A 562,500-nucleotide genomic window follows, 5' to 3' on the forward strand; every position below is an offset into this window, starting at 1 on the left:
AAACATAATACTAAATTATTTTTTAACAAGCGTAATCTCTAAATGTGCTAATGTCAGGTTTTATACTAGCTTCGATACCACATTATCGCCATGATCAAATATGCATATAGTTCAACACTGATTGTCAACTGTTGACAGAACCAGTGGAAAGCAACATTGTTTACCACCATTGACCCTCATGGTGAGAGAACCATGCTATATCATGAATTATGTCCCCTGTGCATACGAATAGTTTATTGACTTCTATGTAGAACCAAAAAATCAATACAGCTATTGACATTTGCCTATAGCATGTCATGTATGATTTATTGGACGTAATAACCGAAATTTGCGCATAAGGGACATAACTCTTGATCACTCTCTAACGAGAAAGGAAGGAAAGTGACTAATGGTGAATTATGGTGGTGATATGGCCGACTTAGACTGCTCAAGTAAGTTGTTCAAACAGGTGAAACCTCTCGCGTTTTAAATTGATTCGACGTAAAATACCTCAGAGATGTTTTGTTTATTTCAGCGAAGGAGCAAAACTGCCGTGGTTGTGGACTAGCAATACGGGACGAGCCATACGTCCAAGCGCTAGACTGGGACTGGCATCCAGCTTGTTTTAGGTGAGTTTGATAAACAAACTGACGAAGCTTGTCGCAAACACAATATGACTCATCTAACACCTTGTCGCACAGGTGGGATATTAACACTCGATACTAAATGACAGTGATTAAACTCGAGTTCAATGAAAACTGTCAATCGAAATGACATAATTTGACAGTTGGTGGAAAACTGCCAAAGCAACAGATCCGGCTAGAAGTTGTAAATGTCTCGACCACAGTATTTACTTTAAACTATTTTTCATATTTTTCCTTCGAACTTCCAGGTATTGCGTGTTTCATGAATAACTCTTTATACCAGAATGACACGTCTTCCTTTACGAACGTAAAACCAAGTTTGTGGTTAATTTGCGGACACTTCCTGAAGTCCGTGGTTTGCCTTTGATGTGCTCTGCTCTATGAAGTTAATCTCAGCCTTGTTTGTTGTTGGGAAAGCACTTCATGGTATCTCAGCTGAACCTGTGTATAACTCATGTTACATCCAGCATTGCCTTCCTCCTGTGATCCAATTCACACCTTTGTCATCAATCGTTGAAATAATCTTGGTATTCATTCATCAAATCCTGTAGAGGTTCATCACAGATTTTATAAAAAAGTCTTCTTATTCCTTGAATCTCTACATGTCATGTTATGTTTCAGTTGTTCTGCAATGTTGCAGGGTTATCAACAAAAAACTAAAATAACATACTTAACCTCCTTTGAAATTAAATGTCAGAACCGACCTTTTTTTTCCTGCCTTACCCTGCCTTATTTCTGACCCAGGATGTATACTGTTTATCACGCCAGTCTGTTTTGGGATGGTGCATATCCTGTATTGGGAATAAACACACAAGTGTGATAACATCTTTCCATAAGGTCTTTCTTAAATTCTATCATTGATATGTCTCACAAGTGGTACCTAGCTACTGCAAGCTTTCCTGGTATGTGAGCATTAATATATTCCACCACAAGCTCAGTGATTAGTCAGACAGTGACAACAGATATATATATATATATAGTTAACTACATAGGAAATAGGGATGACTATTGGTCTGGAAATCACTACTGCGATAACTATTGATATTGAAAGAAACTACTGTGATAACTATTTTTATTGCAAGCAACTATTGAGATAAATATTGATAGTTTTCAGTGTATCATTTTGGATGGATTTTTAGAGTTGAATTAAAACTTGGAACTGAAGTTTCCTTTGAATGTGATAACCACAACAACAAATAAAAAGTAAAGTTTGAGATATGACTGAATTGATTTTTCTTTACCTTAATAATTTAAGAAAAAGAAACTTCCACATTACCATGTGTAAATTACTACCACTCATGATCAAAAGAAAAACAAATTTGCAAAGCATTGCATGTATTTTATTGATATGGTAAATACAATCGAAACTATCGATATTCCCAACTGAAATTGATACTATTGATCGGAAACTGATTTCACAATCGATTTATTGACTTTAAGTGCTTACCAATAGCAATCTATCGATATTTCTATTTATCGTGACACCCCTAATAGGAAACTTGTTTCACTAACGGTGGCTCAACTGCCAGATTGGAAACTGGTATGACAATCGTCCTTGCTAAATTGTTTCATTATCTCTTCTCTGCTCATCTATTCCCCATGTAGATGCTGCTGTTCAGTGTCTCAGTCTATTATTTTGATAATCATATCAAGTATCCCAGTACTTGTCTAGGCTCACGACAGACAGGTACCATTGTTGTCCGTTGGCTTTATCCTGCCGAGAAACCTACCCATGATATAATTAATTAGAAATGCTCTATAGAATATGCTCATTGATGCGAAATTGGCACCTCAGGAAGTGCTTGTTAAATCTCCCAACATCATCATCATCATCATCATCATCATCATCTCAGTGATTATTTTTGTTCATTGTGTAGTTTATTAGATTGTAAACTAAGGATTTGAGTGTTATTATCAAATAAATGATTTAGGAGATAAACATACTGTGTTTTCAATGTAAAGCCAGGTTACCTGTAGATTTAACCGCGCTAAATTGAATTTGGAACTCAAGCAGTTTGTTTACGCCCTAATATTTCACTCGAACATATGACAGGCATTGAAAGCACATAAGCACGGCAACTTGGTAGACTAACATGAGGTGGGCATTCGTAAAGAAAACTAAGCAAGCTTTGCAAGACTTTCGTTCTACATCGCACGTCACCATTATGACGTCATATCGCTCATTGTGAGGCAAAAGATATGACGTCACAGTCGTATATAGAAAAGCGCCAAAATTTCAAAACTCTGTTGTCTCCAAAATGTTAATACATTCTCTTCGTAGATTTCTATCGTGTTTTCTGCACGAAATGTATTGCCACACATCCTTTGAATATTGAAGTAACCGCATCTTTGTATTTTGTAACCTGTAATTGTAGATATAATTATTTAAACATGCCTACCGACACTGACTGAAAATAGTACTATTCTATGAATATCAGCTTCCACGGTGATGCAGCTGTCAAACCAGCTGTTCCAATCAGAGGGGGTTTATTGTGATTTAATAGCCTCTAATTGACCAATCAGAATTGAGTAAATTCCAAATACATAGTAGAATGCATGATATTGTAACACAAAAATTAACAAGGATCATTGTTTCCAGATGTGCTACTAATTGTCTAGTGACACAGCACATCAATGACCAAGCTTGTTGCGCAATGTTACAGCATGTTTCTAATGCATAATACACCACTGTAGTGTATATTGTTGGGTGTTAATGAGGTTGTATCACCTCTCAATTGTCAGAAGGATAATTAGTATGTTGTATAACCCATGTATATGTAGGCATTCCCTGGCACCTTCAAGCAGTGTCAAGCACAATGAAGCCTGTGGGGAGGTGGCGATAAGCTGTTATCCCCATGAGGTGTGACCATGTTATGAAGGACAGTACGCACTGTTGGAAGTGGGATAATGAAATGAAGTCGTTATTAGGATAATAACACATTTTAAACAAATATGTGAAATTATTGTAAAAGGGCCTAATTGACATTGAACTGGACTCGTTATAATCAGGAGATGAGATGTCCTGTCTCAAAGCAGGGACAATTTTTGTAAATTCTGCAACCAAATTTTGATAAATCTGCACAAAATTCTGCAAATGTTTAAGTTAGTTTTATCCATTTACACATTGAAATCCAGCTTTCAACACACATGTAGTGAATTTGATGAATTCTTGCGGCAGATAAATGGAAAATTCTGCTTAAGTTCTGCTCAAAATATCATTTTCTGCAAAAAAGGTATATTTCTGCACCAAGTGGGTATTTCTGCAAGATATTCTGCTGTGGAATTCTGCAGGGACTGGTCTATCTATTTGTGAGTCCTGGGGTCTCAGGATGAGGACTGACAACAGATACAATGTAAAGTATTTGTGATAGCATATGCTCCACTGACATGGACCCAATTTTGATTGTATTTCTTATAAGAATAGAATAATCAGGTGTGAATGCTAAAACCAAAATGTCTTCAAGGATTCAATTGGCCATACTCTCTTGTGTCCATAAGAGATGTAGTGCATATGATTTGCATCCATGCATTCTTAGTTTCTGTGAGATCGGACAAGATATGTGATGTCCAGTAAGAACCCGAATGTGTGTACTTTCTGGGATGGAAACATTCGTTTCTGGAGGGACTCGTCAAATATTGATCCAGTATGGAAGGGGTGATGTAGGGGAGGCAATGTATATATTTATCTATATAGGTGATTACTTGTGAAACATTTCAGTGGCAAGTGTGTGTGTGTGTGTGTGTGTGTGTGTGTGTGTGTGTGTGTGTGTTAATATTGGTGAAACCATTCAATGACAAGTGTACATATGTAATTATTGGTAAATAGATTCATTGACAAGTGTATATATGAAATTAGTGGTGAAACTATTCTATGACAAGTGTATGTATATAATTATTTGTAAATCATTGCATTGAAAAGTGTATGTATGTAATTACTGGTGAAACAATAATTTAATGACAGGGGTATGTATGTTATTATTGGTGAAATAATTAACTGACAAGTGCATGTATGTAAATATTCGTGACCATTCAATGGTATTCAATGACCATTGTATATATTGTAATTTTTAAGAGGTCTGTGTCAAAGATATATCAAGTATTGTTCAAAGCAGGGAAAGAAAGATGTCGTATATTTATATACACACACACACACACACACACACACACACACACACACACACACACACAGAAATGCGACCTACTTTTCATACAGTGTTGAAGTCGATTCATTGGGTGATAACTATGTACCATTAAGTGTTTATCTGTATTAATAACCTCTCGTACAGCTGGAATATTGACAAGAGTGGTGTAAACAACTGTTGATAGCCTCACTGAAACACTGATGACATGTACACAGATGTGATGTGATAAGAAAATATGTACCGTATCAATGTGACAGAGTACCCAAGAGAAACATCCAGATTTCTTGATACAATTTGTTTGTTTTTTCGTAGTATCGGAAATTGTTGTTTTTAACTGGGTTACCGTATTCAATGTAATAAGCGCCCAAGGCGCTCTCAAAATTAGAAATAGGGGGCTCTTATTAGAATGTTTCCAGAATTTAATTGCCAATAATAAAGGGTGTATGTAACACACGAGTGCTGGTGTAGATTAGTGGTGAAAGAGGGTTATGGGATGGCCTTGTGGTTAAAGCGTTCATTCATCACTTTGAAGGTCCGGGTTCGATTCCCACATGGGTACAATGTGTGAAGCTGATTTCTGGTGTCCCTCTTTGTGATGTTGCTGGAATATTGCTAAAAGCGGTGTAAAACCCAACTCACTAGTAGGGCAAGCATTCGCTTGTCATGCAAGACCCGAGTTTGATTCCCACATAGGTACAATGTGTAAAGCCAATTTCTGGTGTCCCTCTTTGTGATGTTGCTGGAATATTGCTAAAAGCGGTGTAACCCAACTCACTAGTAGGGTAAGCGTTAGCCTGTCATGCAAGACCCGAGTTTGATTCCCACATAGGTACAACATGCGACACCCATTCTTGTTGTCCCTCATCATAAGGCCGGAATATTGCTGCAAACACCATGCTCCGTAGCTTTCATCACTTAAAGGATTCCCCTGGGCACGCCAGAAACCTGCGATTGTTGGTTCAAACCCAGTTTGCCACGATTATGTTTCTAGGTTTGTCAGCACCCGACCCATGCCATAGCTGTAAACATCCACAACCTACATCACAGGCTTTCCTCCCACATTAAGCTGACACGCCATGTTATAACTAGTATACAGTTCAAAGTGGCGTTAAACCAAACCCACTCACTCGTACAGAACATTTCTTGGTTTAGATGATAATTGGGCCACAATCCCCCTCACCTGGGCACTGTGACCAACAACCGTCCAGCTATCCTGTGTCTGCTCTGTCAACATCCATTCCTTCAGGTGACACGTGCCATGTATTAACTTTGCAAATAGATTTCCCCTACCTAGCGTGTGGACACTCACTCCTGTATTGGCTCAATAAATACCAGATACTCATTTATGGGAACACATTTGTCTGGGCTGTTACATTCAACAAACGGTTGAACTGTAATCATGGTAATCTTCATCACTGACATGACTGGGTTGTGTCTTTCTACTAGCGGCTGATGTTATGTAGTCCATCCTTGATTACCTGGTGTATCATATAGCCCAGGAATTTATCTAGGCCTCTTCAGAGGCTGGTATTTGGCCCCATGTCTGTAGGAAATGTCAGGAAATATTCCCAAATTGAATACAAATTTCCCTGTTCATGTTATGCAGTAATAGCTAATGGTATAGCTTTATAGAAGTGACCTGGGCCCACTTGCACAAAGCGATTTTAGCGCTAAGACTATCGTAAGCCTATGTTAAAGTATGGGAGTTATGATCATCTTAGCGCTAAGACCGCTTTGTGCAAGTGGGCCCTGTATATCACTGACCAATATTTGTCTCACATTGCCTGCTAAGGGCACTTAGTGTGGAATCCTGTGTAAATCCCTATCTCCATTCTGTTATGGTAAAGACCCTGGACCTAAACTGGTAAATGCCACCAGTGCCTAATTCAGGATGTGGGGCGGTCGGGTAGCCTAGTGGTTAAAGCTTGAGTTCGTCACGCCGAAGACCCGGGTTCGATTCCCGACATGGGTACAATGTGTGGAGCCCATTTCTGGTGTCCCCTGCCATGATATTGCTGGAATATTGCTAAAAGCGGCATAAAACCACACTCACTCACAATTTAGTTAGAATCCTTGTATACATCTAAAACATAATTATTATTTTTTTGAAATCTCATAATGTTAGCTCATTTTGGGAAAAAAACAATAGGGTGATGAATAGATGAGTGAAAAAATATTGGTTACCCACTGAAAAATGTAATAACCCATTTAAAATAGAAACCTTCACGCTGATGTCATGCTGATGACCCGGGTTCGATTCCCGACATGGGTACAGTGTGTGGAGCCCATTTCTGGTGTCCCCCGCCGTGATATTGCTGGAATATTGCTAAAAGCAGCGTAAAACCATACTCATTCAATCACTAATTCAGGACGTGAAGTAACCATCTCAGCGCTAGAAATTGGCTCTGGTCCTGTAGTCCTTGCCAAACTGGCCAATAGTCAAGGTGTCATGAGGACAAGTAGAAATTTGCTCTCTTTAAGGATTTTGCCATATATCCCCAATTTTGTTTCTTGGTCTGTCTCACCATACTCGTGCTTTTGTCCTCGTTGGTTTCGCCAAAATGGTAAACATCTGAGACCTGCTCCACTTCGGGCTTTCCTGCCACATTAAGCTGACATACTATGATATAAGTGCAATACTGTTAGAAGAGGCGTTAAACCAAACTCATTCACTCATAACCAACTTCAAAATGCCAATAAAGACCCTCATTCTTCGTTATGTGTTGTCATAGCGATTCTGTTCTGCAGTGTTACCTCCCACCCTGTGGGGCTTCCTGGTTAGAATAGGTCCTTAACAACCTATGCTGGTCGTAGGGTAGACCAAACGGTTCCGTGGTCTGGCTCATAGACCTGGTTAATGGTGTGTCATCATACCCTCATGATGTGGATCGTTGTTCTTAATATCAATCACTAGATTATCTGGTCCAAACTTGATTTTTTACAGCTTCCGTCATATAGCTGGAATATTGTTGAGAGTTGCATTAAACAACCAAGCTTTTCCCAATGTTTCTGAGCGCATGCGAACAGACAACACAATTTTACCAGACCACATTGTGATGTGTAATGATATGATACTGTGTGATAAATAAATAAGTTCTAAGGTTGGTTTCTTGTTTAACGCCGCACTCAGCAATACTCCAGCTATATGACGGCGGTCTGCAAGTAATCAAGTCTGGACCAGACAAGCCAGTGATCAATATCATGAGCATCGATCCACGCAATTGGGATCGATGACATGCATCAACCAAGTCAGCGAGTCTGACCACCCGATCCCGTTAGTCGCCTCCTACGACAAGCATAGTCGCCTTTTACGGCAAGCATGGGTTGCTGAAGAACTATTCTACCCCGGATCTTCACAGGTCAAATGAATAAGTAAATAATATTCTTTCTTGCATATGGTATGAAATTGACACGTGTTGTAAAGTTTTTACATGCTGGCTTCAACATGCATGTTGTCTTATACAGAACGATCAATGTTTCAAGAATGTTTCGCAATACTCTATCTTTTGGAATCAATCAAACTCTTAGCAATTGTGAAGAATTGTTTGAAAGCAATTAAGTATTTAACTGAATCAATAGAATCTTGCCATTATTTCAAGGACATGTTAATGTGTCAATTATTGGACATTCTTTTCCACATCGTAAAGGATTGACAATTAACAGATTTAAACACAAGAGGCAGGCAAAATATCACAAGCAAATATAATTAACGCCTTGATCAACCAAGACATAGCTGGATACAAGCAGCTTCCTGAAGGAATTATGTCAAATCGTTTATGATTACACAGGTAAATATTATGAGAAGCAGGTAAAAACTTTAAGCCTACGAATTTGGGAATACATTCGTGACTTTGGTGGTGTTTTAATTACAGATCAATACCCAACAGGTTTGAATGTCAGGGGACGTATTAGCATTGTATGACCTTGGTGCTGAGATTTAGTTAACTCTTCACTTGGAAAACAGGAACATTCTGAAGTTCTTCTTTTCATGGGAATTTGAACAAAGGAAGAGATGTCCAAATTTGGGGATTTTTGCCAAAATGTTGATCTTCATATGTCAAGGATTAAGGATGGGTTTGGTTTGAAAACTTTAAAACAGATATTTTGTGATATTTACACAAGTGTAGAAAAATGACAGTTTGGTATGATCAGAGCAACAAAATAAGTCTCAAGATGTGACACTAAATGTGTAGTGGAGGAAAATGTGTTTTGCTCCGTAGTCAGCAATATACCAGCTATGTGACAGCGGTCTGTAAATAATCAAATCTGGACCAGATGTTTATGATGTCAATCACTGGATTGTCTGGTCCAGACTTGATCATTCATAGGCTGCCTTCATATAACTGGAATATTGCTGAGTATGAATATATCCCGACCCATGAAGATCTGGGGTGGAATAGGTCTTCAGCAACTCATGCTTGCTGTAATTTGCGACAATGCTTGTCCTAAGAGGTGACTAATGGGATCGGGCTCTCAGGCTCACTGACTTGGTTGATGCATGCCATTGTATCCCAATTGTGTAGATCGATGCTTATGATGTCAATCACTGGATTGTCTGGTCCAGACTCAATTATTTGCAGAGTGTGGCGATAGACAACAAACAAACAAACGAATACAGATTGATTGATGTAAGTAATACTGTCTTGTAATACCTACCACTGAACCTTTTCACAAAGGTGAAACAAGCGATCTACGAACTTTATTTACATTTTAATGATAATCAGATGATTGTGAAATTGTGCTTCAAAACTAATACAAAGAACATGATCTTTACGAAAAACGAAAGGATAAATAAAAGTGTCACAATTTTCTCCTAGTTCATCATGCACTTGATCGTCACTTGGAAACAAGTCGGAAAGGATATCTGGAGGGTTTGTCTGTAACATGTTAAACCTGAGAGGGTTAAAGGTGTCACTGGGAGCCAGCCACTGATTAAACACAGCTTCCGGGGAGGAACGACAACACACCACCTGAAGGTCCCCCCTCAACCTCCCCCACAACCTGCTCCATGCTGGTTGATATATGGTGTTGTAGGTAGAGCTAGTTCGGGACGAGTGCCCACTGGTTGGTGACAATGTCATGTAGGTGTTAATGATTGTGCCATTCAGCTGTGACAAATTGATTGAGTAGAATTAAGACAAAGTTTTTCTTACACTATTGTCTGTTCTGAGATTAGAAGTGCAAGCTAGAATGTTAAGTTGTTTGTTTTTGCTCCTTCGTTCAAATGCTTGGCGAGGGATTAGTCATCACAGAGCGGACATACTGAGGAAAGCTGGTCATAGTGGAGTTGTTTTTTTCTTCGTTGACTAATTCAGTTTTTGATTCTGGTTTAGACAAACATTTAATCCCAGAAATAAATCTCATTCAGAAATATATATCCACAATTCAAAAAGTAAAATTCATATGGAGCCAAGAACAATGCTTAGAGTTGTGGCAGTCTACTCTTGTCAAATTATTCTAGACTTTTTGAAATATATTCTCTAGGAGCTGGGAGACGGACTAATTCTGGTTTAGAAGCAAACATCTCCTACTTATGATTGATTCACTACTGTCCCTGGCAGATTAATCAGTTCATCCATCAAAGTTCCAACATGAAACATTAATGTTGAGGTTCAAATTTAAGAATGGCTTCTTTGTCGTATGACCTCCACAAACAATTGAAGTGAATCATATTAAATCAGTTTGTGATTATTTTTGTTCAGCTTCAAGCTTAGTACCCTGTTTAGATTGTGTTTGAACTACCGGGGTATGTGTCATATGATTCTATTTATGTGCATGGAAAATGCTGTTTTCAGTTATGTGAGCGAGTGATAAGTGAGTGAGTTGGGTTTAACACTGCTTTTAACAGTATTACAGTTATATCGCGGCGTGTCAGCTTATTGTGGGCAACCCATGCCCCCTCAGTTATGTGAAAATAATGGCAGTCTGCAACCTGGAATTGTAGGTTTGATTTGGGGACATTAACCTTTTTTGAAGGATATTTTATATGGAGTCACGGCATATATTTTTTAAATGTATAACATAAGCAATATGATTAAAGCTGCTTCTTTTCCCAGAACCAGTGACAAATGATATTATTTAGATTCAAACAAATTGACTGCTTGACGCTTTGGTCACAAAATGAGTTGTTAGATAAGTCTTTGTTCTATTTCTCAGATGACAACAAATTCCTGAAACAAGTGGTATCAAAAGGTCAAAAGTACTTCAAGGAGATATATGCATCTTAAACTTGTCTACCCAAACAATAGCCCATTTTTGGTGTCCCCAGCCATGAATTTGCAGGAACATTGCTAAAAGCGGTGTAAAACCATACTCATTCACTCCCAAACAATATCATATATACTACTCAAAAGAAGTGAAAGAACGCCTGATTTTTCTCATATGACTATAGTTGATGTCATTGCTGAGGGGACACGGGTGGCCCAGTCGTCTAAGGCGCCGCTATTCGCTGTGCAGAGTTGCGTCCCTTGGACACGCCAGAAATCTATGATTGTAGGTTCGAATCCCGGTTCGCCCCGATTATGTTTCTAGGTTTGTCAGTACCATACCCGTGCTCGTGGGTTTCACCGAAGTGGTAAATGTCTTAGATCTGCATCACTTCGGGCTTTCCTCCCACATTAAGCTGACACGCCGTGATATAACTGTAATACTGTTAAAAGCAACGTTAAATGCAACTCACTCACTCACTGTCATTGCTGGTGGGTATTTCTACACACAGCCTTCCATGTGCATTTGTGGGCGTTCCTTAACTTGTTTTGTGTAGTATATGTATATATTGATAAAATAGTTTTGCAGCATTTTGTAAGGATGACATCTGCTCCTCAGCTCTGAATAGGATAAATGTCTGGATGGATTTGCAGATAGCTCAACCTCAGTAGATGAAGTGCATGTACACTGTTTCTTCTTTTCCTAATGTTCTCACTTTCCTTCTGACCCAGAAACACTGTTGTTCCTTTGAACGATTGTATTTGACCATCACTTCAGCATCTTAGGGTGCACCAAGGTAGCTAACTCTCTGACTCATGTTCTTGGAGATCAGTTTGATATGAACAATGATGCAGTAGATCATCGACACAAGGATTTCAGTATCTTCTCATGCAGCCTGTATGTTTGTATGTAGGAAGACTGTCTATAGGGTGAAGAGTATTTTCCTAACAACTCTGTGTTCCTTTGCAAAGCGTTGGAAGCTTATCATGGCATCTGTACAAGAGTCTTACGTTTGACTCATCCCTTGAGAAGTGTTACAAAGTTTGTTAGGAAGCTGTTCTTGTAAACGGATTGATCTTGGCCACATACAGAAAGGTCAACTGTCCTTGCAGTTTTGTTGTTCCTTCACCCCTCTTCACAATTCTTGCATAGTTCTTGGTTAAAGTTTGATTCCTATTCTGAAGTGATCAGAGCTCCAGATAAGTTGAGATTTGTGTAGCATATGCAAAATAAGTCACCATTACCTAATGAATTATGAGTGAGTGAGTGAGTATGGTTTTACGCCGCTTTTAGCAATATACCAGCAATATCACGGTGGGGGACACCAGAAATGGGCTTCACACATTGTACCCTTGTCGGGAATCCAACCCGGGTTTTCAGCATGACGAGCGAACGCTTTAACAACTAGGCTAACCGACCGCCCCCAATGAATTATGAAGTTGCAGAGATCAATACTCATGATGTCAAACACTGGATTGTCTGGTGCAGACTTACTTATTTACAGACCGCCATCTTATCGCTGAATTTCTTTGCATTTCTAATTGAGCTGGAATAATGAATGTATTTCAAAATTGCTGTCTGGGTTAACATGATTGATATGAGTTTTTTTTCTTAAACTTGAAACAAAAGTACAAACACAAATAATGTTCAAAATGTCAAAGCATATTTTCAATCAAACAGCAGTGATTAATAAATGTTCTGTTCTATTTAGTCTCAACCAGACAATTTATACAATTAAATTTGAAAAGTCAGTGTTGTAGAATAAGATCCAAATGCATTGCTGTGTAGATAGAAGACTATGGCTGTTAGTAAGATGTTTGCACCTGAACTTTATCAGATAGTTATATATGTAATATGTAGTTTGGATAAAAAGTGTCAAAAGATATCAATTTTAAAACTGGATTAATCTTTCCAGCTGAAAGGATTCTGATGATATTTTATTTGCCTTTGAAAATTTCATAACTAGTAGAGGATGTCAGTGAGGGTGAGTCACTGCAGTCCCATCACACAAACAGACCATTCATGCTGAATGCAATTTCAGATTTGTATCCTTGAAGTTTTTTAAGCACTGTTAAGGGTTTTCATGTTTCATTTTGTCTGAGCCTGTCATTGTTATTGTCAAGGTGAGGAAGAATTCCCCAGGTGGACGAATGTAGTGTCATATAACAGCCAACTCGTCAATGGTACACAGCCATACATACCAAATGAAGGTCAGCACGTGATTCATGCCATGCGTATGATGTTATGATTAAATATAAGAGAGCTACACGATAAATGAAGAACAATGAAGTGTGGTTTAATTCGCGATAAGACATTGTTCTATCATAACGTCATTTCTGGAGATTCGAACATGCGATGACATCGTATTTTGGGTGACGTTATTTTTAGAGGGGAGTGTCTGGTGAGTTGTTCCCTAAAAATGAACCCAGGTAAACGCAACGGCCGAAAGATCGCATCCAAAAGTGGGAGAGATATGACAATCAGTATTGGGAAAAATGGTTCAGGTAACTGACTTGAAGATTGTGAGAGTATGTGGCAAATACCCACCTGTGCATAAAATGGACTTGTCCGACATTGCCGCAGTCAGATTCCATTGAGGGGGACATCATTTTTTAAATATGGGTAAATAGTTTTAGCTTGTACATTTTATCATCAAAAAAACCCGCAAAAAGATTGTACTTGTTTTTGCCCTGCCTGGCGCTTGGCATTAAGGAGATATAACGTGGTCTGGTCAGATCGAGGCTGGTAAACTGTGGCTAGGTGAGGTATCCATGTCAAACTATGGCATGGTATCTCAGTTGGTTAGCACTGTAAAGTCCGGACAAGTGCCAGCAGCAGCACACTTGCATGCATGTTGCTATTAAAGTGCAAAAATCTGGAACACGACTTTAAATGCCATTTCACCTCAATCTCTTCGCTGGGAGGCATGTGAATCCTGCTGAAGAATCTTCAAGATTTTTTGTGATATTTCAGAGCTGCAATAATTGGATGACTAATTTTGACATATGACCGATAAAAAATGACTAATTTGAACTTTTTGGACTAATTTCACCTTTTCCATTATTGGGGAAATGTCTTTGATGTCATGTGACTAAACAGCAGTATTTTCTATTGAATAAAAGTCAGGATAGGAAGGAATATTTATACGAAAATGTATACATCTTATTTCTCTTGTAATCATGGTAATAGGGCCTGGTAGTGACTGATTTTAATTTTGCAAATGCGTCCAATTGTTTTCTGTGTAAACATGGAAGAAGCTGTCAACAACTGATAGAAGAAACCTACATCCATATAATGTTAGTTTTAATAAATCCTTTAAAAAATGATAAAGTTGTTTTAGGAAAATAGGGATGAGTTTACATGTTTATGTCATGTATATGTGCTTTAGTAGGTATTTGGATATAGGGAGATGCTTGTTTAGCCTTGCAGTGCACATTCATGCAAAAAGATTGTTTTATGTGCTCCGTAACAAATTCCTTCATTTAAAAATGACAAAATTCATCTGAACCTATTTGATACTACCATATTCGACGTAATAAGCACCCAGGGCGCTCTCAAATTTAGAAATACGGAGCTCTTATTAGAATATTATTTTGGTGAAAAAAACAGTTGAAAGATAAATTTCACGGTTATGCTGACAGCCTGAAATGTTTATGTTCGACATATATTTTTCCTGAATTTTATTGCCAATAATTAAGGGTGCATATTTAAAGCAAATAAATTAGTCTTGTGTACATTGATCAATCAGAAGGGGTGCTAATTGGGATTGTTCACCAGCCAATATATCAGCAAATGTCACCGTTGGCGCTTATTAGAGCGGGGCGCTTATTACGTCGAATACGGTACATTATTTATTGGTAATGTTAATACTTTCAAGAATAAATATCAACCCGGAAAACAACATTATTATGCTTGAAGTATATTTGTATTGTGTACAAGAGGAACAATTTCACCCATCGATTGATTAGTAATGTTAATACCAGTATGCAATAACTATGTATCAAGTAAATCACAGAATTTAAGCCTGAGGTATTCATTTGTTATTTGGCAAGAGAATACATTGTCTTACTCTCCCCATGTTGTGGCTTTTGTGTCAACAACCTTTTCTGTGACGAGGTGAAACTGTTGCATGGGATGAACAACTTGTCCGTCAATCACTTTTAACAAAGGTTGCGTAATGTCAATCAGATTACCCCAACGTGGTCAGACTTTTATCAACCTTGGCCATCCACTGTTGACCCATCAAACGTGATTGACGCATTCTCTACACCGCGACTCTTTCACAACAAACCAAGGGGCTTGAGCGAAGGCCATATAAACAAGACAAGACCAAATACAACAGCCATCGTGGTCTCTATATTAGCCGAGTTCGGGACGATGCCGCTTCTGGGCTGTGATTGGTTGATTTGAAGCGTTGGGTCTGTATCAATGATACCGAAGACTTTGAGAATTTAACACCGGAGATTCAGAAAGTGTTCAGAATCAGATGGACGGTTCATCATGTTCACATTCGGAGTTCTCACGTTTCAGACAACAAAAAGGTATGTCACAACATATCTTGCTTTTACATCATTGTCGTATGAGGATTAATATTATATGTACCTTATTTAATTTCAAAGGTTTTTCATAGTTTTCTGTATTTATGTCATCAGCTGTAAATGTGATGTCATTGTGCTTCGTTGACATGCGTTGACAAGGACACTGTTTGAAGCACTGTGAAGCTGACTTACTATGGGTATTTGGTCCACTGATTATTCTGTAGGCTTCTCTGATGTTGATAATGTTATATGTTTCATTCATAGATACTTTGTTGCTTGCTGTATCAATGTCATCAGAGCTCCAGATAATGTTTTGAACAATTGAGGTTTTACTTGAAGGTTTCTATTTTAAGTGGGTTATTACATTTTTCAGTGGGTAACCAATATTTTTCACTCATCTATCCATCACTCTATTGCTTTTTTCCCAAAATGAGCTAACATTTTGAGATTTCCAAAAAAATAAAATTATGTTTTAGATGTATATAAGGGTTCTAACTAAGTTGTGAGTGAGTGTGGTTTTACGCCACTGTTAGCAATATCCCAGCAATATCACAGCGGGGGACACCAGAAATGGGCTTCACACATTGTACCCAATGTCGGGAATTGAACCTGGGTCTTCTGCGTGACAAGCGACCCGACCACCCCTGAAGGTTATAGGATGCTAAGCAGTAACTTGATACATGTAAACATGCTTGTCCTCATGACCACATACCCAAGTTGATCCTTGCTGCGTACTACTGTAGTCAATCTGTCATGCCATGATTCTGTCATCTGTCTAATAAGCGCCCACGGAGATATTTGTTAATATGTTGGCAAGTGAACAATCCCAATTAGCACCCCTTCTGACTGATCAATGTACACAAGACTTATTTATTCGTGTATAATACGCACTCGTGCGTTGTATGCACCCTTAATTATAGGCAATTAAATTCTGGAAAATATATCTGTCGTGTATAATACGCACAGATTTTTCTATTGTATCATTTCAGGCTGTCAGCATTAACCATGAAATTTACGATCTTTCAACTCTGTTTTTTTCTCACTAAATTATATTCTCATAAGAGCCTCCTATTTCTAATTTTGAGAGCACTTATTACGTCGAATACGGTAATCATTTATGCCTTTTATAACTATGGTTATATAAAGGAATTGGGTGGTCCTTAACTTCTTTTGAGTAGTATAGTTGCACAGAAAATATTATTCATGTGTGATATATGAATCCTGTTTTGGAAGGTTAAATTATGCTTAGGGAGTAACTTGATATGTTTTTTACATGCATGTCCCCATGACCATATACCTAAGATCAATGCCCCGAGAAGGTCCATGGTAGAATAGGTCTTCAGCAACCCATCCATGCTTGCCGTAAAAGGCGACTGTGCTTGTCGTAAGAGGCGACTAACGGGATTGGGCGGTCATGCTCGCTGACTTGGTTGATGCATGTCATCGTGTCCCAATAGCGTAGATTGATGCTCATGATATGAATCACTGGATTGTCTGGCCCAGGCTTGATTATTTACAGAGCGCCGTCATATAGCTGAAATATTGCTGAGTGCGGTGTTAAACATACAAACAAAAACGTTGAACAGTGCTTCTAGGTATGTTAGCATCCTGATGTGGTTGCTTTCACAACGACTGTGTAGACATGCACGATGATGTGAGACATGGTGTAGCAGTTACGTATCACATGCCATTACAGTGTGTACTGGTACCTGCCATCTTGATGACAGCTGGTGTGATAAACAACAGTAAACTTCTTGATGGTGCTTCAGAGGGATGAAATTAACATGTAATTGACGATATTTATGTGTATTTGGTACACAGGGCATTTGATTCATTACACAGGTACTTTCAAAGATGATCTGAGAAATATGTATCATGATATAGATCAGCACCATTATTGACAATCATACATTGTTCATCCTGCTGTAGGGCGGTCGGGTAGCCTAGTGGTTTAAGCGTTTGCTCATCACGCCGAAGACCCGGGTTCGATTCCCGACTTGGGTACAATGAGTTAAGCCCATTTCTGGTGTCCAGCCGTGATATTGCTGGAATATTGCTAAAAGCGGCGTAAAACCATATTCACTCACTCACTCATCCTGCTGTTTAACTTTGATGAGTTGTGATGCATATATATATCATACAGAACTGTGATATAACATTTATATATCACTAGGAGGACCATGATATGACATGATACATCATAGAGCACCTTCATATAATATCAAAATTAGAAAACCAAGATATTTTTTTCATGAATATGATAAAGGCCTAATATATGATATTTTTATATCATAGAAGAGTCCAAAAATATTATATTAAAATATAAGTTCCAAGATATGACGTTATGTCACATAGAACCAAAATATGATATTAATATAAGAGTTTAAAGATATTAGATGTTTATGTAACAGAGGTCCTAAACATGAGATTAAAATAAGGTTTTCAAATATAATATGTTAATATCACATAGGACCTTAATGTGATAATATAAGAGTACAAAGATATAAGATGTTTATGTCAGAGGAGATCAAAATATGATATTAAAATAAGAACACCAAGATTAATATTTTTGTATAACGGAGGCCCCAGATGTTGTGTTATAATAAAGGTTCCTAGACATAATATTGTTATGTCATGTCCAAGTTAGAGTAGAAGCCACATCAAGTCTTGACCCGTATGCCTCTGGATTATGATTAGATGTAGGTAGACAGGGCTTGCCTTTGATTGGATAATACTCATTCTGTACGAGGGGATTATGGAAATATCACAACACCCAGCTAAGCTTATTGATATGTGCTACAATCAGTGTGTGATTGAACCTCCTCCCACAGATTGGACACAAGGAAACACCCGGATCATGGATATTGATGCACCTGCGTGAGTTGTGATTAATGTGGCCCTGTCGCTGATATCAGAGGCCACCTTTAGGATTGATGCCAGTGATCATGGTTTTGATTTGAATATTGGTTGTTGTTCGTAACCATGAACACGTAGCATGTACAATATTGGATCTGTGTGTTCACTCTAGGAATTTTCTGAATTATTACAGAGGTACACCCACCTTGCCAATACAGCACAATGTTAAAATGCCTGATTGTATTTGAAAATGTGGGCCTTTTTTTTAAATTTAGGGCCTAAAAGCACACAGCCCCTTCCCTAGAATTATCCCTGGATCGGTATGAACATTGGAACACTGTTCAATTGGTTAGCAACGTTTGTAGACATGTACTTATTCATTACTCAAAACAAGTTAAGGATTTGGATGGCTGTGTGTTGCTATACCCACCGGCCGTGACAAATTCACTTTCGTCATGAAAAAAACAGTGTTCTTTAACTTCTTTTGAGCAGTATATTACTTATGAGGTCATTGCTTACATTTTGTAGGAATCAGTTTTTATGCAATAGTATTACTTGGCCATTAACATTTTGAAAGGAATATTCATATTACTTCAGTGAATGCTTCATGCACTATAACATGTACACAGGGATTAATCTAGACTTGCTCAGAGACAGAATGGTGGCTTGTCTGCAGCAAATGTCAGTAAAAATTCCCAAACTGGAAATACAAATTTCTCAGTTCATGTTTATGCAGTTATATTAAGTGGCTTGTAGAGGTGTCTTTTACCCAACAACAGGACCTGCAAAGAGAAAGAGGGTTTATTGATTAGTTTAATATAGATTAGATTTGTATAGAAAGTAATGTTAAAATACCTCTGAATTTTAGAAATAAACAAAATAACATTTTTTCCCATTTTGTTTGCAAGGGTACATAGTTTGGAATCTTAGATAATCTAGAAGTTGGTCCGGGGTGTTTATTGGAGCAAAACTATCTTGAAGTTTTTCATACAAAATAGTGTTTTTGTAACATGATTGTAATAACTGTATTGTACATAACCATAGCACAATGAATGTGATTGTTGCCCATCTTGGGTTGTAGATTTGCCAGACAGACAGATATGTATATTGTTAAACAACATTAATGGGTTAGAATTCACTGAAGGATGTGAGACACTGCCATCATTGTTCTAAGACCCAACACAGACAGACACTATATGGTAGTGGTTACAGTGACTGTATAAGTAGTGTTGTGTGTACGTCATCCGTATCCAACAGAGCTGTGCCCTAGTTATCCCATGTAAAGAAGTCTCAGTGTTCTGATTCAAAGTCTCTGCATCATTTCTGCTTCAAACAGATACATGGATTGGTTTTGGGGAAAAAAACTACAACTTAACTGTGGGAAGTGGTTGGATGTTAGTATCAGTGGTTAGATCATTCGCCCATCATAGCCAAGGCCGGGTTTGATTCCTCTCAGGGATAAAAAGCAGTCTTTTAAGTACCTGCCTACCGAGACGGTCTATTTTTCTGACGGACAGTTTTGAGAAGTTGCATGCCTGATGGGAGTTAAAGTTACTAAGTTGACAACAATCCGCCAGTTTATTGTTATTTTCTGAGAACTCACATTAAGCAGTACTATTCTTATGTTTACCCTTTTGTTACTTTTGTTCGTAAGTCCCGAAATTCTGGTCTGGCAACATTTTATCTGGCCTTGTAACTTTGCCAAGTTTCCAGTCCAGTTGTCTGACTGAAATGTAGGGGAATTTTATTCACTATACTAAGATGATCGTAACTTCCATACTTTAACATAGGCTTACAATAGTCGTAGCGCTAAGATCGCTTTGTGAATGTGGGCCCTGGTGTCCCCAGCACAATTACTGAACCATTGAAAGCAGCATGAAACCAAACTTGTACACAATAGCTAATATTTTCAGAGATCTCTGACTTTGATATGTTAATAGAAACAAATATATAATCTGTCTCCTTAGAGGATTTAGTTTGAATACATTAAGATAAACGTTTCCCCATTTGTTTGATTTGTGATTTGTCTGGTTTAGATTTAAAGAAATTGCGTTAGCAAGGTTCCGATGTTTATCGTAAATCTTTCTAAGGGAACTGGTTGGTATACCTGTATTTTAAGAGAAGACAAAATTTGCCATCTATGTAACTTAATTACTATTGAAGACGAGGTCTTCTTGTAGGTCCAGTTTATTCTTTGCTTAGCATCTCAGCTTCTTTAAATTCATGGATTTGTTAAATAGCAATGATATACAGGAGAAATCTTATTTCATAACAAAACTCTACTACCCATCATAATGCTTTGTATTATGTAACATAGGCCTGTGGCACCTGTCTCTCTGACCCAAGAGAATTTTTTTTTAAAAGCAGTCCAACTCAAGTCTAGAATGATTTGCCGGGTCCAGAATGCCTCTGTCTGAAATTGAGGATTGTTTGGGGCTCCATTTGAATTTTATTTTATATTTTGTGGATATATATTTTTGAATGAGATAAGTTTATTTCTGTGACTGTATATTAGTCTGTGGCCTCCTCAATAAGGAATTGTTGATTTGAGTCGTATGTAGTATGTAGTGTTAACAACGTGCAACATCGCCGTGATTGATGTGTTCTGACAGGTGCTGTGTGTGTTAGATCATAATGATGGCCGTGGGTATCTGCCACGTCCAAGCTGTCAGATAATAGCTCCTCCAACAATTTCTAAGCAATGAAGTGAGAACAGTTTTACCTGAGAGAGCTGTTACATAATTTATTTTATGCCATCGATTTGATTAATTGTTGTTAAGTTCCTCATTAACTATTGTCATTTGATCGGTCTTCAAGCTGTTCCATCGACCAGGAAGACATGTTTTAATGTCAGACATGACAATGAGGACATACGTTGAATCAAGGTGATATTATCTATTTTTGTGATAACATTGCTAAAAGTTTCATTGAGATTGCAACAAATCTCATTAAGCAACAGTGCATGAAATTATGTTTCTGAAATGGTGATTGTCACTGATTGATATTGTAAACTATTGTTGTTTTGTCATATATATTCTTCCTGAGGAAAAAGTATAATGTGATCATATAAAATCCACAGGAAAATCTACCATATCTACTGGCATTGTCCATTCTGTGTAATTTCAGAGAAATGTAATAATGATCCTTTTGTTGGTGATTAATGCAGCACTAGAGGAAGTCAGCAAGCAATTCTCAAAGGCTGTAAGACCCAAAGTAACATGTGACCTATATGTCACAATAGAATTCCTTCTGCACACAACATCCATGTGTTTACTTTGGTATGATTTATTGTTTGTTTGTTTGTTGTTAAACGCTGCAATATTCCAGCGACAGTCTGTAAATAATCGAGTCTGGACCAGACAATCCAGTTATTATGTCATGAGCATCAATCTACACAATTGGGAAACAATGACATGCATCAATCAAGTCAGCGAGTCTGACCACCTGATCCCATTTGTCGCTTCTTACGACAAGCATTGTCACCTTTCTACAACAAGCATGGGTTGCTGAAGACCTATTCTAGCCTGGATCTTCACATGTACTTTTATTATGAACTTGCCATTGTTATGTTGTATTGCCTTGAAAGCATGGTAATTCATAGATGATTGATGTGTGGTGAGAACCGTGAGACATTACTTGAACCAGACAATACTTTGATCAATACTACAACCAGTCAGTACTTTGATCAGTACTACAACCAGACACTACTTTGATCAATACTACAACCAGACACTACTTTGATCTATACTACAATCAGACAATACTGTTATTATACTTCAATCATACAATTCTTTAATCAGTACTACAACCAGACACTACTTTGATCAATACTACAACCAGACACTACTTTGATCAATACTACAACCAGACAATACTGTGATTATACTTCAACCATACAATACTTTGATCAGTACTACAACCAGACAATACTATGATTATACTTCAACCAGACAATACTGTGATTATACTTCAACCAGACAATACTTTGATCAGTACTACAACCAGACAATACTATGATTATACTTCAACCAGACAATACTTTGATCAGTACTACAACCAGACACTACTTTGATCAATATTACAACGAGACAATACTTCGATCAATACTACAACCAGACAATACTTTGATCAATATTACAACCAGACAATACTGTGATCAATATTACAACCACACAATACTTTGATCAATATTACAACCAGACAATACTTTGATCAATATTACAACCAGACGATACTTTGATCAATATTACAACCAGACAATATGTGAAAGCAGTCAGTCTGATCGTAGCTCACATGACAATAACCAATGTGTTCCTTTGCCCTTCTCATAGTATTTCCACCCCATACAAGTGTCAGCTAGGTATGTGTGGGTGACAATGCCTGTGAGAGAGTGTAATCCATGTCAATGAGGAGCAGCTACGCTGTGTCAACACCACAGGGCGAAGACAATGACGGAAGTCCTTCCGTACCCTGATTTAGGAAACTGTGACCGATGTATGGGCAAGATTAAGAAGTTAACACTCTAGCCGATTCACAAATAAGTGGCTTTCAGCTCACAGATGCTTCATTGTTGCCAGGGTCTATACAAGGACGTTCTACATGTTATTTTCACCTTCTTCTTGTGCATATTGACTTCTAATTTGAGGAGCCGCCCTATTCTGGGTTGTTGATTGTATCTTGTGATTATTGTTCAGCAACTTGTGTTGGGGTACAGTTTGAGTACAAACAGTGTCATGGAATGTCGAATATCGTCAGTTGTCATTCTTTGCATTTTTGCTAGACATATTTGTTTCTGAGGAAAGAACCTTTAATATGTACATACAGTAGTAAGACAACCTCTTATTTAAATCCCAATTCAAATATTTTTGGAAAATGTACAAAATTCCTAACTCGGTCACCAGTTAAAGAACAGCCATTGTTTTCATATGTACATAGTTGATCTGTTATGACAATGACAGATTATTTAAAGTCATATGGGTCTTTGAAAGGCATTTAGAATTGATACGCATAAGGAAGACTATATGGATGTCAACTTCTTTATTATGAAGAACACAACGTTTCGGAGTATATGCTTACTCCTTCATCTTGTGTTCCTCATAATAAAGCAGTTGACATCCATATATTCTCTTCCTTCTTTGCAGTAGTGACTGCCTCCGTGGTCTAGTGGTAAAGCGTCCGCCCGGAGAGCGGAAGGTCCGGGGTTCGATCCCCGGCCGCGTCATACCAAAAGACGTTAAAAGATGGTACTTGTCGTTACCCTGTCTGGTGCTCGGCATTAAGGGGCTAAAACAAGGACTGGTCGGCTCGGAGTCAGTATACTGTGTCTGAGTGGGGTATTCATGTTAAACTGCGGCATGGTATCTCAGTGTGCTAGCACTATAAATCGGCATCAGTCCAGACTAGTACAAGCAGCCACACACACCCACATGCATGCACGTCGCTGTATAAGTGGAATAATCTTGGACGCGACATTAAACCCCATTTCACCTTACCTCTTTTCAGAAGTATATATCAGTTGTATTCTATGGAAACGCTTGAAATAACATTGATGACCCAATAGGTTATCTATTGGGTAATTGTACTTTAAGAAAACTAAGTTGCTATGTACCGTCAAGCTGAATACAGAAGCTCCACCTCACAGACGACGCTGTTGGGAACATCTACGTTCAAAGTGAGATGACTCCATACTCATTTTCTGTTAAACCTAAACCTTTGTAGGTGTTATTTCAGTATCGGTCAACTGTTTCCATGGTCCTCCTGGAAAGTGGGGACCCGTGAAGAATCTGGGATAGAATAGGTCTTCAGCAACCCATGCTTGCCGTAAAGGGATAGAATAGGTCTTCAGCAACCCATGCTTGCTGTAAAAGGCGACTATGCTTGTCGTAAAAGGCGACTAACGGGATCGGGTAGTCAGGCTCACTGACTTGGTTGATGCATGTTATCGTATCCCAATTGCGTGGATTGATGCTCATGATATCAATCACTGGATTGATTGTCTAGTCCAGACTCGATTATTTACAGACCGCCGTCATATAGCTGAAATATTGCTGAGTGCAGCGTTAAACAACAAAACAACAACCTGGAAAGTGGATTGTTGGTTCAATTCCTACGTCATACCAAAGGACGTTAAAATATGGTTCCTTCTTGTTACCCTGCCTGGTAGGGTATCAGTTTTTATCTGTCGCATGGTATCTCAGTAGGCTGGCACTATTATACCGACATGAGTGCAGACTAGTACAAGCAGCCACAAACACATGTGCATGCATGTCGCTACTGCACAGTCTTGGACGCAACATTAACCCATTTCACCTCACCACCATTGGGGTGTCTGGTCCAGACTCAGTTTATTCAGATGTGAAGATATGAGGGTAGAAAGGCCTTCAGCAACCCTTGTTATGCTTGTCGCAAGAAGCGACGAACAGGTATAGGGTGTTCAGGTTTGCTGACTTGATGCATGTCAAAGTATCCCAAATGCATTGATTGATGCTCATGATGTCAATCACTGGATTGTCTGGTCCAGATTTGATCATATACAGACCGCCGTCATATATGTTGAATATTGCGGAGTGCGGAGTTAAACAACAAACAAACAAACAAACAACAGATATAGTAATCATGGTTAAATGTGGATTTGCTACTCGGTGAGAATGCAAGATAAATACACACACACAGGACATTGTATAATTTACACTAAAAAAATAACAATCATACATGTGATTCATCTGTTTTTCAAAAACAAGTTTTATTTGAATAGATTTGGAGTGAGTGAGTGAGTTGGGTTTAATTCCGCTTTTAACAGTATTCGAGTTATATCACGGCGTGTCAGCTTAATGTGGGAGGAAAGCCTGAAGTGATGCAGGTCTCAGACGTTTACCACTTCGGTCAAACCCACGAGCACAGGTATGGTGCTGACAAACCTAGAAGCATAATCGGGGTGAACCGGGATTCGAACCCACAATCGTCACGATATGGCTGAAATATTGACGATGTGACGTAAAGCATAAACTCACTCACTCACTCACTCACTCACTCACTCACTCACTCACTCACTCACTCGAACCCACAATCATGGGTTTCTGGCGTGCCCAAGGGATGCAACTCTGCTCAGCAAATCGCAGCGCCTTAGACGACTGGGCCACCCGTGCCCCCGAATAGAGTTGGAGATAGTTCACAATCTGTACTAATCATCCAATGGTGTCTGCCCTCTACAAGCACCATAGCGGTATTTGGTCAACACGTTAGATCGTTGCCTTCCCATCCTGGTGCCACACAAACACTCCCGGTTGGAAGAACTCAAGCCTGGTATCCCGGAAATGGTTATTAGGGCCTCGAGATTTACCACCGCCATGACAACACACCGCACCAGCAGACAGAGTGTTTGTGCTGAGTCCTTGGCGCAGGGATGATGCCCTCTTGTCTTCGCATGCACTGATTTTATTGGCAAAACTAAACACTGTGTCCACGTAATGATGTCCTGGCAATGCCAGTGTGTCTTCTCATGCATGTGCTTGTTGTCCAGAGCGGAATAAGGGTTCGCGTAACCCTTTGGTTTGGGATCATCCTCATCGCTCCTTCATCTGCGGCAAGTTCGAGTCAACGGGTTGAGTTTGCAGTATCATTTACACAGAAGCTGTAAAATATTGAAAGAGAGTTGTTCACATAATTTTGTTGTCTCCAATATCTGAACAAATATGAGCTTGATTCAATTATGTTATGATTGTGTTGGCGTCAGGTGAAGTGAAAACATTGACATGAATGTTGGTTATGATTTTATGAAATGCTATGAACTGATTATCCTGTTTTCTTGTACTTTTAAATACTCCTGTGAATAATGTGGTGAAAGTCTCAATGTATCGTAGTTTTGGTGGTTGAAATGTCACTGACACAACAAATCCAGGTCATTAAGAACATCAAAATGCAATCTAAAACAAATATTATCTGTTCTTGATTAACTTTTTTATGTAAAGTGTCAGAGCTCAGTGTACTCATAGGACAAAGAGAAATAACGATATTATTTACACTCAGAGTAATTCATCAGAACTTCTAAACAGTGAAGGATATAACAGGGTCTGTCATGTTTATGTAATAGACAGGACATGTGACAGTATTTTAATGGCATATAAACATACTTTGCAAGGCCAAAGGGCAAGGCAAGCTTTTTTCCCACGTCAATGCAATCTAAAACAAATATTATCTGTTCTTGATTAACTTTTTTATGTAAAGTGTCAGAGCTCAGTGTACTCATAGGACAAAGAGAAATAACGATATTATGTTCCATTAAAACATCATCTTGGTGTCTACGCTTGCCTCTGTATCATTGGTGGGGATGTGGTAACTTTGAGTGGCGTTTAGAAGCTGTAGTATTACAAAAGACTGGGACTGTAACACTGTGTCATAATAAGATACGATACATATCTTGATAGAAAGGTCGTAATATGATACATACATGATAGAGAATCTCACCCGAGTGTCTTTTGATATGAAATTTATCGACGAATGTTATTATATATCTGATATGAAGAGACACGAGGGTGAGATTCTCTTTATCATCCAACATCATTCATCCAACTTTTTCAGTTTGTAGACAGTAACAAGCAGTGTCTTAATTGTAAGAACAGTAGCAGAGCCATTAGTGATGTCATTTGATTGTGATGTCATGGTAACCAATGACGTCACAGTGGTCTTCAACTCATTGGGATGCAATTTCATTGCAGCGATATCTACAGTGTAGACAGCCTCAGGTAGCCTAGTGGTTAAAGCGTTCGCACATCATGGCAAAGACCCGGGTTCGATTCCCGACATGGGTACAATGTGTGAAGCCCATTTCTGGTGTCCCTCGCCGTGATATTGCTGGAAGATTTCTAAAAGCGACGTAAACCCATACTCACTCACTCCTCCTGCTGTGACCTGAACTAAGACCATCTTCAACATGGTATTCTCCTGGGTACGTGCTGGGTTTTGCTTGCCTTGTGAGTAATTTAGGGGAGTGGGGTAGCCAGCCCGGTGGTTAAAGCGTTTACTCGTCATGTCAAAGGCCAAAGTTAGATTTCCCACATAGGAACAATGTGTGAAGCCTATTTTGGGTGTCCTCCACTGTGCTATTGCTGGAATAATGTGGTGAAAGTCTCAATGTATCGTAGTGTTGGTGGTTGAAATGTCACTGACACAACAAGTCCAGGTCATTAAGAACATCAAAATGCAATCTAAAACAAATATTATCTGTTCTTGATTAACTTTTTTATGTAAAGTGTCAGGGCTCAGTGTACTCATAGGACAAAGAGAAATAACGATATTATTTACACTCAGAGTAATTCATCAGAACTTCTAAACAGTGAAGGATATAACAGGGTCTGTCATGTTTATGTAATAGACAGGACATGTGACAGTATTTTAATGGCATATAAACATACTTTGCAAGGCCAAAGGGCAAGGCAAGCTTTTTTCCCACGTCAGTGCATTTGTATCCCGATACAGTACTGACACGCGTCCTCTATCTTTGGCCTCAGGCTAATACTCGAGTTCCACAACCTTTACACTGCAGTTCGCACAAATTCACCATTCACAATCGAAGCAGATTGTACGATTTCATTTAAACTGTATATTTCGTGCGGTCAAGTGTTGTTCAAGGTCTGACATGCTGAAATGTAAAAGTTTCACGCCTCAAAATAATGTATACTTTACAGCATATGAATATACTCCACCTGACCAAAATAGTGATCAAAATTGGATGAAATTATTTGCCTGTCCTCTAAGTAGCGTATATGTTGTCAATGTAATAATTATATTATTTAACTCAATGGAGTCCATGGGACGAAGGACTTCAGTCATCTAAGTGTAACTCTGGCATCTTGTTACGAGATGAAACACACCATATACCGAGTATTTACATAAACTGTTCCCCAGTCAACTTATCATAATGTTTATTAAGAGGAGTGTGTCTGCTTGCAATAAACATGATAAAGAGCCTGTCTGAATACCTCCTTCCCTGACTGTATCCTGCCTGGCTGGCCTCGCAGCATCATCTGAAACAACCTCGTCCCTTCCCAGCGTTGACACGACCTCCTGTTTGCAGAGGCGGGGACAGGCTGCTCTGTGATGTCACCGTCTTCCACGGGTCATTCACAACAGTTTTGGGATAATCGGGAAGTTTGTAAGTGAGTCCGGACAATTTCTGGATGACATTGTGTGTGACAGGTTGTGGTGTGTGGTTGTATATATGATGGGGACGGGGAGACTGAGGTTTGCATTAACCCAAAGTGATTTAATGGCTTGACTTATTGACCACCATGGAGAAAGACATTATCTGATTATTGCTCCAAATATAAGAATGTGAGGTTGGAGATATTTAATGTTTGTTTCCTTGAAGATAATCAAAAATATGTATTAATAGTGATCAGTTTTTCGGAATTAAAATGAGAATAGATACAAATTGTTTGCACTCCAAGTTCCAAGGGCAGGGTATGAAACTCCCAAAACTTTCAGCCAGACCACAGGACTGGCTAGCTGAAATACTTGCCAGCCCTGACCAAAACCTGCCTGCCCACAACAATCATATGTTTCTCAAGATAATTTAATTAAAAATATGAAAACTGATTGCTTGTAGCATAAGCGCATCGCTAAATGTTAGGTTGTCTAAAAGCTAACGGGGTTTCTGTTTGGTTACATTTTATCATTCATCTTTACATGTGAATTAATGCTTATCATCGGGAAATATTTAGAATATTTTCACCTATGAAATATAACCCGACCGTCGGGCAGGGGGATTTGAAAATCTGACAGCCTGAGTTGAAATCAACCCGTCTCGGGCGGTCAGCAGGCAGGTATTTTGAACGCTGCCAAGGGATGAAAAAAAGTGTTGAATCATAAAGACCATTGACAGTTTGCGTCAGGCCGAAGACGCGGGTTCGAATCCTGACATGGGTACAATGTGTGAAGCCCATTTCTGGTGTCCTCCGCCGTGATATTGCTGGAATATTGCTAAAAGCGGCGTAAAACCAAACTCACTCACTTCCTCATTGACAGTTTGCACCTTGTATGTCATAAATTCAAGTGTTCGATTGTCTTCACTCAATCACTAGGTTTGTTTCAAACAAGGACAGTGATATCGATAGTTTTGATGATACTCAACAAATACAAATTAATATTCATTGTTGGGATTAGAATTGGTGCCCTGAAACATGCTGGTCGTAAGAGGCGACCAGATGGATAGGTGGTCAGTCTTGGTGGCTTGTTGATTCCATGTTATTGTACCCAGATCGTGGTGAACATTGTTCTCAGTATCAATCACTGGCCTCTAGACTTTATTATTTTCTGAAATTGGAGCGTACTTAAAACTAAGGGATTTGTCATATGCCTGGAACATAGCAGAGTGCCGCATTAAACTTTATTATTTTCTGTAATTGGAGCGTACTTAAATCTAAGGGATTCGTCATATGCCTGGAACATAGCAGAGTGCCGCATTAAACTTTATTATTTTCTGTAATTGGAGCGTACTTAAATCTAAGAGATTTGTCATATGCCTGGAACATAGCAGAGTGCCGCATTAAACAACAAACAAACAAACACACAGACAGACAGACACTAATAGAAAGGTCTGGGTAAATCCCTTGGTGATTATTTGTGTTAGAGGCCTTGATAAAGATTCTTCTCCATTCTTCAGGGACACTTGTGCCCTAATCATCTACCATGCCACATGTCACTGTGAAGAGTGAGGTACACTGGGCATGCCAGAGCCTAACATGGTCGGGTCAAATCTGTGTGGCCCGGACTATTTTCCCAGTTTTATCAACACCATACCTGTGCTTGTGGGTTACACGGATATGTTAAATGTCCGAGACCTGTATCACTTTGAGCTCTCCTCCAACATTAAGCTGAAATGCCTTGATATAGCTGAAGTACTGTTTGAAGTGGCTTAAAAATTAACTCACTCACTCTTGGTTTTTTTTCATTTCTTTATGAAGCTGCAACACTTTCTCTTTCACTCACTCACTCTCTCACTCACTCACTCACTCACACTTCTCTACTGTTTGGAAGAGTTAACACTCACTCCCTTTGAATGCATGTCATCGTATCCCAATTGTATGGATTGATGTTCATGATGTCAATCACTGGATTGTCTGGTCCAGACACGATTATTTACAGACTGCTGTCGTAGCTGGAATATTGCTGAGTGCAGCGTTAAACAACAAACAAACAAACAAACAAACACTCCCTTTGATATCACGGAAATACTGGTAAAAGTAGTGTTATAGACACCTTGCTCAACCGTGAGATAAATAAGTTCGATACTGTTTATCATAGTGATGGTTTATCGAGAGTAGCTTGATATTAACGGGGGAGTTTTTGTTGGAATGTAATGTACTCAGTCAGGAAATGTGAGAACACACACACTTTTTCACAGTACCCACAGTTAATATTTAATAGACCCGTGAAGATCCGGGATAGAATAGGTCTTCAGCAACCCATGCTTGCCGTAAAAGGCTACTATGCTTGTCATAAGAGGCGACTAACGGGATCAGGTAGTCAGGCTCGCTGACTTGGTTGATGCATGTCATCGTATCCCAATTGCGTGGATCGATGCTCATGATGTCAATCACTGGATTGTCTGGTCCAGACTCTATTAATTTACAGACCGCCATCATATAGCTGGAGTATTGCTGAGTGCGGCGTTAAACAACAAACAAACAAAACAAAATAATATTTAATACATGTTAAGACAGCAATCTCCAGATATCCCATTTCAATTTCACTTCAACTTCTCCAAACAACATCAATGATTGATTAATGCTGTTTAGGAACGAATAATTTTCACTCATTATGAAACGTGTGATGTGAAATCTAAAGAATGTTATCTCTGACCGCCAACCAGCCTGTTTGGGTTTATTAAATGTCTAACATTTATCATTGCTGCTGTATTGATTTGTGCCATAGTTGTGGTAAGTTCAAATGTTACAAGTCTTGGTCATACGAACTAAAGCCCGCCTACAGAGGCATTCAGTGTGGGATTCGCTATACGGAAAAACATTAGAGAAAGTTGGAGACGGGCTCTGCACTATCGACTCTCGCCAGGAGTGGGGAAGTGTCTTGTTTGATTGTAAATGTTGATTTTTCCGGTTATACTGTGGTTTAAGACCTGTCTTTATTGTTGTTGTTGTGTTGTGTGCACCGATTTAGCCACAGAATTCCCATCATGCGATGCAGTTTGAAACTATGATGTTTTAGGAAGTTTTTTTAGTTAACGATTGTTTGTAAAATATTTGAAACATCTTCCGTATCAAATAGTTTAGCCTGATAGATCTCAGACTTCACCTTTGCAGTTTGGGTGCTGCTTTTAAAAAATGTTAAAAAATACATAATCGTGATCTTTTGTTCCCTCCCATGTTAAGAACTTGAAGAGTTTGCACTCACTGTACATATAAAAACTCAGTTATTTGCTCCTGTTTCTTTTAATCTCTGAATGACCCATGACGATTTTAACATAGCTGAAGATGTGAGTGGTGTTGGGTTGAATACCTGAAGATTACTGATGTAAAGGGAATGAGGGTTTTCATTAGTTTAGTGCAAATAACTCAGAATAACGTCTTTGTTTTTTTCTCCATTTGACGAACTTTGTATTCGGTTTGGACGGAGATACCATGTTTTATGAGTCTACATGCAATAAAACTGAAAGGAAAAAAAAATAAAATAAAATGTTACATGAGTCACTTTGCATTTTATTTAAATGCGTGTAAACACATGTAGCTCATGATGTTTTTTCATTCTTTGAAAGTGAAAGATTTGTTTTGAGGTTTGTTAATCAAGTGTCATTGTTTTCAACAACGTCAAACCATTCACAAACAAGTTGTTTGGTGAACACTATCTCGACACATCACAAAGCACATTAACTCTCCATGTTGTCCTTACACATCCTCGCCAGGTTCCCTGAGAGTTCATGTGTGATGGTCAACTCACATCTGTTCATCTTCTGAAAGGGGTGGTGGGGTAGCCTAGTGGTCTAAGCTTTCGCTCGTCACACCGAAACCCGGGTTCGATTCCCCACATAGGTACAATGTGTGAAGCCGATTTCTGGTGTCCCCCATGTGATATTGCGTGAATATTGCTAAAAGCAGCATAAAGCCATACTCACTCTCTCACTCTTGCTGATGCTTGGATGATGAGATAACTGACCATTGGTTTGTGTGCTCCATGTCGTCTTGTAACTTTTGCCAACCGTCTTGATATGTTTGTCAATATGTGGTGTTCAACACACATCATTACATCGAACACACTAACGGAACAGTTTTTGTAAGGAATGTCGCCATCATCAAGTTATGCTTATTGGACAGTCAACACTTGGAGTTGTGAGGTTGCTGAGTTGTTGAGAGCTTGCTAAGTAATGTCATGCCCAAAATGGAAAACAACTAAAAATATCTAACCTGTTCCTTTCATTTAGATGATAAAATGTTCATAGGACATAGGCACATGACATTATACATGTTATTCATGGCTCTGTCAGACATTATATATGTTATTGATGGCACATGACGTTACACATGTGATTGATGGCACCATGACATTATACATGTTATTCATGGCTCCGTCAGACATTATATATGTTATTGATGGCACATGACGTTACACATGTTATTGAAGGCACTATGACATTATACATGTTATTCATGGCTCCGTCAGACATTATATATGTTATTGATGGCACATGATGTTACACATGTTATTGAAGGCACTATGACATTATACATGTTATTCATGGCTCCGTCAGACATTATATATGTTATTGATGGCACATGACATTACACATGTTATTGATGTCACCATGACATTATACATGTTATTCATGGCTCCGTCAGACATTATATATGTTATTGATGGCACATGACATTACACATGTTATTGATGGCACTATCACATTACACATGTTATTGATGTCACTATGACATTATACATGTTATTCATGGCTCCGTCAGACATTATACATGTTATTGATAGCACATGACATTACACATGTTATTGATGGCACCATGACATTATACATGTAATTGATGGCACCATGACATTATACATGTTATTGATGGCACCATGACATTATACATGTTATTGATGGCTACATGCCATTATACATGTTATTGATGGCTACATGCCATTATACATGTTATTGATGGCACCATGACATTATTGGCCCAGAATCACTTTACAGGCAAGTTTGTAACAGTAATAACAGTAACATCTGTGAAAAATCAATTCAGATCACTACTATAATTAAAGTTTACAAATGTATATCCTAACTCTCAATAGAGACATTGTGTAAGATCTTGGTCTGAGTAACATATTTCCGAATGCATCAGGCCATCAGATTCTTGATTGAAATGGAATTTCCAGTATGTTTGGACTGTCTAGGAGAGATATTGGTTTCCGTCTTCACAAGAGTGGTGACCCGAAACTGTGATCATATCAAGATAGGAGGAGTGTTCCCACTTTAGCCGTAAGGAGGGCGTCACACGTGTTGATATGAGATATATATCCTGGGTGTTGTGAAATGTCACTGGCAGTGTGAGGTCATCAGGTGCAGATCTTGGTCGTACCATCGCTCTTCAGGAACAAGCAGTGATTGCAACATGTTATCTGTGTAAGGTGTTGACAATTTGATATTCAGGAGAGGGGTCACTTGGGATTTGTTGAAAAAAATCATTTGCTGTGGAATAAAATGAAAAATTCATTTGTCCTCAGGTTTCAGCAAAACTAATAGTTCACTGGACATGCTGGATGTCTGTATAAAAAATGGGTTGTGTAAAAAATATTAAATTCTTAGGCACCTCCCATCACTCCATCACAGCAAAAAAAAAGTGTGTTTTCAAGCAGTGATTGAAAAATATCCAGTCTCCAACCCAAATTCTGTATTATTTGTTGTTAAACACTGCACTCAGCAATATTCCAGTTACATGACAGTGGTCTGTAGATAATCGATTCTGGACCAGACAATCCAGTGATTGACATCATGAGCATCAATCCATGGAGTTGGGATATGGTGACATACATCAACCAAATCAGCAAGCCCAACCACCCGATCCCGTTAGTCGCCTCTGACGACAAGCATTGTCAAGTTCTGTTTTGGGTAGAGCATCATGACACATGCCAGTTCTATATCGATCAGATCCTATCGGAAATAAAGGTTATGACATGAAATATATAATGTTTATTTGAATGTTTCTGTTTCTAGGTGTTATTTGTGTGTGAAATGTTTTCATTTTGGGGCCAATGCAGTTAAATTCAGATGTACAGTTAAATAACGACAATGTTGATTACTGAAGGGACTTCATTAGGATATATATTCTATAGAGTAAGTGATAAATGTTATGTAGCAAATATAATTGGTGAAAATATGTACACAACTCAAAAGAAATTAAAGATTCTTTTATATTAATAAGGTTAATCTGTCATGGGGGTGGTCCAATAACCTAGTGGTTAAAGCGTTCGCTCGTCACGCCGAAGACCCGGGTTCAATTCCCGACATGGGTACAATGTGTGAAGCCCATTTCTGGTGTCCCCTTCCGTGATATTGCTGGAATATTGCTAAAATCGGTGTAAGACCATACTCACTCACTCACTCACTTAATCTGTCGGGTGTTGGCATCAGGTGTTCTTTAACTTCTTTTGAGTAGTATATTATTAATGTACCAACACGCTTAGTGCAAGGTTTGATTTATGAAATAAATGTTGGGAGTGAGAAATCATGTCAGATAATTGTATCTTTGTGAAAGGAAAAAGGCAGAGTTAAGTTCCCACGGGCACACCTGGGTCCCATTGTACAAAACAACCTTAGCACTACGACTGTCATAAGTCTATGTTAAGATATGGGAGTTCTGATCACCTTAGCGCTAAGATCACTTTGTACAACGGCACCCTGGAATCCGTCAGGAAACAGACATACAGTACTGGGAAGAAGCATCGCTGTACCAGAAACCTGTTATGCCCTGGGTGCTGTTCTACAAAACAACTTTAGCGCTATGTCTGTCGTAAGTCTATGTTAAGATATGGGACTTATGATCACCTTAGCGCTAAGATTGCTTTATACAAAGGCACCCTGAACATCTTTGCATGTGCCCTTTGGCACAGGTGACAAACACTACGTTACAGCCTCTGTTATGGTACATGTACGTGTCTATCACAACAGCAGCAGTTGGCCAGTAGTAGGTAGGCCCTACAGTTGACGAGGCTGTCCACAGGACAAGTTATGCCTGGAGGTGACATCAGTCAGTGTCAGGTGGACAGCCACAACATTGTTATGATGATAGACATCATCACATTGATAGCCCTCGACCTTCCAGGGCTGAGGGCCTGACCGATGTGCTCTGTTTATCATCTGTCACATCTCTCACTGAACAGGCCGATCCTGCTGAAAGGAGGACAAATAGTACCGTATTCGACGTGATAAGTGCCCCAGGCGCCCTCAAAATTAGAAATAGGGGGCTCTTATTAGAATATAATTTTTGTAAGAAAAAAACGGAGTTGAAAGATCGTATATTTCTAGATTTATGTACATGAAATGATACAAAAGAAAAGTCTGTGCATATTATACACGATATATTTTTCCAGAATTTAATTTCCCATAATTAAGGGTGCATATAACACATGAGTGCGTATTATACACGATTAAATAAGTCTTGTGTACATTGATCAATCGGAAGAGGTGCTAATTGGTATTGTTCAAAAGCCAATATACTAGCAAATATCACCGTGGGTGCTTATTAGAGCGGGGCGCTTATTACGTGGAATAAGGTAATTGTGTTTCTGTTTGGGATGTTTCTTCATTTTCAGCTTTATATTTCATGGACTTCGACCAATTTGCTTTTGTCAAAATCACGGTTGACTTTCTTTGGCTGAGTTTTTGTTTCATTATTCTTGCAGAAAATGTGACCAGATGAATTCGGTGGTCAGACTCTGTGACTTGGTTGATTGAGTATCATTGTACCCTACAGCGTTGATAGTTCCTCATAGTATCAATCATTGGATAGTCTGGTCCAGACTTGATTGCTTACAGGCGATGTGATAGGGCTTGAGTATTGTGAGTGGGTGTTGAATAAGAAAAAGACAAAGGTCCCCACTGTCCTGCTGTGATGTATGGCTGTAGCTGACTGACCTGACTGCAGTTGTGGTGTCAGGTGAACTCACTGATGCATGATATATACCTCCAGGCTGACACTGAACTAGGGAGAGTGGGCGGGGCATCACCTCGTACCAGGGATTCGTACCATTATTCTGTTAGTCTAAGACTAGCGAAAATCTAGAGGGACTAAATAATATATATATTTCTAGTTAATTTTATTGTTGTTTTTATATTTTATTGTTGTCGTTGTTGTTGTTGTGTAATCATGTTGCATACTCCATACACATACCCCGCTCAATGGATGAGTGTGCACTTGTTTATCGTTCTCAGCTCCCTGGGGAGTATACAGCCCACGCTGCCTGTGAGGTGCTTGGAGGTTAACTGTCACATTACCATATCATCTAGTTGTTTTCTCCCAATATTAGTTATTTTGCTGAAACCCCAAGTCCAAAATGAGGTGCAGACTAGTTGGATATCACCAATGGTGTACACCCTGTGGTATGACACACTCATGTTCGACAGGCTTGTTCCAGAAAAAACTTCATTTCAAAGGGACAGCAAGTGCAGACAGTGACTTTTTGTTCATTATCGGGTCCAAAAGTGTATTCAAGAAAAGGCTTGAAGTGTTTGTAACTGAATGGGCTTTGATTTGAACTGTGCAGTGCTGGGGCTGAGTGATAGACGCAGCACTGTGGCCAGGGATGAAATGTCACTGTTCAGTGTAGGTTATGTATCGACATTGATAGTCCTGCCTCATCTGACAGCCACATCAACATGAGGTTCAGGGGCACATAACTCTCATTTCCAAACATGCTTCCCCGATGCTGAGGACCCGTGAAGATCCGGGTTAGAATAGGTCTTTAGCAACCAGTGCTTGTTGGAAAGGTGACTGACAGGACCGGGTGGTCAGGCATGCTGACTTGGTTGATTTATATCATCGTATCCCAATTGCGTGGATCGATGCTCATGATATCAATCACTGCATTGTCTGGTCCAGATTTAATTTTTACAGAGGGCCGTCATATAGCTGGAATATTGCTGACCGTTAATCAACAAACAAACAAACAAACCACGATGCTAAGGGTTTGAAGTAATCTTGCTCAATCCAAAATCTCAGTCCTCCCTACCCATCCCACCCTGATAAATCTAGACATATAATCGGGGGGGAAATCTGGGATTCAAACCCCGATGATAGTTTTCTGAGGCCGTTTAAACAAAATGTGCTCTTGTGACGATAAGCATTAGTGATGTTTCACCAGCCTCTTGACTAAGATCTAGGCAAAGGTGGCAGGGCTGCCTGTACTGGCTGACTGGCGTAATGAAGGTACTAACACAGTGCCCCCTAGCTGTAATTCACTGCACTGCTTAGATAATTGTGTTGACATTTGGATGAAAGTCGCAGATGCCTTCCTCCATGGTCAAAACACAGAATAACAGACAGGTTACACCCAGCCCTTGGAGCCCTTGCGCAATTCTGTACATGCAAAGTGTACACATGGGCTGGAGAGGTCATGGCGTTCTGTGTTCATTTCCAATATCCTCTGTTGATTAGTGGTGTGTGTTTGAAAAACACATCTGAAAAGATATCCAGAAAAAAAGTGGTGTTTGGGAAATGTCCTGCTTTGAGTGGGGAATTGTCCATGTGGTGAATGACTTATGAGTGGGGAATTGTCCATCGGGGAATTGTCCTGCTTTGAGTGGGAAATTGTCTGTAGGGGAAATGTCCTACTTTGAGTGGGAATTATTATTATTTTCATCGCCAGGGTGTAGATTGAGATAAAAAGTAGGCCCCCACATATATTTTTACTTCAACCTGTATATATGATGATGATGATGATGATGATGATGATGATCGCGCATCCCCAGATGTGCTGATTTTGCGATCATTGACACTGTATAAATATTTTTACTTCAACTTACAAGAGCCCATTCTATAGTAACCTATCTGGAAACCATTAAGTAGGGTTGGCCTTAACCTTGTGTGAAGGTGTTAGAATTGTGTAACATGTAGCATACATGTATGTGTTCAGTGTGGTAAGTGTTGGACAAGCCAGGTAAGTCTTTCTGCAACGTGGGACATGTATCACCTGAGTGTCTGACACCTGTCACACCTGGACTCGTTACGTACCTGTCTACCTGTTCACACTGTGACAGGCCTTAAGCTCGTTATGTCACCTGTACACCAGTCTCAGCTGCACTCCAGGAGTCAGCATTTGATGGGAAGAAATAATATATTTGACAAAATAGCCCAAATAGTAACCAAATTGATTTTTCATTTTCCATCATTATGTAAGATTGTCTAAATATTTGATCACTTGCCTTTATTCTAATTCGGGTAGCCTACGGTCGGGTAGCCTAGTTGTTAAAGCGTTCACCCGAAGACCCGGGTTCCATTCCTGACATAGGTACAATGTGTGAAGCCCATTTCTGGTGTCCCCCGCCGTGATATTGCTGGAATATTGCTAAAAGCGGCGTAAAACCATACTCACTCACTCTAATTCAATCTCTTCAAGTAACTTTTGTTTATTGTTTAATGCTGCACTCACCAATATTCCAGCTATATGACGGCGGACTCTACATAATTTAATCTTTACCAGACAATCCATTGATTGACATAATCAGCACCGATCTTCACAGTTGGAATACGATGACATGCATCAACCAAGACACTGAGTCTGACCACCCACTGACTAGTATTATATGTTATGTAGGTCCGTTGACCACCCAGTCCTGTTAGTCGCCTCTTACGACAAACACGTAAAGGCCAATTGCTAAAGACCAATTCTAACCTGGATCTTCACAAGAGTTGAAGTAATCAGTAAACATGGTTAATAAAAAAAGAAGAAGAAATTTATCATTTTTTCCCTATGGTTTTAAGTGTCCATGACCCAGTTCATGTTGTGCCCCTGTTTTGACTTCACTCAGACCCGTGAAGATTCTGGGTAGAATAGGTCTTCAGCAACCCATGCCTGCCGTAAAAGGCGACAATGCTTGTCGTAAGAGGCAACTAACGGGATCGGGTGGTCAGGCTCGCTGACTTGGTTGATGTATGTCATCGATCCCAAATGCGTGGATTGATGCTCATGATGTCAATCACTGCATTGTCTGGTCCAGACTCGATTAATTACAGACCGCCGTCATATAGCTGTAATATTGCTGAGTGCAGCGTTAAACAACAAACCAACCAAGATTTCACTCAGTACTGTAATGTAGGAGCTGACACTATGTGGTGTACAACATTAGCAATTACTGGAAGCACTCATAAAATTCTGAACTGAACTTTGTAAATATAGTAAGTGAATAAAGGGAAATCTCATTTACATCATGTTTAAAATGGCAGTACAATATGATGTCATTATACACTGATATTGTGGACACATTGTCACTTCCAACTAATGGTGGGGCGGTTGGGTAGCCTTGTGGTGGAAGCATTCTCTCATCATCCTGGGTTTGATTCCGGGTTTGATTCCGCGAATGGATACAATGTGTGAAGCCCATTCCTGGTGTACCCGCCATGATATTCCAAACTCACTCACTCACTCACTCACTCACTCACTCACTCACTCACTCACTCACTCACTCACGGCTTGATCCAGTTTTAACCGATAGTTTTGATCAGCTGAGATGCTCCTAAAACAAAATCATACTTCATTAACTAGTGTAGGTAGTAGTAGCTCCTTACTAGAAATATTGATATTGCATCTCCAGGTCAGGTTGTGATGGCATTGCGAGCCTTGGATGAAGGTAATGGCGTGACACAAGTCGTACAGAGTTCAAGGCCGTATGTTTATGTGTCATAATCGTGTTGACTACAAGTATATGCCTAAACTTAGCTGATATCGTGTTACTGACCACAGATAATACCTGGTGTACTGCAGATATTGTTACTGATGATTAATCATGTAATGTGTGTCAGGACTACACCCAGATTGACACACAGTTGCAACATCGTCGACCGCGATCCTAATTGATGCTCTGATGAAGCCATTACTTGGTGTTCTTTGTGAGTGGCCAGCTGTTCTGCGACGCCACAGATTGCTGTGCAGAGTTGTCTCCCTTGGCTGCCCAACATCCTGATCATGAGTTTGAATCTCAGATTTGCCCCAAGTATCATCCTAGGTTTGTCAGCAACCATGTCTTGGGTTTCACCATGTCTGTATCACAGTCCCTGAACCATGATGTCTTTCCCACAAGCTCTTGCTGTAATGCTATAGCGCTATATGAATCAAGTCTAGATTCACAGTCTAAATCTCCCATCTCACTGGGGCTCCTTTTCAGTTGTTTGTTACTATCAAAATTATTTTCAGAAACTAAGGGTTAGTCCAACGAAAGTGGTAAACGCCAGTGGTTTAATCTTCAATTTAATCTTCAATTTAATCTTCAGTTTAATCTTCAGTTTAATCTTCAATTTAATCTTCAGTTTAATCTTCAGTTTAATCTTCAGTTTAATCTTCAATTTAATCTTCAATTTAATCTTCAGTTTAATCTTCAGTTTAATCTTCAATTTAATCTTCAATTTAATCTTCAGTTTAATCTTCAATTTAATCTTCAATTTAATCTTCAGTTTAATCTTCAATTTAATCTTCAATTTAATCTGCATATAAAACCGGACCTCAGTGATCATACAGGAACACAATCAACAGAGATGTTCGACAACCACTCCTTACACAATCACTCTGAGTGTTAGTTTCTTCAGGATGTTTACACAGTCGTTTTTAGCTTCCCCTAATTATCTCACTCAGTGCTGCGGAAGACTGTTTAAGAGCCTGCTGTGGTATCTCTTGTCAGCTGGCCACAGAGATGGTGTAGCCTAATGGTAGAAGTGTTCGTTTGTCACTTCAAGTCCTGGGTTTGATTCCTCACATGACCTTTATTGGTGTCTGCTGCTGTGATATAGCTGGAATATTACTAAAAACCACCGTCATATTCTAGCCTTGCTTCAAGGCTATATTGAAAGATAAGTCAATGTATGTGTAGTAATTCTATTCTCCTAATAGGCAAGTCTAGGTATGTGGACATCTGAGGACTCCAGTCTCTTATAGGGACAACTTGTTCTTATATCAATTATTGCCTTAGAGACTTAGTGCAAGTCTAGTCATACTCACTTGTGAGAGATGGGACAGTAGAGGGTTATAAAGCGTCCGCTCACCTGTCAGATATGATTGCTAAAAACAAAGTAATTCTGACAATGGACATTATTTTTCATTTGATAACAGACAAGAAAACTTACTCACTTGCTGACCCCAATCTTCATATAGGAATAATAATTATTTAAGAGGTTTTAAACTTCACTCACTCACGGGGGGGGGGGGGCACGGGGGGGCCCACTCGTCTAAGGTGCCATGATTCACTGTGCAGAGTTGCGTCCCTTTGGCACCCCAGAAACCTATGATGGTGGGTTCGTTTCCCAGTTTGCCCCAGTTATGTTTCTTGGTTTGTCAGCACCATACCCATGCTCGTAGGTTTCACCGAAGTGGTAAACGTCTTAGACCTGCATCACCTGGGGCTTTCCTCCCACATTAAGCTGACACGCTGTGATATAACTGGAATACTGTTAAAAGCGGCATTAAAACCCAACTCGCTCACTCACTCACTCATTCAGTTGACTGTTATTGTATAAAATTTCACTTACATTCATTCCAATATTCGGCCTCCTGTGTGGCTTGTGTTGAGATTCGTGTGTAGTAACACAGTCCTCAGGCACGTACACGGATCTCACAAGTGCTAATTCAAGACATGTGAATGCACGTTAGATAAGAGCTCACTTGGGTGTCAGGTAATGAAATGAGCACTTGCTCACTAAGTTAAAACAAATAAATGTAACGTGTCTGGCCACCAGATACATGCTTTCTGTTTAAGTGATTGTCCCGGTAATCAGGGAGGCTTTGTAAGGGCTTCTAGGGTTGCAGGGCGGTCGGGTAGCCTAGTGGTTAAAGCTTTCGCTCGTCACGCCGAAGACCCGGGTTCGATTCCCGACATGGGTACAATGTGTGAAGCCCATTTCTGGTGTCCCCCGCCGTGATATTGCTGGAATATTGCTAAAAGCGGCGTAAAACCATACTCAGTCAGTCAATCAATCTAGGGTCACAGGAATTTGATTCAGAAATATTAGAAAACAAGTGACAGAAATTTCAATTTATTGACAGATGGACACATATATTGAATTTTAAAAAAACCTTTAGTTTGTTCAGGTTAGCAAGTTCATCAGCCATATCGTGACGAGATAAAGTTAAACATTGACAACTAATATATTTCAATTGCATAAAACCTGTCTCTGAGGGAGAGTACAATAACTAGACTATCTCAGATTTGAGGTAAAACTAGTTTGAGAACATGTAAAAGAATAAAGTATCATTAAACAGCACAATATTAAAAAGGGCTACAGATTGCCAGCAACCCAAGTTAGGCCACCATACTAGGGACCGTGGGGACGTTTTTCTTCTACCAGCAAGGTTCCCCAGCAGAATTTACATCATCCCTTCAGCTGCTGGCGATTATATGCAATCTTAGCCATTGTGATAAGGAGTAAAGGTAGGAAAGTGATTTTGTACTGGCATCAGTTTACTGACTTAAACAATTTACCAGCAGTGTTTACAACTCTACAATATCCACAATATGGAATGTAAATAGGTCTTCAGCAACCCATGCTTGCCGTAAAAGGCCAATATGCTTGTCGTAAGAGGCAACTTACAGGATCGGGTGGACAGGCTGTGTGGCTCCAATTGTGTGGATCAATGCTCATAATATCAATCACTAGACGGCCTGGTCCCGACTCGATTATTTACAGACCGCCATCATATAGCTGGAATACTGCTGTGTGTGGCGATAAATACCCAGGATCCATTTACTGACCAAAGCTTCGTTTCGGAAGTGACGTCACTTCCTCTGCCTCTGTCGTCACTGACTGGGCATCGAACTCCTCTCGCTCATCAGAGTCTTTTGATTGGCGTGGATCTTTGTTCACAATATCAATCCCTGGATTGTCTGCTCCAGACTTGATTATTTACAGACTGCTGTAATAAACCAGGAATATAGCTGAGTGTGTCGGTAAAAACAACCAAACAATTTTTTTTAAATAATCTTTTGTGTAATGGTGTTAAGCTCTTACTCTTGCTTATGTGAAAACACTGAATCTATTTTTCATGACGATATCCTGATCCTTTGGTCATAACATTAAGGGGCGATGGATTAGCCTAGCGGGTAAACCATTCACTTGTCATGCCTAAGGCATGGGTTTGATTCTCCACATAAGTACAATGCATGAAGCCTATTTCTGGTGTCCCCCGACGTGATATTACTGGAATATTGCTAAAAGCAGCGTAAAACCTCTCTCTCACTCACTCTCACTCACTCACTCACTCACTCACTCTGGTGCCCCCCATTGTGATGTTTCTGCTAAAAGCGGTGTAAAACTAATCATCACATCCCAAGTACAGATGGAGGTTGTCCCATGAGGTATGACTGTGGTTCTCCTGCAGTCAGTCAGCCCTTCTCTTGCACAATCTCCATATTCACCAAACCCTCGGTAAACGTCTTCTATTGATTAGGCCAGATGACAGCGCAAAGCTAATCTTGGGGTGCTGTTTTCATTGTGTCAGACATGGAATTGGAATAAGGTCTGATCCCATGTGGAATCAGGGTTTCAAGCTTTAGCCAGACAAATCACTGCTCGTCTTGTTCTTAAGACATCGATATTACTCTAAACGCCTTCCCGAGATTGAAATGATAGTAATCGAAATCACTGTACTGGGCTCAATATCGTGGAGCTGTATTGGAGAAATTTATTTCACAGATTTATTGAATTACACAAGTGTCGAGGTCAATACCCAGTCCTCGCAGCTCGGGAACATTTTTCAAATTGAGATTCTTTTCTGTAACTTTTGTTTTTATGAAATGACACTGATACTTTTGATGGAGAAATGTCTTGGAATTTCATCAAATGGAGGTAGAGCAAGTACAAAATTTAGAACTTAGAACTGAGAACTTGAATGATCATTATGATGATGCTCAGGGTGATAGGTGGCTCAGTGGATGATGAGTTTGCTCACAGTGAACTATGCCCTGGTTTGGTTTGGTTCTGTATCTTGTTTAGATGTGTGAAGTGCATTCATGGTGTTTTCAAGTTGGTTATTGCTGTAGTGACCTGTGTGGACCTGGGTTAGAATAGGTCTCCATCTGTTCTGCCCTATCACTGCAGATTTCTAAGTGTAATATGTAATTAAATAAAGAATTTGAGCACATATAATGTAGAATTGTGGGAGCACTTCAGGAAATATTCCAATACATGTGGAGTACCCTTTCAAAAACATGGTCACAAGATCCTGTGAGGTGGGGCAGATATTGCCTCAGGGACAGAGGAGGTAGGGAAATAAGTTGGGTTAAACATCGCGTCGGTATGTCAGCTTTTATAATTAATTACCGTTTTCTTTGGTGGATGTTCATGAATAATTCATAAGAATAAATCAATTATTAAACTTGTTAAAATGTTGCTTTACAGGATTGAGTCAAGTTATGACCAATTCACGAGTGAGTGAGTATGGTTTTACGCCGCTTTTAGCAATATTCCAGCAATATCACGGCAGGGGACACCAGAAATGGGCTTCACACATTGTGCCCATGTCGGGAATCGAACCCGGGTCTTCGGCGTGACGAGCTAACACTTAAACCACTTGGCTACCTGACCGCCCCAATTCAGAATGATGATGATGATGATGATGATGATGATGATAAGTTAATGTTACATCACATGAGTCATGCTTTAAACACATGCATCAAATATAACAAAGCACTATTATTTGGTCTGATCCAACTTCCTTCAAAATTCCTTAATCCCTTTCTGTGTCTGGTTCAGAATGTATAATGTAACATTGATCCTTGATAAAATTCCTTTCAAAATACAGTGATAAAAATATCAAATGTTGATGAAAATGTAACATTGTTGTGTTTGCTGTGGGTGTTTATTTTTGTAAAGGTTTTCAGCTGAAGTTAACATCTTGACTTTGGCCTTGTGTCAAGAATAGATCTTCACCTTCAACATTGAAAACAAGAATATATTTACACCTTAAAAAGAGGGTGTTCCAGTAATAACCAGCTAAGTCTCCGCCTAAGGATTTGATATCGGGGCTGCAGGGAGGGGCTGCTAGACTTAAATAAGAACAGGTGATCTCAATGTGTGGTATTAACGACTCAACTTTCATCAATAAGATCTATTTATTTAATAAATGTGTTATTGTCACAAATTAATATGAATGTAGTGTTTCAAATCTGTGAAATCTGAAATTGTTATGTCAATGAAATATATGGAAATATGATTTGGGAGGAGTTGTAAATTGATATAAAATTAAATTTAAAAAATGTTACCTTTGTGATCATTAAAATGTGTAAATATAAGTCTGTGGTTATTCTAAAAATACCAGTATTATTTTCAAATATAACATGATTATGTCATGATGCTGTTGTTACGGTAATACAAGCATCTTTCTGTATTGATGCTACAGCCCCGAGAACTGTTAAGAACAGAGTGTCCTTTATAACACCCACCCACCACTGTTGATATGAGAAGGTGGTTCATGAGAGTAGAATGTACACAGCCAGGGTGCTCACATTGTCGCGAAAACCTTTCAATACATGTTTATGACGTCAGAATGTGACCAGCCCTTTCGTATCATCGTCAGACAGGAATGTGTGTTAACCTTGTGGCCTCTTCCCCCAGGGGATACGATGCCATAACACACGTCAGCCCTTGATCACCGCCACCATTAAGTATAGCAAACCATATATCACCTAGCTCGGCCCATCTGTACAGTGCTTGTATCTAGGCCATATCAAGTACTTCTATCGTATTTATTCCAAAGCGGATCTCAGGGAATGAAGCTTGAGTCAGCCAGGTAAAAAATAATGCTTTAATGATAATTATGATAGATTAGGTTGATAATTTACAGCAGTTTGTTTTTGTCAGTATGTGAGGAAAGTTTATGACAGCCTAAGTTTATGGTTTTGTTTCTGTGACTTTTCAAAGTCATTTAAAAGACGTTTATTTTGAATTTCTGAGTCATACAGACTTGAATCTATGAAAATAATTAGGTGTAAATGTTTGTGGCAAATGTCCCACTTGTGATAAGATCGTGTGAGTGTGGATGATGGTTTGATTGAATTTTATTAAAATGTCTTGACTCATATAAACGTTTCAATCTATCTGTAAATATCACCATGACGACAGTCATGGTCGATCATATTAATAAACCATGGGAGGGCTGGAAACACAACTCCTTTTAATATTTGATAAATAAGCAATATTATTGTTCTATCTATTGAGTTAAATGTAAGGCTTTCCCATAAACACAAATGTCAAGAGAAGATATACTGAAGATAATTAATAATGCATTGCGTTGTCAGTCCATTTGTACAAAAAAACTATATCTCATTTTATATTTAGATGCTCTTATCTTGATATGTTGGACAGCAAAACTTAATTCATTAACAAAGTAGTAGGTTTGAATAGTTGATAAGAACTTCATATATCTTAGCTTGATATATTTTTTTTTTTTTAAATTGATTCATCACGTTTTAACCAATTATTTGATAAATTACTTCTTATTGTTCTGTGCAATAATTGTGTAAATGGTATATGAGCAATTTACTTCTTGAATAATGCTCCTGTCTTCCTCAATGAACAGGTAAATCAGATTAGATGGTTAAAAAATAATTGTTGTAAGTCTTCTTCATGTTTGACGCCACATGTGAAGATGTTACGTAAGACAGAAGTAATTCTCGTTAATATCCTACTGTTGTGGTATTTTATATTACGTAAGTGCACAGACAGGTAGCAGGACTTTCATGATGACAGTTACTTCCAAGAACATTAACACACTACCTGCTCAGCCCATATTTAAAAAACAAAACAAATAATACATATTTTATATACTTGAGGTTAAGGTGGAAATGAAAGAGACAGTGAAAACAGAATGAAAATTTTCACATCTTCCTTGTAACATTTGTAAGTTGCCAAGGTGATATTCGAGTAGCCACACCCAGTTCTTTATGTGTATAAAGTCATGCACTTTGGTGTGTGATACATTTCATACTGTCCCAGTCACAGGATGATTGACAGGTGTGTTGTATTACATCCAAGGGAATGACAGCTCTGTGTTCAGGGGCAGTTGTATATGAGTTTTATGCCTTGGGTGATATTCATGGGATGTGGATTTCATTGATGCATCATGCAGAAAAGTTTTGTTACTTTTACATCTGATTTTAAGGACATTTGTGGTTTTATTGAATCAATTGTAAATGAGACATTGCTTAAATGTTATTATCCATGTAATTTATGTCTTTATATATGTGCTTTGAAACTTTTACTATCTGATAAATCTTTTACATGTTTTAATACTCTTTTTCCATTGCCTTTTTTCACCAATTTATGTTGAACTACTTGAAATACTAATTTGGAGCTTTAGAAGTAAACCTGGTATTTTAGAAGTATTAAATTGCCACTCCATCAATATGATGAAGTAAATGTTTCCTTAAATGTTTTTTTGAGTCGTGGCATGATCAAAGGGAAGAACTAAATCGTTATAGCTATTACAGTCTGGAACAGATAGGAAGGTTCTCATTCAATGTTTTGAAGGGATCATCTGATACGTTTAGATGTATATTTTTAAATCATAATGTTTCACTTTGCTCTTTCTTCTTCTTTATAGTTCTGAAAATGATAAAGTATAAAAGTTTTGGAGCTGTGCCAGTCAAACTTATTTTTGTGTACCGGTATTAACAAATTAAAAAATATTTCTCATGGAATTGAGTGAAATATTTGTGCAATGGCCCCTGAGACTGAAGTCTGATGTGTTAAGCTTGATCAATAGGTACACATAGACATAGCTGTCATATATTCACTCAAACATCCAAAGCTATTTCGTCCTGGGCTGGGGCTTGACATTTCTGTCCCGGAGTTTTTCCATTTTGAAAACGAATGTTACCATGACCCAACTAAATCTTATATCACCAGGTCAGACATATTGAATATGTATTTTTGACTCTTAGTAATGATTTGCGTTCAGGAAAACACTGTTTCATTTATGCTGCCACTGACAATTTGTCTCCCATTTTGAATTATTTTTGTTGCTATTTTTTATACTGGTATTGTTTTAAAGATACAACACAATTTTTTTCAAGGTGTTTTAGTTGGAATACCTGCATGTCATGACACCTGTTGAGTATGATATATTTTGTTTGTGGTGGTCTCATAGGAATCTTAGACATTTTATGATGGAATGGTAGTTGTGTACAGTTTTCATGAATTCATTGAATTCTGATCAACATGATCATTAATGAATTCTAGATGTTATTTGTTGACAGTGAGGCTGTGTCAGTGTCGGCTCCTAGTTGTCGGCTTCATAAGGTTTTTGCAATAGTTGAATCAGAGTTGCCTCCCTTATACTGTACCAGATTTATATGTAGTTTTAGGTTAGTTGTTCATAATAACCAACATCTTTGTCCTGAATTTACAAACAGACGGGGCACAGGTGGCCCAGTCGTCTAAGGCGCTGCGATTTGCTGTGCAGAGTTGCGTCCCTTAGGCACACCAGAAACCTATGATTGTGGGTTCGAATCCCGGTTCGCCCCAATTATATTTCTATGTTTGTTAGCACCATACCCGTGCTCGTGGGTTTTACCGAAGTGGTAAACGTCTGAGACCTGCATCCCTTCGGGCTTTCCTCCCACATTAAGCTGACACGCCGCGATATGACTGGAATACTGTTAAAAGCGGCGTTAAACCCAACTCACTCACTATAAACAGACAAATATGTAAAATCGTTAACAAAAGATGAAAGCATCTCTTTTAGTGTACATGAAAGGCAATAATAACTGTTAAAAATAACGTGTTCACCTTATGACAGGTGAAGTAGGGTGAGGTGAAATGGGGTTTTAACTTTACGTCCAAGGTTATTGCACTTACATAGCGACGTGCATTCATGTGGGTGGGTGTGGCTGCTTATACCAGACCGGACTGATGCCAATTTTATAGTGCTAGCACACTGAGATACCATGCCACAGTTTAACAAGTATACCCCACTCAGACACAGTATACTGACTTCGAGCCGACCAGTCCTTGTTTTAGCCCCTTAATGCCAAGCGCCAGACAGGTTAACAACAAGTACCATCTTTTAACGTATTTTGGTATGACACGGCCAGAGGTCAAACTGCAGACCTTTCGCTCTCCGGGCGGACGCTCTACCACTAGACCACGGAGGCGGTCACCTAATGACAGAAAAAATGTTGGAGTTAGGAGTGAATATTGTTTTACACCACATCTGCAGTCTTGCAGCTATTCGAGGCGAGGAAAAGGTCTTTAAGGTTTCCTTGGATTAGTTTGAAATAAAGACTTGTTTTTTACCTGATTAAAGCAGCTTTCAGTCAGTACGATATGAAATATCATCTTACTCATCTTATGTCATTTCAGATGTACCAAGTGCAATAGATGTCTTTCCAACTGGTATTTTGAGAAAGATGGCCGCCTGTACTGCCGCAATGACTACTGGAGCAAGTTCGGTGAAGCCTGCAATGGATGTGCCCAGATCATCACAGGCCCGGTCATGGTAAGGGAGATAACTGTGTCACTCATGTCAAGCAAATGGCCTCCTCATGGCCAAAGCTCACCCATAATCCGATTATTCCTGCGACTAAATGTTGTGTTCTCTCATTCAACGTGCAGCATCAACAAAAGATAATACAATATTATTTTTAGTCTTAAAGTTTAATGCCATGGTCAGTGTTTGTTTGTTTGTTTCTTTCTTTGTTTGTTGTTTAACACCGCACTCAGCAATATTACAGCTATATGCTGTGGTCTGTAAAAAAATGAGTCTGGGCCAGACAATCCAGTGATTGACATCTTGAGCATCGATCTACGCAATTGGGATTGATGACATGTATCAACCAAGTCAGCGAGCTTGACCACCCGATCCCATTAGTCGCCTCTTACGACAAGCATGGTCGCCTTTTACAGTAAACATGGGATGCCGAAGACCTATTCTACCCCAGATCTTCACGGGTCCCATGAAAGGCTGCCATCATACTGGTGCTGATGCTCCCCCTATTGGGGAGATAACTCTCATCTTGGATGTAGATGTTTTTCCACAAAGATTTGCTCTGATTTTCCTTGGTTTGTTAATACTGTGGAACTCACCTCTTTTAATGTTGACCTTCAGTATGAAAAAGATGTAACATACATGTCAGTGTTTCTTAATGAAAGGTCGTCCTCATCATTGTGGCGTAGCCTCGTGGTTAAAGCGTTAGCTCCCCACGTTGAAGTTTCGATTCCTAACGTGGATACGATGTGTGAAGCACATTTCTTGTGTACCCACCATGATAATACTGGAATATTGCTAAAAGTGGAGCAAACAAATACTCACTTATCATTGACCTTTAAAACAAATATGACCCTTTATTTGGATCCCCTTATTTATTGAAGTGCTGATGACTGCACTCTCTAACAATTCAGGTTGCAGGTGATCACCGCTACCACCCGGAGTGTTTCATCTGCTGCCACTGCCATGAATTCATCGGAGATGGAGAGACCTACGCACTCGTCGAAAGGTCCAAACTTTTCTGGTAAGAATTATTTTCAAGATAAGTGATAATCTGTAATTATGAGTATGTCATTCGTCATTTGGGTAAGGACTAGTACTTGCATGCCTGCATGCACACACGCATTTATGTATGCACACACACACACACACACACACACACACACACACACACACACACACACACACACACACACACACACACACACACACACACACACACACACACCTTGTTGGTTGGTTGGACCTGTGTGTCGAGATCCATAGAGGACTGTGTAGCTCCAAACAATAATCCGATGAAGCTCTCTCTCTCTCACTCACTCACTCACTCACTCACTCACTCACTCACTTATGTCTCAACCATAGAGGACTGTAGCTCCAAACAATAATCCGATGAAGCTCTCTCTCTCTCTCACTCACTCACTCACTCACTCACTCACTCACTCACTCACTCACTTATGTCTCAACCATAGAGGACTGTAGCTCCAAACAATAATCCGATGAAACTCTCTCACTCACTAACTCACTCACTTATGTCTCAACCATAGAGGACTGTAGCTCCAAACAATAATCCGATGAAAGTCTCTCACTCACTCACTCACTCACTCACTCTTGGATTGGGAGTCCACTTCTTGGATTGGGTGTTCAGGCTTAGTGACTTGAAGGCGTGTTATCAGACAGTGATATTTCATGAGGGCAACTGCTTCCTCCTTGAAAGTGAAACATGCAGAGGATGGTTATTTCCTTGTTGTACTACAATCAATATCAATACCAACTTTACCCTATTTATGGAACTGTCAATACTGATTCTGTTTCCCTTGTGACACTCTTAACTATCCTGAAAAAGGAATAACCTAGTGGGTATGGACAACTCTTGGTTGTGAGTAATTTATGCTTAAGACTAGGTTCAAGGATGGAGAGAGTGAGTAAGGTTTTACACTGCTTTTACCAATATTCCAGCAATATCACGGCAGGGGACACCAGAAATGGGCTTCACACATTGTACCCATGTGATGAATCGAACCCACTTTTTAAGCTTGATGAGCAAACGCTTTAACCATTAGGCTACCCATCGCCCCAGGATGGAGGGAGATAACAGTTTAGGGATAATTACTGCCAATTCTGAATGTGCATTTGAAATCGTAAACTGGCGCAACTATAAGTCATTATGCAAAATTATGGAGAAATTATGTCAACCATAACATGGTTTAAGAGGGAGAAATGATTTCTCCATAACAGATTTATATTAGGACTAACTGTATGAAATTTATAGTGTTGAAATATTTTAATAAGATAAATTAATACTTGAGACAAATTAATACTTGAGACAACTGAATTGAGACTATACCAAAAAGTGATCCTATGGTAGGTCAGTTTAAGGGTATAATACTAAGTGTAGTACCAATTCTGACCATTCAGTAGTACCTATTCTTTATTGAATAACCCTGAACATTATAAGAATCAGTATCTGTTGGAATAGATCCATTGTGTAATAGATGGCATTGAGGGTGAAATGAGGGTGGCATTAATTATAGAATGAGCGTGTCATTAAGGTAGGATGAGGTCATCTTGGGTGGAATGAGGTCATTAAGGGTGGGATGAGGTCACCTGGGGTGGAATGAGGTCATTAAAGGTGGGATGAGCTCACCTGGGGTGGAATGAGGTCATTAAGGGTGGTATGAGGTCACCTGGGGTAGAATGAGGTCATTAAGGGTGGGATGAGGTCATTTGGAGTGGTATATGGCCATTAAAGGAGGTTGTCATTTGGAGTTGTATAAGGTCATTAATGGTCGGATGAGGTCATTTGGAGTTGTATAAGGTCATTAATAGTGGGATGAGGTTGTCATCTGGGGTTGTATGAGGTAATTAAGGGTGGGATGAGGTCATTTGGAGTTGTATAAGGTCATTAAAGAATGGACGAGGTCATTGAGGTTGGGGATCAGTTTGTCCATCAGGATGGAATAAGGTCATTAACGATTAAAGGTGGGATGAGGGTCTCATTGAGGGTGGAATAACATGTCAGCCGATCAGACAGAGCACCCGACGAACTGCCCGACTCACTGAAAATTAAGACCAGATCGGCATGTGTCTTTTTACAGGAAATAAGGTTATATGACAAAGTGAAATTATTTCTGAAGTGAGCAATCACTTCCTCAATGTTGACTGAGCAGGTCCTGTTCAGCCATCATGCGCTACTCCTGGCCGACAGCGTCGTATAAGTAGGTCTTACATTTCATTATCTTACAAACATCGGAATACTAAATAGTCCTCGTCACAAACATTTGCTTGGTGTTTTGTGAGAATTGTGATTCTTTAATAGTGCTGTTAAACCCGATATCACTTTCGTAACTTTTATCTTCCTTATTGGAAGTCATATTGGCTGTCATAATTATGAACCATAACTGACTTCCACAGGATATATCACCTGGGTGGGGTCAAGTGCTCTAAATATCCTAAGAAGAAATTGTATCACAATGCTTTGAGAACCATAGTACATCATCAATTTCTGTGATGTCACAATCAAATAACAAAGCTTGTCTTTTTTGTCAATGGAGCTGGTTTGGTGTAAATTGTACTCTCAAGACACTGGTTATTGCTGTTTACAAACTAAAAAAGTTGGAAGAGTTGTTGATAATTGAATCCCAAACAAGTCTTTTGGTATCAAATATTTCAGTACAAATCAGTAAGAGGTCTTTGAAAGGCATTTAGAAGTGATACACATAAGGAAGAGAATATATGGATGTCAACTTCTGTATTATGAGGAACACAACCTTTTGGAGTATATGCTTACTCCTTCATCAATTGAATGAATGCCATGAGGCATGGAGCATATTATTAATTAATTTTGTTGTCCTACATGTACATATATATGCTCTCTGCCTCATGGCATTCATTCACCTGATGAAGGAGTAAGCATATGCTCCGAAACGTTGTGTTCCTCATAATAAAGAAGTTGACATCCATATATTCTCTTCCTGAAATTCGTTGGTTGGTTTGTTGTTTAACGCCGCACTCAGCAATATTACAGCTATATGACGACAGTCTGTAAATAATCAAGGCTGGACCAGACAATCCAGTGATTGATATCATGAGCATCGATCCACGCAATTGGGATCGATGACATGCATCAACCAAGTCAGTGAGCCTGACCACCCGATTCCTGTTAGTCGCCTTTTATGACAAGCATAGACGCCTTTTACAGCAAGCATCGGTTGCTGGAGGCCTATTCTACCCCGGAATCTTCACGGGTCAGGTCCTTAAATAGATAAGAGTCTAACAATCTGAAGCTTCTATATGTTTGAGATGAGAGTTTCTCAGCCACTCTCCCACCCTACTGTCTCTCCCTTTGTCTGATTCCAGGGAAGCCATGATTCACTTGTACATTGGCGTGTCAATAATATTCTCAGATGATACCATACGCAAGACACTTACCTGTATCACTTGATTTTAATCGAGTATTGTTTCACACATTTATCAGGAGTATATTGTCATTATTAAATAGTTGAAAGATAAATTTCATGGTTTATGCTGACAGCCTGAAATGTTTATGTACGAAAGATATATTTTTCCAGAATTTAATTGCCTATGATTAAGGGTGCATATAACACACGAGTGCGTATTATACGCAAAGAAATAAGTCTTGTGTACATTGATCAATTGGAAGGGGTGCTAATTGGGATTTTCACTAGCCAATATATTAGCAAATATCGCTGTGGGCGCTTATTACGTCGAATACGGTATATCTGAAATATAGTATTGATTGAAAGGAGACCTATTTGTTTTCAAATGTGAAACCAGATATTCAGAAAGTTTAAAAAATGTTGAATAGTAATAGTGTTTATGCTGTATGAAATATAACAATTCATGCAGAATTGCTGTGAATTAACAATCGTGAACAAAGTAAACATGAACGTGAACATATCAGGAGGTTGTATCATGACATCCCTATTCTGTAGTAATATTTGTCATAGTGAGTGAGTGAGTGAGTGTTCCAGTTATATCATGGCGTGTCAGCTTAATGTGGAACGAAGGCCCAAAGTGATGGAGCTCTTAGACGTTTACTACTTTGGTGAAACCCACAAGCACGGGTATGGTGCTGACAAACCCAGAAACATAATCGGGCAAAACATTATTTGAACCACATTCATAGGTCTTTGGCATGCCCAAGGGATGCAACTCTGCACAGCGATTTGCAGCGCCTTTGACAACTGGGCTGCCTGTGCCCCCTAATAATTATACATACAACTACTCTGAAGTATATACATTCAACTAGATTCAGTGAGCACTGTCCACATATTACACTGTGTATCGTTTTACGACACTTTTATTAATATTCCCACAAAGTTACTGTGGGGGACAACAGAAATGGCACGCTGTGCCCAGTATACAGGCAAGGGGATGCTCACTGCAACAATATCTTCATACTTCCGGGTACCCAGTATACAGGCAAGGGGATGCTCACTGCAACAATATCTTCATACTTCCGGGTACCCAGTATACAGGCAAGGGGATGCTCACTGCAACAATATCTTCATACTTCCGGGTACCCAGTATACAGGCAAGGGGATGCTCACTGCAACAATGTGTTCATACTTCCGGGTACCCAGTATACAGGCTAGGGGATGCTCACTGCGACAATATCTTCATACTTCCGGTTACCCAGTATACAGGCTAGGGGATGCTCACTGCGACAATATCTTCATACTTCCGGTTACCCAGTATACAGGCAAGGGGATGCTCACTGCAACAATATCTTCATACTTCTGGGTACCCAGTATACAGGCAAGGGGATGCTCACTGCAACAATATCTTCATACTTCTGGGTACCCAGTATACAGGCAAGGGGATGCTCACTGCAACAATATCTTCATACTTCTGGGTACCCAGTATACAGGCAAGGGGATGCTCACTGCAACAATATCTTTCTCCTACTTGGCACAAACAAGGAGATGCACACCATGTGACAATACTTTCATACTACCGGGTACCCAGTATACAGGTAAGGGGACGCACACATTGCAATGTTGTGAAATCCTTGACCCAAGATACAAACTGATTTTCTTTTACTGTTCGAAGAGCTTCATCTGATATAACAAATGTGTATCTTTTTTTCAGCCGAACATGCTACCAGAAGGTGATGAAGCCCCTGCTGGCGGCAACCCCCCGCCGCCGCAAGCCCCACTCCATCCAGCTGGTGGAGATCCCCCCCACCCCCGACGGCACACGGGGGCTGCAGCTACAGATGGAGAGGGACATGCACTACATCCGACCCACCAGCATCGACAGCGTCAAGATGAAGCCGCTCATCAAGATATCAGAGTAGGTCTTTACAAGATGCACAACGGGGATTCTGGGTTAGAAGTGGTCCCCAGCAACCTATGCTGGTCTCCCCGTGTGATTCCATGTTAGAATTGGTCCCCAGCAACCTATGCTGGTCTCCCCGTGTGATTCCATGTTAGAATTGGTCCCCAGCAACCTATGCTGGTCTCCCCGTGTGATTCCGTGTTAGAATTGGTCCCCAGCAACCTATGCTGGTCTCCCTGTGGGATTCCGGGTTAGAATTGGTCCCCAGCAACCTATGCTAGTCTCCCCGTGGGGATTCCGGGTTAAAATTGGTACCCTGCAACCTATGCTGGTCTCCCATGGGGATTCAGGGTTAGAATTGGTCCCTATCAACCTATGCTGGTCTACCCATGGGGATTCCAGGTTAGAATTGGTCCCCAGCAACCTATGCTGGTCTCCCCGTGTGATTCCGTGTTAGAATTGGTCCCCTGCAACCTATGCTGGTCTCCCATGGGGATTCAGGGTTAGAATTGGTCCCTATCAACCTATGCTGGTCTACCCATGGGGATTCCAGGTTAGAATTGGTCCCCATCAACCTATGCTGGTCTCCCATGGGGATTCTAGGTTAGAATTGGTCCTAAGCAACCTATGCTGGTCATACGACGCGATTAAATAGATTGGGTGGTCAGGCTTGGTGACTTTTAATGGTTTAATGGGTGTTATAGTATGCATGGCATGGCTGCTGGCTCACAATATTGATCACTGGATTGTCTTGTCTGCAGGCTGCTGCAAAAAGCTGTTATATTGCTGAGCGCGACATGAAACAATACACAGTCACACACACGTGCTTGCGTTTTTTTAACAATTCTGGCAAAAGTGGTACCTCTATGATTGGGATAGACTGGAGGTTCAATTTGATTCCTCTGAGAATATGGAGACTGTATAAAGTTAAGTGGAAGTAGATTCTGGAAGAGTTAGTCCAGTTTGATTCTCCAGTGTACACAGAACCGTTGTAGCATGAAGTATGCAGTGGGTATATAGATCTGTCTCTGTGTGTTTCAGACTCGACCTGAGTCCAGAGTTGGAGGCTCTCAACATCGGCGACCGCATCCTGGAGGTGAACGGCACCACGGTGAGGGACAAGACGGTGCGGGAGGTCAGTACACACAACGTAACTTACATCACCGTCTACGTAGACCCCATGTATTCTGGAATATGCTGGGAACCCCTCAACTCATTCCGTCATTCTAGACTACATTATATAAGGCCACTGTCAAGTCTTTATTGCAACAATACTGAAAGGCCACAGGCCTATTGAACAAATCTGTGTGTAAAGTAGATGTACAGACATAGTGTTGAATTGTTTATTTAAAATCACTCACTCACAACTGTCATGCCATGTTATCAACAATACTGCTACAAGTGATTTAAAATCTCATTCACTCACATCTGCCATGCCATGTTATCAATAATACTGCTACAAGTGATTTAAAATCTCACTCACTCACTCAATCACAACTGCCGTGCTATGTTGTCAACAATACTGCTACAAGTGATGTAAAATCTCACTCACTCACAACTGCCATGCTATGTTGTCAACAATACTGCTACAAGTGATGTAAAATCTCACTCACTCACAACTGTCATGCCATGTTATCAACAATACTGCTACAAGTGATTTAAAATCTCACTCACTCACTCAATCACAACTGCCATGTGATTTAAAATCTCACTCACTCAATCACAACTGCCATGCTATGTTGTCAACAATACTGCTACAAGTGATGTAAAATCTCACTCACTCACAACTGCCATGCTATGTTGTCAACAATACTGCTACAAGTGATATAAAACTTCACTCACTCACAACTGCCATGCTATGTTGTAAAAAAATACTGCTACAAGTGATGTAAAATCTCACTCACTCACATCTGACATTCCATGTTATCAACAATACTGCTACAAGTGATGTAAAATCTCACTCACTCTCACTCACTCACTCACTCACTCACTCACTCACTCACTCTGGTGTTCCAGGTTGACTCCCTGCTGAAGAACACATCGGACGTGATACAGATCACCGTGGAGAGGGATCAGTCCCCCATCCGCATCTGTGACACCCTGTCCCCCACCAGCGACAGCAGCACAACACCATCATCACCAGAAGAGGTCCTCATCGACAAGGTCCCAGTGAGACTCCGCTCCAAGACTTCCCTCAGGGCCAGAAAGTAAGCTGGATTGCCGTCTCACAGGTTGTTTTCTTGCGCTGTAGATGTCGGCTTATAGTTGTAACCAAGTAGACAGACATGAACTTACAGATATCTTAACCCCCTTGAAGATCCTGATTAGGTCTGATCTTCCGCAACCCATGCTTAACAGGATCAGGCAGTCAGGCTTGCTGACTTAGTTGAGCAAAAGATATCTTGGCTAGAAAGATGTGACATCAAATTTCAACTCAGTCACTATCTAGACCGCCTCTGTGGTCTAGTGGTAGAGCGTCTGCCCGGAGAGTGGAAGGTCCGGGGTTTGATCCCCGGCTGCGTCATACCAAAAGACGTTAAAAGATGGTACTTGTTGTTACCCTGTCTGGCGCTCGGCATTAAGGGACTAAAACAAGGACTGGTCGGCTTTGAGTCAGTATACTGTGTCTGGGTGGGGTATTCATGTTAAACTGCGGCAGGTATTTCAGTGAGCTAGCACTATAAATCGGCATCAGTCCGGACTAGTACAAGCAGCCACACACACACACACACACACACATGCATGCACGTCGCTATATAAGTGCAATAATCTTGGACGTGACTTTAAACCCTATTTCACCTCGCCTCACTCACTGACTGACTGAAGTAGAACAGTCATGAATTTTATGGTAACCAGGCGGTGTAGTCGTTTGCTTGTCACACCAAGTCCCAGGTCGATTCCTCACAAAGCTTGGGTTGGAGGAGTCATTCTTGGTGTTCTGTAGCTGCTGCAGTTCTGCCTTGTCAGACTGTCACTTAATCACTTAGTCTGTCATACTGAGACCTGATACAAATATATCCAATACAGCAGGTCTATTATGTTTTGCAAGTCTAGGTTACTGCAGTATCAATGAAAAGAATCTCTGGGCTCCTTTTTATTATATTTTTATAAAGATGATTCAACAACTGGCTCTATTCTCTAAGACTTGTTCATTTCAGAGACTAGATGTGTGTTAGTCTCTTACCATAAGAATGCCCTGAACTGTGAGTTTCTGTCCATTGCAATAAAACAACAATAGACAGGGATATATCTAGACCTGCTCAGAGGCTGGAAAGCAGCCATAAATCTGCAGCAAATATCAGTAAAGATTCCAAAATTGGAATTAAAATGTAATACAGTTACATGTGAGTGAGTTGGGTTCAATGCCGCTTTTAACAGCATTCCAGTTATATCATGGCGAGTCAGCTTAATGTGGGAGGAAAGCCCGAAGTCATGCAAGTCTCAGACGTTTACCACTTCGGTGAAACCCATGAGCACGGTTATGGTGCTGACAAACCTAGAAACATAATCGGGGTGAACCGGGATTCGAACCCACAATCATAGGTTCCTGGCGTGCTCAAGGGACGCAACTCTGCACAGCGAATCGCGGCGCCTTAGACGCCTGGGCCACCCGTGCCCCCCTGTCACATGTAATGTGATGGCTTGGTCGGGTCCACTTGTAAATCAGTGGTGGCAGGACCAATATTGAGAGGCTTAAATGCTTAGTTTGACATTCTTGAATGCAATGTTAATATACAATGTTAAAAGACCTCTGAATTTAAGAAAACAGGTTTTAAAAAATAGTTGAACAAAATAACAAAATTTCCCCCAATTTGCTTGTCAAAGGCTCTAAGTTTTGGAGTCCTAGATAAGTCTCTGATAGATGCTGTAGCCAGGAAATCTTTTAATGATACAGTATGCCTACTGGTCGGTGAAGGCTTTAAAGGAGTCCTGCTAATGTGTGTGAATGATTTCAGCTACAGTCCGACCCGACGACGCAGCAAGTCCCCCTCCCCCGTCCCCGCCTGCAGACAGAAGAGCGTCGACCTGGGGAGGTCTCACTCCCTCCGGGTGCAGTCACAGTCCCACCGTGTCTTCCGGGCCAGCGACCTCATCATCGGGGATGTGCTGGGGCAGGGGTTCTTTGGCCAAGCCATCAAGGTATGTGTCTGGGATGTTGCCTGAAGCCTGTCAGGGATAAACTGTGGACAACCCCATGGGGATTCCGGCTTAGATGGCCCCCAGGGGAGACATCATGAATCTGATGGTCTGATGGTGACTTGGTTGCTGGCGTGTCATCGTACCCGAACTGATAGGATTGTTCACAATATGAATCACTGGATTGTCTGGTCCAGACTCAATTATTAACAGACTGCCATCATATAGCTGTAATATTGCTGAGTTCGGCTTTACACAGCAAACACACACCCAAAGACCAACAATAGATGACTGCTTATCATATCTTTACTCTGTGTCAGTTGCATGCGAGTTTGAAGGGATGATTACAATAACGATTAGGTGGTCAATATAAAAAATGTGTATTGGTTGTCTTGTAAGGATCAAGTACTAATTAATGAAGAGCCCCTAATGGACTGGGGCCTTTCATAAATTGTACTGATGGATAGTGAGGGGCTTTCATTTATTGTAATGATGGATAGTCAGGGGCCCTTCATTGATTGTGATGATGTATAGTCAGGGGCCAGTCATTTCATTGTAATGATGGATAGTCAGGGGACAGTCATTTTATTGTAATGATGGATAGTCAGGGGCCAGTCATTTATTGTAATGATGGATAGTCAGGGGCCAGTCATTTTATTGTAATTATGGATAGTCAGGGGCCAGTCACTTTGTTGTAATGATGGATAGCCAGGGGCCTTTCATTTATTGTAATGATGGATAGTCAGGGGCCAGTCATTTATTGTAATGATGGATAGTTGGGGGTCTTTCATTAATTGTAATGATGGATAGTCAGGGGCCTTTCATTAATTGTAATGATGGATAGTCAGGGACCAGTCATTTATTGTAATGATGGATAGTAAGGGACCTTTCATTAATTGTAATGATGGATAGTGCATGAGCCTTTCATTAATTGTAATGATGGATACTCAGGGGCCTTTCATTAATTGTAATGATGGATAGTAAGGGGCCAGTCATCAGTTAGAGGGGAGAGATGCCAAGAGGGTCACCAAAGAAATGACAGTCATTGTCAAGGGAAGGTGATGCCCAATATCTTCAGTTTACTTGAGGATCCTGGAAGAAATGGACAGTCCTAGGCTGACAGATTATTGGCAATATTTGTGTGGCTTTGACAATGATAACTACTTGTAAATAACCTCCCTGAGTGTGTGTCACTGATTGATGTGTGTGGTGGTTGATGCTCATGTTATCAACCGCTGGTTTGTCTGCTCTAGGCAGGATGGGTGAGATAACAGTATTATGTCCCAGACTGATTGATGTGTGTGGTGGTTGATGCTCATGTTATCAACCACTGGTTTGTCTGCTCTAGGCAGGATGGGTGAGATAACAGTATTATGTCCCAGACTGATTGATGTGTGTGGTGGTTGATGCTCATGTTATCAACCACTGGTTTGTCTGCTCCAGGCAGGATGGGTGAGATAACAGTATTATGTCCTAGACTGATTGATGTGTGTGGTGGTTGATGCTCATGTTATCAACCACTGGTTTGTCTGCTCTAGGCAGCATGGGCGAGATAACAGTATTATGACCCAGACTGATTGATGTGTGTGGTGGTTGATGCTCATGTTATCAACCACTGGTTTGTCTGCTCTAGGCAGGATGGGCGAGATAACAGTATTATGACCCAGACTGATTGATGTGTGTGGTGGTTGATGCTCATGTTATCAACCACTGGTTTGTCTGCTCTAGGCAGGATGGATGAGATAGCAGTATTATGTCCCAGACTGATTGATGTGTGTGGTGGTTGATGCTCATGTTATCAACCACTGGTTTGTCTGCTCTAGACAGGATGGGCGAGATAACAGTATTATGACCCAGACTGATTGATGTGTGTGGTGGTTGATGCTCATGTTATCAACCACTTGTTTGTCTGCTCTAGACAGGATGGGTGAGATAACAGTATTATGACCCAGTTTCTACCAACCGTTACTCATGTTCACTTTTGTTGGATGATAAGGAACTTGACAGTGAGCATAAATCTGTTCTTGAATGTGAAATGGGTGCAGAAAATAAGAGATGAAAATGAGTGTTTGTATTTTCGTCTCCATCAGGTTACCCACCGAGTCACAGGGGAAGTCATGGTGCTCAAGGAACTCTTCAAGTTTGATGAAGAGGGTCAAAAGAGCTTCCTGCATGAGGTAAGGGAGAGTACTCTTGTCGGAACACCCACTAATGGTGGATGCTACGTAGTGCATGTGTTTTAGATAGTTCTCAGTTAAATATGTAAACGTTGTTGTTGATAATGGTGATAAATCTGTCGATCTGGAATACTTGTAATAAATTATTCTAAACTTACTTGTACTTAAAATTCAATTGGTCCTGAGATTTATTAAAGCTTGTATCTCGAAAAGGCACTACCATATTCGACATGATATCCATTTGGGCTGGGACGGGTAACTCAGGTACTCGGGTCGGGTGGGTCCTGAGTAGGACCCGGGTACCTACAGGACTACCAGGACCCGTGGTTAGTCACGTGATAATTGTTTAATGACAAAAACTTATTGTAGCTCAGTGGTTACACTACAAGGAGCTAATGATCGCATTTCTTTCTGATGATGCACACATTCCTTGGACTTGTATATGTGTGAGTAAAGATAAAGTTTCAGTCAACTTCAGTGAACGCATGATCTATTGTTTGATACATGTATGTGAATAGTTTTAGCCAGGGCTGCGGTAAAACAATTACCAATCAGACATTTTGTTCCCTACTCTTGAGACTTGCAGTGGGTAGTCGGGTAATAGAGGGTCGGGTACCCGGGTAGTAAATTTGGACTCATCCCAGCCCTAATATCCATGGTGATATTTGCTAATAATTTGGCAAGTGAACAATCCCATTAAGCACCCCTTCCGATTGATCAGTGTACACAAGACTTATTTATTTGAGTTTAAATGCACATGTTTGTTATGTGCACCCTTACATATGGGCTATTAAATTCTGGGAAAATATATCTTTCGTGTATAATACGCACAGACTTTCCATTTCAGGCGGTCGTATATATGTGACTGTCATGATCCGTCATCGAAAATTAAAAAATCTGTTGAATTACGCAAGTGTAACCCTTTTCTTACACTATTTAAGTGTCCACTGTATAACCATGATAACTGGACTTATGTTTGTAATCTAGTTTATTAATGTTATTCAATTTCATTCAATAATGTTTACTTAATTTTGGCGAAATCATGTCCCTACGATATTTACAACTTCCGTTCATCCTGTTCCATAGAACCCGCTTTACCCAGACCGCGACAACGCCAACTCATATTTATCAATGCAAGAATGATCTTATTTTTTTCTGTTTCATTTTTTAACAAGTCTACACATCAAGACAAACATATGTCATCGTTAACTTTCAATAAGGAAATATCTCAAAACGTGAAAAACTATTTCCATTTGAGTAGTTTTCGTTTGTTTACATCATGTGATGTCATCGAAGCCATACGGAGAGGTAGCGATACGATCACGTTGATGCTTTAATATATATAGTCGTGCACCTCACAGTCGCAGTTTAAGCAAATAATTATTCAAAACAATATGTTAAGCTTCAGTCTGTTCTGATTTCAGCGTTTGTTTAAAAACCGAGAAAAAAGTCACATGATATGCAAATTAGCTTGTGGCAGTGCTGTTTTGCAAAGTTACGTTACTTCTGAAAACGATGATTAATTAAAGACTAGATTTTTAGGATATTTGCATACATTTTCTTCAGAAATGTTTATAAATTAATCTCAGATAGGTAGTTGTAGTATTTTCATTCCAAAGCTGGATATATCGATTGTTGAACTAGTGACCCATCATGACCAGCACCATAGCCGACATAATAACAACAAACACATTTTGAAAAAAAAATATTCATAATTTTACAAATGAGTAGCTGAAACAAAGAAGTGGTAATAAACATTAAATATATCATCATTATCACTGAAAAATAAAGTTAAGTAATATAAGGGAATATTTGAAAATCACAAACTCAAAACGGATGTTTATATTTTATTTTTCAACATTACCTGCTGATTACCGGTACTTCCTGTGTGGAACAATGGGCGTCAACGATCATTTTTACGTTGCGTTATCACAAATACATAGATATGTAAGGTAATATGTGCAAGTATGCAGGTAGAATTATTTGTAAGAGACATATATATCTAAGGGGGTAAAATACTGAGAGCAGTCGTTTTCTGCGTTTGACAAATCACAAATTCTGTTTTGTTTTTTCACCAAAATTATATTCTTATAAGCACCCCCTATTTCTAATTTTGAGAGCGCCTTGGGCACTTATTACGTCGAATACAGTATAGAGCTATATCGCAACAGTTGTACTGTAAGATGTGGGATCAGGTGCTTGTCCAAAATTTGGGGAGAGGGCTAGGTGTGTCCCAGCACACCATGGCAGTCTAAGGCTGCAATTGGGATAATCATAAGGTGGTTATATATAATATGCTATCAAGCTGATCAGCTACTACCTTCCTCGATGCAGACTGATGCTATCAACCACTGGTACTAGTGGTAGTCAGGTTCAGATTACTGAAACACCCTTTGGTGCAGTTGTATGGCTAATGACAATGGGAAGCCACTCGCTCGCTCGCTCACTCACTCACTCACTCACTCACTCACTCTGTTCCAGGTGTCCCTGCTGCGGAATCTGGACCATCCATGTGTGCTCAAGTTTATGGGAGTCCTTTACCGGGACAAGAAGCTCAACCTAGTCACAGGTAACGATGAGCTCCTCTGGAACATTTACTAACTACAGTACCAGACGGTATTAGATGTGATCAAAAGTAGCTGTAGTGTGAACTTGAATGGGGAGTATACAACCCAAGCTGTCATATGAGGTGCTAGAAGTTTTACAGACTATAGCATGAGAAGAATTTATTAGTTTAATTATCAGTTGCCACAGCAGCCATTTTGAAAAACATATTCATGGCCATTTTGGGCGGTGGGGTAGCCTAGTGGATAACCGTTTGCTCGTCATGCCGAAGACCCAGGTTCGATTCCCAAGATGGGTACAATATGTGAAGCCCATTTCTGGTGTCCCCTGCCATGATATTGCTGGAATATTGCTAAAAGCGGCGTAAAAAAAACTACTTACTCACTCACTTACTCATACAATGAAAAATTGGTACAGTTCCATAATAATTTCACCGACTACCCTTTCCCTGTAATAAATGACCACTCCCTTTAGTGGTAGTAAAATCAGGATATTTTAGACTATTTTATTGAATAAATTAAAACCAGGATGTGAATATTGTAGAGTTACCTGCCCTTGTCATGTTCTTCAGTCAGGATTAATAAGACCTGACATACAGGGCAGACATATTTTGGAAAGTAATGAGAGAGAAAAAGACTTTTTCTTGGTCATTGATGTTTTATTGGGTCCTACAGAGTTCGTAGCTGGCGGGACACTGACGGACATGCTCCGGGACATGGAGCAAGACATCACATGGGAGGACAGGATCAAGATAGCCAGGGACATCTCATCCGGGATGGTGAGACAAAGGGGGATAACTCCACTACTACTTCCTGGTTCTATTTGACCAGTGATTCCACCCTGCCTTCACTGATCACCTGTAGATAGGGCTGATACTTTTATGGATTTCCTGCAGCCTGTCCTGGTCGTAAGAGGATGTGGATGTGTCTGTTTATTTTGTTTGATCAGTTTGCTTCCTGTTAGTTCTGACAGAAGCCAGTTGTAACTTTCTGAATGGATAATGAATGATTTGTAACATCTAGTAGTCTTGCAGGTCGTCTTTACCAAATATTTCATTAGGCATCATTTGAATAACTGGTTCCAATTGAATACTTGTTAAAGTGGCCAGGAATGACAGCCATGTTTTGTGTCTCATTGAGGTCGAAAGCTAGCAATTCCTTTTCAAAATGTTTTTGAACTATGTATTTATTTTTTTGATGATAACATCATGCACTGTATGTTGCTCCTTGATGATGTTGTGACAATGATGTTGGTCGTTGTAGGCGTACCTCCACTCCATGGACATTATCCATCGAGACCTCAACTCCAACAACTGCCTGGTCCGAGAGGTAAGAGTCATAAACTAGTTCCCTCACAACTGGTATTAAAGTGTCAATAATTAGTTCCCTCACAACTGGTATAAGAGTGTCATAAACTAGTTCCCTCACAACTGGTGTAAGATTGTTATAAACTAGTTACCCCACAACTGGTGTAAGATTGTTATAAACTAGTTCCCTCACAACTGGTTTTAAAGTGTCATAAACTAGTTCCCTCACAACTGGTTTTAAAGTGTCATAAACTAGTTCCCTTACAACTGGTGTAAAAAGTGTTTGAAGAGAACCCATGCTATATTTTTCAGAAGACTCATTTAATAAAGATATTATACCTTATGTATCACATTCCTTATTATCTTAAAACAATATCAGATTTCAATCTTTATCTCCCAGCCCAAGTACATCAGTGTTTTGGTTTTAATTTGATCAGTGGGGTTTCACTGAATTGCTGTTACCAAAGAGGTGTTACCACCATACCATCTCTCACTACGCTGTTGTTTCTGCAGGACAAGAGAGTGGTGGTAGCAGACTTCGGTCTGGCAAAGATCATCCCCAGACAGAGAGACATGTTTTTCTGGGGGCGAGAGAAGGAGAAGGAGACAAAGGACAGAGACAAATCTAACCGCTCATCCAAGAAACGTTTCTCCCGCCGCAAACGTTACACTGTAGTCGGCAGTCCCTATTGGATGGCTCCCGAGATGATGACGACAGGCGTGTATGATGAGAAGGTCGACGTCTTCTCCTACGGCATCGTTGTCTGTGAGGTGAGTAATCCCCAGTGTAGCACACGTCTTCTCCTACGGCATCATTGTCTGTGAGTAATCCCCTGTGCTGTGCACATCTTCCCCTATGGAATGCAACTTGTTTTTGGAGTGTGGCGCAATATAAGTTCACACCTTATTTTTCTCAGAGGGTTAAACCTACGACTTGTCACTCATAACTCTGTGATATTGCTGATGTACTTTACAAAGAGGTGCTTAAACCCTGTTCACTCACTCACTCACTCACTCACTCACTCACTCACTCACTCACTCACTCACACACTCACTCACTCACTCACTCACACACTCACTCACTCACTCACTCACTCACACACTCACTCACACACTCACTCACACATTCACTCACTCACTCACTCACACACTCACTCACACACTCACTCACTCACTCACACACTCACTCACTCACTCACTCACTCACACACTCACTCACACACTCACTCACTCACTCACTCACTCACTCACTCACTCACACACTCTCTCACTCACTCACTCACTCACACACTCACTCACTCACACACTCACTCACTCACTCACTCACTCACACACTCACTCACTCACTCACTCACTCACTCTTCTGTTCACAGGTCATCTCCAGAGTATTTGCAGACCCAGAGTTTCTTCCAAGAACCATGGATTTCGGACTAAACGTCGAGATGTTCGAGAAACGTTTCTGTGAGGATTGTCCAAGACCGTTCTTTATGCTTGCCGTCATGTGCTGCCTGATGTCACCGGACAACAGGCCAACGTTCGAGAAGATCAACCAGTTGTGCGAGGCCCTACATTTGTACATTAGCCACAGCGTGCCGCTTCCACACGAGCTTTTCGGGGACCCTGTGGCATATTACAAAAAATACAAGATTAATCCATTCACTCCCACCAGCAATAACACGGACACTCCCAACAATCGCAATTCTAGTCTTGAAACCATTACAGAACTGAAGCGGGCCAATGGCCACACAACATCACCAGAACAAAGCCCACAATAGCCTGACTCCGGGGATGAACTGACTGTCATTGGGGCTGTATTGCACAAAGCGATCTCAGCACTTCAAATGTCATATCAAGACTATCGTCTTACAAACTTGTCCTTGAATGTAACCAGACCAGAGAACAGCAAGTGTACCTTTTTGGAAAAGCAGGTGCTTATAGCGTTTCCAAAAATCATTTTCCTGTCGTTTTAAGTTCTGTAGGCATAAGGACATGAAGGTTGAAATTCGAAAGTGGAGGGGTTGGCCTCTTTCCCAACTTCTGTGTGTGTTCCAGACACTGGTGACAGCAGCTTGGAGGCTTGGAGAGCTCAGATCGTTTGTGTACTCACACCCAGACCGGATGTCATTGTGTATATAGCTGTACAGTTGATGTTGACAAATTGAATTATGGGTAGCCTTGACAACAGAGTGTTTCAAGAAGGACACCAGTCTGGCATTGTCTTCAGTGTGTATATAAGTCATGACTGTTATTCATTGTGTATATCTGTTACTGGATCGGTTGGAGGTGATCATTTCCTGTCAGAGTGCAGGTGTACTTCAAGGCATTCAGAGAGGAAGTTGCACCCAGTGCATGCTGGGAGGCAACAGGAAGCTACCACCCAGTGCATGCTGGGAGGACACCATTGTATGCTTGAAGGTCACAGGAAGCTGCACTAGTGCATGCTGGGAGGCCACAGGAAGCTACCCCAGTGCAAGCTGGGTGTACCACCCGAAAAGGTGTGGGAAGACTTGATCTCAAGCTGTTAAGAACAAAGATGCTTTCTTGCTTTGCCAGGCTGTGATTTGTTATTGAACTATGTCGTCTGTAAGGGTATTCAAGAATCTTAGCCATGGACAGTAATTATTATAAAGTAAGTGTTCATTGCCACAAATCATAAGAATGAAATATAGTTTTGAAGTTAAGACTTTCTTTGATATGAAAATATTTTACATTCATAATAATCATTCCAAATGTTTGCATATGCTGTTTCAGAAGTAGATTCTTAAACATAAACTTTGCTGTATTTTAAGAGTATTTTGTCGTTATACAATATTGGTCATAAGCAATAATACTTCATCTTCATTTCATATGTATTTACATACAGGTAGATGGATGTGTTAACATGGGCATTGTTTATAGCAGGTGTCGCCATGGTAACTAAATTACACATGTAATGAGCGGTTTGTTTACAGGATGACAGATACTAGGTGTTACAGATGGAATTATTTACAAGGAGTAAACAGTCCCCTGGAGTAAACAGTCCCCTGTCTTATCACTGGGCATTCATGTTTTGCGGAAATATTCCATTTTATAAGGTTGAAACTTTGTAACAATATTTATGCTGTTTTTGTTAAACATTATAACAGGGAATAAAAACAGCTGAAATGGGGAAAATATATTTTTTAATGAAGGGAAATTCAACTTTTACACGAGGAGCATTCAAGAAAATAGAGAATGTGCAGAGATCTTAGATGTATCTCAGATAATAGGTGGGGGTACGGGTGGCCCAGTCGTCTGTTCAGAGCAGCGTCCCTTAGGCAATAGACAGTAATAACACTCAATCTGCAAGGAAATAAATATTTAAATAAATAGAGTCCCTAATAAGTGTTATATTTTTCGCTATGAGGAAAAGGCTATTTAGAATTGATTTCCATGTGCAATGATAAGTTCAAATGTTTCATGATGTCATGTTTATAAATAGGATGAGACACTTACAAAGTATCTCGATGAACCATCCAACGGTAAACCCTCCAGCCTGTGTACGTCCATGTTGTCCTTTTACTGTATGTTCCACCATGTTCGAATGGTAAACTTTGTACTTAATGCATAAAATATGACTGTCCAAGTGTGAATGTACAGTTCCGATGTATTGTATTGACATCGGAGATTTAACATGCGCTTTCCGCGTGTAATAATTAAACTATAGCGTATCTTGCATACAGGGTTCTGATGTACGACCAGTGCCGTATATATAGGTGCATCCTCATTGATCCAGGGTATTATGGATCCATTCTATTAACACCCTCGACCCAATCGCCATAGCTTCGTTTCTGAAGTTGCATCACAACCTCCATCTCCTATCTCTTACCTAGGACCTCAATTGTTGATGCAGTGTTAAGCAATAATCACTCACTAAACTCACACAATCCCAGAGTGTTGATTGGATGGATATTATTAGCATCAGGTTAATTGCATCTGGCTCGAAACGAAGGTATTGACGCGAATGGGTCCAGGGTCTGTATCAGACTAGGATGGAGATGTAAAACACTGGATCAGCAGAGTTTAGGCAGCGGCTTCAGTGGCTGGGCTGATATGCCAGCAGTTTAGTGTTCCGATGTAGTCATAGGATCATTAATCAAGATGTATTGGAAGGTTGTTTGTCAATGCTGGTGCTATGTCTATTAGACTAGGGCAGCTCTTCCCAACCTGAGTTTGACATGGGGTAGCTCCCTGAAGACAAGGAATAATGTTAGAAGTATACTCACTCTCAAAAGAAACGCAACCATAGAAACATATAGAGAAGTATATACATTAAGAAGAGATGTTTCCAATGTGTACCACTTAATGACAAAACTAACAATCAGTCATGTGTTACCACAGAGTGTCCTTATTCTTATTACAATATGCTGCACGTGATTTCCAAACTTTACACGCTAATCCTGCACGAGACAAATGTTGCGTCTCGAGTCCTGGATCTATAACGTCACTTGATGCGTTCATGAGCGTCGGTTGACACAACATAACAGTATGTTTTTTGTGCATCGAACCAATCTAATATCTCTTGAATATCAGTAATTCTTTACATAATAACCAGCATATATGGTATTTGCGTTTCTTTTGTCAGTGAGTATATATGTAGTCTCCATTATTGACAGAGAAACATTTTGATGGTTTCTTTAATTAATTTGTTACCACCGATTAGTACATGTATGTTTTTTTGTAAGGTTGGGATGGAATATCTATGCTTCTTCTATGGAGAAGTTAGTCCAACTCCTTGAGAGATGTTTTGGAAATATTGAAATATTTGAAATGTATTCTTCCAGAAATAATATTGAGCTTGTTTGCTTAATAATCTTGTTCCAATCGCAGCCAAACTGTCTGTCTTCATTAGCTAAGCTAGTCCTTCCAATCAAAAATCTTCAGCGATGGCAAATTCAATTTGTACTTATTTAAGTCTAATAAGTAATATTTATGAGTTTGATTGTTGTTGTATAACAATGGACATGAACATAAATATTGCCTCCATTATTTGTAACTAGATGCTTGATCTAGTCTTAATCCTTGAGACTTAAAAACATTTAAGAATTGGTTCTCAGGCAATGGCTTTTGAAAATATAGTGAGAGCGGGCTGTGTCGGTTGTTCAAACTAGTATGTAACCAAATAAACAGTTGTGTAACCAGTTAACAATGTAGTGTACAATCAACCTGGGAAAGATGGTTGGTTGGTTGGTTGGTTGTTTAACGCCACACTCAGCAATATTCCAGCTATATGACGGCGGTCTGTAAATTATCGAGTCTGGACAAGACAATCCAGTGATTAATATCATGAGCATCGCACCACGCAATTGGGATCGATGACATGCATCAACCAAGTCAGCGAGTCAGACCACCCGATCCCGTTAGTCGCCTTTTACGACAAGCATAGTCGCCTTTTACGGCAAGCATGGGTTGCTGAAGATCTATTCTACCCCGGATCTTCAAGGGTACAACCTTCACTACATGAATTGTATTCCTTTATAAGTAAATATAGGAATACAGTATTTGACTACCGATGGACTTGGAATATTTAAGGTTTTGGGTTTGTTTTTTTAAAAATGGAAATAAAAATGAAACGTGTTGCAAACTTTATGATGATGTGGGCGGTGCCTGAGAACCAAGACTGTTAGTTTTGTTAGCATGATACATATTTGTATACACCAACATATGTTCAAGCTTTATTAGTTCAAACGTGACATGAAACTGTTTCTGTTTTGAAAACAGATAGTGTGTACAGCAAACATGATGTACAGTACATGACATTTGTGTGCAGCGGTTTGTGGCTTCCCGGTCTGAAAACCTAGAACCAAACTTAGTCATCAGGGGAGGTAATTTGAGATATATCTACGATTATCTCCCCTTTAGTCCATTTAGGTATTGTATGTTAGTAATCATCTACTTGTTATGCAGTTTCTTTAGCTTGATTTTTATATAAATATACATAACATTCCAGTTTATTAAACCATATACAAACTTTTGAAACTTTCACAATTTCATTTTCGAAAGTGACAGAAAAGACAAGGTGGATTAAGGGCCTTTTTTGGCAGACGGGATCTACATTTTTTCAAGAAAGAAGCAACATTTGTTGAAAGTGTTATGAAATTTACTAGATGTGTTCATATGAATGAGAAATCAACTTGGTTCATTACAACAGTTGCATGTTTGGGACTTATGACAATATAGGTAAGGGTTAAATTTGGGCAAAAAGGCTGATTTTAGAGTTTTCATTAATGTTTTTCTAATATTTGAAAATGAGTAAGTCTTTGGCCCGAGCTGATCTTTTCATGGATGTGGATGAACAGTAAGACATTTAAAACATTTTTGTCGAGTCATGGACTTGGTAATACTTTTCTTTTGAATTTCGACAAATATGCCTTTCTCACTCCTTTTAGCAATATTTGTTTATTTGATTAAGTCCAAAGTGTAAGAAAGAATTAAAAGCTAGTTTGGGGGTATGGAAGGCCCAGTCGTCTAACCACAATTCCCTGTTGCGTCCCTTGGGCACGCCAAAAAATATTTTCATGGGTTTGAATCCCAGTTCACCCCAATTAAGTTTCTAAGTTTCTAAGTCAGCACCTGATCTGTACTAAGACCTGCATCTCTTCGGGCTTTCCTCCCCATTATCCTGACATGCCATGATATAACTGGAATACTGTTAAAATCGTTGTTAAACCAAGCTCACTCACTTAAAGCTAGTTGTCTGCCATTTGAACATATCTGATCATTTTCATACCAATATTTCAGATTTTTAGGCAACTTTTAAATTTGATATTTCTTGTGGGCTGAAAACGACCCCTATCCAACCTTGTTTTTTGTATATACATTATGTTGAATATTTTTAATACAATTGGCATGTAAAATATCATGCTACACATCTTGAGGTTTAAATACCTCACTGTGAGTCATAAAACTGCACCCTTTGTTGATATGTTGGCAATGTCATGAAGAACAATACATGCTTATTTGTAAAATACATTTTGTAATGAGTCAGTTATGGAAGCTACTATTATGCACTGATATATTAGGCTTAAAAAGATAAAAGAATTAGTTCTCAGGCAATGACTTTTGGGGAGGTTTTTTTGGGGGGGCTTGTTCAAACTATGTAACCAAATAAGCAGTTGTGTACCATCAACCTGGGAAAGAGAAACAAGCACACAAACTTCTATTGCCGCCATGACCATAACATGAGATGCGCTGTAAACCAGTGTACATGTAAAGGGAGGTAACTGTGTGCTATTTTGGATCACATTGTTCTTAAGTATTAGGATTCTTTTTTTAAATTAAATTTAGAAAAAAATGAAACATGCGGCAGACTTTTATGATGTTGTGGGCAGTGCCTGAGAACCAAGACTTTTATTTTGGGGGCTTAATATGAACTGGAAAATGCTTTAGTGCTAAGATGTTCAACCTTCAGGTTTAATAATGTATGCACATTTAATACTATTTTCATCGTTTGGATCTTTTTGAACGACTGTGCTCAATTTTGCGATGAGCTATTTTATGATGGAGTATGTGCCTTGAGTTTGGTGCGCATATTTTGCACTTATTTACGTCTATGCAGTGTTTGGCTCAGTGCCCGTAATACATTTTCTATGAAAAATATTTGGGCTTATTTGAATGAAAGGTTCAATATGATAGACAAAATAGGGGTGTCATTACACTAATACTGTACCATTGAATAATGCCATGCCAAGATTGAGTACATTTGGAATATTATAGAACCATTTTTTTCATGCCAGATCTACAATGATACATGTAAGTGGAAGAAAAAACGGATATCTGAAAACTTGACGAAAATTGAATTATTTTTTATATTTGAAGCAATTTTACTGGTGTTATTATTTTTATGCCGACCTCGGGGTATTGGTGGCCCAGTAGTCTAAGGTGATGTAATTTGTTGTGCAGTGTTGAAACCTTTGATCATTGGTTCGAATCCCGCTTCACCCTGATCATGTTTCTTGGTTCGTCAGCACCATACCCGTGCTCGTGGGTTTCACCAAAGTGGTAAACGTCTGAGACCTGCATCACTTCAGTCTTACCTCCCACTCCAAACGGACACACCCAACTCACTTCTTTAGTTTCTGATATCAAATATTTCTTGTCATCCTCTATATCTCCAGGGCTCGCATTTCGATGAACCTGCACGAACCCCTGCATCTATTCCGATGCTTCTCACGATCTCCAATTATCTGCCCTTGATTTTCATTAGCCAATTTGATTTGCTACTCTACTCAGTCTAACTGACCAATCAGAATGCAAGCTATGAACCAGCCTCAATGTTGGATTGGCGATGTCAAAAACATGGCGGCCAGTGCCATTGATTATGATAGAGTTTGTGAGAAATTCAACATTTAAAAACTGATGGACATGCAAAAAAAAGCCCTAGGAAATCTCTTTGATGGAAAGGATGTCTTCATATCCATTCAGAATGGTGGTGGCTTTGGTTTCTAGGCAATATGAATTACCATATTTGACGTAATAAGCGCCCAGAGCGCTCTCAAAATTAGAACTAGGAGGCTCTTATCAGAATATTATTTCGGTGAGTTGAAAAATTGTAAATTTCGTGGTTTATGCTGACAGCCTGAAATGTTTTTATATTTCAAATATATTTTTCCAAAATTTAATTGCTCATAATTAAGGGTGCATATAACACATGAGAGCGTATTATACACGAATAAATAAGTCTTGTGTACATTGATCAATCATAAGGAGTGCTAATTGGTATTAATCACTAGCCAATATATTAGCAAATATCACCGTGGCTGCTTATTACGTCGAATAAGGTACCTCCCTCACAAATTTCCTTTTTTAATCTCAATGAAAATCAAGGGCAGGTAATTTGAGATCGCGAGAACCACGGGAGTGGGTCCAGGGGTGAGTGTGAGTTTACCGAAATGTGAAATCCCTGAAGATGTTGGCGATCATAGCGTGTATGGAACAGAAAAAGAATATTGCAATTTTTTTGGCCCAAGTATTTTCATAATAATGATGAATAATGACACCCCTAGGATATCTAGCGTGAACTAAGCCGTGTTCAGCAAAATGGCATAGCTAATGTAGGAGGACTATTTCAAGCTAGTCAGAGTGACATATACAATGTGGATTTCTTACTGTCAACCATTGACATTTACAGATCATCCAGAGATCACACACTCTTGTGATATGAGTTATTTTTCCTATACGTTATCTTTTATATTTCAGTTGACAATAAAAATGGGACCAGATATTTAATATCCTTCTCCACTCTGTTGTTAGTGATGCATATTACTATTGTTTACGATTGTATGTTTGATATGTACAAACTGTTGTGTTTGTGAATCGAAGTACTTACACATTGTCATTTCACGGGAACAAGAATGTTGCAGATGATGCTTGAAGCCTATTTATTTCTGTTGCTGTTAATTACCCTAATCAACTTTACTTGGGATATAAATTGTTAACGACGCTATACCTGTACACATCAGTTCGGAACTAACATCAAGACCCCAATTTTGGTCGGCTGAGTTACTTCCCTTGGCTGCCAGGATGTGCTGCCGGTCATGGGTTTGAATCCTATGATCCATGGTTCCAGTCAATTGTTGACTCCACCCTCCATTGAAAGTGATGTTAACCCAACTCACTGATTCAATATTTTTCATGTTGGATGTCTGACAGTGGCACCCCACTAGGGTCATGTTAACGTGCTCATACTATTGACCACTGGTTTACCAGCTCAAAGCAAGATGTCACAAGTGTCGGTCAGCTTTGCTGTCAGTTGAGTATAGTCAAGATAGCCTTGGTGCAGCAATAAGTCCCTTCCCTCATCTGCTCAAAGATGAAAACATTTTCATTCACCTTGAGGGACGCACGTATTTAAAGTTCACATGACAATGGGACAAAGTGGTGCATTGATTTTTTAGACAATCATGTCTGCACCGTGATGTGTACAAAGCCATGGCAAGTTGTATCCCAGGTGTGAAGTCTACCCTGTATACTATATCTGCCCTACTCGGGGAACGATCTGAACACCTTGTATTGATAAGGAGCAGAATAAAACCTTGTTTATTATTTGAAAGTTGTGTTACTGTTATATATGGAGAGTGAACCTCGCTTATCCGGCCCCCAGCCGATATTTACTTAAAACGAAGTATAAACGACATGAAATGCTTCATTTATCCTGAAATCTGGTTTCCGCATCCCGACAGTGAATTTCAATAACCAACAGTGCAAAATATACAGTATTGTGCCCCACTTACTGGAGGGCACCCACACTGTTTTGTTTATTCACTTACTGGAGAGCAGCCACACTCTTTTTTGGGTGTGAAGCTCTGATTGAAAGGGGCGTTAGGCTCAATGGAAAGGGGCGTGAAGCTCTGATGGAAAGGGAAGTGAAACTCTGATGGAAAGGGGTGTGAAGCTCTTATGGAAAGAGGTGTGAAGCTCTGATGGAAAGGGGCGTTAGGCTCCGATGGAAAGGGGCGTGAAGCTCTGATGGAAAGGGGTGTGAGGCTCTGATGGAAAGGGAAGTGAAACTCTGATGGAAAGGGGTGTGAAGCTCTTATGGAAAGAGGTGTGAAGCTCTGATGGAAAGGGGCGTTAGGCTCCGATGGAAAGGGGCGTTAGGCTCCGATGGAAAGGGGCGTGAAGCTCCGATGGAAAGGGGTGTGAGGCTCTGATGGAAAGGGAAGTGAAACTCTGATGGAAAGGGGTGTGAAGCTCTGATGGAAAGTGATGTGAAGCTCTGATGGAAAGGGGTGTGAAGCTCTGATGGAAAGGTAGTGAAGCTCTGATGGAAAGGGGTGTGAGGCTCTGATGGAAAGGGAAGTGAAACTCTGATGGAAAGGGGTGTGAAGCTCTGATGGAAAGAGGTGTGAAGCTCTGATGGAAAGGGGCGTTAGGCTCCGATGGAAAGGGGCGTTAGGCTCCGATGGAAAGGGGCGTGAAGCTCCGATGGAAAGGGGCATGAGGCTCCGATGGAAAGGGGCATGAGGCTCCGATGGAAAGGCGTGTGAAGCTCCAATGGAAAGGTAGTGAAGCTCTGATGGAAAAGGGTGTGAGGCTCTGATGGAAAGGGGCGTTAGGCTCTGATGGAAAGGGGTGTGAAGCTCTGATGGAAAGGTAGTAAAGCTCTGATGGAAAGGTAGTGAAGCTCTGATGGAAAGGGATGTGAAGCTCTGATGGAAAGTGATGTGAAGCACTGATGGAAAGGGGTGTGAAGCCCTGATGGAAAGGGGTGTGAAGCTCTGATGGAAAGGGGTGTGAAGCTCTGATGGAAAGGGATGTGAAGCTCTGATGGAAAGGCGTGTGAAGCTCCAATGGAAAGGGGCGTGAAGCTCTGATGGAAAAGGGTGTGAGGCTCTGATGGAAAGGGGCGTTAGGCTCTGATGGAAAGGAGCGTGAAGCTCTGATGGAAAGATACTGAAGCTCTGATGGAAAGGGGCGTGAAGCTCTGATGGAAAGGGGCGTGAAGCTCTGATGGAAAGGTAGTGAAGCTCTGATGGAAAGGGGTGTGAAGCTCTGATGGAAAGGAGCGTGAAGCTCTGATGGAAAGGAGCTTGAAGCTCTGATGGAAAGGGGCGTGAAGCTCTGATGAAAGGGGCGTTAGGCTCCGATGGAAAGGGATGTGAAGCTGTGATGAAAGGGGTGTGAAGCTCTGATGGGAAGGAGCGTGAAGCTCTGATGGAAAGGTAGTGAAGCTCTGATGGAAAGGGATGTGAAGCTCTGATGGAAAGTGATGTGAAGCACTGATGGAAAGGGGTGTGAAGCCCTGATGGAAATGGGTGTGAAGCTCTGATGGAAAGGGGTGTGAAGCTCTGATGGAAAGGGATGTGAAGCTCTGATGGAAAGGCGTGTGAAGCTCCAATGGAAAGGGGCGTGAAGCTCTGATGGAAAAGGGTGTGAGGCTCTGATGGAAAGGGGCGTTAGGCTCTGATGGAAAGGAGCGTGAAGCTCTGATGGAAAGATACTGAAGCTCTGATGGAAAGGTGCGTGAAGCTCTGATGGAAAGGGGCGTGAAGCTCTGATGGAAAGGTAGTGAAGCTCTGATGGAAAGGGGTGTGAAGCTCTGATGGAAAGGAGCGTTAGGCTCTGATGGAAAGGGATGTGAAGCTGTGATGAAAGGGGTGTGAAGCTCTGATGGGAAGGAGCGTGAAGCTCTGATGGAAAGGTAGTGAAGCTCTGATGGAAAGGGGTGTGAGGCTCTGATGGAAAGGGAAGTGAAACTCTGATGGAAAGGGGTGTGAAGCTCTGATGGAAAGAGGTGTGAAGCTCTGATGGAAAGGGGCGTTAGGCTCCGATGGAAAGGGGCGTTAGGCTCCGATGGAAAGGGGCGTGAAGCTCCGATGGAAAGGGGCATGAGGCTCCGATGGAAAGGGGCATGAGGCTCCGATGGAAAGGCGTGTGAAGCTCCAATGGAAAGGTAGTGAAGCTCTGATGGAAAAGGGTGTGAGGCTCTGATGGAAAGGGGCGTTAGGCTCTGATGGAAAGGGGTGTGAAGCTCTGATGGAAAGGTAGTAAAGCTCTGATGGAAAGGTAGTGAAGCTCTGATGGAAAGGGATGTGAAGCTCTGATGGAAAGTGATGTGAAGCACTGATGGAAAGGGGTGTGAAGCCCTGATGGAAAGGGGTGTGAAGCTCTGATGGAAAGGGGTGTGAAGCTCTGATGGAAAGGGATGTGAAGCTCTGATGGAAAGGCGTGTGAAGCTCCAATGGAAAGGGGCGTGAAGCTCTGATGGAAAAGGGTGTGAGGCTCTGATGGAAAGGGGCGTTAGGCTCTGATGGAAAGGAGCGTGAAGCTCTGATGGAAAGATACTGAAGCTCTGATGGAAAGGGGCGTGAAGCTCTGATGGAAAGGGGCGTGAAGCTCTGATGGAAAGGTAGTGAAGCTCTGATGGAAAGGGGTGTGAAGCTCTGATGGAAAGGAGCGTGAAGCTCTGATGGAAAGGAGCTTGAAGCTCTGATGGAAAGGGGCGTGAAGCTCTGATGAAAGGGGCGTTAGGCTCCGATGGAAAGGGATGTGAAGCTGTGATGAAAGGGGTGTGAAGCTCTGATGGGAAGGAGCGTGAAGCTCTGATGGAAAGGTAGTGAAGCTCTGATGGAAAGGGATGTGAAGCTCTGATGGAAAGTGATGTGAAGCACTGATGGAAAGGGGTGTGAAGCCCTGATGGAAATGGGTGTGAAGCTCTGATGGAAAGGGGTGTGAAGCTCTGATGGAAAGGGATGTGAAGCTCTGATGGAAAGGCGTGTGAAGCTCCAATGGAAAGGGGCGTGAAGCTCTGATGGAAAAGGGTGTGAGGCTCTGATGGAAAGGGGCGTTAGGCTCTGATGGAAAGGAGCGTGAAGCTCTGATGGAAAGATACTGAAGCTCTGATGGAAAGGTGCGTGAAGCTCTGATGGAAAGGGGCGTGAAGCTCTGATGGAAAGGTAGTGAAGCTCTGATGGAAAGGGGTGTGAAGCTCTGATGGAAAGGAGCGTTAGGCTCTGATGGAAAGGGATGTGAAGCTGTGATGAAAGGGGTGTGAAGCTCTGATGGGAAGGAGCGTGAAGCTCTGATGGAAAGGTAGTGAAGCTCTGATGAAAGGGGCGGCGTTAGGCTCTGATGGAAAGGGGCGTGAAGCTCGGATGGAAAGGGGCGTTAGGCTCTGATGGAAAGCTAGTGAAGCTGTGATGAAAGGAGCGTGAAGCTCTGATGGAAAGCTAGTGAAGCTCTGATGGAAAGGGGCGTTAGGCTCTGATGGAAAGGGGTGTGAAGCTCCAATGGAACGGGGCATGAAGCTTTGATGGAAAGGGGCGTGAAGCTCTGATGGAAAGGTAGTGAAGCTTTGATGGAAAGGGGCGTGAAGCTTTGATGGAACGGGGTGTGAAGCTCTGATGGAAAGGGGTGTGAAGCTCTGATGGAAAGGGGTGTGAAGCTCTGATGGAAAGGGATGTGAAGCTCTGATGGAAATGGGTGTGAAGCTCAGATGGAAATGGGTGTGAAGCTGTGATGGAAAGGGGGATTAGGCTCCAATGGAAAGGGGTGTGAAGCTTTGATGGAAAGGGGCGTGAAGCGCTGATGGAAAGGGGTGTGAAGCTCTGATGGAAAGGGGTCTGAAGCTCTGATGGAAAGGGGTGTGAAGCTCTGATGGAAAGGGATGTGAAGCTCTGATGGAAATGGGTGTGAAGCTCAGATGGAAATGGGTGTGAAGCTGTGATGGAAAGGGGGATTAGGCTCCAATGGAAAGGGGTGTGAAGCTTTGATGGAAAGGGATGTGAAGCTCTGATGGAAATGGGTGTGAAGCTCTGATGGAAAGGGATGTGAAGCGCTGATGGAAAGGGGCGTGAAGCTCCAATGGAACGGGGCATGAAGCTCCAATGGAACAGGGCGTGAAGCTCTGATGGAAAGGGGTGTGAAGCTCTGATGGAAAGGGGTGTGAAGCTCTGATGGAAATGGGTGTGAAGCTCAGATGGAAAGGGATGTGAAGCGCTGATGGAAAGGGGCGTTAGGCTCTGATGGAAAGGGATGTGAAGCTCTGATGGAAAGGGTGTGAAGCTCTGATGGAAAGGTAGTGAAGCTCCAATGAAAGGGATGTGAAACTCCGATGGAAAGGGTTGTGAAGCTCTGATGTAATGGGTGTAAAACTGATGAAAATATGTCTGCATGAAGTACTGATCAAGGGTCATGAAGTTCTGATGGAAAGAAAAACAAGATACAGAACACCCAGGTTTGATTTCCCAGATGGGGCATTGTGTGAAGCCCATGCTTGGTTTTAGCTGTAGACATTTGTTATAGTGCAAACCATTTTTGACACTTTTTAAAAAAACCTGAATTGATCCAAAATACCTACAGCAAACATTCTGCGTATATCCTCTCATTATAAGCCCCTTCCAGGCAGGACCTTTAGTCCCCAGCGCTATCTGTAAATGTCAAGTAACACCTCCTTACGTCGCCAGATGTTACGAATGTACGTGGGTCACTGACATTGCACCATGTTACCCCGGAGTGAGTGAGTGAGTGAGTGATTGTGAGTGATTGAGTGAGTGAGTGATTGTGTGAGTGAGTGTGTGAGTGAGTGAGTGTGAGTGTGTGAGTGAGTTTGTGAGTGAGTGAGTGAGTGAGTGTGAGTGAGTGAGTTTGTGAGTGAGTGAGTGATTGTGTGAGTGTGTGTGTGTGAGTGAGTGAGTGAGTGAGTTTGTGAGTGAGTGAGTGAGTGAGCGAGCGAGCCAGTGAGTGAGTGAGTGAGTTTGTGAGTGAGTGAGTGAGTGAGCGAGCCAGTGAGCGAGTGAGTGAGTGAGTATGGTTTTACACTGCTTTTAGCAATATTCCAGCAATATCACGACGGAGGACACCAGAAATAGGCTTCACACATTGTACCCATGTCGGGAATCGAACCCGGGTCTTCGGCGTGACGAGCGAACGCTTTAACCTCTAGGCTACCCGACCGCCCCACCCCGATACGTAATTCCTCTATCTACAAAACTTGACCGACATGGTCAATCAAAGAAATGGGCCCAGATCATCGACAGAAGCGGGTCTCCGCACCGGGAACATTGGCCATTTGGTCCTGGTGTACGTAACATCACATTATTATCAACCTGTACCCTTTTGGCTTATTCCAACCCATCATTGCTAAACATGGGTGCTGTCGTCTTTAACTTCACCCCTGAGTTTTGTCATCCATCATCACCCTGAGCTACCATCTGAGGGCAAAATGAACGCTCTTGGACACATTAAGAATAAACCATGTCGTCTATTCACTTACTCTTCTCTACCGTTGGTGGGGTGGTCCGGTAGCCTAATGGTTAAAGCATTTGTTCGTCACGCCGAAGACCCGGGTTTAATTCCTGACATGGGTACAATGTATGAAACCCATTTCTGGTGTCCCCTGCCGCTGGTATATTGATAAAAGTAGCATAAAACCATACTCACTCACTCACTCACTCACTCTACTGCTGGTGCCCAATCTGAATGTTGTAACATCATTATCATAACAAACGACATATCTTTTCTCATACTGTTTATTAAAATAAATTTGTTCTTGCACTCATGCATAAAAGAGCAGTATCAATCTCCACGTGATGGGATAACATAAGAGCTACAGTCCGTAGCAAAGACAAGCAAGATTTTCTTTGTACAAAAATACTTCCATGAGAAATATAAATTAATATACTAAGGCAGAACAGTTCTAACAGTTCTACTAAACTATCTTCACTCTTATATACGCTTAACCCTATAGTATGGGTATTACGATCGTCTTAGCGTTAAAGGGCAAGTTCACACGGAAAATAACCTATTTTTCTTGTTCTTTTTCCACATTAAAAGTGTTAACCTAGTAGTGTCATAGACAAAAATATAAAAATATCACAATTAATTAACATATTTTTTGCATTAAAACGATTTATATTTTTCACATTTACCAAGTGTTCTATTTCCAGAACAAAAACACCATGGCTTATGCCCCTTGCAATATGACGTCATTGGTGCCAATTGATAAACATTATGACGTCATCATGCTTTGTTAGAGCCGCTTCACGTGGTGTAGGTACAGGTGTGTGATTCTAGCGTCTCAGATGCCAGCCAGCATAGTGTTATGTTGAGTCACCACTGCGCCGGAGTGTGTCGTAGGCCATGTTGTTTTACCCCAAACTGGTACTTGATATCTTTTGCGTTGAGAATAGACAGAGACCCAGTTGAATTGGCACCAATTACGTCATAATCTAAGGGGGATAACTCAGGCCTGTTTAGCTCGAAAAACAAAGGCCTCATAACGGCATAGCATTTTCCCAGTATTGTGAGCTTCCTACTTTCACTGTGAAAAAAATGAGTTTATATTTTTAAACACAGATACTAACTAATTCTAAAATAGCTTTTTGTTTAGAAAAAGAAAGAAAGTGATTTTTGCGTGTACACTTCCCCTTTTAAGATCGCTTTGTGGAATGGACCCTCGGCCAAAAACCATGAAATAGAAATAATTTAGATTTTGTTTTTCTTGCCTTTCCTATTTTTAATGGATACAAATAATAAAGGGAGACCATAAATTTCAAAATTTGTCATCCTATCAACATTATCAGCATTGTTAAGCACTTATGAAAACAGACACACACTTTCAGATAAATTGCTTTTGAGAACAAATAAAACCAACCACAGATTCCCAAATGTAGCTCAAAGTCCCGAGAAACTTGTTTTCTTCACTAAACAATTTAAGACAACATATTTTCTAGGGCTGGGACAGGTAACTCGGGTACCCGGTTCGGGTGGGTACAGAGTAGGACCCAGGTACCCACAGGACTTCCCAGGCCCGTGGTCAGCAATGTGATATATTGTTTAATGACAAAAAGTATCTAGAACTCTATGATTACACTACAAGTCACTAATGTTTGTATTTCTTTCTGACGATGCACCCATTCCCGTTGACTTTCCATATGGTTGAATAAAGATATAACTTAAGTCAACTTCAGTGTGTGCATGACCAGATTGTTTGATACATGTATCTAAATACGTTTCGCCAGGGCTATGGTAAAGAAGTTCCCAATCGGACATTTTGTATCTCTAGAGACCTACAGTGGGTACCCAGGTAGGGTAGGGTAATAGAGGGGTGGGTACCCGGGTAGTAAATTTGGACTCGTCCCAGCCGTAATATTTTCCATTTTTAGGTGGAGAAAATATACTTGAAAAAGTAAGAAAGGTGTTCATACCAATATAATAATTTCTCAATACAACAAAGTGTCATAAGTCCCGGAGATATACAAGCGAAATAGCACTTGGTTTTCTGTATAAGAAAAGCATATAAAAAAAGAAATATATATGTTATTATGAATACAAGCAAAAATACATACAGTGAGGGATGTCTAATGTTCAACATTCGAAAAACAGAGAAATACTAAAAACAACACATGCACACATCAGAAATATGATCTGTTTACTATCTGCCATATACTAAAATGCCATATATTCCTTGGATACATATAATACTAAAAAATATAAATCATTTGAAATTAGCTTCACAGTCTAACTGAAAAGGAGATCTATTAGATCTAGATATTAATTTTAATGTTTTTAACAAATTTTGAGATTTGTCCCAAACATTTGACAATCACAACTATGTTTATTATTTATCATGTTTTTAATTGAAAGTATAAAGTTGAACAATAACATTTTCATTTTCAGAAATTCAAAAAGTCTTTTCTCCTTCCTGGAAGAGGCATGAGGGTATAAATTCTGAACATGTTTGTATCAGAATCAATATCCTTAACTCCAGAAAACACAACCTCCTAACAGCCACTTCCCAATCGTGAAGCTCGCCATACTCTCACTGCCACCAGTCAAAGCTCCTCACAGTGCAAGACAACCTACAACTATGTAGGGAGTTGAACTCGAAACTGAATGACTGTCATGTTTACAAATAAGTGATGATTGAAAACTCTTCCCCCATCTAAATTGCTTTTTTGTTGTTGTCAATTTCAAATTCTATTTCAATTCAACCATTATGATTGTAGCGTAGTGAGAATGTCAGGGGGAAGTGAGCTGCTTTTCTGTTAATCTGCAATCTCAAACCAACCTGGTTAAACAGACGATTGTAACTTTATTTGGGAAATAGTAAGCTAGTTGTAAAACCTTATCCCAATTCACTATAATAGCATTCCCAGAGACATACACCCATTATACATGTCACTACATTTGGAGTTTGAGGGAAAACGCATTCACACTGCTGGCAGTGATGATACCGGGACGGCAAAAAAGGTGTCATGCGCTGTCAACAAGCTTGTGGAAAATACTTCATATCAGAGTTGCCTCCCTTCAATCTGGAAAAACACTTTATTTCAGAGTTGTCGCCCTTCAATCTGGAAAACACTATATCAGAGTTGCCTCCCTTCAATCTGAAAAACACTTTATGTAAGAGTTGCCTCCCTTCAATATGAAGAAACACTTTATATCAGAGTTGCCTCCCTACAATATGGAAAACACTTTACATTAGAGTTGCCTCCCTTCAATCTGGAAAACACTTTAAATAAGAGTTGCCTCCCTTCAATCTGGAAAACACTTTTAATAAGAGTTGCCTCCCTTCAATCTGGAAAACACTTTAAATAAGAGTTGCCTCCCTTCACTCTGGAAAACACTTCATTTTAAACTGATTTTATTACACTGCATACTACAAGACCAAAAATCCATCACAAAATAAACAAAGTGTATGTCTGACATCATGCTAAAACTGTTAACCAACAAGAGGTGAAATGGTACGGTTAATCAGTCAATTAATAGTTGAAGTTTAAAAACTAAAGCAGATTGTCAAACCCAAGTCAAACCTTGATTGTCAGTAAGTGAACTGAAGAATATTTGGCAAGGTATGAACCATAAAATGAAGCAGAAAAATATACGTAGATCCACATTCATTCAACATGAAAACAAATCTCTTGCATCTTTGGCATACAGGAAGGCAAACATGTGTGAGGTTAAAGGGGTCAGGACATTGACATTAGACAAAACAGCAATCCCAGGGGTCGTTAAGGGCACATGACCGGAACATCCACAGTCAAACTCCAACTGATAAAGACCTACATGTGAACACCAACAGGAAAACACCACAGGCAAACTTCCACAGGTAAAAACACCCACAGGTTAACTTCCACAGGAAAACACCCACAGGTTAACTTCCACAGGAAAACACCCACAGGTTAACTTCCACAGGTAAACAACCACAGGTAAAAACAACACAGCTTAACTCCCACATGTAAACACCCACAGTTTATCTCTCACTTATTAACACCACTCCAACAGGTAAACAACCACTGGTAAACAAATACAGGCAAACAACCACAGGTAATCAACACAGGAACATTAACTCTACAAGGATCAGTCAACATCAGATGTCATGTTCAGCAATGTGAAACATGTGAAGGTCCACTGTAACTCACCTTCAGACATTTCATGTCTGGACACACCAATTTATTCTTTTAATGAGCTACTCAAAAGAGCATAAAAGTAAAACAAATAAACACAAAATAAAAATGCTGTTTCATAAAATATATGCATATTTTTAACATCCTTTGTTTTAACTTTTTCTATGAGTACATTTAGGCTAAAAAAAATAATAGTCTTGGTTCTCAGGCACCGCCCTCTACATCATAAAGTCAGCCAAACGTTTCGTTTTTCATCTCCATTTCCCCCCCCCAAAAAAAATCCTAATACTTACAAACAATGCAATCCATTAAAGCATGAGGGGTGGTTGGGTAGCCTAGTGGTTAAAGCGTTCACTCGTCACGCCGAAAACCCAGGTTCGATTCCCGACTTGGGTACAATGTGTGAAGCCCATTTCTGGTGTCCCCCGCCGTCATATTGCTGGAATATTGCTAAAAGCGGCGTAAAACCATACTCACTCACTCACTCATTAAAGCATGCAGTTACTTCCCTTTACTGCGCATCTCCTAATATGGTAATGGCGGCAATAGGAGTTTCTATTCTTGTTTATGTAGGGAGGCCCTATCCCAGGTTGATGGTAGACAGCTGTTGATTTGATTAATACTAGTTTGAACAGTCAAAAAAAAAAAACACCACTCATCCACACTATATTTCCAAAAGTCAGTGCCAGAGAACCAATTCTTTTATTTTTTTAAGCCTTAAGAATTAACTTCATTTTTACAACAATTCTTTCTTACATCTTTTCACCTATTGGTGCATTGACCACCTCCAACCCTCCCCACAAATAGAAGTCAATGGAGTCCTTATATCAGATAAGACGGCCTCTTTCCTCTGGCCCCGCTTCACAATGTGTCTTAGCGCTAAGTTGATCTTAACTCCCATGCTTTAACATAGGCTTATGTTAATCATAGCACTAAGATCACTTTGTGGAACGGGGTCTGGTCCCAAGCAGTAAAATGAATATTTGTATAACAATGTTGAACTGAAGCCTCATTTCCAGAAGGTTGGGCTGTTGAATGAGTATGACAGATAACAGAGCTCAAGACAAGCTGCATATTTACATAAAATATGCATTAAATAAACTGAAATATGCAGACAAATCAAATCCTAAGCAACAAAAACTGTAAATATGCTTTCTGAATGAAATTAATTATATTATAACTATTAGATAAAACGATTGCATATATTTCAGCTGATAGATAAAATGATTGTGTATCAGCCGATTGTGAAACTCACTTACCGAGTTACATTCGAAGAAGCTACTGCCACAAACATACTGATAGATGCCAATTGAAAAGCACATGGTGCCTAGTCAATGTACATGTTGTATCTTAAACAGTTTCTGATTGGTGATTAAAAAAATAACACGTTTCTAACAATTCAAGATTTTGACTTTTACTATTCATTTAGTTTTTAATGATTTTCAGGGATTGTTACGAAACCGATTTTCAAGTTAAAATACCCATTTGTCAGAGAAACAGGTGGGAAAAAAAAATTGAATACTCTCTGAACATTGTGGATACCCAATTAAAATCAAACCCCTGAGAAAAACTCAAATAACCAAGAGCTTCTAGAGCTCTGCGATGGATATGGTTATATCAACCAGTCATATGTTAATTGTCTATTATTAACAATAATGGTTTCACTCAACAAGAGGTTCACTGCAGATGGTGGAGTTTGTTATTACCAGGTTTCACTATAGATGGTGGAGTTTGTTATAACCAGGTTTTACTATAGATGGTGATGTGGGATTTGTTATAACCAGGTTTCACTATAGACAGAGTTTGTTATAACCAGGTTTTACTATAGATGGTTGAGTTTGTTATAACCAGGTTTCACTATAGATAAAGTTTGTTATAACCAGGTTTCACTATAGATGGTGGAGTTTGTTATAACCAGGTTTCACTATAGATGGTGGAGTTTGTTATAACCAGTTTGTTATAACCAGGTTTTACTATAGACAGAGTTTGTTATAACCAGGTTTCACTATAGATGGTGGAGTTTGTTATAACCAGTTTGTTATAACCAGGTTTCACTATAGACAGAGTTTGTTATAACCAGGTTCCACTATAGATGGTGGAGTTTGTTATAACCAGGTTTTACTATAGATGGTGATGTGGGATTTGGTATGACCAGGTTTCACTATAGACAGAGTTTGTTATGACCAGGTTTCACTATAGATGGTGGAGTTTGTTATAACCAGGTTTTACTATAGATGGTTATGTGGGATTTGGTATGACCAGGTTTCACTGTAGATGATGAGTTGTTTAATCCAGGGTTGACTCTATACAAGCACTATCATTATCTCTCGGGGAGGTACTTGTCCTCAGCCTGCACCAGCTCCTGGTCGTTCTGGAGACGGAAAATCTCCTTCACCGGCACAACCTGTAACAGGCAATGCTAGGTCACTCACGGTTCCAGCAAATCAGCAGTCATATTCATAGCCATATTGATATTCAAGTCCTTCTTTGTTTGCCTGATAATATATCAATCAAACAGTAATTCTGACTTAATTTACACACAGACCGTGTCTCCGTTTCAGGCAGATAATGATGTACGTCAAAATCTAGACAGTAAACAAATCATGGAGATTAGTCCCTATATTTACACAGTATATATGTTGGTGATATTCATACTCGCATCTTGCTAAGAGTGAGTGAGTGAGTGAGTATGGTTTTACACCGCTTTTGGCAATATTACAGCAATATGACGGCGGGGGACACCAGAAATGGGCTTCACACATTGTACCCATGTTGGGAATCGAACCCGGGTCTTCGGCGTGACGAGCAAACACTTTAACCACTAGGCTACCCGACCAGCCCTATCTTGCTAAGAAAGTGGCTAGAACTAGATATTGTTAACTGAGCAAGCCTTTGACACTATCCATTATTTTTGTAAAAAATGGAAGCAATAATTCGAAACCTGAAGACACTAAAATGTTATGGTGACACTTGGTGCTGGCATTATAGTGACACTAGACATTGGCATTAAAGTAACACTAGACATTGGCATTATAGTAACACTAGACATTGGCATTATAGTGACACTAGACATTGGCATTATAGTGACACTAGACATTGGCATTATAGTGACACTAGACATTGGCATTATAGTGACACAAGACATTGGCATTATAGTGACACTAGACATTGGCATTATAGTGACACAAGACATTGGCATTATAGTGACACTAGACATTGGCATTAAAGTGACTCTGGGTGATGGTGTTACAACACAAGGTGTGGGCATTACAATGACACCAGGTCAATTTTTTTCTGAATGTGAGTTTGTCATGGGTCTATTTTCAAAATTGCTCTCAATATATTTAATCGAAACAGGAGCCTTATAAATGATTTTTCGCTTGAAATGCTTTTCACGAGCTTAAAGACAGGGAAGCGAATACCTACAGGTATTAGTGGTCCACGTACAGACACCAAAGCCCTACCGATTGCCAGCGAGACAAACACTTTGATGTGTTTGTATGTACTGGCAAACTTCTCACTGGTAATAATAGTAGTATATCTTAATTTAATTATGCAAAACAATCTGTAAATCTCTCAGATAGGCCTCTTCTAGGCCGACTTGCTCAGATTTCAGGATTAGAGCATTTGTTTACAAACAAGAGAAAAGTCTGATCATGTGATACAGCAAATTAGCTTGTGGCAGTGGTATAACTCATCACTGCACCGGAGTGTTTGTTAATTTGTATATTTGTTGTTTAACGCCGCACTCAGCAATATTCCAGCTACATGACGGTGGTCTGTATCGAGTCTGGATCAGACAATTCAGTGACTGACACCGTGAGCATCGATCCACGCAATTTGGATGCGATGACATGCATCAACCAAGTCAGTGAGTCTGACCACCCAATCCCGTTAGTTGCCTTTTACAACAAGCATAGTCGCCTTTTACGTCAAGCATGGGTTTCTGAAGACCTATTCTACCCCGGATCTTCACGGGTTTGCACCGGAGTGAGTCAGTATGGTATTACTTCGCTTTTAGCGATATTCCTGCAATATTACAGAGGGAGACATCAGAAATGGCGTCACACATTTCCAGGAATCAAACCTGGGTCTTCAGCTTGACGAGTGAACGCTTTAACCACTAGGCTACCCCACCGCCCCTTACTGCAGCAGAGTATGCATGACTTCCCTGCATCTTCCCTCACCTTCCCGTCCTTCTCGATGCCAACAAGGCTCTGTTCTTGATGAATCTGCTTACTCAACTCTTGCATGGCCTTCACCGATGCCCGGATATTGTGATTGGCCCAGATGATTGTGGACACGCCCATGTTTCGGAACTGCTCGGTAGGCGTGGTGTAGTACGTCGTCGGCACTAAGACGACCGGCCCCTGAAAACAGCCACAACTTTCAGATCAGCCTCAGTTTATTGCACAACACATTCTTTCACAATTGAAAGTGGAAGGTCCGTGGTTCGATCCTTGGCCGTTGATTCATAACGAAAGAGTGGGAGATCTGGGATTTTTCTGTTTGTTTGATTTGTTTGTTTTTGTTGTTGAACGCCGCACTCCTTAATATTCCGGCTACATGACGGCAGTCTGTAAATACCGTATTCGACATAATAAGCGCCCAGGGCGCTCACGAAATTAGAAATAGGGGGCTCTTATAAGAATATAATTTTGGTGAGATAAAAAACAGAGTTGAAAGATTGTTATTTTTGTGGTTTATGCTGACAGCCTGAAATGATATAAAAGAAGATTTTGTGCATATTATACACAACAGATATATTTTCAAGAATTTGATTGCCCATAATTAAGGGTGCATATAACACACGAGTGCGTAGTATACACGAATAAATAAGTCTTGTGTACATTGATCAATCGGAAGGAGTGCTAATTGATATTAATCACCAGCCAATATATTAGCAAATATCCCTGTGGGTGCTTATTACGTCGAATACGGTAATCAAGTCAGATGTCATGAGCATCAATCCACACAATCAGGATATGATGACATGCATCAGCCAAGTCAGCAGGCCTAACCACGCGATCCTGTTAGTCACCTCTTACGACAAGCATGGGTTGACCAATTCTCCCTGCTTGTTTGAGATAGCCCTTCAAGGTGTATTATATTTTTCTCTAAAAGGGAGAGCCCAATTTTTTGGGGATTTTCAGCATGTTAAGTGGACTGTGTTTCTTTTTTCTTTCTTTCTAGTTTTTGAGAACAAATAATTTTTCTTCTTTTAATGGTCTGTGCCTAATTTCTTTATCCCCACCTTATTATTCCATGCCTTCATGAAGCTCTCAATCTGTGACGGATCTTTCCGCTTGCTGTGCATCAAGATGGCGTCTGCTCCTGGAACAGAAGACATCACAAGAATGACACGACCATGACAGGCCTCAAGTAAACTGCAGACAAACTTGTTTAACCTGAGGACCACAAGATTCTAAATCAACATTTGACAAAAAGCCTCGAATTTATCTCATCATGCTATGATAGAAAGTGTGGCATTACTGATAGGACAGAATGTGTGATCCAAACTAACAGCAAGAAAACCATCAGGGCTATAATTCTATTAATGGGATGATGCATAAGTGGATCAAGATTTTTTACTTCTTGATACAAGCATTGATTACAATCGCACCCAAAGTAGAAAGTATCGATTCTTACTTAAAATGTATTCTTCGATAAACGTAACACCAAACACTAATTACCAGTGAAAATGAGTTGTGAAAACAAATATTTTCATCTATTCATACTTGACACTGCCAAGTGTGCCAGGTATTAAAAAGATGGTTTACGCACCACAGATGAGAGCACAAGTATCGTGATACGGATTGTGATCAAGTATCGTGATACGGATTGTGATCAAGGTATCTTGATACGTATCGTATCGCGCAGTTGGTGTATTGACCCAGACCTGATAAATACTTTCATTGAATTTTTCTAATTATTCAGTGACTGATGATTATTAAACACTAGATACAAAGGGGATGGTCTCGTTGAAATTTTGCGACAGATGACCTATTTGTTTCCAAGAACAGACATGGCATAACTACACACATCTTCAAGGATGGCAAGGGAGTTAACTGACTATAAAAGTCTCAACCCTTGCTGAACTAGGCTGGTATTATGGAGTTACTTTTTGGCTGGACTAACAAGTCCACGCATAGTCCAATCAAAATCATCCAACGAAATCGAAATCCGGTAGGTAAACTGTCGTGTAGATTTCGGTCGATTGCAGGATTTACAAAGCATGTACACCGTCAACTTGTTGTCAACAAATATTTTCCAAATCTTTTCATGTATTTAATCAAGGTGCTCACCCATTTTTGATGCACTTTGCGATGTAAGACCCGTTATATCACACTATAGAACTTGATTATCGATCAGATCGTCTTGACTGGGCGCCACCATTTTGTTTGATACAAATGCAAGTGATACGAGAGGTGGAATCTGATTGGTCCATAGGAGAGGCTCAGAAGGTTCATGACTCGTAATAACCACTGGTGGCGCTACGATTGAGCCCAGGAATTACAGCCTAGTTCAGCAAGGGTGGAAACCAGTCTTTTAAAGTCAGTTAACTCCCTTGCTTCGGGAAGATGCAGTAGAGCTGACTGTGAAAACAGATCTCAAACAAAACATGGCCAGGTCAGAGCTCCAAGCGCCTGTTGTACGAAAGAACCTTAGTGCCATGATTCAGACATTACAATCACATGAACTCTACTGTAGTGAACATGGCATAAAAAGGGCCGGATCTTGGTTATTGTTAATTACCATAGACATGTATCTCTTGGTAGCAAGTTTGTTCAACCTTTCACACACTTGGGCCAGCACACGACCAGATACAAATTAGAAGTCAACTAAAATAGCATTTAAGCAGAATTATTAATAAAAGTGTTCTCTCATTGATGTAGAAATACCCAACTGACTGGACCCAAGGGAGTAAAAATATATTGCATACCCAAAGAAAACTATCAATACCCAGTGTGAAAGACACGTGAGTACTCAATGGCTCAAAACAAAAAGTTTCTGGATTGGTTGGTTGGTTTGTTGTCTAACGCCGCACTCAGCAATATTCCAGCTATATGACAGCGGTCTGTAAATAATCGAATCTGGACCAGACAATCCAGTGATCAATATCATGAGCATTGATCCATGCAATTTGGATGCGATGACATGCATCAACCAAGTCAGCAAGCCCGACCACCCGATCCTGTTAGTCGCCTTTAACGACAAGCATAGTCACCTTTTGCTGCAAGCATGGGTTGCTGAAGATCTATTCTACCCCGGATCTTTACGGGCAAAAAAGTATCTGGAGCCCTTGCTGGTGGTAAGACATTATAGTGAATATATACTTCTCGAAAGAAGTTACAGGATATGGAAATACATACTGTAGTAATATGAAATAATTAGGTCTTTAACTTCTTTTTGTGTTGTAAATTCTTCTGTTTGACAGGTTTGTATACTCAACACTTCGTACCTGCTTCTAAGTATGCTTCGGCACGTCTCATTGCTTCATCGAGTTCCCAGCCGGCTATGAATGCTTCCACTCGGGCCACGATACAGAAGTTGGGGTCTCGCATATGATCCTTACATGCCTGGACACAAAACAAAAAACAAATCAATTTAAAACAAGAGTCATCAGAAGTAGGGCTGGGACGGGTAACTCGGGTATTCGGGTCGGTGGGTCATGAGTAGGACCCGGGTACCAATAGGACTACCCGGACCCGTGGTTAGTCACGTGATTATATTGTTTAATAGCAAAAATTATCTAGAACTCTATGGTTACACTATAAGTGACAAATGTTCACATTTCTTTCTGACTATGCACGCATTCCTTCTGACTTTATATGTTTGCATAAAGATAAAACTTCAATCAACTTCAGTGTATGCATGATCAGATCATTTTATACCTGTATCTAAATACATTTTGACAGGAGTATGGTCACACGTTTCCAAATCGGACATTTTGTACCTATCTCTTGAGACCTACAGCAGGTACCCGGGTAGGGTCAGGTAATAGGGAGGTAGGTACCCGGGTAGTAAATTTGGACTTGTCCCCGCCCTAATCAGAAGATGACAGTCGCCCCAAACCCCACATACTCGAAAGCACAAATCATCTGACTTTCACTTTAAGTCTAACTTGATGAGAGTATTTCTCTCTAATCTGTCTGTCCGTATGCTATACCAGAACTATTCACTCGTTTCATAAAATTGGTATTACACGGGAGCTATATTTCTATATTTCTCAATGTACCGGTGCAGAATTCGGCAGGTCAAACCTTAAACTGATGGCGCATGTGGTGTGCATGATACAAGCGGTACTTGTTACTAACACATCTATAGACAGTTAACCAGCGTAGCCTTCACCTCAATCGGCAACGTTCACGCTGGGGTATGGTCAATATACCTTTTCGCCTTAACAATGATCTATTTGTGGTGATGTCCTGAAATACACATTCCGTGATTCGATGACACATCAGGGATGACCACAACTGCTTACATTAAAACGGTAAACCACTTGGCAGCGATTCGAAGCGAGGCTCTGCGATCAGCTAATCGGTCATTCCAGGTCGGTTAAATTTGTTGACATTTTACAATCAGTATGTAAAGCGTTGACCTTGTATGATGTATATTTTCAATGTATAAACACCCATATCTACATGGTATTATCACCCATGAGGCTGTATGCATGCATTGCAGTACAGTGGCTTAGTGATGCGATGAGTGAAATCATTATTCCGGTGTTACGTGATCGCGGTGATCAGCTGATAATGATGGGGGAAAACATCGTGTCATTGGAAAACTTGAATTTATCAAAAATGTTAGTAAATTTTGTGAGCCATGCTTTACCGCATACTATAACCGAGTTAGCGCTATATTGAAGCTCGCAATAACGAGGGAACACTGAACGTAACAACTTGTAATGTGTGTGAAAAGTCGCACTAAAATACGCTATTTGAAGGGGGCGTGGCCTAAATGCAAATGTCCAATTGGGATCTTAAATTTTCCGGACCCCTGGTGGAATGTGAAGGTCTTATGCAATGTAAAGTTTGTCAGGAAATGTTGTGAAATTTGACAGCAACACAAGTATTTATAAGAGAGGTGAACAAAATATTTCAAGAATTTGGAAAGGAAACATGGACTGAAAAGCGATGTCATCAACTAGATATCATAATACAAAGTTCAAAATAAAATAAAAAATGGAAATCACTGAAGTCCATCTTGCAATTTGTAAGGGTTATTTTTAACAAATTTTAAACATTAGAAAATTATATTGTTTTCAGACACAGTACAGTATTCGGTGTGTGTGTGTGTGTGTGTGTGTGTGTGTGTGTGTGTGTGTGTGTGTGTGTGTGTGTGTGTGGTGGTAATAATTAAATAAGTGGAGTAAGATTGAACACAGTTTTAATTGGCTAGCGCTTTCAACTCGTACCACATACAAGTTTCATCAGGCCATAACTGGGTAACAGACATGAAGTAGTAACATATAGTTACGTGACGTCATAACATTTAGGAAACTATGACGTCACAATACCAAGGTGACAATGGACAAATAACTTACGCCTTTACATTTACATTCCATAGACCTTGCTTTGTATGTTTCCTTATTCTAAACAGATGTTTTAAATTCCCACACAAACAAATATAGAATGCTGTTCTTTTTTCTTTTAACGATTTACATATTAAAAGTAGAGAGATAGAGACCGCATCCTAAACAGTGTTTTGTTTACTCAAAATGGCAAGAAACCTCCAGCCTTAGACTGTTAATTAAAAGCATTTGGCGTTATGGTAACTCCTACTGTATGGAGCTGAAGTCTGGGGATATGTAAAAGCTGAAGCTGCTAAAAAGAATCATTTATAAAAAATTAATATTGCCACTGGTCTGAGGACATTGACCCTAAATGTTTTAGTATATGGAGAACTTGGAAGGGTCCCATTCAATATACAACTTAGTAAAAGACTCATCAGCTTTTGGCATACCGTATTCGACATAATAAGCGCCCCGCTCTAATAAGCGCCCATGGCGATATTTGCTAATATATTGGCTAGCGAACAATCCCAATTAGCACCCCTTCCGATTGATGAACGTACACACGACATATTCATTCTTGTATAATATGCATGTTATATGCACCCTTAATTACGGGAAATTAAATTCTGGAAAAATATATCTGTCGTATATAAACATTTCAGGCTGTCAGCATAAACCACGAAATGTAAGATCTTTCAAACTCTGTTGTTTTTCACCAAATTAATATTCTAATATAAGAGCCCCCCATTTCTAATTTTGAGAGCGCCCTGAGCCCTTATTATGTCGAATACGGTAAATTAAACAGCCCAAGTGTACCCCCTAAGTTATCACAAGTTATATTTAGTCTTGTAAAAGCTGACAGCTATATTTATTCCCCTAAATACCAGTTGCTTAGCTGTGTTGAAGATATACTGAACTCCTGTATTTCATTATAACAGAGACGTGATTGTAGCAGCTGTTGAGAGATCAATGAACGATCAATTTAATCAATTTGGTACAGGACAGGGACCAGAAACATCATACTTTCTTTTGAGCCTAAAGCAGCAATTTTTTCACCAGTGAAAAATATTGTGACACCCCTTGTTCAGTAGCCTTCTGAACACATTTCAACTGTGTCCATAAAATAGCATTGATTAAATAGAACAGAATTACTGTATTTCCTCTATTAGACGCCACGGCGTCTATGAATTTTTCACAAGTTGTTGACCTGACGACAATGACAACTCAGTACCATACTGAATCTCACATTCTACAGTGAAAGGATGTATTTCCCAAAAAAGTCATTATTGATGACCAACATATCACAGTATTTGAGACCCAGTGTCTAAAAGAGGCCAGGGTTATATTTTCTTGATAGAGTATATGACCGGCGTCAATTAAGAGTCTCGCATCTAATAGAGGAAATACAGTATTATATTTTAGCTTATATTTAGACATATGGTGAGTTTGGCACATGACAACCACAACAATATTGCACCAATATAAACTAGGCTGTAGTGTAAGTAACTATAAGCTAGAAGCTAGACTTGCACAAGTGTCTAAGGCAATCATTATTAGTTGTCAACAAGTTGTCCCTATAAGAGTGAGTGAGTGAGTTGGGTTTAACGCCGCTTTTAACATTATTCCAGTTATATCATGGCGTGTTAGTTTAATGTGGGAAGGAAAGCCCGTGGTGATGCAGGTCTCAGACGTTTACCACTTCGGTGAAACCCATGAGCACGGGTATGGTGCTGACAAACCTAGAAACATAATCGGGGTAAACCGGGATTCGAACCCACAATCATAGGTTTGTGGCATGTCCAGGGGACGCAAATCTGCACAGCGAATCGCGGCGCCTTAGACGACTAGGCCACCCGTGCCCCCTGTCCCTATAAGAGACTGGTGTACTGTCCTCATATCTAGTCTTGCATATTATAAGGATAGAGTACTATACACCCATAGACTTATCATTCAGTACAGCCTTGGAGCAAGGCTAGGTAGAAGCTTACATTTGCAGGTCCTGGGAAGTGGATGTTTGTTGATACATGTCTGTCAGCTGTCAACATGTCATACGAACCTCGGGTCACGCAACCTCCCCATCGGCTCCGTTCAGTCTACCACCCTGGATGGAGGTACATGACCCATGACTCATTCATCAGTGAGTGAATGTCAATTTACGTCGTAGTCAGCAATACTGAAGCCATATCACAGACATCTATATGTATTCGAGTGAGTATGGTTTTACGCTGCTTTTAGCAATATTCCAGCAATATCATGGCGGGGGACACCAGAAATGGGCTTCACACATTGTATCAGGGTGGAGAATCGAACCCCGGTCTTTGGTAAGATGAGGGAAACCTATAACCCAGAGGCTAACCCATCGCCATATACATTTGAGTCTCAGCCAGACCAATGAGTGGCTAGTAACATGAGCCATGATACATTCGCATTGTGACCTCACAATCATGACATGCATCACATTGTGACCTCAGAATCATCACATGCATCTCAATGTGACCTCACAATCATGACATGCATCACATTGTGACCTCACAATCATCACATGCATCTCATTGTGACCTCACAATCATGACATGCATCACATTGTGACCTCACAATCATGACATGCATCACATTGTGACCTCACAATCATGACATGCATCACATTGCGACATCACAATCATGACATGCATCACATTGCGACCTCACAATCATGACATGCATCTCATTGCGACCTCACAATCATGACATGCATCTCATTGTGACCTCACAATCATGACATGCATCTCATTGTGACCTCACAATCATGACATGCATCACATTGTGACCTCACAATCATGACATGTGTCTCATTGTGACCTCACAATCATGAAACATATCACATTGCGACCTAACAATCATGAAATGCACCACATTGCAACCTCTCAATCATGAAAAATATCACATTGCGACCTCACAATCATGAAAAATATCACATTGTGACCTCACAATCATGAAACATATCACATTGTGACCTCACAATCATGAAATGCATCACATTGTGACCTCACAATCATGAAACATATCACATTGTGACCTCTCAATCATGAAATGTATGATATTGTGACTATTATGAAATTTATCATATAGTGACCCCACTATCATGAAATGTATCATTGTGACCTCACTAACATAATATATATATATATAAACTGTCAGGCAAAAATATACAAGATGACCAAAAAACAGTCACTAAAACACTGCAAACTTACGGTCCAAAACACAACTATGATACCCATATAAAATACATCACCACTGAATGGCCATTTCTTGTTTGTTTCATTTTCAGCTACAATCAGCTACCCCTACTGGATTTAGAACTACAAAAGCATGGAATTTGACTGACTCGTATTGACTGACCTTGATCTTGAGTGCAAACTCTTCTACGTCAGCTAAAGGCTGGCTACGGCCATCGTGTAATGAGTTGGTCTTTGGAAACAGCTTGTCTTCTAAACATGCACCTGTAAACAAGTATAAGTGGAAGCATTTACAGTGACTTAATATTTTGAGATTAATTTTATTTCTCATCTCATAAATTTTCCTTGTCAATAAAAAAAATTAATATGGTGTCCAGTTTGATTTGTGCCTATTTGGTCAACTGCGTAGGTTAAGTCAAGGTCAAAATTTAAATTATCCCCCCCCCCCCCCCCCACCCAAATTGGAACATACATGTTGATCCCCGTTACTTACTTACTTGCTATTGGGTATTTAACGTGCACTTTCCGACACTTTGCGTATTTCGCACACGGTACACATGTACCAAACTTCATGACATTTTGAACCAAAATGGCCATAAATAATTTTATGGCTGACATGAGAAAAAATATTTTCTCTGCGCATGAATAACGCATTAATTAATTATCATCAGTTAAAGATAATATTTCAAAGTAGTTTAATCAATGTTTTTAAACAAAGCATATGCCACATTTTTTGTGAAAAAAATGTATTCATGTTTATATTAAAACAATTTTCAAGAAAACCGACAAACTGATCGTACCAGCTACGCCTCTCTCTTCTAGCTTCCTCACAAGCCTACGCGCGTTGTTGAAGTTGCCGTAGCCGGTGTCAGCGTCCACCAATACCGGAATATCGCACGCGTCCGTCATGAACTCCAGAATATCCAGGACTTGGGTCCAGGATGCCTCATTGCTGTCTCGCACCCCCATCTGAGCTGACATTGCCAGGCCGCTCGCCCAAACACCCTTGAAACCTGACGTTGACAAAATACCAATATATACTCATTGCCAAAAGAAATGCAAACCATAGAAACATATAGAGAAGTATGTACATTAAGAAGAGATGTTTCCAATGTGTACAATTAATGACAAACTAACAATCAGTCAAGTGTTACCACAGTGTCATTATTCTTATCACGACATGCTGCACGTGATTTCCAAACTTTACACGCTAATCCTGCACGAAACAAATGGTACATCTCGAGTCACGGATCTTTGATGTCACATGTTTATTAAGAACGATAAACCTTGAACATTTGAAAACTTATGATCGGAAATAGTAACATGCAAAAAATTATTTAATAATGACAACATGGGTGTATAATAATAACTTTATTGATCATTATAACAATAACGGCTGAAGACGTGGCAACTGCCAAACTTTCTGGACGTTGTAATCTATCAGACCATCATTCAAGCGATGTTTCCGACAGATCACGTCTGAAAAATACTATCATGCAAGTGTATCCCGTGGATAAGTCGACCCCTTCCTACGGAATCTTTTTTCTAGTCCTCAAAAGTAGGCTTATCTGCAGACATATACGGTATACATTCTTCAGAGTCAGTATGGTTTTACGCCGCTCTTAGCAATATTACAGCAAAATCACGGCGGGGGACACCAGAAATGGGCTTCACACATTGTATCCATGTCGGGAATCGAACCCGGGTCTTCGGCGTGACGAGCGAACGCTTTAACCACTAGGCTACCCTTAGGCTTAAGAAGTGAATAAAGTTTTAAACAAAGCCCTACAAAATTCATTAACTCTTCTTTAGATTTTGTTAAGGTTATTACAGCCGTGATTAGAAATTCGGAAATAAGGTTCCACAAAATTAATTACATGTTCTTTAGATTTGGCTTAGAACATTAAATGTCAGAATACAAATTTTTAAATAAGGCCCCACAATATTAAATCTTACTTTTCGAATTTGGCTAAGATTGTTACATATATTAATAGAAATTTTGAAATAAGGACGCACCAAATCAAAAATTGGTTCTTAAGATTTTTTCCAAATTAAACTTTATGCCACTTTAACTGTTTCGTTTCACCATGTTCACCTCCCTTCACCTCACCATTGCTGTGATCATGGAAACAGTCTCACACTCCGCATAAGTAACAGGCAAATAGGTGACAGATGGACTACAAAAATAGTGATCAATAGAGAACACTATTAACAATACATCTATACATATCAAATTACACCATGATGTGTGCTGGCTGAGTAACTGTCAATATGACTTTTCGACATGTTCAGAACAAGATGTGAGTTCTGTGAGCCATTTTTGATGACATCATTGCTAGGATGTCTGCAGCAATTCAGCTTCAAGTAAACTATTGGCATTTGTCTTAACGTCCATGAGACATGGAGGGTCTTTGCAGAATTATGTCCCTTAGCTATGCCAGGATCCACTGATTGTGAGATTGAATCCAAATTTTGCAATGATAATGTCATCACCATACCCGTACTTAAGGGTTTAAAAATCACTTCAGGCTTTCCTCCCACATCAAACTGACATGCCGTGATATAGCTGAAATACTGTTCAAAACGGCACTGAACTCACTCACTCACTCAAGATTACCTGCTTCTTGGACAATCTTTGCGCTCAATCCATTATGGGCTTCCATTAAGTATTCTAAATTGTTGGATGTGAGCATCTGCTTCAGTTCTTTGGATCTCTGTAACAGAAACAAATAACATATTACTGTGCTGTTTGATTTGTTTGTTTGTTGTTTAACGCCTCACTCAGCCATATTTCAGCTATGCCGGCCTGTAAAAAATTGAGTAAAGACCAGATAATCCAGTGATTGATATTGTGAACAACAATCCACTTTGTCAAGGTGCTTGACAAGCTTGAATCAAGGTTGTTTGTTTGCTGTTTAACACAGCAATATTCCAGCTATATGACAGCCTAGTGGTTAAAGCGTTCGCTCATCACGCCGAAGACCCGGGTTCGATTCTCGACATGGGTACAATGTGTGAAGCCCATTTCTGGTGTCCCCCGCCGTGATATTGCTGGAATATTGCTAAAAGCGGCATAAAACCATACTCACTCACTCATTCAACCCTTGGCATAACTAAGGTTTCTCTTTTAAAATGTTTAAGATCTGAATAAAAAATATTTTCTCCTCACTCTAAATAGGAAAACCTTGACAAAACCTTCTACGATGGCTGAAACTAAATGTCAATCAAGATGCCTTGAACATGTTCAAGTAATTCCAACTTACATATTTATATTTGAATTTATACTTCTAAATTGAATATTTCACCAAATTCAGCTTTCAAAATCAATGTGGCTTTTGATAACACTCGTCGACATCGGACATGTATAAAAGGTCTAACCCTCGGTTTCACAGATGCTTATACAGTCAATAATGCAACATAGGAGGATTTAAGGGCTGGGTCAATGTGCAAAGTCCAAATTGAGGTCAAAATTTGTAATTCCAAAATAATACATGATTATGTTTAGCCTACTTACAACAACCAAAACTTTGTAATTGACATAAAATATGTTTTAAATATGGCTATGTCATGATCAGCTGTTTTGATAGTGGATTCAGGACTCCTTAAACAATTTTAGGTGTCAATGACACAACCACTGGCAGCAGAGACCATATAATAGATATGGTCTCTGCTGGCAGGGATACAAACTTGTATTAATGTGGCAGCTTTATCAGACCTGTTGTTTCAGTAGAAACCTGTATTAATGTTTTACAAAATCTGAATGAAAAAACAAGAAAACTGTATAGTAGTAAAGATAAAAAGTGATTTTGATCAAATTCATATTGGCAAGTAATGATGTCTATAGAAGTATACACATCTCGTAAGCCGTATCTCTTTCTCTCTTTGAGACCTGCATCACTTCGGGCTTTCCTCCCACATTAATCTGACACGCCGTGATATAACCGGAATATTGTTTAAAGTGGCGTTAAACCCAACTCACTCACTCACTCACTCTCTCAAGGAATCTGTAAAGTAGTTAAGCGAAAGAAGTGATTTTTACCATGTTGATACTGCCATGTAATGATGTCTACATTAGTGATAAGAAAATTAAAAAATGAGAATACACATCTCATATGCTGTACTCTCTCTCTTATTCTCTCTCATAGGCCGTGGTGTTTCTGTGTGGGTGGGTGCAATATAAAGTTTGGTCTCTCTCAATTTGTGTCGACCCATGAAGATCCGAGGTAGAATAGGTCTTCAGCAACCCATGCTTGCCGTAAACGGCGACTATGCTTGTCGTAAGAGGCAACTAACGGGATCGGGTGGTCAGGCTCACTGACTTGGTTGATGCATGTCATTGTATCCCAATTACGTGGATCGATGCTCATGATGTCAATCAACTGAATTGTCTGGTCAAGACGCGATTATATCCAGACCGCCAGCATATTGCTGAGTGCAGCGTTAAACAACAAACAAACATTCCAGTGAGTTGCGTAAAACAATATTCACTCTCATTCTTTCACATAGTCTACACAAAGAGGTATATAGATGTATGCACGTCTTTGGTCCACATACCCAATATGCAAAACAGGCTACTATATACACACGACTTTGCCTGTAACTAACCGTGCTGACATGTAACAACCTGATAGCTGTTCCTACCAGGAAGTAGGAATCAAGAAGGAAAACTTCTCACATGTCACTCCAAAATAAACCACCCCGGCATGGTCCACCTACTTTCAAACCCTGTGAATTCAAGCTGTTCCACGTGTCACACCTCTTTCATAAGATACCCTGGAGTCGTTTATGTTGTTAATATCATATGCATATTGAAAAACGAAATATGGTATCAAATATACCATTACTGTCCGAAATACGAGATGGGCTTCCAGCACTCACCTGGCCAACCCCGCTATAACGCCTTCCCTGGAGAAAAGTGACGGCGGAGCAACGAGCTGGAAAAAATAACCATGTATTTGTGAAAGAGTTGAATTTGTGAATGTATGTATTTGCGATTATATCATGGAGCGACACATCTATAATTACAACGCAAACACGGAAAACGATATGAAAGATCCAAAGCAAGTCTACCCGGCATCCAAAGCATGCCGTCAAATGGTCGCTGTCGGAGAACCGCGTTATAATAAATAGTATGGCCGCCGGGTCGGACGAGCAGCCCTACGAAGGAGAGAGTTTGTGCCATGGTTGACTGCTAACAGTCTTTACGACAAGTGCATAAGCGTGAATATAAACCATCTCATAGTCTTACCTTGTTCGTGAAAGAGATTTACGCTCCTGCATCTTGAAAGAAACCGTACCGGCAACATCGCCATCAGTGCCTATGTGTCTGGTGCCGAAATGGAAATGAATTATGAAAGTGCGTCAGGTTTCAAACGTGAACAGTTTTTAGGGGATATCCTGCGCGAAAAACCACGCTGTCTATAAATATCCACCTGCTCGGCCAGCTACGCTAGTCTTATGAATGGATATATGACTTGAGTATCAGTGGTATTCGGAAGCATATCACGTGACATCACTCAAGCATTGATTGATACTACCACTTGATACCGGTGTTGGCGGAAAATACTACCCGTGAAATTCATTCCAGTTTAACTTATGGAGCAACTTGGCTCTATAGTACAATCTTTGTATGGATGTACTGGTGTTAATTGTTAACGCCACACAATATTCAAGCTATATGACGGCAGCCTGTATACAGTATCGAGTCCGGACCAGACAAACCGATGACTGATACGTGCAAGGTTACATGCAGTCGTGATACAATGAGTGAGTTGGGTTTAACGCCCTTTGAACAACATTTCAGTTATATCAAGGCCAGTCAGCTTGATAAGGGAGGAAAACCCGAAGTGATGCAGGTCTCAGATGTTTACCACTTTGGTGAAATCCACGAGCACGGGTATGGTGCTGACAAACCTAGAAACATGATCGGGGCGAACCGGGATTCGAACCCACAATCATATAGGTTTCTGGCGTGCCCAAGGGACGCAATAATCGCATCGGGACCAGACAATCCAGTGATTGACATCATGAGCATCGATCCACGCAACTGGGATACAATGACATGCATCAACTAAGTCAGTGAGCCTGACCACCCGATCCCGTTAGTTGCCTCTTACGACAAACATAGCCGCCGTTTACGGCAAGCATGGGTTGCTGAAGACCTATTCTACCCCGGATCTTCAAGGGTCGACTCAAATTGAGAGAGACCAAACTTTATATTGCACACACCCACACAGAAACACCACGGCCTATGAGAGAGAAAAAGAGAGACAGTAGGGCTTATGAGATGTGTATTCTCATTTTTTAATTTTCTTATCACTAATGTAGACATCATTACATGGCAGTATCAACATGGTAAAAATCACTTCTTTCGCTCAACTACTTAACAGAGTCCTTGAGAGAGAGAGAGAGAGAGTGAGTGAGTGAGTGAGTGAGTTGGGTTTAATGCCACTTTTAACAATATTCCAGTTATATCACGGCGTGTCAGATTAATGTGGGAGGAAAGCCCGAAGTGATGCAGATCTCAAACTATTACCACTTCGGTGAAACCCATGAGCACGGGTATGGTGCTGACAAACCTAGAAACATAATCGGGGCGAACCGGGATTCAAACCCACGATCATATAGGTTTCTGGCGTGCCCAAGGGACGCAAATCTGCAAAGCGAGTCACCAAGACTTATCACGTGATCCATTTAGTTGCCCCTACGACAAGCATATCGTATTTCCTTGATTAAACGCCCGGGAGTATATATCTTTCAGACACTCTTTATTCCCTGCGTTTAATAATGGGGAGAATTATGTGCATATAAACTACCCGGCGTTTAATCATGGCCCGGAGTTAAATCGAGACCCCGGCATTTATTCGAAACCGGCATTTTATTTGAGGAAATACGGTAGGGACCTTTACCGATCCTGAGTGCGTGAGTGAGTATGGTTTTACGCCGCTTTTATCAATATTCCAGCAATATCACGGCGGGGGACACCAGAAATGGGCTTCACACATTGTACCCATGTCGGGAATCGAACCCGGGTCTTCGGCGTGACGAGCGAACGCTTTAACCACTAGGCTATCCGACCGCCCCTTTACCGATCCTGAATTCCCGTGGGAGCGTAATCACAAACGTGCTCTTTGTATGGATGCTAGATTCCGTTAATAAATTATAAACACACACATTTGTTCAAATACTTTGTCATTCAATGAAGTTATAAACACGTTTCCCACGAAATTTATTATTAATTCACCTTTGAAATACTGCCTAGACTTATGAATCCGAATTATGCCGCTGATGTAATATAATCAGAACTAATGGATACAATTGCAGTGTTATGTTTTGTTTGTTGTTTAATGCCGCAGTCATCACTATTCCAGCTATAAGACGTTAGTCTGAAAATACTCGAGCTGGACCAGACAATCCAGTGATTAACATAATGAGCATTGATTCATGCAACTGAGATACAATGACATGCAACCAACCAAGTCTTCGAACTACACACACACACACACACACACACACACACACACACACACAGAGAACGACATACCTAGAATGTTTGATTTGGTTAGCATGTAAAGTCTATTGGAGGCCTAGTCAAATACCGATTGAATAACCATTACCGTATTCGACGTAATAAGCGCCCATGGCGATATTTGCAAATATATTGGCTAGTGAACAATCCCAATCAGCACCCCTTTCCGATTGATTAATGTACCCAGGACTTATTTATTCGTGTATAATATGCACTCGTGTGTTATATGCACCCTTAATGATGGGCAATTACATTCTAGAAAAAATATATCTGTCGTATGTAAACATTTCAGGCTGTCAGCATAAACCACGAAACCTACGATCTTCCAACTCTGTTTTTCCCCACCAAAATAATATTCTAATAAAAGCCCCCTATTTATAATTTTGAGAGCGCCCTGGGCGCTTATTACGTCGAATACGGTATGTAAATATTCATGTTATAAGTACTGTGTTTATGTAGCCATGTACCAGCTGCTAATACCGGTGGCTTGCAGCATTGGGCTGAGATGTATATATGTTTCAATTCCAACAAGTTATTAATTTGTATGCATTATATATATAATGACAAAAATCATAGAGGTTAATCTGTTTGTTGTGGTTTTCATATTTTCAGTTAATGTTAGAAGGGTTGGGCAATGTTTAAACAACCATGTACAAAACGTCCTTAACATCAGATTACAGAGCTATATGAGCTGCGTATTTGCGTAAAATACCGCGGGGTAAGTTTAACTTTCGAAATTTAGAAATCTTCAATCTATGAAAAAAGGAAATCTCTTTTCAAGAAAGAACGGAGATATAATACTGGATAAACGAGGTTGCCCACTCCCAGGTAAATAATTCAACAGCTCTTGGCTCCACTCGGGTTTCCATATTCAGAGTATTCATGAGATATAAATTATCTGATTGATTTGAATAAATGAACAGGGTTACAGACCGACTACTCACTCAACATGTGGAAGCCTGGAATCACGATCAGACACCTAAAAGACATCATGTGGCCTTTAGAGAGCTTCGATCCGTGGTCGGGTAGCCTAGTGGTTAAAGCGTTCGCACGTCACGCCGAAGACCCGGGTTCGATTCCCGACATGGGTATAATGTGTGAAGCCCATTTCTGGTGTCCCCCGCCATGATATTGCTGGAATAGTGCTAAAAGCGGCGTAAAACCATACTCACTCACTCACTCGATCCGTGGTCTAGTGGTAGAGCGTCCGCCTGGAAAGCGGAAGGTCCGGGGTTCGATCCCCGGCCGCGTCACACCAAAAAACGTTAAGTAATAGTACTTGCTGTTACCCTGCCTGGCGCTCAGCATCAAGGGGCTAAAACAAGGACTGGTTGTCTCGGAGTCAGTATTCTGTGTCTGAGTGGGGTATCAATGTTAAACTGCGGCATGGTATCTCAGAGGGCTAGCGCTATCAATATGGCATTAGTCTAGGCAGGTACAAGCACACACACACACACACACACACGTGTACACGTCGCTATATAAGTGCAATAATCTTGGTCGCGACGATAAACCCCAATTCACCTCACCTTAAAAGCTTGAATATTAATGCCTCAGTCGAAAAACAACTCTAAATCACGTGAGTAGGTTCAGTGAAGGACCCATAGGGTTTCCGGGCTAGACTAGGTCGTGCCTCCATTGGCGTTGTCATCAATGTTACAGTTGACTTAACAACTTTTACTTATATTTTATTTAAAGTGTTTTATTGTCCAATGTGACTTTTCGGCATAAGGGCCTGATGTGGTATATCTTATAGTTATTTGTATCGTACGTTACTGTTCACACAACACGTGACACAAGATGTAACCTTACATGTACATATGCTCTCTGTCTCATGGCATTCATTCACCCGATGAAGGAGTAAGCATATACTCCGAAACGTTGTGTTCCTCATAATAAAGAAGTTGACATCCATATATTCTCTTCCTTATGTGTATCACTTCTAAATGCCTTTCAAAGACGTTTTTCCTCCCTTCTTCTTCTTCCTATACAAACGCTTGTCGTATAATGGACGATTTTATGTCATGCTTGTTGACTTGTTTCATGGCGTGTCATCGCACCCCGACGGCGGGAGACGTTGCTCATAATATTGTTCACTAGCCTGATTGGTCCTGGCTCAGTTGTTTTAGGTCGCCGTCATATAACCGGAATATTGGGGGAGCAATGCTTAGCCAGGATCTGTTGTTGTTGTTGTTGTTGTTGTTGTTGTTGTTGTTGTTGTTGTTGTTGCTGCTGCTGCTGCTGCTGCTGCTTTAGGTGTTTCATAGGTCGCCTTCTGCCTCAGCAATTTCGGCTGACCTGTCCCTCTTTGGGACTCACGTGTGTGAGGAGGGTACACATATATATTGTGAGTTTTAGTATTGATCAATTTTCTGTTTTTGTATTGATAAGATTTCTTGGTTTAGTATTCATATATTATTTTGGATTTTTAGAAATTGATAGAATTTCTTTGAATGCTCTGTTTATATACGTTCGAGTAGCTAACCATCTCTCAGAAATAGGGTTAATTTGGCCTTCGCTATTACATCTATTTGGCTTTAGGAGATCTACTAGTCTGTCTTACAGACCCTGATACAAATATATCAACTACAGCCCATGCAAGTCTATAATGTTTGGCAGTATCTGAAAATGGAGAGAATCACTGGGCTCCCTTTTTATTATATTTTTATTAAGATAGCTGAGCAACTGTTTTTTCTGTACGATATGTTCCTTTCAGAGACTATGTTAGTCTAGAAATCTACGGCAGATAGCGGATCTGGCTGCAAGTCTTGTTTTAACCGAGCCAGGGCTGGGGCATGGTCTTGAAAGCACCCCAAAAGGGGTGTGGTATTTGCAATAACCTATGACATGCCCAATAACTCGGCTCTGCTGCTAAACCAACCGTAAACATCATAAAAAGAGGATTAATACCCCACTGTTTTCTTCCAACGATACGGCCAGGAACACATATCGCGTTATAGCGAGGTTCTCCATTCGTAAAATTGTTTGCGGGTGTCTCTACTCGATCCAGTCTATATAGACGCTGTAATGTGAGACAGATATAGGTGTGTCGGCTGGTGCCGCCAACAGCATTGTCTCAATGAGCATGCGGTTTATCCAACCGTGTGTCAAAATATACCGTAAATGCTTTATTAAATTTCACGAATTTTTTTTCGGGAACACCCAGGTTAGACCTTTTTTTAACACAACACAACGTAATTGAACCAGAGACCATAAAATAGATTTATTTTATGGTCTCAGATTGAAACAACAACCGCTTTGCTCTCTTTAATATTAATCCTTGGTCTGCGTACATAATTTTCACAGGGTTCATGCCCACAAACGCACCGGTTTTCACGGTCGACGTCCTATACGTTGAATACAGGATCTACGTTAGATTATCAAACTTCGGCAACACATTTGTCTCTTTGCAGCATAATCCATGTCAATTCATGAGATCCAGCCATCCCATTTGTTACATTTATCGATTAGTATTATAGTTCAGGTCATGAATAGTTTGTGGCTTTGCGCCGAGTATAGCCCCGCCCATAACGTGAGTGCAGGTCCCAATACACCCCCACACCTCTCGTGCCCTCGTTCGCCTCTCACACGGCCTGCTCGCGTGTTCCCCCGTAAGCTGTGAGTACCCGTAACCAGGCACCAGGTCGACTCTGGACCCTCTGCATGTCGTTGAACTCTGGGTCGAACGGATTTGATAAGCTTTCGTGTTCCTGCGTGTGTGTAATATAGAGTTTGGTCTCTCTCTCTCTCTCTCTCTCTCTCTCTCTCTCTCTCTCTCTCTCTCTCTCTCTCTCTCTCTCTCTCTCTCTCTCTCATAAGCCTGCATGTGTGCACTATAGAGTTTGGTTCCCACCCCACCCTCTCTCTCATGAACTGTCGTGTTCCTGCGTGTGTGTAATAAAGAGTTTGGTCTCTCTCTCTCTCTCTCTCTCTCTCTCATAATCATGCAAGTGTGCACTATAGAGTTTGGTTCCCACCCCACCCTCTCTCTCTCTCATGAACTGTCGTGTTCCTGCGTGTGTGTAATATAGAGTTTGTTCTCTCTCTCTCTCTCTCTCTCTCTCTCTCTCTCTCTCTCTCTCTCTCTCTCTCTCTCTCTCTCTCTCTCTCTCTCTCATAAGCCTGCATGTGTGCACTATAGAGTTTGGTTCCCACCCCACCCTCTCTCTCATGAACTGTCGTGATCCTGCGTGTGTGTAATATAGAGTTTGGTCTCTCTCTCTCTCTCTCTCTCTCTCTCTCTCTCTCTCTCTCTCTCATAATCATGCAAGTGTGCACTATAGAGTTTGGTTCCCACCCCACCCTCTCTCTCTCTCATGAACTGTCGTGTTCCTGCGTGTGTGTAATATAGAGTTTGTTCTCTCTCTCTCTCTCTCTCTCTCTCTCTCTCTCTCTCTCTCTCTCTCTCTCTCATAAGCCAGCGTGTGTGCACTCTCTCTCTCAGACAGACAGACAGACAGAAAACAAACAACTGTAAAGAAGTGAAGCTAAAGCAGTGATTTCACCATGTTAATACTGCCATGTAATAATATATATATCAGTGATAAGAAAATGACATGAGAATACACGTGCCCCAAGGACACACATCAGGACTAGATGATGTTGCGATGTAGATACTGTATCAAGTGTCCAGTCATTCTCACGCGAGGACTGGCACGGTACACACGGTGTCATGCCACTGTCATTGCTCACGTGCACAGAACGCTGATAGCGGTATTGATCCATTCTCGTGCTGACTAATTTATAAATATATCGCGGCACACGTACAGCCAGGCAAAAGTTGGACCGCGCCACACATTAATATATATAACCATAGGATGAGAACGCCGACCAGCCACGTCACCTCGTCTATCTGAAGTGGTGACAACCTCCTTCTACGATAATTTCAAGGAGTCATCCGATAACGATAAAATAAAAGGGAATGACTTCTTGTTTAAAGGGGTACCAGGCACAGGCTAAAAGCACAGGAACTCGATGATAGCGTTCATAGTATAATATATTCGTATAGAAAAAAAATTCACATCCCTCTATATATATAGTCTATATGTATATAGAGGGGTGTGAATTTTTTTCTAGACGAATATATTATGCAATACACGCTATCATCGAGTTCCTGTGGCTAAAAGGAAGTTCTAGCAAGTTTTTGTTTGATGCAAGTCAGTCTTATTTCCTTCCCATTTTTTTTCTATGAGATCTGGGATCCGTGAAGATCCGAGTTAGAGTTTGTCTTCAGCAATTATTATGCTATTATTATGGCGATGTCACATCTGGTGGCTTGTATATATTAATTTCAAACTTGGCAATATATATTAATGGCTGCATTATTATGTAACTAGTGGACTGTGCTGCCGGGAGTTGCACATCTCCTACCTATACCTCCTGTGATAATAAGTTACAGCACGTGAGACTAATAAAATATTATTATTCTTGTCTGCAACAGACATTTATATTATGTATATGCATCTATGAGATAATTACCCAAATTACGTTGACAATGCATCCATTATAAACATGGCGCGGTTAACATCATCTAGTCCTAGACTGAAACTGACTGAGTGAGTGAGTATGGTTTTACGCCGCTTTTAGCAATATTCCAGTAATATCACGCGGTGGACACCAGAAATGGTTTCACACATTGTACCTGTGGGGGTAATCGAACCGGGCTTTCGGCGTGACGACCGAGCGCTTTAACCACTAAGCTACCTCACCGCCTCTAGACTGAAACTAGACACCAGGGCACACTTGCACAAAGCGATCTTAGCACTAAGACTATTGTAAGCCTATGTTAAAGTATTGGAGTTAAGATCATCTTAGCGCTAAGATCGCTTTGTGCAAGTGGGTCCAGACCGAGAAGCATACAGACTTTTTGTGTCTGAACTGAGCATAATCGGACATGATTTTTCAAATGTCTTTTAAAAATATGCATATTACATGCAACCGGTTTGCTGTGTAAATTTTTGCACGTTTAACGCCGCACTCAGCAATGCCGCCGTGAAATATAGATTATGGCTTAAAGCGGCGTAAAACCAAACTCACTCACTCACTCAATTCGAAGTGACGAGAGAACGTATTAACCAATAGGTAAACGGAAAGAGGCGTCTGTTGAGATCTGTTTGTATTATGTTTGTTTGTTGTTTAACGCCACACTCATCAATATTTCAGCTGAATGACATTGACTTGTAAATAATCGAGTCTGGACCAGACTCACCCTGAATCCCAATTGGGGCTTTGCGGCATGTGTCGGGACATCACAGGAACTATAGCACTATCGGAGGTGTCAAAACACTACGGAAGCCTTTTAGGGCCATTTGTTTTTTTAATTCTTTTCGATACTATCTTGAAATTTCAATTTAGTATCTTGAAATTTTAACTTAATATCTTGAAATTTCAAGATATATACTTAGAATCTTGAAATTTCAAGATACTAAGTTGAAATTTCAAGTTATTTTCTTGAAATTTCAAGACGATTATCTTGAAATTCAACCTAGTATGTAACTTGAATTTTAAACTTAGTATCTTGAAATTTCAAGATTCTAAGTATGTATCTTGAAATTTCAACTTATTATAAAAATAATGGCCCTAAAAGGCTTCGGTAATACACGCTTAAATATCTGATTTAAAGAAACCCCCTTCCACTTTCGGTTGAGGCTGGGTTGAACCATAGCCTTGCTCCAAGGCTTTACTGAAGGAAAAGTCCATGGATGTGTATAAATTCTATCCTTCTAACAGGCAAGTCTACATCTAAGGACTCCGGTCTCTTATAGAGGCAACTTGTTCTTATTATTTATATAATTTAGAAATTATGATTTAAACTAATAATTATTGCCTTAGAGACTTGGGCAAGTCTTGGTCGGCCAAGGCAAGTGATGAAATGTCTTGATCCCTCGACTCTAAAGTTTACGCAATACTATGCATGATTCCCAAACAATTAACCGCAAATGGAAATTGTGTCGTACATATTTATTGGCAGTCCTCCCCCGTCAATTCGACTATTTCATTCAGTTGTTATTGTGATTTGATACTTCTGATTGACCACTTAGAAAGGAGTATTTCCCAGTTTTGTGGTACAATTGATAAACGAACTGTGTTTAACTTATCTTAACGAATCCTTATAAACATGACTTAGGACTGTGTTATATTTTTGCTATATCAACAATAAAATTTTCACCGAAGGAATTGATATGTAGGGGTAAAAGCATACAATTTATTACACATGTATCCTTTGGCAACATGGGTTATAAAAAGATATATTTTTATTTGTTTATTTATACGAAACCCAGTGAATTAAGTTCTTTCCAAACGCCGTCGGTATTCCGAAATACTTCTTCCCGACACAGGGTTCATTTTGAGGCGACACCGCCAAATACGTCTGATGGAAGGATGTTTATGTCGTTACGCACCGGCCACCGGAGACTGAGGCGCGCAGCTTTTTGTTATGGTAAGTTTTATTTTATCTTTCTCCCGTTCACGAGACGCTCACGTGCTCGACACCCACAAGGGCCGTGACACATTCCTAGCCGCTTGCCTGGCAAGATACTGTATGAAGCGGCTTGAAAATATCTAGACGATGCGCCAAATGAGAAGTATGATCGCTCTTCTCCCACTCTGGTGAATTGTTAAAGGCGTTAGATGTTACTGGAATATTGCCAAAAGCAGCGCAAAACGTACTCGCTCTTGGCTATTTTGTATCAACTGAAAGATAACTCCTTGAATACATAAATTGTCCCACCTGAATACATACATGCACCTTAGGGGCTTGTAACGCAAAGATTAGCGGCAAGATATACTGTCGCTACCAGCGTACGTCATAGTCCAAGAAAAGCTTGTAACGCAAAAATCAGCAGCAAGATATATTTCAACTACCGGTGTCAAAGTACTGAAAGAAATATGACACCCCTAGTGACCCCATATCTTGTAGCCGAGCGCCGCGATGGGGTCCTACAGTTAAGACGACCCTATATCACATCAACGCGGCTCTCGGCTGTATCTTGCTGCTAATGTTTGCCTTACAAGCCCCTGTGTGCAGTAAGTCTCATAAAAATAAAATAAAATAATAAATCAAGTCTTCATACACATAGTGATGTTGGAACTGTTGTTAGATTTATTCATTTCAGATAATGATTTGATAAAGGGTACTTTATTGTCCTCAGTCAGTTATACACGACAACCATGTAACTCAAAATAAATCTGTTTTTCAAAAATAATCTTAGTGAGTGAGTGAGTTGGGTTTAACGCCGCTTTTAACAGTATTCCAGTTATATCGCGGCGTGTCACCTTAATGTGGGAGGAAAGCCTGACGCAGGTCTCAGACATTTACCACTTCGGTGAAACCCACGAGCAAGGGTATGGTGCTGACAAACCTAGAAACATAATCGGGGCGAACCGGATTCGAACCCACAATCATAGGTTTCTGGCGTGCCCAAGGGACGCAACTCTGCACAGCGAATCGCTGCGCCTTAGATGACTGGGCCACACGTGCCCCCCCCAAATAATCTTAAAGTATATCCGTAAGCTGTTGCAAATATCATGAATGTAGTATTAAAATCAGATTTAAAGTTTAGGGTGCCAACCCTGACTTCTTGTTTTCATGGAAGAGAACCCAAGTGAGAAAATGTAATGAATCTGTTTCTCTCAAAAAGTTGTTCATCATTATACAGATCTTGAGATGATCTCTGAATGTCTTCTCTGAATATATGAATTCCCTTGTTTACAATCAAGGCTGTTTAGAACAGATCAATGTGAAGAACAACCTCTGCCATGTTTTTGGCTTCAAGTTTTATCTTTAGTTTTTTTAGGGTCAGTTTAAAGTTTTAAGATCAAATTTTGTCTTAGACTAAAGATATTCGTTTATATAAGCTATGTAATGCCCAATTTAAGACAAAATCTCATCTTGTCTTATTGTTTGTTTGTTTGTTTTTTAACACCACACTCAGCAATATTCCAGCCATATGACAGTGGTCTGTAAATAATCTAGTCTGGACAAGAAAATCTAGAGATTGACATTATGAGCATCGATCAAGGCAATTGGATGCAATGACATGCATCAACCAAGTCAGCCAGTCTGACCAACAATCCCCTTAGATGCCGCAATCTTAAGGGTAAATACAAAATATGGAATTAGTTATTTTCATGATTCTTGAACCTGTTTTCCTGTATCCATGGTAATGTCAACCTCCACGTATTTAAAACAGATGGGCTGATGAAGCTGACGGTGTGCACGCATGTGTTCCCACCAATGATGACTACAAAATATGTAAAAAATTTTTTTTTAATAATCATTTTTGTTTTAATCCAATTTCTTCAATAAAACCTAGTCTTAGCAGCATGACTCTTTGTGTGAATTCTAAATGTAGCAAAAGGGTTAGTTTTTAAAACTTTCACAATTGCTGCCCCAAATGCACCAGAATTCAAGGTTTGTCACTATTTGTAACTTAATATTACATTGTTTCATGGTTTTAATAGGTGCCCCCTCTGTCAATTGTCTATGTGCCCAGAGAACTGATTAAGGCAAGCTTCTGTATAAGTGCTTTGTGGCATATTTGCATATCCTTCTTTCCTTACCATTTTTTTCAAAGTAACCAGTACAACTTCTACAAGATGGAATCTCAGCTCTGCCACTTTCTGCTTCAGGGGGGCATGGGTGGCCCAGTCATCAAAGGAGCTTAGATTCGCTATGCAGAGTTGCGTCCCTTGGGCACGCCAGAATCCTCTGATTGTGGGTTCGAATCCCAGTTCGCCCAATTATGTTTCTAGGTTTGTCAGCACTATACCCGTGCTCGTGGGTTTCACCGAAGTTGTAAATGTCTCAGACATGCATCACTTCGGGATTTCCTCCCACATTAAGCTGACACGCCGCGATATAACTGGAATACTGTTAAAAGCGGGGTTAAACCCAACTCACTCACTCACTCTGCTTCAGGATGAAAATCCAAACAAAAATTGTTGTATTTTTAGAACATATTAACGAACATGTTTAGTCCACTAGTCTTTATAATGAACCATGGAAAAACCCTTAAAATGGCAAATCTCTACTATTGTCCTTATGATACCTTAACTATTGGGCAGTGGCAAGGACTATATTACTAGTACCAATGGCTATCAATAGTTTTTCTTTTGCTAGTCACTGATGAAGATAAATACGTATCATGTTTGATAATTAGCTATATCAGAGTAAGAAAAACATATAACTGAAGTCATTTGGGGCATGTTTTCCACAAAAATAAGTATTGTAAGACTAATCGTTGTCTTAGAAACGCTAATTGTTACTTTGATTAATTTTTGCATTTGTATGGCAGATGTTATTCTGGTTTGTGGATGATGAATTAAGAAAGATTGATGGTTTTCAAGAACATGGATGTTGGATGGAAGCTCATCACACATGGGTCAAGTTGATTGCCATCAATATTTGTCAGTTAAAGGTCATGTATGTTTGTTTGTTGTTTAACGCCGCAATCGGCAATATTCCAGCTATATGACAGCGGTCTGTAAATAATCGAGTCTGGACCAGACAATCATTGATCCATGCAATTGGAATATGATGACATGCTTCAACCAAGTCAGCGAACCTAGCCACCCGATCCTGTTGGTCGTCTCTTACTACAAGCATAGTCCCCTTTTACGGCAAGAATGGGTTGCTTAAGACCTATTCTACCCGGGATCTTCACAGGTCGCTTTGAGTCAAACCATGCAACTTTCTAGTGATCAAGATCCGGGTTAGAATTGGTCTTCAGCAACCCATGCTTGATGGGTGCTTCGATTCACTGACATGGTTGATACATGTCATCGGATCCCAGTTGCGTCGATCAGTGCTTATGATATCAATCACTGGATTGTTTGGCCCTACTCAACGCAAATTGGATACGATGACATACATCAACCAAGCCTGACCACCGATCCCGTATTTTTATAGTTCTTGGTTTTCAGATATATTGAGGATGGTCGTGGTTCATATTTTGGGAACAATCAATTAAAATTTTAAAAATCATATCCTTGCATGTTCTTCAAAATAGATTCAGTTATTAATTGGTCAAATTGAACTGTAAACCAAGCTCCATAGATTTAAGCTAAGTCTTTGATCAGCAACATTCTTCTGATGTGTCGTGATCTATTCTTCAATGATTAGTGGATCTATTTTTTATCTGGTACTATGCTGGGAGTGCCCCTCTATTTAACCACCAGTATATCTGTATGGAGCATTGAGAGTGTAAGGTTGGCGGTTCACATGATGGGCAGATAAACTGTGGCATGGTGTCTCAGTGGGCTAGCAATATTAAAACGCATTAGTCGGAGTAGTACAAACAGCTACACTGACAATTGCATGTATGCAGCTACAGTCAAGTCTCATTAATCCGACACTCGTTTATCCGACAATCGGCTTTATCCGACAATCGGCTTTATCCGACACAAATGATGGGAACCGATTTAATCAGTGCTATTCAGACCCGTTAATCTGACAGTCTCGCACTCCCGACTCCGACACACCTAATTTGCAACGAAATGCTGAAATCACTCATTAATTGGTCTCGTTAATCCGACACAGTGATCAGCGTACTCCGTGGTCATCTGCCTGCGAGTACACAGACCTGTGTTTTGATGCAAGACGAGTCGGCGAGTAGCTGCATATTTCAACGGCTGCAGAGATAAACTTGCTTAACAATAAACAAATAATTTTTTAAATACACAAAACAGGATTAATCACATGCCTAAATTACCTCAATCTCATTAAAATCGAATACAAGTTCTTGCTACCGCTTAAGACATCCCATTACAGGTCACGTCAGAACGACCTTTCGCGAACTTTGACCGACCAATGAAATTACTGACAGGATGTCCAATTTTCGATCACGAACGTTGATACTACCTAATTCCATTTATCAGACATACTCGTTAATCCGACATAATCATATGCAACCAACAATGTCGGATTAACGGGACTTGACTGTATATAAGTACAATAATCTTGAATGTGACATCAAACCCCATTTCACCTCACCTCACTGTTACATAAGGTAAAAAATGACGTATTGGCTTCTCAAATAAAACATAAACAAACACTGACATTGAAAACTCTGTTGAGGTCAACATCATCTTTTTGATGTGTAGAGATCTAATCTTCAAAGATTTGTGGATCTAATTTTATCTGCTAACTGTGCAGGGAGTGCCCCTCTACTTAACAGCCAGTACTTTTGCATTACATATGAAACAAATGACAAGAATAAAGATTGAAACTCTTGCCCTTTCAAGACCAAGAATCTGTTGAGTTGAGACATGTTTAAGTACACACAAGATCTTTGGGCAATTAACCATCTGTCTGGTCTGAAACAGACGAAAATAGTCCCGTTTATTTTCGTGGATCACTTGCTGCTGATCCTCCTGTTCCTCAGGTCTGTTATTAAATCCGTGTGTGTTTACGTCAATACCATCAGCAGGTGCGGGACAAGGAAGGAATGTCACCATGTAATTACCCTCACAGTTAAACAGGATTACTTACAGTTGAAACAATTAACCCCTGCCACAGAGAGTTTAGAAACTGCCACAGATTGGAAAGTCTGGACATTCTAAATGAGTTCATTAGGTGCTGAAAATGAGCCAGCTGTGAATCACCAATCGGAGCATAGTTCATAGTTCAGCTACAGCCATGTTCATTTGCTATTTGCGTTAGTCTGAAAAGTTTAATACAATATCCATGAAAGTAGCATGTTTTCTTCCAACTTCTAAATGTTTGGTGATTTGATCCTGGCCGTGTCATACCAAAAGATGTTAAAAGATGGTACTTGTTGTTACCCTGCCTGTGCTTTGCATTAAAGGGACAACTACTGGTTGGTTTGGCGTCAGTACACTGAATGTGGGTGGGGTATTCATGTTAAAACTGCGGCATGGTTTCAGTGAACTATAAAATCAGCATTAGTCTGGACTAGTACAAGCACAACACACACGCACATACACACACTAACACACACATGCATGCACGTTTCTATTTTATGATTAAACAATATTTCACGTAACTAACCACGGGTCCGGGTAGTCCTGTGGGTACCCGGGTCCTACTCAGTACCCACCCGACCCGGGGTTCCCGAGTACCCGAGTTACCCGTCCCAGCCCTATCACACACACACATGCCCAAAATCTCGAACACAATGTTAAATCCCATTTCAGCTCTAAATGCTCACAGGTACTTAAGTTTGATTCAAACTTCTCTATTAATTAACTTTTAAGGATTTACTGAATTACACAATGTCACAGTTTCACAAATAAACAAAATTACAAAGTCTAAAAATAGTACGAAAATGGGCTCCAGGCTGTAAAGTACTGTCTGTCTGTATGTCATTGAACATGTATAAAGACAAATAAATTGTATTTATGAATCGAGAGTGCAGCTTTAAACCTCCTTTAGGCCTTATATTTTTAACTAGTTGGTTTACAGTTGGCCTAAAATTCAATATAGGTGATCGGAAAAAAATATTTCAAAAATCGATTTCCAGATTATACTGCTACTAGTGAATGAAAACCAAACAAGTTTTAAGATGGCAGGGTACTGAAAGATACTTGATCGGTTTTTTTAAAGATTAAAGATTTTTATATGTCTTTAGCAAATAGTTCTAAAATGTTCCATTATACACTTTTCAAAAATTCATTTAGTCTAGAGTTGTATTTGTCTGCTATCACTATCAACAAATTTCGTGTTGCACTAGCCCAGTTTCACTGTAGCTCCCACACTCTCCATATTGAGACTGGTAGATATGTTAATACTCCACGAGAGCAGAGATTGTGCAATAGTTGCAACCAAAGATATGTTGAGAATGAATATCATTTTTTATTAATTTGTAACGCTTATGATGAACTTCGTCTTCAGTATTTACCACAGAAGTATTTTGTACATCCTACTCTTGCTAAATTCAATATGCTTATGGCGGTAAACAATGAAACTGTAATTAGAAATGTTGCAACTTTTATATACCATGCTATGAATGTTAGACTCCAAACACTAAGCCTATAAATGTTAATGATGGACCGAATATTGTACCATGGGCCGCTGGCCTACACATGTACATGAATAAAGAATTGAATTGATATGTATCATTCACTATTTCTTATAAACAACAGTGATGAAAGTTTTTTTTTATTTCACCTGTTTGAAAAACAGTCAGTCCAAAAGAAAATCGTCAAAAGTCCTTATATTTTTTTTCTAATTTCAGGTGTCTTTTGTGTCTGTCGGCTTGAAAACTAAATGAAAAACTAGCACTATCCAAGCAGAGAGTGGAATGCCCAGAACTGGTTTCACATATTGTACCCATTTTGTGACTCAATGTTGGCGTGTTGAGCTGAATCTTTAGCCACTAGGCGACCAATGAGTGAGCATCATGATGTGTGATTATGCTCACAGAAGTAGTGATCGTGAGAAAATCTTTCAGATCTTTCTGGGCGCTGATTTTGAGACTATAGATAGTGGGATTTTGGCAAGTATCACAGTATCACATTAAGTACTTCTCCGATGTTCCTTCCCTTGGGTTATTGGTTTGTTTAGGGGGCGGTCGGGTAGCCTAGTCGCTTATCACGCCGAAGACCCGGGTTCGATTCCCGACATGGGTACAATGTGTGAAGCCCATTTCTGGTGTCCCCCCGCCGTGATATTGCTGGAATATTGCTAAAAGCTACGTAAAATCAAACTCACTCACTCATTGGTTTGTTTAGTTTTACCTTGCTGTCTTGTCACATATTGCTATCATGATATAACATTTATAACAAGTTTTCCTATAATAATTAGATCCACATCAAGTGCTTTTATGAGTTATCATGATGTATAAATATTACACCATGATAACTCATAAAAGCACTTGATGTGGATCTAATTATTATAGGAAAACTTAGTATAAATGTTATATCATGATAATATGCGCTCCCATTACCTTAGGCTAGCATCTATCTAAAAAGCTATAACTGAAACTACTGATATTTTATATATGCATTTTACCTGATGATAAGTATTACTTGCTAAACTATTATATGAAATGATGTATAAATATTACACCATGATAACTCATAAAAGCACTTGATGTGGATCTAATTATTATAGGAAAACTTAGCATAAATGTTATATCATGATATTTCACTCATTCCTTCAATATATTATTCAATTTGGTGATTAAATTATGATTGAAAAGTGTGGTTTACTCCTGTCTAAAAATTAACACCAAAATATACAAGCAAAAATGTTCGAAGTATAAACATTTTTATATACTTATTTCAATATTTCGGCTTATCCGACGTTGGACACAACCAAAAATGATGCTTAAAGAAGACATATGCAGGGTAAGCTTTTACTTGGAGTCAGCCATAAGTTTGACACATCAGTGTGTGACTGTAATCCTCTTTTGAAACAGCACTTTTTAGATTTTTCAATTGTCCAATATTAAGCAAGTTTAATGTCTCATTATTCATATGGCCTTGGACTTGTCTGTTTCAATTTCAGCAAGACAGTGTCTATTTTTGGTCAATTAGTAACATTGTGTACAATGGGATAGTCACAAAAATATATCTAAAAGGTGTCATGTTTAGTATAAGAACACATCAGTGAATCGGTGTAGCTTTTGTATGATAATGACAAACCAACTGATGGTGATTCCACAGAAACAAACTTCACATACACACAATGTAAATCTTTTCACAATCAGCATCGTTACAAGTCCAATACTACACAAAACGCTGAACACTCTTTTGTTGTATGTTGGTGTTGACAAATTCGGTAAGGTAAAGACGCACCAATGGATCCCACACTCTATTAAGGGCTATTGTGGCTGAACGAAAAGGGAAGTATGGGTCTATTAACATCCTTTGAAATGACCTGCTACAAGAAGCTGGCCCATTATGGGCTGAAGCTAAATGCTGTCATTTACCCTGCAGATATACAGGAAATGTCAACGGGACCCATTACCTGAAGAATGGTACCGTTGGCGCCAAGGCAACACAGCAAAGGGCAGCTCTCAGACACTGGCAACGTGTAGCCATGTTTGCTTACAGTCTTGTATTTTGACCTTTACATCTGAAAAATCTAAACAGTCATTTAAGAGATTTTTCATGCTGTGGATGAATATCATTGAAAAAACATTTTTGATATTGTGTTTAATCAGTTGAGGAATTGAAAAAAGATTCACAGAATAATAATATTTCCAGACAATTTGTTTTAATAAAAAATATTTTTTGTATTCATTTTTAATATTTGAAAAAAAATATTATTATATGAGTTACATGCATTGGGCTTTTGTTGTTTTTCTAATAGGAAAATTATAGAAATGTTTTTGTGTATTTGTGTTTTAGAGGAAAATTTCAGAGAAACAAGGTGAAGTATTCTGCTATACCTCCTTAAAAAATTACTCTCATGGGGGAAATTAGAAATTGAAATCTTTGTTTGAAATGGGGGATATATCTGGTGAAACAAACTAAATATGTCATTAGGTATTCCTTTGGGCATTCCAGTTACATGTTTACGAATGATATAGTCAAATCCTTCATATTCCTGGGCCCGCTAGCACTAACACCATCATAACTCCCATACTTTAACAGAAACATGCAATAGTCTTAGCACTAAGACCATTATAACTCCCATACTTTAACAGAGACATACAATAGTCTTAGCACTAAGACCATCGTAACTCCCATACTTTAACAGAAACATGCAATAGTCTTAGCACTAAGACCATTATAACTCCCATACTTTATCAGAGAAATACAATAGTCTTAGCACTAAGACCATCGTAACTCCCATACTTTATCAGAGACATACAATAGTCTTAGCACTAAGACCATCGTAACTCCCATACTTTAACAGAGACATACAATAGTCTTAGCACTAAGACCATCTTAACTCCCATACTTTAACAGAGACATACAATAGTCTTAGCACTAAGACCATGGTAACTCCCATACTTTAACAGAGACATACAATAGTCTTAGCACTAAGACCATGGTAACTCCCATACTTTAACAGAGACATACAATAGTCGTAGCACTCAGACCGTCGTAACTTCCATACTTTAACATAGATGAACAAGCCTTAACGCTAAGACCATCGTAACTCCCATACTTTAACAGAGACATACAATACTCTTAGCACTAAGACCATCGTAACTCCCATACTTTAACATAGGCTGAGATAGCCTTAACGCTAACACCATACTTTAACTTAGATGTACAATAGTCTCAGGGATGAGACCATCGTAACTCTAGTTCTTGAACATAGTATACCGTATTCAACGTAATAAGCACCCCACTCTAATAAGCGCCCACCGTGATATTTGCTAATATATTGGCTAGTGAACAATCGCAATTAGCACCCCTTCCAATTGATCAATGTACAGAAGACTTATTTATTCGACATGTATTATATGCACCCTTAATTATGGGCAATTAAATTCATGAAAAATATATCTGTCGTACATAAACATTTCAGGCTGTCAGCATAAACCACAAAATTTATCTTTCTACTGTTTTTTTCCACCAAAATAATATTCTAATAAGAGCCCCCTATTCCTAATTTTGAGAGCACCCTGTGTGTTTATTACGTCGAATACGGTAATCATTTACTGTAATTCATATCCCTACATATCTTATCTTGTTAGAAGACTCTGATAATATTTCTATGTTTGTCAGCACCATACCTGTGCTTGTGGGTTTTACTAACGTGGTAAATATCTATCTATTACTGAAGTAGTATTACTGAAGGAAGTATATCACATTAAGAATTAAGAAATATAATTTTGCACTTACAGATGCTTTTATTATGTATTTAGTCATAATCAAGTCATTTGGAACTTTTACATTTTTTATATTTTTATCAAAACAGCACAACTGTATCATTACATTACTTGCATCTCGAAAGTCTGACAGTTTCAACCTACACTCCACCACTAATCACCCAGACATTGCCTGGCCCTTACTAGGAGTGTCAGCCTAACTAGCATTTAGCCCACGTGGATAAAACATTTACACAGAGCTTTTAGTCTGTCACCCTATCAGCCTGACCCGTACTCCCCTGGGAAACTCCATTGTGAAGGAAGGTGCAGTCCTCCTGCTGTAAGCCAGTCGAGGGTGTTGCGATCAGGAAGGGTCCCTCTCATGGTGTAAATAAGTATATGGGTGTCACAATTCACATCCTCCAAATCTCGAGGGTTCACATTTCGATAAACTTACACTAACCCCTGGATCCAGTCTTGAATTACCCGCCCTTGATTTACCCGCCCTTGATTTCCAGTTGCCAATTGATTGGCTACGCTACTAGGTCTAACGTACCAATCAGAATGCGAGTTACAAACTAGTCTCAATGTTAAGTTGCCCAGTCCTATTGATTATGATCGAGTCTGCGAGAAATTAAACACGCTAAAGAAAGCGATCAAAGACTTTTTGATGGTAAGGATGTCTCCATGTCCCTTTAAACTGGCTTTGGTTTCCAGGTAATAAGAGTTACCTCCCTTACCCTTCCTTATGTTGACCTTTGATAGGTCATCAAATGATAATGAAAATGAAGGGCAGGTAATCTGCGATCACAAGAACCACGGGAATGGATCCAGGGTTTGGTGCAAGTTTACCGAAATGTAGATGTAGAGGATGCATAATTCAGGACTTGCTGTACTTGCATTGTGTCAGTTTTGATCCAAGTTCCTCTACTTAGTAGCTGTCCTTTGTTTGTTGTTTAATGCCGCACTCCGCAATATTCCACCTATATCATTTAATCATTATACCACTATCAATAGTCAAGTCTTGATTGAGTGATTGACATCATGAGCAACTATCTACGCAGTTGGCATACAATGGTATGCATCATCCAAGTCACAAGCCTGACCTCCCAACCCCATGAATCGTCTCTTATGACAAGGATGGATATCCGAAGACCAATTATAAACCTGATGTTCACGGTGGTACTTTGTAGGTGAATATGCTGGACGCCCTCATCGACTGCCCACTTTCCCATAGTGAGGAGCAGATCACATACTAGAATACTATTATTACTATTCTTATTATCATTTTTTTATATATCATCATCATCATCATCATCATCATTATTATTATTATTAAGACCTGTCACCTTTCACTACACAACTTAAAAAAATAAGTTTGGTCTTAATTATTATCAATAACCTGTTCAGCTTGAAATGTCATCATCATCATCATCATCATCATCATCATCATCGTCATCATCATCGTCATCATCATTATTATTAAGACCTGTCACCTTTCACCACACAACTTAAAAAAATAAGTTTGGTCTTAATTATTATCAATAACCTGTTCAGCTTGAAATGTCATATCATCATCATCATCATCATCATCATCATCATCATCATCATCAACATCATCATCATCATCATTATTATTAAGACCTGTCACCTTTCACTACACAACTTAAAAAAATAAGTTTGGTTTTCATTATTATCATTTACCTGTTCAGCTTGAAATGTCATATATCTTCGAGATAACTGATGATTTTAAAATGGTGCCCTTTAACAAAGCTTCAGTCAATAGAAGTGATGCAAAGTTGTGACAGATTGTCCTTTCTGCAGCTGAGAGTGTGTGTGTGTGGGAGGGGGCGTAATAAGACAACTTAATGGGAAGGAGCTAATGCCTGACATCGAGGAGCCACAGATGTTTGCATTTAATACTCATGAGTACAGAGGCGCCGCCAACAAGCCGTGGATCACATTAGGGTCAAATTGGGATTTAAACCCACGATTATCCAATCCTAACACGGATGAGGGACACATCGCTACACAGTGGCTTGAGAGACCTTGACAAAGACCTTCAAGAAATTCCGCCGTGAATGCAAGACAAGTGACAGTTATGAAATATTCAAACAGAGAGAGTGTTTCAGTTTATTAGCGTCAAGTCTGAGCATGTATTTATCACATTAAACTTGCTAATCTGAAAAAGCTGTTGAGAGCAACTCAGACATGCATCTTTATGGTGATATAATGGAGTGTGATGATGGGGGGCCCTGGTTCAGAATGTTTTAAACATCGGACAGATGAACTGATGTGCTGAGGGACAGACTGTTATATATTACTCAACAGACGATAAGGACAACCCGATTCTTTCATATTGCTGTAGATAATCTGTGATGGTGGTCCCTGACACGCTGAGGGACAGACTGTTATATATTACTCAACAGACGATAAGGACAACCCGATTCTTTCATATTGCTGTAGATAATCTGTGATGGTGGTCCCTGATAGGCTGAGGGACAGACTGTTATATATTACTCAACAGACGATAAAGACAACCCGATTCTTTCATATTGCTGTAGATAAACTGTGATGGTGGTCCCTGATAGGCTGAGGGACAGACTGTTATATATTACTCAACAGACGATAAGGACAACCCGATTCTTTCATATTGCTGTAGATAATCTGTCATGGTTGTCCTTGACATGCTGAGGGACAGACTTATATATTACTCAACAGACGATAAGGACAACCCGATTCTTTCATATTGCTGTAGATAATCTGTCATGGTTGTCCTTGACATGCTGAGGGACAGACTTATATATTACTCAAAAGACGATAAGGACTACCCGATTCTTTCATATTGCTGTAGATAATCTGTGATAGTTGTCCTTGACATGCTGAGGGACAGACTTATATATTACTCAAAAGACGATAAGGACTACCCGATTCTTTCATATTGCTGTAGATAATCTGTGATGGTGGTCCCTGATAGGCTGAGGGACACACTGTTATATACCATATTCGATGTAATAAGCGCTCAGGGCGCTCCAAAATTGGAAATGGGTGGCTCTTATTAGAATATTATTTTGGTGGAAAAAAACACAGAGTTGAAAGATAAATTTCGTGGTTTATGCTGACAGTCTGAAATGTTTATGTACGACAGATATATTTTTCCAGAATTTAATTGCCCATGATTAAGGGTGCATATAACACACCAGTGCATATTATACGTGAAAAAATAAGTCTTGTGTACATTGATCAATCGGAGGGGGTGCCAATTGGGATTTTTCACTTGCCAATATATTAGCAAATATCACCGTGGGCGCTTATTAGAGCGGGGCGCTTATTATGTCGAATACGGTATTACTCAAAAGATAATCTGTTATTGTGGTTATTGTGGACTGTTATATATTACTCAAAAGACGATAAGGACTACCCGATTCTTTCATATTGCTGTAGATAATCTGTTATTGTGGTCCCTGACATGCTGAGGGACAGACTGTTATATATGACTCAACAGACAATAAGGACTACGCGATTCTTTCATATTGCTGTAGATAATCTGTGATGGTGGTCCCTGACATGGTGAGGGACAGACTGTTATATATTACTCAACAGACAATAAGGACACCCCGATTCTTTTATATTGCTGTAGATAATCTGTCATGGTGGTCCTTAACTTCTTTTGAGTAATATGAAAGTACAGTGTGAAAAGTAGTTATCCAGTTTGATAATGGTGTAAGAATCTACATCAAAGCATTGCTTTATGCAATAAAACAGAAGTTGTTATCAATTATGTGAGTTTTCTTACTTTCTCGCCAATCTAATGCCAATCAAACAGCTAGAATGTACAGTGAATTCTTACTAAGTTGAAACATTTTAAGCTGAAAAAACTCTTATGTAGATCTAGTGGTAGAGCGTCCGCCCGGAGAGCGGAAGATCCGAGGTTTGATTCCCGGCCGCGTCATACCAAAAGACGTTAAAAGATGGTACTTGTTGTTACCCTGTCTGGCGCTCGGCATTAAGGGGCTAAAACAAGGACTGGTCGGCTGGGAGTCAGTATACTGTGTCTGAGTGGGGTATTCATGTTAAACTGTGGCATGGTATCTCAGTGTGCTAGCACTATAAATTGGTATCAGTCCGGACTAGTACAAGCAGCCACACACACACACACACGTGCATGAATTTCACTATATAGATGCAATAATCTTGGACGCGACATTAAACCCAATTTCACCTCACCTCTTATGTAGATACTTTCCTTTGGTCCTGGCAAGCGTACTATATGATTATCATTATTTTATATCTGATAAGTGGAGTCCTAATTACAAAACCTGTTATCTAGAAACATTTCCTTGGTCACCAGAGACATGTTAAAAGGAAACTTTGACTTGATAAGTAGAATAGCAGTCAGTGTGGTAGTACGCGCACTACTGACTAAGGCGTCACTACTCAGTTGATTAAGTTACAGACAACTGGAAGTGCTAATACCCACCTGACACTAATTGCCCTGAACACTCAATGCCATTTAGACAGTGGTAAATTGTAACAAATGTTATATTTGGGATAACACTTTCTTAGTAAAGTACAGATACTCATACTTTTTGGGTTGAGTCCCATCCGGTAGGTTCTCTAATAATTTGTGAAAGTTCATGAACCATTTGCAAATATTCGATTTTTGATTATTCTCTCGAAGTATATCTATATTAAAATCTTCTGCAATTAGAGTGTACATATTCATATCGACTGTGTTTCCTATTGATTGATCAATTAGTTCCCAATACGCTTCACTCTTATCTGCACGATAAACAGTACCAATTAAATAATCACGAGCTTTGCATTTAACATGTATTCATATTGCCCCTAGACCAACTACAAGAAGCTGATCCATATATTTGACATACATATTATCTCTAACTCAAATAGCTACGCCACCCCCATGAGTTGACCTGTCTTTCCTAAATGGAACCTGGCAACCAGAAATAGTTATGTCGCTGTCGTGTATACCCATGTGTTACCATGTTTCAGATATGCAGATTACATCATAATGTCTAAGTTCAACTTCAAGGACATCTAGTTTGTCTTTAAAGGGGCACTGATCTAACGCAATTCCCCGGGACTGGTTGTTGCCTTTGTTATTGTTTTTTCCCAGTGAGTACCCGGATGTATAGCAGAAATATAGACTAGTTCACGACATCTGCTGCGCCATTCGTAAGCGCATTAGTCACTTGTATGGGTAGTAATAAGGGCATATGGTCACGTTGATCAACAAAATGAAATACATTTTTCGAGATAATAAGGAAATGTAAGTATCTTTGTGGGTAGCATCGGTAATGGTGACGTAGTTTTGATAAGTCACTTGCTTGGTAATTTTGCGATTTTCGTTTACACTATTTTGACTTGCAACACAAAGTTTCACCTGAGCATTGCTTTTTGATAGTGTGTATATTTTTATCAAAATGTGTAACATTTTAAAATTTATTAAACGCCTAAATATTCAGTTATTTAACAAAGTGACTGAAAAACATTTCCATCTGTATTATTTTGATAACGAATTCCAAACATTTTGATGTTTAATGTCATCACCAAGAGACTGAAAAGTACATTTCTGTGTTGTTTGGCTTCTAATCCTACATAATAATCTGTTGTGATGTTTGTAGGCCCTTTTGATCGTCTAAATCAATCTGGACAGATTTTTTTAGCTGTACAAAGAAATTTATTCGATGTCACGTGTCTCTGTAACAATCAAGATATACATCGTTTCGGAATATTAAAACCCGTGTTCGTTTCTCAACTGATCACTTAGATTGTTTCAGGTGTTTCACATAGGTGTCAAGTCTCAAAGGTCGGCTGAGAAAGCCCACGTGACAACTATTTTCATAACGTCCACGGTTCCTAAAAAAATCCATTGAGTGATAGATAACAATGAGCAATCAATCAACGTATTATCAGTTAACCCTTTGAACAAAGTATGTTGTTTTTACATCAGCACTTCACGCCATGATATGAGTGTATTCCCTTTGTTTTAGTAAACCTAGACATGTAAACACTCACTTTTGACATATCCACTGTGCAAGATAACAGTGATTAATCAATCAACGTATTTCCTGTTATTCCTTTGATGACTAGGAACGATCCGTTGATTTACAAAAATAAGTAAATCAACCGATCATTCACCTCTTGCTGGGCTGCCACGTGCATATTACATAACATAAATTTCACCTCACTTCAAACCTGGATTTAGATTGAATAATTTCCCCAGACACAATAAATGCCAAATGGGAACCTTTGTCAGGTAATCTAAGTGGTGCTACCACTAATTGTACCTGTAATAAATTCATTAACTGAGCATCAAGTGAATGATGACAAATACACAAGTGTAGGGTTATACCAGAAAACGTGGATGACATCAAGGGAGTAGTAATCGTATTATCGACGCAATCCGAAATCCGAAAATGCTTTCACTGCATGGATACTTTTTTTTATATTAAACTATAACCGCCTGGGGTATTTCCAAATGACGACATCCGATGAGCTCCACCGTTCTTTTTGTCTGTTTGTTTAGGCTGAAGAAATTAATTAAGATGCGCCCTTTGAAGAAATCTTTATAGATCACAGTTAACCAATCAGTGTTCAAAAATGCGTAAAACAAATATTGCCTCCAGCCTCCAAAGTTTATTTAGCTGTACTTGCAGACGGTAGCCCAGTCTCTGGTCACGCTCAGTTGCGTTGCGTATCATCCGGGTACTCACGGGGGAAAAACAATAACAAAGGCAACAACCAGTCCGGGGAAATGCGTTAGATCAGTGCCCCTTTAATACTACGAACATTTAGATGAATAATATTTAAATCTGTGCCTATTAAGGCTCCAGGATTAAGATGAACATCTCCACAGCAGAGGAGCAGTATTGAAAGGAAAATTGAAACTGATGAATTATATAAGCAGAGAAAAAATGTTAAAAAATGTATGAAGATTATAAATTTTGATTCGTGTTTAGTATGAAGAGAAATTGCAAAGGAGCCCCCGTTGCCTTTATTGTGCTATATCAGCTGCCATTGAATAAACTGAGTTCACAGGAAAGCAGTAGTCTCCAACAAATTCAAGCGTACAAGTATCATAAAATACACATTAGCGCCAGCTTGGCATATGAACATAATGAAGTCAAATGGCAATTCTTTTTGTTGAAGTGAACATTAAATAGCCAAAATGAACAAACAAATAAAAAGCAAAATTGAGAATGAGGTAATTACCATTACCTCAGATGAGAAAATAAATCTGAAAGAACAGGGAAACAGTTATTTACAGAACCCTTGTCTGAGGGTGACTTCAATAACTTGTTTATAACGTAACCCAGTACCCGATTCAGAAACATCGAAAAACTACTACCGGTAGCCCTCTCATAATAATGTTTCACTGTGTGACCGTTATGTAACACGGCGAGATCCCGTTTTCCCTGTAAGCAGATTATGTAAACTTGAAAAGTAGCACATTTTCAAATGCGATACATGTCCAAGGATATCGAGCAGTTGCCACATGTGAGGTACGTTTTGAATAATTGTTATTGTTATCAAAACGTTGATTAGACACACAATTACCATGTGTTACAGCAGGACTGAAATTTTTAAACTCAGTTACCACAAATAATAGTAAAACGGTTTGTGTTGCATAACATACTTGATCGGGCATCCGATATCATGCATTGAACTCATAAGTTATAAGTCGTACAGTAATGTAGCTTACTTATTAATTATACTTAAAAAGTATCACTATGTCTGGGTTATTAAGGTATGTAAATACGTTGTACTTATAATGATTTATAACCCACATAATATAAATTAAATATTAACCTTCACCTTTTATGCCCATTAAGTTTTTCATGTGCAATAGCGAACTGAAACGTTATTGGTTTATAAAATCTAAACGTGCAAACATGTATCAACTTATAAATGTTTGATACAATGATTATTAATAACTTAATCCCCATGGTGTAAGATGAATAATTATATTTGTCCTTAATTCCATGTAACTGACAAAAATCAAAACAAATTGAAATCATAACTGCCGACTTAGCAGATGTTGAGTGACTTTACACAATTCCAAATAAAAACACTTTGTTTATACAAAGAACAATTAGAAATATCCGGAAAATAACAACCTCGTACAGCATACACCTTAAAAAACATGAACATGAGAGAATATGGAGGGAATAGCACACACCTCAGTTACCAAGAGTGAGTTAGTGAGTTGGGTTTTACGCCGCTTTTAACAGTATTCCAGTTATATCGCGGCGTGTCAGCTTAATGTGGGAGGAAAGCCGGAAGTGATGCAGGTCTCAGACGTTTACCACTTGGGTGAAACCCACAAGTACGGGTATGGTGCTGACAAACCTAGAAACATAATTGGAGTGAAACGGGATTCGAACCCACAATCATAGGTTTCTGACATTCCCAAGGGACGCAAGTCTGCACAGCGAATCGCGGCGCCTTAGACGACTGGGCCACCCGTGCCCCCTTAGTTACCATGAAGATAACATGTGCTTTAGTTATTGTATACGTTCTTTCAAGGACCATGATGTGTATTTAGGCTTTATGACACTACATTGTGTATTTACTAACTTTGTCACCAGGTTTAAGTATCCATTGGTTGGGCGTTCCCCCCCACCCTCCCACCCCCTCCAACCAACCAACCAAGCAATCCACTCCCAACGCACACCCACCCACCACTCAACTCCGAGTCCCAACCCACACCCACACACAAGAAAAATAAACAGATGACAATCAACACTGTCTGAAAAAGATCCTCGGATAACAATAATAATCACTATTTCTATTTGGATATCGTTCATATCATCCAAATATTGTGAACATTAGCGATAGTGAAAACCTGTCACAGATTATTACCTAGACCAATAATTGGTCATTGATTATCATCAACAATCTTGGATACATTGAATTCCACAGCTTTTGGGTGAATGAAGATGGCAAAATAAATACTTATCATTGCAGTCACTGTTTAACAATATAGTCCTGTTGTACTTGAGTGGCAATCAATAATTACATACCATTCGGGGCTCCAGTCACAAGGCGGTACACATCACACAAATCATGAAGATGAGTGAGTGAGTGAGTGAGTGAGTTTGGTTTAACGCAGTTTAACAGTATTCCAGTTATATCACGGCGTGTCAGCTTAATGTGGGAGGAAAGCCCGAAGTGATGCAGGTCTCAGACGTTTACCACTTCGGTGAAACTCACCAACACGGGTATGGTGCTGACAAACCTAGAAACATAATCGGAGCGAACCGGGATTCGAACCCACAATCATAGGTTTCTGGCGTGCCCAAGGGATGCAACTCTGCACAGCGATTGCGGTGCCTTAGACGACTGGGCCATGAAGATGAAAACACTTGGGGTCATCAAGAGAACATGAGTCTTTCATGGGCTGATAAGTCAACCAGTCAAACAGTTATAGTATCATTGTTTGATCCCTTGGTGTTTAACTATCTTGGGTCAGTTTGAGTCGGATTCAGATTTTGAGGGAGTTGATGAGTTTGTCCATCTGTGATTGTCGGGTAATCTTCAATATTTGCTCATCATGTGTTTTGATGAAACATTATTTTACCCATCATTTTACTCTCCATCTGCAGCTTTTGAGCTGTGGCAGTGATCCTTGATCTGTATTTTCAGTCAAATCGCCATAGATGTATATTTTCCCTTTGAGAGAATTAAGCTTGGATCGTTGCTTGATGAATTCCTTCTTGCTGCGGTTAGACAGGAACTTGACAAGTATTGGCCTAGGTTTGCTGTCAGAGTAGTAGGCTGGATCACCTGACCTGTGACTCCTCTCTGTATCTCGCAGGTCAAGTTTTACCTCCATTTCTTTTAGCCAAGTCCAGCACCAGGGAATCTGTCTCCACCCCTCCTTTTACTTCTTTTGAGTAGTATGAAAGTGATATGAAAGAATTCGGTGGTCCTTTACTTCATTTGAATAATATGAAAGTGATATGACAGAATTGGGTGGTCCTTAACTTCTTTTGAGTATAATGAAAGTGATATGACAGAAATAGGTGGTCCTTAACTTCTTTTGAGTAGTATGAAAAAATTCGGTGGTCCTTAATTTCGTTTGAGTTATATGAAAGTGATATGAGAGAATCTAGTGGCCCTTAACTTATTTTGAATAATATGAAAGTGATATGACAGAAATGGATGGTCCTTAACTTCTTTTGAGTATAATGAAAGTGATATGAAGAATTGGGTGGTCCTTTACTTCATTTGACTAATATGAAAGTGATATAAGGGATTGGGTGGTCCTTAACTTATTTTGAGTAATATGAAAGTGATATAAGGGATTGGGTGGTCCTTTACTTCTTTTGAGTAATATGAAAGTGATATGAAGAATTGGGTGGTCCTTTACTTCTTTTGAGTAATATGAAAGTGATATGACAGAAATGGATGGTCCTTAACTTCTTTTGAGTATAATGAAAGTGATATGAAGAATTGGGTGGTCCTTTACTTCATTTGACTAATATGAAAGTGATATAAGGGATTGGGTGGTCCTTAACTTATTTTGAGTAATATGAAAGTGATATGACAGGATTGAGTGGTCCTTAACTTCTTTTGAGTAGTATGAAAGAATTGGGTGGTCCTTAACTTCTTTTGAGTATAATGAAAGTGATATGAAAGAATTGGGTGGTCCTTAACTTCTTTTGAGTAATATGAAAGAATTGGGTGGTCCTTAACTTCTTTTGAGTATAATGAAAGTGATATGAAAGAATTGGGTGGTCCTTAACTTCTTTTGAGTAGTATGAAAGAATTGGGTGGTCCTTAACTTCTTTTGAGTAGTATGAAAGAATTGGGTGGTCCTTAACTTCTTTTGAGTAATATGAAAGAATTGGGTGGTCCTTATGTTCTTTTGAGTATAATGAAAGTGATATGACAGAATTTGGTGGTCCTTAACTTCTTTTGAGTAGTATAAGAGAATTGGGTGGTCCTTTACTTCTTTTGAGTAATATGAGTGTGATATGGAAGAATTGGGTGGTCCTTAACTTATTTTGAGTAATATGAAAGTGATATGACAGAATTGGGTGGTCCTTTACTTCATTTGACTAATATGAAAGTGATATGAGAGAATTGGGTGGTCCTTAACTTATTTTGAGTAATATGAAAGTGATATGAAGAATTGGGTGGTCCTTTACTGCTTTTGACTAATATGAAAGTGATATGAGAGAATTGGGTGGTCCTTAACTTATTTTGAGTAATATGAAAGTGATATGACAGGATTGAGTGGTCCTTTACTGCTTTTGACTTATATGAAAGAATTGGATGGTCCTTAACTTCTTTTGACTAATATGAAAGCGATATGAAAGAATTGGGTGGTCCTTAACTTATTTTGAGTAATATAAAAGTGATATGACAGAAATGTGTGGTCCTTTACTTCTTTTGAGTAATATGAAAGAATTGGGTGATTGGAGTGGTATGTAAAAGAGGATGAGCCAGGCATGTTTGAGGCAGATTCTGTTTTCAGTCAGTGCTTCAACCCTTAAAGGGTGGTGGGGTAGCCTAGTGTTTCAAGCAGTCGCTTGTCTCACTGAAGGCCTGGGTTTGATTCCTCACATGGATACAATGTGTGAAGCCCATTTCTTGTGTCTCCAATCCACTCACTCTTTTAATCCTAGGTGTGTCTAATTAGGAGATAAACATACTGTGTTTTCAATGTAGAGCTAGGTTACCTGTAGATTTAACCCCGCTAAATTGAATTTGGAACCGAACGCGCAGCTCGAGGTTTCAAATGTTAAATTTAGCGAGGTTAAATCTACAGCTAACCTAGCTCTACATTGAAAAAACAGTATGTTTATCTCCATTCTACCATGACTAAATAAAACGCGAACCCTTTGGTGTTAGAAAATATACTGAGTGAAGCGGCATGGGTTGAGTTCAGCTTTTGCATCTCATGTCACCATTATGACGTCATATCGCTCATTGTGACGCAAAATATATGACGTCAAAGGCTTATATAGAAAAGCGCCAAAATTTCAAGCCCTCTGTTGTCTCCAAAATGTAAATACATTTCCTTTGATGATTTCTGTCGTGTTTTTCTGCACGAAATATATTGCCACACATCCTTTGAATATTGTAGTAACGGCATCTGTGCATTTTGTAACATGTAATTGTAGATATAATTATTTAAATATGCCTACCGACAATGACTGAAAATAGTACTATTCTATGAATATTAGCTTCCGGTGATGCGGCCGTCAAATCAGCTGTTTCAATCAGAGGGGGTTTATTGTGATTTAATAGCCTCTGATTGACCAATCAGAATCGAGTAAATTCCAAATTCATGGTAGAATGATAATTGATGTTTCAATCAAAGCAAAATTGTGTGAGATACCGTATTCGATGTTATAAGCGCCCTAGGCGCTCTCAAAATTAGAAATAGGGGGCTCTTATTAGAATATTATTTTGGTGAAAAAAACAGAGTTGAAAGATAAATTTCGTGGTTTATGCTGACAGTCTGAAATGTTTATGTACGACAGATAAATTTTTCCAGATTTTAATTCCCCAAAATTAACAGTGCATATAACACACGAGTGCATATTATACGCGAATAAATAAGTTTTGTGTACATTGATCAATCGGAAGGGGTGCTAATTGGGATTGTTCACTAGCTAATATATTAGCAAATGTCGCCGTGGGCGCTTTTTAGAGCAGGGCGCTTATTACATCAAATACGGTAATTTAAAAAAAAAAAAAATTTCGACCACAGAATTTTTTAATTACATAACATGTTTATCCAGTTATCATAATAGAATACAGCCTTTACAGATTATAAGCTCCACACATACAACTATTAATCATGTTATGTTTTCATGGCCTGTTATAAAGAAGGTCACATGATGTGGTTCAATTCAGTGCAGAACATTGCCGTAACAGGCACATATACTTGTCGTAAGAGGTGACTTAACGTGGTCAGGCTCGCTGACTTGGTTGATGCATGTCAAAATATCTCAATTGCATGGATCGATGCTCATGATGTTAATTACTTGATTGTCTGGCCCAGACTCGATTATTTACAGACCGCCGTCATGTAGCTGAAATATTGCTGAGTGCGGCATTAAACAACAAACAAACAAACAGTGCAAAACTACTTTGATTAAGTCCTGAATGTTCTTTTTCAATGAATATGTACATATGAATTTTGCATTCCGAAGACCGCTTCCATACTTTAGTCCATAGAGCGTTTGTCCAGAGAACGGAATGTTGGATTCCAAGCGGCAGCATAACAAAAGAAGGACTTATCTGCTTGGAGTCAGTATACTGTGTCTGAATATTGTGTTCATGTTAAACTGCTGCATTGTATCGCAGTGGGCTAGGACGACAACTATGGCATTATTCAGGATTTGCACACGCACGCACGCACGCACGCACGCACGCACGCACGCACACACGCACACACCGCACACACACAAGACTTTTTTTTATCTTTTAAAAATGCTGACTACATATCCAGGTGAGCTACAGTGCCTACTTTTTGACTTTTTGCATCATAACCTCCTGCAGCCTCTTGACAAAAAATAAAGATGGCTTAAATATCAAACCAGAAATAACCTGACTCATAGAAAGTAGGCTCTAGCAGCATGTGGCAATTCAGCTCTTACCAATAACATGATGAAAATATGAAAAGATGAACCAGTTTAGGACATGCTGTAAAACAGAGGTGAGGTGTCAACGTTATTGTGAATTTATATGTCCATACCACTACTTCACAATCTCCTCAGCTGTGGCGGAGGAAGCTGCAGTAGATTTATAATTAGCTGCGGCTTTCCCTTATTACCCGATATTTTGTGGTGAGATTAGCTAGATGTGGTTGTGCCATTCCCACGAGTCCTGGTTAATCTGAAGATTGCGGTAGAATCTCCATCTCCTGGATGGCTAACAATTCTTCCTCACCTAGAGAGGCTTAACAGGCAGTTTGCCAGTTGGACGAGGTAGGCGCCATGTCTCTGTCTTCTTATGTTGATTTACAGCTTGATGTTGGATCTTCTTTATAGTTACAAGATCTTGGTTTCAACAATCTACCACTTAGAGGATTTACTGTAATGCTGATGTCCATTTAAGTGATTAGCCAGTACATTCGTGTTGTCCATGTGTTTCTTGCTGCAAGTTCTTGATGTTGGGAAACTTTTTTCCTGCGGCCTGAGACAACAACTGTAAAATCGTACTGACCTAACTGTACCATCATATAACACTGAACATCCAGGGTAGAATAGGTCTCCAGCAACCCATGCTTGTCGTAAAAGGTGACTATGCTTGTCGTAAGAAGTAACTAACGGGATGGGGTGGTCAGGCTCGCTGAGTTGGTTGATGCATGTCATCGTATCCCAATTGCGTGGATCGATGCTCATGATATCAATCACTGGATTGTCTTGTCCAGACTCGATTGTTGCTGAGTGCGGCGTTAAACAACAAACAAACAACAAACAAACAACAACAACATACTAACAACTGTACATTTGACTAACACCACCGTACCTGACCTTCAAGGGATGATAGACCATTATAGTATCAACGCGTGTCAGTCCGACGTTGATTAATGAACAATTTGCATACTCGTATATGCAAGAGGCGACGTATGGTTCTCAGTAGGAAGTGACAAGTTGGAGACGATGGCTTGTGGTTTATACAGTTCTACTTTATACATGTTGATATATACATGCAAAAGACACTATGTGCCTGGTCAGCACATAGTGGTAGTGGTTGTTGTCTAGGTGCCCCGGAGCACCCAGCCTAACCCTAGCTAGGCTAAGGGTAAGACCTTTCTTTTTTCTTTTCTCCTCCTCTCCTTTTTGGACCAAGGCTTATATAGCCAAGGTAACCTGACATTTAGTAAGTAATAAATATAAATGTAAACAGTAAATCATCAGTGACATACTTGCACATCTCGTTCAGGATGGCAGACGGTCGATGTACACAAAAATGGGGATTAACAAATAGGATTAGCATCTTATAAATAACAGCAATTAAGTGTTTCAAGGCATAAAGATGTCATGGCTCCAGGGTAATGAGCCTTTGCAATTAAATGTTCTTCGGACAATGGGTGTCGTAAATCAGTCGCTATGACAATAGTTTGGAAGGTAATTTAAGGTACTGACGTTTACTACAATATCTGAAAAACTATCAGACCTACTCCAGTCAAAGTTGGTATGAGATTATTAAACAGTCATACATAACTGGATATTACATTTAAAGACAATCGGTGCATGAATAAAAAATCTGTCTGTTTAGCTATAACTATATTTCATCAACAAGCAGACCTGTTCATGACCCGTGACGACATTAGCCAATCAGAAGGCAGCTTTCTCGTGCTTTACAGCACTAAATTCAAATTAGCGACAACGTTTCGAAACATATTTTGACAAATTTTCAATTAAAAATTTGAAACCTGAACAAAAGGAATATTCTGGAATGGCAAATGTATGGTCTAGATTGTATGGATTCAGTCGTTAAACCCGTAACTATCATTCGGAATACCCTGTGTTAAAGTTTTCGATGTTGCATGATTAGAAATCACATTCCGACTGTCACTTTCATGATCTGGTAAGCGATGCCTTGATTGGTCGGATGTAAGGTGTTCTGACATGACACCAAATTGGATGTCCTCAGATCTTTGTTTAGCGGTAGCGAGAACTAAGATCTGATTTTAATAAGATTGCCTTAAATCCAATCCAGACATTTAGGTACCTGCATCCTCTGTAGATTGTGCTGGTCTCCCTGTGGGATTCTAGGTTAGAATTGATCTCCAGCAACCTCTGCTGGTCTCCCCATGGGATTCTGGGTTAGAATTGGTCCCCAGCAACCTATGTTGGTCTCCCCATGGGATTCTAGGTTAGAATAGGTCCCCAGCAACCTATGCTTGTCTCCCTGTGGGATTCTATGTTAGAATTGGTCTCCAGCAACCTATGCTGGTCTCCCCATGGGATTCTGGGTTAGAATTGGTCCCCAGCAACCTATGCTGGTCTCCCTGTGGGATTCTAGGTTAGAATTGGTCTCCAGCAACCTATGTTGGTCTCCCCATGGGATTCTGGGTTAGAATTGGTCCCCATCAACCTATGCTGGTGTCCCTTTGGGATTCTGGATTAGAATTGGTCTCCAGCAACTTATGCTGGTCTTCTTGTGGGATTCCAGGTTAGAATTGGTCCCCATCAACCTATGCTGGTGTCCCTGTGAGATTCTGGATTAGAATTGGTCTCCAGCAACCTATGCTGGTCTTTATGTGGGGATTCCAGGTTAGAATTGGTCCCCATCAACCTATGCTGGTCTCCCTGTGGGATTCTGGGTTAGAATTGGTCTCAAGCAACCTATGCTGGTCTCCTTGTGGGATTCTGGGTTAGAATTGGTCCCCAGCAACCTATGCTGGTCTCTATGTGGGGATTCCAGGTTAGAATTGGTCCCCATCAACCTATGCTGGTCTCCCTGTGGGATTCTGGGTTAGAATTGGTCTCCAGCAACCTATGCTGGTCTCCTAGTGGGATTCTGGGTTAGAATTGGTCTCCAGCAACCTATGCTGGTCTCCTTGTGGGATTCTGGGTTAGAATTGGTCTCAAGCAACCTCTACTGGTCTCCCTGTGGGATTCTCTGTTAAAATTGCAGTGATTTTATAACATTTCTGAATGTGTACACTTATTATTATGTAGGTTGAAAATGATTTAGATAACTAGCCTAGCCTGAAAAAGATTGTTTGATATTCTGTGATTTATGAAAATATGTTTAATATTTAACACATTTTTGGTTTGAGATTTTATGTTAATGAATTAACTAATTACTGATTGTTGAAGAAATATTATCATCGACAATAGACAAAATGTTTGATGTGATCATTGTGATTTATTATTAAAATGTTTTATGCTTAAAAAACCCTGGTCATGTATAATGAGATCTATATGATGTACTTCTACCAGGAACAATAAAAACTATTAAAAAAAAAAAAAAAAAAAAAAAAAACACTATTAAAAAAAAAAATTAAAAAAAATGTTTTATGGACAAATTATAAGTCAACCTCAGATGTCATAGAATTTATTTGGTCTATTTCTTAAATGTTTAATAGCAAGCAGATGAAAAATTGAACAACTCGGCTACCATAGCTATCAAACAAGACGACAGAGAGTAAACACTTCAATGGGAGCAGCGAACAAAGTGGAGAATTGTGTTTTGCTGAAAATCCCACATAATATTGACCATAAAAACACATTTATGTCATGATCTTTCAAAAGACACAAAATAGTATGATATTGATTTTGTAGAGTCCTGGGTGGTAGTTGGAGGAGATGAGTTGTACAGTGTGTGTCGTTGCCGATGATGAAGCCATGTGGATGTGGGGCACAAGAAGCCTGCTGTCACGGAGGCAGGCATCACGTGGCAAGGCATGTTTTCTGTCACATGGTTTTGAGGAAAGATCAAATTATTGTTTGTGTTTGGCTTGTCTTTCTTGTCTTGAGTACAAGTCTGTGAGTTTGCAGTGTTGTCAATATATCACTACATCCTTTTCTGGCTTCACCTGTCTTAACCCGTATTTTCCTTCCTGGTGAATATCATCTGACCAGTTTTCATGCATATCACCGTATCACATCTTGGTCAATATCACCCCTTTACATCTTGGTCAATATTACCACATCACATCTTGATCAATATCACCCCTTAACATCTTGGTCAATATCACCCCTTCACATCTTGGTCAATATCACCCCTTTACATCTTGGTCAATATTACCACATCACATCTTGATCAATATCACCCCTTAACATCTTGGTCAATATCACCCCTTCACATCTTGGTCAATATCACCCCTTTACATCTTGGTCAATATTACCACATCACATCTTGGTCAATATCACCCCTTCACATCTTGATCAATATCATCCCCCCCCGATCACATCTTGATCAATATCATTTCCCCCCCCCCCCCCATCACATCTTGATCAATATTACGGCCATCACATGTTGTCAATATCACCACATCACATCTTGATCAATATCATCCCTTCACATCTTGATCAATATCACCCCTTCGCATCTTGATCAATATCTCCCCATCACATCTTGATCAATATCCCCTCCATCACATCTTGGTCAATATCACCCATCACATCTTAGTCCATGTTACCCCATCACATCTTGGTCAATATCACCATATCACATCTTGGCCAATATCACTGTATCACATCTTGGCCAATATCACCCCTTCACATCTTGGTCAATATCTCGCCATCACATCTTGGTCAATATCACCCCTTCACATCTTGGTCAATATCTCGCCATCACATCTTGGTCAATATCACCCTCTCACATCTTGATCAATATCTCGCCATCACATCTTGATCAATATCACCCCACATCTTGGTCAATATTGCATTTTATATCTCTAAAATTATATCTCTATTTTTCATTGGTTGAGAAAGGGTCACATGACCTTCCTTAAAACACTGTATTGCCTTGAGACTCTGCAAGTGGTATTGCCCTGCAGGATGAAGGAGAGAAATAGTTTCAGCAAGATTTTAGCGCAAGGTTTGTTGTGTTTCATCTCCTGTGACTTCCTGTGACAACTCATTCAACTATTGTTGAATTTTAAAGATTCTTGTTTTTGTATTATGTAATACAACAATTATTGATCACAATTCAGGCAATATCATTTTTATGGACCCTTGAATTCTTGGTCAATATCAAGATGACTTAATTGGATAAGGTTATCAGACTTCGTGACTCAGTTGATTGCATGAGACCAAGGTTTGAATAGATTCTGGGGGACCTGATTACAAAAAGTCTTGGGGACCTGGTTCAAATAGGTCACAGGGCCTGGATTAAATTACAGTATTCGACGTAATAAGCGCCCCGCTCAAATAAGCGCCCACTGCGATATTTTCTAATATATTGGCTAATGAACAATCCCAATTAGCACCCCTTCCGATTGATCAATGTACACAAGACCTATTATTCGTGTATAATACACACTCGTGTGTAATATGCACCCTTAATTATGGGCAATTAAATTCTGGAAAAATATATCTGTCGTATATAAACATTTCAGGCTGTCAGCATAAACCTCAAAATTTATCTTTCAACTCTGTTTTTTTTTCACCAAAATAATATTCTAATAAGAGCCCCCTATTTCTAATTTTGAGAGCACCCTGGGCACTTATTACGTCGAATACGATAGTTCCTCGATCAGGACCTAGGTTAGAAAATGTCCCCAGATATTTTAACTCAGGTCCCCAAGACCTATTCTAATCCAGGTCCCCGGGTCACCAGGATCTATTCATCACCAGGTCCTGGGGACCTATTCTCACCTTGGTCCTGGGGATCCGGACTAGAATGGGTGCTGGGGTTAACCCCCAGGTCCAAGGTTAGAATAGGTCCCAAGGATCTGGAGATACTGGTTAGAAAAGAGTGGTTGTCACGTCAGATCTGAATCAAGTTTTCCTCAAGAATTCATCTTGCTATCTGTTGAGGAGTGACAGCATTGAACCAGTGCTCCAACACGAAGTTTGTTCTGACAGTATTGCACTTATTTACATTGCCGAGAGTAATTGGGTTGAAAATGTCATGGTGTTATATGAAAGTAATAAGTGACAGAAGTGATATCAGTTTATTTTAGGAATATGCTGGACTGTTGAAAGATATAACCAAAGCATTAATGCCTTTTAAGGAGTGACAGTGTTTCAGCGTAAGTAAAATTGTCTGAGGTGTACAATTTAAAATTGTGCAAAATGTATTTTTAGGAATTTAAAGTTAAAAGACATTTGCAATTTCATAGAGATCAACCCACTGTTCAAAATTCTGTCACAAATGAGAAAGTCCCAATCCTTTGAAGCAATCAATCCTGAGGGCATTTGGGGTCAGAATAGGTCCACAATGCCTGCTTGTCGTGAGAGCCGATCGCCATTAAACAGAATCAACAGGTCAGGCTCTATGACTTGACTGATCGTGTGTCATTGTGCCTGTATTGGACATTGATCAGTGGCATTGGATATAGCCTGTCTCAGACTTGATTATCTTCAAACTGATGGGATATAGCTGGACTATTGTTATTTTCTGTGTTAGAAAACGAATAAATGAAACAATATTTCTTTATGCAGTTTATTCATTAAAATCCTCTTACTTTTCTTCCTCATTAATCTTTCGTCCCCTTTTCTCTCTTTTGCTGTTCTGGGGACACAGGTGACCTAATAGTCTTAAAGATACCGCAATTCTCTCTGCAGAGTTGCATCCCTTGGGCACGCCAGAAATTATGATTGTGGGTTCAAATCCTGATCCCAATAATGGTTTGAGGTTTGTCAGTGCCATAGCCATGCTCATGAGTTTCACCAAAGTGGTAAATGCCTGAGCCCTGCATCACTTACTCCCAAATTAACCTGACACTCTGTGAGATAACAAGAAAACTGTTCAAAGCAGCGTTTAACCCAAACTCACTCGTTCACTTTTGCTGTTCAGTATGGTTTGTCAGTCATTATTTTCTTCATCTCCTCTCTCATTCCATTTCATCATTGCCTGTTGCCGTCCTATCCTATCTGTTGCAGCTAGCGCTGGTGCTGAAGACATTCACTGTCTCTCCCAGCTTCATCCCTCTCTCTCATCTCTTCCTCAAATCACTTCTCCTGCATCTGGCCATCCATCAGTAGCTGATATGTAATTGCTTGTATAAACATTACTGATATTAAACAAGTCACAGGAAGCATTGAATAAACCCTGTATGACATCCTAATGCTATGAACACTAAACTTTTATTGAGTGAGTGAGTTGGGTTTAACGCCGCATTTAAGAGTATTCCAGTTATATCGCGGCGTGTCAGCTTAATGTGGGAGGAAAGCCTGAAGTGTCTCAGACGTTTACCACTTCGGTGAAACCCAATAGCATGGGTATGAGGCTGACAAACCTAGAAACATAATTGGGGCAAACCAGGCTTTGAACCCACAATCATAGGTTTTTGGCGTGCCCAAGGGACGCAACTCTGCACAGCGAATCACGGCGCCTTAGACGACTGGGCCACCCGTGCCCCCAAACTTGTATTGAACAACATGCCACAATCAGTAATGAATCAATATCATTAAATTCAGATCTTACTTCTCATTACTGCCAAACAAAGATCTGAAGACATCCCATTAGGGGTCACATCAGAACGACCTGTCATCCGACCAATCAGAGCGTTGCTTACCAGATCATGAAAGGGATCAGGATGTGTTTTCTAATTATGCAACCTCAAAAACGATTAACACGGGGTATTCCAAACGACAGTAACGTGTTTATGACTGAATCCATACAATCTAGGCCATCTTTGAGCCATTCCAGAATGTTCTTTTGTTCAGTTTTAAAAAATTTATTCGAGAAGTTGTCAAAATATGTTTCGAAGCATAGTCGCCAGTTTGAAACTAGTGACGTAATATACGAGAAAGCTGCCTTCTGATTGGCTAATGTTGAGTTCTTATCAGCCATTCCATTGGTCGGTCGAAGTTTGCAATAGGTCGGTCTGACATGACCTGTAATGGGATGTCCTCTGATCTTTGTTTAGCAGCAACGATAACTAAGATCTGATTATAATGAGATTGTATTGAATAAACACTGCATGACATCCTTATGGTACAAACACTATACTTATATTGAGCACCATATGACAATCAGTATTGAATAAACACTGCATGACATCCTTATCGTACAAACACTATACTTATATTGAGCACCATGTGACAATCAGTATTGAATAAACACTGCATCCTTATGGTATAAACACTATACTTAATTTGAACAACATGCCACAATCAGTATTGAATAAACACTGAATGACCTTATGGTATAAACACTATACTTATATTGAACATGTGACAATCAGTATTGAATAAACACTGCATGACATCCTTATGGTATAAACACTATATTTATATTGAACAACATGTGACAGTCAGTATTAAATAGGGGGCACGGGTGGCCCAGTCGTCTAAGGCGCCGCGAGTCGCTGTGCAGAGTTGAATCCCTTGGGCACGCCAGAAACCTATGATTGTGTGTTCGAATCCCGGTTCGCCCCAATTATGTTTCTAGGTTTGTCAGCACCATACCTGTGCTCGTGGGTTTCACCAAAAGGGTAAACGTCTGAGACCTGCATCACTTCGGGCTTTCCTCCCACATTAAGCTGACACGCCGTGATATAACTGGAATACTGTTAAAAGCGGTGTTAAACACAACTCACTCACTCACTCACTCAGTATTAAATAAACACTGTATGACACCAGTGTGCTGTCATCATTGTTCCTCAACTTAATAAGGGACCAGATGATGGATAATAGTGGCGGATCATGAAATCAATATATTGTGAGAACCTCTAAAACTCTTAAGTAGCTTTTGTATAGAGGGATTACACATGCTAGTTTTGTTCATTTCCCTTTGTCAATCCCTATTACAGCCACAGCCTGTATAGTGTACATGGGATTTATGAGTGAATCTGTCCCGGGTCAGAGCGGCTTGTCTCACACATCCTGATGAAGGCATTACACTGTACTGTCCCTGCAGGTGCAAACTTACAGCACTTTAAGTGGACTCAAGAAACAAAATTTTATGAAGGCCAGATCAATTAAATTTCTATAATGACAACACCAAAACAACCAAAAACCAAAACAACAACCAAGAACAACCACCACCACCACCACCATTAGCAACCACCACCACCAACAACAACCAAGAACAACCACCACCACCACCACCATTAGCAACCACCACCACCAACAACAACCAAGAACAACCACCACCACCAACATCAACAACCACCACCAACAACAACCAAGAACAACCACCACCACCACCAACATCAACAACCACCACCAACAACAACCAAGAACAACACACAACAACAACCAACAACAGCAACAAGCAACAACCAAAAACAACAAACAAGAACAACACACAGCAACAACCACCACCACCAACAAGCAACAACAACCAACAACACGCAACAACCACCACAAATAACAAACAAAAACAACACACAACCACCACTTCAACCAAAAACAGCAACACCAAAACAACTAACAAACAACAAATGCCATCATCATCAACAACCACCACCACCACCACCAACAACAACAACAACAACACAACATAATAACAAAAATAAAATGATAAATACAAAACTCTTTGGAAATGGCCCATATACAACTTCAGACCAGAATGTATATAAAACAGTATAAACACCAGAAACCTATCATTGTGGGTTTGAATCCCGGTTCACCCTGATAATGTTTCTAGGTTTGTCAGCACCATTCCTGTGCTCATGGGTTTCACGGAAGTGGTAAACGTCTGAGACCTGCATCACTTGGAGCTTTCCTCCCACAGTTAGATGTCACGCCATGATATAACTGCAATACTGTTAAACAGCGGCGTTAAACCAACTCAGTCACTCAATGCACAATTAAGCATTTATTGTATTTGTCACATTCCACATAACGTCTCACTAACTATGCAGTTAAATGACAAGTTTGGAATGAACAGAAGGTCAAAAAAGGGTTTGATTCCTTTGAAATTCACCTGCATCCTACACGTTTTTTTATTATAATATGTTGAGAGTTTTGACATCTTTATAACAGTATAAAGTAAAGATAAATCTTTAGATTTTGATATATCTCAATATGCTGTGAGATGAATTTAGTTGCCAGGAACATTGTATTAACAAACCTGTTGTTTCAATGCACTATAAATGCTTGAAGCATCTATTCAGATGCCGTTGAGGACGACATTCAAGCAGCTTCAGATGACAATCATGGTGACGTTCACTTTGATGAAGCCCACTGATTCTAATAAAAGAAATCTTGAGAGAATAGTTTGAAGCCATTTAGATGTTGATGACTGTTCCTTGCATATTAACAGACTTCACACACATTTCAAATATCATCAAACTGTTAATTTGGTTTTAATGAAACTTTGCAGTTTATCTGATTACTTTCATTCGATTTAAAAACTTGTGTATCGTAGTTATTTGATTTCTCTAATACAATATTGGAATTAGCCGCGATGATGTCTGTTAAGTATCAAAGATTGTAGAATCAGATCTGTAATTGAATATTAGTTTCTTTGATGCAAAGCCTGGGGGTAAGAGATCCGATTCCAGGTCTTCAATACTTGCAGTCTCATGAAGGTACTGATGGTGTATGATGTTTAGTACATAGTAGGGCTGGGGCGAGTCAAAACTTACTACCCGGGTACCCACCCCCATACTACCCGACCCTACCCGGGTACCCGCTATAGGTCTCAAGAGAAAGGTACAAAATGTCGGTTGGAATTTTTTTGCCATAGCCCTGGCAAAACGTATTTAGGTACATGTATTAAACAATCTGATCATGCATACACTGAAGTTGACTTTATTTATATCTTTATTCAACCATATGAAAAGTCAGAAAAGTGGGTACATTGTCAGAAAAAGTTAGCGACCTGTAGTGTAACCACTGAGCTGTACTGTATAGAGTATTTGTCATTAAACAATAGGGGCGGTCGGGTAGCCTAGTGGTTAAAGTGTTCGCTCGTCACGCCGAAGACCCGGGTTCGATTCCCAACATGGGCACAATGTGTGAAGCCCATTTCTGGTGACCCCCGCCGTGATATTGCTGGAATATTGCTAAAAGCGGCGTAAAACCATACTCACTCACTCACTCAATCATTAAACAATATATCACGTGACTAACCACGGGTCGGGGTAATACTGTGGGTACCCAGGTCCTACTCAGGACCCACCCGACCCGGGTAGCCGAGTTACCCGTCCCAGCCCTAGTACATAGGCGGTAAAAGTGCCAGGAAATAACATTTCACTTTGCTTTGAGGTTCAATATATAATTGTACAGCTTTGTCTCGAAATATAAAACAAAATGAGATAATTGTGACTGAACTTTGTGTGAATGACGTGTAGATCTAACTAAGTTACTTCAGAGATGACGTCTTTGCACTGGACATGATCAAGTCTTTGAAAGGCATTTAGAAGTGATACACATAAGGAAGAGAATATATGGATGTCAACTTGGAGTATATGCTCACTCCTTCATCAGGTCAATGAATGCTATGAGGCAGAGAGCATATATATGTCAATGTGAGAACAACAAAAGTAATAAGATAGCAAAAGGTGGAAACTTAATAAGGAAATCCAACAGATAATTGTCACTGATTAGCAATAGACAATGGAAGCCCACACTTTTCAGTAATTAGCACAGATAGTTGATAGTTATGGACTAGAAGCCAGGACTTAAATTATTATAGCATATTCACCTTATGAAGGAGTAAGAATATACTCTGAAACATTGGGTTCCTCATAATAAAGAAGTTGACATCCATAAATTCTCTTCCTTATTGAACATGATGTTGAAAGAATTATAACCGGGTAATTTTCATATTTTTTTTTTATTTGTTAAAAATTGGGATTGACAAAAGTTAGGGGGGACTGGTCTTTTTTTATTTTTTATTGCCAGTCCACCAGGTCTGGCAGTTTCAAAAGCCGGCGTGAACACTGATGTGACATGCCTACCCTGTAGGGAGCTGTCTGTCACATACTTCATTCAGGGCTCTCTCCATGGTGTCCATGGATAGAATGTGTGCCTGGCTAGTGGAAGGTCGTGGGTTCAATCCCCAGCCTCATTATATCAAAAGATGGTACTTGTTGTTACCCTGTCTGGCTTTCAGCATTAAGGGGCTAAAAAAGGACTGGTCAGCTTGGAGTCAGTATACTGTGTCTGAGTGGGGTACACTGTGGCATGGTAGACACAAACAGACACACACAGACACACACACATTAACACACACACACACTAACACAGACAGACAGACAGACAGACACAGACAGACATCTTCAGCACAATGTTAAGCTCCATTTAGACTCACCTCACTTCAGTCAGAACAGTGACAAGGGGCTAAAACAAGGACTGGTCAGTATACTGTGTCTGAGTGGGGTATACTTGTTAAACTGCAGCATGGTAGACACACACACACAGAGACACACACAGAGACACCACACACACACACAGAGACACCACACACACACACACACACACACACACACACACACACACACACACACACACACACACACACACACACATTAATCTTCAGCACAACGTTAAGCTCCATTTTGGCTCATCTCACTTCATTCAGAACAGAGACAAACAAGACCAATATACTTGCTGCATCTCCTATGATGGGTTTGCCCAGCGTGGTAAAAAAACTGTCACTGAAGTGTCCATTTCCTCTACAACCATGTTTCCTTTGGGGATATGAAGCTGATGTGAAATTAGATCCAGCAGTAAACTATTTCATTCATGTATCGATCAAAACTATTTCTAGGATATGATGACCAGTATAGATTTCCTACCATCGTAGGTGGGTCTTTGTCTATAATTGGTCCGTTGGTCTGTTAGTCAGGTATTTGTTTAATTTTCATACTCTGTTTATCATTGTGAAAATAGCATACTTTTTTTGGCCTTTGTAAATTTGAGAGAAAATTTGACACCTTGACAGTTCCTAATCATGTGATTTGTCTATTTTTGTGTCGAAAACATGTCGAGTTGACGTCACTGTAGATTATAGAATCTGTTGATCAAAGTAGGCTGAGTGTGTTTTAAGACTGCAGATAAAAATATAACAAACATGCAGACATTTCAAAACTTATAATTAATCAACAGGGATACGCTGGGAGAGGAAAATGTACGTTGCCTGGATTATTGAAGCACTGGTGGTTCTTCATTGGATAGATCACAGCAGGTAATAAAGCAAAGAAGCCTGCGGCTAGATGGAGAACAATACCCCCCATCCCCCCCTCCCCTGCCTCCGTCCTAGTGTTGATGTTATCACAGTGGTTTCGCAACACCTTGGATGTGTATCAAGCACCTGCTGATAAGCTCACTACGTCTCTGGGGACAGTTGCAGGGTCGTCTGATAATGGTGGTTAGTGATCTACTGCTGCGCTCCAAGGTCGATGGGGAAATCATACGTCTGAGAAATCTGTTGTTTATTAAAGTGAGTGAGTGGGTTATGTTTAACACCACTTTGAGTTATTTATATACAAGATTAGTGAGTGAATTAATCCACACATATGCAGAAATGGTTATGACAATATGGGCTGTTTTTCTCGAAATGAAAAAAATATTAATCGTTTCTTCTATGAATAATATATATTACATAGTTTGTAATTTATAGGACCCGTGAAGATTCCAGGCTAGAATAGGTCTTCAGCAACCCATGCTTGCCATAAAAGGTGACTATGCTTGTTGTAAAAGGCAACTAACAGGATCGGGTGGTCAGGCTCGCTGACTTGGTTGATGCATATCATCGATCCCAATTACGTGGATCAATGCTCATGATATCAATCACTGGATTGTCTGGTCCAGACTCGATTATTTTACAGACTGCCATCATATAGCTGGAATATTGCTGGGTGTGGCGTTAATCAATCAATCAATCAATCAATCAATCAATCAATCAATCAATCAGTCAGTCAATCAGTCAATCAATCAATCAATGTAATTTATAGTATAGATAGCATAGATGGCAACTACTATTGCTGACCAAAAGCATCTACCTCTGCCTTGCCAAATTAGTAAGGCCATTGTGGCAGCTTTCGCCATCGACCTAAATGTCGACTACCGCTCCTAGGCCAATACACATGGCAGTTGGTTAACTTAAGCTATTTTTACGATTCCATGGCTGAAAAGTCGGGAAAGACAAGGTTCCCACTGAGAAGCAGGTAACCCTGAAAAGGTTCCCACTGAGAAGCAGGTAACCCTGAAAAGGTTCCCACTAAGAAGCAGGTAACCCTGGAAAGGTTCCCACTAAGAAGCAGGTAACCCTGAAAAGGTTCCCACTGAGAAGCAGGTAACCCTGAAAAGGTTCCCACTAAGAAGCAGGTAACCCTGGAAAGGTTCCCACTAAGAAGCAGGTAACCCTGGAAAGGTTCCCACTAAGAAGCAGGTAACCCTGAAAAGGTTCCCACTAAGAAGCAGGTAACCCTGAAAAGGTTCCCACTGAGAAGCAGGTAACCCTGAAAAGGTTCCCACTGAGAAGCAGGTAACCCTGAAAAGGTTCCCACTGAGAAGCAGGTAACCCTGAAAAGGTTCCCACTAAGAAGCAGGTAACCCTGAAAAGGTTCCCACTGAAAAGCAGGTAACCCTGGAAAGGTTCCCACTGAGAAGCAGGTAACCCTGGAAAGGTTCCCACTGAAAAGCAGGTAGGCTTAAGCGCGAGCAGTAATTTGGAAGCAAGTTAATTTGTTACTAGCAGGGTAGACCAGAAGAACCACACCACAAGTTGAAAGCACATTGTCAATAGTGTTCGCAGTGGTACAAACATACTTTGTCTAAGACAATGTAGGGTAATTTGGCGGGTAGGCTCGTCACTCTGGTGGCCTTGGTCGATTGTTTGTTGATTATTGTGTGTAGTTCTATCCGTAACCCGCTGGTTTGGCAATCTTGCGCTAACTATTTGCCCAACAGGTCAATCTCATTAAAATCAGATCTTCGTTCTTGCTGCCGCTAAACATCTGAGGACATCCCATTACGGGTCACGTCAGACCGACCTTTCGCAAACTCTGACCAACCAATGGAATTACTGACAAGAAGTCGACATTAGCCAATCAGAAGGCAGCTTCCTCGTGCTTTACGGCACTAATTTCAAATTGGCGACTACGCTTCGAAACATACTTTGACAAATTCTCGCTTAAAAATTTGAAACCTGAACAAAAGAACATTCTCTAATGGCTAATATATGGTCTAGATTGTATAGATTCAGTCATTAAGCCCGTAACTATTGTTCAGAATACCCCGTTTTAAAGTTTTTAAGGCTGCATGATTAGAAATCACATTCCGACTGTCACTTTCATGATCTGGTAAGAGACGCTCTGATTGGTCGGATGAAAGGTCGTTCTGACATGACCCCTAATGGGATGTCCTCAGATCTTTGTTTAGCGGTAGCGAGAACTAAGATCTTATTTTAATGAGATTGCCCATCAGGTAGGCCCCAAAGCTAACCTCACCAGCTGCTAATGCGTACAGCTGAAGAAAATCGCAGTCTACCCAGAGTTGATCCGAAAACAATGTAAACCAGTGAGAAATGTTAACCACATTCGTAAGTATTCCTTGACCCTGTTGGTAATCCTAATGTGGTGAAATGGTAAGCGGGTTGATTAGCCTACAGCTGAAAGTCCTTGCCATTGATATATCCCTGCACATAAAGTTTATCCTATGACCTTTTAGTGACCTTGACCTGTTGGACCCCATTCCTTCGTACAGGTCCTAATACCGTGAGAATTGCTGGTACACTTACCACATTTGTACGGGTACTTACAGTTGTGCCTGCTCCAACCAAACTTATTAAAGTTCCAGGGGCGGTCGGGTAGCCTAGTGGTTAAAGCGTTCGCTCGTCACGCCGAAGACCCGAGTTCGATTCCCGACATGGGTACAATGTGTGAGGCACATTTCTGGTGTCCCCCAAATATGTCTTGTGTACATTGATCAATCGGAAGGGTGCTAATTGGGATTGTTCACTAGCCAATATATTAGCAAGTATCGCCGTGGGCGCTTATTACATGGAATACGGTATGTTTCTTAGTTCATCAGCACCATAGCTATACTTTTGTATCCCAAACTCTAGGAACTATATCAATTCCCGGTTTTCTTCTCAGGTCAAGCTGAAACACACTGATACAATTGAAATAACTGTCAAAATCAGCATTAAACAATTCTCACTCATTCATGGTATCCCTTTTGACAAAACAACGCTTAGAGAGCTTGGTAAATTAAGAACATATTTCATAACAGATTCCTAGTGTTTATTAGAGGAAATATGGTAAATGAGATGCTAATTTATGGATAACAACTACTTTATTAACTGTAAAGGGGACGTTTCGGTATAGATACTTATACCGTTGTCATGCAATATACAGTAAATAAAGAAGTTGTTATCCATAAATTATCTCTACTTTGTCATCTGTCAACTTCTAAGTAATCCCAGTCAAATAGTACAAATTCTCTACTTTGTCATCTGTCAACTTCTAAGTAATCCCAGTCAAATAGTACAAATAAGATACTGTTGAAGTGAGATGCTGATCAATTGAGATACTGTTCAAATGAGATGCTGTTCAAATGAGAGGCTGTTCAAATGAGATACTGTTCAAATGAGGTGCTGTTCAAATGAGATACTGTTCAAATGAGATACTGTTCAAATGAGGTACTGTTCAAATGAGGTGCTGTTCAAATGAGATACTGTTCAAATGAGATACTGTTCAAATGAGGTACTGTTCAAATGAGATGCTGTTCAAATGAGATACTGTTCAAATTAGATGCTGTTCAAATGAGATGCTGTTGAAGTGAGATGCTGTTCAAATGAGATACTGTTCAAATGAGATGCTGTTCAAATGAGATACTGTTCAATGAGATGCTGTTCAAATGAGATACTGTTCAAATGAGAGGCTGTTCAAATGAGATACTGCTCAAATGAGATACTGTTCAAATGAGATACTGTTCAAATGAGAGGCTGTTCAAATGAGATACTGCTCAAATGAGATACTGCTCAAATGAGATACTGTTCAAATGAGATACTTTTCAAATGAGATACTGTTCAAATGAGATACTGTTCAATGAGATACTGTTCAAATGAGATACTGTTCAAATGAGATACTGTTCAAATGAGAAACTGTTCAAATGAGATACTGTTCAAATGAGATACTGTTCAAATGAGGTGCTGTTCAAATGAGGTGCTGTTCAAATGAGATACTGTTCAAATGAGATACTGTTCAAATGAGCTTTAACCAAGCTCACTTCTCTAAAACTGTGATCAGATACCATGTGTTGCAGACTAAGCTGTCATGGTGTGTACCTGATACAAATCTGATGCTTTAACACATGTGGGATGCACAGTCAGACAGCTGTCCCATAGAATGTCAAGTCATCTATTTTTCATTCAGAAAATCAATAGCTGCTACGAGGAAGTTATGGTCATTTTGAGTTAGCGAGGACTATCTAAAGTAGGTGAATATTTTATTTATGTGTGTTTTATGTATTGTCAATTTTGTATTGGGTGATTTGAGAACTAATGAAGAATTCAAAAATAATTTACATATATCATGGCATGTGCTTCATGTCGCACAGCACACTGACCACTGACCTTTAACCATTTCAAAATCCCACAAGCCATGGTGCTGACAGACCAAGATCATAATTATGTGAATCTGGGATTCGAACCTAGGATCCTCGCAAGTAAGGGAGGCTACTCTGTACAGTGATTTATGCAGGAGGGCATTTGTAGGGCTTCATATGAGGTGCCAGGTTAGAGTTCTTACATTTTGCTTGATGTTGGAAATAAATCCCCAAATAATACATTTGTTACTATGCAATGATATTAGGCAATAACACAAGAGGGCTTTCGCTAAAAATAATATTTGGAGTAGCTACATCAGATATAAACATAATCACAAAGTTGCCATATTGACAGTCAGGAAGTGAGCTACACTGTTCCCTCGCTATTGCACCCTTCAATATAGCGCTAACTCGGTTATAGCGCACCGTAATGCATGGCTACCACAATTTATGTACATTTTTAATAAACTCAAGTTTTACACTGATACAATGTTTTTTTTCCATTGCAAAAAAAACATTACCAGCTGCTCACTGTGAGCATGCAACACTGGAAATGCTAATAAACAAATCAATTGAAGTCCGCAATAATCCTATTATTACACAATCTGGTTCTAAAAATCATATTCCTTGTATCTGGACTTCTGCTTGTAACATATATTATTAATTTTATTCAAAATTTCATGCGCTATTGGTGAAATTGCGTGTGAAGAGATCGGTGGATCACACAACTCACCATTACGTACAGCTACCACAGTCAGATTACCACTATTGATGCCTTGAAATGAACTTTACTTGACAGAGAATGGATACAAAAATATATGCCATACTTTGACTTGTTAAAAGTCATATTTGTCGTATTTTGACTGCTATATGTCAAGCAAGTTTTCATGATAGGGAGCGCGAGAACCAAGGTATCAATGTCATGAGGGATCACTGTATATAGTGAGTGGGTGAGTTTGGTTTTACGCCGCTTCTAGCAATATTCCAGAAATATCATGTCGGGAGACACCAGAAATGGGCTTCACACATTGTACCCATGTCGGGAATCGAACCCGGGTCTTCGGCATGACAAGCGAACGCTTTACCAACTTGGCTACCTGAACGCCCCTCACTGTATATAAGAAGGGCTCTACTGCAGCATGGGACATTCACTACACACTCAGTATGGGTAATATGTCCCTGAGTGGAGCTTGGCGAGTTATGTGTGCACTCTCTATAAAAAAGTGCATACGAAAGAAACGTCTGTCCCGATATGATTTTAAGCACCATCCTACCAATTCAAAGACATCAAGTCTAGTCACAGAGGCTTGCTTAACTGTCACATCCCCAAAATAGTGTGCATATTAATAATGCACCAAATCTCATTAAAATCAGATCAGAGTTCTCAATACGCTAAACAAAGATCTGATGACATCCCATTACGGGTCACGTCAGAACCACCTTTCAACCGACCAATCAGAGCGTCGCTTACCAGATCATGACAGTGACAGTCGTAATGTGTTTTCTAATTATGCAACCTTGAAAACGTCAACACGGGGTATTCAGAACAACAGTTACGACCCGTACGACTGATTCCGTCAAAATTATCGTCTATCTCTCGCTTCCTCCATTTGAACGGAGGAGGCGTTGAACAGTATGTGGGAAGCACTGCCATACAATCTCAACCATATATTAGACATTCTGGAATGTTCGTTCATTCAGTTTTCAAAATTTCAATCGAGAACTGTGTCAACATATTTTTCAAGCGTAGTCTGAAATGGAAGTCGTCAGGTTGAAACGAGTGCTGTAAAGCTCGAGAAAGCTGCTTTCTTATTGGCTGATGTCGACTTCTTGATAGTCGTTTCAGTGGTCGGTTAAAGTTCGCGAAAGGTCGTTCTGACGTGACCCGTAATGGGATGTCCTCAGATTATGTTTAGCGGCGGCGAGAACTCAGATCTGATTTTAATGAGATTGTAATGCACCAAATCCAAACCCTAGTGCCAGCTTAAGAGTGCTACAATATTGCCCTGGTCAATGTGCACTTGATTTTCATTCTCAGCTCCCTGGGGAGTATATACAACCCAAGCTGCCTGTGTGCTGCTGGATGGGTAAAGGTCATTCTGCCATCTCATCCTACTAGGTACCCATTCACTGCTATGTGAACAGAGATATATTTGAAACAAAGTCACTTGGCTAAGTCACTGCTTATCTTCACTGGGTTTAAATGACCTATGCCACTCAACGTTTGAGAGGGATACTGAGAGATATCATGTAGGTAGAAATTCTTATTAATTAGGGGCAACGCCAGTGTGGTTGGCGACCGTTGTTTATGTTTAGCGGCAGACTGCCTAGGTAGTGGGAGAGTTACCTCCCTTGGCTTGTTTCGTTTTCTCTTCACATGTTGTTTGGCCATTACTGAGAAGTAAAGCTACAAGTATATTGGAATACCTGTGTTGGGTTGTGAATTGCGAGGGTCCAAGCTGGTGCACAGGTGGCCCAGTCGTCTAAGGCGCCGCAATTCGCTGTGCAGAGGTGCTTCCTTGGTCATGCCAGAAACCTATGATTGTGGGTTTGAATCCCAGTTCGCCCCAATTATGTTTCTAGGTTTGTCAGCACCATACTCGTGGGTTTCACCGAAGTGGTAAACGTCTGAGACCTGCTTCACTTCGGGCTTTCCTCCGACATTAAGCTGACACGCCATGATATAACTGGAAAACTGTTAAATGTTACATTAAATACAACTCACTCACTTATTAATTAGTTAAAGTTTATAGGAATATGGCCCTACAAATTGAGCTAACACAATGATGTGTCAATTCCGTCACTCATTCTTATGTCATAGTTCTGGTTCTGTAAGATAACTATACTAAATGAGTGAGTGAGTATGGTTTTAGGCTGCTTTTAGCAATATTACAGCAATATCACGGCGGGGGACACCAGAAATTAGCTTCACACATTGTACCCATGTAGGGAATCGAACCCGGGTCTTCGGCGTGACGAGCGAACGCTTTAACCACTAGGCTACCTGACCGCCCCTATACTAAACGAAAAAAGTAGGGAGTAATAGTTTTGGGGATATTTTTATCTGAGCACACATATTCAAAAAAAACATCCCTGGAAGTATTCATGATCCATAACTTTTTGTTCATGTACAAATTCTTTTTATGTTCAGATACTCATGGAAAAAAGGTGAAATCCTGTTACCAAATTGGTCAATATTGTGAAGGTCAAAGGTCACATGGCAAGACTTAAAACTTAGCCTGTTGCTGGTTGTTGATTAATTTTTACCAAGTTTGATATTTTGCTGTCCAAAGTTAAAAAGTCAACCTTATCGGTCCAAGGTCACACACCAATGACGGTATCAGTATCTGGGAGTGATGATGATGATGATGATGACGATGACAACGACGATGATGATGATGATGATGATGATGATAGTCCACAAATATATATTTTAGTGACTGAGTTTGTTAAAATGCTGCAAACCATATGTGTCTCAGTTCTATGAACTAAGGCCACACATTTCTTATTTTTTGTTTTATTGGCCCGCGGCACTTACTGAAAAGCAGCTGGTCTAAGAAATAAATTAAACATAAAATATTTATTTTTATTATGTCTCCCACTAGTAATATAGACCCTCTTATCATCTACATCACATCAGTGTCTACATCACTATAAGTGATTCAAGAAGACAGCTGCAGTTTTAACTCCACGGCACAATTACTTTCAAATGAATGAATGAATGAATGAATAAATAAATAAATAAATAAATAAATAAATAAATAAATAAATAAATAAATAAATAAATAAATAAATAAATAAATAAATAAATAAATAAATAAATAAATAAATAAATAAATAAAATTTGCATTTATTTCAACTGACCCTTTGTGGAAAAGCTGGAATAAATCCATCAAACATAAAAGTAAAAAAGTATGGCCTCATTTCCCAAAACATATGACATCATTTGTATTGTCCACGACCCATGTGTCCACAGTCCTGCTGTGCACCATGCTATTAGCAGTGTTGGATGTTGGCCTGACATACAAATGAGATGTATAATTATATAATTACCCTGCTGAAGGCCTCACACATGACAAGCAGGGAAACATGCTGGTGATTAAGTTGGGGACACTCTCATTATTTTGTCACACCCACATATATGTTTGTCTGGGTTACAAGCTTATATAATTGACATCCCTTCTATATTGACCGAGGCTTCATTGTACTGAAAGCCTCTGCTTTAAGTGTTTTCAGCAATCCTCAGACACTGTTTATCCTAATATAGCAATTTTTTCTAAAATAAAAATAATATGTACAACCATAGGGTGGTTAAAATTATCAGGGATGTTTTTTTCTCATCTTATTTATTGATTTTAGTAACTTTTGCCTCGCTCTCAGATATCTATTCAACAACCATTAAATAATCCCTCTTCTCTCTCAGACATTGATGCAAGGCAACCATTTTATTATTTTTGCTTCACTTTCAGATATAACTCAACAGTTATTAATTAATCTATCATCTCCATTAGAACTTGATGCAAGGCAACTATTTCGTTATTTTTGCCTCATTCTCAACCATTTATGTCTACTGTTCAGATATTTATTCAAGTTACAAATAATCTAAGATTTATAATAGTTCTGCCTCAAGATACATACCCTAATTCTGCTCTTTTCAAACTCAAGAATGCGTTCAGATTTCGATTGTTAATATTATATACATGCAAAATAATCAGAGTTAAATTGAATCTATACTTTCCTAAGTTAAAGAGAACAATTAAATCCAAGACCTTTATTTGACCTCTCTAGTGTAGGTAGTTGTGCCAGAGGACAGTATGTGCCTCACCAGCTTCAGCCAATCAGAAAGCTGTATGTAATACTGTTTCCCTAGCGCCTATCTGTCAGTACATCAGTGTTGGATTATAGCAAATGATAACCTTGAGTGAGGAAGAGTTTTGAAACATTCTTCATCACTGAGATCGTATTTGAGACGGATTTATCACTCTGAAGATTAACAATACCAAGTAACCAGGTAACATTTTATCATTCATTTTGTTATTAAATGTCATTGTGTATTTAATTTGATATATTAGTAAAATAATTTCCTGTTATTTTGCTGAAACACTGATGATGTGATTTCAAATTCTAATTGTCTTACTTTACTTTTTAAGGTCTTAAATTGAATGGCAATGGTATAGATCGAAACATATACATGAAACATTGTCCTAATATGAAAAGTACTATCCTACCACTGATTCACGAAAATTAAAAAAGACAAAACCTGAAATGAAACTTCCAATGACAATGATTAAATATGAACAAACTATACTACCATATTACTAACACATTGGACTCCAGACAGCATTGAATATGACACAAAATAGATTGTTTTATCAACTCAAAATAAGCAGGGAAATTGTGCAACGTGATATTTTATACATAATTACTTGCTGAAATCTGTGACATCCAGGCCTGCAACAGATATAGCCCACCCCCGTGCGCATTCGATGGACACTACTGCGTGTGTGTGTGGGCCGATGAGGCTTGTCTTCTCTTGTTTTAATCAATATCGTCGATCTTTATTATTGTGTGACTGCAAACAGGGAAGTGTCACTTCCCCATGCTTTCTTGGATTGGTAGGACATACTGATGAGACGTGACTGAAGACGGATTCATTAACAAGGATCAGTTTGACTAGGCTCCCTGTTCTCAGTACAGGTAAATTGCAAACATGGTTCTTAGTGTTGTGTTGAAAATATGCCAGGAGGTATTGTTTACTGCGTTGGTCTGAGTCTAAAATTACGTACACTGTGGGGGTGGAGAATCAGGTACTGTATTGATTGATAGAATTACGATGGTGCCAATATTGGTTGGATTATATTCAGATTGACATTATTTGAAGATTTGTTATTTAAAAAAAAATTGTATTCACTTTTTAAAAGTACTTTTTGTCCAATGTATCAGAAATCAAAATATGTTTCATCCAGAAATGTGGGCATCTATTATTTTTTAATCATTTTTTTATCATTAATTGAATGCTACACTGATATTTAATTCTGAAAAGGTATGGATATTTTTATTAGCTCTGAAAAACTTATTATATTCAAATGAGTATCATGTTTATGAACAGTTTACGCAATTCTTCCATACATTTCTCAATTATTTCTGAATCTCCTCATGTCTTGTAGTTTAGTCATTAGTATTATTTCCCAAATAGATAAATAGATTTAACAGAGTCTTATGTATACTTTCTTTGAGTAATGTATGTTGAATTGCAGTGAAACCTTGATAGTTTCATACTGTGAAAATTTGAATATATATGGTCAGCAAACCAAACCTATACTGTCTACATCAAGACTCAGTTTCATCCTCATGTTCAAGGAGATTCAGAGACATTACAACATAATGTTGTTTTATTAAATGATGTATTGTTTTTTATGAGGCACATTTCTAATCGGGGGTCTGGGGTGGGTGGGTGGGGATCAGTCGTCTGAGGTGCCACAGTTCACTGTACAGAGTTGCGTCCCTTGGGCACGCCAGAAACCTATGATTGTTTCTAGGTTTGTCAGCACTATACCTGTCCTCATGGATTTCACTGAAGTCAAACATCTAAGACCTGTATCACTTAAGGCTTTCCTTCCACATCAAGCCGACACACGGTGATATAACTGGAATACTGTTAAAAGTGGCGTTAAACCCAACTCACTCACTCACTCACTCACAATTCTAAACAAGATAGAAACATGAAAGGGAGTTGGCCCAGTAGATCACTCCATGGAGTTTGTCATGACAAAAGCCACTGGTCATGAGTTTAAATCCAAGATTTTTCCAAGATTATGAACCTTGGGATGTGAGCATCATACGCGTGCTCATGTGTTTCATAAAAGTGCCCCCCGTCAAGATCCAGGTTAGAATAGGTCTTCAGCAACCCATGCTTGTCGTAAGAGGCGACTAACGGGATCGGGTGGTCAGGCTCACTGACTCGGTTGATGCACGCCATCATATCCCAATTGCGTAGATTGATGCTTATGATGTCAATCACTGGATTGTCTAATCCGGACTTGATTATTTAGACTACCATCATATAGTAGGAATATTTCTGAGTGCGACGTTAAACAAACAAACACATCTACCATCTGTATCACTTTGAATGAATGTGCCTCCAATATTCAGTTGACATACTCCGATATACCGTATTTGACGTAATAAGTGCCCTGCTCTAATAAGCGCCCACAGCGATATTTACTAATATCTTTGCCAGTGAACAATCCCAATCAGTACCCCTTCCGATTGATCAATGTACACAAGACTTATTTATTCATGTATAATACGCACTCGTGTGTTACATCACCCTTAATTATGAGCAATTTAATTCTTGAAAAATATATCTGTCGTATGTAAACATTTCAGGCTGTTAGCATAAACCACGAAATTTACAATCTTTCAACTCAAAATAATATTCTAATGAGCGCCCCCTATTTCTAATTTTGAGAGCGCCCTGGGCGCTCAAATACGGTATTTGAAATACTAATCAAAGCAGAAGTAGATTTAATGTATGTTTTGTTAAAGTGTGCACCAGGTGCTGATAACGCCACACATTTTTTATTTTTCATTTCACGAACCCATAGCCCTGACTGAAAAACAGCTGGTCTTAAAAATATATTAAACATAAAAACAAAAAAATCACACTACTCATATAGACCTCTTATGCAATATAAAATGTTATATATAAATTCCATGTCTACATCACTAGCAGTGATTCAAGAGGCCATCTGTAGTTTTAACTCCACAGCAGAATGACTTTCATATAGATTCTAAATAAATAAATAATTGATATTTATTTTTATTATTATTTCGTCTGACCTTGTGTGGAGAAGCTGGAATAAATCTGTGAAACATAATATTAAAAAAGTGTGGGCTAAGGATGTTTGGGTGTGTCAGGAAAATTTAAGTGTGCCACCTTAGGAATCATTTACAATGAAAAACGTGCTCATTAAGTGTAGATTCAGATGCATCTTCCCGAGGCAAGTGAGTTAACTGACTATAAAATTCCAGTTTCCACCCTTGCCGAACTAGGCTGGTATTATGGAGTTACATTTTGGCTGGACTAACGAGTCTGTGCATAGTCCAATCAAAATCTCGCAACGAAATCAGAAATCCGGTTCATAAACTGTCGTGAAGATTTCGGTCGATTGCAGGATTTGCAAAGCATGTGCATCGCCAACTCGTTGTCAACACATATTTTCCAACCCTTTTCATGGTTTTAATCAAGGTGCACACGTGATTTGATGCACTTCGCAATGTAAGACACGTTTTATCACAATATAGATCTTGATGGTCGATCAGATTGTCTTGACTGGGCACCGCCATTTTGTTTGAAAGTGATGGAATCGGATTGGTCCATAGGAGAGGCTTTGAAGGGACATAACTCATAATAACCACTGGTGGCGCAATGATCAAGCCCAGGAATTCCAGCCTAGTTCGGCAAGGGTGGAAACTGGACTTTTAAAGTCAGTTATCTCTCTTGCCTCGGGAAGATGTAGCTCAAATGAACACTTTATCGAGATGGAAAGATATATGGGGATCTTAAGAGAACACTGAATTTGTCAGTTTTGTGATTTTACCACTGTAGAAACTAAATACCATTTCTCACTAATATGTCCCTAATGTTTGCTGAACTCAGAAAACAGTTCATTGATAAATATTACCGTATTCGACGTAATAAGCGCCCAGGGCGCTCTCAAATTAGAAATAGGGGGCTCTTATTGGAATATTATTTTGGTGAAAAAAACAGAGTTGAAAGATAAATTTCGTGGTTTATGCTGACAGCTTGAAATGTTAATGTACGACATATATATTTTTCCAGAATTTAATTCCCAATAATTAAGGGCGCATATAACACACGAGTGCGTATTATACGCGTAGAAATAAGTCTTCTGTACATTGATCAATCGGAAGGGGTGCTAATTGGGATTGCACTAGCCAATATATTAGAAAATATCGCCGTGGGCGCTTATTAGAGCGGGGCGCTTATTACGTCGAATACGGTATATCCTTTATCCTAGTTTACAGAAATTTGTTTCATTAATGTCTAGGAACAATTATATAGCGAAAAAGCTGTCACAGTACATACAGCATGCAGTAAAACCTAAGAAGTTCCAAATATGTTAAGTTATGAATGTGTACACCCATTACATATAGCATGTAGCATTGGCCTTCAGCCTCTCAGTGTTATGAGTGGGTGGGTGAGTTTGGTTTTACACTGCTTTTAGTAATATTCCAGCAATATCACGGACAACAGACATGGGCTTCACATATGTACCCATGTTGGGAATCGAACCCTGGTCTTCGGCGTGATGAGAGAATGCTTTAACCACTAGGCTACCCGACCGCCCCCTTCGTATTATGAATAAACATGAATAGAAACAAGTGCATTCATATGTTGTTCATATTATCCTTGTTTCAACAGTTCTATGATTTTAACCATGCTTTTACCACATTAATGGGGATTTTGAATTTAGTTTGACTCAATCTCACTTCGAACATGATATACTGTAAATAATTCTGATTTAAATGGAATTTATGGCAGCAAGATATCCAGACTCCACTCTCTTCCCAGCACCACGCATCATTATTATATTATATTATGTTATGTTATGTTATGTTATGTTATGTTATGTTATGTTATGTTATGTTATGTTATGTTATGTTATGTTATGTTATAAGCCTGTAATATGTATTAATGGCATATACTGACCAAAAAAGTTAGGAATCGCAAAATATTTGTATATACCGTACACATTCTAAAAAAACTCCCCCAAAATATTCATGATCCCATAAACTATCTTTTATCAGTATATGATACGATTATTTCAGAACTGTATACAGGATATATACTACTCGAAAGAAGTTCAAGAACAGACAGATAACTGTAGTAATTTAAAGAATCAGGAGCTCTTAAACTTCTTTTATTGATGTGCAGAGTTGCATCCCTTGGAAACGGAAAACTATGATTGTGGGTTCGAATCCCGGTTCGCCCCGATTATGTTTCTAGGTTTGTCAGCCGTGCTCGTGGGTTTCACCAAAGTGGTAAACGTCTGAGACCTGCATCATTTCAGGTTTTTCCAACATCAACCTGACATGCCATGATGTAACGGAAATACTTTTAAATGGCGTGAAACCCAATTCACTCACTCACTGTCCCAATGTCAGTCAACAGATTGGGAGGTACCAAACCAAAGGCACCGAGAACAATGGGGAGTTGAACAACTTGGTACTTGGGATGTAAGCGTGACATTTCGAAAGCAAGGTCTACATATTTGCCATGTTTTTCCTCAATCTTGTCAATCACATTACTGTCAAAAGGGATGGAGAATTCAATGATATAAAGGATTTCATTGGATTTATCAAAAAGGACACGATTGGGTTTGTTGGCCTGGATACGTCTGAGGCTGTATACGGGCCTATTCCAAAGGATTTTGTATTTATCATTTTCCATGTCACCCTCTACATATTCCGGGGTACCATGGATTATTATTATTATTGTTGTTGTTGTTGTTGTTGTTGTTGTTGTTGTTGTTATTATTATTATTACATGTATCACCTATTACATGTATTCAAAAAAATACCAAAAACAGCATTGCAGTATACACAATGTATTTGTAACATGCATAAATATTTATTTACACCTATAAACATGATAAAATAGTTTACAGATATTGGTGTCTTTGGACTATAGATATGTGCGATAGTCCAATCATATTTAGCACAGGAAAGTAGGACTGATGTGGCAAGGGTGGAAACAAGACTTTGATAAAAAGGCCAGTGGACAACATTCTTGTTTACGGAAGATGGTGGTGGTCAGGTGGTCTAAGGGGCGGTCGGGTAGCCTAGTGCTTAAAGTGTTCGCTCGTCACGCCGAAGACCCGGGTTCGATTCCCGACATGGGTACAATGTGTGAAGCCCATTTCTGGTGTCCCCCGCCGTGATATTGCTGGAATATTGCTAAAAGCAGCGTAAAACCATACTCACTCACTCACTCACTCAGGTGGTCTAATGGTTAAAGTGTTCACTCGTCACACCGAAGACCTGGTTTGATTCCCGACATGGGTACAATGTGTGAAGCTCATTTCTGGTGTCCCCCGCCGTGATATTGCTCGAATATTGCTAAAAGCGGCGTAAAACCATACTTACTACAAGTCACATAGTTCTACATTGACAAACAGTGTGTATTTCTCCCACTATGAAGTAAGTTATTTTAAATGTTGTTTGAAAAATAATTTTGTATGTATACAGATTGAAATGTGTGTCAGATGTGAAAACTACCGCGACACGAAGTCTGATTGAAATGCACACCTGTCAGATGTAATCTATACCCAAACAAGTATTGTTGGGACAGGTGGCTTTGACAGGTGGAGCCACACAGATAGATATATGCCTTAGGGATAGGATTCCTATTGATTTTCAATGATGAACACATACATCATTTACAAACGGGAAATGTGCTATCATAAATGAGTGTTATCTATATTGTTATAATTGAGATGAAATAACAGGCTATCAATAGTCTATAATAAGTTTATCACTCTGATTTGAGGATATTTTGGTCGTAACAAAGGTGTGGGAGAATATGTTGTAGTTTGATGGTTGTACAAATTTTGATGAGTCTTATTTCACCACAGATATTGATCAGCCTGGCTCAAGAAGTTGTTTTTTATGCAAATTTGACTCATCAGTGACAATAACTATGTCCGATGCAATTCCCTATTTTCACTCTGTTTATTTAGGTGAACAATCGACTTGCCTCGACAAGGTGGGGATGAACAGGAGGGATGGATGGACAGGGGGATGGATGAATGGACAGGAGGAATGGATGAATGGACAGGGGGATGGATGGACAGGAAGGATGGATGGATGGACAGGAGGGATGGATGGATGGACAGGAGGGATGGATGGATGGACAGGAGGGATGGATGGATGGACAGGGGGATGGATGAATGGACAGGGGGATGGATGGATGGACAGGGGGATAGATGAATGGACAGGGGGATGGATGGACTGGAGGGATGGACAGGGGGATGGATGAATGGACAGGGGGTTGGATGGACAGGAGGGATGGAGGGATGGACAGGGGGATGGATGAATGGACAGGGGGATGGATGGACTGGAGGGATGGACAGGGGGATGGATGAATGGACAGGGGGTTGGATGGACAGGAGGGATGGAGGGATGGACAGGGGGATGGATGAATGGACAGGGGGATGGATGGACTGGAGGGATGGAAAGGGGGATGGATGAACAAGAAGGATGGATGGACAGGAGGGATGGATGATGGACAGGGGGATGGATGGACTGGAGGGATGGACAGGGGGATGGATGAATGGACAGGGGGTTGGATGGACAGGAGGGATGGAGGGATGGACAGGGGGATGGATGAATGGACAGGGGGATGGAGGGATGGACAGGGGGATGGATGAATGGACAGGGGGATGGAGGGATGGACAGGGGGATGGATGAATGGACAGGGGGATGGATGGACAGGAGGGATGGAGGGATGGACAGGAGGGATGGAGGGATGGACAGGAGGGATGGATGGATGAATAGGAGGGATGGATGGATGGACAGGAGGGATGGATGGATGGACAGGAGGGATGGATGATGGACAGGAGGGATGGATGGACAGGAGGGATGGATGATGGACAGGAGGGATGGATGGATGGACAGGAGGGATGGATGGATGGACAGGAGGGATGGATGGATGGACAGGAGGGATGGATGAACAGGAGGGATGGATGATGGACAGGAGGGATGGATGGACAGGGGTATGGATGAACAGGAGGGATGGATGAATGGAAAGGGGGATGGATGAACAGGAGGGATGGATGGATGGACAGGGGGATGGATGAATGGACAGGGGGATGGATGGATGGACAGGGGGATAGATGAATGGACAGGAGGGATGGAGGGATGGACAGGGGGATGGATGAATGGACAGGGGGATGGATGGACAGGAGGGATGGAGGGATGGACAGGAGGGATGGAGGGATGGACAGGAGGGATGGATGGATGAATAGGAGGGATGGATGGATGGACAGGAGGGATGGATGGATGGACAGGAGGGATGGATGATGGACAGGAGGGATGGATGGACAGGAGGGATGGATGATGGACAGGAGGGATGGATGGATGGACAGGAGGGATGGATGGATGGACAGGAGGGATGGATGGATGGACAGGAGGGATGGATGAACAGGAGGGATGGATGATGGACAGGAGGGATGGATGGATAGACAGGAGGGATGGATGGACAGGAGGGATGGATGATGGACAGGAGGGATGGATGGACAGGAGGGATGGATGGACAGGAGGGATGGATGATGGACAGGAGGGATGGATGGATGGACAGGAGGGATGGAGGGATGGACAGGAGGGATGGAGGGATGGACAGGAGGGATGGATGGACAGCCATGAAATGGGGTGGGGGATATCGGAATGGAGCGCGTCTGTTTGAATAGAAGGAGAGATAGGTTTCTGATTGGAATAGATGGAGAGATAGTTTCTGATTGGAATAGAAGGTGAGATAGGTTTCTGATTGGAATAGAAAGAGAGATAGGTTTCTGATTGGAATAGAGAGATAGGGTTCTGATTGGAATAAAGTGATAGGTTCCTTATTGTATTGACTGATGGATGGGTTTCTGATTTGATTAACAGACGGTTTTCTCATGTGCACAGATAGATGGATTCTGTTTGAATGGATTGATAAATGAGTTTCTGATTGGAGGATAGGTTGATTTCTGATTGGACTGTTGAATAGATGGGTTTCTGTAAGGGATTGATTAATAGATATGTTCTTCTTGGATTGTTAGATGGGTTTTATAAAATATGGAATGTCACATATGCATTTCTTATTCAAAACTTACATAAGAAAGTCTGGACATGACTTTGTTTCAGTTTCAGGTGGGATGTCTAACATAACTTCAACTTCAGTTGGTTTTCTTTGTCAAAACTTGATAAAGCTGTCATTATTTGTTTCAGTTTGAGGTGGGATGTTGATTTCTTCTTCAAGACGTATCAAACACACATCTGAAAGACCAATATGCAAATCTATTTCAGTTTGAGGTGGGATGTTTAGAGGGACGTGGGTCGTGGTTGCCGTGGCGCTCATCTGCTGCAGCTCCACCTGGAGCCTCGATGACATCCAGGCAGGTGTTCCACCAGAACTGACCCGTAGAGCCATTCAAGATGCCATGGATGAGAGGCAGTCCGATGAATACCGCCATTGGTTGGCTGACCAGGTGGAGATCCAGCGTCGGGCGGAAGAAGCAGTAAACCTTGCTGCAGCAGCAGAGGAAGAATACGAGAGGATCAAATACAACATGAAGCGAGAAGAAGATGCTGAGGACCCTGATGCTGAAAGCAGTAGTGTGTCAGCTCATGTATCGGCAGATAAAAGGATCAAGAGATCCGGTCAAGGTGCTCCTATGGGAAAAAGCAATCGGTTTTGTGATGACGCCCAAGTAAGTGTTTATTCTGTAGCCTGTGTATCTCATAGCTGTATGTTGTATACATGCTGAAGTATGACTAGCATACAACATGTGTATCCCATAGCTGTGTGTTGTATACATGCTGAAGTATGACTAGCATACAACATGTGTATCCCATAGCTGTGTGTTGTATACATGCTGAAGTATGACTAACATATGACATGTGTATCTCATAGCTGTGTGTTGTATACAGGCTGAAGTATGACTAGCATACAACATGTGTATCCCATAGCTGTGTGTTGTATACATGCTGAAGTATGACTAGCATATAACATGTGTATCCCATAGCTGTGTGTTGTATGCTGAAGTATGACTGGTGTATACTATGTTGCAGCACAGGCTGAAGTATGACTGGTGTATACTATGTTGCAGCACAGGCTGAAGTATGACTGGTGTATACTATGTTGCAGCACAGGCTGAAGTATGACTGGTGTATACTATGTTGCAGCACAGGCTGAAGTATGACTGGTGTATACTATGTTGCAGCACATGCTGAAGTATGACTGGTGTATACTATGTTGCAGCACAGGCTGAAGTATGACTGGTGTATACTATGTTGCAGAACATGCTGAAGTATGACTGGTGTATACTATGTTGCAGCACAGGCTGAAGTATGACTGGTGTATACTATGTTGCAGCACAGGCTGTAGTATGACTGGTGTATACTATGTTGCAGCACGGGCTGAAGTATGACAGGTGTATACTATGTTGCAGCACAGGCTGAAGTATGACTGGTGTATACTATGTTGCAGCACAGGCTGAAGTATGACTAGCATATAACATGTGTATCCCATAGCTGTGTGTTGTATGCTGAAGTATGACTGGTGTATACTATGTTGCAGCACAGGCTGAAGTATGACTGGTGTATACTATGTTGCAGCACGGGCTGAAGTATGACTGGTGTATACTATGTTGCAGCACGGGCTGAAGTATGACTGGTGTATACTATGTTGCAGCACAGGCTGAAGTATGACTGGTGTATACTATGTTGCAGCACATGCTGAAGTATGACTGGTGTATACTATGTTGCAGCACATGCTGAAGTATGACTGGTGTATACTATGTTGCAGCACAGGCTGTAGTATGACTGGTGTATACTATGTTGCAGCACGGGCTGAAGTATGACAGGTGTATACTATGTTGCAGCACAGGCTGAAGTATGACTGGTGTATACTATGTTGCAGCACAGGCTGAAGTATGACTAGCATATAACATGTGTATCCCATAGCTGTGTGTTGTATGCTGAAGTATGACTGGTGTATACTATGTTGCCGCACAGGCTGAAGTATGACTGGTGTATACTATGTTGCAGCACGGGCTGAAGTATGACTGGTGTATACTATGTTGCAGCACGGGCTGAAGTATGACTGGTGTATACTATGTTGCAGCACAGGCTGAAGTATGACTGGTGTATACTAGGTTGCAGCACATGCTGAAGTATGACTGGTGTATACTATGTTGCAGCACAGGCTGAAGTATGACTGGTGTATACTATGTTGCAGCACAGGCTGAAGTATGACTGGTGTATACTATGTTGCAGCACATGCTGAAGTATGACTGGTGTATACTATGTTGCAGCACAGGCTGAAGTATGACTGGTGTATACTATGTTGCAGCACAGGCTGAAGTATGACTGGTGTATACTATGTTGCAGCACAGGCTGTAGTATGACTGGTGTATACTATGTTGCAGCACGGGCTGAAGTATGACAGGTGTATACTATGTTGCAGCACAGGCTGAAGTATGACTGGTGTATACTATGTTGCAGCACAGGCTGAAGTATGACTAGCATATAACATGTGTATCCCATAGCTGTGTGTTGTATGCTGAAGTATGACTGGTGTATACTATGTTGCAGCACAGGCTGAAGTATGACTGGTGTATACTATGTTGCAGCACGGGCTGAAGTATGACTGGTGTATACTATGTTGCAGCACGGGCTGAAGTATGACTGGTGTATACTATGTTGCAGCACAGGCTGAAGTATGACTGGTGTATACTAGGTTGCAGCACATGCTGAAGTATGACTGGTGTATACTATGTTGCAGCACAGGCTGAAGTATGACTGGTGTATACTATGTTGCAGCACAGGCTGAAGTATGACTGGTGTATACTATGTTGCAGCACATGCTGAAGTATGACTGGTGTATACTATGTTGCAGCACAGGCTGAAGTATGACTGGTGTATACTATGTTGCAGCACAGGCTGAAGTATGACTGGTGTATACTATGTTGCAGCACAGGCTGAAGTATGACTGGTGTATACTATGTTGCAGCACAGGCTGAAGTATGACTGGTGTGTACTATGTTGCAGCACAGGCTGAAGTATGACTGGTGTATACTATGTTGCAGCACAGGCTGAAGTATGACTGGTGTATACTATGTTGCAGCACAGGCTGAAGTATGACAGGTGTATACTATGTTGCAGCACAGGCTGAAGTATGACTGGTGTATACTAGGTTGCAGCACAGGCTGAAGTATGACTGGTGTATACTATGTTGCAGCACGGGCTGAAGTATGACTGGGACCCGGATGATCCTGCTAATGCCATCAACTACACATGTAACAGTCAGCAGCTGGACCCTGTGAGTCATCTCTCTTTTCTGAACATCACTCATTACTTTAAGGCAATAAAGGGTTCACACCAGGAAGGGGTTCACACCAGAAAGGGGTTCACACCAGGAAGGGGTTCATACCAGGAGGGGATTCAGACCAGGAGGGGTTCGAACCAGGAGGGGGTTCACACCAGGAGGGGCTTCACACCAGTAAGGGGCTCACACCAGGAAGGGGTTCACACCAGGAGGGGCTTCACACCAGTAAGGGGCTCACACCAGGAAACTAGTTCACACCAGGAAGGGGTTCACACCAGAAGAGGGTTCACACCAGTAAGGGGCTCACACCAGGAAGGGGTTCACACCAGGAGGGGGTTCACACCAGGAGGGGGTTCACACCAGTAAGGGGTTCAGACCAGGAAGGGGTTCACACCAGGAAACTAGTTTACACCAGGAATGGGTTCACACCAGAAGAGGGTTCACATCAGTAAGGGGCTCACACCAGGAAGGGGTTCATACCAGGAAACTAGTTCACACCAGGAAGGGGTTCACACCAGGAGGGGGTTCACACCAGTAAGGGGTTCAGACCAGGAAGGGGTTCACACCAGGAAACTAGTTCACACCAGGAAGGGGTTCACACCAGAAGAGGGTTCACACCAGGTACCTTCACACCAGGAAGGGGTTCACATCAAGAAGGGGTTCACAATAGGAAGAGGCCACACCTGGAAGGGGTTCACAATAGGAAGGGTTCACACCAGGAAGGGGTTCACACCAGGAGGGGATTCACAACAGGAGGGGTTCACACTAGGAAGGGGTTCATACCAGGAGGGGATTCACAACAGGAGAGGGTTCACACTAAAAGGGGGTTCTCACCAGGAAGGGGTTCACACCAGGAGGGGGTTCATACCAGGAGGGGATTCAGACCAGAAGGGGGTTCACACTAGGAGGGTTTTTACACGAGGAAAGGGTTCACACCAGGAAGTAATTCACACCAGAAAGGTGTTGACAACAGGAGGGGTTCACACCAGGAAGGGGTTCTCACCAGGAAGGGTCTCACACCAGAAATTGGTTCATACCAGAAAGGGGTTCACACCAGGAGTGGTTCCCACCATAAAGAGGTTCACAACAGGAAGGGGTTCACACCAGGAAGGGGTTCATAGCAGGAAGGGGTTCACAGCAGGAAGAGGTTCACACCAGAAAAGGGTTCGGACCAGGAGGGGCTCACACCATAAAGGGGTTCACACCAGTAAGGGGTTCACACCAGGAATGGCTCACAAGAGCAGGAAGGGGCTCACACCAGGAGAGGCTGACACCACGAAGGGGTTTACACCAGAAAGGGGTTCTCACCAAGAAGGGGTTCATTCGCTATAACCAAGTCTGGAATCAATCACAGTTTTGAATTTTGATCTGTAAGCGCCAATGAGCTTTTGATCAAAGCACAAATCAGTCATACTTTCAACAAGTGAAATTTCTTTACCTTTTTTTATTGACTCTTCTCAAAAAGATTTCTCATTTACTATTTATGGCATTTAAGTAACCACCTGAACATGCTGAACGGACATTGTTTGCATTGCTGTTTGTTTGTTACTAAATGTTGATTTGAAGCTTCACACCAAACTTTCATTACAGAAACATCAAACGTTTAAAGTCCACTGTGAGCACCCACACAAGGTGAGTGAATTGGGTGGGGTGGTCAAGACATTGATATCATGTTGTGAGGTTCACCCCCCTAAGTTAACCAAGAAAACTATACGTGAAAAAATTCAGCATGAAACCAACAAACAACAAAGAAATATTATAAATTAACAATTGTATTATAAAAACTACTTTGTACAATTCTATACTAATTACTGCGAAGTATTTACAATAGAGTGGCAGTACACAATACAATGGCTGTATAAAATGTGGTGACAGTAAAAATGTCAGTGATATAGGGCTGGGACGGGTAACTCGGGTACTCGGGTCTGTGGGTCCTGAGTAGGACCTGGGTACCCACAGGACTACCCTGACCCTTGGCAAGTCACGTGATATATTGCTTAATGACAAAACTCTATGGTAACACTACAAGTCACTGATGTTCACATTTCTTTCTGACTGTGCACCTATTCCTTCTGACTTTTCATATGGTTGAATAAAGATATAACTTAAGTCAACTTCATTGTATGCATGACCAAATCGTTCAAGGCATTAGATTTATGTGTCCATCGACTCCCAAACTGAGAGCTTATCAAATGCATCATGAGCTGAAATTAACCTTTATCATTAGACCAGGTACAATATGTATTTGCTGTGTGAGTTTTAAGTGTAGAGGTGGAAAATTGTATAAGACAAAGCTTATTTTGTCAGGTCAGTTGGTCGAAAATATAATCAAATAAAAATTCCAATTTCAAATATGTTTTTCTTCTAAATGTTTAGTAGGTTGAAATAAAATGTGGAGGCAGGAGAAAAAGGTTAGAGTTACCTCCCTTCCAGTCTGCCTCCATTTGTCGTAATTTGTAATTTTTAAGATAAATTTTCAACAGGTTTTAATTATTATAAATCACTTATGTATATTTAGAGGAACAGTAATTGATGTGTTTTTTTACCCTTTACTTTTTTCTGGTCAGCGGAATAAGACATAAATTGCTTTTCACTTTTTTAAAGGTCTTTGTGGAGTCAGCGGATTTGTAAACCATTTTAAACAAATCTGGCCTAGCTTGTTACATTTTGGTTTGTTCAAACTCTTGCTGACTGTAAGTTATTTTTTCTTCCAGCCAATCCATCGGTGTATGCATACACCCCTCCATAAGTACTCCGATCCACCAATCAGGTAAATGATCCTTTTGTTCTTTTGCCCAGTCATCCACGATTTGCTGTGAAGAGTTGCTTCCCTTATTCCCTTAGGTTTAAGAAAGGGAGTGACCATTTGATTGATATTCGGGCGGAGGGGTGGGGGAGTATGTTTATCTGTTATGTCTACAAAACCAGATATTGTTTTATTAAAGACGATGAGCTTGTATTGTTTTTACGAAAACATCTTGTTACAATGTCAAATTTTCTGGCTGATAATTCGGTTTTCTTCAACATTCTGAAGCATAATTATTATTTTCAAGCTATGTCACTTTCCTACCCTTCTATTATTTTCCCTGCTTATGATTTTTAATCAATACAATAAAACTCTGAATGTGAAATAGAGAATGGACCTCCTCAATTAAATACTTCACCTGTATGTTTTACAGCGGTGACCATCGACCTCTGTGGGCCAAGTACGGAGAATACACCTTCCTTCCATGGCAACGGTGGCTTCACAACCTGGAGGTATGTCCTACACCGTTATATATACCAACACGCTATGTCATACACCATTATATATACCAACACGCTATGTCATACACCATTATATATACCAACATGCTATGTCATACACCATTATATATACCAACACGCTATGTCATACACTATCATATATACCAACACGCTATGTCATAAGCCATTATATATACCAACACGCTATGTCATACACCATTATATATACCAACACGCTATGTCATACACCATCATATATACCAACACACTATGTCATACACCATTATATATGCTAACACGCTATATCATACACTATCATATATACCAACACACTATGTCATACACCATTATACATACCAACATGTTATGTCATACACCATTATATATACCAACACGCTATGTCATACACCATTACATATACCAACACGCTATGTCATACACCATTATATATACCAACATGCTATGTCATACTACATTATACATACCAACACGGTATGTCATACACCATAATACATATCAACATGCTATGTCATACACCATTATACATACCAACACGCTATGTCATACACCATTATATATACCAACACACTATGTCATACACCATTATATATACCAACACGCTCTGTCATACACTATCATATATACCAACACGCTATGTCATAAACCATTATATATACCAACACACTATGTCATACACCATTATATATACCAACACGCTATGTCATACACCATCATATATACCAACACACTATGTCATACACCATTATATATGCCAACACGCTATATCATACACTATCATATATACCAACACACTATGTCATACACCATTATACATACCAACATGTTATGTCATACACCATTATATATACCAACACGCTATGTCATACACCATTACATATACCAACACGCTATGTCATACACCATTATATATACCAACATGCTATATCATACACCATTATATATACCAACACACTATGTCATACACCATTATATATGCCAACACGCTATGTCATACACCATCATATATACCAACACACTATGTCATACACCATTATATATACCAACAGGCTATGTCATACACCATCATATATACCAACACACTATGTCATACACCATTATATATACCAACACGCTATGTCATACACCATTATATATACCAAAAGGCTATGTCATACACCATTATATATACCAACAAGCTATGTCATACACCATTATATATACCAACATGCTATGTCATACACCATTATAATACCAACACGCTATGTCATACACCATTATATATACCAACAGGCTATGTCATACACCATCATATATACCAACATGCTATGTCATACACCATTATATATACCAACACGCTATGTCATACACCATTATATATACCAACACACTATGTCATACACCATTATATATGCCAACACGCTATGTCATACACCATCATATATACCAACACACTATGTCATACACCATTATATATACCAACAGGCTATGTCATACACCATTATATATACCAACAGGCTATGTCATACACCATTATATATACCAACATGCTATGTCATACACCATTATATATACCAACACACTATGTCATACACCATTATATATACCAACAGGCTATGTCATACACCATCATTAAGACACAAATAAGTTGTCATACACTAGGTACACCTTATGTAATAAAGACCAACAAGCCACGTAGGTACACCGTTATATCTTGGGGGATATAGGTATCAGCCTGTCTGTCCACCCATCCATCCATTCATTCATCCCTCCTTCCATACATCTGTCCATCTGTTCCTTCTTCTGTCTGTCCTTCCCTCCCACTGTCTGTCCATTCCTCCATCCCTCCCTCTGTTCATCCATTCCTCTGTCCATCCATCCCTCTCTCCCCATTCCTCCATCCATCCCTCCTTCTGTCCACCCATTCCTCCATCCCTCCCTCTGTTCATCCATTCCTCTGTCCATCCATCCCTCTCTCCCCATTCCTCCATCCATCCCTCTCTCCACATTCCTCCATCTACTTTTCTGCACTCCCTCCTGTTTCATCTGTCAATTCGTTCTTCCTTCTCTCCCTTTTGTCCATCCATCTGTTCCTTCGTCCATCCTTTCATCCCTATGTCTGTCTGCCAGAACATTTCCAGTCCAGCAGAATTCAAAACCCCTTCATTATTCCAGCACGGAAGTGTGCTCCTATTTCAGCGAGGTAGTGAACTGGTGCCTTTTAACATGATTCAAGAATAATGAATCATTTGAATCATTTTGCATAGGTAAAAGTTGCTTTGTTTCTCCAAATCAGTTCTCTTTTTCTTCATAAAACTTTGCATCTATATCAATATGTCCCTCGAGCTGTGGGTTTTACAATTCAAACAAAACCATGGACGTGTGCTGTAACCATAACTTCCCACATCTTATCAAACATAACAAACTCGTCATTTCACATATACATATCTTACATTATTTTCTTTTGTTGAGGTAGACGTGTCAGTCTCTTGTGTTCACAGCATGGAGCGATAGCGTTCTTGTACCACAAGTGTGCTGACCCCGTGGAAGTGAACAAAACTCGCCAGATGCTGGTCAACTGTCTGAGGAAACATATCATCACTCCGTATGCTCTCCCTGAGGACAAGGTAGGTGTCTCCCGGAACAGAGGTAATCACTCTTTACCCACTCAATGAGATCAGTTGAAGGTAACACCAGGTGTCTTAGCACTACATATCCCTCGGACCGCCTCCGTGCTCCAGTGGGAGAGTGTCCGCCTGGAGACCGAGGGTCCAGGGTTCGATCCCCGGCCGCATTATACCAAAAACGTTAAAAGATGGTACTTGTTGTTATGTCTGGCGTTCGGCATGAAGGGGCAAAAACAAGGACTGGTCGGCTCGGAGTCAGTATACTGTGTCTGAGTGGGGTATTCATGTTAAAACTGCTGCATGGTATCTCAGTGGGCTGAGTCCAGCATTAGTTCGGACGAGTACAAACAGCGACACACCCACACATGTGCATGTGCAAGCAAGGATTATATCCTACCTAAATATTATCCCGGGGGAAGTTTTACTCTAGAGTATAGTATCCTACCTTAGTGCCTCACTGGTATGGGTTCAAATTCATTTAGGAGAATCATCCTGACACTAGAGAATTTCATCCCCGAGATAAAAAATGGGGTAGATATAGACTCTTACACATGAACGTCGCTGTATAAGTGCAGTAATCTTGGACACAACGTTTAACTCAATTTCACCTCACCTCACCTCACCCCATCTCACCTATCCCTGAGTGCAAGGGACATAACTCTATCTGGGTTCCCGTCACTCTGTATCACCTCTCTTTGTTTGTTGTTTAACGCCGCAGTCAGCAATATTCCAGCTATATAACGGCGGTCTGTAAAAAATCGAGTCTGGACCTGCCAGTGTTTGTTTGTTTGTTGGATAATGCCGCACTCAGCAATATTCCAGCTATATGACGGCGGTCTGTAAAAAATCGAGTCTGGACCTGCCAGTGTTTGTTTGTTTGTTTGTTGTTTAACGCTGCACTCAGCAATATTCCAGCTATATGACGGCAGTCTGTAAATAATCGAGTCTGGACCTGCCAGTGTTTGTGTCTGTAATTAATCGAGTCTGGACCTGCCAGTGTTGGTTGGTTTGTTGTTTAACGCCGCAGTCAGCAATATGCCAGCTATATGACGGTGGTCTGTAAATAATCGAGTCTGGACCTGCCAGTGTTTGTTTGTTCATTGTTAAGGCCGCACTCAGCAATATTCCAGCTATATGACGGCGGTCTGACGGCAAGATATCGTAGTTTTTCACACACAGTCACACGTCAATACCTGTCGCCCTCCCACATCGCCCTGAGAGGTGGACGTGATGTGTTTGGTTGTTTGTTGTTTAACGCAGCACTCAGCAATATTCCAGCTATAAGACATCAGTCCGTAAATAATCAAGTCTGGACAAGACAATCCAGTGTTTGACATCATTAGCATCGATCACAATTTTTTAAAAGCATTCATAGGAAAAATACAAACACATTCAAATCATATGTTTGTTCAAGCAAGAATGACATTTTGTATGTTTCAGCCCTTTGCTCTGGTATCCTGGGGCTGTATTCTCCGAATGACTCACTTTGATGAAACCAAGGTCTTCGGATTCATCAGGGTAAGATTTATAGGTTATGTTCTCCCCAGAAACCGCTGGTTCAATAAAGATGACATATAGCATGTACGTGTCAATGATCAGTTCCACATGCTATTAGTTCCATCCAGGACAAACACAGTGTAAATGTATCTCGGCCAATGAAATTAAGCACATGCATGTGGAAGACATTTTCCATGATTTGAAGAAATCAACTTACAGATTTAAGGTCCAGACAGTTTCATTTATAACAGGGTTCAGGTTAGGGAACTTTTACGCTAGGAAATTTATACTTGATCTAAAACACTTTGAGATATGTTTGAAAACATTTCCTGATATTATAAACACTGTTCCATAGGAATAATTCCCCGAGAGAAAATAGTAATAAGGAACATATTTACTACAGGAACAGATGTAAGAGTGAATATTATCCTACCCTATTTTTTATCCCGGGGATTGAATTCTCTAGTGTCAGGATGATTCTGCCTACTTTGAACCCATACCAGTGTGGCACTAAGGTAGGATACTATACTCTCGAGTAAAACTTCCTTCAGGAAGCAAGTTTATACTTTTGTTTATGCCATCATAGTGAATTTTGAAAAGGTTTACGACTGACCATATTTCCCTGATGAATTTAACTTCTAAATGTCTATCAAAGACTGTATAATGCCAGTAGTGTTCATGAGCATGACCCTAAGATTCATCCATTAACATTTCTTTGACATTTGACAAAGGTCAAGGTCATCAAGGTTATTGGGAAAACTGGTTGTATCATCAATGGACAGATACTTATGCACCCTCTTGACTGCATTGAGTACATATTCCAGATTGAGTAACCATTGGTCCAGGTAGTCCTGTGGGTACCCGGTCCTACTCAATACCCACCCGACCCTAGAACCTGAGTTACGCGTTCCAGCCCTAGACTGCATTCAGTACATATTCCAGATTGAGTAACCATTGGTCCAGGTAGTCCTGTGGGTACCCGGTCCTACTCAATACCCACCCTACCGGACCCATGAAGATTCCGGGATAGAATAGGTCTTTAGCAACTCATGCTTGTCGTAAAAGGCGACTAACGGGATCGGGTGGTCAGGCTCGCTGACTTGGTGGATGCATGTCATCGATCCCAATTGCGTGGATCAATGCTCATAATATCAATCTCTGGATTGTCTGGTCCAGACTTGATTATTTACTGACCGCCATCATATAGCTGGAATATTGCTGAGTGCGGCGTTAAACAACAAACAAACCAACCAACCAACCAACCAACCAACCTGACCGAGAACCCGAGTTACGCGTCCCAGCCTTAGTGTGCACCCTCTTGACTGCATTCAATACATTATGTATCCCTGATGAAATGAAGAAAATGTTAAAATGAAGGTAGCATGTGTTAATAAATGCATTGCAAGTAATTCCTTGGCTTTCCATTGGCTACCCAAACCTTTTTTATTGGTCTAAACATGTTCCCAATAACAAAAAAAAATCAGGTAACACCCACTATGAGACTAAAGTTTCCTGATTGTCTGACAAAAAATTGAATGGGGCTTGTGTTGCACCGAACAGTGGCATTGATTTCGTATTGTTGTCTGCAGTTTTCATCTTCCCGAGGCAAGGGCGTTACTTTAAAACTGGACCCTGTAAGTTAACTCCCTGGCCTCAGGAAGATGACAGTTTGTGTTGATGTGTGTTGATGATTCGATATGAAATCTGTGAAGTTATTATCGTTAACATGTATATGCATAAGAATTGACTTTTCAATATGTTTTTGCGTTATGAAGTTATAAACCAGTGTGCACACTTTACGTAAATCTGGTACACGGTGAACACCAGCAACCCATGCTTGCCGTAAAAGGCGACTGTGCTTGTCGTAAGAGGCGACTAACGGGATCGGGTGGTCAGACTCGCTGACTTGGTTGATGCATGTCATCATATCTCAGTTGCGTGGATCGATGCTCATGATGTCAATCACAGAGTTTTATGTAATTCCTCCATAAATGCAAAACATGCCGAAGTCATTTTTGTTATTGTTTGTGGCACGTGGTCCCATGCACAGCACACAGATCACGAATCAGGTGAAGCTATGTAATGTCGTTTGAGGAGAGTCCTTGGATGGGTGACCGGTTTCGGCAGTTTGGCTCCTGAGAATTTCTTGGGCTTCTGTCCTGCCCCACACTGAAGCACATGCAGCACATGTGGCAACTCCTTGGGCAAGTGACCTTCTAGTGCCTAACAGGCAGCATGGGTTGTATACTCCCCAGGGAGCTGAGAATGACTCTTGAGTGCACACTGATCCAGTGACCGGGATGATTTAGCGCTTTGAGTAGTGTGGAAATATGCACAATATAAATGACCTATTATTATTATTAATAATATTATGCCGCGATAAAACTGGAATACTGTTAAAAGCGGCGTTAAACCCAACTCACTCACTATTATTATTATTACTATTATTATTATTATTATTATTATTATTTACAGCAACATGGATTGCATGGTAGGGAGAACAGTGTCACGTTGGATGGCCAGTATTCGAAGCTGCTGACTGTTCCAGCAAAACTGGTCTCTACCTATGACGATGTGGATATATGTCCGTCTGTGAGTTCAACACATATCATTAGTTTATAGTGTCTGTATGGAAAATCTAAGCTTTACTAATGAGAACGGGGGCACCGGTGGCCCATTCGTCTAAGGCGCCGCGATTCGCTGTGCAGAGTTGGGTCCCTTGGGCACGCCAGAAACCTATGATTGTGGGTTCAAATCCCGGTTCGCCCCGATTATGTTTCTAGGTTTGTCAGCACCATACCCGTGCTCGTGGGTTTCACCGAAGTGGTAAACGTCTGAGACCTGCATCGCTTCGGGCTTTCCTCCCACATTAAGCTGACACGCCCTGATGTAACTGGAATATTGTTAAAAGCGGCGTTAAAACCCAACTCACTCACTCACTACTAATGAGAACATAGCAATGCCTTCAACCAGTATGAACAGGAAACTTACTACAGGCAAAGAAAACTTAAACCTCCTGACAGACAAGTTGTAATTAACAAACATGTTGTATTCATTCTGATCACTCTTCACGCCCCTACACCCATGAAGATCCGCGGTAGACTAGGTCTTCAGCAATGCTTGTTGTTAAAGGCGACTATGCTTGTGACATGTCATAAGAGGTGACTAACGGGATCGGGTGGTCAGCCTCCCTGACTTGGTTGATGTATGTCATCGTATCCGAATTGCATGGATCGATGTTCATGATGTCAATCACTGGATTATCTGGTCCCGACTCGATTATTTACAAACCGCCATCATAACTGGAATATTGTTAAGTGCGGCATTAAACAACAAACAAACAAAAAAACTTAACTTTAATTTCTTAATCGTGGCTTGCTTTTCGTCCTTAAGTTTCTTGTTTTGTATCAACTTGTTGTTTGGTTTGGATTCGGTTATCCCCCGCAGTTGCTTGTTTGAATGTGAAATAAATGCGAAAAAACATTTCCATCATCATAAGGAAACTCTGCCAAGAGCAAAACCTGTTGTCCAATTCCAACAACTTCATAGTTATGTGTTTATGAATCACTATCAATTAGAGAGGATAACAGGTGTGCGTAACCGTCCTCACTGGTGGCTTCTGTCAAAAACACATGCAAAGGCAAGTCAATTGTTAACCTGACAAAGCACAATCACATTTGCAATATCTAATGATATCTATCAGAGCCAGTGTGTATTCCTATAAATCACAATACAGTTAATATGGTAATAATAATCTATAAAGCTTCGCAAATCAAACATATTTCTCAACTTTTTTCTTTCAACAGAATCTCTGCACTTGCACCCAGCAGATATAATTCAAAATTTCATATTTTTAGTTTCAACAAAATTGGATTGACTGGATTTGTGATCCATCACCGGCTTGTCTGGTTTGTTTACAGGCCGTGTTGCTGTGCTGTGCAGTATCAGGCAACAAACACTTCATTTTTTATGCAAATTGTGTGAATGGCGGGTGCTAGCGGTAGGGCAGGACAAGTTACTTTGTTTGTGAACACCTGGTGTCATAACTGATTTTCAGTGGTCCATTCATATAGTTTTCACCGTTATGGAATCTTTTTTGGCAAGTAGTCAAGACTGATTATTTTTGGCATGGACATTTTATGTTATACAATTATATTTCAGTCCAACTTTCCGGAGCTGCGTTATGTCGCTGCAGCGGAGCATGCCACGAAGAAACAGATGCTTGGTCTCACGGAAACAACGAGGATCCAACGTCACAGAAATGCCAGCTTGGCAGAGAACGCCCACAAGTCACAACGACACAAAAAGGCATCAGTGCTGAGCACAGAAGCGAAGACGAAAGCGAAACGATCTACAGACTTTGTCGCATCGGAGCAGAAATTGGCAGAAGGTGACTCTTCAAACAACATGAGAATGCTTGAAAAGCGTGAAGCTGGTTGGCTGAGAGAAGAGCCAAGTCAGGTTGAAAACGAGGCTCGGTTGTTGGAAGGAGATGAAAGAGAGGCTGAGGTGGCACGTCTGGAGAGAGGCCTTGATAAAGTCAAGAGACTGTTCCGTTCAAATGTAAAGCCATTCTTAAATAACTGAAACTAGCCCAAACATACGGTGTGTGGGAAAAAAAGTATTTTATGCACAGTGAATGCTGCGCTATACAAATACATAAATTATTATTATTATTATTATTATTATTATTATTATTATTAGGTGGTGGTGGTTTAACATCTTTCAGGGAGAACAAAGTAGGGATCTAAGGTGTCACAAAGTAGGGATCTAAGGTGTCACAAAGTAGGGATCTAAGGTGTCACAAAGTAGGGATCTAAGTTGTCACAAAGTAGGAATCTAAGGTGTCACAAAGTAGGGATCTAATTACAATGATGATGGAAAAGTCACACTTGCACTTTATTCAGTTTGTACAAAATTGTTTCCTTCACATGATACTGGTAAACATCATTGCAACAGTGTACATGATGACTTAACTGCACTGCTTGCTGGGTAGATACTATTGAATTGTTACAAATGAAAAGATCATAATACTTAACAATGGAATAAAGCTTTCCTGAATGATTTTATTAGCTCATTGTATGTTTTAAAATCTACAAATATTGACTTTTTATGAGGTCGATACTTAGAGGTTATTATATGGCAGTTTTCATATCAAGCCTAATATCAATCCTTGACCCCCCTATCAATCCTTGACCCTTATATCAATCCTTGACCCCCCTATCAATCCTTGACCCTCATATCAATACTTGACCCACATATCAGCCTGTGACCCCATGTCAATCCTTGACCCTCATATCAATCCTTGACCCACATATCATCCATAGACCCTCATATCAGCCTGAGACCCTCATATCATCCTGAGACCCCAATATGAACCTGAGACCCTCATATCATCCTGAGACCCCCATATTAGCCTGAGACCCCCATATCAGCATGATATCCCAATATCAACCTGAGATCCCCATATCAGCCTGAGACCCCCATATCAGCCTGAGACCCCCATATCAGCCTGAGACCCCTATAAAACCCCAAGACCCCCATATCAGCCTGAGACCCTCATATCAACCTGAGACCCCCATATCAGCCTGACACCCCATATCAGCCTGACACCCTCATATCAGCCTGAAACCCCCAAATGAACCTGAGACCCTCATATCATCCTGAGACCCCCATATCAACCTGAGACCCCCATATCAACCTGAGACCCCATATCAACCTGAGACCCCCATATTAACCTGAGACCCCATATCATCCTGAGACCCCCATATCAACCTGAGACCCCCATATCAACCTGAGTCCCCATATCAACCTGAGATCCCATATCAACCTGAGACCCCAATATTAACCTGAGACCCTCATATCATCCTAAGACCCCCATATCAACCTGAGACCCCCATATCAACCTGACACCCCATATCAACCTGAGACCCCCATATCAACCTGAGATCCCATATCAACCTGAGATCCCATATCAACCTGAGACCCTCATATCATCCTGAGACCCCCATATCAACCTGACACCCCCATATCAACCTGACACCCCATATCAACCTGAGACCCCCATATTAACCTGAGACTCTCATATCAGTCTGAGACCCCCATATGAACCTGAGACCCACATATGAACCTGAGGCCCCATATGAACCTGAGACCCACATATGAACCTGAGACCCACATATGAACCTGAGACCCCCATATGAACCTGAGACCCCCATATCAATCCCTGACCCTTACATCAGCCTGACACCCCCATATCAACCTGAGACCCCCATATCAACCTGAGACCCCATATCAACCTGAAACCCTCATATCAGCCTAACCCAATCCTGTTAGTTGCCTCTTACACCAAGCATGGGTTGCTGAAGACCCATTCTAATCCGGATGTTCATGAGACAACAGGGGCTGAAGGTATCAAGGTTGATATGGGAGTCTAGGGTTGATTTGAAAACTGCCCTATAATAACCTTTTTATCATATATAATAACATCAAAATGTAAAATGAGTATATTTGCATGTGGGTGCAATTATACATTTTCACCTTGTTTTGGAAGACATTGTCACAGGAAAGCTTGCCACTCGAAGGGATGTAACTCTCTTACAACTCACTCATTCAAAGTACACTGACAAGCCGTAACAGCCTGGCAGGGGTATGGATTTCACCCAGTGGTAGGTGAGGTGAGGTGAGGTGAGGTGAGGTGAGGTGAGGTGAGGTGAGGTGAGGTGAAATGGGGTTTAACGTCACGTTCAAGATTATTGGACTTATATAGCGACGTGCATGCACGTGTGTGTGTGGCTGCTTGTACTTGTCCGGACTGATGCCGATTTATAATCCTAGTCCACTGAGATACCATGCCACAGTGTTACAGTTTACTGGCTCCGAGTTGACCAGTCCTTGTTTAATCCCCTTAATGTCGAGCGCCAGACAGGGTTACAAAAATAACCATCTTTTAACGTCTTTTGGTATGACGCAGCTGGGGATCGAACCCCGGATCTTCCGCTCTAGTGCGGACGCTCTACCACTAGACCACGGAGGCGGTCCCCCAGTGGTACAGTCATATATGGTCAGTGGTAGAAATATATATGTAAACAATAAACCGTGTGTCTGTCTGTATCTGTTAAAGTGGGTGAGATAAAATACAGCATTGTTTCAGCCATATCGCAACAAAACACAGACTGAGTGAGTGATTTAAATACAACCATTCAACCATTCAACCATTTGGGAACAAGACAGTGAGTTAAAATACAACATTTCATTGCGGGGAGGGTAATAATTCGAACCCCATTATATCCGGTTGTCTCCAACTCCTTATCTTACCTAACATTAAAATACTAGCTTCTGACTGGTTAAGAGAGTGAGTGAGTGAGTGAGTTGGGTTTAACGCCCCTTTTAATAGTATTACTGTTATATCACGGCGTGTCAGCTTAATAAGGGAGGAAAGCCCAAAGTGATGCAGGTCTCAGACGTTTACCACTTCGGTGAAACCCACGAGCGTGGGTATGGTGCTGACAAACCTAAAAACATAATCGGGGCGAACCGGGATTCGAACCCAAAAACATAGGTTTCTGGCGTGCCCAAGGGACGCAACTCTGCACAGCGAATCGCGGCGCCTTAGACGACTGGGCCACCCGTGCCCCCTCTGACTAGTTAAGGAACAAGCAATTTCTTTTAATGTAGCCGCTTGTGTCTTTCCATTAGTCTGATGTCCCATCAGTCAGACAATTTCATAACTTAATACATCTAACTATACTTCATAAAAAAGTAACTGTGGTTACCATATAAAGTGATGTCAATGTTCTGTTATTAAAAATAACATAATATTTGGTCATTCGTATGATCGGTGTTTTTTCATAACAAATTCATCGACAAGACACATACCGGATAACGGGAAACAGAGCGACGCCCTAAAAGAGGGGTGGCTGTTTGAGATGATACATTTCAGCATGAACATTATCATGTAAAGGCTTGTGTAAGGGATACGATAAACAAGCTTGATACATGCGATGCAATGTTTTCTTTCTCGATATACTATAGACTGACCGTCACAATATTTTCAATCTCTTTAAAATCAGATAGAGTGAGTAAGTGAGTTGGGTTTAACGCCGCTTTTAACAGTATTCTAGTTATATTACCGGGTGTCAGCTTAATATGGGAGGAAAGCCCGAAGTGATGCAGGCCTCAGACGTTTACCACTTTGGTGAAACCCACGAACCCTGGTATTGTGCTGACAAAAACATAATCGGGGCGAACCGGGATTCGAATCCACGATCATAGGTTTCTGGCCTGCCCAAGGGACGCAACTCATCGACAAGACACATACCGGATAACAGGAGACAGAGCGACGCCCTAAAAGAGGGGTGGTTAACAAGTGTCGGGGTGACCACCGTTTTCGCTAATACAGGCTAGACAATGTATTGAAGACAACAGGCTGGAGTATGTTGTTCCCGATGTCAACCAAAGATTGCCCATCCGAGCTAGCTGGTTCTGGTCCTGTCGTAGATGTCACTTCATCTCATTCCAGACTTGTTTAATGGGGGAGAGGTCTTGAGAAACAGCCGGCCATGGCAGTACAGAAATGTTATGCTGCCTCAAACAGTCTGTTACAGTGAATGAGTGAGTATGGTTTTACGCTGCTTTTAGCAATATTCCAGATAAATCACAGAGGAGGAAGCAAGAAATGGGCTTCACACATTGTACCCATGTCGGGAATCGAACCCGGGTCTTCGGCGTGACGAGCGAACGCTTTAACCACTAGGCTACCCGACCGCCCTAGTCTGCTACAACACGTGCAACATGTGAGACAGGTGTTATCCTGCTGCAACGTGAAACTATGTCCCTGCATTTGCACAGGGTACTGAGAACATGATATCGAATGATGTTGGTGGGTTGGTTGTTGTTTTACGCCGCACTCAGCAATATTCCAGCTATATGACGGCAGTCTGTAAATAATCGAAAATTCCAGTGATTGATATCATGAGCATCGATCCACGCAACTGGGATCGATGACATGCTTACCATATCAGAAAGTTTGCTGACTTCGGCGTTAAACACCAAACAAACAACAATACACCTCCACCCCTGAACTGACGACATTAGGCAACGCAAGCGTCGCTAAAACGTCTTCCTGGATGCATGTAGACCCATACTGTTGAAACATGGATTCATCTGTGAACAGTAAACTGCCCCAGTCTTGTTGATGCTGTCGTAAAGCTAGGCGTGCCTGGCGGTGAAGTGGAAGCAAAATTGGGCGTTGAGTTCCTTGAACCGGTTCTGCCACTAAGTAGTCTCAACCCAGGTAGTGTCCGAGATGTTAATGTGTCAGTTTCGTATCAATTTCGTAGATGCAGCAACCGAATATGGCTGTCTTGTTGACGTGAAGTCACACATGGACATCCAGGCCATGGCAACTGAACAGTATTTAGGCTGTTCGCGGGTTGAGTGAGATTGTATGAGTGTTTCACACACAACCGTTGTGGCTGAAATTATAGGTAAGGTGAAGTGAAATGGGGTTTAACGTCGCGTTCAGGATTATTACACGTATATAGCTACGTGCATGCACGTGTGTTTGTGTGTGTGGTGGCTTGTACTAGTCCGGACTGATGCCGATTTATAGTGCTAGCACACTGAGATACCATGCCGCAGTTTAACATGAATACCCCACTCAGACACAGTATGCTGAATCCGAGCCGACCAGTCCTTGTTTTAGCCCCTTAATGCCGAACGCCAGACAGGGTTACAAGTACCATCTTTTAACGTCTTTTGGTATGATGCGGCCGGGGATCAAACCTCGGACCTTCTGCTCTCCGGGCAGACGCCCTATGACTAGACAACGGAGGCGTTCCTGAAATTAAAGGATGGCTTCAAACACATCCTCCTATAAGTCGAAAGTTAAAGTTATTTCAATTATAGCGGTAGATACATTGCTGTCCCTAAAGATGAATGTGTCCCTCAAATCATTCCATATATGACCAATCATTGTTCGGAGTAGCCGAGAGCCGTGCCAGGGTCCTTCAGTCAAGACATGACCCGACATCGCGATGTTCGGAGAGGCTCTGAAAAAAAGAAAATATTATTCATATAGTTCTATGGATCCTAGAATGGACATTGTCGCGTTGGTTAATTTTGGCACTTTTTGTTTGTTTTTGTAAGAGCGACAACGAAACAATGTCCCTTCGCTGATTCCATAGTTCTATGGATCCTAGAATGGACATTGTCGCGTTGGTTAATTTTGGCACTTTTTGTTTGTTTTTGTAAGAGCGACAATGCAACAATGTCCCTTCGCGGATTCCATATAATTCTGACATCATTTTGGATTTTGCCTGTTTGAGATTATACATTTCAGCATATACATTATCATGTAACGGCTTGTGTTAGGGATACGATAAACAAGCTTAATACATGCGATGCAATGTTTTCTTTCTCGATACACTATAGACTGACCTTCACAATATTTTCAATCTCTTTAAAATCAGATAGAGTGAGTAAGTGAGTTGGGTTTAACTCCGCTTTTAACAGTATTCTAGTTATATCACGGCGTGTCAGCTTAATGTGGGAGGAAAGCCCGAAGTGATGCAGTTCTAAGACGTTTAACACTTTGACGAAACCCACGAGCACGGGTATGGTGCTGACAAACCTAAAAACATAATCGGGGCGAACCCACAATCATAGGTTTCTGGCGTGCCCAAGGGACGTAACTCTGCAAAGCGACTCGCAGAGCCTTAGACGACTGGTCGACCTGTGCCCCCAGATAAAGAGAACGAAGATCTAATTTTAGTGAGATTGCAGTAGTTTCAGACAAACATTGCTGCAAGTGAACACACAATGCCTTTTAGAAGGGGCGGTCTGGTAACCTAGTGGTTAAAACGTTCGCTCGTCACGCCGTAGGCCCGGGTTCGATTCCCGACATGGGTACAATATGTGAAGCCCATTTCTTGTTTCCCCCGCCGTGATATTGCTGGAATGTTGCTAAAAGCGGCGTAAAACCATACTCACTCACTCACTGTAACAGACTGTTTGAGGCAGCATAACATTCCTGTACTGCCATGGACGGTTGTTTCTCAAGACCTCTCCCCCATTAAACTCCCTTGCGGGAAGATGTGGGTCTGCCCGTTCTTGGTCTGTCTGATATCTGCCTGGTCTTGTGTGTAACGTTGCATCAATTTAGTTACAGCAATACTGGAGCAACCAAACCTTCTAGCAATGTGGGCGTGGGTGTCTCCCATCTGTGTCATGACCAGGCCCCGCTAGACTGTTCAGGTGTCAGTCATGGCTGTGGTGTGTGTTTTGTATCGGTGTGAGTGTCTTACATGCCGTCGGTATCATTAATATACACTCATTGAACCTGTAGTTTCGGCTGTCCAAGCGGCACGTGTTCTTCACTTTTTCGACTTTTCTACAAAAAAATAACCTGAATAACGGGTGTTTTATAACAACTCCTTTGGAGTGAGTGAGTGAGTGGGGGAGTGAGTGATCGAGTGAGTGAGTGATCGAGTGAGTGAGTGATCGAGTAAGTGAGTGAGTGAGTGAGTGAGTGAGTGAGTGAGTGAGTGAACTTAACTTGTAACAGTATTTCAGCTATATCACGATGTGTCAGATTACTGTGGGAGGAGAGCCTGAAGTGATGCAGGTCTCAGACGTTTACCACTTTGGTGAAACCCACGAGCAGGGGCGAGTGAGTGAGTGAGTGATCGAGTGAGTGAGTGAGTGAGTGGGTGGGTGATCGAGTGAGTGAGTGATCTAGTGATCGAGTGAGTGAGTGAGTGAGTGATCGAGTGAGTGATCGAGTGAGTGAGTGATCTAGTGAGTGAGTGAGTGAGTGGGTGGGTGGGTGGGTGAGAGTGCGTGAGTGAGTGAGTGAGTGAACTTAACTTGTAACAGTATATCAGCTCTATCACGATGTGTCAGCTTACTGTGGGAGGAGAGCCTGAAGTGATGCAGGTCTCAGACGTTTACCACTTTGGTGAAACCCACGAGCAGGGGAAAGGTGCCGATAAACATGGTCAGTCACGCTATCTAGATACACATTTAAAAAGCGACTTTTAGATTTAGTAGCCAATGGTTGCTTTTTAAACTACCAAATACAAGGGGAAATCGGTTGGAGAAATAGAACATATATTTCAACAAGGTTAGGACTTCAATATCAGTCAATATCAAACAGGTTTCTACCACTTGCCTAACTAGTGACACGCGATCAGCACGACACAAATCTAACTACAGAAAACTACGGATATAACGAACCTACTTTTTTGTCCCGACTATTTGCTGTCGTTATGCTGTATATATGCTTTTAACGAACTACTGTTATAACAAACTAAAATTAGTGGTCCCTTTGAGTTCGTTATAACCGTAGTTTACTGTACAGGCATTTTTTGGCAGGAAGTCCCCTTTTCGAAGGTTCATATTTGACATCTGAATAACATATTTGACATCTGAATATATATATATAGTCAGGCTACCTTGATTTGATTTTCACTAGCCTGAAGAAAATTAAGCAGCCATGGGTAGCGGGGAAGGGCTTTTTTCGCACATTGTACACATTCACAAAACAAACAAACAAATAAACAAAATCTTCCAACATACAGATATGATCCATCTCCAACGAAACACAAAAACATGAAATTCTTCTTTCATTATTTATTTTCAAATCAACAGTCTCATCCTTTTTAGAAAAGAAAACATTTATACATTTATGAAATATAGTAAATATCTATGTACATATCACAAAATATATATCAGGAAGCTACACCATGAACAGAAACATACATTACACGTTTCCATGGAAATACATCAATAATAAAACCACCATTACACTAACGACTATCATTCATTCAGGACACAATACAAGCTTTTAGTAGACACACACGAGTAATCTATTCACAATTAACTGTACGTAAACATGGCGATACCTATTCAAATAGGATGTAACAAATACTTCATTCAACTGGCACACTTCTTGACAGAACATATTCCCTAAATTAAATCATATCGGTACATCCAAAATCTATACACAAAACAACAAAACCCTTACAATAATCATAAAAAATATCTTCGTCAACCATAGAAAGTTGAAAAAAGTACAAAACTGAAAATCATAACACACTTTTTTCCCACATTGATAAAAACAGTGATGGAGGTACCACGCATACAGTCAATGCCTGAGTGATTTGGGTTTCACGCCATGTGGAATAGTAGTTTAGTTCCATCATGCTGTTAGCATGACGTGGGAGGATGGATGAAAATGACAGTTTACCACTGATATGAATCCGTATGGATATAATTCTGGATTCAAACCAATGACCAGTGGATCCTGCATGACTAAGGGATGCAACTCTGCACAGCCAAGTCCAGCATAGACCACTGGGCACTCAATTGTTTAAACTGACATTATATTTTGACGCGACCCAGGAACAAATTTGTTTGTACGTTAGGAAGAGATGTTTCCAGTGTGTACCACTTAATGACAAAACTAATAATCAGTCAAGAGTTATTCTTCTCATGACATACTGAACATGATTTCCAAACTTTACACCTAATGCTGCACGAGACAAATGGTGCATCTCCAGTCATGGATCTATGATGTCACATGTGATGCGTTTGTGCGTCTAACCAATCTAACATCTCTTGAATACAAGTAATTCTTCACATATTAACTAATATGGACAAAATAATGTACCCCTGAACAAGCAAAACATATTTCGGAAATGAAACTATGTGAAACTATAGTGATTTAGCAGCATAGATACTGGTGAAGAATGAAAGAAAAACAATTTCCATCTGAGCGAGTGAGTGGTGTCACTCCAGTATTTCAGTAATATCACGGCAACTGGGGGTGAAAGCTCTGAGCAGTGCAAGTCATACACGTTTACAAATATTGAGACTCTCGGAAGCATGGGTAGGATTCTGACGCACCTAGGATCATATTGAGGGTGAATCAGATTCAATCCAGTGTCTAGCAGATCCTGAAATGGCTAAGGAGTAGTGCACATTGTGCATGTCCACAAATATTGAGACTCTCGGAAGCATGGGTAGGATTCTGACGCACCTAGGATCATATTGAGGGTGAATCAGATTCAATCCCGCGTCCAGCAGATCCTGAAATGGCTAAGGGGTAGTTCAAGTCGTACATGTCAACAAATATTGAGACTCTCGGAAACATGGGTAGGATTCTGACGCACCAAGGAACATATTAAGAGTGAATCAGATTCAATCCCACAACCAGAGAATCCTCAAATGACTAAGGGAGACAACTCTGAACACCAAATTCCGGTGTTAAACCTCTAGGCTACCATAGCCCTCACATTTATCGTCCTTGAACAAATCACTGTGTACTGACAATGCTGAACCACCTGTAGACACTTTTGGAACCACCATTTTATATTCTGGGGGAGGGCTAGCTAACACTTAATTATCCTTATTTAGAAGCCCTGGTCATTTGACTCTGTGAAATATATAGAGCCCTTAATCTTTTATTGATCATTTGGGGTAAAGATACCTTCAGGTCAGCTGTATGAAACTGTTCTACATGGGTCATCATACTTTGACATAAGAAATACTCAAGCTCCTCACAGCAATAGCCCTGTCGCGTAGCTCTCTATACCATTGCTGCCCATTCGTCACCACTCGCCCCTTTCCGTAACCTGCAAGAAGACTCGTCCCCCTATCGATGAATGTGAACCATTACCCAATAAGTTGACAATTGTTTTAGGTATGCCCGTCTGCGCTAAGACGGAACCCGAGCTCTCTATACCATTGCTGCTACCAGACTCCTCACAGTGATAGCCCTGTCGCAGAGCTCTCTACACTATCGCAGCCAGCAGTCACAGCTCCCAACTGTGCTAGGCACTTGGCAACCATGCATGGAGTTGAACTTGCAACAATCTAACCGACCATTATGTTCAGAAACTAGTGTTTACTGTCATGACGCTGAATGCTCTTCCCTCAGCTAAACCTCTTCATTTGTTTGCCAATTTGAAATTTCATTTCAACTAACATGTCATTAGTACAGTGAAAATGTATGGTGAAACAGGGTGTTTTCTGTTTGTCTGCAATTTCGAACCATTCCATTTAACAAACAAATGTAAATTCATCCGGGAAATAGTAAGACGTAAATTATTCCAATTCACTATAATGGCATTCCCAAAGACATACACACAAAAAATATCACTACATTAGGGGGAACATTTTCAAGACTCTTGTAATGGCCGCTTGCCAGCGATGTTACCAGGAAGGTAACGAAGGTATCACACGCTGGGAAGGAGCTTGAACAAATACTGTTGGAAGGGAGATAACTCCTTATTTCCTGGCAGGAGATGGGAGACATACATCATAGCTATTTACCACATGCCTTGTAACAGGGGCAATGTCATGAAGGCCACTGACACTCATTTAATGTCGACAATTGCAGCATATTGAGCAAGAGGTGTCCCTTATGTCTGTTTCCCAGCATCAGCTTCTTCGGGGCTGCAGGTCCCAACGGCTTCACCAAACTTGATTTTTTTACTGTTTTCAATCTTAAAGTCAAAGTCGTTCGGTGCCTCAAAAATTAGCACAATGGTTGAGCCAAGGTTGAACTCCCCAAACATCTCACCCTTGTTGAAAGAGATGGGATCGGAGAACGATTTGTCGAAGTAGGTACCGTGTGGTTGCTTCCGTGAATTGTTAGTCGTCAATTCCTGCAGAAAATATGAAAGAAGTCAAACAATAGTTATCATTGTTAATAATTCTAAGAATACTACCTCTATTACATCACTGCCAAATTAATGTATTTTGGCTGCAATCACACTAAACTAAACTTTTAGATTGTTAACAGAAGTTCTCTCCATTGTCAACAATACAATAATTAGTTGTACCCGCAATATCACCCAGCAGCCCACAGAAATATTACTACAGTGGTGACTGATTTTACTAGGTTGCAAATTTGCCAAAAAAGTTAAACGTATTCCGCAAACAATTTCATGACAACTGATGCCAGAGAACCTGATCCATTCCATATCCTGTCTGCATTCCAAACCTAGAGTTCATTCCAATTCTAGACCAAAAACAGCAATGAATGTCTTGTCAGAAAAATGTTCCAAAGTTACCCTTGTTAGATGGATCCTACCCTGAGAAGCAATCCTGAGATCAACGCTTACCTCATCACAGATCTCAATCAATCCCGAGAATAACGCTTACCTCATCACGATAGGTCTCATCAAACAAATCCCAAGATCAACGCTTACCTCATCACAAATCTCATCAAATAAGTCCCGAGAACAATGCTTACCTCGTCACAGTAGATCTTGATGGAACCAACGTTGGTGGCGCCGACGGCCGTCATGGAGAAGAATCCATGCTCCCAGGTGCCGGAGTAAACGACTCGCTCGTTGAAGTTGAAGAGTCCCTGCACCCAGCGCGCCACCCCGGGGCTGACACTGAGCAACTCACCTGCACAAACAAGTGTTCATGTACACCTGTCACAGGTCACAGGTCACAGTACTCGTTCGTACTGCAGGACACAAAATCATTAACGCTGCACTTTACAGAAATCAGATATGCAGAATGTCTTTTAATGGTTATTCTAATAATTGAAACAATTTAATAACAACACTTGGCTGGCACAGGTCTTAACACATCTCGTATATATTTCCTTACCAAGACAACAAAGTTTTAAAAATTTGAAGTTTGTTCAAGGCTTTGATTGGCTTTTAGAAGTTGGTAGAACATGAAACTTGTTATGGATAACAACTTCTTTATTCTTAACATGGAATCTCCCCTTTCAGAACACCCTATCAGCAACTGACCACTGTATTTCTTGGAAACAAACAAAGATTCTCCATACCAACATCAATCAATGGATAAAAGAGTGAGTGAGTGAGTGAGTGAGTATGGTTTTACGCCGCTTTGGCATTCACGGCGGGGGACACCAGAAATGGGCTTCACATAAATGGATAAAAGAGGAGTGAGTGAGTTTGGTTTGACACCGCTTTTGACAGTATTCCAGTCATATCACGGTGTGTCAGCTTAATGTGGGAGGAAAGCCTGAAGTGATGCAGGTCTCGGACGTTTACCACTTTGGCGAAACCCACGAGCATGGGTATGATGCTGGCAAACCTAGAAATATAATCGGAGCGAATTGGGATTCAAACCCATGACCTTAGACCTATCTTGTGTAAACATACCAGCATGAATAAACATCTTCTCAATAAGCTAATACAGTATTCTACTGATGAAACGGCACAAAGTTGTCCTGAAACGTCTTTACAAAGTTAGGAAGTGAGTGAGTTTGATTTTACGCCGCTTTTAGCAATATTCCAGCAATAGCGGGGTACACCAGAAATAGACTTCACACATTGTACCCATGTCTTCGGCATGACTAGTGAACACGTAGACCACTAGGCTACCCAACCGCTCCTCATTACAAACAATAAAGAAGTTGTTATCCATAAAAAGTTTCATGTTTTCAAAGAAGTCTGTTAATTTAGATCTCGATGGGAGATGTTTTTGTGAAAAACAATCAGCCAAGTGCTGTGTTCCTGTAAATCTGAAGAACATTTAAAATGGCCTTTCAGCGCTAACATATTCAAACATCTCCCCTTCAAACATATCACAGCATCACATGGATCCTACCTCTGGAAACAAATATTGTAATAAATCACATTTGATGAACATTTATTTAGTTGCATTAACTTCGCAGACACAATTTTATTGAGATGGGAATGCCAAAGCCCATTTATCAAGAAAACTCTAAATTAAAATGAAATCTCTCAGTGATAGTGGCAGTTGATCATGCAGAAAGGGACATGCTTTGTAAGGAACTTGTCACGCGTTGCGTAAAGCTAGGGACATCTTTCATATAAAATAGGGAAGAATAACTAATCAAGAACTCATTTTTTGGGAAATGTATAAAGAATTGTGCATGAGTTCTTTTACAATTATTTAAAGTGAGAAAGTAATTGAGAATCGTGTGATTTTTTTTTTAAGACAAGTTCCTCTCTGGAAAAGAGTACATAGATTTCTCTTATTATTGCATCAAATACTTCAAGAACTCAAAACAATCGCATTGAAATAAGCATTAATAAAATGTGAACTATTTTTTTGAAAATTTAAAATTTATTCAAAATCTAATTTCAAACAAAATATTTTGATGCTTTCAAAATGAGAAATCTATATAAGAGATTAAAGCTGGAAAAGACCTTTAGCAATTAATTCTTAAGCAGCTTTAAGTCTATGTTTGCAAATAGCAAAACGAACAAACAAATTGTTCTGTTTTTTTTGTTTATTTGTTTCCTTTTAAATTAAGAACATATCAACTTCATTCTCTCTTTTTTAGATTATTACTTGTGTAGCTGTATATTTTTGAGGTCGTGCATTTGTCCAAAGTTTTCGGGTCTAGCGTATGCAGGTGCATGTCATGCGGAGGGTGTGGGGTGTGTTGTGCTTGTATACAGATACCTCAGTTACAACGCTGAGTGGAGGGAGACCCGACCGCTGTCAGCCATGTCTGTTACAATATAACATGGATTTACAGTTGGTGTGGGCAGAATATACCAACAATACGGTAATCAGAGATGCCAACCATTACATTTTGGGCGTAATAGTTACAATTTTGAGCCATAATTACGTTTCCGGTCGACCTCCCCCAAATTACGATTTTTGTCATATTTTTCATAAATTGTTTCATAAAACATCAAAGTGAGCACATTGTTACTGCATTGGTTACTATACATTCTACAGGGCAACTAAACTGACCATTGAGAGCCATGCTTTCAATTCCCATTGTGTTAAAATGTCCATTACTCAGTGAAACAAGGTCTCTGATTGGTTGTTATGTTAAAACACACTCAAGTCATTTCATCGATCGATCTTTATGGATGCAAACAGGAAACTGATTGCATGTACATCAATATTACTTCAGAACTCAAAACACCACATTGTCTTTCTAAAAACAGCTAATCAGCCCTCTAAGTTCGTTTTTTTGAGTGAGGGAGCCAAGCGGCTCCTAACATGAATATCTTAGGAGCCAAACCTTAGTTTTTAGGAGCCATATCTTCAAAAAAAATTGTCAGTAGTTATGTTTACTTTGAGGTCGCCAAGTGGCAAACAGTACAAAACTTTAGGCCACCAATCATAGACTTAAGTCACATTTGGCCACCAAGGGGTGCTACTGAGAGGGCTGTTATTAATGTCACATGATGAATTTTATAAATGTGGAGAAATGACACAATTCACTTATGTCCAGGCCTAACGAAAATGTCGAAGCGAAAACCCATATCATGATACTGTTAAGATAACTCCTTTTTAAATGAAATTACGTGGTTATGGCTCACTGATCACTCCAAAGCTTCCATTAGGGTGGCATCTCTGATTGTAATGCTATCATATACCCATCTTCACGTTATCATGGCTTGAGAAGAATGTGAAAACATGCAACTAAGAATCAAGATTAAAGCAAGAAAATACATTAGGCTATGAAGATGGCAAGCAGTTACCGTATTCGACGTAATAAGCGCCCAGGGCGCTCTCAAAATTAGAAATAGGAGGCTCTTATTGGAATATTATTTTGGTGAAATTATTATTTTGAGTTGAAAGATACATTTCGTTGTTTTTGCTGATGGCCTTAACTGTTTATATACGACATATATTTTTCAAGAATTTAATTGCCCATAATCAAGGGTGCATATAACACACGAGTGCGCATTATACACGAATAAATAAGTCTTGTGTACATTGATCAATAGGAAAAAGTGCTAATTGGGATTGTTCACTTGCCAATGTATTAGCAAATATCGCCGTGGGCGCTTATTAGAGCGGGGCGCTTATTACGTCGAATACGGTAAGCATGTTACGTGACAATGTCGTTAAAATCAGTTCTTGCTCCTGCTACATATAGATTGGAGGACATCCCATTACGGGTCACGACAGTACGACCATTCACAAGACCAACTAATGATTTGATTATTAGTCAAGCAGAAAGCAGCTTTCTTGAGCTTTATGGCACTAGTTTCAAACTGGCAACTTCCATTTCAGACTACGGTTTGAAAAATATTTTGACAAATTTCAAGTTTCAAAACTGAACAAAAGAACATTCTGGCAGATTTTATGGCAGTACTTCCCACCGGCTTTGAAACATTTCTTCCATTTTGAATGTTTAGCCAACTGATGCGAGCTATTGACGGCAATTTTGACGGAATCAGACGTACATCCCGCAACTGTTGTTCTGAATACTCCATGTTAACAATTTAGAGGTTGCATGATTAGAAAACACATTCTGACTGTTGCTTTCCCGATCTGGTAAGTGGTGCTCTGATTGGTCAGATAAAAGGTCGTTCTGACGTGACCCATAATGGTTTGTCCTCAGATCTTTGCAGTAGCAAGAACTAAGATCTGATTTCAATGAGATTGGTTAAATGACAAATGGAAATAGCAGAGAAACTTGCAAGAATGGATACATGTAAATACACAGGAAACCATAAATGTTATAACATTAAATGTATATTACGAGTTATAACATCCCTGATTTTTCAAATTTGCTCGAATAAATATTTTGAAAAAAATTGTTTTCTAATTCACAATTTTTAAATTTTTTTTCTGTTTTTCTTTCAAAAGCTTGAACAGTTTGAAACTTTTTCAAATAAAAACTAACACCAATGACTGTAATATGTGTCAAGATATGTATTAATTTAAGTTAACCAATGCCAAAATATTGGAATAACCACAATAAGATCTAACACAAACACACACTGAACAGACAGGGTAACTAATACAGACACACACCTCTAAAAAAACAAACACAGACCTACATAGAAACAGACCCACAGAGAGACAGTCATTAAATGTGCTATTGATAGTGTATCTACAGGAAGTTAATGCAACTCCAATCACCAAAGCAGGTTTGTATAGAACATTAAGTGATCAAATAATAAACCGTAGTTTAAGTTAGTTAAAACACGCAGTGGTTTTGGTTCAATGTAAAACTGTGATCTTATCCTTGCTTTACATTTTCAACCAGAACCGAGGAATCGTGTTTTAACCTATTCTTCATGAGCTAGGACCCAATAGAACAAATGCAAGGAGGGTGTGAGTTTGATTTAACGCCGCTTTTAGCAATATACCAGTAATATCACGGCAGGGGACACCAGAAATGGGCTTCACACATTGTACCCATGTCGGGAATCGAACCCGGGTCTTCGGCGTGACGAGCGAACGCTTTAACCACTAGGCTACCTGACCGCCCCCAAATTCACGGAACCAGACACCCAAACCCAGAGTGTAAGAACACAATGCCTACCAGGGAAGTGTCGGCGATGTTGTATGCTCCACTGGGTGGGGGAGTGGAAGCGGTGGTAGTCGCCGGGCGCCAGATAGATGATGGTGTGGTACAGCCGGTGCCCTGGTTTCACCCCCAGCCGTTCCTGGTACTCCTTGTCAGACAGGTGGTTGATGTCCTCGCCATGTCGAGTTCGCTGCCAGGCTGGCCCCAGGAAACCCCGGAGTGAGTAGGTGACCCCCTTGACTTGTTCCACCACCCCGTTCTTCACCTGGCCATGGTGCAGGATCTTGCCATCAGCCGGGCTTGTCTGCAAACAGTGAGTGAGTGAGTGAGTGAGTGAGTGAGTGAGTGAGTGAGTGAAAATTTAACGTCCCATCAGCATTATTGCAGCCATATAGCGACTAGTGAGTAAGTGAGTTGGGTTTAACTCAGCCTTGGAAGTATTTAAATGATATCGCAGCGTGCCAGCTTGATGTTGGAGGAGAGAACAAACTGATGCATGTCGTTTACCACTCTGCTGGAACCATGAGCATGGGTATTGTGCTGAGAAACCCAGAAACACAATTGGGGTGAACAGTGATTCGATCCCACGATCATAAGTTCTGGCAGCATTCATGACAGACTTGTTTTAATCCAGGACAAGCCGAATAGTGACTCGTGCCCCTCTCCCTTTCTGCGACCGGGTTCTGTCTTAGCGCAAACGGGCATACCTAAAACAATTGTCAACTTGTTGCGTAATGGTTCACATGTATTTCCCCTTACATTATATATATTTCAGATGCAGTTTGAAGCACATCGGGACGTCATACAGTATGATTGAACACATTTAACTATGTCTTGGGTATATTTTTAGATGCAAGACGTATGTAAAATCAAAAATTATTATTCTTTGATGAAGAACTTGAAATAATATGTGCATTCTGATTGGTTTGTCATATTTTCGCACATAACATTCATCGATAGGGGGACGAGTCTTCTTGCAGGTTAGGAAAAGGGGCGAGTGGTGACGAATTGTTCTGGCTGGCTCAAGGGACATAACTCTGCACTGTGAATTGTGTCCCCTTGGACAACTGGCAGGGCAAACCTCAGTACATGGTTAATAGTTTCCACATATGGCTATTGAACATTGGATACTAGTTGTGAGAAGAAAGATTTTAAAAAAAGGGAACTAACAATCTGACACCATAATCTTTTAAATTACATGTATTATCTTGACTAAATCAAGAGAGTGAGTGAGCGAGTGATTATTGCTTATCGTTGTATCAGCAATCAAACAGCTATTCATGGAGATAAATCAACACAAAAAAGCGTGCTCTTATCTTGAATGGGGTCACTTATTCAGGAATTGGGCAAGAAAAAAAGGATTGTTTACCATGTATTTGTTTACCTAACACTGTAAAGTCCAAAGTCAATAACTCACAGTCACATACTTAAGTGATCACTTGTTACCATGGCAACAAATACAACAATGTCTAGATACCATTACATAATTCAACACCAAATTCAAAAGTAATCGGACATGGAATACATAGATGTGGCAGTACAAGACTGACAAACATCTTGTTGAATATGTTAGTACATACTGGTGATATACATAAGAAAACACATTTTTTTTCCCTACTGATTAAGACGTCAGAACTGAGGTCAACAGTCAGAGTTCAAGTTGACATCAGGTGTGTGCAGATATACACAGGGAATCAACATGTTGACGGAGCTGTGAGATTACACTGCCCTCTGGTGGTCAGTCAGTCTACGGGTTCTGCATGACACCATCAGAGGCAAGAGGCAAAGGCCGGGTGATACTGGGGTGAGATAACAGTGTATATTTACTGACTGATATCACCATGTCACGCCCACACTCCACAGTATCACCTGCCCGGCTGCAAGGTTAATAAACGGACTTCGGGACAACATCAGAAGGATATAAATATAGAATGTTCATGTAAGAATTCGTAAACTGTCGTGAAAATTCCGGTCGATTGCAGGATTTGCAAAGCATGCACACCGCCAACTCATTGTCAACAGATATTTTCCAAATCTTCAATGTTTTTAATGAAGGTGCTCATGTGATTTGATGCATTTCGTGATGCATTATTATTGTCCTGACTGGGTGCCGCTATTTTTTTAAAAGCAAATTCAAGTGATACGAGAGGTGGAATCTGATTAGTCGATGGGAGAGGCTTAGAAGGGACAGAACTCATAATAGCCACTGGTGGTGCTACGATAGAGCCCAGGAGTTCCAGTCAAGTTCTGCTGGGGTGGAAACTGTATTTTTATAGTCAGCTAACTCTCTTGCCTCGGGAAGATGATTATACCGCAGACCTGAATTTCATTCCTCGGAAGATGCGGTATAATAAGCCAACACCTTAACCACTACGCTACCCCAATGCCCTCACTATCTTGCAGTAACCTTGTTGAGTGCTAACAGACAACTCACCAGGGAATGAGAATCATCAATAGGTCGGACGTGGGATTTCAGTTGGCGACGGAAAAACTCTCCAAGGTTTCGGTAGTGCTTCAAATCTTCGATCTCGGCCTCGGACAGATTACATCCAAACATCCAGACATAAATACTGAGGAGAGGATGACGCAGGAAGACAGGAAGGTGAAGGTCGTTGAAGCGCCCCCACAGTCTGGATATTGCTTTTAAAGGCATCTTTCGGTATAACGTGACCTGGAACAGCCATCACAGGAATACATCATAAAAATATTTCAACCAGATGGCTTTTCAACAAAGCACCTTATCATCCCAAAAGAGAGCACATACGGACAAAATATGTAAAATGACACATACAAAGTGCTATAACACAAAGTACATACAAAGTACTATAACACAAAGTACATACAAAGTACTATAACACAAAGTACATACAAAGTACTATAACACAAAGTACATACAAAGTACTTTAACACAAATACCAATAACCTGAAAAGAAAACACAAACTTGTACAAATATTGTTCTGTGCATCACCATCTTAATTAGAATTCTAATGATTCTCTGTAGACAGTGTAAATGGGACAAATAACACAGTAAATATTTTTTTGCTGATGTTGGAGGTTGCTAAAATGCTTCTCCTGCCTGCATGGGGAAGACATATGAAACCCAAAGGTCAGCGACATTTGAGGACCTTAAAAAATTCATCTGATGACTTGGCAAAACATTTCCATGACTTACATCGTATCTTGACGTCTTATTAACTGATTATGAAACCAAGAAAGGCTTGCATGAAGATATGGAACACTTTGACAGTTTCTTGACAGCGTTCTAAAGGAAATAATTGTAGTTTAGGATGACCTTTTGATTGAATTATCCTTCAAGATTTAAGTGATTGAGTGAGTATGATTTTACGCCGCTTTTAGCAATATTCCAGCAATATCACGGTGGGGTACTCTAGAAAGGCGCTTTACACATTGTACCCATGTCGGGAATCGAACCCTGGTCATCGGCGTAGCGAGCAAATGCTTCAACCACTAGCCTACCCGACCGCCCCCTTAAAGATTTAACAATTCCATCAGATATTATGTGGCAGTAGAGTACTGTCAGTGGCTGCAAATGAATGAAGCACTTGTACATTGTGACTAGAATATTTTAGTGATCTGCAGCAACAAGAGTACTTCAGAGTTATCTGCCTTTGTTTATCAACTCTGGGACAGAATACATCATTTTAAAAGTTTCCTTAGCTGACCGTTATAAGAAGGCTGTCTGTACCTATTGAAGAGTGATATGAGGGTGACTGGAGACCTACCAGTGGTTTAGAACAAAGACAATATTTTCCAAGTTTCCCAGGTACAATGAATTTCAATGAATTAAGTCATTACTATATTGATGTTTACAGCTTGAATAAGTGGTCTCCCAAACTGCACTTGCTGGGCTCAAAACCAAAGGTCCAAGACTCGTCCACAAAAATACCGCAAGACACCAAGACCAACCATTTAAAACTCTGAAGGCACTATTCGGAATAAGCGTCTGCCCTATGGTGCGGGACAGGTAGATCTCTCATGTCTGGCCCATAGTTTCAAATCTGTATGGCTCCTTACGGCCTGCAGTAAATTTATTTGTTGATTTATATGTCACAATTTGCTGCAGCTTTTTTAAATGAGGGTCTGAATAGTTTAGTCAGGGCCTGCAGCTTCCAAAGTCTGTGGGTTCTGATATTGGCCTGGCAATTTATTTTATTTCCAGCACTGTCTGAGGGCCTGGGATTTGTGTAGGAGACAGTGTAGTATTTTGTCACTGCTTCAAGAAATACAACATGGAGCTGAACAATTATACAATTTCACAATCTAAGTAGTATAAACAATGGGGGTACGACACCACGGACCATGTACAGGCCCTGAAAATACTTTCTTTGAGGACATCCAGCGGACATTTTGTTTCGTGTAAAACCTGAGAGCAAAATGATTTTTCCAGTATTTTCTATAACAAATTATTTCTTTCAAACAATTCCCAGCCACCAAACCTCACCTACACACCAGATAATCCAATGACTTGATCCTAATTCACACAAAGAACAAGCATGAAATACTCAGATCCTCCGCCAATACACCATTTTAAGTCTAAGTCACAGTTGCCATGGAAACTCGAACAATAAACTTTTAAAAAATTCCATTTCTATCAAAAGGCACCAGTTCACCACTAGACCTATAGACATGCCAAGTTTGGTTAAGATATCTCTCATAATTTTTTAGTTCTGCTCCGGAAACGAAACGGGATGGAGGGAGGAAGGGATGGACGGAAGGACAGACGGACAGCACCCATTCCTATATCCCCCTTCCACTTCGTGGCGGGGGATAATAAAGTTTTAATTACCTTTTCTGCAGTGAATAATGCACAACAGCGCCACATCCTGCTTTTAGTAACTGATACCTGAATCGCTATTGTCAGCTTATGTGACATGTAACAAATTACAACAGCACATAAACACATGAAAATTAGTTACCTGAAACAGCATTGTCTAAAACATTATCTATTCATTGCCACAAAGTACCCATTAGACAGATCAAAAGGAGTAAAAAATACCAAAAAAAACCTATTATTACTCAAAGGAATCGATAATATGTAATTACTTTAGAAGCAGGAAAATTATACGGAATTGTTACGTGATGTTTCTGACCTACACACACTGCTTTCAGACAATGCTTTCAAAGATGCAACAAGAAATCTGATCTTTGGATAATGTAACCTTAATTATTCAGAAAGAATTACTTTTGGGCTCTTCTTCATTGCTATCAATCATGTTCATAATTATTCAGTCCACATGACACAAACATGTGTTACTCAGAATAAAATAATGTCACACGGGCAAAGTATTATCTGTGCTATTTACATACTGCACTAGACCTGTGAAGATTCCGGGGTAGAATAGGTCTTCAGCAACCCATGCTTGTCATAAAAGGTGACTATGCTTGTCATAAAAGGCGACAAACGGGATCGGGTGGATTGATGCTCATGATATTAATCACTGGATTGTCTGGTCCAGACTCGATTATTCACAGACCGCCGTCATATAGCTGGAATATTGCTGAGTGCGGTGTTAAACAACAAACCAACAACCAACATACTGCACTAGAAATTAGAAGGGGTGTCATTTTTAAATATTAAATATTATTATCGACATATTGACTCATAAGTATCATTATAATAAATATATAATAAATAATTAGTTATTCTGTATAAGTACTGATAAAAAGACAAACCCTATCTAGACCTAAATTACTCAATGTAATGCTAATATTAATTTTGCGACCCATAAAATTTTCAAAATTGAATTTTCTATCTTCTCATAAACATGAACAAGGCTGCAGTGATTTAATTTAGTATCGATATTCATCGATAGTATAGTATCGGTATTCGCGTTTCTCTTGCCGATGAGTATAGTAACATATAATCCATATAGAGTATGAGTAGAGTATACTGGAAAGATAATCATATCATTTAAGAGTGTGATTATCCTTTATACATGCAGACAATGTCTTGCTTTCACGTATGACACTAAGACTCTCTAATTGTTTGACAGGCATGACTTAGAAGTTGACGAATGACAAAGTAAGTGTTTTATTGGCCTCATGCCCCATTGGCTTCCACCTTCAATCGTGTTGTGGCAGTATTACCCTTCTGTTGTCATTACATTCGACACCACTCGCCCCTTTCCGTAACCTGCAAGAAGACTCGTCCCCCTATTGTTGAATGCTATGTGCGAAAATACAACAAACCAATCAGAATGCACGTACGATTTCAAGTTTTTCGTCAAAGAATCCCTCAGAAATAATTTTTGATTTTACATACGTGTTGCATCTAACATATACCCAAGACACAGTTAAATGTCTTCAATCATACTGTATAATTAATTCCGCATGTCCCAATGGGCTATAAATTGCATCTGGAATACATATAATATATGGGGAAACATATGGGAAACATATGGGAAGCATATGGGAAGCATTGCGCAATGAGTTGACAATTGTTTTAGGTATGCCCGTTTGCGCTAAGACAGAGCCCGGTCGCAAAAATGGCCATGAGAGGGACACAAGTCACTATTCGGCTTGTCCTGGAATAACACGAGTTGGTCTATACCGAATCGTCCCCTTTACAGTATTAAAGAAGTTGATATCCATAAATTGTGTCTACTTTGTAAGAGTCTCCTAACCTATACCAAAAATTGCTTACAGACATTGAAATCTAGTGTCCCTCTTAGACATCCATTAGTTAACTGTTATCACAGAACATCTATTTTCCCACGAAGACATGACTAACAGAATCATTGTAGTGACCCTTCTTTATGCGGTACTTGTGTTGCTATACTATTTGAGCGCATTAATAATGATATCAGTTGACTGAATCAGTTTCTCTAAGACAATTGGCTGAATACAGTTTCTTTGAGATGATTAATTGACTAAATACAGTTTCTGAGACAATTGACTGAATACAGTTTCTCTGAGATGATTGATTGACTAAATACAGTTTCTGAGACAATTGACTAAATACAGTTTCTGAGACAATTGACTGAATACAGTTTCTCTGAGATGATTGATTGACTAAATACAGTTTCTGAGACAATTGACTGAAATCAGTTTCTCTGAGACAATTGACTAAATACAGTTTCTGAGACAATTGACTGAATACAGTTTCTCTGAGATGATTGATTGACTAAATACAGTTTCTGAGACAACTGACTGAATAGTTTCTGGGACAATTGACTAAATACTGTTTCTCTGAGATGATTAATTGATTAAATACAGAATCTCTGAGATGATTGTTTGAACAAATTATCTGAGCATGCTAAACATAGTTTCTCTGAGATGATTAATTGACTAAATACAATTTCTTGAGTTGATCAAGTAAGTATTAATGGTGACTCCCTGCACTACAAACCAAGTAATCATCGTCCTGATATATGAAAATGAGAATCACGACTGACTTGTCTATTTGACTACCGTATTCGACATAATAAGCGCCGGGTTCTGATAAGCGCCCACAGCGATATTTGTAATATATTGGCTAGTGAACAATCCCAATTAGCACGCCTTCCGATTGTTTAATGTAGACAAAGACTTATTTATTCGCTTAGGATAAGCACACGTATGTTATATGCACCCTTAATTATGGGCAATTAAATTCTGGAAAAATATATCTGTCGTACATAAACATTTTAGGCCGTCAGCATAAACCACAAAATTTATCTTTCACCTCTGTTTTTTCCACCAAAATAATATTCTAAAAAGAACCCCCTATTTCTATTTTTGAGAACACCCTGGGTGCTTATTACGTCGAATACGGTATTTCTGCTTTAGCCAAGCTCAAGTTCCCATTGGCTGCTCGTTAAGCTGTTATCTTTGTACTTCAATCGTATGTCGTGTAAACATATCAACATGTATATACATTAACTCTTCACACATATCAGTATTCAACCAACGAATGGCCATGAACTCGCCCTGAAAAGCCGTTACAAAGAATATAGAAGTTATCCCTTAAAAAAGTATCACATATTCTAACTTAAGTTTCATAAAAACTCAAACACGTGGTACACATGGAGATGTTGAAGAAAACTTTTGGTTCAAAGATAAATGAAAAAACAACCATTGGCTTACCGTCTTGTTGACTTTTCTTTGATGGTGGCGAAGACTGTGCTTAGCTTTCGGATTTTTTTTAACCCATAATTTCAGTCTCTTTAAGACGGATTTATGCACGTATCGGACCTTCTTCCCCACTAACTGTTGCACACTGGCTGGAACGCTCTTATTAATACCGTACATGACCAGCAGATGTGGGGAGAGTTTTCTCATTTGGCACCAGAAGTCACTGGCGTAGATCTTGAGGAATTGCAGAAGGCCTCTCCGTGTCGTGCGCATCCCCCCGACAATCACCGTTATAAGGATTGTGGAGTATATGAAAGTTGGATTGAGTTTATGGAAGGATGTTAGAGAAGCCAGGCCCGACTGCATGTTGGTGGTCGACACACTGATGGAAGACATGACGTTACTGCTTTGCTCGCTGTCCGGGGGAAAAACAGACATTGTTCAGCTTTTGATGGTGAAACCGTTTCAGGTTTAGAAAGTTTATTTACAACCTATTTCTATCATGTAATGCCTGAATTAGGCAACGGAGGACATATAACCTTCTTGAAGAAAAGTCAAATCGTTCCTGAGAGTCCAGAGTGTTTCAATACAACCAAGTCCAGTAAAGTCACGGAGTCGTCATGCTGGTCAATTAGCAGAGTGTTTCAATAAACAAAGTCCAGTAATATGATGGAGCTGTCATCCCAGCATCGTGTCTGGGTGACAAGGAGATAATCAGTTATATAGCAGGCCGTAATGTGACATCACAAGTGGAAGATCCCTATCTCGGGAGATTCCACTTTCCAGTCACGTAGCAGCCAATCCCATGCTGAATAATGGACTGACCTGCTTGGATCTGGGTATAAAAAGATGTGACACCACTTCACTCTCCCTCTGTTTTGATCTGTTGGGTAAGCTCACACTCACCAACACAAATGAAAGACTTGGAAACATTTACATTAATAACTATCCAAATTACAAATTTGTTAATGTGGGCTGAGTTGTTTCATGAAAGAAGTTAAGATAACAACATCCTGTTACTACTGGTATTAAATCACACTGATTGCTTGACACAAGGACACGCTACAATTGTGGAATGGACAGTCGCTGATCTCTCCACCACTATATTCATCTATCCCTCCCTTCACTTCATCCTTAACCCATCCATCTATCTTTCCTTCCATCCATCTTTCTTTCCATTCTTTTTTCCATCCTCCCTTCCTTCCATCATCCATCTTTCAATCCATCCATCCATTCTTCCATCATCCATCTTTCTATTCATCCTTCTATCCATCCATCCATCCTTCCATCCATACATCCACCAAACCACTCATCCAATATGCCCTTTCATGCATGTATTCATCCATCATCCTTCCATCCATCCATCCATCCTTCCATGCATCCATCCATCCTTCCATGCATCCATCCATCCATCCTTTCATCCATCCATCTGTCTACCTTATCATCTGTCCACCCATCCATCCATCTTTGATCCATCTACCAATAACTTCACCAATGTAACAACTCCATCTGGATACCATCTAGCCCACCACCCATCCACCTATCTGACACAAATAATAATTGAATTTTAAATATAAAAAAGTTAAATACTGGTTTTCCAAGGTCAGAGTTAGACTAAGGTTCTATGGAGTATTTACCTTTGCAAAGAGGAGCACAATTCTGACATTATAAAAGGACAGTTAATCGATGGTCAAAATATAATAAACATACGACTCTTTTGTAACCTGGGGAGGGTACTGAAAGAATCAAAGAAGAAATTAAAGAGATTCAATTGAAAAGAGGAAATGATATGAAATGTGGAGATCTTTTTCTTTGTCATCTCATTGATAATAAACTCTCTCTGTTTCCCCCCCCTCAGCTCTGTGTCCCCACCACCCAACTGTGTCCCCTCCTCACCCAAATACAAAAACTGTCTCCCCCCAATGTGTCCCCGTCCCCAACTGTGTCCCCTCCCCACCCAAATAAAAAAACTGTCTCCACCCCCCAACTGTGTCCCTTCCCCCCAACTGTGTCCCCTCCCCCCAACTGAGTCCCCTCCCCACCCAAATAAAAAAACTGTCTCCACCCCCCCAACTGTCTTCTCTCTCTCCCCCCCAAAACAAAACAACAACCCAAAACTGTGTCCCCACCCCCCAACTGTGTCCCCACCCCCCAACTGTGTCCTCTCCCTACACTACAGTAAGTAAGCAATATTCTAGCTACATCCTGATTGCCTATAAATATTTGAGTTTGGTCCAGACAAACCAGTTTTTGATAGCACGAGCAACGTCCAGTGCTGTGGGGTCTGACAACCTGCTGTCCATTTGAGTCTCCCCAAGTGAGGGACTATGGTTTAATGCAATTTAAATTGCTTTTAGCAATATTCACGCAATAATATTCCAGGGGACACCGGAAATGGGCTTCCAAAACAGTACCCATGTGGGGACTTAAACCGGGGCTTTGGCATAATGAATGAACGCTTTAACCACTAGGCTACCTCACCGCCCCTCAAGCATGAGGTACTGAATAGGCAATATGACAGATCAGAAATATATACGAGTTTTATAAAACAGATGGCATGTGTTGCGCTGTCGTCTTAGGCATCATGTGCAATTTGTTGCAAGTTGCATCCCTTGGGCATGCCAGAAACCAATCATTGTGGGTTGAAATTCTCGTTCGTTCGCCCAGATTATGTTTCTAAGTTTGTCAGCACCATACCCAAGATCATGGGTTTCACCAAAGTGGTAAACGTCTAAGACCTGCATCACTTTGGGCTTTCCTACCACATCAAGCTGACACGCTGTGATATAACTGGAATACTGTCCAAAGCAGCATTAAACCCAACTCACTCACTCACTTTAACAGAATTCCAGTTATATCACAGCATGACAGATTAATGTAGAAGGAAAGTTTGAAGTGATGCAGGACATTTTACCACTTCGGTGAAATCAAAGAGCTGGTGCAGACAAACCCTTATCAGAGATTTGAACCAATAGGGGTAGGATTCCAGCACACCTCAGTGATGCACTTCTGTATAGTGAATTTTGATGCAATATTCCAGCTATATGACAGCAGCCTTAAAATAATCCGTTCTGGAGCAGACAATCCAGTAACTGACATTGGCGGTAAAACGAGGATAAGTACAGATTATCCTTTGCCAACATTTTGATCCCTCATCTTAACAGTGTTGGCTAGTCATCATGGCACCCTTAATTAGCTATGCAGAGTTGCATCCCTTAGGTGTGCAAGGATTCTATAATCCTTGGATCAGGTTGCTGGGTTGCTGGGGACCTATATTCCTACCCAGAATTCCCCCCCCCCATGGACTCATACAACCACTTATTAGATGACTCATAAGATGGCTTAATTAACTTAACTGACTTCTCAAATTACATAACTTATTAAATGAAATATGAGATGACTTAGTAAATGAAATATTAGATGACTTAGTAAATGAAATATCAGTTGACTTATTTAATGACATATTAGCAGGGATTATCCTGGAAGTTTCACCCGTGAGAGAAAATCTCCCCTGGTCCAAAAGCAAAGAGATTTTGGCGTGTGATGAGATTTTGCTCATTTTCAGAGATATCTTCTCACAGCAGAAAACTTGATTTTCGGTATTAGTGACATCAATAATGTTGCAATTAATGTTACTAGACTATATAGATGTATCCTCTGATATCCTATTTTCTATCATTAATTATTCCACTGTGAATATTTAAAATATTAGCATGAATGAGTGACTTTGGTTTTACGCCGCTTTTAGCAATATTCCAGCAATATCACAGCAGGGGACACCAGAAATGGGCTTCACACATTGTACCAATGTCGGGAATCGAACCAGGTCTTCAGTGTGACAAGCGAACGCTTCAACCACTAGCTACCCGACCGCCCCATTAGCATTAGTATAAACAAAATATTAAAAAAGTACTTCAGGAGAAATTTCACTAATATTTGTTTTTCTGTTCATTGTCGACTTGATGGGGAGTTATTCTCGAGGACAATTATAGATCGTTTAGGAGGCATGTTTACCACCATTAGCTGTTCATGTCGTTGGCATGCAGGAGACAACAATCTGCAGTTATCAAATTTCGACAATGTGTCATAACTTAATATATTGAAAGTGATGACATGAAATAGCGAGTGTTGTAAATGGTATTCCAGTTTGTTGGCAAAAAATATATTATTTACATTCCAGTGCCTTCATCAATTTTGCTGTCTTATTTCCGTCTGTAATGAGTTCCATATCAGAGATCGGGTCTCTGACCATATCAAAAGAAATCTTCTCAATATGGAGTTTTGAATTAATTAGAAGTGACAGTTCATTATACAATGACTATTGCTCCAGGTTCACCCTTTTAATTAGCAACAATTAAGTTATTTATTTCCTGCAGAAGGCGGCGTGTTTGCCATGTGCAGCAGCCCGAAAATGCTTATGAGTAACAGGAAGATGAAAAGACAGTTGACATTCAAGATGTTTATGAATTACATTTGAATGATTAAGTCACAGTTTTCAATTTTCATGGTCAAATCTGGAGGCAAATGTATTGAAGCATATCCTAACAAATCTAATTCCAACTTGCTGTTTGGCCACTAAAAATAGTTCGAAATTCAAAATTCATGTACGATGGTCATTTTGCACGAGGATATGTTAATGAAAACAGTGCCGTCCTTCAGACTAGGAGAATCTCATCTAAAATACAATCGTTTTTTATCTGAAATTTGTGTATTCTTATGGAGAAAGAGTTGAATGTATATTCATTTAGGTTTTGTTGTCATTTCAAAATCGAAATTTGCTTGTGTTTTGAAACTTTACCCGTGATTGCCTTTTTTTCTCTTGATTTCTGTACAGACGTACATACATGTACGTCTTTGATTTCTGCTACATGTATTATTTGAGTTAGAAAAAAATAAATTCAATTTTAGATCACAGAATAAGATTTTTTTTTGCTACCAAAGTGTTTATTGTAAAAACAAACACTCGCTTTGCCAATCAGGGATAAAAGAAATGTTGCGCACTCCACCATTGTCCCCTGATGCAAAGCTCCATGCAGTGATATCGGCTTTACACAGTAAGAGATAGCATGCAGTGTTGCGAGTATTCAAATTGCCGTTTCGATTGACATCTTTTGATGATTGAATTAACTACTGTGTAAGTTTTTCAGGTACGGTAGATAATTTATTCAAGCAATGTGACATTTTCGATTATTTTGTAGGTGAAAATGAGAGCTTCGATGCACATAAAACTTGATGCACACGATTTTCAATCGCACTGATTAAATGTTGATGCGATATCTATGAAAACTTTGCGAGAATATCGTCGAATAGCGACCAAAGTCAATCCCTATATTAGATGACTTATTAAAAGACACATAAAATGAAAAATGAGATGAGAATTGGTCTATCATCTGTATCTTATAAAAGAATAACAATGCTGCTTTTTCCCAGAATTCCTGCTGGGTAGCCATGGGTGGAGAACTGGAGGCGTCTTTCTCATCCGAATCACCATGGGGTTTGATATGACATTATTTTCATTCAAACAGGACCAAAACTTAGAGACTGTTCGTCTACACACATCCTTACCCTACCAGGACACATGTTTGACACTGAATCCCCATTTCAGCCCCCTTACCAATCCCAAGTTACCATGACAACATACCTCTACAGGGCACAGACTTGTTCTGATTGAGCTTCAGTCAATTCAAAAACTGTATCATTAATTTTCTTCTAATTACAAATATTCTTCCATAAACTTTGAAACACGAACAAAATTAAACCTTTTATGTCTTATCATCAGTGTGACGAAACTTGTACACAAACACGAAGATAGATGAAAGTGATGCAATAATACTCTTGACTAGTGTAAATTTTTAATGACTGTCACGTTTAGATCACGTTTTTGCTGACATAGTCCCAGTGGAAATTTCCATGCCATATACTTCCATGGTCTCCATGGAAAACCCATTATCAGGCAGCTGGCCTGATACACAACAATATGTAACTCACTGACCTAGTACAACGCTATCTACTCCACCAAATCACACTCAAAGTTTCGATCGAAAGTTTGATACAAAAAACTACTTTCATACAACTCCTTCACACTGAAAAACACAGAACCACTTTCAAAATATTCAAGAACTCAACACACAAAAACAGTGAGTGAGTGAGTATGGTTATACGCCGCTTTTAGCAATATTCCAGCAATATCACGGCAGGGGTCACCAGAAATGGGCTTCACACATTGTACCCATGTTGGGAATCGAACCCGGATCTTCAGCGTGACGAGCGAACGCTTTAACCACTAGGCTACCCGACCACCCCCCCCAACAAAAACAAAAAGTCACATTCTGATGTATTATAGTGAGTGAGTGAGTATGGTTTTACACCTCTTTTAGTAATATTCCAGGAATATCATGGTGGGGACACCAGGAATGGGTTTCACACAATGTACCTGATGTATATTACTCTACACTATATAATCTATAGTTACATGTACTGACAACCGCTATGGGGTTATTGACACTGTAGAGGTTAATGGGGACGTCCTTATCAATGGCACCAACCCGGGCTTGAGGGATTAACCAGAGTTTTAAACATCTAAGACCTGCTTCTATTCAGATTTTCCTCTCAACACGATGCAACTGAAATACTGACCACAGCAGCGTTTAATCCACTATTACGTGATTGTATTAATCATATTGTATGTTACTTTTCAAGCACCGTTAAACACAACTCACACACTCCTTAGGAATACTTGCACAATCCTAGCCTTAAAAAAGAATGCATAGGTCACTAACTTGATCTATATCATAATCTCTTACAGTATGAATCTAAACAATGAAACTTTAAGATTTCAAATTTCCTAAGGAGTTGTCAGATGGACCAGGTCATATGACCTCGAAATGGCCATTGTTTTCTGTGGAATATGATCCCTTGGTTTCTTTAATTCTATGTCCCATCACTCACCCAGGGAATGAATCTCTGCCCCATACGTATTCAAATCAACCTGCATCTCTGGACGATGGAACCATCTCGTTGGTGTAGTGGATAGACTGTCTGTTTGGAAAGCAGTAGGTCGGCGGTTCGATCCCCGGCCCAGTCATACCAAAGATGTTAAACGATGGTACTCTTTGTTACCTGCCTGGTGCTCGGCATTAGGGGGATAAAACAAGGACTGGTCAGCTCGAAGTTGGTATGATGTGTCTGATTGAGTATCCATGTTAAACTGTGGCATGGTATCTTATTTTCCAAGCCGAATAAAACCAGTCCTAACCAGTGCAAGCAGCCACAAACAGCCATTCACATACATAAGTGCAAAAGTCTTGTACGAGTAGTTAAACCCACACCTCTGGCTCATAATTCCCTATTTGAAAAGGTGAGTACTTACTGGGAGGGGGAAGACTTGTGTGGACTGAGAGGGGGACTTAGTGGAGGGGGGTGGGGATTCAGTTGAGGGTGGTGCTTAGAAGAGAGGGGTGGGGACTGAGCTGGGGTGGGGACTGAGCTGGGGTGGGGACTTAGTGGAGGGGTGGGGACTTAGTGGAGGGGCTGGGGACTTAGTGGAGGGGTGGGGACTTAGTGGAGGGGGGGGGAATAGTTGGGACCGAGTGGAGGGGGGGGGACTTAGTGAAGGGGGGACTTAGTGGAGGGGGGGACTTAGTGGAGGGGGGGACTAAGTGGAGGGGGGGACATAGTGGAGGGGGGGGACATAGTGGAGGGGGGACATAGTGGAGTTGGAGACTTAGTGGGGACTTGGAAGGGTGGAGACTTAGTGGGGACTTAGCGGGGGGTGGGAAATTAGTGGGGACTTAGTGGGGGGGGGGGGGGGGGGGGGGACTTAGTGGGAGGTGGGGACTTAGTGGGGGGTGGGGACTTAGTGGAGGGTGGAGACTTAGTGGGGACGTAGTGGGGGGTGGGGACTTAGTGGAGGGTGGAGACTTAATGGGGACTTAGTGGGGGGTGGAGGGTGGAAACTTAGTGGGGGTGGGGTGGGGGGGGGGGGCTTAGTCGGGACCGAGTGGAGGAGGGACTTAGTGGAGGGGGGACATAGTGGAGTTGGAGACTTAGTGGGGACTTAGTAGGGTGGAGACTCATTTGGGGTGGGGTCTTAGTGGGGGTGGGGACTTAGTGGAGACTTAGTGGGGGGTGGGGATTTAGTGGGGGGTGGGTGGGGACTTAGTGGGGACTTAGTGGGGGGTGGGGACATAGTAGAGTTGGAGACTTAGTGGGGACTTAGTAGGGTGGAGACTTAGTGGGGGGTGAGGACTTAGTGGGGGGTGGGGACTTAGTGGGGACTTAGTGGGGATGGGGACTTAGTGGAGGGTGGAGACTTAGTGGGGACTTAGTGGGGGTGGGGACTTAGTGGAGGGTGGAGACTTAGTGAGGGTGGAAACTTAGTGGGGACTTAGTGGGGGGTGGAGACTAAGTGGGGGGGGGGGGAGACTTAGTGGAGGGGTGGAGATTTAGTGGAGGGTGGAGGGTGGAAACTTAGTGGGGGGTGGAGACTAAGTGGGGGTGGAGACTAAGTGGGGGTGGAGACTTAGTGGGGGGTGGAGACTTAGTGGAGAGTTAGTGGGGGGTGAAGACTTAGTGGGGGGTGGAGATTTAGTGGAGACTTAGTGGGGGTGGAGACTTAGTGGAGGGTGGAGACTTAGTGGGGGGTGGAGACTTAGTGGAGAGTTAGTGGGGGGTGAAGACTTAGTGGGGGGTGGAGACTTAGTGGAGAGTTAGTGGAGGGTGGAGACTTAGTGGGGGGTGGCGACTTAGTGGAGGGTGGAGATTTAGTGGAGGGTGGAGACTTAGTGGGGACTTAGTGGGGGGTGGAGACTTAGTGGAGGAAGGGGACTTAGTGGGGGATGGAGACAGTGGAGGGTGGAGACTTAGTGGGGGGTGGAGACATAGTGGGGGGTGGAGACATAGTGGAGGGTGGAGACTTAGTGGGGGGTGGAGACTAAGTGGAGGGTGGAGAAATTGGAGGGGGGGGGGGGGGGCATAGTGGAGGGTGGCGACTCAGTGGAGGGTGGAGACTAAGTGGAGGGTGGAGACTCAGTGGAGGGGGGGGGGGGGGCTTAGTGGAGGGTGGAGACTTAGTGGAGGGTGGAGACTCAGTGGAGGGTGGAGACTAAGTGGAGGGTGGAGACTAAGTGGAGGACTGAGACTAAGTGGAGGGTGGAGACTCAGTGGAGGGGGGGGGGGGGCTTAGTGGAGGGTGGAGACTAAGTGGAGGGTGGAGACTTAGTGGAGGGTGGAGACTAAGTGGAGGGTGGAGACTAAGTGGAGGACTGAGACTAAGTGGAGGGTGGAGACTAAGTGGAGGGTGGAGACTAAGTGGAGGATGGAGACTTAGTGGAGGGTGGAGACTAAGTGGAGGGTGGAGACTAAGTGGAGGGTGGAGACTAAGAGGAGGGTGGAGACTTAGTGGATGGTGGAGACTAAGTGGAGGGTGGAGACTAAGTGGAGGGTGGAGACTGGGTGGAGGGTGGAGACTAAGTGGAGGGTGGAGACTAAGTGGAGGGTGGAGACTTAGTGGAGGGTGGAGACTTAGTGGAGGGTGGAGACTAAGTGGAGGATGGAGACTAAGTGGAGGATGGAGACTAAGTGGAGGGTGGAGACTTAGTGGAGGGTGGAGACTAAGTGGAGGGTGGAGTTTAAGTGGAGGGTAGAGACTTAGTGGAGGGCGGAGACTCAGTGGAGCGTGGAGACTAAGTGGAGGGTGGAGACTAAGTGGAGGATGGAGACTTAGTGGAGGGTGGAGACTAAGTGGAGGATGGAGACTAAGTGGAGGGTGGAGACTTAGTGGAGGGTGGAGACTAAGTGGAGGGCGGAGACTCAGTGGAGGGTGGAGACTAAGTGGAGGGTGGAGACTGGGTGGAGGGTGGAGACTAAGTGGAGGGTGGAGACTAAGTGGAGGGTGGAGACTTAGTGGAGGGTGGAGACTTAGTGGAGGGTGGAGACTAAGTGGAGGATGGAGACTAAGTGGAGGATGGAGACTAAGTGGAGGGTGGAGACTTAGTGGAGGGTGGAGACTAAGTGGAGGGTGGAGACTAAGTGGAGGGTAGAGACTTAGTGGAGGGCGGAGACTCAGTGGAGGGTGGAGACTAAGTGGAGGGTGGAGACTAAGTGGAGGATGGAGACTTAGTGGAGGGTGGAGACTAAGTGGAGGATGGAGACTAAGTGGAGGGTGGAGACTTAGTGGAGGGTGGAGACTAAGTGGAGGGCGGAGACTCAGTGGAGGGTGGAGACTCAGTGGAGGGTGGAGACTAAGTGGAGGATGGAGACTTAGTGGAGGGTGGAGACTAAGTGGAGGATGGAGACTAAGTGGAGGATGGAGACTAAGTGGAGGGTGGAGACTTAGTGGAGGGTGGAGACTAAGTGGAGGGTGGAGACTAAGTGGAGGGTGGAGACTTAGTGGAGGGTGGAGACTAAGTGGAGGGTGGAGACTAAGTGGAGGGTGGAGACTAAGTGGAGGATGGAGACTGGGTGGAGACTAAGTGGAGGATGGAGACTCAGTGGAGGGTGGAGACTAAGTGTAGGGTGGAGACTAAGTGGAGGATGGAGACTAAGTGGAGGGTGGAGACTAAGTGGAGGGTGGAGACTAAGTGGAGGGTGGAGACTGGGTGGAGACTAAGTGGAGGGTGGAGACTAAGTGGAGGGTGGAGACTAAGTGGAGGGTGGAGACTGGGTGGAGACTAAGTGGAGGATGGAGAGTCAGTGGAGGGTGGAGACTAAGTGTAGGGTGGAGACTAAGTGGAGGATGGAGACTAAGTGGAGGGTGGAGACTAAGTGGAGGGTGGAGACTAAGTGGAGGGTGGAGACTTAGTGGAGGGTGGGGACTAAGTGGAGGATGGAGACTTAGTGGAGGGTGGAGACTTAGTGGAGGGTGGAGACTTAGTGGAGGGTGGAGACTTAGTGGAGGGTGGAGACTAAGTGGAGGGTGGAGACTTAGTGGAGGGTGGAGACTAAGTGGAGGATGGAGACTTAGTGGAGGGTGGAGACTTAGTGGAGGGTAGAGACTAAGTGGAGGGTGGAGACTTAGTGGAGGGTGGAGACTAAGTGGAGGGTGGAGACTAAGTGGAGGGTGGAGACTTAGTGGAGGGTGGAGACTAAGTGGAGGATGGAGACTCAGTGGAGGGTGGAGGGTGGAGACTCAGTGGAGGATGGAGACTTAGTGGAGGGTGGAGACTTAGTGGAGGGTGGAGACTAAGTGGAGGGTGGAGACTAAGTGGAGGATGGAGACTTAGTGGGGGTGGAAACTTAGTGTGGACTTAGTAGGGTGGAGACTAAGGGGGGGTGGAGACTTAGTAGGGTGGGGCTTAGTGGTAGTTTAGTGGAGGGTGGAGACTTAGTGGAGGGTGGGGACTTAGTAAGGTAGGGCTTAGTGATGGGGGGGGGAGGGGGGGAACTTATTTGGAAACTCCATGGTCTGGTACCTGTTTACGTCTAGATCTTGACTTTGAGAATAACTCAAGCCATAAGAACTTCGGCTTACTTTTCCCAAGTGATTTAATTTTGAAATTAATTTCAATATTAAATTTCAGGTCCTTTTCTGAGGAAGTTTCCAAAAATGTGGCTCCCTGATTTCAAGTTGAGATAGCAGCTCAGTTTACGGTTGGAACAACGCTTCAAACTAATGAGGACTGTCATATTGCCGGTACTGATGACGCTTTAATGGGTTTGCAACCTATTCAAATTGGTGCCAGAATAAATTGGTTTTCCAAAATGATAACAATTACAACTACCAATTACAAAGTCCAAATGTTTCATAAATGTTGATGACCTCGCATCTAACATCATGATACTCAATGTCCAAGTCATGGGCAACCTTCTGGTGCACCAGATAACACAAGGTAGGAAGGCAGACGTCAACCAATAGACTCACACGTCCTTGACCTTGGGGGGCATGGACATCTTGGCAAGTGGGCAGGGACATATGGCACACTGGGGACCTTCTCAACACTTCTTTTAAACACATCGTTTAAACTTGACAGATTTCGGACCAATTCCATCATTCTGAGATCAATGACAAAAAGCCATTGTTCCGAAAACGTGGTTCATCTAATTTTAATGAATGATACTAATCTATTCCAGCGGTGCAATAAGTGTCTGGATGGTTCATGAGAGGTTCCCTTGCCGTGCCGGCAGGGCAAGCTATCTCTGGCGCAGGGAGTGATTGTGACCACCAACACCTGATCTGAAGTATGTTATAGTTTGAGACACATGGTTCTAATTGACATAAGTCTGCTTGTCTAAGACTTGTAGGATTCTTGAAGAATAAATGACACTTTCTTGAGGTCCACCATGTTTACCATTATGCAGAAGCCAACTCTGTAGCGCATACTTTTATATTTCATTTTATATAATTAAAACCATGGCCACGCTGTCGGTCATACTGACCTCATCACTCCACTTCACGAACTGTCAAATAATCTGTTCAAAATGATAAGTAGCCCCATTTTATACATATATAAATCTTGGAAATGAGAACCTTGACAAACCCCCTGGAAATGGTACAGTGCTGTCAGACTTCTGGGAGGGGTACAGTGCTGTCAGACTTCCGGGAGGGGTACAGTGCTGTCAGACTTCCAAGAATTGGTACAGTGCTGTCAGACTTCCGGGAGGGGTACAGTGCTGTCAGACTTCCGGGAGGGGTACAGTGCTGTCAGACTTCCGGGAGGGGTACAGTGCTGTCAGACTTCCGGGAGGGGTACAGTGCTATCAGCCTCCTGGGAGGGGTACAGTGCTGTCAGACTTCCGGGAGGGGTACAGTGCTGTCAGACTTCCGGGAGGGGTACAGTGCTGTCAGACTTCCGGGAGGGGTACAGTGCTGTCAGACTTCCAAGAATTGGTATAGTGCTGTCAGACTTCCAAGAATTGGTACAGTGCTGTCAGACTTCCGAGAATTGGTAATATTTAATATGACTTCAGTATGAAAGCGACATCAATACTTAATTAGATATTACATATTAATATATTCTCTAAATGTTTCAGAGTTGTATCATCTGCACCATCATGACCAAAGTCATACATCTGTTCCATCAAATAGTGAGTCATATCCCCCAATATCAGTCCCAAACACCTAAATCCCCAATATCAGTCCCAAACACCTAAATCCCCCAATATCAGTCGCAACATCCCCCCATATTGGTCCCAAACACCTAAATCCCCAATATCAGTCCCAAACACCTTAATCCCCAAATATCACTCCCCAACACTTAAATCCCCCAATATCAGTCCCAAACACCTAAATCCCCCAATATAAGTCGCAACATCCCCCCATATTGGCCCCAAACACCAAAATCCCTCAATATCAGTCCCCAAATCCCCTAATATAAGTCCCAAACACGAAAAAAACACCATACAAGCCACTGCAATGACAAGCATTCAGGTCATTAGATGTTTGTTCTTCAAGAGGAGAAATGGTTCAGTGCTTATCTACTTACAGTGCTTAAAATGAGCTGTCCAGTACTATAACTTGCCAATACGTGGACCATCACAGGCAGAACTGGAGCATCCACAAGATATCCACAGCATAGTACTGCAGTAATACACCAACACAGCACTGAATCATTGTCATGTACACCACACATCTGTCTCCATCATGGCAAATTGAATGTCAGTATTTACTCCACAAGTCACTCAGCCACTCCACAAGTCACTCACACACTCCACAAGTCACTCACACACTCCACAAGTCATTCAGCCACTCCACAAGTCACTCACACACTCCACAAGTCACTCACACACTCCACAAGTCATTCAGCCACTCCACAAGTCACTCACACACTCCACAAGTCACTCACACACTCCACAAGTCACTCACACACTCCACAAGTCACTCAGCCACTCCACAAGTCACTCAGCCACTCCACAAGTCACTCATCCACTCCACAAGTCACTCACACACTCCACAAGTCACTCAGCCACTCCACAAGTCACACACACTCCAAAAGTCACTTACACACTCCACAAGTCACTCAGCCACTTCACAAGTCACTCACACACTCCACAAGTCACTCACACACTCCACAAGTCACTCACACACTCCACAAGTCACTCACACACTCCACAAGTCACTCAGCCACTCCACAAGTCACTCATCCACTCCACAAGTCACTCACACACTCCACAAGTCACTCAGCCACTCCACAAGTCACACACACTCCAAAAGTCACTCACACACTTCACAAGTCACTCAGCCACTCCACAAGTCATTCAGACACTTCACAAGGCACTCAGACACTTCACACGTCACTCAGCCACTCCACAAGTCACTCACACGCTCCACAAGTCACTCAGACACTCCACAAGTCACTCAGACGCTCCACAAGTCACTCACACACTTCACAAGTCACTCAGACACTCCACAAGTCACTCAGACACCCCACAAGTCACTCCGCCCCTCCACAAGTCACACACACTCCAAAAGTCACTTACACACTCCACAAGTCACTCAGCCACTTCACAAGTCACTCACACACTCCACAAGTCACTCACACACTCCACAAGTCACTCACACACTCCACAAGTCACTCACACACTCCACAAGTCACTCAGCCACTCCACAAGTCACTCATCCACTCCACAAGTCACTCACACACTCCACAAGTCACTCAGCCACTCCACAAGTCACACACACTCCAAAAGTCACTCACACACTTCACAAGTCACTCAGCCACTCCACAAGTCATTCAGACACTTCACAAGGCACTCAGACACTTCACACGTCACTCAGCCACTCCACAAGTCACTCACACGCTCCACAAGTCACTCAGACACTCCACAAGTCACTCAGACGCTCCACAAGTCACTCACACACTTCACAAGTCACTCAGACACTCCACAAGTCACTCAGACACCCCACAAGTCACTCCGCCACTCCACAAGTCATTCAGACACTTCACACGTCACTCAGCCACTCCACAAGTCACTCAGCTACTCCACAAGTCCCTCACACACTCCACAAGTCACTCAGACACTCCACAAGTCACTCACCCACTTCACAAGTCACTCAGCCACTCCACAAGTCATTCAAACACTTCACAAGTCACTCAACCACTTCACACATTACTCCATAAGTCATTCATCTACTTCACAAGTCACTCAGACCCTTCACAAGTCACTCAGCCACTCCACAAGTCACTCAACCACTTCAAACATTACTCCATAAGTCATTCAAACACTTCACAAGTCACTCAGACCCTTCACAAGTCACTCACACACTCCACAAGTCACTTACACACTCCACAAGTCACTCAGCCACTTCACAAGTCACTCACACACTCCACAAGTCACTCACACACTCCACAAGTCACTCACACTCTCCACAAGTCACTCATCCACTCCACAAGTCACTCACACACTCCACAAGTCACTCAGCCACTCCACAAGTCACACACACTCCAAAAGTCACTCACACACTTCACAAGTCACTCAGCCACTCCACAAGTCATTCAGACACTTCACAAGGCACTCAGACACTTCACACGTCACTCAGCCACTCCACAAGTCACTCACACGCTCCACAAGTCACTCAGACACTCCACAAGTCACTCAGACACTCCACAAGTCACTCAAACACTTCACAAGTCACTCAGACACTCCACAAGTCACTCAGACACCCCACAAGTCACTCCGCCACTCCACAAGTCATTCAGACACTTCACACGTCACTCAGCCACTCCACAAGTCACTCAGCCACTCCACAAGTCACTCACACACTCCACAAGTCACTCAGACACTCCACAAGTCACTCACCCACTTCACAAGTCACTCAGCCACTCCACAAGTCATTCAAACACTTCACAAGTCACTCAACCACTTCACACATTACTCCATAAGTCATTCATCTACTTCACAAGTCACTCAGACCCTTCACAAGTCACTCAGCCACTTCACAAGTCACTCAGCCACTCCACAAGTCACTCAGCCACTCCACAAGTCACTCAACCACTTCAAACATTACTCCATAAGTCATTCAAACACTTCACAAGTCACTCAGACCCTTCACAAGTCACTCAGACACTTCACAAGTCACTCAGTTTTCATGCATCACTCACAATCCTGACGGTGTTACACCATGCATGACACATGATCCTGACAGTGTTACACTATGCAGGACACATGATCCTGACAGTGTTACACCATGCATGACACATGATCCTCACAGTGTTACACCATGCATGTCACACCACCCTGACAGTTATTAATCATGCATGGCACATGATCCTCACAGTGTTACACCATGCATGACACATGATCCTCACAGTGTTAAGCCATGCATGACACATGATCCTGACGTTGTTACACCACGCATGACACATGATCATGACAGTGTTATACCATGCATGGCACATGATCCTGACAGTGTTAAGCCATGCATGACACATGATCCTGACAGTGTTATACCATGCATGACACATGATCCTGACAGTGTTACACCATGCATGACACATGATCCTCACAGTGTTAAGCCATGCATGACACATGATCCTGACAGTGTTATACCATGCATGACACATGATCCTGACAGTGTTACACCATGCATGACACATAATCCTGACAGTGTTACACCATGCATGACACATGATCCTGACAGTGTTACACCATGCATGACACATGATCCTCACAGTGTTACACCATGCATGACACATGATCCTGACAGTGTTATACCATGCATGACACATGATCCTGACAGTGTTACACCATGCATGACACATGATCCTGACAGTGTTAAGCCATGCATGACACATGATCCTGACGTTGTTACACCACGCATGACACATGATCCTGACAATGTTACACCATGCATGACACATGATCCTCACAGTGTTACACCATGCATGACACATGATCCTGACAGTGTTATACCATGCATGACACATGATCCTGACAGTGTTACACCATGCATGACACATGATCCTCACAGTGTTACACCATGCAGGACACATGATCCTGACGTTGTTACACCACGCATGACACATGATCCTGACAGTGTTACACCATGCATGACACATGATCCTGACAGTGTTACACCATGCAGGACACATGATCCTGACAGTGTTAAGCCATGCATGACACATGATCCTGACGTTGTTACACCACGCATGACACATGATCCTGACAGTGTTTAGCCATGCATGACACATGATCCTGACAGTGTTACACCATGCATGACACATGATCCTGACAGTGTTACACCATGCATGACACATGATCCTCACAGTGTTACACCATGCATGACACATGATCCTGACGTTGTTACACCACGCATGACACATGATCCTGACAGTGTTACACCATGCATGACACATGATCCTCACAGTGTTATACCATGCATGACACATGATCCTCACAGTGTTAAGCCATGCATGACACATGATCCTGACGTTGTTACACCACGCATGACACATGATCCTGACAGTGTTAAGCCATGCATGACACATGATCCTGACAGTGTTACACCATGCATGACACATGATCCTGACAGTGTTATACCATGCATGGCACATGATCCTGACAGTGTTACACCATGCATGACACATGATCCTGACAGTGTTATACCATGCATGACACATGATCCTCACAGTGTTACACCATGCAGGACACATGATCCTGACAGTGTTACACCATGCATGACACATGATCCTGACAGTGTTATACCATGCAGGACACATGATCCTGACAGTGTTACACCATGCATGACACATGATCCTGACAGTGTTATACCATGCATGACACATGATCCTGACAGTGTTACACCATGCAGGACACATGATCCTCATAGTGTTAAGCCATGCATGACACATGATTCTGACAGTGTTACACAATGCAGGACACATGATCATGACAGTGTTAAATCACACATGACACACCACCCTGACAGTGTTAAGCCATGCATGTCACACCACCCTGACAGTTATTAATCATGCATGACACATGATCCTCACAGTGTTACACAATGCAGGACACATGATCATGACAGTGTTAAATCACACATGACATTCCACCCTGACAGTGTTAAATCACATGACACACCACCCTGACAGTGTTAAATCACACATGACACACCACCCTGACAGTGTTAAATCCCATGACACACCACCCTGACAGTGTTAAATCACAAGACACACCACCCTGACAGTGTTAAATCACATGACACACCACCCTGACAGTGTTAAATCACATGACACACCACCCTGAGTGTTAAATCACACATGACACACCACCCTGACAGTGTTAAATCACACATGACACACCACCCTGACAGTGTTAAATCACACATGACACACCACCCTGACAGTGTTAAATCACACATGACACACCAGCCTGACAGTGTTAAATCACATGACACACCACCCTGACAGTGTTAAATCACACATGACACACCACCCTGACAGTGTTAAATCACATGACACCCCACCCTGACAGTGTTAAATCACACATGACACACCACCCTGACAGTGTTAAATCACATGACACACCACCCTGACAGTGTTAAATCACACATGACACACCACCCTGACAGTGTTAAATCACACATGACACACCACCCTGACAGTGTTAAATCACACATGACACACCACCCTGACAGTGTTAAATCACACACGACACACCACCCTGACAGTGTTAAATCACACATGACACACCACCCTGACAGTGTTAAATCACACATGACACAATCTTAGCAGTTTGTATCCATGGTATTTCCCTCATGAGTACCACACTCCCCCCGTATCTAGATCTACCTCAAGTCATCATACACATCATATCATCCCACCTAACTCACCATGGTCCCTGTCCGTCAGTCATACATCCTATATATCATCAAACATATCTCAGCTCTGATACAGAATACGAAACATCACTTGCTTCATGCATTAAATCCTAAGACAATAAGTCAATATCGATGCAAATCAGTCCCATACTATCAAATATTTTCCCAGCAGCTCGCACAATAACAATACATCTCAAATAATCGACTACATGTCCACAATGAATCATGGCATATTTTGTGACAAGCTTCCGACAAAATCGTCAGAATTTCAATTCAATCATCTTCCATTCAATAAACTCGGTACTTACACATAAAGATCGAAATGGCCTTTGACCATTTGCTTTAAGAAATCAAGGTCCATTTTGGTGGAGCTGGGATGCAATTCCCTCTTAGGATGCAGAAAGGATGGAATGAAAGTATGATTGTTGATGATGCTGTGAGAAAATAGGACACTATAGAACCAAACCCGGCCTCATTCACAAATTTATGCTATGTTTAGTATGCTGAACAGTCACTGGTGGCACACTTTCAACACTAGGGCCATCGGTGCACACGACAGACTAATTATTGATTATTTGTCAGCAGTCTAGGGGTTAATCTGTGTAAGACCGGCTGCTCCTAGGCTACCACTAGGAAGTCTGGTAATGAAACATGAATAGTAGCATTGGCTGGCTTCTCTCGGCTGATGTGGAATAGTTCATTTTAGCCAAGGGAGGACAGGTTGTGGGAGAGTTTATTACCCCTGCGGGAAGCTGCCTCTAGTATCAGTAAGGAAGGCTAGTGGTCGGTCTCACAGCCCATTAGTCTAACATCTAGTCTCTGAAATCTTATATTACACAATATCCTTCTTGACTCTAAAAATTAAAAAATTACCTATGCTGATTTCAGAATAAAGCTGTAGAATAGAGCGAGTTTGTGCTGGCTAGACTTGCTTTTGTATGCATTTCTAGATTTTGTTTTTTCATAAAATAAATATATTCCACGGTAATGGTGCAGGACTACCCATTAGTCTAACATCAAGTTTCTGAAATGATCATATCTTACAGAATAAATAGTTGTTAAATTGTCTTAATAAAAAGATAATAAAAAGGAGCCCAGGGAATGTCTTCCTGATACTGAAGTATCTAGACTTGCCAAACATTATGGACTTGCATGGGCTATATTGAATAGGGTCTGTATGAAAGACTAACAGCCCCTGTACAATATTATTTTTCCTTTCGCCCAGACATTGTAATGCTATAGCCCTAAATTAAGCAAGTCTAAACTTTTTCCAATCTCACTTGGGCTCTTTTTCAATTCAAATACAGTCGTTTCTATCAAATTTATATACTTTTCAGACCTTATGATAGTCTAGGAAGGCTAGATGCACTGTAGATTTTTCTGACATCTGACTGAAATGCATGGAATGTTTGGAATTGATATTATCTGTATTTCTGTCTGTAGAAAAGCTGGTGTGATCACAGATCACGTTCATCCTTGCGAGATACATGTGAGTAATGTAAATATTATACAAAAAGTGACATCATTAAATGTGACAGGGATTTGTTGAAATACAAGAACAGCAGAAATATCACACCAGCTTGTATACACTCATCTGACTATAATGTTCATCTTGCCATGAAATCGCTGACGTTTCTATATTATTCATTGTAGCAAAAACACTTTTCTTATCTACAGTTTTTAAAATAATTTGACGAAATATTTGACAGCAGTGTACCAGGTGAGCTATAGTTGAGGTGAGCCTACCCATCTGACTGGATTTCATACATGAGAGACATTATTCAGTTGGTTTTTCAACATCATCACCATTGGTAAGTTACCTTTAAGTTTAACATCATTTAACATATCTTTGACTTTCACAGGAAGAAAATGAGTGCTAGATCTATTGAGTCAGCTTCTTTCGTCATAGTCAAGTCCCTTCATATCTAAATCTCCACACATCTGTTCTACCTTAGTGAGTGAGTGAGCGAGTTTGATTTTACGCCGCTTTTAGCAATATTCCAGCAATATCACAGTAGGGGACACCAGAAATGGGCTTCACAGATCGTACCCATGTCGGGAATCGAACCCGGGTCTTCGGTGTGACGAGCGAACACTTTAACCACTAGGCTACCCAACCACCCCTGTTCTACCTTAGACCACACAAAGCAGAGTAGGTCAGTATTCGTCTATTGTCATGTTGTACACTGATACATGTTTTTTCAATGGCCTGACTGATTCCCTTTGTCCAGCCATTTTTTCAGTTAATCAGACAGCAAACGATTATCTACGAGAAATATTATTTACATCTATCTAGACATAAAACGTTTAAGTTTACATGAAATGTGTATGCAATTCACGACACATTTATTTATCTTACCTCCAGTGAGAATGTTGAGATCTGATTGGTTCATTTGATCTTGATAAAATACTTTGTCTCCCGCCTTGGAGGGAAATAAATTACTGAGTTGGAGAATAAATCCCTTATACCAACCACGAAAAAGACAGGCTGCATACAGATTATTGTAGTGGGAGAATAAATCCCTTATACCCACCTTCAAACCAAAAAGCCGCACATTGTTTATGAGTAAAAAAAAGTCACGCGACACAGCACAAGTCAACCTCAGCTCAATGAAACAGCTGTTTTCTATCAATTTAAAATTCTCTTATAAAGGCAGATTGAAACATGTTGGCCAGATAAATTCGTTGAAGCAGTATCACTCGGGGAATATATGATGTATGCTGCTATAACTCAAAGTATTTATCCAAATACACCAAATAAACCAAAAAAATGAATAAGGTATTACTATTTCTTATCAACATGAGATATCCACAGACTGAACATGCTGAAAGTGCTCAGAAATGTATAACTAAATGAAAGGATGACAATATTCTTCTTCCTATCTGCCGAGTCTGTTCATAGATTTACCATATTGCCATGGGAAGGGAAGAAATGCTTTCAAGGTCATTCGATGAAACAGTCCATGCAACAACCAGTGTGATAGGTTCACTCCCAAAACTTCTACATGCCAAAACGTCTACATGCCAAAACATCTGCAGAGAGTTGTCATGGCTGATTGAGTTTACCTATTGTTATAATGGTATAGTCCTCCTGTAATTAAGAAGACTCATTAGCTTCTTTATGATGTTGTTTTAGAAAGGCAAGGAAGGGTACTTTGGGAAGATTAAATAGTTACAGATGCACCTAATGAAAAAAACTTATTTGGAGATAAAGAAGATTATAATATAAGACCTGTCACTTACAATGGAATTAACTGGTTTAGGAAATCACAATTATACACTGTTTAAGATCAAAAGGTTTCATGTGTATGTAGGAAAAGCAACTTACAAGTTGTCGGGCTGAGAGTTGTTTGAACCTTAAATTGGGTTTACTCAATTTATTGTTGATTAACACTATAGTATATAACTAGAGTCCACCATGATGACAAGGTTTGTTCATTTTGCAATCAGGCTGAAACCATTGATCACGTGTTACTAGAATGTGAAGACCATGCCCCAGCCCGGGCTAGGTTAAAACAAGAATTGCAGTTAGATCCGCTATCTGTCATAGATCTCCTAAAGCCAAGAGATGCAATAGCGAAGGCCAAACTAACTCTATTTCTGAGAGATGGACAGCTATTCAAACGTATATAAACAGAGCAGCCAAGGATAGAAATGAAATCATATCAATATAAGAAAATAGAAATCATATCAATACAAAAACAGAAATTATGTGAACACCAAACTCACAATAGATATGTGTACCCTACTCACACACAGGAGTCCCAAAGAGGCAGAAGGCGACCTCTTAAACACTTAATGCAACAACAATGATGACAATTTATCCCTATGGCTGGTATCAGGAAAGTGGAGTATGTCAGGGTACGGTGCAGGTGCCACCCTATCCAGTATGAAGCGAGTTTACAGAGAGGCTGAAAATCACCAGAGACGTCTTAAGGACATGTTGACTCAAGGACAGAAAACCCCTTACGAGTTCCTTGATGCTGTTGGTCATCTTCTCAAACTTGGTTGAGAGACTTGAAATATAGTAATTTTAGTGCTGTAAGTGAGAGTGAGGCCAGTTGTGACATTAAATTAGTGTGTGTACTATTTATTTATACCAGTGCTTACATTAAATTAGTAAGTAGTCTAGTGCCAAAAGTGTGTGTACTATTTATTTATACCAGTGCTTTATGAGTAAATTGTCTTCATTGTCTTCAAATTGTTTTGTTTTGTTGTATGTTGTACACTTAATTAATTGGACTGTTCCAATCAATGCATGTTTTGGCATGTAGAAGTTTTGGGAGGACACCGAGTGAGTGAGTGAGTGAGTGAGTGAGTGAGTGAGTGAGTGAGTGAGTGAGTGAGTGAGTGAGTGAGTATGGTTTTACGCTGCATTTAGCAATATTACAGCAATATCACAATGGGGGTCACCAGAAATGGGCTGTAATAGCTACGACTTTTGAAAAGAAAGGTTTTGAAAGAGATGGTGCTTTGGAATGAAGGTTTTTGAAAAACATGTTATTGATATTTCAAATTTGTGTATCTATGTGCATTGAATAGTTCAATAAATTGTTAGGACCCTACTGTTCACAAATGTGATGCATTGAATCGTTTAATACATTGTTAGATCCCTAATGAGTGAGTGAGTTGGAGTTAACGCCACTTTGACAGGTCCTGGATGCGCACTACCTTTGTTAAACCAACGAGAACAGGTGTGGTACTGATATACCTAGAAAAATAATCTGTGCGAATGTGGGGTTCAAATCCATTGATCCATTAATATACCCACAGCACTTGCAGCACCTTAAATGACGTGGCCTGTACTGGACAAGAAAATGAAAATACATGTTTTTAAAACTCATTTTGAGTGAGTGAGTTGGATTTAATGCCACGTTAACAGTATTCCAGTCACATCATGGCGAGTCAGCGAGGAAGTGATGCAGGTTTCAGAGTTTACCACGGTGTCTTCATAAACGTGAAACAGGTTATTCTTTCTAGCTAGCTTAGCGGTTAAAGCGTTCGCTCGTCACACCAACGACCCGCGTTCAATTCCTCACACAGGTCCTATGTGTGGAGCCCATTTCCATTTTGAATTTGAGAAGCTCGAGTCCAATATTTTTCAGTGTTTACTTGGATACATTCGAATAGGTGTGGCATCTGCAATGTGTCATCTTCCCGAGGCAAGGGAGTTAACTGGCTATATAGTCAGTTAACTCACTTGCTTCGGGAAGATGGTAATGTGTAATCTTTGTTTGTTTGTTTGTTTGTTGTTTAATACTGCACTCAGCAGCTTAGAGGCAGGAAGAGTGAGTGAGTTGGGTTTAACACCGCTTTTAACATTATTCCGTTTTATCACAGGCTGTCAACTTAATGTGGGAGGAAAGACCAAAGTGATGCAGGTCTTAGACGTTTACCACTTCGGTGAAACCCACGAGCACAGGTATGGTTCTGACAAAAGCTAGAAACATAATCAGGTGAACCGGGATTCAAACCTACAATCACAGGTGTCTGGCATGTCCAAGGGATGCAACTCTGCACTGGGAATTATAGTTACCATTGTTAATAATTCAAAGAATACTACCTAAGGACGAATACCACCCACCTCCTCAGTATTTTGATTCTAGTCTGCTGATGTTGGAGTGAGTGAGTGAGGTTTTACATCGCTTTTGGCAATATTCCAGCAATATCATGGCAGGGGACACCAGAAATGGGCTTCACATAGTACCCATGTGGGGAATCAAACCTGGGTTTTCAGCGTGACGAGCGAACGCTTTAACCACTAGGCTACCCCACCGCCCCAACTACCCTAAGAAAACCAGTAGGACACTGTAATGAAAGAGCTGCAAGAACTTAGAGTCAATCTCAAGAAGAACAAAGCTGCTGGTTCAGGCAGAAAATGAAATGACAACATCGTATATGGTGGACCATGTCTAACGCTTCTGTTCAGGAAGTTATACAATAGCATTTTAGGAAGAGGATATATACCAACACCATTTAAACTTAGTGTCATCAAACCGATTCATTAGGTGAAAACAAACCCCAGAAATTTAAATCCTTCTTCCTGTTGGAAAAGCTGGTTAAAAAAAGGCTTACCAAATGGATCCATCTGAACATCAGCCTAAAAAATTCTCAGCAGCAAGAATGTCAACCTCGAACAGGATCCACCACAGCAGTCAACCTGACAGAGTCAGTTAATGACAACCTAGAACTCGGAAATCGTGTGTATCGTGCATTTCTAGATAACAAACCATCGTTTGATACTGTTTGGCACAATGGATTGGTCCTAAATCTACACATAGTTTCAAATCTGTGGGATTTTCATGGCAACTACTTGTCAATACATAAAACAATCTTACGGGTGTTATTGCAGCAAATGGCTACCATCTTCCCCCAAAATGGTGTCAGACAAGGGGGAGTCCTATTCACGCTTATATACCAAGTACTCACAGCTGAACTTTTGAATCTCCTCGACTCCTCAAACTTTGGAATCGAGATTACAAATATCAACCTTGGAAATCCAACTCTAGCTGACTATCTCACACTGCCAGCATTCTTCAAGGACTTCTTGAAATAGTGACGACATATACCGTGAAATGGAGCTATGAGATAAACTATTCCAAATGTAAAGTTATCATCCACTGATCAATATCTGCCGACTTCCCAGAATCGTCTGGATAACAGGCGGGAAGATAACCATCAAGCACTTCATACTTCAGACATCAAAGGCAACAAGAATCGAAAACCCACAGATTCAGAGGCAGAAGTTTGCAGAAAAACAAAAACACACTTTAACGCATAGATGGTATATGTATGAAACCAAGGGAGATAACCCTCTAATCTCAGCGAGTACCATCTGGGCAGTGTTACCTTGTATGACGTATGGTTACATTTGTTTGTTTGTTTAACGCCGCTCTCAGCAATATTCCAGCCGTATGACAGCGGTCCGTAAATAATCAAGTCTGGACCAGACAATCCAGTGATTGACATCATGAGCATCGATCCATGCAATTGGGATATGATGACATGCATCGACTAAGTCAGCGAACCTGACTACCTGACATGGATTCGTCGTGAGCTATCATTCATTCTAGAGTAAGTATTTGAAACTTGGTAAGTTGACGAAGTATAGTATTCGAAAATTGGTAAGTTGACGAAGTATAGTATTTGAAACTTGGTAAGTTGACGAAGTATAGTATTTGAAACTTGGTAAGTTGACGAAGTATAGTATTTGAAACTTGGTAAGTTGATGATGTGATAGCGGTTGAGGAGACAGTTGTACCATGGCGATGGTGTAGTAAAGACCGTTTTGATTGATACGAAGTGTTTGTTGAGTTTGAGTCAAATCTGTGTTGTCAACAAGTGAGCATAATGTCAGGCGGAGATACAACAAATGGTGCCGTGACCTCGACCCTGCTATGAGCTTTTCCTTGTACGACCTCGTCCCTGCTATGAGGTTTTCCTTGTACGACCTCTTCCCTGCTATGAGGTTTTCCTAGTACGACCTACTCCCTGCCATGAGGTGTTCCTTGTAAGAAGAAGTTTGGATGTAGAGTTCAAGCATACAATGTTCTAACATCAAAAAAAAAGATTGAAACCTTTTCATTATGGATGACTGGAATCAAACCCAGAACTTCCCAATCAGTAGTCAGACACTCTAACCATTAAGCCACAGAACTGGTTGAAGATGGGTGGTGCATTAGAAGGTACAGCAGCATAACAGCATAACTATTTCCTTGCCATATATATTTTACAAGCCTCTCACACTGCCGTAACACACCATTATACATAATATTAAATGAATAAATTTTGTTTTTCCTCAGTTTTAGTTGAAATTGGAAATCCTGAGCTGAATGGGCCACCCAATCTTCCCGAGGCAAGTGTGTCCACTTACCTATATCAAATCCTAGTTTCTACATCTTCCCGAGGCAAGCGTGTCTACTAGCCTATATCAAAGCCTAATTTCTACCCTTGCCACATCAAGGCCACTTTTCTTGGCTCTACCCTGGCACCACCTCGTGTAGATCACGAGTTGTGCCCCTTGTAATGAAAACGTGATATCCAAACAGATCACTATCCTTATCTTGTATAACTTCACAAAGATGACGACTACGATAGGTGACGACCTAGTAGATCAGAGAACAACAACATTCGCGATTTCATCCATGACACAAAAACACAGGCAATCGTTGAGGGGGAGGGGGTTATTTGATGAAAAAGACATAATCGTGTCAACAAAGACAGACAGGTAAATCACATTAATACGAAGGTGTACAAGTCGTGGATGTTGATTTAGTGAACCGTTCTCTGGTTGGACTATTGATATGCACGATAGTCCAATCATATTTAGCACAGGAAAGTGGGCAAAGATGTTGCAAAGTTGGAAACAAGACTTTGATAAAAAGGCTAGTGAACATTCTTGCCTTGAGAAGATGGGGCCAACCATACCACACACACACACACCCACACACACCCCCACACACACACCCCTCCTCCTCCCAATGCTGCAAACATTCTGTGTGAACAAAACCCCGATGTTTGAAACCATGTGCATCTTTAACTACAACTGAAATGTATTTCAAGGCAATAGTTCTGATGAACATCTGGCACCTAAAAACAAGGCTTAGCTCAAAACCGATGTTGGTTGCGTTACCATGCCAACATAGAGTATACAGCTTCAGAAAACCTGGGCAATAACCAACTTGGAAATCTCATTATATCGGAGTTTACTGTTCATCGCATTCATTTTATCAAACTGGGTATCTAATGCATAAATTTTAATAATAATGCAGGCAACATGCACACTTTCTGCCTGGAATCCTAGGATTTACAAGTTGACAGTTAATGTTTCCGGAGTTGCATGTGTTCTGTCTAGTGTACATTAATACACATTATGACCCACTAAACACTGACACATCATCACACTGCACATGAAACCTACTTAAAACATGTCAAATATACTACCAAAAAACATTACACATGATAGATTAACTATAGTAATACGAAAGAATTGGGTGGTCGTTAACCAACTTGTTTTTTTGAGAAGTATGATTACTAAATATTGATAAAAGTGTGATACTGCTTTTCAGGTGTAACTTTCATTATTTTATTGTTGGTTTTGGTCTTGTCAAGTGTCAACATTTGGTGCATAATTATGTAGAATCAATACAGCCGATAGCACTGTAGCTCGCATGTGTTTCCTGAAATACTGTTGATATATATATATATATATTTTTAACACATAGGAATTATTACATGAAGAAGGTGAGGTGAAATGGGGTTAAACGTTGTGTCCAAGATTATTGCACTTATATGGCGACATGCGTGTGTGTGTGTGTGTGTGTGTGTGTGTGTGTGTGTGTGTGTGTGTGTGTGTGTGTGTGTGTGTGTGTGTGTGTGTGTGTGTGTGTGTGTGTGTGTGTGAGAGAGAGACTGACTCCAAGCCAACCAGTCCTTGTTTTAGCCCCTTAATGCCTAGTGCCAGACAGGGTAACAACAAGTACCATCTTTTGGTATGACGTGGCCGGAGATCGAACCCCGAACCTTCCGCACAGGACAGTGCAGCAAGAGAGGAATGATCAGTTGAGGTACCAAAAAACATATCCATCAAAGGATTAACCGAAAATATGTTGATTGATTAATCACTGTTATCTTGCACAGAGGATTTGTCAAAAGTAAGTGTTTATATGTGTAGGTTTACTAAAGCAGTTGGAATACACCCACATCTGGGTGTGAAGTAACAACAACATACTTTGTTTAAAGGATTCGATAATACATTGATTGATTGCTCATTGTTATCTAACTCAATGGATTTTTTCAAAGAAGTGTGGACATCATGAAAAAAGTTGTCACATGTTCTATCTCAGCTGACCAATAAGACTTGACGCTTATGTGAAACAAACAGTTGAGAAACAAACACGAATAATAATATCCCGAAAAGCTATATATATTTTAAAATATTCCATTGTTACAAAGACAAGTGACAAGTTTCTTTGTACAGCTGCAGATGCATGGCTAATTGTTCCTTTATGTGGATATTGACAGATACATTCCTCAAACAAGGTATCTGCCTCATATTATACATATAACTTTGGTCGGTTGTAATTATGATACCTGCATTTTGTTTTCAGTCATCTGCTATAGCACTGACCAGAATCATTCTTGTTCCTCTATGTTATTGTTGGGAAGTTCTTTGATGCAAGACAGACAAGTGAGACAAAACTAAGTCATTGTTTTCACAAAACTTTTTGTTTGGAGGTGTGTATATGTTACAGTCAATGTGTAAAATGTGATTCACTTAGGCAATTTATGAAACGTCTAATAAATATTTATGTAATTTTACAAAATTGGAATTCATTATCATTATAAAACATATGGACAGATTTGTCATTTTGTAAATTAACTGAATATTTAGTCGATTTACAACTTGCCAAAGTGAAAAGTTTAGTTATATTACAAACTGACTGTAACATATGCACGCAATAAAATAACATATGCGCAGGTGAAATATTTAGTTTCTGTTACAAGTCAAAATAGCGAAAAAAAACCTCGCACAATACCAAGCAAGTGATGGTACCGATGCTACCCCAGTAATACCTATATTTCCTTATTTTTTCCAAGACAAAACCGTATTTTGTGATCATTGTGACCCTACGCTCTTATACGGTACAATCAATAAAAACAACAAACACGCTTATGGTTGGTGCAGCACAGGTCACGAACTAGTCGAGATTTCTGGGATATCATCCAGGCAAAATGTTATAAATTTAAAAAAAATAACAAAGGCAACAACCAGTCCTGGTTGTCAGAGATAATGCCCCTTTAAAGGCATGCAGGCAATTATGATAATCTAAATAATAATAATATACTGGCCATCCAATCAGTGGTCCAGCAGATCAGACAACATTGACATGTGGACCGACCAAAACATCGACTTACCTGCCAGTTTTGGGCCAGTTGGACAATCAGTGGTCCAGCAAACAACATTGACATGTGGACCGACCAAAACATCGACTTACCTGCCAGTTTTGGGCCAGTTGGACAATCAGAGGTCCAGCAAACAACATTGACATGTGGACCGACCAAAACATCGACTTAGCTGCCAGTTTTGGGCCAGAGGTCCAGCAAACATGGCAAACAACATGCACAAGTGTGACAACCAAAATATCAACTTACCTGCCAGTTTTTGGCCAGTTTGTTTTCTTCTTTCTCTACGTAGAAGAACTGTCGATATCCGCCATACAGTGCTAGCCCTGCCCCAGCAGGCAGCCCCACCCGACGCCATCTTGACTTTTTTGAAACAGCAGTGTTCACAGTATTGCTTTCTGGAAATGAAACATTTTGTCAAACTGAAGAGACCCATTAGTTGTATCTGCTACCGTCATCACAGATCGTACAAAGCACCGACTGTGAGCAAAGCAAGACACACTTGCAAAGACCTCACAGAAAAGTAAAACGACTCAACGGCCATATTCTTGATTTTGTGATGGCATATGGTTTGTGTACAGTGAGTGAGTGTGTTTGGCTTTACGCCTCTTTCAGCAATATTCCAGCAATATAATGGGGGCACCAGAAATGGGCTTCACACATTGTACCCATGAGGGGAATCGAACCCAGGTCTTTGGCGAGACAAGCAAACGCTTTAAGCACTAGGCGACACCATCGCCCCTGTTTGTGTTCAGCATACAGGTGAAGTTCAACAACGTCAGTCGCGGAGGATAGTTGGATGAGTGACTGTGTTAGGCAACTTAACCCTTGAGAGTTGCTAGGCTTCGTTTTCTTCCCAACACAGAAACACTTTTGTTTGTTTGTTTGTTAGTTGTTTATCACTGCACTCAGCAATATTCCAGCTATATGACAGCGGCCTGTAAGTAATCGAGTCTGGACTAGACAATCCAGTGATTGACATCATGAGCACCGATCCACACAATTGGGATATGATGACATGCATCAACAAAGTCAGCGAGCCTTTTACGACAAGCATGGGTTGCTGAAGACCTATTCTAACCTGGATATTCCTGGGTGATAAAGCACATATAACACATGTGGTGTCTCTCTAGGCAAGTGAGTTTGTTCGAAATATGCTCTGCTCACCCAGCAGAGACAAGGTACTCATAAGGCAAGATGTTAATGTGACTGTTAACCATCGGGCGCCATACAGACAGCTTGGATTGTATACTTCCCAGGGAGCTGAGAACCAAGTGCACACTGATACAGTGAGCTGGGTAATAATAACATCCCTCATGGTCTAAGTGCATTTGCGCTGATATAAATTGGGAAATGCACTATCCAAACTCCTAATGTAATTTCTAATATGTAATAAACACAACTGCAACTTGTAAAAAATATTGAGGACTACCGACTATTTCCAGTTATGTCCCTTCTAAGCCCCTCCTATGGAACAATCAGATTCCACGTCTCGTATCACTTGCGTTTGCTTCACATGAAATGGTGGCGCCCAGTCAGGACGATCTGATCGATAATCAAGATCTATATTGTGATAAAACGGGTCTTACATCACGAAATGTATCAAATCAAGTGAGCACTTTGATTAAAAACATGAAAAGATTTGGAAAATATCCGCTGACAACGAGTTGGTGGGGCACATGCTTTGCAAATCCTGCAATCGACCGAAATCTGCATGACAGTTTACGAACCGGACTTCGATTTTGGTGCGCGATTTTGATTGGACTATGCATAGACTCGTTAGTCCAGCCAAACTGTAACTCCATAATTCCAGCCTAGTTCGGCAAGCTTGGAAACTGGACTTTTACAGTCAGTTAACTCCCTTGCCCCAGGAAGATGGGGTTGCTGATAACCATCTCTAACCCGGATCTTCATGGAGGTATTTTGTCCTGAATCCCAACAGGGAGAAAAGGAAGCCTCCGAGTATATTCACATTACATTTATGGTTTCAGTTTTTTTATTTAAGGGGTCATGGGGTCTGAATCCAGGGACTCTGGAAATCTCTGCTTCTGCAGACTCATCTTCCTGAGGCAAGGGAGATAACTGACTACAAAAGTCCAGTTTCCAGCCTTGCCGAACGAGTCTATGCATAGTCCAATCAAAATTGTGTAATGAAATCGACATCTGGTTCTTCCAGTCCAGTGCAGATTTCGGTCGATTGAAGGATTTGTAAAGCATGGGTACCGACAACTATATATTTTCCAAATTCTTTTCATGATTTTAATCAAGGTGCTCACATGATTTGATACGCTTCACGGGGTATGACCCCTATTATTACAACATAGACCTTGATATCGATCAGATTGCGTTCACTGGGCGCCGCCTATTTAGTTTGAAGCAAGTGCAAGTGATATGAGAGGTGGAGTCTGATTGGTCAATAGGAGGCTACAATCAAACCAAGAAATTCCAGCCTAGTTGGGCAAGGGAGGACACTGGACTTTAACAGTCAGTTAACTCCCTTGTTTGGGAAGTTGATAAGGGTGAGTGAGACAGTATGGTTTTACGCCGCTTTTAGCAATAATCCAGCAATTTCACGGCTGGGGACACCAGAAATGGGCTTCACACATTGTACCCATGTCAGGAATCGAACCCGGGTCTTCGGCGTGGCAAGCGAACGCTTTAACTACTAGGCTACCCGACCGCCCCAAGTAGATAAGGACTATGACAAGGTCACCTTGACCATGTTGACTTTCACACTTATGTTAGAACACTTTGGCATGGTGTAACTTTCAGGAATATACTCACTTGAGGAATAAGTATTTGCATAGATGATGTTGAGGGTGGATGATCTCCCTTGTTTGTTTGATATCACATGACCAGTTCTTAAAGGCTGCAGTTGGCGGATCGTGTGACAGCTACAAACACAGGCGCCACCTGGCGGTAGAAGACGGCAGCTGATATACCTGAAACACAGGGGCACATTGTACACAAAATGCAGCCGAAATGTCCTTGACCCCCAAATGTCCTTGACCTTCAATGTCATGCAACCCAAATGTCCTTGACCCCCAAATGTCCTTGACTCCCAATGTCATGCAGATGCTCCTCCTCAATGTCCAATAGACAGGCATCAAAACTGGCTGATCCCGGAGGTGCGAGGAGAGCATGCACACTAGGGCTGGGACGAGTCCAAATTTATTAGTGCTTGAAATAAAATAAAATTGCCAAACTGCCATCAGGATCCAAAGACTTCAGAAGCTGCAGGCTCTGACTTAACTCTTTAGGCCCTCATTTAAAAACACTGCAGCATATTGCGACAATTAAATACACATGTAAATTTACAGCAGGACCCATACAGTTTTGGAACTAAGGGCCCGAAACGAAATCTACCTGCCGCGAGGCTATGGGCAGGCGTTTATTTCGAACACTGCTACCAGGTACCCTGCTGTACGTCTCAAGAGTTGGGTACAAAATGTCCGAATGGAAATTTTTTTACCGCAGTCCTGGGAAAAACTATTTTGATACATGTATAAAACAATCTGTGTGCATACACTGAAGTTGACTGAAGCTTTATCTTACTCAATCATATAAAAGTCAGAAGGAATGCGTTCATCGTCAGAAAGAAATGTGAACATTAGTGACTTGTAGTGTGACCATGATGGAGTTTTATCTTTATTGTCATGAAACAATATATCACGTGACAAACCACGGGTCCCGGTAGTCCTTTGAGTACCTGGGTCCTACTCTGGACCCACCCAACGTGAGATCTCGAAGGACCCTTACCAGCTTGATACTTGGACCTAGTTTGCCCTTTTGTTTTTTGTTGTTGTTTAACATTGTACTCTGCAATATTCAAGCTGAATGATGGCAATCTTTAAATAACTGTGGGCCAGACAATCCAGTGATTGATATTGTGAGCAACAATCCATATCATTTGTATACTGTATATTGTATGCAATCAACAAGATCACCGAACCTGGCTACCCGATTCACCGAGCCTGGCTACTCGACTCACCGCGCCTGGCTACCCAATTCACTGAGCCTGGCTACCCGACTCACCGAACCTGGCTACCCGACTCACCGAGCCTGGCTCCCCGACTCACCGAGCCTGGCTACCTGACTCACCGGGCCTGGCTACCCGACTCACCGAGCCTGGCTACCCGACTCACCGGGCCTGGCTACCCGACTCACCGGGTCTGGCTACCCAACTCACCGAGCCTGGGCACCCCACTCACCGAGCCTGGCTACCCGATTCACCGAGCCTGGCTACACGATTCACCGAGTCTGGCTACCCAACTCAGCGAGCCTAGCAACCCGATTCACCGAGTCTGGCTACCAAACTCAGTGAGCCTAGCAACCTGATTCACCGGGCCTGGCTACCCGACTCAGCGAGCCTAGCAACCCGATTCACCGAGTCTGGCTACCAAACTCAGTGAGCCTAGCAACCTGATTCACCGGGCCTGGCTACCCGATTCACCGAGCCTGGCTACCCGACTCACCGGGCCTGGCTACCCGACTCACCGGGCCTGGCTACCCGACTCACCGAGCCTGGCTACCCGATTCACCGGGCCTGGCTACCCGACTCACCGAGTCTGGCTACCCGATTCACCGAGCCTGGCTACCCGATTCACCGAGTCTGGCTACCCAACTCAGCGAGCCTAGCAACCCAATTCACCGAGCCTGGCTACCCAACTCAGCGAGCCTAGCAACCCGATTCACCGAGCCTGGCTACCCAACTCACCGAACCTGGCTACCCGATTCACCGAGTCTGGCTACCCAACTCAGCGAGCCTTCAGTAACCCATGCTTGCCGTTTTGGCGACTATGCTTGTCGTAAAAGGCGACTAACAGGATAGGGTGGACAGACTCGCTGACTTGGTTGATGCATGTCATCGATCCCAATTGCGTGGATCCATGCTCATGATATCAATCACTGGATTGTCTTGTCCAGACTCGATTATTTACAGAGCGCGGTCATATAGATAGAATATTGCTGAGTGTGGCATGAAACAACAAACCAACCAACCAAATTATGTCATAAAATATATATATAGGTATGTACGTGAAGGCTGTTCAGACATCTTTGATGCACACATGTACAGAAAATAATGACAATCCCCTAATGCTTGTCATATTTTTGGATGACCGTCCCATGTCCTTGTACAATTTTATCATGACCATCCCTATTGAGACAAAATGTAAAGGAACTGTATATTTTATAATAAAATGCCCATTTTTTCATGACCCTTCCCAAAATTATGTTCTACTTTTTATGACCCTCCCCTAGAGACTGTTTTGGGTGTCATCCGGATTCCCTCTCACACACCACCCCATAAAAAAAGATCGGTCCCTAACAACCAACCACCCTACCACAGGTGCCACCTTCCCTAACCCAGTTAACCCTATTAAAGAGGCACATGGGATGATGAGTGAGTGAGTGAGTGAGTGAGTGAGTGAGTGAGTGAGTGAGTGAGTTTGGTTTTACGCCGCTTTTAGCAATATTCCAGCAATATCACGGCGGGGGACTACAGAAATGGGTTTCACACATTGTACCCATGTCGGGAATCGAACCCACGTCTTCGGCGTGACGAGCGAACGCTTCAACCACTAGGCTACCCAACCGCCCCCATGGGATCAGTGAAGCAACACCTACAGGCAGGACCATATACCTGTGCCCATCAAAGTGTAGTGTAGTTGCATCTCAACCAACACTATGATTGTGAGTTCGAATCCTGGTTCATCCCGATTATGTTTCTAGGTTTGTCAGCACCACACCAGTGCTCGCGGGTTTCACCGAAGTGGTAAATGTCTCAGACCTGCATCACTTCGGGCTTTCCTCCCACGTTAAGCTGACACGCCGCGATATGACTTGAATACTGTTAAAAGCGGCGTTAAACCCAACTCAGTCACTCACTCAAAATATCCAATTCTTCATTGTGACATAGAATTAATACTAACGTAACAGTAATTACTTACCAAGCTGAGTCTGTCCGAGCTACTACTCTCTGTACAACATGGAGTAATGATGAATAATACACTTAAGGAACTGCGTCACTTGTACTTTGTCACTGCTGTAACCTCACTAAACACAGTAAACTAACCCAGATTTATCTAAGATTCCAAACCAAGCGGCCTTGGCAGGCAAAATGGAGAAAAATGTTTTTCTTCAATTTGGGGATTTTTTAAACTTCTCAATTGCTTATAAATTGAGTATTTGACAATGTTTAAAATTGTTATTTTATACTGCATTCAATGCAACAATGTTAAACTAAGCAGTAAAGCGTTTTCCTCCTTTGGTAATGTTATCTGGGAAATAGAAGGCGATAACGGTTATAACTATAACAGGAATTGGGAATTGTCTTAATTCCAGTTTGGAAATTTTTGGGGGGAAATGTTGGGATGAACATCAACCATGAGCATGTATAGATACTCCCTGTAACCATGGTAACATACTTAAACATGTTCAATATGTGTTGCTCTCCAAGATGATAAGTACCTGCATGAAGTGGATAGTTTGGTTCAACTGCTTATTGTAGTCACATAGAACCATTCAACTCGTATCTTTTCATTGCAAAGTCACAAGGAGTGAGAAGGATAAATCTAAATATCTTTACAGTCACAGGAGTTTTAGTTCCCGAGCTGGATAGGGTTTATAGATCCATACATAAATATTTCAGAAATAGGAGTTTTGAAATTTCAGAATATTTACGGTAGGTCGGCACACTTAGCCATTTCCTAGATACTGCTTGCTATCCAGGCTGTAGATGACTGACTCAACCACACGTTACTTCAACAACAATTCATCCATGATGACTCAAACACGTCCATTGAAGTCAAAGCTAGGAACATGTTGAAAGTGTTTACTCTTTTCATATATTACTGTTTTTATTCAGGGCTCAGCAAAATTCCAACAATAATTTTTTTGTTTTTTTTAGGTTGTTTGTTGTTTAACGCTGCACTCAGCAATATTCAAGTTATATGACGGTGGTCTGAAAATAAGTCTTGACCGGACAATCCAGTGATTGAAGTCATGAGCATCGATCCACACAATTGGGATACAATGACATGCATCAAACAAGCCAGCGAGCCTGACCACCCGATCCTGTTAGTTGCCTCGGACAAGCAAAGTCGCATTTTACAGTAAGCATGGGTTGCTGAAGACCTATTCCTGCCCTGATCTTCACAAATCGCGGACGGACAGCACCCATTCCTATACCCCCATTCCACTTCGTGGTGGGAGATTATGATCTGGTCATGCATACACTAGGGCTGGGACGAGTCCAAATCTTCTAACCGGGTATCCGACCCCCTATTACCTGACTCTACCCGGGTACCCACTGCAGGTCTCAAGAGTTGGGAACAAAATGTCTGATTGGGAAGTGTTTTACCGCAGCCCAGGCCAAAACTATTTAGATCCATGTATCAGACGATCAGATCATGCGTACACGGAAGTTGACTGAAGCATTATCTTTCCTCAAACATATGAAAGTCAAAAGGAATGTGTGTATTGTAAGAAAAGGATTGCGAACATCAGCGACTTGTAGTCTAACCACTGAGCTACAGTGAGTTTTTATCATTAAACAATATATCACATGACTAACCATGGGTCCGGGTAGTCCTATGGGAACCCGGGTCCTACTTGGGACCCACCCGACCCGAGTACCCGAGTTACCCGTCCCAGCCCTAGCATACACTGAAGTTGACAGAAACTTTATCTTTATTCAAACATAAGAAAGTCGGAGGAATGTGTGCATAGTAAGAAAGAAATACAAACATTAGCTACTTGTAGTGTAACCATGGAGTTTTATTGTTATTGTCATTAAACAATATATCAAGTGACAATAATACGGGTAATCCTGTGGTTACCCAGGTTCTAATCAGTACCCAGTCCAACGGTATCCATCCCAGTCCTAAATCCTAGGGTACCTTTCTGTATTCTTATTTTGGCTGGGGTACATTTCTGTAAACAGGAACGTACCAGGGGTATGTATCTGTAGTACCATGCCGACAACGACCCCTTCAGTACATGGGGCCCTCGTCATAACCCTTAATTCAGAATAGGGCTGGGACGGGTCCGAAGTTACTACCCGGGTACCCACCACCCTATTACCCGACCCTACCCGGATACCTGCTGTAGATATTTAGAGATAGGTACAAACTGTCCGATTTGGAAAAGTTGGACCGTAACCCTGGCAAAATGTATTTAGATACACATGTAAAATGATCCGCTCATGCATACACTGAAGTTTAATGCATGAAGTTTCACCTTATTCAAACATATAAAAGTAACAAGGAATGGGTGCATTGTCAGAAAGAAATGGGAACATTAGTGATTTATAGTGTAACCATAGAGTTCTAGATAATATTTGTCATTGAACAATATATATCACGTGACTAAGCACGGGTCTGGGTAGTCCTGTGGGTACCCGGGTCCTACTCAGGACCCACCCGACCGAGTACCCGAGTTACCCGTCGCAGCCCTAATTCAGAACCTGGTTGTTTCTCTGCGCATATTCATTCCACCACATGCCACGACACTATTGACAATGAGAACTGAGGGTCGGAGTACAATGTGCACAATGTTTGCTCCGTTTGTGATCGGGGAGCTGAACTTGTGAGATAGTTGAGAAGTCAGGAAGTCAGATCTACCAACACTATCATTTAACATGTTTTCGCAAATTTCTATACATTGAGTTTAGGTCGTATTCATTGACGTATTCGTAGTCATGTAGACTCTATTATTTACTGTGATACGCAGCAGGGCAAACACTGTGTCTCACCTGAACATTGTTTTTCGGTTCTTGAGGACACGAGCTCTCCACGAGAAGGGAGGCTACTCTAAATAATTGCGAGACATTTGGTTGTTTGTGGTAACCGACAGTCTTACTCATTGCAGAGTTCCACTCTCACATTTTATTCCCTATTTTGTGATATCAATACTGCATTTATTCGATTTTACGATATCATGAATAAAATATTCGTATCATAAATAGTTTTTTTGATATCGTAAATTAATTACTGCATCACAATTTTATTGCATTTTTATTAAAATGAATTTATGCTGGTTTAAGATCTATTTATGACAATTTAACGAAACGAATTTGTGACATCTGAAAAATTTGAATATCTTTTCATATCAATAGATAATTTTATGATATCTTCAATTGTATTCATTCTTTATAACTGCTCCCTTGACAATGCGGACTTGGAGTATTGGGAGCAAAATTAGCAGAATGCAACGCTAAGCTTATTAAACGGCACAAAGTCTTGAACCATATTAATGTTGTACGTATCAATCATTATTTTCATGAACCAAGAAGTGATTGTTTTCAGTATCAGTAAATACATTTAGAATGTGTGATATCAAACAATGATTTGGTGATGTCACTAATTTATTTGTTGATATCACTAATTCGAATTATTGATATCTAAAATTACGTTTTGCGTTTCTTTTATAACCAAAACAAAAAATATTTCATGATATCTCAAACTCGAATTTGTGATAGCAGTACATGAATTATTGATATCGAGGATAGTGAATATATATAATAAAGCGGCGCCTCATACAAAGTGTGTGTGTGTGTGTGTGTGTGTGTGTGTGTGTGTGTGTGTGTGTGTAAAAAAGTGTGCGTGCGCGTGAGCGTGCGTGTGTGTGTGATGTATAACTTGGCACTAGGCAATTTTCCAGCTATATCATGTTGGCCTTTAAATAATCGTGTCTGGACCAGACAATACAGTGATTGATTTCAGGATTAATGATCCCCGTGCTTGCCGTCAGGATTATTAACCAATCATTGGCTGTCTGTGTCTGGGTGGGCGGGACAGGGTCCAGGGGGTCCGACCCCACCCCCACACCTTGAAAACAACCGTAGTATGTTGTAGGCCGTAAAGTTATCTGAGATTGAATAAGGATTTTGATATTTTGGACCCCTGCCTTCTAAAATGCTGGGACCGCCAATGTTTACTGCTTTCATACAAATTGACCAACTTGGATAAAATCGAGAAGAGGCGACGACCACAGCAGTAATATACACTCAGTACGCGCTCCCTTTCATGTAGATAAAAATGGTGGCAAATGGCGACATTCTTGAAATTCAGCAGTCGGTTTTGATTTTCTTGTTTCTGAGTGAGTGAGTGAGTATGGGTTTACGCCGCTTTTAGAAATATGCCAGCAATATCACGGCGGGGGACACCAGAGATGGGCTTCACTCATAGTACCCATGTCGGGAATCGAACCCGGGTCTTCGGCGTGACGAGCGAACGCTTTAACCACTAGTCTACCCGACTACTCCTTCTTGTATCTGGAGATTTCTTTTCCTAAGTACACACAGCAATAGAAATGTAGTTTCATGCTTGCATCACCATTTGAGTGAGTGAGTGAGTATGGTTTTACGCCGCAGTTGGCAATATTCCTGCAACCTCACGGCGGGAAACACGGGTTACGGGCTTGAGAAGATTTGCACAAATAGGAACCTATTGTGCCTTTTGCGCATGAAGAAAAGTAAAGAACCTGCTGTAATGTCTGGGTATTTTTAACAAATTCATAGTCATTTTCCACCATTTTGATAGTATGCCAGTGTCACGTGTGCACGAGCCCAGCAGATGTCTCTTCAGGGACGACGACCTGTGTCATCACCCGTCGTGTTTGCGGTGTAATCCTATCTAATGTTACGTATCACATCTGAAAATGACAAGGCGTCTATTCACGCATTGTGAGGTCGTGACCGCTGACGGGTTCTCAAAGAAGTGAGGAGTGCAGATGTACCCGAGACAAGAACTTGAATTGATGATGAAGTCGATGGTGATGATGGTGATGATTATGGAGATTTAACGAGCGCTTTCGGAGAACCCGACTTCACACGCAGACTTGAGTACCCAACCAGAGTGAGTGGGTGAGTTGGGTTTAACGCCGCTTTTAGCAGTATTCCAGTTATATCAGCTTAATGTGGGAGGAAATCCTGAAGTGAAGAAGGACTTAAACCACAAATCAACCCCACAACCCCACCTAACCCCACAACCCCGCCTAACCCCACAACCCCGCCTAAGATACGCACAGCAAATTGCAGCGCATAAGACGACGTGGCCCGTTCTGAAAGAACGTAACAATATTTGCGTGAGTTCGGTTTAATGTCGCCTTTAACAGTATTCCCGTTATATCACGGCGTCTCTGCGAGGAAAACCCCAAGTGATGCAGGTCTCAGAGTTCTCACGTTGTCTTCATTTACGCGAAACAGGTTATTCTTTCTAGCTTGCTTAGTGGTCAATGCGTTCGCTCGTCACACCAACGACCTGGGTTCAATTCCTCACACGGGTGCGATGTGTGAAGCCCATTTCTAGTGTCCCCGGACGTGATATTGCTTAAACTAAGTCACTTTCGGGTGCTGCTTCTAAAAATACAATGTTTTCTCCTGAAGGAGTAGCTGAATCTTTAATTAATGTTTTCGCAACACATTTTTGTGTCCTGCGAACAATTCGTATTTGAGAAGCTCGAGTCAAATATTATCAGTGGTCACTCTCATACATTCGAATAGGTGTAGAATCGGCAATGTGTCATCTTCCCGAGGCAAGGGAGTTAACTGGCTATATAAAAAGTCAGTTAACTCCCTTGCTTCGGAAGATGGCAATGTGTAATCTTTGTTTGTTTGTCTGTTTTTTAAAGCCGCACTCAGCAGTATTCCAGCTATATGACGGCGGTTTGTAAATAATCGAGCCTGGACCAGACAATCCAGTGATTGACATCAAGAGCATCGGTCCACGTAATTGGGATACAATGACATACCTCAACCAAGTCAGCGAGCCTGACCACCCGATCCCGTTCGTCGCCTCTTACGACAAGCATAGTCGCCTTTTACGGCAATCATAGGCAATTCACTTTTCGACCAGGAACTCCATCTTTCGTGTCATTGTCATATATAAGATAATTATCGACTATGTTATGTACTATTTTGCTTATCATATTGACTTACTTTGAAGTGTCAATGTGAAGCACTTATAAGCAATTGCTTCAATATTGTCAGTAGCTCATAAACAAATCCATTATTTTTTCCAGGGATCCGTTCCACAAAGCGATCTTAGCACTACGACTATCGTAAGCCAATGCTACAAGATGGGAATTACGATCAACTTAGCGCTAAGATCGCTTTGTGGAACGGGGCCCAGTACAATACGATACATTTAGTCACTGCAACCACTGCAACCACTGCCACAGTCACTCAAGCCTTCAGGTTCATGTTACATATGACCTGTCATTGCAGATGAGATGAGTGATATATCTGCACTCTGCAGTCATATTGGCGTCTGAAACATGGCTCTCTGCATGTGTTGCTTGAAAGTCATCTTCTATAGGTGGAACGTTGTAGCTGCCTTGTCAGTGTTGGAGGTCTGGACATAATCCAGGTCATCCAGGGTGTTCAAATGTACAGCAGGAGGACGAATGCTCTAGCAGAGTTTAGGAAACACGTCTACGGGGCTCAATCCAAAGTGGCAAGTTCTTCAACGTTTCAACATATGTCAGCAATGTCGAGAAATCTGTCTTCTTTGAATTTTTAAACCAAACATCACAATAAAAATATCATGTTTCAGTAATGATAGTTGTATGCGCATTTGTAGCATTTTTAATACTATTTATGTATTAATTTAGAACTTAACCTTCAAAGTGACATTGACCTTCAAATGTACCTCCTCGGTGGTTTAAATAATAATTTTCGGCAAAGCTTTAATAATGTCCTATGTGGAAAAGGAATTTGCAAACGGTGATATGTATGTGTTGTATAAATCTATTATTAATGAAATTATCAATCGGAATTTTAAAAAATGCACATTTTGACAAAAAGGGGTGGGGGGATAACATATTACCGATTTTTAAAAAAAATATATAAGTTGTGTGGAATATGTACGCTGTCATGTCATCACAAGACGTGTCGGCTGATTTGAGATAACAAATTGCTTGGTTGATAATACTAATAATTCATTACGGTTCATTTTCCAATAATTGGAAAATGAAAATAGAGCAAAATTTACCATGTTTTGGCTTATTTTTACTAATAACTCAATCTGTGAGAGGCTATAATTATAAAAAAAATAATGATTCAAATCTACTATGTGTAAACCTATCACATAAATGATGAAAAAAGGACTAGTGCATACACTACCTTTTTAGGGGACTTTATTTAATTTTCTATATTCTATAACAGAAAAGTGCATTATGACCCCAAAACAGTATCTTCCACCAAAACATTTGACCACAACCATCATTTTCTAGTCTGTTGTATACAAAAACATAAGGAAAATCTAAATTTGCTTTGTTCTGCTCTTGGGGGAGGGTTATGTCGGAGTTTGAGGGCCTGGCCACTACTCTATAAGGGAAACAACGATGTCTCATGTCACGTTTTCTGACGAGTCCAGACACACTGGGTTTTCTGGGTAGGCGTTATCAACGTAAGGCAACATGACGTATTTTGGGATGGTCCTGTAATGATATGGGTGAGTGAGTGAGTGAGTTGGGTTTAACGCCGCTTTTAACAGTATTCCAGTTATATCGCGGCGTGTCAGCTTAATGTGGGAGGAAAGCCCGAAGTGATGCAGGTCTCAGACGTTTACCACTTCGGTGAAACCCACGAGCACTGGTATGGTGCTGACAAACCTAGAAACCTAATCGGGGCGAACCGGGATTCGAACCCACAATCATAGGTTTCTGGCGTGTGTATGATATGGAGCGGGATCACTATGATTGCCAGGATGCCAATGCATATTGTTTATTGATGGGTCACTGGATAGTACTACCGAGACAAAATACTGGCGCCAATCGTTGTGCCATTTTTCAAGATGACAACGCTCGTGTTCACTGTGCACGTACGTAATTGACTCTCTCCAGCAGCAAAGGGACAGCCATGAGTCCTGACCTTTCCTCCACACAGAGCACGATCAGGAGATATGTACGCCACTAATGGTCTAAGCGGGTCAAAGGCTACACGCTACGTCAGCCGAACTGGGTGGTGGTGAGGTGAAATGGGGTTTAACGTCGCATCCAAGATCATTGCCCTGATTCATAAATCTTGCTCACTCAGATACCATGCCGCAGTTTAACATGAATACCTCAGTCAGACACAGTATACTGACTCCAAGCCGAACAGTCCTTGTTTTACTCCGTTAATGCCGAGCGCTAAGCAGTGTAACAACAAGTACCATCTTTTAACGTCTTTTGGAATGACGCGGCCGGGAATCGAACCCCCGACCTTCCGCTCTCCGGGCGGACGCTTTACCATTAGACCATGGATGTGGTCTCGAACTGGGCTAGGGGCTTCAGATTGATTCGGACCATACCACGCCGTATACACGAGTATTTCACCAATCAATAGGGGAATGACCTATTATTCATCACCCCAAACGTTCATGTTTTTTACTACACACCCTGTCGTCTTTCTTGATTGTTTTCACCTTTACCAAGATGTTCAACGCCAACATGTTCTGTTGAATGTTATGTTACGACTTGTTCTTTCTTTTTCGTATCCATTACTGGGGGCATGGGTGGCACAGTCGTCTAAGGCGCTGCGATTCGCTGTGCCAGCCAGAAACCTATGATTGTGGGTTCGAATCCCGGTTCGCCCCGATTATATTTCTAAGTTTGTCAGCACCATACCCGTGCTCGTGGTTTTCACCGAAGTGGTAAACGTCTGAGATCTACATCACTTCGGGCTTTCCTCCCACATAAAGCTGACACGCCGTGATATAACTGGAATAATGTTAAAAGTCGGCGACTGGGCCGCTTTCTCACCCTACAGTATAAATACTTACAGCAATAAGTACAACAAAAAATAATCATACAATGGAATACAGATCTTGTACAACCCCACATTAATCGGAGGAAATAAACCTTGTTATAAACGATATTAAATATAGATGTACACGTTAAAGCGTCTCTACCAAGTACTCCACTAGATATTGAGAGGATAGTTTCGCTCTTAACTGGTCCTTCAAGTACTTGACGACGCGTCGTGCAGATGCAAGATCGGCCTCCAAGGACACACTGGTAGACGAGTATCGACTGTGGGTGATTGTAATCGCCCGTGCTTCACATAATCGAGTCCTTGTTAGGCAATATGGTGGGCTGGCTTTGCTCGTCATGCCGAATATTCGGATTCTATCAAAAAAATGGTACACTGTGTAGCTTGTAAAGACCACTTCTGAAACACTACATGAAGAACGAGACTTGGACATTTTGAGGATATTACTAGATAACCTGATGAGCTAGACATGTGAAACAAAGGATTTGTAATAAATAAACACATAAAAAAGAGCAATAATTGCACTTTAATATTTACATTAACATACATATTATGCATGACACATTGTGTTGATAAATTGTAGCCACCTTTCATGCAAAGCGTCATCATTGGTTTTCCATAAGTTGCACGCATGAACAGAGGGGCAAAAGAAAGTATACGGCTTTTGTTTTTTATTTAATTGAAACTTAAAAGAACTGTTAAATTTAATTAAGTCATTCAACCATCTCTCATTCCTGCAACAGTTTGTAATCTGTGGCTAGGTAATCTTGTGGAAAAATATATTGGTTCAATGAAGATTGGGGTAAGAAATGAATTTGCAACCACGTGACCCCTACCAACTATGAAATGTTGCAAATTTGTGCCGAAAAAGCAGATATATGCGAAAGATTTCTTTTCAATTTTTTATGGGTTTGAATCCAATTACACATCTAAAGAAATAGAATATATATATATATATATATATATATATATATATATATATATATATATATATATATATATATATATATATATATATATATATATATATATATATTCTATTTCTTTAGATGTGTAATTGTAATCCTTCGCATATATTTGATTAAAATATCACAAATATAAAATTAAATTATATATATTTAGATATAATTTTGAGATTATTTTTTCCACTCACAGAGTCAGTTATATTATTATAGTATTTAACAAATCTCTGCTTGTTGCGCGATGGCCATTTGTGGGAGTGTCTGCGGCGTGTTCTGACGTTGACGTACACGTCGATCGAGTTCATCCCAGAGGTGTTCGATTGGGTTGACATCTATAGATATCGACGGCCAGGGAAAGCCGTTGATGTTGGCATTATGAAGGTAGTCTACAGTGACACGAGCCGTGTGCGGTGTAGCGTTGTCCTGTTGAAACAGCTCCCTCTGTAATAGAGCAAAATTTACCATGTTTTGGCTTATTTTTACTAATAACTCAATCTGTGAGAGGCTATAATCATAAAAAAACAATAATGATTCAAATCTGCTATTTGTAAACCTATCACATAAATGATGAAAATAAGAACTCAATGTATACACTATCTTTTTAGGGGACTTTATTTAATTTTCTATATTTGTACAACAGAAAAGTGAATTTCGACCCCAAAACAGTATCTGCCACCAAAACATTTGACCACAACCATCATTTTCTAGTCTGTTGGATACAAAAACATAAGGAAAATCTAAATTTGCTTTGTTCTGCTCTGGGGGGAGGGTTATGTCGGCAGTTTGAGGGCCTGGCCACTACTCTATAGGGGAAACAACGATGTCTCATGTCACGTTTTCTGACGAGTCCAGACACACTGGGTTTTCTGGGTAGGCGTTATCAACGTAAGGCAACATGACGTATTTTGGGATGGTCCTGTAATGATATGGGTGAGTGAGTGAGTGAGTTGGGTTTAACGCCGCTTTTAACAGTATTCCAGTTATATCGCGGCGTGTCAGCTTAATGTGGGAGGAAAGCCCGAAGTGATGCAGGTCTCAGACGTTTACCACTTCGGTGAAACCCACGAGCACTGGTATGGTGCTGACAAACCTAGAAACTTAATCGGGGCGAACCGGGATTCGAACCCACAATCATAGGTTTCTGGCGTGTGTATGATATGGAGCGGGATCACTATGATTGCCAGGATGCCAATGCATATTGTTTATTGATGGGTCACTGGATAGTACTACCGAGACAAAATACTGGCGCCAATCGTTGTGCCATTTTTCAAGATGACAACGCTCGTGTTCACTGTGCACGTACGTAATTGACTCTCTCCAGCAGCAAAGGGACAGCCATGAGTCCTGACCTTTCCTCCACACAGAGCACGATCAGGAGATATGTACGCCACTAATGGTCTAAGCGGGTCAAAGGCTACACGCTACGTCAGCCGAACTGGGTGGTGGTGAGGTGATATGGGGTTTAACGTCGCATCCAAGATCATTGCCCTGATTCATAAATCTTGCTCACTCAGATACCATGCCGCAGTTTAACATGAATACCTCAGTCAGACACAGTATACTGACTCCAAGCCGAACAGTCCTTGTTTTACTCCGTTAATGCCGAGCGCTAAGCAGTGTAACAACAAGTACCATCTTTTAACGTCTTTTGGAATGACGCGGCCGGGAATTGAACCCCCGACCTTCCGCTCTCCGGGCGGACGCTTTACCATTAGACCATGGATGTGGTCTCGAACTGGGCTAGGGGCTTCAGATTGATTCGGACCATACCACGCCGTATACACGAGTATTTCACCAATCAATAGGGGAATGACCTATTATTCATCACCCCAAACGTTCATGTTTTTTACTACACACCCTGTCGTCTTTCTTGATTGTTTTCACCTTTACCAAGATGTTCAACGCCAACATGTTCTGTTGAATGTTATGTTACGACTTGTTCTTTCTTTTTCGTATCCATTACTGGGGGCATGGGTGGCACAGTCGTCTAAGGCGCTGCGATTCGCTGTGCCAGCCAGAAACCTATGATTGTGGGTTCGAATCCCGGTTCGCCCCGATTATATTTCTAAGTTTGTCAGCACCATACCCGTGCTCGTGGTTTTCACCGAAGTGGTAAACGTCTGAGATCTACATCACTTCGGGCTTTCCTCCCACATAAAGCTGACACGCCGTGATATAACTGGAATAATGTTAAAAGTCGGCGACTGGGCCGCTTTCTCACCCTACAGTATAAATACTTACAGCAATAAGTACAACAAAAAATAATCATACAATGGAATACAGATCTTGTACAACCCCACATTAATCGGAGGAAATAAACCTTGTTATAAACGATATTAAATATAGATGTACACGTTAAAGCGTCTCTACCAAGTACTCCACTAGATATTGAGAGGATAGTTTCGCTCTTAACTGGTCCTTCAAGTACTTGACGACGCGTCGTGCAGATGCAAGATCGGCCTCCAAGGACACACTGGTAGACGAGTATCGACTGTGGGTGATTGTAATCGCCCGTGCTTCACATAATCGAGTCCTTGTTAGGCAATATGGTGGGCTGGCTTTGCTCGTCATGCCGAATATTCGGATTCTATCAAAAAAATGGTACACTGTGTAGCTTGTAAAGACCACTTCTGAAACACTACATGAAGAACGAGACTTGGACATTTTGAGGATATTACTAGATAACCTGATGAGCTAGACATGTGAAACAAAGGATTTGTAATAAATAAACACATAAAAAAGAGCAATAATTGCACTTTAATATTTACATTAACATACATATTATGCATGACACATTGTGTTGATAAATTGTAGCCACCTTTCATGCAAAGCGTCATCATTGGTTTTCCATAAGTTGCACGCATGAACAGAGGGGCAAAAGAAAGTATACGGCTTTTGTTTTTTATTTAATTGAAACTTAAAAGAACTGTTAAATTTAATTAAGTCATTCAATTCTCATTCCTGCAACAGTTTGTAATCTGTGGCTAGGTAATCTTGTGGAAAAATATATTGGTTCAATGAAGATTGGGGTAAGAAATGAATTTGCAACCACGTGACCCCTACCAACTATGAAATGTTGCAAATTTGTGCCGAAAAAGCAGATATATGCGAAAGATTTCTTTTCAATTTTTTATGGGTTTGAATCCAATTACACATCTAAAGAAATAGAATATATATATATATATATATATATATATATATATATATATATATATATATATATATATATATATATATATATATATATTCTATTTCTTTAGATGTGTAATTGTAATCCTTCGCATATATTTGATTAAAATATCACAAATATAAAATTAAATTATATATATTTAGATATAATTTTGAGATTATTTTTTCCACTCACAGAGTCAGTTATATTATTATAGTATTTAACAAATCTCTGCTTGTTGCGCGATGGCCATTTGTGGGAGTGTCTGCGGCGTGTTCTGACGTTGACGTACACGTCGATCGAGTTCATCCCAGAGGTGTTCGATTGGGTTGACATCTATAGATATCGACGGCCAGGGAAAGCCGTTGATGTTGGCATTATGAAGGTAGTCTACAGTGACACGAGCCGTGTGCGGTGTAGCGTTGTCCTGTTGAAACAGCTCCCTCTGGCGGTCAATGATTAAAAGAAGGTGAGGTTGAAGAATTTGATTCATGTAGCGATCTGCTGTCAAATTTCTCTGAACCACAACCAAGTCAGATCTCGTGTTGTAGGATATTTCCGCTCACACCATGACACTACCTCCACCGAAATTGTGGAATTCACGTACACAATGTGAGGCAAAACGCTCATTTCGACTACGATAAACACGTTGTCTTCCATCTCGCCGGTGAAGAAGGATTCATGATTCGTGATTCATCGCTTAACCACACTCATCTCCAGTTTCTCAAATTTCAAGGCTGTAAGGTATGGCACCAACGCAAGCGTCGCTGTCAATGGATCTGTTGCAAAACAGAGACGATAACAAGTCTTCCTGGGTCGGATTCCAGCCTCGCAAAGATGGTTCCTGGACAGTCTTGTCCGATATCCTCCTCAAACCAGGGATGCGTCCTGCAGTCTCCGTAGCTGTGGCATTGCGATGACGTAGGTGGAACAGTCGAATGTAGCGATCCTGTGCAGGGGTGGTAACTCTTGGTCGGTCGGTTCTCGGACGGTCTGCAGTGGAATTGAACTGTGTGCATCGGTCACAAATGGCGGCAAATGGTGCTGTGGTGGACGTTGAAGTGGCGTGCAACAGAAGACTGTGATTCCCCTCTTTGGATACGCCCTAAGGCGATGTTCCGATCGGCAGGGCTGAGTCTCGGCATTTTCGAACTTGAAAAATGTTGACAATTGAATGACAAATTATTGGCTTGCCTTTTTATAGCCACTACCACGAGTTACGAATGCCATAACTTGCACGTGCATGTTGCTTTATTGTTTTCCTCCATAACATTTTTGAACATTTGTGAAAACAATGCCGTTTTAAGACATTGCAAATCGACAATGGCTGCGTTTTGACGCACCGTTTGTCGAATATCAGGCCAACAACATTTTCCAATAACATATATCCCAATTTATATACCCAATTTATATGCCGGATTTATTGTGTAGTCAGGTTCAATGAACTACATACTACCTGTGCGTTTCTTTTTTTGAAGAGTGTATCTGTAAATCAATTAATAAAAAAAAGACGTTACAAACATAACGCGCCGATGATGACAAGCGCATTCAACAGTTGGATCAACATCAACACCGAACCTTGTGTCTCGAATGGATGGTCATACCCCGCTGTGTCAATCACCCTTCTGCTGTAAGTAGAGACACAGCGTTTCTCTCAGACCGCCCCCCCCCCCCCCCCCCCCCCCCCCTCCTCTTATGTAGTGTCAAGTCGTACATATCTTTGGTGGCTCCTAGTCTGAACTAGTCTGAATTTGTCTACATGTTACGCCAAATGTAAGGCAATGTTTTAGGTGTGACCCTGCATTTTTAGGCTTAAGAACATATGGTATATCTGCCAAACTATACTGTGAGCTATGTTTCAAATACTAGGCAATAACAAACGGATAACTTGTTCATCAGGTCATTGGTTATGGATTATAATAGATCACCCAACAGATTGTTACTCATTTGGTGGAGACATAGGTAAGGTGATTTAACGCCGCGTCCAAGTTTATTGCACTTATGTAGCGACGTGCCGATTTTTAGTGCGAGCCCACTGAGATACCATGCCGCAGTTTTACATGAGTACCAACACTCAGACACAGTATACTGACTCCGAGCCGACCAGTCCTTGTTTTAGGTCCTTAATGACGAGCGCCAGACAGGGTAACAACAAAATAACGTATTTTGGTATGACGCGGCCGGGCGGACGCTCTTCCACTAGACCACGGAGGCGGTCAGTGTAGGCATAGACGTTGTTAGTAGTGATGAGTGAACTTGAGACATTTTTCTCCAAGTGAGTGAGTGAGTGAGTGAGTGAGTGGAGTGAGTGGAGTGAGTGAGTGAGTGAGTGAGTGAGGTGATGTGTTTGAACTTGAGACATTTTCTCTTAATGAGTGACTCTTAGATTTATTCCAGCAAAATCACGGCGAGGGACATCAGAAATAGACCCATGTTCAGAAACGAACCCGGGCCTTCTACGGTTCTTTTGAACCACTAGCCTATCACACCACCCCTTTCGCTGTGTAATTAGGGTAAAACATTAACATTATATTTACGCCCTTCATAGAGTTACCAGAAGAACAAGGAATGCCAAGTTTCTTGCGCCAAGTGCCCCTTTAAAGGTTAATGTGAGCTTCACCTGTTGTTGCACTCCATGCTGGCTGGGAAGATAGAGTGAGTGAGTTTGTTTTTAGAGCCGCTTCAAACAGTATTACATTACATCATGGACGTGACATGTTAATGTCAGAAGCAGGAAACTAGACGTTTACGTTTAGTGAGTGAGTATGGTTTTAACGCCGCGTAAATGCAATACTCCAACAATATCACGACGGGGGACACCAGAAATGGGCTTCACACATTGTAACCATGTGTGGAACTGAACTCGGGCCTTCGGGTGATGACGAGTGATCGCATTAACCACTAGGCTACCCGGCCGCCCCTCAAGGATCATAACGGTAACACATAGGGATTCGACCCATAACAGATTCATTGTTTATACGTTCAGGTATGGAATGTATGTCGATAAGGCACGAAATCAACTGCAATATATAACAACACATTGCTTAACAAAAAAACACATGAAGAAAAACTGTGTCAACGACATACTCAGTCATGTTTCCCCAGCCGATACAATATTCACCTAGCTGTATTCAATACAGAGTCAATATCTGCTTAAACAAGTGAGAACACGGGAGCTGGGGGATCTCCCTGCTGTACACCACACCTGATATTTGCGTCTGACCTGAGCAACGCTTCAGTGATCCTCTTTGCTACTGAATATTCATGAGACGGCAAAGAATGGCTGGCAGGTAGGTCAGAGCCAGTCTAGGAAGAGAGAGGTTTGAAGTTTACTTCTTGAAGGACGGACAGCCGAAATGGACGTGCAAAATACGTCACGTCTCCATTATGGGGGACATTTTGGTGATTGTCGCTTACTTCGTCATTGTTATTGGAGTCGGAATCCTCGTAAGTAGCGCCTTCTTCTCACGTGTAATTATTTAGAGCTTGTTTACCTGTGCAGTGAACGAGCTGGTGTCCGGTCTATGCGGATGACTAGCGTACAGGTTACCTTCATTGTTAAGCATACAGAACATTAACAGTTATTCAGCTTGCAATTACATGTATTTTGACAAGGAGGGCGTATTAATACTATAATCCGTCCCCTCCGTGAGCATTTTATTTATTTCAAAACGTCATTTTTAGTATCATATATAGATACCCAAATGTGTTAAGATGGATTGTTACTATACTTCCACTTATAACAACCAGTGCCTCTCTTGTGATGTATTTCACCGTCACGTCGTGAAATACTTGATGAACTGGCCACAACACTGTGCGTTCCGATGATCAGCCAAGCATTACGTGCGCGCCTACAATATCTTGTTCCCCAACTGGTTTTTTCACCGATCTGCTCAGTCAAGGCCCCACCCTACCCCAAACCATGAATTCGCACCCGACACCCCCCCCCCCCCCCCCCCCCCCCCTTCAATGCTCCTAAAGACCAACCATCCCGTTGACTCCACCCTACTTACCGACTATACAGGGTTTCATTGACTATATATAGTTTTTATTGTGCAAAGGTATGTTCAAGGTATGTCGTTGTGTAAAATTCTAAACCTATAGTGCGCGTTAAGTCTTGTTCGGCAACATTGCGACTACCTTACAAAGTGCGCTACACTCCCAGCCAAGTATTCCAAGTGCAGTTGGGGAGCGAGACCTCTAGTGATGTATTTGAAATATATGCTGTCGGAAGTTAAGCTGAGGTACTTCGTATTTCAAGCTTCGTCATGGTCTTGTGAAGACAATAACACTCCTTTTCTACGCAAATTCCCAACAATGACATCATACCTGTGTGTTGATTTACGTGCTCAGTGTAAACATTTGCAGGTCCTGCTGCTCGCACTCTGCAGTATGCTGTTTTAATCAACCCGTCTACTAGCTCGTAAATAATGGCGACATGTAGGATCAGATCTACCAACGGATGTTCTATTTTTGAGCGCGTGCGTGCAGAATTTCTGTCTGAAATTGTAATAAATAAGGTTTTAATCAGGGTTGAGGTGTAAATTGTAAGACGTGTGTTATTATCCAAACGTATTTAGGTGATTGCTCAACAAATAATAATAATAATGAAAACAACAACAATAATAATAATGACGATGATGATGATGATGATGATGATGATGATGATGATGATAATTTTAAAAACATCTTGTTAAATAAATAAAAGATATCGTACTTGTAGTTTTCCTGTACTATAATGAACCTGTCTCAGACACATTTACAAGCAAAGTTGTATGTGTCGCCTTGGTGACCCCTTGAACCCGTTGACTAAAGGTGACCGAGAGAATCTTTTGAGGCTTGCTACTGTATCATATAGTTGTCAGATGTTGGCGGAGATGGTAGTGCGGTAGCCTAGACTGACGAACAGGGTTTGATTCCCCGCGTGCCCACGTTATTATAGTTCGTTAGTGCAAATTCTTAAACACGTCACTTCCGGTTGTTCTTTTATTTCTCCTATATAATGAATACGCCTAATATATGCTCACGCTTTTCAATGTGTTTCCTAACGTGCCTTTTTGAATTTTGGAATTGAACTGGACAAAACGTTCTTGCGGTATTTGCTTTAAAATAAAGTTGATACATAGATATAAGTTTACACTTGACAATAAAAAAATATAAAAAATTTGCATGTCACGGCTGTTCATCTCGAATTTCTTTACGACAACATGCAGTTTGTAGAGTATGTACATGCATATATTGTGAGGCTTGGAATAAATAACCCAATCTCTCTCGCATACCAAGTGTTCATCGATATACTGATGATGTGCAACATACCAAACACGTTTAAGAACAGCAACCCATTGTACACACATTAAGAACACGAGACACATGGTACGCATGCTTCATGCATTCGAGGGCTGGTCAAAAAGTTCTAAGTCTAACAAACAAAACCAACAATTGTGAAAGTGTAATTGTATTTTTTAAAATAATCTCTCTGCTGTTCAATACACTTCTCATATCGATAGTGAAGCTTTTCAATTCCAGTCAGGAAGATGTTTTCTGAAGCTACCCTGAAAAACCCATTCACGGCAGCGTTGAGGTCATCGTTGTCCCTAACATTTAACATTCTGGTTTCCCCTTGCGTCATATGGTTGAAATATTCCTAACAGCGGTGTAAAACCTCACTCACTCAGGAAATGATCTCTGAAGCGGCTGGTGTCAAATGTACATGCCCACGCAGAATTATCTGTTTACAGAGTGCGTGAGTATGGTTTTACGCCGCTTTTAGCAACATACCAGCAATATCACGGCGAGGGACACCAGAAATGGGCGTCACGCATTGTACCTATGTCGGGATAACTGTTATAGAATCAGACATGGCTTTAGTGATCTACACGTGTACGTATCATGTCTGTCTGTCTGGCACGGGCAGGGCGAGTCCTAACACACAAAGGAGGTCCCTCTTCCGTCCCCGAAGAGCGAGTCCAGTCTCCACGCTCTTTGATAGTCAAATATGAAATGACCTTTTAAAAGCGTTAACCTGTCTTTGTGGTGCATATTGACTAATGGTTATATTACTAATGTATATTTACACAGCCTGTATCTGTGCACACATATACGGAAGTCCATTGGGGCCATGACATTTTGTTTTATCTTCTTGAAAATAAGTTGAAAATACAAGCTACTATTATGAAAATTGAAGTTTTTAAATTAAAAGTTATCTTGAAAACTATTTTAAACTATGTTGACTCAAGATCAAATGAATTCAGCAAATGGACTTCCATCTAACGAGGCAAGAGAGTTAATAGATTAGTCATCGGAACAGGAGTTAACTGACAAGTCAGCTAACTGTTGTCAGTTAACCCCCTTGCCTCTGGAAGATGAAGAACTTCCCAAGGTTTCGCTTTCTGGATCTGACACTGTTGCCAGAACCTGAATTTTAAGGATTAAATAATAGATTTTGTGCCCTAATGGGCCTCCGTACACATATGTAATTTAGGGTGATAAAAACTAGTCTTTAGCTAACCCGTGCTCCTAGACGCAACTGTTTACTTTTAGTGTTCCTGATAAACTCCGACGGAGATACCGTCTACTTCAAAAGAAACAGCTATATGAGATGGTTTGTCTCCGTGCAATGGAGTATTGCCCGGAGGCTAATAGTCAATTGTCGTAAACTGACAATACCATCATGAGGGGTAAAGGTCGGGGGCAGTGCGAGGCCATTAGGATGTCTTCTTGTGGGACGGAGGGGGAGGGCTAAGAGGGGGGGGGGGGGGGGGGGGGGGTGGGGGGGGGGCACGACTTGCTCGGTACATACTCCGACTGTTTCGGTTGCGTAATTTTCTTTCTTTGATGGACGGCTGTTGGGTCAGAAGATCGTGTGGGTGATGAACAAGTGGTGGGTGGGGTGCGGTGGTGGGGTGACGTGATGAACGAGTGGTGGGTGGGGTGCGGTGGCGGGGTGACGTGATGAACGAGTGGTGGGTGGGGTGCGCGCGGTGGCGGGGTGACGTGATGAACGAGTGGTGGGTGGGATGCGATGGCGGGGGTGACGTGATGAACGGGTGGTGGGTGGGGTGCGGTGGCGGGGTGACGTGATGAACGGGTGGTTGGTGGGGTGTGGTGGCGGGGTGACGTGATGAACGGGTGGTGGGTGGGGTGCGGTGGCGGGGTGACGTGATGAACGGGTGGTTGGTGGGGTGTGGTGGCGGGGTGACGTGATGAACGGGTGGTGGGTGGGGTGCGGTGGCGGGGTGACGTGATGAACGAATGGTGGGTGGTCCTACACATGGGTCCTGCTTTAGAGTTGGGCTGGTCAAGGGTTTTGTCACATGGGTTCCACATTGGTCCCAACAAATATTACCCATAATATATAGTTTTATATAGGTTATCAGGTGACGAGGTAAGATGTTGGTTGGGTCACGTTGAAAGGCATAAAACGGGTGACGCTGGATCTTGTCCGTTCTTTGAGTTTTTTCAAAGTCATGATGTTGTAACCTGTTCTTCTACATGATTTGGTTTGTTTGTTTGTTGTTTTACGCCGCACTCAGCAATATTCCAGCTATATGAAGGCGGTCTGTAAATATTCGAATCTGGACCAGACTATCCAGTGATTGACATCATGAACATCGATCCACGCAATTGGGATCGATGACATGCATCAACCAAGTCAGTGAGTCTGACCACCCGATCCCGTTAGTCGCCTCTTACGACAAGTGTAGTCGCCTTTTACGGCATTCATCGGTTGCTGAAGACCTATTCTACCCCGGATCTTCATAGGTACATGATATGGATCAGTGAAGGTTGATGGTACCTCAATTCCACCAGGGGCGTCTGTGTTCAGTCATAAACCAGTTAACTGATATCCTTGAGGATCAAGATACTTTTCTGAACTGAGTTAATTTCGAAGATAAATATGGCCATCCTGATATCACATTCCGACCAGTCCATTAACTTTGGAAATTTGAATCTAACCTTTGTTGATAGCTTTTAACTTAAACTTCAATAGGGTGGTATTGTTAATGACGGAAGCAGGCCTAGTGTGTTCTGAACAAAGGTGTGGATAGGCCATTTTGAGCTGACAGTTTCATTGCATATTTGTACTTCTATCCTAATCAGTGTATTTGTTTATTTGTTTGTTGTTGTTTGTTTGCAATATTCCTGCTATATGACGGCGGTCTGTGAATCATAAAGCATTTGACATCATGAGCATCGATCTTTACAAATGGGTACGATGACATGCATCTACCAAGTCAGCGAGCCTGACCACCAGATCCCGTTAGTCGCCTCTTACAAGCATGGCCTGCTGAAGTGGAGGGATTGAGTTGTTTGATAGTGTCATATCATTCTGCCATAGGCGATACCGTCAGAAACATAATCTGTACTTCAGGCGCCAGATATCCAAGTAATGTTTAACTCAAGGGGCAGTGGGATAGCAAAGTGGTTAAAGTGTTCGCTCGTCACGCCGAAAGGCCCGGGTTCGACATGGGTATAAAGTGTGAAGCCCATTTCTGGTGTCACCCGCCGTGATATTGCTAGAATATTACTAAAACCGGCATAAAACCATACTCACGTACTCAGTGTTAAACTACTCGTAACGCGGGTCGTAGACATTTAATGTTTTTCACATAAACTGTACTCACAGTGGTATGCACCATTGTTCATATCTAACTATAGTCCACAGCAGATTTCGGACGGGTATATATTTGTAAAATTAATGTTTGGAAAGTGAGAGTGAGAGAAAAAAACTAGTCTCTCCAGATTTCTCGAACTAACAACTGGATGTCTTAAACACACGCATGCACGCATGTACGCACGCACACACGCATGCACACAGACACACGCGCACAGAGCGATAGCGAGACCACCACCACACACACACACACACACACGCACGCACGCACGCGCACACACACACACACGCGAACACAGACATACACACGCACGGGCACACACACACACAGGGGCACACCACCACTCTTTGAACAAAGAAAGGTCACTGGCCTTCATTCTTTGACCCAATTCTTCTTTCCTTTATGCGCTGTCATCTACGTGCTCTACCCGTGTTCACGTGTCCAGCCATCCGTGATCACGCACCCCTATAAAGAAAATACCCGGTATTGAATGAACATTGATACATGGCAGTCAACAACTCAAACAAGCAGCCATCGTCAACAAAGTCATGTAGCTGTGGCTGCTTAAGATATTTCATTCAAATTGTCAACCCAATATCTAGGTTAGGCTTGAAACCAGAAGCTGTGTTCACGGGCATGGTCGGGTAGGTTTAAAGCTATGATGTACACAACACTGAACTCCCCGAGGATGTCAGTCGTCTATTGTAAATACCCCTTCCTAAATCATTGCAGTATGTCAACGCTGAAGTCATGTTCAAACGTTTGGGGACTTTGATACGGGTTATATGAGACCTTCGTCTAAAGTCTCCACAAATCATATAACTTAACATTATCACAAATCATCCGTTCATGCTGTCAGCATGAATGGAATATCTATATAATAATATTATGTATATATATATATATATATATATATATATATATATATAGAGAGAGAGAGAGAGAGAGAGAGAGAGAGAGAGAGAGAGAGGCACAGAGACAGAGACAGAGACACAGAGAGTGTCCGATATAACGAACTCATTTTTTAGTCCCGGCCATTTGTTGTATATATGCTGTATATATGCTTATAACGAACTACGGTTATTACGAACTAAAATTAGTGGTCCCTTTGAGTCCTTATAACCGTAGTTTACGTTGGTTATGGGGTAAAAAATAGTAAATACATAAGTACAATAATTCTGAACGAAATATTAAACCCCAGTGCACCTCATTTCTTACAGAGGTAGAAACAAACACAGAAATACTTTTGTTTCGATATGTTTCAATAGCCAGGAATCAGAATGAAGTGGACTTTGATACAACTTGTTTACTCTTTGCTAGTAACTGCCACAAGCAGCGACATAAACATATCAAACCTACGACGTTTCGTCAGCCAGCCTTGTTATGCTGTAACGTCAACCGCTCCAGTACGCTCTAAAGATGAACACGGATGCCCTGTCACGTTGCCATTCCTGCTGTTACTAATTAGAGATGCTAATTTCAGTTGTCGTCATTGACATACGTGACCGCCGTTGTACGATCTTTCCGTGATGAGGTGAGGTTAAATGGGGTTAAGATCGCGTTTAAGGTTATTGCACTTATATAGCGACGTGCATGTGCGTGAGTGTGTGTGTGTGTGTGTGTGTGTGTGTGTGTGTGTGTGTGTGTGTGTGTTTAACGCCGCTTTTAACAGTATTCCAGTTATATCACGGCGTGTCAGCTTAATGTGGGAGGAAAGCCCGAATTGATGCAGGTCTCAGACGTTTACCACTTTTGTGAAACCCTCGAGCACGGGTATGGTGCTGATAAACCTAGAAACATAATCGGGGCGAACCGGGATTCGAACCCACAATCATAGGAGAAGACGACTGGGCCACCCGCGCCCCCGAATATATTTATAATTATATATATACATATTTATAATTATCAGAACAATGTTAAGGAAGAGAATTTATGGATGTCAACTTCATTATTAGGAACAACGTTTCGGAGTATATACTGAATCCTTCATCAGGTGAAAATAATGTTGTTTAAATATTTTAGTTGCTAAGGTTCTGAATGGTAGCCATTGCTTACACAGGTTGAACAACTTAAGTCCGATGTTTCATCATTGAATTGGACAGTGAAACCAGAGACCATATTATATGGTCTCTGGTGAAACACCCAGGCGAGGATAAAACATGGAATCCCAGTGGTCTAACCAATACATAAATCTTCCTTTATTGGAGACGCTGCATGCTCTGAAAGCTTCCTGTCAGTTAGCGTTCCGGAACACTGAGTTCTAACAATGGTAAACATATGTCCACTAATGTCCACTTAAAGCGTTCTCACGTCTAAAGGCAACAACGCCGCTAGATGTCGTCCAGAAAGACAGGTTACTATGGTTGCAGCATAATTATATGCTGCTGAAGGATGGCGATTAATTAGGGGAACCGCTGAGTGTGTATAACTTACACCGTGAGGTATACTCATATAAGAATGTACCGCCGCTTCGATCTTAACGCGGGGGCACGGGTGGCCCAGTCGTCTTAGGCGCCGCAATTCGCTATGCAAAGTTGCGTCCCTTTATCACACCAGAAACTTATAATTGTGGGTTCAAATCCCAGTTCGTCCTGATTATGTTTCTAGGTTTGTCAGCACCATACCCGTGCTCGTTGGCTTTAGCAAAGTGGTAAACGTCTGAGACCTGCATCACTTTGGGCTTTCCTCCTACATTAAGCCGACATACCGTGATATAACTGGAATACTGTTAAAAGTGGCGTTAGACCACCTTACTCACTTAGACAACTGAGCTTATCGTTACCCCGACATGGACCATAACGCTATCCCTAATATATATTTTCATATGCCGTGTGTTTCATCTTCTGATACAGATTTAGGATTACGTTATTGCATGAAACTTTTTATGAGAATATATAAATATTGTTCTTTTCTTCTTTAACATATATTGCATATTTCGTCCACGTTATCAAAACTTCAGTGTGCAATACACAGACTCGCATTCGATCGAGGGACGGGGTTAGCCTAGTGGTTCAAGCATTGGTAGGTCACGCCTAAGACCCGGGTTCGATTCTCCACATCGGTACAATGTGTGAAGTCCATTTCTGGCGTCCCCGTTATGATGCCAAAAGCGGCGTAAAACCAGTCACACTCACTCAGTCACTCACTCAATCACTCAATCACTCACTCACTCTCTTACTCACTTACGTGCATGCACGTCGCTATATAAGTACAATTATCTTGGATGCGACGTTGAAGACCATTTCACCTTCAACTCATCTGCAAGGCATTTATTCAGCGAAACGCTTTTCAAGAACGTTAAGTCCAAAAAGACGTTCATTAAGAGAACGAAATGCTCTTCAACGCTACAAAACGTTTTAGCCTGTTGACAGGAAGACTGATACTACACTCTTCAAAACAAGAAACGCACAGGCAGTATGTAGTTCATTGAACATGACTACACAACAAATCCGGCATAAAAATTGGATATATGTTATTGGAAAATGTTGGTGGCCTGATATTCGACAAAGAGTGCGTTAAACGCAGCCATTGTTGATTTGCAATGTCTTAAATGGCATTGTTTTCACACTTGTTCAAAAATGTCATGGAGGAAAACAGTAAAGCAAAATGCACGTGCAAGTTATGGCATTCGTAACTCGTGGCAGTGGATATAAAAAGGCAAGCCTGAGCCAGTAATTTGTCATTCAATTGTCAACATTTTTCAAGTTCGAAAATGCCGAGACTCAGCCCTGCCGATCGGAACATCGCCTTGGGGCGTATCCAAAGAGGTGAATCACAGTCTTCTGTTGCACGCCACTTCAACGTCCACCACAGCACCATATGCCGCCTCTGGGACCGATACACACAGTTCAATTCCACTGCAGACCGTCCGAGAACCGGCCGACCAAGAGTTACCACCCCTGCACAGGATCGCTACATTCGACTGTTCCACCTACGTCATCGCAATGCCACAGCTACGGAGACTGCAGGACGCATCCCTGTTTTGAAGAGGATATCGGATCAGACTGTCAGGAACCATCTTTGCGAGGCTGGAATCCGACCAAGAAGACCAGTTATCGTCCCTGTTTTGCAACAGATCCATCGACAGCGACGCTTGCGTTGGTGCCATCTTACCTTGGAATTTGAGAAACTGTAGGCGAGTGTGGTTTAGCGATGAATCACGATTTCTTCTTCACCGGTGAGTTGGAAGACAATGTGTTTATCGTAGTCGAAATGAGTGTTTTGCCCCACATTGTGCACGTGAATTTGACAATTTCGGTGGAGGTATGGTGTGAGGGGCCATATACTACACCACGCGATATGACTTGGTTGTGGTTCAGAGAAATTTGACAGCAGATAGCTACATGAATCAAATTTTTCAACCTCACCTTCTTCCAATCATTCATAGCCAGGGGGAGCTGTTTAACGGGTCAACGCTCCACCGCACACGGCTCGTATCACGGTAGAATAACTTCATAATGCCAACATCAACGCCTTGCCCTGGCCATCCAGATCTCCAGATCTTAACCCAGTCGAACATCTCTGGGATGAATTCGATCGACGTGTCTGTCAACGTCAGAACACGCCGCAGAAACTCCCACAACTGGCCAACGCGCTACAAACAAAATTCCGCAGGACAGAATTCGTAAACTTATCCAGTCAGTGCCGACGAGATGCAGAGCCGTGATTGCTGCCCGGGGCGGTCACACGAGATAGTGAGTTCAGCGCAACCTTGTGGCCTTATGTGACATGACAATGAACAGTTTTCAATGCCTTTGTACAACGACAACATGTGACTATCGAGCTCCTAAAAAATCATATTTGTATCTATGATATTAAATTAAATATATCGACTTTTATAGGTACAATAAATTTACTAAAAATCTACCTGTGCGTTTCTTTTTGTGAAGAGTGTATGTTGCACTGTACATACTGAAAATCCCAATACTGCACACGACTTCACATCCTCGTCAAGTCCTTTCAAGCCCAATATATCTACAAATACAAAGGAATTCACGGCTCACATAAAAACAACAAACGACACACTTGTCTCCGTCGACGTTGTAGACATTGTCAGCAGGATAAAGTTGCATGTAGTTATTGGGGCAGAGAGATGTTCAGGTGAAGGTCATATTTATTCAATGACAGCGTGTTATTTTTACCGTTAATATCAATAGCATTTTTTTGACGACCCTTCAAAGACAGTAATGCCTGAACTTGAACAGGTTTTAGAGCTCTCGAACGCGAAGCTCTGACATGGTGCCTGATGGGTTAATGTAAGACTGACATTCGTATGTATGACTGATAGCCTGATGTAGGATTGGCAGTCGTATGTAGGACTGATAGCCTCAGTGACTGGATAAATAGCCTCACAGAGGACCGATGGCCTCTATTAGAATAAAGAAACTAAAATGGGCAAGCAGATAGCAACGATGCTAATGCAGTCAAAAACTCTTATGTCGAGGGTGAAGGGACCTTCGTAAATGCCTCGAGTTAGCCAAGGTTCGACACAACCGAAAATGGTGAACATAGAAGGGACTAACAATAAATTCGAAATAACCGTAAGTTCGACACAACGGATATTGACTGTACATTAATGTACGTATAAGAAACTGGTGACAAGTATAGTGGTTGTCTTGCCACTACTAGCACCAGGTGTTAAGTTTCCTGGTTGTCTAGCCACTAGCACCAGGTGTCAAGAATCCTGGTTGTCTTGCCACTAGCACCAGGTTTTAAGTATCCTCGTTGTCTAGCCACTAGCACCGAACTGGTACCTCTAAGCCCTGTCCCCAGCTCCATACCGCCATACTGGCCCACTGGTGTCGATGTATTCTAGACAGGGATGTAAAAGCCTCACGCCGAAAATAAACGAACAGGGTCAATCACAAATACATATGCCGAACGAAGCGTAGACGCCTCGGAGAATTACTGAAGTCACTGCAGGTGAACGCGAGAGTGATTTACCTGTAGTGTCAGGTTTCAGAGACCCATGAGTCACACTATGTGAATTATACCTTGGCCATATGACACGGCAAGCCCATGTGCCCGATCTGGGTTGATGATATTACCTGTGTGTTGAGCTGTTGACGTTTTGTGTAACTCACATGTAGAGATATTTACTTATATGAAAGTCAACCGTACGTGGCCGGATATAATGTGGGAAATTAATGTGGCTGGGGACTTGTAAATGTCAACTGAGCTTACTTGACTGGGGAGTTGTGTAAGGATAGTGATATGGTTGGCTGGAGTGTTGTGTGTTATAGGGAAATGGCTGACTGTAGAGTTGTGTGTTATAGCGAGCTGGATGTCTAGATGGTTGTGTATTATAGCAAAACGTTGTTTGAAAGAGTTGGGCTTTATAGCGAGATGGTGAATTGGATTACGTCAACAATGATGAATTGCATCACGTCATCAATAGTGAATTACATTACGTCAACAATGATGAATTGCATTACGTCATCAATAGTGAATTACATTACGTCATCAATGGTGAATTGCATTACGTCAACAATGATGAATTGCATTACGTCAACAATGATGAATTGCATTACATCAACAATGATGAATTGCATTACGTCAACAATGGTGAATTGCATTACATCAACAATGATGCATTGCATTACGTCATAAATGGTTAATTGAATTACGTCAACAATGATGAATTGCATTACGTCAACAGATGTGAATTGCATTACGTCATCAATGATTAATTGCATTACGTCAACAATGGTGAATTGCATTACGTCTTCAATGATTAATTGCATTACGTCATCAATGATCAATGGCATTACGTCAACAATGGTGAATTGCATTACGTCAACAATGGTGAATTGCATTACGTCATAAATGGTTAATTGAATTACGTCAACAATGATGAATTGCATTACGTCAACAATTGTGAATTGCATTACATCATCAATGATAAATTGCATTACGTCAACAATGGCGAATTGCATTACATCAACAGTGATGAATTGCGTTACGACAACAATGTTGAATTTCATTACGTCAACAATGATGAATTGCATTACGTCAACAATGATGAATTGCATTACATCAACAATGATGAATTGCATTACGTCAACAATGGTGAATTGCATTACATCAACAAGGATGCATTGCATTACGTCATAAATGGTTAATTGAATTACGTCAACAATGATGAATTGCATTACGTCAACAGATGTGAATTGCATTACGTCATCAATGATTAATTGCATTACGTCAACAATGGTGAATTGCATTACGTCTTCAATGATTAATTGCATTACGTCATCAATGATCAATGGCATTACGTCAACAATGGTGAATTGCATTACGTCAACAATGGTGAATTGCATTACGTCATAAATGGTTAATTGAATTACGTCAACAATGATGAATTGCATTACGTCAACAATTGTGAATTGCATTACATCATCAATGATTAATTGCATTACGTCAACAATGGCGAATTGCATTACATCATCAATGGTGAATTGAATTACGTCATCAATGGTGAATTGCATTACGTCATCAATGGTGAATTGCTTTACGTCAACAATGGTGAATTGCATTACGTCATCAATGGTGAATTGCATTACGTCAACAATGATGAATTGCATTACGTGAACAATGATGAATTGCATTACGTCAACAATGATGAATTGCTTTACGTCAACAATGGTGAATTGCTTTACGTCAACAATGGTGAATTGCATCACATCAACAATGGTGAATTGCATAACGTCATCAATGGTGAATTGCATTACGTCATCAATGATGAAATTGTATTACGTCAACAAAGATCTGATCTGATAGAAGTTGTCAGTCGAATTGCTTGCGAACAAATATCAGTTTATATTGCCAACGACTAAACTCAACAATTTCTTGTCAAAAAATGCTCTCAAATTCAGTAACCGGTTACTGTAGAAATCCATCACAATATGCATGAATAATCTATGTCAAAAACATATACATAACTGCTACATTGCGACGTATTTAATGATGACAGATCGGGAAATGATAGGTGATATTGTCAACGCAAATGTCCTCCATTCCTCGCAGGTGTATCGGGAATGCATTCCTGACAAGAAGTCATTTGATGATAGCTGTAAAAATTCCAAGTCCAAAATCAATAGAAATGTAGACTAATTTTTGTAAGCCACGTAAACAGTTTATTAAAGGGACACTGGACAGTTACTATAGGCAAGTTGCATGAAGCTACTATAAGGTAACTGCATACTATAAACTAGCTAAAAGATTATTATGGATGCCTGCCTATGTTATTGTTCATGGTCTGGTTCAGTTATTTATACTTTCATATTTTATTATTTTGAGTGCATCGTATGGATATGAAAAGAAATCGTTTTTTGCTTCGAAAGAATTTTCAGTTGTAACTATATGTCGTCACACAAGTTGTATTTCAATTTCAGTAATGCATAGTTGTTGTATATCAACAGAGACCATTGAAACATGAAAGGAGTGTTGACTGGGTGGTGTATGTAAAATGGTGTGACATAATACACGCTGGCACCATAAATATAGGGGATCACGTGGTCTCACCTTCGTCTGTTATACTCACGTGAATTTGCATGTTGCTTTGTTGCACTTTTGAATTACTTTCTAAATGCTCTGTCAAATGTTTCAATCTTGAAATTGCAACGTTTCTTGCATATGGTGTTCTGCCTGTCGGTCCAAACGCGAGGTATGGTTCACTTTTTCCGTTCCCGATCCCGAGGAGGAAACCTGATATAAATTACAAAATCACATATTTTGTGACCGTAAACTATAATTCAAAACAAGCACTAGGGCTGGGACGAGTCCAAATTTACTACGCGGGTACCCACCTCCCTATTACCCGACCCTACCCCGGTATCCACTGTAGGTCTCAGGAGATGTCTCGAAATGTCCGATTGGGAACATTTTTGGCATAGCCCTGGCAAAACGTATTTAGATACATGTATTCAACAATCTGGTCATTCATACACTGAAGTTGAATTAAGTTAACCATATGAAAAATCAGAAGGAATGGGTGCATAGTCAGAAAGAAATGCGAACATTAGTGACTTTAGTGTAACCATATATAATTATTTTCACTAAACAATATATGGCACAGCCCTAGTTAGCACCAATATTCGAATTCTTGATATCTAAGAAGTTAATTATTGATATTATTAAATAAAATTTGTGACATCATAAATTGCTTTATTGATATCACACAATATCATTTGTAATACGACAATTTTTCATCATCATGATAATAAAATCCATGTGACTTTTAGATGTCAATAAATCATAAACAAGAGAGTAAGATCAGTCCTAAAACACAGATGTAACTGAAATTTCAAAATAGGTCTGCAACCTGGATATTGACCCAAGTTCGCGAATAAGTGATTATATATCGTCGAGCAGCAGCTTTGAAAGTTGACAATAACGTCGAACATTCTGCCCACGACTCTCTGTGTATATAACACATTGCAGCCTTGGCCGCTTTTTTAAAGATGACCCACAGTTTTCTAAGAGGACACTTACACAACCCTCACACAGACCCCCCCCCCCCCCCCCCCCAAATCACCCCACATAGCGACAAGACCCCACTCCACCTCAACTACAAATCCTCAACCCCACTCCACGTATCCTGTATCCTACATAGGTTTATATTACCATTTTAGCTTGTCAGTTGTAGCTGTTCTGTAAGCCGAGACCCGTGTGGTCAATACAACACAATAACGCTCCCTATACACACACTGCAAAGATCTAAAGTGTTGAATCAGGTGGTACATAATATACAATATCGGCATACATCACAAACATTCCACCTAGGGTTGGGGAACAGACGAAAAGGTCAAGCCATGGGTACTTGTAGCGAGTGTCTGCAGCCTTAATACTTGAAACACCCCCTTGAATTGTATGTCTTCTCTCGAAAGTCAATCAAGGTCACTGATGGGGAGTAACAATGGGGATGTCAGCGTTAAAAGGAATACGTAATTAGTATAAGTAAAACGTAAACATGAACTGAAATATATTTGCTGTGGAGTTGTCTCAATGCGTGTTGGAGTTATCTCCATTGAATTTCTAAGATTGTCTTATGTTTGAGACGTTCCCTCTGTCGAATCACTGAAATTGTCTCTATCTTATTAAATTTTCCCTCTATTGAATCTCTGAAATTGTCTCTATCTTATTAATTTTTCCGCTATAGAATCTCTGAAATTGTCTCTATGCTATAAAATTTTCCTGCTATTGAATCTCTGAAATTGTCTCTATCTTATAAAATGTTCCTGCTATTGAATCTCTGCAATTGCCTCTACCTTATTAATTTTTTCCTCTATTGAATCTCTGAAATTGCCTCTATCTTATAAAATTTTCCTGCTTTTGAATCTCTGAGATTGTCTCAATCGTATTACATTTTCCTGCTATTGAATCTCTGAAATTGTCTCTATCTTATGGAATTTTCCCGCTATTGAATCTCTGAGATTGTCTCCATGTTTCAATCTGTACCCTCTATTGAATCTCTGAGATTGTCTCCATGTTTCAATCTGTACCATCTATTGAATCTCTAAGTTTGTCTCCATGTTTCAATCTGTACCCTCTATTGAATCTCTGAGATTGTCTCCATGTTTCAATCTGTACCCTCTATTGAATCACTAAGATTGTCTCCATGTGTGTTGTAGTTCCCACTACTTTATTGCATGTCTCAGATTGTCTCCATTTTGTTGCAGTCATCATGCCGGAACAGAGGCACCGTGGGAGGATACTTTTTGGCGGGAAGGAGCATGCACTGGATCCCGGTAAGTTTTGTTCGATAAAGCGACAAAAAGAACAACGTTCTGTTTCACAAAAGTGCGTGAGGGGACCAAAACACAATCCCTCAACCAGTGGTTGATAGTATGATCATCATGGCGTAGGGGTACGAAGGAACGGAATCAGGCAAGTGAATACATCTTGTATATCACCGTGGCGCGAGACATACGTTAAGGTCGTAAAGCATTCAAAACGAAAATGGTGAGTCCAGTGTTGCAAAAAGGGTTTCTCGGGCACATTTGAGTGCGGTAGGACTTTTATTGTTTATTTTCTATTGAAAACAAATGTGACGTGAGAGGAACAGTTTTTATTGTTATCCCCACCAAGAATACCAACTAACACAACTGGACACCCCATTAACTCGGCTCTTAAAGCAAGATCAGTTGTCAAGCATTTTAGTTCAGGGATAACATGTAATATGATAAGTATGCGTCATATTTACCTAATATTACATTTTTCATTTTAGATTGCACGTGGTTGTTTTCATCTTTTCTTTTGACACAAGTGGTCACATTTATGTATCCATCTGTGATTTTAAATAATATTGGACCCGTGAAGATCCGGTTAGAATAGATCTTCAGTAACCCATGCTTGCCGTAAAAGGCGACTATGCTTGTCGTAAGAGGCAACTAACGGGATCGGGTGGTCAGGCTCGCTGACTTGATTGATGCATGTCATCGTATCCCAATTGCGTGGATCGATATTCATGATATCAATCACTGGATTGTCTGGTCCAGACTCGATTGTTTACAGACCGCCGTCATGAAGCTGGAATATTGCTGAGTGCTTCGTTCAACAACAAACGTACAAACAAACTTGATATTGTTTATTTACATTTTAGATTGGGGCGTCGTTATTCGCCAGCAACATCGGCAGCGGTCACTTCGTGGGTCTAGCAGGATCCGGAGCTGCAAGTGGCATCGGCATAGCAGCGTTTGAACTCAACGTAGGTATCTTGAAGAAATAGACTTTAATTAATAGGAAACACGTTACTTTACACCAACGCTATATGTCTAAAGAATAGATATCTGTATTTCCATTTTCTTGTATTCAGCTCCATAAAAACACTCAAAAACATGACGACATCATCTCCGTGTCAAGGGCACACTGTGGATAAATGAATATCAATCTTCTGTAATGATAAAGCAAATCATCTTTAAAAGCCCAACATAAGCTCAACGTTCCTTGCTTAACTGCATTGTGAAGTTCGTCATGTTCTATAAGAGGCGACTAACAGGATCGGGTGGTCAGGCTCGCAGACTTGGTTGATGCATGTCATCGTATCCCAATTGCGAGGATCGATGCTCAAGATGTCAGTCACTGGATTATCTGGTTCAGATTCGATTATTTACAGACCTCCGTCATATAGATGAAATATTGCTGAGTGCGGCGTTAAACAACAAACAAACAAACAAGTCATTACCGAAATTATCAACACTTCAACAGCAGCTCTGACCTCAAGGGTCACTTGTAAGTGGACCCGTGAAGATCCGGGTTAAAATAGGTCTTCAGCACCCATGCTTGCCGTAAAGGCGACTATACTTGTCGTAAAAGGCGACTAACGGGATCGGGTGGTCAGGCTCGCTGACTTGGTTGACGCTTGTCATCGTATCCCAATTGCGTGGATCGATGCTCATGATGTCAATCACTGGATAGTCTGGTCCAGACTCGATTATTTACAGACCGCCGTCATATAGCTGGAATATTGCTGAGTGCGGCGTTAAACAACAATCAAACAAAACAAACAAACTTGTAAGTGAACGCTGTGAATGACATCTCGTCTCGTGTAGATTGACGTATCTTCAACGCCTTGAAGGTATTCATGCTCCATATATTAGTGTACAAGTATGGTGAGGCATCATTATGACCTCTTCATATACCCTGTTCATATACCCTGTTCATAGAACCCTGTTCACATAACCCTGTTCACATAACCCTGTTCATATAACCCTGTTCACATAACCCTGTTCATATAACCCTGTTCACATAACCCTGTTCACATAACCCTGTTCACATAACCCTGTTCATATAACCCTGTTCACATAACCCTGTTCATATAACCCTGTTCACATAACCCTGTTCATATAACCCTGTTCACATAACCCTGTTCAAACAACCCTGTTCATATAACCCTGTTCACATAACCCTGTTCATACAACCCTGTTCACATAACCCTGTTCACATAACCCTCTTCATATACCATGTCAAATACCATGTTTATATGCCATGTCAAATACCATGTTTATATGCCATGCCATATGCCCTGTCATAAACCCTATACACTGTTCATATACCCTATTCATATACGCTATTCATATGTCCTATTCATTTTCCCTGTTCATGATTTATTCAGGCTATCTTCATCCTGATGATTCTCGGGTGGATCTTCGTCCCCGTCTATGTCGCTGCTGGGGTAGGTGACGTTTTCATCCACACGTTACAATTGTAGGCAAGCGATATCTTAACTCAACCCGTTCTTATGAGATGTCCAGCACCTGAGGAATGGGTCTAAATTGAAGAGCGATTGAGTGAGTTGGGTTTAACGCCGCTTTTAACAGTATTCCAGTTATATTGCGGAGTGTCAGCTTAATCTGGGAGGAAAGCCCGAAGTGATGCAGGTCTCAGACGTTTACCACTTCGGTGAAACCCATGAGCACGGGTATGGTGCTGACAAACCTAGAATCATAATCGGGGCGAACCGGGATTCGAACCCACAATCATAGGTTTCTGGCGTGCCCACGGAACGCAACTCTGCACAGCTAATCGCGGCGCCTTAGACGACTGGGCCACTGCATCACTTCGGGCTTTCCTCCCACATTAAGCTTACACGCCGTGATATAACTGGAATACTGTTAAAAGCGGCGTTAAACCCAACTCACTCACTCACTCACTCAAGTATACCACCAGATACAATGTATGAAGCCCATCCCTGACATAATATAGTTAATTGATTTGGAGAGGGAGGGGGGAGGCATTGCGGATATATTCCTGTAGCAGTTTCTGAGGTGTGTACAGTAAACTTCGTTTATAACGAACACGCTTATAATGAAGTGACGGTTGAAACGAATGCTTGACTCTGGTGGTTAAATCGAGGTATCAACTCTACATTTGATACTTCTAAATTAAGCCCTTTTATGCAATAACTATGCGTATCAATACATCGGTGACCTATAAGTAACTTTATTTATAACAATATAGTTTAAACAAACCTTCCTATGACCGATATTCGTCATATCCAAAAATCACGGTTTGAGCGTCCATTCAACATGCTACGGTATGTTGGTGCAAACAATGTCTTTCTGGGGGTGTTTCGAAAAAAATAAAAAAATAGTGTTGGAGGCAGTGACTTACTATGAACCTTAAGCGCTCGGCTTCAGACTAAATACAACAGGTTTGGAATCTAATGTGAGGCGACCTCAACATTTCTAGGACAGTAGGCCTTCGATCATCTCCCGACTGTGTATCCTACATCTAAATGACTTCTGCAACAGGTATTCACCATGCCAGAATACCTCCGGAAGCGTTTTGGGGGTCAAAGGATCAGAATCTACCTGGCCGTTCTTGCCTTGATCCTGTATGTCTTCACGAAGATCTCTGTAAGTATAAATAATCTGTATGATGTAAAGTCTCTGTGTTTCAGTAATTTGCAACACAAGTTTATTTTGTTGCGAGTCATAATATATAAACGACAAAGCGCTTTGCAAATTCAAAAGAAATTTCTGCTGAAAGCGGAATCAATTATATAATTCCTACTATATCCTGAGCATGTGTTTATGAATCACTATGAAATAGTGATGATACCACTAAGGGAGCGTATCCTGCCCCACTGGTGTCACCCGTCACAAACACATGCAAAGGCAAGTCAACTGTTCACCTGAACGAACACGGAAACATAGTACGAGCCAAAACAGGGTTTTGCATCGGACATAAGTTTGTCACTGATGCGTAAAAATTGGAAATGTCCTCCACATGTCTACCATAAAAAGTTTTGAAAGTTTTACTGAGACCTTGAATGTTGTAATATATAATGACATGCTTATGATATAGTCGTAATCGTACAATGGACTCTGCTGTTAGTAGCGATTGCTTAATATCATGATTGTGTCGCTTCTATTTCTAAACTGAAACATTTTTATCAAAATACGATTTGGATCGAGCAGCATGAGCACACTAACATCACACGCTCTAGATCGGTGAATGTATGGTGTACGTCTCCCTCTTCCAGGCCGACTTGTACTCCGGCGCCATCTTCCTGACACAGGCCTTGCCGGAACTGAACCTGTATGTGGCCGTCATCATCCTGCTCGTCATAGCCGCCCTCTTTACCATTGGAGGTAGGGGCAACACCAGCCTTCACACCGTTATCTGACTGTACTTACTCACACGAGGGAGAGAGAGAGATGGGGTGAAAGAGATAGAGGCAGAAAGAGAGACAGAAAGAGAGATAGATATATAGAGGAAGATAAAGGCAGAGGGATATATATATAGAGGGGGGGAGATATATATATATAGGGAGATATAGACATAGAGGGAGATAAAGGCAGATATATATAAAGAGGGAGATATAGACATAGAGGGAGATAAAGGCAGATATATAAAAAGAGAGAGATATAGACATAGAGGGATATAAAGGCAGAGATATATAGATATATAAAGAGGGAGATATAGACAGAGAGAGATAAAGGCAGAGGTATATATATAGAGAGAGAGGGAGATATAGACATAGAGGGAGATAAAGGCAGAGATATATATATACAAAGAGGGAGATATAGACATAGAGGGATATAAAGGCAGAGAGATATATATAAAGAGGGAGATATAGACATAAAGGGAGATATAGGCAGATATATATATAGACAGAGGGGGAGAGACTGAGGCGAGGATATCATCCAAAGCATAACACAATGTATCCCTATCCTAACTGATCTCTTCGTGTGACATTGATATATGTCTACTCGCCAGGTGGTCTGACTGCTGTGATCTGGACTGACTTCATCCAAACAATCATCATGGTCATTGGTGCCTTTATCCTCATGGTGATGAGTAAGTAGCACTTGGACCTATTGTAGGAAGAGTGTAGTCCTTGGACCTATTATAGGAAGAGTGTAGTCCTTGGACCTATTGTAGGAAGAGTGTAGTCCTTGGACCTATTGTAGGAAGAGTGTAGTCCTTGGACCTATTGTAGGAAGTGTGTTGTCCTTGGACCTATTGTAGGAAGAGTGGTGTCCTTGGACCTATTGTAGGAAGAGTGTAGTCCTTGGACCTATTGTAGGAAGAGTGTTGTCCTTGGACCTATTGTAGGAAGAGTGTAGTCCTTGGACCTATTGTAGGAAGAGTGTTGTCCTTGGACCTATTGTAGGAAGGGTGCAGTCCTTGGACCTATTTTAGGAAGTATGGTGTCCTTGGACCTATTGTAGGAAGAGTGTTGTCCTTGGACTTATTGTAGGAAGAGTGTAGTCCTTGGACCTATTGTAGGAAGAGTGTTGTCCTTGGACCTATTGTAGGAAGGGTGCAGTCCTTGGACCTATTTTAGGAAGTGTGGTGTCCTTGGACCTATTGTTGAAAGGGTGCAGTCCTTGGACCTATTGTAGGTAGAGTGGTGCCCTGGACCTATTGTAGGAAGAGTGGTGTCCTCGGACCTATTGTAGGAAGGGTGAAGTCCTTGGACCTATTTTAGGAAGTGTGGTGTCCTTGGACCTATTGTAGGAAGGGTGCAGTCCTTGGACCTATTGTAGGTAGTGTGGTGCCCTGGACCTATTGTAGGTAGAGTGGTGCCCTGGACCTATTGTAGGAAGAGTGTAGTCCTTGGACCTCCAGTATGAGGAGAGTAACACTTGGACCTTTAGTAAGGAGAATAATGAGGGACGGTCGGTTAGCCTTATGGTTAAAGAGTTCGCTCGTCAAGCCGAAGCCCCGGGTTCGATTGCCGACATGGGTACAATGTGTGAAGCCAATTGCTGAAATATAGCTGAAAGCGGCATAAAACCATACTCACTCACTCACTCACTCAGAATATAGATATCACTAAGCTACTTACATTCTTCATACCAGGGGTTCATTTTAATATTTAATATCTTACATCACATCGATGCTCATTCACCTGTTTTTGGACAGGTTTTATTGAGATTGGAGGCTATGAAAGAGTTATCAAGGAATTCTTCGAAGCGTGGCCCAATACAACGAAAGTCCACTACGGCATTAAAAACGACAACTACAGCTACACCAAGTGCGGCATACCTCCAACCAACTCCATGCATCTCATCAGATCCCCAGAAGATCCTGGTCTTCCCTGGCCTGGAATCATGTTCGGCCTCACCATCTCCTCCATCTGGTACTGGTGCTCTGACCAGGTATGTCCTGGAGTCAAACACTCCTCTACTCCCACCATCGATACCCAGGTATATATGGCTCCTGGTGACATATCACTGGTACTGGTGCTCTGACCAGGTATGTCCTGGAGTCAAACACTCCTCTACTCCCACCATCGATACCCAGGTATATGTGGCTCCTGGTAGCATATACTGGTGCTCTGACCAGGTATGTCCTGGAGTCAAACACTCCTCTACTCCCACCATCGATACCCAGGTATATATGGCTCCTGGTGACATATCACTGGTACTGGTGCTCTGACCAGGTATGTCCTGGAGTCGAACACTCCTCTACTCCCACCATCGATACCCAGGTTTATATGGCTCCTGGTGGCATATCACTAGTGCTCTGACCAGGTATGTCCTGGAGTCGAACACTCCTCTACTTCCACCATCGACACCCAGGTTTATATGGCTCCTGGTGGCATATCACTGGTGCTCTGACCAGGTATGTTCTGGAGTCGAACACTCCTCTTCTCCCACCATCGATACCCAGGTATATGTGATGTCTGAAGACATTTACTGGTACTGGTGCTTTGATCAGGTATGTCCTGGAGTCAAGCTCCACTCATGTCGCTATTATCCATGTTCGTTTACTCCTACCATCGATACCCAGGTGTATATGAATCATGGTGACGTGTGGATGCTGATGTCTTCGTGGGTGGCCTGAAGGAGGAGTGTTTTGGGGGGAAAGGGCTGGTCATAATGACCTTGACCTTTACTCAGGACAGTGACTGGGAGACCAGGGCGTGCCTATTTGTTTGTTAACACATGGTGTACAATAATGCCATACCAATTTACAAGAAATAATATCCGTTTATTTTGAAAAATCAACCGGGAAAGCAAGGACTAATAGACTCCCCGTCTAGTACATAATCTATTCAAGAGTATCACATCAAATTACAAAGGACCAGCGATGTGTGCTATTCCATGTTCTTTTGTTAGGCTTGTCACATGCACCAACGCGACTTCATTGGTCAGTGTCAGATAGAAATTTTGCAATGGAGCCTTTGTTATTTGGAGCAAGTTAATGAAACTGTGTTTCTCTGCAGGTAATTGTACAGAGGGCTCTGGCTGCCAAGAACATCTCAAACGCCAAGGCCGGTGCCATCCTTGCTGGTTACCTCAAGTTCCTCCCCATGTTCCTCATCGTCTTCCCAGGGATGATCTCCAGAATACTGTTCCCCGGTCAGTGGTTTCTTACCTGTACAGTAAACTACGGTTATAACGAACACGCTTATAACGAACTGACGGATATAACGAACTTACTTTGTTGGTCCCGACTATTTGCTGTAGTTAAGCTGTATATATGCTTATAACGAACTACGGTTATAACGAACTAAAATTAGTAGTCCCTTTGAGTTCGTTATAACCGTACTTTACTGTATTTGTTTTACAGCATGTTGTGCTTGCTGGTTGTTATACAAAGAGTACTGTCCAATTTATCTGGTCAGTGATTATCTAATCACCAGATACCGACTCTTTTGTCTGTAAGCAACACACCAATGTTTGTAGATTTCATTTGACTTCTACTCCTGTAATCTCTTCTCCGTAAGGTTGTTTGTTGTGTTAACTATGCACTCGGCAATAACCAGCTATGTAACTGTAAATAATTGAGCCTGGGCGAGACAATCCGTTGATTGATATCATGCACTTGGGATAAGATGACCAAGCCTGACCACCCGATCCTTTTTGTCGCCTCTTACGACAAGCATTGATTTGCTGAAGACCAATTTGTTTTCGTATGTAACAGAGTCGAACTGTCGATCTTAAATATATGTACCATGTTTTAATTCTTATATTCAAAATATCTATTTTAAGTTTTAATTTAACATTTGTATTTAATATCTTTATATGTGATATCGGTCCATTATCTCTACAGGGGCGGTCGGGTAGCCTAATGGTTAAAGCGTTCGCTCGTCACGCTAAAGACCCGGGCTCGATTCCCGACATTGGTACAATGTGTGAAGCCCATTTCTGGTGTCCCCCGCCGTGATGTTGCTGGAATATTGCTAAGAGCGGCGTAAAACCATACTCACTCACTCACTCATTATCTCTACAGATAGAGTAGCCTGTGCCGACCCAGATGTGTGTTTCGAGGTGTGCGGAAGTCGTTCTGGCTGCACCAACATCGCCTACCCGACTCTGGTGCTGGAACTGATGCCCCCTGGACTCCGAGGTCTCATGCTGGCTGTGATGATGTCCGCCCTCATCTCCTCCCTCACCTCCATCTTCAACAGCAGCTCCACCCTCTTCACCATGGACATCTGGCGTAGAATCAGGAAACAGGCTTCTGATGTGGAGCTCATGATTGTTGGCAGGTAAGGTGGAAAGCATCGTCTGTTATGATTCTTCTTCCTGATTGTGGACAGGATTCGTTTCAGCAAATAGGATCATTCATGACATATGAGGGACCTTGTGGGCGAAACATCACATTTTGACTTTTCATTATATTTTAAAACCCACAGCGTCTTCGGAACACAAAAATACAATTCACAAGCTTCATGTTCATATTTATTACAGAGATACATGATATTAAACATGGCGATCTTCACTGAAGAAAGTTGACGTCAAACGTCTTTATGACGTCATGGGTATCCTAGCACTCTAAGGCACCTTTTCTCCCGGTGGGTCATATAAATGATTTAATACCAAGATGTTACATATGGGGGGGATGTGTTGCAGGTGTGTTGTATACGAAGTTATGGTTTAATTTGGAAATGAAGTTATTTATGGATTGATAACCGATGACTTCAGAGATTCGGAGATTCATACTTTTCACCACTATTTTGTCTTTCACGCCATAAAGAATCTGTTTCGCCAGATAATCGAGGCTGACTATTCTCGGGCGTTGACGTTTTTAATGACTGTTCTCAAGAAACTTAAAATAGGTGAGACTGGATGACATATCAGGACAATACAGGCATAACGCCATGGTCTTTGACAGGCAAAGAACAGAGCAGAAAAGACCCGCGAAGATCCGGGTTAGAATAGGTCTTTAGCAACCCTTTAGCAGTCGACTACGCTTGTCGTGAGAAGGGACTAACGGGATCGGGTGGTCAGGCTCGCTGACTTGGTTCATGCATGTCATCGTATCCCAAAAGCGTGGATCGCTGCTCATGATATCAATCACTAGGTTGTCTGGTCCAGTCTCGATTATTTACAGGCCACCGTCACAGAGCTGGAATATTGCTGAGTGCAGCGTAAAACAAAAAACAACAACAAACAACGACAGAGAAAGAAAACGTATCTGTAGTGTCACTTCATTTTATTCTATGTTGTTGGATTAATTTGTGAGCTTCAACTGGGTTTTTTGTTTTCAGAGTTTGTGTCCTCATCCTTGTTGGTGTCAGTATTGCCTGGATCCCCATCGTCCAGAACATCAGCGAGCTGTTCCACTACATCCAGGGAATCACCAGCTTCCTTGCTCCTCCTGTCTGCGCTGTCTACCTGCTCGCCATCTTCTGGAAACGCACCAATGAAGTCGTGAGTGAAAATTTGTGCATTTTCTGTCTTTTGTGTTTGAGAGTTCGACGAGGAAGACGTATGAGTGAGTGAGATGGGTTTAACGCAGCTTTGAACATTATTCCCGTTATATCACCGCGTGTCAGATTAATGTGGGAGGAAAACCCGAAGTGATGCGGGTCTTAGACGTTTTACCATTTTGGTGAAAGCCATTAGAACGGGCAAGGTGCTGACAAACCAAGAAACATAATCGGGGCGAACCAGGATTCGAACCCACAATAAGAATTTTGGCGTGCCCAAGGTACGGAACTCTGCTCAGCGAATTGCGGTGCCTTAGACGCCTGGATCACCCATGCCCCTAATGTGAGGAAGGAGTTGCAGAATGGGCATAATATGCCTGAGTTAATTACTTGTCTACAAAGCAAGCCTTATGGTGATGCTTCAGATGCGTTTTCGTTACAGTTGTATTCCCATAGTCACATCTGAGGCGGATGCATTGTTTTGATTCGCAATATGGATTCTGGAAAATGAAACAGAAGTCTACCCTCTTTAAGGAAACGTGCTACTGATGGACATTCTGGTATTGGTCACTCGACTGTTCTCTCAAATTAATACATTGCCCTGTGCTGAGGAATAGCAATTCACCGTACAGAGTTGCATCCCTTAGATTTACAAGGATGTGGTCATTGTCGGTTATATAATTTTGTTCCGACAATGATCCTTGGTATGTGAAGACCCGTGGTCGTTATTTATATCAAACGTTTACGGCCTACCTCCCTCTGGTTTTGTTTCACCAAATTAGTTCGATATGAATAAAGTGAAAACGGCTTTCATCCGCTTTCATTTCATTTCACTAGCTTACGATCACACCAAGTGACCCCAAGGAAAATTAATATCTATAATTGTCTTGCTTAATCATTACACACACAGCTTAGTAATTGGGATAGATAGTGGATGTGTATCTATCATGATGTGTGATACTCACGTTTTCGTATGCCTTCTTTGCAGGGTGCTTTCTGGGGCCTGATGGTCGGACTCGTCACTGGGCTGATCCGCTTTGCCTGGGAGTATTCGTATGCTCCGACCCCCTGCGGTGAAACCTCAGACAACCCCATGCCTGACATCCTCTCCAAAGTCCATTACCTCCATTTCGGGTGTATCCTGTTCCTCATCGTCACCATTGTCACCATCATCATCAGTCTGCTCACAAAATCAATTGATGACATCCACGTAAGAATTCGTCACGCACTATATTTTCATTAGCATTTGTGCTCAAGATCTGTCATATGTTTGCTTGTTGTTTAACGCCGCACTCAGCAATACTCCAGCTATATGACGGCGGTCTGTAAATAATCAAGTCTGGACGAGACAATCCAGTGATTGACATCATGAGCATCGATCCACGCATTTGGGATACGATGACAAGCATGAACCAAGTCAGCGAGCCTGACCACCCGATCCCTTTAGTCGTCTCTTACGACAAGCATAGTCGTCTATTACGGCAAGCATGGGTTGCTGAAGACCTATTCTATCCCGGATCTTCACGGGCCTCTCTGTCATATGTAACTATACCTATTAGTTATTTTTTATCATATGTTATCGATATCCAAAGAAATACTTCTACATGATTTTATTTGATAAAACATAATTTGATTTTTTTTAAATAAAAAAACAAAAAAATAATTCGCATAATATACAACTGGTGATGGGTATCTTAGACATCTTATCTTTTTGCATTTTCGGGGAAATTTTACAACCTCGCAAACATGTGGTTGCAAATCTATTTCTTACCCCAGTCTTCACTGAACCAATTCATTTTTACACAAAATTACCCTGTCACAGATTACTTTTTACAAACTATTTCAGGGATGGTTGAATAGACGGAATCAAATTTAACAACAGTTCTTTCAATTTTCAGTTACATAAAAAAACAACTCAATATATATTTCTTTTCCCCCTCAGTTTATCTGCCCAACAATAATGGAGGATGCAATGAAACAATCATCACATACAAACCCATGTAATGACAAGAAGACAAAATGTTTGCTACAAAGAATGTTGATCACTAGCATCCATCTTCTAATGTAATGACAACGGTTTGCTCTTTCCAGTTGGTTCGGCTGACATTCTGGAACCGCTATGAAACTGGGCCACGTGTCGACATCGACGAGGCGCAAATAGCCCAGGAGGAGAAGGAGAAACAAGAAGCCTTGGCCGCGGCGCCAATAGGTTAGTATGTTCACTATCGCCCATGGCTACCTCCCCAAAAGGTTAGTATGTTCACTATCGCCCATGGCTACCTCCCCAAAAGGTTAGTATGTTCACTATCGCCCATGGCTACCTCCCCAAAAGGTTAGTATGTTCAATATTGCCCATGGCCTCCTCCTCAAAAGGTTAGTATGTTCAATATTGCCCATGGCTACCTCCCCAAAAGGTTAGTATGATCAATATTGCTCTTGGCTACCTCCCCAAAAGGTTAATATGTTCAATATTGCCCATGGCTCCCTCCCCAAAAGGTTAGTATGTTCAATATTGCCCATGGCTTCCTCCCCAAAAGGTTAGTATGTTCAATATTGCCCATGGCTTCCTCCCCAAAGGGTTAGTATGTTCAATATTGCCCATGGCTTCCTCCCCAAAAGGTTAGTATGTTCAATATTGCCCATGGCTCCCTCCCCAAAAGGTTAGTATGTTCAATATTGCCCATGGCTTCCTCCCCAAAAGGTTAGTATGTTCACTATTGCCCATGGCTTCCTCCCCAAAAGGTTAATATGTTCAATATTGCCCATGGCTACCTCCACAAAAGCTTAGTATGTTCAATACTGCCCATGGGTCCCTCCCCAAAAGGTTAGTATGATCAATATTGCTCTTGGCTACCTCCCCAAATGGTTAATATGTTCAATATTGCCCATGGCTCCCTCCCCAAAAGGTTGGTATGTTCAATATTGCCCATGGCTCCCTCCCCAAAAGGTTAATATGTTCACTATTGCCCATGGCTTCCTCCCCAAAAGGTTAGTATGTTCACTATTGCCCATGGCTTCCTCCCCAAAAGGTTAATATGTTCAATATTGCCCATGGCTACCTCCACAAAAGCTTAGTATGTTCAATACTGCCCATGGGTCCCTCCCCAAAAGGTTAGTATGATCAATATTGCTCTTGGCTACCTCCCCAAATGGTTAATATGTTCAATATTGCCCATGGCTCCCTCCCCAAAAGGTTGGTATGTTCAATATTGCCCATAGCTCCCTCCACAAAAGATGAATTTGTTCACTATTGCCCATGGCTCCCTCCCCAAAAGGTAAGTTTGTTCACTTTTGCTCATGGCTACCTCCTCAAGAGGTTGATATGTTCAATATTGCCCAAAAGGTTAATATGTTCAATTTTTCCTACGGCTGACTCCCAAATCGGTTAGTATGTTCAATGTTGCCTATAGATGTAAAAAGATCAGGTTTGAGTGATCCATAAAGATTGCTCCTTTCTTAATAACCAGAAACAGAACAATGACTTTAAACCAGAAAGGGAGCTTCACTGTTGTTGATATGTCTTGAAGGAGTCGTGCATCTCGTTATTCATTCCCCGTGTTGCAGTGGATTACGACAGTCTACCATGGTACAGGAAAGCGGGGCAGTGGATCTGTGGCATCGAGAAGATGAACCAGCAACAGGAGCTCACCCCAGAGCAGAAGGCAGCGTTGGAGGCCAAACAAACGTCCATCTACGAGGGGAAGACATGGAGACGAGTCCTCAATTTCAACGCTATCCTACTGATGACTGTAGCCACCTTCATGTGGGGCTTCTATGCTTAAAGGACAGTCGAAACATTGATCACCTACCTGGGACTACAAAATCATTGAAACGTTGACACTGTAGTCAGAATTGAAATGGCAATGAAATATTTTACTCATATAGTTGTGTCAGTAGATTGAGTAACATATATGTTCCGTAACAGAATATTTTTAGACGTTCTGCTATGTAGGAGCTTACCAGTCTAAATGCACCTGAATCTAGCCGTCATATACGATACTAACTCAACCACACCGAAGTGTCATACATTTCCGCTCTATAGTTAAATTCATACATCATTTGTTTCACGATTATGACAAGTTATTGCTGTAATACTCTGAGAGTAACAAAGGAATTGGGTAATATTTTTGACAAATAGCATCATACTGTTTCACTATGTTATAATCAGGGTAAAAGAAAACAATTGTATAGTGTATTCTTATGTCATCCATACATTCACTGGTAAATTTAGAATTTTTAAATTATAGCAGACGCTCTTGTGAAATATTATATCACCAAGACGTCCAAAAAGAAGTTCCAACAATGCCTAGCCATCGACCGGCCCTTTTCCCCGCGTAACGAACTTTTAAGTCAAAATTATTCAGTTGAAAGAAAATTGAAATTTGGTGCTCAGCAAAAAGTCCCAATGTAGTTTGAACTATCGCTGCTATTAATCAATATGCATTTGAATCAATGCTTTAATGTTATGACCATCTGGATGTTTCTTTCTGGCATAATATGTATCCATAAAATCAGTTTTGTATAGTTGATGGAAATGATTTGGTACCACACAAGCCAAAATCAAATGCTACTTATTCGCTTTTAAATTTGTATGATGCATGTACTCGACGTTTTATGTCGTTGTAATGGAGAGTGTGATGTATAGTATTATGTATGAATTAACACAAGATGATCTAAATACTCATTGTTAGACATATCTCTGTATAGATGTATCACTGTCACAGGCCCATGTAGTGCATGATCTTCTTGAACTCATAATTGATCTGTCAAACATTCAAATATAAATGCCACACTGTTCTATTCCAGCCTATGTTAAAGGATAATCAACTATTGTGTCGTGGTTTCTGTGATGACACCAGGTGTAAACGAACAGGAAGTGTGTTTTACTCAAATAACCCTGTCCATATCCAATAGAAATTTCTGCATAAAGCAGAGTCGATTTTGAATTCCGACTATATCACGAGCATGTGTTTATGAATCACTATCAAACAGTAATGAGTTCAGGTGTTCGCGAAAAAGTGAGCGTATCCTGCCCCATCGGTGTCACAAACACATGCAAAGGCAAGTCAATTGTTCACCTGAAGAAACACGGAAACATATGATACAAGTCAAAATAGGGAATTGCATCGGACATCGTACATGGATGACAGACACGTTACCGTAGATGTATCAAATACTGTGGTACTATACTTAATAACCAGTCGGGATCACTGAAAATCACTGATGACACTGAGTGTTCGCGAAAAGGGTCACCATGTCCTACAGGTTCAAGATAACTGTCTCAATAGCCTCAACTTTTGATTCTCAAGACTAATTCGACACAGCTGGAATGTATAACACCATATTCCTTAATATTGGAAAAACAATTATTTAAGGTGTAATAGGTCTTATTATAAATTTCACAATGTTGGTAGGTTTTGGAGAATGTGAATCTTATATTTGTAGACATTACCCCGTAGCTCTGTCTAACAGTGTTATATTATACTGGGCGACGTACGTTTGACGTACGTTTGACGTACGTTTGATGTACGTTTCTTCGTTTGTGTCTTTTTTATCTCAGTTTGATACTTATTTAAACAGAAATACGATGAAACAGCGCGTGTATTTGTCTCAACTGCGTTTTACAATATACTGTTCACAAATGTTCGTTATTGCATTTTTTGTAACCAAAAAACCGTTTGCCTTAAACATGTGGTTTTTTATGCGGTGCATTGTAAATATTGCTGGAGTTATTATTGTCTGCCAACATGATCAAATGCTACCAGAGTTGTGCCTGATTATATTTTCATTTCAATATATCTACTTTGTAATACTTAAACTGTGTCGTGTTCTTTGTTCGAAACTGAAACTGTTGGAAACTATTTGTTTTCTTTTAAATGTTCACACGTACGTCCGATGGTTGTACCACTGTCGCCATTTGTATCATGTTTCAGTGTCGTGTGGTCGAGAGATGACCTTTTGATAATCAACTATGTACACAGTTCAAGCTGTTCTTGTTGTTTGTGACGTGACCTCAGTGAAGGGACCTCAATGAAGGGACCTCAGTGGAGTGACCTCAGTGACGTGACCTCAGTGAAGGGACTCTCAGTGAAGAGACCTCAGTGAAGTGACCATAGTGAAGGGACCTCAGTGAAGGAACTCTCAGTGAAGAGACCTCAGTGAAGTGACCTCAGTGAAGTAACCTCAGCGAAGAGACCTCAGTGAAGTGACCATAGTGAAGGGACCTCAGTGAAGGAACTCTCAGTGAAGAGACCTCAGTGAAGTGACCTCAGTGAAGTAACCTCAGCGAAGGGACCTCAGTGAAGTGACATCAGTGAAGGGACTCTCAGTGAAGGAACCTCAGTGAAGGGACCTCAGTGATGGGACTCTAAGTGAAGTGACCTCAGTGAAGGGACCTCAGTGAAGGGACTCTAAGTGAAGTGACCTCAGTGAAGGGACCTCAGTCAAGTGATCTCAGTGAAAGGACTCTGTGACGCACTGGTTCCATATCACACTGTTTCCATGACACACTGGTTCCATGACGCACTGGTTCCATGAAGCACTGATTCCATGATGCACTGATTCCATGACACACTGGTTCCATCATGCACTGGTTCCATGACGCTCTGGTTCCATGACGCACTGGTTCCATGACACACTGGTTCCATCATGCACTGGTTCCATGACACACTGGTTCCATGACACACTGGTTCCATCATGCACTGGTTCCATGACGCACTGGTTCCTTATTGACGCACTGGTTCCATCATGCACTGGTTCTATCAAGCACTGGTTCCATGACACACTGGATCCATGACACACTGGTTTCATGACACACTGGATCCATGACACACTGGTTTCATGACACACTGGATCCATGACACACTGGATCCATGACGCACTGGATCCATGACGCACTGGTTCCATGACGCACTGGTTCCATGACGCACTGGTACCATGACGCACTGGTTCCATGCCACACTGATTCAATGACATACTGGTACCATGACACACTGGTTCCATGACACACTGGTTCCATGACACTGGTTCCATGACACACTGGTTCCATGACACACTGGTCTGATGACATACTGGTTCCATGACACTGGTTTAATGACATACTGGTTCCATGATGCACTGGTTCAATGACTCACTGGTTCCATGACACACTGGTTCAATGGCACACTGGTTCTATGACACACTGGTCTGATGACATACTGGTTCCATGACACTGGTTTAATGACATACTGGTTCCATGATGCACTGGTTCAATGACTCACTGGTTCCATGACGCACTGGTTCCATCACGCACTGGCTCCAGCATACACTGGTTACATCACGCACTGGTTAGTGATGTAATATGAGTGTGTTGTCATACTGATGACGTCACAATGGCCTGCAGAGCATTGTGATGCATTTTCATTATATCTTCCAAAGAGTGACATCAAGCGATATTGCCTAGGAAATTGCATAACAGTGCTTTTCAAGCTGATACTCGATGTATACCTTCTTGAAAGAGCCCAAGTTAATTATTGATATTCATTTTATGTTCAACTTTTCGCATCTTTCTTTTCCACGTTCCTATTTAAGGCGTAACGTAAGACAATGCGACCCAAAGTACAAAACACAAATGTTCTATCCAAGTGGAACAGTGGGTAGCGATCCCTTCCCTTTTTTCTGCTTTACCCAAATCCACGAAAGTCTGTTGTGCAATAGATCTCCCCCATATCCAGAAAGTGTTACCACTCCTCCGCTAAACATGTATGAATAGAGCATTGATTTGATACGAAAGGCTTTAATGTAAGCGGCAAGGCACAACCACAGTACTCATTGTGCCCATTCAGAGGTGTACAAGTGTACGATAATAGGGTGTAAAAACCGTGCATTGAAAGCATATGATTCCCCTGACAAGACGCAATGGTCGCTACATATATAAAGGGGTGTACACACTACTGTAATCCTAACAGATGACAACTTACAACACAGAGAGCATTAAACGATCCACTCAGATAAGAACATATAAACTGTCTTCTACAAAAGCACAATGTCTTACTACTTTACAGTCTCCTGTAGTCAGACTGGAGGGTGTTGTTCACAACCACGACAATGTTGCTGAACACTACTTTCAAACTGGCAACCACTAATCTAACCAGAATTATTATTTGTATCAAAGGGTGACGGGGGTGGCAGAAAAGTTATGTAACAATGGTCGACCATTTCTCAACATATTCCCCTCCGAGGTCCACAGGGCGGTCGGGTAGCCTAGTGGTTACAGCGTTCGCTCGTCACGCCGAAGACCCGGGTTCGATTCCCGACATGGGTACAATGTGTGAAGCCCATTTCTGGTGTCCCCCGTCGTGATTGCTGGAATATTGCTAAAAGCGGCGTAAAACCTCACTCACTCACTCACTCCGAGGTCCACACGCTGCTGAAGTACCTGGATCCCACTGGTGTGGAAGGGTTCCTTCTGGCGGTATAAGATGTCCACATAGCAGCCATGACGCCATCACCATTTACATAATTCTTGCCAGACAGTTCTTTCTTCAAGCATTGGAATCTGACGGTGCTAAATCTGGATGTTTGCCACTGGAGCCATTACGACAACAGACTCGTGCACAGATGCATTGTGGAACACCACATCTGTAGCGAGTTGTCCACGACGATTACTCTTCACAGTCTGAAGCAGATTACCATAATATTGGGCATAAATGGTCTAATCTTTTGGGAGGTAGTCCATCAGCAGGATTCCTTTGAAATCCCGGAACACCGAAGACATTCCTTTGAACAGACTTTGCCTGCTTCGGAGGAGGAGACGTTACGCTGCGTTGAATCTTGTTTAGTCTCTGGCTGACAGTGATGAACATAAGACTCGTCCTTGGAGACGTATCGCAACAAACCTTGGACAGACCTTGGAACCAAACGTGATGAAACCTGTGTGATGCCCACTTCATTCCTCAGAATGTTCTCAACTCTCTCAAGAGGGATGCCTTCTGTATTTGCTATGTGACGTGTTCTGAGTCGTCAATCATCCATAATCATATCAGACCGCCTCCGTGGTCTTGTGGTAGAGCTTCCGCCCGGAGAGTGGAAGGTCCGGGGTTCGATCCCTGTGCGAGCCATACCAAAGACGTTAAAAGATGGTACTTGTTGTTACCCTGCCTGGCGCTCGGCATTAAGGGGCTAAAACAAGGACTGGTCGGCTCGGAGTCCGTATGCTGTGTCTGAGTGGGGTATTCATGTTAAACTGCGGCATAGCATCTCAGTGGGCTAGCGCTATAAATCGGCATCACTCCGGTCTAGTACAAGCACACACAGACGTGCATGTGCGTCGCTATATAAGTGCAATAATTTTGGACGCGTCGTTAAACCCCATTTCACATCACATAATCATATCATGTATTGTATCAACATTTCCCTTAGTTGTTGCAGTTTGAGGCCTTTCATCTTTGATCATCTCGAAGGCTCTCTCGTCCTCTCTTGAACTCCGCCCTTAACTTTGATAATGGAAGTAGCATCATCCCCTTAAGTTGACAATATGTCCGCATTGGAGGGAGTGAACTGAGTTTAACGCCGCTTTTAACAGTATTCCAGTCATATCACGGCGTGTCAGCATTATGTGGGAGGAAAGCCCGAAGTGATGCAGGTCTTAGACGTTTACCACTTTGGTGAAACCCACGAGCACGGGTATGGTGCTGACAAACCTAGAAACATAATCGGAGCGAACCGGGATTCGAACCCACAATCATAGGTTTCTGGCGTGCCCAAGGGACGCAACCCTGCACAGCGAATCGCGGCTCCTTAGAACACTGGGCCACCCGTGCCCCCTATGTGAAGTGTATTTTATCAAGAGAAACCCACAAGCACAGGTATGGTGCTGACTAACCTAGAATCAGGATGCGGTTAATCATACGTTTCTGGCGTACCCAAAAGAACGCAACTCTGCACGGCAAATTGCGGCGCCTTTGACAACTCAGACTATCTGAACACGATCATATATTGAGGTTACGGAAATGGGAGAGGTTAGCCGAAATGTCGCCACAGTGCTTCAATGTTGAGATAATCCGATATGACGTCATCCATTAGTAATGACGTCCCACATTCATTACATAATCTGAACAATAGGCTGTCTTCGGTGAAGTTTCTCTGTAGGGTTGCCATCTCATATTTTTTCTTTATTTTCTCTCTTACGCATCAACGAGTATTATATAGAATACTAGTACCCTACTCCAAAACTCCGAATTATCTGTCCCTGTTGAATGAATGCTGTAGTGAGTGAGTTAGTAGGATTTTACCCCGCTTTTAGCAATATTCCAGCAATATCACGGCGGGGGACACCAGAAATGGGCTTCACACATTGTACCCATGTCGGGAATCGAACCCGGGTCTTCGGCGTGACAAGCGAACGCTTTAACCACTAGGCTACCCGACCGCCCCGAATGAATGCTGTAAGTCCCTCCCCATTCACTCACTCGGGGCAGATAATCCGTCCCTCCTCTTAGATCTTTGGTTATTCTCTAACGATCTCTGTTTCCTGTTGGTGTTCGAATGTAACGTGTGTCTCCATGTGTGTTACAGGCATCCTGTCGGAACAGGGGCACAGTCGGCGGGTACTTCCTGGCGGGCAGAAGCATGCACTGGATACCGGTAAGATGGAAGTTACAAAACTGAAAAAATGTACATGCGTGTGCATGTGCGCGTGCGTACGTGCGTGCGTGTGTGAGTGTGTGTGTGTGCGATAAAATTTCAGGTCAACTAACGCATATATTTTAATTTGATTTTCCAAAGGATACCAGGTTACAATACCAATATCACACCTGGATGTACCCTGTTTTATGTGTATTCCAGGTTGGAGCGTCGTTATTCGCCAGCAACATCGGCAGCGGTCACTTCGTGGGTCTGGCAGGATCCGGAGCAGCTAGTGGGATCGGCATAGCAGCCTTCGAGCTGAACGTGAGTGTCATAGACTTCGCATGCATTGACTCGACAACGTAGACAATTGTTAAATTCCTTCTCTATTTGTGGTGGACCTCATTATCAAACACACATCACATCGTTATCATACTGTTGCTAAGCTTTGTGGAGAAAATATACGTCAAATATTATGCGGGAATACCTATAAAATGCAAAGCTTACTGGCAGAGGTGTTTTCACCCTGTTCATATACCCTGTTCATACACCCCTGTTCATTTACACTGTCATATACCCATGATCATATACCTTGTCAAAAACCCTGTCATATATCATGTTCATATTCCCTGTTCATATACCCTGTTCATATACCCCTGTTCATATATCCAGTTCTTATACCCTTTTCATATACTCTATCACATACCCTGTTCTTATACTTGGTCAAATACCCTGTTCTTATACTTTGTCATTTACCCTTTTCTTATACCCTGTTCATATACCCTGTTATTATACTCTGTCAAATACCCTGTTCATTAACTCTGTCATATACCCTCTTCATATACCCTGTTATTATACTCTGTCAAATACCCTGTACGTATACGCTGTTTTATACTCTGTTATATAGGCTGTTCTTATACCCTGTTCATATACCCTGTCAAATACCCTGTTCATATACTCTGTCATATATCCTGTTCATATACCCCGTGCTTGTACTCTGTCATATACCCTGTTCTTATACTCTGTCATATATCCTGTTCATATACGATGTTCTTATACTCTGTCATATACCTTGTCATATACCCTGTTCTTATACTCTGTCATATATCCTGTTCATATACGATGTTCTTATACTCTGTTATATACCTTGTCATATACCCTGTTCTTATACTCTGTCATATATCCTGTTCATATACGATGTTCTTATACTCTGTTATATACCTTGTCATATACCCTGTTCTTATACTCTGTTATATATCCTGTTCATATACCCTGTGCTTGTACTCTGTCATATACCCTGTTCTTATACTCTGTCATATACCCTGTTCATATACGATAATCTTATACTCTGGCATATACCTTGTCATATACCCTGTTCATGTACGCTATTCTTATACTCTGTCTTATACCCTGTTCATGTACGCTATTCTTATACTCTGTCATATACCCTGTCATATATCCTGTTAAAATACCCCGCATATACTCTGTTATATATCCTGTTCTTACCCCCTACTATATACCCTGTGACACATCCTCTCCCTATAGCCTGACATTGACATTGTTAATATACCCTGTTCATATGACCCTGTTCACATAACCCTCTTCATATACCATGTCAAATACCATGTTTATATACCATGCCATATGCCCTGTCATAACCCTATACACTGTTCATATACCCTATTCATATACGCTATTCATATGTCCTATTCATTTTATTTTCCCTGTTCATGTTTTATTCAGGCTATCTTCATCCTGATGATTCTCGGGTGGATCTTCGTCCCCGTCTATATCGCTGCTGGGGTAGGTGACGTTTATAAACGTGTCAATCTTTCAATCACTTTCGACCAAGCAAAGCTGAGTTACTTCTTTTCTTCATTTGAAATAAAAGTCAACATTTTAAACACAGAACATGTACCACATTGGCATTTCCGATACAGACAATCTCCACCGACACGACATCCCCCACATGGAGCTTTTCCCGCACAGAGAATGTACCACATGGAGCTTTTCCCGCATAGAGAATGTACCACATGGAGCTTTTCCCGCACAGAGAATGTACCACATGGAGCTTTTCCCGCACAGAGAATGTACCACATGGAGCTTTTCCCGCACAGAGAATGTACCACATGGAGCTTTTCCCGCACAGAGAATGTACCACATGGAGCTTTTCCCACACAGAGAATGTACCACATGGAGCTTTTCCCGCACAGAGAATGTACCACATGGAGCTTTTCCCACACAGAGAATGTACCACATGGAGCTTTTCCCACACAGAGAATGTACCACATGGAGCTTTTCCCGCACAGAGAATGTACCACATGGAGCTTTTCCCGCATAGAGAATGTACCACATGGAGCTTTTCCCGCACAGAGAATGTACCACATGGAGCTTTTCCCGCATAGAGAATGTACCACATGGAGCTTTTCCCGCACAGAGAATGTACCACATGGAGCTTTTCCCGCACAGAGAATGTACCACATGGAGCTTTTCCCGCACAGAGAATGTACCACATGGAGCTTTTCCCGCACAGAGAATGTACCACATGGAGCTTTTCCCGCATAGAGAATGTACCACATGGAGCTTTTCCCGCACAGAGAATGTACCACATGGAGCTTTTCCCGCACAGAGAATGTACCACATGGAGCTTTTCCCGCACAGAGAATGTACCACATGGAGCTTTTCCCGCACAGAGAATGTACCACATGGAGCTTTTCCCGCACAGAGAATGTACCACATGGAGCTTTTCCCGCACAGAGAATGTACCACATGGAGCTTTTCCCGCACAGAGAATGTACCACATGGAGCTTTTCCCGCATAGAGAATGTACCACATGGAGCTTTTCCCGCATAGAAAATTCACCACATGGTCCTTTCCCAAATAGAGAATTTCCCACATTAACCTTTTCCAAAATAGACAAATTCCCACATTAACATGGGCATTTCCAATACAGGCAATTCCTTACATTGACATTTCTCATAAAGACAATTCCTTACTTTGACATTTCCCATACAGACAATTCCTTACATTGACATTTCCCATACAGACAATTCCTTACATTGACATTTCCCATACAGACAATTCCTTACATGGGCCTTTCCCATACAGACAATTCCTTACATAGGCATTTCCTATACAGACAATTCCTTACATTGGCATTTCCCATACAGACAATTCCTTACATGGACATTTCCCATACAGACAATTCCTTACATGGGCCTTTCCCATACAGACAATTCCTTAAATTGGCATTTCCTATACAGACAATTCCTTACATTGGCATTTCCCATACAGGCAATTCCTTACATGGGCCTTTCCCATACAGACAATTCCTTACATGGGCCTTTCCCATACAGACAATTCCTTACATGGGGCTTTCCCACACAGACAATCCCTTACATGGGCATTTCCCACACATGCAATTCCTTACATTGGCATTTCCCATACAGACAATTCCTTACATGGGCATTTCCCATACAGACAATTCCTTAAATTGGCATTTCCCATACAGGCAATTCCTTACATAGGCATTTCCCATACAGGCAATTCCTTACATTGGCATTTCCCATACAGACAATTCCTTAAATTGGCATTTCCCACACAGACAATCCCTTACATGGGCATTTCCCATACAGACAATTCCTTACCTTGGCATTTCCTATACAGATAATTCCTTACATTGGCATTTCCCATACAGACAATTCCTTACATGGGCATTTCCCATACAGACAATTCCTTAAATTGGCATTTCCCATACAGGCAATTCCTTACCTTGGCATTTCCTATACAGATAATTCCTAACATTGGCATTTCCCATACAGACAATTCCTAACATTGGCATTTCCCATACAGACAATTCCTTACATGGGCATTTCCCATACAGAGAATTCCTTAGATGGGCATTTCATATACAGGCAATTCCTTACATGGGCATTTCCCATACAGACAATTCCTTACATTGGCATTTCCTATACAGACAATTCCTTACATGGACATTTCCCATACAGACAATTCCTTACATGGGCATTCCCCATACAGACAATTCCTTAAATTGGCATTTCCTATACAGACAATTCCTTACATGGGCATTTCCCATACAGACAATTCCTTACATTGGCATTTCCCATTCAGGCAATTCCTTACATTGGCATTTCCCATACAGACAATTCCTTACATTGGCATTTCCCATACAGACAATTCCTTACATGGGCATTTCCCATACAGACAATTCCTTACATTGGCATTTCCCATACAGACAATTCCTTACATGGGCATTTCCCATACAGACAATTCCTTAAATTGGCATTTCCCATACAGGCAATTCCTTACATAGGCATTTCCCATACAGGCAATTCCTTACATTGGCATTTCCCATACAGACAATTCCTTAAATTGGCATTTCCCACACAGACAATCCCTTACATGGGCATTTCCCATACAGACAATTCCTTACCTTGGCATTTCCTATACAGATAATTCCTTACATTGGCATTTCCCATACAGACAATTCCTTACATGGGCATTTCCCATACAGACAATTCCTTAAATTGGCATTTCCCATACAGGCAATTCCTTACATTGGCATTTCCTATACAGATAATTCCTAACATTGGCATTTCCCATACAGACAATTCCTAACATTGGCATTTCCCATACAGACAATTCCTTACATGGGCATTTCCCATACAGAGAATTCCTTAGATGGGCATTTCATATACAGGCAATTCCTTACATGGGCATTTCCCATACAGAAAATTCCTTACATTGGCATTTCCTATACAGACAATTCCTTACATGGACATTTCCCATACAGACAATTCCTTACATGGGCATTCCCCATACAGACAATTCCTTAAATTGGCATTTCCTATACAGACAATTCCTTACATGGGCATTTCCCATACAGACAATTCCTTACATTGGCATTTCCCATACAGGCAATTCCTTACATTGGCATTTCCCATACAGGCAATTCCTTACATTGGCATTTCCCATACAGACAATTCCTTACATTGGCATTTCCCATACAGACAATTCCTTACATTGGCATTTCCCATACAGACAATTCCTTACATAGGCATTTCCCATACAGACAATTCCTTACATGGGCATTCCCCATACAGACAATTCCTTAAATTGGCATTTCCTATACAGACAATTCCTTACATGGGCATTTCCCATACAGACAATTCCTTAAATTGGCATTTCCCATACAGGCAATTCCTTACATTGGCATTTCCCATACAGACAATTCCTTACATTGGCATTTCCCATACAGACAATTCCTTACATTGGCATTTCCCATACAGACAATTCCTTACATTGGCATTTCCCATACAGACAATTCCTTACATGGGCATTCCCCATACAGACAATTCCTTAAATTGGCATTTCCTATACAGACAATTCCTTACATGGGCATTTCCCATACAGACAATTCCTTACATTGGCATTTCCCATACAGGCAATTCCTTACATTGGCATTTCCCATACAGACAATTCCTTACATTGGCATTTCCCATACAGACAATTCCTTACATTGGCATTTCCCATACAGACAATTCCTTACATTGGCATTTCCCATACAGGCAATTCCTTACATGGGCATTTCCCATACAGGCAATTCCTTACATTGGCATTTCCCATACAGACAATTCCTTACATTGGCATTTCCCATACAGACAATTCCTTACATTGGCATTTCCCATACAGACAATTCCTTACATTGGCATTTCCCATACAGGCAATTCCTTACATGGGCATTTCCCATACAGGCAATTCCTTACATTGGCATTTCCCATACAGACAATTCCTTACATGGGCATTTCCAATACAGGCAATTCCTTACATTGGCATTTCCCATACAGGCAATTCCTTACATTGGCATTTCCCATACAGGCAATTCCTTACATTGGCATTTCCCATACAGGCAATTCCTTACATTGGCAGACAGACAGTTCCACGTGGACCTTTCCCCAGATTTGAAATTATGCTTTCATCTGTCTTGAGCAGCTCTGATTGTCCTACTAAACACACTTTCTTACGCGAATTACGATGCGTCAAAGTTGTTATTGAGTGCGGGGTGTCCCTTAATTGGTGGGAAAATATCCAGTGGGGAATTGTCTGTGTCGGGAATTGCCGGACCCCGATAACGTGTATATAACGGAGAACCCACGGTTCGTTAATCCTGAACTTTAGTAAACCGGTTGATTTCTCCGGGAACGCTACCATTTGTAATACCTTGGTTCCACCGTACATGTATTCCACTGTGATAGGTGTTTACTCTACCCGAGTACCTACGCAAGAGATTCGGCGGTCAGAGGATCAGGGTCTACTTGTCAGTCCTTGCTCTCATCCTGTCCGTCTTCACCAAGATCTCTGTAAGTTGAAATATGTTCAATGTCTTCACCAAGATCTCTGTAAGTTGAAATATGTTCAATGTCTTCACCAAGATCTCTGTAAGTTGAAATATGTTCAATGTCTTCACCAAGATCTCTGTAAGTTGAAATATGTTCAATGTCTTCACCAAGATCTCTGTAAGTTGAAATATGTTCAGTGTCTTCACCAAGATCTCTGTAAGTTGAAATATGTTCAATGTCTTCACCAAGATCTCTGTAAGTTGAAATATGTTCAATGTCTTCACCAAGATCTCTGTAAGTTGAAATATGTTCAATGTCTTCACCAAGATCTCTGTAAGTTGAAATATGTTCAATGTCTTCACCAAGATCTCTGTAAGTTGAAATATGTCCAATGTCTTCACCAAGATCTCTGTAAGTTGAAATATGTTCAATGTCTTCACCAAGATCTCTGTAAGTTGAAATATGTTCAATGTCTTCACCAAGATCTCTTTAAGTTGAAATATGTTCAATGTCTTCACCAAGATCTCTGTAAGTTAAAATATGTTCAATGTCTTCACCAAGATCTCTGTAAGTTGAAATATGTTCAATGTCTTCACCAAGATCTCTGTAAGTTGAAATATTTTCAATGTATTCACCAAGACCTCAGTAAGTAAAGAATCTGAAATACAATCACAATCTATATGTCATAACAATGATTTAAATAATAGAAGAGAAATCGGTTATCTATAACCATTGGTATGAAAAAGTAATCATTTTTGCTAACAATTCACTAACTGAAAACGTGTTTTTTTCTATACGTTACAAGAATTAATGGATAAATCATTCATTAAAATCAGATCTTTGTTCTTGCTCCCGCTAAACAAAGATCTGAGGACATCCCATTATGGGTCACGTCAGACCGACCTTGCGCGAACTTTGACCGACCAATTGATTGACTAATCAGAAGGAAGCTGTCTCGTGCTTTACGGCACTAATTTCAAATTGGCGACTACGCTTCGAAACATATTTTGACAAATTCTCGATTACAAATTTTAAACCTGAACAAAAGAACATTCTGGAATGGCTAATAGATTATCTAGATTGTATGGATTCGGTCGTTAAACCCTTAACTATCGTTCGGAATACCCCCTGTTAAAGTTTTCGAGGTTGATTAGAAATCACATTCCGACTGTCACTTTCATAATCTGGTAAGCGACGCTCTGATTAGTTGGATGAAAGGTCGTTCTGACGTGACCCCTAATGGGGTGTCCTCAGATCTGTGTTTAGCGGTAGCAAGAACTGAGGTCTCATTTTAATGAGATTGTGGAAAAATATTCTAAAGATACACATTTTCTGATATATGAAGGCATAAGGAAAGCTATTGATGATTAAGGGAAAAGGCTAAATAATAGATTGTGAAAAGGAGAGCTTTGCAATCCTGTATTTCCTTATAACTTATCTGTTTTGAAAAAAGAGGCACGGGTAAATATTACAAAATATGAATCTTACAAAATTCTTTGGTTTACTAGACTACCTTGTCTCAAAAGTATATGAAGATATGCTCCTTTAACATTTACAGATAATGAATGGGAAATTTCAATATTGTACCACCAACGTGTACACTGAGTTCAGATTTGATTTGGTTACACTATAGAATTTTTGCACAATATATTGCCAACAAGATATTTTCGTTACAAAATTAGATACATATATATTGACTCACCTATAAATAGTTTTTGTAAACAGTCACTCGAAACACGTTTTTGGGACTGTGATGCTAATGCTATTTGGAAACTGGATACTAAGACCACTAGGCCTTACAGTAAACTACGTTTATAATGAACACGCTTCTAACGAACTGACGGATATAACGAACTTGTTATTTTGTCCCGACTATTTGCTGTAGTTATGCTGTATATATGCATATAATGAACTACGGCTATAACGAACTAAAATTCGTGGTCCCTTTGAATTGGTTATAACCGTAGTTTACTGTACTTTGACTTTACCAAAGCAAAAACATTATATTGGGAATAAAAAATAAACATAACAATGTTGTTAATTGTATAATTTTACTAGTTGAAAAAATAATTTACAGATGTAAAACAAAAGACGTCATGTCTTTCTGGTACAAATGAAGAAAGAAATCGTCAGATACTATAATAGTACAAAATGAAAATATTTCTCTATGTGCGGACCTGACTATTTCTACTCTTTGTGGATAATTATACATACGCTTCCCAACCAGTAAGTCTGAAGAAATCTTCTCTTATTCACATTGCTTCAAACGTTTCCTGTGTCTGAATTTCTATTGATAGGCTAATGTAAGATATATGTAATAACTATTGGAAATTAGTTATACCTTATTATGTCCTTATCTGTGTCCATCGAAAAATAAATGTAAAATATCAATATTGACAATGATCACACAATGCCTGTACCACTGTTAGAAATGGAGAATATTTTTTTTTTTTTTAAATCAGTAAGTTGATATAATCTCAATGCACTCACCAAGATCTAAATCAGTTGCAATACTTACATGTTGACGTATGTGATATATCCCATTATGCATGTCGTCATGGCATTGTCTACGTCCACCAGGCGGACTTGTACTCCGGTGCCATCTTCCTGACTCAAGCTGTCCCAGAAATCAACCTGTATTTGGCTATCATCATCTTCCTCCTGGTGACCGCCATCTTATCAATTGGAGGTATGTTACCCTTCCATCAGCGCCTGAGAACAGTTAGTCTCCAATATCTGCCGATACAGATTCCACGGGGCTTCAAAGGCAAAATAGTGATGAAAGTTATGTGTATGGGTCACTGAAAATCGGCAAAAAACGAAAAGGCACATGTATATTCCTAGGTGGTCTGACTGTACATGTGACACTGAGATATGTTTATTCCTAGGTGGTCTGACTGTACACGTGACACCGATATATGTATATTCCCAGGTGGTCTGACTGTACACGTGACACTGATATATGTATATTCCTAGGTGGTCTGACTGTACACGTGACACTGATATATGTATATTCCTAGGTGGTCTGACTGTACACGTGACACCGATATATGTATATTCCTAGGTGGTCTGACTGTACACGTGACACTGATATATGTATATTCCCAGGTGGTCTGATTGTACACGTGACACTGATATATGTATATTCCTAGGTGGTCTGACTGTACATGTGGCACTGAGATATGTATATTCCTAGGTGGTCTGACTGTACATGTGACACTGAGATATGTATATTCCTAGGTGGTCTGACTGTACACGTGACACTGATATATGTATATTCCTAGGTGGTCTGATTGTACACGTGACACTGATATATGTATATTCCTAGGTGGTCTGACTGTACACGTGACACTGATATATGTATATTCCTAGGTGGTCTGACTGTACACGTGACATTGAGATATGTGTATTCCTAGGTGGTCTGACTGTACACCTGACACTGAGATATGTATATTCCCAGGTGGACTGACTTTACACATGTCAATGATATATGTATATTCCCAGGTGGACTGACTGTTCTCATCTGGACTGACTTCATCCAGACACTGATATATGTATATTCCCAGGTGGTCTGACTGTACACGTGACACTGATATATGTATATTCCCAGGTGGTCTGATTGTACACGTGACACTGATATATGTATATTCCCAGGTGGTCTGATTGTACACGTGTCACTGAGATATGTATATTCCCAGGTGGTCTGACTGTACACGTGACACTGATATATGTATATTCCCACATGGTCTGACTGTACACGTGACACTGATATATGTATATTCCCAGGTGGACTGACTGTACACGTGACATTGATATATGTGTATTCCCACATGGTCTGACTGTACACGTGACACTGATATATGTATATTCCTAGGTGGTCTGACTGTACACGTGACATTGATATATGTATATTCCTAGGTGGTCTGACTGTACACGTGACACTAATATATGTATATTCCTAGGTGGTTCGACTGTACACGTGACACTGATATATGTATATTCCTAGGTGGTCTGACTGTACACGTGACACTGATATATGTATATTCCTGGGTGGTCTGACTGTACACGTGACACTGATATATGTATATTCCTGGGTGGTCTGACTGTACACGTGACACTGATATATGTATATTCCTAGTTGGTCTGACTGTACACGTGACACTGAGATATGTATATTCCCACATAGTCTGACTGTACACGTGACACTGAGATATGTATATTCCTAGGTGGTCTGACTGTACATGTGACACTGATATATGTATATTCCTAGGTGGTCTGACTGTACACGTGACACTGATATATGTATATTCCTAGGTGGTCTGACTGTACACGTGACACTGATATATGTATATTCCTAGGTGGTCTGATTGTACACGTGACACTGATATATGTATATTCCCAGGTGGTCTGACTGTACACGTGACACTGATATATGTATATTCCTAGGTGGTCTGACTGTACACGTAACACTGAGATATGTATATTCCTAGGTGGTCTGACTGTACACGTGACATTGATATATGTATATTCCTAGGTGGTCTGAAAGTACACATGACACTGATATATGTATATTCCTGGGTGGTCTGACTGTACACGTGACACTGATATATGTATATTCCTAGTTGGTCTGACTGTACACGTGACACTGAGATATGTATATTCCCAGGTGGACTGACTGTACATGTGACACTGACATATGTATATTCCCAGGTGGTCTGACTGTACACGTGACACTGAGATATGTATATTCCCAGGTGGACTGACTGTACACGTGACACTGAGATATGTATATTCCCATGTGGTCTGACTGTACACGTGTCACTGATATATGTATATTCCTAGGTGGTCTGACTGTACACGTGACACTGAGATATGTATATTCCCAGGTGGACTGACTGTACACATGTCACTGATATATGTATATTCCCAGGTGGACTGACTGTACACGTGACACTGAGATATGTATATTCCTAGGTGGTCTGACTGTACACGTGACATTGAGATATGTATATTCCCAGGTGGACTGACTGTACACCTGACACTGAGATATGTATATTCCCAGGTGGACTGACTTTACATATGTCAATGATATATGTATATTCCCAGGTGGACTGACTGTTGTCATCTGGACTGACTTCATCCAGACACTGATATATGTATATTCCCAGGTGGTCTGACTGTACACGTGACATTGAGATATGTATATTCCCACATGGTCTGACTGTACACGTGACACTGAGATATGTATATTCCCAGGTGGACTGACTGCTGTCATCTGGACTGACTTCATTCAGACACTGATTATGATCGGAGGCAGCATCGTCCTCATGGTGATGAGTAAGTGACATTTTTAGTTTATTACTGTCTGTATTATACCTGTGTGTTTTTGTAAAATAAATCAAATGTTCTCACGACGTCCCCGCCCTCTAACAAATGAAAGGTCATAAATACACATCAAAATATATTCATTGTCACTGTCCTTGAACAACGGAGGGGTGGCTGAAACGTTATGAGCCCAATTTCCAGTTAAATATTTTTCAAGAAATCGCTCAACAAAATCAGCTGGGTCTCAAAACGACTTCAGTTCTTACGAGAGATGATGAGCGTTTCTCATTAAGAGCATGCTGAAACCTTTGTCACGCCCAGATCATTCCTCAGAATGTTCTCAATTCTCTCATGAGAGATTCCTGTGAAGTCAGTGAGTGAGTGAGTGAGTTGGGTTTAACGCCGCTTTTAACAGTACTCCAGTTATATCGCGGCGTGTCAGCTTACTCTGGGAGGAAAGCCCGAAGTGATGCAGGTCTCAGACGTTTACCACTTCGGTGAAACCCACGAGAACGGGTATGGTGCGGACAAACCTAGAACCATAATCGGGGCGAACCGGGATTCGAACCCATGATCATAGGTTTCTTGCGTGCCCAAGGGACGCAACCCAGCACAGCGAATCGCGGCTCCTTAGACGACTGGGCCACCCGTGCCCCCTATGTGTATTTTATCAAGTTTCTTTAGTGGTGACAGCTGATGGTCTTCCTGATCTTCGATGCTATCTCTCCCCCTCCCGAACTCTCCTCCTCACCTCTTGACAGTGGCATGGGAAGGAGCATCATCCCTCCAACGTTGACACCATGGACAGCTGATGGAGATACTCGATGACAGCACGAAAACCAGTTTTGCTCATTTTCATCAACAGAGAATACCTAGTCACTTTGATGCCTGCAGAAATATGCAATGAAATTTCATTTCGTAATGAAATGCAAAAGTATTGTACTTAACACATTCGAACTGTTAAAGGTGTACTGTATAACCTTTGTATTTAGGTCCGAACTTTTCAGCCACCCCTTATTCGTTTTGGGGGCGATCGGGTAGCCTAGTGGTTAAAGCGTTCGCACGTCATGGCAAAGACCCGAGTTCGATTCCCGACATGGGTACAATGTGTGAAGCCCATTTCTGGTGTCCCCCGCGGTGATGTTGCTGGAATATTGCTAAAAGAGGCGTAAAACCATACTCACTCACTCATTTCTTTTTCTTGAGTTGAACTGCCATCATGGGATGAGAAATAAAGCTAAACAATAATCATTATACATCGACTCTCTTATTGATAACAAACACAATCGTCATGCTAGTTATCGCAACCAAATGGCGTGTCAGGTGATACAGGACAATAGATTTTTCAAAATATACTCGTCAAAGAATCAAGTTATTTAAATGGCCATTCGTTTTATCTGTAAAACTCTTTTCTTGCCACGTCACAATTGTTTTACGTTCAGTGTCTATACTATGAGCTTGCCGATCAATTTTTTAAAAAGAAATATTTCACTGAAATGTGTCGGTGTTTTAAAAGATGAATGAGTGAGTATGGTTTTACACCACTTTTAGCAATATTCCAGAAAATCACGGCGGAGAGACACCAGAAATGGGCTTCACACATTGTACCCATGTCGGGAATCGAACACGGGCCTTCGGCGCGACGAGCGAACACTTTAACTACTAGGCTAGCCCACCGCCCCTTTTAAACAGATGAACGTGTGTATATACGTAGGGCGCAGTGACGTCGTTTAAGGTGACGCCGCCGTAACGACGTCACATTGGTCCACAAAGCACTGTGATGCAATTTCATTCAGGCGATATGTCCAAGGAGATATCGCTTGATGTCACCTAAGGGATATATGTGGAAGCCAGTTTTGGATGAGAAAGGGAAATGTTCCAGTGTTAAGCTCTGTATTTTACTTATATAACAGTTTTCTCTTTACTGACCAGGTTTTATGCAATTCGACAGTTATGAGGAGGTCGTGAATAAGTTTTTCGCAGCATGGCCCAATACAACGAAGGTCCACTACGGCATGCCCAACGACAGCTACAGCTACACCAAGTGCGGCATACCTCCAGCCAACTCCATGCATCTCATCAGATCCCCAGAAGATCCTGGTCTTCCCTGGCCTGGAATCATGTTCGGCCTCACCATCTCCTCCATCTGGTACTGGTGCTCTGACCAGGTATGTCCTGGAGTAAAACACTCCTCTACTCCCACCATCGATACCCTGGTATATATGGCTCCTGGTGGTATATCACTGGTGCTCTGACCAGGTATGTCCTGGAGTCAAACACTCCTCTACTCCCACCATCGATACCCAGGTATATATGGCTCCTGGTGACATATCACTGGTACTGGTGCTCTGACCAGGTATGTCCTGGAGTTGAACACTCCTCTACTCCCACCATCGACACCCAGGTTTATATGGCTCCTGGTGGCATATACTGGTACTAGTGGTCTAACCAAGTATGTCCTGGAAGGGAGTCAAACACTCGACTCCCACCATCGATACCCAGATCGTCATTTGTTATCACAGAGGTAAGCCAAGCGTTGATTTCCAAATAACCAGAACATGCAATATAAATATGTCAACAAAACGGTCTGTATTTATTCTCCTCAGGCAGAGGATATAAGTAAATGTTACATCATGCTCTCAACGAATGTGGTGGAATGCTGTAAATATACACAGTTGAATATTCCGTCATCGGTATTCATCGGTATTAACTTTTACCTATGTTTCTCTGCAGGTTATTGTACAGAGGGCTCTGGCTGCCAAGAACATCTCCAACGCCAAGGCCGGCGCCATCCTCGCTGGTTACCTCAAGTTCCTCCCCATGTTCCTCATCGTCTTCCCAGGGATGATCTCCAGAATACTGTTCCCCGGTCAGTGGTTTCTTACCTGTACAGTAAACCACGGTTATAACGAACACGCTTATAACGAACTGACGGATATAACGAACTTACTTTTTTGGTCCCGACTATTTGCTGTAGTTATGCTGTATATATGCTTATAACAAACTACGGTTATAACGAACTAAAATTAGTAGTCCCTTTGAGTTCGATATAACCGTACTTTACTGTATTTGGGTTACAGCATGTTGTGCTTGCTGATTGCACTATTTATATAAACCTGTCCAAATTTTTCACTTCATAGTTACGCCGAAGACCCGGGTTCGATTCCCGACATGGGTACAATGTGTGAAGCCCATTTCTGGTGTCCCCCGCCGTGATATTGCTGGAATATTGCTAAAAACGACGTAAAACCATATTCACTCACTCACTCACTTCATAGTTGTTTCGGGGGCACGGGTGGCCCAGTCGTCTAAGGCGCCGCGATTCGCTGTGCAGAGTTGCGTCCCTTGGGTACGCCAGAAACCTATGATTGTGGGTTCGAATCCCGGTTCGCTCCGATTATGTTTCTAGGTTTGTCAGGACCATACCCGTGCTCGTGGGTTTCACCGAAGTGGTAAACGTCTGAGACCTGCATCACTTCGGGCTTTCCTCCCACATTAATCTGACACGCCGTGATATAACTGGAATATTGTTAAAAGCGGCGTTAAACCCACTCACTCACTCACTTACCCTGCCAATTATTTATCATTATATCCACAGATACTGTAGCCTGTGCCGACCCAGATGAGTGTTTCAAGGTGTGCGGAAGTCGTGCTGGCTGCACCAACATCGCCTACCCGACTCTGGTGCTGGAACTGATGCCCCCTGGACTCCGAGGTCTCATGCTGGCTGTTATGATGTCCGCCCTCATCTCCTCCCTCACCTCCATCTTCAACAGCAGCTCCACCCTCTTCACCATGGACATCTGGACACGGTTCAGAACAAAGGCTTCTGATGTGGAACTCATGATTGTGGGCAGGTAGGGCAGGGAACGTGGTTCATGATTGTGGGTAGGTAGGGCAGGGAACGTAGTTCATGATTGTGGGTAGGTAGGGCAGGGAACGTGGTTCATGATTGTTGGCAGGTAGGGCAGGGAACGTGGTTCATGATTGTGGGCAAGATAGGGCTGGGAACATGGTTCATGATTGTTGGCAGGTAGGGCAGGGAACGTAGTTCATGATTGTGGGTAGGTAGGGCAGGGAACGTAGTTCATGATTGTGGGCAGGTAGGGCAGGGAACGTGGTTCATGATTGTTGGCAGGTAGGGCAGGGAACGTGGTTCGTGATTGTGGGCAGGTAGGGCAGGGAACGTGGTTCATGATTGTTGGCAGGTAGGGCAGGGAACGTGGTTCATGATTGTGGGCAAGATAGGGCTGGGAACATGGTTCATGATTGTGGGCAGGTAGGGCAGGGAACATGGTTCATGATTGTTGGCAAGTAGGGCAGGGAACATGGTTCATGATTGTGGGCAATTAGGGCTGGGAACATGGTTCATGATTGTGGGCAGGTAGGGCTGGGAACATGGTTCATGATTGTGGGCAGGTAGGGCAGGGAACGTGGTTCATGATTGTGGGCAGGTAGGGCAGGGAACGTGGTTCATGATTGTTGGCAGGTAGGGCAGGGAACGTGGTTCGTGATTGTGGGCAGGTAGGGCTGAGAACATGGTTCATGATTGTTGGCAGGTAGGGCAGGGAACGTGGTTCATGATTGTGGGCAGGTAGGGCTGAGAACATGGTTCATGATTGTTGGCAGGTAGGGCTGGGAACATGGTTCATGATTGTGGGCAAGATAGGGCTGGGAACATGGTTCATGATTATGGGCAGGTAGGGCTGGGAACATGGTTCATGACTGTGGGCAGGTAGGGCTGGGAACATGGTTCATGATTGTGGGCAGGTAGGGCTGGGAACATGGTTCATGATTGTGGGCAGGTAGGGCTGGGAACATGGTTCATGATTGTGGGCAGGTAGGGCAGGGAACGTGGTTCATGATTGTGGGCAGGTAGGGCAGGGAACGTGGTTCATGATTGTTGGCAGGTAGGGCAGGGAACGTGGTTCGTGATTGTGGGCAGGTAGGGCTGAGAACATGGTTCATGATTGTTGGCAGGTAGGGCAGGGAACGTGGTTCATGATTGTGGGCAGGTAGGGCTGGGAACATGGTTCATGATTGTGGGCAGGTAGGGCTGGGAACATGGTTCATGATTGTGGGCAAGATAGGGCTGGGAACATGGTTCATGATTATGGGCAGGTAGGGCTGGGAACATGGTTCATGACTGTGGGCAGGTAGGGCTGGGAACATGGTTCATGATTGTGGGCAGGTAGGGCTGGGAACATGGTTCATGATTGTGGGCAGGTAGGGCTGGGAACATGGTTCATGATTGTGGGCAAGTAGGTCTGGGAATAGGTTCATGATTGTGGGCAGGTAGGGCTGGGAACATGGTTCATGATTGTGGGCAGGTAGGGCTGGGAACGTGGTCTATCAGTGGACTATTACTTACCTATCATACGATCTTTACGTTACCTCTACTTCCTTCTAGTACGTGGTATATAGCCAAGCTAATGCAGCTGCAACTTTCTTCCCAGAGTCTGCATCCTCATCCTTGTTGGTGTCAGTATTGCCTGGATCCCCATCGTCCAGAACATCAGCGAGCTGTTCCACTACATCCAGGGAATCACCAGTTTCCTTGCTCCTCCTGTCTGTGCCATCTACCTGCTCGCCGTCTTCTGGAAACGCACCAATGAACCTGTTAGTACACGTGCACTGATTACTATTGGTGACAGGTGAGGTGAGGTGAAATTGGGTTGAACGTCGAGTCCAAGATTATTGCACTTATATAGCGACGTGCATGCACGTGTGTGTGTGGCTGCTTGTACTAGTCCGGACTCATGCCGATTTATAGTGCTAGCACACTGAGATACCATGCCGCAGTTTAACATGAATACCCAACTCAGACACAGTATACCGACCAGTCCTTGTTTTAGCCCTTTAATGACGAGCGCCAGACAGGGTAATAACAAGTACCATCTTTTAATGTCTTTTGGTATGACGGGCCGGGGATCGAACCCCGGACCTTTCGCTCTCCGGGCGGACGCTCTACCATTAGACCACGGAGGCGGTCTTTATTGGTGACAGAATCGTATGGACTTCTATCCTATTTGTATAGTATGGGTTATTATTTTCATCTGCATACATTGTCCTTGTTAATGCAATGATGTTTTGAAGCAAAGAAGTATGAAGAAAAAAACTAAAAAGCAAAATCACTGTCTGTAGTTGAATCAGCTTTATCGGTGCATAGACAAGGCAAAGGCCCTTTGCGATACTCCTCCTTTCACAGCAAATAATCATGTATTCTGAATGTGTGTTTCTAGTTAATAGTCACGTTGACTACTAGATAGTGAATGTGTATCTATCATGATATGTGTTACACACGTTTTCTTATACCGTCTTTGCAGGGTGCTTTCTGGGGCCTGATGGTCGGACTCGTCACTGGGCTGATCCGCTTTGCCTGGGAGTACTCGTATGCTGCCACCCCCTGCGGTGAAACCTCAGACAACCCCATGCCTGACATCCTCTCCAAAGTCCACTACCTCCACTTCGGGTGTATCCTGTTCCTCATCGTCACCATTGTCACCATCATCATCAGTCTGCTCACAGAGTCAATTGATGACATCCATGTGAGAATTTCACTTTCATAAACATTTGTCTTCAAAATCTGTCATATGTTTGTTTGTTTTTTAACGCCGCACTCGGCAATATTCCAGCGGTCTGTAAATAATCGAGTCTGGACCAGATAATCCAGTGATTGACATTATGAGCATCGATCCAAGCCATTGGGAAACGATGACAAGCATCAACCATGTCAGCGCGCCTGACCACCCGATCCCGTTAGTCGTCCATTACGACAAGCAAAGTAGCTGGTTAGAACAAGCATAGGTTTCTGAAGACCTATTTTACCCCGGACTGTCATGTCCGCTCACAGAGCCAATTAATGACCACCACGTTGGAATTCCCTTTTCATTAGCATTTGTCCTCAAGATCTGTCATATGTAAAATATATAAGCCCAACAATGCAAGATGCAATTTAGCACATCGTCTCAAACGAACTTTTAATGACATAATGTTCTGCTACAAAGTTGATAATGTTGATCCCTATCATCCAATGGATGCAATAGATTACAACGGTTTGCACTGGATTGCTTTGAGATGCAAAACATTGACACATTTCATGTAATGATGTTTTATCTGTAATCATTTCCAGTTGGTTCGGCTGACATTCTGGAACCGCCATGAGGCTTGGCCGCGTGTTGTCATCGACGAGGAGCAAGTAGCCCAGGAGGAGAAGGAGAAAGGTTAGTATGTTCAATATTGCCCATGGCTCCCTCCCCAATAGTTAAATGTGGTCGATATTACCCATGGCTTCCGCTCAAAAAGCTGTGTTTGTTCAAAATTGTCCTTGACCACTGCTCCGTTAGGTTAGTATGTCAAATATTGTCCATGGCTGCTGCTCCAATAGGTTAGTATGTTCAGTATTGCCCATTGTTCCCTCACCAGTAGGTTAGCACATTCAATATTGTCCATGGCTGGTGCTCCAATAGGTTAGTATGGTCAGTATTGCCCATTGTTCCCTCACCAGTAGGTTAGCACATTCAATATTGCCCATGGCTGCTGCTCCAATAGGTTAGTATGGTCAGTATTGCCCATTGTTCCCTCACCAGTAGGTTAGCACATTCAATATTGCCTATGGCTGGTGCTCCAATAGGTTAGTATGGTCAGTATTGCCCATTGTTCCCTCACCAGTAGGTTAGCACATTCAATATTGCCCATGGCTGGTGCTCCAATAGGTTAGTATGGTCAGTATTGCCCATAGTTCCCTCACTGGTAGGTTAGTATATTGAATATTGCCAATGGCTCCCTACCCAAAAGTACTAATGCAGCGCCATCTGCTTCTCCCATTCGTTAGTATGTTGAATATTCCCGTGGTTCACTCCCCAGTAGGTTAGTATGTTGAATATTGCCCATGGCTGCTGTTCCAATAGGTTAGTATGTTCAGTATTGCCAATAGTTCCCTCCCGAAAGGTTAGTATATTGAATATTGCCCATGGCTGCTGTTCCAATAGGTTAGTATGTTCAGTATTGCCCATAGTTCCCTCCCCAGTAGGTAAGTATATTGAATATTGCCCATGGCTGCTGTTCCAATAGGTAAGTATGTTCAGTATTGCCCATAGTTCCCTCCCCAGTAGGTTAGTATATTGAATATTGCCCATTGCTCCCTCCCCAAAAGTACTAATGCAGCGCCATCTGCTTCTCCCATTCGGTAGTATGTTCAATATTGCCCATGGCTGCTGTTCCAATAGGTTAGTATGTTCAGTATTGCCCATAGTTCCCTCCCCATTAGGTTAGTATATTGAATATTGCCCATCGCTCCCTCCCCAAAAGTACTAATGCAGCGCCATCTTCTTCTCCGATTCGGTAGTATGTTCAATATTGCCCATGGCTGCTGTTCCAATAGGTTAGTATGTTTAGTATTGCCCATAGTTCCCTTCCCATTAGGTTAGTATATTGAATATTGCCCATGGCTGCTGTTCCAATAGGTTAGTATGTTCAGTATTGCCCATAGTTCCCTCCCCAGTAGGTTAGTATATTGAATATTGCCCATTGCTCCCTCCCCAAAAGTACTAATGCAGCGCCATCTTCTTCTCCGATTCGGTAGTATGTTCAATATTGCCCATGGCTGCTGTTCCAATAGGTTAGTATGTTCAGTATTGCCCATAGTTCCCTCCCCAGTAGGTTAGTATATTGAATATTGCCCATCGCTCCCTCCCCAAAAGTACTAATGCAGCGCCATCTTCTTCTCCGATTCGGTAGTATGTTCAATATTGCCCATGGCTGCTGTTCCAATAGGTTAGTATGTTCAGTATTGCCCATAGTTCCCTCCCCAGTAGGTTAGTATATTGAATATTGCCCATGGCTGCTGTTCCAATAGGTTAGTATGTTCAGTATTGCCCATAGTTCCCTCCCCATTAGGCTAGTATATTGAATATTGCCCATCGCTCCCTCCCCAAAGGTACTAATGCACCGCCATCTTCTTCTCCGATTCGGTAGTATGTTCAATATTGCCCATGGCTGCTGTTCCAATAGGTAAGTATGTTCAGTATTGCCCATAGTTCCCTCCCCATTAGGTTAGTATATTGAATATTGCCCATGGCTGCTGTTCCAATAGGTTAGTATGTTCAGTATTGCCAATAGTTCCCTCCCCAGTAGGTAAGTATATTGAATATTGCCCATGGCTGCTGTTCCAATAGGTTAGTATGTTCAGTATTGCCCATAGTTCCCTCCCCAGTAGGTTAGTATATTGACTATTGCCCATGGCTGCTGTTCCAATAGGTTAGTATGTTCGGTATTGCCCATAGTTCCCTCCCCAGTAGGTTAGTATATTGAATATTGCCCATTGCTCCCTCCCAAAAAGTACTAATGCAGCCCCATCTAATTCTCCGATTCGGTATTATGTTCAATATTGCCCATGGCTGCTGTTCCAATAGGTTAGTATGTTCAGTATTGCCAATAGTTCCCTCCCCAGTAGGTTAGTATATTGAATATTGCCCAGTAGGTTAGTATGTTCAATATTGCCCATGGCTGATGTTCCAATAGGTTAGTATGTTCAATATTGCTCATGACCGCTGCTCCAATATGTTAGTTTCTTCAATATTACTCATGGCTGCTGCTCCAATAGGCTCGTATGTTCAATATTGCTCATGGCTGCTGCTCCAATAGGTTAGTATGTTCCATCTTGCTCATGGCTGCTGCTCCAATAGGTTAGTATGTTCAATATTGCTCATGGCCGCTGCTCCAATAGGTCAGTATGTTCAATATTGCTCATGGCTGCTGCTCCAATAGGTTAGTATGTTCAATATTGCTCATATTGCCTACCCAATAGTACTAATGCAGCGTCATCTGCAAAACTGACACTAAAACAACTGACAAAACGATTAAGACAGTCATTAAAGAAAATGGGCGAGATATTGATGACGCAGAGATCTAGAGTTGAGTTAACATCTTTGCAAGAAAGCTGTGGAAATAAGTGGGGCTGTCTGGTATTGAAAGCTGATGGAAACTCGACGAACAATATTCTTACATACGAGTTACTTTTATCCAGGTGACTATGAATTTTATGCAGGGGAGTTTGTGTTTCATCATCGACACCTGTTTGGTCTGTATGCAAATTGCAAAGATCAAGAACATGCTTACCTTTGACCAATAACGATCTCTTAATAATACGCTTAAGGCATTTCATTGCAATGGCAGGTAAAGCCAAGGGGCGATAATCATTGTTTACAGTTGGTTTTGTTTTGTGTTGGGTTTTTTTTTGCGTTACATTCTTTCCATGTCTTGGCGTGTTGCAGTGGATCACGCCAGTCCACCATGGTACATGAAAGCGGCGCAGTGGATCTGTGGCATCGAGAAAATGAACCAACAACAGGAGCTCACCCCAGAGCAGAAGAGAGTATTGGAGGCCAAACACACGTCCATCCACGAGGGGAGGACATGGAGAATTGTTCTCAATGTCAACGCTGTCCTGCTTATGACCTGCGCTATGTTCATGTGGGGCTTCTATGCTTGAAGGACAGACGAACAGCCATCACCTACCTGCACTGCATTGAAACCTTGGCACCATGGTCCAAACTTGAAATAGTTGTTTCAATATATTGAGATACCAACATGTTCCGTAACAGAATAGTTTTTATCATCCAAACCTGGCTCCCACAGGAGATATCGCTTGGATGAGATCAAGCTATATCTACACTGTAGATATCGCTGCAATGAAATTACATCACGATGCATTGCAGACCATTATGACGTCACTGTTACCATGACGTCACAATCAAATGACATCACTAATGGCTCTGCTACTGAAGCTGTTTGCAGTACTTTTTACACTGAAGACATTGCTAATTACTGTGTACAAATTGAAAAAGTTGAAAGAATGATGTTGGATGATAAATAAAATCTCACCCTCGTGTCTTTTGATATCAAATATATCAACACTCGTTGATAAAAGTGGCAAAAATCCTCGGCAAGCCTCGGAATTTTTCCACTTTTATCAACTCGTGTTGATATATTTGATATCAAAAGACACACGGGTGATATTCTCTATATACACAGTCTGCTATGTCGCATCCTGACAGGGAACCAGCATCTTACCTGTATTTATCATACTCACTAAACATGAGTCAGGTTCTCAACATGAACGCTATCCCATGTATGACTGCAGTTACATCGCGTGGGGCTTCTATGCCGAAAGGATAGACGAACAGTGATTACCTTCCTCGGAGTACAAACACATTGAAACGTTGGTAGTGTAGTCCAAGTTTGAAATGACAATGAATTGTTTTACGCATATAGTTATGTCAGTATGTTGAGTATAACATATGTTCCGTAAAAGAGTATGTATTAGACGTTCTGTAGACAAAGGCACCTGCCTCCAGACTTCACATACCGTACATACTAAACACCAACCCTATCTTGCTCATGTCCCTTCTTGTGGGACTTCCATTCTTCAAAAGGTGAGGTGAGGTGAAGTGGGGTTTAACGTCGCGTCCAAGATCATTGCACTTATATAGCGACGTGTATGTGTGTGTGTGTGGCTGCTTGTACTAGTCCGGACTCATGCCGATTTATAGTCCTAGCTCACCGAGATACCATGCCGCAGTTTAACATGAATACCCCACTCAGACACAGTATACTGACTCCGAGACGACCAGTCCTTGTTTTTGCCCCTTAATGCCGAGCGCCAGACAGGGTAACAATAAGTACCATTTTTTAACGTCTTTTGGTATGACGCGGTAGGGGATCGAGCTCCGGACCTTCCGCTCTCCGGGCGGACGCTCTACCATTAGACCACCGAGGCGGTCATGCTTCAAAAGATTTGAAAATCCCGAGCATCTGACATAAACTGCCGGGGAAAGGAAAGTCTACACCCATGTTTTATGGTGGCTGAAAGTGAAACAAACGGGAACTGGTTATTCAATGGTGATGTATTTGACGGGTATCACAGTTTCAGAGTTTCGGCGTCTGTTTTCAGCCTAGTAACGTTTTGATGACGTTTTTTGGTCAAATTCAATTCTAAAGTGTCTACTTTCCTTTGCCGGATAGTTGAGTTCGGTGTCTTTGTTCAGTATATATATACAAAATAAATGCGCAGTTTCAATCGACGTCAAGGGACATAACTGCAGCTGATCTTTGATTCTGTCATGACAAAGTGACTGGTTCTCCTGGGGTGCCATAAACTGACATACAACTTATTGCTTGAGGTCGCCATCGGGAGGGAGGAGGTTGCGGTGTACTTTGGATGGAAAGTGGGAGGAACAATGACTTTAGCAGTATAGAGACTCTGACGTACTGTGACGTCATGTTTATTTCGTCACAATGCTCCTACTTCTAGCCGTAGATCATTGACTCAATATCACATGCTTGTTCTGTGAAACTTCATTTCAAAACTACCAAGTTTCTTTCATTATCACGCTGTGAAATAACTGGAATACTGTTCAAAGCGGCGTTAAACCCAACCCACTCACTCATCCTTTTCAATTTCATTACAAATTAGTTACGTGACGTAAAGTACACTTGGTCACGATGCTCCGACTTCTAACCGTAGATCATTAACACAAGCTTATCATGTGTGTTCTTTAGAACTACATTTTAAAACTCAAGTTTTCTTCATTTTCAATTTCATTAAATAGTATTTACAAATTCAGGACTCGTTAAACCCAACCCACTCACTCATCCTTTTCAATTTCATTACAAATTAGTTACGATGCTCCGACTTCTAACCGTAGATCATTAACACAAGCTTATTATGTGTGTTCTTTAGAACTACATTTCAAAATATTTTCAATTTCATTAAATAGTATTTACAAATTCAGGACTCGGTGTTTTATTGTCTCTTTTTAGAGTGATTTTCGTATTATGATCAAATAAAACTATGGTATGGGCTTATTAAAGGTAACACTTACGGCAACAGAGGTCGATACCGAATCGTTGAATTCTAACATTCAAATTTAATGGAATATGTGACTCAAGCAAACATTCAATCATGTTCTGGTTCGCGCCATGTTTGTCATGAGAGAATGTTGATTCCTATGTTTCAATTGTTGAGATTTGTAACAGTTTCATCATTATATCTACATATAAAAAAAGGGTAATATATTGGGTTTTAATTATTGAAAACTGACTATCAGTTACTTGCATGTGTCATGCTTGTAGTGCTGCGGAGTGATACACAATGTATGGGGTAGTGATGTGCCTTTGACTGGGTAATGTATCAAAACATAACACAAGATGATATCTGGTAGGAGGCGACTGTTTGTCTTCATGTTCTGGTTAGGTGTCTTCACCGTTTCTAATTACTAACAATAGACGATAACTCGTTTGTTTCCTGAGAACGTCACCATTATGTGTGGTCCTTCAAGGCCTCCATTATGTGTGGTCCATCAAGGATTCCTTTACATGTGGTCCATCAAGGCCTCCATTATGTGTGGTCCATCAAGGATTCCGTTACATGTGGTCCATCAAGGCCTCCATTATGTGTGGTCCATCAAGGCCTCCATTATGTGTTATTCTTCAAGGCCTCATTACGTGTGGTCCTTAAAGGCCTCCATTATGTGTGGTCCATCAAGGACTCCGTTACATGTGGTCCATCAAGGCCTCCATTATGTGTTATACCTCAAGGCCTCCATTATGTGTGGTCCTTCAAGGCCTCCATTACGTGTGGTCCTTCAAGGCCTCCATTATGTGTGATCCTTCAAGGCCTCCATTATATGTGGTCCTTCAAGGCCTCCATTATGTATGGTCCTTCAAGGCCTCAATTACGTGTGGTCCATCAAGGCCTCCATTACGTGTGGTCCTTCAAGGCCTCCATTACGTGTGGTCCTTCAAGGCCTCAATTACATGTGGTCCTTAAGGACATAATTATCTGTGGTCTGTCAAGGCCTCCAAGGCTTGCATTATGTGTGATTGAGACCCCATCTTACATCAAATTCCAGTCATAAATACTCAAGTTATTGTGTTCAAAAGGGTTTTTTCGAAAACCAGTTCATACTACGTGACCTTAACCTACAGTGCCATCCAATCACATATCAGAAAAATGCCCCAGGTGTATAAAGAATGTATATCAGTTATGACATCTCTAACATCTGTCATAAATGGTTGGTTGAGAAAACTGCAGCAGAGGAGGGCTCAAATTCAAGCACTTTCAGGGGACCACCTTACAGGCAGCTGCTTTGAGATGAGCGCTATGTGAGCAATGCGTGAACAATAAACACATTAAGGTACATTTCTCTCACTTGATTCACTGCAAAAATATAACCACACTGTTGAATCCTGGGAATGGTAGTTTATTGGTAATATAATGACAATACGATATACAACACACATTCAGATAATCTTTCAAATACAACACATTCAATACAACACCGTATGACCTAGACACACTGGCAGTATAAGTTCATATTGCACCAGCAACGACTCCTAATCCAATGGCACTACATCCCTTAATGAAGACTCGACTAAACTCCATTTGTAATAAACAAATTACAGTATCTTAACAAACTGATCCAAAGACAGACACTCAAACAGTGTTTCCACACCGTTAAAGAGGTGAGGTGAGGTGAAATGGGGTTTAACGTCGCGTTCAAGATTATTGCACTTACATAGCGACGTGCATGTACGTGTGTGTGTTTGTGTGGCTGCTTGTACTAGTCCGGACTGATGCAGATTTATAGTGCTAGCTCACTGAGATACCATGCCGCAGTTTAACATGAAAACCCCACTCAGACACAGTATACTGACTCCGAGCCGATCAGTCCTTGTTTTACCCCCTTTATGCCGAGCGCCACACAGGGTAACAAGTACCATCTTTTAACGTCTTTTGGTATGACGCGGTCGGGGATCGAACCCCGGACCCCATTAAAGAGACACCAATGAGGATAATGAGAATAACCCACAAGCTTCAAGGTATCACAGATTATCTGTCTCTATTTAGTGAATAGTGCTAATCCCAAGTAAATGGCGAGAATCTTACAGCGTTCCTTCATAAGGGACAGATAATCCGTAATTCTGAGTTTCCAGTAGGTCATTCCCTATATTCCTCATTGACATTTCAAGAGAGAAAATAAAGAAATAACATGAAATGTCAACATGATAGAGAAACTTCACTGAGGGCAGCCTATTGTTTCGATGATGTAATGTAATCATCTGTGACGTCATGAACAATGGATGACATCATATCTTCAATTGACCAATCAGCATTGAGGATTGCCAAAATGCACATGTATAAATTTCAAAAAGTTATTACACACAATCATTCTTCCCTTATTTATTAATATTCATTTTGAACACACTGAAGTGGAGAATACATCAAACAGACCTCTTTTTTCTTTTTAGTAATTTTGGGTTGAACAGAGACTGATTCCAGTCTACATGATGTTCAGTTCTGTTTGACATTGTTTCGACATAACAGAATTACTGTACATCCTCTCTGAGACTTTTTCAAAAAATAACAGAATGCTAAAATATTATACATATTTGGAGAGGGTCTTCAAGTATTTCACACTCAAGGATGTAATTTTCCTGCCCACTCTTGTCCTAAAGCCAGGTCCCTGGACAGACAGAACAATTTGCTCCAGCTTACATCTGGACAGTTAGTCGACTCTGGCTTTCATATTGTTTGGTTTAATTCCTCAATGTATACAAGACTCTTCCAAGGGCATGATTAGATATGCATGAATGTCTTCTTGTTCTATACACTTAATGAAATGCAATATAAAAGGTGGAAAAATAATACAAAAATGCAGTAGATATTTCAAGCACAAAACACAAAAATGTAAAAAATGACAAAAAGTTATGATATTTTGTTTACAAAAGTAGCATAAAAAATAAATAAAATGAAATGCAAACAAGAAATATGAACAATTGGGACATCAACAAGCATGAAAGTATTTCACCTGCATGTTTTCAACTAGTTGGTTATGTAAACAATTTGTTTGTTCTTTTTCACTAAAACATATCTTTATCAATATACCGTATTCGACGTAATAAGCGCCCCGCTCTAATAAGTGCCCACTGCGACATTTGCTAATATATTTGCTGGCGAACAATCCCAATTAGCACCCCTTCCGATTGATCAATGTACACAAGACTAATTTATTCGCACTCGCACAGACGCACTCGTCTGTTATATGCACCCTTAATTATGGGCAATTAAATTCGGGGAAAATATATCTTTCATCTATGATACTTTTCTTTTGTATCATTTCAGGCTGTCAGCATAAACTACGAAATTTACAATTTTTCAACTCTGTTTTTGTATCACCTAAATTATATTCTAATGAGAGACCCCTATTTCTAATTTTGAGAGCGCCCCAGGCGCTTATCACGTCAAATACGGTAATTCTTTTGCAAATAACACCATGACTTCATTCCATCCCAGGTTCCACTGCCACGTGTAGACCTCATCTTGCCAATCACAGACATTGTAATTAGTGAGTGAGTGAGTAGGGTTTTACGCTGCTTTTAGCAATATTCCAGCAACATCACGGCAGGGGACACAAGAAATGGGCTTCACACATTGTACCCATGTCGGGAATCAAACCCGGGTCTTCGGCGTGACGAGCGAACGCTTTAACCACTAGGCTACCCGACCGCCCCGACATTGTAATGAACTATGATAACGTTAGCCTAATCATGTTGTAAGTATGGCTCAATTTCAGTTTGATTAAATTCAAAACATTTACACTGATATGATTATTATTATTATCTGTGTGAAGATCTGAAATCACTATCATCGAATGCCGCGTCAGGTGAACTATCTAATCAGCCAATCAGCATCGAAGCTTCTTAACTCATGGTACAGTGAGTGGAACATTCAGACGACCATATCAGATCTCTAAAACAAATAAAATTGTGGAAATAAAACAGCACTATTATAATATAGATGTTTAATACTTCCTGTCATTTCTGAGTACCAAGGTATCCACATGCACAGTGGTGTACTATTGAGGGTATATCTGGGTCCTGTAGCAGTTCCCTATGGAAGAGATCAAAATTTCCCAATCGAGGTGTTAAAGATATGAAGCTGAATTGTTTAAGAAAGCTTGCATCTGATTGGATCAAGAACCCATGCATCCTACATTTTGATTGGGTGTTGTTTAGCGTTCACCTGGGGCAACCTTCTACGGAGGTGTCCGCAAATCTTGACACAGCGAAGTATAATTTTGGTGTAGGGATGTGAATTTCCGAGTGAGTGAGTTGGGTTTCACGCTGCTTTTAACAGTATTACAGTTATATCGTGTCAGCTTTACGTGGGAGGAAAGCCGGAAGTGATGCAGTTCTAAGACGTTTACCACTTCAGTGAAACCTACGAGCACGGGTAGGGTGCTGACAAACCTAGAAACATAATCGGGGCAAACCGGGATTTGAACCCACCACAATCATAGGTTTTTGGCATGCCCAAGGGACACAACTCTGCACAATCTTAGATGATTGGACCACCCATGACCCCCACATATATGACTATATGTCATATTCATGTAATCTGACTATCTCTAATGTGTGCCTTATGCTGTTCCTGAGTCACATATGTTGGTCTGTGTTGAAAAATTCTAAGTAATAATATTGACCCATCTTGTTGGGGAAGGGTTTAAAACAGACTATTATGGCTGATTAGGATGATATTGCAATTTTCGAATTTATGATCCGACATGTTTGATGCATAATAAATAACAGTTCATGATTAAATGCTGCTGATGATACAATATTACACAAGATTTCCACGGCCACACGGAACAAGCTGTATGAAGAGAAGACAGCTCTAGTTATCTCCCTTGGTCTACGATTTCAAAAGCTATCATTCCCCCACAACAGTATTTACACAAACCAATAACAGTTTGGTTTCAGTGTAATACAAATTATTTCTGCATATTTTTGTGTTGCAGTATCTTTGTCTCTGAACATTTTACAAACATTGATTCAATTCAGTCGTGATTAGTACTCATCCATAACAATATAAATATGTTGGAACTGAGATTAGGGTATTTCCCTCGATCTGTAACCACTCTGTGTTTTATACACCTTTGTTTGCACTTTATCAACACATCTTGTAAAACCATAAGTGTCTAAGCGTGGATACAGATCTTATGAAAATTGACGGGACCCTCAAAATTGAAAAAAAAATGCCAGCACCAAATTAAAAAAACAACTATTTGTTGTTTATTGAAAACATGTTACCAAATGTTTATGTGTTTGAACATGTCAATAGGTTTAGTGGCTTCAAAGAGGGTGCATGTGCCTCCGTGCACCATCACCCCCCTACCTCCCTCTGGATCTGCGTCTGGTGTCTGATTGGTCAATATGTTCTGGAGTTTGCCCTCAAAATGGTGTTTTATTAACAAACTACAATAAATTTCATTTTGGTTTATAAAAGACGTGTCGCTGTCACACAGAATTACTCTCCTCACACATCAATATATCAGCATTAGAAACTGGCACTAGTCCTGTAGTTCTTGCCTAACTGGCCAATAGTTTGTTTGGTTTGGTTTGTTTGTTGTTTAACACCACACTCAGCAATATTCCAGCTATATGACGGCGGTCTGTAAATAATCAAGTCTGGGCCAGACAATCCAGTGATTAATATCATGAGCATCAATCCATGAAATTGAGATCAATGACATGTATCAACCAAGTCAGCGAGCCTGACCACCCGATCCCGTTAGTCGCCTTTTGACTGGTCATGACTGGTCAATAGTAAAGGTATTATAAGGACTAGTAGAAATTTGCCATTTTTAAGGGTTTTGCTATATGTTATCATTATAAGGACAAGTAGACTAGAAACTGTTCGTTGCAACACTAGAAGCCATTTTTAGCACATTGTGAAAATACTTTTGACCTGGACAGATTGATTAGAATGTAGCAATATAATCAACAACTATGAAAATACTCTAACAAGTTTGTAACATGTCAATATGGCCTGCCATACTGGACAAACAGTGAGTTGGGTTTAACGCTGTTTTTAACAGTATTCCAGTTATATCACTGCGTGTCAGCTTCATGTGGGAGCAAAACCCGAAGTGATGCAGGTCTCGGACGTTTACCACTTCGGTGAAACCCATGAACATGTATATGGTGTGACAAAGCTAGAAACATTTTTGGGCAAAACAGGATTTGAACCACGACCATAGGTTTCTGTTATGCCCAAGGGACACAACTCTTCTCTACTGAGCACTATTAACAATATTTAGCACAGACCATCAAGCATTCGAGCTACACTTTTGTTAGCCACGGTTTACAGATCACAACCCAATCCCCCCAAAAAATAGAATCAAGATGTAACACAAGGACACATATTGATGAAGTGACTGAGGTTTTATGCCACTTCCGGCAATATTCCAGAAATATCACGACAGGGGACACCAGAAATGGACTTCAGACTTTGTACCCAGCTGGGGGATCAAACCCGTGTCTTCAGCGTGACAAGCGAACGCTTTAACCACTTGGCTACCCGTCTCCCCTCCATATTCATTAACAATATTGAATAGCTTTGCACAAATTGAGGTATGAATTTGAATTTTTCAAAAATGTTTTGATCAAAGGGTAATCAGTAAACCACAAAAATGTAAAAGTGTGGCTATATGCTTAGATATTGAAATATGCATCAACCTATGGACAACATAAACAAGGGGGACAACTAGCACAAGAACATTCGTTAAGAGTGGATGGAGATCCATATGGAAGATTCTTGAAGCTGATGAAGTTGTCTCCCTTTACCCAGCTTTCTTGCGCTCCTCCGCCTCACGCTCGGCAACATCAATGATGGCCAGGTTCTGACATGCTGTTACGAGATGGACGCCGCTGATGCCCGCTTTGATGAAGGAGAGAGGGGCACACAGGTAGAGCAGGAGGGTCCACAGTCCGATAGACAGGGGGCCCAGAGGCACTGAGGGCATTAAAGAAATGGGTCAAGGTCTGGTTGTACATAAAACTACTTGAAGATCATTCAAGAAATGAAGTTTGTTTATTTGTTGTTTAACGCCACACTCAGCAATATTCCAGCTATATGACGGCGGTCTGTAAATAATCGAGTCTTGGGCAGACAATCCAGTGATTGATATAATGAGCATCGATCTACGCAATTGGGATACGATGACATGCATCAACCAAGTCAGTGAGCCTGACCACCCGATCCCGTTAGTCGCCTCTTGCAACAACCACAGTTGCCTTTCATGGCAAGCATGGGTTGCTGAAGACCTATTCTACCCCGGATCTTTGCGGGTCCAAGAAATGAAGTGTTAGCCTTTGGACAGTGCTGTATATTGAATAGATTTACAACACAATGTCAGACTGAATATCTGCATGTGGACACTCATAATCCTGCACATGATCTTATGTGTTTCTGGTTGTGACCTCATATGTAAGGTCTTTGATATGTGAGGGGAGGTGAAATGGGGTTTAACGTCGCGTTCAAGATTATTGCACTTATATAGCGACGTGCATGTACGTGTGTGTGTTTGTGTGGCTGCTTGTACTAGTCTGGACTGATGCCGATTTATAGTGCTAGCCCACTGAGATACCATGCCGCAGTTTAACATGAATACCCCACTCAGACACAGTATACTGACTCCGAGCCGACCAGTCCTTGGTACAAGTACCATCTTTTAACGTCTTTTGGTATGACGCGGCCGGGGATCGAACCCCAGACCTTCCGCTCTCTGGGCGGAGGCAGTCTCTTTGATATGTAAGCCTGCACATTACTCCATATATATCTGTGTGACCTCATATATAAATTATATGTGAAACATTAACTCTACATAACTTCATACATATTTGTATTTGATATGACTTCATAATGCCTAATAAGGAAGTGACTTACAAGATTTATCTTTACGATATTATATACATATTCTATCACAATCATGACAAAAGTTGTCTGCAAGATTCTCTACATTTAAGACTCACATATGGGTCCAGGGGTCCAGTAGGTCAGGTACAACAGACAGAAGAACAGCTCATTGGCAGCACACATCACAAACAGAATTGTCTGCAAGGAATAGAAATGTTCAAATGATGCAGTGTCTTAAATAAAATACGGAAACTCTCCAGAGAAACCCTCCAGAGAAAAGCTATGGTGAACAAGGATGGAGAACCATGATGGAGAATCGCTATGGAGAAACGCTCCAGAGAAAACCTGAGGAAAACCACTATAGAGAACCACGATGGAGAAATGCTCCAGAGAACAGCTAAGGAAAACCACTATAGAGAACCACGATGGAGAAATGCTATGGAGAAACACTCCAGAGAAAAGCCACGGCGAACCACGATGGAGAGCCACGATGGAGAACCACTACGGAGAAAAGCTCCAGAGAACCGCTAGAGAGAACAGCTAAGGAAAATCATGATGGAGAACCTCTCCAGAGAACCTCTCCAGACAACCACTAGGGGGAAATTGCTTTGTGTTTATGTTTCCACAAACCAAACGGGAATTTGGCCAAACTACTGTTTCATGATTGGTTGATAATAAATAGAACGGGTGAGGCTTGCGTCGCATCATAGCTCTGAAAGATGTCATTGATTTCGTAATGTTTTGTTTCGTTAATGTTACAAAACATGTTAATGTTTAAAATGCCTTCTGTGAAGTTATCATTGTTAATGTATTTGTTCATAAAACAAAATTTCGACATATTGTTGCGGTCATGTTCTAAACATTATCCTGTGTGCACAGCGGTATTTCTTATAAGGGGTTTCTACTTTTATAACTCGACAACCACTAAAAATATTAGTGAGTGAGTGAGTGAGTTGGGTTTAACGCCACTTTTAACAGTATTCCAGTCATATCGCGGCGTGTCAGCTTAATGTGGGAGGAAAGCCTGAAGTGATGCAGGTCTAAGACATTTACCACTTCGGTGAAACCCACGAGCACGGGTATGGTGCTGACAAACCTAGAAACATAATTGGGGCGAACCGGTATTCGAACCCACAATCATAGGTTTCTGGCGTGCCCAAGGGACGCAACTCTGCACAGCCAATTGCCGAGCCTTAGACGACTGGGCCACCCGTGCCCCCACAAAAAATATTAAGTGAGTAGAAATATTTCAACAACATTACGACGGAGCACAACAGAAATGGGCACACATTGTACCAATGTGGGGAAAGAAACCTGGGTCTTTTTTGCGTGACAAATAAACACTTTAACCACTGGGCTAACCCACCCCCTCCAAAAATATTAAGTTAATTCTTAAATGTTCATAAGAATGATATGATTCAAACAATCACAACCTGCATCCATTCACAATTTGTTTGCGTATAGGTAAAACGGACCCCACATCGATCCATGTAAGCAAAACGTGATACGATGGGTCACCAGAGAGCTAAGATCCATCGTGACTGAGCAAGAAAACATTCCTGCATCATGTGTATTAAGCTTAAAAAAATAAAAGAATTGGTTCACAGGCAAAGACTTTTGAAAATTTTGTGTGGGCAGGCGGTGCTTTGTTGTTTTTTTTGCTTGATCAAACTAGTATGTGCCCAAATAAACAGTTGTGTACCGTCAACCTGGGAAAGAGCATCCCTACATAAACAAGCATACAAACTTGTTGCTGCCATGACCATAACACGAGATGCACAGTAAAGCATATGCATGTAAAGGGAGGTAACTGTGTGCTATACTGGATCGCATGGTTGTTTAGTATTAGGATTTTTATCTTTTTTTTGAAAATGGAAATAAAAACAAAACGTGCGGCAGACTTTATGATGATGCAGGCGGTGCCTGAGAACCAAGACTATTATTTGCTTTAGCCTTATTCAGTGAGTACAGGAAGGTTGCCAATATTTTCTATAGTACAACAACCCCTCACTCAATATCCAAGCCAGATGGTGGAATGTCAAGTTACCATGGTTACCGTCAGAGACCTAGTTTCAACACTGGTGATTGTCTCATGGAAAAGAATATGGGTGGAACTCATGACTGCAGATACAAAAATCATGGGCTTCTCATAGAGAATCAAACCAAGATCGTGTCCATGATGAGGCGTGGTGAGGTGAAATGGGGCTTAACTTCGTGTCCAAGATTATTGCACTTATATAGCGACGTGCATGTGTGTGTGTGGCTGCTTGTACTAGTCCGGACTGATGCCGATTTTATGATGCTAGCTCACTGAGATACCATGCTGCAGTTTAACATGAATACCCCACTCAGATACAGCATACTGACTCTGAGCCGACCAGTCCTTGTTTAAGCCCCTTAATGCCAAGTGCCAGACAGGGTAACAACAAGTACCATCTTTTAACGTTTTTTTGTATGACACAGCTGGTGATCGAACCCTGGACCTTTCACTCTCGGGGTTGAAGCTCTACCACTAGACTATGGAGGCAGTCTCGCCTTGACAAACACATAAATCATGTGTCTCATGAACACAAATATTGTCCCACCACGGACAACAATAATGGGCCTCTCACAGAGAATCAAACCAAGATGGTCTCCATGACGAGCACATAAGCCATGAGTGAGTGAGTGTTTGTGTGAAAGATATTCCTGTTATATCATCTTATATCAAACCCAAAATTATGAATATCATGAAGACAGACCAATGATCATGAGGGGGGAGAAAATTGGATTTGAACCAGAGGATCCTGGTATAGGTTAGGGAGATAACTCTGTATGTTGACCACTAAGTACTCAACTCACCCTGTTGTGGTAGTAATGGCGGAGAATGAAGTTGCCAGACAGGTCGATTGTTTTGTGGCTGTTCTTCCCTGCCAGCATGCAGCTGTAATGAGGATATCATCATCATCATCATCATCATCAACATAACTCCTGAAAGTTATCATTAACATTGTCTCATCTTTATTTATATATCCTACATCAACATTATTTTATCATCCAAAACCAACATCCACAGGAGGTATCACGTGGCTGCTGAAATCTACCCCGATGTCTTGTAGGAGATATCACTACAATGAAAATGCATCTCATCGCTTTGTAGACCATTGTGACATCATTGTTGCCATGACAACAAAATCATACGGAAGCCTTTAAGGGACATTTGTTTTTTTATTTTTGTTTATATTTGAAGATACTAACTTACGAGATCATTGTCTTGAAATATAACGAAGATCTAGTGACTAAGAATGTCGACCTACCTCTGGATGTGGATCCAGTGACTGAAGATGTTGATGTGGATCCAGTGACTGACAGTGACAACCTACCTCTGAACGTGGATCCAGTGACTGCAGCCTCGACCTACCTCTTGACATGGATCAAGGGACTGCAGCCTCGACCTACCTCTAGACATGGATCTAGTGACTGCAGCCTCGACCTACCTCTAGACATGGATCTAGTGACTGCAGCCTCGACCTACCTCTAGACATGGATCCAGTGACTGACTGTATCAACATATCTCTAGACATGGATCCAGTAACTGCATCCTCGACCTACCTCTAGACATAGATCCAGTGACTGACATTATCAACCTACCTCTGGACGTGGATACAGTGACTGCAGCCTCGACCTACCTCTAGACATGGATCTAGACACAGAAGATGTCGACCTACCTCCGGACGTGGATCCAGCGACTAACAGTGTCGACGTACCTCTGAACATGGATCTAGATCATGGAAGATGTGGACCTACCTCCAGACATGGATCCAGTGACTGAAGATGTCGACCTACCTCCAGACGTGGATCCAGTGACTGAAGATGTGGACCTACCTCTGGACGTGGATCCAGTGACTGAAGATGTCGACCTACCTCTGGACGTGGATCCAGTGACTGAAGATGTGGACCTACCTCCGGACATGGATCCAGTGACTGAAGATGTCGACCTACCTCTGGACGTGGATCCAGTGACTGAAGATGTGGACCTACCTCTGGACGTGGATCCAGTGACTGAGGATGTGGACCTACCTCTGGACGTGGATCCAGTGACTGAAGATGTCGAGGGCCATACTGAACTGGAAAAACAGCATGTACTTGGGGTAGAAGAAGCAGAGGGCTCCACACAGACACATCGTGGTGATCCGGTCGATCAGCTGGTCCAACATGTGACCTAGGCGGCTTCCTAGAACATTAAAACTTCAGCTAACACAAACACCTACATTAATTGACCGTGCAAGTAGCTTACTTCCGGAAAACTGAAAGTCATGGCTTGCAGTATACCAGATACCAGCAACATGTTTTATTGACAACAAATTACAACAAATTGCCGATTCAAAATCACTTACCGTTTGTCAGCTTCATGCTCCGCGACACGATTTAACATTCCATTACATTCAACTATTACCAGTCGTACCATATTTACATTATAATTTGTGGTATAATTATACAAATCTGTTAGTGTTATCAACATTCTGACCATGTTTCTGAGGTTGTTCATTTGGGAGGCTTTTAAATATGGCTGACACGTATCTCATATACTGCACATGTACCAAAGAAATTATCTAGGGCTGATGCTGGTGAGTTGAATACATTCTACAAATGTAACAATAGCATCTGTGACTAATATACACTTTTTATTATTTGGCTAAAGAAAATGGACTACAAGGGTTGAGTGATAAGTTCTGAGTCTCATATAGAAGGAACGGCGCAATAGTAAAATATTTTGTTGTGGACATAACATTCTTTCATTAAGGTACCGTATTCGACGTAATAAGCGCCCAGGGCGCTCTCAAAATTAGAAATAGGGGGCTCTTATTAGAATATCATTTTGGTGATAAAAAACAGAGTTGAAAGATAAATTTTGTGGTTTATGCTGACAGCCTGAAATGTTTATATACAACATATATATTTTTCCAGAGTTTATTTGCCCATAATTGAGGGTGCTTATTACACATGAGTGCGTATTATACACGAATAAATAGGTCTTGTGTACATTGATCAATCGGAAGGGGTGCTAATTGGGATTGTTCACTAGCCAATATATTAGCAAATATCGCCGTGGGCGCTTATGAGAGCGGGGCGCTTATTACGTCTAATACAGTATATCCACAAACACCTGCATCGTCTGGACAAATGTTCCTCAGTGACAAGTCAGTAAATGAAGCAGGGGTCTTTGACCTTTTGAGTGAGTGAGTATTGTTTTATGCCGCTTTTAGCAATATTTCAGCAATATCACAGAGGTGGACACCAGAAATGGGCTTCACATATTGTACCAATATTGGGAATCGAACCCGGGCCTTCAGCGTGACGAGCAAATGCTTGAATCCACTAGGCTACCCCACTGCCCTATGACCTTTGGAAAATGGACAACTTGAGGAACATGCAGTGATCAAGTACTTGTATATGAGACTTAGAGCTTTTCAACCAACCCTATGGTCTTGTGTCAAACAAATGTTCTTGTTAACCATGTATACCATGCTGCTTGTTAACCACGTTAACAGTTTACAAATCTGGATGTTTTAAGCACAAACGGCTAACTCGGGCTTCATTGTCAAGGATGGGTTTTATGCAGCTTTTAGCATTATTCCATAGCGGCATGGGGCCCCCATTAACATGATTAAGGGCTTCACACAATGGGAATACTAATGTGCCTGGGAATATCAGCTCTAACACTGTACGCCAGCATCTCTTCGCAATGTACTCTTGGCCCGTGGCCTCCTGTTCACAGTCACAGCTGACACAGAATACAGTCCTTTTTTTATATTTTTGTACAAAATGTTCATTGAATGTGAGTAAATATTTCTTTAAACAGGTTTTGCAATATTTCAACCATATTACTGGGGTCACCAGAAATGGGCTTCACACATTGAATCTGTGTTGGAATTGAACCAGGGCCTTTGGCAGGACAAGCAAACACTTTAACCAGTAGGCTACCCCTCCCACCCTACTCAGAAAGGGGAAAGGATGCTTTGGGCACAACACACCCCATTTGGGTATGAACGTTTTTCAACATCTTAGCACAATCAATACATTTCGAGAAGCTTTTACTTACCTTGTTTGTGTATTTGTTTGTTAGTTTGTTGCACTCAAAAAAGGTGCACTCAAAAAATCAAGCTCTATGACAGCAGTCAGTAAATAACCGAGTCTAGACCAGACAATCTAGTGATTGATATGGTGAAGAGTGAGTGAGGTTTTACGCCGCTTTTAGCAATATTCCAGCAATATCACGGCGGGGGACACCACAAATGGGCTTCACACATTGTACCCATGTCGGGAATCGAACGCAGGTCTTCTGACGAGCGAACACTTATACCACTAGGCTACCTGACCGCACCGACATGGTGTAGAATGATCCACACTGCCGTGTATGATGACACACAAGTCACCAAGCCTGACCATCCGATCCATTTGGTCGCCTCTTACAACCAGCATCGGGTTAGGGGGAGCAAATCTAACCCGGACTCACAACAGGACTTGACTTACCTTGATTGAGCATTCTCGCCGCAAGGCCATCAAAGGCATCGAGGAAGCCACTCAACAGGTACAAGATGGACGCCTTCACGTGATCATGGGGCATGTAGTAGAAGGACATGAACGCGAAGATCACACGGAAATAATCTGGAACCCAACACAGGAGAATCACTTTGACACTACTTGTCAGCCAGCTCATATAGCATCTTGTTTCGCATCAATAATTTTGGTTGTAAAATGGTAGTATGCCTCCACATTCATCATTCATTGAAAGTCTCTGTGTGTTTATGTGTAGTATTTTGTACCTACATATGACAGAGTCAGACAGTCCATATTGCTAGGCCAGTTGTTCTTGTTCTTCTCAATCAAGTCCTAGAGTGAGTGAGTGTGTATGGTTTTACGCTGCTTTTAGCAATATTCCAGCAATATCACGGCGGGGGCACACCAGAAATGGGCTTCATACATTGTACCCATGTTGGGAATCGAACCCGGGTCTTCGGCGTGACGAGAGAACGCTTTAACCACTAGGCTACCCGACCGCCCCTCAAGTCCAAGAAGTGTCAAATCTTTGAGTCTACTAGCAATAACCCGTCTCTTGATATTATTTTCAGCAGACTTTAGTCTTAATGGATGGACTTTTACACATTACATAAGACGGAAGTATTATCTGTTTTACATATCAAGACAAAGGCAACTGAAAACAATTAATGGCAGGGATTTGCCTAGGGTTCGAAACAAATGCCCTTAGGCAAATTTTGAATTGTTTCTCTCTTGTTCAACATTTGTATATTATTAAGTTCTTATTTCAAAATTCAAAGCTATTTTAACATTACATGCATCACAGTTAATAATAAATGAACAAATTGCAAGTGATTTTGTTGCATTTGACAAAAAAGAAAGAAAAAAGTAGGCCACACCCACTAACAGAATACATTTTCCTGAGTGGCTGATAATGGAACGGGTGTGGCCTGTGTTGCATTATTGTGCTGAATGATGTCATTCATTTTATGATGTTGTCAACAATTTTGGATGTGTTAAAGATTAAATAAACACTCTGAAATGTTATATCATTTTGGACGCACATAAATTTATTTTTAAGAATTGACTTCAGCATGTTTTTTTGTGTTTATGGAGGTATAAATATAAAAACCAATGCACAGATTTACACAGTTTGCCCTCTGTATTTTCATGTTTATAGCTCCATAAAGGTAAAATATATTGAAGTCCATTCTTAACCGGTAACTAAACATCATAAGAGTCTCTTCCTTCTGTTGGTCCTGTTATCGGCCACTAGGCTAATCATAACTATAACAATATGAATTTGGAAGTTTTACTGACTTCAGACTTAGGGCCAAATATTGTCCTCTCAGCTGATAAAACCTTTCAGGTCCTATTGATCTGCACAATGGCTTACATCCCACAATGTAACATGTAAAATACAGATAAGCATAATTGATAATTGCAGTTATCATGGTTATTCAACTTTATTTTATATTTTCAAAATCCGAGAGGTAGGAGAGGTCAATGCTGAATATGTGTACTTTTGACAGGAGAACCTAGTGTAGTCTGAAACTTAGAAACTTTCCCAAGATTTATTCTGTGTCCTTCTTCAGTCACACTCAAGTATCAGACACGTTGTTGATCAAGAGGGTCCAATCAGTATTGTGTGATGTTGATAATTTCAAACAACAACCAATATGCGTATGTCACCTTGGTAAATATGTTTTAAACATCTTGTAATGATAATTGATTAAGTTATTATTGTTGGCAAGCTTTGATTTCATCAAATTTTACCATAAGATCAATAATATTTTCTTGAATTCCAAACTGACACAATAGACATTTTCCATGTTGGTGCAAAATAACCTAATAGAACTCACGAATGGCCGTTTATGTGCAAATACATGTACCTTAGTATATATATTGCACAGCATGTTCTTATAATCACTGAAGTCAAATGTCAACAAGGTGCCCCTCCCCCCATATGGACCCTCAATATTTAGAACCAAGGAAATTATTAATGCACTTTGGAGGAATGTAATAAATAAAATGAAACATAAACGTACCTATGATGTTAGGGACGAACAAGAACACGTTTACTGCCATTTTGTCAGACACGTTGTCACAAGCGATGTAGAATTACTAATCCGAAATAAATAGAAAATGATCAGGAAACAGAACACGTCTCGAACAATCTCGCGAGAGAATTGCTTGGCGACGGGCTTGTCCATTCAAGATGGCCGCTTGAGAAAATGGACCATCCTTTGGATGAAAATGTTCATGAAACTGAAAAATATGCCTTTCTCTTAGGTTGTTCACTGCGAGAAAATAATTTAGAGCAGTTTTTCAGCGTCTACGACGCTATTCTACCGAAACACTTGTCGGAAAACCAGGTAAGAATTCCAGCATGGAATGCGCGTGGCGCAATAACTTTTGCAAAGTTTGTTTTGTCAACATATCGTAATTAACATTATCACATGTATTGATAATGTTACCATAAACAATTTAACTTTGACAAGAAATGTTATTTATTATAGCAGCGAGTGACTTTTACATTGTTTCGAATGAAAGTGTATGCACTATACAGTCACCTTGTGGGTTTGTTTTGAAAATATCAACGAGTTGTGTCCCTTTGACTCGTCAGCGACCTGGCACATTTACATATCATTATATATTAATCATAATCCCTCGACTGAGTAGCGTACGTAGTTTTGTATGACGTGTCTAGTGATTGTTTATTTGTAGAATTAGTTTCCCAATCTTTGATAGTCACTATTGATGCGTAAATAGTGCCAGAAAAGCAGCCCTTGTCCCAGTGGCCTTGAAACTCACGCCATGAATGCAGTCAATGTGAAATGAACCCTGTCAGGTAGGCCTTGCGTCCTTGTGCAGCCAGTCTAAATATGGAGAAAGTCACACACAATATTTGACCCAAAACAAGGTACATTTACCAGAATGCATGTTTTGATAAGACATTTGCTTTGAGGAAATGTTTCCCTTATGCATGAATGAATGCAGTTGGAATATAAGGTCAAATCTTCAACAAGTCACAATGACATGAAATTATCAAGTCCCATTTTGCAATTGTTTTGAATTTGATGGTTAAAATAACTTCCATATCATTCAGTGTGCACAAGGAGGAAATGGAACAGTGGTAGTTTCATTGTGATATTGATGCTTGTGCTATTTGATAGACGTAGATGCTTACTTTCAGCTTATGAATTGGCGCATTATCAGTATGATAGCGTTCCAAGCAGTCTTGTGCATCAGGATGCATTGCACTCACACATAAAAACAATAAATAACACATTAAATTGTAAAATGGTTTCGGGAAATGTTTTAGATAGGTTTGCATTTGGTTTCACATGTTCAAATACCAGTTTGAATTATATAGAGGATGTAGACGCTTCTCTGAAATCAGTGAAGGATATTGAGCCTCAGTGTGTATGATATACAGGTTTGCCTTGTAAACACGAACTTAACATGTTCACTCTATTAATCAACTGTCCCAAGTACAGTGGGGCTTAAGGGACAATACAGGATATGCGGACCAATACTAGTTTGTTGAGAGCAATCATAATGGGGATCGATTGCTGATTGACTGAATAAACAGCATTAGAAATTAGCACTAGTCCTGTAGTCCTTGCCAAACTGCCCAATAGTTAAGGTATCATAAGGACGAGTGGAAATTTGCTATTTTTAGGGGTTTTGCTCTATGTTATCAAAGGATAAGTGCACTAAAAATGTCAGTTTCTACCGCTCATGTACATATTGGTAATGTCCCTTGTCCATTTGAGGGTGTAGCAGTCACTGTATGAGAATATATTTTGTGTTTAACATATACAGTTTATGCTCTATTCTGTTTAAGATCATGATGATTTTATGGCAGAGCTCGAGATATACTGCGTATCTGCGTAAAATAAAATCCAAGCTTATCAAATACGCAACGAACATTACAGATGCACTACAAAAATAAAACTTGTGCATATCATCAAAATATTGTGAAGTAACCCTGCATATTCGATTACAAATCAGCAACTTATTTTGAAATTATTAACAGGCATTCCGTCAACCTTGCCAAACTCCACCATGACAGTTACATCATGTTCATTTGCCATCACACTTTCTTGTGGAAGTATCATGGGTTTTTTTTAGTCCTATAAAGCCATATAAATACCCACATGTGTAAAAACTAGTGGGTAACAGAAATTTGAAGACCCAGATAGAATTACTGATACCCAATGATTTTAAAATGCATGGGTAAAATACCCACAACACCAAAAGCTTATCTGGAGCTCTGTATGGTCTCTGCGTGGTGGGGACCAGGTGGCCCAGTCATCTCATTAGTCCAGTTGCATCCTTTGGGCATGCCTGAAACCTTGTCGGTTTGAATTCTGGTTTGCCCTGATTGTGTTTCTAAGTTTGTCAGCACTATTTCCGTGCTCATGGGTTTCACTTAAGACCTGCATCACTTCGGGCTGTACTGTCATATCTTTACATCATATTTGTTAATCTGATATTTGAAACATGAAACTAATAACTGATTATAATGTAACCATGGTAACTGTGCTTGTCTCAAACTTTTGATAGCTTGTTATCTGTTTGATTGTTTTCATTATTGTTCAAACAGTGAAACAGTTCATCATTATCACAGTCAATGTGAAACAAGATCAGTCTCATAATTATTGTGTGTATTGTGTCTGTACATGCTTTATGGTATCTGTATATACTTGGTGGGGTAGCATTGTTTGCTCATAACGTACAAAAAAACATGGTCTTGTGGTAGAGCGTCCGTCCGGAGAGCGAAAGGTCCAGGGTTCGATCTCAGGCCCTGTCAAAAGATGCTAAAGATGATACTAGTTGTTACCCTGCCTGGTGCTCGCCATTAAGGAGCTACAACAAGGACTGGTCACCTCAGAGTCAGTATACTGTTCTGAGTGGGGTATTTCTCCTTGTATTTGGTAGGGTACAAAACCTCACTACTTACATCTGAGATTGTCAAATAAAAACTTATCAAGCTAGCCCTGGCTAGTGCAGGTGAAATAGTATTTCCCACAATGATCATGATGTCTAGTAGCCAGTGACAAACACTACTGTGTCAATATGTCTAGTAGCCAGTGACAACATTACTGTCATGACATCCAGTAGCCAGTGACAATACTGTGTCATGATGTCTAGTAGCCAGTGAAAAACACTACTGCGTCAATTCGCTGTGCAAAATTGCGTCCCTTGGGCACGCCAGAAACATCTGATTGTGGGTTCGAATCCTGGTTCGCCCCTATTATGTTTTTAGGTTTGTCAGCAGCACTTCACCGAAGTGGTAAACGTCTGAGACCTGTATCAGGCTTTTCAGCCACATTAAGCTGACACGCAGTGATATAACTGAAATAATGTTAAAAGCGTTGTTAAACCCAACTATAAGGACCAGAGGACTAAAAATGTTAGTTTCTGCTGCTGCAGTATCACAGTGACAGTGAGGAGTGGAGGCAGATCTTTTCCACAATTCTAAACTATAGAGGCGGGCAAATTGGAGTTAAAGGCAATGTTTTGTTTAAAATTATTTACTTCAAAGGTATTTCAAGATATTGCTGTCAATGAAAAAAAAATAATGTAGAATTACCTGAGAATTGTTTTTCTAATTTTTGGTCTATTATTGCAATACGTACAATGCTGAAAAATCATTTTTGTTATACTAACTTGAATTTGGGAAAGTTTTGTAACAAGCTGAATCTATTTGGCAACACTTGATGTACAGTTGTACACCTGAGCTGATTAATGAATATCAACGTATGTGAACACTTACATAAATGATCCCGTGAAGATTCTGGGATAGAATAGGTCTTCAGCACCCCATGCTTGTCGTAAAAGGCGACTAACGGGATCGGGTGGTCAGGCTCGCTGACTTGGTTGATACATGTCATCAATCCAAATTGTCTGGATCGATGATCATGATATCAATCACCGGATTGTCCGGTCCAGACTTGATTATTTACCGACCGCTGTCATATAGCTGGAATATTGCTGAGTGCGGCGTTAAACAACAAACCAACCAACCAACTTACATGAATGTGTGGCTTGGATGCTTGTTACGTCACATTTGTAACCTAATAGACATGACACAGTAGAACTATAGACCTGACCATGACCTATGTGAGGTAGATGGTTGAGTCCTAGACTTGCACAAGTCTCTAAGGCAATAACTATTAATTTAAATCATTATTTCTAGATTATGTAAATAGTAAGAACAAGTTTTTTTCTATGAGAGATTGGAGTCTTTACTGTCCACATATCTAGACTTGCCTATTGGGAGAACAGAATTACTACACAACCACAGACTTTTCTTTTAGTACAGCCTTGGAGCAAGGCTAATAGATACCCCATTCTTCATTGTACTGGGGGTGGACTGAAGCCACGATATGTTGCATCACAGCTCCTTCAAGTACATCAAAGCATTTGATATAAGTTTCCTGTAAAACCACTCTGGCTTTAGGCAGTTTGCTTAACGTAAACTTGATGAAAGGCGCAGTATAGTTTCCATGTTTTTATTTGTATATATGATGTTGTTATTTGGCTTAGCCTTTTGTGGAGTGCCAGTCTTGAAAATCAAGGTCAATCTCTGATTGTCAGTGGTGTCAGTTTCAAAGAACCACTGGTGTGTCCGCTGTTTGTAAGGAAGTATGGGCCAAATTACATCTACCCTGCTGCCTAAGGCACTAATAGAAGGTTATTTCATTTGCACTGAACATGAAGTACAGTTTCTTGAATTCATTCATAACATCAGACACCAAGATAATACAGCAAATTTGAAATAATATCTATTGTTGAAATGTCATGTATTTTGGGGGGGGTGCTTATTAAAACCACACACAAGTTGAATTTGTTTTAATTTAAGCGGTAGTGATCAAACTTTTAGTTCCAACGTTAATATATAAAACATTGATAATACATGTAGTTACAAAAGGCATTGCTGTTTTCTGTAAACTGTCATCTAAAGTTTTCAATTTTTGTAGGTTGTGCTTATGAAGATTACTTACAGATTAGGCCCGTGATTAGATCCGGGGTAGAATAGGTCTTTAGCAACCCATGCTTGCCTTAAAAGGCGACTTTGCTCGTCGTAAGAGGCGACTAACGGGATCGGGTGGTCAGCCTCGCTGACTTGGTTAATACATGTCATCGATCCCAATTGCGTGGATCGATGCTCATGATATTGATCACTGGATTGTCTGGTCCAGACTTTATTACTTACAGACTGACGTCATACAGCTGGAATATTGCTGATTGCGGCATTAATCAACAAAAAAACCCAACAAACTTACAGGTTGGTATAGAAGTTGGTCAGGGGTGCTTATTGGAGTAAGTCGCTTAATACGGTGATAGTAATACACATACCTGATTAACAGTAAATAATGACATAGTATTGTATGAACACTACTGACACAACAGCTGCATGATTAAGTTGATTGATTGCCAACATTATGCGACACAGCCAATAAACACTGACCAACAGTGATCAATGGAGTTATAAATATCATGTATATCAAATAGACAAAATATATCTCATTTATGTGAGGTTGTATATCTGTTGCTCTCAGCCTACTAAGCATTCCAAGTACATGAATTGCATTGTAATCTTCTTTATCTATGACGCAATTGTACCGTTGATGCAGTATGTCATACTACATATAGGTGTGTTCATGAACTGTTGTGTGTTGAATATTGAATATCAAAAGCGCCGTACTCATGGTCTAGAAAGGACATATATTCATCAATTTTTGATAGGGATATTCCTTTTATTATTGTTGCAGTCTGACCTGATCGTGAAGATCAGTAAGTTACAATTTATTGTTATACCTCTTTTAAGAATCTTGCAATTCCATTGGTTAATTCATACCATGTGATGAAATGATACATTTCCATGTTGACCCTCAAATCTTTTGACCGACACTGACTCGTCACATGATCAGTATTGACCTGTCACTTGATGAATATTGACTTGTCTGCTAGGAAACAAAATAGTGTCAGGTATAAACAGACCCGTGAAGATCCAGGTCTTCAGCAACCCATGCTTGTCGTAAGAGGCAACTAACGGGATCGAGTGGTCCGGCCCGCTGACTTGGTTGGTGCATGTCATCAAATTCCAATTACATAGATCGATGTTCATGATATCAATCACTAGATTGTCTGGTCCAGACTTGATTATTTACTGACTGCTGTCATATAGCTGGAATAATGATGAGTGCGGCGTTAAACAACAAACAAACAAAACAAACAAACAAACAAACAAAGGTACTAACATTTCCCAGTTCCCAGCTTAGTTGCTGTAATGACACAGAGGATGGTTTAACACTGTTGAAAGGCTTTATGAACTTCGGTATAACAAAACGAATGATTACTGTTGACGAGGTCAATATGCACATGATGCAAAAAGAAGGATCACCTCGATACTCTGGTACTTATTTTTGCATATTGACCTGGTCAAGAGTAGTTAATGTTGTGTTAGTGTTTCATCTACATTATGACTTAAAACTACTTGCTGGGTTGAGTGTGAGTCGACATGCCGAGCTCCAGATTAGCTGCGTATCTGAGTAAAATACGCATCAGAAATGCAGAAATACGCAGTAAAATAAAATCCAAGCGTATCAAATACGCAACGAACATTACAGATACGCTACAAAAATAAAACTTGTGCGTATCATCAAAATATTGTGAAGTAACCCTGCGTATTCGATTAGCAAATCAGAAACTTATTTTGAAATTATAAACGGGCATTCCGTCAACCTTGCCAAACTCCACGATGACAGTTACATCATGATCATTTGCCATCACACTTTCTTGTTGAAGTGTCGTGGTATTTTTGAGTCCTATAAAGCTCTCGAACCCACACGCCACCAGTTTGCAGGGACTAGATGAATAGTGTTTTTAAATATTTAACTTAAATACCCACATGTGTAAAAACTAGTGGGAAACAGAAATTTGAATACCCAGATAGAATTACTGATACCCAATGATTTTAAAATGCATGGGTAAAATACCCACAACACCAAAAGCTTATCTGGAGCTCTGACATGTATTTGGAAAATGATGAGTAAGCTGCTTATTTATTGTATGTTGTTTTCTGAATACATTGGAGTACAATGTGTGAAGCCCATTTCTGGTGTCCCCCACCGTGATATTGCTTGAATATTGCTAAAAGCGGCGTAAAACCTCACTCACTCACTCACTCACTCACTCTGAATACATTGACAACTCATACTTGACACAGTGAATAGTGTTGGTTTGCAAAATCTACTCATATTTCTGTGAGTTGATGTTTTAGCATGCAAAATAAAAACATAGCATACATATTTGTATGTTTTTTTTAACACAAATTAGTTTCTTTTCTTTGGTAGGCTTGGAAATTTACCCCTGGAGATTGGCTGGTTAAGTGCTTGTTATTATTATGTCATCACAGCCAATGGCAAGAACTTTTGTGGTCTAGTGGTACAGTGTCCGCCCAGAGAGTGGAAGGTCGGGTTCGATCCTCGGCTGCGTCATACCAAAAGATGTTAAAAGATGGTACTTGCTGTTACCCCGCCTGGCACTTGGCATTAAGGGGCTAAAACAAGGACTGGTCGGTTCGGAGTCAGTATACTGTGTGACTGTCTAAACAGGGTATTCATGTTAAAACTGCGACATCACACACACATGCATGCATGTCACTATATAAGTGCAATAATCTTGGCTGCGATGTTAAACCCCATTTCACCTCACCTGGGACTAGTGGCAGAAAGATCACAGATGCTCATCATTTTCCAATTTGACTCATGCAGTACTCATGCTAGAAGTGGTATGTGTTTGTTGTTTAACACGACTCTACTATATGGTAATAAGAGGTAATGATCAAATCTGGACGAGACAATCCCATGATGTATTTCTTGATTTATGAGTAACAATCCACATTGCCGGACATTGCTGTGGACATACTATCAAGTCACAGAGCCTGCCCACCCGATCCATTAACTCTTTCAGCCAGCATAGGTTGTTGCAGACAAATTCTAACATGGAGTCCGTACAGGTTTGAAGTTGTACTGAACATGGTAAACAACTGGTTTTTCCGGTCCTGTCTCGTCTAGCTTTAGGTGTTTGTCACATGGCTGTAATATTAATGAATGTGAGAATAAGGGTTGGCTTAAAAGCTCAATAATCAGAATTATCGTCCATGGGAAGAAATATTAATGATTATCGATGTTATAATTGTGTTATTGATAATATCTTACTTCAACTATTGAAATAAAGTTTAAACTTACCGAAAAAGACTTGTTATTGTCAGTCATGTCAATTGCCGAAGACGGAAAGCAACTGTTTTTGTTATACTTAAATGTCCACAAAGTAATCCCTGTATAAATGTGCCACCGCTCACCAGTGATGGGAAATATGTTGATTTCTTTTGGACTTGAAAACATCTTTCCTCAAAGTTACTTCTCCGTTATTTATCAATATTTTGTTTATGATTATTGATCTCTATTATCTGAATTGATAGCCGGCCCTAGTGAAAATATTTACAAACTAAATTGTTGAATAGCCTAGGTACATCACATCACAAGTGTCTGGTTATTTCAAGCAATTAAATCATTTATATTGTCAAACCCTGATTATGGAAGCCACATAAAATTGGTTAAATGATTCACTGGTGATTGCATCTCTTGTTAAAATCATGAGTAATTTTGACTTGGTGAATGATTCAACATGTTGGGACTGAATCTTGTTGGTGATCTTTTAGTGGAAATGAACATTCGGCATGTTCAGAAATGCCAGTTGGTAACAGCAGTGTGGCAGAGCTTCCGACAAGCCTCCACACAGAGACACAGTCCGCTGGGTTATTGCAAGTTCAGACATTAACGTCAACAGCTGGACTCGTGAATGTATTGTAATTTGATAATTATAAAATTGATGGCCAGTCGTAAATTGTAAAAATAGTCCTGATATTACTGGGATGTCAATCTGGAAAGGACAACCCGAACTGCATGTTTATTTCAATTTGCTGAGGTTGAGTTTCACCCGTTCACTGGACTTACAACAGCTATTTATGAGAAATGTCGATATCATACATGAAGAAAAATCTGTCTGAGTTCTCAAACCATGGAATTTATAGTAAGTCATTGTGGGTTTTTTGTGTTTCTTGATCTTATGTAGAATAAAGTTTTTGATTAATATGTACAGTATTAAAAAAGGAATGGCTCTCTAGATAATGATAAACTTTGAAGAAACTTTAAGGAATTAAATGGGTCATATAGCTTTTCTGCCATTGTATATTAATCAACATGATAGAGGGATCCCTGAATCTTGAATCGTTAGTTTCAGGGCTATCGTGATTATGACAAGAATTCCTTGACTAATGGTGTTAATTTCAAACACAAAGTAATTTAAATGACTTAGGAATGTATACTTTTCCTATCTCCCACTTTTGTAGTTTTCGGGAATGAGATGTAGATCTACAGGCTAAATTTTGTTTGCATCGTGATTTTAAGGCAAAGCATCTCTATCAGCACATGGAGGTAGAAAATTAGCATCCAAGACGCGGAATTATGTCCCCCCTTCACATACGTGGCCACACATCACTGGAGGATTTATGGCAAGTAAATGTTTTCATTGGTGTGATTATTCCGATTAGGAAAGACATTTTGCATGTTTTGTGTTGGCAATATCTTTGGGTCTGTACTTCTATGAACCAGTGAACCAGTTTCCAACACATCAAACATTTTTTAAATGAACTTATGGATTTGATTTGAATGAATGAATGAGTGACTCTTTGCTTTGATGAATTTGCAATTTAGAGAGGTCAAAGTTGGATATGGGCCCTTTTGGCCTGGATGATTTGCATAATGAAAGAGCTGACTTAACTTTTAGAAATTGTTCGGAGATGTTCACATTCTCTTCACCATGTTCACCACATGAATGTTTTGGACTTGGATGTAAGGCTAATGTTCATAAAACAACTGAATGAAATAATCTAGGATTCGAAACTAAGTGCGCTTAGGGAAAAACCTAGTTGTTATGTCTAGGAGACGATGGTAGGGTTTAGTGTGGAGGTTGGCAAGGTTCAGATCATGTCTCCAGTGGTATGTCCAGGAGACTACGGTATGGAGGTTGGCAGGGGTTCAGATTATGCCCCAGTGGTATGTCCAGGAGACGATGGTAGCATACAGTGTGGATGTTGGCAGGGGTTCAGATCATGTCCCCCAGTGCTATGTCCAGGAGACGATGGTAGGGTACTGTGTGGATGTTGGCAGGGGTTCAGATCATGTCCCCCAGTGCAATGTCCAGGAGATGATGGTAGGGTACTGTGTGGATGTTGGCAGGGGTTCAGATCATGTCCCCCAGTGCTATGTCCAGGAGACGATGGTAGGGTACTGTGTGGATGTTGGCAGGGGTTCAGATCATGCCCCCAGTGCTATGTCCAGGAGATGATGGTAGGGTACTGTGTGGATGTTGGCAGGGGTTCAGATCATGTCCCCCAGTGCTATGTCCAGGAGACGATGGTAGGGTACTGTGTGGATGTTGGCAGGGGTTCAGATCATGCCCCCAGTGGTTTGTCCAGGAGACGATGGTAGCATACAGTGTGGAAGTTGGCAGGGGTTCAGATCATGTCCCCCAGTGCTATGTCCAGGAGACGATGGTAGGGTACTGTGTGGAGGTTGGCAGGGGTTCAGATCATGTCCCCCAGTGCTATGTCCAGGAGACGATGGTAGGGTACTGTGTGGATGTTGGCAGGGGTTCAGATCATGCCCCCAGTGGTATGTCCAAGAGACGATAGTAGCATACAGTGTGGATGTTGGCAGGGGTTCAGATCATGTCCCCCAGTGCTATGTCCAGGAGACGATGGTAGGGTACTGTGTGGAAGTTGGCAGGGGTTCAGATCATGTCCCCCAGTGCTATGTCCAGGAGACGATGGTAGGGTACTGTGTGGATGTTGGCAGGGGTTCAGATCATGTCCCCCAGTGCTATGTCCAGGAGACGATGGTAGGGTACTGTGTGGATGTTGGCAGGGGTTCAGATCATGTCCCCCAGTGCTATGTCCAGGAGACGATGGTAGGGTACTGTGTGGATGTTGGCAGGGGTTCAGATCATGCCCCCAGTGGTATGTCCAAGAGACGATAGTAGCATACAGTGTGGATGTTGGCAGGGGTTCAGATCATGCCCCCAGTGGTATGTCCAAGAGACGATAGTAGCATACAGTGTGGATGTTGGCAGGGGTTCAGATCATGCCCCCAGTGGTATGTCCAGCAGACTATGGTAGGGTACCGTGTGGAGGTTGGCAGGGGATTAGGTGAATACAGTGTCAGTATGGGAACAAGAATATTGCCCACTTGTTGGCATGGCTAAAGGTATGTGTGTAGGTCGGCCTGAACTCAGTCATTCCTCACAGAATCAATACAGTCATTCACTCCCGTTGTTGCCAAGACAAACCAGTCTTATCCGCATGTGCAATTTGTGGTAGAAAATACTACGGTCAATTGTCCAGAATCATTTTGCACCAATTCCCCAAGATCTGAGGTAATGTCATGTCGTGGTAATTGCTTTGTGGCTGTTGCTGTGAACTCATTCATTATGAACCAGTTTATTTTGTATTTGTGAAAATGTAGAACCTTCATTGTGGAGACGATATGAAGCACCAGTACATTTGTCCTTTTTCTCTGCAGTTAAATCCATAGATTTTGTAGTACAATAATGGCCTTCTTAATTGTTAGAGCTGTTAGATTCATTGCAAGAGTAACTATTTGTCAGGTTCCAAACAGGACAATATTCTGATATTAGACTAATGGAACTAAGAAATGCTCAGTTTCCAATCCCAATGAAATTAAATCTAAAAATACTTTGCAATCAGGAAGTTATTAACTTGATGACGAAAGCTAAGATTTCAATTACAGGACACCGTTATCTCCAAAAAGTACCGGGGCACGGATAGCCCAGCCATCTAAGGCTGGTAATTCGCTTTGCTTTGTTGTGTCCCTTTGGCACGCCAGGATCCTATAAAAGCCAAAGTGATCCCCAAACAGCTGATTTATGGGACATGTGTCATGTATTGTATTGGGTCATTATCGCGTTGCAGCTGAGTTTCGGTGTATCATGTCACTAGTTGACCAATCCAACTAGTCCACAGCTCTTTCGGACATGTCCTTTTGTTGGTATTTTGACCAAGCCATTTGCCAAGGACAATCAAAATAGTGAGAAGACACTGTCAATTAAATCTATCTGATAATTCATTATTGTACATTTGGTTCAGGTACAGTCATGAACTATATTGGTAATGAAATAAGGTTAAATTTGCCAATCATTATAGACAATTATAGTAAAAGGTCCACTCTTAAAAACTAATTATTGATTAATTTTTATCATGTTTATGTTCTCTTGTCCTTTAAGGAAATAATAATAGTTTATTATGTTTATAATTACAGTTTTACACGACGCAAAAATGTGCGTCCGGTACTCATAAATGTCCAGAATGGACGCAGAAAAAATATATTGCATGGCAATGGACGTTCAGTTCTCCGCAAGAAATATAAGGTCCTGTAATCAAAGTGCTATAAAACCATTTCAAACTAAGTTTAATAGTCAGGAAGCAGATACACTCATACTTCAGTCTAACAGTGGATGGGGCATGGGTGGCCCAGTCGTCTAAGGTGCCACAATTTTGCTGTGCAGAGTTGCTTCCCTTGGGCATGCCAGAAACCTATGATTGTGGGTTGGAATTCTGGTTCGCCCCGATTATGTTTCCAGGTTTGTCTGCACCATACCCGTACTTGTGGGTTTCAAGAAGTAGTAAACATCTGAGCCCTGCATCACTTCGGGCTTTCATCCCACATCAAGCTGACACGCTGTGACATAACTTGAACACTGTTAAAAGCGGCGTTAAACACAACTCACTCTAACAGTGGAAAATAGTCTGTCATACAGACCCTGATACAAATATATCCAATACATCCCAATCAAGTCTATAATGTTTGGCTAGTCAAGATTACTGCAGTATCTGAAAATGAAGAGAGTCTCGGGGCTCCTTTTTATTATAATTTTAATAAGATGATTTAACAACTGGTTTTTTTTCTGTAAGATATGTTCATTCAAGAGACTAGATGTTGGTCGAAAGGGAAAGCTGAGAGGAAAGACTTCCGCCCCTATTCCGCCTCCAAGAGTTATATAGGAATGCATTGCCTTTCAATCCTTTTAATTATATATATTTTTGAGGAGGGGGAAAGTCTTACCAACTTAGTCTGGTTAAATTAGCATTACAGCCTCAGACTAATCTTTAATCATGTTGATCATGTTGATAAATTATGAAATGATCTTTGATAACCATGAGCATGATGAGAATCATGAAATTTTCATCTGATGTCAAATAGGTGTGACATTTTGTCTGCTGATATATATCAGTAGGTTAATTTCAGATATGAACATGTTATATGGCTTCTTATTCATTTAAGGAGAAAATATCTAAAACACCAAAGCAAAAATGACAAATTGATACTTGTTTTGTTTGTTTGTTTAACGCCGCACTCAGCAATATTCCAGCTACATGACAGCAGTCTGTAAATAATCGAGTCTGGACTGACAATCCAGTAATTGACATCATGAGTATCAATCCACGCAAGTAGAATACGATGACATGCATCAGCCAAGTCAGCGAGCCTGACCACCTGATCCCATGAAACTTATGAATTCAGCCCTGTGTAGAATAGTAGCCATTGTATCTTGTATGTTCTGATAACATTTCTTGTTGTACCACATGTATCAGGTGAGCTTATATATACCACCACCTGAAGAAAACACAATGTGAAGGCAAATATTTGCCTGCGTAAGTCACAATAACCAGAGAGAGGATAGCATTACACTGTGGCCCATGTGAGTACTAGCAACACACGCCAGCGCCCACGTACACATGCAGTTGACCCAACTAAGGGGAGGGCACTTTATACTGTCTGGAAAATGTCTCATATTTGCTCTGTTTCTTTGAAAGTATATTTCCATTGGATGGTTAACATGACTAAATTGTGGTCTAGCTAGCAATGACAGGTAGCTGGCCCAAAATAGCCTGAAGCAGTTGTGTTCATGTATGTAGGTTGGACTGGTGTCTTTAGCCCAGGCCTGCTCACTAGCTTAGCTCCACTCTCCGCCCACTCACTTGGACATCGTATACTCCAGTAACAAGCTGACCTACTTTGATTGTGATACAGATTTGCTGTGGGGAGGGATAGAGGGCTCATGGCAGTGAGTTTACATATGACCACTCTCCTGTGTGCTCAGTTTCTCATTTACAGTTCCTGCTATACATAGCAGCATGGAGTTTCTAGCAGGTCAAAGGGGGTTTCCTTTTTTCCTGAAATGGAACAGCCTGATTGGCTGAAGCTTAAGAAGTGACCTTACAGACAGCCTTGACATTGAGACTGAGTTGATGACCAGACATCGTGGTGTGGTAGATGTTGCTCCCAGTACTGGCTGTAGTGGAGATGGTGTAAAAGTGACAACCTCCCTACACATTACCACAGACCTAGGTGGAGGTATGAAGCTTCTATTCCTAGCAGCTATAGTTTACCCTAGCTAGTGTAACAGCACCGCACAGCCTTCAACAGGTGAAGCAGCCTTGACTAGCTGCCGGCGTTCAGCCGAGAGGGAAATCTTCACAAGCAAGTAAACATCCCTAGTTTCGTGTTAGGTCATGCCGCTAATCCTCCAACCGACCAGGGCCTTGGTTAATCCCCCCAACAATACATTCACGTCCTGGTACTATTAAATGATCATTTATAACATATCAAGATGGCTAAATGATGACTCCACTGGTCACATGAAACACACTTGTTGCTAGTGCTTCAGCCACTTCAGCTTCAATGCACCAGTGACTTCCAAACCACCCCCTGTGCACTAATTTACACCCAGGGACCTAAAACACTCTATATTTGTGCAACAAATGTAAGTAACACTCTGGATATCTGTAAGTAGTGTTAAATGAGTTTGTAGTGTTAGATCATGTTAGAACATGATCTGCATACTGAATCTGTTACCCTGATACTTAGGCATGTTGCAATTTAACAACTCAACTGTTGGGTTAATAGTTATGTCTCCCATTGTTTAGCATTGAGTGTTGGGTGGTTCCATGGGTGAAATCTAAGCCTCAAGGTGTGTTGTTCTATGCAAGCTAGATAGATGATCTCTGACCCTTATTCACCTCCGGATTATCTCGATATCAACACCGTGTAGACATTGCTTACTTACAATAGGATCATTTTGATTTTAGAATATCAACTTGAAGAGACAAAGTAGACACAATTGATGGAGAACAACTTCTTTAATATTATTTTTATACCATTTATGGCCTTTCGTAATAGATCCTTATACCGTTGTCATTTTTAAATATTGCTTGACAATGGTATAATAATCAATTTCATATCATTGTACATTAAAAAAGTTTTTTGGGTGTTTTTTTTAATTAATTGTATTCAATTTCCAAATATATGTAAACAAATATATAAAGTGGGCTCTATTAAAGATGTTATCCATAAATTGTGTCTACTTTGTCATCTGTCAACGTCCAAGAAATGCCTATCAAATAATTCAACTTAAGAGAGCTTCACATTTTCAAAAGTTGAGTTCTTTTTTGGCGTAAACTTGAATCAAATAATCAGATCATGAAATCAAATAGTGCCAGATGATACCAATAAACTAATTAAGAAGACAACCATTGGTGGATTTTTCAGAATATATGATTATCTACATTAGGAAGAATCCATTATTAACAGAACAGATGTCTCCAAGCAACAGGTGTTCCTCATGTTTCAAAGTTATTGACTGCACCAGCGTTGTTAATGAGCTTGCCCTTCTAAACTTACACTACTGGTGTACTTGTCAATACATGTGGAATACACCTTGGATCTGGCAGTTGGTTAAACCAGCAGTACTCCAGTATGTTCAGTAGATAATTAGTTAGTTGGTAATTAGTAAGGAACCGAGAACCTCATTTGTAAGGACTTCTGCTTTCTGGACAAATGTTTTAGTAACATCTACATGTGTGCAAAGGATTTATCTCTATGACCAATTCTTTGAATGGCATTTAAAAGTGATACACATAAGGAAGAGAGTTTATGGATGTCAACTTCTTTATTACGTTTCGGAGTATGTACTTACTCCTTCATTCACCAGATGATGGAGTAAGTATATGCCACGAAACGTTGTGTTCCTCATATAGTCATTATAAAGAAGTAACATCCATAAATTCTCTTGCTTCTATGACCAATGTTAACAATGCAGTCTGGGCCAAAACCGTTTGAGACTACTAACCCAACCCAGGGGCGGTCGGGTAGCCTAGTGGTTAAAGCGTTCGCTCGTCACGCCGAAGACCCAGGTTCGATTCCCAACATGGGTACAATTTGTGAAGCCCATTTCTGGTGTCCCCTGCCGTGATATTGCTGGTATATTGCTAAAAGCGGCGTAAAACCATACTCACTCACTCACTAACCCAACCCTGGCTCCCAACCATCATTTTCAGTAGATTTTAGTGTTATGTGGACTATTATTTCCTGATCTTACTGGACCAAACAGAATTTTACTAGACTCAAGCTTCAGGCTTCAGGCTTCAACTGTATAAGCACAGGCTGACAATGATTCGTTATATCAGGATATTTGTTAATTAAGATCAATGCTGTGAGAACTGTATATTATCTGAGTCGCCAAGACCCATTTTCACAAAGCCATCTTAGCACTATTACTGTTGTAAGTGGGGCACGAGTGGCCCAATGGTCTAAGGCGCCGCGATTTGCTGTGCAGAGTTGCGTCCCTTGGGCACACCAGAAACCTATGATTGTGGGTTCAAATCCTGGTTCACCCCCATTAGGTTTCTAGGTTTGTCAGCACCATACCCGTGCTCGTGGGTTTCACCAAAGTGGTGCATCACTTCAGGCTTTCCTTCCACATTAAGCTGACATGCCGCGATATAACTGGAATACTGTTAAAAGCGGCGTTTAACCCAACTCACTCACTCACTACTGTTGTAAGAACAGTAAACTATGGTTATAACGAACTCAAAGGAACTACTAATTTTAGTTTGTTATAACCGTAGTTCGTCATATGCATATATACAACATAACTACAGCAAATATATCCGTCAGTTCGTTATAAGCGTGTTCGTTATAATCGTAGTTTACTGTAATTGGAATTATAAAGCACCACAATTGCTTTTTACATGTTCGTTCGTTATAACCGTAGTTTACTGTAATTGGAATTATAAAGCACCACAATTGCTTTTTACAATTGGGTCCTTGCTCCTACTAGATTTCTGGTAACCCGTGTTCAAAATACTATTCCTCACCATAATTTATTATTTGATTTAAAGGGTCCCTAGTTTGATAAGACATTCTTCTATAGGTCTGTATCAATCTGAAACCCTGATCCATATATCAGACTGAAAGCAGAGCTGCCTTCCGTGACTCCTCAGGTATTTTCATAGCAGCTTGCAGAATCTAGGAATATACAGACATGTTAGGCTTTGACATATGGGAACGAGAGATCTGGGCATTGTAGACAGGGAAGGGTGCTCATCACCCCCAAAGGTGAAGGTGTGTCCTTGAATATTCAGTAATAGCAAGCTCTTTTTGGATTCTCTGGCAAAATAGGTCCCCAGTGCCCCATACTTGTTCCAGGAGCCAGTCATTATAGGTATCAGCTGGTTATAATTTGCTGATTGTGTACCTTAACAGTGTGTGTTGTTATTAGTGCTATCATCTTAGTGGTTTCTGGCCAGTGTCTGAAATAACCCCCTACCCGTGGCTGGTAACTTTTCTGTAGGGCTGCAGGAATTTTCCTCCACCTGCCCGACTGTCTGGCAGATGATTTTAAGACTACTTACGTATTCAGTTTTATTATGATTCCTTGTAGATTCTCAAGTAATTGTTTGCATTATTTCAACTGAATCAAGATGCTATTTGTCTCTTATATTTATTGCGTGTTTTCAATATTTATTATGTCTGAAGGGAACTTTGACGATGGGCAGGCCGCACTTATTGGTCACCTGTCCGACTATCTTGTTGGGTTTTTAAATTATTTCAAACACTAGGTCTGACTCACTTATTTACAGATGTAGCTATCAAGTGTCATATACTCCCCATTCCATTTTTATAAATACCCTGGACCCATATGCTGCTACATCAATGGTTAGGAAGTGACATTTTTTTCATGGCCATACTATTAGTATTTTTGCTCAGATTTTCTTTCTCTTGTTAGTTAAAGTTGATTGGAGGACTATTTTGGGCGTCCCATATTCAAAGTGTTGGTGGTAAATGAAGGCAGTCTTTTTCATTATTGAATCGGGGCGGGTAGCCTAGTGGTTAAAGCATTCGCTCCTCACGCCGAAGACCCGGGTTCGATTCCCGACATGGGTACTATGTGTGAAGCCCATTTCTGGTGTCCCCCGCCGTGATATTGATGGAATATTGCTAAAAGCAGCATAAAGCCATACTCACTCACTCACTCACTCATTATTGAATCGAGATGTAATACACTGGATTATCGAGGATCTAATACTGCTGACTGTGGCTAAACATCATACAGTCATTGTAAGAACTGGTGGACTCAAATTCTTGTGTACACAATGTCATCAATATTACTTGATATACAATGCTGTGTGGTAACACTGTTAACGTCAGAATCCATTTTGAAACAGACACGATAACCCAATGGGCTATGGATATCAGTGTCGCTGGATAGTTGACACAGTTGTATACTCTGAATGGCAAGGATTTCCAGTGTGTGAAGTAAGTACGTGCTGATAGCCCTTGGCTACTTAATTTTCTTTCTAACTTGTTAAGATTAAATCAAACTTGCCCAACTGGCTAACTTAATTTATGTCTAGTGAGCTGTAATATTGTAATTAAAGTGTGAAATATGAAAGTTCGAAATGGGAATTTCCAGTAAGAATGGTCGGTAGCTAGATTTTAAATGGCTGATTTCTGATTTGCTGCTAATAGCTGTAAAACTGCTGATGCGATGTAATGCAATATTTATTCATTCATTTGGTTGTGTAAAATAAAATTGGCTACTCAAATCTAAAATTGGCTAGTAAAAACATATTGAGCTGTCTTGCTGGTTAGTATTTCACACACATTGCTGTTGACCTCTATCCATGAAAGTTTTGACCACTTGCACAATCACCCAAGCAATTTGTGTTCTTTTAAGGTATCCCAATTGCTTCAGGCAAATCTATATATTATTACCTTTTTTGTGTGTGTGTTATTGCACTTGTTAGTCTGACCAGGCTGAAAATACTTTTGCTTTCCAAATAAAAACCTTTGATAAGTAAAAATCAAAAAAGAAATTTAGTTCATGTAATGTTACATTGCAATGATAAAACAATCAAAGAAAATCAAAATCTCTTTGTTGAACTGGATGCAGACCTGATGTGCAGTGAAAGTTTCCGGTTGGGAGATCAGAGCATGAGGCCCCACAGAGGTGGTGTCAGTCAGAGTTACCTCCCTTCAGCCAGTCAGCCAGTTGGACGCTTATTGATATGAGTGGGGTTCATATTGTGATAGTCATTGTCCCTTGGCAAGCTTTCTGTTGCAATACTATATCAATACTGTATGGCCATGTGATAACACCTTGGCCTTTCTACTGCTTCTGTGTAGAATATGAATTGCTCTATATGGAGCTGGATGTTTATTGTCGGACAAAATTTTTTTTTACTAAAATACTCATTTGGTCATGTGACCTGTGTGCAGTGAATTTTACCATGTTTACATACCCTCGTAGGTGGCATAAGAGTCATCCCCAAATGTAATGTTCAAGAAGAATGACCTTGTTAATAATCATGATAAATAAAATTGTATTATTAACAACATTTGAATAGAAGGATTTATCAATATGTTAAAGGATTTGCGTTACGTTTTATTGGTTATGAATGTCAAAACATTGTCATCAGTATTAACATTATTGACAGTGCCATTGATTGAATGCCCTATATGAGATACCTGTCTGTTAGTGCTGTGATAGTTGATAAACATGATAAGGTCATGATGATGCAATACAGGGGATGTGACACCTGCAGGAGTGGCCTCCTTGATGTATGGACATCTGGCTGCTGCATACATCAGTGTATTGCCAATACCCCAGTATACTTCAGTATGGATTTGTTGACATGGTATTTCCGGTGTTACGTGCTCACGGTACTGTCTTTCCATGGGGGAAAAACCATCAAAACTCATTAATTCGTGTATAATGCGCACCCTCTTCTACACAGCTGTGAAAAATAAGTGTGCACTATACTCAAGAAAATAAGGTAGTTACTACCCATTAGGAAATATGTAATGATATTCATGATATGAAATGGTGCTATTACCAATAATAAACTGTTATATTGACAACTTGCTTCTCCTTGGTACATGTTTATCAAATAGTATGGAAATTTTGATAAATAGATATGATAGAGTTCAAATCCCATATATGGGCAACCATTTCTGAAGTCAAGATTGAAATTATTATTGTATGTATCATCAATGTATCGTATCAACACCCATGGTACAGCATGTATAGTGTGATACATCACAACTTGCTGGGGAGTATAGTGTTCAAGATTAGGGGGGAACCTGGATGTTTGCTCCAACATTGTTTGAATTTAGGGACGCCCGATAAAAGTTGTAGCTCACCTGACTGCCTATCCCTCTATAGGATAGAGCGTGTGCAGGGAGAGCTGAAGGGTCAGTTGTTCGATGGTACTTACTCTTGTCCTACCTGGTGGTCAGTATTAAGAAATTTAGAAGTGCATACATGAAATGGTCATTCAGTGGTGATGTATTTTATATAGGTTTCATAGTTGTGTTTTGGACCGTAAGTTTGCAGTGTTTTAGTGACTGTTTTTTGGTCATCTTCTATATTTTTGCCCGCCAGTTTACATATATATATCAGTTATGATAGTGAGGTTACAATGATACATTTCATGATAGTGGGGTCACAATATGATAAATTTCATAATAGTCACAATATGATACATTTCATGATTGTGAGGTCACAATGTGATGCATTTCATGATTGTGAGGTCACAGTGTGATATATTTCATGATTGTGAGGTCACAATGTGATATTTTTCATGATTGTGAGGTCGCAATGTGATATGTTTCATGATTGTGAGGTCACAATGAGATGCATGTCATGATTGTGAGGTCACAATGTGATTGTATCATGGCTCATGCTACCAGCCACTCATTGGTCTGGCCGAGACTCAAATGTATATGGCGGTGGGTTAGCCTCGGGGTTATAGGTTTCCCTCATCTTACCAAAGACCCGGGTTCGATTCTCCACCCTGATACATTGATTTGGTGTTGTCATGCATCATGATATAGGTCTGTATGTATAGTGTATTGTATCGAAGGCCACATTGTAGTACATCGTAGTGTTGGTGTATTGTTTTCCCTTTAATAATTGGATTGTATAATTTTGAGTTGATATGGCTGGTTTTTGTAGATCTCATTCATGTTGAAAATAGCAACCAAAATTAACAGTATTTAGGTAATGGTGTTCAACCCGTGAAGATTCGGGTTATAATAGATCTTCAGCAACCCATGCTTGCCATAAGAGGTGACTATGCATGTTGTAAGAGGCAACTAATGGGATCGGGTTGTCAGGCTCGCTGACTTGTTGATGCATGTCATCTTATCTCAATCACTGCATTGTCTGATCCAGACTCGATTATTTACATATAGCTGGAATACTGCTGAGCATGGCTAAAAACAAACAAACATGATATTGTATCTGTGCTCAAATCCCAGACTCACCCAAATTATGATCCATGGTCTGACAACACCATACCCATGCTGGATTTTTTAGTGAGCTTTCTTCCCACTTTAAATACATTGTGTGACATTGCTAAAATAGTAATGTTAAATCCAATTCTTTTTCTGTCTCTAACATTTTTTAGCTATGCATTCATAACTGTCGTCTTGACTATTGGTTACTTTGTTGGAATAATGTCTAAACAAATTCTATCTTCTTTGCAGTTGGACAAGATAAAGGAACGAGCACGTCGGATAGCCGAGCTCCCACAAGACAAGTTTAATGTATTGGTTTTAAGCGCCCGTGAGTTCAGTCTTGCACAAAGTCGGCCCAAGATGAGTAGTTTAGAAGCCACCAGCGGGCCTGGCTCGGATGATTGGAGTGGAGAAGATGAAGATGATGGCGGCACAGAGGGAAATAAGCGTAGCTACAGCCACACAAACTTCATGTTGGGTAGTCACGTGAAAGGAGAGGATGCTGAACGAGACTCAGGCCTACCTTCATCAGGTAAGGGTGCCGAAAGCTGGTGCGACTTTGAAGGAAGTGATTCCGAGAGGGGTGTCTACGACTACTTTCCAACCGAAGAAAGCATCAAGAAAAGTGATGCTGTGAAGATCAGTCATACAGTCAATCCAGATTTCGATGAAGTTATCGATGTTGAATCCGACAAGAGCTCCATTGAGTCTCCCCGTAGTGATGCCTCTAGTACAAACGAATATAACGTGACCAGCCCTCTGGAGGAAGATGGTATTGAGATGAAGACCTTTAGCCATCACGAAATCCCACAGGGGGGCATCCACAAGGCCTTGTATGGCAAGGGGGATCATATTCCGTATACCGTCTTGCAGAACGAGAGCGATGATGAGGAGTACTGTCACACGGAACAGCAGAGAAGGTTCATGAGCTCAGACTGCACTATGACAAGAGGTACTAGAAGTGTTGATGACCAGGTCAGCTTCCCTTTCAATAGGAACAATCGCTATTCTAGCTACTCGCGAACTCCAGAAGAGGCAGAAAGTGGGGGTTTCCAGAAAAATGGCACTTTCTTGAGCCGCAAGCCTCCGTTTGGTTATGGAGAAGAACAGCTGACGAATGTTGGTGGGTCAATCGCTCGTCTCCTGCCAGGAAACATGTCACAAGGTGCAGACATCGGGGAGGATGGAAGGAAGAAGAAAGGCACAAAGAAAAAGAAAGGAACAAAAGGTATGTACAATTTTCCTTTATTTCTAGAATATTTAGCTCCCATTTCATTACAATGTTTTAGATCTGTAGAACTTCACAATTTTCATAAAGGTGTCATGGGTGGTCCAAGTGTGGTCCAGGTGTGCCCCAAGTGTGGTCCAGGTGTCACCCAAGTGTGGTCCAGGTGTGCCCCAAGTGTGGTCCAGGTGTGCCCCAAGTGTTGTCCAGGTGTGACCCAGGTGTGGTCCAGGTGTGACCCAGGTGTGGTCCAGGTGTGCCCCAAGTGTGGTCCAGGTGTGACCCAAGTGTGGTCCAGGTGTGCCCCAAGTGTGGTCCAGGTGTGACCCAAGTGTGGTCCAGGTGTGGCCCAAGTGTTGTCCAGGTGTGCCCCAAGTGTGGTCCAGGTGTGCCCCAAGTGTGGTCCAGGTGTGACCCAAGTGTGGTCCAGGTGTGGCCCAAGTGTTGTCCAGGTGTGCCCCAAGTGTGGTCCAGGTGTGCCCCAAGTGTGGTCCAGGTGTGCCCCAAGTGTGGTCCAGGTGTGCCCCAAGTGTGGTCCAGGTGTGCCCCAGGTGTGGTCCAGGTGTGCCCCAAGTGTGGTCCAGGTGTGACCCAGGTGTTGTCCAGGTGTGACCCAAGTGTGGTCCAGGTGTGCCCCAAGTGTGGTCCAGGTGTGACCCAGGTGTGGCCCAAGTGTTGCCCAGGTGTGCCCCAAGTGTGGTCCAGGTGTGCCCCAAGTGTGGTCCAGGTGTGCCCCAAGTGTGGTCCAGGTGTGACCCAGGTGTGGCCCAAGTGTTGTCCAGGTGTGCCCCAAGTGTGGTCCAGGTGTGCTCCAGGTGTGGTCCAGGTGTGCCCCAGGTGTGGTCCAGGTGTGCCCCAAGTGTGGTCCAGGTGTGACCCAGGTGTGGCCCAGGTGTGGCCCAAGTGTTGTCCAGGTGTGACCCAAGTGTGGTCCAGGTGTGCCCCAAGTGTTGTCCAGGTGTGCCCCAAGTGTGGTCCAGGTGTGCTCCAGGTGTGGTCCAGGTGTGACCCAAGTGTGGTCCAGGTGTGCCCCAAGTGTGGTCCAGGTGTCACCCAAGTGTGGTCCAGGTGTGCCCCAAGTGTGGTCCAGGTGTGCCCCAAGTGTTGTCCAGGTGTGACCCAGGTGTGGTCCAGGTGTGACCCAGGTGTGGTCCAGGTGTGCCCCAAGTGTGGTCCAGGTGTGACCCAAGTGTGGTCCAGGTGTGCCCCAAGTGTGCCCCAAGTGTGGTCCAGGTGTGACCCAAGTGTGGTCCAGGTGTGGCCCAAGTGTTGTCCAGGTGTGCCCCAAGTGTGGTCCAGGTGTGCCCCAAGTGTGGTCCAGGTGTGACCCAAGTGTGGTCCAGGTGTGGCCCAAGTGTTGTCCAGGTGTGCCCCAAGTGTGGTCCAGGTGTGCCCCAAGTGTGGTCCAGGTGTGCCCCAAGTGTGGTCCAGGTGTGCCCCAAGTGTGGTCCAGGTGTGCCCCAGGTGTGGTCCAGGTGTGCCCCAAGTGTGGTCCAGGTGTGACCCAGGTGTTGTCCAGGTGTGACCCAAGTGTGGTCCAGGTGTGCCCCAAGTGTGGTCCAGGTGTGACCCAGGTGTGGCCCAAGTGTTGCCCAGGTGTGCCCCAAGTGTGGTCCAGGTGTGCCCCAAGTGTGGTCCAGGTGTGCCCCAAGTGTGGTCCAGGTGTGACCCAGGTGTGGCCCAAGTGTTGTCCAGGTGTGCCCCAAGTGTGGTCCAGGTGTGCTCCAGGTGTGCCCCAGGTGTGGTCCAGGTGTGCCCCAAGTGTGGTCCAGGTGTGACCCAGGTGTGGCCCAGGTGTGGCCCAAGTGTTGTCCAGGTGTGACCCAAGTGTGGTCCAGGTGTGCCCCAAGTGTTGTCCAGGTGTGCCCCAAGTGTGGTCCAGGTGTGCTCCAGGTGTGGTCCAGGTGTGACCCAAGTGTGGTCCAGGTGTGCCCCAGGTGTGACCCAGGTGTGGCCCAAGTGTTGTCCAGGTGTGACCCAAGTGTGGTCCAGGTGTGCCCCAAGTGTTGTCCAGGTGTGCCCCAAGTGTGACCCAGGTGTGACCCAGGTGTGGTCCAGGTGTGACCCAAGTGTGGTCCAGGTGTGGTCCAGGTGTGGCCCAAGTGTTGTCCAGGTGTGACCCAAGTGTGGTCCAGGTGTGCCCCAGGTGTGGTCCAGGTGTGACCCAGGTGTGGCCCAAGTGTTGTCCAGGTGTGACCCAAGTGTGGACCAGGTGTGCCCCAGGTGTGGTCCAGGTGTGCCCCAAGTGAGGTCCAGGTGTGCCCCAAGTGAGGTCCAGGTGTGCCCCAAGTGTGCCCCAAGTGTGCCTCAAGTGAGGTCCAGGTGTGGCCCAAGTGTTGCCCAGGTGTGACCCAAGTGAGGTCCAGGTGTGACCCAAGTGTGGTTCAAGTGTGGCCCAAGTGTGGTCCAAGTGTGGCCCAAGTGTGGTCCAAGTGTGGTCCAAATGTGGTCCGAGTGTGGTCAAAGTGTGGCCCAAGTGTGGTCCAGGCTGTGTGCTGAAGTTGTATCCCTGTGTTGCCAGGACCACATTTGTTCAGGCAACGTGAGCACTACGACTATCGTAGCTGCCATACTTTATCATAGACTTATAATAGTCATAGCTCTTAGATCTGTCCCCAAGAGCTGCTTGTTGTGAGTTTGAAAACCAGATTGGTAGGCTGGTGAAAGCTCAACCTGAACATTTTAGAAAAATATGCTTAGGAATGAAGAAAGTTTTAGGGGATATTTTGTGTAGTGGATACTGAGCACACAATTTTGTATTTCATATATAACAATACTTCATGATTCCAATCTTGTTTTGTTAGTATACTTCAAAGATTTTCCTCAACTTGTGAATTTTTTTATCAGCTTATTGTAATTGTTAAACTTAGGCCTTAGTAGTTAGTACCTTTTGGGCATGTATCTTGAGTTATGTATTATGAGATTCTGCTTTGTACACTCTTGCTGGGTGAAGTGTATATCTATCTGAGAGTTGACGTCTATTAGGGATAGTAACTCCATTCTTACCTGGAAAGTAACCACCACGGGAATTGGATGATGAGTGGTATGGATTGCAGGGTTTCAGATTTATACACTTTCTAGGACATTCACTGATCATCGCTGAAAATGTCCTGAAGATAGTTTCAAATGTGGTAAATATATCTACAGAAGGATGTCATCAAAAGTTGATGAAAGACTACAGAAATTGTCCTAATGCAGTTTCTTGCGGGCACATTCCCTGTGATAGTCAGTGGTTATTCGTCTACCCACTAAAATGCAATCACTGCCATAACCTGATTCATGTCATCTTAGGCAAATTACATGGATCAGTGCTAATGCCTTCAAGCAATGGTTTGTCTGATCCAAGTCAGAACTCACTTAGGTTGACAATATGGAGCTGATGCTCCTGATGACTGGATTTTGCCTTGTTCAAGTCAGACATTCAACTAACCCGTGTAATACTTTTTGTGCCATGTGTTTAGTACATACCAATTTTAATATGCCGTTTAGACAGGTCCATACTTGATTATATGCTATACCAACTGTTTTTGGTTTAATACAACCAGTTAATGGAACACCCCTGTTATGATTCATGATGATCATTCTCTGAACTGCCATTATAAAACCTCTTAATTTATGTGGGGCAGAGTTACCTCCCTTCCCCTGTTATTGCACTAACATGTGGAGACAACAGCTTCTAAATATTACATCAAATCCATAGCTTTTCTTCATTTGTATATTATTGCTGCAAAAGAACATTTCAGAAATGACTTTTTCGTGACTTCTGAAAAAGAAATGGAAATTGCCATTACTTAATTTGAAAAAATATCAGCTGCTTGCTGGTACTGCCATAAACTGTCTTCTTTATGTTGCTCCCTGGCTGATTTATTGTGAATTATGATTTTACTGGAAAGGAGTGATTGTGCAGTTACTTTCTCATTGGGAAGACGAAGAGGCAGATTATTAGAAACTGATCGTATTTCAGCAAATGTTCGGTATCCTGTGTTTGAAGATTGTACTTTGTGTCTGCGTAAGGCATGATAAATTATGAAAATGGTATTTACCTGATTTACGTGAAGATATCTCTAGGTTTTCCAGTTTTCTGTCAAGGTCATATTGAAGTAATAACGATTGCCATGATTACTGATTATCTGGTTGAATAACTGGCCTACCAAATAATTGGCCAGCCAAGGTCATATTCCATCACACTGAAATACAAGTTAAATATTCTTCCTGCCCATGCGCATGATGTGTGTTTGACCATTTGTTTGCGTGCGTGCGTGCGTGCGTGCATGCATGCGGATGTATGTATGTGTCTGTCTGTGTCTATCATGGTCTATATATATACCCCTAGAACTGAAAAAAATCTTAGCAGTATTGACTTGCTTGAATAGTTTGTATCAGGATCTGTATGAGTTGATGAAGTGAAAATGAGGATATTTAAAATTGTTGACATTCTTGACAAGTATGTGTGTGACTGTATGACCTGTCGCCCACTAACCACTGATGTGGAGTTCTTGCTGGCCCAGCTTCTATTCCTGATAGACCAAAGTAGGGTATGGCTTGAAATAAAACAAACAAGAAAGGGTTATTTGATGATGTCTTGGTATGGCTATCATAGTTACGTTTGGGACCTTTAACTCCGGTTCGGGCACAATAACATTTATTCAACTAAACTACACAAAATACCAACTAGTTTAACAGTTGGTTGCTGATGCAAGGCAAACAATATCTTGGCAAACTTTGCAGCATGCAATCTGACAGATAAGCATGAGAAACTCCCAACCCAAAATGTTGTACTTGCAAGGAAAACAAGTTAACATGTTATAGATTATGGATGGTATAGGAAATGTTGCAAAAGTTCATATCGTCCCTCGGCATTTTGAGATAAGCAAACACAGAGTCTGATCGCCAATCACCAAGGACCCCAATTCCTCAGGGAAAGCTTTGGGTTGCGTGGGTGCTGGAAAAACTCACATAAGTTCCAGCTGCGTGAGCAGCCAGCCCGACCGGAAGTTAAACTTATGTTACTACGCAACATATACCTTAAGTTTTCAGTGTTTCAGCGACTGTTATCAGCCTAGTAACGTTTTGAGAACTTTTGTAAATTTTTTGTTCAAGTCCAATTTTCAAGTGAATACTTTCTTTTGCCTGTCAGCTCTTATGTTTTTGTGAGTGTTACTGAATATCTGACTTGTACCGCGAGCTTGTAACCAGCAAGCATGGGTACCAGCAAGAATAGGTAGGTTGGTAGGTTCGTTGTTTTATGCTGCACTCAGCAATATTCCAGCTATATGACGGCGGTCTGTAAATAATTGAGTCCTGACCAGACAATCCAGTGATTGATATCATGAGTATCGATCCACGCAATTGGGATCGATGACATGCTTCAACCAAGTCAGAGAGCCTGACCACCCGATCTCGTTAGTCACCTCTTACAACAAGCATTGCCGCCTTTTACGGCATGCATGGGTTGCTGAAGACCTATTCTACCCCGAACCTTCACGGGACGCATAGGTAGGAGATGGCCAGAAATTCTACCTGTATCTTAAAATTGTCTTTCAAACCAGAAATGGGCCAGGAAACCAGTATTGATCGATATGTCTCATATTTGAATTTTGTTTCTCTCCCTATCTCACAATGGCATGCTTCTTACTGTTTCTGAGGCAAAATGTTGTGTTTAACATGTTTAAAAAATGAAGTTAGGGACAGTAGACTCAAGTTTTTTGCACAGACTCGCGCAAATTATTTCTAAGTATTATTTCTTACCATTAGGATCCGATTGCAAATAACTGCAAGAGACAGGTGTTTTGTATATGGCTCAAAATAATTGATATATACCACCCAGGAAGATATTTAATTAATAATCAACTGATGATATGCTAAGGACATGCTCCTCAATTATTACGCCAGTTTCTTTGCTGCTTTTGTAGTCAGTTGGTCAATAAATCAACAAGTACCCCAGGGTCTATTAATATGAATCATCTGTGTATCAACTTTCAGCAGTTTTCCAATGTTGAGTCTGATGAATATTGTTTGAACAGTGTGCATGTGAGTGGCTGGTGAAGTAAATGTTGACAGTTAGGGAATATTCCAATAGGGAAATGAACAGCGTTGCTAATGTACAATAATGGATCTATATGTTAATACACTCCCTCCCTCCCTCCCTGCCCTGCCCGCACCACCTACTGGTTCTAACTTATCAGCTCTAGCCTGTCAGTCAGTCAGTCAGTCCCATGGAATGGCGTGGTAGCAGGAGATGGGGACCAGAACTCAGATCAATGGAGGAATGGCTGTGTGCAGAATGCCAGGCTATGGGAAAATGTGCAGTCTGAGATAAGGTCTTGCAAGGTGCTGCACCCTCCTCGTGGTAGAAAGGCCCTCTATGCAGAAAATCTGATGCCAACTTTTATGTGTGGGTAATGAGTTGAAAATATTTTCGTCATCAACCTGTGCTTGTTTTCATGGCAAGGCAGGGCACAGTCAGTTTCTATTGATTTCTGGATGCCAGTTCAATTACTTCACATGCAAATCATCGCTCCCTGGCATTTCTCCCATCCTTTAGGAGTCCACGCCAGATTCCTTGTCTCAGAGTTGTTTTCTGCAGAAGACGACAGGTCTGAAAACCTCGGTGGTCATGTTCGTAGTCATGGAGTCTCTGATGTGCTACAAGTAATGTCCACTGCAGTTCTATAGGCTGTAGGAAGTGCTTCGTCGAGTTATTGGAACGTTCAAGGTTACAATGACCAAGTCCGGTCAACAGTAGTCGAGCTGTGTAGGCCATATGGTATGGTGCTAACTCCTGTTGGTTCATCAGCCTAGAGCTATGGAATGCAAGCTTGTGTATTAGTATCTAAATATTTACATATTGTGAAGTAGCTCTTGATGGCCAGAGACTTTTCAGTTTTCGTCTTGATGAAATGAGTTTATGATGAATTGATTATTGCTGACTTGGGACCAGAGCGTGATAATGATTTTGGAATCCAATGATCAATGAAACCTCCATATTGGATGGGAACTTCAGCTATTGATGGAAGTCCTTTATGAATTCAGGAACTGTCTGTCATTTGTCACCAGGGAAGATTGTAGGACCAGACAAAGACATTAACTTGTGCGGTCTAGTGAGATATTAACTCAGTTTTGTCAGTTTTCAATTCCGTGAGCTGGGATTTGAGATTGTGTGTATAGTATATAGCATTAGGTCTATTTGACTTTATTCACTTGACTTGGCCCTGTCTGGGGCAAGTGTGATTGTGTGGCTATATCTAGACTGCATTGAACACTAGCCATTTGCCGCAGAAGGACCTTGGTACTGGTCCAACCTGTTGGACACATGCGAAGAAAGCCGAACTGCCGTGGTCTATCTCCTGCAAGTTGTTAGACATGCTGAATTATGCATTTATATAGGAAGAGGATTGTGCAATATGTGTTAGTTGTGATGTGTAGACTTCGATGAGAGAGGACGGTGTGATGCCGGCCGACACAGGCGGGAAGGCTAAATGCAGCTGGAGATCGAAAGAGTCAGCAGCTACTGTATCAAATACTCTCTAACTCGCAGACCCAACACCCTTGGTAAGTCTGATATACTCTCTTACTCCCAGACCCTACACCTCAGTAGACCCAACTAGGGTTGGTATGGGTAACTTGGGAATTGGGTCGGGTGGGTACTGAGTGAAAAAAAAAAAAGGACCTGGACCTGGACCCGTGGTTGGTCACATGACATATTCTTTAATGATAAAAATTAACCATTACTAACGTTCATATTTGTTTTCAGACAATGCACACATTATTTTTGTTATATGTTAAAATAAACATAAAGCTTGAGTCTACTTCAGTGTATGCATGATCAGATCCTTTTGTATGTGTAGCTATATACGTTTTGCCAGGGCTCAGGTAAAACAATTCCCAATGTGACATTTTGTACTTGACACTAAATGCTGACATTGGGTACCCGGGTAGGGTCATGTGATAGGGGGTCAGGTACCTTGGTAGGGTCATGTGATAGGGGGTCAGGTACCTTGGTAGGGTCATGTGATAGGGGGTCAGGTACCTGGGTAGGGTCATGTGATAGGGGGTCAGGTACCCGGGTAGGGTCATGTGATAGGGGGTCAGGTACCAAGGTAGGGTCATGTAATAGGGGGTTAGGTACCCGGGTAGTGTTTTGTGATAGGGGGTCGGGTACACGGGTAGGGTCATGTGATAGGGGGTCAGTTACCCAGGTAGGGTCATGTGATAGGGGGTCAGGTACCCGGGTAGGGTCATGTAATAGGGGGTCAGGTACCCGGGTAAGGTCAAGTAATAGGGGGATCAGGTACCCGGGTAGGGTCATGTAATAGGGGGTCAGGTACCCTGGTAAGGTCATGTGATAGGGGGTCAGGTACCTTGGTAGGGTCATGTAATAGGGGGATCAGGTACCCGGGTAGGGTCATGTAATAGGGGGTCAGGTACCCTGGTAAGGTCATGTAATAGGGGGTCAGGTATCCAGATGGTAAATTTGGACTTGTCCCAGTCCTGACCTAATATCCTTGTTAGATGTTTTTATTCTCTAATTTGTCGATCCAAAATCCCAAAGACCCAGATTATAAGTAGTAAGTTTCACTGTCAAACTTGCAGACCCAAACCCCTTGCTAAATCTTTATATAATGTGGTCAGCTATTGAAGCATTATTTATCAACTTGCATGTTCAAATATGATGATATTAAACAAATTACGGACAAGTGAATTTAAGGCCCTAGACTAACATCTAGTCTCTGTAATGAGCCTATCGTACAGAAAAAACAACAACACTTGTTAAGTTATATTTATAAAAATTTAATAAAAAGGAGCCCAGAGACTCTCTTCATTTTCAGATACTGAAGAAATCTAGACTTGCCAAACATTGTAGACTTGCGTGGGCTGTATTTGATATATTTGTATTTGATATATTTGTATTAGGGTCTGTAAGACAGACTTCATAAGGCCCCATCAGTGGTTGTTAGCGTTTGGCAGACAAAGAATGACATCAACATCTAAACCTACCTGCATACATGTCGGAAAACTTCGTCATTAATTCTTTCTCAGGTGCAGTGTAAAAACTGCTTTTGACAAGCAGACAAGTATTATTTTGTAATTTAATGATGCAACACTTGTATGTGTTTGCATAATGTCTTTTTGACCGAGATTAATTTGATCCCAAGCCGTATTCATTGACCAAGTTTCTTATCTCCTGTTTGTTTACCTGAAGCAACACGATGTAGCATTTAACTGCGCATAATGCTAAAAAAAAGATTTCCAATGTACTGCATTCCCAAAAGGGGGATGCACGTTTTGCTTGAGTGCACACTATAGTTAAAATGCACACTATAGTTAAAATATGGAAAATATGGTAATATAAACTAGATATTTGTCCACAAGCTAACATCGAAACACGTAGTCAATGTTAAAAGCTTTTTATCTTTAAACAGAGGACAGTGATTGTTTTTGAAGACAGTTTACAAGAGGACATTTTCATGATTTTGTCAACTTTTAATCATGTGTTAATAGGACATTCTTCTGTCATTAATTAATTTGAATAAAACACTTAGGACATTTTGGATGATGGGAAGTCTATGTGCAAGTAAAAAAACTGATTTTAATCCATGTAGGATAATAAGCGTAACAAACCGTGAATGGGACAGCCCTTGAAAGTGACCTTGATAACAATTTGACCTAGATTTCCCTACACTCAGTATCATCAGTGACTTCCAGGTTATCTGCAGACTTGAACAGTTTGGATAATGCAGTCAGCAACCTAGGTTTGTCAGAACTTTGGGTTGTTCCAATATTTGCTGAGGGGTGTCAAGTCCAGTTGGCACCATACCTGGTTTGATGCTGACACAGGGGGCACGGGTGGCCCAGTCGTCAAAGTTGCGCCACAAACCTATGATTGTGGGTTCGAATCCCGGTTCGCCCCAATTATGTTTCTAGGTTTGTCAGCACCATACCCGTGCTCATGGGTTTCACCGAAGTGGTAAACGTCTGTGACCTGCATCACTTCGGGCTTTCCTCCCACATTAATCTGACACACCGTGATTTAACTGGAATAATGTTAAAAGCGGTGTTAAACCCAACTCACTCACTCACTCACTGATGCTGACACCACTGACTGTTGGTTTGCCTCGTCCAGTACTGCATGATGTGGTTGTACTACAGCCTGAACCAAGCACACCTGTCAGCTACACCTGATGCATTTGTTGTTTATATTTTACCTGATTTGGATGTCACTGCTATTACCACTTGGTTTAGACATGCATAAAAATTCTGAACTGTTCACAATCAGAAATCAGAAATACAAAAAACAGCAGGGTGGACCTTAACACTAGCCCACTTGCCAGGGTCAGGTACAAATTCTTGTGGGCTAATACAAATTTCCGAATTGCCTCATTGTTTTAACAGGGCATTTTATCTTTACCTGGGCTAGTAAAGCTTTTGAGTTTAGTTCTAACCCATAACAAGTATTGCTACGATTGCTATAATCACAAGACTCACTATCATGATATGATATGTAAAATTAATCTAGTGGCCCCTAGTTATCAAAATAGGCTCCAGCAATATTCAAATAGGAGCCACTTGGCTTCCAAAGGAAGACAGGTGCTTGTAGATGCAGCTGTCTCTTCCTCATCGTTGCTCAGTGTGGTTCCGAATACAAAAGGCAGCACTTTTTTCCTTAGTGTTGAGTAGTCTTATTTGAATCTTGTGATCAGACTGTGATTGCGTGTCGTTGTGCCCCGACGGCAGGAAGCGTTACTCATCTTACTGGTTTGCCTGTTCCAGACTCGATTATCTACTGGGCACATGACAAACTTGAAATATTGGTGTCAGCAGGGTTAGCCAGATTCAGTAGCTCCATCACTGTTGGAAGCTGTACCTGGAACACATGATACATGTTGTATGTTTGTATTTCCTGTCATGTAGATGTGATGATACCTCAGGTTAGTTTGTATATATATGATGAGGTATGCCACTGTCACAGGTAATCTGTCATATGATGAAACCCTCACAGATAAAATGTCATATGCTTAGAATACATGAAATCTAGAGCATACCTCATTCAGTGTAGCACTGCTTCAGATTGCCGGGACACCCAGCTCAGTGACCCCTTGACCAAGCTATGTGATTCCGTTTCCAATGGCTTATCTTGGCTTATCTTGCAGGGATTTATCTAGAATTGTGAGAAGGCTGCTATTCTGACCCAAGTCTGCAGCAAATGTCAGGCCCTATAAGGAAGAATCTTTTATGCTTGGTATTGCATAATTGCAATGTTACTGTACAATGTTTTAAGACCTCTGAACATGCTTAAGTGTTGGTTGCCAAGGTTTGTTCTTGGTTTGGAATCCTTGATAAATCCCTGTGTTACCTCAACAATTTCACAGAATAAGAGGGATTTGATGTTATCCATGTTAATATGAAGCTCTGGTGTAGTTTGTTGTTTAATACCGCTTTTAGCAATATTCCAACTATGTGACGGCAGTCTATAAGTAATTGAATCTGGACCAGGCAATCCAGTGATTGATTGACATCATGAGCATCGATCCACACAACTGGTATACAATGACATGCATCAACCAAGTCAGCAAGCCTGACCACCCAATCCCGTTAGTCGCCTCTTACATCAAGCATAGTTGCCTTTTACGTCAAGCATGGGTTGCTGAAGACCTATTCTACATCAGTTCTTCACGGGTCAGCTCTGGTGTAGATAAGCTAGGGTGTAGATAAGATAGGCAGCAAAATTTTGGTTAAGCTAAAATCTTCTCTGTGGAGATTCAGTATTAAATATGGTAGCCAACAGCCTGTGTATGTCTTGAGCATGTGAGTGGCAATTTTGTGTGTTAAAGATCAGGTAGTTAGACTCAGTGACTTGGTGGATTGTGTGCCAATGTACCCTGATGGTGTGGATTGCTCATAACATCAATCACTGGTTTTCTGGTCCAGAGTCAGTTATTTACAAGCTGTTGACTTGCAACTGGAATCTCAACAAACAAACGTCTTGAGACAGTAGTAATTCATGTTACTGATGGTTTGAATGGCAAATTTTGGAGGGGGTGAGCTGTATTTCTTTGGTTGTTTGCATACACAGTTACAGCAGGTAATTGTCAAAGTTCAGTGTTGTAATGTCAACACATCAATTAGGCCGGCAGACTGCTTCCATGATGAAGGTTGCTGATCAACAGCTAACTAAACAAAGAACAGTTGGGCTGTAGACCACATGTTGGCCTGTTGATTGGAGTTCCCACCTTGTCTTGTGAAGCCATTGATGTCCTGGGACCCTCGAGGTTTGTCCTATAGAATTTGAACAGAGTAGCAAATAATAGCCTGTCCCGACATCCTTGTAGGGTTAATTCCGCCAGGAACGGGTGAAATACAAAGTTGAACAAATCCTGTGGATTGTCGCATTGTTTTCTTCCAATTAGTAATACATATCCCCATGATGTTTAAGTTTACAAAAAGTAAAATACCCTATTTCAAGTTCCCAGTTATCATGGTACAGTAGAACATGGATATATCGAACTACAAGGGACCAGAAAAATCAGTTCGTTATATCTGTTGTTCGTTATATACCTTTTAGCTTGGAAACGTCTGCCATCTTGGATAAAATAAAACACAATGCACCTAATTGCAGCATTGGCTTGTATAAGCAGTGATCCTTTCTTAGCATTCAATTGATAACATTTCATAACATCCATTTAAGTTGAACAAGGTTGATCCGTCACCGCTGATTGCATGCAGCCAATTGTTAGTGACACTTGACACTGAGTGAGATTCCTCAGTTCGCTATACACATCACTAATTAGTAGTAGATGGGCTTGTCGGTGATCAGATATCATTTCGCTGTATCCATTAGTTCGCTGTAGAGAGTTCGTTATATACGTAAATTTTATATGATATTATATGGGAGATAAATCTGGATTGTTTAACAGTTTCTTGTATCCGTTTGTTCGCTATATCCGTGTTCTACTGTACTAGACAACACAAAAAGATATGCATCATCAATTTTTGATTCCATAGAATTTGGGACTGGCAACCGTTGACAAGGACTGGAAAGATAAGCCAGTCGTGTGGTATGGGGGATGTTTATTTCAAGTCTGCAACCAATATTTGAATCTATTGATTCCCTAAATCTTTAACTTTTAACATTAGGACAATGACAATGACCTCTTGACTTTCCTACGTCATTTTGTTTCAAGTTCAAGGTCTACCTTATGACTAACTATTGGACCAATATATATTGTAGAATGTACAAGTTATTTAACCAGTTTATATGGTAAAATCTAATATCTCTCCTGTTATCAGACTCCACAAACAGTGTTAAACTGTACTTCTATACCTACTGGTTGGGATTAAAACTAAAAGAACTTTAATGAATTTCATGAATATGAACAATAATTAATAATAAACTACTATTATCATAATTGTTCATGTTTAGAAATAACATGATTGATGCATGTCAGAATTATAAAGGGAGACACCCACTTTCCTTTTCCTATTTGTGGTAATTCAATCCAAATACTGCGCTGTCTGAATGGAGAGAAAATCAATTCATTTGCTCATGGTCAGGATAAGTAATGCAGTTTCGTAAATACCACTGTGCTAAATCAAAGACAACACACAGGCATTATTGCTTTGTATCGCCCAGGCAGGATTGATTCTAGCCTGTCGTCTTCTTCCTCCAGCTTAATCTAGCGTTGCGTTTGACTGAACTGCTGAGTAGGTCCTGTAAAGATGTTCCAACTTCCAATACATTGCATGGTCACAGATGTGGATGTGACTGTTTTGTCGACCTGTTCTCTCAGCCAATGAGAAACCAGCCACTCCACTGGAAGCTTGGTCCCAGCAGTCGTTGCTTGGTTGAGTGGATGAACTGACCGACGTGTGGACATTGTGGATGTCAGTGACAGATTTGGATGTAATGGAACTGTACCGAATAGTTCGCCCAGAACTCGTCAATCTCTGTATATGGAAATCAGGTTTTCTGTCGTTCCTTCGAGGGAGAATCGCCATTAGTTACATGTAATGTCACAGATGAGTGTTTGGGACTTTCCACGATTACAGATAATATATTGACTAATTGTTTCAGCAGCTGTACGTACGATGCACTGTTTTGGTCAGGTATGTTTAAACATGCTGTGTCATCAAATTAGTGGCTGAAGTTCAAGTTAGCTCCAGTTTCAGCCTGTGATATTAAAATCAATACTGTTGTCCACATGGTGTAGAGTTGGTATCCTTTCCCATACTCCTGATTTCTTTGTCAATGGAAGAGATATACTTGATAATCTTGGTTTTCAATCAAAGCTTTAAAGAAGGAATGTCCTCGACGGTGTCCATGACCTTGATATGCCCATTGTGACAATATCCAACCAGTTCATAAGTGAAACACATGCATCGTCATTGTGCGCCATTAATTTGGATTGTCTGAAAATTTCAGGTTTTTTCAGTCTCCATTTCCCAAACATAATTTGAAATTGAAATGAAAGATGTCTTATTTTTAATGACCTTTCCAATGGGGTTATTAATTTTGCAGCCATCTTGTCGGTCTTCATTTCTGTTGTTTTATTTGCAGGGGTTCATTCTCTGAGATTGAATTTTGCTGTAATTTTAATGACAGGGCTACAACAGCTTGATCAGTTGTTGCTATCTGCACAGGTGACCTAGTTTTGACCCTTTGGTGGTAAGATGTAACTATTCATTGTGTAGATTTGCATCCCTGGCCATGCCCATCCTTTATCATCCAGGGTATCATCTCATTATGATGTATGCCCTGGACCCATTTGCCTGAACTTCGTTTTGAGTCTGGTTTAAATGACACGATGATAAGAATGGAATCCTGTTCAAATTACTCTGTTCTTTCATGATCTTAACATGCAGTATTATCACAAGCACTTTTCCAGCTTTTTCATGCTATCGCAAATACTACCAGAATGTCATGTACCGGTAGCATAACCCTCTCTTACATTCCTCGGTAAAACACTTTTTCCAGATAAAATAATCATTTATAGCAGTCTTGTAGTTAGTTTAAATACATCAAGGGCTCTTCGGATAAGGCTTCAATTTTTAATGTAGATCTATGCCAAATTCGCATTCAGAAGAATCATTTTTATTGGTTGTTGGTTTCAAAACCCATGAGCTCAAGTTGGTGATAAGAGACAAGGAGCTGGTGACTTCCAAAACGGAGCTATGGTCGCGAATGAGTCTAGGTCTTGATCCTGATAGAATGGAGATAGCATACACTGGATTACAGACTAGGGTCCATGCCAGGATCCACAGGGTATATGTTCACATTCCAGATTTGCATGTGCAAGTCTGTGCTGAGTGCACTGTGCAGAGGTGTGTCCCTTAATCGTGCAAAGATCCTGCTTAGTTTGGGTTCAGATCGTAGATTTGCTCGGATTATCATGATTACTATCCTTAGTCACCACACCTGTGCTGGTGCTTCTGCAGTGGAAATCGATCGGCATCACCTGGTGCTTTCATCCCACATTTATGTCATGATGTTATGAAATACATATCAAAGCAACCTTGAACCGAGATTTCATGTGTCTTAGATATGGAAACCTATTTACACTAGCTACACATTCAAGCATTCATGAGTGGTGGTTTAGTCTGGAGGTTTGAACATCAGCTTGCCACATAGAAAACCTGGTTTGATTCCTTGCATCGGTAGATTTCCTGCCATGATACTAATAAAAACTTCGGGAAATAATATGAAGCCTCCCTCAACCAGTCACTTGCCTACTATGAAGATTCAGGGTAGAATATGTCCCCAACAACTTATGCTTATCATAACAGCATCGGGTTGTCAGGCTAGGTTACCGTATTCGACGTAATAAGCGCCCAGGGTGCTCTCCAAATTAGAAATAGGGGGCTCTTATTAGAATATTATTTTGGTGGGAAAAACAGAGTTGAAAGATAAATTTTGTGGTTTATGCTGACAGCCTGAAATGTTTATGTACGACAGATATATTTTTCCAGAATTTAATTGCTCATAATTAAGGGTGCATATAACACACAAATGCGTATTATACACTGATAAATAAGTCTTGTGTACATTGATCAATCGGAAGGGGTGCTAATTGGGATTGTTCAGTAGCCAATATGTTACCAATTATCCCCGTGGATCCTTATTAGAGCGGGGCGCTTATTACGTCAAATACAGTACTTAGTTGATGCATATTTTCGTATCCCATTTACATAGATTGATTCTCATGTTGTCATTGACTGGATTGTCCAGACTTGATTATTTACAGTCTGCCCTCATATAGCTGCAACGTTTGCTGAGTGCAGCGTTAACAACAAACAAATGAACAAAACTTGCTTTCTATGTATGTAAGACTTAAGCTAGATCACGGGATCATGGCATCCTTGATGTTTTTTCCTATTAGTTTCTATTTGGCCAAGGACCCTAAATATTAATTATATTAAGGTAATGACAATGACACCTTGATTTTCATCCTTAATTTAATACACTGAAACGTGTGAACAAAATATTGATAATGGAAGTAACTTCTTAATGAAGATTAAGAACTAAAATTGAAAACAATAATATGGTGATATTTGTTAACCATGGCCAAGTGTACTTGTTAATATTATACCTGTCAGTGGCATTGGTTGCTAGATGCTAGTCTTGGTGGAAAGGACACATGGACTACATAGAATACTATCCAGCTTTAATATATCTTGTCATTATAACTGTGTATCTGCATAAATCAGATTCAGTAGTCATCCCAGTTTGCCTTGATGTTATTTCTTTTGAGTTTTTCAGCCCAGTCAGCTAAACTTGTAAAATCAATATCTGGAACGTTATTCATAGAAACAGGGTGTACAGCTGAGTAGTTAAAATTGCGGAGTTTCAAGACATCTGGCTCCACCATTCTGTTCACCTCATCAGTTACTAGCTATTAGGCTATTTACGCTGAAAATTCTACTTTACTGAAAGGGATTATCTCCCTTGAGCATTCCCTTGGTCTTTGCAGCCATCTTGTGAAGACTAGTTGTGTGTTTTCCCTAAGTAGTGATGTGATATATGGCTGTCACTGAATCTACAAGGATGCCTGATGATGTAGAGCTCTAGGCTGTTTTTTCATATGCACTGTACTAGTGTTTTCATGGCAATTCTGTTGTCGATGTTTAGTCTATGAAACAAGATTCCAAAAATTATTCTTGATTTGATATTCTGAATAATTTATTTTCTGTGAAAAAATAGTCTTTCTTTTTTTAAATTTTGCAAGGAAAATACGAAATTATTTTTATTCTTCTTTAATTTGAAGTTTTGTCTATGTGAAATCTCTCAGTTTTTTATCCATGTGGCGAGAAATGTTTTCAGTTGATTAATCAGAGGCTGCATAATTTATTGAATCCTGTGACTACTTCATAACAATTAGCCCATGAGTGAGACCAGTAAGCTTTCTTAATATTTTTGCTTACTACATTGTATACCTTTCACAAAGCAATCATGGAGGACAAGCTAATGTTGTCATGACAGTGGAGGATCAATGAATTCTAGAGCATATGATCAGTGGCATGGAAACTGCTTGTCTTGCCTTCAAGGTCATTGCGAGCTTGGGACTCATCGAGCAGGAAATAAACACTGGCGATGGTGCCAGCTTATACCTGTTTGCATGACCAGGAAATACCTGGATCGTTCATTATCACATGGAATCTGGCTAAGGAGGAATCTGGAGTTGATGTTATTAAGAATTGATCCAGGTTATCATAGGGAGAGGAGTAATTAGCCCTGAAGAGGAGGTTGTCATTAATGATGAACCACCAGCCTGTCGGTACAGATGGTGCTGGCAGGAACATGATGCAGGACATGGAACCACAGTGTGGACATGGAACCACAGTGTGGGGAATTAGCTTCTCACCCATGTGTGTCTGGTCATCATTGGTGGATCGCTTGGTATGTATTTGTTACGTGATGGGGAAAATCTATGATGATCTACCAATGTAGTTGGAATGTGATTGCATCAGTGAACATGAGATTCAGTATGTCCGTTGGTCTGTATTCCGAGGCATTTTTAAAATCTGAAGAATTGAACATTTAAACAAAGAAGGTTCATTGAGCGGGGTTTTTTTTGCGTTAAGTGCACTTTTTAAAGTTATCGCCAAATTCACACATTATTTATGATGACATCATACTGCCCTTTGACGTCACGCAGCAAGTTTACAATGCAGTGACAATAGTTTAAAGATCATTACAGAGCTCCTTTCATGCATTTTTGCAGTAAGCAGTTTGACCTGTCGTCAAATTTGAATTGCTTTTATTATGCAGTATATCAGTCTGCGAGTTTGGCCGCTAGTCCAAAGCCCGAGTCTAGTAGAGTTCTGTTTAGGCTAGTAAGATCAGCAAATAAATGCCATGTAAAACTAAAATTGACTGAAGACAATGCTAAGAGCCGTGTTCGGGATAGTGGACTTTAATGATTTTGGCACAGACTTGTATGTTTAACAATTTGCCTTTTAGTCCATTAATTGTGGCTTCATTGCCTTATTTTGCCAATGGTCTGGCTTTAAACTTTGTCAATATGCCACAACTCCAAGTTGTGCAGTGAACACAAGATACTCCAGCAGACATCCTGAAGTAATTGGTTTTGATGCTGTAGTCTAGGATTATTTATCTGTTATCTGATGTGACCAGGAATCTCATTTTATCCGCATCTCAATTAGTCCAACAAAGTATAGCTATTGGTCAGTGGTAATTTCACAGCGTGACAAATTTCCTTAGAAATTGACATTTCCATGTTATGATGATAACAATCAAATTCCATAGGACATGATATTTAATTTTAGAAAACAGTGTTTGGATAGCATCCTGTCTATGGTCTAAATATAGGACTAATCTGAAACAGAAATAGCTTGGGTTCAAATAATATTTACTGTTGAGACTAGTCTCACTCCCAGACTAACCTCATTCACGGAGAACCTTGTCGAGTTGATGTCACCGAATGTTCCTTTGATGTTTTGCATCCGACAGGGAATTGTCTGTTTTCAGTTAATTATTGTGAATTATTTTGAGCCTTTTATCCTTGTCTGGATCTCACAGTAACTGGATACAGTAGTTTATGCTTGGCCAGACTGATAGAAGCCAGGCCGGGGAGGCTGATAGTTATGCATCGTTGTATCAGTGGTCATGTAGAGGATAGTTATTGTGCTATCAAGAGATTATCCTTAATCATGCAACAGGGCAACCAGCTGGCTACATGAATAGTGATTCGACAGGATCGGCATTAGACTAACACTTTGTCAGTGTAAACACAGGGGTAGATACTAACATTTTTAGTCCACTAGTCCTTAGAATGATATCATAGAGCAAAACCCTTAAAAATGGCAAATTTCTACTTATCCTCATGATACCTACTTATTGAGCAGTTTGGGATGATTGTGTGCCAATGTGCCCCAACGTTTTAGTTCTGTCAGTGACTGAGTCACCTAATACTGACAAGATTATTTACAGTTCGTAGTGATATTACTTGAAAATTGCTGACAGCAGCATAAAATAGCATGAACAGTCGGCATTTTCATGCGAGTAAATTATTTCTAAAGCTGTTGCCGAACCATCATTTAGTTGATATCCACATAAACGTGTTGTAGGTGACTGAGAGAAGTACAGATAGTGTGGGACCTGATCACCCATATATTCATTTCCGTTTAACACCTGTTGGACATTCAAGTCAGGACACTGTGTGCCTTGTCAAGCTTTCCACACATAAGTTAAGGCAAGTGAGACAGTAATCTGTCCTGCAGAGTCATCTTGCTTCTCCAGCCTAAACTTTGAACAGCAGTAGCTTGACTCGAGGTTGGTATTACTCAACCAAGATACAACTGAAGTGCCTGTTGCCTGTCTGCATGGCGTCTGTGTGGATCTGTTAATCTCTTGCAAGTCACCAGTAGCTTGAGAGCCATCCCACCTTCTTATCTTGTTTGTCGTATGGCTAGCTCACAGTGCGAAAAATGTTGTCCTAATCTGTCCCAGCGTCCTTGGCTAGTGGTGTGGGAGATCAACTAGCCCTATACTAACAGATCATGTGGTTTCGCATGCGGCCGGGTGGGCCTGCAACAGGAGTGTTCTCATACCGGTCACCCGATCACCATCCTAAAGGACCAGTGGTTGTGGGTGGACAAGGTGGGTTTGGTATTGCTAGATTGCTTTTGTTGGTGTTGGTAGACACTGCTTGGTAGACTTGTAAATACACTGACAATACTGGTTCTAGTCAGAAGACAATTGTATGTTGGTTATCTATGTCAAAGGCCGACTTCTCAGTGATGTTTGAACTGGCTTGCATGAAGTCTTGCTCAAATGATTTTTTGTCTTCATTATCTCTATTTCTGTATATTATGTGTTCATTTTGCCTTGTTTTTTTCACTTGTCATGACCCTCATTTGTTTTTTCGGGGTATACTAGATGTGATACAATATAGAATTTATAGAAATGAACTCAATGAAATTAGTAATTAATTATCTTTTGGAAAAATTGTACAAAATTTCGGAATGATTTTCATAATTTTGTTCCACCTAGACTGCAGGTATTCTCTAACTGAAATCACGTTTCATTTTGCAGTAAGTATTCATGTTCGGAATAGACGGAAACATAATGGTAGACTTAGTCTGTCTTACAGACCCTGATACAAATATATATCAAAAACAGCCCATGCAAGTCTATAATGTTTGGCAAGTCTAGATCACTGCAGTATCTGAAAATGAAGAGAGTCACAGGGCTCCTTTTTATTATTTTTTTATTAAGATAACTGAACAACTGTTTTTTTTATGTACGATATGTTCATTTCAGAGACTAGATGTTAGTCTATGGTAGACTCTGAACCATGTGATTCGTCAACTATACCTCAAGGTCATTACATCACCCAGTTTCATGTTTTGTGACATATCCCACACCGCAGCTTGTTATCAGATCTGGACTAAGGACACTGTATTGTTATTATTTGTGATGTAAAATTGTACTCAGTCGTAAGAACACCCTCAGTGCTACAAAATATCTCATTTGTGACCTGATTCAGGTATGGGATCTAATGCAAGGGAGATAACTCTCCTGGTGATGGTTTTATGAAATAATGTTTGGTGTAAGTCAGCAGTAGACAGTGTGGAGTCTTGTCTTTGTCATTGCCTCATATTACCCTGTCTGGGGATCGGCATTAAGGGGCTTAAAGAAGGCCTGGTAGGATAGTATACTGTGTCTGAGTGGGGAATTCATGTTAAACTGGACATGGTATCTCAGTGGGCTAGCTCTATAAAAGTGGCATTAGTCTGGACTTGTACAAGTCACTGTATAAGTCCAATAATCTTAAACTCTACATGACGTTAAAACCCATTTCACTCCAACTCACCATTGCCTCATCAGTATGATTCACATTAGTTAATACAAGGGAAAATCCATTCTGATTCATATTGTATAATATCCTACAAATGTATAGTTAGTTATCAAATAGCTTTTGTACTAGGGAAATTATATACAACAATTTTGACAATCCAATGGCACAATAAAGAGAAGCATTCTTACCTTAGCTGACTTCATCCTTTTGCCATGAATAGCTATACTCACTCACTCACTCAACAAACTTAAGACACATTCACTCTGTCACTGTTTTCAAAGTCATGGTCAGTGATTCATTGAATCAGTAAGTTTTCTAAAACCACTCCTAACCATGTTTATTTAGACCAAACATTTTCCTGTTGTGACAGCTTTCTTGAGACGATCCTATCTGTCACCTTATAGAACTTTAAAATGATATGTTAAACATGTTATAACTCCATGGAAAACAGGATATAAGTTACGTAACTTAGAATAACTTTATTGACTCATACTTCTACAAGCATATTCCTTCCTCAGCTGTCTACATCTAGAAATCAGAAAATCCTAAACATGTTAAAATATGTTAAAAGAACACACATTGGGTTTAGCTGCGGAAAAATAAGACAATTTTGGTAAGTTAAATGACATTAGCTTCTCCATAAACTATCAAAATGTTTTCATTTTGAAACGATTATCTTGGAAATAAGCTTGATGTTGCATCACAGGGAAAGACATGAGACAGTCATCCTTTTGAACACACTGATGATGGGTTGTAGGTTAGGAAGTCAGTAGTCAGTAACATTGGGGGCTGTTAGTCAGTTGTCAGTATATCAACTTAGTTAAAACAACACTTGACATGTTGGGAAGTTGAATCTAAAATGCGAATCATCTCTATGCGAGTGTGGATCGTCAGTCTGTCTGTAGGAATCATGGGGACAGCTTGTTCTGATTTCGTTTCATTAGGGCATTTTGTGTTTGACTGGTTTGGTTTTGACATTAGATCTAGTTATATATAACTTTTGTAAGATTTGAACATGATTACAATACATGGTAAAGTTTTGATTTACTCTGAGCATTTTTTATGGACATTTTACGTTAATCTTTAGCGGGCACGGGTGGCCCAGTTGTCTAAGGTGCCGCGATTCGCTGTGCAGAGTTGCGTCCCTTGGGCACGCCAGAAACCTTTGATTGTGGGTTCGAATCCCAGTTCGCCCCGATTATGTTTCAAGGTTTGTCAGCACCATACCCATACTCGTAGGTTTCACCGAAGTCGTAAACGTCTGAGACCTGCATCACTTCGGGCTTTCCTCCCACATTAAGCTGACAAGCCATGATATTACTGGAATACTGTTAAAAGCGGTGTTAAACCCAACTTGCTCACTCACTCACGTTAATCTTAAAATAAAATAGTGACTCATCATATGTTTAAGAATTGTGATAGTTTTTTTCAGTTATTATGCTAAACACTGTGCACCATCAGGGTCCCTTTCCTCAAAGCGATCTTAGCTCTACGATGATCGTAAGCCTATGTTAAAGTATGGGACTTGCGATCACCTTGTGCTAAGATCACTTTGAGGAACAGGGCCCAGGACCCTCACTTACGGCCAGCAAGTTGTCACTCTCCCTAATCCATCTGATTTGAATAAGTTGTATGAACTACATGTTGGGTTCAGTGTCACAAAATGTTAGTCTTGTCCAAAACAAACTTGTACTTGAAATAAGCAGTGAATATATCACTGTATAATCATATACAAACAAAGCTTAAGCAAGTGATACGACTTCTTCACACAGTGTCGATTCTGATATTCTTGACAATATACTGCCCAAACTGGGCCTTTATGAACAGTGAGTAAAGGTCGATTGGAGCATGTCCGTGGCAAAAACACAAGTTGTTACCTGCCCTGTACTCACTCACTCACTCACTCACTATATTCAGCAACCCATGCTTGTCGTAAAAGGTAAGTTTGCTTGTTGTAAGAGGCGACTAACAGGATTGGGTGGTCAGGCTCGCTGACTTGGTTGATACATGTCATCGTATCCCAATTGCGTGGATCAATGCTCATGATATCAACCACTGGATTGTCTGGTCCAGACTTGATTATTTACAGATCACTGTCATAAAGCTGGAATATTGCTGAGTGCAGCATTTAACAACACTCACTCACTCACACTTGAAGATCCGGGTTAGAATAGGTCTTCAGCAATTCATGCTTGCCATAACAGGCGACTATGCTTGTTGTAAGAGGCGACTAACGGGATTGGGTGGTCAGGCTCGATGATGCATGTCATCAGATCTGAATTGCGTATATCAATGCTCATGATATCAATCACTGGATTGTCAGGTCGCCATCATATAGCTGGAATATTGCTAAGTGCGGCGTTAAGCACGCTCACTCACTCACTCAGTTAAGACTTCTCAAGATCTCAACGCTTACTTCACTAACACTGGGCAAACACTGCTTCATGAAATTTCTAGCCCTGAATATCACTTGCTTTCAATTACGAGAAGATGTTTTCAATTTTTTGTCCACATGAAGTTGTTAGTTGGCAGAATCAGCTTCCTCATATTGAGATCCTATTCATCGATAGGGAGATATAGTCATGTTTTCACCGTGCCATGTGATGTGGAAACTGGTATCAGTTAGTGTTCTGTTGAATGCTGAATCTCTCAATCTGTCTGACTCTGCATCGCTGGTTTCTGATTCAGATTCAGTCATGGGAAATAGCTGTGAGGATAGTCTAGTGATGTCTTCTGAAACATTTCATCTGAAACTATTGTCATTGCATTCCTCGTTCGCAGATTGCTTTAGATAACTGAAATTATGAGAATGAAGGTTCCTAACGTGTTTGGCTTAAAATGAAGTGAAAATCAATATTCCAGACAGTTTGATTGGGCCTGTTTTTGTCAGAGTGCTTGTTGTGTTTGGTCATGTAGAGGGGATAACTTGGAAGGGAATGTAGACTATTGATATCTGCAACTGCCCTGAATGTGTGCATGATTGGTAGCTTGGTGTTAAAAGCGTTTGCTGATCATACCATAGGCCTAGGTTCCCCACATTATTTTAATGTTTGAAGCCTATTTCCGGTGTCAGTCCCCAGTGTTCGAAATAATTTTAAAACCCATCAAGACAATCGGGCAGTGACCCATAAGTGTTGCCTGCGAATCTTCAAAGTTACCTTCCTGCAATCAGACAGTATAAATATTGAAAAATCTCAAAAAGTAAGAGACAAATCACATCTTGATTCAGTTGAAATAATGCAAACAATCACTTGAGACTATACAAGGAGTTATGATTATACTGAATTGTATGTAGTCTTAAAATTACCAGCCAGACCATCGGGGAGGTGGAAGAAATTTTGATGCCGCCCGACAGAAAAGTTACTAGTCACGGTCAGGTGGGCAGGCAGTTATTTCGGACACTGTCCACTGCCTTGATATATCTGGACTATTGCTTAAAGCAGTGTAAAACCATACTCGCTCACACATTAGCTGATCACTCACTGTTTCCCCCTACATGCTGTGTTTGACGTGTAAAATAAGTTGCAACTGTGTGCTGCTTGGATTGATGGAAGTCTGTACCCGGTACATGCTTGACTTCATTATGTATAATTAGTGCACCACTGAGCTATTTATAGATACTTCAAGACCCATGTGCACACTTTGTGGAAACGGGTCTTGAGGGTGTGGTTCATTATCAAGGCCTTCCACATTCTTTAGCTGACTCAGCTCATTCCTGGCAATGTATTTCCCATTGCAACGTGGTCCTACATCACACAAGCCATCTTGTGTGTCCCCCCATCCAGCATTGTATAGGTACATAGATAACAGTCATGTGACATTCTGGGTGACATGACCAGGTCACATGACTGCACAGCCAAGAATAAGACTATCCAAATATAGCTCTGGTCGCTGCCTGTCATTGAGCTGGAGGTGTTGATAGCAAGTCATCTCAACATGGCAGTAGACAATGTCCTGAATGTCGGGGATCCATCAGCTGTTGCAACATAGAAAGGCTGTTGGCTCTGCCTTCTCCCCTCTCCAGTGAGAGAATGAGTGAGGACTATAACGGCCTACCAGCCCTAAACCGCCCCACACCAGCCAGCCTCAACAAGCTCTCAGGTCTGCCTGCCTGCCTGCCCGCCTGCCTGCCTGCCTGAGTATTGATTGTGTGGCTGAGTGGCCTTAGCTAGTATTATCATCAGCTCCGATTATTCTTCTGCCATCCGCTCCCTACCTGAATTGTAAGTATACCATAATTTTCTCTATGTGTATCAGGGCGTGTTTGTTCAGGACCCTGATGGAGCAATGTGGACATCAGGTGGAGCAACCTTGCAGGTACTGACAAGGTCTAGTCTGTGCCAGCCACATCAGACAGCTAGCTAGCCCACTCCATATGTTTACCTAACCCTGTGTGTGTTACCGGATGTTACTCTACAGAACACCCTTTCTTCATCCTCCCTCCCCTCCCTCCCTTGACCACCCAATAGCCTTGTCACTCCAACCTGGTATGCCCGACTGTGGCCTCCAGTACATACCTCCATCTGCAGACAGTCGCAGTCACGCCCTGCCCCTCGGCAGTCGTGTAATCAGGCTGTGGCAGTGATATATCATATCTATTCATAGCAGTGTCTCATGTATATTGGGCTCAAAGTGCAAGTCATGCTGCCACTGTGGACCACATGGACAGAAAGCAAGCTTACTGTATGGAGACGATGTTTGATTGTAAAGCCCAGTTGGTTGACTATATCCGTGTGATTGGTGAGTGTGATAGGGCAGCGATGTGCGAGTGTTCACCGAGGCATGAGGGACTGGGCAGTACAGGTGTGTGTACATCCATCCCCGACATCACTGCCTCGGGGGAAAGGATGATCTCCTTCGCCAGTGTTGTGATGGTGACCTCGCACATTCCTGATGACGATAATACAGGCTCCATACATGCCGACAGGCGTGAGGAACAAGGACAGAACAGGTGGACAGATAGACTTGTAGGCAGGGACACACAGATGGATGGATGCACAGACAGGCTTAAGGAACAAGGACAGAACAGGTGGACAGATAGACTTGTAGGCAGGGACACACAGATAGATGGATGCACAGACAGGCTTAAGGAACAAGGACAGAACAGGTGGACAGATAGACTTGTAGGCAGGGACACACAGATGGATGGATGCACAGACAGGCGTGAGGAACAAGGACAGAACAGGTGGACAGATAGACTTGTAGGCAGGGACACACAGATGGATGGATACACAGACAGGCTTAAGGAACAAGGACGGACACATGTTTACTGGTGGACAGATAGACTTGTAGGCAGGGACACACAGATAGATGGATGCACAGACAGGCTTAAGGAACAAGGACAGAACAGGTGGACAGATAGACTTGTAGGCAGGGACACACAGATAGATGGATGCACAGACAGGCTTAAGGAACAAGGACAGAACAGGTGGACAGATAGACTTGTAGGCAGGGACACACAGATAGATGGATGCACAGACAGGCTTAAGGAACAAGGACAGAATAGGTGGACAGATAGACTTGTAGGCAGGGACACACAGATAGATGGATGCACAGACAGGCTTAAGGAACAAGGACAGAACAGGTGGACAGATAGACTTGTAGGCAGGGACACACAGATGGATGGATGCACAGACAGGCTTAAGGAACAAGGACGGACACATGTTTACTGGTGGACAGATAGACTTGTAGGCAGGGACACACAGATAGATGGATGCACAGACAGGCTTAAGGAACAAGGACAGAACAGGTGGACAGATAGACTTGTAGGCAGGGACACACAGATGGATGGATGCACAGACAGGCTTAAGGAACAAGGACAGAACAGGTGGACAGATAGACTTGTAGGCAGGGACACACAGATAGATGGATGCACAGACAGGCTTAAGGAACAAGGACAGAACAGGTGGACAGATAGACTTGTAGGCAGGGACACACAGATAGATGGATGCACAGACAGGCTTAAGGAACAAGGACAGAACAGGTGGACAGATAGACTTGTAGGCAGGGACACACAGATAGATGGATGCACAGACAGGCTTGAGGAACAAGGACAGAACAGGTGGACAGATAGACTTGTAGGCAGGGACACACAGATAGATGGATGCACAGACAGGCTTAAGGAACAAGGACAGAACAGGTGGACAGATAGACTTGTAGGCAGGGACACACAGATGGATGGATGCACAGACAGGCTTGAGGAACAAGGACAGAACAGGTGGACAGATAGACTTGTAGGCAGGGACACACAGATAGATGGATGCACAGACAGGCTTGAGGAACAAGGACAGAACAGGTGGACAGATAGACTTGTAGGCAGGGACACACAGATAGATGGATGCACAGACAGGCTTAAGGAACAAGGACAGAACAGGTGGACAGATAGACTTGTAGGCAGGGACACACAGATAGATGGATGCACAGACAGGCTTAAGGAACAAGGACAGAACAGGTGGACAGATAGACTTGTAGGCAGGGACACACAGATAGATGGATGCACAGACAGGCTTGAGGAACAAGGACAGAACAGGTGGACAGATAGACTTGTAGGCAGGGACACACAGATAGATGGATGCACAGACAGGCTTAAGGAACAAGGACAGAACAGGTGGACAGATAGACTTGTAGGCAGGGACACACAGATGGATGGATGCACAGACAGGCTTGAGGAACAAGGACAGAACAGGTGGACAGATAGACTTGTAGGCAGGGACACACAGATAGATGGATGCACAGACAGGCTTGAGGAACAAGGACAGAACAGGTGGACAGATAGACTTGTAGGCAGGGACACACAGATAGATGGATGCACAGACAGGCTTAAGGAACAAGGACAGAACAGGTGGACAGATAGACTTGTAGGCAGGGACACACAGATAGATGGATGCACAGACAGGCGTGAGGAACAAGGACAGACACATGTTTACTGGTGGACATTGACTGACATTTAGTCCCAGAATAAAGTTATCTTATTTATAAATATATATCTACAAAATAAGAATAATAAAATCCAAATGGAGCCCAGAACAATCCTTAATTTCAGAATTGCCAAGTCATTCAAGACTGGGGTTAGACTCCTTTTTGGAATAATTTTATCTAGGATCTGTGAGACAGACTAAGTTGGACTGACAGACTTGTAGACAGGGACACACACGTGTGTAGGCACACAAACAAGCCGGATGAACATGGGCAGACACACATGTACAGGTGTACAGACACACACAGGTGGACACACAGACTTGTAGACAGTGACACACAGACAGGCCTGATGTACAGGGACACACAGACGGGCCTGATGTACAGGGACACACAGACAGGCCTGATGTACAGGGACACACAGACAGGCCTGATGTACAGGGACACACAGACAGGCCTGATGTACAGGGACACACAGACAGGCCTGATGTACAGGGACACACAGACAGGCCTGATGTACAGGGACACACGGACGGGCCTGATGTACAGGGACACACAGACAGGCCTGATGTACAGGGACACACGGACGGGCCTGATGTACAGGGACACACGGACAGGCCTGATGTACAGGGACACACAGACGGGCCTGATGTACAGGGACACACATACGTGCCTGATGAATAGGGACACACAGACGTGCCCGATGTACAGGGACACACAGATGTGCCCGATGTACAGGGACACACAGATGTGCCCGATGTACAGGGACACACACACGGGTGGACACACGGACAGGCCTGATGTACAGGGACACACAGACAGGCCAGATGTACAGGGACACACAGACGGGCCTGATGTACAGGGACACACAGACAGGCCTGATGAATAGGGACACACAGACGTGCCCGATGTACAGGGACACACATACATGCCTGATGAATAGGGACACACAGACGTGCCCGATGTACAGGGACACACAGATGCGCCCGATGTACAGGGACACACAGACAGGCCTGATGTACAGGGACACACAGATGGGCCTGATGTACAGGGACACACAGACAGACAATAATGGTTCTGATGTGTGTTAATGTGGTAACTGAACAGACTAGACCATTCATGGATGTATGGGGGGACACTGGCACCGCAATTCGCTTCGCAGAATTGCATCCCTTGAGCATGCCAGAAACCTTATCATGATCATTGGTTCGAGTCCGATTCGTGCTTGTGGATTTTACCAAAGTCGTAAACATCTGAGACATGCATCACTTCGGGCTTTCCTCCCACAGTAAGCTGACGCGCCGTGATATAACTGGGATACTGTTACTCACACACTCATTCCTTTTTCCTATGGGGACAATTTTATGTTTTCTGTATTTTGCTAATGCTGTTCTAAAGAAGGATATAACATATTTTGGCATAAGTATCTTCTATCTGCAGTGAGAGACAGCTGTTTTATTATGCATAGGTACTACTCAACATTTTATGAGGATATTCTCTGTGTCCTGGTAGAGATAGATCTGACTGGGGATCTAGTTGTACGAACAGGATGCAATTTGGCCTTGACCTGACAGCAGTCTGTAAAGACAGGGGCCAGACAATCCAGTGATTGACATCATGGGCTTCAATCTACACATCAACAAAGTCAGCGAGTCTGACCACCCGATCCTGTTATTCGCCTCTTACAACAAGCATGGTTTGCTGAGGACCTATTCTAACTCAGATGTTCATACTAGCCTTAACTTTTGCTGAAAATTTATCTTTTACACAATTCATTTTTTTTATAGTCTTAAAATTATCGGTAATTTGGACATCGTCTAAGTAACTTATTCCTGCAGTATATATGAACTGTATTTCGGACATCGTGTCCAACAGTGCAGTTCACAAGTTTGTTTGTTTGTTAGTTCATTTGATGTTTAACGTGGCAATCGGCAATATTCCAGCTATATGACAGCATCTGTAAGGAAGTCTAGATCACACAATCCAGTGATTGATATCATGAGCATCGATCCACACAATTGTGATACGATGACATGCATCAACCAAGTCAGCAAGCCTGACCAACCGATTCCGTTAGTTGCCTCTTACGACAAGCATAGTCGCCTCTTACGGCAAGCATGGGTTGCTGAAGACCTATTCTACCTCAGATCTTCACGGGGCGCAATTCACAAGTAACTTGTTCCTGCAGTGTATAATCTATTGAGATGACACATACTGCTGTCCATATCAAGCTGGTCTTATAGAAGGCTAATCTTCGAAGTATGAACCTTACCCTCTTCATTGATGTAATGCCCAATCAGTCTTTGACAGAGGGGTCCGTTTCAGAAATAAACAGCTGCCGTGTTTCATATCACAAGGTGACAATGGTTTTCATCAGAGGCATGTTAAAATGAGGACATTTTATCAGATTACAGAACAGGATTTAAAAGTATCAGTGAGCTTCCTTCACTTTAAGCAGCTTAAACAACAATGAATCTTGTCCGCCATTGTTCAACGGAAGTACAGGCTGTATTGATGTGCAGTAGAAATCCATTAGTCTTGCATTTTTGTTGTTGAGAGGAACCCAGGCATGAAGCATGTTCATGTTTCACTTTGAGCATTATATTGATATCGTGATTTGAAAATGATCGGTTCAATGAGTAAACAGCTTGCATGTAAAATGCAGGTTGAGAACTTCTTTTATTATTTAGCCATCATCAACATGTTTTTAACATGACTTAGTAGTGGTATACATTTATCAGCATTCTTGTACATTTAACCGTGATGTTGACCACAGCTCTTACTTTGCTGGCTGCATGCAAGGAGTCACTAACTGATAACGTGTCCCTTTATACAAGTTTCAGATTCAACACATGAAAATTTCCAATTTCTTAATTTGGCTCATTAGTATAATGCATTTCTCATGGGTTTTATCATTGATCAGATATTTATGTGTGAGTTTATGAAAATGAAAGGCCCTTTATACTGCAATATATCATTTTCTGTTTGATGTTTAAAACATGAGACTCCTTGTTATAGTTTGAAAAGCCGGGTTAGCCTAGTGCTTAAAACATGCATGTATCTTGTACTTTGATTCTTCATTGACTACGATGTGAACCTTCTTGTGACCTTAGGGACAGAATAATTTAATTGTTAGATTTCCATGTTGTTGTTTATTGAAAATGCCCTAGGAGGTTCAATTTTTTTAATGTTTTCTATTTTTACATAAACTGTTCAAGTGATCTCGGATCAGAACAGTCAATGGATGTGATTCACATGAAGCCTGAATGTTTTGTTGGACTTTGTCTATGTTGTGTGTCATCAAGTGACTGGAAGGGGAACATATCTAAATATAGCTCTATGTCGAATAAGTGTGATATATTTGGATCGAACTGCCTGTTCACTGTAAGGGATAAAGTTACTGTCATGTTTCATTTCAGTCAAGGTACAACCCACAACACTCTCTCTGTCCTTCCCTCCCTTCTATTTGGCCTACAGTTACCTATGCTTGCCGTAAGGTGACTTACGGGATCAGGTAGTCAGGCTCACTGATTTTATTGCTTCCCAATTTTCCCCCTCCTCCCTTATTTTCTCTTCTCCATTACTTCTCCCTCCTCCTGTCCTCCTCCTCCCTTCTTCCCTTCCTCCATCTTTCGGGGCGGTCGGGTAGCCCTGTGGTTAAAGCGTTCGCTCGTCATGCCGAAGACCTGGGTTCGATTCCCGACATGGGTACAATGTGTGAAGCCCATTTGTGGTGTGATATTGCTGGAATATTGCTAAAAGCGGCGTAAAATCATACTCACTCACTCACTCCTCCCTCTTTCTTTCCTTCACCCTTTCCATCTCCCCTCTTCCACCTTCCCTCCATCCTTTCCTCCATCCTTTCCTTATTCTTTTTCTTCATCCCCTGCTACCCTCCTTCGTCCCCTTCCTCCCTTTCCTTCACCCTTTCCATCTCTTCCTCCTTCCCCCCCACCCACACACACACACTCCTCCTCACACCCAACAACTTTCTTTATCACATCCTGTCCATGAAACATGGTAACAACATAAATATTTTCTAATTTAATCCCCACCCCCACAGCCTGAAAGGATATCTGTAAAGATAATGTTAATATCAGCTCCACTGTAATCACGGTGATGCAGGTTACTTATCACATTCAGCCACATGTTATAAACTGCATGATCACCGGAGATTGGGAAAATTTGGAGGTTGAATGAAGTAACTAGTTCCTTATACTGCCAGTAGGTGTCGCTAGTGTAGAACAGATTGTTAGTCAGGCAGGCAGGCAGGTGTGGAGTCATGTCCTGCCAAGTCATCGGGGACAGAAGGGGGTCCAGGTTGGTAGTGCCTGCCGTAAGCTTTTTTTATGATTAATTATTGTGATGAAGTCGAGTTAGTTCTCTGGTTATATTGACATCAATAAAGCTAGTGTATGTGTTATTTACACAGTAAAGATACTGTTACACATGATCAATGTATCCTGTTTAGTTTATGGCTGACTTATTGATGATGTTGAGTGAACATAGGATTATCTACTGCGTCGTAAGTGGGATCTGTGTTATGTTGTCATGTAGCATTTGGATGATCATAGATGGCGACAGACAGGGTGTCTAAATATGGAACAGGATGCTGTATTGATTCTCCTCCGACATTGATTGAGTACAACTCCCATGTTGAAATGCCACCATACACTTTATGTAGGTGTTGTATTAATCATTCATCCTATGTCTGTCAAAAGCAGGCAACTGCTTCATCGGCCCTGCTTCTTGGAGTGGGTGGTATTCAGGGGATGCCATTGTCTTATACCATATGCTGATATGTCTTGTACCACATGCTCATGATGTGTTTTATACCACATGTTGCCACATGTTCATGATATGCCTTGTACCACATGTTCATGATATGTCTTATGCCACATGTTCATGAAATGCCTTGTACCACATGTTCATGATATGTCTTATGCCACATGTTCATGATATGTCTTATGCCACATGTTCATGATATGTCTTATGCCACATGTTCATGATATGCCTTGTACCACATGTTCATGATATGTCTTATGCCACATGTTCATGATATGTCTTATGCCACATGTTCATGATGTCTTTAACCACATGTTCATATGTCTTTTGTCACATGTTCATAATATGTCTTGTACCACATGCTCATGATATGTGTTATACCACATGTTCATGATATGACTTATACCACATGTTCATGATATGTCTCATGCCACATGTTCATATGTCTTAAACCACATGCTGATATGACATGTCTTCTCTACATGCTGATGAATATGTCTTAAACCACATGCTGATAAATATGTCTTAAACCACATGTTCATGATATGTGTTATACCACATTCTGTGAATATCTCTGTATGTATCTGCAGTCAAGGCCAGTGGCATTCACTCACTGGCTCAGTATATTACAAGCTCATGTGTGACAAGAGTAAAATCTATTTTCAACAGAAAGAGAAGTAGATATGACTGTTTAAAGACGGTAAAGATGGAATCAGTTGAGTGAGGATGTCTGATCTGGTATTTACATCAGTTCAGACCTGTTACAGCAGCCAGAAGAGCATGATGGTTTAGTTTACATCTCTCTCTCCATCTTGCCCCCCCCCCCCCCCCCCCCCCCCCCCCCACACACACACACACACACATTTAGCTGGTCTGAAATTGATTATGATAAACCTGTTGACATTTAAACAAAAGCAGTATTATCAATAAAGAAAGGCTATTGATTCCCCGGAGAAAAACCTAATTGGAATCTGTGGAATGTAAGAGAATTTAGGCTCTGTTACTAGGACCTGTGCTATCGATTTTTTATCAAGGCAAGACAGGAATATCATAACGTCAAAATTCATTAAATGAAAACATTGGCTGGATCGAACTTGATGCTTACTATGAAAACAAGACTTCAGCTTTTCAGGTTTAAAAACAAATTGAGTTAATACTGCAGTGTTGTTGTTTAATATACATTTTATATGAACATGTGTTAAGATGCAGTGTTCAAATTGAGTCCTGGAGTCCTTGAGGTTTATCCTGTAGTATTCGAATCTAGGGAGCCCTTATATTTTCTACCATTAACAAGAGGGTTTTTGACAAAGATTCCTTGACTTTTGCATTTAGTTTTAACACTGCGGTGAGAAAGGAATGGATGTGTGAGTGTTCTAATAGTATTCATGTCTGTTTGTTTATTTGTTGTTTAACGCCGCACTCAGCAGTATTCCAGCTATATGACTGCGGTCTGTAAATATTCTAGTCTGGACCAGACAATCCAGTGATTGATGTCATGAGCATCGATTCACGCAATTGGAATCTATGACATGCTTTAACCAAGTCAGAGAGCCTGACCACCCAATCCCATTAGGTGCCTCTTACGACAAGCATAGGTTGCTGAAGACCTATTCTGCCCGGGATCTTCAACATTAACTCACTCACTCACTCACTCTTCACGGCTCTCATGTCTGTACATCCATTTCAGTATGGAATAGAGTAATGGATAGGCATCAGCTGCTCCTGAACATGTCATGGGAACTCTCATGCCCTGAATTTACTGATCATGATGGTGTGGTATTGTCACAGAACTGTATCATTTCATAGTTTTCTCGTAGATCGGTTCTGCATCTCATTCACTACAGTATATAAGGTGATGAATTTTACTATACAACTCCAGAGCAGTAGGGTAGCCTAGTGGTCAAAGCGTTCGCTCGTCATGCCAAAGATGCGGGTTTGATTCTCCATGTGGGTACAGTGTGTAAAGCCTATTTCTGGTGTCCTCGGCAGTGATATTGCTGAATATAAAAAAAACATACTCACTCACTCACCTAACCAATTCTCTCACTCACTCACTCGCTGATGATGATATATTTAATCTTTCGATGACACACAAAACTGATTCTCATAATATTTCAAGTGTATTTTAAACAGAATGACATATCTGAGTATCCCTATCAAAATTGAGTGGTGTAAGTTTGCACAAATTCAGCCTTGCACCAAACATGTGTGTCATGTTGCAAGTCATCACATGATGCTGAATCTTCAGTGTGCATGGCCCTGACTGTCTGGGGGTGGGGAGCCCTGGAGCTGCTTGGGTCCCATGACCTCTTCACCTGAAGGTCAGCGTCACAGGTGTGTTTAGATATACAGGCATGTCATAGGTGTTTGTCATACTGATGTTGAACACATGGGATTCCTAACCCATCATTGTCATCTCGTATCCTGGTCAGGTGTATCCGCAGTCACTCTTCATGACTTAGTTTTATAAACCAGTGTTTTTGTGTGTAATATAATCATGCTTTTGCCTTCAACTGTTTAACCAGTGCTGGAGTGCTCATATAATACTTTGCTTTTACACTTAGTCTTATATGTACTTAGCATCATTATTGAAGGGTCAAGCAGATAATATGAGGAAAAACATATGTTTTTTACTTTCAATGTGGTTGCATCAAGAAACCTGTGAAGATCCGGGTAGACAATAGGTCTTCAGCAACCCATGCTTGTCGTAAGAGGCGACTAACGGCATCAGGTGAACAGGCTCGCTGAGTTAGTTCATGCATGTCATCGTGTCCCAATTGCATTGGGATTGATGCGCATGACATCAATCTATGGATTGTGTGGTCCAGACTCAGTTATTTACAGACCGCTGGAATATTGCTGAGTGCAGCGTTAAACAAAAAACATACAAATGTTGCATCAAGAATTAACCATGTAAAACACCAGATTTTTGGAGAAAACAACTAGTCCCGACTGTATTTGTACTTAGACCAGCTGTTCTTTATGTGACCTCCAATTATTCCATGCATACCAATACGTAGCATCCCTATCTTTATCAGTGGAAACAGATAATTTCACATGATCTGAATATCAATACAACAGCTGCTGGTGCCCTCAGTGACGCCCACTTTAATTCTGGTACATCAGTGACATTATCGCCTGTCCTCGCACCATGCTGCCGCCTGTACCATGTGGATGATGACTGCTCTTCCATTGACTTGGACTGAGGTCTAGCGTGTCATTTCCCGCCTCCACACTGCAGTACATTCCTCTGTGGTCTAGTGGATAGAGCATCTGCCCAGAGTGTGGAAGGTCGATTGTTTGATCCCCTGGCTGCGTCATATCGAAAGACGTTAAGTTTGGAGTCAGTATAATGATTCTGAGTCGGGTATCCATGTTAAACGGGAACATAGTGTCTCAGTTGGCTAACACAACAAAACTGGCAAAATTCCTGACTAGGTCCATATATATGGAGCTGTAGTCCATCGGTCAGCTCAGGTCCATATATATGGAGCTGTAGTCCATCGGTCAGCTCAGGTCCATATATATGGAGCTTTAGTCCATCGGTCAGCTCAGGTCACTGTATATGGAGCTTGTTTTTTGGAAAAACTTCAGAACCTCATGTGAGACTTGTCACTGTACATCAGCATTAGCACTCTGCTGTTACCGAAACAGATGGGTAATAAATCTGATGCTACCAATCTGTCGTCAAGGACTCTGACAAAAGCCTTCCACAGGTTGACAGTTTCTGTCATCATTCCTGGCTGCTTTAGTTTATTCAAACACTGAATGAGTTACGTGGTAGTAGGTAATTCAGGTTGTTGAAACTGCCGACAGCATGTTCTTGACTGGGATCTTCGTGTACGTTTCAGTGAAGCACAGAAGTGTATAAAACATCTATGTTGTGACTTGACAATGATGTATTCTGTGTTGGGCTACATCCGCTCACTCAAAATGTGCCTTGTGAGTAATCTGTTCCCTCGTCAGTGTAAGTATTGAAACTGTTGGCACAAACGTGCATCCTTTGAGATGAGCATGTTTCCAATCTAATTGTTCTTTCCAGTATTTCCTTATGTCTTGTCTCTGTAGGGATTCCAGGGTGTAATAGTGGTCTCCAGTAGCTGTAGTAAGAGGGAGTATTGTATGTTTAACATGTGTGACCTTGCTGATTGTGATCATACCTTGTGGTTTGCCTGACCAGACTGACCGCCTCTGTGGTCTAATGGTAGAGCGTCCGCCCGGAGTGCGGAAGGTCCGAGGTTCGATCCCCAGCCGCGTCATACCAAAAGACGTTAAAAGATGGTACTGGTTGTTACCCTGTCTGGCTCTCGGCATTAAGGGGCTTAAACAAGGACTGGTCGGCTCAGAGTCAGTATACTGTGTCTGAGTGGGGTATTCATGTTAAACTGCGGCATGGTATCTCAGTGTGCTAGCACTATAAATCGGCATCAGTCCGGACTAGTACAAGCAGCCACACACACATACACGTGCATGCACGTCGCTATATAAGTGCAATAATCTTGGACGCGACGTTAACGTTTACCCCATTTCACCTCACCTGACCAGACTACATATAAGCCATCACGAGACTGTCATATTGCACTCTTGAAGATCCGGGGTAGAATAGGTCTCCAGCAACCGTAAAAGGTGACTGCTTGTCGTAAGAGGTGACTAACAGGATCAGGTGGTCATGCTCACTGACTTGGTAGATGCATGTCATCGTATCCCAATTGTTTCGATCTATGCTCATGATGTCAGTCACTGTATTGTCTGGTCCTGACTTGATTATTTACAGTTGGAATATAGCTGGAATATTGCTGAGTGCGGCATTAAACAAACAAATCTGTCATATTACAACATTCACACACTGTACCTTATGTTTTGGGGAATCCTAAAAGGTCTCAAAATATATATTACTAAAAATAAGTTCAGGTCCATTCGATTCTTTGCTATGACTATAGTTGATAGTAATATGAAAAAATCAGGTTGTCCGTAACTACTTTCGCGTTGTATTCAGACTAAGCACAGTCATGTCTCAAATATTTTCTTTTGATATTATCCTGAAAACTAATGAGTAATTCCAAGTGGATTTCAACATGACTACAGCATGTACAGTGAAGGAAATTGTGCCCATTACTGTCTGATATGGTACTGCATGTCATAAACTCAAATCTGGTGAATATGGCTCAACAGCATTTATCTGAAAACAGGGGTGACATTTGTCAAAACTGACACTAAAATCTTGTGTCATTTGTGGAAATTGAAGCTAAGGTCATTTTTGATCTCCTAATTCCCTCAGCTTCCTTTGTGGCTTGTGTGCATACCATCACATGAAAGGGCCCGTTGCTGCAACTGTTGACTGAATGACTGATGAGGAAGTCATGTGCAAAGCATACAGGGAGTCCATGATATGGACATCACTGCTTTGTTCATTTCCTGTCATCTTCGTCATTACGTGGGTCATTTAGAAGATACAGATACGTGAAGATCCGGGGTAGAATAGGCCTTCAGCAACCCATGCTTGCTGCAAAAGGCGACTATGCTTGTCGTAAGAGGCTACTAACGGGATCGGGTGGTCAGGCTTGCTGACTTGGTTGATGCATGTTATCGTATCCCAATTACATGGATCGATGCTCAGGATGTCAATCACCGGATTGTCTGGTCCAGACTTGATTATTTACAGCTGAATGAGGCATTAAACAACAAACAAACAAAACCAAACAAAATAGAAGATACCTGTCATGTCAAATACCTGTTGATTGTCATCCACTTGAATACTCCGATAAAGAGCAAACAAAATTGTGCAAATTCGACACACAGCTGATGATAGCCATCTGGGATTATCTATAGTATTATATCTCGATTCCATTATGATAAATACCGTGGATCATTCATCACCACACCTTTACATGTTAGCCAGGTTCAAATGACAATCTAAATTGACTAATTTACACTTTCCTTGAGTGAAACAAGTGGGGATATTGTCATCGTATTGTAAACTTTCAAATTTCAAGCTAAAGGTTTATTCATAACGGTCTTCTGATTCGATTAAATATATGTGAGGGCTTACTTGAATGAGGCCACAATTTGGATGTGGGGCTGTGCTGATCTATGATTTTGATTGGCTGTGCAAGGTGGGGGTGGTCATGTGACTTCCAAAATAAAGTGATCGTGCGAATAGGTCCATGGTATTTATCATAGTAGTATGGAGATATCATATCAAAGGATAATGTCATACGTAAGTTTGCAAGGAATGTATTAGAAACCCATGCTGCATCGTATCCCAAGTCACTTGACCCCCAACCTACTCCAACCCTCCTGTCTTCTTCCTGACTTTGGCCTTCCCCGCCACCCTATTCTCCTCCCTTCTGTCCCAAGTGTCCCAGAAGTCAGGGTTGGTTCCTTGGGTAAAAAAAAAATAAGGAGGCATGAAGCATGTTATCCCAGTAAGCATCAGCTAAAAAAACATATCTTATGCCAGCAGATGTATCCTGGGCATGTTCTGTGGAGGAACATTAGACTTAGGTAGTGGCAAATTGCCACTGTGGTGTTTTGCTGACAATGCAAGATTAGCAGTACTTTCGGAAAGATTTACAAGGATAGAAAATTTGCAGAAGTGGCTCAGTTTCCATCCCCTGGGGCTATATGGATTCCTTGTAGCATGTGCACATCGTTAGAGGGGTGATGGGGTAGCCTAGTGGTTAAAGTGTTCGCTTGTCACGCTGAAGGCCCGGGTTTGATTCCCATGTGGATACAATCTGTGAAGCCATTATTTCTGGGGTCCCCCGATGTGTTATTGCTGGAATATTGCTAAAAGCGGCTTAAAACCATCCTCGATCATTCATCATTAGAGCCAAAGTGTTCACACTGTATGACATGGCTGATCTTGTTTCATCATACTCTGGTGGTTGAGGATCAGTACTCATGCTATCAACCACTGGTTTACCTTGCTCAGACTCAATGTTGTATGAGGAAATGTAGCTGAGATATTGATGACTGCAGAAAATCTAACACTGCTTGTGTATATCTTAGCAACCCATGCTTGCCTTAAGAAGCGACTGCTTGTAGTCAGAGGCTACAAATGGGATTGGGTGGTCAGACTTGCTGACTAGGTTGATGCATGTCATCGTATCCCAATTTAGTGGATCGGTTGCTGAGTGAGGTGTTAAACAACAAACAAACAAATACAGACCAACAAACAAACAAACAAATATCATTTGCCTGACTTCTCATCTAATACAGCATAGCTTCACATTGATGTGAATACTTTTGCAAGTATCAGATCTGGAAAGAGGATGTAGATTCCTCAGAAATTGCGAGCCATTTGTTTTGCTTTTCAAGGATCAATGGACAGGGTCCTTTTTCATTGTCTCCCAACTTGCAGGTTCATATACAACGTACACTAATTTGCTACATGATGATTTAACAAAAAACGCAAATACAGTATTCGACGTAATAAGCGCCCTGTTCTAATAAGCACCCTTGGCAATAATGTATTGGCTAGTGAATAATCCCAATTAGCACCCCTTCCAATTGATCAATGTACACAAGACTTATTTATTCGCGTATAATAGGCACTTGTGTGTTATATCACCCTAAATTATGGGCAATTAAATTCTGAAAAAATACATCTGTCGTATATAAACATTTCAGACTGTCAGCATAAACCACAAAATTTCAGATCTTTCAACTCTTTTAAGAGCCCCCCCCTGTTTCTAATTTTGAGAGTGAATATTATTACGTCGAATATGGTATTACGATAATCTCCATTATATGTCTCTGCAATGTTAAGCTTGCATTTCTGAAGGACTTTATCTGCAAAATTACACATGCCATTTATGTCCCCATGCAAAGAAGGCCTTGTCCCAATTCACTCTGACATTTAGATAATGGTGTTTTTGTATTGAAGTACTTAGGGAAAGAAAAAAGAAATTAATTATTGAAAGACTTTCACACACTTGTTTGAGAATCATTCTCCAGACTGACCTTTTGTGTGTCCAGTAGCATTTGACATTAAGGCATAAGAGGATAGTGCAACGGTGGGAGCTTGTATTAGGTTGTGTCAGTCAGTTATTGTTGAGAGGACATTAGCTCTTGCTGTTCTGGATCAGGTGATAACATCAACAGCAGCAGAAAAATCATTAAATCTAATCACAGAAGTGAGCAGAGCCTTGCTTCAACACTGCGCCATGATAATCACGATTAACTGCGCATCTGGGTCATTGGGGTAATTCAGCTGTTCTCCATTGACCTCATGTGGAGTCATTATTTCAAACATTTTGAGAAAAAAAAATTCAAATGAAGTAATTCTTTGTGATCATAAATGGGGTTTAGCCCTGGGTTAAAGCGTTCATTTGACATTCTGAAAACATTTTGATTAGCCAGTGGTAATATGTGAAGTCAGAATTTTCTTTTCCATGATATTGCTGGAATATTGCCTAACCTTATGTAAGAATCTTCTTGTGAACTTTCTGATCTTGGTTTGTAATTCTTTGTCTTCTTTCTTCAGATGATGCTGATGAACGTGTGAGCAGCTCAAAGACCAGGAATAGTTGCCATGACATAAACGGAAACCCAATTGCACCTAGTGCCTACAGGCAAATGAGAGAGCCACCCAACAAGTCAGTCGAGGGAAGTCTTGTCAGCTCAAGAAAGCCTACTAATTATGGAACATATCCCCAAAACCCCCCTGAATTTCCACGTGAAACTTCGAATTTCGACTCTTTCCCATTTCAAGGGCAATCAGTTAAAGACTTGGAAGATGGGTCCTCTAGCACTGATCGCAAGAAATCTCGGAAAAAGACACACAAGGAGCCTGTGAAGCTTGCTGAAGATATTCCCAATTATGTCGGGAACATAGCTAGTGTAGACGATCTTGTCAAATTTATAGAAACACATAAATTTGGTGAAAAACAACTGAAAAAGAAAGTCAGTCAGAAGTCTAGTCCTGGCAGCGAGATTGCTGTAAAAGCAGACAAAGCAGCTAAAAAGAATAAAGAGAAGAAGATAAGGGTAGGTCAGGCAGACGAGACTAACGACTCTCACAACGAGAGTGTGGAACTTGACAACTCTCCCACCCCGGTGACCAGCGAGGCCCCAGCATCCCCCCTACCTCCAGCAGACGCAGACGCAGCTGCTGCAGACGCACGTCCAATAGTAGCAGCTGACGACGAAGAGGAGGAGGAGGACATGGGCAACTATGGTGATAAAGCTGCAGCCACCAGTGTAGTAGAATCACAAGCTCCACTGGAGGATTCCCAGCCATGCAGCAAACCAGACACCAAGGTCGTGTTGAACAAAGACATTGAACCACTTGCTGACAAAATTAGTTCTTCCAAAAGTCCTCCTTTGCATAAGAGGGAGATTGATCCGAAAGACAAGAACAAAACCAAGAACCGAGAGAAGGAGAAATCTGTGGAGGCTGTTCTCCCAGCTTCTGTGGAGAATAAGAAACAAAAGGGTAAGAACGGAAAGCCAGAGGGTCAGCTTCGGAATAATAAGAAATTGGAAAATAAGAACGATATCATTAACAATTCCAAAACTGTAGACAAAATGAAAATTGAAAATGGTCCAACAAGGATGGTGTCTAATTTAGACAGTGATGATCTTGCCATCACTGAAAATCATCAAGACTATATTTTCACTGACATTGATAACCTTCCTCCAGTGGAACAAGAGTTCACTTTGGTGAGTAAGAAAAAGAAACGTCCAGGTGCTAAAGACGTTGTGTCCGAGATTCCTCGCCAAAAGAATGGACCAAGGGAGAATCGGGGTCTTCCACAGCCCCGGTCTGTGACACCACCCCCTATTTCCTCACTGTTAAAGAAGGAACAAACTCGGGATCTCAGCCCGTCAGCTTTCCCAGCTCTTGGAAAAAAGGCAAATGCCGCCAAATCACGGCCTACTTTCAGAGAGGGAAGGAGGAACTCGTTCGGTGATGTTCCAATTGATACTCTAACTGAACTGAGGTCCCAGGATGACAGTGACATTGAGTCGGTGAAATCACTCCCTGCTGCCAAAGGAGGCAGTCTGAGTGAGTTTGTGTCCCGTTTCCCAGTGTCTTATGCAAAGATGGCTGCTGCGCCTAAACCACCCAATTCACCCACCAGCCCAAAAGCTGAGGAACAGGAGCCATTTGACACCCAATCTGACAATGCCAACTCCAGGAAACCTACCGTCTGGAAAGGCAGTCCAACTGAACGCAGACATTCAATCGGATCAAGTCCTGAAGATACCAAACAGGAAAACAGTCCAAAGTTAACACAGAGATCACGACAGAAAAGTGGTAGTCAAGAATTCCTTCTGTCAGACCCTGTGATGGTCGATAAGGATGTGTCTGTGCCTGCTAGTGTAGACGTGGAATTCAGTTCTGTGAGTGTGAGTGATTCGAAGGTCGTCTCGAGTAGTAGTAGTTCTAGCGATAACACGGTTTCAGAGGACACTCTGACAAGTGTGAGTCCGTCGGGGGGACAACCCTCCAGCTCCTCCAGTGACAGTCATCCTATTCCACTCATTACTGTAACAAATGATTCCAAAATGTCTGGTAATCAAATCGTAAAAACTGAAAACCCAAATGGTCCTAAGAACGGGCCCCCAAACGGTCCTAAGAATGGGCCGAAAAATGGACCTCAGAGAACTATTAAGACGGAAGTGTTGAACTACACCGAAAGTTCACGATCTCAACATGCTGTGAATCTGGGTAGTATTTCCAAAGAAAACCCTGGTAAGCAAATGTCTGTGAGTGCTCGTGTTGTTGGTAACAATAGCAAGAAAAATAATAAATCTGTAATCTTCCTGGACAAACGATTTGGTGAAGCCCCAGAAAACCTGGGCATTACGTTCGGGTTTGATTCCAACTTCGAGCAGGAAGTGAAAAGCAGCTGTGACAATGACCATGTGACAACTAGTGTGAACAATATTCAGCAGCAAGGAGCTACTTCTTGTGAAAGGAAAGAGAGTGTAAATCATAATCAAAGTGAACCTCAGTCTATACCAGTGACGTTACCAAAAGACAATTCTAAGAAATCAGAGCCAACTGTTCCTAAACCATCAGAAACACCATCACAACCAACACCAAACAATGGCGGTGGGGCGGAGGTTCTTCCAGGCAGTGTCATCAGTTCCTCCTCATCCTCCACCACAGCCAAGATGTCCAAGACACGCGTGGGAGGACTCAACGGAGTTGTGCTGCCGAAAACTCAGGGTTATAGAAACAGCCATGGTTCCGATGCATTAAGGACCGAACATGTAGCAGCATCTAGTGAGACTAAGTTATCAGCTGCTGCTGCTGCTACTGCTTCTTCCAGCAAAGATAATAATAAAACTGTGCTTTTTTTCTATGGTGAAGGTATTGTAGCGAAACTTGAGAACTCCGATGTGTCAGTTGATTCCCGGGATGCTGAGCCTCCGCCCACACCAACTAGTCAACACAAAGGACAGCTTGCATTCTCCCCCGACGCCAACCACAGAGGGAAGTTCAATGTGTCTGAGGCTGTGGCCTACTTGAAGAAAGGTAAGTCAGGGCTCTCAACAACACCTTCATGATGCCTTCTTCGACTTTTGCCACTTGTCTGAAGCCTGAGTCTTTTAGGATTCTGTTCAGTGTTGTAAGCTTAGCTAACAATTAGGGATCTCATCGTATAATACATATCAATAAGTTTTAATATGGAAACTGTATCATTGCAGATATTTATATCGATTCTGAGTCGATACAAATTTCTGAAAAACAATACCAAGTTAATAATTCTCTGTGCCACAGCAACGTTAACATTTATTACGATTACCATGGTTCAGTCTCATTAAAATCAGATCTTAGTTCTCGCTACCGCTAAACAAAGATCTGAGGACATCTCATTAGGGGTCACGTCAGAACAACTTTTCATCCGACCAATCAGAACGTCGCTTACAAGATTATGAAAGTGACAGTCAGAATGTGATTTCTAATCACGCAACCTCAAAAACTTTAACGTAGGGTATTCCGAATGATATTTACGGGCTTAACGAATGAATCCATACAATCCATACAATCTAGACAATCTATTAGCCATTCCAGAATGTTCTTTTGTTCAGGTTTCAAATTTTTAATCAAGAATTTGTCAAAATATGTTTCGAAGCGTAGTCGCCAATTTGAAATTAGTGTCGTAAAGCACGAGAAAGCTGCCTTCTGATTGGCTAATGTCTACTTCTTGTCAGTCATTCCATTGGTCGGTCAAAATTCGCGCAACGTCCGTCTGATGTGACCTGTAATGGGGTGTTCTCAGTTCTTTGTTTAGCGGCAGTGAGAACTAAGATCTGATTTTAATGAGATTGACCATGGTTAAGAAACAGAAAATTCAAGTTTTGACCTTCAAAAAATCCTCATTGGTCATATTTAGTTTTAAATTGTTTCATTAAATAGGTAATCTTTATCTGTATACATACAGAAAAAATAATTTTTGTGATGGCAGGGACACAGACATTTTATCAGTTACAATTTTTTTTATTTTTTTTATTTTTTTTAATGCAACATTTGCGTTAATTGACAACCCTGTCAAACTAAATTGTGTTAACAATGAGGCATCAGAATGTGTACTCAGAAAGAATGTGCTACTCATGTCAAGATGTATATCAAATGATTTATTTTGACAATAGGGACTAGAAACCACTAAAGCAGTTGAAGCAGGGATGGTTGTTGTTTGTGTTAGGTATTGTAAATTGTAAAGCTACAATACCTGGAAAAAAATAGTCAATTTGTTTTTAAAAAAGCCCTGCAACCAAAATTCTGTTTTGATAAAAGGTGAGCCACAAAGTCAAACACAGCCAAACAAATAATAGGATAATAAACATCAATGACTTAGATATATATGTGCATCGGGGGTATATAGTTATACTCTATCTATTATTTAATTTGAAACTACTGACACACTAGGCAGGTCGGGGGTATTAGTGAGCCACGCTGACTTTTGCCCTTGTTTCACTTCTGTTGAAGTAAGGGGCGGTCGGGTAGCCTAGTGGTTAAAGCGTTCGCTCGTCACGCCATGGGTACAATGTGTGAAGCCCATTTCTGGTGTCCCCCGCCGTGATATTGCTGGAATATTGCTAAAAGCGGCGTAAAACCATACTCACCTACTCACTGTTGAAGTAGGCTGGAGAGTAGGCTGGGACAGGTAACTCGGGTACTCGGGTACTCGAATGGATCCTGAGTAGGACCCGGGTACCCACATAACTACCCAGACCCGTGGTTAGTCATGTGATATTCTGTAATGACATTAACAATGAAACTCTATGGTTACACTACAAGTGTAGCTAATGTTCACATTTCTTTCTCACTATGCAAGCATTCGTTCTGACTTTTATATGTTCGAGTAAGGATCAACTGCAGTGTATGCATGATCAGACGGTTTTATACGTGTATCTCAATCGTTTTTGTCAGGTCTGCGGTAAAACAATTCCCATTCGGACATTTTGTACCCAACTCTTGAGACCTACATCTGGTATCAGGGTAGAACCGGGTAATAGGGTGTCAGGTACCCGGGCAGTCAAGTTTGACTCGTCCCAGCCCTACTGGAGAGAGTAAGAGATTACAATCTATCAGAATGTCAATGTAACTGTGAAAAAAAAAAAGAAAAAAAAAAGTACCAGTACCCAATTATTCCCGATGCAGATTTAATAAAAGAAAAAAATGAAATGACTGAAAAGTGACGCTGATCTGTAAACAAGGGATTTAATTACTAAAATATATTGCCACTTATAAAACCAGCTGTGAAAAATAACCAATTAAAGCGGGAAGCTTATTCCTTTACTACTGTTGTATACCTGATTGGAGTTGGTATATTGAGGACATACAGGCGGTGGAGCTAAGGTGGGTAATTTATCAACTTACAGATTAACTGAGCAAGACCAGACACATATCAGGGTGATTCAACGGCTGTCACATGACATCAGGTCATGTGACCTGATATCTCTCTGTTCGAGTGCAATTTGTCACTTGTTAGAGTTCATGTCAACTGATAGACTTGCACAAGTCTGTAAGGCAGTAATTATTTTTTTAAATCATAATTTTTAGGTTATATGAATAATAAGGACACATTTTCTGTATTAAAGACTGGCGTCCTGTAGCGTCTTATTTTCTCTCTTTTATCTAGACTTGTAAAGGGATAGAATTACTATGTCCATCCATGACTTATCATTCAGTACTGCCTTGGAGCAAGGCTAGTCCATCTGAGGGTGCTTTGTACTGCGTTTGGATAGTACTTTTCCATGGGGGTTGTGGGCATGGAAACAAATGGGGCAACATAGCCTAGCCTTGCTCCAAGGCTGTACTGGAAGAAACATCCATGAATGTGTAGTAATTCTATCCTAATAGCCAAGTCTAGATATGTGGACAGTGGGGACTCCAGTCTCTCATAGGGACAACTTGTTATTATTTACATAATCTAGAACTTATGATTTAAACTAATAATTATTGCTTTAGAGACTTGTGCAAGTCTAAACATATCCATACAGAGCAGATACACTAGGTTTTAGAAGGTATTGGGGGGGAGAACAATGGGAGAACATTTTCATGTAGACATTAGAAAACAAGAAATGAACAGTGCTCATTAATATTAATATTGGTCGAGACAAGCTGCTTCCAACATATTTTCAGTTTTGTTAGCACGTGTTATTTTGTCAGTTGACTTGACATACCTCCACCAATCAAAATCAGAAGGATAATACAGTTGTAATCAGTGCATGAATCTTTCTACTCAGCAACCAGACAATTAGTCATGCACCATGACTGTGGCATATATGTATTTTATGAAACCCAGTGTTCCCTCTGGCTTTTGAAATTGCCAGTCCTTGTGGACTAGCAACTCTTAAAATTACCAGTCCCCCCTAATTTTTGCCAGTCTCAACTTTCAATAAATACAAAAACACGTGAAAATTATTTGGTTTCAATTCTTTCAACATCATGCTCAGTGCAAAGATGTCATCTCTGAAGTAACTTAGTTAGATCTATACGTCATTCACACAAACTTCAGTCATAATTTTCTCTTTTTTTTAATATATTGTGACCAAGTTGCTACAAATGGATATTTATACTAGTAATAGACCAGGGGAAACCCTGATGATAACAGACAAGCAGACTTTATTTGAAAAATGTACTTATATGAATATCACTGATGTTTTGTTCAACAACAAAGACTTATAAGGTACTTTATTTGCCGGTCCACAGGGACTGGCAGTCACATGAATTACCAGTCCAAGCCTAAGATTACCGGTAAAAACTGGTAATTACCAGTAAACGGGAACACTGAAAACTGAACCAATCTAGATTTATATAAAAGCAAGTCTAGCCAGCTCTATTTAGCATCAGGAACAAAATATTTTAGAGGAGAGAAATGTATTATGTAATAACAGATTCATAGACAATTTGTTAGTCACTGGAGATTACCGATTGTTGACAAGACTAATTCATAGACTATATATTTCATGTGCTGGAGTAAATTTTTTGTCACAATGTTGAGCCTTAACCTTTATGATTTGGGGTTTTGAGAATCTAACAGCTGTTGTTTTTGTGTGTAATAGATAACATTGTTTTATTTATCTAAAATTGTTCTAACTTTACAAAAGTGATTTGAATAATTGTTCATTGTTCAAAGCGCTTCCAGCATTGCCATAGCTCTAAAGTGACACACGTTGGATGCACGTCATTTGTAACAAATACACTTGATCAGCTGAAACAAGTACACTGTGATGACTGTTGAAACTCTATATGTATGTTTGTAGGTATTTATGTGGCCCAGACAACTGAAGTGAATATGCTTTATGCAGATGGCATGGGGTGTGGTGGAAGTGGTATTGATATGTGGGAAGGAGTGGGTGGGAGTGGCAACCATTGTGCAGGATGGTAGTTAGTCATTCTTACAGTCAGGGCAAGGGTGGACCAGTCGTCTAAGGCGCCGCGATTCGCTGTGCAGGGTTGTGTCCCTTGGGTACGCCAGAAACCTATGATTGTGGGTTTGAGGCCCGGTTCGCCCAGTTTATGTTTCTAGGTTTGTCAGCACCATACCCGTGCTCTTGGTTTCAAGTGGTAAACATCAGCGTTAAACCCCACCCGCTCACTCACTCACTCACACACTCTCACTCACTCACTCACTACTCACTCACTCACTCACTCATTCATTCACTCACTCACTCACTCACTCACTCACTCACTGTCCCATACTATTTTCCCTTCTGCCCAGCCCGTACTTTAATGCTATAGCCTTGAATGAAGCAAGTCCAGATTTTCCATAGTTTTCCATCTCACTGGGGGTTCTTTTCAGTTTAGATGTAGTTGCTTGTTTCTATCAGAATAATATTTTCAGAGACTAGACATTAATCTAGAGTAGTCTCCGAACCGGGGAGAGGGTTGCTGCACAGTATCTGTGGCAGTCGACATTTCTCATGCTGCAACATTCTTGTGGTGCTAGGCTGCTATATTTAGTGGTTGAGGAGACATTCCATGTGTTAGATGCATAAAACATGCATGCATCAGATAGTGATGTAAGGGTCACAGGGTGGCTTGGGGGTGGAGAGTGGGAGGTTGGGAGGCTTAGTCTTAGGGGGGGGGGGGTGAGGGTAATGATATCAGGGGATGGGAGGTTGTGAGTGATTTCTTTTTGTGTGTGTGTGGGGGGGGGGGGGCTTGCATTTATGCATTGGGTGACATTAGGGATAGGTTAGAGAGAAGGGCATTGAGGGTGGAGGGACAGAGACATGCGGTAGGGTGGGGATGGATTAGAGAATTAGGCTAGGGTCGGTGGACGGGGACTAGTGCAGGGTGAGGCGAGGATGGTTTGGTGGGAGAGGGAGGATTAACTGCTGATAAAAAGGTTTCATATTTTCTGACTGACAATACTTAATGTTACACACATGGTCCAGCATCTTATGGAAGTAATGTTTACTCAACCACCTTATGATCTGATTAAAGTTTCACACACTGTAGCTGATTTAGGAACAGTGTTCAAACTTATACATGAAAGTGAAGGGGCCTGTTGTAACCCTTATAGACTGCCTCCATGGTCTAGTGGTAGAACATCCAACCCGAGAGCGCAAGGTCGGGTTTCGATCCCTGGCTGCACGATACCAAAAAGCATTAAAAATGGTACTTGTTGTTACCCTGCATGGCACTCAGCATTTAGTGGCTAAAACAAGGACTGGTCAGCTCGAAGTCAGGATACTGTGTCTCAGTGGGGTATTCATGTTAAACTGCAGCATGGGCTAGCACTATGAAATCAACATTAGTCCTGACTAATACAAACACACAGTCTATAATGCACGCACGCACGCACGCATGCACGCACGCACGCATGCACGCACGCACGCACACACACACTATGCATGCCCATCGCTATGGAAGTACAATAATCTTCAACGTGACGTTAACCCCATTTCACCTCACCTCATGAGTAACCGTTATATTAAAACTTGAAGATTAAGGAGGTCCCAAGATTGAAATACCATGGGAGAAGACGTGAATGACCCCAGGACGACCTAAATTTCAACTATATTTTATTTTGATAATAAGATGGATTGAAGGCTGCAAGAAAGGATGGAAGAAATGTTGAGATAGTATGAAGCCTAGGCAACTAACTACCACTGCTTGTGCCAGACCCACGAATACTGTCGTCATGTAGCTTTGGAATTTCCCAGTGTGAGGCAATCTAATGACTGTTTCTCTCTTTATTCCCAACATTCTGCATCATGTGCCGTGCAGTGATAAAAGTCATCAGAAATATGTAGGAATTTCTCCTCTGTTTTCATTTACCCAATAATGAGTAAAGATATATCCAAGCTGACATTAACCAGAGACTTATCTAAGTTCCTTCAGCTGTTTCTCAGTTGAGTCAAAGCAACTGTCAGCTTTCTAACAAATGGTTGATAGTGTATCTTTAAGGGATGACTCATGGCTGTGGGGCTTTAGGTCCGAAATATGATTTTGAGTACAGCTGTTCTCTACTGGGCAGGACAGGCCACAGTCGAATTGTGTTCCACAAAGCTATCTTAGTGTTAAGGTGATCGTAACTCCCATACTTTAACATAGGCTTACGATCTGTGTAGCGCTTAGGTCAAGTTGTGTTCCACAAAGCTGTCTTAGTGTTAAGGTGATTGTAACTCCCATACTTTAACATAGGCTTACGATCAGTGTAGGGCTTAGGTCAAGCTGTGTTCCACAAAGCTTTCTTAGTGTTAAGGTGATCGTAACTCCTATACTTTAACATAGGCTTACGATCAGTGTAGGACTTCGGTCAAGTTGTGTTCCACAAAGCTATCTTAGTGTTAAGGTGATCGTAACTCCCATACTTTAACATAGGCTTATGATCAGTGTAGGGCTTCAGTCAAGTTGTGTTCCACAAAGCTTTCTTAGTGTTAAGGTGATCGTAACTCCCATAGTTTAACATAGGCTTACGATCAGTGTAGGACTTCGGTCAAGTTGTGTTCCACAAAGCTATGTTAGTGTTAAGGTGATCGTAACTCCTATACTTTAACATAGGCTTACGATCAGTGTAGGACTTCGGTCAAGTTGTGTTCCACAAAGCTATTTTAGTGTTAAGGTGATCGTAACTCACATACTTTAACATAGGCTTACGATCAGTGTAGGGCTTAGGCCGAATTGAGGAACGGGGTCCTGGTGGTGTTTGATTGCAAGGGTAGGAGTGGTTTGTAGGATGGGGAAGATGGATGTTCTATCAGGTTGGGATGGAGGATGGCTGTACAAGCCTAAAATAACAGTACAACTTAAAACCACAAGTCCTGTAACATCTTCCTCTTCTTGTCTTGTTACCTCGGCTAATACTATTCTACATGTGAGCAAAGATGACCCTGAAACTGATACCAAATGACAAGTCCTGCACACTTTTTGGCACTGACGGTGGAAAAAGGTACACGTATTTGGCAGGATAATACAGGTCAAAAACCTCAATGACTGAAACACAAATCATTACATAGCTTGATAACTTGTAGATTTATGTGCATAAAAGTGGTAACATATAATTAATTTCATGCCACAATTATTCCAATCTTTCAGTATATCATATTTTTGGTTGTATTCCAGCGATGACATCTGTCGACTGTCATCAATTATTCATAAAAAGTGACATAGTATTTGTATTACAACTGACACACTATCTGGTTGTTCATCCTTTGATGCTTCCATACCTGGAGTACATAGAATGAGCTCAAGGTGATTTTATCGCACCATCGTCCTCACGAGGTGTCAGAAAGGGCAGAAAAACAAACTGTGTGCAACAGCTGCCAGTTGTAGGGAGCAGGATCAATAGGGTGCATGTCCCGCGTCACATGTCACTTTGTACCTACATGTGTCACTATTGATGGTGGTAGTCCTTCAGTCTGACAAGGACGTTTTGGAAATATACATCCTGTAAATTTTAATCAGGATCAGTATTATAACATTGTAGATAAATGACTGTGAATTTATAAGGATAAGTATTTCTAACTTTGTGGACAAATGTCTGTAAGTATTAATTGGGATCAGTATTTAAAACAATGCAGGTAAATGTCTGTATATATTTATCAGGATCAGTATTTAAAACATTGCAGATAAATATCTGTAAATATTTATCAGGATCAGTATTTAAAACATTGCAGATAAATGTCTAAATATTATTTAGGATAAGTATTTATAACTTTGTGAACGATTGTTTGTAATTTATTAAGATCAGTATTTTTAACATTGTAGATAAATGTTTGTAAATATTAATAAGATACAGAATTTACGGATGTCAACTTTTTTATTATGAGGAACACAACGTTTCGGAGTATATACTTACTCCTGTATCAGGTTTTGGATGAAGGAGTAAGTATATATTCCGAAATGTTGTGTTCCTCAAAATAAAAAAGTTGACATCCCAAAATTCTCTTCCTCATGTGTATCACTTCTAAATGCTTTTCAAAGACTTAATATTAATAAAGATAAGTATTTATAACTTTGTGGACAGATGTCTGGAAATATTAATCACGCTGAGATGGTAGCAGTGTATGTTGGAAAATCCACTTGTCCCCCAGCACCAAAATAGTGTGAACATGAAAATACGAAATTGCAACTCCCCTGAAGAAAACTTCTGGATCCAGGCAGATTGTTGTTCAGTGGCGAGTGCTTCATTTTTCTTTTACAGCGTCACTAAGTTTAGACTGCTTATACTCAAGTTTATCCTTTATAGTCGCCAGGGTATAAGAGTATCAGTGTCAGACATGTCAAATATAGGAAGCAATTAACCTTAAAACATGCAGCCATGAGACACATTTATCTTGACTTGCTCAGAGGCTCCCGGCCCCAAGTCTGCATTAAATGTCAATAAATAAATCCCTTATTGGAATTTAAATCTCTCATTCATGTTATTATTCAAAATTGTCATGGCGTTGTAGAGGGGACTTGGATTTCCCTGATAACAGGACCTGAACACATGTAGCTAAAAGTACTGTCAAGTCAGTGTGGTAGCACAATTCACTCATTCTGCATTTATTAATGAAGTGATGTATGCCATCAATGTCATCTTCCTGAGGCAAGGGAGTTAACTGACTTTAAAAATCCAGTTTCCACCCTTGCCAAACTAGACTGGAATGTCCAGGCTCGATCCCAGCGCCACCAGTGGCTCTTACGAGTTATGTCCCTTCTATTTCCCCTCCTATTGACCAATCAGATTCCATCTCTCATATCGTTTGAATTTGTTTCAAACAAAATGGCAGCACCCAGTCAAGACGATCTGATTGATAATCAAGATCTATATTGTAATAAAACGGGTCTTAAGTGCATCAAATTACTTGAGCACCTTGATTAAAAACATGAAGAACTTTGCAAAATATCTGTCGACGCCAAGTTGGCAGTACGCATGGTTTGCATATCCTGGAGTCAACCAAAATCTGCATGATGAAATCCATGTTGTTTACAAAGCAGATGTCTAGTTCATCACACAATTTTGATTGGACTATGCACAGACTCTTTAATCCATTCAAAATGTATCTCCTGAATTCCAGCCTAGTTCGGCAAGGGTGGATACTGGACTTTTATTGTCATTGTCAATTAATGCCTTTGCCTCGGGAAAATGATTAATCTGAATATTTCACTGGTTCAAAAAGGATGTTGTTTGCACCTGTACTGATGATATTGTGTTTGTTTGCAGAGTGGGACAAGGTGCTTGAACAGAAAGATAAAAGTAAGTGCATGCCGTATGCAGTTGGTAATGTTGGCATATGTATTCACCGACATAACGACATTGTTACAATAGGGTCCATGGTGGCCAAGTGGTCTTAGGCGCCACAGTTCACTGTGCAGAGTTGCGTCCCTTGGGCACATCTGAACCCTAAGTCGTCGGTTCGAAATCCCAGTTTCCCTCAATCATGTTTCTAGGTTTGTCAGCACTATACCCGTGCTTGTGGGTTTCACAAAAGTGGTAATCCTCTGAGACCTGTATCACATTCCCTCATTAAGCTGACACGCCATGATATAACTGGACCAAATTGCGTGTATCGAAGCTCATGATGTCAGTCACTGGATTGTCTGGTCCAGACTCGATTATTTACAGATCGCCATCATATAGCTGGAATATTGCTGAGTGCGGCGTTAAACAACAAACAAACAAACAAAAATGATATAACTAGAATACTGTTCAAAGCGGCGTTAAAACAACTCACCATGTGTTAGTTTACATGTAAGACACTAAATGGATCCTGTGAGACTAAATGATCATTTGTCTGTTTTCAGATCCTCAAGCAGTTCAGTTTTATGATGGTCAGTAGATCACAACCACCACAAACAGTCCAAGACATGGGATCAGTTGATCATGTGATCTCTCACATCACATGTCGATCATGTGACAACAGTGAGTGGTGTTAACCACATGGGAGCTGGGAGAAAGCAGGTGTTGATGACATGGATTGAGAAGGAAGTGTTTCTCTCTGTGTTGATTGCTTCATATCTTTGCTGAAAGGGAAAACATGTAGATGAATGGAGAAAAAAAAGATGAAAAACATTTAATATTTTCTTTTGCTGTAATCTATTTTTGCGTGTGGAGAAGTGGCAGCAAAGTTTTTTGTTTTGTTCAATTTGTTTTTTAACGCAAGAAAAGCATTTACAAGAAGCTATCCCATGATTGTTTGTTGTACGGACTTGTTTTCTGTCATATGGACTTGTTTTCTGTCAAACCATGCATCTTGTAGACTTGATTTGTTTGATGTGGAGGCAGATGACCCCCATCCTTGTTATATTTATTGACTACAGACCAAACATCACCTGCGGTCAATGCACATTTTACCATTGGTGTCACACGAGTGCCACTGATTACATCTTCAACCATACATTCACTGGGCATTTAACTCCTCTGGCAGATGGGCTATCTTGTGGGTCACTACTGAAGGACAAGTCTCAACCAATAATCTATCTCATTAGCGACATTCAACACAGGATGACAGAGTGTGTACACCTCAGGATATGTGCCGTAGCATCTGTCTGCGTAGATGTGTGTGTAGTAGTCCTGTCCATGCTGCTGCTGCTGCCGCCGCCGCCACCGCTGCATTTGGATCAGCTTCAGAACTATGTCTGCCCACAGGAATACTACCACCTATTCTATCACTGCTCCAGGAGTCATAAGTATAAAGCCACAAGCATTTTCCCACTTGTGACGTCTTCGTGAAACTAGGATCGAATGTTTTTGTGACAAAGATGACGCGACATTATCGTCAGGCAGGCATTTATGTTGAGAACCGATTTGAAACAGCACAAGCAAGTCTATTGTTTTACCAACCCAATCTTATCTTTAGTCCAAGAGAAGAATATGTGAGTCTTGCTAAAGTGCGTACCTTCCACCATTGAGTTCCGTTCTCCATCTCCGTGCCTTTATGTTCCGTTGACTGTCCTATCCGCTGCTGCTGCTGCTGCTGCCGCCGCTGCCAGCTCCGTCATCAAAACCTGCAAGGCCAGTGATAAACTTTCAAGATGGCCGACACCCGAGGGACACCTATTTCTAAAGTATCTCTTCTCTCGCGACGTGTACGCTTTACATCTACGGTGCTAACATGGACGCTAGCCATTGACTGTGATACCAGAGATCAACTCTTTTTGGACGTACGTGACGACCTGTATGTGAACACTTGTATGTGAACACTTGTATGTGAACACTGGTGTTTTCTACTTCCTGTGCGATGATTCTTGGAGAGATGTGAGTGTGCAGTTCAGGCAGCAGCCTCCACTAGCCTGTGTCTGCCCGCACCACTGACAGGTGTGTCTGTCTGTCTGTCTGTCCGTGTCTTACACCACCATTCGTGTGCAGTTTGTGTTGAAATACCCTGGTCTGTGATGAGCGGCAAGTTGTGTTGTTGCCCTATTTGTGTTGTCAATGTATAGTACATACATCTGTGATCCAACTCGATAGATGAGGATTCAAAGGAGGATTCAAAACGTGAACTAGCCACCTGCCCACAATCGTAGATTCCTTAGAGGATACCTGTTAGACCGCATGACAACTAACTGCCTGGTAGTAGCTGTGTGTGATTAAAGCAGCTGGGCATTCGAGCTGGTCAGGAAACTGTCCTCATCCATTAGTAGAGCAAGCTACCACTGCCTGGCACATTGAAGCTAGTTGTCATCTAATAGTATTTGCTGCAAAGAGTGCGCATCCACCAAATGTCGTGTGTCCATGTTGAACATGTCTGTCAGTCTCCAGACCTGGATAGAATCCCGGTCCAAGTCCGGAACCGGGTCCGAGGCCTGACAGAGTGAAGTGTACATTTGTATCATAACCAGAGCTATTACGGCTTGTAGACAATAATTTGACTGTTATTTAAGAAACAATCCAAAAATTGAAAATCATTCCGTGTGATGCTGTAAGCATGTAGGAACCGTGGGGTCTATGAGGGAGGGTTTATGCTGTGAGAACAGTTCAAAGAAATAACATTATTTCCATAGGACTTTTTTGTCGGAATCTATGCGTTTATACCATACATCAGTGTGCGCCATCAGGACCTGTGATGTTATTTCCAGTAATCTTTGTTTACAAAATGCTTTAAAAAAAAAATCATCAACAAAAGCAATGACGCTGATGAAAAGTTTTTTTCCAGATTTCAAACTGATAACAATTTTGTGCTGAACCAGCAAAAATGTCAAAGTCATTCTGTATGTTTTCTACTGGTGACTTCGAGTTTTCTACAAAAGTCAACTCAAAATTGGAGGGGAAGGAGAACCAACCGTCGTAAGTCAACTGGGATGGCCTGAGCCATGTGTTGACTGAGAGGCTGGGGCAACCATAACATGAGATGTGCCCAAGTGCATATCGTGGGTATCTGTAGTGATGTGGTAACCTGTGAAACGTTGTACGTTGCAAGAAAGATGAAGAGACTGTTACATGGTTTCAGGGTGGGCTGTAGTCTTCTATTGCACAAAACAGCCATTTTAGTAGATTAGATATTTATTTTATAACTATTTAATTAACATGTGACCTATTTGGTGTCTGTGCTTTGATTATATTTCCCATTTAATCAGTTTGAATATTTTGGCATAATCTTGAGATTTGAATGTATTTAAATTGATTGATTGACAGTAATATTTTTCATCATGGAATGCCATGTCATCAAGCATCAAGATCCGGCCAAAACGGTTGCAATCATGTCTGTCATTTTAGTATCTTTTATGAGAATAATAATTGTGTATGTGCAACTTTAAAGACTACAGCTTACTCTGGCTATTCAGAACTGTTAAAAAATTGTTATGGTGAGATATAAAATAAACAGCTTCTGTTTCAGCTATCTTGTGTGTTCTTTAACTCATCAGAGCTGGGATTGATATGGGGAAGATTCTTCAGTATGTCCGTGGTAAATGTCTATAAGGCCTGCATCACTTTGTGCTTTCTGCCCACATGGAGCCGACATGCTGTGATATTGCTGAAATACTGTTCAAATTGGGGTGTCCATTCACTCGGGTCATCATTTAGAATACTTGATAACCTTTATTGACCCTCCTTGAAAGTGGGTGGCCAAGTTGTGTAAGGTGCTGCCAGGATTCTGCTAGTTTGAATCCCGATTTGCCCACATCAAGCTGACACGCCATGATATGACTAAAGTTATGTTAAAAGTGGTGAAAACCGCTCACTCTTTGGTTTTACCCCACATTAAGCAGAGATACTGTGAGAGCAACTTTGAACCTACCAGATTTTCCCTATTAGATGGGCATCTATTAATTTCATTCAAGTCATTGTATTCTGTTTACTGTTTACATCAGAAACTTATGACCCTACTGAGTCCCAAAGTCTCCAGTCCTACAAAGAGTTGGTTGGTTGGTTGATTTGTTTTTTTAACGCCGCACTCAGCAATATTCCAGCTATATGACGGCGGTCTGTAAATAATTGAGTCTGGACCAGACAATCCAGTGATTAATATCATGAGCATCGATCCACGCAATTGGGATCGATGACATGCATCAAACAAGTCAGCGAGCCTGACCACCCGATCCCGTTAGTCGCGTTTTACAACAAGCATAGTCACCTTTTACGGCAAGCATGGGTTGCTGAAGACCTATTCTACCCCGGAATCTTCACGGGGTACATTTGTAGGAAACAGTCATTATTAATGGAAGGGAGTAATCATTTCATACCATAAGTTAATGTGATAGGGATTATTATACCCAGCCACGAAGTTGAAGGGGGATATAGGAATAGGTGCTATTCCTTTGTCTTTCCGTCCGGTTTTTTTCCGGAGCAGAACTCAAAAACTGAGAGAGATATATCTTAACCAAACTTGACACATAGATAGGTCTAGTGGTGAACTAGTGCCTTTTGATAGTTTGGGATTTTTTAAATATTTATTTTTGGAGTTTCCATGGCAACGACTTTGAATAAAAATGGTGGTGTCATTTTGTCAGAGGGTATGAGTATTTCATGCTTGTTAATTTTATCGATTGATGAACCCGATGTCTTTAGGTTGGCTTCTATTTTAAGACAGAGCCTGTGATCTGACTCCAATTAAAGGCTGATGTGTATTGGAGCCCCGGCTTCTAATAGAGGAAATATGGTAACTCTCTCATTCTTGCTGGGGGCAGTCGGGTAGCCTAGTGGTTAAAGCGTTCGCTCGTCATGCCGAAGACCTGGGTTCGATTCCTGACATGGGTACAATGTGTGAAGCCCATTTCTGGTGTCCCCTGCCGTGATATTGCTGGAATATTGCTAAAAGCGGCGTAAAACCATACTCACTCACTCACTCACTCTCACTCTTGCTTTCAGAGAGTTTTGTGTAGTTAGCAGTTGGTATGGAGTATTTCATAATGAGAATGTCCTTTGAAAGCTACAGCATTATCTGTCAAAAACTCCATAATTCCCCCATCAGTATGTTTGCAGTGTAAATTCTAGTGTTATCCCATACTCCATGTTTTACATGGGCTGAAGGAGATTTCGCCATCACAAGGACATCAAACAGTGGACATGCTGCCATGGCAACCAAATAAATGAGAATATGTAGAGAAAATACACACAAAAAAGACTTATTGACACGTTGAAATTTAATTGATCACAATATTCTTGCCGACTTGTTCAATACCATGTATTTCACCTTGGGAGTAAGGAAAACATGACTTCCTGTGAACGGCTGTGATTAAATGAAGTCCAGTTAAGCAGCCAGATGTTCACCAGATTGCCACACAATACCTGTCTCAAAATAGACACAAGTTATGGATAACAGCTTCTTGAACAAACTATTATAGCAACGTTTTCGAAATAGATCCTGATGCCATTGTAAAGCATGACTGAGCCATCGATATAAGGATTTATACCGAAACATCGCTAAAGAAGAACATTAAGTGTCTACTTTGTCATCCGTCAACTTCTAAGAAATGTCTGCCTCACAATCAACCGCCTCCATTGTCTAGTGGTAGAGTGTCTGCTCTGAGAGCGGAAGGCCCAGGTCTGATGCCTGGGCTGTGTCATACCAAACGATATTTTTAAGAAAATGGTACTTATTGTTACCCTGTCTGGTGCTCTGAATTAAAGGGCTAACACAAGGACAGGTCGACTCACAGCCACTATACTGTGTCAGAGTAGGGTATCCATGTTGAACTGCATCATGGTATCTCAGTGGGCTAGCACTATAAAAATCGGCATTCACACGCACACGCACATTCACACGCACACGCACACACACACACATCCATGTGGCCGTGAACATGCAATAATCTTGAACGCTGTAAAACCCCATTTCACCTCGCCTGTGACACAATAACAGTTAGGGGTTTTTTTGTTTAAAAGAAATTACTACTGGTATATTAACACTAACACTAACCCACCAAGGAACATTTTGAAGGCCATGCAATGTGTCAAGGTCTTAAACATAGTCGAAAATCGCAAACCCTAACGTGGGAAAATCAGTAATTTTAGTCCTGAAACATTCAGGTCAATTACACTGTAGGTCAATATTACACTGAAGATTCTGTCAGTCATATCACTGCCAGCTGGATGTGGGACAAGGCCTGAAGTGATGCAGTTGTAGGCTCATCACTTGGATGAAACTGAGAAGCCTGTTTGTGCTGACAAACCAATGATCTCAATAGGGAATCAACACACTACCATCAGATCCTGGCACAAAAAGGGATGCAAGGCTTGACAGTGCTCCCCAACATGGAACAATATAAAAACAAAATGCATCACAACTTGCAAAACACTAAGCTGGCATTGATCTCGATTCCTGGAATGTGCTGTTGTGTAGGTCTTCAAGATATGTGAATAGTTGTTTGTGTCCAGGCAATCTCATTAAAATCAGATCTTAGTTTTCGCTACCGCTAAACAAAGATCTGAGGACATCCCATTACTGGTCACATCAGAACGACCTTTCGTGAATTTTTACCAACCAATGGATTCGACTAGCCAATCAGAAGGCAGCTTTCTCGAGATTTACGACACTAGTTTCAAACTGGTGACTACGCTTCGAAACATATTTTGACGTATTCTCGATTAAAAAAATAAAACTGATAAGAAGAACATTCTGGATTGGCTAAATGATGGCCTAGATTATATGGTTATAATCATAAAACCCGTAACTGTCGTTCGGAATACCCCGTGATAAATAAGAAAACACTGTCACCGACTGTCACTTTCATGATCTGGTAAGCGACGCTCTGATTGGTTGGATGAAAGGTCGTTCTGACGTGACCCTTAATTGGATGTCCTCAGATCTTTGTTTAGTATAGCAAGAACTAAGATCTGATTTTAATGAGATTGGTGTCCAGGTGATGGACCCCATCTTCAAGGGTTCAGGGTATTATATCTTCAGTCTGTTAGGATAACTACTCTGGTCCAAAAAACACACTAGCCTTGTCATTAGAATTGTCACAATCTCAAGGAGGAAGGGTTGGTGCTGCTGTTTGCTGTGCAGAGTTGTGTCCCTTGGGTACTTCAGAAACCTATGGCCGTGTGTTTGAATCCCAGTTCACCCCATTGTTCAAATGGCATTAAACTCAACTCACTCACTCACTTTAGCTATCAACCTGGGGATTCTAGGTTACATTTGATCCCCTCAACCTATGCTGGTCAGATGTAATGAGTCGGGTGGTCAGATCCCTTGACTTAGTTGATAGCATGTCATACCCTTAGGCGACTATGCTTGTCCTAAAAGGCGACTAACGGTATCGGGTGGTCAGGCTCGCTGACTTGGTTGATGCATGTCATACCCTTAGGCGACTATGCTTGTCCTAAAAGGCGACTAACGGTATCGGGTGGTCAGGCTCGCTGACTTGGTTGATGCATGTCATACCCTTAGGCGACTATGCTTGTCCTAAAAGGCGACTAACGGTATCGGGTGGTCAGGCTCGCTGTCTTGGTTGATGCATGTCATACCCTTAGGCGACTATGCTGGTCCTAAAAGGCGACTAACGGTATCGGGTGGTCAGGCTCGCTGTCTTGGTTGATGCATGTCATACCCTTAGGCGACTATGCTGGTCCTAAAAGGCGACTAACGGTATCGGGTGGTCAGGCTCGCTGACTTGGTTGATGCATGTCATACCCTTAGGCGACTATGCTTGTCCTAAAAGGCGACTAACGGTATCGGGTGGTCAGGCTCGCTGACTTAGTTGATTGCATGTCATACCCTTAGGCGACTATGCTTGTCCTAAGAGGCGACTAACGGTATCGGGTGGTCAGGCTCGCTGACTTAGTTGATTGCATGTCATACCCTTAGGCGACTATGCTTGTCCTAAAAGGCGACTAACGGTATCGGGTGGTCAGGCTCGCTGACTTTGTTGATGCATGTCATACCCTTAGGCGACTATGCTTGTCCTAAGAGGCGACTAACGGTATCGGGTGGTCAGGCTCGCTGACTTGGTTGATGCATGTCATCAATCCCAATTGCGTGGATCGATGCTCATGATTTCAATCACTGGATTGTCTGGTCCACACTCAATTATTTACAGACTGCCATCATATAGCTGGAATATTGCTGAGTGCAGCGTTAAACATCAAACAAAAATAAACAAATCATACCCTGATATCGATTTTCTGTTCCAGACTCAATTATTTACAGGCTGCTGTCAAATAGCTCGAATATTTCCGAGTGCGGCATTAAACAATAAATAAAACGGCAAAGATACCAGTAGGACACTATTATCAAAGATCTATAAATAGTTTTTTCGTATATTCACTGCATGATTTATTCTGACAATTGGTCTTTATGCAAATAAGCAGGACTGACATTATTAAGTATTTTGGATTATTTATGACCACCTGTCTGAAAGAGAAACGTTTCCATGACAATCAACGATGAATGTTTCAGTGCTTGACTTTGACAAATGTCAAGCTATGCTCAAGTGATGCAGGTCTCAGACGTTTACCACTTCGGTGAAACCCACGAGCACGGGTAAGGTGCTGACAAACCTAGAAACATAATCGGGGCGAAACAGGATTCGAACCCACAATCATAGGTTTCTGGCGTGCCCAAAGGAGGCGACTCTGCACAGCGAATCCCGGCGCCTTAGACGACTCGGCCACCCGTGCCCCCAATAGTGTATTGGGGTTAGGCCCTGACATAAATTTGATCTGAGAAAATGACGATTTCTTCTCCATTTGGTCTAAATATCAAGACTGAGGAACAGCAAAACTGAACATTGGCTAGAATAGCAGTGTTCTGCCATCAAGATGACTGGAAAGAATTTGAGGATCGTATTACCCAGTGGTTGTCGTTATTCCATCGTTGGTTAGCGCTTGCTTGAGTAAGTTCAGTTTATATTGATTTTATGCGGGCTTGTCTGTTTGTGGTAAACCTGTCAAACTGCACTCCCAGGGTCGATAGAGGATTTGCATTTACTGCAAGTGAGAAATGGGAAGCTTTATCGAGATTGTTTAAAAGCAGATTCCCGTCGATGATGGCCTTGGGAAGCGTCAGATGGTGGCAGTCACATGGGGTGTGTCAGATGGTGTCAGACTGTGTCATGTGGGGGAGACTCAGATGCTGGCAGACTGTGTCACATGGGGGAGTGTCAGATGGTGTCAGACAGTCACATGGGGGAGTGTCAGATGGTGGCAGACTGTCACATGGGGGAGTGTCAGATGGTGGCAGACTGTCACATGGGGGAGTGTCAGATGGTGGCAGACTGTCACATGGGGGAGAGTCAGATGGTGGCAGACTGTCACATGGGGGAGTGTCAGATGGTGGCAGTCACATGGGGGAGAGTCAGATGGTGGCAGTCACATGGGGGAGCGTCGGATGGTGGCAGTCACATTGGGGGAGCGTCAGATGGTGGCAGTCACATGGGGGGAGGGTCAGATGGTGGCAATCACATGGGGGAGACTCAGATGGTGGCAGTCACATTGGGGGAGCGTCAGATGGTGGCAGTCAAATGGGAGAGTGTCAGATGGTGGCAGACTGTCACATGGGGGAGCATCAGATGGTGGCAGTCACATAGGGGAGTGTCAGATGGTGGCAGACTGTCACATTTGGGGAGTGTCAGATGGTGGCAGTCACATTGGGGGAGCGTCAGATGGTGGCAGTCACATGGGGGGAGGGTCAGATGGTGGCAATCACATGGGGGAGACTCAGATGGTGGCAGTCACATTGGGGGAGTGTCAGATGGTGGCCGTCACATGGGGGGAGACTCAGATGGTGGCAGACTGTCATATGGGGGAGAGTCAGATAGTGGCAGACTTGTCACATGGGGGAGTGTCAGATGGTGGCAGACTGTGTCACATGGGGGAGTGTCAGATGGTGGCAGACTGTGTCACATGGGGGAGAGTTTCAGATGGTGGCAGACTGTGTCATGTGGGGGAGTGTCAGATGGTGGCAGACTGTCACATTAGGGAGTGTCAGATGATTGCAGTCACATGAGGGAATTTTAGATGGTGGCAGATTGTCACATGGGGGAGTGTCAGATGGTGGCAGACTGTGTCATATTGGGGGAGAGTCAGATGTTGGCAGACTGTCACATGGGGGAGAGTCAGATGGTGTCAGGCTGTCACATGGGGGAGTGTCAGAGGCAGACGGTCACATGGGGGGAGAGTCAGATGGCTGCAGACTGTCCCATGGGGGGAGAGTCAGATGGTGGCAGACTGTCACATCAGGGGGAGTCAGATGGTGGCAGACTGTCACATGGGGGAGTGTCAGAAGCAGACTGTCACATGGGGGGAGAGTCAGATGGTGGAAGACTGTCATACTGCAGGAGAGTCAGGTGTTGGCAGACTGTCACATGGGGGGAGAGTCAGATTGTGGTAGACTGTCACATGGGGATGGGGGGCTGTCACTTTAGTGAGACGTCAAGATCTGAATTAGAATTCCATTAGTCACACTGGATCATTCGAACCCCCATGGGACTTTTGTACCATTGATGTTACTCTGGAACATCTGGGTTAGAATTGGGTCTTCAACAACCCATGCTTGTCGTAAGAGGTGACTAATGAGACCAGGTGGCCATACTGACTGACTCTGTTGATGCATGTCATCATATCCCAATTGTGTAGATCGATGGTCATGATTGTCTGATCTGCACTCGATTCCTTACAGTAAGTTTGGTTTAACGCCGCTTTGAACAGTATTCCAGTTATACATGTATGTGGGAGAAAAGCTTGAGATGATACAGGTCTCAGAGCACCCATGAGCACAAGTCAGGTGGATTATTCACAGACTGCCATCATATAGCTGGAAAACTGCCGAGTGCAGCATTAAATAACTAACATCTTGTTGAAACCACAAGCTGGTTGACATGCTAACAGTCCAGGGATCATAGTCAGGGCTTAGAAATAACTCGTTAAAGAAGAACAACAAAGGGTGAAATCTTGGCATAACTTTTAATGATACAAATGAGAAGATGGTCACAAGCCTAAAATGCAGCACAATGGGGACTTGTGGGTCTATGCAACATGCAAGTCTACCGGGGCAATGTATACCTACTTACATATGTACAAATACACACTATTTACAAACTATGTACATATCATAAATCCTCTAAAAGTCTGCTGTACACAATTTTAGGGGAACTCAAGAAAAAAGAAACTTCCACTGTGATCTAGAAAATGCTTGGCAAAAGTATGCATGAATGCTGACAAACTCCTGCCAAACAGACTTAATAGCTTGTTTATGGACAAGTACTAATGTTTCTTAGACTATTTGCTCTGTTAAAACTATTTTGTCTATATCAAATCATTCTTTGAGGTGCAGGTCTCAAGACATTTACCACTTTAGTGAAACCCAGCAGCACGGGTATGGTGCTGACAAACCTAGAAACATAATTGGGGCATATCAGGATTTGAATTGACAATCATAGGGTTCTGGTGTGCCCAAGGGACGCAACCCTGCACAGCAAATCGCGGCACCTAAGAGGAGTGGGCCACCCGTGCCCTGACTGTAAGATTGACTAACAACCATCCTTCACACTGCTGTTCCTCACGCCACGCATGCCCCCTTTTCAACAAGAAATTCCATTAACAAGTAAGAGGGGCCTTCAAAAAGTTTTGCAACTGGGGCATTTGTGTTTACACAAACAATGTCAACCTGTGGCAGGTGTGACACTAGTCATAACATCAGATTGACATGTGTCATAACAAGTCACAGACACAACAAGTTAGACGTGATGGCTTCAGTGTGGTCACAATCATGGATTCTCAAACATGAACAACGCGCTGTAATTAAGTTCCTTACCAAGGAGGGATGCAAAACAAAGAATTGTGTGAATGTGGATTCGAACAGTTAAATCACCCATCCTACAGCCCACACTTAGCCCCCAGTGACTATTTCCTGTTCCGGCAAATGAAATCTGCCCTACGTGGAAGACGCTTTCACGATTACAAGGACACAAAGGCTGCCACAGAGGCGTGGTTAGAGGGCCAATCTGCGGATTTCTATAAAAGTGGTATTAACAGCTTGAAGGACAAATGGAATACGTATTGAGGTGAATGGAGATTATATTGAAAAATAAAAGTGCAAAAGATATTCTGTGACTTTGTCTTATATTGAAGTTGCAAAACTTACTGAACGCCCCTCGTAAGTAAGTAAAATCATCTCAAGAGTTCATAATGCATTGAATAGTTGTTTCTGGACATCATATTTAAGTACACAAGTACACGAGAAAACATGGGACCTTCTGTTATGTCCTCACCTTGATTTAACAGAGGTCTTAAAAATACACAGCATAACACAACGGATCAAGGTCAATCGACAGGGACCCAACCGGTGGTACCACAAGATCACAGGTTAGTCAAACCCAACATAACCACCTCAAAAGACCTCAATTATTTAAAAGGCCTCAATTATTTAAAAGGCAAATTAAAATACTTCATTTTGGCACATAGGGAAGAATTCACAGGGCTCGCTAGATGTAGTCTCTATTCTACTCAGTAGGCCCACAACAGAACTGATACGAAGTGCATAGAAACATGTGTCACTAAAGTCCTTATACACAATGTGTATTAATCAAAGAGACTGGTCATCAATTAAAGAGGACAGTAGTGATTGGTAAACTCATACACACTGAGTTACCATAGAGAGAGTGAGGTGAAATAGGGTTTAATGTTGTGTTCAAGATTATTGCACTCATATAGCAAGGTGCATGCATGTCCAGGGCTGCTTGCACTAGTCTGGACTACTGCCTGTTTTATAGTGCTAGTCCACCGAGATACCATGCCGCAGTTAAACATGGATATCCCACTAAGACACAGCATAAAGTCTCCAGCCATCCAGTTCAAGTTTTATCCCAAACAAGTTGGATAACAAGTACTATATTTCAAATAATCGAGTCTGGACCAGACAGTCCAGTGATTGACAGAATGAGCATCGATCCACACATTTGGGATCGATGACATGTATCAACCAAGTCAGCGAGCCTGACCACCCGATCCTGTTAGTCGCCTTTAACGACAAGCATAGTCGCTTTTACGGCATGGAAAATACAAGATATATTAATACTCATGATCTATCCATTTCAGCTCCCCTCAAATTGTACCACTGTTTTCTCGACTTCCCTCACGTGTCAGTGAAGTATTCCATCACACATCCTCCTCTGTAACCAATGACCAGTCTGATGTTGTTTCTAACACCTAGTATCTTAAATACTTGGTTTATGAATCAAAATCAAAACCAAAGTGATTCCTGAAAGGAATTTTCAATAGGGGAGAATTTAGCAACTGTGATAAAATTTGCTCTTAACGACAAGTCAAAGAATGACTTACTGCCCGGAAGTAATTAACACATTTGATAGTAACCAAAAAAGAAAAAAGACAAGAAGAAAAAAGACAGAAAAAAAAAAAAAAAAAAAAAAAAAAACTCCATTAAAATTGACCAAAAAAAATTGTGACATATTATTGGGTTAGCAGATCCGTCACACAGAGCAATTAAAAATATAACTACTAATATCATTGACGTCTTCTTTCAGCAAACATATACATGAAGATTGAGCACTTGAACACAGGTCATCAGTAGCAAAAATACCTTTGAACTAGCGAAATATGAAATACCCATCAATACCTATGGCACTTCGAGTCATTATCAAAGTCAATGAACACAACCCAGCCCGACTCAGCTGTATGGGGACTGTGAACACAGATAGCAACACCAGCTTATCGTCCATGTCTGGACATGAGACAATCATAGAACACATTTGAAACAAAATATTCGAAGATGTATGCAGTGAGGTGATTAGAATGTACCTTAACAAGCTGTAGTTCTGAGCCTTCTCATTTAGTGTAGAGGACTATTACAGTGATCGCTCGCTATAACGCTACCAATGGGGTCCAAATAATTGGTGGGCGTTATAGACGATGAGCCGTTTAACCGAGGCCGAGGCGCGCGCTCGGAAAATCTCAAATCATCAATATGTGTTTATCTCACGTCACATCAAAATAGTATATATTTTTATGGACCTAGATCTACCTGTAATATCATTCATTTATTAAATCTGTCACATTTCACAATGTCTGAAATACGTATTCCATTTCAATTTATCATTTTTAATCGATAAATTAAAAAATTATTCACTATTTCCCGCGATGTTATTGAAAATAAAATTCTCGGACACACATTTCGACAACGGGTCCACATCAAAGAGCAAAATAAAGACGTTTTAAACAAATCTTTAAATATATTATACAAAGTGATAAATAAAATCAACAAAAATATATCTAAAAGTAATCAAACTTACATCTAAGTTATTATTTCCATCGTTTCAATCATCATGACCAGCTCTCAGACCAAAATATGACTGGAAAATATCCAAACATACCGTATTTGATGAAATAAGCCCTGTTCCATTAAGTACCCTAGCAAGTTAAAAATATAATTCAGTTAATTAGATAACAGATTCATGTGTGAAATTTTAATCATGATTCGACATTCTACAAATTAAAAACAAATTGAACTTAGGGTGTGAAGCGTTTGTCGTCAGATTGAAGACCATTTGTTGATGTTGAGGCTCTACATACATCTTATATCAATGTTAATTATGCAATACTGTTTCACTGTGAGGAGCTTGAAATGCTGAGATCGGTAACATGTCAGTTGCCGTGCCAACGGGGAAGATACTTTCCACGTGTACATCGCTGTAGCAGGTACAAGGGAATGTACCTAAACATGAACCAATCAAATTCAAGTATGTTTCATGAAAGAAGATGGGAGTACTTAACCTCGTTTAAACAATGCCAGGATAAAACCTTGGGACACCTTTTTGACGTGGATGCTTACTACATCAAATATGATAGAAACTTGACAATGACCCCCACCACCCACCCGAGAAAAAATATAAAAAATGAAATGTAATGTGATTTCCTATAACTGTCAATGTATCAGATGAGATTGCTCAATAATAATTAGTTATTGCAACCTCTAAGTTAAGTTGCTTTATCCAAATTTATACTTCAACTAGATCAATTATTAACATAGCACATAAAATGTGTTAGCTTTGTTGGAAAGTAAGCTGGCCACATATAGACTGGAGGGAGAAGTTTCGGATTTAACAAATATCCCATCACACTGGTCCCTTCCTACTCACAAGTGATTGTCTGAACACTATCAAAAATATAACACTACCTCAGCCAGATTCCACAAAGCGATCTAAGTGCTATGAGCTTCGTAACCCCACTTCTTAAACATAAACTTACGAGTCACAGCTCTACGATTGCTTTGTCGAACAGTGCCCAGATCTAAGAAGACTTTTCAGATCTTTATCCAACATCACTTAATACACACATGCACCAGTTACAACACTGACTACGATCTTTAAAATCATATTCACTGGAAACCTGAGAAAGCAAAGATCTATTTTCATTTGGATCTTTCAGATCAGGTGAGCTAGCAAGACAATAACTAAGGAACATTTCTGACATCCTCCCTACTGCCGCTGTAACATAGACGAACAAGGTGATTAGCCTAGACAGGACAACCTGGAGCTACGAAGGCCCAGCTAACCTGAGTAACGAGACTGGAAATCAACTGCCTGCATCAAAAAAAGAAGAAGAATGTGCTATCAAGTATGTCTCTCATTAAATTTGTTCCCCACTAAACTCCAGCAACTCCATGCTATACCAATGGGCACGTAAATCCTGTCCATACATGACTCATAAAACCATTTAACATTAATATCTACTTGACAGATAACAGAACAGTATATCCTCAGAATTCAGGTTGATCAGCTCTATACTGCTCAACTTCCGTTAGGGATACAGAATTGTGTAAACCTTTCACATCATAAGTAATCAGTTTCAAGCAAGAATGAAATGATCAACTGATAAATAAACCATACTAACCTAACAATGGGATAAACTATCTGCTTCATTTTAAATCTATCGATGCTTCATAATATCATTGTAATTATCTGGAAGTCTTCAAGTTTGTCCCTATCAAAATTCTGGCTTCATGAAGTCTTATTTTCACCATTTGATATTGTAGTGGCGTTTTGGAGAACATAGTGTTTACTGTTTAGGGATTAAAAAACAGATGAAGCTGTTATGAGGTACACACTAAGGTAATTCAAAGGTACCTTTCCAAGGAAATTTTCCACAATGATGCATTTTTAAAATACTGTAGAAACTGGTATTGAGCTGAAAATATGATTACATATGATTCCCCTGTAATTAGGTCAACTAGTATAGTGAATGTCGACACGAAAAGGCAAAGAAATGATACGCCCATCATGTGTAATAAAACTAGTTTCACTCTAACTTGTGAAATCAAAACAATTCTGCAAACCTTTCCTTGCCTATTATTTAACATGAGACAGATATTGAAATTTAAAAATGAAAAGCAACTTGTAATCAGTAGAACTGGGCAATGTGGAGACTTGACATTATGAAAGAACACTGCTGTGAGGGGAGATAACTCTTGCTCAGAAAAGCGTATCTCAACCATACTGAATATGGCACAAATTTTAAAAACTTTTACTCTTGAAGCATTGATGGAGAATTTAGGCATATATATATATATATATTTCATTTTTTTCAAACCTTAATATAACAAAATTTTCACTAACAAATATTCAAAAAATATATTCATATAAAACTAGTAATTCTGGACAATTTAAGTACAATTCCTTTTAAATTTGAGAAATTATTTAATTTCCATATAGAGGGTAGTATCTATAATTTTGGAACATTCAGAGATGTTAGTCAATGTTTCGGAGGATCAACTCAGCTGCTCAGTGAGTCAAGTCTTGGTTTACGCCTTGTACAGTTGTACCACATGTATCTTTGACGGAGGAGGAAAGCTTGAAGCGATGCAGATCTTATGATGTTTACCAGTTTGGCGGAACCCATGAGGTATGACGCTGACAAGCCTAGGAACATAATCAGGATTCCACCCACGATCATGTTCCCGGCACATCAAGGTAACAGAACTTGAACTGAAGCACCGCGAACTGAAGCTCAGACAACCGGGCCCTGCATGCACCCCCCTCAGCTGCCCAGTTAAGAATCTTAATAATATGATCACATCCCTGAAGAACAAAACCTGAGGTGAACAGATTACATTTTATACTTATAACTAGGCATGGTCATATTCCAAACCCACATTAAACTGCATCCAATAGCATGGCCTAACACTCAACTTCATTGTTCCCAGCCTAACAATTTTCTCCGACTCGGGAATGCATACCTCTGGGACAACAAGTATCCTGGATATTAGTTTTTTTTCAAAACCAATTTATCAAATATGCTGCATATTTTCGCAATTTATATGAATATGTAATTGAAAACTAGGAAAGACCTAACAAGTATTTTGGAACCAATTTCCTACATAGCATCAGACCTGAATGTTGTTACTTATGATTAACAATAGCTATTCAAGCATGCTTGTTTCACTGACCATGATAACCTTACTTGACAAACGAAGGGGAAAAATACCCCATCATCAAAAGATAAGATGAAAATTATTTAGAGAGTATTAGAATATCATGACATCAGAATAAATTAATGTTAGCTGGAAACTAAGTACCTGTTAATTTATTTAATAATATCTTCTATAAAAATTCATTAAAAGAAAACAAAAGAAGCTATGTTCCAGCTTGATGAGAAGGTCATTACATGAGCTGGTGTTACTGGGCTGCTGCCTTTAAGTGAGTTTTTAACAATGACATAGATTCAACTTTTTTTTCTATTATGGGTTCTGAGGCCGCCTGGTCGACGATGCTGAACACAAACTGGAGGCATCCCACTTTGATGTAGCTCCCATGATGCAACAGGGCCGTGCCCTCCCAGCCCGCACCACTCCCTCCAATGAGACTTGAGCTGCTCACTCGACAGTTGCAAGGACGTGGTAGCTGAAAGAGAGAGGTATAACAAAATGAAACACAGAAAAATTTCAAATTAGCAAAAGGCACCAGTTTAGCTGATGAGCAATGCATATCCCAAGTTTCGTTGAAATATGTTGAACGGTTTTCAAGATATGGCCCAGAAGTGAGATCTAATAAATAGCCCATCACAAATGATCTCCACATGATGTGATAAAGACTTCAATCTATCAAAGTTGCAAATACAAATTTTAAGCAAATTCAAATTTGATGTCCATATCAAAATACTAAATCCTTTACTCTCAAATTGTTTAATACCACACTCAGCAATATCCAAGTTTTATGACGACAACCTGAAAAGAATCGAGTTTGGGCTAGACAATTCAGTGATCGATATTGTAAGCAACGATCCATATAATAAAATACAACCATCACGTCACGGAGTCTGACAAACCAATCCAATCAGTCACCTCTTACAACCAGCATAGGTTGCTGGGGACCTATTCTAACCCAGAATCGACACGGCTAATCTCAAATAGACCAAAATAAGATCAGGCATGGTTAGAAAGATCACACATGCAGAAGTGCTTCAACATTCACTGTCAAACTCACATCATGAGCTTTAGCTGTCATGGTGTGTTTTTCTAGTTTCTCGGGATCGGAATCAGATCTCCGCCTGGCCTTGCTGTTGATCTCCCTCACAGCAGCCACGATAGGGGACGGCTGTGGGGTGGTGGCTGGCTTGTCAGAGAAGTCGCACGAGTACAGCACATTGTCAACTGTTGTTCCATGCTCACTGTAGTTCAGCAGCTCATAGTGACGGGTCATCTGCAGGAGGGACACAGGGTAATTTAGACAAATTGGAAAATCTTAACATCTACTTAAACACAGCTGTGACGTCATTCTTTTGTTTGAGTGCTCCATTACTTTTAGGGAATGGAGAGTTGATGGTGTTCTCTGCCGCTGCTGCACGTGCTCTGTCACGAGCTGATCTTTACACTCCCATGTTCTATTGCTCTTTAGAATGTTTTGTCAAATCGTAAGAGTAGAGAAGTGTCTAAGTAATGGTCCTCGGAAAGTTACTCGGACATTTACCTCTACATCATGGTAGGTCAGTATTCCAATTGTGGAGATCAAACGAATGCAACATCACTACCCCAGTATAGAGATAAATTAACAAAAAGCAAAATTGATAACTGAAATTATGATCAATTACCACAATATTTGATTAAACATACAAATGAGTAACAAGATAAAAAATTAAGGGCAATTTTTTTTCAAATGAAGTAAAATATTTCCAAAAAATATACCTCATCATAAAAAATACAGGCGTGTTTAGCAGAGACGAAGTTGCAGCTTCCGAATTGGCTAAGGGACACATCCATGTCTGCACCTGAAACAGTCAAAGTCGAGCATTAAAGACATTCGGAAGTCTTAAGCGACATATCAACTCAAGTTCACAAGGTTTCAATGCATATTAACACTACCTTACTCATGAAACACATATCATATGACAGCCAATAATACTATTACAGCCCTAGTAGGAGCCAGTTGGGTCTTACACTGTTCTGGGTTAGGGCTTTATTTCACAACATCACAAACCAAGAAAGGGATAATGAAAGAACTTCCCAACTGATCTCCTTTTTAAAACGTTTTCTTTTCTTTTCCTCAAGACCTATCTGTGGACCCTGACTGCGGATAAGATAGTTTACCTGTGCCGATACTGAGTGTTCTGTAGGGCATCGGAACAGCCTGCCCCTTTCCTGTGAGCGGACAGAGCACAGCCCGAGCTCGCACATCGCTGGACCCTGTAACATACATCAGTTTATAACAACACATCAATAATAACACCTTATTTCTTGGATTGGTCAAGTCGGTCCAGATACCTTTTCTTGAGCCATTGAGTATTTACAGATTTTCTTTGGGTATTCAACACATTTTGACTCCCTTTGTGAGAATAATTCTACTTCTATGCTATTTCCAGTAACTTCTAATTAGAATATGTTCATATGATAACCCAAGTGAGTCACCTGTCGCATAACCTCACAACAGTGTTACCATGGTTACATGGCTAAGTTACAATTTAGCATACATAGAGTAGGTGTGAAATTTTGCCTAGCCAGAGAGGCCATCTACTTTGTTTCAGCAAGTCTCTTGTAATTTATACTGGACACAGGCCAACAGGCCAGCATTTAAATCGATCCCTGCAAGAAGCAAGATGTTGCACATCTGTGCATTATTCACTGCAGTAGAGTTCTACTCTACGTGATACCTGCATTCAGTCAATAAGAAAAGACCTAAAGAGACAAACTGACAAAGGTACTATTGGCATATGAAATATCTTCATGTGTATGTAATGAAACGATACAGCAAGGTCACGATACGCATCATGATACATAGGTCATGATAAAATATGTATTGTGATACGCATATTTACATCAAATCACTTGGAAACTTTGTTCTCTGAATATTTCAGAGCAGGTTCAAAAAGAAAAAGTCCCTGTAGACACATGTTCGTAGCATCTATTTTTAGTACTGAACTTGAAACACTAATACCAATACATTTTGCGATATCTGACTGACAAAAAAAAGCTGAAGTCCTTAAATGAGCAGTAAGTAGTTTATTTTAGCAATATACCCCACTCTGACACAGTATACTCTGAGCCGACCAGTCCTTGTTTTAGCTCCTTAATGCCCAGCACAAGATAGGGTAACAAGTACCATTTTTTAACATCTTTTGGTATGATGTGGCAGAGGATCAAATCCCGGACCTTCCGCTCTACCACTAGACTATGCAGGCGCTCTCATCGATACAGAAAAAAACCATATCGTGTATCATATCGTATCATGATGCATGATGTATCTTTCACCTTTAGTATGTGTAATACTGTATGCAAGCAACTCAACATTAATTGGGTTATGGTGATTTAGTTTGTCATAAATAATAATAAGGGCCCCACTTTGTCACTTTTTTAAAAAGTGCCCAGAGCTCTTATCATGGCGAATATGGTAGTGCCATAGAATGTTCAATATGCCACTAATTAAAACAAAGGTGTTATGCCTACTGTTGTGGAGGAAGTTACCTGGTTGAGACAGAAGGCCATTCAGAAGACTCTTCTTGTTCGGTGGTGACTGGGACTTGTTTGAGGACGACATCAGCTGTTGTAACCGTTGCCATGCAAGGATTTGGATTAGTTTCTCGTCAATCTTGTTCAACTCGCAATCTGAAAAGAAAAAAGGATAATGCAGGGCTCGAACAAGGAACTTGATTTAGTCTGACCATATGAACATGTGTTAGTTATGGCATCCTGTTTGTTGTAGTTTCGCCTGGTAATTCTATATCCTTGTATACAAATATTGTACACATAAAGGCCACACATACAGCATCATTAGACCCACTCTGCTCCCTGTCTTACCTTGATTTCCTTCTATTAGCTGCTGGAGAGTAGAGTTGACATTGATGATTGTTGGTAGTGAGCTCAGATTACTTGAGTTACTCCCCTTTCCCTGAGATATTGCCACATTGCTGCTGCCGGAAGATTTCACTCCTGTAAGTGGGGGTTGAAATAGTCATTCAAATACAGACATGGCCACTTGACTGAGGACAACTACGGTCTCTACACGCCATAGAACATGATTCATAACACTCGTCTACACCATTCTTATCATCTAATAGCTGCAATCATTGTAAGGCCTTTTCTTAAACTCATGAAAATCAGACCTTAACTCTCGCTACCGCTCAACAAAGATCTGAGGACATCCCATTAGGGGTCACGACCTTTCATCCGACCAATCAGAACGTCGCTTACCAAATTATGAAAGTGACAGTTGGAATGTGATTTCTGATCATCCAACCTCGAAAACATTAACACAGGGTATTCTGAATGATAGTTCAGGTTTAACGACTGAATCCATACAATCTAGACCACCTATTAGCCATTCCAGAATGTTCTTTTGATCAGGTTTCAAATTTGTAATCGAGAATTTGTCAAAATATGTTTCGAAGCGTAGTCGCCAATTTGAAATTAGTGCTGTAAAGCACGAGAAAGCTGCCTTCTGATTGGTCATAAATTGGTCTGTCAAAGTTTGCGCAAGGTCGGTTTGACGTGATCCGTAATGGGATGTCCTCAGAGCTTTGTTTAGCGGTAGCGAGAACTAAGATCTGATATTAATGAGATTGATTTCTGTTTAACAAATTTCTATCCCAAAAATTAAGGTCGGTAGGGTAAATAAATCCAATTTCAAATATAGTTTTAGGTTTGAATTAAAAGTGTGGGTGGGAGAAATAAGGAGAGAAACAAGATTGGAGTTACCTCCCTTCTGTTAAAGACACAGATCTTTTGCAATTTCCTGTGTTTTGAACACGTTGAACAAATGTTAATGTTTTAATATAAATCTTTAACAGGTTTTTATTATATTATTTCAGTTAATTTATTTAAATTGATAGTGACAGTAAATGAGTTTGTTTCTTAAACATTTAACTTATTTATGGAATGCAGAATACTGTTTTCACATTTAAGGTAGTTTTTCTCTTTGTCTGAAAACAGCAATTCAAGCAGTGTGTATTTTCACTGCTAATCTCAAGTGAGTGAGTATGGTTTTACACTATTTTTGGCAACATTTCAGCAATGACATGGCAGTGGACATCAGAAATAGGTTTCACAGATTGTACCCATGTGGGGAATTGAACCCGGCCCCTTGGATGAGACAAACTGATGCTATAATCACTAGGTTAAACAAACAATTAATTAAATTAATATGTCAGTGGAAATGATATTTGAAAGATTCAAAGGGTTCAAAGTTCATCCACAACACAAAAAGAAGTGCAGTAATTACTAGGGCTGTTATGATTCACTCGCGTATTCAGTGAATCGAACTGTATCCATTCATGAGTATAATTTGTTATTTACATATATGTGTAGATTTCTTCAAAAGACAACACTCTATACTATTTAATTTGACAGTATGGTGGTCACTGGTCATTGTCGCATTTGACCAGATACTAGTACCTGAATAAGTGCAGTATATAAATGTATTAATAATTAACAAACCATGTCAAATAATTTATGTTGTTATTGCTTCACTGAATAAAACAAATAATACATCAGCTGCTGACTTGTTATTGTATTCGTGATTTAATATTCATAATCGTTACCCTGGTGTATTCGTTAAACAAACCCCTATCTTGTCCTACCTGAGGGTGAAGCAGATACTGTGATGACTTTAGGAGTGGAAGTAGGACCTGAGCCAGTGGATGAGGGTTTCCCCCCGGGGGTGGCGATCTTCACAGCCGGCTGCATGGTGACACGAGGGGAGAGAATTGAGGTAGGGTTACTGCCACTCACATTCTTGGCTGCCATGTTTGCTGGTAGCACAACCTTTCCCACTTGACTGGAATTGGGCAACACTTTTGTCACTTTATTAATAGCACTGATCAAAATATTTTTCCCTTGTGTATTTGTCACTCCACCGGAACCCTGTTTTTCCCCACAGGGCCATGTGACTTTGACCACGTTGGGAGAAGCTGAGTCTGCACTATTACTTCTTGTCCGTATCACAACAGCATCTGGCTTCGTTTTCTGAACATCCATGTACTCCATCTCTCCGTTCATGGCACTACTGCTGGTTGCTGCAGGGCTTCCATGGAGGAGAGATATTGCAGCTCCCTTGCCCATCTCAAAGGGGCCGTTGGGTAATGTCTCCTGTGGACTGGTCAAGCCAGATCCATTCAAGCTGCTAGTCCTATCACAGTCGTTGCTATCCTTGAATGTATGTGAGGGTTGGGCATCTCCAGCTGCCAGGCCACACTGAGCATTGTCTGTCTCTCGATGCATCACCGGAGCCACTGACGCTGTCGGCTTACCATGTTCACAGCGACCAGAGTCTGATTTAGCACTATCAGATGATTTTTGCAATTGTTTCTGAGCCAGAAATTTGGCAATGCTTGTTTGAAGAGACACAACAGCTGTCAGCCACTGAAATGAATTAAAACAAAAAGTACACATTTTGCTGATACAGGCATATAAAACAAGAAAAAACCTGTCAATACCAGAGAAAAAACAGTCTCCATTATCCGCCGCAATAGTTTCCATTTGGCGCAAAAGGCAAAATAGTGGTGAAAATCCTCTGAATGGATGACTGAAAATCAATGATGACTCTGTATGTCTACACAAATTTGGTTTAGTTTGATCTGGTTTTGCTTTTTTCTTGGGGGGGGGGGGGGGAGAGAGAGAGAGAGAGAGAGAGAGGGAGGAGAAAGAGGGGGGAGGGAGGGGGAGAAGGAAAAGAAGGAAAAGAGCTGGAAGAGAAAGATAGGGACTCTTGTGAGTAAGGATTTAAGCCGCTTTAACCATGAGGCTACCAGAACGCACCGGGGTTCTTTAGAAGTTCCAGCCAAGAAATACAACAAATCCCACATAACATCCACAAATTGTACACATTCTAAAATGTTTCTATCATCATGATGATTGTCCAGATCAACACTTTGCTTTATAATGTTCACCAGTGACACCAGCATTAAGTAAGATACAGTAAAGCCAAGTCACCTCCTCCTGTTCCTCAAGCGTTGCCTCTGATGATGATGATGATGCAGCCTGGCTGGGAGATTCCATGCTGCTGAGTGTTGCTGTAGCTGCCCTTGGAAGTAATGGGGGAGGATTGTTGTAGTGATCTTTTATTGCTTGCGGTATCTGTCAACAATCAATAAATTAGATATCTCAAAATTCCAGGCAGTATCATCCAAGGGAGATAACTCAAACTGACCACAAATCCAACACTGCAAACTTACCTCTGATGTTGTTTTCACCTTTTACAGATGGAATTATGTAGTTATTGTGCAGGATGCACTTGTTAAGGGAAAGTCAATACACATTTGTTTATAGTTTCAGTTAGCTAACCTCAACTATATTGTTTGTTTATTAACCCTGCATATATCACAAGTCTTGACAAACAAGCCAGTGGAGTGACACCCCACATCATCAGTTACATGCAAATTAAATTACAGAGCCTAACTACTGATTCATTTAGTCCCCTTGTGTGACAGTTATTGAGGACCCATTCTAACCCTGAATCTCCACACCTTGAATTCACCCAAGACAGTCCTTGTGAAAGGAGCAAAGATCTACTGGAAATAATGAGGAAGAACGGATGTGACTGATTGTGGTAAGAAAATGGGACTTATAATGATTAGAAAATGGATCTATAGTGTTAAGAAAATGGATTTAAATAACCTAAGATTTATAAACAGTACACTAATGTACAGTCAAGTCCTGTTTCTCCGACATCGTTGGTTGCATATGATTATATCGGATTAACGAAATTAGGTAGTATAAACGTCAAATTGGACAACTACACAATAGATAATGATACGAACACATAGGAAAATGAAATAAACATATTGTTGTTACATTGTCAGCGGAATGTTTTCTAATCATGCAACCACTAAAGTTTAACACAAAACTACTGTTATGGACTGTATGACTGATTCAAAACTGATTGATTTTTAAAGCATAGTCTGGAATGGAAGTCGCTAATTTGAAATTAGTGCTGCAATGCTTAAAAAAGTGGCTAATGTCGATTCCTGTTAGTAATTTCATTGGTCAGTCAAAGTTTGCGAAAGGTCGTTCTGACGTGACCTGTAATGGGATGTCCTCAGCGGTAGCGAGAACTTGTATCCGATTTTAATGATATTGGTAATCTAGGCATGTGATTAATCCTGTTTTGTTTATTTTAAGTTGTAACAGTTTATTGTCAAGCAAGTTTATCTCTGCAGCCGTTGAAATATGCAGCTACTCGCCGACTCGTCTTGCATCAAAACACAGGGCTGTGTACTCACTGGCAGATGACCACGGAGTACGCTGATCACTGTGTCGGATTAACGAGACTGATTAATGAGTGGTTTCAGCAATTCGTTGCAAATTAGGTGTGACGGAGTCAGAGTGCGAGACTGTCAGATTAACGGGTCTATATAACACTGATTAAATCGGTTCCCATCATTTGTGTCGGATAAAGCCGATTGCTGGATTAACGAGACTTGACTGTATATGGGGGCACCATTTGGGCTATTTTCACTATTGCGATAGTATTGCAAAAGTACCCCACACTATAGCAATAGTTTTGTGATGGTTGGTAACAATTGCAATAGTATTGCGATAGAGTTAAACAAATTTAAGGCTTGAAAATTCTTTCAATCAATGTAACAGAAATGAATAAAGTTTTTATTTCTTGTTTTGCTCCAACAGTCATTCAACACATTGTAACACTCCTACTAAGGTACCTACAGTTATGGTCTTCCTTGATGGGAGTCTTCTCTTGAACCTGAACGGAGGATGCTGGCGATGTGCTTTGTGTAGGAAGTTGACCTTGACAGCATGCTGGTCCACATGGCCCGCTGACTGGTCCCACAGCTTCACCCTCTCACACAGACTAAGGGACTTCAACAGGTACTCATCCTTAAACAAACAGCACTCAGAAATATTACAGCTATATGGCTGGGGTCTGTAAATACTTGAGACTGGACCAGAAAATCCAGTGATTGACACCATGAGCACCGATCCACGCAATTGGGATATGATATCAGAGCTCCAGATAAGCTTTTGGTGTTGTGGGTATTTTACCCCTGCATCTAAAAACCATTGGGTATCAGTAATTCTATCTGGGTATTCAAATTTCTGTTACCCACTAGTTTTTACACGTGGGTATTTAAGTTAAATATTTAAAAACACTATTCATCTAGTCTCTGCAAACTGGTGTCGTGTGGGTTCGAGAGCTTTATAGGACTCAAAAATACCACGATACTTCCACAAGAAAGTGTGATGGCAAATGATCATGATGTAACTGTCATCGTGGAGTTTGGCAAGGTTGACAGAATGTCCGTTTATAATTTCAAAATAAGTTGCTGATTTGCTAATCGAATACGCAGTGTTACTTCACAATATTTTGATGATACGCACAAGTTTTCTTTTTGTAGCGTATCTGTAATGTTCGTTGCGTATTTGATATGCTTGGATTTTATTTTACTGTGTATTTCGGCATTTCTGATTTGTATTTTACGCAGATACGCAGCTTATCTGGAGCTCTGTGATATGCATCGACCAAGTCAGACCACCTGATCCTGTTAGTCGCCTCTCCACGGGTTTGGTTTAATGAGATACCATGGCCAAGTTCAACATGTGCCATCTCACTTAGAAACATACTGACTCTGAACAAGTCCTCCCTCGTTCTATCCCCTTTGTGCAGAGATAGATCCCATTGGTCAAATCCCTCTAATCTGCAGCTCATTTTGGACAAGTAGTTCATGTAAAACTAGTCCCTGAAGATGTGAACTAGTCTTGGACTAATGGACTGTGGTCCTGTCTATGCCTACCTCAATGACGAGCATCAGGCAGGGTAACAACAAGTACCATCTTATGGTATACACAGTCAGAGATCAAATCCCCAACCTCACCATTCAGGCAGATGTTCTCTAAACTAGACCACGGAGTGAGACAGTGCCCAAGAAGATCATAACATTCTGCTAACCAAGAAGAGGGATGAAAATTAGCACTAGCACAGACCAATTTTGTTAATGTTAAAGGTATTGTTTGGCTTGTAGAATTTCAAACATTTTGTGTGTCTGTGTGTGTGTATTCCTATATGCTGTCACTACTAAGGCAAGTAGATGTTGTTGATCATAATATTCTGGGTACCGTTCCACAAAGCTATTTTACAATTGTAACTCTAAGATGATTGTAACTCCCAAACAGACTTACGATAAACATACCTCCCACACTTTAACATAGACTTACGATACATGCAATATATCTTTGTGACCACTTGTAATATTTGTAAAAGTATAGAGACATACCACACTCTGCTCCACATGGTTGGGGCACATCCACCTGCCTGTTGGGAAGCTGGTGAGGGGTGGGGCGAGACAGTCCAGGTGGAACAGTAGTGGACAATAGTCACACTGGATCAGGGGGGCCACCCGACAGCTCCTGAAACACACAAGCACTTTCACTAACACATATTTAAGCTCCTTATTTAGGTTGAAATCAACCTCTGACATCAACTACATATAGAAATTACTTACCCAAAACATTGAGTCCTAAACAAAACATTAAGAATGGATGTAAACATTAGTCCCTATCAGATGCACACAAAACGGCTGTTTGAATCATTACAACTAAATATAGTATACAATTACAAGCCAAATGTAACAATTTTTGTCTGATACAATCAAAGTCTATGAACTTCAGTCAGTTTAGTTTCTCATGAAGGTAAGCCCCATAACAAAAAGAACAGGTTGTAAAAATTAATGAAAATCATTTGAGCCATAGTGGTCAAGCGGTGTCTTTTAATTATACCCGTGACACCCCGTCATACAAATTCTTACTGCCAGTCCCAAGATCCGCCAAGGTAAATCCCTGACAGAACACTTATATACCCAAACTAGCAAGACTATTTAAGACTTTAAGATGTACAAGAACACATGGATAACACTCCTTATTCACATACCTGCTACACTGAAAGCAAACTTTAGCTGGCAGTGACACCATGCCATTGTCAAGTTCATGCGGAGCTTTTCGACTTGATCCACGACTCCCAATTCTTCTTTTGCTCGATCCTGCAATAAGTTGTCAAAATACAAATAAATTTTATAATTATCAACATCTGAGAGATTATTTAACATGTTTAAAAGCACTCTGGTCGTATCACCTTGAATAATTTCAGAATGAAACAAGTAGATCTTCTCTAGAATATTTTCACATTTTGTCAGGTATATTCACAAGATCCAAATATCTCAAAATGTCTGTGAGAAGGGAAGTAAGGTGAGAAGATGTTACCTGGAAGTGGAATAGTACAAGCAATATCCTTTGTCAGATCAAACTGAATTGGATTCATGAGACGAGCAGCTTTTGCAAGGGTCTGAAGGGGGTGTTCTGGGACATCCTTTCCTTCTTCTTGAGAATGTTGCCTCTTTGGACGACCTCGGGATCCAGTTGAGGTACTTGGCACCGGATCCTCCTTGCTCTTTAAAATTTAACAGGAGACATTTGTAAAAATTCAGATATGATCAGAACTGTCAGTTGTTTTACTTGATATAGCTCACACTGTGTGAGAAAGTAATATAAAGTCACCAATTATTTGAATAGTTTGGTAATTCATATATGATTTCCATGTTTGTAATTTCAAGTAGTTTTAAATAGAATCCCAGATACATACAGTGATGTATTGTAAAACCTTTGTTCACCCAAATCAACAAATATCTTTCCTTCAAGGAAATGCCAAATTGTTTTCCACACAGTGTCAAATTATTGCACAAAGTTGGAGAGTGTGACATTAAACCAAACAACCAACTAGTAGATGAGTTGTATGAACACATACCTGATTATCAGCAATCCGGCACCTATGACATATCCATTCCCCTGGAGGTAGATCATCTTCCTCTAATGGTGGATCACTAGAAGATTCAGAAAGTTATTTAAAGAGGGGTCAGGATATTATAGGAAGAGATACCAAATTATCTTTCTTATATGGATGTTAAAGTTAAGCACTAATAACTTTATAACCTCATACACAAAACTCTGATTAAAGCATTTTATTTCTTACTGGAGTTACTAAACAATAAGCCTCACCAAAAGATATAAACATACCTCATTCCAACACAACAAACTTGACTTACGTTCAACAAACACAACCCTTTCACCTCTCAGTTTAAAACAAGGTACTAGTCAATTGAAACACTTGTTTCATCTGCATACAAGAGACAGTCCATTAGCAACAACACCTTAATACTGACAGATAACAATAACAGCCTCCTTGAAAAAATCTAGGAAACATTTCATAAACACAACATAGGAACAAAATTATGCAATTACAACTGGGTGAAAGTTATCTTTAATACACCCCTCTTTGGACATAAGAAGAAGACAGACATTAACCCTGACACTACGTTGCTTTTCATAATGGCGCCCTTGTAAAAATGTGCTGGCAAACAAAGTCAGCCATCTTGGATTTCTTGAGGAGAAAACTGAAGAAAGCATTAGGATAAATTGATGTCCAGAGGAAACACTGTCAGGAGTGCAACATCTTCGTCAGTCATTCAAACATTTAAGTTACTTATCACACTACTCACTGGCATTGTAAGTGAAAAGCTGCCGGACAACGATCGCAACACAGAAGATCGCCACCTTCCTTGCAGCTGTCACAACAGTCATGGTTGACGGAACGGCCGTGTCTTCTATGTTCACGGTCTCTTCTCCTCATTCGTCTTGCATATTCTTCACTGACAGGCGGTGCAACGAGCTTCTGGATTTGCTGCAAAAATGAAAACATAACGTTAGCACCATGATATATGCCAACATTTAAGAAAAGCAGCAAGTTAGTATATGTCAAACACGAAGAAAATGCCTTTTCGTTTGCCGAGCAGTTGTAAATTTTCATCAAATTCACTCGTTTACGCTAAGAAACTAACGACTCTACGTACCTCCATGAGTCCGCCAGACGTATCCAAATCATATTCAACAGTAGCCATCCTGATTTGTTTGTAGATTAGCCCATGCACGTCAAAATAATTCGTCAAAATACTGCTGTCACAAGTCGAAATCCATTCTCTCTTTTCGCCTACATCACCTTCGTCCGGATCACCCACTTCAGAGCAAACTTGCACTTGAACTGGGACTGATAGGACCAGTTCCTTTACATCACTCAATTAGAAATTCACCGTGTTTTGCATTTTAGTCACTTTCGAGTTAATTATGACTCACAGTTATAAAATATAACAGTTTTAGTGGTTGCAGTATATGACAAACCCAGAAAGTTGGCGCAAAATGTCCGACATTGCCTTTGCGCATGTGTACATCCGGGAAATCTTAGTCAAACGCATGCGCAAATCCCATATTATTTTCTAAAGCGGAAGTGACTAAGGTGAAGGTCGATCTTATTTGACATGGCGGGAAAAGGGCTTACAGGCCTAAATACGCAGTATCTGCTGAGAAAAGTTGTTTTACATATTTTAATGTATTGTTAGTGTCAATTCCCTTGATGCTATTAATGTTTAAACAATAAATGTGAGGAAATAAACCCGAGGCATTTCATGTTTCTGTTCTTACGCCGATACTTCTACTGAGCTTTGTACAAGAATAAGGGTAGATCTATGTGTATGTACTGAATTGACGAAACGAAAGAGCATCATAAATTACAAATATATCAAACTAATTTCGAGTAGGAAAGACAGACATCATCTCTTTCCATCCGCGTGCCAGTCATTTCAGGGATCGCTGCTCATGTGAACTTACTTTTCTTATTTTAATGTATTGTTAATCAATTCACTTGATGCAATTAATGTAAATAAACAATTAGAGGAAATAAACATGAGACATCTTAATGGTCTCCCACTAATTCTTTTCTTAGTTTTTCACATGAATGAGGATGCCAACATCAGCTGCATTTATTAGTGACATATTGCATTGCGAGACATCGGGAAGATTCAACAGGAAAAGTCTGACAACTTGCAAGTATGTAGGTGTTTTGGACAAATCCTTTGCTTTATATAAAATCAAATTTTCTGATCCAATCAATTTAATTTGGACGAAATGCAAAGGTTATAGAAGAGGGCAACATTGTTGGCGATTATTTACATTGAAGACGATATAAATTATAATAAACAAAATTTAGATGGATATGTTGATTAAACATATATACTTGTGTTTGGTTCATGCGAGCCGTGGGGGGGGGGGGGGGGGGGGGGGGGTCTTGGGTTTGGGTGTTGTTTTGTTTTTCTCTGCAACAGCCATCATCATTCAGACGACGTTTCAGCTTTCTGAGCTTTGTGTTTTTTAGACGAAGATGTGTGGACATTAAGTGACATTTTAATATTTTAATTTCTTGATATCCTCGATACAATCCTGATGTTGTGAACAAAATATGTCATCATGACAGTGCGTGAGTTGGGTTTAACGCGGCTGTTAACAGTATTCTAATTATATAACAGCGTGTCAGCTTAACGTGGGAGGTAGGCCCGAAGTGATGCAGGTCTCAGATGATTACCACTTTGGTGAAACCCACGAGCAGGATATGGTGCTGACAAACCCAGAAACATGATCTGGGCGAACCGGGTTTTCGAACCCACAATCACAGGTTTCTGGCGTGCCGAAGCCAGTGAGAGATCAATTGTATATGTGGCGGAAATTGGAATCGAACGTCTTGAACAATGTGTGATGTCATCGTTGGTGTGAATAAGCTTACTATGAAACCAATGACTTATTGGACCAATGGTGTCTGAGTGAGTGTGAGTGAGTGAGTTGGGATTAACGCCGCTTTTAAAATTATTCCAGTTATATCACGGCGTGTCAGCTTAATGTGGGAGGAAAGCCCGAAGTGATGCAGGTCTCAGAGGTTTACCACTTCGGTGAAACCAACGAGCACGGGTAAGGTGCTGACAAACCTAGAAACATAATCGGGGCGAACCGGGATTCGAACCCACAATCACAGGTTACGCAACTCTGCACAGCGAATCGCGGCGTCTTAGACGACTGGGCCACCCGTGCCCCCCCCCCCCCCCCGACTTGTTTTAATGACTGAAACCAGAAAACGGAAAACAATACTCCACGTTTGTGAAATCTTGGATCGCGGATCCGTAAACAGCTGTCGTATAAGAGGCGACTCTCTGGGTCGGGTGGTTAGGCTCGGTGACTTTGATGATGGCCTGCGTCGTCGCTCATAATATCAGTCACTGGTATGTCTGGTCCAGTCACGATTATTTTCCATCAACTGTCATACATAGCCGTGATATTTCTCACTGCGGCGTAAAATATCGGACAAAACAGGTATTTTTCAAACGGGGAGCCCTGTGAACAGACTGACACGTTTCTGTATTCTGTCGTCTATACTCGACTGTGTCATTGCTCTCGGACGGCGGCAGGTGACGAGACGCTCTAGGTCAATGCACTACCTCTAGACACATAGTATACTTGAAGTCGACCTTTTTACTATCAGGTCGACAGCGGCAACGTTTTGATGTATGTGTTTGTTGTCTCACGAAATCGTTGTTTCAACATGTGAGTGAGATCGACCCAGAGAACACTGCTATGTTATCGGAAGACTGGAGACAGCCTCCCTGTTATAAAGTAACAGTTTGGGGGATATTGTTTAAGTTAAGACTGAGCTCACAATTTCATGAAAATATCACCACCACGTTCATGATCCCTTTTTTTCAGTACATGTTATGAAAACTCGAGGCATTACCCCCGGTATAGGTAGAATAGAGGGAATTATCCCTGATATATTTTAAGTAAAGTGGGGACAGTTTCGCTGGCATATCTTAGCGGCCTTAGGTAATCCGGAGGCAGCCTCCCTGGCATATAGAAGGTAAACTGGAGGCAGCCTCCCTTGTATATTTTAGGTAAACTGGAGGCAGCCTCCCTGGTATATTTTCGGTAAACTGGAGGAAGCCTCTCTGGTATATTTTAAGTAAACTGGAGGCAGCCTCCCTGGTATATTTTAGGTAAACTGGAGGCAGCCTCCCTGGTATATTTTCGGTAAACTGGAGGCAGCCTCCTTGGTATATTTTAGGTAAACTGGAGGCCGTCTACCTGGTATATATTTAGGTAAACTGGAGGCAGCCTCCCTTGTATATTTTAGGTAAACTGTAGGCTGCCTCCCTGGTATATTTTAGGTAAACTGGAGGCAGCCTCTCTGGTATATTTTAGGTAAACTGGAGGCAGCCTCCCTGGTATATTTTAGGTAAACTGGAGGCAGCCTCCCTGGTATATTTTAGGTAAACTGGAGGCTGCCTCCCTGGTTTATTTTCGGTAAACTGGAGGCAGCCTCCCTGGTATATTTTCGGTAATCTGGAGGCCGTCACTCTGGTATATTCTAGGTAAACTGGAGGCAGTCTCCCTGGTATATATTAGATAAACTGGAGCCAGTCACTTTGGTATATTTTAGGTAAACTGGAGGCAGCACCCCTAGTATATTTTAGACAAACCGGAGGCTGTCTACCTGGTATATTTTAGGTAAAGTGGGACCAGCCTCCCTGGTATATTTGAGGTAAACTGGATACATCCACCCTGGTATATTAAGGTACACTGGAGGCTGCCTCCCTGGTATATTTTTGGTAAACCGGAGGCAGTCTACCTGGTATATTTTAGGTAAAGTTGGGCCAGCCTCCCTGGTATATTTGAGGTAAACTTGAGGCAGTCTCCCTGGTATATTTAGGAAAACTGGAGGCAGTCTCCCTGGTATATTTTACGTGAACTGGAGGCAGTCTCCCTGGTATATTTTAGGTAAACTGGAGGAAGCCTCTCTGGTATATATTAGGTAAACTGTAGGCTGCCTCCCTGGTATATTTTCGGTAAACTGGAGGCTGCCTCCCTGGTATATTTTAGATAAACTGGAGGCAGCCTCCCTGGTATATTTTAGGTAAACTGGAGGCTGCCTCCCTGGTATATTTTAGGTAAACTGTAGGCTGCCTCCCTGGTATATTTTAGGTAAACTGGAGGCAGCCTCCCTGGTATATTTTAGGTAAACTGTAGGCTGCCTCCCTGGTATATTTTAGGTAAACTGTAGGCTGCCTCCCTGGTATATTTTAGGTAAACTGGAGGCAGACTCCCTTGTATATTTTACGTGAACTGTAGGCAGCCTCCCTGGCATATATTAGGTAAACTGGAGGCTGCCTCCCTGGTTTATTTTCGGTAAACTGGAGGCAGCCTCCCTGGTATATTTTCGGTAAAATGGAGGCAGCCTCCCTGGCATATATTAGGTAATCTGGAGGCCGTCACTCTGGTATATTCTAGGTACACCGGAGGCAGTCTCCCTGGCATATATTAGGTAATCTGGAGGCCGTCACTCTGGTATATTCTAGGTACACCGGAGGCAGTCTCCCTGGTATATATTAGATAAACTGGAGCCCGTCACTTTGGTTATATTTTAGGTAAACAGGAGGCCGTCTCCCTGGTATATATTAGATAAACTGGAGCCCGTCACTTTGGTATATTTTAGGTAAACTGGAGGCTGCCTCCCTGGTATATTTTAGGTAAACTGTAGGCTGCCTCCCTGGTATATTTTAGGTAAACTGGAGGCAGCCTCCCTGGTATATTTTCGGTAAAATGGAGGCAGCCTCCCTGGTATATTTAGGTACACTGGAGGCTGCCTCCCTGGTATATTTTCGGTAAACCGGAGGCAGTCTACCTGGTATATTTTAGGTAAAGCTGGGCCAGCCTCCCTGGTATATTTGAGGTAAACTGGAGGCAGTCTCCCTGGTATATTTAGGAAAACTGGAGGCAGTCTCCCTGGTATATTTAGGAAAACTGGAGGCAGTCTCCCTGGTATATTTTACGTGAACTGGAGGCAGTCTCCCTGGTATATTTTACGTGAACTGGAGGCAGTCTCCCTGGTATATTTAGGAAAACTGGTGGCAGTCTCCCTGGTATATTTTACGTGAACTGGAGGCAGTCTCCCTGGTATATTTAGGTAAACTGGAGGCAGTCTCCCTGGTATATTTAGGTAAACTGGAGGCAGTCTCCCTGGTATATTTAGAAAAACTGGAGGTAGCCTCCCTGGTATATTTTACGTGAACTGGAGGCATCACAGATGTTTTCAGGGGAAAAACAGACATTTTAATTCACAACAGATATGGGTGACACAGTCAATTCATCAATTCAAAGTATGACAAGCATCTGAAATGTTAATACTGTACAATCAACAAATCAAAATACAACTGCATTTGGCAAGCATTGACAAGGCTCAGCTGAAATAAATGATCACAACAGAACACAACAAAAACACCATGGTTAAATTCACAAACAAGAATGATTTAGACATTTTCTAAATTATATTTCTACAATCTTTCTAAGCCCTAGATTACATAAAAGCACACTTCAAATAGCTACAGATTCTCAACTATCAGCTTTTTAAAACAAACTTGATTTAAATGAGATAAATATATATTCAAGCTTGGATAGAGATTTATTAAGGTGTGTGTATATGTTGTTTAACGCCACACTGACAGCGGCCTGTAAATTTACGTTTCTGGACCAGTCACTCCAATGATTGATATAATGAGCAACGATCCATCAGGGTACGATGACACACCATCAAATAAGTCACAGAGCATGATTACCTGATCCATTAAGTCGCCTCTTATGACCAGCATAGGTCCTCAGACCTCCTACACATATTATGTCTACTGATATGATCACAGATACACACTGTTCTTCACCAATCACCTTATAGGGACTGTATTAAATTGGTTGATAGGTATTACTTAGAAGTTGACGGATGACAAGGTAGATACAATTTTTATGGATAACAACTTCTTTAATACTGTAAAAAGCGACGTTTCAGTATAGATCCTTATACCGTTGTCAAGCAAGACTGAATGAGGGACTTAGTACAGAATATATATAGTAGGTGGAGGATTAACAGTAACAACAATTGCATATATCAGTGGGAGAACATAGGTAAGGTGTTGACAACAAGGGAAGCCAATGGGACATGAAGCCAATTAAACAGGATAAGTGATTATTGCTTGATGAGCTCATAGTAGGCGGATGGGATGAAATAGCCTTGATTTCTGTTGATTGATAGCTTGTGGCAGCGAATGTGGATTGCTTCTGTTAGTTTTCCTTTAGTGAAATCATGGAGGTTGTTGGAGAGGATTTGGACATTGTCCCAGTTATAGGGACTGTATTGTTTCCTTGATCTACACTAGTCATTACACAAAGATTGTAGAAAGGGGCCCATTTAAGGATACTTTAAGATAGTAACTGTTTACAGCTTGGTTATCAGTCTATATTCTGAAAGGGGCCCATTTAAGGATACTTTAAGAAAGTAACTGTTTACAGCTTGGTTATCAGTCTATATTCTAGAAAGGGGCCCATTTAAGGATACTTTAAGATAGTAACTGTTTACAGCTTGGTTATCAGTCTATATTCTAGAAAGGGGCCCATTTAAGGATACTTTAGGATAGTAACTGTTTACAGCTTGGTTATCAGTCTATATTCTAGAAAGGGGCCCATTTAAGGATACTTTAAGATAGTAACTGTTTACAGCCTTGTTATCAGTCTATATCCTAGAAAGGGGCCCATTTAAGGATACTTTAAGATAGTAACTGTTTACAGCTTGGTTATCAGTCTATATTCTAGAAAGGGGCCCATTTAAGGATACTTTAAGATAGTAACTGTTTACAGCTTGGTTATCAGTCTATATTCTTCAACAACATTTGCGTGGCATCACTGATCCTGTACACTGATGCTGACTCCCATTGCTGTACGTAGTTTCTCCAGTCTGGTGATGTTGAAATTGTGTCCATAAAATGGAAACCAGAAGAGGGCCTGCAAGAATCAACAGTGTCATTTGTTACAGACTCCATCACATTAACATCCTATTCCTTTTATTTCAAATGTGACATTTTTGATGAAATGAATACAAATCCCTCTTCAAATACTAGTGAGGGAGTGAGTTGTGTTTAACACCACTTTTAAGAATATTCCAGGTATATCATGGCCTGTCAGTTTGACGAGGGGGGGAACCCTGAAGTGATGCAGGTCCCATTATGTGCAGCGATCTACGCAATTGGGAGATGATGACATGCATCAACCAAGTCAGCAAGCCGGACCACCTGATCCCGTTAGTCACCTCTTACGACAAGCATAGTTGCCTTTTACATCCATTTCTGATGGGAGGGTGGGGGGAAAGGAGCTACGATTTTGCCACACACAAAATCACTGGAAATGCCAGTTATCCTGAACAAAAATTGTGTTTTTAAAAAGACTGTTCTGTTCCTCCTTTCAGAGAAGAAACTGGCCTGATTTGAAGTAGTGACAAAAATCGCCATCTTTTCCCCTTAAATGTTCAATGATCTGTCCCCAATGTACAAACACAGTTAATGGATCCATCAATAATGGATTCATCTTGTTTCTCTGTTGTCAAGGTTATGTGTTAGTCAACAGTAAATACGTACAACATTTATGAAGCAGGCAAATGGAATAGACAAGGGAAGCAACCCACTGGAAAATGAGACCACCTGGAAAATACAAATCATTTAAAAGTTGAAGTTTATTTAGACAGTAGTAAGGCAGCAAACAATTTATTTTCAAGGACAGGGCCGTGATTTTGGTGTGAGATGAGAAATTTTTTCCCAATAATTAGGAGCTCAATCATTTTTTCCAACCAACTGGTGCTTATTTGTTTTGAAAAATAAATACAAATAACAAACTGTACTCTTTTGACACTTGTCTGGTAATAATTTGTTCTATTTTTAAAAAATGGGGTGTTGGTGTGGTGTGTGAGTGTGGGTGTGGATTTAGGTGTGGGTGTGAGGTGGTGGGGTGTGGGTGTGGGTGTGGGTGTGGGTGTGGGGTGTGTGAGTGTGGATGTGGATTTAGGTGTGGATGTGGATGTGTGTGTGTGTGTGTGTGTGTGAGGGGGTGGGTGTGGGTGTGAGGGGATGGGGTGTGAGGGTTTGGGGTGTGTGAGTGTGGGTGTGGGTGTGGATTTAGATGTGGATGTGTGTGAGGGGGTGGTGTGTGTGTGTGTGTGTGGGGGGGGGGGGGGGGGTGGGGGGGGTGAGGGGGTGGGGTGTGAGGGGGTGGGGTGTGTGGCTGTGTGTGTGAGGGGGTGGGGTGTGAGGGGGTGGGGTGTGTGGGTGTGAGGGGGTGGGGTGTGAGGGGGTGGGGTGTGAGGGGGTGGGGTGTGTGACTGTAGGTGTGAGGGGGTGGGGTGTGAGGGGGTGGGGTGTGTGGGTGTGGATGTGGATGTGGGTGTGAGGGGGTGGAGTGTGCAGGTTGTGCAGCATCTTGTGCTTGACCCTGAAACTGTGTTTTAGGACCCTGATTCTCACAAGCACTGCAAAATTAAAGTTCCTGACATGATAATAATTATTTTTCTTTCACCATGTTCTTCCTTTGAAAAGAATATTTTTTGTGATTTTAACATCCTGGTGTCTTACCTCAGCATGATTGTCAACTAGTTTGATTTCAACAATGTCAAGCCATTCTGCCCAGGTAAATGCAAATATTCTTACAAAGTTCTTCTCAATCTGAAATGAGACATGTTATGAACTATTAAACAAGAGAGAGAGAGAGAGAATATTGTTTATTATAGTGTCCCATGTTATATACACTTCATACTAAAACACATACATAAACAATAAAATATAACATCCGACCAGGTATGGCCTACGAGACACCAGACATAAAATCATAAGTATAGTGTCATGATACGGATAAGATAAATTAAGACATATACCAACACAATGTTTAAATTTAAGATTAAGTTATGAAATTTCTTGAACACACACACACACACACACACACACACACACACACACACACACACACACACACACACACACACACACTCTGATGACAAGTGTCTGCAAGACCTCAGATATGGCCAGCAAATAGCAGCCTGCTTTCCTTACTTTGATTTCAGTAATTAAAAGAATTCAAGCAGAATTCAACATCAATGTTGGCCTGTTTCTTTAAGAGTCTCTGGATTTTATGGCTAACTGTTCCAAAGTAGGGGAGGCTGATCACAAAGGGTGCAGACTGTTGACAGGGAGATTTCTGAGATTTCTTGGTGATGTTCTGTATTGTCTGTTGTACTAGTTGCTCAGGGTGGAGGTTATACTGTGTAAATACTTGTTTGAGGTGGCTGAGTTCAGTGGTTGGATGTTGCTTTGTATAACAGATGTTGTGAGCTCGTCTCGCTCTTAATTGTAATAAAGAAGTTGTTCATCCATATATCTTATCCTTACTAAGTACTCCAACTTCTAAATGCCTATCAAAGAAGAAACTTTTATTATTAGTTGTTTTAAGGAGTTATTCCCCTTTAACAGTTTGGCTGGGAGAAAGAAAAGAATTCTGACATGACCCTTTTTCTAAGTTCTGACATGATATGCATTTAGACTTTGCCTTTTAAAACATGACAATGGAACATATTTGTTTAAACTGTGACTGAATAAAAAACATACAACCAGTGTTAGAAATAGCGCCTGCCCGACATTCCGAGACCGTCTATTTTGCTGACGGACTTTCAGTTTTAAAAAGTTGCATGCCCAATGGTCGGGAGTTAAAGTTACCAAGTTGACAATCCACCAGTTTAGTGTTATTTTCTGAGAACTAACATTAAACAGTACAATTCTTATGTTCACACTTTTGTTTGTTAGTATAGAAAATTCTGAACGGACAACATTTTATCTGGTCTAGTAACTTTACAATGTTGCCAGTCCGGTTATCTAGCTGAAATTTTAGAGAATTTTATACACTCATACAACACATTTTAAATTACAAGGTGTGAGAAACGAATGTTTTGATGGCAAAGATGTTTTGTTACTGTGATCGTAGAATTCAGAAAAATCTTTTTTATTCTTTTATTTCTTTATTTGGGTCATCGGTGATAAAATATGTTTGAAAAAGGTTACATATTTCTTTTCCCATTTTCTCAGTATTTCGGTTGGCAGATCTGTAAACCAACTAAAAAAAGTTGCTGACAGGGTTTGACTTGTGTGGGCGGGCACCTTGTGTACATCATAGAATGTTCCCAGTTGGTCCTCCTGTATCATGGTGGCAAGGCCTGTCTTCACTGTTTCCACAAAGTCCGTGGCAGACTGGTCTATCCTCCATCTGCAAAACAAACATGGTCAAGTATATGGGCACTCTAAGGACATGTGATACACAGTATATTCATTCTCAGGACATGTGACACACAGACATGAGACACATATTATATGCACTCTAAGGACATGTTGGTTGGTTTGTTTGTTGTTTAACGCCGCACTCAGCAATATTCCAGCTATATGACTGCGGTCTGTAAATAATCGAGTCTGGACCAGACAACCCAGTGATTGATATCATGAGCATCGATCCACGCAATTGGGATCGATGACATGTATCAACCAAGTCAGCGAGCCTGACCACCCGATCCCGTTAGTCACCTTTTACGACAAGCATAGTCGCCTTTTACGGCAAGTATGGGTTGCAGAAGACCTATTCTACCCTGGAATCTTCATGGGTCTCTAAGGACATGTGATACACAGTAAATATATTCACTTTAAGGACATGAGAAACATATTATATGCACTCTTAGGACATGTGACACACAGTATATATATTCACTTTAAGGACATGTGACACACAGTATATTCACTCTCAGGACATGAGACATATTATATGCACTCTAAGGACATGTGACACACAGTATATATATTCACTCTAAGGACATGTGACACACAGTATATTCACTCTCAGGACATGAGACATATTATATGCACTCTAAGGACATGTGACACACAGTATATATATTCAATCTAAGGACATGTGACACACAGTATATTCACTCTCAGGACATGAGACATATTATATGCACTCTAAGGACATGTGACACACAGTATATATATTCACTTTAAGGACATGTGACACACAGTATATTCACTCTCAGGACATGACACACATATTATATGCACTCTAAGGACATGTGACACACAGTATATATATTCACTTTAAGGACATGTGACACACAGTATATTCACTCTCAGGACATGAGACATATTATATGCACTCTTAGGACATGTGACACACAGAATATATATTCACTTTAAGGACATGTGACACACAGTATATATATTCACTTTAAGGACATGTGACACAAAGTATATATATTCACTCTAAGGACATGTGACACACAGTATATATATTCACTTTAAGGACATGTGACACACAGTATATTCACTCTCAGGACATGAGACATATTATATGCACTCTAAGGACATGTGACACACAGTATATATATTCACTTTCAGGACATGTGACACACAGTATATATATTCACTTTAAGGACATGTGACACACAGTATATATATTCACTTTAAGGACATGTGACACACAGTATATATATTCACTTTAAGGACATGTGACACACAGTATATATATTCACTTTAAGGACATGTGACACAAAGTATATATATTCACTCTAAGGACATGTGACACAAAGTATATATATTCACTCTAAGGACATGTGACACACAGTATATATATATTCACTTTAAGGACATGTGACACACAGTATATATATTCACTTTAAGGACATGTGACACACAGTATACATATTCACTTTAAGGACATGTGACACACATGAGTCTCAAAATTAAAGTGGAAAAAATGGAACCCTACTTGTGCACAGATTGCTATCTTTCATTCTGAGTGAGTACATCAATAATCATAATTATCAATCAAATTTTACTACCTGTTCAGGGGCGGTCGGGTAGCCTAGTGGTTAAAGCATTCGCTCGCCACCCCAAAGACCCGGGTTCGATTCCCGACAAGGGTACAATGTGTGAAGCCCATTTGTGGTGTCCCCCGCCGTGATATTGCTGGAATATTGCTAAAAGCGGCGTAAAACCATACTAACTCACTACTACCTGTTCAGAATATGAGTAACTTGGTCTATGATACTCAAAATGTATCTATAATGACACAACTTTCTGTATATTTATACACATAATAACGTATGCATTGAACCTCAATCTGTGTCTAAAACAAGTGGTATGCAGCCCGTGTCTTGTCAGGTTTATATAGTCTATCAAGTTCAGCCAATAATCGTTCATGTGTACTGAAAAATTCCAAAGAACAAAGAGCGGATTTTGAAGTCATCTTCTATTCTATCTTCAACATAGACCAACAGGTGTGTCACAAACAAACCCTTGATATATTTAATCAGATCCGAAGATTGGAATGAATTAACTTTTAGCTGTAAAAAGTGTTTTCCTGAGCATGACACACAACAAGCCAAGTCGATTGTTGGTGATATTGTCCCTTATTTAAATCACGACAGAACAGCTTCATTTGACAGTACTGCTGTTTTTAGCTTTAGGTCAGTCAACGGGACTAAAAATGAAGCTAAGGTGGCAAAAGGGCCTAGGTATATATAATAATAGATTTGAGATATGATATACTGGATAAATAAGAATTGAGATATGGATACAGCCATTTTCTGTGTTGATATTAATTATCCCATGGGGTAAATATTAAGGTATACATTGTAGTTGTATTGAGTAGAGTGTAAGATGTGGCTACTTCTCTCGGTGGACGTGAAGTCTCTTGAGCCCAGGGACCCACATGGAGGGCCGGAGAGCACACTGTATCGGAGCCTGGACACTACTGCACAGCGTCAGGATCACCATGGCGACACAGGTTCTATTATACAAATATTCGTAACATTAATGATGCTGGAACTATTACTTCACAAAAAGAGTCAGCAAGAATTAAATGTGTAAAAGCATTTGGATCTTATGAGAATTAGGATTCTGTTTTATTTTCAAGTTTGTAATTACTGTGGCAGGAGTAATTTCACTACTGACCAAAACACACAATGCAATCCCAAGTTCAAATATGCAACTGACCTAGAAAACACCTACTGATAAAGAACCTCACCCAATTAAAGAGTTATGTCCCTTGCATAAAATGCGTTGTACTGAAAGCTGTTGAAATATACACAAGTTTTACCACATTTGTTGCCTATCAACATGATTTAAGACAGTCATCCAAAATGTCCTAGAGATATTTTTCAGTTGTGGTAATGGCATAGAAAAGTTGATAAAACAATAAAAAGTCATTTATCTCTAGAAAAACCATCATAACATGACAAATTCTGAATAGCTGCTGGAATGCATATAAAGAGGGGCAAAAGCTTCCATTAGGGCTGGGACGGGTAACTCGGGTACCCGGGTCCTACTCAGTACCCACCCAACCCGGGTACCCGAGTTACCCATCCCAGGACTACCCGGACCCGTGGTTAGTCACATGATTTATTGTTTAATGTCAAAAATTATCTAAAACTATGGTTACACTACAAGTCACTAATGTTTGCATTTCTTTCTGACTATGCACCCATTCCTTCTGATTTTTCATATGGTTGAATAAAGATAAAACTTAATTTAACTTCAGTGTATGAATGACCAGATTGTTTTATATGTGTATCTAAATACGTTTTGCCAGGGCTATGCTAAAAATGTTCCCAATTGGACATTTTGAGACATCTCATGAGACCTACAGTGGGTACCTGGGTAGGGTCGGGTAATAGGGGGGTGGGTACCTGGGTAGTAAATTTGGACCCGTCCCAGCCCTAGCTTCCATGTGAAATTCATGAAGGAAAGAATTGTTTTTCAACAGATTGAGGAAAACTGCATTCCTAGGATGTCAAGCAACATCAGGAATGCTCTTCGGGTACTGTAACCCCAGCAATGGTAAACCCCAATCCTGTTGGGGCCCTGTACCGTGTGTATGGTGCTATACCTCACCAAGATGAAATCAGATTGTAGAATAGTTTAATTATTAGGATAAGGAATCGTTAATAAGTGAAAATCCAAGACAAATGAAACTGTCAGTCTGCGAGGCCTACATTTGATTGAATTGTCTTTCGGCTTTTCATTGTGCATATTGTACTGGAGTGGATTCGTTGGTGATTCGTCGAATAGCAGATTACATTCGCACAACAAAGATAACACAATCATATAAAATGTCTATTTTTTATGTTTGAATGAATCAGCAATTTCACTTGGGAAAGTTTATCTATTTCTACTCTACATGAGATCATGATGTGAATACCTTTTTAAAGATGTTAAAACGATCAAAAGTGCAACATTGCTACATAAACATCAAGCGCATGATCACTCCGAACATCGTGCATAATCACATTGTCATCGAAAAACTTACAGCTGACAGGATAGGCTTCGCTACGGGAAGCTCTACATTTGATGAAAGTCCCGATATCTTGGTGTGTCATGTGGTATCTCATATCAAACTTACTATGTGGACATCCCCTGCGTCCTACATTTACCACACAGGCCACGCCCCTTTCGCTAGCAGACAGCTTCCGTGTAAACTGGTTCCCGGTTCTATCTGCGATTATGTAGAGACGGAGCCCAGCTTAACAAACAAAGCTAGCAATATACCTTAGTTTTGTATTATTCTAAACATTATTTCACCAATCGCATATTTTGTTGATGATATTTGAAATAATTTAAGTGTTTGTGATTCGTACGAATCATATTTCTGGTCAGTTCGACTCAGTTGTAAACACCTGATTTACTAAAATGTCACATGACCTAAAAGTACTAGCTTTGCATAAAGGTCATGACCTACTGTTTGGTGGATCACAAGACATAATGACGAATATGATCCTTGTTTAGTTTTAAGAAATATGCGCTACTGTGCATACAATCATTGGTAAGTAAGTATTTTTAGTATCATTTCAATCTTGTCTGAATTGCGGGCGAGCGATCGACCTGGCATGAAATCTAGTTTTTGGACATTTTGTATTTGATGTCGTGATGTGAATCGTGATCCTTCATATCCCGAGTTTCAGGTTGTTTATTCCGTACGTGTCATTATTGACTTATATAAGTTTGTCCGTCACCAGTCCTGTCACCCCCTTCCTAATTTTGTCAATTTCATGAATGTAACAGCAGAAAAAGGAGACACAAGTTATGGACAACTTCTGTATTTTACTGCAATGGCTTGTTAAAAGTGAGTATGGCCGAATGTGTCACATTTTGTGTCTGGACTGAGATACAGAGGGTTAATAGACTGGCACTCTCTGAGTAATCATGTGTCACTCGTTTGTTATGTTTTTAACGGTTTCAAAATATTTGACTGTCATGAAATACCGATGTGAATAATTTTGTTTTGTAACATCATGCAGTACTGCATACCAATGCCAAATCACAGTAACATGTAACTAATAATAACAACAAACTCACAGACAAAGCCGTCCTTTGGCCTCGTCTGCGAGTTTGTTATTATTATTCACTGCATGTTCCTGTGGCCAAATACACAGGAAAATGGTGAATTTTTGCATACAGTTACCTTACCACTGGAACTTGTTTGGTTCTAAGAATACTAAGAACCCTGTTTTCTCCATATTGCAAAGGGTTTAGGACATGTTGCAGACTAGAGAAAAGCAGCATCAGATTGATTTTTTTCATATTTTGCTTGACAATATGTCCTATGCTGCTTTCACTGTATAGTTACTGATAAATTATTAAATGCCATTCACTGATGACAGTCGCGGTAAGTTATGTGCATACAGTGACTGACATCAACACTTTTGTACAGTATTAACGTAGTACACATGAAGTAAGACATTCTTATGTGTGGATAAACAAAATATTTATTCTGACAATGAGGACAGAAGAAATCAGCATGTCTGTGCAGTACAGTCAACTTCATGCAAAACTTCAACTACACCCATTTTTGACATGACATGCACTGTGCCCACCAAATAGATGTAAATCGGCCACACACACAACATGTTTCACCGTCATCTTTCTCTATCTCTTCAGAAGCGGTAGAATCCTTATGGCTCTACCCTACCCTTGTGTTTTTCCTTGATTTATTTCTGTACCCGAATCTCCGAACCAATGTGCCCGGAAATAATAGTCAACACAAGCTGAGGGGTGTATTTCCCACGACCCGTAAAAGATCCAGGGTAGAATAGGTCTTCAGCAACCCATGCTTGCCGTAAATGGTGACTACGCTTGTCGTTAGAAGTGACTAACGGGATCGGGTGGTCAGCCTCGCTGACTTGGTTGATGCATATCATTGTATTCCAGTTGCATGGATCGATGCTGATGATGTCAATCACTGGATTGTCTGGTTCAGACTTGATTATTTACAGACCGCCGTCAGATAGCTGGGATATTGCTGAGTGCGGCGTTGAACAACAAACAAACAAAACAAACAAACTTATCCCGGTACCCAGGATGAGTAGCATAGTCGTACACAATGTCATTCATGATCTTGATGTGATCACCAAAGACTGACTCATCTTCTGGTCTCAAAATTGTTGTTGTCCCAGATTTAATAGCATGAATATCAATATGGCCTATGACACTGGTTTTGTCAATTTCAAACAACCATAACAATGAACAGTTGCGTTTACCATTTTAAATCTGTTATTATTGACATATATTTACACTAGTATAACTTGTAATGTATCATATGCATTGATATATATATTACTGTATTTTAATGAGATTGCAATGAATCTTTGATGATTTCCTTTCTAGTTAAACAAATAATTTGCCAACATGTGACTCAGGAACAAAGGAAATGCTCTACTTGTGTGTTGTTCTATTTACATGTTTCTACTTTATATTGAATGTATGAAGAATAGCAGTTGTGCAGCATAGATCTTGGGTGCATGAAGGAGTTTTGACAAGCACAAATACATAGACTCTGTCCTTTGTATATTTAATGCTTATACACCTGAAAAAATCACTTGTTATCCCCTCGGTTTGGGATTCTGAAAGTATTGAACAGCATTGTTTTCTTCTTCACTGACAATAGCATGCCAACAATTTAGGCAACTATATACTTTGACTGGTCAGTTTGTTGAAAATAATGTTTTTTTAGAGAATATATGTAAATGTGTATAAGTATGTGAGTTTTTTTCATTTTTCTTTTTTAAATAGCATGGTGCGCTATATTACCGCTCTTAGTTTCTTTATAATTGATCGTATTGTCTCAGGTTAAGAACAGACTACGGTACTACCATAGACCATATCTATTCTAACCCTGCAGAAGTAAAGCTGCAGATTGGAACTTTAGCACTAAGAGCAGCATACTGGTCTGATAACAAGATAATCTTGATATCTGTGAGACTGTAAATACTAATGTAAGCATTGATATGCATTTAACATTTGCAAATAGGTACTATAAACATGATAAATATTGCAGAGAATAGAAAATTGTAATGAAATTATTATTTTTTATACCTTTAGACAACCATTTGTATGGTGTCAGTCTTTCAACTGTGTCATGCTGCTTTGTTTGCCAAAACTCTATCAAGGACATGTTGAACAAAGGTATCCAATGGCAATTTGCCAAAATGGGTTAAAAGAAGCCCAACTCCGTTTCTGAATCACCAGATCAGAGGGATATGTCATCTCCAGACTCCTGTTCAGAGGCTGATAGTCAGTCCCAAATCTGTAGAAGATGTCATCATGGTCATAACAAATTCCCAGATTGGAATTATTTGTTTTTCTGAATTATATTGATATGTAACTAACAAGACCCAATAAAGAGGAATATGCTCCATGCTAAGTTTAACATCATTGTGTAGCAGGGCGTGGAGTCATCCCACAGATGACATCCTTACCTTGTCAGATTGCTGTCGGGTTTAACCTCTTTGGTCATGTGGACAAGGCGTCTGACCTCTGCTCAGAAGGTCCGTGGTTCGAATCCCATCACGGGACTCTGAAATTTTATGGCCGATACAATTGCACTGAATTCAATCCTAACATACAATGTTAAAATACCTCCGACATAATTAAAATTAGAATTTACCAAAATCCCAATTTTGAACAAAGTAACAATAGTTTCCCAATGTGCATGTCAGGGCCACCTGTTGAATCCTAGACAAATCCCTGTATGTTTTATGTATGTTATGTACATAATATGTAATATGTAATATATATAATATGATTTATGTTACCAATGCTTGTGGAGATATTACTGCATCTGTTGTTGATTCTAGAGATATCAGCAAAAATTCATAAATTATGCTTGTAGAATCTGTAACAGAGTGATAACAGCATTTTTTCAAGTAATAATGAATGTATGGCTGGTAACTGATAGCTATTTGGTGAAAGTTAAAGATTACAATAACAAATTTAGGATAGGTCCCTAGCAACCTATGGACAGCCTCCATGGTCAGGCAGTAGAGCATCCACTTAGAGAGCAGAAGGTTCGGGGTCCGATCCCCGGCCGTGTCATACCAAAAGACATTTAAAGATGGCACTTGTTGTTACCCTGACTGGCGCTCGGCATTAAGGGACCTATGATTGTGGGTTCGAATCCTAGTTCAAATCAGTTCGGTTATGTTTCAAGAATTGTCAGCACCATACCCGTGCTCATGGGTTTCACCAAAGTGGCAAACATCAGGGACCTGCATCACTTCGGGCTTTCCTCCCACATTAACCTGGCACGCTGTGATATAACTGAAATAATGTTAAAAGCGGCGTTAAACCCAACTCACTCACTAAAAAGGGATGCCTTTAGCATGTTTAGGAATATGTTGATTTCCCCAAACTCTACCTGGCGTTTAAAATCTGGTGGGTAGTTACTTGTGAAATTGTTTGTTGAAAACAGCCAGCAGAAGTTTCGTAGAGACATCTTTTTTATAAATGTCATTACTTTTTACAAGATTTCCATAGAGAGTCTGGGGAAATTTGTCATAATAATATTTCAAACCATTACCATGATTACATGGGCACATGCTTATGACAACTCAATCCTGATTTGCCAGGGACGACTCACACAGACAAAGAACTATTTGTGTCAGCACATGTCGCACGAGTAATTTCCAGCCGTATTGATTTTTGGCAAGCTCTGTCAGCTATATTAATAAGTTTTGATATTGAAAATGAAATATGATATTGATTATCATGATTATGATAACACAAAAGGCATATTCGTGATATGAAAGGTTAAACCTGGATAATAATATAGACATAATGCTCATTTAATAGTAGATGCATAGGTTTTTTTTCTCTACTTCGGAACACTGCCATCAGCTTATGAGAACAGTATTAATGATATATATTTGTGAGGGCATGGATTGCTCCAGGTTTGAGAAGATGTGTATTGCTCTACAGTTGTTAAAGGGTTTCGGATTGCTCTACTGGTTTGAGGGAAACTTGGATTGCTTTACATTTTGTGGGTGCAAAGATCGCCAAGGGATTCTGGGGAAAGCTACAAGTTACTGTGCACTTATTAATTTCTCTCATATCAAGCTGACACTCTGTGGTGCAAGCTGTCCAGCAGGTGTTTTACCTCACAGATTGGAGGATTTGTATATAGATGTTAAAACTCACTGAGTCAGAGAACTCAGATATTTCCACATGACACTCTGTGGTGCAAGCTGTCCAGCAGGTGTTTTACCTCACAGATTGGAGGATTTGTATATAGATGTTAAAACTCACTGAGTCAGAGAACTCAGATATTTCCACATGACACTCTGTGGTGCAAGCTGTTCAGCAGGTGTTTTACCTCACAGATTGGAGGATGTGTATATAGATGTTAAAACTCACTGAGTCAGAGAACTCAGATATTTCCACATGACACTCTGTGGTGCAAGCTGTCCAGCAGGTGTTTTACCTCACAGATTGGAGGATGTGTATATAGATGTTAAAACTCACTGAGTCAGAGAACTCAGATATTTCCACATGACACTCTGTGGTGCAAGCTGTCCAGCAGGTGTTTTACCTCACAGATTGGAGGATTTGTATATAGATGTTAAAACTCACTGTGTCGGAGAACTCAGATATTTCCACATGACACTCTGTGGTGCAAGCTGTCCAGCAGGTGTTTTACCTCACAGATTGGAGGATTTGTATATAGATGTTAAAACTCACTGTGTCGGAGAACTCAGATATTTCCACATGACACTCTGTGGTGCAAGCTGTCCAGCAGGTGTTTTACCTCACAGATTGGAGGATTTGTATATAGATGTTAAAACTCACTGTGTCAGAGAACTCAGATATTTCCACATGACACTCTGTGGTGCAAGCTGTCCAGCAGGTGTTTTACCTCACAGATTGGAGGATGTGTATATAGATGTTAAAACTCACTGTGTCAGAGAACTCAGATATTTCCACATGACACTCTGTGGTGCAAGCTGTCCAGCAGGTGTTTTACCTCACAGATTGGAGGATGTGTATATAGATGTTAAAACTCACTGTGTCAGAGAACTCAGATATTTCCACATGACACTCTGTGGTGCAAGCTGTCCAGCAGGTGTTTTACCTCACAGATTGGAGGATTTGTATATAGATGTTAAAACTCACTGTGTCAGAGAACTCAGATATTTCCACATGACACTCTGTGGTGCAAGCTGTCCAGCAGGTGTTTTACCTCACAGATTGGAGGATGTGTATATAGATGTTAAAACTCACTGTGTCAGAGAACTCAGATATTTCCACATGACACTCTGTGGTGCAAGCTGTCCAGCAGGTGTTTTACCTCACAGATTGGAGGATGTGTATATAGATGTTAAAACTCACTGTGTCAGAGAACTCAGATATTTCCACATGACACTCTGTGGTGCAAGCTGTCCAGCAGGTGTTTTACCTCACAGATTGGAGGATTTGTATATAGATGTTAAAACTCACTGTGTCAGAGAACTCAGATATTTCCACATGACACTCTGTGGTGCAAGCTGTCCAGCAGGTGTTTTACCTCACAGATTGGAGGATTTGTATATAGATGTTAAAACTCACTGAGTCAGAGAACTCAGATATTTCCACATGACACTCTGTGGTGCAAGCTGTCCAGCAGGTGTTTTACCTCACAGATTGGAGGATTTGTATATAGATGTTAAAACTCACTGTGTCAGAGAACTCAGATATTTCCACATGACACTCTGTGGTGCAAGCTGTCCAGCAGGTGTTTTACCTCACAGATTGGAGGATTTGTATATAGATGTTAAAACTCACTGTGTCAGAGAACTCAGATATTTCCACATGACACTCTGTCAGAAGTCTGTCTTACAGACCCTGATACAAATATATATCAAAAACAGCCCATGCAAGTCTATAATGTTTGGCAAGTCTAGATCACTGCAGTATCAGGAAAATCTGAAAATGAAGAGAGTCACTGGGCTCCTTTTTATTATATTTTTATTAAGATAACTGAACAACTGTTTTTTATGTACGATATGTTCATTTCAGAGACTAGATGTTAGTCTACTCTGTCAGCATCAGATGTGTTTCGGCTGCACTGCATCATGAAGATATCTATAAGCTAATTGAGTGATTACAAGTGACGAACATGAGGATGATGATTGGTTGTTAGATAACAAGTGCAAGATATGCTCTAACCATTGCCTGTAACCATGGTGACTGTAGTGATGAAGGCATGCTATATGGTGATGTACTGATTCCTACCATCCCTTCATCAGTTACCATGGTTACTGTAGTCATGGCGCTATGCTATGTGGTGATGTACTGGTTCCTCCCATCTCTCCATCAGCTACCATGGTTACAGTAGTCATGGTGCCATGCTATGTGGTGATCATTGGAGCCACCAGTTAGCTGCCATAGTTTCTGGAGTCATGAGGCCCCGCTTTGGTGATGCACTGGTTCCACCTGTCAGCTGTATTAGTTACTGTAGCCATTGTGCCCTGCTGTGGTGATGCACTGGTTCCACCTGTCAGCTGCCATAGTTACTGTAGCCATGGGGCCCTGCTGTGGTGATGCACTGGTCCCACCTGTCAGCTGCCATAGTAACTGTAGTCATGGCGCCCCGCTGTGGTGATGCACTGGTTCCACCTGTCAGCTGCCATAGTTACTGTAGTCATGGGTCCCTGCTGTGGTGATGCACTGGTTCCACCTGTCAGCTGCCATAGTTCCTGTAGTCATGGGGCACCGCTGTGGTGATGCACTGGTTCCACCTGTCATCTGCCATAGTTCCTGTAGCCATGGGGCCCTGCTGTGGTGATGCACTGGTCCCACCTGTCAGCTGCCATAGTAACTGTAGTCATGGCGCCCCGCTGTGGTGATGCACTGGTTCCACCTGTCAGCTGCCATAGTTACTGTAGTCATGGGTCCCTGCTGTGGTGATGCACTGGTTCCACCTGTCAGCTGCCATAGTTCCTGTAGTCATGGGGCACCGCTGTGGTGATGCACTGGTTCCACCTGTCATCTGCCATAGTTCCTGTAGCCATGGGGCCGGGCTGTGGTGATGCACTGGTTCCACCTATCAGTTGCCATAGTTACTGTAGTCATGGGGCCGGGCTGTGGTGGTGCACTGGTTCCACCTGTCAGCTGCCATAGTTACTGTAGCCATGGGGCCCTGCTGTGGTGATGCACTGGTCCCACCTGTCAGCTGCCATAGTTACTGTAGCCATGGGGCCCTGCTATGGTGATGCACTGGTTCCACCTGTCAGCTGCCATAGTTACTGTAGCCATGGGTCCCTGCTGTGGTGATGCACTGGTTCCACCTGTCAGCTGCCATAGTTACTGTAGCCATGGGGCCCTGCTGTGGTGATGCACTGGTTCCACCTGTCACTAGTGTCAGCTGCCATAGTTACTGTAGTCATGGGGCCCCGCTGTGGTGATGCACTGGTTCCACCTGTCAGCTGCCATAGTTACTGTAGCCATGGGGCCGGGCTTTGGTGATGCACTGGTTCCACCTGTCACTAGTGTCAGCTGCCATAGTTACTGTAGTCATGGGGCCCCGCTGTGGTGATTCAGTCAGCTGATGATTCATCAGTTGGATCATTCTGTAACAAGACCAGCTGGTAACCACATAGCATGTTAAGCGTTCAAGTTATTTACACATCTCATGTCAGCATTTGTCATCAGCATGATCAGTTTGTTTATATTGCTTCACAAGATTCTTTCTCTCATAAAGGGATTCCATTTTGAACTAAAAGTCAAGACCCACGACAAACGGTGAGAAACTTTGTATAATGCATGCATGGACTGTGTCATCTTAGGTCTCAGTTATTGAGGCTGGCTCTTGACAATGTCATATTCATTATATACAGATTAGTAGCAAAAAACCATATGATTTGTTTTTTTGTGAATGTTAACAACAGATATTGTTACAATGAGTATCAGTACTTTATCATGATGTGTATTAGTCGTGATTCAGGAGCCTGCAAGTGGATTGTTATATGTTTCTTGTTGTACACATGTTCAGGGCTGGAGATAATGTCTTGAGCCTTTGATTATGATTATTTACTCACAGATTATCATGGTTATCATTCCCCCTGGACCTTGAAAGTTTCCCTTGTGTGTTCAATATACCTGTAGTCCCTTGATGCCAGTCTAATGGGTGTTCTGTAGACATATCTTTAAAAAATAATACCGTTTAACATGTTTAAAATCCTGTTTCTGGTGACTTCTAATTTGTATCTGTTATTGTGCTGCCCCAAGTGTGTAACATGTTGCATAAACGCCCAACAGTGAAACCTGTGAAGATCCGAGTTACCATAGGTCTTCCGAAAAACCCATGCTTGCTGTAAAAGACGACTGCTTTGTCATAAGAGGCGACTCACAGAATCGGGGAGTCAGACTCACTGGCTTGGTTGATACATGTCATTGTATCCCAATTGCGTCGATCGATGCTGATGATGTCTATCACTGGATTGTCTGGTCCAGACTCGATTTACAGACTGTCGTCCTACAGCTGGAATATTGCTGAATGTGGCGTTGAACAACAAACACAACAGCAATATACATGTATAAATAACAATTGTGCTTTTTATCATGTTTAGCGTTAGTGTTTTTGTTTATTATTTTTAAAAAGAATTTCCTGCATATCCGCAGCATTGTATGCAAGCAAGTCAGAATATTTTGGGTATTGGGTACCCAGCTGATCTGGAGCTTTGTTTGTTGTAAGCACATGGTAGGTCGATCAGCATGGTCAGTCATTCATGAAGCGTGTGAAGTCAGGTCACTTCCTGGGTGTCCATGATGAAGTGTGTCATCTAGTTCAAACACACAGGACCAGCAGGCTCAATATCCTTGACCATGATAATAGGGACGTCATTAATAATATGTGGATTTGCCCACACCCTACCTGTACTGGCAATGTAGCCTTGTAGGTAGTACTTGTGAAATTGATTTACCAGTAGAAAGTCTTAGGCAGGTCTATTTATGTTAACATTCATTATCGTGATTATGCAGAAAATTGTAGCTGGGATTCAGCATGATTCAGATCGGTTATTTTTCGAGGACACTGACTAACATTGATTGGGTGTAAAGTGCATTCTTGAGTATAACCATTATTGTACACAGTCAAAAGCTACATCATGAAGATCCGGGGTAGAATAGGTCTTCAGCAACCCATGCTTGCCGTAAAGGCCACTATGCTTGTCGTAAGAGGCGACTGACGGGATCTGGTGGTCAGGCTCGCTGACTTGGTTGATGCATGTCATCGATCCCAATTGCGTGGATCGATGCTCATGATGTCAATCACTGGATTGTCTGGTCCAGACTCGATTATTTACAGTAAGCCGTCATATAGCTGGAATATTGCTGAGTGTGGCGTTAAACAACAAACAAACAAACAAACAACATCATATGGCTTTGGTGGATGAACATGCATGTGGATGAGAACTTTGTGACAAAATATCACTGACGTGATGATTTACCATTTCAAATGTATTTATTGTTATGTTAGACATTGTTTTATATGCAGGGATTAAGATAACCGAGTGTATTTGTCTTGTAAACATCTGTACATACATTTTCTCGCAATCTACTGGTGATTCAGTTAACAAATATCCAATGATATAACTTAAAAGTATTTTGATACAATGATTGGAAGAAATAGTAACTGAAACTATTATATTACCAGAAATGATACAATACTGCCATTCCCGTGCTCGTGGGTTTCACCAAAGTTGCAAACATCTAAGACCTGCATCCATTCGGGATTTCCTCCCACATTATATTGACATGCTGTGATATGACTGGAATACTGTTAACAGCGGGGTTAAACCAACTTACTTACCCAGTTGGGGTGTGAGTAAAACTCCATGCATGGTTGTAGGCTGCCAAGCACTGTAAGGAGCTGTGACTGGTGGCAGAGATAGTTTAGAGGGCTACCTGAATGAGTTATCACTGTGAGGAGCTGTGACTGGTGGCAGCAATAGTATAGCGAGCTCCGTGAATGAGCTGTCGGGAGCTTGAAATATTGACTTTCCCATCAGTAATCAACTGTGGAAATTCCTATTTCCAGAGTCTGTCCTGTCAAGGTGTCATTCTTTCATTGTTTATGTTTTAGCTGTGTATTGACTTCACTCTTGTCAGAAAGGTAACAAGAAATATATAAGGATGAATTTGAATCATATTTTTTCGTTTTAATATCAGTTGTTCGTACATTTATGGGTTTTTTCCAATTGCCTTCCAGATATATCGCTGACTACTAGCCCCAAGCTCACAAGATGAGTACAGAAAAGAAAACAGCCAAGAAACTTCACCTGGAGTCGGCAGACTTGTTGTGTAAAAATGGCTGTGGTTTCTATGGTAACCCCGCTTGGCAGGGCTTTTGTTCCAAGTGCTACCGAGAGGTGTACCAGCCAGCGAAACAGGCACAGATACAGCATGACGCCATGCGGGAGGCATCCAAACGGTGAGACAAAATAGATTTCTGAATAGATTTAAAATATGTACCATGTATCATGTGTATGAACATTTGATTTCAAACATTCAATACTTCAGTTAAATATCAATGTCATATATATTTTCTAATGTTCTAATCCCTTGGGCTTATGATTGTGGGTTTAAATCCCCGTTCTCCCAAATAATACTTCATCATGTGTCACCATGTCAGCACCATATCCGTGCTCATGGGTTTCACCGAAGTGTAAAAGTCCTAGACCTGCATCACTTCGGGCTTTCCTCCCACATTAAGCTGACACGCCATGATATAACTGGAATTCTGTTAAAAGTGGCGTTAAACCCAACTCACTCACTCACTCACTCACTCACTCACTCACTCACTCACTGTACAATTAGGGGCAGCTGGGTAGGCTTGTGGTTAAAGCCTTCCTCGTCACGCTGAAGACCCGGGTTCAATTCCCGACATGGGTACAATGTGTGAAGCGATTTCTGCTTGTCATAAGTAGAAACTAAACAGATTGGGTGGTCAGACTTCCTGACTTGGTAAATGCATGTCATCATATCCCAATTGTGTGGATCGATGCTCATTATATCCATCAACAGATTGTCTGGTGCAATTAGGCTTCAGCAATCCATGCTTCGTAAATAGTGACTAACAAGATTGGGTTGTCAGACTCGCTGACTTGGTTAATGCATGTCATCATATCCCAATTGTGTGGATCGATGCAGATTATGTCTATCACTGGATTGTCTTGTTCAATTAGGCTTCAGCAATCCATGCTTTGTAAATAGTGACTAACGAGATTCGGTTGTCAGACTCGCTGACATGGTTGATGCTTGTCATATCCCAATTGTGTGGATCAATGCCGATTATGTCTATCACTGGATTGTCTGGTCCAGATTTGATGTTGTACAGACAACCGTCGCATAGCTGGAGAATTACTGAATGTGGCGTTATGTAACAAACAAAAATTACTTTGTAACTAGTTCAACAGCTTGAAAAGGGAGCTAACCATTTCTGCCAATGTGGCAGACATTTGAGCATGTCTGCTGTCATATTATAGTAACTTGTGTTCTAAATGGCTGCAGGGTATATATCACTGCTATATTGGTGACTTGCCTTAAGTAATCAGCTTATTAGTAGCAGTGTCCTTGAGGCAACTTTTTGGGGTTTGCATCATTATGATCAAGGTATAAGGCCACGCTTTTTTACTTAACTGTTTCACGGATTTATTCCAGCTTTTTCCACAAAAGGTTGGTCGAATAAAAATAATAATAAATAGCTATGTAAATCATTTATTTATATTTAAGTCATTCTGCCATGGAGTTAAAACTGCAGCTGGCTTCTTGAATCACTGATGTAGACATAGTCCTGCACCATGACCGTGGAATATATTTATTTTATGAAAAAAGATAATCTAGAAATGCATACAGAAGCAAGTCTAGCCAGTTCAAGCTAGCTCTATCTGAAATCAGCATAGGGAATTTTTATTTATTTTTAGAGTCAAGAAGGATATTGTTTAATATAAGATTTCAGAGACTAAATGTTAGTCTAATGTAGACATGGAATTGATAATTAACATTTTATCTAAGATGATGTTTGTTTTGTTTGCTGTTTAACGGTGCACTCGGCAATATTCCAGCTATATGACGGCAGGGTTTTTGAGGGGGCAGGGGTTGGGGTTTTTTTATATGAGGGTCTATATTACTAGCAGGAGATAATAAATAATAATAATAAATATATTTATGTTTCATTTATTTCCATTCCAGCGGGTTTTCAGTAGGGGCAGCGGGCCTGAGAAACAAAAAATAAAAGTGTGTGGCCTAAAAGAATAAATGTTTCAAAGACACATTTTTCACACAAGAATTATTTTGATTGAAAAGAAAGTGATGAGGGAGGAAAATTTAAATTATTTTTTTCGTTTTTTTATGTGATCATGGTGCAGAAAATAATATATGGATGTCAACTCCTCTATGATGAGGAACACTACATTTTGGAGTATATGCTTACTCCTTCATCAGGTGAATGATAAAGGACCCTGATGGAGTAAGCATATACTCCGAATAAATGATAAAGAAGTTGACATCCATATATTCTCTTCCTTATGTGTATCACTTCTCAATGCCTTTCAAAGACCTAATATAATGATTGTTCCACGGGAGTTATAGGGACGCAGCGATGTATTTAGCCCAACTCATATCTTTTCCAAATGATCATCAAGTTTTTTCACAAGCATGACAAGTCAACAAAACATATTTATCATGTTTTTGATCTCTCCCAGTCCAATCATCACACTCTATACTGTCACAACCTCCACATTGAGGGTGTTGTGCTTTTGGCCAGGGTGACACATTAGTCATGTTAATGGCTGAGATTAATGCCCTGTGATAAACCATTAAATAAGTATGCCAGGGGGTATGATCTCTGATCTCTGACCTCTGAATATTTAGCCCCGTGTAACAAAAAAGCAAGGCAAGAAAAACACTTCCTGTCTCACTCCAACAATGGGTTCGTTTGCATGTGTTTCCTTAGTGTTAATTGTGCCTCATTAAGAATGTACTCAATAATTGGTGTGAAGTTTATTTAGAAAAAAACTTAGCACAGTTATTCATCACTGTGGTGATAGTTGGTGGTTGGGACTGCCATATTGAAGAAATGTGTTTGTCACTCTCCTACGTAGATTCATTGAGTGAGATACGCTGGACTTCCTCGTCAGTGGTTAGATAGGATTATTAGTGCTTCTTGCAACCTAGCATACTTAGTGTATAGTTGGTGAACAGTGAATAGGATGCAGGATATGTAATAGGATCACAGTAATGAGATTCAAGTTGCTATTATTTCTGTACAGGTATTGTATTCGTTAGTGTTCATATCATCTCACCTGTGAAGATCCGGGTTTGAATAGGCCTTCAGCAATCCATGCTTTCCGTAAAAAGCAACTATGCTTGTCGTAAGAGGCGACTAAATGGTATCAGGTTGTCAGGCTCGCTGACCTGGTTCATGAATGTCATCGTACCCCATGCGTACATCAATGCTCATGCTGTCAATCACCTGATTGTCTGGTCCAGACTTGATTATTTACAGACTGCCGTCATATAGCTGGAATATTGATGTGTGGTGTTAAAAAACATAAGAAAAAAATCATACCATCTTCATCATGAATATAGACACAAAGGTTTTTAATTTCATAAGTTCTGTTTTGCATGTGTAGTTAGTTCTGTTTTGGCGATTCAAAATTAAATAAGCCTGTCACGGAATATTACATACTCACCTACTAGCCCAGAGCCATCTGTCCCATGTTTTAAAAATCACCTGGGCAAGTGGCAGTTTCTTATTTAACAGCTTGTCAATATATATTTGTATGCTTTTTTGGAATTTCATGATAATCTGATGATGAATTAAGGAAATGTGTTAGAGGTCTCATTCCAATTAGCATCCCATGTAAGTTTGATTCAAGTCGTTTTTACTATATTGTGTGTCTCGTAACCATGGTAACTCAAAATGTCTGGCAGTCTAGCAGTATAATAGTCTAGCAGTCTTATAATCTAGCAGTTAAGATGTGCCCTAATTACACAGAAATGTGGTCTCCATTTTACACATTGTACATGATTGTACTAACCACTCAGGAAAAGTTTGTGTACCTTCGTGATGACCAATTATCATGACTGCTTAAAACAACATGCAGATAGTCTGCTATGCTGTCGAGAGCAGAAGGTCCATGGTACCAAAAGACGTGAAAAGATGGTTCTTGTTGTTAACTGGGGCTTGACATTGAGGGGCTGAAACACGGCCTAGTCGGCCTAGTCAGTAAACTGTGTATGAGGTATCCATGTTTAACTGGGATCGCCTCCGTGGTCTAGTGGTAGAGCGTCCACCTGGAAAGCTGAAGGTCCGGGCTTTGATCCCCGGCCGCGTCATACCAAAAGACGTTAAAAGATGGTACTTGATGTTACCCTGTCTGGCGCTTGGCATTAAGGGGCTAAAACAAGGACTGGTCGGCTCAGTATACTGTGTCTGAGTGGGGTATCCATGTTAAACTGCGGCATGGTATCTCAGTGAGCTAGCACTATAAATCAGCATCAGTCCGGACTAGTACAAGCAGCCACACAAACACACACAGGTACATGCACGTCGCTATATAAGTGCAATAATCTTGGACGCGACGTTAAACCCCATTTCACCTCACCTCACCTCACCTCACCTCACCTCACCATGTTTAACTGCAGCATGATATCTCAGAGGCTAGCTCTATAATATTTGCATTACAAAGACTGATGTACGCACCCACACTAAACCCTACTTTTCCTCACCTGTAGTGCTGTCAGTACCCACATCAATTTATGGCTTGAAATTTATAACGCTTTTTTTTTGTATTACAGAGATCATGGGGAGCCGTGTAGTTTGATTATTGATGTAATGTAACAGCTTTGTGCCAACCGAACATATGACACAGACACAGTACACTGGTGTCTGCTGTACAATTTACGTCCAGTTGAGCAAGAAATTAAATTGAAATATATATTTGATTGTATGAACCTCATTTAAACAGTGTTAAGTGCCATGATGAAGGTTAGGGAAACTTGACTGCAGCTTGCATTCATCGTTATCATCATTGAAACAAGAATTGATTAAGTTGGTGATCGTGTTCGCAGATGCAGGGCCATTATTTTAGTACATGTAAATGTTTAATGGTTATATTTTTGTTATAGGCTGAGGTTATTTTTGTCTTTATCAATTTTGTTGGTATTACATTATGATAGAAATTGTGCTGGTGTAAGGTTTTGAAAAACTTTTGCATTTCATTTAGGGTTATGTTTGTAGCAAGTTTCTTCCAGATCAGTAAATGTTTGATAGCCCCTGTGGAAGACTGACATATGACTTTGTCGACCCCTGTTAGAAGAGTTTCTTTAACAATCATTTCAAGTGGGTGGAGAAGGATAAAACAGAGATAATAACCAGGGTTACTACATTCCCCCCAAAATTAAAAATCAACAAGCATTCCGGTTTATTTATGTTTAATTCTCTGAATTCAATATTTTACAGAAAAAAATGTTTTCCTCTACCAGCCTAAATTATTTCGGCAGCAGTTCAGGCAGATTTTTCTCTACAAAATCTGGGTATTATCCTGATTATTAAGAATGGTTACTGAACAATAGTGATTAGACAGAGACGGAGTCACAAGCATTTTCAAAGAAATTACCAAAATTCTGAAAACACATGCAGATCAGATTCTCCCCAGCCTCCATGCTATTGTGTAGACATTCATTATGATTACTCTTCTCTTTCAGAACGGGGGACACTCCTCCACCGTCCTTCTCCAAGTTTGCGGAGAAGAAAACGCAGCAGGTCAACAAGCGCAGCCACACAATGAAGTCCATCTTCAAGCGCACACCAGTGAAAGGTATGTACAGATAACGAGGTGTTTCCTTGTGTTTCCTTGTGTTTCCTTGTGTTTCCTGGGCCTGATGAAAGCAGTTCACTTAACATGCTTTTGATTCCCAGTTTTGGTTGAATATATTTTATTGTCAGCGTATTAACGAAACAGTGAGTAGTCTAGTGGTCAAGGTGTTAGTTTGTCTTGCTGAACAGCTGGGTTCAAGTCCCATCATTGGTACATGTGTGAAGATATATCTTAGTGTCCCGAGCCAAGATATTGCTGGTATATGGATTGAAATTTGGGAATAATTCATCCTCACTTGCTCAATGAAATACCGTATTTGACGTAATAGGCACCAAGGGCGCTCTCAAAATTAGAAATAGGGGACTGTTATTCGAATATGATTTTGGTGAGAGAAAGATTGTAAATTTTGTGGCTTATGCTGACAGCCTGAAATGATACAAAAGAAAAGTCTGTGCGTATGACATATATTTTCCAGAATTTAATTGCCCATAATTAAGGTTGCATATAACACACAAGTGCTTATTATAGATGAATTGATAAGTCTTGTAATTTATTAATAATATTAGCTATATCGCCATGGGCGCTTATTAGAGCTGGGCGCTTATTACGTCGGATATGGTATATGTCTTTTAGGCGAGTTTAGGTGCACATGAACAAGAGCCTCCAAAATAATGGGTTTAAATGGATGAATAGTACAAAGTAAATATAGGAGAAATGTAATTATTTAGGGTTAAGAAATTCATATTTATCTCAATGATGAGTGAAGTAAGCAACAATTAACAAGTCATTATTTCCTGGGCTAATCCCTGTGTTGACATGCTATGCCTTGAACAGAGTTGTCTCCCCCTTTTGTGTCAAAACGACTCCACTTCGATATTTCTTCCTCAACCTTCAACTCATTTTATAAGTTTTCAAGAGGGCATGGGTTGATGTACCCTCTATGTTAGTTTATGTTCCATTTCTAGATCAATTTCATTCAGAAAATATAAATGTTCAGAATATGGCGTCATATCGTTAAGTCCAGATACAAAATTGTGGTTGGTATGTTGCAAAAATGCTAATGCACATGTGTTTGTCTTCTCAAGACACATCCACGGACCAGCATGGCCACACGCAGAAGGAGCCGCGGAGGTCCAGCATTGAGAGTCAGAAGGTCGGGGGAGAGTTTGCGGAGTTTCTGAAGACGCTTCGTAAGCCTGCCGCACTTGACATCTCAAAACAAGTCCGCAGCTTCATCGAGCGCATCCAGCAGAGCGGGGAGCAGCCGATAGACGACCTGTCGGAGACAGTCCAAGACTTCTACCAGAGTCTCTCCGATAGGCTCAACTCCCACACGGTGTTCAAAGGTGAGTGTCTCAATGTCATGTGTGGTCTTGCAGATAGGCAGATGTCTCGTTGTTATATGTGGTCTCACAGATAGGCACATGTCTCGTCAGTGTGTCAATTTACAGATAGGCAGATGTCTTGGTGTTGTGTGTGTGGTCCCACAGATAGGCACATGTCATGGTGTCTCTGTGTTGTCCAACAGATAGGCAGGTGTCTTATTGTCTGTGGGGTCTCACAGATAGGCAGATGTCGGTGTCTGTGTGTGGTCTCACAGATAGGTGGATGTCTTGGTGTCTCTGTGGGGTCTCACAGATAGGCAGATGTTGCAGTGTTTGTGTGTGGTCCCACAGATAGGCAGATTTTTTGGTGTCGGTGTGGTCCCAAGGTTAGGCAGAGAAAGTGTGATACATTGACTGTTTAGTATGATATTATTCTGAAGTGTTGTGAATTCACTATATTCCATTATAGTAAAGAGCTCAATGCACATGATGATAATAAAAATGGGCCTTTTACAACAGCCGCCCAAGTAATAATAAACAAAATAACAACATAAAATGTTTCTAAATATTTAGGACGCTATACCTGGCCAGTATACATTATCACATCGTCTACATGTTGCAGGGTTGACTCAGGAGGTGATAGAGAAGATCTTGGACTTCACGGAGCGCTACATCCTGGTGCGCCTGTACCGCATCGTGTTCTGCCCCCCCTCCACTACGGACGAGGAGAAGGATCTGTTGGTACAGAATCGGATCCGGAGCCTTCACTGGATCACTGCCCAGCAGCTGGACACCCTCATCAATGAACATGATCCACAGATCAGACAGCTCATAGATCAAGCCATTACCTGTAAGTCCTCTGGCGTGTAGACAAACCTGACGTGACCACTCAAGATTAATGAATATATTAATGAACAGTGATAGAAATTGGCACTAGTCCTGAGTCCTTGCCAAACTGCCCAATAATTAAGGTATCATAAGGACTAGTAGAAATTTGCCCTTTTTGAGGGGCTTGCTATATGTTATCATTATAAGGACTAGTGGATTAAAAATGTTAGTTTCTACTGCTGATGAAGTTATATTGAAACACAAGGTTTTTAGGTCTACTATAAGAAAACAATACAACTGGTCAGAAAAGTTGCAGCAGCAATAAGAACCAGGCCCTAGAATTAATGTAAGTGTGTCACAAGTGTCCAAGATATTGTCATTGTCGACTGTCTTGAAACAGGCCTGTATCCGCTCATGAATCAAGAATAGTGGAAGCTGGGAGGAATTCGGTGTTTACAAATAGGCATCCAAACCATACTTGGCAAATAGAGTAGACACGTCAGATCAAAAGGGCCTTGAATCACGCTCTTGTCTCTCTCGTGTAGGTACAGCCAGCCTCCAAGAAACCGTCCAATCTCCAAGGGGGCACGGGTGGCTCAGTCGTCTAAGGCGCCGCGATTCGCTGTGCAGAGTTGCGTCCCTTGGGCATGCCAGAAACCTTTGATTGTGGGTTCGAATCCCGGTTCGCCCCAATTATGTTTCTAGGTTTGTCAGCACCCTACCCGTGCTCGTGGGTTTCACCGAAGTGGTAAACGTCTGAGACCTGCATCACTTCGGGCTTTCCTCCCACATTAAGCTGACACGTAACTGTAATACTGTTAAAAGCAGTGTTAAACCCAACTCACACTCATTCACTCCAATCTCAATCGATAAGCCTGGTGATGTGTACTATAGGGGCCAGATAACTCTATTTCGTATACAAAGCCTTTCTGGAAAGCTTCAGCCACTGCTGTTGACAACGGTTCAAATTCAGCCACAACAGCACTTTTTTTACAACATTACTTGTATTTAAATATTTGACTGCCACTGACAATTACAACAAATCTTTGTCACTAAAACTGGTTACACATTACACTGATGTTATCTCTCAACAGTTGCTATAGAGATGGACTCGAAGCGTGCAACTCAGGACAAACTAGCCTGCGTGGTCAACTGTAGTAAGAATATCTTCGAGCTTCTCCGCGAGTCGAAGCAAGGTCCGGCAAGTGCTGACGAGTTTCTTCCTGCCCTCATCTACATCGTGCTGAAGGCCAACCCTCCCCGCCTCCAGTCCAACATTCAGTACATCACACGCTTCGCGAACCCCAGTCGACTCATGAGTGGAGAGGCCGGGTACTACTTTACCAACCTGGTGAGTGCCCGGGACTACGTCGGTCCCCCGCCATGATATTGAGTATTGCTAAAATACCCCTCAAACAAAACCCTGCGTACCTGTGAAGATCCGGGGTAGAATACATCTTCAGCAACCCACGCTTGCTGTGAAAAGCGACTCTGCTTGTCGTAAGAGGCGACTAACGGAATCAGGTGGTCAGGCTTGCTGACTTATTTGATACATGTCATTGATCCCAATTGTGTGGATTGATGTTCGTGTTGTCAATCACTGGATTGTCTGGTCCAGACTCGATTATTTACAGACCGCCGTCATATAGCTGGAATATTGCTGAGTACGGCGTTAAACAACAGACAAACAAACAAAACCCTGAGGCTGTGATATGACAGTTTGCATCATTTATCTTGATGTATACTTCAGACATATTTACCCCAGTGGGAATTCCGTGTTAGGATAGCTCCCCAGCAACCTATGCTGGTCGTAAGAGCTGTCAATAGATTGGGTGGTCAGTCTCACTAACTTGTTCGATGGCGTGTTATTGTACCCCGAGAGTATGGATTGTTGCTGAAAATATCAATCACTTTATTGCCTGGTCCAGATTTGATTATTTACGGGCAACCGTCATATAGCTGTAATGTTGCTGAGTGAGGCTGTAAACAACAAACAAACAAACAAACATCAGCATATCTTATGGCTGAGATATTGCCGGTGTGACGCCAGATTTTAACTCAACATTATACTTCCATCTGTGTAAAGTTAAGAGACTTCCTTTTGGTTTTCAGTGTTGTGCAGTTGCTTTTATCGAGAGCCTGAATGCTGACTCCCTGAGTATCTCCCAGTCCGAGTTTGATCGCTACATGTCCGGTGAGGCCGTGCCCCCGTCGGCGGGGAATGAGTATATGTGCGAGGGTCTGCGTATGAGCAAGGACAACCTGCGGGGGCTCGGGGAACTGCGACAGCGGCAGGAAAAGGTGGCAGCAGAGGCGTTGCAGCTTCAGCAAGAAATGATGGAGTTCAAAGAAAACTTTATGAAAGAAATCCAGGACGTTCTTACACGAACCCCTTTGAAACTAAAACCAAGGAAGGTGAAGATTGATCTTGACGCAGAGAGTGAGGAACAAGGAACACTGAATCTTCCATCTCCGATCAAGCCATTTACAGCACCAGAACCACGGCAACTTGAATTCACAGAGAACATGGATGCTACGGCATCTGATGTTGCCATGACGATAGGTGGTGATACTCCCAAACTTGATCTCATGGACGAGCCAATCACAGAGTCTACAACTTAACATTTATGTAAGAATTGTGTATGCGACAAAGAGATTATTTCATTGGACGGAGAGAGATATTTATTGGGTTTTCTTAAATCCACGACACTGGTGCAATGACTTTAACAGTCTTCATTGTGGTTAGTGAGAGGAGATGTCGGAGTCATTATCATGTAAATATCTTTCAGTTGGTGAATTATTTCAATTGTACTGCTAATTTGCGAGAGTGTGTTCAGTTTTACGCTGCTTTTTGCAATATTCCAGCTATTTCACTGCGGAGGACACCAGAAATGGGCTTCACACATTCTACCCATGTGGGGAATTAAACCCTGGTCTTCGGCCTGACGAGTGAACACTTAGATTACGCCACTGCCCGCTCATTGGTTAAGTAACAATTTGCATCTTAACAAATCTTGTCAAAGAATGTTGAATAATGGCTATTTAGGGGATTTGTGAAAACAGGTGTTCAAATCGGCACGTCTGTCTCTCTATAAGCATGAAAAGTAACTCTCTTGATCCCGATACATCTCTACGCTATTCCTAGTAAGACTGGCATAGGGTATCGGCACTGACCTGACCTTCCTAACTTATATCACTGTCTGACATGTGGAAATAGATTATCTTATGAATTATGTCTTGAAACATAACCATGGAATGTCTCAGATTATCTCATAAGTGATCTGGGGGCTATCTGATGGAATAAAGTGGAACCTTGGTAATCCAGACCCTGTTAATATGGAAACCCATTCAGTGGGTACACCTTCATGAAGATCCAGGTTAGAATTGATCCTCAGCAACCCATGCTTGTTGTAAGAGGCAACTAACAGCATCAGGTGGTCAGACTCGCTGACTTGGTTGATGCATGTTATCATACCCCAATGGTATAGATTGATGCTCAGGGTGTCAGTCACTGGATTGTCTGGTCCAGATTTGATTATTTGTAATACAGACTGTGGTCATATAGCTGAAATATTGCTTCATGCTGCATTCAACAACAAACAAAGAGTGGATACTCTAATGTCCAGATTAGCAAGGTTTCACTGTGTAACATGGAATTTGTCTAGGAAAATCTCATGGATTATCTGATGTATTACCTCATGTGTTATGTATGTCAAGGAAGATATGACCGATTATCCCATGGATTATCTCAATCATGTCAGTATTTTTTGGAATATGTCAATCGCGGACGAGACCAGTGCTGCTACTGCACCATGGCTACTGGCGACCACAACCAAGACTCTATCTGCGAGGGCGGGCGGAGGCAAGATTTCTAGTTGTTACTGTTGATCAATCCTGGTTATTTGTCACGTTTAAAATGTTATGTCAGTTTCAGGGGGGGTCAAATAGAGTGCATTGAACAACATGAACAAAGATGTTTTATCGATCAACATCAGTATGTCCCATTTAGAGAAAAAACTACGAGTTACAAGGAATTGCTGATTATTTGTACTGTGTGAATTGGCGAAGAACTTTCAAAGTAGATCAATGAGGGACAGACAATCCGTAATTCTGAGTTGTTATATCACCCAAAGTCTTTTTCTTGTTGTTGAGAAAATATAGAAATATGTGGGTTTGCTAATCACAATTGGAGACACCAGATTTGTTTCTGTATTTTGGATGATCTCACAAAAATTTGTTTGTGACATCATGGTGACGACATCTTTAATTATTTGTGACAATGTGTTCATATGACGTCATGTTGCTATGGCTTCAAAAACAGCGAAAACAATGGAACAATTTGAGTGAACGAGTGCGAATCAGCTTGAAGCAAGAAATTGTTATGGTCAGAGAGAATTACTGAAAGTAATTGCACCTATATCCGTGCTGCTATGGGTAATATAGATTCTTGCATCATTCCGCACATTCAGTTACCATGACAACTCAGGAGACCATATCACGATACAGCAGTTTCTTTGTCATCCACTTTAAACCTACCATGACTGTGCAATTCAAGTTGTATGTGAATACAAGAAAGTTTGCATTTAATATTTGTACATCAATTGATCACCTACACTCTGGACATGAAGCACTCGACATCCAGCGTTGGAACAATGAGCACTGTTAACAGTTTGAGATATGTCACTGATATATACTAGGCCTGACCAAGTTTATGTGACAGATTATCACCCCAACTCCTGAACTTGCTGAAGGTGTGAGGTTATTTTTTCTGGTTTAAATAATCAATTTAATTTGTTAATGCATTGTGCCCAGTACCAATTCCTGTTTTTCAAAAGCTCTCTTTAGCTGCAGGTGAAATCTTTGTGAATGAGAGAGAAAAACAGTTCAATGTCAATGTTGCCATGGTTACTCGATATGATTACGAGACATGAATATTATTTCTTTGGAAATGTCCAAAATATCACAGACTGCACAAGAAGTGAATGAATTGGCCTGGCCTGTGATAGATTTGCTGTGGTTGGGTTGATTCTCGTTGATGATTGAATATGAATCTTAACGTGATATGTCCCCGGCTTTCATTTTACCACATCATGTATCAGAATAAGGTCATACGATCGCAATGTGTACGGAGTGTGACAGAGCATATCGTTACAGCCCTTGTTAATGAATTATTTAGAGAGCTGCCGTATCATCGTTGACGTGAATTTTGCAACGCTGAGATTATGACAGTGGGCTTTCAGTGCTATGTTGTTCTGCCTGTGGCTGCTACACTTCCATGTCAGTGGTACCGAGAGTCAGAGTGTATTGTAGAAGACTTGTATTTATCTGAAGTCGTGTGACCTAGGGGGGTCAGTCTTGGCCTGTGTCATCAGCAGGTCCAGGGCTGTCCCTACCATGAAGCAAGTAGATGTAGCAGCTTTGTAGACGTGAGTGGGAGGGACACCAAGAGTGGTTAGCTTGTGTCGGGATTCAAACCCAGACCATGTGTCTCGAGGGAAGATACAGTAACCAGTAGGCCACTTTGGGCAATTCAGTGATTGATCCAGTTTGATGAAAATGAGTCAGTTATCACAGAACGGTGATTTTGTGTCGGGATTCAAACCCAGACAATGTGTCTCAAGAGAAACACAGAAAGCAGCAGACCACTGTCAGTAAGTCAGTGATTGCTCCATTTTGATGGAAAAGGAGTTGGTAACACAGACTGGTTAACTTGTGTTGGGATTCAAACCTAGACCATGTGTGTCATGGGAAGATACACTAACCAGTAAACCACTTGTTGTAAGTCAGTGATAGCTCCAGTTTGATGGAAAGGAGTCTGTTACCACAAACCTGGCCACTTTGTTACCTAGTCTTTGATCAGGAATTTTGAAGTAGGAAGAACATGAAGACGTGAAACTTTTTATGCATAACACTTTTTTTATTGTTTGTAACAACATTTAGGGATCAATTTTGTCTTTTTATCAGTAAATTAACAACTTCTTTTCGTGGACATTTTATAGCTATTTCTTGTCTTCCGTCAGAGGAATTCAGGCAATCAGTAGCAAGAAGCAGGTACAAGAAGCCATGAAATGCCCTGACAAGCGATAAAGGAGTCACCTGATGAAGGAGTAAGTATATACTCTGAAACAGTGTGTTCCTCATAATAAAGATTTGTTTGTTTGTTTGTTTGTTTAACACCATCAATAAAGAAGTTGTTATATATCTGAAGAAGAGACAAGAAATGGACCTGAAACGTCATTACAAATGTTAACCATAAGAGGTTCATGTGTTTTTACCAACTTCCCAGCTGAGTTTCCTGAAGTAGACCATTTTGTTTTCATTATTGGCGAGTATAAATTCATTTTTAGGATCAGCATCCTACCGAGGCAAATGAGTTAACTGACTATAAAAGTCCAGTTTCCACACTTGACGAACTAGACTGGTAATATGGAGTTAGATTTTGGCGGGATCAACGAGTCTATGCATAGTCCGTAACGAAATCGAAATCCGGTTCGTAAACTGTCGTGCAGATTTCGGTCGATTGCAGGATATGTAAAACATGTGCACTGCCAATCTTTTCATGGTTTTAATCAATTTGCTCACGTGATTTCATGCACCTCGCGATGTAAGACCCGTTTTATAGATCTTGATTGTCGATCAGATCGTCTTGTTAGGGCGTCGCCATTTTGTTTGAAGCAAATGCAAGTGATACGAGAGGTAGAATCTGATAGGTCCATAGGAGAAGCATGGGAGGGACATAACTCGTAATAGCCATTGGTGACGCTACGATCGAGCCGAGGAATTCCAGCCTAGTTCGGCACAATCTCATTAAAATCAGATCTTAGTTTTTGCTACCGCTAAACTTTGTTTAGCATAGCGAGAACTAAGATCTGAATTTAATGAGATTGAGTTCGGCAAGGGTGGAAACTGGACTTTTTTTTAAAGTCAGTTAACTCTCTTGCCTCTTGAAGATGAGGATCAGGGACTTGTGTTGTCATACATGCCATGTTAATTGTACCCATCTACTTTTAGAATTGACTTTCTCTTTGTTGTGCAAGTTGATTGGAGAAGTCCCAAACTGTAAGATGGTCGGAGCTTGTGACACTTTCAGTTTCGGCGAATGTTAGTTTCATGGTCATGTGACTGACCTCTCATCCAATGAGAAAGCTGTATATGGTGTATATTTCACATTTATAGTTTATTTTCCACTGGTTGTTACTGTATAGGAGTTGAATCCATTGTACATGTATGTGGAACCATCAAGTCTTCAATTGTTTATTTATCTTGATTGTAGACATTGCCATGACAATGCTGATGTTTTATGTATAGATACCTTTGATACCAGCCTTGCAGTCTACCTGTAAGGAATGTCAATTGCCAAATAAATACTACACAAGATAGTGGACTTCTGTTTTTGTACAAGGACTATGGCATCACAATGTAGTTGTTGACTTTGATTGGGATATTTCACTACTACAGGGGTAGGAATTATTTTAAAAAATAATTTAATTCCAGGTTGGATATTATTATCCCCCGCCGCGCGAAAGCGCGAAGCGGGGGATATTGTATTCACGACCGTCCGTACGTCCCACCTGTTTGTTGCCGCGATATCTCAAGAACTAAACACTGGATTGTCTTCATATTTGGAACTATGGTGTATATACAGACTCCGCAGACACCAGTCGGTTTTGGTGACCTTGACCCCATTTTCAAGGTCACAGCAGGCATATCTGCTTTTGGAGTTGGAAAACGGTGTTGCCGCAATATCTCAAGAACTAATTTCTGGAATGTCTTCATATTTGGAAATATGGTGTATATACAGACTCCGCAGACACCAGTCGGTTTTGGTGACCTTGACCCCATTTTCAAGGTCACAGCAGGCATATCTGCTTTTGGAGTTGGAAAACGGTTGTTGCCGCAATATCTCAAGAACTAATCTCTGGATTGTCTTCATATTTGGAACTATGGTGTATATACAGACTCCGCAGACACCAGTTGGTTTTAGTGACCTTGACCCCATTTTCAAGGTCACAGCAGGCATATCTGCTTTTGGAGTTGGAAAACGGTGTTGCCGCAATATCTCAAGAACTAATCTCTGGATTGTCTTCATATTTGTAACTATGGTGTATATACAGACTCCGCAGACACCAGTCAGTTTTGGTGACCTTGACCCCATTTTCAAGGTCACAGCAGGCAAATCTGCTTTTGGAGTTGGAAAACAGTGTTGCCGCGATATCTCAAGAACTAATCTCTGGATTGTCTTCATATTTGGAACTATGGTGTATATACAGACTCTGCAGACACCAGTCGGTTTTCGTGACCTTAAATTAATTTTCAAGGTAACATTAACTTAATTTTCAAGGTAACAGACTCCGCAGACACCAGTTGGTTTTGGTGACCTTGACCCCATTTTCAAGGTCACAGCAGGCATATCTGCTTTTGGAGTTGGAAAACGGTGTTGCCGCAATATTGGTGACCTTGACCCCATTTTCAAGGTCAAAGCAGGCATATCTGCTTTTGGAGTTGGAAAACGGTGTTGCCGCAATATCTCAAGAACTAATCTCTGGATTGTCTTCATATTTGGAACTATGGTGTATATACAGACTCCGCAGACACCAGTCAGTTTTGGTGACCTTGACCCCATTTTCAAGGTCACAGCAGGCATATCTGCTTTTGGAGTTGGAAAACGGTGTTGCCGCAATATCTCAAGAACTAATCTCTGGAATGTCTTCATATTTGGAACTATGGTGTATATACAGACTCCGCAGACACCAGTCGGTTTTGGTGACCTTGACCCCATTTTCAAGGTCACAGCAGGCATATCTGCTTTTGGAGTTGGAAAACGGTGTTGCCGCGATATCTCAAGAACTAATCTCTGGATTGTCTTCATATTTGGAACTATAGTGTATATACAGACACCGCTAACACCTGTCAGATTTGGTGACCTTGACCCCATTTTCAAGGTCACAGCAGGCAAATCTGTTTTTGGAGTTGGAAAACGGTGTTGCCACAATATCTCAAGAACTAATCGCTGGATTGTCTTCATATTTGGTACTATGGTGTACAGGCGGGGGATATTTCGTCACTCTGTGACAAATACTTGTTCACAATATTCACCTACTGCATGAGGTTAATATTATTAATATTCATCAACTGCAGGACAGTAACTATTAACAATATTTATTACTACATTATTAACACATTTCACTAAGCGGGGATGTGAATTATTAGCAATATTGAACTACTGCATAGGTTGGAATTATTAATATTAATTACTGCGGGTGGTGCAAATATTAATAATATTTTCCTACTGCAGGTCAGGAATTAATAACAATATTGAACTACTGCATGGGTGGGAATTATTAACAATATTTAATTACTGCGGGTGGTGCGAGATATTAATAATATTTTCCTACTGCAGGTCAGGAATGAATACTATTGAACTACTGCAAATAGTAAAGCCTCCCAAGTTCTAAGTAGAGGCTATTAAGGAGCTAACTACGACGAGCAGATTGTATGATAAGTCTAGACTTAAAGGAAACGTATCTCGTCCCCATTCACCCAACTTGTCAACAATAGTCAACGGCAGTGGTTCGAGTTCAACAGCCTACCGTTCGGCATATGGCTGGCTCCTTGGATAATTACCATCACCGCCATCGTGTTCGCTCATCTAAAGCTGATAAGACAACACGGCTACATCGACAACTTCCCATCCGCCGGTGAGGACAAGTCGCAAATAATTCCTATTGGCCGATCAGAACAAGTCACAAATCAAATACAGTTTTCCTCATTCAACTACTCTCGCATCTCGGTTTCCTGGTTCACACCGACAAGCCTAGTACCTACGCAAGATAGTGTCTATAAAAGGGCAAGATTCAACTTATCAAAGGAATCGGGGCGGTCAGGTAGCCTAGTGGTTAAAGCATTCGCTCGTCACGCCGAAGACCCGGGTTCGACTCCCGACATGGGTACAATGTGTGAAGCCCATTTCTGGTGACCCCCGCCCTGATATTGCTGGAATATTGCTAAAAGAGGCGTGTCCGGCTACACCACTTGTCAGTATTGATTGCGACAGACAACACCGCAGTGGTAGCATAAATACCGCATCAAGGTGGCACACGGTCACAGATTTTGTTGAAGGAGGTTAACCGTATATTTGCCTTGGCAGACTCAATGAGTTGTAGGAAGGACGTACGTCACATACCGGGCAAATAAAATATACTTTCGGATTGCCTGTCCCAGAAGAACACAATCGTGCCAACAGAATTTGCCCACCATCCCGAGATACCCAGGTGGAGCACCTCTGTGTAGGACACCCCACATCTCCATCCTGCCTTATACGTCAGCCCAGTACCAGAGCCATTAGCCCTCCCTCCAACAACAGGCTACCTGTGTACTAGCCGAGAGCCACGATGGTGTCCTGCAGTCAAGACAGTCAAGACATGATGTAGGGTCATGTCTTGACTGTAGGACCCCATCGCGGCTCTCGGCTACCTGGAAACGTCAGCCCAGTACCACAGCCACTAGCCCTCCAACAACAGGCTAGTGTTTATAAATACTAGCCGAGAGCCGCGATGGGGTCCTCCAGTCAAGACATGATGTAGGGTCATGTCTTGACTGTAGGACCCTATCGCGGCTCTCGGCTATCTGGAAACGTCTGGGCTGGGAGGGAATGTGTTCCCCTTGATCTCTCCAAGACAGGAATATAGAGAACACTGATTGCATGATTGTACTGATCGATCCGGCAAGGCCCAACAGAACATGGTTTCGGTGATGGTTACCTCTCCTAATGGAAGAACCTCTCAGACTACCAGAGCGTCGCGATCTTCTGCGCTAGCCGAGAACTGACATATTTTAGGGGACCCTCAACAACCTCAACCATCACGCCTGGAAATGATCAAAATGCAACGATCCCGCTATTCAGAGTCAGTTTCACATTGAGACCAGCTTCGACAGCCATTTTTTAACAACAGATGGGATACGTTCGTCTGGTGGCGAAGGGGAAGAGGTTTACAAGACGCGGATATAACGATACCTAGCTGCTTATTTCTTGCGCAATCTCAGAAGGATACGAAATTCAGACATGGCACCATTGAAGGCTACAGATCAGCACAGGTCTCTGTACTACAGAATGAAGGGATCTCTAGGTACTCACCTTGTACTGAATCCACTTATGAAGTCCTTTTTAATGGAAGACATAAAAACACCACGCGCATTCCCAAAATGGAAAGTATCAAATGTACTGTCAGCTAAGATGTATTCCAGGAAGTAGCAAATTAAATAACAAGGTAAGTTGGCAATTGAATCATTGTCTACTGGTAGTGGGCAGGTTGCTCTCTCGAGTCTTGAACCATAGATCGAGGTGATATAAGGTTTCTACGTGTTAGTACCGAATCGAGGTGATATAAGGTTTCTACGTGTTAGTCCCGAATCGAGGTGATATAAGGTTTCTACGTTTTAGTCTCGAATGTAACAATGTTTATATGTAAGTTAATATTATAGGAAATGATGACACATATAAGCTCTGCAAGTGGTATAAATGGATACTCTTAGTAGTTTCATGAAATATAGATGCTCATTCCAAGATAAGTGTTGACGACAAACATACTATGCAAGAACGTGTATGTCTGTAAAACTTAAACCAAAACACATCCTTATAGTGTGCATGTGCCGGGCGCAGTAGCCCCACTCCGTTGGGTGTCATTTCTTATTTTGGCGATTAATCCCTGTGGACCATTATTTCTGTCAATGTTATTGATTTTGTTTGTCATAAAGTTGTGATTTACTTGAATTCATTCTTTATGTGTGTGTGTGTGTGTGTGTGTGTGTGTGTGTGTGTGTGTGTGTGTGTAAAGTAGCTATGTTTCACAGTCTGTTAGCAAACTATGGAACAGGTACCATCAAACCCAAAATGTTGACGATAGACTCCATTTAGGCCGTCCCAGATCAACGACAAGAGTACAGGATCGATTTTTCTGAAACAAGGCTCTACGAAATCGAGCCAACAGCGAATCAAGTTGCTGCAAACTTTCATCAGGGTGCTGGCCATCCAGTTAGAAATCGTGTACATGCAGCTCATCTCCATCCTCGACGGCCACGTGTAGTGCTGCCCGTTACTAATCGTCATATCGCCAGCATACTTCAATGGTTTACACATCATTGAAACTGGGGTAATCGTCGCTGGACACGTGTCATGATTTCAGGTGAGCCATAATTCACTTTGCATTTTGTTGATAGGCGTGGTCGTGTCTGGCGACATCGAAATGAACGTCAAGCCAAAGTCAACTTGAGACCTCATGACAATTTTTTTATTTTTTTTAATATTCTTTATTCAATTCAGTATATGACATTACATAGTTACACATGGAGTAGCACGTCTTGAAGCATACTTGTTAGGTATAGCTCACCTATACAGCAGACAGCAGGTCAGCAAGTTTTAAGTTCACTACAGGTGTCCATCAAAGTTTACAAATGGTGAAAACGGGCAAATATTTGCCATATTTATGAACTAAGTGTGAAACTAAATCCTTACATATTGGTCGTGTAAAAAAAATGTAAAAAAATATTTAAAACTTTAAATAAATAAATAAATAAATAAATACATAAATAAACAAAAATAATAATATAAAAAATAATTAAATAAAAATGAATAAAGATAAATAAATAAATAAATAGCCTCATGACAAATTTGACGATGTTCATGATGTCAGTCACTGGATTGATCGATCCAGACTCGATTATTTACAGACCGCCGTCATATAGCTGGAATATTGCAGAGTGCGAACTATATTTTACGCGGCAGTTTAGAATTAAATATTCCTCACATTTGCATGTTTTATGCCTCCAAGAATTCGCTGGTGTAGAGAACGGTTTTATTGACAATATACAAAACTGCAGGAATGTTTATTTATTGACAACATATTACACTTTTACAGGAAGCAGTGCGGTTTATCAACGTTTATCAGGACGTTGCACAGCAGGGATAGCGAGCATCTTCTTATGTTGAGAGGATGAAGTGGTATTTCTGTGCAGCACTGAAATATAGACGTACCCACGTCGAGTCAAGCATTGTAATTAAGAAGGCCCGGAGTGGTTTACTCTCCCTGCAGCGTTTTATTGTACGTTAAACAACGACCCCGAGTCGTTTATTCCTTACATGAGATGTCAACATTATGTAATTATGAAGGAACCGAGTGGTTTATTCTCCCTGCAGCGTTTTATTGTACGTTAAACCACGACCCCGAGTCGTTTATTCCTTATATGAGATGTCAACATTATGTAATTATGAAGGAACCGAGTGGTTTATTCTCCCTGCAAGGTTTTATTGTACGTTAAACAACGACCCCGAGTCGTTTATTCCTTACATGAGATGTCAACATTATGTAAAGATGTTGATAAAATTAAAAGCTTTAAAAATATGTACCCGTATTTAAATAATGATAACACCCTAAATATAATTCGACCATTTTATGAACAGGGGGGTTAAGTTTGGTATTTGCTGAATATTCTCACTGACTGATTGACAAAGGGGCATAGTTTGCCCAGTCTTAGGCGCCGCTATTCGCTGTGCAGAGTTGCGTCCCTTGGACACGCCATAAACTTATGATCCTCTGTTCGAATCCCGGTTTACCCTGATTATGTTTCTAGCTTTGTCAGCACCATACCCGTGCTCGTGGGTTTCACCGAAGAGGTAAACGCCTGAGACCTACATCACTTCGGGCTTTCCTCCCATATTAAGCTGACACGCCGCGATATAAATGGAAAACTGTTAAAAGCGGCGTTAAACCCAACTCACTCACTTTAAAACGGATTGAACGTCTACTTTTAGTGTCCTCGGGCACTGTGGGGTGCCACTATTTGTTCCTTACAGAAGAGCATTAAAAGCATTTGTGAGGACGGTTCTTACAGTTTGCATATATCCTTGCACAGGTTGTCCCGAAGTCCCATGTTGGTGTCACAGTCGTTGACGCACTCGACCTGTGTGATGGTCTTGTCGTGTTGGTAGAGGCCTCTGAGGACCTTGCCCAGCTCCTGCACAAGGCCATCAACTGGGAACACAGATGGTCATTTTCAGGACCCCGTTTCACAAAGAGATCTTAGCGCTACTATGGTCGTAGGTCTATGTTTAAGTATGGGAGTTACGATTGTCTTACGGCTGTCGTAAGTATGTTAACGTATGGGAGCTACGATCATCATAGCGCTTCGACTGTCGTAAGTCTATGTTAAAGTATGGTAGCTACGATTGTCTTAGCGCTACGACTGTCGTAACTCTATGTTAAAGTTTGGAGTTACGATCGTCTTAGCGCTACGATTGTCGTAAGTCTATGTTAACGTATGGGAGCTACGATCATCATAACGCTTCGACTGTCGTAAGTCTATGTTAAAGTATGGTAGTTACGATCGTCTTAGCGCTACGACTGTCGTAAGTCTATGTTAAAGTATGGTAGTTACGATCGTCTTAGCGCTACGGCTGTCGTAAGTCTATGTTAAAGTATGGTAGTTACGATCGTCTTAGCGCTACGACTGTCGTAGGTCTATGTTAATGTTTGGAGCTATGGTCGTCTTAGCGCTACGACTGTCGTAAGTCTATGTTAAAGTATGGTAGTTAAGATCGTCTTAGCGCTAAGACTGTCGTAAGTCTATGTTAAAGTAAGGGAGTTACGATCGTCTTTGCGTTACGGCTGTCGTAAGTGTATGTTAAGGTAAGGGAGTTACGATCGTCTTAGCGTTACGGCTGTCGTAAGTATATGTTAAAGTATGTAGTTACGATCGTCTTAGCGCTACGATCGCTTTGTGGAACGAGATCCTGACCCGCAATTCCTCTTATAACTAATGAAGTTATGCATTGGGGATCGAATACACGCTGTCACTACTCTAATAAATGACAGATTAAGTAAACATTAAGTCATTTAAATGACCCTTAGCCAATGAAAGAAAAGTCCTTCGCTTTAACTAAGTGCTAAAGGCAATTTAATATTCTGGATGGTGGATTGGGCATTGGTGTTTTAGAATACTAGTAATCCGGAAATGAAATAACATGATGGATGTTCTGAAAATAGAACTTGTTTTGGGTTTGTTAGCACCTGAGTTTTACTTTTCATACTCGACTTTTCTATATATCTCACATGTGGCTATTATTATTGTTTACCCTCAGTGGGGCGATGAAGTGCGACTACAGTACGTACAGAGGTGTTCGTCGATGGAATGTTGTGCTGCAACAGCGACAACCAAGACGCAGACCAGAGCGAGGACGAATTTCATGATGAAGCTAAATTTGAAAACAAAACAGATATTAATCAAGATTCACTATTTCTTAATGAATTTAATGGTCAAAGATGAGTCCAGTAATGACTTACTGAGAGTTTCCCCTCTGGGACACTTGCACAAAGTGATCTTAGCGCTACGATAATCGTAACTCCCATACTCTAACATAGACTTAAGATAGTCGTACCGCAAACGCTTTGTGACAGTCGTAAGTCTATTAAAGTATGAGGTTACGATCAGGTTAGCGCTACGATCGCTTTGTGGAACAGACCCCTGAACAATGCTACGTATCATGATCATTGGGATGACAGGCCTTATGACATCTTCCCGAGGCAAGAGAGTTAACTGACTGTAAAAGTCCAGTTTTCTCCCTTGCCGAACTAGGCTGGTATTATGGAGTTTCATTTTGGCTGGACGAACGAGTCTATGCATAGTCCAATCAAAATCGCGCAACGAAATCAAAATCCGGTTCGTAAACTGTCATGCAGATTTTGGTCGATTGCAGGATTTGCAAAGCATGTGCACCGCCAACTCGTTGTCAACAGATATTTTCCAAACCTTTTCATGTTTTTAATCAAGGTGCTCGCATGATTTAATGCACTTCGCGATTTAAGACCCGTTTTATCACAATATAGATCTTGATTATCGATCAGATCGTCTTGACTGGGCGCCACCATTTTGTTTGAAACAAATGCAAGTGATGGAATCTGATTGGTCCATAGGAGAGGCTTAGAAGGGACATAACTCGTTATAACCACTGATGGCGCTACGATCGAGCCCAGGAATCCTAGCCTAGTTCGGCAAGGGTGGCAACTGGATTTTTAAAGTCAGTTAACTCTCTTGCCTCGGGAAGATGGCCTTATGATGATGCAATCTCATTAAAATCAGATCTTAGTTCTCGCTACAAAGATTTGAGGACATCCCATTACGGGTCACGTCAGATTGACCTTGCGCGAACTTTGACCGACCGATAGAAGGACTGACAAGAAGTCGACGTTAGCAAATCAGAGGGCAGCTAGCGTTCTCGTACTTTACGGCACTAATTTCAAATTGGCCACTACGGTTCGAAACATATTTTGACAAATTCTCGATTTAACGAAAGAACATTATAGAATGGCTAATAGATGGTCTACATTGTATGTATTCAGTCGTTTATCGTTCGGAATACCCCGTGTTAAAGTTTTCGAGTTTGCATTATCAGACTTCACATTCCGAATGTCACTTTCTTGATCTGGTAAGCGACGCTCTGATTGGTTTGATGAAAGGTCGTTCTGACGTGACCCCTAATGGCATGTCCTCAGATCTTTGTTTGGCGGTAGCGAGAACTAAGATCTGATTCTAATGAGACTGTATGACGACGACAATACTCTTCAAAGCGGCGTTATCCCAACTCAATCACTCTCTAGAGAGTTTGAGACAAATAAGTGGTGCCTGGGACGACACTTATTCATTGCGCGTACGTGCGTGTGTACGTGTGTGTGCACGTGTGTGTGTGCGTTCGAGTGAGATTTGGTAAAACGATAAAACTTATGACACTGTTTCCACAGAGAAGAATTAGAATGGGATAGAAACCCTCCAGCTGCATCAACTACACAGACAATTTACAACATTTACAAACATAATTAATCATTTGTAATTAAATTCTTCATATAATTAACCATATGTTGATCAAGCTTCGAAGTTATTAATATGTTAAAGTGTCTATATGATTAACCTTGTGTTAACAAAGTCTCTATATCCTTAACAGTATGTTAATAAAGACTCGAAGTTATTAAGCTCATGTTAATGAATTGTTCATATGATTAATCGTATGTTAATAAGTTTCAGAGTTGTAAATGTTCATAAAGTGTCTATATGAGTAACACTATGTTCATTTAATGTAGTTGATGTTGTCGACATATAGTTAACATTATAATCAGATTATTGCAGCAATTCGTTCACTTACCGTCGGGTGTCGCGAGCAGTGGTACATGGGTAAGGCCAGATGTACGTTTTTACATAGATTTGAAAAGGACAGATAAGACCACTGCAAAGTGATTACTTGTTAATCAGAAACACCATCATTGTTTTCAGAAATATTATATATTTTTTCTTGGAAATATAATATTAGTTCACGTGTCCGTATTAATTCCCAATGTCCTACATCGGAATGAAATACCTTAAAATGAAAAACAAATGAAGCTATATTCCAAGAAATTCTTCCAATTTTCCGATCAGTTGGTTATGGCCTATGCTGCAACGTGGTGCCATGGTTACAAACAATGTGAACCGCGCACCTGCCGTGTGATTGTACGGGCGGTCATGTACCGGTATTCTCATTTTTATAAATTATTTGATAATATTTATTTGGTTTAATATTTCGAAGGTTGCTTAAAAACTTTCAGTTCTGAAATACTTTCATGGTACAACGAGCATAATAGCGCCCGGGACAAATGATTAAAAGACGTCGAAAATAATCCTCAAGAATGTCGACGAACTATCGAAATGTAGGCGGTGAGTTAAAATGAGGTTTAACGCCGCGATGAAGATTTTTGCACTTATATAGCGACGTGTTTGGGTGTGGGTGGGGTGGGGTGGGGTGTTGTGAGAGGTGGGGTTGCCGGTCTTGTGTACTGCTTAACCATTGAGATGCCATGCCACCGATTACTATGCACACCTAGTCTGTCATACAGACCCTGAAACAAATATATCCAATACAGCCCATGCAAGTCTATAATGTTTGGCAAGTCTAGAATACTGCTGCATCTGAAAATGAAGAAAGTCTCTGGGCTCCTTTTTATTATATTTTATAACTATAATTTAGCAACTTTTTTTCTGTAAAATATGTTCATTTCAGAGATTAGTATAGATGTTAGTCTATATGCACACCCAACTCAGTTTTCTCACTCCAAGCCGACCAGTCCTTGTTTTAACCCACTGATGCCGAGCGCCAGGCAGGGTAACAAGAAGTACCATCTTTTAACGTCCTTTGGAATGACGCGGCCTGGTATCAAACGCCAGAAACCTTTGACTGTGGGTTCGAATCCTGTGCTTGCTGTAAGAGGCGACTATGCTTGTCGTAAGAGGCGACTAATGGGATCGGGTGGTCAGGCCAGTTGACTGACTTGGTTGATGCATTTCATCGTATCCCAATTTCATAGATGGATGCTCATGATGTCAATCACTGAATTGTCTTGTCTAGACTCGATTTTTTACAAACCTCAGACGTATAGCTGGAATATTGCGTTAAACAACAAACAAAGAAACGAATCCAATCGATGAATGCCTTACCGCACCTTTGTTTCAGTCGTATTAGAATATCTAACGCTGATTTAATCATTCGCCCTTCTCCAGGATACAACGCTAAACCCCAGCATTGACACACATGCAGCATATGGTAAGCACATACAAAAAATATTTTACAAAGAAAGGAAAGAAAAGACGTACCTACCTTATCAGTGAAACAACTTTTTGAGTTAAGGCAGACGATAGCTTATGGACCTATATTTATATAAGAAATTCTGATAATGATGGAACGCGGTGCCATGGTAACAGTTCATGGGAAACAAGCATCTGCGAGGCATTTTTATATAGTCACGTGAATTCCATTGTGAGGGTTGTTGTGTAAGGTTTAGATGATCCAGGTATCAATATTCGACCTTGACCTTTACGTGAAGGGTCACGTCATGCAAACAAATGTCATAGAGGACATCGACATGAATTTCTATTATTGCGGAATTCGAGTTCTATTTTTATGTTTTCTTGTAACCCGGTTCATTCAGGTTTAGTGCACACAGGTGTGACTGAGCCACGTCATGATATCTATATCATGACGTGGCTCAGTCAAACCTGTGTGCACTAAACCTGAATGAACCGGGTTACAACTGGTCTTCAGCAATCCAAGCTTGCCGTAAAAGGTGCCTATGCTTGTCGTAAGAGGCGACTAACAGGATAGGGTCGTCAGGTTCGCTGACTTGGTTCATGCATGTCATTGTATCTCAATTGCGAAGATCGATCGATGCTCATGATGTCAATCACTGGATTGTTTGGCCCAGACTCGATTTTTTATAGACCGTCATATAGCTGGAATATTGCTAGCAAACAACATAGAATTTAGAGGCACGCACGAAGAGAATTAGGCCATCTCTTATTCTTACATATTTTAATGTAATATTATATTATCATTCATTTCTGTCAGAAAGTAGTGTATAAATTTATACAGAATGTGTAAGAGTTATTGTGTATATTATAGTCAAATGAAAGTCAAGGAGTTATCTCCCTTGCATGTCGTTATTGCGTTGCATGTATATTACTGCATATGTTCTATTATAATCGTTCAGCGTACAGTCGATCTAGTGTTTTAGTGACTCATATATGTAATAGTCACTTGTAATAAGCCTGTGCTATGTATCTAGCATTGATGGTAATGTTTTACCCATTATTTATTGTGTAATTATGTGTTTCAGGGTGTCTGATACCTTAGATCCTTGATCTTTGGCATCTGCAATAAAGACCTCAACCCGTAGCATGTGTTTGCTGACTCGTAAAAGACAAGCACTAAACTGCTACAGAAAGTTAATCACTTTGAGGAAACCCACGAATGTCTTCCATTCCATCGTGGTGGAATTTGCAAGGATACCCTCTGGACAAAGTGTTTCCGCATTCAGTCACATATACATGTACTTACTTGTACAAGCTCCTTCCCGGCGCGTGACACTTTCGTTACACTCTCGGTAACATCGCTGCCACCAGTGTGGGCGCGGCCATTACAAGAATCTTGAAATTTGCCCTCTAGCCCCAAATGTAGTAACGTTTATACTTTTCTTTATGTCTTTGGGAATGCCATCATGTTTCATTTTTAAAAGGTTTACTGACCATGTTTTCCAGATGAATTTACTTTTTTTTTAAATAATCAGATTGGTTCGTGATTGTAGACTAACGGAAAATCAACCAACTTCTCCCTTACATTCTTACTATATCAATTAAAGATGATTGACAAACAAAGAAAGTAATTTAGCAGCGGTAAGTGTATGCGGCGTCACGACAGTCGTCACTTGTTTGTAAACATAACGGCCATTCGGTTGCGAGTTCAACTCCAAGCATGGTTGGGGCCACCTATCACAGTGGGGAGTTTTGACTGGTGGCAGACCTCCTCGAAAGGGCTATCGCTGCGATGAGCTTGATACTTGTACCAAAATGACAGCCGTTCTCTGGGTAAGCAGCGCTTGCGCTACACTGAAGCCACACTGTAGCTAAGCGCAGCCTACCCAGGGAACCAGGCTGCCATAATGACTGATAAAAAACCCAGATGAATCAAACAAATTTGGCTGCTGTTTTCATCAACCGAGCATATTTTCGTTGTTCACTTGCTGTAAGATTGTGACGGCATGCAAATAAAAACCCAACATTTATTGCACAAGTGATGTTGCACGCGCATGTCATGTTGGTGTGTTTCAGCACCAGGCTCTCACGTGTTTTTTTTTGCTGTTGCAATTTTTCCATCTTTTCACCATTACCTGCAGTACCTCATTCTTTCCTAACAAATCAATCCCAATCCGTGCAGAAATTACCAATTCATTTTTGGTATTACGTTTGTATGGATGTCGGCAACACTCTGTCAGATATTTACGATTTTATTACTCTTGCGTTTCTTTTTTAGCAGAGTATATATACACTTTCATACACATTGTACTCGAGAATACCGCATTTTTTCTGATCTTTGCTAAAGTGTTATCAGTAATTTCGAGGTGAGCACGTGCGGATTTCATAGACTGTCTCCAGTTTTAGCTTGCCTCTATTCTTAACTACGGGATATGAAGGGTTCCGCAAAACATGAAAAAGGACATAAAATTATTTCGATATATCCTACACTACATTGGAACTTACAACAGGTAACTCCTAAATATCAGCTTCTTAACATTTAGTAACGGTGACTGTATTCAGTCTAGTGTTGAGAAACAACAGGTTTTACAGATGACCTGGTTAACTGCCAGTCACCCGCAATCACAACCATCGGACTACCAAGTGTCGTTGCTCTCTGCATGTTTTTCGTTTCAAACTTAGCTCACCTTGCCCGGGACCTAAACGAACATTACTGAGTGAGTGCATATTGCTTAATGCTGCATCAGCAACATTGCAGTTATTAGTTTAAATACATTTTTATTTCATAAATGAAACCCTGAATGGTAAACAAGCAAAATATGGCTTAATAAATACCGCTCCAGGAAAACCAGATTACAGTTGGTGACTTTATAAATTTATCAACATGCTCATGTTGAATCTATATGTACAATATATAAAATGGTTCTGTAAACGTAAGCTAGGGCTAGTGGTGTCCGAGTTAAAGGATGCAGTATGTCAGTTACAATATGTTATCCAAAATGTATTAAGATTATTATAATTACTATTCGAATGTTTTACTTTTGACAATAAAACTTAGCTCACCTTGCCCGGGACCTAAACGAACATTACTGAGTGAGTGCATATTGCTTAATGCTGCATCAGCAACATTGCAGTTATTGGTTTAAATACATTTTTATTTCATAAATGAAACCCTGAATGGTAAACAAGCAAAATATGGCTTAATAAATACCGCTCCAGGAAAACCAGATTACAGTTGGTGACTTTATAAATTTATCAACATGCTCATGTTGAATCTATATGTACAATATATAAAATGGTTCTGTAAACGTAAGCTAGGGCTAGTGGTGTCCGAGTTAAAGGATGCAGTATGTCAGTTACAATATGTTATCCAAAATGTATTAAGATTATTATAATTACTATTCGAATGTTTTACTTTTGACAATAAAATCGAGGACTGATATAAGAATTTCCATGTGGAATGCGTCACAATGAGTGAGTATGGTTTTACGCCGCTTTTAGCAATATTCCAGCAATATCAAGACGGGGTCACCAGAAATTGGCTTCCCACGTTGTTTCCATGTCGGGAATAGAACCCGGGTCTTCGGCATGACGAGTGAACACTTTAACCACTAGGCTACCCGACCGCCCCTTGGTTGCGTCACAAAATTAAGACTTGCCGTAAGAAAGTTTTCAGGTTATACGCATGTAAAGACTACATCTATATACGTCTTTGATCCATGGATGTAAAAATGCATATTGTTTCTAACACTTGCATAGCTTCTATATGTATATGTGTACTTACTTAGCGTCCTTATGGCGGGTAGGCCAGTATAGTTGCACTCGTCACCACTCGCACCTATCCGTAACTGCACGTAGACATTCGACGTGTCCCGGAATGACACGAGTAATCACGAATGCCTAGTAAAATGTAATTATCATGGAAAACGAGCAACACTGGGTTCACCCGGACCCCGTTAATCCAGACGGTCAGTCCTCGGCGCAGTCGGTCCATCAACTCGACCACAAAAGACGGTCAAGTAATATACACAACTGTACGCTCAGATGGCTAATTAAGTAAGTTCGACCCGTGAAAATCCGGGGTAGAATAGGTCATCAGAAGCCCATGCTAGCTGTAAGAGGCGACTATGCATGTCGTAAGAGGCGACTAACGGGATCGCGTGGCCAAGCTGGCTGACTTGGTTGATGCATGTCATCGTATCCCAGTTCGTTTTATGGAAAGTTCACGATCTGCATGCTTCATGTTCATTGTTGGGTTGGGGGTGGGGGGATGGTACGGGTGGCCCAGTCGTCGCATCCCATGGGCATGCCAGAAACCTATGACTGTGGGTTCGAATCCATGTTCGCCCCGATTATGTTTCTAGGTTTGTCAGCACCATACCCGTGATCGTGGGTTTCACCGAAGTGGTAAACGTCCGAGACCTGCATCACTCCGGGCTTTGCCCCTGCATTAAGCTGACACACCGTGATATAACTAGAATACTGTTCAAAACGAAGTTTAACACAAGTCACTCACTCATTGTTGTGTTGGTGTAAGACCGCATATACATTCATATGATAGATCTACGAGATTTTGTTTCTCTGTTGCTTGAAGACGCACTTTACAGGTTTATGACGTTGGCCTGTAAATAATCGAGTCAGGACCACATAATCAAGTGATTGATGTCACGAGGACAACACGCAATCAAGCAAGTCATAGATCCTGACCACCCGACCCATGCAGCCGCTAGCATAGCTTGATGGGGATCAGTTCTAACCCTAAATCCCGACCGTGCCGTAATCAGAAACACACAGTCACGAGGTGAGGTGAAATGGGGTTTAACGTCGCGTCTAAGATTATTGCACATATACAGCGACGTGCATGCACGTGTATGTATGTGTGTGGCTGCTTGTATTAGTCCGGACTGATGCCGATTTATAGTGCTAGCTCACTGAGATACCATGCCGCAGTTTAACATGAATACCCCACTCAGACACAGTATACTGACTCCGAGCCGACCAGTCCTTGTTTTAGCCCCTTAATGCCGAGCGCCAGACAGGGTAACAACAAGTACCATCTTTTAACGTCTTTTGGTATGACGCGGCCGGGGATCGAACCCAGGACCTTCTGCTCTCCGGTCGGACGCTCTACCATTAGACCACGGACGCGGTCCACAGTCACGAACATAAATTACAGATAACAAATGGTTTAAAGTAAGGGGTATACTTTATTTGATATGATTAAGATTCAAGGATTAACAAAATAGTCACTTTCAATAAACGCAACAACGTGGAGATCAACGATATATATTATCCGCAGAAGTCAATCACTGCAGTAGCGCACACATTGGTAAGAGCTGATTCTTATCGATGCATATAACACACCGTACAATTGCGCTTAATGATAAAACAAAAATATGCTTGTTAAATATTCGCCGGCCAGAATACTCAATTATCCAGCGTAATGGAAAGGATTACGATGGATAATCGAGGATGTGAATTTGAAAGGCATGTACCTGGGCTTACGTCTCAGCTATGTATACATGTAGCAATATAATAGTATTTAGCCCTACCTACATAGTAGGATATTTACCACAGACACCGGGTGTTCTAACACGTGCATGGTCTTTCGTTTTTTACGCTCTGTGCGCAAAAATACACGAAATTTAAATATCTTGCTAAAGACCATGGTATTAGATACTGGTGTCAGAATATTATCAGAGATCAGAAAGCCGAAAGAAGACCTATAGGTTACGGAAAGAAGCGAGTAGTGACGAATGACGTATCTTGTTCAGTTATAATATCCACTGTATCTGACGGGAGGAAAGTGGTTCAGCCTGGTGGGTTCTTCGTAGTGGGGCGGGTGGTACAGACCCCACTTAGGGGCAGGGACTTCCATGGGGAAGGGTTTCGGGAAGGTCACGGTGCCCTGGAATCCCTTGTTGTGCGGCATTGGCTTGATGACGTCTTTCATCATCACCTCGTTGGTGTAGGGTACGAAGTCGTCGTGTGTCCGAGCGGTTGGCTTAGAGGGACGCTCATTGTGCCAGTTGATGTTCTTGTAATCAGCTGGAAAACAATGGTGACATGAGTGAGTTGGGTTTAGTATTTAGGTTTTATCAGCTATTTTCTCCAGTCGTAATGATTACGCAAAGCTTAATCTCATTAAAATCAGATCTTAGTTCTCGCTACCGCTAAACAAAGATGTGGGGACATCCCATTAGGGGTCACGTCAGACCGACCTTGCGCGAACTTTGACCGACCAATGGAATGACCAATCAGAAGGCAGCTTTCTCATGCTTTACGGCACAAATTTCAAATTGGAGACTACGCTTCGAAACATATTTTGACAAATTCTCGATTACAAATTTGAAACCTGAACAAAAAAAACATTCTGGAATGGTCTAGAGTGTAAGGATTCAGTCGTTAAACCCGTAACTATCGTTCGGAATACCCCATGTTAAAGTTTTCGAGATTGCATGATTAGAAATCACATTCCGACTGTCACTTTCATAATCTGGTAAGCGACGCACGGATTGGTCGGATGAAAGGTCGTTCTGACGTGACCCCTAATGGGATGTCTTCAGATCTTTGTTTAGCGGTAGCGAGAACTAAGGTCTGATTTTAATGAGATTGACGCAAAGATCAAAGCATCTTCCCGAGGCAAGAGAGTTAACTGACTATAAAAGTCCAGTTTCCACCCTTGCCGAACTAGGCTGGTATTATGGAGTTACATTTTGGCTGGACTAACGAGTCTATGCATAGTCCAATCAAAATCGCGCAACGAAATCGAAATCCGGTTCGTAAACTGTCCTGCAGATTTTGGTCGTTTGCAAGATTTGCAAAGCATGTGCACCGCCAACTCGTTGCCAACAGATATTTTCCAAATCTTTTCATGTTTTTAATCAAGGTGCTCACGTGATTTGATGCATTTCGCGATGTAAGACCCGTTTTATCACAATATAGACCTTGATTATCGATCAGATTGTCTTGACTGGGCGCCGCTGTTTTGTTTGAAGCAAATGCAAGTGATAGGAGAGGTTGGAATCTGGTTGGTCCATAGGAGAGGCATAGAAGGGACATAACTCGTAATAGCCACTGGTGGCGCTACAATCGAGCCCAGGAATTCCAGCCTTGTTCGGCAAGGGTAGAAACTGGACTTTTAAAGTCAGTTAACTCTCTTGCCTCGGGCAGGTGAGCTCAAAGTGACGCCGGTAATAAAATTGTACCATTTTGGGTGTGGTTCTGAAAGACGATCTGAGGTGAGTTGAGATGGGGTGTAACATCGAGTTACAGATTATATTGCACTTACTTGGGGCGTGCGTGTCTTTGTTTGTATTATGCCGGTTGTGCAGTGTTGGCCCAGTGTGATATCATGCCGCACTTTAACAAGGATATCCCACTTGGCCTTTTTGCGCGCGTCAGGCAAGGTTACAAAAAGTACCATCTTTTAACATCGTTTTGTTTGATGTGACAGGGGATCATTATCGGGATCTAAACTCAAGACCAGAGGGTTTGTACACACTAGGTCCCTCCTTCACCGGCAACAAATACGACCCCTTTGCCGCGTTGTACAGTCTGTCTTAGGCCAACTAATGAACGGGGCCCTGTATAACTCGTGGAAGTAAAATTACAAATGTATACGGAATGATTGACTGATTAGATTTTTAGAAAAAATATATAAATAGACTACTATAGGTGCAGTAAAGCAAAACCCTTTAACTTGAATTGGATCACAGGAATTCGCAACAGTACACAAACAAAAGTATATTATTTTTATGACACTGCATGTGGCCCTGTGGGATTCCCTTGGTATCCCAGTAGAATCCCGGCAGAATTCCGATACTGCTTGTATCTACTGGTAGTAAACCCAACATATATTGATGTCCCCAAAGACATAGCAGGATTTCAGTCTCTACTAATGTCCCGTCATTGCCTACCTCTCCTCACTGTATCCCTCCGCCGGTTGTACCAGTCGGGATGCTGTGATGAAGCACGGCGTGCGTACCAGTCGGGATGCTCCGCGCTCCATTTCCGCCATCCTGCCTGTTTTGATGGGGAAGAGTTAATGTACTATGATACTACTATCCACAAACAAGGGAGATACAGTTCTATAAATATACAACTTCAAATAGTGAAGGGATTAAGTTTAGAGTTACCCCCCTTCTCTTATAGACATAGGGGCGGTCGGGTATCCTACTGGTTAAAGCGTTCGCTCGTCACGCCGAAGACCCGGGTTCGATTCCCGACATGGGTACAATGTGTGAAGCCCATTTCTGGTGTCCCGCGCCGTGATATTGCTGGATTATTGCTAAAAACGGCGTAAAACCATACTCACTCACACACCTTATAGACATAATAGTCATAATTCGTTGTGTTTTGAAATATTAAAGATACATTTCGAGAACAAAATATTTAAAGTATTAAAAAGATATTTGTATTCATAGCGACAGTTAATGACTTTTGTTTTAACATTTTACTTTTTTATGGTCGGCGGAATAAAAACAACAACATTGATCGATTTACTTTTACATATTTCCACATTCAATTTTTAGGAGTCCACGGATTCGTAAACCAATCTTAAAACAAAATGTCTGTCCTGAAAGACTTACTATATAAGTATGGGAAAACGCTGATCAAATCAGAAACACGACGATAAACATTGAGTGAGTTGTTGGGAGTTTAAGGCCTCTTTGAGTATTAAATATTCTTTACACATTTATTGCAGATCATATACCAAACTGGTTTCCCGACATACTTGGGACTACGGTATCAAGCTTTTCTAAATTGTGTTTTCATCTCACTCACGTGGGCAACATCAGGGGAGCTGCAGTGATAAGGGTTCCATTCGTGTAACTTGGGTTGCCTGAAATGATACAAAGATCACCCATAGAGACATTTTGATATGCATTCACAGAGCTCCAGATAACCTTTTGAGCAATTGAGTTTTTAATCGAAGGTTTCTGTTTTAATTGGGTTATTGCATTTTTTATTGGGTAACCAATATTTTTTTCACTCATCTATTCATCACTCTGTTGTTTTTCCCCAAAAATGAGCTAACATTTGGAGATTTAAAAAAAAAAAAAATAATATGTTTTAGATGTATATAATGGTTTAACTAAAGGCTCGACTCGGAAAGTAAATTAGCTCGTAATTGTGTTTCAGAAATTAGCTCCATTGTACGCATGCTGAAAAAGCTTCATTTGATATTTACGTATGTTGAATTTATACATTTGAATTTTTCATTTAATGCATGCGTTTCTGTACGCAAGTTAATTGAAAGTAATTGGGTTTTGAATCTTTTGGGGGGGTATTTTACGCAAATACGCAGCTCATCTGTAGCTCTGCATTCAGTGAGATTAACAATATTTTATGAAAATTCTTCAAAACAAAATCTTTCAGTGTTAAAGGTTTTTCCTTTTAAGGTGAAACTGACACAATCGGAACAATCCTGACAGCTTAATTGTAACTACAATAAAGATTGGATAAATCATAGACCGTAACACGGTTATTAGCGTCTATCGGGACTTAGTCGGGCGATGTATTCTATTATATTGTGATATGCCTTCTATTTTAACATGTATACACCGCTGAACAGTAAAGGCAATACATTTGATGTATGACAACTTCCTTACTCAACTATAATGCGACGTATCGGTATAGATCCTTATACAGTTGCCAAGCAAGAGTGAGAACAATATATATGACCGCTGGACATTTGAATATCAATTTTTGTTCTTCTTCCATAGCCTGACAATATATTCGGTCTATAGCCGCCTTGTACGACAAGCAATATTGGCAACTAGGATCAGTGAGGATATATTCTGAAATATTTTCACGATTGCCACGTAATCATATATGTTTTAGAATTAACAGGGTGACTTTTGCATAAAATATATCTTATCTCATAACAAACCATAAAGTATGATCAAAATGACAGCTATAAACGTACCATAACTTTGGTAATTTGGCCTGTGTTGACAGGAACTGTTGTGAAGCGGCCATAATCAGACCTCGGATATGTCGCTTACCAACAAAACACAAAAGGTGCGTTGGTGGATGTAACAATTCATGAGAAGCAAAGCATCGAATTGTGCTACTCTATTAGTGGATGAGTTAAAACATCACCCATTAATACAAATAGATCGATATTCTGTAAATGAAAGACATCAAACCTGCCCCTGACGCTTCGCAGTGTTGTAAGCGGCAGTGTTTTGTGTCAACGTCGCCATGGCAGCACGTTGCTAGCCCCTTCCAGCATGCACAATGTAAACAAACTCAAACAGTCAATAGTTTTATTTTCATGCTTATTGGCAGCATATTTGGTGAAAGAACTGATATTTGAGTGGTAGTAGGCATACATCAACCATAGAAAAACCCGGAATTTATGGCATGAATTATTTTCGTGCATGTTGTGTGCGACCGTCAACAATACAGCTTTCGTGTTGCAGCTGAGACAAAGTTTGCATATCACATTCGGGGAGGACAGCGGTAAAACGGACAAACATGGCGGATACGTTGTTTTTCAATCGGCCTCAGAGTCGATACCCTTACTGGGTTAACATTCCCCCAACTGTCCCAAAATATCCTTCGTCACAAGAAATGTTCAGGTAATGGTTGTATTCACTCTTCCGTCTCTGCTGTCGTATGTTAAATATCTTCTTCAAACTGTTCTTATCCTAGAGATTACCTGTGGTGTAATGTTTATTGTAACTCAAAAAAATATATATAAAACAAAACTATTCAACTAAATAAAATGCTACGAACCAACTTCTTTTAGCATTAAAATAATAAAATGTGCCTAATGTGTGTGACGACCCGTGAAGATTCCGGGGTAGAATAGGTCTACAGCAACCCATGCTTGCCGTAAAAGGCGACTATGCTTGTTGTAAAAGGCGACTAACGGGATCGGGTGGTCAGACTCGCTGACTCGGCTGATGCGTGTCATCGATCCCAATTGCGTGGATCGATGCTTATGATTTTCTGGTACAGACTCGATTATTTACAGACTGCAGTCATATAGTTGGAATATTGCTGAGTGCGGCATTAAACAACAAATAAACAAACAATGTGTGTGACAATTATGTTTTCGAGAAAGGGACAACGCAACTTGGTAAAATCATTAATCACCCGAGTTTTCTAATCACGTAAACACAAAACATGTTTTTTTTATTCTAGAGGTAATACGTACATGAATCCATATATACTGTTTGTGTGTGGTTTCCACTTTTATGTCGTTCCTAGTGTAAGACCTCCGTGAATATCTGGTTTGGAATACGAAACCAATCCTTGCTTGTATATTAAAGAGGCTACTGAAGGGATCGGGTGGTCAGGTTCGCTGACTTGGTTGATGCATGTCAGCATATCCAAATTACGTAGATCGATGCTCGTAATGTCAATCACTGGATTGTCTGGTCCAGACTCGATTAATCACAGGGGCCCAATTACAGACCGTCTTCATATTGCCAAGTGTGGCGTCAAACAACAAACAGCTGTTATAGCTGTTTGTTCCTTTCTGCTCTACAACTGATTCAACATGCATACATTTTTAATCAGTTTTATTATTTGATTCATTATTAATCAGGCGGAGCGTTCCAGAAAAATACACTTCTAAAGTTGGCCGCGATTCCTACCAGGTATGTATTCTCAGTGAAGCATCATCTCTGGCAGACGCATCTGCATCATCCTTCTTGATCTGGTAATCGCTACATGAAATTAAATGAACATGTGGTTCCTAACGGTTGATATATGGGAAGTATCTATCTGGGAAAAACATAACATTCAGATTATTGTGTCCCAGTAGTTATTCTCTGTCGGTCTTATAATATAAGACAACATCTGATAGTTTGTAATTGATGCCACACCGCCACAGATGTATGTGGCTGATGAATGTAAAATATATTCAAAATATGATATGCCATACTTCCAAGAACCGCCTCCGTGATCTAGTGGTAGAGCGTCCGCCCGGAGAGCGGAAGGTCCAGGGTTCGATCCCCGGCCGCGTCATACCATAATACGTTAAAAGATGGTACTTGTTGTTACCCTATCTTGCGCTCCGCATTAAGGGGCTAAAACAAGGACTGGTCGGCTCGGAGTCAGTATACTGTGTCTGAGTGAGATATTGATGTTAAACTGCGGCATGGTATCTCAGTGTGCTAGCAATATAAATCGGCATCAGTCCGGACTAGTACAAGCAGCCACACACACACACACACACACACACACACGTGCATGCACGTTGCGACGTTAAACCCAATTTCACCTCACCTCACCATACTCCCAAGACGAAGTAAAGGAATGAATACTGCTCCCCACGAAACTTATTATTACAGACCATAACACTTATGTTAAAGATAGTTTAGAAATAAATAACGATGGTGCTTCATATTGTGTCCTGTCTTTGAGTGTGAGTTGGGTATAACGCCACTTTGAACAGAATTCCAGTTATATCACGGCGTGTGATCTTAACGTGAGAGGAAATCCTTAAGTGATATCATTTTGGTAACAGCATTGGTATAGTGCTGAAACTTAGAAACATAATCGAAATTCAAACTCGCGGTCATAGTTTTCTGGCGTCCTCAAGGGACGCAACTCTGCATAGCGAATTGCAGCGCCTTAGACGACTGGGCCACACGTGGATCCGTCTTCGAAATACAGGTTTAATCTATTCAACACATAAAGAAAGACATGATACTGATTTCACATAAATTAATAATTCTAAAAAAACCAAATGGGCCCTGGAGCATATTGTCCTTACATATATCATTTATGTTAAAGGAGGATTCGTCTCAAGCAAATTGGCAGTCCTAGCAAGGTTAACTGTATTGTCTTACATTTTATAATGTCGAACAATCTAACGGTCAACTGATAATTCATTAATCTGAGAAAACGACTCAATTTGGCACATGACGCTATTTACAACGCCTAGTATCAAAAATACCCTAACATATCATAAATAGACTAGAAAATGGGCACCAGACCCTTCAAAATTAAGTACTGTATAAAGATAGGTGTATCGTATCGCGATATGTATCGATACCGGGGTAGGTTTATCGAGACAAATATGTAAACTCTGTTACAGCACTGGACAGACAAATGGTACGACAATGGTGAACCAATGCGCCGCCAGGAGGAGCTACCAAAGGTCGTTGACCGACACGAGCCATGTCAACGTCCGTGGGAGTACAGAATGGGCACTTCCGCTGTACCGAAATGGTCACGTGAGGGCAAGGACTGGCCAGTCGACGACAGGAAGTACCTGAGATCAGGTCGCCCGGTGACCGAAACAATGAGAGCCCGGGGCATGAACCGTCTGAGCGCACGAGAAGATAACCTCTACCCGTTCTCAAACTACATGACCTCTACATACCGGAAACCTGTATATTCCATATACGGCCCCCTACAGAGGCCCCAGGTGTACGGAATCACCCACCAGCACAACCAACACGGATATATGCCATTTGAGGATTACTATTAATATCTTGGTCTAGCTGTTTAAAGATGCGATGCCATTGAATCAGTTTAATGCCATGTACATAATGTTTTATCTGTCTTTGGTTGTCAGTCTTCGTAACAGTAGCAGAAATTTTATATTGTTTTTCGTTTTTGTAACCAAGCTATTGGTGCTGAAAATCTATATTTTGAAACTGTGATGTCATGTGATAAAATATGTTTTTGAAAATAATAATCACCTCCCTTCAGTTTTTTAAAAATGTCCCTTGTGTTCAAACACCATAGATCAAGGTCAGTGCAACTATTGAATCGTTTATATTAATGAGAAACCATTCTGGATTCTATATTGTTAGGGGAGCGCAGAACAGGCTTCATTTTTAAATAAACCCCAACAAACAGCATCAGGTATACTTATCCATACTAAAATTGAATTCTTGTTATTGGTGGTTTGGATAGTTCATGAATAACCTGCGAATATTACCACCGTTTATCTTTATCCACAATGCAGTTCTAATGCAGAATATCGCATCCTTAATTTCATTTCGTATAAAGGATGAAGGTATTGAACCAGGTATTTAAATGTTGCAATTTTGTGTCATTGCACCCTGTCCGAAATGCGACTGGGAATTCAAACGGCGTTTAACTCACTTTACACAGGGAACGTTGGAAATGCAACACGTGCATTGTCGTACAGAAGATCCTTCTATTTGAATAAGTTCGCTACCTCATCACGTGTGTCACAGTTTTGATGTAATTTGTAGTTTGTTCAAACTCCGTCCTGTTTCAGTGCTGCGACATCAGATGTGTAAATAAATATCCACTGGCAATAGATCATGGCACCTGTATATATACGTCATTTTGGATGAACTTGTAAACAAATAAATCAACTACGTATCCATGTGCGTTCGTTGTATTTTACACCGCCTGTGTGGTCGAGCGGATGGGGCTCTACCAGGAGAGCGGAAGGCCGCGTCATACCAACACATACGTTACCATAGCAATTGGCATTCTTGAAGTTGGAAAGTAAATAAGAAAACGGAAAACTTTAAGGATAACTTCTGGTTTATTGGATATAGATGTGTGTGTGAGTGAGTTTAGATTTTACGCCGCTTTTAGCAATATTCCAGCAATATCACGGCGGAGGACACCAGAAATGGGCTTCACACATTGTACCCATGTCGGGAATCGAACCCGGGTCTTCGGCGTGACGAGCGAACGCTTTAACCACTAGGCTACCCGACCGCCCCTATTGCATATAGGAACGCTTCGATTCAGATTCTCATGCCGTTATCAAGCCTGTATGAATCTACATCGAAACGTTGCTATATGCAGTAAACCAGAAGTTTTTATCCATATAGTTTTACGTTTTATGTAAAACAACGCGTTAGGACAAAAAAATTTATCATTGACAGGCTGCTATAATGTGACGTAATATCCTAGTCTGTGATCCAAGTCTCGCATTGTGTGATAGCTGCAGCTTAAAGATTCATCGCTTGTTTAATATATTGTGCATCTACTTATCTAAACTGCCAGGCAACAGAAAATCATATTTGGCCAAAGAATTACAACGTTATCAAATCGTTACCAGGCTGAAAACAGAGACGAACCATCGAAGGGCAAGTGGCATGCTTCAAACTGGTAGACATCAGAGAGAGGTTGAGAGGACGTTCAATGTGTCTCAGTCTGTGGTTTGCAGACTTTGGCAACAGTTTCTGCAGACACAAAATATCAATGATCGGTCTCGCACAGGGTGCCCTAGTTCCACAACACACGTATATTAACTGACTATCCCCTATCCCGTGTGCGAAATACGCTACAGTCGGAAAGCGTACGTTAAATCTCCTATATCAGGCAGTCAGTCGGTCAGCAGCAAAATAAAACCAGAATGCAGTGGCCAGCCGTGAGTCCAGACCTTTCTCCCAGTGAGTGAGTGGGTGAGAGTTTGGTTTTACGCCGCTTTTAGCAATATTCCAGCAATATCACGGCCAAAAATGGGCTTCACACATTGTACCCATGTCGGGATTCGAACCCAAGTTTTCGGCGTGACGAGCGAACGCTTTAACCACTAGGCTACCCGACCGCCCCTCTCCCATTGAGCACGTCTGGGACATGATCGAGAGAAGTGTAAGCGAAGACATTGGGAGACTGATTCGGACGATGCCACGGGTATAAACGAATGTTTGCCAAGTCGTAGGGGCATAGGACTACACACCTCTGTCGTCTTTTTTGGTTGTTTGTCCCCATTCAATACACCACCAACATTTTCTGCTGATTGTCATGTTAGAACGTCATCACTTTTTGTTTTTCTCTTCTCCCGCCGGGGGCTTCGGGGTGGCCTAATGGTTTAAAACGTTCGCTCGTCACGCCGAAGATCCTGGTTCGATTCCCCACGGGTACAATGTGTGAAACCCAATTCTGGTGTCACCCGCCGTGATATTGCTGGAATATTGCTAACAGCGGCGTAAAACCAGACTCACTCACTCATCTCCCGCCGCCCCAACATTCCCTCCCACCGAAAGAATAACATTATTTTGTTATTCCTGTATCCCCCGTCTATCTGTATTTATATGCCGCTTCTTGAAAAAAATAAACTTTCACAATTAAATTCATACAAATATAAACGACGGGGTAGCCAAAATTTAACAGACAATAAAACATAATCACCAGTGCTTACTTCGATCTACTTCAAGAAGATTCAAGACATTCTGATTCATGGATGTTTGCAGAAACCTCTGGAATTTGCGTGACATCTGTGAGATGTATTATTTTTTCTATGTTGACTGTAGTTGACCTATTTTCGTTCAGCTGTGAAAATTAAATAAACAAAAAAAAAAATTGATATGAATATTAATGTAATGTATTTATTATAGGAATTAATTGCATGCATGCTTTTAAAATATGAAATCTACTCTCCACTTAGAAAAGGATATTTTGCATTAGTTTTCCTTTTCTTTTTTTTCAACTTTACTGAATTAGGGAGAGCGGGTCCATTTGTCATTCTAATTTAATAAATAGATACATATTTAATAAACTATCTGGATCCCAAAAGTTATTCTTTTTCGTAAATTTACAAAATAGCATCCGGTTTCATTTGTCCGAGACTGCATGTCGGAGGATAATCATTTGTTTTAAAATTAAAGAAATTTAAGAACTGATTCCAACCTGTAATTTATACAGCATTTCTGACCTGAAATGGGTCAATGTTAAGACAGGTGATGTTTTTTTATTTTTTTATGACCCAGTTTTAATAAAGTCATCTCAAACGTTCATGATTTTCTGTAATCATCTGTATTTTAGCCCCTACCTTTTGGAGAGTATATGTAGCCGTTGATACTCTTTGGAACGATATTATATTTAACATTTGAATATTATTCTATGTCATCATAACATTTAAAACTGGAAGAATAATCATTAACTGTCACTTCATTTTTTTAAAGGTAAAACACTGTCATACTGAAATATTCATAAAAGCAGAATGTCATGGCATAACGTCACGTAACAATATGGATCAAATAATAAATATGTTTTAATCACTGTATTTCATTCTGAAAGTACTGAAACATATCTTGATAATAATCATCATCCATTGTGTCAATGAATGCATGTGAATAAAACGTGAATATTAAATTAGTTTCATTAATGTCAAAGACATTTGCTTTTCTGCGTGAAATAGATAACCATATTGTGTTTCCTTTTCAAAGTTTATAATGTTAAATTATTTGTTTTCATATCGCAAAATAGGAACGGAACATTTAGTTATTGATTTTAAAGTAATGAATAAAAACGTACTTATTGTTGATATATGATTCAAATAATCCAATTATTAATAAAATGACAATAATTGGAAAGTAAATGCGGCCCCATGTTATTATACATATGATGACCGTTTACAATGTTTTATATTGTGTTTGAAAATTAGCGCATGCTTTTTTCAGTTGTTTAATTATGTTAAAGTGTGTTATTTCCCATTAAGGGCTTGTTGGCTTTATCTTCGAAACACTGATGTACATCTAAAACACAAATGGTGCTGCTGAAATTTTGAATTGAACACCATATGTAAGAACCTTTAGAAAAAAGTCACAATTCATATGAATTGCCTTTTCTAAAAAATTCCAATATGTGAACACTTCAGTTGCATCTTATTATAGTTCTTTCGTACACGTTGTTCTTTCTTTTCTTATGACTATTTGACTATTATTATTCCGAAATTTTGACCTTTATTTCAACTTTGTATTTGTTTAACTGGCGTCTGTTTGTGTTGACCTTTAGTAGTAATATTTAGTTCTTTATTCGTAATATTTGACCTTAACTGCATACTTTTGTCCTTTTTTTCAACTTTATATTTTTTAACCGAATATGGCCGCCTATATAGATTGACTTAGATTAGAAAACATTGTATGGTATTAGAAAACATATCCTCTTCAGCATTAAGAATGTAAATTAAAAAATCAAACATTTGGGAAATTGAGATACTTCTTTCATATCTGTTAAAACTTTGTCCTCAGTATTTATGAATAACAATTATGCTGCCAGCAACTTTGTTGACATTAACTGTTGATTAGATCTACATTTTAGGGCTGGGACGAATCCAAATTTACTACCCGGGTACCCACCCCCTATTACCCGACCCTACCCATGCAGGTACCCACTTAAGATCTCAAGAGATACAAAATGTCCGATTGGGAATTCTTTTCTACCACAGAACTTTTAAAACGTATTTAGACACATGCATTAAACGATCTGGTCATGTATTCACTGAAATTGACTTAGTTGTACCTTTATTCAACCATATGAAAAGTCAGAAGGAATGGGTGCATAGTCAGCAATAAATGCGAACATCAGTGACTTGTAGTGTAACCATAGAGTTCTAGATAATTTTTGTAATTAAACTACATATCACATGACTAACCACGGGTCCGGGTAGTCCTGTGGGTCCCCGGGTCCTACTCAGTACCCACCCGACCCGGGTACCCGAGTTACCCTTCCCAGCTCGACTACATATCCAGATGATCTACAGTGCACTGGCACTAAATATTTTATCAGTTGAGTAATGGATTTTATTTTACTGGTTGTATGATTGTGGGTTCTTTTTAAGACCATAAGTATTCCAAGGAAACGTGAATAAAAAGTAAACTAATACGCTTTAACATTAAATCGCAAGCGTGAACAGCAGAGAAGAGCGAACCAAGGGAGAGCACTCTAGTTTCATTTCCCAATACAGCTCTGAGAAGTGACCACAAGTAAGTGTCAGAAACAGTTTCATGAACATAACATGTCACATCTTTAAACGATATTGACAGTCAGGTTATTTGTATGAAACAAAACTCTAGAGTAGACATTTGATAATATAATGTGTGAAATTTGCGTTACAACATTTATAGCATCAATTTATGATAATCTGAAAGTAAAGTCTGAGAACACTCAAATTGTCTTTATGAATATCCAGTATTACCAACACAACTTTTATTTTTTGCATTTGTCGGTCACATTCTCTGATCCAGACAAAGTTGATAAAATTAAATAATACGGAGTTCACGAAGTACTGATGTCTTGATAAGGCTAACGGTAACACTAGCACACGTGGCTTAAAGGGGCACTGATCTAACGCAATTCCCCGGGACTGGTTGTTGCCTTTGTTATTGTTTTTTCCCAGTGAGTACCCAGATGTAGAGCAGAAATCTAGACTAGCTCGCGACCTCTGTTGCGCCATTCGTAAGCGCATTAGTCATTTTTATGGATACCGGTAGTAATAAGAGCGTATGGTCATATTGATCAACAAAATGAAATACAGTTTTCGAGATAATAAGGAAATGTAGGCATCTTTGTGGGTAGCATCGGTAATGGTGACGAAGTTTTTATAAGTCACTGGCTTGGTAATTTTGCGATTTTCGTTTACACTATTTTGACTTGCAACACAAAGTAAATATTTCACCTGAGCATTGCTTTTTTTATAGTGTGTATATTTTTTTACTGTCAAAATGTGTAACATAGTTATTAAACGTCTAAATATTCAGTTATTTTACAAAGTGACTGAAAAACATTTCCATCTGTATTATTATGATAACGAATTCCAAACATTTTGATGTTTAATATCATCACCAAGAGACTGAAAATGTTACGTTGAAAAGTACATTTCTATGTTGTTTGGCTTCTAATCCTACATAATAATCTGTTGTGATGTTTGTAGGCCCTTTTGATCGTCTTAATCAATCTGGACAGATTTTTTAGTCAAAATGACTGAAATATTTACACATTTTAAAAATTGCCTGAGAGAATCACATTTTACAAATTGACGGTAATCTATACACGCTTACAAAGTAAATGACCTGTGAAAACAACGTCTATCGCGCATTGAAGAATTTCCCAACCAAGACGTAGAAAAACAAGAACGAATCGGTTCAAATGAAGGAAAACAAAATGCAAATACCATAATTACAACTTACCAAATTTATGTGTATAAATAGGCAGCTTCCTTATTCGAGGAATGTATCCGTGAATATCCACACAAAGGAATAATATCCCACTCGTCTGCAGCTATACAAAATAACTTATTCGATGTCTCTGTAACTATCAAATATTCTAAAAGATATATATCTTTTCGGGTGTCAAGTCTCAAGGGTCGGCTGAGAAAGGCCACGTGACAACTATTTTCATTATGTCGACGGTTCCTAAAAAATCCATTGAGTTTGATAACAATGAGCAACCAATCAACGTATTATCAGTTAACCCTTTGAACAAATTGTATGTTGTTTTTACATCGGCACTTCACGCCATGATATGAGTGTATTCCCTTTGTTTTAGTAAACCTAGACATGTAAACACTCACTTTTGACATATCCACTGTGCAAGATAACAGTGATTAATCAATCAACGTATTTTCTGTTAATCCTTTGATGACTAGGAACGATCCGTTGATTTACAAAAAAAAGTAAATCAACTGATCATTCATCTCTTGCTGGGCTGCCACGTGCATATTACACAACCTCACTTCAAACCTGGATTTAGATTGAATAATTACCCCAGACACAATAAATGCCAAATGAGAACCTTTGTCAGGTAATCTAAGTGGTGCTACAACTAATTGTACCTGTAATAAATTCATTAACTGAGCATCAAGTGAATGACGACAAATACACAAGTGTAGGGTTATACGAGAAAACGTGTATGACAACAAGGGAGTAGTAATCGTATTCCACAATCCGAAATCCGAAAATGCTTTCACTGCATTGATACTTTTTTTAGTATTAAACTATAACCATCTGGGGTATTTCCAAATGACGACTTCCGATGAGCTCCGCCGTTCTTTTTGTCTGTTTGTTTAGGCTGAAGAAAGTATTTAACATGCGCCCTTTGTCGAATCTTTATAGATCACAGTTAACCAATCAGTGTTTATGCAAAAATGCGTAAAACAAATATTGCCTCCAGCCTCCAAGTTTATTTAGCTGTCCTTGCAGACGGTAGCCCAGTCTCTGGTCACGCTCAGTTGCGTTGCGTATCATCCGGGTGCTCATGGGGGAAAAAACAATAACAAAGGCAACAACGAGTCCGAGGAATGGCGTTAGATCAGTGCCCCTTTAATCTGTTGGTAGATCTACTAAGGCAAGTAACTAGAGAAGGTTCTAGTAGCGACATGCTACATCTGTCATCAGGTCACTTTAAGGTTCGTAATCTAAGAACAAATAGTAAACTCAGTATTTTTGACACAGAAATGGAACATGAGGAGGCAAATGAAGAGGTCAAACATGCAGGAGTTGGCGATCAAGATGCTGAGGTCACAGATGCAGTTGTTGCTGAGCAGGGCGATGAAGATGAAGAATGTAGTGATATAGAGTCAGAAGATAAATATGGTCTACAACGGAAGATATTTGTTGGAAATGTTGGATATAGGGTAATTGTTGTTATTGTTTTGTATTGCTGGTGATACCCAACTCAATCTCATTTAAATCAGATCTTAGTTTTCGCTACTGCTAACCAAAGATCTGAGGACATCCCATTATTGGTGCAGCCACGAGCAAGTCAGGCTGCACATGGATTTCTAAGAGGCATCATAAATACCTTATACCCTGCTTCGAAGCCAAAAGCCTTACTCTTTTTCTGAGTCAATGAAAGTCACGTAACATAGCACAAGTTAACATCAGCTCAATCAAACAGCTGTTTTCTATCAATTTTGAATTTGTTTTAATTTTTTTACAATTTCATATTAAAACATGTCGGTAAGATAAATTTGTTGTTTTATGCATCCCTCGTTAGGTTTTATACCACTCGCTTCCGGCTCACTCATGCACCCCCACCCCCACACACACAAACACACTCACTCACTCTATGTTCCAGGTCAGTTGGCAACAGCTGAAAGATTTCTTCTCCAAATTTGGAACAGTTACATACACCCATATAGTGAAGGACCACCTGAAAAAGAGGCCCAGAGGGTAAGTGTTCTCATGATGTCTGGATAAATCTGAACCATTAACGTGGGCACGGGAGTTCCAGTCGTCTAAAGCACCGCGATTCGCTGTGCAGAGTTGCGTCCCTTGGACATGCCAGAAACCTATGATCGTGGGTTCGAATCCTGGTTCGCTCTGATTATGTTTCTAGGTTTGTCAGCATCATACCCGTGCTCATGGGTTTCACCGAAGTGGTAAACGTCTGATACCTGCATCACTTCGGGCTTTCCTCCCACATAAAGCTGACACACCGTGATATAACTGGAATACTGTTAAAAGTGGCATTAAACCCAACTCACTCACTCACTCACTCACTCACTCACTCACTCACTCACTCACTCACTCACTCACTCACTCACTCACTCACTCACTCACTCACTCACTCACTCACTCACTCACTCACTCACTCACTCACTCACTCACTCACTCACTCACTCACTCACTCACTCACTCACTCACTCACTCACTCACTCACTCACTCACTCACTCACTCACTCACTCACTCACTCACTCACTCACTCACTCACTCACTCACTCACTCACTCACTCACTCACTCACTCACTCACTCACTCACTCACTCACTCACTCACTCACTCACTCACTCACTCACTCACTCACTCACTCACTCACTCACTCACTCACTCACTCACTCACTCACTCACTCACTCACTCACTCACTCACTCACTCACTCACTCACTCACTCACTCACTCACTCACTCACTGAACCATTAACCATGAAATAGGTCATGAGTATGTAAATTCTAATATAAGTGTTCAGGCTGCCTCTGTGGTTTAGTGTTTGAGCATCAACCCGGAGACTGAAAGGTCTGGGAATTGAACCCGGACGCATCATACCAAAAAACGTTAAAAGATGGTACTTGTTGTTTACCAGCCTGGTGCTCTGCATCAAGGGGCTAAAACAAGGACTGGTCGGCTTGAAGTCAGTATGCTGTGTCATGTGGGGTATTCATGTTAAACTGCGGCATGGTATCCCAGTGAGCTAGCTCTGTAAAATAGGCATTAGCCTGGACTAGTACAAGCAGACAGACAGACACAGAGAGAGACGAACACACACACACACACAGTTTAATAGTTGAAAATACAATGACTTTTAGCATGTTTTATGTTAAATTATGTAAAATGAATTATGTACTATGTGCTATAATTGTATGATGGGTTGTTTATAAATGAAATGTTTGAATTTAGGAAAGCAGTTTTTTCCTTGAATTGTTCAGAAAATATATGTTGTATTAGTTGAAATATTAAGCATCTTTAGCACACTATCAGTATAAGTGAAAAAAACATGAGTTTGGATTGTTACACATGGAATTGAGACAGAAATCACACTTTTAAGAGTTATAGCACTGTAACTGTTTTCTGTTGAATTTGAGCATTGACATGCCGCATCTCTACCAGGATAGCCTTTGTGTCATTCACCACTGAGGAGGAGGCAGACAGCGTTCTCCAAGCAGCGAGGGAAGAGCTGGAGTTGGAAGGGAGGTAACTCTACCATGCTTATGATTCTGAATGTTCAGAGAATCTGAAACTGAACTAAAATGCACACACTTCTCAAAACAAGTGAGGGGCGGTCAGGTAGCCTAGTGGTTAAAGCGTTCGCTCGTCACTCTGAAGACCCGGGTTCGATTCCCGACATGGGTACAATGTGTGAAGCCCATTTCTGGTTTCCCCAGCCATGATATGTCTGGAATATTGCTAAAAGCGGCGTAAAATCAAACTCAGTCACTCACTCACTACAACAAGTGAACTATTTCATGTCAGTAATGAAAAGGAAAGGAAAAAAAAGAATTTCATAACCTGCTACAATGGTGCCAGATTTGTACTGACATATATATGGGATAATCATCTTCTTCATCTTAGGTTGTGTCTCTCCCCAACGCCCCCACCCGAACCCAACACACATGCACACACACACACCCCAACCCCGCACCAATCACCCACCCCTGTCCTGTGCAGAATATTTCACCAGAACCTGTGCTGGTTGTTAGAAGTGACCAAATGGATTGGTTGGTGAGACTCTGTGACTCGGTGTGTGGATTGTTGCTCACAATATCAATCACTAGATTGTCTGGACCAGCTTCAATTATTTACAGGCTGCCGTCATATAGCTGGAACATTGCTGAGTGTGGCTTTAAACAACAAACAAACAGGTTGTAATGGAGCATTAAGATCAGGATGTGGCAACTTTATTGACTAGCCATATACAATGCCAATGATATCATAGAAGTCCATATGTGACGTTCACAAATATGTTGAAGCTGTACAGACCCTTGAAGATCCGGGGTAGAATAGGTCTTCAGCAACCCATACTGGCTGTAAGAGGCGACTATGCATATTGTTAGAGGCGACTAACGGGATTGGGTGGTCAGACTTGCTGACTTGGTTGATGCATGTCATCGTATCCAATTGCGTAGATCGATGCTCAAGATGTCAATCACTGGATTGTCTGGTTCAGACTAATTTATTTACAGACCGCCGTCATATAGCTAGAATATTGCTGAGGCATTGTTAAACCCCCAAAAAACAAAAACAATCTTCTGTCATTGTACAAGAACAGTTCACCTGAACATTCTTGACTTAAAGGTGTAAATTCGTGACATCCACACTTTGTGTGTATCAGGTTGTTTTGAGGGATGACTTTAATTTTGTTAAACAAAGTATTGTGATGCACTGATAACCATCCCAACGGTTCTTTTAAAAGTATCATTGGATTTATTTCTGTTGTCTTCTTCCATGAGGAATTTACGTGTGCACAGAGCAGAAGAATCTAAGAGAACAACGTTCAAGAAGTTCACCGGAATCCCTGACCTGACTACTCAAGATGAAGATACAGCCAAGGTTGGTGATTTATGTAGACCTGCTCAGAGGCCGATATTCATCCTCAATGCTGCAGCAATGTCATTTACAATTCTCAAATTGAAATTAAGAATTTCCCATTTCCTGTTTGTAATAATTTATTGTTGCATTGAATGCAATGTTAAATTACTTCTGAATTTAAGAAATACATGAACTAAAAATCCGAATTTGTAAAAACATAATGATTTTTGTCCAAATTTGCCTGCCAAGGTCATGGAATTCTAGATAAATCCATGAATACTGAAACCTGTTGCTGCTGTGTTTGTTTAGGATTGGTAAAAACATAATTCTCTCTTATGAGGATGATAAAAGAGGTTATCATATCTCCCTCCCTGTCAGATTTATGAGTTCTGATTGTCCATAATTTCTCAGCGGGGAATAAATCTCTTGTTCCCTGCCACGAGCAAGTCAGGCTGCACATAGATTTCTGAGAAGCAGAATAAATCACTTATACCACACTTTAAAGCAAAAAGCTGCACGCTTTTTCCGAGCGATAGCGCAAGATGACCTAAGCTCGTAGTTAAGTCTGTTGTAATTTGTTGGTAATTCCAACATGCATTATGTGTTACCCCTAGGGGATTCAGGACAAACAAACAAAGCTTTATATATCCAAGTTGTGGTAGTCCACAGTTCCCGGGACCAACGGACATCCTGACCCCATCATGCAGTCTGGTGCTGGGATGCAGGTCAATGACCTTTGTGATGACCTTCTACTAAACATCATGACCTTCCTGTCTATCAAGGGGCGGATAACCCTAGAGAGAGGTGACTGTATGAATGACCTGGCTCATCAGCTTCGAAACGTGTGCAAACAATCCTAACCGTGACCTTGATCCCACTGTGTTGATTCGATTCTGCCTCTGTGTGAAAGTGAAGAGTTTGGGATAGCAAGTCAAGCTTGGTCAGGCTCGTTTTTTGTTGGTTTTTTTTCTGCTTTCTTAAATATTTTTTATTTGGTAACGCTTGTTAGTATAGGTGATTGTGTCACCTTCATGCGAATCGAATGTTGCTCATTATATCAATCACTGATTTGTCTGGACTAGATTAGGTTATTTACAGACTACATCATATAGCAGGAATAGGTGTAGCGTTAAACATCAAGGAAAAAACTCTGTAGCTGAAGCACTGAATGTGACTTGAGATGGATTTGTCTCTGTGACTCGTATTCAGAAGTTAACTTATATTTAGCCTGTGTTAAAGTTACTGGGTCTGTTATTTGGGTATCGGCAGATTGAACGCGTCATGACGTGGAGGTATTTCCTCATTGAAGATGTAAGAATTTCTTCGTTGTGACATTTCAGTGTGTCATCGCTGGCGCCACCTTAGCCTCCAGTCCTGGTCGACATTGAAGTCGGTTCACTTCAGGAATATGTTCAAGAGATTTGGAGGTGAGAAAACTCAGTTCAGGTTAAAGAACCATGATGTTACTCCTTCCTTCAACCAACCAACCAACCAACCAACCAACCAACCCACCCACCCACCCATCCATCCATCCATCCATCCATCCTCCAATCAGTCACTCAATGTTCCAGGTGTGACAGACAAAATGCTGCACTCGCTGCTACAGAGGTGCGGATCCAACCTCGTGTCCCTGGATCTGTCTGCTTCTCCCCGACTACTCACCGACTACGCCCTGGACATTATAGGTATGTTCATCATCCATGATGATGCTTATGGTTTCATGAATGAACAATCTCTTCTGTTACGTCTAGAACAAATTGACAAACCCGTGTACCTAGTGCAGCAGCTAAGAAAAGTCTAATTACTATCCTGAGGCAAAAAAAAATTCTATTTCTTTTCGTAAATTTATTTTACAAAAGAGACCTATGTTACTAAACTTCTCTAAGCTAGGGCTGGTATGAGTCCAAATTTACTGCCTGGGTGCCCCCCCCCCCCTAATTACCCAACCCTACCCTGGTACCCACTGTAGGTGTCAAGAGATAGGTACAAAATAGCTGATAGTTTGATTGTAGCCTTAGCAAAATGTATTTAGTTACAGATATGAAATGATCTGGTCATGCATACACTGAAGTTGGCTGAAGCTTTCTCTTATTCAAACATTTAGAAGGCAGAAGTAATCATGCATAGTCAGAAAGAAATGCAAACATTAGTGACTTGTAGTGGAACCATGAAGTTCTACTTCCAGATAATCTTTGTCATAAAACAATATATCACATGACTTACCATGGGTCTGGGTAGTCCTGTGGGTACCCGGGTCCTAGTCAGTACTCGTGTTACCCATCCCAGCCCTACTACATGCATTTTAAATATAGTTATACTGTATACCAGTTTATATATATGTATATACTCACCTCCAAATGAAACGTGAACCAAAGAAACATAGAGAGAAGTATCTGTGTTAAGAAGATATGTTTCCAATGTGTACCACTTCATCACAAAACTAACAATCAGTCAAGTTGTTCCACAGAGTGTCTTTATTGTTATCACGATATGCTGCACGTGATTTCCAAACTTTACACGCTAATCCTGCAAAAGACAAATCTTGAATCATGGATCTATGACGTCACATGTGATGTGTTCATGAGCGTCGGTTCACAAAACACACCAGTATGTTAATGTGCATCAAACCAATCTAATGTCTCTTGAATATGAGTAATTCTTCGTGTATTAACCAACATGTTTGGTATTCACATTTCTTTTGCCGATGAGTATATAATTGTGTCATCCTCCTCTGGTGCTGCATCACAAACTATTTTGCAGGTCACTTTTGCCCTAACCTGACCTACGTGGACCTATCGGGCGTGGCAGTCACCAACAAATCACTCAAAAATCTCAGCACCGAGTGCAGGAAATTGAAGGTAAAGCCAACACAATAGATATCCTCCAAGTAGGTCCTAGTACCCACAATCTTATCAAAATCAGATCTGTCACTCTGATAAACAGGTCAGATCTAATTCAATGATGTGCAGGTTCTTGAGCCAGTCATATGTCCGCTTTCTAAAATGGTTCAGCTGCATTTCATTACTACCTCGATTACCAAATTTCAGTCTTAGCAAACAATACCCACCACAGAACACATATATGCTCCCAGTTGGAAATTAAACTATTTTAAGTGTAGATACCATGGCACTCAGAAATAACAGGATGTGTAAAATATCCTCAATATAATAGTTTAGCTTTATGTTTTATTGTTTGGAATTCCTCATTTACGCTAACTCACTCATACCAGAAATCTTCAAGCCTTAGTGCTGACTGGCTGATTGGAAAGTTCACCTTTCGCGACCTCTTGTGGATTTGTCTTCAGATCTTCATGCAGAGACTGAGAGGTATCATATCGGAGTAAAAGATCTGAGTTGGATGAGATTGCCAATATCTAATACTCGGTGTTCTGTCGAGGCAAATAAGAATTGACGCATATCTTTTACTATCAGAAGTTGAAGTGGGGCCTGTCCCTAGGCATTCAATTCTTGACAGAACAATGAATACTTGTTGTAAGAGATGATTAATGATAGACTGTCTGACAGTTTTGTTTTTTGTTGTTAAATACCACACTCGGCAATGTTCCAGTCTATGACAGCATTCTATAAATAATCAAGTCCAGACAATCCAGTGATTGACGTCATGAGCATCAATCTATGCAGTTGAGATATAATGATGCCTAAACCAAATCAGCGAGCCTCAACTCCCGATCCCATTAGTTGCCTCTTACCACATGGGTTGCTGAAGACCAGTTCTCACACGGATGTTCACGGAGGATGGGGGATCTGATAGTGTGTCAGCATCCCATGATGGCGTGGATCTTGTCAGTCACTGGTTTTCCTGATCCAGATTTATTTGCAGGCCATCGTCATATAGCTGGAATACTGCTGTCTGCTGCATACAGTGAAATAAACCATGTGACACAGCCTGACCACCCGATTGGTTGGTTATTTGTTGTTTAACGCCGCACTCAGCAATATTCCACCTATATGGTGTCTGTAAATAATCGAGTCTGGACCAGACAATCCAGTGATTAATATCATGAGCATCGATCCACGCAATTGGGATCGATGACATGACCACCCAACATTCATAAGTTATTGATGTAGCACATGTAACGCATGTGGTGTCTGTTTGTGACTTTGTTTGTGCCTCTGTTCACCCAGCAGTGAATGGGTACCTGGTAGGATATGATGGCATTGTGGTTTTCAACCTTCTTTCACCCCACAGGTAGCTTGGGTTGTATACTCCCCAAGGAGCTAGAATGACTGTTGAGTGCAGACTAATCCATCGGCCGGGTTCATCATCTTTAAGCGCTTAGAGCATGCTTATGCGTGGAGTACAGCGCCATTTTAATGGATTGTTGTTGTTGTTGTTGTTGTTGTTGTTGTTGTTGTTGATGGTACCTGGAGTCCCCACATGGACTTTGATAGTGCCATAGACATCAGTCATTGGTTTCTCTGATCCAGGGGCGGTGGGGTAGCTGAGTGGTTAAAGCGTTCGCTCGCCACGACGAAGACCCGGGTTCGATTCCCGACATGGGTACAATGTGTGAAGCCCATTTCTGGTGTCCTCCGCCGTGATATTGCTGGAATATTGCTAAAAACGGCGTAAAACCATACTCACTCACTCCACTCACTCCAACCATGATTATTTCCAGATAGAATATGATGATGGTGTGAAACTTTTGGTGTTCTACTCGGGATTTTACAAAGTTACGGCTTCTCCCTCTTCTGTATCTGCTTCTGTGTTGTGATTATCAAGTTTGTTGATGCCCTTTAGAAAATGTCATTGGCTTCAATGTGTTTCTTATGCTTCAGGTGATAAAACTACAAAGATGCATCCATGTTGGAGAGAAGGGGTATGTCTCGATCTTGTTCACATCATGTTTCCAAATTGCGATCGTTTGTCTGCCGGGGAGGTTGGGTAGCCTAGTGGTTAAACCGTTCGCTCGTCACGCCGAAGACCCAGGTTCGATTCCCGACATGGGTACAATGTGTGAAACCCGTTTCTGGTGTCCCACGCCATGATATTGCTGGAATATTGCTAAAAACGGCGTAAAACCATACTCACTCACTCACTTCGTCTGCCATATTGGACATGGCAAGGGCAGATAACTCCAACATCCAAATAGCCTACCGTATTCGACATAATAAGCGTCCATAGCGATATTTGCTAATATATTGGCTAGTGAACAATCCCAATTAGCACCCCTTCCGATTGGTCAATGTACACCAGACTTATTTGTTTGTGTATAATACACACTCGTGAGTTATATACTCTTAATTATGGGCAATTTAATTCTGGAAAATATATCTGCCGTTTATGATTCACACATACTTTACTTTTGTATCCTTTCACTCTGTCAGCATAAACTACGAAATTTACGATCTTTCAACTCTGTTTTTTTTCTCACCAAAATTATATTCCTATAAGAGCCCCTATTTCTAATTTTAAGAGCGCCCCGGGTGCTTATTACGTCAAATACGGTATTTCTATTCCTACTACCCGGTACTAGGTATGGAAATATTTGTCCTGGTTTTGTATTTCATGTCATTATTTGCTTCAGGTCAAAACAAATTGATGGGTCATTGCATAATTGTTGCTATAAAATAGACTTGTCAGGGAATAATAACAATATAATATTATGTGAGTTGTTTGTAATACAGTGACCCCTCTACAGCGCTACCTTCGGGGTCCAAATCATTGATGAGCGTTATAGATGATCGGCGGTTTAACCAAGGTCAAGTCGTAGATGGTAGATTACCAACAAAACAGTACACATGCTCTGTCTACAGATCTACGTTGCACGTTTCAGAGTTTAAAAAAAGAGAAGAATCATTCAATAGAAGTTGTTTATGATTCATAGTGTAAAAAAGAATTTATCAAGTATTAATATGCGCTTTCCAAAAAACACGTATCCCTTCAGCGTATTCAGGTGAATAAACATGTATAACAAAATTGGTCAATAAAAGTATGAAATTTGATATAAAACATCACCAGACATGATGATTTACCATTTAAAATGTATTTCCTGCTCTCCAAGGCCTTGTTTTATATGCAGAGATAAAGATTACCGTGTGTATTTTCTCGTAAACTAAGCCGGAAATAGCAATCAGCTGTGCACACGTTTCCTCCCAATCTATCAGTGATTCAGTTAAAAGTACCCAATGATACAACTTCAAAGAATTTTGATGCAATGTTTGGAAGAAATTGTAAAAATGTTAGTCAATTTTGGGAGCTATGCTTTACCGCACGCTATAACCGAGTTAGTGCTATATTGAAGCGTGCAATAGCAAGGGAAAACTGTAGTAGATTTCCTGAAGGGTGAAGAGAAGGAAGAAATTAATCATAAATACATGAACGATGTTAAGGAAGTGGATGGATGCTGATCGTATATTCTGCCAAATGTAACACACAGCATGGCTGTTGCCTCCTCAGTTTGCTTTTCACACCTCCTAATGGTACTGTTTGGAGTTTGTCTACATCTTTATGTTTCTTTCAGTCTGTGGTGGGTCCTCCATCACTGCAAGGAGCTTGAGCTGATAGATATGGAGTCCAACAGTAATATCACTGGCAAGGTAGAAATTCACTCACGTACGATTTCAACCTGTAGAATAAGTTTGTTATATCCCATCATTTATAAGATTTTTTACGACCTTTCTTGTTCATTATTACTATAGTATTTGGCTGTATCTGGCTATTTATGGAGTTCATGAGTTATCTTTCTAAATGTCTTTTTCGATTCCCGACATGGGTACAATGCGTGAAGCCCATTTCTGGTGTCCCCCGTCGTGATATTGCTGGAATATTGCTAAAAGTGGCGTAAAACCATACTCACTCACTCACTCACTCTAAATGTCTTTAGCCACATTACTGGAAATATAAATACAATGAAAACACTGAGGAAGGAAAACAAAGAGTAAGGAGCTTTAAGCGGTATTCTGTATGGTTTTGTGTTTAGTGTGATTGTTATGTTTCAGTGTTTCCACATGGCCGGGCCGAAGATAAGAACCCTCCATCTGACTGGATGCAGCTCTGTAAGTATGCCCTGAAGGTGAAGGTCGGAGTAATATATGAAGGTCAGAGAAGTTCAGAGAAAGATGTGAAGGACAGTGGAATTTATAAAGGTTGGAGAAATATATGAAGGTCAGAGAATTAAATGAAGGTAAAAAATATTTGAAGGTCAGAGGTCAGAAATATATGAAGGTCAGAGAAATGTATGAAGGCCAGGGATTTTGTCATAATGTGTCCACTCAAGTTGTGTATCACTAAGCTAGAATACCTCCCCATAGGCACTGCATTTTGCTGTGGAGAGTTCCTGCCCTTAGGTGTGCCAGGATCCTGTGATCTCAAATTTGAATCCCAAATTCGCATTGATTATCATCCTTGGTTTGTCAGCTGAATGCTAATGGGTTTCACCAAGGGGTCAAACATCCGAGACCTGTGTCACGATGGGTTTTCGTCCCACATTACGCTGACAGGCAGTGAAATAAGTGAAATAATGTTTCTCTCTCTGTATCCAACAACTCCTGCTGCATTAGTGAATGTTGCATGACAACATTGTGTGACTACGATGTCATTGTTCTTTATTCAGCTGAGCGACACTGCTATCTCCAAGTTGGCAGAGTTATGTCCCCTTATTGAGGAGCTGCACCTTCAGTCTAGTATCCGTCTCACGGACAGCGCCATCGAGATACTCGGCACGGTGAGAGCAGTACCTTGTGGAGCACAGTCCAGTGCGGAGCCAGCCGGGCCCCCCCCCCCCCAAGATTTTTTTATACAAAACAGTTTTATTTGAATCAAGTTGGGGACAAGTGATACTTGTACAAATATTTGCCCCCCCCTGTCAAAAAAAGTTAACTACGGCCTTGCAGTCATTACACAATCAGAGATTCAAATCATATAATCATGTGTCACCTTTCCTTTTGAAACTTGATGAATTCATAAAAGATGTTAAAATAAAAATAACACTGTAGTGTTTGGCTTTAGTTAAAATGACAATAAAACCAATACGTTTTGGATGTGAGATCTAAATTGAAATATACACTTATTGGTCAGTAAAGTCTCAAATAATCATAGTCCAGTGAAGATTCAGGGTTATAATTGGTCTTCAGCAGCCCATGCTTGTCGTAAGAGGGGATTTATTGATAGTTTGGTCAGGCTCGCTGACTTGGTTGATGCATGGCATCGTATTCCATTTGCGTGGATCGATGCTCATGATATCAGTCACAGGATTATCTGGTCCCGATTTGAAAATTTACAGACCGCCATCATTTAGCTGGAATATTGCTGAGTGCGGCGTTAAACAACAAACAAACAATAATCATATACCAGTAATTATTTGGGGTACATTTATACCCACTGTGGTGATTCCAGAGTAGAAAAGGTTCAACGTAGCCCGCGGTTGTCTCCCTTTGGAGATCCCAAGGCAGAATAGGACTCCAGTAGCTCAGGATCAAGTGGTCACAATGTGTTGCCAAGCTGATTGTGTGTCAATATATTTCGAAAGGGGGAATTGATGCACATGCCCTACTGAGGCAGTGAGGTAGCCAAGTGGTTAAAGCATTCACTCATCACGCTGAAGACCTGGGTTTGATTCCCCACATGGGTACAATGTTTGAAGCCCATTTCTGGTGTCCCTAACCATGATATTACTGGAATAGTGCTAAAAGCAGCATAAGACCATACACACTCACTCACTCCCTCTGGGATGCAGATATTTACACGCCGTTGTGATATCTAGAATATTGTTGAATGTACTCTAAGTCAACATCCAGTTGCTCACTACCTCAAAACAATAATGAAACAAGACAGGAATATGTAACATTAATATTTTACCTTACCCCGACTCATACTAATTTATCTATTTCCCAACATCTTAGAAAACATCTCACTCCAATGCAATCCCCGATACTAATTGCCTATCTATTCTTATTTATGAAACGTGGAAACTCTTCCCAACATCTCGCCCAAACACACCCCTCTCCTCACCGGAAACACATGACCAAACCCTCTGACTCATCACTCCTTAAAACCGCCTCCGTGGTCTAGAGGTAGAGCGTCCGCCCGGAGACCGGAAGGTCCAGGGTTCGATCCCTGGCTGCGTCATGCCAAAAGACGTTAAAAGATGGTACTTGTTGTTACCCTGTCTGGCGCCCGGCATTAAGGGGCTAAAACAAAGACTGGTCGGTATACTGTGACTGAGTGGGGTATTCATGTGAAACTGTGGCATGATATCTCAGTGGGCTAGCACTATTAATCGGCATCAGTCCGGACTAGTACAAGCAGCCACACACACACACACACAAGTACATGCACGTCGCTATATAAGTGCAATAATCTTGGACGCGACGTTAAACCCCATTTCACCTCACCTCACCTCATCACCCCTTAAGCAAATGATATAAATATTTCTATCATGAATAATTGATCTTTGTTTTGTTTATGGGGTGATGATGGTTGTATTTGCAGAGTTTTCCAAATATGACAGTCTTGGAGGCAACAGGGTCGTATCCAGAAAGTAAGTGTGACTTCATTTTGTCATTGCTTCATCTTTCAAGCTTTGTTGTAATATGTATGGGGTACAACAGATTCCACTTGTTCTTGTCATAAACCATACCCGTGCTCATGGGTTTCACGGAACTGGTAAACGTCTAAGACCTGCATCACTTTGGGCTTTCCTCCCACATAAAGCTGACATGCCGCGATATGACAGGAATACTGTTAAAAGCGGCGTTAAACCCAACTCACTCACTCACACTCATGTCATAAAATTAATTTCTTTATAAGTTAGGTGAGCTACAGTGTATCGTGGCTCTCTTTTTTCCACCTTTTCAAGTAGGCCCTTGACCTGGGTGAAATTAATGTATGACTTGTATCCTGACCCATGAAGATCCGGGTAGAGAATAGGTCTTCAGCAACCCATGCTTGCTGTAAGAGGCGACTATGCTTGTCGTAAGAGGCGACTAACGGTATCGGGTGGTCAGGCGCGCTGACTTGGTTGATGCATGTCATTGTATCCCAATTGAGTGCAGCGTTAAACAACAAACAAACAAAACAAATTTATGTCTAGGTGGTGATGATGATCGTCAAATATTGATGGGTTCAATGCAGTCAGCTACAAACAGTGTTTATCAGTGTTTATAGTCATGTTTACTAATCAGCCAAACTTGTCAGTAATCAGCTGGTAGGTGCCACAACAATGATGGCGATTGCTATAACATATTGTTTGGGGTGCCAAACCCCCACCCTCTAGGCTTCCATCATGCCGCTTGACATGCATCCAATGAGTTTTGAGTGATTTCAGTGTACAAAGATGGTACAACAGATTTAGACTGGGATTTTCACACACAATGCATGACCATGCACGTTTAAAAACTTAGTGCTAAATAATGTACCGGTATTGATTTATCATACTGTGCAATAAAAAAAAGACCAAAAAAATTGTTTTCAACATTGATTGTTTTCCTTGTTTGTTGTTTAACGCGGCACTCAGCAATACTTCAGCTATATGACAGCGGTCTGTAAATTATCGAGTCTGGGCCAGACAATCCAGTGATTGACATGTGCATCGATCCTCGCAATTGGGATACGATGACATGCATCAACCAAGTGAGCGAGCCTGACAACCTGATCCCGTTAGTTGCCTCTTACTGCAAGAATGGGTTGCTGAAGACCTATTCTACCCCGGATCTTCACGGGTCATTTTCAACATTGAAATAATGGCATCTGCGTACTGCTCTGTGACACCTGGAATACCACTTAACAGGTGTCTACGTCTGATGAACCAAAAGGGGGTTGGCAGCCTCTTTGTTCTGGTCACAATAGTTTTTTTAATGTTATTAATGTAGTAGAAATAACCGAGGAGAGAGGCATATGCAGCATCCTGCATCTTGTGACTTCTCATCTCTTTGTTCATCAGCATCTTTGGAGAGTTGGAGTGCACTGGGACACTCCGCTAACCTGGTGAGTTCAACTTTCATACAACCTGACTTCAGATTGGAAATATTCTTCACGTTTTTTCAGACAATTCGTTATGTAGGAATTACATCTGGAACACAGGATGAAACAATCAGTACATCTATTTGACGTATATATAAGTCTGTAATGACAATAGCACACATACAGAAACACTGTCAGCCCTCGATAACACGCCATCTCATTCTACGCAATTACCCCAAACTAACTCTCCCATCGTCACACCATCACATCACAATATCTTAGAATTTATATACACACACAACATAGACTACCAATGCAAGGATACAAACAAACCTCGAGCATCAAATCAAAACAGAAGTGATATGTGTGGACTTTGAAGGGAGATAGCTCCGTCAAGGGGTAACATAAAGGCCACTAGAAAATATGGTCAGACTGTACAGACTTCACAGTTATAAAGTTACAGTCTATAACTTTAGGCCCTAGTCCGAAGTCCAAACCTAGAAAAATTCTGTTCAGTGAAGTAAGCTGAGTTAATAATAGTCTACATGATTTTAGCTACATAATTGTAGCAGGGCATGGAGTCTTCCAGGGGCGGTCGGGTAACCTAGTGGTTAAAGCGTTCGCTCGTCACGCCGAAGACCCGGGGTCGATTCCCGACATGGGTACAACGTGTGAAGCCCATTTCTGGTGGTCACCCCCACCCCTGTGATATGTCTGGAATATTGCTAAAAGCGGCGTAAAACCAAACTCACTCACTCACTCACTGGAGTCTTCCAACAGATGACATCCTCACTTGGTCAGCGTGCAGACAGGATTAACTTCGTTGTCAAGTGAACTTGGAAATTTTATGGCAGCTACATATTAAAAAAACACAAAATTCTGCTGAAAGTCCAGGCTAGTAGTCTCAAAAGTTATTGGCACAGACCAGTTAAGATACAAACTATATAATCAAAGAGTAAACAACGGTACACTCCCCTCATGACATCATTCTAGTCCTATTTTATACAAAACAAATAGTGCCGGGGCACTGTAGCTCACCTGGATATGTAGTCAGCAATGTAAAATGTCAACAAAGACAGACACTTAACAAAATATTCAAATATTTTCTGCCTAATTCTGAGGAAATATTAATTTCTGACGCTTTAGTCGTCCTTTTCAACACTAAAAGAATAATTAGACATTATGCTGGGGACTGAAATCATTTTTTCTCTCCTGATATGTTTTTCTGACATTAGTAAATGGTCTGTTTGCAGCAGTAGCGATGACCATGTCATGTATGTCTAGCCAGTGCCAGTGATTGACTTACACTTTACACCTAGGTTGAGCTGGACCTGTCGCAGAACATCGCCGTGGGGGATGCCGCCCTCGCTGCCATCTCTGTTGGCTGTCTGCAGCTCAGGTAAGACATATCCTCATACTCTGTTGTCTGACATGTAGGGGGCGGTCGGGTAGCCTAGTGGTTAAAGCGTTCGCTCATCATGCCGAAGACCCAGGTTCGAATCCCGACATGGGTATGATGTGTGAAGCCCATTTTCTGGTGTCCATATTGCTGGAATATTAAGCGATGTAAAACCATACTCACTCACTCACTCTAACATGTAGTCTTCTATGGAATGTCCATGTGGGATTCCCAGTTCCTGTCTGTAAGAGGACCAGATGTCGGAATCTGTGACTTGGCTGATTACTTGTCATAGTACACTGATAGCACAGCCTATGTGCAAACTTCAGCAACCCATGCTTGCCACAACAGTGAGTGAGTGACTATGGTTTTACGCCGCTCGGGTGATCAGGTTCGCTGATCGGTTGACTTCATGTCACCATCTCCCAGTTGGGTGAATCAATGCTCATGATGTCAATCACTGGATTGTCTGGTCCAGATTTGATTATTTACAGGCTGCTTTCATCTAGCTGGAATATTGCCAAGTGAAATATTTTTTTGATATTACTTTATTTTTTGTTCTGTTAGAATACTGGACATCAGCAGCTGTCATCAGAGTGTGACGGATGCCGGCATCCAGACCTTGGCCCAGCTGCCTGTTCTGGAGAGTCTCTCCATCAGCTACTTGCACATGGTGGGAACAGATTGTAGGCCCGAACACTGACAGCACACGGTACAGGCATTAATGGGGGTGACGTGAAATGGGCGTGTTCAAGATTATAGTACTTCAATACTGACGGTTGGCGAAGGTGGCGAAGGGGTTCCTAATAGAATAGAGATTTAATAAATTGGATCATTCGGGATGCAGTGTTGAGGAAAACAAGGTTTACATGGGAGTCTGAAGCATGTTACACCTTACTCTTTCACACAACCTCTTCTGTCATGTTACATAACTTCAGTGGAATATTATTTTATTGGTTTTCCTCCTGAACTAATGTTTATCTTGACACGGCCTTTCAATTGACAAGGTTACCCTGTTGAAATGATATGGAAAAAAAAAGATGTATGTGTAGGATAAAGGGTCCCAGGGTTTTTGTGATACTGTATTTAGAAGGCGACTATGCTTGTCGTAAGAGGTGACTAACAGGATCGGGTGGTCAGACTAGCTGACTTGGTTGATGCATGTCATCGTATCCCAATTGCGTGGATCAATGCTCATGATGTCAATCACTGGAGTGTCTGCTCCAGACTTGATTATTTACAGACCGCTGTCATATAGCAGCGTTAAACAACAAACAAACAACACCAAGAACAAAGTATACATTGAAGTTGCTGTACCACAACAAGAATGGGAAAAGTGCATGTATGTGACAGATTGTGTACACCAACGTCCACTCACTAACTCACTCACTCACTTACTCACTCACTCACTCATTCTGTCCAGATTCATGATGAGAGTCTTGAGCTGATTGCCATCAATGGCCGCCTCCGGAAGCTGACAGCTCGAGCCTGTGGAGGACTCACAGACCGTAGTAAGTCTCTTCAGCTCAGGAACTCTATCACAAAGCAATCTTAGCGCTAAGACTATTGTAACACCCATACTTTAACATAGACTTACTACAGTCGTAGCGCCAAGATGATCGACTATACCATAGACTTATGACAGTCAGATGATAAAATGACATATGATTGGATGACAGTGAAGGTCAAGGTAATTCAGTAGGAACAAGCTATTTAAGAAAAACTTGTGTACACAATAACTTGAGTATTTATGAATAGACTTTGATGAAACCTTCTATACATGATCTCTTATGTGGCGTCTCGATTGATCAACTTTTGGATGACATCCATATGAGGTCAAGGTCACTGGAGGTCAAACTATGGAACATGGTTATACATTTCTAAAAGTTTGGATTAAGTCATGAAAACCTTTCCAATCAGTATGATTGACTCTCAATAAATGACTACTGTATTAAGGTACTGCTTCCCATGAGGGTAGTGATGTTTTTTAAACCAGAAGTCGTTGTAATGTTGTTAAGGTAGCTTGAGGCATGCAACTTTCTATTTCAAATTTGTACTGCATTGGGCATGAGTTTTATGTATGAGATCCTTGACAACGGTCACCGGATGTGGTAAAGTTAAAACGAATCCAACCAGCCCATCGTACCCTATAATAACAGGCCTCAAAGTTCTGACTAAAATGGTCGCCAATGCGAGCTAAATTTCAATTTTTCTACTTCTAAAATTCAGAGGTAGCCAAATGACTACCTTGAAAAATATCTTGTGGCGACTAAATTCTATTGCTACATATATGTAGACACAAAAATGTACATGTCTGCTACTAATTGTACTTGCTAATAATTCCTCCAAAAGTCAACAATGAACCGAAATGCATAAATATTAATGTAATTACAATGTAGTATTTTATTTTAGTTGATAGTTTATTGAATAAGCAAGGATATACCTATATTGTCTAGTAACATAAACTGCATCATTGTTCGAGTCACAAATGACAAAAATCAAGTACAGATTCCACTGATATACAATAGTAGTTATTTGATCAAAGATAATTTCAAATGCTTTTGGCTGCCTACACTATCAGCTCGACTTCTTGATTTTACCTCTGGCTACCTGGAAGAAAGTACTTGTAGCCATATGGCTACTTGGTATAAATATCCAGTCCTTAATGCAAACCTATTTTCTAGTGAACCATCAACAGCCACTATAAACAATTGTTGTTGGCGATGTTACACCACAACTTCTATGCAATGGGACTGCTTCTGTGTTTTTTGGTGAAAAATAAGTTCAGAACATGTCAAAATATTCGCAATTAGGCAGTCAAATTTAAAAAACTGACCTGACACACATTTGAACTGCTGCCGTATTGTTTCAGGTTTTACGAGTGTAGCTGAACATTGTTCCCGGCTGGTTCACCTCGACATCAGCGGCAACATCCACATGACCAACAGCATCCTCATCGCCTTCATCCACGCTGTGGGGGTGTCCAGCAGGAGGATTGTCCTACATGCTGGAGGTACACTGACGGACATTGACTCAATCATCACGATGCTTGCAGCAGACACACAGACATTGACACAACCATCACGATGCTTGCTGCAGACACACAGACATTGACACAACCATCACGATGCTTGCTGCAGACACACAGACATTGACACAACCATCAAGATGCTTGCAGCAGACACACAGACATTGACACAATCGTCAAGATGCTTGCAGCAGACACACAGATATTAACACAACCATCAAGATGCTTGCTGCAGACACACAGATATTAACACAACCATCAAGATGCTTGCTGCAGACACACAGACATTGACACAACCATCACGATGCTTGCTGCAGACACACAGACATTGACACAATCATCATGATGCTTACTGCAGACACACAGATATTGACACAACCATCAAGATAATACAGACACACAGACATTGACACATTCGTCAAGATGCTTGCAGCAGACACAGACATTGACAGAACCATCAAGATGCTTGCTGCAGACACACTGACATTGACACAATCATCAAGATAATACAGACACACAGACATTGACATGATCATCAAGATGCTTGCAGCAGACACACAGACATTGACACAATCATCATGATGCTTGCAGCAGATACACAGATATTGACACAAACATCACAATGCTTGCAGCAGACACACAGATATTGACACAATCATCACGATGCTTGCAGCAGACACACAGACATTGACACAAACATCACGATGCTTGCTGCAGACACACAGACATTGACACAATCATCACGATGCTTGCAGCAGACACACAGATATTGACACAAACATCACGATGCTTGCTACAGACACACAGACATTGACACAATCATTAAGATGCTTGCAGAAGACACACAGACATTGACACAATCATCAAGATACTTGCAGCAGACACACAGACATTGACACAATCATCAAGATGCTTGCAGCAGACACACAGACATTGACACAATCATCACGATGCTTGCAGCAGACACAGACATTAACACAATCATCACGATGCTTGCTGCAGACACACAGACATTGACACAATCATCACAATGCTTGCAGAAGACACACAGACATTGACACAACCATCAAATCTCTGTGCATCTATGAGATTTGGATTACCATGACTATTTGTTGAATGAAAATGCTACTGATTGAAGAGAGCAGTGACATCAAGGGGACTCTCGGTCAGAATATGTTCCCACTTCCTTTGTTTGTCATAAGAGTCAACATCCGTGGTCTTGTGGTAGAGCGTCCGTCTTGAGAGCAGAAGGTCCGGGGTTCATTCCCCGACCGCGTCATACCAAAAGACGTTAAAAGATGGTACTTGTTTTTACCCTGTCTGGCGCTCGGCATTAAGGGGCTAAAGCTAGTACTGGTCGACTCGGAGTCAGTATACTGTGTCTGAGTGGGGTATTCATGTTAAACTGCGGCATGGTATCTCAGTGGGCTAGCAATATATATCGGCAACAGTCTGGACTAGTACAAGCAGCCACACACACACACACACACATCGCTATATAAGTGCAATAATCTTGGACGCGACGTTAAACCCCATTTCACCTCATCTCACCCATAAGAGTCAACAGTCCAGACAGCTTCCATCATTACGGCAGGTGTGTCTGGTCCCGATGCCTCTGTACGGGCTGCCCTGATATAGCGCGAGTATTGCTGGCTGCCTCATAACACAACATTCACTGGTTCAAGGAACACAATGGTTCAGTGTCACAGATTGCGTTCCCTTCTTGCAGGAACCAGTGTGGTGCCGGAGAACGTCTCGGTGCCGTCGTGTCTGGAGGTCAACCTGATGGATCTGTCCATGTACCACCTCCGCGCTGACCGAGAGTTGCTTCTCCCAGGTAGGTTGTCAGTCATTGACTGAACCTGTATGTCAACTCGCAGAAATAAAGTTGAAAAAAAGGTTTTACCACCAAAAGGGTTGAAGTGACAATACCTTACTGAAAACATTTTGCAGTTATGCTATGGATGACATGTAGGTCCATGGTAATAATAATAAGAATAATAATAATAATAATAATAATTAAAGCTGCAAGCAGCAATGGCGGGCTCCAAGTAACACTGTGCCCAAACGTCCATGTTCGAATCCTCAAAGGGTTTCCTTGAACCAACTCCGTCAAATGTAGGCACCACTTGCAGGGTATCGTCGCAAGGAAATTGACGAGTGCCAGAGTGTCCAGGTCTGTTCTAAAACCATTCCCGACCTCGAACATGTTCGAATCCATAAAGGGTTTGCTTGTACCAACTCTGTCAAAAGATGTCACCAGAAATCGCCGCTACGAAATTGCCGTGTTCCAGGGGTGTCCAAAGTATTGATCAAATATTACCACCAAGCAGTGTTACTTTTAGCACACAACCAATAACAATAAATGAGATGCATATGGCACACTAACTTCATGTAAACTTGCAATAGTTTCTGTGGAGAACCTTACAAGATATGATCTTCAAAGCAAAATTTCGTTGAAAAATATGATCAAAATCAAAATTCAATACGACCGTAACTAATAAAGATATCCAAAATCGGCTATTAACGTTTCATGTGTTATGTATGGAGACAATTATCAGAAAGTTTGAAAACATTTCATGCAGTGGACTCAAAGTTGTTTGCATTTGAAGACAGGTACCTTAAAAACACTGTGAAAACCTTGAATCCAATATGGCTGCCAAACCACGTGACCAATGACCAAAGTCAAAGAACAAAAAATGTCAAGCAGCTCAAGCAGCAGATACATGCTAGGTCTCAACGTAATCGGATAAGCGGTTGCGGAGCAATAGGGCGAAATACATCTTCAAAATATTCTGTTCTTTTAGTTATCTGCCCTTGGCCTTTGGGCCTACGGCCTTGGGATTTTGGCGGGCACCAGTACCCACCGGTCCACATACACACACAAAATGTGAACATAATTGAGCCAGTGGTTATTTTTCTAGCTCTGGTACAAAAATCGGCGGAATAATAATAATATTAAATCAAACGCTAACACTGGGACTCTTCAGCCTTTCGGCTTGGTGACTCTTCAACAGGCTGTAACTTCTTTGTCAGTTGGGCTCAAGTCAAATGGATTATCGTTCTGCGTTCGTCCGGGCCCCGGGTTCCTGTCGCATTGTTGAGATAAAGTGCTAAAACCTGTTTCCCACCTCGTTCATATATTCGAATCCTCAAAGGGTTTACCTGTACCAACGCCGTCAAATGTAAAGAACCTCTTGTGAGACATCACCACTACTAAATTGACATGTGCCTGGGTGTCCTGGGATGTTTAAACCAATTTCCAACTTCGACCCTGTTCGAATCCTCAAATGGTTTGTTTGTACCAACGCCATCAAATGTAAGGAACCGCTTGCGAGACATCACCCCATGTGTCCCAGTGTGTTCTTAACCCATGTTTGACTACTACCATGTTCGAATCCGTATATGGTTTGCTTGTACCAACTCCGTCAAAAGATAGTCACCGTTTTCAGGACATTACCGCTACCAAATTGGCGTGTGCCACAGTTTCCCAGAGTGTACTTAACCCATTTCCGACCTCCATATTCTAATCCCTAAATGGTTTGCTTTTAACAACGCTGTCAAAAATAAGGTACCATAGCAATTGGCAATTGAAAAATGAAGAACCAAGTCAGCGAGTCTGACCACCCGATCTGATTAGTCGCCTCCTGTGACATGCATAGTTGCCTCTTGAGACAAGCATCGGTTGAAAAAGGCCAATTCTAACCCTGATCTTCAAGGGTAGTACACATAATACTGAAGAAGACTGTGGAGAACGTTTGGGTATCTGCAAAGCCAGTGAATGGGGGTTTATAGTAGATTTATGAGGCGCTTCCTTCAGTATTTGTACTCAAGTCTCACATTTTACTAAAATCAAATAATACCACCAAGCGGTGGTGCTTTCAGTATGCAACCCAGAAAAAATTTAGGTACATATAGTATCAAAACTTTATGCAAACTTTCCATGGTTTCTGTTAAGAACCTTATAAGATATGATCTTTAAAGTAAAATTTGGGTGAAAAAAATGGTCAAAATCAAAATCAAATATGGCCGCAACTAAAAAAGATATCCAAAATCGGCTATTAACGTTTCATGTGTTCTGTATGGAGACCATTCTCAGAAAGTTTGAAAGCATTTCATGCAGTGGACTCAAAGTTGTTTGCATTTGAAAACAGGTACCCAAAAGACACTGTAAAAACCTTGAATCCAATATGGCTGCCAAACCACGTGACCAATGACCAAAGTCAAAGAACAAAAGATGTCAAGCAGCTCAAGCAGCAGATACATGCTAGGTTTCAAAGTAATCGGATAAGCCATTGCGGAGCAATAGGGCGAAATACATCTTCAAAAAATTCTGTTCTTTTAGTTATCTGCCCTTGGCCTTTGGGCCTACGGCCTTGGGTTTTTGGCGGGCACTAGTACCTAACGGTCCACATACACACACAAAATTAGAACATAATCGACCCAGTGGTTATTTTGCTAGATGTGGTACAAAAATCGGCGGAATAATAAATAATAATAATAATAATAAATAATAATAATAATAATAAATCGAACGATTTCAATAGGGCTCTACAGCCTTTCGGCTTGGAGCCCTAATAATGATGATGATGATGAAATCATTTATATTGTTGAATTTTCAGTCCCTTTTGACACTAATGTGATTCACAAGATTCAGGAAAAACATGGCAAATATGCAACCTTGCTTTCGAAATGTCACGCTTGCATCCCAAGTACTAAGTTGTCCGTCTTCCCATTGTTCTCGGTGCCTTATGTTTGGTATCTCCCAATCTGTTGACCGACATTGGGAGAGTACCCGGGTTTGCTACCAGGAACATAGCCCTTCTGACAATCTGGGTAATGCAGAAGGCTGCAGTGTTGGGGAGTCTTCACATTCTCCGAAAAGTTCTGGGTGGGTTTGACTAGGCAGCGCTTCCTGGGAGATGTCCCATTCGCTGTCTGGGCTGTGTGTAGAGGGGGCAAGGGCCCTGAGCTGATGATGAACCTAACCAGCCTGACTGTGCCAGGATCACCCAAACTCTCATTGATGCATTTTAATCTGTACATCATCATCATCATCATCATCATCATCATCATCATTATTATTATTATCTGATATTGATGATGATGATTATTATTATTATCATCATCATCATCATTATTGCAATCATTATTATGACCCTACCCAAGGTGCCTTATGAGACCATTGTAGTCACATTGCCATTCAATCCCACCGGGTACCCCTTTGTCTGGCCATGTTGTGACATGTGTTGTTAATTGCAGAGCCATATGAAGAGGATGTAGAGGAGGACTGGGACCTGGACGTGGAGGATCGCCCCGACCCTGCAGGTGACAAATACACTTGGCACTAGAGACGTTCCCCGTGAAGATCCGGGCTAGAATAGGCCTTCAGCAACCCATGCTTGTCGTTAAAGGCGACTATGCTTGTCGTAAGAGGCTACTAACGGGATTGGGTGGTCAGGCTTGCTGACTTGGTTGATGCATGTCATCGTATCCCAAGCATGGGTTGCTGAAGACCTATTCTACCCCGGATCTTCACAGGTCTCTGACAAGCCTAGTTCGGCAAGGGTGGAAACTGGACTTTTAAAGTCAGTTAACTCCCTTGCCTCGGCAAGATGGTGTCAGTTGATCTCAAGTGAACTTTGATCACCCCATCTCACTGAAGGATGTGCAGGTTCTTAAACCAATCAGATGTCAGCGTTCTAAAACAAATCAGCTTCATTTCTTTACTGACTGGAATAAGACACTTTTTTATTTTTAAAATAAATAAATCACACAGAACACAAATATTCCTTTGATGAACTCACTTGTGGGTGTAGATGCTATGGCTCACAGAACAACTGTCTGTTTAACTTATCCACAACAATATCATGGTGCAGCCTTTTTTTAATTACATTCGGAACTGACCATTTAACTACTCCCTGTTTTTTTCCCATAGTGAGCAGCTCCCCTTGTCTAGATTAATGTGCTAAACTGTTACAGGTAATTTCAAGCCGGCAGGAGAGGAGGTAGGAGAATGCCTGTGGGAGGAGGACGAGAGGGAACAGTTTGACGACCTGTCTCACAACTTCCTAGACAATGACGACCCCCTCAATGAGGAGTTGTGGGACCTTGGGTGACCGTTGCCATGGCGATGTTATCAACCCAGGAATCGGCATCTAAGCCAAGACATTTCACTGGCCAGTCTCTTAGCATCAGAAACACATAGGATGGTGCTACGCACGAGTTATTTCTCACAGAGTTGCAGGCTTGGCAGACGTAACGCTGGACTTGGAGTTGGTGGCCAGTGGATCAGTACTTGACTTGACTTCAGTACAACACTGACCAAGGGAGACTGGTACAGATATGGTCTTCTTATTGAGGGAGACAAATAAGAATGGAGATGTCATTACACTCAAGAAGGCTCTGTGTTTAGTGAGTGAGTGAGTTGGCTTCACCCTACTTTGAACAGCATGACAGTTAAATCCAAAGTGGAAATCGGAAGTAATGCAGGTCTCAGACATTTACCACTTTGGTAAAACCCCAAAATACGGGTATAGTGCTGACAAACCTTGAAACAGAATCGGAGTGAACCGGGATTCGAACCCACAATCCTAGGTTTCTTGCGTGCCCAAGGGACGCAACTCTGCACAGCGAATTGCGGGGCCTTAGACGACTGGGCCACCCATGGCCCTGGAGCTATGAGTAAGGGAACTTTTCTGATTGGTTCTGATCAAAGCGTTAGCTGTGTAGTTGCTTCTCCATTATACAGAAATAAAAAAGAGTACTTTATTTTTTTCCCTCCAAGACCACCAACAAGTGGGCATCCACTGAACTCGGCTTTTTAATACAATGTCACTTGTCTCAGTTTTTGTTTTCAAAAGCTACTGCCCTTGATCTATATTCTTTTACTTAGTGCATAGTGTGTACAATAGGGACAAGTTTTCTCAGAAACTACTGAAGTTACATGAATGAATGTTTGCATGCTTATCTTAGAGATACTTGTGAAGACTGAGTTCGAAAGTTGATCCTGTAGGGCCTTTGATCTGTTATTTTACTTGGTGCATGTCTGTAATGGGGTTTTCTCAGAAACTACTGATGTTAGCTTGTACTTATCAATACTGAGTTATTTTTTCCTGAGGAGGGGCCATTTGTGTTTATTAATTCAAATTTAATTATTTTTGTGATGACATAAAGCTGCCCAAGTGCCTATCTTTTTGTCAGGCTTTATATGACTATAAAGTTTATATTCATTACTATATGAACAAACAAAATTCTAATGTGCCCCGTGGCGGGGAATAGTGATAACACTGTTTTCTTGTTATGTATGTCTTTAGTAATTCTGTTATAGGGAAATGGTTTATGACTGACTTACTATTTCCTAGATGAATTTTCAGTTTGTTTTATCAGATTAGTTGAGATTGTGGTCTATAAGGTACTTACTTTCTAACTGTACAAATTACATGATGAAATAGATATTTAAACTGAAATAAATCATGTTATTATCTTTTAGACATGTCCTGTTTTTAGTTGATGTGTCAGTTGACAGAGATGTTCCTGAAGCATCCTTGAAATGAGAGACAGAGTATGTATGTATGTATGTATGTATGTATGTATGTATGTATGTATGTATGTATATATAAAAATACCCAACAGAAGTACATTCATCCTAACCGTCACTCAAAATTAACATAACATATATATTAATCACAAGCAGATGTGAAAAGAGCACAAAAGATTAACTTCATGTCAAGCGTCGTTGGAACATTTGTTCAATAATTTACAAAGAGTATAACACCCGTTTTCAAATCTGAGTCGTGTGATACATATCTCAGTTGAAGATAAGTTTAAGATATCTGGCATATATTCACTCATATCACTCTGAACATCATAAACGCCGTGATATAACTGGAATACTGTTAAAAGTGGCGTTAAACCCACCTCACTCACTCACTTAACATCACAACGTAAGTCGTCATACTTGTTACAATAGATAAAAAAGTGGACCTCAGTCTTTCCCCGAGATAAAACGAAAAGGGCATATGCAGATGTAGATGGTGTGAGTGAGTGTGCATGCATGTTTTCAACAAAAATAACAAAATGTATCTATATTTGGGCATACAAATTATGTGTAAGCATTTTTGTATTTTAAGTGCACACACACATGCCCCCACACACACGTGCATACACATGCACACACGTATATACACAAACATATATGCACACACGTACATACAGACACATGTACACACGTTAGTACACACATGCACACACACATGCACACACGCCGCACTCAGCAATATTCCAGCTATATGACGGCGTTCTTTAAATTGTATACACACGCACACACGCACACACACACACACTTAAAAAAAATCTGAATCAGCACTTTATAATATCATAAGATTATGAAAATAATTATTACCCTCTTAGAGGGGGGCACGGGTGGCCCACTCGGCTGAGGCGCCGCGATTCGCTGTGCAGAGTTGCGTCCCTTTGACACGCCAGAAACCTACGATTGTGGGCTCGAATCCCGGTTCGCCCCGATTATGTTTCTAGGTTTGTCAGCACCATACCCGTGGATTTCACCGAAGTGGTAAACGTCTGAGACCTGCATCACTTCGGACTTTCCTCCCACATTCAGCTGACACGCCGTGATATACCTGGAATACTGTTAGAAGCGGCGTTAAACCCAACTCACTCACTCACTATTACCATCTTAGAAGGTTCTGTACATGCCTTGTAAATAAACAGTCACTTTAATTGGTTAATCAAGCTTAATCAAATAGTCTCATCCATAACACACTTCGGTGGCAATTCATCACAGGAGCAGGTTCTGACAATCACGCAAGGTTGGCTGAAGATTAAAGGTCCTCACAAGCTGCTAAAGGACTGAAGATCAAAAGCTCAGGGACCTGGTGTACCAGTAAACTAAGACCCCTCTCCCTGAACTTTTCCCCACATAATCATTAGTGTCGAGGCAGACAGTATCAGTACTGACTATAGTGACTTGATGGTTGTTGTGAAGTCTATTCTTGGCAGCAATGTGTCTTCTTGACACAAACATGCTTAGTCGTTGCTTGGACTTAATGGGGTCAATATTGTCAGAAGGGGCAGCTGGTGGGCGTTCATTGTAACTGGGAGTAGTAGATGTAGTGGCTCTAGAAGTAGTGGTTTTGGTGGTGGTGGTAGTAGTAGTGGTAGTAGTAGTTGTAGTGACTAGTAGTAGTTATTGTGGTTGAAGTAGTAGTGATGATAGTAGTGTTACTAGTAGTAGTACTGGTTGTAGTGGTAGTGGTATTAGTGGTGGTGGCGGTGGTAGAAGATATTATGGTTGTAGTAGTAGTAGCAATTGTAGTTGTAGTAGTAGTGGTTGTAGTGATTGAAGTAGTAGTAATTGTGGTAGTCGTAGTAGTAGTAGTAGTAGTAGTAGTAGTAGTAGTAGTAGTAGTAGTAGTAGTAGCAGTAGTTACTGTGGAAGTTTGTTTGTTTGTTCGTTGTTTAACAACGCACTCAGAAATATTCCAGCTATATGACAGCGGTCTGTAAATAATCGAGTCTGGACCAGACAATCCAGTTATTGACATCAGGAGCATCAATTCATGCAATCAACCAAGTCAGCAAGCCTTACCACCAGATCCCGTCCGTTAGTCGCCTTTTACGGCTACCATGGGTTGCTGAAGACTTATTCTAACCCATATCTTCACGGGTCTGTTGTGGTAGTAGTAGTAGTAGTAGTAATTGTGGTAGTAGTAGTAATTGCTGTAGTGGTTGTAGTAGCAGTAGTAATAGTAATAGTAATTGTGGATGTTTGTTTGTTTGTTTGTTTAACGCCGCACTCAGCAATATTCCAGCTATATGACGGCGGTCTGTAAATAATCGAGTCTGGACCAGACAATCCAGTGACTTCATGAGGATCAATCCACTCAATTGGGATACGATGACATGTATCAAGCATGTCAGTGATCCTGACCACCCGGTCCTGTAAGTCGCCTCTTACGACAAGAATAGTCCCCTTTTACGGCAAGCATGGGTTGCTGAAGAACTATTCTTCACGGGTGAATTGTGGATGAAGTAGTAGTAGTAATAATTGTGGTTGTAACAGTAGTCAGTAGTAGTAGTAGTAGTGGTGGTGGTGATAGTAGTAGTACCAGTAGTTGTAAAAGTGTGTGGTTGTGGTGGTAGAAGTAGTAGTTGTAGTAGTAGTGGTGGTTGAAATAGATTTGTTTGTGGTTGTTGTGTTGTTGTAGTGGTGGTGATGGTGGTGGTGGTGTTCGCCATAGAAGTAGGTGCAGTCATCACAGTAGAAGTAGTAAAGGTGTAGTTGTAGTATTAGTATTATTAGTAGTTGTAATGGTTGTAGTAGTAGAAGTGGTTGTAATAATAGTAGTGGTGGTGGTGGTGGTGGTGATTGTAGCAGAAGTAGTTGCAGTATTGGGGGCACGGGTGGCCCAGTCGTCTAAGGCGCCGCGATTCGCTGTGCAGAGTTGCGTCCCTTGGGTACACCAGAAACCTATTATTGTGGGTTCGAATCCCGGTTCGCCCTGATTATGTTTCTACGTTTGTCAGCACAATACCCGTGCTCGTGGGTTTCACCGAAGTGGTAAACGTCTAAGACCTGCATCACTTCGGGCTTTCCTCCCACATTAAGCTGACACGCCGTGATATAACTGGAATACTGTAAAAAGCGGCGTTAAACCCAACTCACTCACTCACTAGTTGCAGTATTAATAGTTGTAGGGACAGTGGTTTTTGACACAACTCTGAACAGGTAATTGTGGCGCCTAAAATCACTGGACCACTTATTTGAAGTAAAGACAGTGTTGTTGTGGTTACAAAGGACTCATTTGGCCGCGAATTATTTTTTTCTTCTGTTCAATTTCATTGGAAGTTTGAAATAAAAATACCAGTTTGTAAGTCAACTTAAACTATTTAAGGTACTTAATTGTACAAGATATGTAGACACATTATCGACATTTTCGTGACAATCTTAATCCGACCATTTGTGACGGAGCTGGTACCGCGCAGACGACACACCAACTGGTCACGTACTGATCACGTGATTTGACATGTCAAAGTGATGGAGTAGTGAAACGTGGTCCGCACGAGCTTATATGGGTTTGAAGGGTTTGATTGAATAGTGGAATTAGTGAGACCTTTACGGTGTTGTCGGGGACAGTACGTAGCAGCACTCGTTGTCTGAAGTTGAATACAACAAAAATAACCAAAGATGCCCGGAAACTCGTCATCATCCGGGTTGTTTGACATCAAATGTGTCATAAGTTCAAGTCGAAATCCAGGCTTTTGAACGGTGTGGGTAGATAATTCATCAGACTTAAGAATTTACAGTTATACTACGGTTATAACGAACTCAAAGGGACCACTAATTTTTGTTCGTTATGACACACAGGAACTCGTTTTTGGTCAGTAAATAAAAATATATACCCCCTATATGTAAGTAGAGAATTTACATATAGAGGTATATATTTTTATTTACTGACCAATAACGAGTTCCTGTGTTATAACTGTAGTTTGTTGTAAGCATATATACAGCATATAAACAGCAAATGGCAGGGACCCCCAAAAAATCGTTATATCCGTCAGTTCTTTATAAGCGTAATTTGTACCTTTGAATTGTTGAAACCGCCATCCGGATAATTTATGAGCCTTCCAAGGACGTCGTCAGAGCATTGAGTTTAAGTGAGTGAGTTAAACTGTAACGTCGCATCGACATTATTTCTGCCAAATAGCGAGATATTAATACATCAAGATTAAATTTTAAAACAAATTTGTGAAACATATTTTGGCATAACACTACTATTGGCAACTGTTTAAAACACGGCCTTTAATCCACGAACAACCTCACTGTAGATCGAGTGGCGGTGAGGTAGCCTAGTGGTTAAAGCGTTCGCTCCTCACGCCGGAGGCCCGGGTTTGATTCCTCACATGGGTACAATGTGTGAAGCCCATCTCTGGTGTCCCCAGCCGTCATATTGCTAGAATATTGCCAAAAGCGGTGTAAAACTATACTTACTCATTTACTCACTCACTGGGGATCATGGGAACTTCCGGTACCCCAGCCTCCTGCATGATACCTCAGCAGGTTTTATGTCATCATTTTAGCAACTGATGCTTGTGCACAATACTAGCCAATATTTAAGAATACTGAGCAATGAGTTGGCTCACGGCATTGATTGATAGTTACATAGATGTTGGGAATTAAGTGCCACACAGGGGACAATCATTTCACGGTACTTTAACTTCCAGGAACCCGTTCAACAAAGTGACCTTAGTGCCACGATGGCAGTAAGTCTATGACAACGTATGGGATCGACTTAGCACTAAGATCGTTTTGTGGAACAGGTCCCTGAACACAGCCTTCAACAATCTCCGTTGATGAAAGCATCACATCATATTTAAAAAAAGAAGCAATTAGTTGTTCAGGTACATATTTCCAACTTACGACACAGACCCCTTTCTTTCATGTAGTTAAGGGTGATATATGCCTGCTCGCAGGGGGAAAATAAATCCTTCACATTTACTGTTTGATCGGTGAATCTCCCACCCTTCATCTGTTTTAGGCAAATTCGTGTGTAAACTGACTGTGTCCAATGCGAGTCTTAACTTAAAGAGGGAGTATTTATACATGTATGTATGGGCCGAGTTCAATATGTATATATTTCTGTTATGGGAAGTGACGTCACAATAACTATCTCTCTTATCAGTAACATCATCCAGAATTTCTTTCGCTATTGAATGGATTGCTTTTGTTAACGTCGCGTTGTTTTTTAAAAACAAACGCATGGTAGCTAGTTGCTTCCCTTTGGCGTTTCAGGATTAGCTTGGCTTTAATTCAAGGGTCCAGGGTATTTAGTATCATAATAGTATGATTGTATGATATACTGGATAATCGAAAACCATACATGCATTCAGCAACATGGAATTATTTAACATGTTCAAATTGATATATTTATAATTCTTGCAGAGAAAACTTGGTATGAAATAAATGACCAAATAAAGTGTTATATATGTAACGGAATGCATAGCTATAAATAGGTTCACGCGCGTGATCTTTGTACATAACTGTACTTGTAATAGAACCACACATTGAGTTCAACGTCGTGTTTTTAACCGACCTTGAGGTAGGACGAGATTCTTCTAGTAAACAAATGTAAATAAAACCTCCAGACCATGAAGCATTTGATCAGCATCGCCATACATCATTTCTCGTGTTCAGTCTCTGTGAAATATAAAGCGTATCCAGCTTTGAGTCTGAGTGGATGCCGTCCATACTCAGTGCAGCAACACGATCACGTTGCAGACGGCCTTGGGCGAGAAAAGGCGCCGACAGCAGGTAGCCGGTGGAAGTTCATGTCGTACTGTCTCGCCTTGTGTCATTTAGAGGGGGACGGGGTTGTGCATGTCAGCGTTAGCCAGACAAGAGACAGGGATCTGAGGTGAAAGAGTGTATGACGTAGTTACTTATAAATGTTTTGGTTTCTTAAATGTATTTCTTCGTGTCAGGTTTTAGCTCGCAGTGAAATTAATCATGTCGGGCGTGTGTCCGTTAAACCTGTTATATCTCCGATATCCTGCTGGCATCACAAAGCATATGACGCCGACATAGTGGAGGACCCCTTTTATTGTGTCACTCACAAGTACCACGTAATCTCACTTTTAACATGATGAAGGGTGTCTTACTGGACGATACTATGTATCGATGGGTTCGACGTTAAGGAAATATGTCTGTTGTGTTAAAACTTATCACATCCATTATATGATTAGTTTGATATTTTACCGTTTCGTGATCTGTGTAATTGTTAAGAGACCACCCGGGAAGATACGGGCGACTATCCAGACAGAGAAGGGAGACCACCCGGGAAGATACGGGCGACTATCCAGGCAGAGAAGGGAGACCATCCGGGAAGATACGGGCGACTATCCAGACAGAAGGGAGACCACCTGGGAAGATACTGGCGACAGTCCAGACAGAGAAGGGAGACCACCCGGGAAGATACAGGCGACTACCCAGACAGAGAAGGAAGACCACCCGGGAAGATACGGGCGACTATCCAGACAGAGAAGGGAGACCACCCGGGAAGATACGAGCGACTATCCAGACATAGAAGGAAGACCACCCGGGAAGATACGGGCGACTATCCAGACAGAGAAGGGAGACCACCCGGGAAGATACGGGCGACTACCCAGACAGAGAAGGGAGACCACCCGGGAAGATACTGGCGACTATCCAGACAGAGAAGGGAGACCACCCGGGAAGATACGGGCGACTACCCAGACAGAGAAGGGAGACCACCCGGGAAGATACGGGCGACTATCCAGACAGAGAAGGGAGACCACCCGGGAAGATACGGGCGACTATCCAGACAGAGAAGGGAGACCACCCGGGAAGATACGGGCGACTACCCAGACAGAGAAGGGAGACCACCCGGGAAGATACGGGCGACTATCCAGACAGAGAAGGGAGACCACCCGGGAAGATACGGGCGACTACCCAGACAGAGAAGGGAGACCACCCGGGAAGATACGGGCGACTATCCAGACAGAGAAGGGAGACCACCCGGGAAGATACGGGCGACTATCCAGACAGAGAAGGGATACCACCCGGGAAGATACGGGCGACAATCAAGGCAGAGAAGGGAGACAACCCGGGAAGATACGGGCGACTATCCAGACAGAGAAGGGATACCACCCGGGAAGATACGGGCGACAATCAAGGCAGAGAAGGGAGACAACCCGGGAGGATACTGGCGACTATCCAGACAGAGAAGGGAGACCACCCGGGAAGATACGGGCGACTATCCAGACAGAGAAGGAAGACCACCAGGGAGCACACGGGCGATTATATCCTGGCAGAGATTCCAAATGTTGACCAGCAAATATAGTGAGTGAGTGAGTATGGTTTTACGCCGCTTTTAGCAATATTCCAGCAATATCACGGCGGGGGACACCGGAAATGGGCTTCACACATTGTGCCCATGTCGGGAATCGAACCCGGGTCCTCGGCGTGACGAGCCAACGCTTTAACCACTAGGCTCCCCGACCGCCCCCCAGCAAATATAAGCCGGCATCTGTTCATGAGCTCCATTTATGATGTGTCACGTAGTCAGTACACAAAACGATGATGTTTAAGCAAAGCAAAACGTTCATCAGGATATTTGCCCCCAAATGCAAATAACTAGAATGTATAAATGGCCCATACTTTCAAGAACAATTACATCCCAATTGCCAAAATTATTTTAAATATACAAGCATATGTCTGTGCATCGGCAATTACCCATTCTCTTATAATAGAAACACGTTGGAATCCTGGGTAAAATAAATAGAGGTCCCCTGAAACATATGCCAATAAGGTGGTCAGGCTCGGTGACTTGGTTGAGGACCTGTGAACGTACCCCAATGGCGTGGAGTGTTGCTCATAACATCAATCACCGGAGGTATGGTCCAGAGGTATGGTCCAGACATGATTATACACAGGCGTTAAATGAGTGGGTGGTTACCCTGTCGGAAGCTGCTATCAAATCGGGTTGTTACCCTGTCGGAAGCTGCTATCAAATTGGGTGGTTACCCTGTCGTAAGCTGCTATCAAATTGGGTGGTTACCCTGTCGGGGGTGGCGGTCCATCTATGTATCTAGGGGTTACAAGGTCGTAAGTGGCGTCTCAGGAAGTGGTTATCCTGGCTGTAAATGCCATACAGCGAATTCTGTTAAACCACTGGTTTGTCAGACTCGATTATTGTCAAATCCGTTGTGAATAAAGTGGAATTGTCCCAACTGACGCGTGAAACAATATACTGAGGGAGTTTCCACAGTCGGCGAGCAGGTCAGTGAATCAAAACAGCATAAATCGACCATTTGTGTCAAGTGGTTGCTCGTGTTTCTACCATGGCCGGTATATAACATGCTCCTTCAGGGTAATATACACCTTCCCGAGGCAAGAGAGTTAACTGACTTTAAAAGTCCAGTTTCCACCCTTGCCGAACTAGGCTGGAATTCCTGGGCTCGATCGTAGCGCCACTAGTGGCTGTTACGAGTTATGTCCTTTCTATGCCTCTCCTATTGACCTCTCCTCAGATTCCACCTCTCGTATCACTTGCATTTGCTTCAAAAAAAACGCTGGCGCCCAGTCAGGACGATCTGATCGATAATCAAGATCTATATTGTGATAAAACGAGTCTTACATCGCGATATGCATCAAATCACGTGAGCACCTTGATTAAAAGCATGAAAAGATTCAGAAAATATCTGTTGACAACGAGTTAGCGGTGCGCATGCTTTGCAAATTGTGCAGTCGATCGAAATCTGCATGACACTTTACGAACCGGATTTCGATTTCAGTGCGCGATTTTGATTGGACTATGCATAGACTCGTTAGTCCAGCCAAAATGTAACTCCATAATATCAGCCTAGTTCGGCAAGGGTGGAAACTGGACTTTTATAGTCAGTTAACTCACTTGTCTCGGGAAGATGGGTAATTTATGGGTCGACTGCGACCAACGTTTCGGTTACTTCGGCAATATTTCAGGTTTATATAACGACAGTAAAGTCTTACAAATAATAACACGTTATTATCCCCCGCCACGAAGTGGATGGGGGATATAGGAATGGGTGCCGTCCGTCCTCCCGTCCTTCCGTCCGTCCGTCACATTTCGTTTCCGGAGCAGATCTTGAAAACCGAACCATATTTCTTCACCAAACTTGGCACATAGATAGGTCTAGTGGTGAACTGGTGCCTTTTGAAAGTTTGGGATTTAAAAAAATATATATTTTCGAGTTTCCATGGCAACGACTTTGATTTAGACTGAAAATGGCGGTAGTCCTCGTTTCCGGAGCAGATCTTGAAAACAATACAATATTTCTTCATCAAACTTGGCACATGGATAGGTCTAGTGGTGAACTGGTGCCTTTTGATAGTTCGGGATTAAAAAGAAAGAGTATTTTCGAGTTTCCATGGCAACGACTTTGATTTAGACTGAAAATGGCGGTAGTCCTCGTTTCCGGAGCAGATCTTGAAAACCGAACCATATTTCTTCACCAAACTTGGCACATAGATAGGTGCAGTGGTGAACTGGTGCCTTTTGATAGTTTGGGATTTAAAAAAAATATATTTTTCGAGTTTCCTTGGCAACGACTTTGATTTAGACTGAAAATGGCGGTAGTCCTCATTTCCGGATCAGATCTTGAAAACCGTACCATATTTCCTCACCAAACTTGGCACATAATGTCATCTCGCAGTATTGAATTCATGTCCTTTCTTGTTGGTTAATTTTGCATTGCTTGAGTGTATGTTCCTCCAAAAGTGTCATGGACACGGTTGTTGCATTCACCGACTATCTTCATGCAGAAACACAACTCTTTAAAAATACAACAGTGTAACTGATCTGAAACCTACTCAACTGTGTTGACACTGCCTCCTGTCCTGTATAAATTCTTGTCAACCATACTCTGTACTTCACTTACTTGATAACGGTGTTAGAACCTCCACCGAAACCATCACTCCTAATTGTAATAAAGAAGTTGTTCGTCCATATGTCTCATCCTTACTCATTACAAATACAGTTACATATTCTATCATAAACTGCAGATGGCAAAACAACACGAGTAATAACTTTTTTTTAGTGCTGCAATTCGTCCATTTACAAAAAGGCCCAGTGAGCATAGTTCACAGGAGCTAATGCATTGCACACAACCGGACATGTCATATTGGCGGGGGATATCAGTATTTCATGCTTGTTCATCTTTGAAAGCACGTAATTCAGACATTCACAGCAGACACAATCAATTGTCTCTTGAAATACTTTTGTGATCCGTTACAATATTTTTTCGCTAAAGATTTCCCTGAATTTTAACAAACAAGTGAAGCTACAAAAATTTAGATTGGCAAAGTAAAGCCTGTCAAACAGGAAACCCAATGTGGTGTCGTCTGCCCCTCCCAACCAGCAGACGAGATAAACAAGCCGCCCCTCTGTCCCCGGGCAATGCAAGTTGTGAATGGGAGATTACCCCTAAAAAATACACGATTTATTCGAAAGACGATCCCAAAATGTCGATATAATCTCCCGGAAGTGCGTAAACAGTACTTTGTTGAAGTCTGGGGTTGCGTTGTCTGACGTGTTTTCCACGATGCATTACGTGTTATTGCGAAGTTTGACCAAGATCTAAACCTGATTTGTTTCATGAAAGACAAGTAAACAACAGTTATTGCCACGCACAACAGATTAACTCTATTAGTATGTCTTGAATTCCGTATCATGAAGAATCTTTCTTCAACTTCATCAAATCTTCACGATCATTCAAGAACTGTACATTCTATTTTATTTGTTTAACTCAAATGTAAACTAAAACACTTTGAAAACGCTCTAAAAGTCCGTTAACTGCCTTGCCTCGGGAAGATGATATTTTTGTGTAGTGTTTGACAAAATGGCCAGTAAATCAAATGAAATCTTTTTGTGTATTTGGACACGAGATAAATTACTGCTAAAACCGTTTTTTTCTCTCCTTCGAGTAAAGGTTGATTATGCGTTTTCATCCAGTGCGTATACCTTTTTTAGGAATATTACTTTTTTAAAAACATTTTATTAAGAAAAAATTTTCAGAACAAAGAAGACAATTATTTTAGTGTTGCAGTGTATCAACCTTTGACGTCAGGTTTTAGCCTACCCAAAGCAAATCGTCTGCTTGACATGATGATTGTTCTGAGAAATGATATCGTGTGGGGAAAGTTGGTCAGGATCCTTCTTTGAGAGAAACTGTGTATGTTTCGAAGCACTAACTGAAGCCAAAATAATTGTCTCAAACAAAAATCTCAGGCCTCCCCAAGAAGGTGGTTTGTCATGTTCCGGCTTTCTGGCACATCTGAGACACTTCATCATGCACACTGAAAGTATACTGCACTCGCTCACGCAGCTGATACTGGATGTTTAGTTTGTTATTTAACGCCCACTCAGCAATATTCCAGCTGTATGATGGCGGTCTGTAGGTAATCTAGTCTGGACCAGACAATCCAGTGATTGACATCACGAGCATGTCGTAAAAGGCGACTATACTTGTCGTAAGAGGCGACTAACGGGATCGGGTGGTCAGGCTCGCTGACTTTGTTGATGCATGTCATCGTATCCCAATTGCGTTGATTAATGCTCATAATGTCAATCACTTGATTGTCTGGTCCAGACTCTGTTATTTACAGACCGCCGTCATATAACCGGTATATAGCTGAGTGCGACGTTAAATATCAAACAAACAAACATTATATATCATACGGGAACTCGATGACAGCGTGTAAAACATAATGTATTCGTATAGAAAAAATCACACACCTCTATATAGAGGGGTGTGATTTTTTTCTATACGTCTATATTCAGTAGAAATACGATTATGTATATAGAGGGGTGTGATTTTTTTATACGAATATATTATCGTCATCGAGTTCCTGTGATATGTATATAGAAGGGTGTGATTTTTTCTACAAGAATTTATTATGCTTTACACGCTACCATCGAGTTCCTATGATATATCATTGACACGAGACGACGCAATGCTGTATTTCAAACGCGAACATAAAAAATAGTCCCGGTTATACATGCAAATATTTTCATCAAAGCTTCTTATATTTCAGTTATTCAACAATTCATCCCTGTCTAGCACTCACGTCCATAGTCCATATACGGACAACATACCAACATTTCATTGAAGTACACTGTCTCCACCGGCCGGACATGTGGATTGAAATCGGTCGTCTGCTCTCCGTTTGACCCCCGGTTGGTTGACACCGGAAGTGTTATCTACACAGGTTACGCCGCGCGTGTATTCGTCTGTTATGTCAGGACATGTCAGCTATCGAGTTGTCAGAAAGCGTTGCACAATCAGACTAACGTTAGGTGGCTCTGGAATGCTCGGTTTAAAGCGAGCTGGAATGTATTACGTGAGGGTAGGATTATAACAATCGTTGTTCACACTGGTTATATCATGCTTGTCCAGTGTGCTATATCCTTAAATTATGTAAAACTCTTGTGTATAGATATCAAAATTCTAGTCTCAAAATCGCTCATCTTTTTAAAAGAAAACAACCTTCGAGATAGTTATCTACGTCAGCTGTCTTTTTTATGTAATTAATGTTACCAAATAGGTTTTCGTGTTTTATTCCTCGAAAGTGTCTTTCAATAAGGATTCCAGTCGAATCGGTGAAAAGCGGTAGTGGTTCGGAGATGCCGCCATCTTGTTTTCCAAAACCCGTAACGGTTCTTATTCAAAGTTTACTTTCGAAAATTAGTGTGCATAATATTAATTTTTTTTTTTTATTTGAAGCCAATTGGAGATCCAGAATTTCGCTATAAATCCTACAGCACAAATTGGCAGACCTTTTTGACGGGACGGCTCTTAGCTCTCGGTAAATGCCTAGAGAAAAAAACAACAACTCTTACTCGACGAGTGAGTGAATGAGTGAGTGAGTATGGTTTTGCGCCGCTTTTAGCAATATTCCAGCAATATCACGGCGGGGAACACCAGAAATGGGCTTCTCACATTGTACCCATGTCTTCGGCGTGACGAGCGAACGGTTTAACCACTGGGCTATCCTACCGCCTCCTTACTCGACGAGCGGATGCGGGGATACTGTTGATCCAGCTACATCATACCCGTGCTCGTACGCTTTACTAAAGAGCTGCACGTGGACTAGGGGCCCATCACCTTGGGATTTGTACCAACATTAGGCTGCCACGTATTGCAATAAATGAAACAATTTTCAGTGCGGCGACCCAACCCACTAACTCTGAGAGTTCTAAATATCCCAACTGATTCCATTTTCATTTCAATCTAGAAGGGACAAGTATGTCCCTGTCCTCGAGTGAGTGAGTGAGTGAGTTGGGTTTAACGCCGCTTTTAACTGTATTCCAGTTATATCACGGCGTGTCAGCTTAATGTGGGAGGAAAGCCCGAAGTGATGCAGGTCTTAGACGTTTACCACTTCGGTGAAACCGTAGAGCACGGGTATGGTGCTGACAAACCTAGTAACATAATTGGGGCGAACTGGGATACGAACCTACAATCATAGGTTTCTGGCGTGTCTAAGGGACGCAACTCTGCACAGCGAATCGAATCAGACGACTGGGCCACCCGTGCCCCTGCACTTTAATGGTTATGAGTCATATCACGGCTGTCAGATTAATGTGGGAGGAAAGCCCGAAGTGATGAAGGTCTCAAGACGTTTACCACATCCCACTACAAACCTCACTGAAGTCAAATAATTGTCCCAATGACGTCAACCTTGTCATTTTGTAGCGTACTCAACAGAGTATATATATATATATATATACATATATATATATATATATATATATATATATATATATATATATATATATATATATATATACGGAACGCAAAAGTGACATTAAATGTATATTTTATATATCAAAATCAACAAATGGTTATCGATTGTAATAAATTGGCTCACATCATTGTCATTAGCCCAGGTTCCATATGGTACACATGGAACAGTAGATGTTCAAGATGAAGGTCATCTGTTCTCAATATCTTGTGTAGCCGCCATTAGTGTACAAAACTGACTGGCATCGTCGTCTCATGGAAGCATTCAGATCCCGAAGTGTGGCCTGGGAAATGTTCACCCACTCCGCCTGCAGTGCTTGTGCCAACTGTCGGAGGTTCTGTGGTTCGGAGGCTGACGTGCTTGCAGTCGTTGATCCAGTGCATCCCATAAATGTTCGATTTAGATCTGGAACCCTAGAGGTCCATGGCAGGACCCGGGTGATGTGATTCCTGAAAAAGATGTTGTCAGTCTTGCCATGTGAGATCGGGCGTTTTCTTTTTGGAACACGACGTTCGCTTGTTGCATAATGGGAAGGACGTGTGGCCTAAGAATCTCATTCGTGTATCGTTGTTCCGTTAAATTCCTCAGAACTTGCACCAAGTCTGTTCTACAGGTGAAGAAGATGGCTGCCCACATCATCACACTACAACCATCAACTCTGACCACTTCTCGTATGCAGTTTCGTGCACAACGTTCCCCGCGACACCTTTTAGCACGACGTCTACCATCCGCACAGTGAAGTATAAAACGTGACTTGTCACTAAACCAAACTTGTCTCCTTCGCAGTTGTGGCCATGGGACCAATGACACCTCGAACTGGTCGTCTAGCGCGAATACCTTCAGCGCGAAAACGGTTCCTCACTGTCTGGGCTGGTATCCTACCCAATCCTGGTATTGTCGTAGTTGTAGAGGTGGCCGTGGTGGTTCTTTCACGTAAGTGACGTAGCGGTATGAATCTGTCCTGTGCTCTAGTAGCGATACGTGGTCGACCGGAGCTGGAAAGGTCCCATGTTGTCCTGTGTGTCTGATAACGGTTCCACAGTCTTGAAATGATGATTAGTGCTACTTGATAAAAGCTGGCTACAGCTGAAGACGATTCTCCTGTTTGCAGTCGGCCGATGGATTTGTTGCGTTGGGCTTCCGTCAGTCGTGGCACGTTTTTGCTGTTCACTTGCTGTAAGATTGTGACGGCATGCAAATGAAAACCCAACATTTATTATTATTTATTATAAGTGATGTTGCATGTCACGTTGGTGTGTTTAGGCGCAAGGCTCTCTCGCGATTGTGTTTTTGCGATTTTTCCATATTTCGTCTTTATTTTGGGTATTAATTTTATATGGATGTCGGCAACACACATGTCAGATATTAACGATTTTACTGCTTTTCTTGCAGAATATATACAGAGTGAACTACGTTTATATCGAACTTATAGAACTGGTTTTTTTTATCCCCGGCCATCTGCTGTATATATGTTTATAACGAACTACGGTTATAATTCATAATAGTGTTTACTTTGAGTTCGCTATAACCTAAGTTTACTTTTTACAAAGGAGAAATTGTTTTGAATGAATAGTGTCTTGACTTGAAGGATGACAGAGTAGGAGCTGAGTGGACGAGAATTCCATCGTGAAGCAGCGGCATATTGGAAAGATCGAGAACCAAGACTTTGTAACACGGGATGTTGAGTAGGAGCCAGGCGAGTAGGTATCACGTGCTCGAAGTGCTCGGACAGAGAGATAGCCTGAGTTTAGATCCTGGAGATAAGGGGGCTGGTCTTTGAACGCACTGATAGTGAGTGAGTTGGGTTTAACGCCGCTTTTAACAGTATTACAGTTATATCGCGGCGTTCTAAATATCCCAACTGATTCCATTTTCATTTCAATGTAGAAGGGGCAAGTATGTCCCTGTCCTCGAGTGAGTGAGTGAGTTGGGTTTAACGCCGCTTTTAACAGTATTCCAGTTATATCACGGCGTGTCGGCTTAATGTGGGAGGAAAGGCCGAAGTGATGCAGGTCTTAGACGTTTACCACTTCGGTGAAACCCATGAGCACGGGTATGGAGCTGACAAACCTAGAAACATAATCGGGGCGAACCGGGTTTCGAACCCACAATCATAGGTTTCTGGCGTGCCCAAGGGACGCAACTCTGCACAGCGAATCGCGGCGCCTTAGACGACTGGGCCACCCGTGCCCCATGAATGCACTGATAAATCAAATTCAGGAATATAAAGTCAATACTCTCACATATCTTGAGCCTTTGAGGAGAACAACATGTGCACGACTACGGGAACGTGGGTTGCTTCAAGTTATGATGCGAGCTTCTATGAAATTAAACTTAAATTTTCAGCTGTCTTCATTAGACAGAGTAAAGTCCTTTGAGTCTGGACGGTGCCGTTCCATATTTGAACATCCGGTAAGCAAATGCTGTGAACCTTGAAATTAACGCCAGCGTGAATTAAATGCGAAAAAAATGATACGATTAAGGTAATGATGGATTAAGGTAGGGATATGTATCATTCCATTGGGGAGGGGGTGGGGGAAGTCGCATTGATATTGAGTCGCATTTTTTGCTAAGGTCAGCAGTCGTAGTAATTTGGAGACGCATTAGTTTCAAGATTTATCGTATCCGGATTAGCGAATCATGTTTACACGGCAGTGACCTTGAAAAGATGTAGATGTTCAAAACAGTAGTGCATGGTCCAGAAGGTGGAGTTTCCAGATTAAGAATATCAAATGTTACTTGCATTTCTTGGCCTTAAGACTGATGCTGCACACCTAGAATAGTGTAACAAAAAACGACAACACCATTCCTATTGTCATAAAAAAGCTCTACTGAAAGATGAGTAGATTGTACGATTCCGACTATATTTTAAGCATGTGTTTATGAATCTCTATCAAATAGTGAAGATATCAGGTGTTTGCGAAAAGGGGAGATTTTAAGATACTGTAAATATCAAGTACATGTACATTTGAATGCGCCTTAATTAATATACACACGTGATTATACTTCAAACTTAAAAGCAGGTTTGGAATAG

The 562,500-nt window shown here is 41.0% G+C and overlaps 13 protein-coding genes, 1 long non-coding RNA gene and 3 pseudogenes across 33 annotated transcripts; 10 read left to right on the plus strand and 7 right to left on the minus strand.

Moving 5' to 3' along the window:
* The first annotated feature begins 376 nt into the window (after nucleotides 1-376).
* Nucleotides 377-72,002, plus strand: LOC139472223 (LIM domain kinase 1-like). Of its 2 annotated transcripts, XM_071254597.1 has the most exons (14): nucleotides 377-431; nucleotides 515-608; nucleotides 49,926-50,061; nucleotides 50,964-51,073; nucleotides 56,164-56,367; nucleotides 57,394-57,487; nucleotides 58,369-58,559; nucleotides 60,309-60,492; nucleotides 62,580-62,666; nucleotides 65,148-65,235; nucleotides 65,906-66,009; nucleotides 66,494-66,559; nucleotides 67,051-67,308; nucleotides 67,911-72,002. In XM_071254597.1, the coding sequence occupies exons 1-14, from the start codon at nucleotides 389-391 to the stop codon at nucleotides 68,310-68,312; spliced, it is 2,061 nt and encodes a 686-aa protein (XP_071110698.1). In that variant the 5' UTR covers nucleotides 377-388; the 3' UTR covers nucleotides 68,313-72,002. The 2 variants fall into 2 exon arrangements, with proteins under 2 accessions (XP_071110698.1, XP_071110699.1); XM_071254598.1 differs by lacking the exons at nucleotides 377-431; nucleotides 515-608 and adding an exon at nucleotides 46,230-46,353.
* Nucleotides 72,003-87,041: 15,039 nt separating this feature from the next.
* Nucleotides 87,042-104,608, minus strand: LOC139472348 (phosphoenolpyruvate phosphomutase-like). Of its 2 annotated transcripts, XR_011653879.1 has the most exons (10): nucleotides 104,386-104,608; nucleotides 104,016-104,071; nucleotides 101,755-101,851; nucleotides 99,938-100,150; nucleotides 99,301-99,401; nucleotides 93,868-93,985; nucleotides 91,660-91,739; nucleotides 90,593-90,775; nucleotides 88,668-88,809; nucleotides 88,576-88,592 (listed from the first exon to the last, which is right to left on the minus strand). XR_011653879.1 is itself a non-coding variant. In XM_071254812.1 (9 exons), the coding sequence occupies exons 1-9, from the start codon at nucleotides 104,447-104,449 to the stop codon at nucleotides 88,726-88,728; spliced, it is 996 nt and encodes a 331-aa protein (XP_071110913.1). In that variant the 5' UTR covers nucleotides 104,450-104,608; the 3' UTR covers nucleotides 87,042-88,725. The 2 variants fall into 2 exon arrangements, 1 of the variants encoding a protein (XP_071110913.1); XM_071254812.1 differs by having other exon boundaries at nucleotides 87,042-88,809.
* Nucleotides 104,609-114,065: 9,457 nt separating this feature from the next.
* Nucleotides 114,066-185,033, plus strand: LOC139472305 (uncharacterized). Of its 5 annotated transcripts, none has more exons than XM_071254749.1 (10): nucleotides 114,066-114,103; nucleotides 169,607-170,010; nucleotides 172,542-172,622; nucleotides 174,219-174,260; nucleotides 175,343-175,398; nucleotides 175,808-175,886; nucleotides 178,373-178,498; nucleotides 179,939-180,016; nucleotides 182,471-182,587; nucleotides 184,157-185,033. In XM_071254749.1, exons 2-10 carry the CDS (start codon nucleotides 169,618-169,620, stop codon nucleotides 184,580-184,582), a joined length of 1,398 nt encoding a protein of 465 aa, XP_071110850.1. In that variant the 5' UTR covers nucleotides 114,066-114,103; nucleotides 169,607-169,617; the 3' UTR covers nucleotides 184,583-185,033. The 5 variants fall into 5 exon arrangements, with proteins under 5 accessions (XP_071110850.1, XP_071110849.1, XP_071110848.1 ...); XM_071254748.1 differs by lacking the exon at nucleotides 114,066-114,103 and adding an exon at nucleotides 138,276-138,364; XM_071254747.1 differs by lacking the exon at nucleotides 114,066-114,103 and adding an exon at nucleotides 155,350-155,403.
* A 7,613-nt stretch (nucleotides 185,034-192,646) lies between these two features.
* On the minus strand, nucleotides 192,647-247,769 carry LOC139472359 (phosphatidylserine decarboxylase proenzyme, mitochondrial-like). 7 transcript variants are annotated; one of them, XM_071254827.1, is made up of 7 exons: nucleotides 247,734-247,769; nucleotides 241,763-241,920; nucleotides 239,228-239,376; nucleotides 203,680-203,916; nucleotides 201,261-201,549; nucleotides 196,257-196,417; nucleotides 192,647-195,666 (listed from the first exon to the last, which is right to left on the minus strand). In XM_071254827.1, exons 1-7 carry the CDS (start codon nucleotides 247,739-247,741, stop codon nucleotides 195,421-195,423), a joined length of 1,248 nt encoding a protein of 415 aa, XP_071110928.1. In that variant the 5' UTR covers nucleotides 247,742-247,769; the 3' UTR covers nucleotides 192,647-195,420. The 7 variants fall into 7 exon arrangements, with proteins under 7 accessions (XP_071110928.1, XP_071110930.1, XP_071110925.1 ...); XM_071254829.1 differs by lacking the exon at nucleotides 247,734-247,769 and adding an exon at nucleotides 244,930-244,959; XM_071254824.1 differs by lacking the exons at nucleotides 241,763-241,920; nucleotides 247,734-247,769 and adding an exon at nucleotides 209,332-209,734 and having other exon boundaries at nucleotides 239,228-239,318.
* LOC139472361 (uncharacterized) lies at nucleotides 216,594-221,571 on the plus strand. The gene is made up of 3 exons (XR_011653882.1): nucleotides 216,594-216,676; nucleotides 220,839-220,951; nucleotides 221,389-221,571. It is a non-coding gene; the product is annotated as an uncharacterized lncRNA (long non-coding RNA).
* On the minus strand, nucleotides 218,459-220,720 carry LOC139472531 (uncharacterized; annotated as a pseudogene).
* A 13,351-nt stretch (nucleotides 247,770-261,120) lies between the features above and the next one.
* On the plus strand, nucleotides 261,121-292,914 carry LOC139472304 (sodium/glucose cotransporter 4-like; annotated as a pseudogene).
* A 4,742-nt stretch (nucleotides 292,915-297,656) lies between these two features.
* Nucleotides 297,657-322,011, plus strand: LOC139472303 (sodium/glucose cotransporter 4-like). Of its 2 annotated transcripts, XM_071254742.1 has the most exons (13): nucleotides 297,657-297,719; nucleotides 297,921-298,025; nucleotides 299,445-299,504; nucleotides 303,977-304,081; nucleotides 306,641-306,749; nucleotides 309,317-309,397; nucleotides 311,318-311,553; nucleotides 312,119-312,254; nucleotides 312,984-313,242; nucleotides 314,842-315,004; nucleotides 315,712-315,933; nucleotides 316,518-316,608; nucleotides 319,660-322,011. In XM_071254742.1, exons 1-13 carry the CDS (start codon nucleotides 297,705-297,707, stop codon nucleotides 319,875-319,877), a joined length of 1,800 nt encoding a protein of 599 aa, XP_071110843.1. In that variant the 5' UTR covers nucleotides 297,657-297,704; the 3' UTR covers nucleotides 319,878-322,011. The 2 variants fall into 2 exon arrangements, with proteins under 2 accessions (XP_071110843.1, XP_071110844.1); XM_071254743.1 differs by lacking the exon at nucleotides 303,977-304,081.
* Nucleotides 322,012-325,480: 3,469 nt separating this feature from the next.
* LOC139472282 (CDP-diacylglycerol--inositol 3-phosphatidyltransferase-like) lies at nucleotides 325,481-383,220 on the minus strand. 3 transcript variants are annotated; one of them, XM_071254712.1, is made up of 6 exons: nucleotides 383,134-383,220; nucleotides 336,660-336,794; nucleotides 334,206-334,359; nucleotides 332,988-333,069; nucleotides 330,263-330,344; nucleotides 325,481-329,243 (listed from the first exon to the last, which is right to left on the minus strand). In XM_071254712.1, exons 2-6 carry the CDS (start codon nucleotides 336,766-336,768, stop codon nucleotides 329,071-329,073), a joined length of 600 nt encoding a protein of 199 aa, XP_071110813.1. In that variant the 5' UTR covers nucleotides 336,769-336,794; nucleotides 383,134-383,220; the 3' UTR covers nucleotides 325,481-329,070. The 3 variants fall into 3 exon arrangements, with proteins under 3 accessions (XP_071110813.1, XP_071110811.1, XP_071110810.1); XM_071254710.1 differs by lacking the exon at nucleotides 383,134-383,220 and adding an exon at nucleotides 339,239-339,251; XM_071254709.1 differs by lacking the exon at nucleotides 383,134-383,220 and adding an exon at nucleotides 338,714-339,007.
* LOC139472281 (serine-rich adhesin for platelets-like) lies at nucleotides 338,869-419,382 on the plus strand. Of its 3 annotated transcripts, none has more exons than XM_071254706.1 (5): nucleotides 338,869-339,040; nucleotides 360,656-361,634; nucleotides 403,134-406,136; nucleotides 415,771-415,803; nucleotides 416,352-419,382. In XM_071254706.1, exons 1-5 carry the CDS (start codon nucleotides 338,900-338,902, stop codon nucleotides 416,384-416,386), a joined length of 4,191 nt encoding a protein of 1,396 aa, XP_071110807.1. In that variant the 5' UTR covers nucleotides 338,869-338,899; the 3' UTR covers nucleotides 416,387-419,382. The 3 variants fall into 3 exon arrangements, with proteins under 3 accessions (XP_071110807.1, XP_071110809.1, XP_071110808.1); XM_071254708.1 differs by lacking the exon at nucleotides 338,869-339,040 and adding an exon at nucleotides 339,343-339,516; XM_071254707.1 differs by lacking the exon at nucleotides 338,869-339,040 and adding an exon at nucleotides 353,082-353,179.
* Nucleotides 387,728-397,851, plus strand: LOC139472532 (uncharacterized; annotated as a pseudogene).
* A 12,432-nt stretch (nucleotides 419,383-431,814) lies between the features above and the next one.
* Nucleotides 431,815-446,624, minus strand: LOC139472271 (PHD finger protein 12-like). Its single transcript, XM_071254681.1, has 15 exons — nucleotides 446,281-446,624; nucleotides 445,930-446,111; nucleotides 445,179-445,254; nucleotides 444,638-444,824; nucleotides 444,309-444,417; nucleotides 443,656-443,788; nucleotides 442,091-442,261; nucleotides 440,357-440,500; nucleotides 439,006-439,786; nucleotides 437,228-437,359; nucleotides 436,895-437,035; nucleotides 435,524-435,619; nucleotides 435,122-435,204; nucleotides 434,424-434,639; nucleotides 431,815-433,841 (listed from the first exon to the last, which is right to left on the minus strand). The coding sequence occupies exons 1-15, from the start codon at nucleotides 446,326-446,328 to the stop codon at nucleotides 433,617-433,619; spliced, it is 2,724 nt and encodes a 907-aa protein (XP_071110782.1). The 5' UTR covers nucleotides 446,329-446,624; the 3' UTR covers nucleotides 431,815-433,616.
* A 6,248-nt stretch (nucleotides 446,625-452,872) lies between these two features.
* On the minus strand, nucleotides 452,873-460,635 carry LOC139472455 (uncharacterized). The gene is made up of 6 exons (XM_071254932.1): nucleotides 460,508-460,635; nucleotides 458,870-458,989; nucleotides 456,316-456,421; nucleotides 454,744-454,833; nucleotides 453,757-453,819; nucleotides 452,873-453,127 (listed from the first exon to the last, which is right to left on the minus strand). The coding sequence occupies exons 2-6, from the start codon at nucleotides 458,974-458,976 to the stop codon at nucleotides 453,026-453,028; spliced, it is 468 nt and encodes a 155-aa protein (XP_071111033.1). The 5' UTR covers nucleotides 458,977-458,989; nucleotides 460,508-460,635; the 3' UTR covers nucleotides 452,873-453,025.
* Nucleotides 460,636-460,934: 299 nt separating this feature from the next.
* On the plus strand, nucleotides 460,935-486,847 carry LOC139472242 (rab5 GDP/GTP exchange factor-like). 3 transcript variants are annotated; one of them, XM_071254626.1, is made up of 7 exons: nucleotides 460,935-461,024; nucleotides 471,716-471,937; nucleotides 477,217-477,329; nucleotides 478,415-478,675; nucleotides 479,277-479,504; nucleotides 480,577-480,833; nucleotides 481,595-486,847. In XM_071254626.1, exons 2-7 carry the CDS (start codon nucleotides 471,750-471,752, stop codon nucleotides 482,102-482,104), a joined length of 1,557 nt encoding a protein of 518 aa, XP_071110727.1. In that variant the 5' UTR covers nucleotides 460,935-461,024; nucleotides 471,716-471,749; the 3' UTR covers nucleotides 482,105-486,847. The 3 variants fall into 3 exon arrangements, with proteins under 3 accessions (XP_071110727.1, XP_071110726.1, XP_071110729.1); XM_071254625.1 differs by having other exon boundaries at nucleotides 460,935-461,020; XM_071254628.1 differs by lacking the exon at nucleotides 460,935-461,024 and adding an exon at nucleotides 469,168-469,248.
* A 16,442-nt stretch (nucleotides 486,848-503,289) lies between these two features.
* On the minus strand, nucleotides 503,290-508,177 carry LOC139472405 (uncharacterized). Its single transcript, XM_071254881.1, has 4 exons — nucleotides 508,017-508,177; nucleotides 506,873-506,930; nucleotides 506,005-506,110; nucleotides 503,290-504,133 (listed from the first exon to the last, which is right to left on the minus strand). Exons 1-4 carry the CDS (start codon nucleotides 508,067-508,069, stop codon nucleotides 503,856-503,858), a joined length of 495 nt encoding a protein of 164 aa, XP_071110982.1. The 5' UTR covers nucleotides 508,070-508,177; the 3' UTR covers nucleotides 503,290-503,855.
* A 265-nt stretch (nucleotides 508,178-508,442) lies between these two features.
* LOC139472376 (uncharacterized) lies at nucleotides 508,443-512,395 on the plus strand. Its single transcript, XM_071254847.1, has 3 exons — nucleotides 508,443-508,674; nucleotides 509,649-509,700; nucleotides 511,146-512,395. Exons 1-3 carry the CDS (start codon nucleotides 508,571-508,573, stop codon nucleotides 511,539-511,541), a joined length of 552 nt encoding a protein of 183 aa, XP_071110948.1. The 5' UTR covers nucleotides 508,443-508,570; the 3' UTR covers nucleotides 511,542-512,395.
* A 4,330-nt stretch (nucleotides 512,396-516,725) lies between these two features.
* LOC139472344 (putative RNA-binding protein EEED8.10) lies at nucleotides 516,726-545,567 on the plus strand. Its single transcript, XM_071254805.1, has 22 exons — nucleotides 516,726-516,756; nucleotides 519,223-519,404; nucleotides 519,848-519,942; nucleotides 521,376-521,459; nucleotides 522,716-522,815; nucleotides 523,457-523,598; nucleotides 524,135-524,221; nucleotides 524,366-524,479; nucleotides 525,555-525,652; nucleotides 527,594-527,634; nucleotides 529,279-529,354; nucleotides 529,757-529,813; nucleotides 530,371-530,481; nucleotides 532,248-532,296; nucleotides 533,698-533,741; nucleotides 535,037-535,116; nucleotides 535,684-535,789; nucleotides 536,540-536,627; nucleotides 537,989-538,129; nucleotides 539,874-539,981; nucleotides 543,407-543,472; nucleotides 544,127-545,567. The coding sequence occupies exons 2-22, from the start codon at nucleotides 519,225-519,227 to the stop codon at nucleotides 544,261-544,263; spliced, it is 2,004 nt and encodes a 667-aa protein (XP_071110906.1). The 5' UTR covers nucleotides 516,726-516,756; nucleotides 519,223-519,224; the 3' UTR covers nucleotides 544,264-545,567.
* Nucleotides 545,568-562,500: the final 16,933 nt, after the last annotated feature.

Source organism: Haliotis cracherodii, unplaced genomic scaffold (genome assembly GCF_022045235.1).
Source record: "Haliotis cracherodii isolate W230 unplaced genomic scaffold, xgHalCrac1.p SCAF_24, whole genome shotgun sequence".
Taxonomy (NCBI): Eukaryota; Metazoa; Mollusca; class Gastropoda; order Lepetellida; family Haliotidae; genus Haliotis; species Haliotis cracherodii.

Bases quoted from the DNA above. Each gene is read 5' to 3' on its own strand.
- LOC139472223 (XM_071254597.1), top strand. From the start codon at position 389: ATGGTGAATTATGGTGGTGATATGGCCGACTTAGACTGCTCAA. The intron at 62,667-65,147 runs GTAAGGGAGAGT...ACTCTGTTCCAG, and splicing joins AAAAGAGCTTCCTGCATGAG to GTGTCCCTGCTGCGGAATCT. The intron at 66,560-67,050 runs GTAAGAGTCATA...TTGTTTCTGCAG, and splicing joins ACAACTGCCTGGTCCGAGAG to GACAAGAGAGTGGTGGTAGC.
- LOC139472348 (XM_071254812.1), bottom strand. From the start codon at position 104,449: ATGGCGATGTTGCCGGTACGGTTTCTTTCAAGATGCAGGAGCGTAAAT. The intron at 101,852-104,015 runs GTGAGTGCTGGA...TTTCTGTTACAG, and splicing joins GTTATAGCGGGGTTGGCCAG to AGATCCAAAGAACTGAAGCA. The intron at 88,810-90,592 runs GTGAGGGAAGAT...TGCCTGTTACAG, and splicing joins GCATCGAGAAGGACGGGAAG to GTTGTGCCGGTGAAGGAGAT.
- LOC139472305 (XM_071254749.1), top strand. From the start codon at position 169,618: ATGTTTAGAGGGACGTGGGTCGTGGTTGCCGTGGCGCTCATCTGCTGC. The intron at 175,887-178,372 runs GTATGTCCTACA...TTGTGTTCACAG, and splicing joins GGTGGCTTCACAACCTGGAG to CATGGAGCGATAGCGTTCTT. The intron at 182,588-184,156 runs GTGAGTTCAACA...ATTATATTTCAG, and splicing joins ATGTGGATATATGTCCGTCT to TCCAACTTTCCGGAGCTGCG.
- LOC139472359 (XM_071254823.1), bottom strand. From the start codon at position 228,434: ATGGACCTTGATTTCTTAAAGCAAATGGTCAAAGGCCATTTCGATCTT. The intron at 209,735-228,381 runs GTAAGTACCGAG...TCCCCCGGACAG, and splicing joins GGCCATTTCGATCTTTATGT to CGAGCAAAGCAGTAACGTCA. The intron at 196,418-201,260 runs GTAGGCATTGTG...TTGTTTGTGCAG, and splicing joins ACATCGCCGACACTTCCCTG to GTGAGTTGCTCAGTGTCAGC.
- LOC139472303 (XM_071254742.1), top strand. The intron at 313,243-314,841 runs GTAGGGCAGGGA...CTTTCTTCCCAG, and splicing joins GAACTCATGATTGTGGGCAG to AGTCTGCATCCTCATCCTTG. The intron at 315,934-316,517 runs GTGAGAATTTCA...AATCATTTCCAG, and splicing joins AGTCAATTGATGACATCCAT to TTGGTTCGGCTGACATTCTG.
- LOC139472282 (XM_071254709.1), bottom strand. From the start codon at position 338,753: ATGGCAGTAAACGTGTTCTTGTTCGTCCCTAACATCATAG. The intron at 336,795-338,713 runs GTACGTTTATGT...GTTGGGTTCCAG, and splicing joins GTTCGTCCCTAACATCATAG to ATTATTTCCGTGTGATCTTC. The intron at 333,070-334,205 runs GTAGGTCCACAT...TCCTCATTACAG, and splicing joins CACTGGATCCACGTCCAGAG to CTGCATGCTGGCAGGGAAGA.
- LOC139472281 (XM_071254706.1), top strand. From the start codon at position 338,900: ATGGACCATCCTTTGGATGAAAATGTTCATGAAACTGAAAAATATGCC. The intron at 406,137-415,770 runs GTAAGTCAGGGC...GTTTGTTTGCAG, and splicing joins TGTGGCCTACTTGAAGAAAG to AGTGGGACAAGGTGCTTGAA. The intron at 415,804-416,351 runs GTAAGTGCATGC...GTCTGTTTTCAG, and splicing joins GCTTGAACAGAAAGATAAAA to ATCCTCAAGCAGTTCAGTTT.
- LOC139472271 (XM_071254681.1), bottom strand. From the start codon at position 446,328: ATGGCTACTGTTGAATATGATTTGGATACGTCTGGCGGACTCATGGAG. The intron at 443,789-444,308 runs GTATGTGAATAA...TGTGTGTTTCAG, and splicing joins GTTTGCTTTCAGTGTAGCAG to GAGCTGTCGGGTGGCCCCCC. The intron at 435,620-436,894 runs GTAACTTCCTCC...TGTATGTTACAG, and splicing joins TGGCCTTCTGTCTCAACCAG to GGTCCAGCGATGTGCGAGCT.
- LOC139472455 (XM_071254932.1), bottom strand. From the start codon at position 458,976: ATGGTGATCCTGACGCTGTGCAGTAGTGTCCAGGCTCCGATACAGTGT. The intron at 454,834-456,315 runs GTGCCCGCCCAC...GTCTCATTTCAG, and splicing joins CATTCTATGATGTACACAAG to ATTGAGAAGAACTTTGTAAG. The intron at 453,820-454,743 runs GTAAGACACCAG...TGTATTTTCCAG, and splicing joins TAGTTGACAATCATGCTGAG to GTGGTCTCATTTTCCAGTGG.
- LOC139472242 (XM_071254626.1), top strand. From the start codon at position 471,750: ATGAGTACAGAAAAGAAAACAGCCAAGAAACTTCACCTGGAGTCGGCA. The intron at 471,938-477,216 runs GTGAGACAAAAT...CTTCTCTTTCAG, and splicing joins ATGCGGGAGGCATCCAAACG to AACGGGGGACACTCCTCCAC. The intron at 477,330-478,414 runs GTATGTACAGAT...TGTCTTCTCAAG, and splicing joins CAAGCGCACACCAGTGAAAG to ACACATCCACGGACCAGCAT.
- LOC139472405 (XM_071254881.1), bottom strand. From the start codon at position 508,069: ATGGCCGCTTCACAACAGTTCCTGTCAACACAGGCCAAATTACCAAAG. The intron at 506,111-506,872 runs GTGAGTGAGATG...CCATCAAAACAG, and splicing joins GCTCCCCTGATGTTGCCCAC to GCAGGATGGCGGAAATGGAG. The intron at 504,134-506,004 runs GTAGGCAATGAC...ATTGTTTTCCAG, and splicing joins GAGGGATACAGTGAGGAGAG to CTGATTACAAGAACATCAAC.
- LOC139472376 (XM_071254847.1), top strand. From the start codon at position 508,571: ATGGCGGATACGTTGTTTTTCAATCGGCCTCAGAGTCGATACCCTTAC. The intron at 508,675-509,648 runs GTAATGGTTGTA...ATTATTAATCAG, and splicing joins TCGTCACAAGAAATGTTCAG to GCGGAGCGTTCCAGAAAAAT. The intron at 509,701-511,145 runs GTATGTATTCTC...ACTCTGTTACAG, and splicing joins TTGGCCGCGATTCCTACCAG to CACTGGACAGACAAATGGTA.
- LOC139472344 (XM_071254805.1), top strand. From the start codon at position 519,225: ATGGAACATGAGGAGGCAAATGAAGAGGTCAAACATGCAGGAGTTGGC. The intron at 524,222-524,365 runs GTGAGAAAACTC...TCAATGTTCCAG, and splicing joins TATGTTCAAGAGATTTGGAG to GTGTGACAGACAAAATGCTG. The intron at 535,117-535,683 runs GTAAGACATATC...TTGTTCTGTTAG, and splicing joins GTTGGCTGTCTGCAGCTCAG to AATACTGGACATCAGCAGCT.